At 39.9% G+C, this 576,716-nt stretch overlaps 6 protein-coding genes, 1 long non-coding RNA gene, 1 other non-coding gene and 1 pseudogene across 15 annotated transcripts; 4 read left to right on the top strand and 5 right to left on the bottom strand.

Moving 5' to 3' along the window:
- Nucleotides 1-20,679: 20,679 nt before the first annotated feature.
- On the top strand, nt 20,680-20,869 carry LOC140494279 (U2 spliceosomal RNA). The gene has a single exon (XR_011963924.1). It is a non-coding gene; the product is annotated as a U2 spliceosomal RNA (small nuclear RNA).
- A 143,052-nt stretch (nt 20,870-163,921) lies between these two features.
- Nucleotides 163,922-169,894, bottom strand: LOC140494143 (nicotinamide N-methyltransferase). The gene is made up of 3 exons (XM_072593193.1): nt 169,699-169,894; nt 166,639-166,843; nt 163,922-164,444 (listed from the first exon to the last, which is right to left on the bottom strand). The coding sequence occupies exons 1-3, from the start codon at nt 169,850-169,852 to the stop codon at nt 164,000-164,002; spliced, it is 804 nt and encodes a 267-aa protein (XP_072449294.1). The 5' UTR covers nt 169,853-169,894; the 3' UTR covers nt 163,922-163,999.
- Nucleotides 169,895-175,365: 5,471 nt separating this feature from the next.
- Nucleotides 175,366-180,158, top strand: LOC140494144 (nicotinamide N-methyltransferase-like; annotated as a pseudogene).
- Nucleotides 180,159-185,303: 5,145 nt separating this feature from the next.
- LOC140494145 (uncharacterized) lies at nt 185,304-195,808 on the bottom strand. Of its 2 annotated transcripts, XR_011963914.1 has the most exons (3): nt 194,249-195,808; nt 189,588-189,716; nt 185,304-186,631 (listed from the first exon to the last, which is right to left on the bottom strand). It is a non-coding gene; the product is annotated as an uncharacterized lncRNA (long non-coding RNA). The 2 variants fall into 2 exon arrangements; XR_011963913.1 differs by lacking the exon at nt 194,249-195,808 and having other exon boundaries at nt 189,588-190,847.
- Nucleotides 195,809-201,607: 5,799 nt separating this feature from the next.
- anapc13 (anaphase promoting complex subunit 13) lies at nt 201,608-210,625 on the bottom strand. Of its 3 annotated transcripts, none has more exons than XM_072593189.1 (4): nt 210,551-210,625; nt 204,859-204,966; nt 204,051-204,165; nt 201,608-202,671 (listed from the first exon to the last, which is right to left on the bottom strand). In XM_072593189.1, the coding sequence occupies exons 3-4, from the start codon at nt 204,147-204,149 to the stop codon at nt 202,546-202,548; spliced, it is 225 nt and encodes a 74-aa protein (XP_072449290.1). In that variant the 5' UTR covers nt 204,150-204,165; nt 204,859-204,966; nt 210,551-210,625; the 3' UTR covers nt 201,608-202,545. The 3 variants fall into 3 exon arrangements, with proteins under 3 accessions (XP_072449290.1, XP_072449287.1, XP_072449289.1); XM_072593186.1 differs by lacking the exon at nt 210,551-210,625 and adding an exon at nt 209,925-210,039; XM_072593188.1 differs by lacking the exon at nt 210,551-210,625 and adding an exon at nt 208,053-208,097.
- Nucleotides 210,371-233,259, top strand: thyn1 (thymocyte nuclear protein 1). Of its 4 annotated transcripts, none has more exons than XM_072593185.1 (8): nt 210,371-210,630; nt 214,233-214,301; nt 220,135-220,334; nt 221,339-221,407; nt 229,364-229,456; nt 229,979-230,074; nt 231,409-231,559; nt 232,717-233,259. In XM_072593185.1, the coding sequence occupies exons 2-8, from the start codon at nt 214,259-214,261 to the stop codon at nt 232,761-232,763; spliced, it is 699 nt and encodes a 232-aa protein (XP_072449286.1). In that variant the 5' UTR covers nt 210,371-210,630; nt 214,233-214,258; the 3' UTR covers nt 232,764-233,259. The 4 variants fall into 4 exon arrangements, with proteins under 4 accessions (XP_072449286.1, XP_072449284.1, XP_072449285.1 ...); XM_072593183.1 differs by having other exon boundaries at nt 210,372-210,630; nt 220,132-220,334; XM_072593184.1 differs by having other exon boundaries at nt 210,590-210,690.
- An 8,808-nt stretch (nt 233,260-242,067) lies between these two features.
- On the bottom strand, nt 242,068-284,004 carry LOC140494137 (vacuolar protein sorting-associated protein 26B-like). Its single transcript, XM_072593180.1, has 6 exons — nt 283,595-284,004; nt 261,922-262,078; nt 258,682-258,846; nt 253,035-253,210; nt 252,111-252,253; nt 242,068-249,651 (listed from the first exon to the last, which is right to left on the bottom strand). The coding sequence occupies exons 1-6, from the start codon at nt 283,815-283,817 to the stop codon at nt 249,514-249,516; spliced, it is 1,002 nt and encodes a 333-aa protein (XP_072449281.1). The 5' UTR covers nt 283,818-284,004; the 3' UTR covers nt 242,068-249,513.
- A 492-nt stretch (nt 284,005-284,496) lies between these two features.
- ncapd3 (non-SMC condensin II complex, subunit D3) lies at nt 284,497-366,089 on the top strand. Its single transcript, XM_072593177.1, has 35 exons — nt 284,497-285,187; nt 295,996-296,156; nt 299,017-299,179; nt 301,866-302,050; nt 302,238-302,405; nt 303,002-303,063; nt 306,454-306,541; nt 306,654-306,790; nt 308,455-308,527; nt 315,370-315,495; nt 316,003-316,255; nt 317,216-317,296; nt 319,502-319,576; nt 320,653-320,726; nt 322,827-322,961; nt 326,618-326,838; nt 328,729-328,920; nt 329,989-330,083; nt 330,579-330,694; nt 331,752-331,859; nt 333,320-333,434; nt 338,635-338,730; nt 339,433-339,671; nt 341,023-341,102; nt 341,761-341,898; nt 344,525-344,658; nt 345,840-346,036; nt 351,392-351,502; nt 353,063-353,239; nt 354,810-354,994; nt 355,766-355,926; nt 356,865-356,951; nt 358,682-358,753; nt 360,570-360,630; nt 362,302-366,089. Exons 1-35 carry the CDS (start codon nt 285,019-285,021, stop codon nt 362,411-362,413), a joined length of 4,647 nt encoding a protein of 1,548 aa, XP_072449278.1. The 5' UTR covers nt 284,497-285,018; the 3' UTR covers nt 362,414-366,089.
- Nucleotides 364,682-443,510, bottom strand: jam3b (junctional adhesion molecule 3b). 2 transcript variants are annotated; one of them, XM_072593178.1, is made up of 10 exons: nt 443,405-443,510; nt 395,308-395,373; nt 392,837-392,947; nt 388,846-388,992; nt 385,039-385,241; nt 382,278-382,377; nt 380,531-380,638; nt 380,025-380,043; nt 367,846-367,909; nt 364,682-367,360 (listed from the first exon to the last, which is right to left on the bottom strand). In XM_072593178.1, the coding sequence occupies exons 1-10, from the start codon at nt 443,460-443,462 to the stop codon at nt 367,325-367,327; spliced, it is 912 nt and encodes a 303-aa protein (XP_072449279.1). In that variant the 5' UTR covers nt 443,463-443,510; the 3' UTR covers nt 364,682-367,324. The 2 variants fall into 2 exon arrangements, with proteins under 2 accessions (XP_072449279.1, XP_072449280.1); XM_072593179.1 differs by lacking the exon at nt 443,405-443,510 and adding an exon at nt 395,491-395,567.
- Between the last annotated feature and the right edge of the window lie 133,206 nt (nt 443,511-576,716).

The following is a 576,716-nucleotide window of genomic DNA, read 5'->3' as shown; positions in this document are numbered from 1 at the left end:
GCATTGGTTTCAGCGGCAGTGGATCGTGCAGCAGTCGTGGTAGTGGTGGATCCAGTAACGGTCGCAGCATAGTAAGCCAGGGAGGCAGCATAGTAAGCCATGGCTGCGGGCTGTCAGGCAGTGGGGACAGAAGTGATTGGCATCGTTTGCCATGGTAGTGGTGGCTCGAGCGGCCGCATGGCTGAAGGTGCCCGAGCTCCAGAGGGCAGGGGAAGCTTCTGGAATGGTCTCCATCTCCATCAATGGTGACTGACTCAACACGGACATCTTCTGCAAACCCAGCGACTCCCACAGCTACCTGGATTATACCACCTCCCACCCTGCCTCCTGCAAAAATGCTATCCCTTATTCCCAGTTCCACTACCTCCACTGCATCTGCTCTCAGGATGACCAGTTCCACCACAGAACACACCAGATGGCCTCCTCAAACAGCACATCTCAAACACTTCCCACATCTCCGCTTTCCAACCCCACCCCTCCAACCGCAACAAGGACAGAACCTTCTGGTCATCACCTTCCACTCCACCAACCTCCGTGTACATCGCATCGTCCTCTGCCACCCACAAACAGACCCCACCACCATTTTTCTCCCCACCCCTATTTGCTTTCCATGAAGACTATTCCGTCTGCGATTCCCTTGTCAGGTCTACGTACCCCACCAACCCACCCTCACCTCCCGGCACCTTCCCCTGCCACTTCAGGAAATGCAAAACCTGCGCCCACACCTCTCCCCTTACCTCAGTCCAAGGCCCCAAAGGAGCCTTCCATATCCATCAGAGTTTTACCTGCATTTCCATGCATGTCATTTACTGTATCGGTTGCTTCTGATGCGGTTTCCTCTACACTGGGGAGTCAGGACATCTGCTTGCAGAACACTTCAGAGAACACCTCTGGGACATCCGCACCAACCAACCCCATCACCCCGTGGTCGAACACTTCAACTCCCCCTCCCACTCCATCAAGGTGTTGGGCCTCCTCCCGAACCACCTGATGCCAGGTGGAAGAACACCTCATCTTTCCCCTTGGAAACCTCCAACCACGTGGCATCAATGTGGACTCCACTAGTTTTCTCATTTCCCTTCCACCACTTATCCCAGTTCCAACCTTGCAACTCAGCACCGCCTTCATGACCTGTCCCACCTGTCCATCTTCCTTCCCACCCTCCGCTCCACCCTCCTCTCTGACCTATCACCTTTATCCCCGCCTCCATCTACATATTCCGCTTTCAGCTACCTTCCCCCCAGACCTACACCCCTCCCAATTATCTCTCAGTCCCCTCGGCCCATATGCCTCATTCCTGATGAAGGGCTCCTGCCCGAAACGTCAATTTTCCTGCTTCTTGGATGCTGCCTGCCCTGCTGAGCTTTTCCAGCACCCCATTTTTGACTTTTATGTAAATGTGTCAGGAGCCCCCATTCTGGAACTGCCTCCCTAAAGTATCCCATCTCCTTCATCTTTTTCTTTTCGCCCTCTTTGAGAACTATCTATTTGACCAGACTTTGATCACACACTTAATATCCTCTTCCTTGCTTCAGTCTGCATTTCATTCTGAGGATGCCACCTCCCCCATCCCATGAAGTGCATTAATTTTTTTTCCTATGTTAAAGACTGCATGCAAATACAATTTGTTATTGTCATAAACAATCTAAGTATGGACGTAGTCAAAAAGTCAGGTAGCATAAATAGAGGCAGTGAGTACAAAAGCAGGGAAGAAACGCTGTACCTTCATAAAGCTGTGGTTAGGCTATAACGAGACTTTAACATCCAGTTCTGGTCACCACATTTAAGCAAAAATGTGTGGAAAGAAGTTGGGGATTTTGCACCAAGTAACTCACTTTCAGTCTCTCAGCCTATTGCAGCTCCAACAACACTCAAGAAGTTTTGCACCATCCAGGAGAAGACTGCCCACTTAATTGGCATCCCATCGACCACTTCAGCTTTTACTCCACCACTGATGCACAGTGGCAGCAATGTTCACCAGTTAAGAAGATGCACTGCAGTTCCATCAATATCACCATCCAACTGGTAACGCTAATGACCTAGAAGGATAAGATCAGCAGATGGATGGGAATACGGCCACCCGTAAGTTCCTTTCCAAGTCACACACTATGCTAACTTGGAAATATCTTCCGTAAGTGTCACTGGATTAAGATCCCGGAACTCCCTTACAAACAGTGCTGTGGATGTACTTGTATTCAAAAGACTCCAGTGGTTCAAGAAATCAGCTCCACATAACCTACTTAAGGACAATTAGGGGTGCGCAATGAAAATGGGTCTGGCAATGATGCCCACATCTCATCCTCTCCAAATGCCTCCGATTGATTGATTCGAATTTGGAATGACAAAAACTCATTAGGGATAGTCAGCATTATTTTGTGCAAGGGAAATCATGTCTCACAAACTTGATTGAGTTTTTTGAGGAAGTAATCAAGAAGATTGATGGCAGCAGAGCAGTAGACATGCTTACTTGGTTAGCCTTTGCCAAAGTTCCAAATGGTAGTCTAATTAGTAAAGTTACATCACTTTGGATTCAGGGTAAGCTTGCTAATTGGATATAAAATTGGCTTAATAACAGGAGACAGAGAATGATGGAGAGTTGTTTTTTGAACTGCAGGCCTATTACCCGCAGTGTTCTACAGGTTGGGTCCATTGTTGTTTGCCATTTATAAAAATGATTTAGATGAGAATATAGAAGAAATGCATTTGCAGATGACACCAAAATTGGTCGTAGATTTAGAAAGAGATTTTGGTCAATGGGCTGAGAAGTGGCAGATGAAGGTTAACTTGGATAAACGTGAGGTTTTGCATTTTAGTAAAACAAACAAAAGCAAGACCTTTACAATTAAAAGTAGGGCCTTGAGTAAAGTTGCAGCACAGAGAAATATAGAGGGTCAGGTGCATAATTCTTTGAAGTTTGCATCATGTGTAGACAGGGTGGTTATAAGAAGATGGTTAGCACACTTGCCTTCATTGCTCAGATCTTTGAGTTTGGGAGTTGGGATGTCATGTTGAGGTTGTACAGAAATCGGTGAGGCCACTTTTGGAGTACTGTGTCCAGTTCTGGTCACCCTTTTATATGAAGGATAGTATTAAGCTGGAGAGGGTTCAGAAAAGATTTTCCAGGATATTGCTGGGAAAGAAGGGCTTGAGTTATAAGGAGAGGCTGGATAGGCTGGGACTTTTTTTGACTGGAGCGTGGGAGGTTGAGAGGTGACCTTATAGAATTTTCTAAAATCATGAGGGATATTGACAATGTGAATGGCACTTGAAGTTCACGTTACATCATTGACTGTCATGCATCATGAGGTCTGGTTCTGGATGTTATCCAAATAGTAGGTTCCCACTGCCCTCGTTTAAACTCCAGCTCCATTTGTCAAAATGAATTCATCGTAATTGAAGACAAATAGCTTGATAGCACTGACTCCCAAGGGTCCAGGCGCCCTTGCTTTGATTTCCCTAAGAATGGCTTGGAAATATATTAGTGACGGCTTGTATTTTTCTTCCTGGGACTGATGCCATTCTGTCCAAGTCCAGATGGTGTCTAAAAATTACTTTTAAAACCAACCTCCTGGACATGGGACTTGAGCCCAGATATTTTGGTCCAGTAATAGAGACACTGCCACTGCACCACAACGTCTCTCAGATGATGTTTCTGCAATATTAATTCGACACAAGTTAAATAAACATACTGCAATAACAGATTGAGGTGAAAGAGCGAAGCATTTCACCTGTCACCCAGTTTACAGCCTACCTGTGGGCATGGAAATGCTACTAGCTCATCTGCCAACATCAATTCTACATTTGCTTTTACGCAAACGTCTGTACCATTGGGAATTCAAACACCATTATCCTGGATCCTTTTGTGTGAATCTCTCTTAAAAAGAATTCCAATTTATACAGTGTTTTTTTAAGGCATGGTGCATTCGACCATAAGACTCTAAGATATAGGATCACAATTAGGCCAGTCGACCTATCGAGTCGGCTCCACTCCTCAACCATGGCCAATATGTTTCTCAACCCTATTCTCCTTCCTCCTCCCTCATTCCCTTACCAATCAATAAACTACCACTCTCTCTTAAATACACTCAATAACTTGGCCACCATAGGCATCTGCGGCAATGAGCTCCATAGATTAACTACCATCCAGCTGAAGAAACTCCTCATCTCAGTACTAAGGCACTGTCCCTTCATCTGAGGCTGTGCCCTCAGGTTCTAGTGGAAAGATCTTCTCCACGTCCATCTATTCAGGCCTCTCAGTATTCTATAAGTTTCAATCTCATCACCTCCTCATCCTTCGAAACTCCATCCAGTACACACCCAGAGTCCTCAACTGTGGCTCATAGGACAATCCCTTCATACCCAGGATCATTCTTGTAAACCTCCTCTGAACCTCCTCCAAGACCAGCATATCTTTCCTCAGATACAGGGCTGAAAATGCTCACAGTATTCCAAACAGAGTCTGGTAAATGACTTATACAACCTTAGTGGTACATCTCTGCTCTTGTATTTTAGCCCTTTTTGAAATGAATGCCAACATCTCATTTGCCTTCCTAATGGCCAACTGAACCTACAAATTAACCTTAAGAGAATTCTGAGTGAGGACTCACAAATCCCTTTTTGTTTCAAAGTTAAAAATCACACAACACCAGGTTATAGTCCAACAGGTTTAATTGGAAGCACACTAGCTTTCGGAGCGACGCTCCTTCATCAGGTGATTTTTGCTTCAGATTTCAAAATCCTTTTCCTATTTTGAAAATAGTCTCTATCTCTATCCTTCCTACCAAAGTCCATAACCTGACACTCTCCCACATTATATTCCATCAGTCACTTCTTTGCCCATTCTCCTCGCCTGTCCAAGGTGTTCTGCAGCCTCCCCAGTTCCTCACCACTACCTATCCTTCTACCTACCTTTGCATCATCTGCAAACTTACCAAGAATGCCTGCAGTTCATTCATCCAGATTGTTAATGGATAACATTAATAGTTGTGGTTCCACTCCTGCAGAAATCCACATCACCACTAGCTGCCATTCTGAAAAAAATACCTCTTTGTCCCCACTCTCTGACTTCTGCCAGTCAGCCAATCCTCGATCCTTGTCAGTAACTTGCCCCTAACACCATGAGCCCTCATCTTATTTAGCAGCAGCTCGTGCAACTTCTAGCCAGAGGTCTTCTGGAAATACAAATAGATCATGTCCACTAGCTCTCCTTTACCTAATTTGCTTGGACCTCCTCAAAGAATTTTAACAAATTTGTCAGGAATGACCTCCCCTTGACAAAGCCCTATTGACCACGCACTTCTAAGTAATCTGTAATTTCATCCTTAACAATGGGCTCTAAAACTGACCAATGTTTTCCTGTTTTCTGCCTTCCTCCTTTCTTAAACAGGGGTGCTGCATTGGCCAGTTTTCAGTCATCCGGGACACTCCCTGAGTCCAGTGAGTCCTGAAAAATCATCACAAATGTACAATCTCCTCAGTGATCTCCTTCAGAACTCTGGGGTGTGGTCCATCATTCCAGGTGAATCATCTACCTTCAGACCTTTCTGCTTCCCCAGCACCTTCTTCTTAGTGATGGCCAATACATTCACTTCTGCCTCCCCAACTCTCAAATTTCTTGTCTGTGACTGGTATCTTTCATTTGGAAAACTGATACAAGGTACCTAATCAGTTCCTCTGCCAAGTCTTTGTTCCCCATTACTACTTCTCCAGCCTCATTTTCCAGTGGTCTAATGTCCACTCTTAAAATCATAAATTCCTTATACTTTGGAAGTAGACCATTTGGCCTATCAAATCCACACTGATCTTCCAAACAGTATCCCACCCAGACATACCACACTACCTTATCCCTGTCACCCCCATGACTGATCCACCTAGCCTACACATCCTTGGACATTTTGTGCAATTCACCTAACTTGCACATCTTTGGACTGTGGGAGAAAACAGGAGCACCTGGAGGAAAGCCATGCAGGGACGAGGAAACTCCACACAGGCAGTCACCCTAGGGATGGATCAAACCTGGGTCCCTGGCATTGTGAGGCAGCAGTGCTAACCACTGAGCCACCATGCAGCCCTCCTTTTGGAGACATCAAAAAAAATTCTTGTAACTTTCTTTTATATTATGAGCTTACTCGCATGTTTCATCTTTCCCCACCTATTTGTTGTTTTTTGGTTATCCTCTTTGGTCTTTTAGGCTTCTCAATCATCTTACTTCCCACTAATCTTCACGACTTGCATGCTTCGCCTTCTGCAGTCCCTTGTCAGCCCTAGTTGCCTCCTCCTCCCTTTAGTATGGTTCCTCTTCAGGATGAATTTCTGCTGTCTTCCTGAATTATCCCCAGAAATTTCTGCCATTGCTGCTCCACCATCTTCCCTGCTCGGCTCCCTTTCCATTCAGTGCTGGCCAACTTTACCCATATGACTTCTTAGTCATCAATACTCTATTGTAAAACCATTACATCCGATTACAACTTCTCTATCTCTACCTGCAGTGTGAATTCTATTACAGATTATCCAACATTCGGTTAACTGAATTTCGGATTATCCGAACAAGATCACAAGGTCCCGATGCTTAGCTAACTATGTTATCCGGCATTCGATTATCCAACATTAGATTAATTGAACGGAATACTCTCCAACCATGTCCTTCAGATAATCAAGGTTCCTTTGTATATCATGGTCATTGCACTCTAGGGGTTCCTTCACCTTAAGCTCCCTAATCAAGTCTGCCTCATTACACATCACCAAATCCAGAACTGCCTGTTCCCTAGTAGGCTATACCACAAGCTGCTCCAAAACATGATCTCATAGAAACTCTATGAATTCCTTTTCTTGCAATCTGCTACCAACCTGATTTTCTCAGTCTATCTGCATATTAAAGTCTTGTATTCCTCTGTATCATTATTTCCAGTTGCCTTGTTGCATTGATTTGTGTGGATATGTATAGCTTCAAGTCTACAAATGCTGCTAGGTCTCTTTCAGTTTCAAACATTCCTATGGTAACATCGCTCTTGGAGTTATATGGACTGGCTGTTATGAACCTGTTATGTGCCTTTCCCCTTCTCACCAATTAATAGTTTGCTTGTCCCATATCCATTTTGTGATCAGCTGAACTTTGTTTGGTGTAGCGTGATGCCAGTTTCAGCAGTGACCACTGCTAGGATTGCAGCAATCCCCAAGGAGAGAAGACTATGGAGACCAAGGTAAAAGGGAGTCTGGGATACTCGACTGGAAGGCCCCATTGAGGAATCATGTGATAGGTGGAGGGGAAGCTTCAGAGACCAGGAGGAGAGTGTTAAAGGTCGGGGTGGAGGGTGTATGGCCTTGAAATGGAGAGGAACGCTTCTAATGGGTACCAGAGATCCCCCCAAAGGAGTACCCCCTAGATTGCCCAACACTAGCTCTCCCACTGAATGACTTGGTCCTACCATTGATAAAATAGCAACAGGTCCAAGTTGAGACCCTTACAGAGACATGGCCACTTGAGCGTTTCAATAGGCCCAAGGACAAGTGGGCCAGCTGACATCAATATATTATATTCTTTAATGTGGGAGACGTTGGGGGCATTGAATGAGAAGTCAGTAGACAGGGCAGGTATTGCATTTTATGAGCCCCCACAAACTGCCTTCAAACATGTCATTAACAGTCTGTAAAATCCAGCCCCCATGCCTTATCAGTTCTTCCTCCTGTGAGTCATGCTTCATATGTGTCGGTATTAAGCTTAATCTGCCATTATTCTGCAACCATATCAATCTTGTCCAATTAATTCCATAATTTCTGATTTGTCACTTGTCCTTTTGTTTTAATAACATGTGACCAATTGTCATTGGATCATATAAGCAACTGAGAAGCAACCCTGATCACATGACTCTATGACAGAATCAGCACTTACTGCTTTCCCACTTTAAGTCAATTTCTTCATTATTTTCATATATTTAAGTTTAGTCCGTATATGCTTATTTGGGGAATCTTAACAGAAGCTGCTTGAATGTTAAGGCTCAGTGACACTTAACACAATCTATTGGAATTACCTCTGCCTCAAGTGGTAAACAGCTCGATTGACCAAGTTCATCTTCTATATCCATTCATGGAGCAATGGCACACAGATAAATCTCAATATTCCTCTTGATGACTAGTTCTATTGTTTTAATAATGTCACTCATGGGTCAGTAATTGCCCGTGAGTATGGGCAATTTTTAAGTATGGGCAGCATAGTAACCTGTCCCCAAACTACTGATAGCTCATTGGCAATGAGTCTTCTCCCTAGTCTTTCACAGACTGTGAACAAATATGCTAGTTTTCCATTGGGATTCAGTTGCTTTGACAACTTCAGCTGATCTTGAGTTGTCATCTCATTTATAACAAAATGATTAACTTTGCATTTAATATTTTCATTTTTGGTACTACAATTTTAAAGGTATTCTATTTGTCTTTTACTAAAATATTGTTGAACAATTTTTTTTAGAAAGTTTGTAGTTCAGGTTGAGGTTCTGGATGTAAGTTTGCTGGCTGAGTTGGAAAGTTCGGTTTCAGACGATTCATCACTGTACGAGGTAACATCATGCATGAGCCTCTGGTGAAGCACTGGGTGTTAGTGACCCACTTTCTGTTTATGTGTTCAGGTTTCCTTGGGTGAGTGACATAATTTCCTGTGGTGATGTCATTTCTGTGGTGATGAATTCACAGGAACAATAGAACTCCTGCTGTGTGTATATGTTTGGTTAAGGTACTCATTTAATTCAATAAAGTTGCCTTTTAAATACTACAAATTATAAAATCTTACAAGTGTTTAAACAGCATGTTACATGATACACATCTCTTGTGAATGAGAAGATAGTCATTCAAATTTTTATCCATTTGTATTCATTGTTGGGTTTGATTCTACTCATAGCCTTCATGTTTCTAATTGTTTTCTTGCTGCTCTGTTACAGATAATTTCTGCTACTAATCTGCTCAGCTCAGTTGCTGTGGTCTTTTCCAGGTCTAATTTTACTTATCAGGTCATCAGTTCAATGTATTTCAGCATTTCCTTCCAGTCATCCCTTCTCATTTTCATCTGTGGTGTTGGTGGGAGTAATATTTCCTCTATTTCATTTTTAAATTCATGTGTTAATCAATATAGGAAGCATACTTGTTTTAATGCATTTGTTAGTTTTGCAGATGCATTTGTCATCAACTGCAATGAGAGGATTCCTCTCATTCTTCACCCTTGGGACAGTAAAGAGACCCACAGTTGAATAAATAGAGTAAAAAGGATGATGCCACATAGGGTCCAGAGGGCTCCAAAGACCACACAATCGTCGCTCCAACATAGAGAACGAATTGACCAAATAATTAATTGGAACCTTTCCAATCCACCTGGTTTGTAAAAAAGACGTTTAAAAAACAAGGAGGAACATAGAAGGCAATGCCTTAATATTAGTACTTTGAGATCATGGAGAATTAACAAAATGCCTGAATCATTGGAGCGAGAAACAGAAGATGTCCAAAATATAATATCGGCTGAGCCAGAATTAATAGCCCCTGAATTAAAAGAGAAATTTATCTCACTGAGAGGTATGAAGTAAATTCCCTTATCATGATTGTGTGCTATAGCTGCTTTGTTTGGAATATTGGATGTAAAACTAGTTGTACAACTCACTCCCATGAAGAGCAAAGCAGCAAGACAAAAACTAAGATTGAAAGAAAGTAAGAAATTGTTCACATTTCTAGGAGAGAGAGACAGAGACGGTGATTAACTATTTGTACCATGGTCACTGAACTGAATATTAACTCTTTGTGGTCTGGTTTGTGCACTTTCATTCATTAGATGCCAAATGTTGTCTTGTGTAATCTCCTTGACTGTACTCAATGGAGTTTAGAAGGATGAGGGGGGATCTGATTGAAACTTAAAGAATACTGAATGGCTTGGATAGAGTGGATGTAGGAAAATGTTTCCATTGGCAGGAAAGAGAAGGACCCGAGGACACACCCATAGAGTAAAGAGAAGACCCTTTAGAATGGAGACAAGGAGAAATTTCTTTGCCAGATGGTGGTGAATCCGTGGAATTCATTACCACAGAGGGCTGTGGAGACCAGCTCATTGAGAACATTTAAAACAGAGATAGATAAGTTCTTGATTGCCAAGGGGATCAAAGGTTATGGAGAGAAAGCGGGAGACTGGGATTGAAAAGCCTATCAGTCACAATTGAATGGCAGAGAGACTCAATGGGCTAAATAGCCTAATTTCTCCTCCAATGGCCTTCTAGAACATAGAACAGTACAGCACAGTGTAGGCCCTTCGGCCCTCAATGTTGTGCCAACTTTTTATCTACTCTAAGATCAAATTAACAAACATACCCTACATTTTGCAATCATCCATGTGCCTATCCAAAAGTCGCTTAAATGTCCCTAATGTCTCTGACTCTACTTGATTCTCGCTTCAGACAACTGTCTGTGTAGAGTTTGCACATTCTCTCCATATCTGCATGGGTTTCCTTCATGGTACTCCGGTTTCCTCCTGAAATCCAAAGATGTGCAGGCTAGGTGGATTGGCCATGAGAAATTGCCCATAGTGTCTAGAGATGTACAAACTAATAGGAGTAACCGGGATTACAAGAATAGGGTAGAGGGCAACAGTCTGAGTGGGATGTTCTTTGGATCGTCAGTGTGGACTCAATGGGCTGACAGTGCATTGCATACACCCACCACACTGAGTAAAGAACCTACCTCTGACATCTACCCTCCAATCACCTTAAAATTATGCCCACTCTTGATAGCTATTTCCGCCCTGGGAAAAAATGTCTGGTTATCGACTCTATCTATGCCTCTCACCATCTTGTATACCTCTATCAAGTCACCTGTCATTCTTCTTCGCTCCAATGAGAAAAGCTCTAGCTCCCTCAAACTTTCTTCACAAGACATGCCCTCCAGTACAGGCAGCATCCTAGTAATTCTCCTCTGCACTCTCTCTAAAGCTTCCACATTCTTCTTAAGATGAGTTGACCAGTACCGAATGCAATATTCCAAGTGTAGTCAAACCAGGGCATTATAGAGCTGCAACATAACCTCGCGGCTTTTAAACTCAATCCTATTAATGAAAGCAAACACACCATATGCCTTCTAAATAATCCTATCAACTTGGTTGGAATCTTTGAGGGATCAATGTACATGGATCCCAAAATCCCTCTATTCCTCCACACTGCGAAGAATCCTGCCTTTAATCCTGTATTCTGTATTCAAATTCAACCTTCCAAAATGAATCACTTCACACTTTTCCACATTGAACTCCACCTGCCACTTATCAGCTAGTTTTGCATCCTGTCAATATCCCATTGCAACCTACAATAGCCCCCAACACTATCCACAACTTCACTAACCTTCATGTCATTGGCAAACTTACTAAACCACCAATCCACTTCCTCATCCAAGTCATTTATAAAAATCACAAAGAGCTGAGGTCCCAGAACAGATCCCTCTGGAATACCACTGGTCACCAAGCTCCAGGCCGAATACTTTCCACCTACTACCAACCTCTTGTCTTCTATGGGTCAGCCAATTCTCATCCAGACAGCCACATTTCCCTGTATCCCATACCTCCTTACTTTCTGAATGAGTCTACCATGGGGAACTTTATCAAAAGCCTTGCTAAAGTCCATAAATACCACATTCATTGCTTGACTTTCATCAACGTGTTTTGTCACATGCTCAAACAATTCCATAAGGTTTGAGAGGCATGACCTGTCCTTCACAAACCCATGTTGACTATTTCTAATCAAGCTATGCTTTTCCAAATAATCATAAATCCTGTCTCTCAGAATTTTCTCCAATAATTTACAGACCACCGACGTAAGACTGACTGGTCTTTAATTAATTCCCAGGGTTATCCCTATTCCCTTTCTAGAACAAGGGAATAACTTTTGCCACCCTCCAATAATCTGGTACTACTGCAGTGGACAGTGAGGATACAAAGATCATTGCCAAAGGCATAGTAATCTCTTCCCTCGCTTCCTGTAATAACCTTGCGTATATCCCCTCTGGCCCAGGGGACTTATTTATCCTCATGACGTGTGGATATTATTAACTGACTGGGCTTTTTCCAGTGCTAGAGAGTTTGTTGTTGAATAGGCTTCAAGAACAAAACAAGAAGCTAGAAGTGGGTGGCATGGTGGCTCAGTGGTGCCTCACAGTGCCAGGGACCCAGGCTTGATTCTTGCTTCAGACAACTGTCTGTGAAGAGTTTGCACATTCTCTCCATATCTGCATGGGTTTCCTTCATGGTACTCCAGGTTCCTCCTGCAATCCAACGATGTGCAGGCTAGGTGGATTGGCCATGAGAAATTGCCCATAGTGTCTAGAGATATACAAGCTAATAGAAGTAACCAGGATTACAAGAATAGGGTAGAGGGCATCAGTCTGATTGGGATGTTCTTTGGATCATCAGTGTGGACTCAATGGGCTGAATGGCCTGCTACCACACCGCTGGGGTTCTATGGGCTTTTTGATTCTTGTGGAGGTAAAGTCTTTGCTGAAATTGAGATTGATAAATTTACTTGCTACAAGTCGCTAGTTCAAACATGGAATGGGAAATTCAAATAAATGTTAAAGGTCAAATAAATTTAAATCTTTCAATTCAAATTTAACACAAGAGCCAACGAAAACAGTCTAGGTGGTTTAATTTGTATCAGGAAAAATAGAGGTAAATTATTTCAGAAAAAAATAAGTTGAAACTTGCTCGCCCAACAATAATGCAGGGGCTGTACACAAAAGAAATTTGAGCCAATTATTGGCAATTTGGAACATGGAATAATTATGAATGGAAGGAGAATTGAGTATAATCGAGCAAGTTACATTTGAGAAAATTGGATGTACTTTTTGCAAGAAAGACCAAACAAGAGAAATTTAGCAATGCTTGAAATTACACAGTAATAATGTTTGGTTATCTCTTTTAAAACTATTGCAAAAACATGCTTTGTTTTGCTTTATACTCTACACAGTAAGATGTCTCCAGGGTTCCTGAATCAGTTATAATGGTAATTAATTGGACCACATTTAGAATATAAGAATAGAAACAGGAGAAAAAAAATGACACAGTATCAAAATATATGGAAATGGGAATGATTCACCTTGGATGTAGTTAAATGGAATATATCAAATAAAATCATAGTGTAGATAGAATTAGATAATTAACAATATTTTCTTGTTGATATGTGAGCCCCTGTGAGGATTTTTTTAAAAGAAAACTGAATTGGTTGATTTGGCCACCACCTGGAACACTGGACTAGGTTATACAGGCAACTCCAACGACTTCTGATGTTTCGAAAAGATCGCCTGAAAGTCAAGGGTGTGCAGCAGTGATGATTGCTCCATCTGAAGTAACTAACATGCAGGAATGCATTGTGAAAATGCACTGAAGAATGGGCCTCAGATATGTACACCTACTTGACAAAATGATTACTGTGGCCTGGATGAGCACAAAGTTATAGCTTAAATGATAAAGCACTGACACATAATCCAGAGAAATTGACTTTTGGCACTGGTGAGAAAGTAAAAATTGCAATGGACACAGAGAGGGAAATATAATGAAGAAATATCCACAAGATGGGTAAAAATGAAGGAAGAGCTGGAGAATCATTTAAGTCCATGCAGAATCTGTCCCCAGTTAAATATGAGCTGAAAATGTGTTGCTGGAAAAGCGCAGCAGGTCAGGCAGCATCCAAGGAGCAGGAGAATCAATGTTTCAGACATAAGCCCTTCTTCAGGAATGAGGAAAATGTGTCCAGCATGCTAAGATAAAAGTTAGGGAGGAGGGACTTGGGGGAGCGGCGTTGGAAATGCGATAGGTGGAAGGAGGTCAAGGTGAGGGTAATAGGCCGGAGTGGGGGTGGAGGCGGAGAGGTCAGGAAGAAGATTGCAGGTTAGGAAGGCGGTGCTGAGTTCGAGGGATTTGACTGAGACAAGGTGGGGGAGGGGAAATGAGGAAACTGGGGAAATCGGAGTTCATCCCTTGTGGTTGGAGGGTTCCTAGGTTGAAGATGAGGCGCTCTTCCTCCAACCGTCGTGTTGCTATGGTCTGGTGATGGAGGAGTCCAAGGACCTGCATGTCCTCGGTGGAGTGGGAGGAAGAGTTGAAGTGTTGAGCCACGGGGTGGTTGGGTTGGTTGGTCCAGGTGTCCCAGAAGTGTTCTCTGAAACGTTCTGCAAGTAGGCGGCCTGTCTCTCCAATATAGAGGAGGCCACATCAGGTGCAGCGGATGCAATAAATGATGTGTGTGGAGGTGCAGGTGAATTTGTGGTGGATATGGAAGGATCCTTTGGGGCCTTGGAGGGAAGTAAGGGGGGAGGTGTGGGCGCAAATTTTGCATTTCTTGCGGTTGCAGGGGAAGGTGCTTGGAGTGGAGGTTGGGTTGGTGGGGGATGTGGACCTGACGAGGAAGTCACGGAGGGAGTGGTCTTTTCAGAAAGCTGATAGGGGAGGGGAGGGAAATATATCCCTGGTGGTGGGGTCCGTTTGGAGGTGGCGGAAATGACGGCGGATGATACGCTGTATATGGAGGTCGGTGGGGTGGTAGGTGAGGACCAGTTGGGTTCTGTCCTGGTGGCGGTTGGAGAGGCGGGGCTCAAGGGCAGAGGAGCGGGAAGTGGAGGAGGTGTGGTGGAGGGCATCGTCATTCACGTATGGGGGGAAATTGCGGTCTTTGAAGAAGGAGGCCATCTGGGTTGTACGGTCTTGGAACTGGTCCTCCTGGGAGCAGATGCAGTGGAGACGAAGGAATTGGGAATATGGGATGGCGTTTTTACAGGGGGCAGAGTGGGACGAGGTGTAGTCTAGGTAGCTGTGGGAGTCGGTTGGTTTATAGTAAATGTCTGTGTTGATTCGGTCGCCCAAGATAGAAATGGAAAGGTCTAGGAAGGGGAGGGAGGATTCTGAGACGGTCCAGGTGAATTTGAGGTTGGGGTAGAAGGTGTTGGTAAAGTGGATGAACTGTTCAACCTCCTCGTGGGAGCACGAGGCAGTGCCGATACAGTCATCGATGTAGCGGAGGAAAAGGTGGGGGGTGGTGCCAGTGTAGCTGCGGAAGATGGACTGTTCCACATATCCTACGAAGAGGCAGGCACAGCTGGGGCCCATGCGGGTGCCCATGGCTACTCCTTTGGTTTGGAGGAAGTGGGAGGATTGGAAAGGGAAGTTGTTCAGAGTGAGGACCAGTTCAGTCAGTTGAAGGAGGGTGTCAGTGGAAGGGTACTGGTTGGTACAGCGGGAAAGGAAGAAGCGGAGAGCTTTGAGTCCTTCATGATGGGGGATGAGGGGTACAGGGACTGGATGTCCAAGGTGAAGATAAGGTGTTGGGGACCGGAGAAGCAAAAATCATGGAGGAGGTAGAGGGAGTGGGTGGTGCCCCGAATGAGGGTGGGGAGTTCTTGGACTAAGGGGGACAGGACCATGTTGAGGTGTCGACCGTGTCGCCCCTCCAACCGCCACCAGGCATCTGCTCCCAGGAGGACCAGTTCCAATACCATACAACCCAGATGTCCTCCTTCTTCAAAGACCACAATTTTCCCTCCAGACGTGATCGACGATGCCCTCCACCGCATCTCCTCCACTTCCCGCTCCTCTGCCCTTGAGACCCACCCCTCCAACCGCCACCAGGACAGAACCCCACTGGTCCTCACCTACCACCCCACCAACCACCATATACAGCATATCATCAGCCATCATTTCCGCCACCTCCAAACGGACCTCACCACCAGGGATATATTTCCCTCCCCTCCCCTATCAGCGTTCCAAAAAGACCACTCCCTCCGTGACTCCCTCGTCAGACCAACCCCCCCACCAACCCAACCTCCACTCCCGGCACCTTCCCCTGCAACCGCAAGAAATGCAAAACTTGCGCCCACACCTCCCCCCTTACTTCCCTCCAAGGCCCCAAAGGATCCTTCCATATCCGCCACAAATTCACCTGCACCTCCACACACATCATTTATTGCATCCGTTGCACCCGATGTGGCCTCCTCTATATTGGGTGAGACAGGCCGCCTACTTGCGGAACGTTTCAGAGAACACCTCTGGGACACCCGGACCAACCAACCCAACTACCCCATGGCTCAACACTTCAACTCTTCCTCCCACTCCACCAAGGACATGCAGGTCCTTGGACTCCTCCATCGCCAGATCATAGCAACACGACGGTTAGAGGAAGAGCGCCTCATCTTCTACCTAGGAACCTTCCAACCACAGGGGATGAACTCCGATTTCTCCAGTTTCCTCATTTCCCCTCCCCCCACCTTGTCTCAGTCAAATCCCTCGAACTCAGCACCGCCTTCCTAACCTGCAATCTTCTTCCTGACCTCTCCGCCCCCACCCCACTCTGGCCTACCACCCTCACCTTGACCTCCTTCCACCTATCGCATTTCCAATGCCCCTCCCCCAAGTCCCTCCTCCCTAACTTTTATCTTAGCATGCTGGACACACTTTCCTCATTCCTGAAGAAGGGCTTATGCCCGAAACATCGATTCTCCTGCTCCTTGGATGCTGCCTGACCTGCTGCGCTTTTCTAGCAACACATTTTCAGCTCTGATCTCCAGCATCTGCAGTCCTCACTTTCTCCCCAGTTAAATATGAGCCAAACTTAAACTTCATCATATGACTGGTCAGTTTGCAATTATTGAACAACATGTGCGTACTTATGTGAGGCCTTGATTAAGGAGTGGATACAGTTGTGGGATTAAAAACATATCTTCAAAACATTCCATTCAGAATTAATCATTAAAGGTTAATTGGACATGACAATGAGCAAGTGAAAAAGAAAGTGGAAAAGGTGGCAACAAAGAGTTGGGAAACCAGGCATTATTACCTTGGTTAATGCCATAAAAGATGTAGGCCTGAAGGGAGGAGTTGTTGCAGCTACTCATTCCTGAATGTGATAAAATGACAGCTTGTGATTTTTAAAAAATTTACACAAAATGGTGAAAGAAAATTGTAGCTGATACAGCATTTCATATAGGTCCAGTCATGGCCTTTACAGACAGACAACAAAATACCTGAGTCTTAGTAAGGTGGAGCTAGATTGCTGTCTGTAAGACTCTGATATGGCAGCTCAGATGAAAACCATCTGATTTGAAATTTGCGATTTTTATATGAAATAGAAAAGGAAAGCGTGACTCACATTAAATGAAGCCTTTTAAATAATTATATTACATATTAAAGTAGACACATGTACTTGTGCAAGAATAGTAGTTTTAATGTATTAGATGCTGGAAATTTTAAATGGATTTATGTAGACAGTCAGCCTTGGATACAGCGAGTATAGAATAGAATCCTTACAGTATGGAAACAGGCCTCAATAACTCTTTGAAGAGCATCCCATTCTATCTCACCTACCACCCCAACCTATCCCCATAACCCTGTATTTCTGATGGCCAATCCACCTAACCTGCACATCTTTGGACTCCAGGAGGAAATGGGAGCACCAGACGAAACCCTCGCAAACACAGGGAGAATGTCCAAATTCCATACAGACAGTCGATCTAAGGATAGAATCAAACCTGATCACTGCTGCTGTGAGGCAGCAGTGCTAATCACTGAGACACTATACTGTCATAGTTTTGATATACACCAATGAAGAATCTCAAAAAGGATGCCAGCCAGAAGCTTGGCAAATGCCTGGGAAGGGACAAAATAATCAGTGTTGGAATGTGGTCAGTTGAGTGTTTTGTGAGAACCCAAAGACAGGTGATAGGGGGACTGGCAAACATCACAGGATGGTGGAAGGAACTAGGGTTGGCCATGAAGTTGTCCATCATGGATGGGTATTCACAAGATCAAACGTGAAGGTCAGAAGGGAGGTGGCAAATGTTGATGTCAATGCAATGCAAAAATATATAAATATCCCATACTTTATTGGGAAAGATCGGATATCCGAGACACGTCTCCCATGCTGTGAGGAAAGGAGCTCTGAATAAACAGCAATTCGTGTAACTGAACACAGGGCTCAGACTTTTCTTTAAAATGCCTATCCACAGACCAGAACAAACATAAGACATCAGAGCGGAAATAGACCATTCAGAACATTGAGTCTGCTTCACCATTCAATGAGATCATGGCAGATTTTTCTCAACTCCACTTCATTGCCTTTTCCCCATAACCCTTGATTCCCCTATTGACTAAAAATCTCTCTATCTCAGCCTTGGATATACTTAACAACCCAACTTCAACAGCCATCTGTGATAAAGAATTACAATGATTCACTTCCCTCTAAAAGAAGAAATTCTTTCTCATCTCTGTCCTAACTGGGTGACCCCTTACTCTGAGGTTATGCTCTCTGGACCTAGACCAGAGGTGGGGAACCTTTGCATGCTGGAAGGCCGCATTATGTTCGTCGTAATCTAATAAGGCCACATCCAAGAAACTTCAATTATATATTCTTCATAATTCACATTTTTTTAATTGTGGCGGTCAGTCTGTGAGGATTATTTCGTTGAATTTTCTTTTACTCTCTAGTATTTTAAATACATTCACTTTAAGATTAAAATAAAAATAATAATGGACAAAAAAAACATATTAATAAAAAATAAAAGATTTGTTCTGCAAAATTTGGATTCATTCAAAAGGCCACACACAATGACCTAAAAGGCCACATGCAGATTTAAGGCCGCAGGTTCCCCACCCCTGATCTAGACTCTCCCACAAGGGCAACCAAATTATCTGCAGCTACGCTATATGTTCCCCTAAGAATTTTGCTTGTTTTGATAAGAATTCCTCTCATTCTTCTAATTTTCAATGAGTACAGGCCTGACCCAATCAATCCCTCCATACCTGCTATCAATGTAGTGAACCCTCTTTGGCTGTTTTCAATATTGATACCTTTGATAAGGAGCCAAAACTCTTCACAGTATTCCAGCTATGGTGTAACCAGTGCCTTGTATTGCTTTACCAAAATCTCCGTACTTTTATTCGCATGGAAATAGAGGCCAATATTCCAGCTGTCTCACGTATTACACATATGAGTTTGATTTGTATCATCTAAGAAAACAACCTTCCTGTTCTAACATCCTATCATTTCATATAGCACATTGTTCTTATGCTGATGGTCTGTGACAAACTCTGAATATTGTATTTTGGGGAAATGATAGTGTCATTGGACAAGAGACCTCGGAGATCCCAGAACCTGATGAAAATTAAATTCACTTAATAAATCTGAAATAACAAGTTAGTCTCAGTAATAACAACTGAGAAAACAGTAACTAATTGTAAAAACCCAAAATGGTTCACTGATACCCTTTAGGGAAGGAAATCCGCCATCCCTATCTGGTCTGGCCTTCATGACTTCAAATATAATAATATGGCAAACTATTAACTGCCCTCTGAAAAGGACTCAAAGCTGCTCAGTCCATGGGCAGTCCTGGAGAAACAACAACTGCTGGCTTTTTCAGCAACATCCACATCCTATGAAAGAAAACAAAGCTCAATTTCGCATCTTTAGCTTTACCCTAGTTGTAGCGACTATGGTTTTGCACAGTCTTAAACAATACCCTGTTTGACAGCTATTCTCTGGATCAGCAAAATTTGCATTAAAGTATCAGCTGTCAATAACTGCAGCTCACTTTATTCCAATAATATGCTTTATTCATAAAAACACATGACAAAACATTTGCAACTTAAATACATATTGCAGTGTTTGCAAGAAATTTTCACTTGCCTCGATACAGTGTATTCCATTAAATACAATTTTAATAGTTTTGCAAAATGTATTCTATGTCAGGTATACAGCCTGAGTCCAAAAGCATTTCAAACTGAAAAGTGCAGAAGTAATTGAGATACTACATGGTGCACATTGAGATGTTTCAATACAGTTCAGTTCCTTTGATTCACAATGGATATTGTGAGGCACATAGCCTGAATGGTTCCATAGTTTCCAAAACTTCAGTGCACTATAGCTGAAAAGCCACATACAGTGACGTTTCCCAGTTGCGCCCAAGCAGCAGCTGGCCTAACCTTTAATGCACCCCCCAGCATGTAGTCCTAGACTTTGGAATGTACTAGTCTGTAACTCGGTCAAGAATAACTCTTTGTATTGGAAGACCAACAGTATTTGAACAACAAGGAGTGCACTTCATAGATGAGATGATTGTCCAGGCATAGTTGATGTTTGTCTCAGTATGCATCCCTGACAACAGAACACAGAGTCCAGCATCATGGAATTGCTGGAGTGGAAACATAACGAGTATAAGATTGCATCTGTATGATGTGGCAAATAACTTCACACACAAATAGCATTCCATTACGACCTTCTATCAATCTCAGCTGAAACTACATCACTTTAGGCAGGCCACAGAGAGAGGTTCGGGAGCAAAGAAAAACAGCAGGTTTGTCAAAAATCTTATTGAAGTTCAATCCTTTGCAAACTTGCAGCATAACACCGTCGACCTGGAACAATTTCATAATGTTGCGATGGAATTTAAACATAACAACTTCCTGCACTTTTAAAATGGTTCTTGGGTGGATTCAGCAATGAATTAATCTGAAGCATCTTTCTTCAATTCCAAAAAGTCCACACCTTGAGGTTACATACATAGTATGTCACAGATCCACGCAATCTAATGCAATCTTTGAACTGGTTGACAATAGTACCAGACAATTATCTTGTCCTGGTACATTCTCAACATTCTTCCTGTGTTCTATTGCAGAAAATAATCTTTGGAGGAAATATTGCTCAGCCTTTTGGCTTGGTATATGTGTAGTTTCTGTTCTTATCAGTTTAATATCTGATATCTCCCGAATATGGGAGTGTTTGTATTAAGTTGATTTTTGGAGCAGGGACATGGATTAGTGGCTTGTTCTGTCCTCTCCATGTATCAACCTGTTAGTACGGTGTTTTGGGGCGGCACGGTGGCTCTGTAGTTAGCACTGCTACCTCACAGCACCAGCATCCCAGGTTTGATTCCAGCCTCAGTCTGTGTGGAGTTTGCACATTCTCCCCATGTCTGTGTGTGTTTCCTCCGGATGCTCCGGTTTCCTCACACAATCCAAAGATGTGCAGGTCAGGTGAATTGGCCATGCTAAATTGCCCACAGTGTTAAGTGCATTAGTCAGAGGGAAATGGATCTGATTGGGTTACTTCGGAGGGTCGGTGTGGACTGGTTGGGCCAAAGGGCTTGTTTCCACACTGTAGGGAATCTAGTCTAATCTGATTGAGCAGATGAATCAATGTGCAATGAGTTTATGAAAAATCCCAAGGGGAGAAGCAAGGAGTTTTTATTTGAATTGTGATTACATCAGAGAGGAGAAAAAAACTCTTGGAAACAAAACATTTTGGTCATACTGGAGATCCATTTTAAGGATATCGGATGAGTTGGGTCAGTTGGCATCATTTGCAGGTTTTGGTGCCTTCTCATTCTGGGGGGAGGTGATCTGCAACTTGAAAATGATTTCATAGTAATTTTCAAAAAATAACTGAATATAGGCTGAGATAGCAAATATTTTTGGGGGCTATTAAGAAAGAATAAAGACGTGGAATGAATTGGAAAACCCTTTTAAAGAGCCAGAACAAACACTGGTCTCCTCTTGTGAATGGCCTCCTCTTGTGCTATGATTCCAAGGGCAACATTTAAAATACGATCATTGAACTACTGAAGGTGTCAGGGTTTGGGAGGGGTCATTGGTGTTGCTGAAAAATTCATGAAATTTAGCATCTTTCAGAATTTGTTGCTGAAATTTTCTTAAGGGATTTCAAGGGAATTAGGAAGGTTTTGCTTCAAGAAAGTTGACATTTCATCCATAACCTAGGGACTTTAGTTGCATGTTAACAGATTGGGTTTTGGTCTGAAGGGCAGAAGGAGGCAGTGTTACATGAGAGGAGTCATGTGCACTGTTGTGAAATCAGGAAGAAAGCATGCTGCATAATGTCACCGGACCATAATATTCCAAACTACAGGCTGGATGCCTTTTGAGTGGCACTCCTACTTCAGGGTCAAAACTACTTGTCGAAGCTCTTGTATTCAAGGGATGAGAGTGCCCAGCTTGTTCCTGCTCTCTCCATCTCACAGGCAATACTCAGAATCCCTAGTGTGGAAACAGGTGCACACCAAACCTCTGAGGAACATCCCACCTAGACACAATCCCTATGCTATCCCTGTAACACTGCATTTCCCATGGCTAAAATATACCTAGCCTACACATCACTAGACATTATGGGCAATTTAGCATGGCCATTCCACCCAACCTACACATCTTTAGACTGAGGGAAGAAACCAGAGCACCCAGAGGAAACCCACACAGACACGGGGAGAGAGTGCAAACTCCACATAAACAGTCACCCAAGGGTGGAATCAAACCTGGGTCCGTGGCATTGTGAGGCAGCAGTGCTAACCAATGAACCATCAAGCCACCCACATGCAAGGCAAAGACATTTATCTTTTAGATTCATCCCTTTTTACCTCCTTTTGTTGAGGTCCAGGAAAATTGATATTGATGTAAATATTGAATTTTATTTTTAAATGAATGCATGCAGCCTCATTATAATATGTAAATAACCAAAACATTTCCCATGAGCAGATGTAATCAAGTCTTTCCCATCTCCATTCAAACCAAAGGCAGATTTAAGTTTCAGGTTCGGATTCAGGTTTTCTTGCATATTATTATCGAACAACATACCAACCCCATTTGACCTGTATCTGGGAGTCGGGATTCAGTCCTATATTCCGAACATGGTGGAAGGAATAGGGAGGGCTCTGAGGATGGTCATACCAGATTCAAAATGTTAACTCTGTTTCTTTTTCCACAGATGCTTCCATATCTGTTGAGTTTCTTCAGCATTCTCTGTACATGTTTGGGAGGAAAAGAAGTTCAGTTCAGAGCTTGGAAGAACTGTGAACTGTAAACTATGAAGAAGACATTACAGAACACCTCAAGGAGATAGTCAAGTTCATGTAGTGGGATGATAATCATAGAATAAAATAATAGAATCCACACAGGATAAAAACAGGCTTTTTAGCCCATCAAATCCACATCAACTCTTTGAACAGCATCCCCCCCAGACATACCTCCTACTCTTTCCCTGTAACTCTGGATTTTCCCATGGGTAATCCACCTAATCTGCACATCTTTGGACTGTGGGAGAAAACCCACCTGACACAGGGAGAATGTGCTAACTCTACACAGTTGCCAGATGGTGGAATCAAATCCACTGATTTGATGTATTTTGATCGGGAAAACAGTGAACAACAATTTAAAATAGAGAAACAATTATAATTTGGGGTAAAGAGCCAGGGTGCAGGAGCAAAAAGATCTGGCTGTATATGTTCACAGGTCATTAAAAGTGGTAGGTCAGGGAGAGAGAGCAATAAGCAAAACAGACAGTATCCTCAGTGTTATTTAATAGAGACACAGAATACAAGAGCAAGCAGGTGATATTGAACTTGCATCGCACGCTTGTTCCATCTCAGCTACAGTACTGGATGTGGTTCTAAGCACCACATTATAGGAAAGAAGGAAACACAATAGAGGGAGTGCAGAGAGATTTATGAGAATGTTCAAAGGATGAGAAACTTCAGTGATAAGGACAGATTAAAGAAGTTGGGACAGTTGTCCTTGGAGAGAACAAATCTGAGAGGAGATCTCAAAGAGGTTTCAAAAGGAAGAGCAGGCTGAACAGATTAGATAGAGAGTTCCTGTTTATAAAAAAAGACAACATAGATTTAAAGTGACCTGCTAAAGTAGCTAAAGTGAAGGGAGGAAAAACTTTTTACATTCAGTGAATAGTTAGGGTACGGAATGCACTGCATCTGCAGTCCTCACTTTCGCCCTGTGGAATGTATGACATTACCTGAAAGTGCAGTGAAGGCTGGTTCAATTGAATCATTCAAGAGGGCTGTGGATGAGGATTTGAATAAATATAAAGTGCAAGGATAAGGAGGATAAACCAAGAGATTGGCATTAGGTAATGATTCAGAGCAGCATGATTCACCAAATGGCCTCTTTCATAACACTTCTGTGATTCTGAGATATAACTTATGATTCCAACAAGTAAATAGCACAAACAGAACTTTCATGATGGTGTGGAGTTATTTGTGCGCCATCAAGATAAAAGTGCAAGTGGTCTGTTGGAGAATGTAGTTGATTTCATTGGAAACTGGGAATGACCATATTGACACATTATTCATGTATACCTCTCCAGTAGTTAAGAAATCATATGATATACAGTAACAAGAAGTACTGCAGTAAATATTTTATAATTAAACGTGGTTTACAAGGTGTGCAAGTTATGGTACAGATGTCACTGAAAGTTCCAGTAACTGCACACAACAGATTGCTCAAGATGTGCACAACAGCAATGATACAGCATAATTTAATCACTCAATCAGTTTTTGGATATCACGTTATCACATCTTGCTGAGGCTGCATTTACTCTTGACAGGGACAAAATTAGAACAATCTTGCAGATTTCCCATGTTATGCAAGGGCTTTGTTTATGGTTGTGCTGTTCAGATGATAACATGGCTTTTAACATCACAGCTCAAGTATATCCTGTGGGACTGAACTAAAATGTAGAGTCAATTAGAGACTAATTAATATTGCTATTGGAAATTTCTACAATGACTGTTAAAGGGTTGAATACATCTCTCTGACTCACACACACGTGTGCTTTTTCAAAAAAAATCTACATGCATTTTAATCCAATAAAGCTTTTGGGAAGTTTTCCTTAGTTAAAAGAAAATCTATTAAGAGAAGCTACTCAGTCAAAAGCTGCAAGAACTAAAGAAAATGATTTCATTGATTACTCACAGTTCATTGACTGAATGGTACTGATTAATTGATCCTGACAAATGCTTTATACTACACTTGTTAAAATTAGACAAACACAATGCGAAGTCATAGCTTTCAAAACAAACTCAAAATATTTTAGCTGAGGATTTGGGGACAGGCTGAGACCTTCAAGTAAACACAGTCAAAGACATCAAATGGATCGATGCAATTTTATTGCAAAATATAAAGTCATTGCTTTTAAAAACTTTTTAATCTAAACTCCTTCATGGAAAGTTCAGCAAAGGGAAGAAATGAGTTTTCAGAAGGTACATTGAGCCATTTTGCAATCATAGTGAATAATCTGTACAATGCTACAGTGATGATTGAGTGGAGGCAAAGTCTAGCAAAAACTTTGACAAACAATTTAAATGTGTCAAATGCCTGGCTGCAGTAAATGAAATTAGGTAGACCTGATGAGGTAGCAAGCAATCCTGAAATTAACCTCAACCCTCAGCCAGCCAGCGATGATAAAATCCCATGAATGATTTTTAAAAATACTTTAAACTTAACAGGGTTCAGACAAGATTTATAAGGAGGGTTGGTGAGTTTGAGGTATAGGAAAAGCTGAATAGGCTGGGGCTGATTTCCTTGGAACAGTGGAGGCTGAGGGGTGACCTTAGAGAGGTTGATAAAACCATGAGGGACATGGATAGGGTAAATAGGCTCTTTTCCCTGAAGTGGGGTAAGTACAGAACCAGGGGACATAGTTTTAGGGTGAGAGAGGAAAGATTTAAAAAGGACCTAAGAGGCAACTTTTTCATGCAGAAGGTGGTGTGTGCATGGAATGTGCTGCCAGAGGAAGTGGTGGAGGTTGGTACAATTGCAACATTTAAAAGGCATCTAGATGGTTCTATGAATAGGAAAGGTTTAGAGGGATATGAACCAAGTGCTGTCAAATGGGACTAGATTCGTTTAGGATATTTGGTCGGCATGGACGATTTGGACCACAGGGTCTGTTTCCATGCTGCACATTTCTATGACTCTATGACTCTACGACACAGTCACTGCTATTTCCCCCATTCTACATGGAATAGCATTCAACGTCCTTTGCTTTGCTATCTTAGATCCCTGGATTAGTGCTCTGGAATACAATATAATTCTCATCTCCATTTTACCTTGCTTGCACCAATTCATTGAGAATGACAGGACAGGATGAACACATTTCTGGTTGTAAAGAGTTGTACCAGCGAACTCCCGCCTTCAGAGAAGAGAGTTTTGTTCCACAGAATCAAAACTAGATTTCAAGATCATTTTTATATGCTGTATCTATTAAGTGGATGTGAGCAAAAACCTTCCCACCACTTAATCCTTCGCATTGTGCTTGAAGAGCACCCAGCTCTTCAATCTCCATTGCATCCCCTCATTGCCTCTTCCAGTCATGCTGAGAACAGCATACTATGATTATGCAGCACATTCTGAGTCAACACTGAGAATGTTTGCCACTTTAAAATGTCTTTTAAAATCCTAAGATCTCTTCTTCGTCTTTAGTTAGATATACTCCATAGCAATTATAATTAAATTCCTCCCTCCCTTTTGTCCCTTGTTTGACAAGGGTTTCTGAGGTGTTATTTGTGTCTTCTATAGTGAAGATAGGCACATGGAACTGAATCTTAAAGGAAATCAGCAAAGTGTCACATTTGATGAGTTTTATGGATGGTTTCTCTCTACAAGGCCAAGTAAGTTTCCTCAAGCTACCGTTCCCAAACTCACCTTTTTAACCATGTAATTTGTACCCATGGTACCACATTCAACCTATTCTCCTACTCACCATAAGGAGAAGTTCTCACCACTGCCAGGATATCCTGAGATCCATGGCATTGGCCATATCATTGAGCTCCAGCCATCCACCCAGACCAATATTGGCAGTCTAGAGTTGTCTTTCATTGCACTAGGTGGAACAGCAAGTGGTAGCGCACGTCTCTCAAGGCACAGAGGTGGCACCACTGACACTTGCTTGCTCATACAACTGCATGTTCTTACACTATCACTGTTTAAGCAGCAAATCACAGAGCTTACCTGTTCTTAGCCACAGTCATCTTATAAACCCAGGTCTTTATCCAATGCCCTCTGTAGTCCAGAACCTTCTCATTGTCCAAAACACAGAAAAGCTTTCAAAAACTTCAAAGCTCCAGTTTCATTCACCAATAGCAAAAAGGTAGAAAACAAACAAACAGAAGCTGTTTCTGCCTCTTGGAACCAAAATGGATTTCTTGCCTTTTGAGCACCAACAAATTTATAACCAACAAATGAATGATCACTTTAGCCTGCTTTCAGTGACTGAAACTAGATGCAAAGTAAGACCAGCATGTAGTGCTTGACACCTTTGCACTCCATCATGTTGAGGGTGATGTCCATACTGCTCAATACCTTCATCTTCCTCCTCAGAAAAATGCTGTCCCCCAGCTCTTCAATCTCCATTGCATCCCCTCATTGCCTCTTCCAGTCATGCTGAGAAGAGCATACCATGGTTATGCAGCACATTCTGTTCAGACTGTACTGTAAAGCCCCAAGACTGATCCAGAGACCTCATCTTCAGGGATGTCTAAAGTTTTCTCCATGGTGGTCCTGGTTGAAGAACGGGGTACATTGTACCCACAGTCAGATTCATGGAGTTGCATAACAGAGTCTTCAGCCATGGTTGCAGAAGGTGGCCATTGTCTCCCAATGTGCATCCTTGTAGGATACATAGCCCCTCAACTGTAACAGGGACATGAGAATTCTAAAGGATAGAGGCAGCATGGGAGCTCCCAGAGTACCTCGTGCAGATTTCCAAGAAGTAGTACTAATGATCACAGATGATTTGTACATTGGTGGAATGGAACATTTCTATTGATGAACTCAGCGTTATGGTTTGGCCCTTTCAGCAATATGATTGTACAATCTATCATACTCTCCACCTGGGAAAAGCCAGTTATGTTGTTAAAGCTCACAGCCTGAGTGGCAGCGTTGACCTCTTCATGGGGAAATGAGATGAAGCAATATGATCTGGAACAAATGGCATAGGTAACAGCCTTGGATACATTGGCTGGTGAATATAGAAGGCAATATAGGTCATGCATGGCATAGTGGATCACAGACTCAGCCTGGTAATCAAGCCCTAAACTCTCATATTTTGCTCTCCCTGGCACTCCCTGGGCAACCTACCCCTACAGACTCCCCGCATATTCTGAGACATGACCTGAAATTACAATTGCAAATCTCATCCTTACCAGACCCGAGTCCTGCCAATATAGTTTAGCCCTCCAACTATCACGTAAGCAAACATTACTATGTTCTTAGTGATGACCAATAACATCCTCCACACTGCAGTCTCCCATATCCTCCCTTGCAGGATCGCATCCTCATGTTATATGTTAACCTACGACTCCCCCAAACTTTCCCATCCTTATCCCCTCTACATCCCAAGTTGCTGCCTTCAATCCCCAGCATTAAGTTCCCTCACTTCTCTAGCTTGGCAAAATCTTCTGAGAATGCCCCTTGGCTTTCATAACACTCACCTCAAGGCCTGACCATGGCCCAACTCCCTGACCAACTTGCCTTGATTGAAAACTCCCCAAATCCCGACTGTGCTCAATACAGCTCCCCAAATAACAATCTGAGAATCCACCATGGCCCACTCCCTGTATCATGGCGGGACACATCTCCTGAATCTGACCACACCAAGCTAATGACTGACGATGTCCAAACCCCCTAGATTGTGATTGCACAATGCCCTTGACTGACTGTACCAAGAGCCCTGACTTCCATCTGTCCTCATTGACTTGACTGAGAACTATTCCCCTTCAGCATTACTGGGTGATTACACATGCAGTGTGTTTGTGACCTAGCCTGCTGATCAGGTTTGTTTGACATTGACATTGCAGAGTGCTGTAGAATAACATACAGATGACTGCTGACAACTAGAACCAGCTTTCTGGTTTTACGTCTGCGCTAAACTGCAAGACAGAACAGAAGTACTGAGACTTTAAGATGCAAATGAGGGGCAAAGTCCCAAAAAAGCAATGCAGGAATGCTGTAAGCACTGAAGAGGGTATGAAGATAGCAAGTAACATTCTCCGGTCCAAACCATTAGCTTGGTGCATTTCCCTGCATAGAAAGTGACCTTGCCAAGAAAGGTGCTAGTGCAATCCATAATGCAGCAGTGGCAGCCAACTGTAAATACATCATAATGGAAGTGATGAGGCTGGTATGTATCAGATGTCAAGGCCTATAGAATGTGCCCTGAAATGGTGATGCCAGTTCTAAGATGCCAGAACCAAGCAGTAAGTGTGTCACCAGGTAACTGTTCTGAAATTCATGTCATGATTATTGCTGTCTAGTTTCAGTCAGTCATGTAGGAGAATGGGAAAGTCTATATAAATAAAGTGAAATTAAGTAAAAACATAGTAATGTCTGCTTAAAATTACAAATAAGCCTCTCTCTGTTCACGAGCAAGTACCCTGCCTCAATGTTCAACATTTGGTTGAAAGGTGGGACATTTTGTCTTCAAAATCTCAATGACAATCTCATCCAATTTTCATAACTTCCTCACAGTGGTCCAAATCATACAGGAGCTCGGAAGATTCCATCCAGAATATCCATTCAAGCCTGCCATTGTTTCCATACCTTGCAATTTCTAATCCCTCTTCATTCTCTAGAAGACCAGTCTCAATTTGGTTAATCTTTTCTCTTTTAACTACTTGTAGAAACCTTTTTTGCTTAAATACTTCTAACACCTATTCCTGATGAAGGGCTTTTGCCCGAAACGTCGATTTCGAAGCAATTTGGATGCTCCCTGAACTGCTGTGCTCTTCCAGCACCACTAATCCAGAATCTGGTTTCCAGCATCTGCAGTCATTGTTTTTACCTTCTAACACCTAGTCAAGCTGTTCCAGTGCAAGTTCAATACTGGCATCTATCCGATAATGGAGAAAAATGTTCAGGTACACTCTGAATCCAAAAATCAGGACAAAACCAACTGCTCCAATTGTCTATTCGTGGTTATTAGTAAAGTAATGGAAAGAGGCATCAATTGAATGATCAAGCAGCACTTGCATATCAATAACATTCTCATCGAGTCATGGAGGTCTAAAATGCAGAAAAAAAGCCTCTATAGCCCATCGAGTCTGTGCTGGTCACAAACAAGCAGCTAATCATTTTGCTCTCATTTTTCATCTCTTGGCCCATAGCCTTGTGTGCCTTGACATCACCAGAGACATGTAAGTACTTCCTAAATGTTATGAGGTATCTGTCTCCATCACAGATTGAGACAGTGAATTCCACCCTCTGGTGAAAACATTTATCTTTACACCCCCTCTAAAGCTCCTTCCCCTTACCTTAAATCTGTTATCCCCCCACCCCCAGTCATTGATCCTCCCATCATTGATGATTACACAACATTCAACACCATTCATGATGCCTCAGATACTGAAATATTCCATAGCCATGTGCAGTAAGACCTTGACAACATGCAGGCTTGGGCTAAGAAATGTCAAGTAACAATCATGGCATTCAAATGCCAGTCAATGACCATCTCCAACAAGAGAGAAGCTAACTATCTTCCTTTGATGTTTAATGTTTTTTTTCATATCATTGATTCCCTCAACATGAACAACTTGGATTTACTTTTGACTTGAAACTGAACTGGACTAGCCCATAAAAATGCTGCAGCTACAAGAGCAGGTCAAGGGCGCGGAATCTTGCAGTGAGTCACCTCCTGATATCCTGAAGCCTAGCCTATCCAACATCTACAATGCACAGTCAGGAGTCTGACTGAACAGTTGCCATTTACATGCATGAGTGCAGCACCAATGACACCATGAACACACTTGGGTGGTTTATCTGCAACACTTTCAACATTCACCCCTGCAGCACCGAAGCACAATGTCAGCAGTGTTATCATCTACAATGCACATTGCAGCAACTCAACTAGGCAGCACCTTCCAAATTCATGACCTCTACCATGTAGAAAGACAAGGGCAGCAGATACATAGAAAAAAGTTCTCAAATGCTGACCTAATCAGTGATACCCACATTTTGTGATTGAATAAGCAAGATTAAAATCACCCATGACTATTGCACTTGCATTCCATTTGCTGTGAATGCTGTGCAGATTAAAATAAAGAGCATTTAGTTCTACCTTTGCTACTTTTGCAAACTCTAGCTTATCTGCTCACACTATCGAATGTCCCTTCCTGCTGTTTTCGATCAGACCAAACCACCCTCAAAATGTATTAAGAAGATAGCCGAGATTCTAACTTTTTCTTTTTTGAAGGTAAGTGGAAGGTGTTGCATTCCAAATGCAATTTGAATGGTCAAATTAACCAACTTTAAGCAAAACACCCTTTACTTTTAGCTGAAAACTGTGTTGCTAGAAAAGCGCAGCAGGTCAGGCAGCATCAAAGGAGCAGGAGGATCGACGTTCCGGACATAAGCCCTTCTTCAGGAATGAGGAGGGTGTGCCAAGCAGGCTAAGATAAGAGGTAGGGAGGAGGGACTTGGGGGAGGGGTGTTGGGAATGCGATTGGTGGAAGGAGGTTAAGGTGAGGGTGATAGGCCAGAGAGGGGGTGGGGGCGGAGAGGTCGGGAAGAAGATTGCAGATCAAGAAGGCGGTGCTGAGTCTGAGGGTTGGGACTGAGACAAGGTGGGGGGAGGGGAAATGCGGAAGCTGGAGAAATCTGCGCTCATCCCATGTGGTTGGAGTGTTCCTAGGCGGAAGATGAGGCGCTCTTCCTCCAGGCGTCGTGTTGCCATGGTCTGGCGATGGAGGAGACCAAGAACCTGCATGTCCTTGGCGAAGTAGGAGGGTTTACTGCATCTGCTGCACCCGATGTGGCCTCCTATACATTGGGGAGACAGGCTGCCTACTTGAGGAACGTTTCAGAGAACACGTCTGGGACACCTGCACCAACCAACCCAACCGCCCCGTGGCTGAACACTTTAACTCCCCCTCCCACTCCGCCAATTTCAAACTGATTTCAAAACCAAATATCAAAAATATAATCCAATTTTAAACTTTTCAGAAGTAAGTATATGTGTGAAAGTGAAAACTAAATATTGGCGTTCTCAGGAAGGGTCATTCGACCTGAATCATTAACTCTAATTTCTTTCCATAGATGCTGCCAGACCTGCTAAGCTTTTCTAGCAATTTTCAATTTTGTTTCTGATTCACAGCATCTACAATTTTTCTGGTTTCTAACTAAATATTGGATATTGGTTATTGTACTTCATATCTCTTTATGAATCCATGTGTTGTCAAGAGAGGGCCAGAGGGTTGAAAATAGATAAAGAAGGGAGAATAAAGGATAGTTTAGAAAAGGCACCAACTTTATATTTAAACACATCAACTCATGTCTTCTTGAGAATTACAGCAAAACAGTCAAAGGAATGTATTGAGAACAAACAAAAGATAAGGGCACGGAACACACACTGAAATAAAAGCATTGTCATAAACAACGTGACAGAACCTTCTTTTAAGAACATAAATAATCCTTTCTCGTAGAACCAGCTCCTGACAAAAATTCCTGTCTGTGTGGAGAATTGAAAATGTCAAGAGATTAAGATTGTACCTTTTTGTGCGTGTTTGCTGTCAGTGAGAATGACTCAGGAGTATTCAAGTGTTTGCATAAAGTTTCTCTTGAGGGCTCATTAAAACGTGTGAGGTGGGGAAGCACAATAGGTTTATTGTCCCTATGGATGGCTTCAACCTAGCAACCGTTGACATAAACTAATGTGTAAAAATTTGGCTATTTTCTAAATATAGACTCCTAAAATAAATAGTGTAGATCTAAGTATTTTAATACTTTCATTTACTGTTTGTGAACCTTTTTGGTTAACTCTGCACAGTAACAGACGTTCCTTATATTTTGTTCAAGTTGCTATGATGGAGCTGGAGGAATGCGCTGTTGTTCGAGTTTTGCCACACCATGGATTACAATGTAATATAAATTTATGTTTTTCCGGTTACTGACTTGGCCAATTAGTATATCTTATCCATATCAGGTCTTAAATCAAAAGATCTACCAACCAAGTTTCTTAATAATCACAATTATTTGTTTATTATCAAAACAAGGCTTGTTAAATGAAGATGCAATAAGTTTTTTTAACATACACAACCAGCAATTTAGAAGTATAAATGTACTCCCTCTAAATATCCCAAAAACATATGCAAGCATGATACACTTCAGGAAAATAAAAATGCAATTCTCTGCAGGGATTGTTCTTCTGAAACAAGAACAGTTGAAGGCAAAAGGATAAAGTCTAAAATGCCATGAGGCCTGTTGTTCTGATGTCAGGCATATGTCAACAAGACACTAATCACACACAACTTCTTCTGAAATCTTTGCAGATTGCTAAGGAATAGAATAGAATAGCCTTTATTGTTGCATATACTCAATGGGTGTAGTGAAATGTTTATACAGTTACCATGCTGACTTAGACACAAAATGTACCTAGGCACAGTTTGTTTAGTTACTAGATCTTAGACAACAGAGAGATAAAATGTGATCAACAATGCCCTCCTGTGCATCTCCTCCACTGCCGCACCTCCGCCCTTGTACCCCACCCCTCCAAATGCAAAAAGGATAGAACCCCCTGGTCCTCACCTTCCACCCCAAGGATCTCTGGATACAGCACATTATCCTCCACCATTTCCGCCACCTACAGTCAGACCCCATCACCAAAGATGTATTTTCCTCCCCATCTCTACCAGCATTCCACAGAGACCATTCCCTCTGTGACTCTCTCGTTAGGTCCACACCCCTCTCAACCCACCCTCCACTCCCGGCACCTTCCTTTGTCTCCACAAGAGATGCAAAACCTGCGCCCACACCTCCTCCCTCAATGCCTTCCAAGACCCTAAAGGATCATTTCAAATCTGGCAAAGCTTTTCCTGCATGTCCATCCACCTCATCTACTGTGTCCGTTGCTCTCAATGTGGTTCCCTCTACATCAAAGAGATAGGACGCCAGCTCACGGAGTGGTTCAGGGAACAGCTCTGGGATGCATGTACTAAACAAGCCCATCACTCTGTGGCCGACCACTTCAACTTCTCCTTCCACTCCCCAAAGGACATGCCAGTCTTGGGCGTCCTCTACCGCCAAACCAAATCCACTCACTAACTGGTGGAAGAAGTCATTTTCTGACTCGGAAACCTAAAACCACATGGCATCACCGTCGGCTTCACCAGTTTCCAAATCTGTCCTCTTCCCCACCTCATCCTAGATCCAACCCTCCAACTCAGCACCACTCTCTTGACCTGTTCTCCCTGTCCAGCTTCCTTCCCACCTATCCACTCCACCCACCCTATCGACCTATCACAATTACCCCCCTTCCTGCCTACCTTCCCCCAGCCCCACACTACCCTACTATTTATCTGTCAGGCCCCTCCACATTCCTGATAAAGGGCTTATGCCCAAAAGGTTGGCTCTCCTGCTCCTCGGATGCTGCTTGACCTGCTGTGCTTTTCCTGTACCACCCTTTTCGACTCTGACTCTCTAGCATCTGCAGTCCTCACTTCCTCCAAACAAAATGTCCTGCATTACAGAAATAAAAGTTCAGTACAGCAGAACACGCTGATACCTTGCTTCCAGTCCACACCAGGCCCTGGATCCACACTGAGCCAGCAAAACACCACACCGGGAGGACACTATGCTAGGTCAGGAGGTCACCAGAGGCTGGGAGTCATCACCGAAAGCCTGCAGTCAAAAAGAAAAAAAATTAAGAAGGAGAAGAAGGAAGAAAAAAGCACCGTGGAAGAAAAAGAGAAGAAAAAGAAAGGAAGAATGGTTGGAGCAGATGAGTTTCAGCTGGTGTGTTCTACTCGGCCACCATCTTGCAAAAAGAAAATGTACCTTCAGTTGTAAGTAATGATGAAAGTATGATGGTGGGGGAGTGTGTGGGAAAGTGAGGATGATGGTGGGGGAGTGTGTGGGAAAGTGAGGATGATGGTGGGGGAGTGTGTGTGAATGAATATGACTGTGGGTGAGCGTGTGGTTGAGCGTAACTTTGGGGTAGCATGTTCTTCTTTCTGAAGACCAAATAGATTCCACCACTGATCACAGGTGAAGGTTCTTTCTGAAATGGGAGAGATCAACTAGGCGGCCCTTTCTTGCAAGCATTCTATGCCAATATCTTTGTCTCAGGCTCGCTGCAGTACTCCAGTGAGGCTTGATGCAAACTGGAAGAACTACATTTCATTTTCCACTGTGGGATCCTGCAAACTCAATGTTGAGTTCAATCATTTTAGAGTCTGAACATCTCCTTCCTTACTTTGACCTAAGCCGACACCCAGGATCCTGTCAAGGCATGTGTTGCTGTCAGCATAGACAACCCACTTTCACCCCCTTGTCAAGTTTTTCTTCCCTGACTTACTATCAACCATTCTTTTGTTTATCTACCTTTTACCTCTTTCTCTCGCTCTTTTTGGGCTCTGTTTCCACTTATCCACTTGTTCCTTTTACCTGACACCTCCTGTCATCCACATAAAGGCCACTTTTTCTTATATGCTAACAAAGGGGCAGTGGACTCAAAATGTTAACTTGGTTTTCTCTCCACACATGCTGCCAGACCTGCTGAAGTTTTCCAGCTATTTCTGTTTGTTTCTCACAAGAACTTTATTCCCCTGTTGGACAGGATAAAACCAACACTTCTCCAAACCAGTCTCAGTAGGGTCTACGGTAAAGCAAATAGTTATCATTAATCCTGTGATAACTTCTCGGAAGCCTTGTATATGAAATTCTCAATGTTTGTAGAAGCCTTTCTTTTAAAGGATGATGTGGAGGTGGCGGGGGTAGACAAAGTTAGAAGTCACATGACACCAGGTTACAGGCCAACAGGTTTATTTGAAACCACTAACTTTGGAACGGTGCTCCTTCATCAGGAAGTCACTTCAAGTAATTCCAAAAAAATGACAAGTTCTTCAAGCCTTAAATCCTCCATGAAATATTCAAGGTGAAGTGCCTTCTTAACCATGCAATGGAAAGCAAAGGGGAGAGCAGCAGAAAAAGGGGCTGACAAGGAGTGATTGAACGAAGAATGTGACAGAGTGGCTTGCTGCAGTAGATTTGTGAGGGCTGTGCAAAACTACAAGCATGACAATAAATCTCTGCAAGGGTAGCTACAAGCAGCAGCAACTGCAACTTGAGGTAACTGATCCTCTATGTATGCCCTATGCGTTTGTTAGCCCACACTGAAAAACTTTAAAGCTACTAGAACCTGTTTCTAAAGAGAAAGTGCATGTAATTAAAGGAATACTAATTCTTGTATACACCTGTGTATCAGGTTCCCACAGGCTCACAATGGAAAAACTTTAGATTATCTACAGAACTTGTGTGTGGTCACACCATCTGAGCTGAGTTGAGTTGATGCCAGTGTTACACTGTCCAATGCCCTAAGTGCAGACCATTCACCATGTATCTCATCACATGCAGATTCAGCCTCTGTGCCTTCCCATAAACATGCAGAGCCATTATCGGAGCTGTGAGAACAAATGACAGTGTTTTTGATCTTTTATTGATCTTTTATTTATTACTTTCTCCCTTAATGCTTCAAGCAAGCTCATAAATTCTGAAACAGTTGTCCAAAATTTGTCAAAATTGTACCATAACCAAAAGGGCAAATGAAAGGCAGACACAGATGTTAAGGCCTGAACTTTCATTGGGTGTCTGCCTCTTGGCCAAAATGGCACCAACATCCTCTCTCCAGATGTCCCATTTCCAAACTGGAACCCATCATTTTCACCGTGAGTGGGTCAAAATTGGACATGTGTAGTTTGAGGGGACTGTGCATATCTAAAATCGCAACTGTCTTCATTGAACTTAATTTGGTCACCCATGTTTTTGAAACATGACCCAATGGGATTCACACTTTTCAGGGGGATGTCTAAACTTATCTGTGTTTGTAGGGTGGTCTAAGTATCCTTTTGCAGAGCCTGAATGCACTTTAGCGTGGTTACAAAATTTCAGCAATTATCGAATAGATTTCATCAGCTAAGGACACCACCACGGGGCCTGAGACCTTGGAAAGGCAGGTAGTTTTGCCTTTTATCACTCAAGTACCCAATTGACATGAAGGAGACAGAATAAGAATCAATGCATATTGGGGCAAAGAAGCTACAAAATGGTGGTGGCATCTTCTCATAACTTGCATCAGAGATGCATTTTTGTGCAAAGGGTTTAAAACAATTTTCATTTTTTTTGTACTGCTGGTTGTCACTCACAAGACAAAGCTGAAATATGGTTCTAGTAAGGAAATAAATCAAGCAGATTCACTGGTTGAACAACTTAGAAACCATCAACAAAGAGATGAACTGTGCAAAGCTGTATAATTGAGAATAGATGCTAAAAGTATGCAACACACCCCTGAAATATAATTGCATTCCATGAATGGGCTTAACCAAGCTTTCTCCAAAATGTCATGATTTTGCTGATCAACAAAATTCGTCAACAATTAAGTCCTGTGACAATGTAAGTCTGGTAGCAAATGTTCCTTTACCAGAAATTAGAGAAGGACACAAGGTCATCTTATTATTGTTTATCATGTTCAGAAGTGTTCTGATATTCAATAGTTGTCAGTACAACTGGAAAATAAGTTAATCCGCTATTATAAAAAGAAATGTTGGGAAAATGAAGTGCAATTCACATCAACTTGTTTCTCGGCTGGTTTATGAGGAAAACAACATGAGGGTAATATGCCATATCAACTGTTAGGGTGGTCTGATTCTTGAATCTTCTGTTGGTGCAGTGGCATCGCTGCTGACAGACAATATCGTTTTCATGCTGGCAGCTTTCCACTTGGGAGCCAAGAGCAAGTTGTTCATCATTAATGAAATTTGTAAGGATTGGGGTAAACCCCAATGAATGGGTTGAAATGGGCATGTTTCTGTGCCTTGTTTTACACTTGCACAACAGGGCAACTGATTTTTGTGGCTATTGGTACAGGTTATGTTGAAACATTTTCCTCACATGACAGAGTGTACTTTAATGTGGCCTGTTTTGTCATCTGGAAAACTGGTAGGATGTAATTTCACAGCTCTACAGTTCTACATTTTCTCTTATAAAAAGTGGTCTTCTCATTTTTACCCCTGTCTTTAGAATCTCATTCCTATTTTTCTTATCTCTCTTTTCCCTGTCCCCTGCTAAAATAGATTATTCAACAACTGCACCAACATAAGATTTAAGGATCAGACCACCCTTAGGATGGCATATTACCCTCATGAGGTTTTCTCCATAAACCAGAAACAAGTTGATGAGAATTGCACTTCATTTTCCCAAAAACTCTTTTTATAATAATGGATTTTTATAATAATGAATACAGTATGTTGTTTAGTTTGCAGTCCTCTACCTTCATGGTAGTTGTCCATGTTGAGGCACCTTTCCTTTCCTCAATGTGCATTTTAATATTGGAAAGGAGACAATTGTTTTGAAGTTCCTTTACCAACACCAATTCTGTTATTCCCTTGTAAGTACACTCTATTTTTCAACATCATATAAATTGATTAAATGCAAACACAGATAATGTGCTGGAGAAAGTAAGCAAGGCTGGCAGCATTTGTACATGTTCACAAAGGGTTATATGAAATGTTAACTTTGTTTTCTTTCCACAGATGCTGCCAGACCTGCTGAATTTCTCCAGAAATTTCTGCTTTTGTTTCAGATTGACTATATTCACAGTTCTTTGGTTTGTTTTAGTGTCAAACACAATCTGTTTGATTCTTATGAATTGGATACTTTTTTGTGCAGGTATTTTATTCAAGTTTCAGAACTACTGACAATATGCATAACTTCCGAGGCATTGAGGATTATATTTTTAGTTTGCTTGTAACCGACAGGCATTTCAAGGATAGTATGGAATGGATCTCTTCAGGTTTATTTGATCACTGACTGTGGATCATTTGTGTTCGTATTTCCTGGTCTATATGTCATGATTTGGAGATGCCGGTGTTGGACTGGGGTGTACAAAGTTAAAAATCACACCCCTCTCACCCACTCCAACCTCTCACCCTCGGAACGTGCAGCCCTTCACTCCCTCCGGTCCAACCCCAACCTCACCATCAAACCAGCAGACAAGGGAGGTGTGGTAGTAGTTTGGAGCACCGACCTTTACATCGCTGAGGCTAAACGCCAGCTCGCAGACACTTCCTCCTACTGCCCCCTTGACCATGACCCCACCTCCCACCACCAAACCATCATCTCCCAGACCATCCAGAACCTCATCACCTCAGGGGATCTCCCATCCACCGCCTCTAACCTCATAGTCCCACAACCCCACACCGCCCGTTTCTACCTCCTGCCCAAAATCCACAAACCTGACTGCCTCGGCCAACCCATTGTCTCAGCCTGCTCCTGCCCCACCGAACTCATCTCTGCATACCTCGACATGGTCCTGTCCCCCTTAGTCCAAGAACTCCCCACCTACGTTCGGGACACCACCCACGCCCACCACCTCCTCCATGATTTTTGCTTCCCCGGTCCCCAACGCCTTATCTTCACCATGGACATCCAGTCCCTGTACACCTCCATCCCCCATCATGAAGGACTCAAAGCCCTCCGCTTCTTCCTTTCCGACCATACCAACCAGTACCCTTCCACTGACACCCTCCTTCGATTGACTGAACCGGTCCTCACCCTGAACAACTTCTCTTTCCAATCCTCCCACTTCCTCCAAACCAAAGGAGTAGCCATGGGCACCCGCATGGGCCCCAGCTGTGCCTGCCTCTTCACTGGATATGTGGAACAGTCCATCTTCCACAGCTACACTGGCCCCACCCCCCACCTTTTCCTCCGCTACATCGATGACTGTATCGGCACTGCCTCGTGCTCCCACGAGGAGGTTGAACAGTTCATCCACTTTAACAACACCTTCTACCCCAACCTCAAATTCACCTGGACCGTCTCAGACTCCTCCCTCCCCTTCCTAGACCTTTCCATTTCCATCTTGGGTGGCCGAATCGACACGGGCATTTACTATAAACCGACCGACTCCCACAGCTACCTAGACTACACCTCGTCCCACTCTGCCCCCTGTAAAAACGCCATCCCATATTCCCAATTCCTTCGTCTCCGCCGCATCTGCTCCCAGGAGGACCAGTTCCAAAACCATACCACCCAGATGGCCTCCTTCTTCAAGGACCGCAATTTCCCCCCCAGATGTAGTCGACAATGCCCTCCACCGCATCTCTTCCACTTCCCGCTCCTCCGCCCTTGAGCCCCGCCCCTCCAACCGCCACCAGGACAGAACCCCACTGGTCCTCACCTACCACCCCACCAACCTCCATGTCCAGCGTATCATCCGCCATCATTTCCGCCACCTCCAAACGGACCCCACCACCAGGGACATATTTCCCTCCCCTCCCCTATCAGCGTTCTGAAAAGACCACTCCCTCCGTGACTCCCTCGTCAGGTCCACACCCCCACCAACCCAACCTCCGCTCCCGGCACCTTCCCCTGCAACCGCAAGAAATGCAAAACTTGCACCCACACCTCCCCACTTAGCTCCCTCCAAGGCCCCAAGGGACACTGCCATATCTGCCACAAATTCACCTGCACCTCCACACACATCATCTATTGCATCCGCTGCACCCGATCTGGCCTCCTCTATATTGGGGAGACAGGCCACCTACTTGCGGAACGTTTCAGAGAACACCGCTGGGACACCCGGACCAACCAACCCAACCACCCCGTAGCCCAACACTTCAACTCCCCCTCCCATTCCACCAAGGACATGCAGATCCTTGGACTCCTCCATCACCAGACCATGGCAACACGACGGTTAGAGGAAGAGCGCCTCATCTTCCGCCTGGGAACCCTCCAACCACAAGGGATGAACTCAGATTTCTCCAGTTTCCTCATTTGCCCTCCCCCCACCTTGTCTCAGTCAAATCCCTCGAACTCAGTACCGCCTTCCTAACCTACAATTTTCTTCCTGACCTCTCCGCCCCCACCCCACTCTGGCCTATCACCCTCACCTTGATCTCCCTCCACCTATCACATTCCCAACGCCCCTCCCCCAAGTCCCTCCTCCCTACCTTTTATCTTAGCCTGCTGGACACACTTTCCTCATTCCTGAAGAAGGGCTGATGCCCGAAATGTTGATTCTCCTGTTCCTTGGATGCTGCCTGACCTGCTGCGCTTTTCCAGCAACACATTTTCAGTAAAAATCACACACACCAGATTATAGTCCAACAGGTTTATTTGGAAGCACTAGCTTTTGGAGCACTGCTCCTTCTTCAGGTGGATGTGGAGAATAAGATTGTAAAACACAGAATTTATAGCAAAAGTTTACAGCGTGATGTAACTGAAATTATATGTAGAAAAAGACCTGGATTGCCACAATGTCAGACTGATTCTAATCTCAAAAATGGATTTACACAATCTTACATGGATTCATTCAACTGATACAATATATTGAACAAACCTAGATTGATATTAAGTCTTTCATCTTTTAGAATGTGTTGCAGGTTTTTAGTTCATTACTATGTAAATTCCAGACCTTTTTCAAATCACATTCTTGAGATAACTTAAGGTTATCTCCCCACTACACTGTACACTTTCACACACTACACACACAAGCAGACCCTCTTTCATACACATGCTGTCTCTCATACACCGATAAGTGCACATATGCAAACACACACTTTCACATGTGCACACATACACACACACACACACACACACAAACACATACACACACAGACACACACGTCTATGTGGAGTATTTGCATTTGCAGAATTGTAATTGCAGATATGTTCTATTTTGTTCAAAAAGCACAAAATCTCCAGGCAGTCAATGCAGACAGTCAATCCATCTAACATTTTATAAATTCCTACTTTAGAAATAGAACCAGTCTGACTCAAGATTGGGACACAGACAGACTCTAACCTTACACCTTTAATGCAATGTCTGAGCTGAGATGTCACTTTTTTTTTAAAATCCTTATGTTATCTCAGGAATGTGATATGCAAGAAGTTCTGGGATATTACATATTAATGAACTGAAACCTGCAACCCATTCAAAAATAGGAAAGACTTAACAGCAATCTAGGTTTGTTAAATATATTGTATCAGTTGCATGCATGACACTGTGATCTTTTGTTACAAACTCTGTGTCTTATGATCCTGTTCCACATCGATTCCTGATGAAGGGCTTTTGCCTGAAACATCGATTTTCCTGCTCCTCGGATGTTGCCTGACCTGCTGTGCTTTTCCAGTATCACTCTGATCTAAACTCTGGTTTCCAGCATCTGCAGTCCTCACTTTTGCCACATCTACCTGACAAAGGAGCAATGTTCTGAAAGCTACTACATCCAAATAAACGTGTTGGACTATAACCTGTTGTGTGTGACTTTTAACTTTATTAGGCTTGAGAGTGAAACTTGCTTTCCCTTCCTCTTTCTCTGATCTTAAACCCCATCTCAATTTCCAGGTTTCCTGCTCTATGCAGATTAGATTACTTTCAGCATGGAAACAGGCCCTTCTGCCCAACAAGTCCACACTGACCCTATGAAGAGCAATCTACCTAGACCCATTCCCCTACATTTACACCTTCACCTAACTCTACGGGTAATTTAGCATGGCCAATTCACCAGATCTGCACATTTTTGGACTGTGGGAGGAAACCGGAGCACCCAGAGGAAACCCACTCAGATACGGGGAGAATGTACAAACTCTACACAGACAGTTGCCTGAGGTGGGAATTGAAACCGGGTCTCTGGTGCTGTGAGGCAGCAGTGCTAGCCATTGTGCCACCCAGATCAAATAACTCAATCTGGTTTCAGTTCTATTTTCTGATGCTGGGTTTGACACTAGGCCAGAAGTAAAATACTCAGCTGGCATTTTCAAGAGTTCCTATCTATTTTTCTTACTGGGGATCCAAGTCTTACCAGGCTTTTAAATGATCCATAAGGATACAAACATCTGTCAACATAAATCCTTCCGATCAACAACCACTTGGCATCAAATATTGTCACATAAAATCATTGTTAGTACCTTCTCAAAACAAAACCTTCCTGCAGTAAATCTGGCTTGGTTTCAACAAATTTAATTCCCCCCATTCCAGTTCTTATTTCTTTGCAGGTAACGTTTCGCTTGTTTTGCAACAGATTAAATCGCAACCTTTAAGTCAAATTCTGGCTCCAGCTCAATTTGCAATGCATTGTAATCCTGGATGTGTGACACAAATTGTCAACATTACCATTTGCGCTCACACATGGTCAGTGAACTGTATAAACATAGCCCATTTAACTGCCTTTCAATTTCTAAAGATCCATGTTGAAATAAACCAGCTATCAAGCTTTTGTTTAAACAAGTTAAAGGTTAATTTATTACAAGCTACTGCTGAAGGTTTCTCATGACTAAAGAAATAGTTATTTCCTGATTAGTTACATGATCATATTTAGAACAAGTGCAAATGAGTCAAAAATTACTTTTGAGGAAAAAAACTCAGTAAGTCTCTGTGGCCTGTCATTGCAACCTGCTTGAGTTCCTTGTTCTTAAAGAGAAGAGATTATAACCAACCATTTGTAATGGCTTCTGGAGTTGAACACAGGGTAGTTGGTATTTCCTTGCACAGCTGGTCAGCAGGTATTGCATGAGAGAGTGAAGATTCCAGGTTCATGATTGTGGCACTTCTGTCTGCCAAATTACTCTCTCCAGCACACCATTAACAGTTCCAAGATATTCCTCTATCTCACGCTCTTTGTCTTTCACTCTCTCACTCACTTTCTTACTTACTCACAGTACCCCCCCCCCCCCCCCCCAACAACTCTCTCTCTGTGAAGTGAGATTTCATGCTGTATGTCCAGGATAAGATTTCACTCTATGTTCCCGGGGCTTATTTTACTCACATTGGTTGGGCAACTTTCATGAAATCGACATGATTAACTAAAGACAGTTTGAGCTGAAATTGAGAGCTTTTCTAAAAGAAATGCAAGCTTTGAGATAATTTATTTTTCCCCCAAATATTGCTGGATTATTCCCAGAAGGTGATGGAATTAGAATTTCATTGCAAAGACCCAATTTCTAGCCTTAAAGTTAACAGTGGCGATGGCATATAAATGCTTGCAAATATTGTTGCCAGTGAATAGTACACTAAAAATAATAATTAACAGGAAAGGTCTGGTGATAGAGCCTTAGGGTTGACTGTAGTGACCTTCTGACTGCAGGAGGGGAAATTGTTCACAGAAACATAGAAAATAGGATCAGGAATAGTCCATTCAAAAGTAGTCTTTCAAGACTACTCAATTAATATGATTATGTCTGATCATTCACTACAGTACCCTGTTCCTGCTTTCTCCCCAGTTTGATCTCTTTAGTTTTAAGAATCACCCCTAATTCCTTCTTGAGGTTAACCTAATTGTCCAATAGACACAATTATAAAGAAGGCGGAAGAAAATAGATTGTTTGAAGAAGGTTCAAGCAGATGAGGTTATACAGGAGGATGCCTGTTGGATAGGGAAATGATGATGAAGGTGCCATGGTCACACAACGAGGTGAGCCAAGTGAAAACATATCATTTCTTTCTTTAAATGCATTTCTGTTTGAAGTAAATTACTTCACACATGCTTGCATTAAACACCATCTTCCATACCCCAATGTAGATTTCTGCTCCCATCCACACAAATTATTACACTTCCTAACCTAGAATCATCAGTAAACACCCAGATTGCAAATTTCTCCACTACATGTCACATTTCTTCAGTTTGGAAATACGCATCCTCACTCCCTTCCAGCTCATTACCAACAAATGTGCCATATATTGTTTATTATTCCATATGCTTTTTGGGATCTCTATACCTACCCCAAATGTAAAATTTTTATTTATTTTTCACATTCCACGTGATTCTGAAGCAGGTTAGCCTTTGCCCTCCCTAACCTCATTCAGGAACCTTACCCTCCCCAGTATTCATCAACAATTCAGAAATCATTTGGAAAGTCAGTAAATCTGGAGCTAGAGTCTAATAAAACTACTACCCGCCCCCCCCCTCCCCAAAATGGTGTTACTGTTTTCAAATAGATGTATTTTGCAGCAAGGGCTCTCCAACATTGAAGGAAAATTGAATTATCGATGGTGGGAGGGTGGGGGGTGGGGGGGGAGGGTGGAGGGCAGAGGAACATAAGGAAAGATTTAACATTTTTAATGAAAGATAAAGAGCAAAGGTCTTACAGAATGCTGACCTGGGAAGTAGCAGGATGGTTAGAATAAAGTGCTTAAGTGCTCCATGAAACTGTAATCTGTGTTTCTGAAACAAACAATTCTAAATGTATAGGCCCATTGTAAACATGTTAGCAGAATACAGTACTGAACTGTTCTCAGCCATTCTTTTGTAGCTTTGCCATTTAATCAGTATCCTATAATTTGCCTCCATAACAACAGTAACTGGATCTTAATCTGTGTGAACTGCTTTGAGATGTTTGAGGAGAATATAGACAGCACTTTGGTTTTTCTTTGACATAAAAACAATGTCACTGTTTCTTTGCTTTCCTGAGAATGTTTTCTAACCTAGGTGGGGCATTTAGGGAAAACAATCAACAAGATACAGGAACAATAAAGAAATAACAATCAGGACTGAGGGAGATAGTGTCCCCAGTGCACCATATTTGAAAAGCACCATATTTCACAACGTATACTCGTCAGAAATTATCTGAAATGGGAGGGACACTTTGCATTCTTTAGTTTTTCCACAGCTCCAAACTGTCACAAAAGCTGTCAGAACTGATTTCGTACATGCAGATAATTTACACACACAATGTTCCTAAAAGCGACAAGAAGATAAAAGTGGTGTTGGCTGAGAAAAATACATTTGCCAGGGAAGCAGGAAAATGGCTCTGCTCTTCTTCAAATAGTGACTTGAAGTCATAAAACAGAACTTTCCCTCAATGTGGGCATTGGTAAGAAAGGTAGAAGGATTATGACATTGATTGTGAGGAACTGCCTACCATGAGAGCAAACAAAAACCCTATTTTCAACCAGGTGTTGAATGGTGAGTCAAGATTCTCACCTGTGAATGGTGAGATGGCTATTTGCAAATGTTAGCATGCATCACTATTAATCAACCTGCTTCACTGATATGCATTTTCCCATTCTCTGAAGGATGGAAGCTAGATGATGAAAGTTTCTGACAAGAAAATCTGAGCAGTAACCTGGTGATTTCAGATGGGGCTAGGCCCCTCAAAACACTTTAAGAAGGTAGCCCTAACTTCTTCTTATTTTAAAGGAGGATGTAATGTGGACATTCCAGGAGTGATGCAGTTGGTCAAACCGTAAGCAAAACAGAATTTATTTACATACTACGTTTGAAACATGAACAAAAGAAGACTGCATTTAGAATAACATAACAATTTAGAAACCCAACCGACTCATAATCGTAACTTAATGAAGACGCTGTTCCAAAACCAGCAGCATACCAAAAACACACCTCTTCACAAATGGTAAATTCAAATTCACATTCTTACAGGCAGGAGAGATTGCAGAGAGAAGAATCAGGCAAAAAACATCAGTTGAAGCATGGAAACCTTTTTTTACAGTAACAGCTTCTCTGCTACCAGCAGTTTCTGACTGCCTGCCAAAACAAACCAAACTAGAATAAAAACCTGAACTGGGAGAACTGGCTACCCCCCTGCCATTGTTCAAAGTAGCCACCTCCAGACATATTGGCACCTGTGCCTTTATGTCCCCTCTTGAAAAAAATCCAACGACATAACAACTTTGTTAAAGGGACAGCATTGTCACCAGCTCTTAACTTGTTTCTCTAGATCTCTATCAGCGATAAATGTCTGACGGTATACTCCATGAGCAGCAACCACTACACCCTCATCCATCAGGCATTCCACGTTCTGGTCAGCATCAGTGGGACACCAATTACGTTTTGTCAAACATGTCCAGGGTGAATAAAATGACCTGTGCAGCATAGTTGCAGACTGGCACTGCTTGACCAGGTACACAGTTGGAAACTTAAGAAGATGCTGGTGTCCGGAATCCCTGGAGGTCCCATCATTAAGCAGCCCTGCCTGTGACAAGTGGCAGAATGTGCCAAGCAGGGTACCATATGGTACATGGGAAACAAGTTACCTGTGGGAAGGTAATGCAAGAAAAATCATGAGAGTTGTGGAGAGAGACGCTACATAAACTCACCAAAAAATGACATTTAGTTGATTTCAGCCCGTAGAAATGGCAGAGGCCCTGCTGGAAGTGTAGCTACTCCACTACAGCCAGCAGGGGCCTCTCTGGTGGACCTCGCCCTCAAAGACATGCAGATGGTTTCCAGGATGCTGGAGTTAGGCTGGTAGGCATTGGTAGAGTGGTTTGAGGGGAGATGGTACTCGCTGAACACCAATAACACTATTGCTGCAAATATGACAATGGAGCATCGTGCACCCATAAATGATGGTCAATGATCTCAACTCCAGAAGCAGCTGAGAGGCCAACAACTTTCATATAGTGGTTTCCCCACATGGCTGAAAGCCATTCTGAAATGAGGTGGTGGGAGATGGCTCAACTACATATAGCTGACATATAAATAGCTTCTGCCAGTAAAACAACATTGTAGCATTTTTCCAGCCTTCCCGGTTCTCAGTTAGTCTTGTTAAATTCAGGCCATTGAGCCATTATGACACAGAACTATATTGCAGTGTCCATGCCAACTCTCTAGAGCAATCCATTTGTCCTATTTCCTACACTATTATCCTATTACCCACATGGACTTTCCAGTTTATTTTCCCAAAATCGACATCCCATTTCCTTTTGAAATCATTTATCATTTCCCCTTCCACCACCTCAGCAAGTAAATGCCACTTGCAGGGTAAAAAATGTTCTTTCTCATTTCTTCTCTCCCTTCATAACATGAGAAATTAAAGTTTTGTCCTTTAGTACTTGGAGCACAGGCTAATGGGAGCAGCTTTTCTTTATCCATTTTATCTAAACAAGATATAGTTTTGTACAGTCTCTATCTAAACCCCCTTCAATCTCCTTTGCTTCAAGTAGAGCAACCCTTGGTTTTTCACCCACAACATTTAGCTGATAGGACTTGTTACATTAACACAGTCATACAAAACATCAGCTCAGCAATTCATCTGGAAGTATCACTTCCTAATTTCTTCATTGTTACACAACAAATGCCAGCCTCAGTTATTAACCCAAAGAATGGACCTTGAATTTACAGCATCTAGCCCAGAGGTAAGCTGATCCCAGTGAGTACATGATCTGATAATTTTCTTTAGCTGAAAGCTGTTCTCAGAATATGATCATTGTTATTAGTTTGAAGAATTAATAGTACATTTCAGAATCAGTCACTGGAATTTCTAAACCAGTGATTAAAATGTTCAGGATTGCACTGCCACCAGTGGTGCTGCTACATTTAGTGATCTGAAATTTAGTTACATTTTCATCTAATTTCTATGTGGGAATTATTAACAAATAACATACATTATAAGTCTGACACCCGAGACATTTTTACAAGTAATAAAAACAAACATATGAAAATGAAGAGTTGAATGAAAGTACATATTGGAAAATGTAATAAAATGTCAAGAAAAGTAGATTTTCTTGTTAATTCTTTGGAAATCACTATCTTTCTTGCACACGCACGGCATGAGAAAATCGGAGATGAGTATATGTAGTTGCCAATTATTGGTCAATTGCTGGTCTCAGCAAATACATTGAAATAATTATTAAGCTGATTATTTAATTACTTGTAAAAATACCCATATTCATTGAACTCATGCCAGTATCCCTGACAATCAGATGTTGAGATTCAGGAATGTCTAATTCAGATAAGCAGGTCATTAAGATTTGTTTAGCAATTAGGAACAATGTACGAGCGTTGGATGCTTCCTGAACTGCTGTGCTCTTCCAGCACCACTAATCCAGTATTTGATTTTCAGCATCTGCAGTCATTGTTTTTACCCAATTAGGAACAATGGTCTACTCAGATTCAACATATTAAGATTATTAGTCAAGAATTGAAAAGGTAACTAAGTGATATGGACCACAGTGGAAAACCAATTCTCAGGATGATTAGATATCCATATTCATTTTCCGGAATTCTTGTCATTTTGAAAGAAACCTACACAGAATCAACAGGCCACTTCATGACCAGATGCAGAGAAAAAGGATTTTTCAGCTGGGGAGCAAGCAATCAGTATTGTTCAGTTGTGATCACATCCAATTGCATGGAAAGATTTCCAGAACAAATTGCTAGACCAGCCTAAAACTTGTAATATTAATGAGGCTGCTGAAAGATACATAAGTATGATGTGATCCTTACAGGTCAATGAATCTTATAGGTCCTAAGTACAAACCCAACAGTTAACTCAGTCACTGAATTCACAAACATAGCAAGGCATGAGAAAGGTGTGGCTATCTGTATGCACAAGGGAAATGTGGAGGTAACCATTCAGCTCTCTGCTGTGGAGAGAAAAATAACCATTCAAGAGAAACAGGCTGAATAGCTATCTCAAGAAAAATGCCATCTCAAAGGTGATGAAATCATGAGAGGACATGTCTGCTCAGCTCAAAAAGATGAATGAAGAACTGAAAGAGAAAGGAAGGAAGCAGAAAAAGACAGAAAACAAGTTCCTTATGATAAATCCTGTTTAAAAAATTGCCAATTTGTGCAAGGATCTGGAGCAACATTGCATGTAGAATGAATCAGGCTCAGCAGGAGCAGCTGCAAAAAGATTGGCTGACGCTCAAAATAATGTTGGAGCAAATGACAAAAATAGCTGAAGATGCGAAGAACACACAATCACAAAGATCTGCAAATTGAAGCAAGACATAGATGAAACCAAACAAACTCTGAAATAGCAAACAGAGGTAGTCCAGACTTCCAAGAATACAAACAGGAATAAAAATTTTGAACAGTAAATAAGAGCAACTTATTTAAAAGTCACAGAAACTCTTAAGTTTACTTGTTTTATTTGAACAGTTAAAACATTCTTTTGGAAAAAAGGGAAATGTACGCATATCTTGCCTTTAAGAGAATTCTTAAAACACTTCATGTGCTTTGTGCCTACCACATTGCAATTCTAACTGACAGTGGTCAATGTGGGTTTGCATGCTGCAGTCAGAAAACAGTTGGTTTACTGTCAGCTGTAGAGACAAATCAGAGCTAATGTTTCAGATTGAGTGACCCTTCCTCAGCTAACTCTGCCTTCTCTCCACACATGCTGCCAGACCTGCCAAGCATTTCCAGGAATTTCTGTTTTTGTCTTTGATTTACAGTATCCGCAGTCCTTCCAATTTTCATTTGGTTTGCTGTCATGTCTGCTTCATAACTTGTAATGAGTTTTACTGTTTTAAGTGAACCAACCCATGGAGTTAATTGATTTCTGATGAGCAATTGATTATTAGAGGATTATTATTAACATGACAAAAAATAATTTTGCCTTTATGCTGCTCCTTTGATTCATCTCAATCATCTGGACTTTCGGACTCAGAAGCTACCAGCCTCTGATTGGTCAGCAGCTTTTGGTGACCTGGGTCAAGGCCTATGATAAAGCAAGATACTTGCTCTCCCTCACCTGTCACCTTTTATTGCGTAATAATTAATGGCTATAATAGTAAGTTATCTCGCCAAAGAGATGCAGTGTTAACCTCTAAGAAATAATATAGGAAAATTCTGCCTGTAGCTTCCAGAGGGTGACCAGTGTGAGGACAAGTTAATTGTTAAACCCTCACAGTCTACAAAGCAGTCTGACATATAAACATCGTAATATTATAGTATAAAGATTTATTTGCTCATTTCATTTAATTGACATGCTAGGAGCTTTGTTGCTTTCATTTGAAAGAACTGGCTTGTTCAATCATATAGACTTACATTCATTTATGTTTTTTTCAATGTTTCCTTTCTGTCTCCTTTCCCTATCTCTCTTTATCTGGTTCTGTGTCTCTGTCTTTCCTTCTCTGACTTTCTCTGTCTCTCTATTTCCCTCTCTGACTCTCTCTGTCTGTCAGTCTCTCTCTCTCTCTCTCTCTCTCTCTCTCACTCACTCACTATTTGTCTTTCACTGTCTGTCTCTATCCTAAATTTCTTTCTCTCTTTTATTTTCCCTTTTGGACCTGATTTGACTTTGAATCATGCAATATTTTCTTCCTAGTCCTTGTACTGTTAAGTCATTATCATTGATGGTTAAGAGACTGTTGTGTTATTTACTCAGGTCATGTGGGTCGAGTACCTTTACTGTGCCATTATCAGCTCACACTTTCAGCAAAATTAATACACCAAAGAATAAAAATACTATTGTGAAAAGGTAATTTTAATAAATGCAGATTATGTTAAATGCTTATGTTAAATTGGAGCTGTGGTTTTGACGATGAAGAGGTTACAATTTGGAGCAGAAATAGTGAAATGATCCTGCTGGAATATGAGTTATCAAGAGTTTGAGGTTAGAGTGGAGATACACACTCAATGGAGTTTCATTCTGACAGTATCACCTTATTTGCTCTCATTCTTTTCAGCACGATTTACTGCTTATTATAAGAAACAGAGTCTGTGCTATTAATGTTTAACACAGAGCAGGACATTAGAACAATATAAAGACAGCGCTGAAACTCAAATATAACCAAGGAATGTCAATGTTGTCATTTTCATCATAGCACTGGTTAACAAGCAGTTTTGCTAGAACTAAACAGAACAGAAGTTGTTGATTAAAATCAATTCCCAAAACAATTCAGAAGTCATTCAAAATTGCAAACATATTAACTTAAATAAAAAAAAGGATAAGTAGATAAAGTCACTTGAGAGCCACTTTAGTTTTTCACATGGGACCAAGTAATTTGGTTCTGTTAAGTCAAGCATCATTCCATAATTTTTAACAAATGGAAATTTTCATCTATGTGTTCAAGGGAGATTCTAACTTTTCAGATAGTCAAGCAGTTGGAAGATTGCCACTAAAGAAGCAAATGTCAATCTATTGAGTAATATATGTGATTTGAAGTTTGGGTTATGTCCCACATTATGTTTTGAACAAACCTTACCAACTAGCAAAATGAACTATCTATTGATGTTGCAATGTGTCACCATCACGTTTTACTACAATTTCAATTTTTACAGTTTTGAAAGAGCACTGGACCCAAAACGTTAACTCTGTTTTCTCTCCAAAGATGCTGCCAGACCCATTGAATTTCTGCAGCAACTTCTGTTTTTGTATCAAGTGTTACTATTTCTTTCTGTCTGGATGTGTGCTCTATCAGGCTGATGTAAAAATAGTAAAATCTATTTCGCCCATGAGTGGACTCCTTCCAGAGAACATTTTCGATTTCTTTCTTAGACACTATTCCAGAGAAAAATGTGTTTGTGAATTTTACAAATTGCTGGGTAACTAAATGAAACAGCAGAACATCTATTGAATATCATGTCTCCAACACTAAAATTCTTGTTAAGTAAGGGGATGAAAGGTTATGAGAGGTAAGCAGGAATATGGATTTGAAGGGTGATGCAGGCTGAAGGGACTGAATGTCATACTCCTTAATCTGTAAGTTCGAACGTCTGTTAATGTGCTCATAAATACATGTAAATAATTAGATTATTAGACTAAACTCACAATACGGTGCAAGGTCTATAACTTTATTCATCTAAATCTCAACTAAGCTTTTAAAAGGTTCATTGGTATCATCTCTTGCTTGTTCCCTCATTCCTTTCTGATTCTCTGTTTACTAGCTTCCTGCTAAAAATGTGTTCTCTTCAATATTTTAAATGCAGGGGTGAAATTTGATTCCAGGCTACCTAAAAATTCACAGTTCAATAATTAATTCAACAAAGGAACTTTTCTGGCTTCTTCCACTTGTGCCTATTGAGCTACACCAGACCAGACCAGCGCAGTGTTACAATTGAACTTTACTCTCTCCTCAGAGGCAGAACACAAATGCTCAAGTCTTCAAAGTCTTGAGTATTAAAATAATGCTGCATTGCAGGAGATAATATCCATCATCAACATTGGCTGTCAAATAGCTGCATTCTGTGAGTATTTGCGGTGAATTAAGATCATAAAACCATTGGGTCATGATTCTGAAGGGCAGCATTTGATATACGTAGTAGCTAATAATTTTTGTCGCATTGTCTGACCAAGGATCCGCATTTTCAGAAAAGTCCCCTAAAGTGAGCAAATATGAGAATATGAGGAAGTTCAGATCACCCTCCAAGATAGAATGTGAAATCCAAGGAGTTAGAGGTGGGGAGAATAGAAAAGAGATAAGCTTATATTTACATAGCACCTTTTACATAATTACATTAGTTTTGTTATTCATTTACAGGATGATGGCACTGCTGGCTAAGCTGGCAGTTATTGCCCATCCCTAATTGCTCACAATGCAGTTTAGAATGAACAGCAAGGTTATTCGTCAGGTGTCATATTTCGGTAAAAACAAAATTGACATTTTGGGCAAAAGCCCTTCATCAGGAATACAGACAGTTGTACTCCTAATGAAGGGCTTTTGCCTGAAACATCGATTTTCCTGCTCCTCAGATGCTGCCTGAACTGCTGTGCTTTTCCAGCACCACTAATCCAGAATCTGGTGTCATATTTAGGTCAGAGCAGGTAGGGATTACGCATTGGAATATCTTAACAATATAGCCACAGCATAGACTAATATAGAATCATCTATTATTCCAAACACAATTTAGTTGTGAATGCTCTGAATTATTAACAGTGAAACCCTTTCACCGAGAGTACCTGTTAGGCTTTTGAAGCTTATCTCTACCTTGAAGAAGATGCGAAGCTCACAGTTTCTCACATTAAAAGCTTTGCTCCTGCTTTATGTCTCATTAGTTACCTATTCAGTGCACACCATTGGACTTTGAGTCAGAAGGTTATGCATTCAAATCTAACTCCAAAATAATAATACAAAACCTAGAGCTGCTTTCTAATTGTAATGCAAGGTGTCTGATTTACATACATATTAATATCATTTTTTTTGGATTTTTGAATTTTGAATGAGTGGCCTATGGGTTTTTTGTGTCTGAAGGAATTAAATGATTAAATTGTTCATATTTTTCTGTAGCCTTAGGGATTTTGTTTTTTATAAAATACAGACTGAGAATGATAGACAGTTCCAATAAGCTAATGGGAATTTTATTATATTAAAAGAGTTTACAGAGTGAATAAAGTAAATGGCATCGTGTATTGTGCTTACAGATAGAATATTCTGGAATTTTTTTTATGAACTTGGGGAACACCCTTAGCTTGGGGAAATTAAAGCTTTTTAATTTCAATTTAGGACAGATTGCAGAAACCTTGGCTGAAGGTGGATAAGTAAAATACATGCTTTTTAGGAAGGGAAATTGTTTATAACTGGAAGAAAGAGGTTCCCTTAGTGGAAGGAGTTTAGTTTAAAAGCTCCAGTCCCGAAGAATTGGGTTAAAGACCTGTAGGGGCTATTTGGAGATAGGAAAATCTATAGCTCAATTGTATAAAGACTGCAAGGAGAAGTTAGCTGATTCTTAAAATAGGGCATCAAAGCCACAGTTAAACTAAGCCTGAAATAGATGGGAATCCACTCTGGTTTGAGCACTTAAAAGTCCTTTTTAGTGACTAGTGGGAATGTAATTTACCGAATGCTTTTAAAATTTTAAAATTTTGTTATATGTAAATACTTTGCCACCTGGTTGGATTGATGGCTCAGTGGTTCGTACTGCTGCCTCAGAGCACCAGGGTCCCAGGTTCAACTCCAGCCTTGGGCAACTGTCTGTGTGGAGTTTGCACATTCTCCCCGTGTCTGTGTGGGTTTCCTCCGGGTGCTCTGGTTTCCTCCCACAATCCAAAGATGTGCAGGTCAGGTGAATTGGCCATGCTAAATTCCCCATAGGTTAGGTGCGTTAGTCAGAGGGAAATGGGTCTGGGTGGGTTACTCTTTGAAGGGTTAGTGTGGACTTGTTGGGCCGAAGGCCTGTTTCCACACTGTAGAGAATCTATTCTATGTTATCTTCATTTCTTTTGTATCATCTTCATGTTAAAACTGAATCTGAAATGAGTCAAGAGTGTGGTGTTGGAAAAGCACAACAGGTCAGGCAGCATCCAAGGAGCATGAGAATCAATGTTTCTGGCAAGAGCCCTTCATCAGGAATTCTTGATGAAGGGCTCTTGCCCAAAACAATGATGCTCCTGCACCTCGGATGCTGCCTGACCTGCTGTGTTTTTCCAGCACTACACTCTCGACTCCGATCTCCAGCATCTGCAGTCCTCACTTTCTCCTAGTTGAATCTGCAATGATACATGCTTTGCTTCAGTAGAAGACAACCCTGTTAAAACCAACTAAAATATGTGATCTATCAAGCTAAACGGCATTTGCGATTAGATTTGTTCAGTAGTAACATTAGCTAGGATTATTATACTATGTAATAACTACAGTCCCAGTGGCAATAACTTTTCTCTGAAATCTTAAATGAAGTTGCCCTCTGTCCCTTCCAGTAACATAAAGTATATCAAAGCAATATAACAAAGCTATATTGTTTTGATTTTTCCAAGTGTATTGGCAAATAATATTTCATTGAACAACATCATTATACAACTTAAACAGTTGATATCACATTTCTGTTGGTACCTTGTCGCCAAAGATGCCACAAAGACATGATATGGTGAGATATATTGACAATCTGTCACCATCATCCTGTGTCCTCATGTTAGCTTCCACAAACTAGGACAATATGTGTGTTACATGGCACTGAAGAATGCAATTAAACTTTTGTTACACCAACTAATTCCTGATTAAGGGCTTAAGCCCAAAACGCTGATTGTCCTGCTCCTCGGATGCTGCCTGACCTGCTGTGCCTTTCCAGCACCACATCCTCAAATCTGACCTCCAACATCTGCAGTCTTCACTTTCTCCTTACACTAACTAATACCTACATACTTAGATTATGATTACAGGCAACTACATCCTTCGATTTAAGCTATGCAATTCAGAATTACTATAGTACACTTTCCTCAGCATGTCATGCTGCAAGAGGACAGAGCTCAGGAGGATAGAGACTGCCATTAGACCATATGTTATTATATAGTGTTAACATCATAAGCATGTATCTTAAAAAGTATATTGCTCATCAGCTGTGAGACTGTACATAATATCTCCTTTCAACAAAGAAATGAAATCGCAGACAGGTATACATGATTACACATTGGCATGAGTCATCAATTAAACAATTGTACAGACATGTAAAAACAAAGTTAACTAGATTAATAAGTCAAATATCAATAGAACATTTTGGAGGTTTGACACTTCATCTTGATCTGGTGATCATATACCCTTCTGGATTGTTTTATTTTATTCTTGGTTGCTCTTGGCTGAAAGTTTGTTTCTCTTGCTCCTGGTTGCTGTTATCCAGTATCGTCACACACATCATCAATGGAGTTTTCTTGCTCTCTCTGTGTGCATGATTGGCAAATCATGGGGGGCCTGTGATTGTAATGTAGGTATGTAGATACTTAGTTCTGTAATAAACATTTGATTGTGGTCTTCAGTACAATGTGACCCACACCTTGTCCTAGCTTTTGGAACATGAGTATCACAGTACCATACATTGATATGAACTGGCTTCTGTTCCTTCACACTGTAGCCCATGAACAGTTATGAATTCATATGTATAGCTTAGAGAATTTTGATATTGTCCTGGTATTTGTGACTGGATTTCAGACTCATGTCTGTCTAGCTGCATATTTGCAGTAGTTCTCCAGCAATTCACTGGTCGTACATCTCTTTCACCCTACTTTGTTATAGAGTCATAGAGGTGTACAGCATGGAAACAGACCCTTTGGTCCAACCAGTCCATGCCGACCAGATATCCCAATCCAATCTAGTTCCACCTGTCAGTACCTGCCCATATCCCTCCAAACCCTTCCTATTCATACACCATTCCAAATGCCTCTTAAATGTTGCAATTGAACCAGCAAAGTCGTTAGACAATTAATCACTAAGTCAGTTTGTTTGCATCTGCCTTTAACCATACGTTGCGCTGGAGACAGTTGGTCCTTCACCAATAGTGTTGCAGGAAAATGGAGTAATGCAAAAATCTTGTTTTGCTTCTCAACTTTTGATGAGCATGGATTTGATAGTACGTACCATACATTCTGCTAGACTCTTGAGTCTGGATAGTGGGGTGAAGACATGAAACGGGTCACTCTCCCACTTAATAGCTATCTTGGAGTGGTTTGTGAATGAACTATGTTCCCTTGTCCAATGATATCTGCACCAGTATGCCAAAGAAATAGATAATGGTGATCATTATTATAAAGATGTTATGTTATTAAATGAAAAGTGGAAAATATGGAGAAACAATCTGTCACAAAGCTACAATTTTCCCATGCATCAAGAATAAGTGCATTGCTATATTTGGCAAAGAGTGAATGGAACATCATGTTGATGCAGCAACTCCTTTTACCACTGATATTGATACCTTTGTCAGCCTCAAATATATTTATGAGTGACTGAATATCCTGATTCATTCCTGTCCAGAGTAAAGAAAGCCATCTTGTGCATTTAATACCATGTGTCCCTAGTGTAACATGCCATGTTATCTTTCTGTAGTCTTTTTTGTATTTGAATTTATTTTCTATCAAAAATGGCTTACCATGATATAACAAGTTCATCCCTGTTTGGCCAAAATGAGCAAATGTTCTCAAGAACATCCTTAATACTCTCAGGCCATCCTTGGATAATCATCTTTTGCAACTCTTCTAATTGCTTATCTTCAGCAGTTGCTGGTTGCAAATGTTCACACTGGCTCTGATCAAAATGTAACAGACCTATCTTGAGAACATTTTCAATCTCATAGTCTATAGTGTCCACACATACAGAGGGCCATCTTAATCTTGTGTGGACTGGGTAACCTGCTCAGTGTCTCAGATGTCATCATCCTTGGGCCTATCTTGTATTCAAGTTCAAAGTCATATCCCTACACTTTGACAATTTGAATACTGGAAACATAGTGGCACAGATCATTTCTAGTTGCTTTAAGCATGAATTTCTTGCTGAAAGGGTAGGTGTGAAATTGCTTTTCACTCTTTACTGGAATAATCAGCTTGAACAGAAGGCATTGCTTTAAAACAACGCAATAGCTTTTTTACTGTTGCAAAAGAGAGGTCCCTAAACATTGTTGCAATGCAACTACTTGTAGAATTGTGTCTTTCCTATGATGGTAATATTGCATTTGGCAAAATCTTGGCAACAGAGTTGGTTGAGAAAATCAAAAATGTCTTGGTGGTTGTCTTGCCCACATTAGGAATGCCCTACTTGATCAAATCTTTCAGCAGAGATATCTCCTCATTGAAGTTGGAAATATACAGCAGTAAGGTGACCAGTGAAGAGTCATTTGACTCAAAATGTTAATTCTGCTTTCTCTCCCCCGATGCTGCCAAATCTACTGAGACTCTCCCACAATTTATGTTGATCGCACCTCCACCTCTGTCAACTTTTCAACTGTCTCTAAATTGTCGGAATATAAAACAAAGAACTATTGATGCAGGAGATCTGAAACAAACAAAAACAGAAATTGCTGGAGAAAGTCAATAGATCGTAAAATCCCTACAGCGTGGAAGCAGGCCATTCAGTCCATTGAGTCCACAATCACACTATGAAGAACAGCCCACCAAAACCCAAACCCCCTATCCTATCCCTGAAACCCAACATTTCCCATGGCCAATCCGCTTAATCTTCAAATTGGGGGAGAAAACCAGAGCACCCAGAGGAAAACCACACAGATGCGGCGAGAATGTGCAAGCTCCACACAGACAATCGTGTGTGAGTGGAATCAACTCTGGGTCCCTGGCACTGTGAGGCAGCTGTACTAACCATGCTGCCCCAAAGCAGAGTTAATGTTGAGCCCAGTGACACTTCTTCAGAACTTGCACAGTTTTTTGTGTTATATAATCATGAAGGTGAGATCAAACATTGTGTCATCAGTGTACAGGTGGAACAGGGCACTCAGTTTTCAGATAATATCACAGAGAGGTCAAGTGTTAGTAAAGCATTTTACACATGCTTTCCCTTTTGGTCAGAGCATAGGAGTTTGGGAGGTCATGTTGCGGCTGTACAGACATTGGTTTGACCACTTTTGGAATATTGTATGAAATTCTGGTCTCCTTTCTATCGGAAGGATGTTGTGAAACTTGAAAGAGTTCAGAAAAGATCTACGAGAATGTTGCCAGGGTTGGAGGGTTTGAGATATAGGAAGAGGCTGAATAGGCTGGGGCTGTTTTCTCTGGGGCGTCTGAGGCCGAGGGCACAGCCTTAAAGTAAAGGGAAGACCAGGCTACAGAGGTTTATAAAATCATGAGGGACATGGAAAGGGTAAAAAGATGAGGTATTTTCTCTGGGATGGGGAGAGTCCAGAACTAGAGGGCAGAGATTTAGGGTGAGAGGGGAAAGATTTAAAAGGGATCTAACAGGCAACTTTTTCATGTAGATGGTGGTACGTGTATGGAATGAGCTGCCAGAGGAAGTGGTAGAGGCTGTTTCAAAGGTACCTTGATAGTTATATGAATAGGAAGGATTTAGAGGGTCATGGGCCAAGTGCTGGCAAATGGAACTGGATTAGGTTAGGATATCTGGTTAGCATGGACAAGTTGGACCGAAAGGTCTGTTTCTGTGCCATACATCTCTATAACTTTCTGGCTGTATCGCAAAAAAAATGAAGTTGAAAGTTGCCGTAAGGTCAGGTCTGCACCAGGGTGTTATTATTGAGCAGCTTTATTGAACGTACAGGAGACTGTAAGAGAGGACATCTTTTGATCCTTAGGGAATTAAGTTCCAGTTCCATTGATCTGACATTAGTAGAACATAGCACTTTTTGTACATACACAGTAGCTATTTATAAAGATACAGTTAACCTTATCCTCTACAATGACCTTAATATGATCTTGTGCTTTCCAATATGGGTGTAGAGTCAAAAATATTTACTGCTTGTGGATCATTAACAGCAGTTATTAGCTGACAACACAATGAAGTACTAGCATGAGGATTGCTTTGGGTGTAATAGTGGTCTGGGCACTAATTGATTCAAAGATATTCATAAAATTTCCACTCATTTTCAAAATGCTAAATGCTGAATCTGTCATGAAGCAGTACAGCCAGGCAATCCACCATCTGTGAGTAATGCAGTTTTAAATGATTGAAAATTACTTTTCAAAAATGTACAGAACTACTTGTTAGTTTTACCTCGGCATTATCACGTTACTGTTTTGTGGCAATTTGCTGTGTGCATTTTGGCTGCTGTGTTTCTAACCTCAAAAAGTGTTCCATTGATGTTAAAGCACTTACAGGCATCTGGCAGTAATAATTAGTGCTGTATAAATGCAAATGTGTCATTCTTTTTACCGCAGCCAGGTTTTTAGTCAATTAAAACTAAAATTAGTTTACTTATGTATTTCAATTAGTGTGTTTGTGTCCCAAAGACCGTGCTAAGTTTTTAGAACCTCCTCAAAAGGCTTTAAAAACAAACTCCCACTGGTGAATAATTCATCCTGGGTTAGAGGTGGGGAGGGGGAGGTGGTGGGGGGGATGGTGTGGTGATGTCATGATGGCAAGGGAACATTGAATGCAAAAGTTTTAATCATGGTACAAAACAAATGGCAACATTTGATATGCATCGTGTATCATTTGTTCTATTACTGCAGAACTTTTTGGCAGATTGCGCAGGAAAACAAAAGGAACTTGAGAGAACCTCCATTGCATTTGCTGATATCAATAACGCTTCCCAACATGTACGTCACACACTGATTCATCACATTTGGGGTTTTTTTTCTTTTGTTCTGCACGTTAATGATTCAAATATCTTTCTGAACTTAATAAGCTATTTTTAATGCATCCTTATTACTTGTCGAAGTGTTCCTATTCAGTTGTTCTTCCAATTTTGAAAGCTGAAGTATGCTCTCTTGTCATGATAGTTAATATTGAGCTGCTTCAAAACTACCTTTAATAGCTCAGGGTTCTAACTAGGAACAGAGGCTTCAAAGAGCCAGTCATGGTGCCACTATGCAATAGAAGGGTGCTTTCTCTTTTGGAATGCATATCTATTTGCTCAAAGTGAAGATACTTGCTAAACAAGAAACAACCATACTGTTCAATTTTGTCACTAGCAATCTACTGGTATTAAGATGCGGGGATTGTGTTCAAATCCCACCATTGGGGTGCAGCTTGAATTCAAATCAATAAACCTGGAAATGAAAAAATATGATCTTGGTGAAGGTGACCATGAAAATATCATCAATTGTTGTAAAAAAATTCCATCTAGTTCACTGATATCCTTTTCGAGAAATAAATCTAGCATTGTTGATTTGGCTTGTATTTGACTTCAGATCCATAGCAATTTGTTTGACTATTAACTGTTCTCAAAGGCAGGTAGGGATGGACAACAAGCACTGTCTTCCCAGCAGGGTTGAAGTCCCATGAAAGATAAAACAAAAATCTCTTGTGCTTAATTTAATTTGCAGAGCTAGGTTGAAAACTTTTCACATTGTTTTAATATACAACTTGCCTTATGGATTACTTCCATTTGCTGCAAATGTTTGTGTTGGTTAAGTATAATGGTTGCTAGTGATTTTGTTTTCACTACTGAAACACATAGAACAAAAAATGTTTGAAGCTATGTCGTAACAAATAAGGTTTCAAAATGTTTACTTTGGCCAATTTGTCAACAGCAACAGAAGCAAGTGAAACAATGATGTGACTATGACAATTAGTCAATATACACACAATTCATTCTGTTCTCAGTAAGCAGTGGCAAGACATTATTTCTATCTCACCACAAGGACCATATTATCCAAGGACATCATTTCCAAGGAATGGTCAAACCTTGACTCTAGTATTTTAAGCAGCACACTGTGGGAGATTTGTAAAGGCATCAGAGAACATAGACACCAAGAAAGACGCACAGAGAATTTTATGAGCTACCCCACCAACACGTATACCTGTGGGAAATCTGAAAATTCTGCCCAATGTATGTGCAGCCACAGAAACTAGTCATTCTGCTCATCTCAGTCGTGCTGTTGTTTATGTTTCATATTCAACTTACACCCAACCCTATCAACACATCAGCATAGAAATTATAGATCAATGCAGTACTGAACATGATACTATTCTGGAAATCAAGACAGTGCCAGCTCTTTCAGTCGGTAATCACGTTAGTGCCACTTTCCCAAAATCTTGTAGCTTGTAAGTATTAATCCAATTTTCTTTTCTCCTGGAAAGAAGACGACTAAGGGGGATTTGATAGAGACGTACAAGATGATCAGAGGATTAGATAGGGTAGACAGTGAAAGTCTTTTTCCTAAGATGATGACGTCAGTGTGTACGAGAGGGCATAATTACAAATTGAGGGGTGATAGATTTAAGACAGATGTCAGAGGCAAGTTCTTTATGCAGAGAGTGGTAAGGGCGTGGAATGCCCTGCTAAAGTAGTCACCTCAGCCACATTAGATTGATCTAAACAATCCTTAGATAAGCACATGGATGATTTTGGGATAGTGTAGGGAGATGAGCTGAGAATAGTTCACAAGTCGGCGCAACATTGAGGGCCGAAGGGCCTGTTCTGCGTTGTATTATTCTATGTTCTTAATTTAGAAGACAGCCATTACATTTGGTCTTTCATGTAGTTCATTCTAAAATCTTATCACTTTGTTGCATATAAGATGCCTTTTGTCCCGTGACACTTTTCCTAATCAACTTAAATCTGTACCCTTTGGCTTTTGACTTCATAGCCACTGGAAACAGTTTCTCATTTGTTACAATCAGATCCCATTGTGATCATAATGGACTTGTTTTACTGTCAGTAAACTGCAAGAAATTACTAGTTGATCAATGCCTTAAATAGTTTGAGAGTGAGACAAACAATGTTGGGTTACTGAAGGCGGCAAGAAGATCAAGCAGGAAGTCAACACCATAGATAGAGTGGCTAATATTTCCACATGATTTTCTGGCTATGCTAGAGTACTCACAGCCATTACCATCCTGACAATTTATCTTGCACAATTACGTCTAAATGAATCATCAATTAAACTAGTTTAGGTATGATGAAATCTGTTGAGGTTGTAAAAATAAAGTGAATTTCAGGTTGAAATTTTCTACACATTTGAGTCCTTGCGTATGTCTCAATCTTTTTTTTGTCACACAGTTTTAAGGAATTGAGTTGTCACAAATTATCGATTTTGCTTCATGGCCATAAGCGAGATATTGGAAATCCATGTTGTTTCTGTCTGCATCTTAAAGATAATTGATTCAGCTGACTAAATTACAAATGCAGATGTTTCACATACCATAGGTTTGTAGATGAATTAGAATCAAACAAAATAGAAATTACAACAATTTTCTATATTTTGCTTTTTCTATTCATTCTTGCATGGGATGTGGAAGTCACTAGCAAGTCCAGCATTTGCTGTCCATTGCCAATTTTCCTTGATCTGTGTGACTTTCCAGGTCATTAGAGAGCAGTTAGGATTCAACCACATGAATGTTTTCAAGGAGCAAGAACATGCAGTTCCTAGGGATAAAGGGATCAAAGGGAATGGGGATAAACAGGATACTCAGTTGGATGATCAGCCATGATCATACTGAATGCAGGAGCAGACTCAAAGGGCTGAATGGCTTACTCCTGCTCCTACTTACCACGTTCCTGTGTATCCAGGAGAAGGGAAAGTGGGTGGATGGTAGCACTAAATTGGGACTCTAATCTAACAACTACAGCATGTGCCAGCTGCCTCCACAGCAAACACTATGGTCTTCAATTGGTTGAGGGGAAGTTAATGTCAGATTTGTGCCATCAGTCATGGTCATAATTCACACACAGTCCGAGGCTTCACCTTGCTTATAGACCACTTGGTCACTTGCAGTTGGGGGATCTGTCCTGATACAGTCCAGGGAATGGTCAATCGAGTGGGGTCAGCACAACAGTTGAGGGAACCCATTTATCATCAGTCAGTGGTCAAGGGTCTAAGCTGTAATATCCAGGAGGCTGCTCATTGAATTTGGTCAGAGACCTCAGGTGAATGCACTCCTGGCAGGTTCATCCATCGAATGCTCCAGAGTGTGCAAGATTGCTATGAGGTTGTATGGGCAGCAAGGGAATTACAGTGGCAGAGTCAGCAGCGTTAGGGTAAACATAGGCATTTCAGGAGCTGAGAAAAAAGATATTACTGGGGAGAAAGTCGAGGTGAATGAGCGGTATGTGGTACAACATTGGAGGACCTGGTAGGCCCTGGACGCGGGGTTTTAGTCATACACCATCACTGTGGCTTCACAGAAGGAGCTTAGAGGAGTAGGGTTGGCATCATTCAGGTGTAATTCTGAGCTTTAGATGGCAGGGAGGAGAGATAGAGGTGAAGTTCAGTGTGGAGGGACGAAGGGGCTGGGTAAATTTAGGCTGTCAGTTTAGTTTCAGGTAAAAAGATGCTCTTGGAGCACTTGACAACCAGACAAGGCTTAGTGACCATAAAACCATGAGACATAGGAGCAGAAATTAGGCCATTCAGCCCATCGAGTTAGCTCTGCCATTCAATCATGATCTCCTTGATACTGAAGAACTTATCTATTTCAGTCTTAAGTATACTCAATGGCCTAGCCTCCACAGCCTTTTGAGGTGATGAATTCCACAGAACCACCACTCTCTGGCTGAAGAAGTTTCTTCTTATCTCAGTTATAAAAGGTCTTCCCTTTACTTTAAGGCTGTGCCCTCAGGTCCTGGTATCTCCTACCAATGGAAACATCTTCCCAACATCTACTCTGTCAAATCATTCAGTATTCTGTATGTTTCAATTAGATCCCCATCTCATTCTTCTAAACTCCAGAGTATAATCCCAGAGTCCTCAAATGATCCTGATATGTTAAGCTTTTCAGTCCTGGACTATTCTTGTGAACCTCCTCTGAGCATGCTCCAGGGTCAGTACATCCTTCCTGAGATATGGAGCGCAAAACTACACACAATACTCCAAATGTGGTCTGACCAGACCATCATAGAGCCTCAGAAGTACATCCTTGCCTTTATATTCAAGTCCTCTCTAAATAAATGTCACCACTGCATATGCCTTCCTAACTACTGACTCAACCTGCAAGTTTACCTTGAGAGAATCCTGGATGAGAACTCCCAATTGTCTTTACATTTCAAACTTTGGCATTTTCTCCCCATTTAGAAAATAGTCCATGTCTCTATTTTTCCTACGAAAGTGCATGACTTCACACTTTCCCACGTTGTACTCCATCTGCCACTTCTTTGCCCACTCTCCTAACCTGTCCAAATCTTCTGCAGCCTCCCCGCCTCCTCAATGCTACCTGGCCCTCTACCCATCTTGTATCATCTGCAACTTTAAACAGAATGCCCTCAGTGCCTTCATCGAGATTATTAATGTATAAAGTGAAAAGTTGTGGTGCCAACACGGAGTCTTACAGAACACCGCTTGTCACTGGCTGCCATCCTGAGAAAGACTCTTTCACCCCCACTCTCTGCTTTCTGCCAGACAGCCAAGCTTCTATTCATGCTCGCACTTTGCCTCTGGCACCATGGGCCCTTATCTTATTCAGTAGCCTCCTGTACAGCACCTTGTCAAAGGCCTTTCTGAAGTCCAGGTAGATAATATACATTGGATCTCTTTGGTAACCCGCCCTTACTTCCTCAAATAATTTGAGCAGATTCACTAGGCATGGTCTCCCCTTCGGTAAAAACAATGACTGCAGATGCTGAAAACCAAATACTGGATTAGTGGTGCTGGAAGAGCACAGCAGTTCAGGCAGCATCCAACGAGCAGTGAAATCAACATTTCGGGCAAAAGCCCTTCATCAGATCTCCCCTTGATGAAACCATGTTGGCTTTGCCCTACTTTACCATGCACTTTCAAGTACTCAGAAAGCTCATCCCTCACAATAGATTCCAGGACCTTATCCATGACTGAAGTTATCTGTTTGTAATAATCTGTCTTCTGCCTTAATCCCTTTTTAAACAGGGGCATCATTTTAGCAATTTTCCAGTCCTCTGCAACCTTCCCTGATTCTAGCATTTCCTGAAAGATCACCACTATCTCTTCAGTTATCTCCCTTAGAGGGGTGTGGTCTATCTGGTCCAAGTGATTTATCCACCTTCAGGCCATTCAGTTTTTGTAGCACCTTCGACTTGGTGATGGCCACCATACTCAGCTCTTCCTCTCATTCTCTTGAATTTTTGGGACATTACTCAAATCTTCCACTGTGAAAACTGACAGAAGTAACTATTCAGTTCCTCAGCCATTTCCTTGATCACCACTACTATCTCTCCAGCATCATTTCCAGTGGTCCAATGTCACTTTTGCCTCTACTTTATATAACTATAGAAACTCTCCCAGTCTTCTTTTATATTACTGGCTAGCTTTCTCTCATATTTAATCTTCTCCATCCTTATATCTTTTTTTTGTTGTCCTCTGTTGGTCTTTGTAAGCTTCCCAATCCTCTAGTTTCCCACAGCCCTTCACCATATTATATGCCTCCTCTTTTGCTTTTATGCTATCACTGACTTACCTCATTAACCATGGTTGCCTCATCCTTCCTGTACCATGCTTCTTTCTCCTCAGGATGAATCTCTGCTGTATCTCCTGAATTACTCCCAGAAATTCCTGCCATTGCTATTCCACTATCTTTCCTGCTTGGCTCCTCTCCCAGTCAATTCCACCTAGCTCCTCCCTCATGCCTCTATGGTTGCCTTTATTCAGCTATAATACTGTTGCCTCTGATTCTATTTTCTCCTCTCAAATTACAGAGTAAATTCAGTCATATTATGATCACTACCTCCTAAAGGTTCCTTCACCTTAAGGTCCCTTATCACATCTGCCTCATTGCACAATACTAAATCTACTATTGCCTGTTCTCTAATGAGCTCCACCACAAACTGCTCCAAAAAATCATCTTGTAGACATTCCACTAATTTCTCTTTTTACAATCCACTACTGACCTGGTCTTCCCAGTCCACCTGCAAATTGAAATCCCCCATGATCACTGTAACTTTGCCTTTCCTACACATCTTTTCTATCTCCTGGGTTATCTTGCACCGTGGCTCCTGACTACTGTTTGGAGGCCTATACACAACTCCAACTATGTTTTTTTTATCTTTGTGGTTCCTCAAATTCTACGCACACAGATTCTGTAAAGGCAACCCCACCCCCTTTGCCCACTTGCCTATCTTTTCGATAAGGTGTATATCCTTGAATTTTCAGCTGCCAATCCTGATCCCCTTGCACCCACATCTCCATGATGCTCACTACATCATATCTGCCAATTTCAATCTGCGCCACAAGCTCATTTACCTTATTCCTTATACTGTGTGCATTCAGATACAATACCTGTATTAACCGTCCCTTGTCTCATTGTCATTCGTTTGGCCAGTGTGCTTGAAGTTTGATTGCTAACCCTTTCCATACACTCTGTCTTCTTTGTGTCTGTGCTGGAGACTTGAATAACCTCTCCTGAGTTCTGTACTCTTACCTCCTCCTTTAATTCGGGTTTTCAATTTCCCCTGTAACTGAACTCGGGTAGCTGGTGTAACAGTGCTGACTAAATCCCTTCTTGATGATATTGGGTGGCTTTTCAGCCAATTCTGGAAACTTTGAAATTGTCCCCTGCATGCCACGATCTGAATCATTAATATATTTCAGCAAATCAGAATCTTAACATCGACCCTGGAGGAACACGACTACAAAGATAAATTCAGCCTGAAAAATATTCATCAATCATTACTCTCTAATTCCTAACACTTAGTCAAACTCCAAATGTCCCTTTTATTCCATGAGCTCTGCCTTTGTCCACAAGTATTTTGTATGGCGATGTATCAAATGCCTTTTGGACATCCATTTACACTGCATCAACAGCCTTGCACTCATTAACCCACTCTGCTACCTTTTCAAAAAAATTGCAGCAAGTTAGTTAAACAATGGTTTTCGTTAAGAAATCCATGCTGGCTCTCCTTAATTAACCTAGATTTGTCTATGTAATTATTTATTCTATTCAGAATTATTGTTTCTATAAGTTTTCATGTATGGAATTTAAACTGACTGGTCTTATGCTTACTATCCTTTTTTAAATATGTTTGGAATTCTCCAGATCTAGATCTCCAGTGTAAGGAATATTGAAAAAGTAAGGACAATGCCTCCACAATTTCCACTCATTTCCTTCAATTTCCTTGCATGCATTTCATCCACTCAGAGTGCTGTGTCAAATTTAATTACTGAGAGATTATCCAATATCTCCTGTTTATCAATTTTGAATCATTCCAGTGACTGAATTTGGTCCTGTCACAAGGGCTTCCATAATATAGTCATAGAGTCATAGAGATGTACAGCATGGAAACAGACCCTTCGGTCCAACCCGTCCATGCCAACCAGATATCCCAACCCAACCTAGTCCCACCTGCCAGCGCCCGGCCTAGATTCCTCCAAACCCTTCCTATTCAAATATCCATCCAAATGCCTCTTAAATGTTGCAATTGTACCAGCCTCCACCACATCCTCTGGCAGCTCATTCCATACACGTACCACCCTCTGCGTGAAAAAGTTGCCCCTTAGGTCTCTTTTATATCTTTCCCCTCTCACTCTAAACCTATGTCCTCGAGTTCTGGACTCCCCTTCCTCAGGGAAAACACTTTGTCTATTTATCCTATCCTTCCCCTCATAATTTTGTAAACCTCTATAACGTCACCCCTCAGCCTCCGACGCTTCAGGGAAAACAGCCTCAGCCTGTTCAGCCTCTCCCTGTAGCTCAGATCCTCCAACCCTGGCAACATCCTTGTAAATCTTTTCTGAACCCTTTCAAGTTTCACAACATCTTTCCAAAAGGAAGGAGACCAGAATTGCACGCAATATTCCAATATTGGCCTAACCAATGTCCTGTACAGCTGCAACATGACCTCCCAACTCCTGTACTCAATACTCTGACCAATAAAGGAAAGTATACCAAACGCGTTCTTCAATATCCTATCTACCTGCAACTCCAGTTTCAAGGAGCTATGAACCTGCACTCCAAGGACTCTTTGTTCAGCAACACTCCCTAGGACCTTACCATTAAGTATATAAATCCTGCTCAGATTTGCTTTCCCAAAATGCAGTATCTCGCATTTATCTGAATTAAACTCCATCTGCCACTTCTCAGCCCATTGGCCCACCTGGTCAAGATCCTGTTGTAATCTGAGGTAACCCTCTTCGCTGTCCACTACACCTCCAATTTTGGTGTCATCTGCAAATTTACTAACTGTACCTCTTATGCTCGCATCTAAATCATTTATGTAAATGACAAAAAGTAGAGGGCCCAGCACCGATCCTTGTGGTACTCCACTGGTCACAGGCCTCCAGTCTGAAAAACAACCCTCCACCACCACCCTCTGTCTTCTACCTTTTGAGCCAGTTCTGTTTCCTTAGTCAAGAAAGATATGAAATATTTATTTAATACCTCAGCAATATCCCCAATTCCATGTGTAAATCTCCTTTTTGGTCCCTAATTGACCATAATCCTCCATTTATCTTCCTTTTATTGGTTATATACCTATAGAAGATTTTGTGATTTTGTTTTATATTAGCGCCAGTCTTTTTTCATAATACCAGTTAGCTTTTTCACCTCCCTTCTGAACTTTCTATATTTAGCTTGTCAATTATGTTTACTAGCTGACCCTTATCATAAGCACACTCTTTTACTTTAATTTCATCTCCATTGTCATCAAGGCATCTCTGGATTTGCCTTGAAGAGATTAGACTGAATCTATGCTTCAGCCACCACATCTTTGAAGATCGGCTCATTGTTCAGCTGTAGTTCTTTTTCCCCCATTAATCTTTGGTTCCAGTCTCTGGCCAGCTACATTCTTGCTCCTTGAAATTGGCTTTCCCCCAGGTCCTTACTCTGGATTTTTTATTATTCTTTCCATCATTATCGTAAAGTGGGGACTGTTCCTTTAATGGACCCGAATGGCTGTGACCTAATTGGCCCACCTCATTGCCAAGACCAAATCTAGCAGTGCCTCCATTCCCAATGGGCCAGCCACACATTGTAGCAAAAATTCTCCTGAACTCAATGTAGAAACATTTGCTCTGATCTGCCTTCCCATTACCACAGTCCAAGTCTACATTTGGATAACTGAAGTCCCCCATTATAAAACTGTATAATATTTGCACCTCTCTGCAACAACCCTGCAGATTTGTTCCACTATATCCTTCTAGCTATAGGCTACATGCATCAGTGGATTTGCACCTGTTTTATTCCATAGGACTAGCGCAAATCAATTGTACCTTTGAAGCCTTTGGCATTTCTTCTGCCATAACAATATTAAATATGACAGGGTGGAAAGACATCTTAGGCAGTGTCTTAAAAAGGTGAGTAATTGATCAATCTTACATAGGTTTTAACTTTTAATTGATTTTTGTAGTGTGTGAGCATTGCTGCCTGGACCAGCATTTATTTTCCATTCCTAATTGCCCTTGAGAAGGTAGTGGTGAGTTGTTTTCTTGAACCACAACAGTTCATGTGGTGCTACATAGTTCACATAGCAACACTTACGACAGTTCCAAATTTGGATGGATAGCTGGGGTGGAATGAGGATGAGATCATACATTAATTAAAGAGAAGTTTTTATTTTACATAATTGCCAACTCATCCAGTGCTCTGCCAGATTGATACAATTCTACACCAGTTCAAAAAGCAAGTTGCATTTATTCAGTGCAGGATCACCTTATTGGGATTGTATTATAGGCCCCCTAATAGTCAGAGGGAAATTGAGAAACAAACTTGTAAGGAGATCTCAGCTATCTGTGAAAATAATAGGGTGGTTATGGTAGGGGATTTTAACTTTCCAAACATAGACTGGGACTGCCATAGTGTTAAGGGTTTAGATGGAGAGGAATTTGTTAAGTGTGTACAAGACAAGTTTCTGATTCATTATGTAGATGTACCTACAAGAGAAGGTGCAAAACTTGACCTACCCTTGGGAAATAAGGCAGGGCAGGTGACTCAGGTGTCAGTGGGGGAGCATTTTGGGGCCAGCGACCGTAATTCTATTAGTTTTAAAACAATGGAAAAGGATAGACCAATGCCAAAGGCTTCTAAAAGTTGAAGAAAGGCCAATTTTAACAGTATTAGGCAAGAACTTTCGAAAGCTGATTAGGGGCAGATTTTTGCAGGTAAAAAGACAGCTGGAAAATGGGAAGCCTTTAGATTAGATTACCTACAGTGTGGAAACAGGCCCTTCGGCCCAACAAGTCCACACCGCCCCGCCGAAGCGTAACCCACCCATACCCCTACATCTACATCTACCCCTTACCTAACACTACGGGCAATTTAGCATGGCCAATTCACCTGACCTGCACATCTTTGGACTGTGGGAGGAAACCGGAGCACCTGGAGGAAACCCACGCAGACACGGGGAGAACGTGCAAACTCCACACAGTCAGTCGCCTGAGGCGGGAATTGAACCCGGGTCTCCGGCGCTGTGAGGCAGCAGTGCTAACCACCGTGCCACCATGCCACCCTTTAGAAATGAGATAACAAGAATCCAGAGAAAGTATATCCCTGTTAGGGTGAAAGGGAAGGCAGGTAGGTATAGGGAATGCTGGATGACTAAAGAAACTGAGGATTTGGTTAAGAAAAAGAAGGAAGCATATGTAAGGTATAGACAGGATAGATCGAGTGAATCCTCAGAAGAGTATAAAGAAAGTAGGAGTATACTTAAGAGGGAAATCAGAAGGGCAAAAAGGGGCCATGAGATAGCTTTGGCAAAAAGAATTAAGGAGAATCCAAAGAGTTTTTACAAATACATTAAGGACAAAACTGTAACTAGGGAGAGAATAAGGCCCCTCAAAAATCAGCAAGGCGACCTTTCGGTGGAGCCGCAGAAAATAGGGGAGATACTAATGAATACTTTGCATCAGTATTTACTATGGAAAAGGATATGGACAATATAGACTGTAGGGAAATCGGTGGTGACATCTTGCAAAATGACCAGATTATAGAGGAGGAAGTGCTGGATGTCTTGAAACACATAGAGGTGGATAAATCCCCAGGACCTGATTGCTGGGCCCCATGCTGAGATATTTGTATCATCGATAGTCACAGGTGAGGTGCTGGAAGACTGGAGGATGGCTAATGTGGTGCCACTGTTTAAGAAGGGTGGTAAAGACAAGCCAGGGAACTATAGACCAGTGAGCCTGACGTCAGTGATGGGCAAGTTGTTGGAGGGAATCCTGAGGGACAGAATGTACATGTATTTGGAAAGGCAAGGACTGATTAGGGATAGTCAACATGGCTTTGTGCGTGGGAAATCATGTCTCACAAACTTGATTGAGTTTTTTGAAGAAGTAACAAAGACGATTGATGAGGGTAGAGTGGTAGATGTGATTTATTGGAACTTCAGTAAGGCATTCGACAAGGTTCCCCATGGGAGACTGATTAGCAAGGTTAGATCTCATGGAATACAGGGAGAACTAGCCATTTGGATACAGAATTGGCTCAAAAGGTAGAAGACAGAGGGTAGTGGTGGAGGGTTGTTTTTCAAACTGGAGGTCTGGGACCAGTGGAGTGCCACAAGGATCGGTGCTGGCTCCTCTACTTTTTGTCATTTACATAAATGATTTGGATGCAAGCATAAGAGGTACAATTAGTAAGTTTGCAGATGACACCAAAATTGGAGATGTAGTGGACAGCAAAGAGGGTTACCTCTAATTACAACAGGATCTTGACCAGATGGGTCAATGGGCAGAGAGGCGGCAAAAGGGGTTTAATTCAGATAAATGCAAGATCCTGCATTTTAGGAAAGCAAATCTTAGCAGGACTTATACACTTAATGGTAAGGTCCTAGGGAATGTTGCTGAACAAAGAGACCTTGGAGTGCAGGTTCGTAGCTCCTTGAAAGTGGAGTCACAGGTAGATAGGATAGTGAAGAAGGCATATGGTATGCTTTCCTTTGTTGGTCAAAGTATTGAATACAGGAGTTGGGAGGTCATATTGCGGCTGTACAGGACATTGGTTAGGCCACTGTTGGAATATTGCATACAATTCTGGTCTTCTTCCTATCAGAAAGATGTTGTGAAACTTGAAAGGGTTCAGAAAAAATATACAAAGATGTTGCCAGGGTTGGAGGATTGGAGCTATAGGGAGAGGCTGAACAGGCTGAGGCTGTTTTCCCTGGAGCGTCGGAGGCTGAGGGATGACCTTATAGAGGTTTACAAAATTGTGAGGGGCATGGATAGGGTAAATAGACAAAGTCTTTTCCCTTTGGGGGGTCGGGGAGTCCAGAACGAGAGGGCATAGGTTTAGGGTGAGAGGGGAAAGATATAAAAGAGACCTACAGGGCAACTTTTTCACACAGAGGTTGGTACAGGTATAGAATGAGCTGCCAGAGGGAGTGGTGGAGGCTGGTACAATTGCAATGTTTAAGAGGCATTTGGATGGGTATATGAATAGGAAGGGTTTGGAGGGATATGGGCCAGGTGCTGGCAGGTGAGACTAGATTGGGTTGGGATGTCTGGTCGGCATGGACGGGTAGGACTGAAGGGTCTGTTTCCATGCTGTACATTTCTGTGACTCTATGAATCTGATAAATTTAGAAACTGTCATTTCACTGAAGCATAATCAGACAAAAATTTACTTTGAACTGTAGAAGAAAATCTTAGCATGACTCAGGTAAAACCTTGGTTAGGAGCAGCGCTTTAGGGGGACCTTAAAGAAAATAGGCTTAACTGAATGGAGATGTTTAAGCAGGGAACAGAGTGAGGCCTTGATAATAGAAGGGACACCCACTAATGGTAGACTGAAGGATTAGGAATGCACATGAGGCTAAAATTGGCAGCAGCATAGTTTTTAAAAGAATGTGAGGCTGATGTTGTACATAAAGGAGTGAAATCATTACGTGAATCAAAATGAAAGTAAATATTTCCAATAAATGGCATATGATAAAAGTGGAAGAGATTCCTGGTCAGATGTGTGATGGAAATTATGTTGAAGCCTCTGTCATCACCACTCATAGCTCCAGATTACAAACTTGCACGTAAATGTATATTTTGCCAAAGCAGCTCAGAGACCTTTAGTGAAATAATGCACCACCTAAATGTGGTAAATCTGATCGCTATGTTTCCTGCCCACATTTATTGATGTGTCTCTGATCTTCTTGTTTCTTTACTTTGCATTCCACACATGTACAGACCAGCTGCAAAATTTTGGGCACTGTGTGTATGCAACATCATGACCCACAGAATAGCATGTTCATGTTATGCCTTGGGTTGGGATTCATCACCACAGAGTCAGAAAGATCATGTGAAAAAAAAGGTCCTTCCTAATCACCCACCTAAAACAAAACTGTTGGGTTTATGTTAACTCAACCTTACACCAGAGCAGCCAACAGCAGAAAGCCAACACAAAAGCAGAAGGCATTATCATCAATATCCATGTGGCTGGTCTATGGAAAAAAAAATCAGATCTAATTCATTGACTTATCACGCTTACCATGCAGCTCATTTATGGTTGCTGAAATCACTATATATATATACCGCAACTGGTCCTCCGCAAGACTTGTCCAGGCATTGTGACTTTTTTGAATTAAATACCGTGGACAACAAAAAAAGCTCGGAAGGGTGCAATAGTTCACAGATACATTTTCCATGGCAACACCTAGACCAGTCAAAATTGAGATGCTAACACAGTCATGCAGTAAAAATCGTTGCTCTTTGAATTTTGGCATTCTTGTACCTTTCCTAATCAGTGCAATACAAAGTATTTTAACAGCACATCTCTTTCTTCAGCAATTCTCAAGTTTTAAAGTGCAAGCGACTATTAAAAAGCTGGAGTGACATACTACCCACGAGAGAATTGAGGGCATTAGTTTTGTCAGTTCTTCCATTTTAGCAGATCTGTGATTAAATCTGAATGAGCATAATATAAATAATTTTGTGGGCAGTCATTGAATCTGTCGCAATTAAAACTCATGAGTAAACTCCATATTTTGAAATGATCAATAACAGATTAATTCCCAAAACAATAAATTTTGATGAATACTCGATGCATAGCTAATATGACTGCCTTTGCTTGATGAGCCGGACAGTCTTACAAAACGCGAATTCAAATGAAATTTGCAATGACAACCTAATGATATTTCTTGTGTTTTTCAAAGTCTGAAGACCTGCAAGATCACTAGTGTGAGTCAGTGTTGGGAACCTCACATAAATTAAATCCAAACAGTTCTCAAGGGAATACGTTACCATGGTTCCCTTGTCTATTTGTGTGATAGCTAATTTGGCTAGTCAGATGGGGAAACCAGCTAGTGTATCATGAAGCTGTGGTGTTATATCAATAATGCTTTGGCCTGTAGGACATGGAGTGAGTTGCTGTCGTTCAGCTGGATAGTCAGAAAAGGTTTATTCCTTCACTTCATAATAAAGCACTTGTGGGACTAATGCTGGGCCATTGCACATGTTCAAGGCTGAGTTAAATGGATTTTTGATCAACAAGGGAGTCATAGAGTCATACAGCATGGAAACTGACCCTTCGATCCAACACGTCCATGCTGACCAGGTTTCCTAAACTAAACTAGTCCTATTTGTCTGCATTTGGCTCATATCCCACTAACTAAACTTTTCCTGTTCATATAATTGTCCAAATGTCTTTTAAATGTTGTAACTGAACCTGCATCCACCACTTCTTCTGACAGTTTATCCCACAAGCAAACCACCCTCTCTATGAAAAAAATTGCCCTCAAGTCCCTTTTAAATCTTTCTCCTCTCACCTTAAAATTATGCCCTCTCATTTTGGACTCCCTGGGGAAAAGAAGCTATGGAAGAGAGCAAGCAGGAAAGGAGAGTTAAAGCCATAAGCAAATTAGTCATGTTTGTATTTAACAGTGAGACAGACAAAGCTCTGACTGACCTACCTGTTCCTATTGCTTATGTTTTTAATAGCATTATCATAAAAATCACAAAGTACTAAAAAGGAAGTGGAGGAAATAATACATCGACAAATCCATAAATTCAGCTTAAAATCTTGAATAACAATTCTAGACAATTTAAAATTGCTTCCGGGGAAATTGACAGGAGGTAGGCAAAGGGAAAATGGGAGTGGGAATGGGAATATTCTGTGCAGAGCTCCTTTCTTTTACAACCCGTATTCTGTTCGTTTGTTGTATTTAAGCCTGTGATTGACTTCTGATGCCATGTCCAATCATAGACATTTACATTCCACTTAGATAGTACTGCCTACTCCTGTCCATGACACAGGCTGTCTTCTGCTGCTGAAACCTTCATTCATATTTTTGCCACCTTCAGAACCATATATTCCGATGCTGTCCTGGTTAGCCTGCCGGCTTCCACATTCCATAAACTTTGGATAATCCAATACTCAGCTGCCAATTTAACTCACACCAAGACCTGTACAGATTGGCTTCTGGTCCAATCTTGACTTGTATTTACAACCCTCCATGGTCTTTGCCTTCCCTATATTCTCCTCCAGGCCAAAACCTTTACAGGGTTTGTATTCCTTCAACCCCAGCCGCTGATGCATCAGCCACTTTCTACGGCTTTCATTCACAGCATGTCTTCAGCCATCTACATACTACAGTCAAGAATTATCGTCTTCACTTTATTGCTATTTTCTCATACTTTGTTGGCCAGTATTTATCACCGATCCATAATTATTCTTGAATTGAGTGGCTTTCTTTAGCCATTTCAAGAGTCTAGCACATTGTTCTGGGTCTGGAATCACATGCAAACCAGACTGACTACTTTTCTTCCCTAAGGAACATTAGCAAACCAGATTTTTTTTTTATATAGCAATTAATGATAGCTACCGTTACAGATGAGATGAAATGATATTTGAACCTATGTCCATACAGCATTAGCCTAGTCCTCTGGATGTTTAGTTGAGTAACATTACCATTTCACCACCACCTCCCTCATCTTCTTTGACCAAGTTATATGTGCTTTAGTCATCTTCCAGTTGATGGTATTCTTTTTCTATTTATATATCGGGGAAGAGTCTTGGAATATTTAACAATGCTAGACTTAAATTAAAGCGAATTACTGTTTTCCTTTCTGGAATAGAAAGAGGAAAGAAATCAGAAATGCAAATCATGGTCCACAGCATTTGTGAAATGGTAAAGAAGCAAAGAATTACATGCATTTTATGCATTTTTCCATCTCACATCACCTTAAAGTGTTTCACAATGAATGACGCACTAGCAAATTGGATTCACAATTAGAAAGTGGACATAAATATATCTTGCCAAATCATTTCATTGTGGTGATTTCTTGCCTGTTGCAGCTTTAACTATTCGTTTCTTATGTCATGAGATCCAGTTTTTCTTCATTCAACTTACCTTAACTTGTAGAGTACAAAAATAACAATCTGAGACACAAGGCAGTGATTCACAGGCAACAGCAGAATGACCCGTTGAACTGGATGCCTGTTTCACTGTTACGTATATGATATAGATTATTATGCTTTAGAATTTCCTCTCTGATCTATAATTGCACACAAGATGTATGCCTGATCTCAGCTATCTGGCGATAAAGGTGTTGATCAAAGGTGAAGACTTTCCCTATATACAGAACAACCTCAATTATCTGAATGAGATGGGCAGCGAGTATTTTGTTTGGATAACTGATTATTCGGATACCGTTTTTACGGCACCTTGGGATCTTGCTCGGATAATCCAAAATTCAGATAATTGACGTCCGGATAACCTAGGTTGCTCTGTATAGACCAGAAGTTGAGTCAACCTGGCCCACATTTATACCTTCAAAGTTCATAGGTCAACCTCTATTAGTGAAACAACAGAACCTCTAATTTTTTTCCTCTCCCAGGGGGCCGGGGACACAGTAGTTCATTGGTTAGCATTGCTGCCTCATAGCATCAGGGATCTTGGTTCCATTTGACTCTTGGGCATCTGCAGGGGTTTCCTTCCACAATCCAAAGATGTGCAAGTTAGGTGGATTAGCCATGCTAAATTACCTATAGTGTGCAGGGATGTGGAGGTTACATGTGTTAGCCATAGGAAGTGGAGAGTGACAGGGACAGGGTAGGGGAATGGGTCTGGTTGGGATGCTCTTCAGAGGGTCGGTGTCGACACATTGGGCTGAATGGCCTGCTTCCATACTTGAGGGATTCTATGGATTTTTCCCTTACCTGAAGATGCTAAATAATGTAAGATCTGGACCCAACAGCATTACTTAATTGCCCAAGTGATATGTATAGTGTGAGAACCAAAATAGTTCCAAGACTAAGAGTTCCTCATTAATATAATGGATATTTAACCTTTAGCTTCTGAAGAAACTAGGCCTCCCATTTTAAATATACTGTGGAAACCTTTCTGCAGGGGAGCCAAAAGTGCTTAACAAGTGAAATGCAACAGAAACATTGCATTTTTTACAATAAGTAGAAGGTCTGGGGAAAGTAGTTTAAAAATCACTCAGACTGGGGACATTTGTTAATGTACCTTGAAGCATTTTAACAGAGCCCTGAAGGAACAATGTCAAATAACTTCTTGAGATTCATATATTCCCTTCCCTTTCGGTACCTAAAACAAAAAGGTGTGAATTGCGGATTATGACTTATTCTAGGACATGGCGTACGTGCTAAAATGCTTCAATCAAGGCTTTTCTTCAGTGAAGTAGCACATAACGTACCAATTGCTCTATGACCGTATCATATGATTACATTCTCCATATCTCTGGTCACACACAGTTAGCTTTCCCTAATAGCCTGCAACCCACTGCTTTATCACAATTCTGTGTTATAACCTTGTTGTTGATGTGTGCTTTCATTCTGTACCACAACACCAAGCATGAGAAACAGAAAATCTATTCATGCTAAACTATTAACTTAGCTACTGCACCGAGTCCAGAGCATAATTACTTGGTGTCGCTAACTAAACATCACTGAAAACAGCAACATTCCAAGCATAGGAAGTTGCGATTGCTGGTAATCTGAACAGATCAGCAATTGCAGCAAACTGTCTGCAGACGTCACACTTCGTGACAGCGTCGGTGCAGAGAATGGAAAAATCAACAGTTGTTTGTTCACTTCTGAGTCAGGGCATAGTGGATGTACAGCTTCAGACAGTACAGCACAAAAGTCAAGCTGATGATCCAGTGCACTATCAAAGGGAGTGCTGCACTTTAGAAGGTGTCATCTTTTGGTCAAGTCATTAAACAAAAGCCACGTCTACCTCCTCCAGTAAATAAGAATGATCCCACAGCACCACTTCACAAGCAAGGAGAATAATCCCTAGTGCCCAGACCAATATTGATCTCTCAGCCCACATCACTAAAAAAGAGATTATTGCTGTTTGTAAGAACATGCAGTCCACAAATTAGTGGCATTGCTTCCTTCATTACGAGACTTCAAATTTATTTCATCAGCTGTTGAGTATTTTGTGATGTTCCAATGTTGCGAAATTCATCCTTTTTCTCAATGGCTGCTGCTGGAATGTTTCCAGGATATTTTATTTTATTTTCACCTTGGAATAAGAACAGTGGGTGTGATGGAGGAGGGGAATCAGGTTATCAATTTGTTTTGGTCTGGGTGTTGAAGACCGGTGATTCTGGTTTTATTGAGGAGATGGCTGACTTCCTGGTCAGGGTCTCCCAGGCCTGCATTCCCTGTGGTCAGAGTGCTTTCATTTCAGCCTACATGTATTGCAATTGAAAACATTAATGAAAGGCTGTATTTGCATTGTAAATTAAATGGTGGGGGAGAATGGCTATTACAGGCATAGTATACAAGATATGGAAATCTGGGAGTTATAACATTGATATAAATGTAACTGTACATAGATAGGAAGTGCTCCCTCTGCAGGTGCAGAGTCACCAAACTCAACTTTCAATTATTCCCATCCTCAATTCATTGCACACCTTTCTTTTTGTTTCTTTTCCCTGGGTCTAAAGTTGCTTATAAACTGTTAAATCTCTGATTTTTCACTTACAACATCAAGCTGATACATAGGGCTGAGAATCCAGGCAAATTGTGAACATTTAACCAAATGCCCCATGAAGCTGTTCACTTCCAGTTTAAATAGATGAAGGCTGAGGGACAGACGAATCACCCATTCATGGGACACGCATGGACATAGCACAAATAGGACTCGGAGCACCATTCCCTCAATTTTATTTCAGACTGTGTTGGCCTCTGAGGACCCAGAATCAGAGGTCATTGCCAGAGTCAGCATGATCTCCCTTTCATAAAGTCATGTTGACCAACTTTCCAGTTAGATTATCTATTTTGTAAAATTCCCTGTAAAAGCTGTTAAGCTAACTGGTATAAGATTTCCTTTCAGGCAAAAGTGAGGACCGCAGATGCTGGAGATTAGAGTCAAGAGTGTGGTGCTGGAAAAGCATAGCAGGTCAAGCAGTATCTGAGGAGCAGGAAAATCGATGTTTCTGGCAAAAGCCCTTTTTCAGGAATAAGGCTGGGAGCCTCAGGGGTGGAGAGATAAATGAGAGGGAGGTGGGGCTGAGGGGGAGGTAGCTGAAAGTGCAAAACGTTCATGGAGGTGGGGGTAAAGATGATAGGTTGGAGAGGAAGGTGGAGCTGATAGGTGGGAAGGAAGATGGACAGATGGGACAAGTCATGAGGACAGTGATGAGCTGGAAGGTTGGAACTGGGGTAAGGTGGGGGGGTGGGGAAATGAGAAAACTGGTGAAATATACATTGATACCATGGGGTTGGAGAGTCCCAAGGCGGAAGATGAGGCGTTCTTCCTCCAGACGTCGGGTGGGAAGGGAGTGGCGATGGAGGAGGCCTAAGACCTGCATGTCCTCAGCAGAGTGGGAAGGGAAGTTAACATGTTCGGCTACGGGGCGGTGGGGTTGATTGGTGCAGGTGTCCCAGACATGTTTTCTGAAGCGCTCTGCGAGAAGGCGTCCTGTCTCCCCTATGTTGAGGAGACTGCATTGGGAGCAATGGATGCAGTAAATGACATGTGTGGAAGTGCAGGTGAAACTTTGATGGATGTGAAAGTCTCCTTTGGAGCCTTGGATGGAGATGAGGGGGAAAGGGTAGGCGCAGGTTTTGCAATTCCTGTGGTGGCAGGGCAAGGTGTCAGGAGGGGAGGGTTGGTTGTTAGGACCTGACGAGGGAGTCGCTGAGGGAAAGGTCTTTATGGAAAATGGGTAGAGTGGAGAGGGAAATATATAACTTGGTGCGATCTGTTTTGAGGTGGCAGAAATGGTGGAAGATGATGCGATGGATACGGAGGTTGGTGGGAGGGGAAAGTGAGGACCAGGGGAGGTTCTGTCCTTGTTGTGGTTGGAGGGGTGGGCTTTAAGGGCCAAGGTGCAGAATGTGAATGAGATGCGCTAGAAGGCATCATCAACCATGTGGGAGGGGAAATTGCAGCCTTTAAAGAAGGAGGTCGTCTGGTGTGTTCTGTGGTAGAACTGGTCCTCCTGGGTATAGATGCAGTGGAGTTGGAGGAGTTGAGAATAAGGGATAGCATTTTTGCAGGAGGCAGGGTGGGAGGAGGTATAATCCAGGTAGCTGTGGGAGTCAGTGGGTTTGTAGAAAATGTCAGTGTTGAGTTGCTCACCGTTGATGGAGATGGAGATGTCCAGGAAGGGGAGAGAGGTGTCAGAGATGGTCCAGGTGAATTGAAGGTCAGGGTGGAACGTGTTAATGAAGTTGTTGAACTGTTCAACCTTGGCATTGGAGCATGAGGTGGTTCCGATGCAGTCACCAATGTAGCAGAGGAAAAGGTGGGGAGTGGTGCCAGTGAAACTGCGGAAGATGGACTGTTCCATGTAACCGACAAAGAGACAGGCATAGCTGGGGCCCATGCGGGTGCACATGTCTGGAGGAAGAACACCTTATCATCTGCCTCGGGACCCTCCAACCCAATGGCATCAATGTAGATTTCACCAGTTCCCTCATTTCCGCTCCCCCCACCTTACCCCAATTCCAACCTTCCAGACCATCACCGTCCTCATGACCTATCTCATCTGTCCACCTTCCTTCCCACCTATCCATTCCACCCTCCCTCCAATGTATAACATTCCCTTTTTTCTACCTCTTTCCTTATTTGAATAAAAATCTTAACATCCTTTCAGGCAATGCTTTTGTGACCCAGGATACAAGTCAGGATGATTATATTAAGCTTTTCTTTCCCTTTCATCTCTTGGTTTTCAAACATCTTTTGGAAGTATTCTAAGTTATCTACACAGAAGATCAGCACAGAATGCCTGCTTACCCCTTCCATAATCACTGTGTTTTCAATTGTTAAAAGGAAACAAGACATTGAAGCTTTTCAGTTTGCTATTGTCAGAACTAGGGAACAAGAAACAGACGAATAAAAAGACACCATTTTATTTTTTCCCTAGTTTTTTTTAACCCCCACATTACCGCCTAACTGCTTATGTTTTCCCCAGCACCCATGTTGTGTGTGTGCAGGTGGGAGACACAGTGATAGACAACAGGTGTACAAATCTTTATTCAATTTCCACCACCAGGAGGAAAGGAAACACCCAAGTGCCAAAGACAAGCAATGCCCTTCTCATCAAAGGGCAATGTTGCGTAATCAAAAGTAAAGGGGAGGGCAGGGATTAAATCAAAATAGAGTTGGAGGGGGAAATAAAGCACTCCACTCCCTATGTACCCACCTCTAGGTATCATTTTTCTTTCTTTCTTTTTATGTGTGTATGAGACACAGTGAAAGACAACAGGTATATAAATCTTTAATCAATTTTCACCACCAGGAAGAAAGAAAACACCCAAGTGGCCAGTGACAAGCAATGACCTTCTTAGAGAGCAATGCTGCGTGACCAAACAGTGAAGGCAAGGGCAGGGATTAAATCAAAATAGAGTTGGAGGGTGAAATAAAGCACTCCACTCCCTGTGGAGCCCACCTCGAGGCAGCATTTTATACAGCATGAGAAGAGAGTGCTGATTGGTTGGACCATAATTGTCATGGAATGCTACAAGAACGGTTAACTGTCAATCTTAATTCTTAGATGCGGCTGCTAGATTCTGATTGATCAAAACAATGTTGAAGTTCTTTGTATTAAATATTAATTCTGTAGACTCGCCCCCTGGAGGATTAACATGCATGAAAGGTATTCATCTATTTCAATACTGGTAAAATTGCTTGAATTTTGTTTTTATATTTCTACCTACCTTTCTCACATATTCTAATTCCTTCCTCCCCTTTTGTTTTGGTATTCCTTTTTTTGGTTTATAACGTGTATCTAATTTTCAGACTTACCAGTAATCTTTGCAGAGTATTTGAATTTTGGAATCACATTGATTTAATTATTTGGAGTGCATTCCATTGTACTCATGAATGTGCTTTGTAGATGTTCAATAGGTTTTGAGTAGCCAAAAGAGGAGTTACTCACTTCAGAATTCCTGTTTCTGCTTCTAATCAACCTGTCAAGGTATGTTATTACACGCCCCTGGAGCAGACTGGACTTTAATCTGAGCCTCTTGACTCAGAGTTAAGGATACTGCCATTGCACAAGGGCCCAAGCATGGTATTTATCTGGCTAGATTCCTGAAGAAGGGCTTATGCCCAAAACATCGATTCTCCTGCTTCTCGGATACTGCCTGGCCTGCTGTGTTTTTCCAGCACCACATTTTTCAAATCTGGTCTCCAGCATCTACAGTTCTCACTTTCTCCTAATTAAGCTTTTAGTCAATGGTAACACTCAGGTGATTGTGCTGCCATTGAATGTCAAGGAGACCTTAAATTGTCAACATTTGTGTGGCATAAGTGATATTTCCTGCTTATCAGTCCAAACCTGAACCGTATCCAGTTCTTGCGCATATGGACACAGATTATGTCAATACCTAAGGAGTACCAAATGGTACTGAACATTACAACCCACAACAAACATCTCCACTTAAGGTGGAAGAAAGATTGGTTCTGGTTTTGACTCTTTGCTAACTAGCTTTCTGAATTGTAACAAATGTTGTATAAGAAAAGCTCATCATGTGCCAAAAAATGACCCTCTGTTCACTTGAATTAGGGTATTTTTCTGAAGACCAATGAAAAAAAAATTATCAAGACTGAAAGGTACATTTGGGGCAGGTCATTAACAAAGCAAATATATAAATGACATATTATAATTCAGCATTACAAGTCCTCATTCCATTTTTCTTGAACTGCCGGAGAACATTCCAGTTGGCACAGCACACCCAAAACATTGCAATAACCTCATGATTAAAACCTGACTGCAATGACGTTAAGATAAATAAAGGCTGGAGTTTTCAATTTAGCCCGAAATAAGCTGAAAGTTAGCTAGTCCAGCTCGTAATTTAAACATTGTCCTCATAACAACAAAATAATAGGTTTACATACAAATAATCATTTGTTTGTGTAGAACATGAGTATTGATGAAAAATAAATTTCACCAAAGCTTTTCATTTTGCTCTCATCCGGGTGGTTTGCAAAAAGTAGAAATTCAAAGGGAAAAACAACATTTGTACTGCAGGAGAGAAGAGTGCCGATTGCAAAGTGAATGGAATCTGAGTGGTGCTGCCATGGACAATATATCTTCTAATGCTGATTAACAGTAAACAATCAGGCTTTAAATTTTAAACCTGAAAGCTTTGAATTGTCAGGCCATTGTCCTGAGAGATGAATCAGCCAATAGCTCTCACCTCTTTTGTGGAGTTGAAAAGTGCAGTGCATGTACATGTTCTTTCTGTTTGCAAAGAACAGGGCATCTTGTATTAATAAATGTACCTTACGATACACAAAAGGGTACCACACTCTGGGCCCACAGACCATCCTAAAGTTGGTGTCAGCCTAATTCCTTGCAGAGATTCAGGATTATTCCTCAAATGTTGCTCAATTGTAGGATCATATTCAATGTTAGACACTGCACTATAAAGTTTGCAAGGGCTAGTTAATTAAGTATAGTCAGTGCCTTGTTTGTTGTGAGCAGTCAAAGAGACATGCTGCTTGATATCATCTATTAGTCTTTGGGACATGTGGCCTACAGCCCTGACATCACACTGGTATTGAGATTCATATACCATATTACGTATTTGTGTGATGGGCAAAATGTATTTTCAGCTTGAATGTGGCATCCTATTTGTATTCACCCTGCATAGTAGCAGCATGAAACAGCTACCTTCACTTGTTGATCATACCTTTGAGATACTATAGCCTTCTAGAATAATCCAACATAAATTTGATATTTTTCTTTAGGACCAAGAGATTGTGGCTTTTCATGAACCTATGTGATAAACAATGAGAACTGATCTGATTAGGGGAGTCATTAGCCCACAAGATGACGTTAATACACTCCACTGCAGGATGAACAAATATCCCTAATTGAGATTTCTAGTAAGGCAAATCTAATAGCACATGGAATTCAAACATGTATGGTGAACTGTGAATGTAAAGATAAAGTTGCCATGTTCCTACTGGACTGTTCTCTCATTAGAGGGAGACAACCGGTAATTGTGTAATCTGAGGGTCACCATAATTCAGGTGAGAGTTGAGGTTGAGAAGGAAGGTCCTTCATAGTAACTTCGGCCCGTGCAGGAATTGAGTGCTGTTGGCATCACTCTGCATTGCAAACCAAATGTCTAGCCAACTGCCTAACTGCCCCGCAAAGTAGGTTTGTCACAGAGATTAGTAAAAGGATTGAGGACCACAGACTATTAGGGAATGATGAATTGATGCTGAAGACATAAACGATAGAGATTTTGCATGAATTTAAGCTGACAAAGGAAGAATATGGGAGACTAACGAGGGTGTGTACTTGAATAGTCTGGGGGTAACGAAGGAATGACTAGGGCATTTAGCAGCAGATGAGCTGGAAGAATGGCAATGTCAGGTAACACTATAGAAGTTAATTGCTTGGACAAAACACCTTGACTTTCTTAAATATGGTTATGCAGATGCAAGCTAATCAAAGTTCCTTTGGGATATATGCTGGATTTGGGAATTTCTTGGCGGTAGTCCCAGAAACATCAGGTGAGCGCCCATGCTTGGTGTGTGCATTTGGACTTGGGCTGACAGACCACCAGCAGTTGTGAGATGAAGCTGCTGTTATCTCTCTCGCCACTTAAGATGGCACTTCACCAACTGAGTTTGACTGTGTCCACATTGATATAAACAGGCAGAGAACTTTACAGAAAGATCTCTGTCTACAGCAGCATTTCCTAAGAAAAAGAAGACATGGAGTTTATACATTCTCCCTGTGTCTGTTTTGATTTCCTCTGTGTGTTCCAGTTTCCTCCCATGGTGCAAAAATGTGCAGGTTGGGTGGAATGGCCGTGCCAAATTGCTCATAGAGTCCCAGGATGTGCAGGCTAGGTGGGTTAGCCATAGGAAATGCAGGGTTACAGGAATTAGGGTAGGCGGGGTGGTTCTGGGGGGGATGCTCTTCAGAGGATCGGCATAGGTCCAATGGGCCAAATTGCTTGCTTCCACACTGTAGGGATTCTATTATTCTTTGATCAGCTACACGTTTTGCTGCCAACTGTGGTTCAAAGCGTTTGGATAGCTACAACTATACCAGCTACAATCAGTGAACTCTTACTTATCAGGGCTTTTTAGCTTAAAAACTTTAACTTAACTGAAGTTAACATCCTCTATTGTATAATGTTTATGTTTTGCATGCTTGGTTCCAGTGCTTGTTTGCATGAGTTGAAGAAGTCAGGATATATTTTCACACTTGTAATATATTTTAAAAAATATTTTCACCTAGGTGAGTTTTAGTCTGGTGAAGTAAAATGGTTACTTGTTAAACTCAAGGGGCTCTGTCATGTTCTTCACAAACTGCTCATAAACAGATAAGTCAACATTGAATTGTCAATGCACTCTTTAAATTTAAAAGTCCTGCTACAATTAGTTGAGGAGTGGGAACAAAAGGAACCTTTGAAGCCCTCCTCAATTAGATGTAATACCAAGAAAAAAATAGATTTGGTAGTTCAGACTCAGAGCTCGGAACTGAGATTGAAGCCAATGGCTTCTGTCTTCCTAATATTTAATTAAAGGAAATATCTATTCCTTCGATACTTACGTCATGGGCATTCTAATAATTTTTCAACAGTTGAGAAGGCAAGAGAGGTTTTAGTTAGGTAGAGCTGGTTAGCATCAGCGTACATGTGAAAACAAACACTATGCATTTGGATAAATTTTCAAATGAATGTAGGAGAGTGAGAAGGGATAGACCTTTGGAGGAACCAGAATGAACAATACTTGAGTAGTAAGAGAAGCTATTGTAAGTGATATGATTAGCTAAGTAAGACTGGAACTGAGTGAGAGCTCTTCTGCCAAATACGAAAAGTAAAGAGGCATTGGAAGAGGAGAATGTGATCAACATCAAAACTGCAGACAAGTCAAAACGAGCAAACAGTGAAAGTTTATCTTAGTCGCAGGCACATGGAATGTCATCTGTAACTTTGATAATAGTTTTTTCATCACTGTGTCAGGGCGGAAACTGAACTGGAAGGAGTTGAATGTGGAATTTATAGTATCTAAAAGTTTCAACGCACTTCAGGTCATGGCTGCTTCTTTTGTGATTTCAAACAGAAGCTTCTTTCCATAGAGATAGTAAGAGGACCCCAAAAGAGAATAAAGAACATAAGAACTTAATAAATAGGAGGAGTAGGATTCTGCCCCTCAAGCCAGCTCCGCCATTTTATATAATCATGGCTGATCAGTCCAGGGCTTCAACTTCTCCTTCATTCCCAATCCTTATAGCCCTCAGCTCCTTCATATTTTAAAGATATATCTCTTCTTGAGATATTTCAGTAATTATAGCCTCCACAACTCTCCAAGGCAGGGAATTCCCAACATTCACTATCATCTGAACGAAGAAAAAAATTCCTTTGCTTTGTAGTTTTAAATAAGTGCCTGCTTACTCTGTAACAACGTCTCCTCATGGAAATACCTTCTCAACATCTATACTGTCAAGCCCCTTCAAAATGTTATAGGTTTCAATCAGATCACCACTCATTCTTCTAAGCTCCTACAAATCAAGGTCTAACCACTTTACAATTTCTTGATAATTTAACCCTTTCATTCCAGGAATCAGCCAGGTGAATCAGCTGCTTTCCAAAGTAGAGTCATACTGGACACGAAATGATATCTTTGTTCATTTTCTTCACAAATGCTGACAAACCCGCTGAGTTTCTCCATCACTTTGTATTTTTGCTTCCAGATTCCCAGAAGCTGCTTTAAATGCTTTTATATCAACTTAATGTATCTTTTTTGAACTGCTTCCAACACCAATGTATCTTTTCTTAAATACACAGTACTGCAAGTACTGCCTCACCAACACTGTAAGTTGTAACAAAGATTCTCCACTTTGACCTTGACCTAGCAATAAAGGCAAAACTCCTGCATGCTGATGTCTTGTGTTTCATGCACAATAATGTACCACTTCTTTGAAGTCTCTCTCTATTTAAGTGTAAAAGTTGTCTGCCTTTTGATTCTCCTTGCCAAAATGCATAATATCACACATTGCTTCGTTAAATTCTATCTGCCAAGGCTTTGTCCATTCTCTCAACCTATCTTTATTACCTTGCAGGTTCCTTATGTCCTCATCACAACAAGCCCTCCCATCTGTTTTGGTATCATCAACAAATTTGGATAAATCATATTCTGCAGCCTGCTACAAGTCAATAATATAGGTGGTAAATAATCGAGGACCTAAGACTAATCCTTGGGGCACTTCATATGCTAACTATTTTCAACTTGAAGAAAGATCCATTAATCCCAAATTCTGTCTTTTGTGTTCTGGATGTAAGTTTGCTCGCTGAGCTGGAAGGTTTGTTTTCAGCCATTTCATCATCATACTAGATAATATCATCAGTGAGTTTCCAGTGTTTTTATTTATGTGTTTAGGTTTCCTTGGGTTGGTGATGCCAATTCCTGTGGTGATGTCATTACCTGGGGTGATGTCATTTCTTGTTCGTTTTCTCAGTGGGTGGTAAATGGGATCCAAGTCAATGTGTTTGTTGATAGAGTTCCGGTTGGAATGCCATGCTTCTAGGAATTCTCATATGTGCCTCTGTTTGGCTTGTCCTAGGATGCATGTCTTGTCCCAGTCAAAGTGGTGTCCTTCCTCGTCTGTATGTAAGGATATTAGTGAGAGTGGATTATGTCTTTTTGTGGCTAGTTTCTGTTCATGTATCATGGTGGCTAATCTTCTGCCTGTTTGTCCAATGCAGTGTTTGTTACAATTCTTGCAAGGTATTTTGTAAATAACATTAGTTTTGCTTGTTGTCTGTATAGGATCTTCCAAGTTCATTAGCTGCTGTTTTAGTGTGTTTCTGGGATACCGTGATGCCAAGAGGTCTGAGTAGTCTGGCAGTCATTTCCAAGGTGTCTTTGACGTAGGGGAAAGTGGCTAGGTTTTCTGGATGTGACAGGGATTGACATCACCACAGGAAATGATGTCACCAACCCAAGGAAACCTAAGTACATAAATAGAAAGCTGGTCACTAACACCAGTGCTTCACTGGAGACTCATTGATGATGTTACCTAGTACGGTGATGAAACATCTGAAAACAAGCCCAGCTCAGTGAGCAAATTTACATCCAGAGCCTTAACCTGAGCTACAAATCTTCTCAAAACTCATTGTCTTTTGTGCGCTAGCCAATCCCCAGTCATGCTAATACATTACTTCCAAAACTGTGAGTTCCTATCTCATGCAATAAATTTTTATGTAGCCCCCTTTTTTTGAATGCCTTCTGGAACTCTAAATACATTACATCTACCAATTCCCCTTTATCTACTCTGTTTGTTACACCCTCAAAGAACAATTGCAAATTTGGCCAACTTTCCCAAAACCATGTTGACTCTGTTTGATGGTGTTAAGCTTTTCTAAATATCATGTTGTTTCTTCCTTAATAACAGACTCAAACATTGACACTCTCAATAACAAACTTGACCTATAGTTTCCTGCAACAAAAACAGAAATTGCTGGAGAAACTGAGCAGGTCCAGCAGCATCTGTAGAGAGAGAAAAACAGAGTTAATGTATCAAGTCTCATGATCTTTCTTCAGAACTTTAGTCTCCCTTGCTTCTTGAACAGGGGCATTACATCAGCAGTCTCTGCAAACCACTAGAACTGTCTCGAAATCCAGTGAGTTTTGGAATATTTTGAACACAGCCTCCTTTTATTTCTGCAGCCACTTCCTTTAAAACCCTTAGATGTACATCATTGAATCCCAGTGACTTGTCTGTCATCATAGAATCATAGAGTCCTAGAGCACAGAACCAGATCCTTTGGTCCAGCCTGTCCATTGCCATCCAAGTTTCCAAAACTAAATTACTCCCACTTGCCTGTGTTTGGCTCATATCTCTCTAAACCTTTCCTATTCATGTTCCTGTCCAAATGTCTTTTAAATGTTGTAATTGTACATGCATCAAACACTTCCTCCTGAGTAATTTAGCAAGTACTTTATCCCTTGTGATAAAGACTATTACAAAACCTTTCCTCCCACTAACACCTTGCTTATTTCACATGTTTGGATGTTTACAATGTCCACTACAGTGAAAACTGATGTCTCCTGGTCTCATCCGCAAAGTTTTCCACTTAGCTGTAGAAGCTCTTGTAGTTATTTTTATATTTTAAGCCAATTTACTTCGATAAATCAATCTTCTCCCCTTTCTTAAAATCAACTTTTTGGTTATCTGTTGCCAGTAGCTAAAAATTTCCAATCCACTGGCTTACCATTGGTTTTTTTATTTCAAAAATATACTTTATTCATAGAAATCTTTTGGTACCTGTACAGTTGGTGATGCCATTCTTTTGTATACATTGCATGTCTTTATATGCACAGAACGGACTAAGTCATTTGTATTTACAAGTCTGTATGTTAACCATCCATTCTCTTGGTGTTTAGCTGAGGTGTCAGCGGAGCCCAATTACTGAGTGGGCCCCCTGTTCTCCTTAGGCAGGCAGATCTTATACGGTGGCCTTTTCCCATCGTGTCTTGGCGGCAGCTGCCCCAAGCTTCAGCGCGCCCCTCAGCACGTAGTCCTGGACCTTGGAATGTGCCAGTCTGCAACACTCAGTCAGGATCAAGTCCTTCAGTTGGAAGTCCAACAGGTTTTGGACAGACCAAAGAGCATCTTTCACCAAGTTGATGATTCTCCAGGCGCAGTTGATGCTTATTTCAGTGTGCATCCCGGGAACAGACCATAGAGCACAGAGTCCTGCATCACGGAGCTGCTCGGGACGAACCTCGACCAACACCACTGCATTCCTCTCCAGATTTCCTCTGTAGAGACACATTTCAGAAGGAGGAGTGTGACAGTCTTTCTTCTGCCTGTCCCCCGCCCCCCCCCCTCCCTCCCCCCCCCCCTCCCCCCCCCCACCCCCCCCCAGCCCCCCACCGCCCCCCAGCCACTTCAAGGGCAGCGTGCGGTGGCGCAGAGAGTCTGGGCATGCAAAGGATCTCACTGGCAGAGCCCTTCCCACCACCAGCCAAGCCATGTCTTGGTGCTTGTTGGAAAGTTCTGGCGATGAGGCATTCTGCCAAATAACTTTGACAGTCTGCCCAGGGAACTGTTCAACAGGATCCGCCCTCTCCTTTCCCGAATGGTCTCAAGGATACTACGTGCTGACCACTTTCTGATGGACTTGTGGTCAAAGGTGTACTTCTTCATAAGGAACGGTCCAACTACTTGGAGCATTCTGCGGTAGTGAGGCCAGGCCCATCCTTCGCAACACCGGGGAAAGGTAGAACCTCAGTACGTAGTGACACTTGGTGTTTGCTTACTAGGGATTCACGCACAGCTTGATGAAGCCACACACAAAGGTGTCCATCAGGGTGAGGGTAGCATTGGGTGTGTTTTTTCCCCCGTTGCCCAGATCTTTATACACTATTTCTATTCGGACCCGGTCCATCTTTGAAGTGGAAGATGGCGTGGGTGACTGCGGTGGCACAGGTTCGGGGAAAAGGCCAGATCTGTGCCACGTATAACAACACTGAGAGCACCTCACACCTGATGACCAGGTTTTTACCCATGATGGAGAGCGACTGTTGCTCCCATCTGCCCAGTTTCTGCCTTACTTTAGTGATACGTTCCTCCCAAGACTTGGTGCACGCCCCAGCCCCTCCAAACCAAATACCCAGAATCTTCAGGTGGTCAGCCCTGACGGTGAAGGGGATAGAGGATTGGTCAGCCCAGTTCCCGAAGAGCATGGCCTCGCTCTTGCTTCGGTTTACCTTGGCCCCTGAGGCCCTTTCAAACTGGTCACATATGCACGGACAGTGGATCCCAGCAGAAACTGGCAATATCATTCATGTACAGGGAGACCTTAACCTGTAGGCCCCCACTGCCAGGAATAGCCATTAGTTTTTACCATTTTGTATGCCTTAGAATGAGATAAACTGCGACAGGACATGCTAGTGTCACGCAAGAGGGCTAAACTGGTACTTTATACACATGGTGACCCAGCCCTGTAAGTAAACAAAGTACAAGTAGAATTATTTTTCTAAGTTCCTACAGATGACATTGTTGGAAAACCTTTGAGGATAATAGTTATTTTATCATCAAATTTGCAGATGAAGATGCAATCATATATCCTGGTAACAAATAACGCAAGCATTCAAAGTATGTGGATTATCTAACCAAAGAAAGACAAATGGCCTTTCATATTAACAAGTTAAATATAGCAACATGAAAACTGTGGCAAGGGAAAAGGAGTGTCAATCAATAAAGCCGAGAATAGAAATAATTTGGGCTTATGTTCTGGCCAGTCAATTTCAACCATTGTGGAGTGGTTATCAATCGCTGTTGTTTGTTAAGGCAATGTTTGAAATGTTGAGTGAAACGTTAGACACAAAAGATCATTGTAGATTGGGTGGTGTTCATTAAATGCAGGGCAAATGACAGATTTTACAACTTAAAATTATAAGGAAGGAGCACAAAGCAGAAATGCAATAACTGCCAAAGTCTATAACAAAGGTAGGTAGGGTCTGAAAATATTGGCAACAAATTGTTGTCCTGATTCCTAACTCCATTCCTGACAATGACAATTTTGCTTCAGCTGGATTCAGGGGCAGACATAGCCTCCCCTCATCCACCCACCACCCCTCACAAATTGGGTACAAAATTAGGCTCATAAAAAGTTTTGCTAAGGATGACTTATGGGTCTTTCCAACAGTGTATTGAGAGGTAAGGATTGTAGATTCACTGCCTGGAAATGGCCTCACAGCTATAGGCTAGCTCTCTGGAGAAAGTGAGGACTGCAGATGCTTGAGATCAGAGTCGAGTGTGTTGCTGGAAAAGCACAGCAGGTCAGGCAGTATCCGAGGTGCAGGAGAATCCTGGTTTCGGGCCAGAGCTCTTCATCAGGAATCAGCCCCTGACGAAGGGCTCTGGCCTGAACCATTGATTCTCCTACTCCTCGGATGCTGCCTGACCTGCTGTGCTTTTCCAGCAACACACTCTCGTCTCTAAACAATCTGACAAGCCTTCTTTGCCTTCCTTAGTGTGGACATAGCCAAAGACCACATAATCATGGCATTCCCTCACCACCACCACCCCACCCCCGCCCCCGCTGTTTTTTGTACTTTCATATTGAAGTTTTGAAGAAGTGACTGAGGGGACCTTTCCGTCGTCGAGGTTCCCTCCCAGTTATTTATCACAGACTAAGTCCTCTGAAGTTGGAAGGCATTTGACTAGTTCTCTCATTTTGAAATCCTTTCACCACTCTTTTCTCAAACAGCAAACTTGCCTCTGTGCCAATTAACAGCACACTCTGATCATGATCCCACCCAGTGAGGGAGAGGGTTTAGAACCTGGAAAATGCCTCAGCTTCTATTACTCACCCCCAAAGCAGAAATCCCATTGAGTTAAACTTATTTCATTGAGGCATTAAAAAATCAAGAGTGTGGTAAGAGTTTTCAAAACTGTGAGCAATGATGATATAAGATCAAATGAATTCAAAGTAGGAAGTAACCCCTTTTTGCCCTTTGAGCCCTCTGCATCTCAACAAGATCATGGCTGATCTGATTTTGGCCTTCACTCCATTTTCCTGCCTATCACCCCAATCTGGACAGAGAATTCCATAGTGCAATGAAATGCTGAGAAAATAGGTCCCTCCTATACTCTGTCTTAAATGGAGACCAGGTATTTTTAAGCAGTGTTCACTAATACTAGATTCCCCATGGAGCAAAACATGATCCCCAGAATCATATATCTACCCTATGTATGTTTCTATAAGATTTATATCTTTCTACTCATCCTTCATTCTTACAAATTCCCATGAGTATATACATGCTCAACCTTTTCATAAGACAAGCCCTTCATCCCAGAATCACACTTGTCTGAATTGCTTCTAATGTAAGTATATCTCTCTTTCCAATTTGAATGGTAAACTCAGAACTAGTCACAATGTCCCTGAGCTTGTAATGTGAGAATAATGATGAGGCTATTCAGTGCACACCATTATGATAGAGGAAATCTGACAGAAACATTTAAACATGGGCTGAGGAATGGGTTGATGGAGTTTAAGCTAGATAAATGCGCGGTGCTGCATTTTGGGAAAGCAATTCTTAGCAAGACTTATACACTTAATGGTAAGGTTCTCAGTAGTGTTGCTGAACAAAGAGACCTTGGAGGGCAGGTTCATAGTTCCTTGAAAGTAGAGTTGCAGCTAGATAGGATAGTGAAGAAGGCGTTTGGTATGCTTTCCTTTATTGGTCAGAGTATTGAGTAAAGGAGTTGGGAGATCATGTTGGGGCTGTACAGGACAATGTCAGCCACTTTTGGAATGTTGCATGCAATTCTGGTCTGCCTCCTATCGGAAGGATGTTGTGAAATTGAAAGGGTTCAGAAAAGATTTACAAGGCTGCTGCCAGGGTTGGAGGATTTGAGCTGTAAGGAGAGGTTAAATAAGCTGGGGCTGTTTTCCTTGATCAGCAGAGGCTGAGGGGTGACCTTATAGGGGTTTATAAAATCATGAGGGGCATGGAAAGGATAAATAAACAAGGTCTTTTCCCTGGGGTGGGGAAGTCCAGAACGACAGGGCATAGATTTAGGGTGATAGGGGAAAGATATAAAAGAGACTTAAAAGGCAACTTTTTCATGAGAGGGTGGTGCGTGTGGGGAATGGGCTGCTAGAGGAAGTGGTGGAGGCTGGTACAATTACAGCATTTAAAAGGCATCTGGATGGGTATATGAATAGGAAGGGTTTGGAGGGATGTGGGGACTAGATTGGAGTGGGATATCTGGTCAGCATGGAAAGTTGGACCGAAGGGTTTGTTTCCGTTCTGTACATCTCGATGTCTCTCCAGGTTGGTCATTCATCATCCATGGACCATCAGCTTGTTTAAGATTTGACCGTAAATATTGCATTACACACAAATTTTCATTTGCCAATTTTTAACCTATTTTGACTCCCAGTCTCCTGAAGTATCACATTTAAATGTTTGTTTTCATCAATACATCATCCTATCTTAAAATTAGACTTTTGCCCCATATCCCCTCTAGCTTTTCTGAACCCACAAACAGTTTGTTCTTTTGTTTACTTTTGTAGTTAAATATAAACGCTCATCATTAACTTAAACACATTTAGTCCTTGAACAAACTGTAACTATTATTATTCATAACTTGAGAAGGTGCCAGTATGGTAAGATGTACGTAATAAATCACTGTTCATGCCAACCCCTTTGTGCCAGCTTTTGATAGAATTCAAATTGTTATTTCAGCTCTGATGTTTAAGTCTGATTAATCAATCTTCCAAATCAGAATGATTTCTTCCTTGTTCCTGGTACATGTTTATAGAACATTTTGAATTGGATCAAACATTTCAACTTTGTCTTTTTGTATTAGGAAAGAGGCTTCTGTAAAGTTCAATCAGGAGTCATAGCTTCAATTTATATTGAAGGACCATTAAGAAGTTATGCACTTGATTATTTATTAAAATTAAAGACTGTTTCCTTTAACATTTCAATTTATCCCTCAGGAATCTTGTTGATTTTTTGATTTATTTGTTTGTTGCTCACAGATCAGCCATGATCTTGTTAAATGGCAGGTTAGGCTCAAGGGTGCAAGTGGCCTAGTCTTGTTTGTACTTTCCTGTGATACTTGAAGTTCTCCCTATCCATTCTACATAAGCAAAGTTGGAAGAATCTGGACATTACATTATTTCTGACTGTAGATCTGAGAAAACAGCTTACTAATAAATATGAGGTTTCCTGAAGACTCATCCAACTGAGGAGTGTTTCATGAGTGCAGACTTGACCAATTCTAATACCGTGCAAATAGCTATCCTCTGGGAATTCAATGACTGCTCTAAAACATGAAGTCCTGGATTCTAAAACTTCTTATCTAATTTGAAATATACTTAGGAATTCCAGAATTATAAAGATCAAGGACCACTGAGAATTGCTGCCCACTTCTACACAATTGTAATTTTCTATTTGCTGACACAGTTCTTGCATGTGCTTCAGTGAGGAGTTATCCTTTATTGGTTGGTTAATGATATGACTGGTTCATGATAGGGAGAGGACAGAATCCTGTAAATATCTGTCAAACAAAATCACAGTGATATGTCTTCTTAAAGTGAAGAAACAGTTTAAAAAAAAAAATCAATCATGGACATTGGTATACCAATAAGTGAATTTGTTGGGAAGTGACAAAATATAGGACAATATCTTCACATTTAGATTAGGCCATTTAAGTCTAAAATTGGGAAACACTTTCATCAAAATAGTAGGGAAAGTCTAGAACTCACTACTCAAAAGGCTGTGAATGCCAGCCTAATTATTATTATAAAATTATTATTAAAAAGTCACATTTTATTCACTAACACCATTTAGGGAAAGGAAATCTAATATCTTTACCTGAATTTGGCACTCTTGTGATTGGAGACCCACAACAATGTGATGATCTCTTAATTTTGCTCTGGATAATTAGGCTTAAAAAAACAATTTTTGGCCTAGCCTATGATATCCACAGCCCATAAAAAGTTGAGATTGCTGAACTTTTTTTATGGACAAAGACATCTACAGAAGTCAGACAAATGGAACTGCGGTTAAGATGATCAATGATCTAATTGAGTGAGGAAATGTGTTCAGATAAAAGAAATAACTATCCTGAAGGGGCTTTTACTTTGCAAATGTAGTGTGCCCCATCTCTGAACCAGAAATTTTGGGATCAAGTCCCATCTAGCCTTGAAGTGGGACAAAATATTCCGAACCAGGTTATTGAGTCAGAGTCATAAAGCACATAAAACAAACCCTTCGCTCTAGCTTGTCCATGCTGAACCAAATTTTCCAACTAGTCCCACTTGCCTGCATTTGGCTCATATTCTTCAAAACATATCCTATTCATGTATGTGTCTAAATGTCTTTTAATTGTTATAACTGTACCTGCATTTACCACTTCCTTTGGCAGTTCATACCACATAAGAACCACCCTCTGTGTGAAAAGGTTGGCCCTCGGGTCCCTAACCTCAACATGACATCCCAACTCCTGTAAACAATGGTCTGAGCAATGAAGGCAAAAGTGCTGAATGCTTTCTTAACCACCTAAGTGTGGCACAACTTTCAAAGAACTACGTACCAGAACATCGAGATCTTTTCTGTTTAACACGACCCAGGGCCATACCGTTGACTATATAACCTTCTGCCCTTGTTCGCTCTACCAAAATGCAATACTTCATATTTATCAAAATTAAACTCTATTGCCACTCCTCAGCCCATTGGATCAATTGATCAAGATCCCTTTGTAATCTTAGATAATTTTCTTCACTGTTGACTGTACCGTCAATTTTAAAGTGTCATATGCAAACTCACTAACTAAATTTGCATCTAAATCATTTATGTAAATGATCAACAACAGTGGACCCAGTACTGATCCCTGTGGAACACCACTGGTCTCAGGCCTCCACTCTGAAAAGGAACCCTCCACCACCCTCTACCTCCTACTGTCATGCCAATTTTGTATCCAGTTGGCATACTCTCCCTGAATCACATATGATCTAAGTTTACTAATCAGTCTACTGTGTGAAAGGCTTTTCAAAAGTTCATGTAGACAACGCCTACCATTCTGCCCTCATTACATCCTCAAAAAGTTCAATCATGTTTCCCATGCACAAAACCATGCTGACTATGCTTAATTATTCCTTGCCTCTCCAAATGCACGCAAATCCTATCTCTCAGAATCCCCTCCAACAACTTATCCACCACTGATGTTAGCCTCATCGGTCTATAGTTCCCAGACATCTCCTTACAGCCTTTCTTTAATAAAGGCACAACATTAGAAAACCACTCCCAGTTCTCCAGTACCTCACCCATAACCATAGATGATACAAAATCTCTGTTAGACACCCCATAATTTACTTTCTAGCTTCCTCCATTGTCCTGGGATACTTGTGGTCAGGTGCTGGAGATTTACATTCTTTTTTAAGGCTTCCAGCACTTCCTTTTCCGTAACTGCTTAAGAGGAAATAGTATTTGACTCTACTTGGTTGATCCTTCAATCATACTTAAATACCTCAGTTCAGGAAATTTGATCTTTCTAAACTCAAGGAATACAAGCCCAGTTTACATAACATTTCCTCATGTATAAATCTTTGAAGGATTAATATAATTGTCCCTGATAATTATGGTGAACCTGTGCCAGGTCATCACTTGCTTAGTACAAACACCTGGAAACAAATGACAAAAATCTCATTCAGTATTTTGATTACTACTAACCCCTAATTTTTAATTAATGTTCATGTTTAAACACTACTAGCTTAGTCCTTCAAAGCTCTTCCGCTCGCAGCATTATGAGAAATGTCTGATTAGTCTGTCTTCAATCTTTAAATGGATGACATCACATTTTTACATCACATTTGAACTTCATCTATCATAGTTGTGTTAACTTGCCTCCCATTGCAGTATCCAACTCTCATCTGTAAACTTAGGAAACAATCCTCTATTTCTTCAGCAAAAGACATTTTTAAGTAGGGTTTAGCACAAATATTAAAGGTCCAGCATACATCCCCGAGGAAGAAATTACTGCAGATGCTGGAATCTATACAGAAAACTTAAAATGCTGGAAATACAGCAGGTCAGGCTGCATCCCTGGAGATAGAGCTAGCATTGAGTCAAGATGACTCTTCAGAGCTGATGTGGTGACCTCAGCACCTTCAGATTGTGAACCAACTCCCATTCCTGCCGGCTTTACTTATTGGATTCTGTTTCACCATGTCCTCTCTCCTCTTTCCCACAACGGGACTATCTGTTATTTCCCATTTGGCAGTTAGACACCATTTTCCTGCCATTCTCACATTCCGATCACTAAACCTACACTACCAGCAGCTTCTCTTCCCCAGCACTCCACACCGTCCTAACAACCCTTAAATACTATCCCCTCCACACTTCACATCAGCTCACCTGAGCAACTCCCCACTTTATAAAGAGGAAAGATAAGTGACCAAGTCAAAGCTCTTCTCAGTGTTAATTGGCTTCAATTGACTTTTGGTCACAGGTCTTATTTGTACCAAGCAAACCAATTTAATCTAAAATGTTTGCAGAAGCTGCAGAAGAACAAGACAATGTCAAGCTTCAACTGACTGCTATTCACTGCAGAGTGGATGATTAAATATTGCAGGGTTTTATGGTACATTGGTACTGTCTATCCCTTTAACTAAAAGGTATGGATTCAAATCCTATTTGTCCTGGAGAGTTGTTGTAAATGTAATAATTGATGTCTGTCTGCCTGATATTCTAGGGTTAATAAAAGAATACCAAAATTGTTGTAAATGGCAGAAACACATTGTTCTGACTGGTGTGACACTGGGTTGCTTCAATTGAGGCAAAGAAGATCATGAGTACTCCAGCTTCAAGTGGTGATTGTTGTAATTCACTCATGCTTAACATTCTTTGATCCGTAAAGGTATTTCATTTGATTCCATCAAAATTCAACTGATATGCAAATATAAATCATGTGGAAACTCTCATCCATTTAAAGTTGCTTGCAAATTATACTGCTTATAATATTTCCTGTTATCATTCCTGAAGTCTTCTAGAATCAATTTATAGCATATAGTGTTTTATGAGCTCATTAGTCATCAATAACAATGGTAATTGTCTTAAGAACTTACCATATTAATAATTAAGCTGTGGGAAGTTGATGTTGCATTAGGAACATCACTATACTAATAACTTGGAGATCCAGGGTAATACCCTAAAGACAGGGATTCAGATGCCATTAGAACAGCCAATAGAATTTGAATTCAGTTAATAAACCCTGAAGTTGAAAATACATCTCAGTTACAAAGACCATGACAGTTATCATCAATTATTGAAAAATCTGATTGGGTTCATTAATATCTTGTCCTTTCCTGGTCTGCTCTTCATCTGACTCCATATCCACTCCAATGTAGTTGACTCTGAACTGTTCTCTGAAATGGTCGAACAAGTCATTCATGTAAAGGGAAGTAAGGGATAGGAAATAAAAGTTGACTTTTTTGCAACGCCACGAAAGAGTTAGAGACTTTCCACATTTCAGTGTATCCTGGGCAAAACAAGGGATGGTTAACTCTGTGACTGAAGTTTAAATACTGGGACAAAGTTTCAGATAGATCACACCCCAAAGATTTGGACAAGTAAAATAATATATGAAACTTTGTTATTGCTGATCCATGTACTCCTTATTAAAAGATACAGAATGGTGAACACATCTTCTTTGCTCTTGACACTACCTTGATAATTAAGTTAAATGATAGTCCTCAGAACCACCATGAGGTGTTTGAAACAGTTATTAAATCAAATAGTGCAGGATGGACTTAGGTTTTGTAAATACTACACTGTGGCATATGAAAAATTGAAGACAGCAGCATAAGACAAAGTGGTCTGGAGAAGGAAATATTAAAATCAATTTCCCCTTGGGCAGATGATTGATGATGAGTCTAAGTTAAAAGTTTACTACATACTTCTTTGGCAGAGAAAGCTTGTGAACTCGTTAATTTTTAAAAATTTGGAATGACTGGAAATCTGAAATCAAATTGAAAATGCTAGAAATACATTACATTCTTGTCAGAATATAGAAAGAAAGTGCAATTCAAATTTCAATGCAAGCCCCTCATTATAATGGTTTTATTTTGGCAAGACAAAGGATGGATAGACAAAGGTGACATGCTGTTTCACTAAGATTATTGTCTGGACAATAGTTAACCAATTATAAATGATGTAATAAATGCTGAATTAAATGCAATAGATGTGGATATATTAAACAATTCAGGTAGGCAAAAGTGAGGACTGCAGATGCTGGAAACCAGAGTTTAGATCAGAGTGGTGCTGGAAAAGTACAGCAGGTCAGGCAGCATCCGAGGAGCAGGAAAATCGACGTTTCGGGCAAAAGCCCTTCATCAGGAATAGAGACAGGAAGCCTCCAGGGTGGAGAGATAAATGGTGGGGGCGGGGGGGGGAGGCTAGACAGAAGGTAGTAAGGTGTACAATAGGTGAATGGGAGTGGGGATGGAGGTGATAGGTCTGGGGGGGGAGCAGATAGGTGGGAAGGGAGATTGTCAGGTAGGACAGGTCATGGGGACAGTGCTGAGATGGAAGGATGGAACTGAGGTAAGATAGGGGGAGGGGAGGGGAAATGAGGAAACTGGTGACGTCCACATTGATGCTCTGGGATTGAAGTGTTCCGAGGCGGAAGATGAGGCGTTCTTCTGCCAGGCGTCGGGTGGTGAGGGAGCAGTAGTAAAGGAGGCCCAGAACATGCAGGCCCTGTTTGTAAAGGGATCACAATGCACTAACCACCCCCACAGGAAACTTGCCGATCTGGCAGGCCATGTTGTTAACCAGCGTGTAATGCTAGTTTCATGTCAGTGCTTCCATTTTGTGACTTCATGATTTAACCCAATATCCTCTTAAAATCACACAATGAAATGAGGTTCCTGTCAGCAATACTATTCAAAGGGGAGGGACCAATTACTTACAAATTAAATTATGATTACTTTGTTTTCTGGCTGTCATTGTAATTCTGTGAGTTTTGTGTGCTTCCTGTTGTTGATAAAAGTTTCTGTAATTTACAGGGACCTGACAGCTATTGAGGTACATCATTGCTCACATAAAGACATCAGCACAAACTGATTGTTCCCAATTCTTGTTGACCCAGTAGCTTTTTTCCTCTTGACATTGAGTATGACAGGGAGAATGGGCAGAAGTCACGCAGAGCAGGACAAGCTGCTAGATGAGGGGGGAGAATGGGGAGAAAGGTCTCAACTGGAAGCCATCTCTGCAGAGGATTTAAGGGAAAAGACCTGTCACAGCAGAGTTTGCTCGAATTCTACAATGACCTAGACAAAGCTTTGCAGATTGGTATCCAGAGTCAGGACAGCAAGAGGTTGAGCTTTGCTGGCAGCAAATTTGGATTGAGTGACTAAGGGAGAGTTGTGTTGAGCGACTAAGGGAGAGGTGTAATGAGTGACTAAGGGAGAGGTGTATTGAGTGACTAAGGGAGAGGTGCATTGAGTGACTAAGGGAGAGGTGCATTGAGTGGAGAGGAGAATATTAATAAAATTTCCTATATTCATCAGCTTCTCAGTCAATAGTGATTGTCAAATGAGAGAGAAGTGCAATGAGAATAGAAGGATTAGATGTGATGACATTTTTAGTTCAATGGTTTTGGCCCCACTGATGACCTAGGCATTGAGAGTAGCCATTCCTATAGTGGTCAGCCTTGTTTCTTCCGATGGGTTTCGAATTATGGTCGACATCTGCAGCCTGCAATAGTGCACCACCACCTCCTGAAAGACTAATGGAAATATGTCAGTGCAATCATGTGGGTTGGCTTGGTTGTCATGTTTGAATACTTGATATTCACTGCATGACATGAGATGGGCTTTGAGGCTTGCAACAGTATTTTAATTGGGGTTGAAATATATCGAAATATCATTAATGGAACCTGACTGAGAGAGTTTGTTGACAGGTGAATGAAGTGTGTGCAATGCACTGAATTGTGTCAGCGACTGGTGGTATAGTTGGTAGGATGAGGTATCTGAAAGTGTATTCAAAACATTGACCATCCAAGTCAGAGGGAGAAACTTCCCCCTGTATTGCACTCATCTTCTTCAAGCCATGTGATAAGGATTAACCTCCTCCACTATTTCTTTATAGTTACTTCTGACCACAACCAGAGGGTTCTGACCTCCCTCTGAAAACAACAATTGACCTTTTCAACCCAGATCTCGCCCAAATTCATGGGAACTCACACTACCATTATCAGCTCTTGTTGATTGTTGCACAGCACACTATTCCCAATTATCTCAGTAACCACAACAGCCAAAATGTTCTTTAAGACATGAGACTAAGTTTAAATAGTGTTGGAAAGTAATGCAGTAACATTTGCAGCCAATGAACGCTGCTCAGATTATCCAATTTAACCTTCTCCTGTCCTTTAACAACCCACGCTATCAGACTCAAACTTAAACACATTCTCTCTGACTTCTGCTCACCCCAGGTACAAGAAAAGGTGAAGATAAGTCACACAATGTGATAGTATGTGACAGTAATAAAGGCATGTATGATTGTATCTTGTACATAGATTAGGTAAATACTGGGAATGAGGTTGTCATACATTTTTGTCAAAGTAAATTTGATTTTCTCTCCCTCAGTACTGTACTAAACTGTTAGTGTTGAAGTCCTTGGATGCAGGCAAGGCTCGAAGTAACAACATTCTGATTCAGGAGCAACAGTGATGCCAACTCAACCACTGCAAAGCAAGACTTCCAGCAGATATTTCACTTTGATATCTAGTCTGCAATTTGAAATTTATTCAGTCATTTTCGAACTGGTGGTCATATCTGTTAAAAATGATGATGATACCTTGCATGGATACCATGGTGAGCTGATGAAAGAATAAATCCATCACAAGTACTTTTATCTTTGCAGATTTACAAGACATCATGCATATATAGAATAGTTAGCCATCTGAGAGAGACTGTAATTCTTCCTAAGTAGAAGCCAATGTTAAGTGGATAAACTCCTCTTAAGTGACCCAGGAAAGGGTGTATACAGGACAGCAGAACTCGCCATTGGAACTTTCGATTTCGATGCTTCATCTAAAATGTTGTAGAAATCTTTCCAGCCATACTTATGAAATATCTCACCAATGGGACACTATGCACCAAAGAAAGAAACACAGACATGACCTAGAATCTATGGAGACAGGCAGTTTAGCAATGCCTCATATACAGCAATTGAGGATTGGAGCATTATATCTGATTCAAATTTTGCAGAAATATTTGAGCCTGACTCTGCAATGGATATGCATAATCAACCAATTCATCTTGGGCTATGAAGCTTTCATTCCATCGAACACAAAATGGTCACTGAGACAATTCTTGTAGGAATTGAAACCCTTTATTTATAATTTCACACTTTTAAAGGAGGAATGAAGTAAGAAATTTTAAATTTCCTAAAGTATTTAAACCTATCCTAAATCCCAAAGATTTGTATTCCAATATGAATGGTTCCTATTACAAAATGCCATCAAATAAATTTGTTTTACTGCTCATTTTTCAATCTTATTGCAATATATTCTTAGACCAATCCAATTTTAGTATAGGTGAACTTTCATTTCAGATCATTCATTAGGCTTCCATTTGTCCTATTATTAATGTTCTTCTCGTTACCTTTCTCTCTTTGTTATCAGTCTTGGAAATCTTGGTGCTAAGGTAACCCTGTTGCTGATCTTGCTGGATAATCTTTCCAAATTTGAGCTGTTTAGGCCTCAGGTTTAAAGAGCTTATTGGATTTGGGGTCAGGGTTAAGAGTACCTTTATTTATGCTTCAAGTTGGGATATGTTAGGCTGAGTTGCTTTTCGCATGTGGGCAGGGATTGCTTATTTTGCTGAAGTGATATTCTGATCGGAGAGATCCTTTACAAATTCTTGAAAACAAGGGAGATCTATTACAGGAGCAATGAAAGCAAATGAAAGGGATGAAAGCAGATTGACCACCCATTAGGGTGCATAGCACAAAACCAGTCTGTCACTGTCTTCTTGACCTCAATATTATTTTCCCAATATTTGTGATGTATCATTGGCTTTGACGTATTGCAGTGGCTGTGGTCAACGCTGACTATTGTAAGACTGGGATCAATGATGCAAAAGAACATCAAAAAGTAGTAATATAAAACAAAGAACTGCAGACACTGGAGATCTGAAACAAACATAGAAGTTGCTGGCAAAACTCAACAGGTTTGGCAGCACCCAGGGGGGATAATGCAGGATTAATGTTTCAAGTCCAGTACTGTTCATCAGAACTGGAGAATAGAAAATGTGCATTTCATTATAACAAATTCTGTTATAGTAACTCTACAGATATGATCTCAATCCAAAATGTCTACCCTTGTGTCAGGGATCAATAAATTAGAATGACCAGGCTGTAGATAAATACCCATCTGTTTGTGAAATTGCCAAAGTTCTATTAAATGTTCATCTAGTATTGCATGCTTCAAAAAAAATAGTTAAAGGCATTCAGTTCAAGCAAGATTTTATTACTATTTCCTGTCAAGGCTGCACTTCTTCTTCCCAAGAAAATGACAACAGATCTATTCCATGAACAGTGAACCCTGATTTTCAGATTCAAATTCTTGGAAATAGCCCACAGCGAGTGCTTTAAGATGAAATCATAAATAGGATTTATTAACAAAATGTTTAAAGCACTGGGCAATCACTTTGTTACTTCATGTAGGCACATAAACTCTCAAGAAATTAAGAAAAACAGGACAAGAGGGGAGAGGGGTTATAAATTACAAGTTTTAGTCAATCTGAAGTTATCACAAATCAGCTTAAATGAGTCACAGAGGTTAGGTTCCATTAACAGTTTTGCAAATAAACTGAAAGTAATTGTTTCCTTTTTTGCAGGGAAAGATGTAGGCCTCTTTCCAATTAGCAACCTGGAGACAGAGATGTGGGTACAAATCAGGCCACCAACTCAGCCTGGAGTCCTGCTCCCCACCTGGAGGTCAAAGCACACAGAATTGTAGATATTTTCTAAACAACCTGTTCAGAGATGACAGTATACACTCTGTTGGGACTTTAATCCAAGCCTCCAGGCCATACTTATGCAATCAAATAAGCTCACTCTTACAAAGATATGTGGGTTAACTGAAAAATTGTTAAGCTAACAATTAAGCTTTACCTTCCTCATCAGAGTTTGCATTGTGAGGCGATGAGGTCAGAATAAAAGAATTGGTGCCCATTTTAGGTTAGTAGATCTTGATGTCTTCCTTTTTCCAGAGCTAGCTAAAAACAGATATCTCTTCTCCCCATCATTTTTCAGAGGATGTCTTTCCAATGCTGGGGGGTTCTGAAACTTCTGAAAATACAGTCAGTGGGTCAGTCTCTAATAATTTATAAATCCAGTGAGATTGTTCATTTTTAAAAGAAACAGAATTAAAAAGTATATAAGAGAATATAGTTTTCTTTGGGATTTCCCTTCATTCCCTCATTGTTTATGACGCGATTTCAGCAATAACAGATAACAACAAGTACTTTACTACTCAGACACAATTACTAGGGATCTCTATCATTCAACTTGTGCAGGGAGGTGATGGCCAAATGGTATTAATGCTGGACTGTTAATCCACAGGCCCAGACGTTCTAGGGGCCTGCGTTCAAATCCCACCACAGCTGATAGTAGAATATGAATTCAATAAAAATCTGAAATTAAGAGTCTAATGATGACTGAGGGAAGAAAGCTGCCAAATTAGCTGGTCTGGTCTACATGTGACTCCAAACCCACAGCAATATGGTTAACTTTCTGGGCAATAAATACCAGCCTAGCTGGCAACGCCACCATCCTGTGAAAGAATGAAGAAAAACAAAGCTCTTTTTGTCATTATCTGGAGCAGAGCTTCAACAAGCTAGTTGGTTCTGATGGAAGACAAATTGAATGTCAATCAGGAGATTATTTATGAGTAGGTTTTTTTGGCAACACTGTGATGGACTTCTTCCAATAACATATTAATGACTGGGAGAGACTTATCAATGGAAGTGGGCCTCATTATTTTTAGACTGCTAACTCTGGATTAGACAGACCTGAGCCTCTTCCACATCATTGATTGGATGTCAGTGACGTAGGTGTACTTGCAATAGCTTAACTATGAAGGTGGTTAGTACAGATATGCAATCTTCTACACTAAAGCTAATTATTAGTCTTTGCTGTCTCCCATGCACTCATTGATATCACAATGATCAAACTAAATTGATGGTTACAGTTTCTGATCATAACTACTTTGGAAGGAGGTTCCACAGGATTGGCCACTTTATCTTGTAGCTGGAGTCTCTCACATACAATGACCTTGTTTTACAGTCAAACATAGCACTCCCCCAATTGGTGGAGTTGCTCACAGATCCTTCTTTTTCCTATTGGTTGAATTTTTCCCTTTAATCTGTTAAAGATGTGATAACAATGGTTTGCTTCTGGAAGGTAACATATAAATAGTTATATCTGTGCAGTAGCTTATTATATATCTTTGTATCTCATGTTAAGATAGGCCTGGTGCTATTTCTAGCAGACTCTTCATTAAGCCAGGGTTGGTCTCTCATAAATATCGTAAAATAAGGAATGCCTGGACTGGAACATGCTATAATGGTTATTCTACTGTTGCTAATGACCAACAGCTAGATCTGACTCTAGTTTGTGTAATTTAGCACAGTAGAAAATATCCCTTAATGAGGCCATATAATTTAATGGACAAGATATACCCAAGAATTGGAATGGAGAAGTTGAGGATATTTCCAGACTGAAATGATTATGTGAGCATGACTGGATGTCATAGACTGTCACTTGATGAGTTTGTAGTACAAGTTCATCAAACCTTGAAACCAGTTACAAACATTTAATGATAATTTAATGACAGCATTGAGCTAAGGCTGCGTTCATCTTTTGACATTGAACCTGAAATATTTTCAGTAGATATGTCCAATTTTCATCTTATTGATTTGCACCACATTGACATAAAGAAAAAGTATTTTACATAGGGCTCTGACAACCTTGGAATGTCCCGCGACACTTCACAGCAATGAAGTGAAGTTTAGTCACTGTTATAATGTTGACATTGGAAAGCTGCCGCTCTTTTCTCTAAATAGTGCTATGGATATGGGCTAGAAACCCACAGCACTGTGCTTCACTGCAAAAATACTGCTACTGATCTAAGGCTGAGAGGTAACTGTCCTCTGTGCACATTTAAATGACAGTCCCAAAGCTGAGTGTTATTAAGGACAGTTTCAGAACTTGTTGTGGTGGTATTTGACATCATGACTTTTTGGTAGCAACTGTGTCGCCTACTATTGTGCAGCACAAATGTCACCATCAAATATCATAGAATCCTTACAGTATGGAAGCAGGCCATTCAGCCTATCAAGTCCACAGCAACCCTCCAAAGAGCATCCCATCCTATTCCTGTAATGCACCTAATCTGCACATCCTTGGGGCAATTTAGCATGGCCAATGTACCTCGCCCACATGTCTTTGGACTGTGGAGGACACCAGAGCACCCGGAGGAAACCCAAGCAGACACAGGGAGAATGTACAAACTCCACACAGACAGTCACCCGAGAATGTAATCAAACTTGGGTCCCTGGTGCTATGAGACAGCAGTGCCAACCACTGAGCCACCATGCCTCCATGCAGTCATGCTACATGGTCACTATTAAAATATGTAGAGTGTGTAACAAAATAACTCTCACTTCATTGGAATCATAGAAACCCTATAGTGCAGAAAGAGACCATTCAGCCCATCAAGTCTGCACCTACCCTTCCAAGAGCATCTCACCCAGACCCAGTTTACCCCTAAAACTCCACATTCGCCATGGCTAACCCGGCAGCAATTCACACAGACACAGATTGAATGTGCAAATTCCACACAGACAGTTGCCAAGTCTAGAATTGAACTCAGGTCCCTGGTCCTTTGAGATAGCAGTGCTCGCCACTGAGCCACAATGCCACTTACGGCTGGATGGATCTCCAGCAATACTCAGGATACTCAACACCAACCTTGACAATGCAGCCCATTTGACCAAAACCCTATTCACTGACTTGAACATCCACTCTCTCCACCATGAGTGTGCCATAGTTGTAGTGTGTACTGAAGATACAACAAATAGCAACTCAACAATGACAGCACTTTCCGCCTCGATAACACCACCAAGCAAAATATCATTGAAACTAAACCTAAGGGTTTCTCATAAATTGAATCTTAGATCAAACTAATCCTCTATCAGATTCTAAGCTAAATGTCACTATGTGTATTGCTTGATGCATTCTTTTTTGAAAATATCAGTAACAAACCCAAGGGAAAATACAAACACAGGAAGCAAAGGCATGATAACTTTGGGCTTCTCTTCATGGCTTGAATTCAAAATTCCATTGGTCTTGATGTATTATGATGTCATCTCCATTAGACCAACAAGGTTTTGTGAGTAATGTATTTCAGATCCACACTCTGAAAACACATTCAGAGTGAAGGTTTTGAAGGCCAAAGTGTTAGAAGAATAAGAGTAACAACTGAATGGGAACACCCTCATCTCCAAGCTGTCTTCCAAGTCATTGGTTACTCTGAGTTAGAGATAAGTTAGTATTGTCAGTGACATCTCTGTCCCAAAAACAAGCAAAAGAAAGAAAAGTAATTGAAGCCATAAAATTAAATAGATTGTTATTTTGTCCAGATTTGGTGAGATACGATGTCAACCCACCAGGAAAGGAGGAAGCGTTTCAAGATCCTTCAGTATGTCATTTTCTGAAAAGATTTTCCTTCAAATTATTAATTGCATTACAGAATGTATTTAATTCAGACAAATTGATTGAATGGTTTATATTGTTTCTTGTTCTTGGTATAAGTTGGAACTGAGAGTGGAAGCTCTGCAACACTGTACCAGAAACCTAGGCGTAGACTTGTATTCATATTTCTATCGAATAAGGAATCAAAGTGTTTGGAACAGTTGCTCCAGGCTATTCACACAAATCTTCTAATTGCCAACGTAATGCAGTATTGACAGAGCACTGGAGGAGGTTACTTGTCAGACAACTTGGCAGTCTCAACATTTCTGAATTTGCATGCAATTCCATTTCCTTGCTTTCCTGCCTCAGTGGTGCGATTCCATGTGAATAGATGTTCTGCTTTGTCAGTTTGGAACATAGAAAATTCCCAAACAAGAGCAGACACAACATAAAAGGATAGTCCTGTTTTGTGCTATTTGTATAACTTTGAAATGCCAAAGGCTGAAATAAATAAACTATTATTGAAAAAAGCTTCTTTTGTTGCCTATGAGGAATGCACTCACTATTTTTATGCATCCTTTGTAATTGCTATCATTCTCAGACTGTTAGAAATAATGAATGTCCTTAGAATGTATAAATGTATACGTATAAATGATATGAAGCTTCGTACAGTATTACAACTCAGGTTGGAAGAATAAACTGTTGCTCCAGCACAGCTCCATGAGTAGCAAGGTAAATTAAAGTAACTTTTCTAATTCAAAAAAAATGATAATTAAATACTTCAACTACATCAGGTTTTAGGCAAAAAGATCTATCAACCTAGTTTCCGAGTAACACAACTGGATCGGTTTCCAAAGTAAAACCTAATAAAAATGCAATAATTGTCTAATATACACAGTCAGAACTAACGAAGGCTGGTTGTAGTAGGAGGCCACAAACACACGAACTCCACCTGACAGTGTTCCATTACTGCCACATAATGGAAAAACATATTTTACATCCAGAAGAGGAATCTAGTTTGTCAGTTCATGAGTATACAGAGAAGCAGAGTCGAGAGTGTGGTGCTGGAAAAGCACAGAAGGTCAGGCAGCATCCGAGGAGCAGGAGAAACGATGTTTCGGGCATAATCAGGAAGCCTTTCATCAGCTTATGCCTGAAACATCGATTCTCCTGCTCCTTGGATGCTGCCTCACCTGCTGTGCTTTTCCAGCACCACACTCTCAACTCTGATCTCCAGATCTGCAGTACTCACTTTCTCACTGTACAGAGAAGCAGCAGACTTTGAGTGCTAGGCAAATGGAAAGACCTCAGTGCTGTCAGGGCTCCTGCCCAAGTCCAAACTCAGTCCATAGCTGCTATTTCTTAGTGGAAGTGATTGTTGGGCTCCTTGCTGAGATTTGTTCATCACTGATAGCTGCGGATGAGGTTTGGAAGACTGGAGGTTGGTTACTGTGATGCCATTATGTAAGAAAAGAGGCTGGAATCGAACTTGAGACCCTGGTGCTGTGAGGCAGCAGTGCCATCCACTGAGCCACTGTGCCACCCGACAGTGAAGCAGGCATTTCATACACTTGCCTTTATTGGTCAGTGCATTTGAGTATAGGAATTGGGATGTCATGTTGTGGCTTTACAGGACATCAGTTCAGCCACTTTTGGAATATAGTGTTCAATTCTGGTCTCCCTGCTATAGGAAAGATGTGAAAATTGAAAGGGTTCAGAAAAGATTAACAAGGATGCTGCCAGGGTTGGAGGGTTTGAGCTCTATGGAGAGTCTGGGCTATTTTCCCTGGAGCATCAGAAGCAGAAGACTTGCCTTATAGAGGTTTATAAAACCACAAGGGGCATGGATATGGCAAATAGCCAAGGTCTTTTTCCCAGGTTTGGGGAGTACAAAACTAGAGGGCGTAGGTTTAAGGTGAGAGTGGAAAGTTATAAAAGGTATCTAAGGGACAGAGGGAAAAGTGAGGACTGCAGATGTCGGAAATCAGAGTCTAGATTAGAGTGGTGCTAGAAAAGCACAGCAGGTCAGACAGCATCCGAGGAGTAGGAAAATCAGCATTTCAGGCAAAACCCAGACGACCAGGTAATGTTCAGGAAACCCGTGTTCGAATCCGCCATGACAGATGGTGGAATTTGAATTAAATTTTTTTTAAAACTGGGATTAAAAGTCCAATGATGATTAGGAATCCATTGTCAAGAAAAACCCATCTGGTTCACTGGACTTTAGGGAATGGAACTGCTATCCTTACCTGCTCTAGCTTACATGTTACTCCAAACCCATAGTAATGGTTAAACAGGAGTCTGGGAGAACACAACAAGCCAGGCAGCATCAGGAGGTGGAGAAGTTGACAAAGAATCCTAATAATGGGCCTCAACCCGAAACGTCAACTTCTGCATCTCCTGCTGCTGCCTGGTTTGCTGTGTTCTTCCAGCCTCCTGCTTGTCTTCTCTGGATTCCAGCATCTGGAGTTCTTTTTGTCTTTATCCATAGTAATGGTTGACTCTTAACTGCCCTCTGGGCAATTAGGGATGGGCAATAAATGCTGGCCTAGCCAGTGAAGCCCACATTCCATGAATGAATAAAAGAAAACCTGTGCCTCCCAAAAGCCAGCAGCAGCAAAATCTAGTCAGTTTTACCGTTCATCTCGTAAGAGGGATTCCACATTGCCAGATACTGAGGGCACAAGACAGGCACCTGACTTCAGGATCCCTGGCAAAGGCCTCTGCAAAACCTCAGAAGCATCATTGTGGTGTTGGCAGAAATGGAGAGATGGCAGCTTGTCTGGCCAGCTGCTTCTAGGGATGAAATTTCCACCTCATGGGGGGTGGAGTTAGGATGGGGGATGGAGCGCGGTTGAATTGTGAGGATATCTCATTGCAGTGCTTGAAGGTGTTGTGGTGTTTCCCCAGTTCTCTCCATATGGTAGTGAGGGAAGTAGGGAGCGTGGAGAATTGAACTTGTCACTAACTCCTACCCCTCAAAACTCCAGATGCTGTCTGAGGGAAATGCTGCAAATGGTCTGCAGAGCTGGAGTTAAAAATTCAAGCTTGGAGCCTTCTCCAGACCTCTGACTGTACAATTTAAACTTATTTTATCAGCTTGGTCACAGGGAGTCACTAGATAAATACAAGTTATTTCCTTCAGTTAAGATAGGACAATCTACCATTTTAAGTACAACTGAAAGAATCTTTGCAATAAACGGATAATGAGAAATGCAGCAGCAGTAAATAGCAACATCTGAAAATCCAACAATTTAGTGAATATGAAGGGAAGGAGTAGCCTATGAGAAGTGGAGAGAAACAATGAAAGAGAGGGACAAATTCTATTAATACCACACTATAAAATCTTGTATAGTGGGAGCCAGATAATCATTGCTGTACTCAGATTGTTGTAAGGAAGGAAAAGTTCAGCTCTGTAAGTGAGGGCTCAAACAGATGTGGGGAGTGTTGAGCAAGGTTGGGGAAAACAAAATGAAAAATATGTACGTCATGACAGTCAACTTGGCATAGTCTGTCAGGAAGTCTAATTCTAATGACTGATGAAATCATGAGTTAAAAATACCAATGTTCACAAGGCAATTGCAAAACAGTGAATCTTCTTTTATGTTTATCACTTTGAACATAGTAAAGCAGCCCAAGATGATTCACTGGAGTATTTAACAATTTGACATTGAGCTACTTAAGTAGCTATTAGGGCAGATGAGCAAATGTTTGCTTTAAGAGATAGGCTTAAGGATTATCTTCAAAAAGTAAAGTTAAAAAAGATTAGGTAGGGCTTAGCGCCTTGGCAGTTGAAACGTGTCATGATTGGCATAAGGTAATAGAACCAATGCAGGTAGAATGGCCTCTTTTTGCAGCATAACAATTCAGAGATATTTGGCACAAAGGAGGCCATTTGCCCATTAAGTCCACATCAGCAACTGGCAGAACAATCTGATCCCTTCAATCAATTTAATCCATTCCCCCCCGTCCACCTGGATGTTTATTTACCTCTGATGGCAATTCAATTTTCCTTTGAAGTCATTTGTGTCTTTCACTTCCATCACAATTGGAAGCCGTGTGGTGGTTCAGTGGTTAGCACTGCTGCCTCATAGCACCAGGGACCAGGGTTCCATTTCAGCCTTGTGCAACTCTCTGTGTGGAGTTTGCACATTCTCCCCACGTCTGCGTGGGTTTCCTCCGGGAGCTCCGGTTTCCTCCTACAATCCAAAGATGTGCAGGTTAAGTGAATTGGTCGTGCTAAGTTGCCCATAGTGTTCAGGGATTTGTAGGATAGGTGCATTAGTCAGGAGTAAATGCAGAGTAATAGACTCTCTGAGCCAAAGGGCCTGTTTCAACACTGTACAGATTCTATGATTCTATATCACTCTACACAGACAGGGGTGTGGATGGGTTTGCATGACAATCTTACATCAGGAATCAGCAACAGTAGTAACTCTATCCTGCCCAATAAATGGGCAGCCTCAATCGCAGTGTGTTCTCAGGTCACAGCCATTATAAAAAGCATTTGCTTTTGGAATGTGTCTTCCTGAGGCGGCAGACCACACTGCAGCTTTGGAGAGGATGAACTGGTTGTACCAGTTCTACAACGATTGTACCACTCCTTCTCCAGGAATGTCCCCAGCAAAAAATGCATTCTACACAAAATAAGCGATCAATAGCACTGATATTTCAGGTTTCGCTTAAAGAAACAAAAGTTATTCTTCAGCCAGTACATTGATTCTGGGTTATTTTCTTTAGTTACAGTAAATAGTTCAGTAAACATATGGCATTTGGATGGTAAAGAATCCCCCGGATCCCAAGTATAAAATTCAATGAATTTGTGCAATTCATGCAAATAAATCTGCCAGCATCAGTTCAGCGTCAGTTTGCCTGGAATGTTGATCAATCTGTAGCATATGAAGTGTTGCACTCATCAGCTTTGGGGACATTATGATTCCTCTCCCTCACTAGCCTCCCAATGATGTAACTACATAGGAATGTGTACAGTCACACGTCTCACGGAGGAGAGTTAAGCATTTTCCATCAGGTTCCTCAGGCAATGACTGATTTTTTGATAAAACTGTGCATCTTAACATGCACATGCCCACCATTCACTTGATCTGGTGAATTCAACTTTAATCAATGTCTATTGACAGTAGCTGTGCTCAGCAGACTCATATAAACAGGGGGAAATAGATTAACGACAGTGTGGAAACCAACCCACCCAGACCCATTCCCCTAACACTATAGGTAATTTATCATGGCCAATTCACCTGACCTGCACATCTTTGAACTGTGGGAGGGTGCTCAACCAGGCACAGGAAGAATGTGCAGACTCCACACAGGCAGTTGCCCAAAGCAGGAATTGAACCCAGGTCCCTGGCGCTGTGAGGCAGCAGTGCTAACCACTGAGCCACCGTGCCACCCCATAGTCCTGGCAGGACTCATAAGCAAGACACCCATGATAATGATCAGGGATATGGATTCAAACTGAGTGCAGCTGTGGAATTAAGTTCTGGAATTGAAAGCTGGTCTTATACAGAGATCAGGAAGCTATTCTCAATTGCCTTAAAAACCCCAATTGGTTTCAGTACGCTTCACAGAGGCAGTTCAGAGAAAGCACATCCTGAATGAGACACAGCCCGAGTGAATGTATGTCTTGGGGCACTGTGAAAATGTGGTACAGAGAGGGAAGAGACGCTTTTTTTTTTGCTTCTCTTTTGGTTCATAATTTATAAGTTTTTTGTGTGTTTCGTACTTTGTAAGTCTGTATACTTCAGTTTCGGCTGAGCAGAGGGAAGGGTCTGCTGATTGGGAAAACAAATCAAACAACCACAACACTGGAAAGTGGTGAGTTGATTGCTTTGGGAAGTTTTTAAAAAGTGTAGCTTTTTGGAAGAGGGGGTTAACTGAGAAACAACAGGAATAAGTGAAAGTCAGGGTCAATATAATAAAGTAATAAGTAATCAAATGAAGGTAAGAAAAATATAGTTAGTGTAAGGGAAGTAAGTTAATAGCATGCTTGTATAACAGTAATTAATATGTTTCAAGAAAAGGGAACAGCTAAAGGGTTAAAGGAAGTCAAAGCAGCAGATCTTGTACCTGTTACACGCTCCTTCTGTGCTATATAGTAATTCATGGATGATTCTCTTGTAACCACGTATGCAGGAAGTAATGCCAGCTGCAGCTATTGGCTTACAACCTTTCAGAGCTGGAGCTGCGGGTGAATTCACTATGGAACATCCACGATGCTGAGTATGTCAAGACTAGTACCTTCAGTGATCAGGTCAAACCACAGGTGAAGACACAATGAGCAGAAAGGCGTGACCACCAGCAGAGTAGAGGAAGGCAGGTCATGCACGAGTCCCCTTTTGAACAGAGACACCATTTTGGACACAATTGAGGGAGATGACTGCGCAGGTGAAAATAATGGGAACCAACTTCATGGCACTGTTAGTGTGTCTGCTGCAAATGAAGGAAGGAAGAAAAAATGACAGGACTATTGTGGTGGGGATTCAATGTCAGCAGAATAGAAAGGTATTTCTGCAGCTGCAGAGGAGACTCCAGGATGGTATGTTGCTGGTGCCAGGTTCAGGGATATCACTGAATGGTTGCAGGGTATTCTAAATGGGGAGGGCAAACAGAGATCATGGCATATATTTTTATCAATGGCATAGGTAGAAAAATAGATCAGGCCCTGAAAAGCAGAATTCAGGGTGAAGTTAGTAAATGAAGGAATAGTATCCCAAAAGATAGAAATCTCTTGATTACTTCAAGCACCATGTGTTAGTAAGTGTAGAAATAGAAGGCTAGTGTAGATGAATGCATGGCTAAAGAGTTGATGCAGGATGGAAGGCTTTAGATTCTTGGGACATTAGGTCCATTTTATGGTGGGGGGAGGGGGGGTGGAATAGTGAGATCTGTACAAGGTGGATGGATTGCATCTGAAACAGAATGGGACAAGCATCTGTACAGGGAGGTTTGTTAATGATGTTGAAGAGGGTTTAAAATAACTTTGCAGGGACATGGGATCCAGACAGAAGAATTGGCAAGGGGAGATGAATGGCCAAAATGAGAAGATGCAGCAAGGGATCAGAAAAACATAGAAATTATAGGCCAGTTAAGCAATGGTGGAAGAGGCTCAAAGGGCTGAATAGCCTACTCCTATTCCTGTGTCCCTATTTAAGGTAAGGGACAGAAAGTCTCGAAGGGTGTGGGGAAAATACATTTTATCCAGAGGATGGTGGAACTCTGGAACTCACTGTTTGGCTGATGCAGAAATCCTCGTAACATTTAAGAAATACTTAAATGTACACTCATGATGCCAAGGCCTTGGGCCAAGTACTGGAGAATGAGATTAGAATAGTAAGGTGGCTTGATTTGGCTAGCACAGACTTGGTAGGCCAAAGGCCCTTGTTCTGTGCTGTGAACCTCTATACTGTAACTGTGACATAATGCCCTTTAGGGACATAAATCTGCCATTCTTAGCTGCTGTACAAACTCCAGACCTCCAGACCTGAAGCAATGTAGTTACATCTTAACTGCCTTCCAAAACAGCACTGTGCATTCAGACCTCCCAGTTCAATGACAATTAGAGATGGGTAATAAATGAAGGCCTAAACTGTAACACCTGCATCTCTTGAATGAATAAATAAAAATGAATTCCCAATGCCATTAGGTCTCCAGAACTTGTGTCTAGTATAAAGAACACTTTCTAGATTGTTAAAGTCAATACTTCGACACTGAAGCAAGGCGGTCTATTCCTGTTTCATTACTTGCTTCCATAATGATTTGAAGAATCACACTTAACATTGAAGCCACTGCTATTGATTTAAGGTGTGTATGTGTGTGCATATGTGTAGACATGACACAGTTTGAATCCTCCAGATACACCCCTGAAATTCTCCAGCCCAATCCCCTTACACTGTCCATAGTCTCAGATATTGTGCCAGGGCAACTGAAGGCACAGAACCTCACCTCCCTGGTAGAGAGCCACCTCTCTAGCACCAAATTTAAAAAAATTAAAACTTGTGCCATGGGGCCACAGAAAATGGAGGAGCTATGTCTTTTTGTGACACAGCCTGATCAGTGCATGACTGAAAGGATGGGCTGCAGCCACAGCATCACATTGTCTTTCTCTTGTCACATTCCTGATTCATAGGGCTTCATCTCCTCAAACTTTCTCCTCTTCTGCTGTTATCATTTATGTCTTCTATGGATGCATTTACTGCTTCCTCACTTGGGCTCTTTATCATCTGATTTTGTTATGCATCACTATCACTTCTATCATTTAATCACTCCTCATTCTCCATCCTATCACAGGTTTCCCCTTTAGTTATCTTTCTGCTCCCCTACCCTGCCCTTTCCCAGCTCATCATTCATTTAAAACCTTTTCAGTTTTTTACTCTGATGAATGGTTATCAACCTGAAACAATCACTCGTTTCCCTCGACAGATTAATCTGATGAATGTGTTTGGTATTTTCTGTTTTGTATCCAACTGTCCCATGTTATAATTTGGTAGTATAATAGTGCCACTAGCTGGTAGAGAAGCAATACTACATACCCACTCTCTTAATTCAATCATTGCCAGAAGCAGCCAGTTGTTTCTGATAGAATAGCATTCTGTTATATGCAAAGCTTTCCACGATTATCAGTGGGTATCACTTCAGACAGATCTGAAATTTATGTCAAGAGTCTGGCGCTGGAAAGGCACAGCAGGAGAATTGACATTTTGGGCATAAGCTCTTCATCTGGAATGAGGCTTGTGAGCTGGGGGGGCTGAGAGATAAATGGGAGCGGGTTTGTGGGTGGGGGGAAGGGAGCTGAGAATGCGATAGGCAGATGAAGGTGATAAGTCAGAGAGGAGGGTGGAGCGGATAGATGGGAAAGGTGATGGACAGGTCAGGATGGCGATGCCAAGTTGGAGGTTTGGAACTGGGATAGTGTAGGGGAGGGGAAAAGAGGAAACTGGTGAAATCCACATAAATTCCTTGGCGGGTGGGCCGGAGTCTTCATTGAAAAAGTGCGCCCAGAGGTGGAGGCAGTGGAAGAAATGTTCAAGGTCGCGACGCGTGTCAAACTCATTAATCGAGGAGTGAAGAGATGAAGGTGAGGTCCTTTGCTGAGGACTAAACGGTCATCCTCAGTGAGGGGGGTGTCTGGGGGAATAGGAAAGACACAGCAGGGTTGGGAATTAGGACCTGGGATGGGGCTGGAGCTGGGTGTGAGGGTAGAGACAGTCATTTGAGTGGACATGATTATATGATCAGGAGTGACTAATGGAAGGGACGTTCACCATGTGGGCGGAAGTGGGGTCTATTGAGTCTGCATGGGCGGAAGTGACATCATGCGTGGCGGCAGCAACATTGGGGATAAGTTTTGGGCCAGTGACATCACTGACGGCAGACGTGACGTAGGTGATCGCCTCAACATTGCCATGACATTGACCACCCCTGTCTACCCCCCCTCACCCACTCCAACCTCACATCCTCACAATGCACAGCCCTTCACTCCCACTGCTCCAAGACCAACCTCACCATCAAACCTGCAGACATGGAGGGGTCAGTGGTAGTCTAGAGCACCGATCTCTACACTGCTGAAGCCAGGTGCCAACTCGTAGACACCACCGCCTACTGCCCCCTCGACCATGCCCTCACCTCACATCCCAAACCATCATCTCCCAGACAATTCACAACCTCGTCATCTCTGGGGATCTCCCATCCACAGCCTCCACCTTCATTGTCTGCGAACCCTGCACTGCCCAATTCTACCTCCTACCGAAGATTCACAAATCTGACTTCCTTGGTTGACCCATTGTCTCAGCCTACTTCTGTCCCACTGAACTCATCTCTGTAAACCTTAACACTGTCTTGTCCCCTTTTGTCCAGCAACTCCCCACCTATATTCAGGACAGCATCCACATCCTTCACCTCCTCCAAGACTTTCATTTTCCCGGCCCCCAGCGTCTCATCTTCACTATGGACATCCAGTCCCTGTATACATCTATCCGCCATGATGAAGGCCTCCAAGCCCTATGTTCCTTCCCCTCACACAGTCCCAACCAGTACCTTTCATTGACACCCTCATCTGCCTGGCTGAACTGGTCCTCACCCTTAACAACTTCTCCTTCCAATACTCCCACCTCCTCCAAACCAGAGGGGTAGCCATGGGCACCCACATGGAACCCAGCTATACCTAACTCCTTGCTGGGTACGTGGGGCAGTCCATCTTCCGTAGCTACACTGGGACCATCCCCCACCTGTTCCTCCACTACATTGATGACTGTATCGGCGCTACCTCATGCTCCCACGAGGAGGTTGAACAGTTCATCAAGTTTACTAACAATTTTCACCCCAACTTTAAGTTTACCTGGACCATCTCAAAGACGTCCCTTCCCTTCCCGGACCTCTCCACCTCCATCTCTGGCGACCAACTAACTACAGACATCTACTACAAGCCCATCAACTCCCACAGCTACCTAGACTACACCTCCACCCACCCTACCTCCTGTAAAAAAACCACCCCTTATTCCCATTTCCTCCACCTCTGCCGCATCTGTTCCCAGGATGACCAATTCCAGCTTAGAAAATTCCAAATGGCCTCCTTCTTCAAAGATCGCAAGTTCTCCTCCCATATGGTCGATGATGCCCTCCAGCGTACCTCCTTCACTTTATGCACCTCTGTGCTTGAACCCTACCCCTCCCAACACAACAAGGACAGAACCCTCTTGTTCCTCACCTTCCACCCCACCAATCTCCGCATGCATTGCATCATTCTCTGCCACTTCCGCCACTTAAAAATGAACCCTACTACCACTGATATTTCCCTCCCCACCCCATCAGCGTTCCGGAGAGACTATTTTCTCCACAACTCCCTTGTAAAATCCACACCACCACCACCTCCCACCAGCCCATACCCCACTCCCGGCACCTGCCCATGCCACCGCAGGAAGTGCAAAACCAGCACCCACACTTCCCCCCTCACCTCCATCCAAGACACCCTAAAGTATCCTTCCACATCCAACAGAAATTTACCTGTACCTCCACCAATGTCACCTACTGTTTCCATTGCACCCGATGTGGTCTCATCTACATCAGGGAGACAGGATGCCAAATTGCAGATCATTTCAGAGAACATCACTGGGACACCCTTATTAACCAACCCCACCACCCATGGCTGAACAATTCAACAACCCCCTCACTTCACCAAAGACATGCAGGTCCTGGGCCTCCTCCTTTGCCAAACTCTTACCACCTGATGTCTGGAGGAAGAACGGCTCATATTCCACCTTGTGACCCTGCAACCACATGGGATCAATGTGAACTTCACCAGTTTCCTCATTTCCCCTTGCCCCACATCCCAGTATTATCCCAGTCCCAAGCCTCCAACTTGGTACCATTCTTTTGACCTGTCCATCACCTTTCCCATCTATCCGCTTCACCCTCCTCTCCAATCTATCACCTTGTCCCCCACCTTCATCTACCTATTGCATTCTCAGCTCCCTTCCCCGCAATCCCATCCCCTTCCCATTTATCTCTCAGCTTCTCCGGCACACAAGCCCCATTCCTGATGAAGAGCTTCTGCCCAAAATGTCAATTCTCCTACTCCTTGGATGCTGCCTGACCTGCTGTGCTTTTCCAGCACCACATTCTCGACTCTTCTCCAACATCTGCAATCCTCACTTTCACCTAGATCTGAAATCTATGTGGCAATCAGGATAAGAAGAAATTTAAATGCCACTGTTATCCTCCAAGGTTGAAGGTAAACTTTATTCTACAACAATACTGAGTTATCAAGCACCACAAGTGCAGTAGAACACATGGTGCTTCACAACTGTAATGATCGAATGTGATAGTGAGGCACATGAGGAGATTCCAAGAGGGATGATCACAATCTTGGTCAAAGATGTCATTTTAAAGTAATGTCTTACAAGAGAAGAGCAAAGGAGAGAGGCAGAGAGGTTTAGGGAGTATTCCAGTGCTTTGATCTTGGCAGCTGAAAGCACAGGCAACCACAATGAATTGATTAAAATCAAGAATTAATGATCAGACACAGGGAACCATAAATCAGGGGATTGATGGTGTTGCTTAGTCATTACCAGTGGCACTGACCGCACTGCTAATTCCAAAGGCAGTTCAGTTTTTTATCAACTTTCACTGTCGATTAAGTTACGGGAGAAATCAGTGTTCCTCCATGACTACCAATGCATAATAAAATCAAAAGGGTTTTTGCATGCTTCAATATGACCATTATTTGAATCAGGTTTTATTTTTAAAATCCCAATGGATACGATTTCTGGTTATGGATAAGGATGTCTCAGAATAAGGGAAAGGTCGTTGAGATGAGGAGGAATCTCTTTACTCATTCGGTGATTTGTTTTGATTTATTATTGTCACATGGATCCAGGTACAGTGAAAAGTTTTGTTTTGTGTGCAGTACAGGCAGATCATACCATACAAAGTGCACCAGGGTGATAGAGCAGAACAAAGAATACGTTGTAACAACTGCAGAGAAGATGCACAGAGAGAGATCCACATTAAATTTAAAATTTGACAGGCCCATTCAGAAGTCTAATTATGGCAGGAAAGAAGCTGTTATTGAACCTGTTGGTACATGTGTTTAAGCTTATGTATCTTCTGCCTGACAGAAGAGGTTGGCAGAGATTATAGAAGGGGTGGGAGGGGTCTTTGATTATCTTCGCTGCTTTCCCGATGCAGCGGGAAGATTTAATGGATGGAAGGTGATTGTGACTTTTCAGAATTCTCTACCCCAGATGGATGTGGAGACTGTGTCATTGAATTTCTTCAAGATTATGATTGCTGGATTTCTACATGTTGAAAACTTCGGGGGGGGGTACAGGGATAATGCAGGAAATTAGCTTGCAGGAAGTCCAAGTAAATTAGCGATGATTTCAATGAATGGTGGTGTAGGACTGAATGTCCAACTCCTGCTCCAAATGCAATTACTTATTATAATTCAAATTGCCCTGACAGTCCTGAGTTACTCAGTGTACTCAAAGGTAGAGAATTAGTGGCCCAGATTCTTCAATAACAGTAGGAACACATTTGACTGTCTTTAATCTTCTTTTAAAATGATCCCCCATGTCTTAGTGATATTTTTCATTAACCATTCCAAGTGTGGCCTGTTCCGAATCCATCCTTTAGAGGACACCAGAAAAATCTCCTCAGTGCAGAAGCAGGCCAGGGTTAGACTGGGTTGGTAGTAGGTGATGAGAGAACCAACAACAGGGAAAAACATTCTTGACCTCATCATACCAATCTGCCAGCTGCATGACAATATCAGTATGAGTGACCACCACACAGTCCTTGTGGAGATGAAGTCCTGACTTCCCATTGAGAATAACGCCATCATGTTCTGTGGCACTATCAGCTTGCTAAATGAGACAGACTGAACAGATCTAGTAACTCAAGACTGGGCATCCATGGGGCACTGTGGGCCTGCATAGCAGTGGAATTGTACTCCAGCACAATCTGTAACCTCATGGCCCAGTATATCTCCCACTCAACCATTACCATCAACCAAGCGATCAACCCTGTTTCAATGGAGACTGCAGGAGAGTATGTCAAGAGCTGCCGTACCTGAAGATGAGGTGAAGCCACCAAACAGGACTATTTGTACAGCAAGAAGCAATTGATAGACACAGCTATGTAATCATACAACCAAGGGATCAGAGTTCTAAGCTCTGCAGTCCTGCCACAACCAGTCATGAATGGTGGTGGATAATTATACCCATTCTCAATGATGAAAGAATCTAACACATCAGTGCAAAAGATAACGTTGAAGCTTTCTCAGTAATATTCAGCCAAACACGCCAAGTGGATGATCTAGCTTAGCTTCTTCCAGTGGTCCCAAGCATTACATATACCAGACTTCAGCCAATTCGATTCACTCCACATGTTATCAAGAAACAGTTGGAGACACTGAATGCTGCAAAGGATATGGGCTCTGACAACATTCTGGTAATAGTATTAAAGACTCGTGTTCCAGAGCTTGCCATTCCCTTAGCCAAGCTGTTCTAGTACATATACAACACTCGGATCTACCCGACAATTTGGAAAATTGCCCAGGTACTGATGATCGACAGTAGACTTATGGTATGATAATTGGCCAGGCTGGATTTGTCCAGCTTTTTTTGTAGAAGATATACCGGGGCAATTTTCCACGTTGCTGGCTGAGGAAAATCCTAAGGCTTACCTAGTATATCAGGAATAAAAGAATGACTAGAGTAAGATTGGGGCCAATCAAGCATAGTAGTGCGAAGTTGTGTGTGAAGTCAGAGGAAATGGGGAAGCCCGTTGTTGGATAGATCCCAGTGTTGTAACTGTACTAGAACAGCTTGGCTAAGTGAACGGCAAGTTATGGAGCACAAGCCTTTAGTAGTATTGCCAGAATGTTGTCAGGGCCCATAATCTTTGTAGCATCCAGTATCTCCTACTGTTTCTTGATATTATGTGGAGTGAATCGAATTGGTTGAAGCCTGGCATTGTTAGTCAAGGACAGTATTATGGTTGCAGAAAGGATGTTTGATGACTCATCTACTGAGGTAATATGGGCTGAGATTGGAAACAGAAAGGAGAGGTTACCCTATTGGGAGTTTTCAATAGGCCTCCAAATAATACCAGAGATGTAGAGGAAAGGATAGCAAAGATGATCCTCGATAGGAGCGAGAGTGACAGGGTAGTTGTTATGGGGGACTTTAACTTGCCAAATATTGACTGGGAATACTATGGTTCAAGTACTTTAGATTGGTCAGTTTTTATCCAATGTGTGCAGGAGGGTTTCCTGGCACAGTATGTAGGCAAGCCAGCAAGGGACTATTCCACATTTGATTTAGTACTGGGTAATGAACCCGGCCAGGTGTTAGATTTGGTGGTACGTGAGCACTTTGGTGATAGTGACCATAATTCGGTTATGTTTACTTTAGTGATTGAAAGGGAGAGGTATGCACCACAGGGTAAAAGTTAAAGCTGGCAGAAAGGCAATCATAATGTGATTAAGCAAAATTTAGGATGCATAGGATGGGAAAGGAAACTGCAGGGGATGGGCACAATTGAAAAGTGGAGCTTATTTAAGGAACAGTGAATGCATGTCCTCGATAAGTATGTACCGGTCTGACAAGGAGGAAGTTGTTGAGCACGTGAGCCATGGTTTACAAAGAAAGTTTAATCTCTTGTCATGAGGAAGAAGACTTATGTTAAGGATGACATGTGATGTCAGTTAGGGAGCTTGAGAGTTACTGATTAGCCATGAAAGACCTAAAGAGAGAGCTAAGAAGAGCCAGGATGGGATATGAGAAGTCTTTGGCAGATAGAATCAAGGAAAACCCTAAGGCTTACCTAGTGTATCAGAAGTAAAAGAATGACTAGATTAAGAGTGGGGCCAATCAAGCATAGTAATGGGAAGTTTTGTGTGAAGTCAGATGAATTGGGGAAGCGCAAAATGAATACTTTTCATCAGAATTCACACTAGAAAATAATGTGATTGAGAAGAATACTGAGATACAGGCTACGAGACTAGATAGGATTGAGGTTCACAAAGAGGGGGTGTAGGCAATTCTGGGAAGTGTAAAAATAGCTAAGTCCCCTGGGCCGGATAGGATTTATCCTAGGATTCTCTGGCAAGCCAGGGAGGAGATTGCCAAGCCTTTGGCTTTGATCTTCATGTTGTCATTACTTACAAGAATAGTGCCACAAGACTGGAGGATAGCAAATGTTGTTCCCTTGTTCAAGAAGGGGAGTAAAGGCACCCCTAGAAATTATAGACCTGTGAGCCTTACTTCAATTGTGGGTGAAATGTTGGAAAGGGTTAGAAGAGATAGGATTCATAATCATCTAGAAAGAAATAAGTTGATTAGGGATAGTCAACATGATTTTGTGAAGGGTAGATCGTGCTTTACAAACTTTATTGAGTTCTTTGAGAAGGTGGCCAAACAGGTGGATGAGGGTAAAGCAGTTGATGTGGTACATATGGATTTCAGTAAGGCATTTGATAAGGTACTCCCAATTTGACTGGATGAGTGCAGCACCAACAACACTCATGAAACTTGATACCATCCAGAACAAAGCAGCCACTTGATTGGCATTGCATCCACAAGCATCCATTCCCTCCACCATTGATGCTCAATAGCAGCCATGCATACAATCTACAAATTCACTAAAGATCCTCAGACATTACTTTCCAAACCCATGACCATTTCCATCTAGAAGGACAAGGGCAGCAGGTACCACCTTCAAGTTCCCTCCAGTCATTCACCACTCTGACTTGGAAATATATCACCCTTTCTTCACTGTCAGTGGGTGAAAATCCTGGAATTCCCTTCCTATGGGCAGAGTGGGACAACCCTCAGTAAGTGTTTCAAGAAGGCAGCTCACGACCATCTTCTCATGAGCAACTAGGATGGGCAATAAATGCTGGACGCCTACATCTCACAAATTAATTTTAAAAATACAGGACAGAGGTAAGAATTCTTTTATGCAGCAACTAATTGCAATGATCCATCCCTTATATTCCTGATCAATTTGCTGCCTCTTGGCAACACTGTCTCAAAAACCATTATAGATTTCACACTAACAACGTCTTGATCTAACCCGCCAACATCTCCCTTAACTTCTCCATTATTGCAAAATTATTGGATAATTTGTTTTGTGTTCACTGCTGTGTGAGTAGACATTCGCCCCACTAAGTACTGGAAAGTTCAAGGTTTGTTGTCAAATTTGTAGCTCGGGTGCAGGTGTTGTGATTCTGGGTATGTTCACCAAGCTAGGAAGTTGATTTGCAGACTTTTCATCCCCTCTATAGGTAACACCTTCAGTGCTTTGGAGCCTCCTGTGAAGCACTGCCATACTGTGTTTTCTGGAATTTATTTGGTTCTGTTCCTGATGTTTCTGGTAGTTTGTTGTAGTGGCTGGTATATTGGGTCTAGGTCAGTGTACTTGCTGATGGAGTCCATGGCTGAGTGTCATGCTTCTAGAAATTCTCTGGCCGTCCTATGTTTTGCTTGTCCTATGATCGTTGCATCGTCCAGTCAAAATTTATGGTCCTTGTCATATGTGTGTATGGCTACTAGGGACATCTGGCTAGTTGGTGTTCATGGATGCGGATTGCTAGTTGTCTGCCTGTTTGCCCTATATAGTGTTTTGTGCAGTCTTTGCATGGAATCCTTTAAATTACATTAGTTTTGCACATGATGGGTATAGGGTCAATTTTCTTGGTGAGTTATCTGAGCGTGGCTGTCAATCTATGGGCTGTTAAGAATCCGAGTGGTTGGATGTGTTTGGCTGTCAGTTCCAAGACACTTTTTATGTAAGGTAGCATAGCTAGTGAGTTAGGTCATGGCATGTCCTCTTCACATTGTTTGTACGTTCGGCATCTGTGGATGAAGTTGCGGGGTTATCCATTCTTAACGAAAACTCTGTAGAGGTGTTCTTCTTCTTCCCTTCACAGGTCAGGAGTGTTGCAGTATGTTGTAGCCCGTTTGAAGAAGGTCCTAATGCAGCTTCTCTTGTGTGCGTTTGGGTGGTTGCTGTTGTAATTCAGGACCTGGTCGGTGTGTGCAGCTTTCCTGTACACTTTGTGGATGGTTATTGCCTTCAATCTCCACGACAAACTCCATTCCTTTGCTACCTCGTCCATTCCTCTCACAAACAACGATCTGTGACTCAACAAGGCTCTTTCCAATCTTAGTATTGTATTTGATCCTGGGATGAACTTCCAACAAATGATGTGTCACAAAGATCTCTCCACATTGTAACAATTCTGTGATTCACGAACGTTTTTTTGGCAGAGTAGGAGAGATGGAGTTTTAACTGTATCACTGGAGAAGTGTCTCTCTCTCTCTCCCTCTCTTTTTATGTTTTAATCCCACCAGTCAATTTAATAGCTGGGACTGTTATGGCCTAAAGTGGTTTTAAAAGGAATCAAAATTATATTGATTTAACATAGCCGAAGGTATCATCTAACCCAACAAGTTGGACAAGGTTCATGAAACTGAGGCAGATGAAACAAAAGTCAGCTGAGCTAATACCAGCATTTTACCCAAAAGCAATAAGCCAATCAACATGCCCCAGCCTCTCAGGAAGCATGAGAAAGCCCTCTCCAATCTCATTTTCACCATCATGAGAATATTCAGACATTGGAGATACAACCTTGCCTACAATTAACATGTCCAGAAATATAAATTCCTCAGATACAAAATAACAACCATCTTTTATTTCAGTATAAAATATGGGGTACAATTCTAAAAGGAGCGCAAAGCAAAGGCATCTGGGTGTATATGTGTAAAAATCCCTGAAGCTGGCAGGACTAGTGAAGAGAGCAGTTAAGAAAGTAAACAGCGTTCTTAGCATTATTAACAGGGGCATAAAGTCCAAGAGCAGGGGGTGATATTGAGCTTGTACAAGGCATTTGTTAGACCTTATCTGGAGTTTTGTGTATAATTGTGGGTGCCACGATACAGGAAAGATATGAATGTATCAGAGACTGCGCAGACATGATTTACAAGAATGGTTCTAGGAATGAGAAACTTTAGTTATGGGAATAGATTGAAGAAGTTGTTACTGTTCCCCTTGAACAGAAGAAGGTTAAGGGGGAATTTGACAGAATATTGCAAAGTAATGATAGGACTGGATTGGGAGAAACTGTTCCCACTCATAAAAGAAAACAATGAGGGCAAAGATTTAAAGTGATATGCAAATGAAGCAATGGTGATGTGAGAAACCAAGCTTTTGCACACAGCCAATAGTTAGGATTTGGAATGCATTGCCTGGAGTGTGGAGGAGGCTGGTTCAATTGAAGCTTTCAGAAGGGCAGTGGATGTTTATTTGGATAAAACAACAGTGGACATAGATATGGGGATAAGGCAAGAGACTGGAAGAGTTAAAAGGATGTTAGGCTGAATAATTTCCCTCCAGACTGTAACAATTCTGTGATTCAAGAATGTTTTTGGCAGAGTAGGAGAGATGGAGTTTTAACTGTAGCACTGGAGAGATCTCTCTCTCTCTCTCTCTCTTTCTCAGTTTAACTCTGCCACTGTACAGGCATTGCAGAGACAAACTTCAGCATTGCATTCATGATATGCTTTGAAGGACCTACACCCACCTTATGCTACCAGCTCTCAAAAACTGCACTTCCTGCTCAATTACTAGACAGGGTTCTCCACCCCATATGGTCATACATGCTCATAAAGTGCTCACACACGTTTCCCATCACACTCAATCCTCCTTGGTTGTCGAAGATAATGGCTTTGAAAAGATTAATGTTGGAGATTGCATTAGATTCTACCCAATCTGATGATGTAATGTGAACTTGGGTGGAGAAAAAAGTAGAACACAGCTTGGGATCTCAAAAGAGACAGATTTAGCATCTAGCACTCCCAATAATCTTAGTAACGAAGTCTAACTTAATACTGCAATTTGCATTTGATTGCTATCATACAATAAATCACATTTTGTTTGAGACAAGTGATTCTTCTCACTAAGACTCTCTAGCAGTTTTTCCTCTACCACTCAAAACCAAGACAGACTTTAGACCCAGTCAAAGATAAAGGAAAGATGGTATCAAAGATCCCCAACACAAGCTGATAATAGTCAGCATCATCCCTGGAGTATCGGAGGCTGAGGGTCGACCTTGTAGAGGTTTATAAAATCATGAGCGGCATGGATAGGATAAATCAACAAAGTCTTTTCCCTGGGGTGGGGGGAGTCCAGAACTAGAGGGCATAGGTTTAGGGTGAGAGGGGAAAGATATAAAAGGGGCCGAAGGGGCAACGTTTTCACGTAGAGGGTTGTGCGTGTATGGAATAAACTGCCAGAGGATGTGGTGGAGGCTGGTACAATAACATTTAAAAGGCATCAGAATGGATATATGAATAGGAAGGATTTGGAAGGATATGGGCAAAATGCTGGCAAATGTGACTAGATTAATTTAGGATATCTGATCAGCATGAATGAGTTGGACTGAAAGGTTTATATTTGTGCTGCATGACTCTATGACTCTGACTAAGACATTGTAAAAGGATTCACTTGTAATTATGAACATTGTATGGGTAATATTTTTGCAGCATTTTTTGTAGTGTAGTTTGTTTTACTAAAGAACTTCAGGTATATTTCATTGCTAGAACTGTTTCGAGTTATTGATAACTGGAGTCAAACCAAGGGACCAGGGACAGCATGAACAAAAGCCCACAGATTAGAGCATTATATGTTGAAACTATATATGAAATCCATTGAATGATCACTCTCTTAGAAGAAGCTAAACACTCACTACCTTCTGTCAGAAGAAACTTTGATGAAAAGCAAAGATTGTACAAACAGTAATGGCTGACAAGTATGAGCTGGTCCACAAACCCTTTTTCTCTTACCCCAATAAGTTGAAAAGAGAGCAAATCCTTAAAAGGAAGGAAAGCAGGCAGAGATAGGAGTGGATAGCTGGGAATGCCCCAGATTTCCTCCTCAGAAAAATAAAGCACTGAAGGTGGGGATGAAAATTGTAGGACTAAGCGCTTTCATTGTTCCAAAGTGAGATCCATTTGTTCAGAATGTTGGAAGGTGTGACGGAAGCACCCAGAACCCATGAGGTTCATTGGAATGTGTTTGGGGAGAGAAGTCAAAAGAAAAATGCTGCAGATCAAACTGTAGGTTTAATTCAACTAAAAGACTACTAGTTGGGTAGTTAAGTAACTACCCATGTATGGAGTTGATTTACCCCTGGGGAATAACTTGGTTGAAATGAAAGTTGTAACTTCACATGTAATCACAGAAAGTCCAAGTGAGGCTAAAGAGGCAAAACAGTTACAAGATCAGGTTGCTATGTAGTCACTTTATACAATGATGCTGTGACAAACTGAACACATCCTTCACTTTTGTTTCTCAGCACCTATTCATACTGGGACTGCTTACTGAAATTTAAACAAGCTGGAAACTATGAAAAAATCTTGCACTCAATCACACACTCAAACTGAGGATAAAATGGCATCAGGTTTTGCTATTGCCAATTACTATGAAAAATATTTTAACTTTCGGACCTACTTGGAAACATATTACATTTCACCCTTTGGTGATCAAGAGGCCTTTTGTTCTGAAGAATTTGATCAAAGTCTTTACCACTGGTGAGTATATTTTTTGCTCTAGTTAATCAGACTCACTCACTGATGTTGTGAACTGTAACACCCTAATTTATAAGAGTTCAGCTAAAGTTACGCTTGGCAATGATTTAGTTCATTGCTCAGTATTTTGTTAGCGTGTTTGGAGAAGTCGCAGTAGAGCAAACAATCATTGGGGAACTTCAAACCAGCCTCTGCAGGAAAGCAACACATGCAGACCAAATACTTAACTACAGAAGCAATCATCCCTACACCCACAAACGAAGCTGCATTAGAACATCATTTCAATGAGCCACTACACACTGCAGCACCGAGGAACTACGAAGAGCAGAAGAAAACCAAATATACAGCGAATTCAAAAAGAACAGGAACCCAATGAACATAGTCCATCAGCAACAAACCCCAACAAGCAGACAAAACACGTCCAGAAACCCTAGCCACTCTCCTATATCAAAGGCATCGCGGAAATGACTGCAAGACTACTCAGACCCCTTGGCATCATGGTAGCCCACAAACCCACCAACACACTAAAACAGCAGCTAATGAACTTAAAAGACACTATACAGACAACAACAAGCAAAACAAACATCATTTACAAAATATCTTGCAAGAACTATAACAAACACTACATTGGACAAACAGGCAGAAAACTAGCCATTGGGATACATGAACATCAATTAGCCACAAAAAGACATAACTCACTGTCACTGGTGTCCTTACATTCAGATGCGGAACAACACATCCATCCAAGGACAACACAAACAGAGACATGCGTGAGAATTCCAAGATGCATGGCATTCCAACCAGAGCTCTATCAACAAATACATCGATTTGGATCCCACCTATCACCCTCTGAGAAAAAAGACAGGAAATTACACCAACACAGAAAATGACACCACCACAAGAAATGACATCACCAACCCAAGGAAACTTAAACACATAAATAGAAAGCAGGTCATAACACCAGTGTTTCACCGGAGGCTCACTGATGAATCTACCTAGTATGGTGACGAAACGTCTAAAAACGAACCTTCCAGCTCAGCGAGCAAACTTACATTCACTATGTTGTATTAAATTTTCCATAAATGATTTCTGACACCACAATGCTGGTGGAGACTGAAAGTGACACCAGCCCCAGCCCCAACCCAAGTCACAGCCCCCGTTTACTTTTAGCCTAGTTACTATGCGAGTGCATCTGAGCCATGACTCCCACTTTCCTAATCCCAATCCTCTTAAGGTGGCAGATGGTACTTTTTAAAATGAATTTAGTATCATAAAATGAAACAGTGTTCATTATGACCCAGACTCTGTTCTAGGTATTTCATCAGCTGTGTAAGATTTAGTTAGGCTACATTTGGAGATGCTATTCTGTATGCAGGATATGGAGTCTTTGGAGAGTGCTTTGATTGGAGTGTATTAGTTATAAGGAGAGGTTGGGCAAACTTGGATTGTTTTCGCAAGAGCATTGGAGGCTGATGGATGATTTGATAGAAGTACATTAAATTATAAGAGGCATGATAGGATGATAGTTGGAGTCTTTTTTTCCCCAGGGATGAAATGTTAAATATGAGATGCATAGGTATAAGGTGATGGGGAAAATGTTTAAAGGAGATGTGCAAGGCAAGTTGTTTACACAGAAAGTGCCTGGAAAATGTTGCCAGGGAGGTGGCAGAAGCAGAGACGACAGCTATATTTAAAGGGACATTTAGAAAGACACATGAACAGGCAGGGAATAGAGGGATATAGACCATGTACAGGCAGATTAAATTAATTTACAATGGTATCATGGTGGATACAGACATGATAGGACAAAGGCCCTGGTTCCATGCTGTATTCTATTGTAGTTGAAAAGTCTCATCCCCATGCAAACACTTGAAGGTATCAGTATGACCTGTACATTCCAGATGATTTATTGCTGATTAGGTAGCTTTTCCAGACATGGCGGATGATCACAGTCATTGTTCTATGTTCTAAAAAGATTCCAATGGTGTTTATTTTCCTCCATCTTCCTTGCCAATCATTCTTTCCAGAGTCCAGAGTCTGCATCCCTCCTAACTTTGGAATTGAAATCACCATGGAGAATCAGTTTGTCCCACTTTGAGACCAGCTACAATGACTGAACAAGGTTGGAGTAGAGTTCTTCTTTGACCTCATCCATTGCATCTAGCATTTGGGTATATACACAGATGACTGTGGTGTACGGCTGCAGGGTTAAATAAAGCCAAAAGATCATGATGTGGAGGTGCCCTGATGTGGGTGTGAGACTGGGGTGGACAAAATTAAAAATCACACAACGCCAGATTTAATTGCGAGTACAAGTTTTCAGAGCGCTGTTCCTTCATCGGGTAGCTAAATACATCTGTTGGACAATAACCTGGCGTTGAGTGATTTTTAAAAAAAGATCATGAGGTATTGTCTGTCTCACAGAGCTCTCAGAGATGGTCAACTCATTTGTTTCTATGGTGATGTCAATCCCATAGTGACAGTATTCTTCTGGCTTACATCTCCACAAGGAGTATTTTCTTCACTTTGTTCTTGGGGCTGATTTCCTCCTGCTCACCATGTCTCTATTAAAGCAGCATCATCACTGTAGTAGCATCAGAATTCCTGGGCTACCAGAGCAGAACAACATTTTAGGTTTGTTATTGCTGTGGTCCACTATGAGCTTCCTGATGTTTCAGGTCTCAAACTTTATTTTGAGGAGGTGGAAGATGCCAGTGTCTGAATTCCTTTTACAATGGGGTGATTACACACTGACTACCACACAGACCTGACAATCCAAGGTCTTCATCATTTCCTGATGAAGGGCTTTTGCCCAAAACATCAATTTTCTGCTCCTCGGATACTGCTTGACATGCCGTGCTTTTCCAGCACCACTCTCATCTTGAGACCAACGTCTTTATCTAATGGAAGAGATAGCCACATTAATTGGAGACCAGTCTCTACAGCACAGATAGGGACTAACACATGCATAGATACTTGTTGGCTCTGAGTACATGTGCCAACCCAGGAAAGCACAATTCTGCTTGTCTGTGTGTTGGTGTTGAAGGGAGAGGGTGTTACAAAAAACATTCATTGCTGCCATAGCAGCCTAAATGTTTTACAAATGGCCAATTAGATTTTTCCCTTGTTCCAATACCACTTTTTAATTCCTAGTGTCACTTTTCAAGATGTAAGCTCTGGGACAGAACCTTCCAAGACCTGCTGCTTGAACTTTCCAGCTGATATAGGTTAGTTTTCAACATAAGATAGATACATATATAACCAGAGTATAATACAAGCATAATTCAGACATAAAAATAGAAACTGCTGGAAATACTCAGCAGGTCAGGAAGCATCTGTGGAGATAAATCAGTGTTTACATTTAGGGTTGAGTGACCCTTCCTCAGCACTTTGACAATCTTCTCAACTGAGACAGTCCTCAATGTAAATTCCATTGACCACATCTCAACACAAGCCATCTCAGCACAATGGAGCTGAAAAGGCCATTTGACATTTAGGAGACAAAAAAAGGGCTGTCAGTGCAAACAAAACCCACCAGAATAGAAGCTACAAATATGTAACTTCATTTCTCTCCAGAGAAGTGTAACCCCTGACTGGGGTCAAAGACTCAGGTAAGCGGAAGATGTTTATTCAAGCAAAAACTGGTTAAGGGAGGGAGAAGGCCAAAGAATCTTCCCTGAATCTGGCCTTGATGTACAAACATGATTATCCACTTAATCTTTGGCTCAGATTGGAGAAAGATCAATGACACACTCTGAGTTTTACAGGGAAATACAACACTTTTATATAATTTGGGGTTAAATACAATGTGGCCACTATGTGCTTCCCTCTTATTCCATATATTCAATCCTAAGAGTCACCTAATCAATGATGGGCATTTCTATGGACAGCCAACTTCCCAAAATCTTATGGTGTTTATCAGACACCATAATCTCCAGGCCTTGGGATCTTCCTATGCATCCTATTCATTTGTATTCCAAAGTTACTGGCTACACTCCTTCAGATCTGTCTCAGGCTGCCTTCTCTCTAAGGGCAGCTTAAATTCTCATATTCATTGTATTCCATGTGATGCCTTTATCAAATTCAATTGTTCCCCTTATATTTCCCGCTGTCATAATTATATCTGTAAAAATACAAAAGACTGTTAGTTTTAACCACTTGCTATAAGATTTGTAATATTGATTTCTATTATAAAATTAGTTATAAAGTGTAAAGTTATACAGCTACTTCTACTGTTAGCACTTTATGATTAATGGGCTGTGAACTTGTGAACAATTTATTTTGTTCAGGGTGTAAGGGAGGGCATTTCTTGAGGCTAATTAACTTTCACATCGACATTAAAGTGATTTTTCTAATGCTTGTATTATACTCTGATTATATATGTATCTATCTTATGTTGAAAACTAACCTCCATGATAATTTGAAGAACATTTAATTAGAACCTATTGCTTAATATTGTGAGTAATTTCAAAGAAACAACTATTTTACTACAAAATAACTTAGGCTGTGTTTTCTGCAGCTGCTGAGGGAGTTAGTCTGGCTTGTTCATGGACTAGGACAATCATCCTTTCATCAGTGAGACTGGAATCAATCAATATGCAGAGGCATCTTCTTATCTGACTTTAGGCATCCCCTTATCACAACTGTGTTGGGTGGTTTTATGCAGGGCCTTTTTGCAGACCTTGGAGGAGTTCTGTTCAAAACGTATCATTATGTTTCACTGTGTGAGCAGACTGCTTATCTTATTTTCTGTCTGCCATTTTGTGTTAAAACAAGTTGTTTAATTCTACTTTTCCCTTGTTGGCCAGATATAGGCCACCCTTACACCTTCATCTTGAAGGAAGAAACCATCACAATGGATCACCTCACTACTCACCTAATTACAGGATTTTTTCCTCCTATGCTAAGTGTTGACAGATTCTTTAGTGAATAATCACTAGATACTGTAGATGCTAGAAATCTGAAACACACACAGAGAATGCTAGAGGAATGCAGCAGGTCTGGCAGCATCTGCGGAGAGAGAAACAAAGTTTACTGAAGAGATTGAAGAGCCAGACTGGACTCGAAATGTTAACTCTGTTTCTCTCACCACAGATACTCCCAGACCTTCTGAGATTCCCCAGTGAACCTATCAGTCATAAACATAGCGGAGAACAAGCCTACCTTGCTCTGATTGCTTGCCCTCATGTTTCATTTTTGCAGTGCAGTTGGAGCCAATGGCAACAAATTCACCAGACGCTCTTGTGTATTTTGAGGATTAATTGTGATTCATCATTGGAGCAGAAAACAAGGTTGATAGGCATGTGGCGCCATGCCAGATGGTGAAATTTAAATCCAATAAAAATCTGGACATTCACACTACGCCAAAGGCAATCATGTAATCAATGCCGATTGTTATAAAAACTCATGTGAGTCACTAATGTCCCTCAGGGAAGGAAATTGCCATCCTTACCTGGTCTGAAATGTGACTCCAGAGCCACAGTAATGTGGTTGATGCTTGGACAATTAGGGATCACCTGGATGAGCCAGATTATCTTGCCACCCAGGCCCCTGAGGGTATCTTCCTTCCCTCTGGGCTTCTCAGACTTTTGTGTTGTCCAGACAGTACCCTCCTTTGTCTCTAACCTGCTCCAACACCCTCACTGGTAATCTCAGCATTGGCAGGCACTGAGACTGCTGTTTTTGTTGCTCTTTCTCCTACCATATATAGCTCACCATTCAAGGACTCCTGCTTCTCTGTCTATTGCTACTCTGTATCTCCCACCTTATAGTTTATCTGTCACTTGGAAGAGGAGGATGGTCAGGGAACACAATCCTTGACAGCCACGGGGGTGCCCGACTCCTATCTTGAAGGAAGATGCCCCAAAGAAAGTCGTACATGCCGTCAAAGCTCTATACTAATAACTGGAGTCAGCACAACTCTCCCACAGCTCTACTATCACATGGAATTGAGAGCAGTAGAAAGGGATGAGAAGGGGATTCTGATTTTTGCTTGCAATCTCAGACATTGATGCTGAAATGGCCCCAAGAGTCATTTCTTCAATACTACTTGCATTGTGTTGCCTTTTTTTTTCCAAATTAATGACGGCTGTTTGAATGATTACAGGTCCAAAATTCGGGACACTGCTTGAAATTGGATGCCTTCACTGTGCTCTCTGTACCTCAGAGTACGTGGGGGAAATTGCTTTGTCTGATTTTCTTTCCAACAACCATCGGGAGATTGACCTGTGGTTACAAAATGATCCAGCAGCTTATGACTGGAGCCCAATTGCAAAATTTGTGCGTGAACTGGAAGGCAAAAGGTAAATATTTAGTAGTTCATTTGTTCTGCTTCTCTAAAAAGGGACAAAAAGGTTACACACAACTCAATGTGTTACTGATTAAGACAGACTTGATCACTAAACTGCACTGTATTCCCTAATCTCATCCAGTGTTTGAGAATGTCCAAATCACTCTATTAAATTGGAAATTTAATTTCAGCAATTTACTGTACAGACAGGAACAGATCAAACTACAACAGGGCAAAAACATATTGACTACAATAGGAAACCATAGTGTTTAGGTTTCATTTGTACAGAATCCCTACAGTGTAGGAACAGGCCATTCAGCCCACCGAATCCACACCGACCTCCTATACCCTATCCCTTCATTTCCTATTTTCTAATCCGCCTAGTCTGCACATCCTTGGACACTATGGGAAATCTAGCATGGCCAGTCCACTTAATCTGCACATCTTTGGACGGTGGGAGGAAACCCACGCAGACATGGGAAGAACGTACAAACTTCACACGGACAGTCGCCCCAGAGTGGAACTGAACCCAGGTTCCTGATGCTGAGGTAGCAGTGCTAACCAGAGCCACTGTACCACCAACTTGCAAGTTTGATAAGATCTGGATGACCTTACCCATGAAACGCAGGTTAGTATGCAGGTACAAGTAATCAGAAGAGCTAACAGAATGTTATGGTTTATGGTAGGGCAGTTGAATGCAAGAGTAGGGAGATAATACTTGAGTTAGAGCAGTGAGACATCTGGAGTACTATGTACAGTACTGGACACTGTACTTATGGAAAGATGTTAATGCATTGAAAGCAGTTCAGAGATAGTTTACTAGAATACCTGGAATGAACAGATTGTTTTATGAGAAAAGGCTAGTCAGGTTAGGTCTGTATTCTCTGGAGTTTAGAAGAGTCAGAGGTGACTTAATTGAAACACAGAATATACAGAGGAGATTTGACCAGGAGCATTTTGAAAGGATGCATCCTCTTGGGGAAGTATCTAAAACTAGGGATTATAGTTTAAAATTAAAGAAGTACACATTTAAAAAAGAGATGAGGAAACCTTTCTTTTCCCTTGGAGTTTTAGAATTCCTTGCCTCAAAAGGCAGTGGAAGCAGAATTTTTAAGTATCTTTAAGGCATAAGTAAATAGATTTTTAATAAGCGAGGGGCTGAAAGATGATCAGGGATATGCTGTAGAGCTGAGGTTAAAATTGGACCAACCTCAGTCTTAATGAATGGGGTAGCAGGTTCGAAGGGCTGAGTGTCCTAGTCTTGGTCCTTGCAATTATGGGATTCGTTTCTTTCAAACTTTCTCAATTCCACGTATTGGTAAGGTAACCTTTCTTCTTATACAATTCAGTGTGTTCCCAAATCTTCATTCATGGGAACATGGAACAGGGGAACATTTCGCTTCTCAGGCTTGTTCCACCATACAATGAGATCATCATTGACCTGTGGCCTAACTCCAATTACTCATCTATGGCCGATGTCCCTTCATACCTTCAGCCAACAAAAAAATTACCCATCTTCATCTTAAAGTCAAAGATTGATCTGGAGACAATTGCCATTTGTGGAAGAGAGTTCCAAATTTCTACCACCTTGTATGGAGAAGCATTTCCATGTTTCACTCCAGAAAGGTCTGGCCCCAGTTTTTAGCTATTCATCCATAGTCCTAAACTCCTAAACTAGTCAAAATGAATTCACCCAACCTACTGTTTCCATTTCCCTTAACCTCTTGATATTAAACTATCCATTAGCCTCCTGAAATGCAGCGAAAACAGCCCTTGCTTACTCAATTTCAGCATGTGGGTAAATGATTTGAGTCATTTTGTGTCGAGTCAAATTAAACATACACTACTCCCTGGGTCAATATGTGCCTCAAAACTGCTCACACTATTCAAGAGCATTTCCAAGAATGCCAGCAGTTTATACCTATTCTCAACATTCATGCTTATAGTTTGACTCCTGATGGCAGGACATAAATCAAAAATTTAGTCACTGGTTTTTTTCGCAGCAGAGCGTGGCGGGAGCTGGGCGGAAGTGAAGTCGGAGCTCAGAGCCGGTCGGGAAGGTAAGTGATTGTTATTTGAGTGGGTGTGTTCTAGACTCCAGGTCCTACAAAGTAGGGCCTCCCTCCCACCCTCCACCTCTAACCTAAATTAAAAGTCCACAGACTTGCCCCAAAAAGAAGGTCCAAGGAAGTTCCTGTGGATTGAAGAGTGAGGCTTTAGCTCAGGAGTCTTTGACAAGGTGGTTGAGTGAAGTGATTACGCCACAGTTGAAGAGGGTGAAGACATGACTGCCAAGCAGGTTCAGTGTGCTACGTGCTTGATATGGGAGGTCAACGACTGGTGTGTCTGGCTCGTATAAGTCTGGAAAGTGTGTGCATGTTCAGCTACTGACAGAGCATACTGCAGCACTGATGAAAGAACTCGAGGACCTTAGGCTCATCCGAGAGAACGAGATCTTTCTGGACAAGACCTTCAGTGAGGTGATTACACTGACCATACCAGAAAAGAGCAGAAGAGAGCAGACGATGAGGAAGGCAGAGAGAAGACATGTGCAAGAGACCCCCGGGGAAGTACCTGTCAGGAACAAGTTGAATCTTTTGGAAACAGTAGAGACAGATGACACTGCCAGTCCGCGAGGCGGCCAGGTCTGTCAATCAAAGGTTGGTGTGGAGGCAGAGCAGAAGAGTCGGACATCGCACAGAGCCGTGGTAATAGGGGACTCCATAGTGAGAGGAACTGACCGGGGCTTTTGTGGCAGCAGGCAGGACTTCAGGATTGTGTGTTGCCTTCCTGGTGCCAGAGTTAAAGACATCACAGACAGAGTGCAGGAAATCCTCAAGGATGAGGGTGAAGAGCCAGAGGTGGTGGTACATGTCGGCACAAATGATGTCAGGAAGAAGAGAAGGAACATACTACAGCGGGACTTCGGAGAACTAGGAAGAAGGCTGAAAGCAGGACGTCCAGGGTGGTTATCTCCGGTTTGCTTCCAGTTCCTCGGGCTGGTGAGGCCAGAAACAGGGAGATAATGGACTTGAACGTGTGGCTGGGGAACTGGTGCAGGAAGCAAGGATTTAAATTCTTGGATCACTGGGGTGTGTTTTATGGTAAGCATAAATTATACAAGAGAAACGGTTTGCACCTTAAAAGGTTAGGGACCAGCATTCTGGCAGGCAGGTTTGCTACTGCAACACAGCTACGTTTAAACTAAGTAGCTGGGGGAGGGGACAAACTGGATGTTTAAGAAGGAAATTGAAGGAAAGTTAGAACAAGGGAAGTCAAGAAAGACAACTGTATCATTGAGGCAGAAAACTCAAAAAGGGATCATGCTGTAAGGTTGAGTGAAATAGAAGTTGATGGGAAGGGTGAGGGCAGTAACAAATTAAAAATACTATACACGAATGCACGAAGCATTAGACATAAGATGGATGAGCTTGAGGCTCTTTTGGAAATTGGCAGATACGATATTGTGGGGGTAACTGAGACATGGCTTCAAGTGGACAGGGCCTGGGAAATGAATATTCAAGGCTACACATGCTATCGTAAGGACAGACTAATGGGCAGAGGGGGTGGGGATGTTGATAAGGGATGGTATTCAGTCCCTTGCGTGGGGGGACCTAGAATCAGGGGATGTAGAGTCAGTATGGATAGAGCTGAGAAATTCTAAGGGTAAAAAGACCCTCTTGGTAGTTATCTACAGGCTCCTAAAGAGTAATCTGGAGGTCGGATGTAAGTTGAATCAGGAGCTGAAATTGGCCTGTCGCAAAGATGTTACTACAGTTGTAATAGGCTATTTCAACATGCAGGTAGACTGGGAAAATCAGGATAGTATTGGACTTCAAGAAAAAGACTTTGTGGAGTGCCTCCGAGATGGATTCTTAGAACAGCTGGTGCTGGAGCCTACCAGGGAGAAGGCAATTCTGGATCTGGTATTGTGCAACGAATCAGAATTGATCAGGGACCTCAAAGTGAAGGAGCCATTGGCAAGTAGTGACCATAATACAATAAGCTTCAATCTGCAATTTGAGATGGAGAGGGTACAATCGGAAGTGACAATATTTCTGTTGAATAAAGGAAACTATGGAGCTATGAGGGAAGAGCTGGCCAAAGTTCAATGGTGCAATACCTTAGCAGGGATGACAGTGGAGGAACAATGGCGGATATTTCTGTGTATAATGCAGAAGATGCAGGATCAGTTCATTCCAAAAAGGAAGAAAGATCCTAGGAGGAGGCATGGGTGGCCATGGTTGATGAGAGAAGTTAAGGAACATATAAAGTTAAAAGAGAAAAAGTATAACATAGCAATGATAAGTGGGAAAACGGAGGATTGGGAAGTTTTTAAAGAACAACAGAAGGAAAAACGCAAAGAAAAAATGAGGTAGGAAGGTAAACTAGCCAAAAATATAAAAGAGGATAGTAAAAGCTTTTTTAGGTATGTGAAAGGCAAAAAAATGGTTAAGACTAAAATTGGGCCCTTTTTGAAGACAGAACCAAGGGAATATATTACAGGGAAAAAAGAAATGGCATAAGAATTGAATTGTTACTTCAGATCTATGTTCACTGGGGAAGACACAAGCAATTTCCCTGAGGTAACAGTGGCTGAAGGACCTGAACGTAAGGGAATTTATATTTACCAGGAATTAGTGTTGGAGAGACTGTTAGGTCTGAAGGTTGATAAGTCCCCGGGGATGTAGTGTACCTGGACTTTCAGAAAGCTTTTGATAAAGTCCCACATAGGAGGTTAGTGAGCAAAATTAGAGCGCATGGTATTGGGGGCAAAGTACTAACTTGGATTGAAAGTTGGTTGGCTGATAGGAAACAAAGAGTAGTGATAAATGGCTCCATTTTGGAATGGCAGGCAGTGACCAGTGGGGTACAGCAGTGATCAGTGCTGGGACCGTAGGTTTTTACAATATATGTTAATGATATAGAAGATGGTATTAGTAATAACATTAGCAAATTTGCTGATGATACTAAGCTGGGTGGCAGGGTGAAATGTGAGGACGATGTTAGGAGATTACAAGGTGACCTGGACAGGTTAGGTGAGTGGTCAGATGCATGGCAGATGCAGTTTAATGTGGATAAATGTATGGTTTTCACTTTGGTGGCAAGAACAGGAAGGCAGATTACTACCTAAATGGAATCAATTTAGGTAAAGGGGCAGTACAAAGAGATCTGGGTGTTCTTGTACACCAGTCAATAAAGGTCAATTCCTGGAATGGTGGGACTACCTTACACTGAAAGACTGGAGCAACTGGGCTTGTATACTCTTGAATTTAGAAGACCGAGAGGGGATCTGATTGAGACATATAAGATTATTAAAGGATTGGACACTCTGGAGGAAGGAAACATGTTTCCACTGATGGGTAAGTGCCGAACCAGAGGACACAGCTTAAAAATACGGGGTAGACCATTTAGGACAGATTGTCCTGCACCTATTGTCTATCTGTTGTCTATTGTTTTACCTGTATTCCTGTTTTTCCACAAACCTGAACCTGCTCACCCTGGGGCAAAATACTTCCAACCCCACTCATTTCCATATCCCATTTTCACCTTTGCATATTTTCAGCTGCTACCATTTCATGTTCTGTTTTCTGTTAACTTCTTTTTTGTGGGATGTTGACATCACTATGCCTGAACTGATTGCTACCACTTGTCCTTAAGAAGGTAGGCATGAGCCACACTTTACAGATGCTGCAGTGCATATGATGTGGGGACATGCACAGTGCTGCTTGGATGGGAGCTCCAAGATTTAACCCACCTACAATGAAGGAATATTGATACAGTTTCAAGTCAGGATAGTGTATGACATATAGTCATAGAATCATAGAGATGTACAGTATGGATCTTCGATCCAACTTGTCCATGCCGACCAGATATCCGAGATTAACATAGTCCCATTTGGCAGTATTTGGCCCATATCCCTCTAAACCCTTCCTATTCATATACCCGTCCAGATGCCTTTTAAATGTTGTATTTATACCAGCCTCCACCACTTCTTGTGGCAGCTTATTCCTTTGATGCACCACACTCTGCAAGAAAAAGTTGCCCTTTAGGCCCTTTTAAATCTTTCCCCTCTTACCTTAAATCTATGCCCTCTAGTTTTGGACTCCCACATCCCAGGAAAAGACTTTTTCTGTTTACCCTATCCATGCCCCGCATGATTTTATAAACCTCTACAAGGTCACCCCTCAGCTTCCAATGCTCCAGGGAAAACAGCCCCAGCCTATTCAGCCTTTCCCTATAGTCAAAACCTCTAACCCTGGCAATATCCTTGTAAATCTTTTCTGAATCCTTTCAAGTTTCACAACAACCTTCATATAGCGGAGAGACCAGAATTGAACACAGTATTCCAAAACTGGCCTAACCAAGGTCCTGTACAGCTGTAACATGACCTCCCAACTCCTGTACTCCTGTACTCAATGCACTGACCAATTAAGGCAAGCATACCAAATGCCTTCTTCACTTTCCTATCTACCTGTGACTCCACTTTCAAGGCACTATGAACCTGCCGACCAAGGTCTCTTTGTTCAACAACACTCCCCAGGACATTACCATTAAGTGTATAAGTCCTGCCCTGATTTGCCTTTCCAAAATGCAGCACCTCATATTTATCTAAATTAAACGCCAACTGCCACTCCTTAGTTCTTTGGCCCATATGATCAAGATCCTGTTGTACTCTGAAGTAATATTCTTCACCGTCCACTGGACCTCCAATTTGGTGTCATCTGCAAACTTATTAACCATACCTCCTATGTTCACATCCAAATCATTTATATAAATAATGAAAAGCAGACTTGGGGGAAACTTTGAGGTGATAATGTTCCAATGCATTTGCTGCTCTTATCCTTCTAGCTGGTACAGGTCCTGGGTTCAGAAACTACTGAGGAAGGAATGTTGCTACAGCACATCATGTCGTTGGTACAGACTGCTAATCACTGTTCATCAGTGGGTGCAGGGAATGTATTCTTAAAGTGGTGGATGAGGTGCCAATAAAGTAGGCTTTTGTGTCGTGGATGGTATCGATCTTCTTGAATGTTGTTGGAGCTGCACTCATCAGGCATGGAGAGTATTCTATTAAACTCTTGCCTTGTACCCAGTAGACAGATTTTAATGAGTCAGAAGGAGAGTTATTCATGTAGATATTAACCTGAATTTTGCTGGGTTTGCTGAAATGGAGTTAAATTAAATTGAGTGAAAGAAGGAGAAAACATACGAAGCCTGGCGATGACTTGTTGATCAGAAAGTTCATTGGTTTTAGTGTTTCTGTGTTTGCTGAAGCAATGTGTGTGGACTGAATTGTGATAATAACTTGGAAAACTTGAAGTTGCATTTAAAAAGGGGCACAATGAATCAGATGTGATAATATGGACTACTGACTTGATGTTTGTCATAGAATTGCGCTGTGTAAATATCATACAGTTGATTGAATGGCATAAAGCAAGATTAAGCTAAAGCTGATATCAAACTTCATTAAAAGCAAGAGATAAGACTCATTCCAAAGAGACACAAGCAAGTCCTAATGAGTTAACTGATCAAACCGATGTGGAAAACTTACTATGTTTGTTATGTCTGCCAGAATTCAAACCCAACTGCTGGAGACTGGACAATGTTACCACTTGTATGTACACCTTCTTTATACAGAGAGTTTAAAAAAGCTTGCCTCGCACGATAATTAGATAGCTCGGGAACAGAATTAATCTCATCAACTACAAGAGTTGAGACAGAAAGATCACCTGTTCTGGCCAGATCATTGGACAAGAGAGCACACTTGTGATTGTAATCATTGTATGGAAAAGATTTTTTTGTAGTACTTCTTGCAGTGTACTTTGCTTTAATAAAGAACACTGGGGTATATTCTGTTTTCTGAGAATTACTTTGTATTATTGACATCCAGAATAACCCAATTGACAAAGAAAAATGGGAATAAAAGTTTACACACACTGCAGAGTTCCCAGTCTCTGACCTGCTTTTGTTGTCATAATTGGATTATACTGTTATGTCACTGGTCAAGAACAGTCCCCAGGATGTTGATAGTGGGGGATTCAGTTATGGCAATACCATCAAATATCTGGGGTTTACGATTATATTCACTCTTGTTGATGACTAATCCTAATTCCTTTACCACAGCCTCTTGAAACGTTTCTCTCCCAAATCACTTACTTCCACATTTCAAAACCCAAATGTCTATCTTTGGCCTTCCAATCACCATAATGTTATTATTCTTTTCTGCTTGTTCATTTGCCTTTGAAGCCCTGGTCCCTAATAACAACATTACCTCTCTGTTCATTCTCCGTAATACATTGCCTTCAGTGTTAATGGTACAGACTGAGAATATAGGGTGACAAATAATTGACTCCTGCATTGCCACACCTGGCTGTATTATATAAAGCATAATTGGATCATGGTTTCCTCTGCCAAATTTGCATAGTTGGTGATCATAGGTTTCCATGTGTAACTGATCAGTTCAATTTTGAAAATGTTTTTAAGGATGCCAGATATGAGACAGAGCAGTTGGAAACTTTTGCCAATCCCAAGTTGTTAACCAATGTTGGAATCAGTTTTTTTTTTCCCTGGTTGCTCGCAAGCTTAAGAATGTCTAGTTCAGTATTGTCATTGACAGCTGCAGATCTATCCTGTTCAACATGACTAAAGAAACAAAACAAAACATATTATTAAACCAAATCAAAGTCCCATTTTTTTTTAATTGATGTAATTTAGTTCTTTTTGTTGCATTCATCCTTCTGAAACATAAAGGTTGTAAATCCAACCTTCAGCTGAGGTGAGTTGTCAACTGTGGCTGCATTTCTTGCCTCTGACTTGACCATTTTGCATCTAGAAATTCAGAGCAGGCATCTCAGCAAAAGTCCAGGCTCACAATGCCTCCCAGCAGGGGCATTTCACAATTCAGTGCAATATTGAGAGAATGCTGTGTTGCTGGAGGTGCTGATTTTCAGACATTGAGCCATGTTGTTCAGAAACCCATCTGTACACTCTTTTGGCTTTACTTACAGAATTCCACATTGCATTACATACATATCCAACCCAGAATAATGGGGGCTGCAAGAATCTTCAGTTACTCCCTGTATCTGAATATTTTGCTGGTTTCCGGGTAAAACAGAGGAAGATGTGACAGAGGAAGGGTCAGTAAATACCTGGTAGCTATTTTGGGAATATTTGTCAGAGTGGTGCCATCAGCAGGCCTGTTGCTAACAGATAAAGTATTTTCTTGCTTCCCATTGTGGGAGATCAGAAATGTAGTTTCTGCAGGTGGGGGAGGGGTGTTGCGGGGGTGGGACATTATACAAATGGTCGCGGAATTCTTGTAGCATGTAGCATGTAGCATACTTAAGGCTAAGACTTTAATGAATATAGAGGGTCTTTTAAAGAAAATAGTTTTAAGCTAGGAAATAACTCTGAAGGGTTGTAGCTGACCACAGAAAGAAGCAGCAGGGGCATTTCACAATAAAGCTTATAGTATGATAAGAGAAACTGGATAAAAGAACAAGCTGTAACAAACAAGGAACAAAGAATGCAGACATACAAGGACAGCAGGATGGCCAGATAAGAAAATAACTAGAGAGAAAAAAACAAATGAGGTAATCGGCTTATGATAGGATGGGAAAAGGGAGGCGTGATTCCGCAACTTGTAAATGAATAAGGTTGCTTACATGCTCTGTTTTTGCATGCATTTCTGCTTGATTGCAGAAGCGTCTGGCACTTGCAAGGCTGTAATAAATTGTTCTTGTTTCCAAGGCTTTGTCTCAGGCTGATCTGTGAGTGAGTTCTGTTTCTCACACCATCTCAAAATGGAGTCAACTTCTCATTCCCCTTGCAGCCTCAGCGATGATCATTTCTCTCAGTGATGTCACCAAAGCCAAGACCTTCTATTTCTCTGATTTGCCCAGCAGCATAGATAGACAACTTGCAGCACTTTAGTGGACAAAGGACCCAGTGGCAGCCAATCAGGAGATTACTATCAGGAAGGTCGCACTATTCATCTGCACAGACTCAAGACCCATTTTTGGTTCCAACATTGTGAGTTCTCTTCTAAGAAAATTCAGGCTGAAGTCATTCCTGATCTAGACTATTTAATAGAATAAACCAATTGGTAGAAAAATCCTGTCTCTCAATTTTAAAAGCTACAGTAATCTTATCAACAAAACATTTCATAAATACAGTACCAGCCCATAAGAAATCATCACCTGATCTCATGAGCTTTTCCACTGTGATGACAATAAAACATTGCAGGGTCTATTTTGTGCTGTCTTACTTTTACCGAAATAAATTTTGATGAAAATTAAAATGCCGGGGAGTATAATTCAGGGCATAAATGTCTTTGGTTAATTTCCATTGTATACCATTTGCATCTGCCATTTTGAATAGTTTCAGAAAAATGCTACTGAGAAAAGTGTCAACATGAAGAAACATGCTGATTCATCTCCACTTTCAAGTATATGAGGCTGAAAGAGCTAAAAAAAAGTTACTTTTCCAGATGTTGGAGAGTTCACTCAGCTGCTCAGTGACCCCTGTCATAATTAGCCTTGTAATTACCTCTTCTGGCCATTTGTCTGGACATTTTAAAAATAAATTCACTCCTAAGCATGCTGATCACCAATGTTACTTTTTCCTCAGAATAAACTGCCAAGACCCCCAAGTATACAAAAGAGGCAGCACAATGGCTCAGTGGTTAGCACTGTTGCCTTGCAGCACCAGGCACCCGGGTTCGATTCCTGCCCCAGGTGATTGTCTGTGTGGAGTTTGCACATTCTCCCCGTGCCTGCACAGGTTTCCTCCCACAATCCAAAGATGCGCAGGTTAGATGAATTGGCCATGATAAATTGCCCATAGTGTTAGGAGCATTAGTCAGGGTAAATATAGGGTAGGGGAATATTTCTGGGTGGGTTACTCTTCAGTGGGTTGGTGTGGATTGTTGGGCCAAATTCCCAGTTTCCACATTGTATGTAGGTAATCTAACATAATCTAAAAATCACACAATACCAGGTTATAGTCCAATTGGAAGCACACAAGCTTTCGGAGCATCGCTCCTTCATCAGGCAATAGTGAAGGGCTCAATCCTAACACAGAATTTATAGCAAAAATTTTACAGTGTGATTTAACTGAAATTATATAATGAAAAATTGATTGTCTGTTAAGTCTGTCATCTGTTTGAATACCTTGATAGTTTCATTTCTTTCAATAATTGTGTGTTAGGATTGAGCCCTCCACTATCACCTGATGAAGGAGTGATGTTCCAAAAGCTAGTGTGCTTCCAATTAAACCGGTTGGACTATAACCTGGTGTTATGTGATTTTTAATTTTGTACACCCCAGTCCAACACCGGCATCTCCAAGTCATAACCTAATCTAATTGTCTTTGCTTTGTCTCTTTCACTATTTTATTTTCAACTTTATTGGCACCACCAAAATTTAGTGTTGACAATAATCTTTCCTTCCAGCTTTGCTTGACAGCATTCTGCAGACTTTATTGTGTAAACTATTTAATTGATAACATCTGCAGTTGACTTTACATCTGTCAGGAGCCCTACTGTGATCTACTCGACCAGATGGGGAAATACAACTAATTTAACAACTTCACTAAAGAGTCATCATGACAGGCAAAATGATGAATTGAGTAGTGCTGGAAATGCACAGCAGATCAGGCAGCATCCGAGGGGCAAGAAAATTGATGTTTCGGGCAGGAGCCCTTCATCAGGAAAGGGCTACCAGAAACATAGATTTTCCTGCTCCTCGGATGCTGCCTGACCTGTTGTGCATTTCCAGCAACACTCTAATCTTGACTCGAATCTCCAACATCCGCAGTCCTCACATTCGCTAAAATGATGAGTTGTGCCATTTTCCTTAGTAAGTACCAGGAGGCTCCTTCAATGTGTCAGGTAATAGGAATATTTACAGTTTATTTGTAAAGTATCAACAGATGCAGTAATATTATCTTGAATTTTCCCAGCCATTGAATTAAATTGGAAGAATCATGTGGGATCAGCCGTAAGGAGTGTCTGACATAGAGAGCAAAACGTCTCAAGTGTTAACCAACAAGATGGGATTCACATGAACAATAAGAGGCTTATTTGCATGTAAAAATGTCCTTGTTATTACATCAACCCATTCTCCAAAGGATAGCTATGAGAGCGACAATTCCTAAGCATTAAACTCAGAGCAGTAACTTGGTGACTCCAGCTCACCTCTTGATTCTCTGACCCTCTCTCTTGGATGTGAGACACCAACTTCTTCTGCATGTTTCACATGGAGTAGCTGCTCGCTCTCCTCTGTCCATCAGGACCTTTGCCCAATATGTCTGGGGCAATTAATAGGAACGGTGCAAGGTAGATTCAGACTGCCAGCACTGGACTGGGTGGAACGCTGGGTTTCAAAGATGGCACCAGTGCCAGGATTCCCAGGAGATCCAATAGCCAGCATTTCTGCTTGTGGCATGTGGAAAAATTGGACATGCACAGTGCCATAGGGAGCGTAGGTAATGAGGCAGGTCTTGAGAAATTGCATTAAAATTTCATCAAATGATTTGTTGTGGAATGACAATGTGAGATTAATGACACACAGCTCTCTATTCGAACAAAACACACTGGATTTTTGCTTCTGACATGAATAGATCTAGTTGGAAAAAGGAAAAATTGCTCCAAATAGCATAATTCTGACACTGAGTATGGGATGGAATCAGGCCCTGGATGCAGATGTTACTGCAGATGTCGCAAAAATGTTACTACAATTGTTATGGGGGATTTCAACATACAGGTAGACTGGGAGAATCAGGATGGTATTGGACCTCAAGAAAGAGACGTTGTGGAGTGCCTCCGAGATGGATTCTTAGAACAGCTGGTGATGGAGCCTACCAGGGAGAAGGCAATTCTGGATTTGGTATTGTGCAACGAATCAGAATTGATCAGGGACCTCGAAGTGAAGGAGCCATTGGCAAGTAGTGACCATAATACAATAAGCTTCAATCTGCAATTTGAGAGGGAGAGGGTACAATCGGAAGTGACAATATTTCTGTTGAATAAAGGGAACTATGGAGCTATGAGGGAGGAGCTGGCCAAAGTTCAATGGTGCAATACTTTAGCAGGGATGACAGTGGAGGAACAATGGCGGATATTTCTGTGTATAATGCAGAAGATGCAGGATCAGTTCATTCCAAAAAGGAAGAAAGATCCTAGGAGGAGGCATGGGTGGCCATGGCTGATGAGGGAAGTTAAGGAACATATAAAGTTAAAAGAGAAAAAGTATAATATAGCAAAGATAAGTGGGAAAATGGAGGATTGGGAAGCTTTTAAAGAACAACAGAGGATTACTAAGAAGGAAATACGCAGAGAAAAAATGAGATACCAAGGTAAACTAGCCAAAAATATAAAGGAAGATAGTAAAAGCTTTTTTAGGTATGTGAAAGGCAAAAAAATGGTAAAGACTAAAATTGGGCCCTTTTTGAAGACAGAAACAGGGGAATATATTACGCAGAACAAAGAAATGGCAGAAGAATTGAATTGTTACTTCAGATCTATGTTCACTGGGGAAGACACAAGCAATCTCCCTGAGGTAACAGTGGCTGAAGGACCTGAACTTAAGCGAATTTATATTTGCCAGGAATTGGTGTTGGAGAGACTGTCAGGTCCGAAGGTTGATAAGTCCCCGGGGCCTGCTGGTCTACATCCTAGGGTACTGAAGGAGGTTGGTTGAGAAATCGTGGATGCGTTGGTGATTATTTTCCAGAGTTCGATAGATTCGGGATCAGTTCCTCCGGATTGGAGGGTGGCTAATGTTGTACCACTTTTTAAGAAAGGTGGGAGAGAGAAAGCAGGAAATTATAGACCAGTTAGACTGACCTCAGTGATGGGAAAGATGCTGGAGTCTATTATAAAGGATGAAATTACGACACATCTGGATAGTAGTAACAGGATAGGTCAGCGTCAGCATGGATTTATGAAGGGGAAATCATGCTTGACTGATCTTCTTGAATTTTTGAGGACGTAACTCTGAAGATGGACGAGGGAGATCCAATAGATATGGTGTACCTGGACTTTCAGAAAGCTTTTGATAAAGTCCTACATAGCAGGTTAGTGAGCAAAATTAGGACACATGGTATTGGGGGCAAAGTACTAACTTGGATTGAAAGTTGGTTGGCTGATAGGAAACAAAGAGTAGTGATAAATGGCTCCACTTCGGAATGGCAGGCAGTGACTAGTGCAGGGATCAGCTTTTTACAATATATGTTAATGATATAGAAGATGGTATTAGTAATAACATTAGCAAATTTGCTGATGATACTAAGCTGGGTGGCAGGGTGAAATGTGAGGAGGATGTTAGGAGATTACAGGGTGACCTGGACAGGTTAGGTGAGTGGTCAGATGCATGGCAGATGCAGTTTAATGTGGATAAAAGTATGGTTATCCACTTTGGTGGCAAGAACAGGAAGGCAGATTACTACCTAAATGGAATTGATTTAGGCAAAGGGGCAGTACAATGAGATCTGGGTGTTCTGGTACACCAGTCAATGAAGGTAAGCATGCAGGTACAACAGGTAGTGAAGAAGGCTAATAGCATGCTGGCCTTCATAACAAGAGGGATTGAGTATAGAAGCAAAGACGTTTTTCTGCATCTGTACAGGGCCCTGGTGAGACCACACCTGGAGTACTGTGTGCAGTTCTGATCTCCAAATTTGAGGAAAGACATTCTGGCTATTGAGGGAGTGCAGCGTAGGTTCATAAGGTCAATTCCTGGAATGGCGGGACTACCTTACGCTGAAAGACTGGAGCGACTGGGCTTGTATACTCTTGAATTTAGAAGACCGAGAGGGGATCTGATTGAGACATATAAGATTATTAAAGGATTGGACACTCTGGAGGCAGGAAACATGTTTCGCTGATGGGTGAGTGCCGAACCAGAGGACACAGCTTAACAATATGGGGTAGACCATTTAGGACAGAGATGAGGAGAAACTTCTTCACCCAGGGAGTGGTGGCTGTGTGGAATGCTCTGTCCCAGAGGGCAGTGGAGGCCCAGTCTCTGGATTCATTTAAGAAAGAGTTGGATAGAGCTCTCAAGGATAGTGGAATCAAGGGTTATGGAGATAAGGCAGGAACAGGATACTGATTAAGGATGATCAGCCATGATCATATTGAATGGTGGTGCAGGCTCGAAGGGCAGAATGGCCTACTCCTGCACCTATTGTCTATTGCCAGATTGGAAGTGGCCACAGAGGCTCCTGGGTGCTGAGGCAGATTGGTTCTAAGGTCCGAGTAAGTTTTCTGAGACTTTATTCCAGTTGTTTTGTTTACCATTTGGCCTAGGAGAAAGTGAGGACTGCAGATGCTGGAGACCAGAGTTGAAAAATGCGGTGCTGGAAAAGCACAGCAGGCCAGGCAGCATCCGAGGAGCAAGAGAATCGACGTTTTGGGCATAAGCCCACCATTTGGCCTTCCAGCCATCAGCTGTCAAACCCCTTCACTATCCACTCCCCCATCCCAGCTTGCCATACTCATACATGCCAATGCATGTCAACCTATGCTCTCACTCACCCATAATATCTCATCATACACTCCATGTCAACTCATGCTAACAGTTGCCAGCTCACCTATCCCCATGGCACTTATGCCCTCTCCCCATTTTAGTTCTAAACTGATGTCAATTCATGTACCACAAACCACCATTCTCTACTCTTACATTGTCTGTGTCAACTCATCCATTTTACACAGCATGGGCTTCAACTTGCCTCACTAAGTATGGATTTCCTGCATATGGACATCATGTTAGAGTCATGGAGTAATAGAGCTGTATAGCACGGAAACAGATTTGTCAGTCCAACTTGTCCATGTTGAGATATCCTAAATTAATATACTCCTATTTGCTAGCATTTGGCCCATATCCCTCTAACCCCTTCTATTCATATACCCACCTAGATGCCTTTTAAATGTTGTAATTGTACCAGCCTCCACCACTTCCTCTAGCAGCTCATTCCATGCACACACCACCTTCTATGTGAAAAGTTTGCCCCTTAGGTCCCATTTAAATCTTTCCCCTCTCACCTTAAACCCTATAATTCTGGACTCCCTCATCCCAGGGAAAACACCTTGGCTATTCACTCTAGCCATGCCCCTCATGATTTTATAAACCTCTATAATGCAACCCTCAGCCTCTGATACTCCTGAAAAAACACTCCAGCCTATTCAGTCTTTCCTATAGCTCAAACTCGCCAAACCTGGCAACATTCTTGTAAATTTTTTCTGAACCTGTTCAAGTTTCACAACATCCTTCCTATTGCAGGGAGATCAGAACTGAATGCAGTATTCCAAAAGGGAGGGCCAGATTTTTAAAAAAAGACTCCAGCTTCCTCATTCTATCCTCACAGCGCTCCAACTTACACAATTTGAAATAGAACTTTCTAAAGCCTGCATTGATCTCTTTACAATCACAAGCCAGGGTAGCAGCACTCTCTAATAGACATAATGGACTGGGGAGTCGTTTTCATTCTGGCAAGGTATGCTAGATGCCTTCCAGGCTTATCACTGTATTCAAATAATCTCTGCTTGCAAATAATATCTCCCTCTTTGCTGCATGAGTAAGTGTGGTATTCAGTTACCCTGAGGGCTGTGAATTGCTGTAATTTAGTAGTGGAGGGCCTGTCACCATACACAGTTTCAGCTGCCTTCAGGCAAGCCTCAAGCAGATGCTGTTGTTCTCCCTTTTGTCTTTTCCAGGTCGCAGAATATGAAATAATCAAGCCTTGCGCGTATGCTTTAGCAGTCTCCCACATGGGTTACTGGCCATGCCTGAGTTAATGTCCCAAAAAGTTTTAAGTTCCTGCGAGAAATATTTTATGAACTTACTATCCTTCAATAGGAAAGGGTCCATACGCCAATGTTGGAAACCCATCTTTTCATCATTAGTCTTAATATACTGCAGCATGATTGGAAATAGTTATATTACCTATTTTACAAAACAATATTGAGTTCAGAAAGGTCAAAGGGACAAAAAACATATTGATTCTGGTATGGCACTTGTGTGGATTAGAATAAAAAGTAAAATCTCTACCCTCAGGGTGAAGACACCTCCACACACCTACCTGCCCCAACTCCCTATTCAGACCAGCCAACTGCCTCGATCGCAAAGATATACCCGCGGAGCCCTTAGGTATCCTGTCCACCTCAGGGTCAATAATACAATTAAAATCTCTCCCTATAATTGTGCGGCGCACCCCGAGAGCCATCAACTTGGAGAATGCTTCTGTTACAAATTTAAAAGGGTGCGCAGGAAGGCAGTAAAGATTCAAAATCCCAAATCCCTCCCCATATATTAGGGCTTTAAGCAATATATACTGTCCAGACTCATGTTTTATCTGGCTTAGCATTTGGAAAGGAAGATTCTTCCAAATGAGAATGGCCACTCCCCTACTTTTTGAGCTGAAAGATGAAAAGAACACCTGGCCAAATCCACCCTGTTGCAGTTTCGAATGCTCCTTATCAAGTAGATGTGTCTCCTGTAGAAGGGCAAATTTAACCGTTTCCTTTTCAAGACTTGATAATATATTTTTCCTTTTGATTGGTGAGTGGCTCCCCTTGACATTCCAGGTGCACCACCTAAATGAATGACTAGCCAGGATCGTCCAAGCAAGCCCAAAACCCCCCCAGGAGGAAGAACCCCACCCAAAAGACATTGAGTAGAAACTATAAACAATTCACATATATAAACACCCTTTAAAACAACTAGATCAAAACAGCTAAGAACTGCTCCTAAAAAAAATATTTAAAATGAGACTTTTACCATTGTCCACAGGTAGCACTGCTACCTTTCAGTAATCCCACCATAACATCTCCCAGCTAGAACCATGCCCTCGGCCCAGACATTACAAAGTAGAGTAAATAAATGCCAATATCTTATAATACAGGAGTTAAAAGTGGGCAACCAACCCATCCCCTCCATACTATTACCTAAGCACACTTAACAAAACAACAACATAAAATAAACAGATATAAAATTACAAAATTACAATCCCAGCAAGTATTAAGAAGCAAAATAACAACTCAGAAACAACCCCCCAACAATCGGATAAACTGAGCGGGTTATAGATAAGTGTCAAAAGAAAGGCGAAAGAACAAGCCCCCCCTCCCCGGCCAAGGAAGGATGGAAAAGAGAAAGAGGGAAAGAGGAGGCGAGAAAACAAAAGGAAGGAAAAATAAAGACATTATCCATATAATTCAAGTCCAGCAGTCTATTTGAGAGCATCCAAGAATTCTTTTTTCCAGTGATTCGAAGTTATACAGAGATCCTACATGACTGAAGCGCAGCGTTGCTGGATATCGCATAGAATATTAACATTTAAATCCCTCAGACTCTTCTTCACCTCATCTAATGCCTTCCTCTTGCAAACCACAACCGGAGAGAAGTCCTGGAACAACATTATTTTGGACCCCTTATATACCATGGCATGGGGATCCTTCCCCAGCAGCATTTGTTTTTCCCTGTAGTGTTGAAGTCAAACTAGAACCGGGCGGGAGCGCTGGTCCGACCCGGGCCTGCGTATAGCAACCCGGTGGGCCCGTTCAACCCATACCTGGCCCAGCTTCAACTCCAGCTTCAACAGCCGTGGGAGCCATTGCTCCAAAAAAATCAACAAGCTAGTCTTCCTCCTCTCGTTCGGGAAGCCCCAGCAACCGAATATTTTTCCGACGACCTCAATTTTCAAGGTTCTTCTAAGTCCCGGACTCGGGCGTTCCAGAACCTGGACCTGACCCACAGAGGAGTCAGTCAGCAGTCTCTGAGGCCACGGCCCGTTGCTCTGCCCCTCTAACACGCAGCCCGAGTTTCTTGATCTCTCGGTCATGCTTCTGCAGCATGACCAAGATCGACTCCCACCTGGACCGGGTCTCTTCAATCTTCTCTTGGAGCTTAACGAACTCTGAGGTCAGGCTCGCCTCTGCAGGTAAGTCCTCTTGGGCGCTGCAGACATCTCTGTTGCTGCGGAGTTGGAGGGGGGGGGGGGGGGGGGTGGTCCCTGCTTGTTGCGAACTTTTTGAACCTTTGCCTTGGTCATTTTAAAATGCATCAAACTGCTAAAGGTTGGTGCAGAATAACCAAAGCTGCTGGGTAAAAGCTATTTTAAACAATTTAGCAAGTGAGGTGAGGGTGGATACCCCACTTTTCCTGGATCTTGGGCAGAGCTCAACAGACTCAGACCTACTGGGTCGCTGCCATCTTGGATCTCCAGGACAGTCTCTTTTTAATTACATTAAAGTCAACCTTTCCCAAACTTCAAATTGTGATAGTTGCTGGTGTTTCTACTTTTCAAAGACAATGTTAAACTTGATCATATTTGTAATTTTTATTCAATACCTTTTCATGCACCTGTATGCTGTAAACTAAAGCTATGTGATTACTCATTACTGTATGGTACCCATGAGGATGGCCTTAAATGGGACCTTTAGATTCTTGTCACACTACAGGTGTCCCCACTACACTGTGTACACACGCACGCAATAGCACGCAGACCCTCCCTCAGACACGCTTTCTCTCTCTCACACACACATACACTCTCTCACAGGCTTATACACCATCACACTCATGCACACACACATACACAAAAACACATTCTCTCTCTCTCCCCCCCACACCCCACCCCCATCCTCCCCCCGCTTCACCCCACACGCATATACACACTTGTATAAGTCTATGGGGTCAATTTGCATTTGCAGAATTGTATTTGCAGGTACATTCTATTTTGGTCAAAAAGCACACAACCTGCAGGCAGTCAAAGCAGACAGTCAATCCAAATAACATTTTATAAATTCCTACTTTGGAAATGGAACTAGTCTGACTTATGTTTGGGATATAGACAGACTCTAACCTCACAGTTTTAATACATGGTCTGAGCTGAGATGTCATCTTTTTTTATAAAACCTTGAGTCATTTCGAGAATGTGACTTAAAGAAGTTCGGTGATTTACATGTTAATGAACCAACACCTGCAATCCATTCTAAAAGATGAAAGACTTAACAGTTATCTAGGTTTGTTCAATATATTGTTTTAATTGCATGACACTGTGATCTTTTACTATAAATTCTGTGTCTATGATCCTGCACCACTAGTTACCTGATGAAGAAGCAGCTCTCTGAAAGCTAGTACTTCGAAATAAACTTGTTGGACTATAACCTGGTGTTGTGTGATTTTTAACTTTCACTACTGTATCTAATTGGCCATTCCATTTTTTAATTCTAACAGTAATAGTCATAGTTTCTCTTATACATCCTGTCCATTGTTAAAACTAAGTATTTCCACATCCGTAACATTGGACAACATTGAACTTGCCTTAGCTTAAATGCTGCTGAAACCTTCCAATACTGCTTCTTTCTGACTAAGACAGACAAAACAACTACTGATATTAATGCCAATTTGTTATTGATCAGGCCAGAGTAAGCGTCCTCAGTTCATTACCATTTAGGATCGGTTACACCTAAATGGTTATGCTCCCAGGTGAAGAGAGATGCATTGGCTCCCCTCCTTAATTCAATCCCTCTCTCTGTTGGCTATAACAAGGTTAATTTGAAAAGTATCTCTTGCCTCATGAATGCCTTTTCCCAATCCAGATAGATTTTTAAGTAGAGCCTAATTAACCAGGCTTTCTTGAATTAAAGAAAAAGGGTGTATTTATTAGCTGCTAAACATGAGAAAAATTAATAAAATGTGACACACATGCTATGCAAATTGAGTAGCTAACAGATGAAAAGAAATGCAAAGTGTAAATTCTTGCTCCTACATTGCATGCTCAAACTTTTTGTTTATAGTAATGGGAAGTAAGCTATCGATCCATGAAGAATTAAAACAAAGACAGAAGTAGGACAATTAAATTTATAATGACAGTAATGAATGTTCACGGCAATGTTCCCTCTAGTATGTGTGACTACATGTTGCACATATTGTGTTCTGCACGCAGTAATTGGTGTGATGTCACCATTTGATGCATCAGTATTCAGTTCCAGAAGTTGCTACCTTGGTGGTCCACACTGAAGAACAAAAAATGAGGAGGAACACTGGTTTGAAGACTGGCAATTTAATTAATTGAATACACAAAAACCATTTGATTCATCTTATAAATTATTTCAGTCCTCTTGGGTTTGAATTATTCTTTTATCCCTCTGATTGGATATCTCATGTTTGAACTTTTCCAGGTCTAGGTTCCACACCTGCTTCAAATTGGATGTGGTCCCTGTCTTCATTGTGCTGTCTATGCCATGGAGCACATGGAGGAAATTGTTTGTCTGATGTTGTTTCTAAGGAGATTGTGCTGTGGTTACAAAATGACCCAGGAGCTTTCGACTGGAGCCCAATGGCAAAACATGTGTGTGAAATGGAAGGCAACAGGAAGTTATTAGGTAGCCCTGATTTGTTTTTAAAAAACTTGCCTCATTAACTACTAACCCACTCCCATAGCTTCCTTCACATCCCTGTCCCATCTGCATCATTCCCAGAATAACTCGTCACTCAGCTTATATTGAAACACCAGAAGCCTGTCACTGCATCCCTTTAATCCAAAGCCACCTTGTCCACAAAGTTCACTGTGGATCCACAGCCCTTCATTGTGCAAGAGGGAAACATCACATGCAGGCAAATAATTGGAAAATTCCAAATATATGCTTTCATTTGCACAGAGAAACCGTGAATCCAAACAAACAGTAGAAGTTGACATTCACCCCCACATTTAAAAGAGAGATTTCGACATTATGAGAATGAATATTTTACAATCCATAATTGTCTGCTGCATTCAGTTCTCATCCACTGGATGCAAGTGTAATGAGATGCTGTCTGGCTTGTAGTCCCCTTTCAGCACAAGGACAGCTTCCTCCTCCTCAGAAGACTGCTCCCATTCCATCAGTTCCTCAGCGTTGAATGCATTGTCTTGTTACTTGCTCCAGTTGTGCAGAGCACAACACACCAGGATGGTGCTGTGCACTCTGTTCAGACTAAGGTTGAAACCACATCTTCAGCAGAATATCCAAGTTCAGTGGGCAATACAGAAGGCAAATGGAATGTTGGCCTTTATTTCAAAGGGAATGGAACATAAAAATAGGAAGGTCTTGCTGAATCTATTCAGGGCAGTAGTCAGACGTCAACTGGAATACAGTTTTGTGCCCATTAATTGAAGAAAGATATACTGGCATTGGAGATAGTCGCTGGTTGATACCAGAAAAGGATGGGCAATCATATGAGGAGAAGTTGAGGACATTAGGTCTGTACTCATTGGAATATAGAAGAATGAGAGGCAACCTTACTGAAACATATAAGAGTTTTAGGGGACTTGACAGGGTAAATGCAGAGTGGTTGTTTCCCCTTGTGGTTGAATGTCAGATAGAGGGCATACTCATAGAATAAGAGATAAAAGAAGCTATGCTGACTCTGGTCTGCTATTACATGCTTTAAGATAGAGTCTAATAATTTCCCAATCACAGATGTTAAGCTAACTGCTCTTTAGTTCACTGTCTCTTGTCTCTTTACTTTTTGGAAAAGGATATTGCATTGGCAAATTTCCAATTTTCTTGCACTGTTCCAAAATCTAAGCATTCTTGCAAGATTACTGACAGCACATACAATATTTCCCCAGTTATTTATTTTAATATTCTATGCTTCAAACACTAGATCATGAGGAATTATTGGCCTTTAGCCCCACTTATTTCCCTAATAATTTTTCTAGTGATAGTTCAAGTATTTATTTCCTCTCTCCCTTTTGCCCCTTGATTATTTGTTTTTATTGAATTGACATTCATATCTACAAATGCGTTTGTTGATGCAAAGTATTTAGTCAACTCCTCTGCCATTTCCTTATTCTCTATTATTTCCCAATTTCATTTCTTAAGGGCATTCCTGTTTCTTCCTGTTGTACATTTAGGGAAGCTCATACTGCCCATTTTGATATTGCTGGCCCGTTTACTCTCAAAGTTTATTTTCCCCTTTTTTATAATTTTTAAATAAGACTTCCCAATCCTCTGGTTTTCCACTAACGTTTACCGTATTGTATGCTTTTTCTTTCAGTTTGATGCTGTTCTTAATTTCCATTGTTATCCAAGTTTGGTCAATTGCCTTCCTTGAAACCTTCTCCCATGCTGGGATATATTTATATTGTGAGTCATCAATTACTTTCTTAAACATCTGCCATTGTTACCATCCACATTTGTAGCCAAACTCCTTTCCCATTCCACTCGAACAAATGCTGTCCTCATTCCTTTGTACTTACCATTATTTAAGTTGAGCAAACTTTTTCATGTTCAACTAGTGTGGCACTGGAAAAGCTCAGCAGCTCAAGCAGCATCCGAGGAGCAGAAGAATTGACAATTCAGGCATAAGCCCTCCATCAAGAATGTGGGAATGAAACTTTTTCATGACTAGGTTTCTCATTCTAAAACTGAATGCTAAGCTCTACTATGTTACAATCATTGCTTCCTAGGGGATTGTTTACTCAGATTATTTTTCAGTTTTACGTCATCACATACTACCCCCAATTCCAAAATAATGTGATTTCTGGCTAACCCAGTATGTATTGCACTCAAAATCGTCCTAAATTTACCTTAGAATTCTCCTCATGGTTAGCTTTGCCAATTTGAATTTCTCAATCTACATACATGCTAAATTCACCAATGAATTTTTTTTTTAAACTTGCTCCTGTTAAGAGGCCAATAAACCAGACCCATCATTGTTTTTCCCCTTGTTATTTACTACCTCTGTCAATATGTATTGCACATCATGCAATCACAGATCATTTCTGCTGTTGTACCTATTCCAATTCATAGAAACAAAGCTGACCCACCATTCTTCTCTTCCTGCCTCTCCTTTCACAAAATCACATATCCTGGAATAGTTGACTCCCAGCTTTGAACTCCTTGCAATTGTGTTTCCATAATGACTTTCCATAAAGAATTTACCAGTTAACCTCGGTTTTTGTGGCTAATTCATTGACCTTGTTGCAAATACAACAAGCATTTAAATATTGTCAGTACTCAGAGTCATAGAGATGTACAGCACGGAAACAGACACTTCGGTCCAACTTGTCCATGCCAACCAGATATTCTAAATTAATCCAGTCCCATTTGCCAGCACTTAGCCCATATCATTCTAAACCCTTCCTATTCATATACCTGTCCAGATGCCTTGTAAATAATACAATTGAACCGACCTCCACCACTTCCTCTGACAGCTCATTCCATACATGCACCACCCTCCGTGTGAAAAAAGTTGCCCCTTAGGTCTCTTTTATATCATTGCCCTCTCACCCTAAACCTATGCCGACCATTTCTGGATTCCCCCACCCCAGACATTTATCCTATCCATGCTTATCATTTTTTATGTAAAATAAAAACGACCTTATACATTTTCTTTAAACATTTCCTCTGTCATCTTAAGTCTGTGCCCTTACTATTTGGCATTTCCACCCTTGGGGAAAAAATATTATTTTATAAACCTCTATAAGGTCATCCCTCAGCCTTTGACACCTAACCCTAACCCTTGCTGTTCTTTGAAAGGCCCTATTCTCTCCCTAGTTACCCTTTTGTCCTTAATGTATTTGGAAAACCCCTATGGATTCTTCTTAACTCTATTTGCCAAAGCTATCTCATGTCCCCTTTTCACCCTCCTGATTTCCCGCTTATGTATACTCCTACTGCCTTTATATACTTCTTAGAATTCACTCAATCTATCCCATCTATACTTGACATATGCTTCCTTCTTTTTCTTAACCATACCCTCAATTTCTCCAGTCATCCATCATTCCCTACACCTACCAGCCTTTCCTTTCACCCTAAGAGGAATATATTTCTTTGGACTCTTGTTATCTTATTTATGAAAGCTCCCATTTTCCAATTATCCCTTTACCTGCGAACATCTGCACCCAATCAGCTTTTGAAAGTTCTTGCCTAATACCATCAAAATTAGCCTTCCTCCAATTTAGAACTTCAACAGTTAGATCTGGTCTATCCTCTTCCATCACTATTTTAAAACTAATAGAATTATGGTCGCTGGCCCCAAAATGCTCCCCCACTGACACCTGTCATCTGCCCTGCTATATTTCCCAAGAGTAGGTCAAGTTTTGTACCTCCTCTAGTAGATACATCTACACACTGATTCAGAAAAGTTTCTTGTACTCTCTTAACAAATTCCTCTCCATTTAAACCCTTAACACTACGGCCACAGCATTTCCCAAATTCCCAAAATATTTGCTCTCTATCTAGCTCTAACTAATTGAAAATGGATATTACCCACAATGATCCATATGATTGAGTTGGGCCGTTGGATTCCCCTTCCTCTCTGATGTAGGGCTGGCTCTTTTCCATGAAGGTGAGTCTTGTAGGTCAGGGCAGGTCTTCGCCTGGGTCTTCTTGGTTTGCCGTATAGTCATCTACCATGTGTCTTACAGAGAGCCCTCACTGGAGGGTGGGAGGGGGTGGCACGATTTCCAGGTGTGCGTTTTTAATCGACCCTTGTCCTGGTAAATGTGGCCATGATTAGGGTTCAAAGGGTCATACCAATACCATTCATTGTTGCTGAGAGGCGGAGACTGAGTGTCCTCAGGTACCTCTCCAATACACAACCATTGGGCTGGTTGTAACTGATTCCCCCTGAAACAGTGGCCTCTTTGACCTTGTTTTCCATAGCTTTCTGTAGCCAATAGTTGCTGTTTAATTTAGTTTTGCCAATTTTCTGTTGGGCCTAACTTCTCCTCCTGTGAGACAATTTAGAATGTCCAATTTTGGACCACGGCCATGGAAAACATCATAAGAGAAAAACACTAATTTTTGCCTGCTTATTATTTTATCCCTGTTTGACCCTATTTGATGCTGTTTTTCTGTGTTTGTACATTCTGTTCCAACTGTTGTTCTCCCTTTATCATTTTTAATATACCCAGCCTATAATTTAGTATATTAACTATATTGTCCGAAGTACCTTACAGCTCATATTGATGGGAAGTATGCTAGCAAAACTTTTCAGATTTGGCATTCTTGCATTTATCCTGATATGTACAAGACAAAATGTTTTGGCAAAATTTCTCTCTTTTCAACAATAATTATCAATGAAACATAAAATTCCTACTGTGCGAAGCAGGCCATTCAGCCCATCGAGTCCAGAACAACCCTCAAAAATCATCCCATCCAGGCACACCTTATCCCTGTCAACCTGCATTTTACGTGGATTGGAGTATATTCATTATAAAGGAGAGGATGGACAAACTTGGCTTGTTTTTGCGAGAGATGGAGGCTGAGGGATGAACTGATAGATATACATAAAATGTACATTAAATTATTAGAGACATAGGATCAGGATGGATATTTGGTGTTTTTCTCCCCCCAAAGGGAGGAAATGCCAAATAGTAAGGGCACAGCCTTAAGATGACAGAGGAAAAGTTTAAAGTAAATGTAGAAGATAGTTTACACAAAAAATGATAAGCACCTTGAATGAAAGGGCAGATGGTAGAAACAAGGGCATTAGCAAAGTTCAACAGGTTTTCATCAAAGATGTGGGCAGCACGGTGGCACAGTGGTTAGCACTGCTGCCTCACAGCGCCAGAGACCCGGGTTCAGTTCCCGCCTCAGGCGACTCTCTGTGTGGAGTTTGCACATTCTCCCCGTGTCTGCGTGGGTTTCCTCCGGGTGCTCCGGTTTCCTCCCACAATCCAAAGATGTGCAAGTCAGGTGAATTGGCCATGCTAAATTGCCCGTAGTGTTAGGTAAAGGGGTAGATGTAGGGATATGGGTGGGTTGCGCTTTGGCGGGGCGGTGTGGACTTGTTGGGCCGAAGGGCCTGTTTCCACACTGTAAGTAATCTAATCTAATCTAATGTCAATGTTGCATGTAATCAATGGAACATGGAATGGCACTATAATCATACACACACATCTTCTGAATACAGCTGCCTGATGCATGAAAAGGGAACATAATTTACCTTCCTTTGACAATCCTGTGCTACAAGGGCAGTCTGAATGGAAGCACTGGTCTGCATTTCCGACAGAGCCTTGAACACAATCTCCAATCCAAAATGTGGAGCATCTTTCTTTTATTGAAAGGGTTGGAATGGCGATCTAAATAAAATCACCAACCCTCAGAAAATTGGGCACGGACTGTTTCTTAAGAGTGAGCAAAGCAGCTGAGATAAATAATCTTATAAATAAATAAGTATTTTGAGTTGCTTTATAATATGCTTTAATTGCTGCACTTTAAGTCAGAGTTCAACAGAATAAATCTATGAAAGTTGCATTACTGATTCAGTACAAAACACTCTTTCTTGCGAGCAACCAAGAAGATTGCAGCATCACAATCTGATATAGTATTTATGGTTTTAGGAATAATAAAATTTTCAAGTTGTTCTATTTCATAACCTGCCTCCTTCAACGTTTTTTCCAAAAAGGCCTGATCAAATTTCAGGCATGAGAACTTGTGTTTGTCCACTGTATAAAAGGTCTCATTCAAAACAGTGATCATAATGAGCATCCCACCAGGTTTTAACAGAGAGGTTACATTTCTAACAGCGGTGCAGTAAGCTGCTTTATCTTTACAGGCAGCTTCCAGACACAAAGAAGTCATCAGACAGTCAACAGGTTCTAATTCCACTGGATGCAGAGGGTTATTTTGATGAACATCACACTTCAAAACTTGCTTGATGGAATCTCTCAGCTTCTTCTCTTTCTCTTGCCATTTTTCTCTGAAAGATACAAACTCAGTATCTGAAAACAAGATTCCACAAAAGATTATATTCAATGTGTCCTGTATTAAAAGGGGGCAATTAGTATTGTGCATTTCAAACTTATTGTTAATGTTTGCTCTGACAAGTTGCCAATCAAGGAGAAGATCCACAGCAAAAATGTAGTGATGATTGAGTTGCAGGCTGATCTCCACAAACAGCACTTCAAACAGCTAATGTACATTTAAACAAATAACATTCTTATCCTATCATGTCTTTCAGTGCTTCAATAATGAGTTGCATTTGTACAGCATTGATCAACAAACTGAAACATTACAAGGAGATTCAAATTTGATGCAAATCACATAACAGGACAGTCATGCATATGGCCAAGAGCTACATTTAAGAATCAAGTTCAAAGGAGCATCTTAAAACAAGAAACAGACATCCAATGATGAAGAGGAATCCAAAGCTACAGCATTTGCTCGTTGAAGACAATGCAACTAATGACAGAGCAACTAAAATGGGGATTCTGAAGAGGCCAAAATTGCAGGATTGTTAGGGTGAAAGAAAAGGAAAGAAAAAAAAAATGTTGAAGTTGGAAAAGATCATGGAGTCTGTCATGGCATTCAGTTGTTGTTCACTATGGATCTGTCTTAATTCCTATCCATTATTGTTCCAAAACCATTGAATCCTGGCTTCTATTATGCCCACTTAAACAAGTGCAGCAACCAATTTAATATATAACCAGCAGAGCAGACTCTTGAACAGCACAACCTTCTATTTAGAATTGAACGCATGTACCAGTCTGGAATAAGTGCCTCAGATCCCAGAGTGGACTTGAACCCACATCCATTGGACTCGTTGGCCACAATCTGACAAACTCATGAAAACAGCCACAAAAATGTGTCAAAGTTGAAGTTCAGTCACAGCTCTGCAAAACGTAGAAATCTAAGATGGGGATGGAAGGGGTTTGAGGACAGATGGTACAGAGAGAACAGGAGCACATCAGGCACTGAATTTATGCATCCCCAGCACTAAGCAGATCAACAGGTGACTGTTCACTTGAATGCTTCACACATGGATCACTGCCTTATTTGGGAACAATATCTGAGAAGTTACAGAGTAGCCTAAGAAGAAAAGGTCCTTACAAAACAAGTCTGACATTTTCACTCAGAGAATGCTCTTGTATCTGATATCAGCTTTCCATCAAATTCTTTAAAAGTGTTCTGAACTTTAGATAGGAGCCATTAACAAGGAAGCTGAGGAATTATGGGAGATGGCACCTTTTTAAGTCTACACTTGCTTTGCTTTAAATACACTGGACCAATTGCTGATTATTTGAATAAAGTCTCGAATGCAAGCTACAAATCAAAACCAAAGGCAGGAAAAACTCTCACTGCAGCAGATCCATTCTTGATTTTCTATTGGTTGGACTTTGCCCCTTATTATAATGTAAACAGCAAATTGCTTGGATTATGTCTGTAATTTGATGAAACTGTTTGGATACACGCCTCTGGAGGACATGCCCCTGTCTGTATCAATGGTGCTGAGGTGGAGGTGGTCGAGAGCTTCAAGTTCCTATGAGTGAATACAGAGGAACCTTGATTATCCAACATTTGATTATCTGGCTATCGGATTATCCGGCAAGATCGCAAGGTCCTGATGCTCTGATAAACTATGTTACCTGGCATTCGATTAACCGAACGAAATACACCCCCCGCCCTTGTTCTTCAGATAATTGAGGTTCCTCTGTATCCAACAATCTGTCCTGGTCCCTCCATGTCAATGTTACAGGCAAGACAACACATCAACATTTCCACTTCCTCAGAAGGCTAAGGAAATTCCTCATGTCCACAATGACTCTTACCGACTTTTATGGATGCACCACAGAAAGTCTCATAAACAGACCACATATAATCGAGTTAATTCTTCTCCGCACATTCTGTTCTATTACCTTGATGTATTTATACAAGGTATGATTCGTCTGGATAGAAGAAAAATCAATACTTTTCGTTGTATCTCAGTACGTAACAATAATAAATCAGATCAAATCACACCAGAGGTGGTCAGGTAATTCAGTACAGTTTAAGAATCAAAGCCATAATTTTCTTGATCTGTAAGTCTCAGTAACACACTGAAAAATGTATATGGATCAATAAGCAAACTTTTCTACTGAAAAGAGCAGAGCACCTCAGGGTTAGTTCTTAATTACCTGTTGCCTTCCAGTTCACACACAAATTTTGCAATTGGGCTCCAGTCAAAAGCTTTTGGATCATTTCGTAACCACTGCTCAATCTCTTGACGATTGTTGGAAGCATAATCAGACAAAACCATTTCCTCCACATGCTCCATGGCACAGAGAGCACAGTGAAGACAGGGGCCACATCCAATTTCAAGAAGTGTGTGGAATCTTGGACCTGGAATAATTCAAAACCCGGTCATTAACTGGGAAAGAAAGTCGTAAAGTGTAATACAAGCAGTATTGATGGAACACCTATGGGATATTTCTGAGAATCAGCATTTGCCTGCTTGAGTTGGTATGTGGGAATCAGGGTCACTTTCCATTCGTTCTCACCATTCCCATTGTTTCTTGATGACAGTGATATTGCTTCACAGTCAGACTACTGCACAGCAGGGACTGAACTTTCTCAACTATTTTGCAACATCAGGAAATCCAGTTCACCTGAATTTTTCCAACTTCAGCAATCGGTTGGAGCTGGAAACGATGAAGGATGTAGAGAGCAGTTGATAGTGGGAAACTGCTCCCATTCATGAAAGAGATGGAGAATGTAAAGGAAAGGGTTAAAACTAATTGATAAAAGAAGAGTGATGAAAGGAACAACATTTCACACAATAAGTGGTTAAGGTCTGCAACTTGTTGTATTTTCAGGTACCAGCTCTGACAGCACGTTGTATCTTCTGGTTAGCAATCACTAGGGGCTCGTGGTTATGGCTGCTTGCTATGACTAAACCTTATTTCTAATCTTGAAAAATGAACAATAAAATAACATTAGTGGGGACAGTTCCTACAGGGCACTGTATTGAAAATAAAATGATTAGATTTGAATCAAAATATCATGTTGTTGGGGTGATAATGTACCTTAGCCCTTATACTCCCCACTGACCACATAGGCCAGAAGAATACCAGCATGTTCTCTCTCTCAGGGCAAAGATATATTGTAATGGAGCCCTGAAGAAGGAATGTGCATTCGGCTTCAGTTATGGAGGAAGTGCACCCTTTGTGTGTCCTTACCTACTGTGGCAGTTGGAGGACCTCAGACTTTAAAATTGCACGTGCTTGCTGTTGGCTATTTTAGGGCATTTGTAAGCCCTGCTTTCTTATCAACTCATCATGCTTTTGCTTTTGGCATTCTCTTTTGCAGTTAATATTGGAATAGTCCTCATCACACAATGAAATGTGCTTTTCCTCTCTTCCTAGCAAAGACTATGAGATTTCACTTCTCTTGCCTGATCCGCCATTCAGAACAGCTGCACTACTGCTGACTCACAGGGCTGAATGGCCTTATCCAGCTCCTATTTTTGACCCATCACTCCTACATCAAAATCCATTTCCCCATCCCCAGTTAAATCCAGTACCTTCTGACATAACTTCACAGCGTGGTATCCCATCACCAACTCACCCTTTATCCTTTTATTTACACATGAACAATCCTTGACTATAATAATGCCTCTTACGGAGTCAGGCACCAGAGAGTCAGTATCCGTGACTCTCAACCCTATTACGTCAGCCAGGGTTCCTTAATTGGACCAGATTAGGGTGCTGCTATTCTATATAGGTCCAAATCATTACACTCATGACACCTTACCCCTTTAACATTGTCAGTTCCCTTTCACTTGCACCACACCCTTTTAATTCCTGTTTTCTCCCCCTTCTGTGGTAATTTAGCCTCAACCCTGTTACTTTCTTGTTTGTCCAGTGACTCAAGTTAGAGCCAGTGGGAGGATTGCACCGGAGAAAATCCAAAGGGCTGAATGGCCTATTTTCTTTTCCTAGGTCTTATATTCAAGTCCTAGAAGACCATAAAAGCAAGGATGTACTTCTGAGGCTCTATAAAGCTCTGGTCAGACCATATTTGGAGTACTGTGTACAGTTCTGGGCCCCAAATCTTAGCAAGGATGGACTGGTCCTGGAGTGGGTTCAGAGGAGGTTCACGAGAATGGTCCCAGGAATGAAAAACTTAACATATGAGGTGCATGGAAGGGCTGTGGGTCTATACTCGATGGATGAGGACGGATTAATTGAAACTTCCAGAATACTGAAAGGCCTGGAGTGCAAGTTGGGAAGATGTTTCCATTGGTAGGAGGGATTAGGACCAGAGCACACAGCATTAGAGTAAAGGGGAGACCTTTTAGAACAGAGATAAGGAGAAACTTCTTCAGTCAAAGAGTGATGAATCTATGGAATTCTGTGGAGGCCAGGTCATTGAGTATATTAAAGACAGAGATACGTTCTTGATTGTCAAGGGCTACAGGGAGAAGGCGGGAGAGTGAGTTTGAGAAAATTATCTGCCATGATCGAACGGCAGAGCATACTCAATGGGCCAAATAGCCTATTTTCTGCTCCTATATCTTATGGTCTTATACAAATAGAGGAGAGGCATCAGTTCAGTCATCCACTGATCTGGCAAAAAGCTTGTGCTTTTGATTCAGTAGCTGTTTGCAGTCTCCAACAGTTTTGTGCTTCTGAAAATACTTCATTATGCAGCTAATATAAAAGTTAAAAAAAAAACACACCACCAGGTTATAGTCCAACAGGTTTATTTGAAAGCACTAGCTTTCGGAGCGCTGCTCCTTCAACCAACTGGTGGAGGAGCGGTGCTCCAAAAGCTAGTGCTTCCAAAAAAAACTGTTGGACTATAGCGTGGTATTGTGTGATTTTTTTTTAAACTTTGTCCACCTTAGTTCAATACCAGCACCTCCAAATCCTAATACAAAAAGTATTTTTTTACGAGGGTTGTTCCGGCACAGTCGTAATATCCCTCTCTCTGAGCAAGAAAGATCGGGTTTTGGCCCAACATTTGGGGTTCCTCTGCCTCCAACCTCTGAGCCTAGAGTATGGGTTCGAGTCCCATCCGTCCCGGTTATATGTCCAAACACGCTGATTAAAATAACCAGGAAGAAAACTGTACTGACAATAAACGAAGTAATTGCTCTGTAAAGTTGCAGGCAGCTACTCACAAATTAGGGTGTTGCTCTTCAGACCAACATTGAGCAAAGCAATCCAGTTAACAAAGCCAAAGACTTTACTCACCCCTGGAAAAGGCTTGTACCAAATTCTTCAAGACGAAAAGCAAAAAATTATGTTCCATCTGATTACCAAGTGGAGAAGCATAATACGTTTCCAAATAAACCCGAGGGCTAAACATTTCCTCATAACAATCTCCATCAGTAAAATGCTGCTCCATTTTACCTCTGATCAGGGAAGTGAACTGAGTGTAAAGTTTGTTGGCAGCTCCCAACCCCTTTAGATTTAAAGGGGCAGTCCATGTATGAAAAACCGCTTGAGAAAACGTACTTTGTTTGAACAGGAAGGGAAGTTTCTGAAAAGCTGCTTGTGATTTTTCTTACACGGTCACTCTCCAAAATTCATGGTTTTCTTTATGTTCAATTTGGGGAAGAACACCTGCCAAATTCTTAAAAGAGGACAAGACAGGACTGTGGCGGGCTCTAATATTAACTGCATAAAATTACAAGTTGGAAGACCTTCCGGGAGGCAAAGTGGCTGGACATGCATAGAGTTAATTTGTCAAACACAGGGATAACAATAGAAAAACTGCAGCATTTTTTAAAATACATGGACCGGAAGACAGTCATAGATAATGAGCCATTGTTTACCAGCAGGGAATTATGAGTATTTCCTAACGTTGAATGGTATTCAACATATAAGGACAACTCCATATCATCCATCATCCAATGGTCTAGCAGAAAGAAGTCGAGAGCGTAGTGCTGGAAAAGTACAGCAGGTCAGGCAGCATCCGAGGAGCAGGAGAATCAATGTTTCGGGCATAAACCTTTCATCAGGAATCCTGGTAGCGAAAACGACAGAGGCTATGGAGTCCTCCATGTCCAGGTGAGTGATATCTTTGGGGTGGAAGTGGCGGTGGTGGCAACTGGGGGTTGGGGAAGGGGATTCTGGATTAGTGGTGCTGGAAGAGCACAGCAGTTCAGGCAGCATCCGAGGAGCAGTAAAATCGATGTTTCGGGCAAAAGCCCTTCATCAGGAATAAAGGCAGAGAGCCTGAAGCGTGGAGAGATAAGCTAGAGGAGGGTGGGGGTAGGGAGAAAGTAGCATAGAGTCGAGTTTGTTTCAGGACATGGTTGAAAAGCTTCAAGGCAGAGGAAATGACCTAGGAGTTGCAGTGGGAGAGGGACTCCCTGAGATTCTTGTAGAGAGAGGAGGAAAACTTCTTCAAGGCAGGCATTCTTGTAAGAGGATTCGCAGTAGGGTTAAAATCAACTCGGTAAAAACAATGACTGCAGATGCTGGAAACCAGATTCTGGATTAGTGGTGCTGGAAGAGCACAGGGGGAGGGGAGGCAGCAGCAGAAGTGATGTGCAGAGTAGGTGTCGTGTCTGTGCTGGAGGTGGTGAATCTAGCGGCGGTGGTGGATCCTGCGGAGGTGGTTGTCTGGATGGTGAGTGGTGTGCTCGGCAGTGGCTGTGGTCCATGGGACAGGGTGGAAGTGACGTCATAATTCACCACAGCAGTCATAGATGGAGAGGCCGCATGGCTAATGGCATCTGAGCAGTTCCAGAGGCCAGGAGAAGGCTCTGAAATGGTTGAGGAACCCATGTATTGAGGTAAGTACATGAAAGTATGTTTAACTTACGTTCTTTTATGTCTGATATGGTGGAGAAAAACTGTTTGTTGAGCATGTGAATTCTTCTGAGGATGTAGAACAGCAGAGGTCCATTTCAGGTCTGGAGAAAGTGGCCCTGAGCTGTGGCAGTGCTGACTGCAGACAGAGTAGGTGGCAGTGCATGGCTGCAAGTGTGGAGTGGAGGATCCGCAAAGAGAATCATTGCTGAAGGTTTCAGATTTGTAGTCGGTACTGGTTATCCTGTTCATGGCCAAATTGTGATAGCATGGCAACCAGAATTGTGCACAGTAGTCCAAATGTAGCCTGACTAAAGTCTTATACAGCTGCAGCATGACTTGCCATCGTTAATGCTCAATACCCTGACTGATGAAAACAAACATGCAGTACATTTTCTTTACCACCTTTATCCACTGTGTTGCCAATTTCAGGAAGCTATGGACTTGCACCCCAACATCTTTCTCTATATAGATGCTTCCAAGGGTCCTGCCATTAACTATATAATTTCCTCTCGTATTTGACATCCCAATGTGCATCATCTCGCACTTGTCTGGATTAAACTCCATATTTATTTCTCCACCCAACTTTCCAACTGATCTATATCCTGCTGTGAGCTTTCTCACTATCCACAACTCCATTAATTTTCATACCATCTGCAAACTTACTAATATGACCACTTGCATTTGCATCCAAATCATTTTTGTATATTACAAGCATCAAAGTTTCCAGCATTGATCCTTGCAGAACAACACTAGTCTTAGACCTCCAGTCAGAAAAACTCCCCTCCACAATGACCCTGTTCTATGACCAAGCCAATTTTGTATCCAACTTGCCCAGTCGCCATGAATCCCATGCAACTTAATCTTCTTGAGCAGCCTATCATGAGGGACCTTGTCAAATGCAACAGGGACTGCCCTACCCTCATCAATCATCTTCAACACTTCCTCAAAAAACTCAATCAAGCTTTTGTACCTGACTTCTCTGACTATCCCTACTAGGTCCAGTTTTTTTCCATTCCTATCTCTAAAAAACTTCTCCAATAATTTCCCTCCACTAATATAAGGCTGTTTAGCCTATAATTTCCTTCATTATCCCTGTTGCCTTTCTTAGACAAATGATTACAATTCTCCAGACCTTGGGCATGTCATGTGTGGCTGAATTAAAGATCTCTGTCAAGGCCCCAGCATTCTCCTCCATTGCCTCCTTCTGTATCCTGGGACAGATCCCATCGGGGACATATCTACATACCCCTACCTAATCTTATCATTATCCATATCCTTCTTCTTGATGATTGCAGATGTGAAGTATTCATTAAGCACTGTATCCACTTCCTGTCCCTCTACACATAAATTCCCTCCTTTGACCTTGAGTGGGCCTACCTTTTCCTTAGTTACCAGTTTAGTATTTTAACCTGAGGTCTAGTCTTATCCTTATCCATAACTATGTCAGTACTTACAGAATTATGACCATTGTTCCCAAAATGTTCCCTTTCAATCACTTGGCCAGGCTCATTCCTCAATACAATGTCTAGTATAGCCCCTTCCTCCATCTCCCAGTGGCTATTGAGAGGCCTACAGTATAATCCCATCATAGTGACTGCATAGTTCTTCTCCCTGAAGATTACCCATATGTCCTCGCTGGACCTGCCTTCCAAGATGTTTCTTTGAATATAGCTGTGACATACTCAAATAGTAATTAATTTCCCCATCTCTTATGCATCCCTCTCTATCTCACCTGAAAAATCTAAACCCTGGAACATTGAGCTGCCCGTCCTGCCCTTCTCTCAAACAAGTTTCTTTAATTGTTACAACATTACAGTCCCATGTATTAACCCAGGCTGTAAGCTCATCTGCCTTACCTGCTATACTCCTCATATTAAAATAAATACATTCAGACTGCCAGTTCCACCATGTTCATTATCCTGTGCCTGCCTATTCTTTGTATTAGATCTACTTGACTTAAAGTAGACTTTTTCCTTAATCACTGGATTAGTGGTGCTGGAAAAGCACAGCAGTTCAGTTAATCACACCACATGCTGACCTATGGCTGTTTCCACTTACCCTGCCACACTAGTTCGAAACCCTCCTAGGTGGCATTAGCAAGCCTCCTGAAAGATGTTTGTTTTTATCCTCTTTAGGTGCAACACGTTCTTCTTGTACAGGTCCCATGTCCTGGCAGAGATTCCAATGATCCAGATAAGTTGCTTAATGTGAGAGGGTGCAGCAATGATTTACAAGGATGTTGCTGGGATGCGAGGGTTTGATTATAGGGGGAGGCTGGAACTTTTTACCTTTCAGTGTTGGAGGCTGAGGGTTGGCCTTCTAGAGGTTCATAAAATTATGAAGGGCATGGATAGGGTAAATAGCCAAGGTCTTTTTCCAAGGATGGGGGAGTCCAAAATTAGAAGGCATAGGGATAAGATGAGAGGGGCAGCATTTAATACGGACCTAAAGGGCAACATTTTCACACAGAGGGTAGTGCGTATATGGAACAAGCTGCCAGAGGAAGTGGTGGAGGTGAGTGCAATTGTAACATTTTAGAGGCATCTGGATGAGTATTTGAATAGGAAGGGTATAGATGGATATGGGCCAAATGCTAGCAAATAGGACTAAGTCAGCCAGTCAGCATGAACAAGTTGGACTGAAGAGTCTGTTTCTGTAATGTACAACTCTATGAGTCCCTGTCTGAAGACCTCCCTCTTACAGCAACACTTGAGCCACACAATTTTGAGATTGAGATTCTGTGAAAGTTCTCTAGATTTATTCCTGGGATAAAACAGTTGTCCTGGGTTGTGAGGTTATGAAGAGTGGATCCATTGCATTCTGGAATTAGCACGGATGAGAAGTGATTTCATTCAAACATCTAAGATTCGAAGGAAACTTGATAATATCAATTTTATATGATTTCTTACCTTGGACAGTCAATGGCTAGGGGTCACTGTCTCAGGATAAGGTCTTGACTACTCGAGGCCAGATCAAGAATTTTTTTGTCTCAAGCTTTATGAATATTGGAATGTACCATATCTCTCTCTCTCCCTCCTCCTATGCAGCAGCAGAGTATGTTTAGTCCTGACATGAATTTGCTCCAGAAATAGACAGATTTCTAGCTTCTAGAGAAATATGGAGTTTGGACAACATGACTGATCTCCAAGCTGTGTGCTCCACCATTCTGGCCATGCCAATTGAATTTACTCCACCATTACCTTATGTGCCATCAGCTGCCAATGAAGGGCCTCAGCTTTGGATTTCTCTCCTTGCTACCCTGTCTCTGACCAACCAGCTGAAATAGTGCAACACTCCATCTCAGGGCAAATAAGGTTGGTTAACAAATGTTTAAAGTCTGCCTTGTACTTTACACATCATATATTTGTCCACACCACTCTTCCTAGGCCTAGCCCTCTTCCAGACAACTGTTCATCCATCTTGATGGGGGAGCTGGAGGATAAATAGGAAATTCCTGAGAAGAAAGCCCAGAGTGGGTTGGTTCAGGCAAACAGGAATGCTGACAAGTGATGCAAATTTTCACGTCTCTCCATCACTAAAAGCTCTGCTCCTTATGAACATTTAGAAGGCTTTTAGGCTATACAAAGAAAACTAATTTTCAAAGTTATGAAGGAAATGCTGATGTGTGGGATTAAACTGGACTGATTCTATGTATAATTAATGCAAGTTAGTCATCTTTCCCCTTCCCTAACCTGAATGATCTAGCTTAGACCAAGCTTCCCTTTTCTCTATATTCCTTATAAAGTCAAGTGCTGGAAAGTGGTTAATCTTCTGAGTAAATTGACATGTCATTGAATAATCTTTCGAACTCTGGCATAATTAGGGGACTTTGAACTTCTCATGAAACAGAATTTGGCAGGTGTTATTCCTCAAATTGAACGTAAACAACAAACGATGATAAAAACAGTTCACATCATGAATTTTGGAGAATGATCATGTGAGAAAATTCTCGAGCAGTTTTTCAGGATCCTCCCTTCCTGCTCAAACAAAGTATCTTTCTTAAATAGCTTTTCATACGTGGACTGCCGCTTTAAATCTAAAGGGGTTGGTAATTGCCCAGAAACTTTCCACTCAGTCCACTTCTCCATCGGAGGTAAAATGGAGCTGGGGTTTACTGATAGAGATTGTTATGAGGAAATTTATCTGTTTATTTGGAAACATATTATGGTTCTCCACTTGGTAATCTGATGGAAGATGATTTTTTTTACCTTTTGTTCTGAAGAATTTGCTAAAAGCCTTTTCCAGGGGTGAGTAAAGTCTTTGGCTTTGTGAACTGGATTGCTTTGCTCAGTGTTGGTCTGAAGAGCCACACCCTAATTTGTGAGTAGCCTCCTGCAACTTTACAGAGCAATTACTTAGTTTATTGTCAGTACAATTTTTCCTGGTTATTTTAATCAGCATGTTTGGACGTATAACCGGGACGGATGGGACTTGAACCCATCCTCCAGGCTCAGAGGTAGGGGGCATAGGAACCCCAATGCGTGGGGCTAGACCCTAATGCTTCTGGCTCAGAGAGAGATATATATCATTGTGCCAGAAGAGTCCTCACAAAGTACACCTTTTGCATCAAGTGGCAAATGAAGTATCTCTAACAGCACAAAACTGTTGGAGACTGCAAACAGTTCCTGAATCTAAAGCACAAGGTTTTAGCCAGATCAGTGGATGATCTGGAACTGATGTCTCTACTCCATTTGCATAGCGCCAGTCCTCCCACTTGCTCTAATCTGAGTTACTGAACGAACAGTAAAGCAGCAGGATTGGGGCTAAATTAATGTAATAAGGTGAGAAAATGGGAATTAAAGGGGGAGTGGTGCAAGTGAAAGGGAGTTGATAATGTTAAAGGTGTTGTTATTGTAACAAGGTCAGCTAGAATGTGAATTACCTAATCAGAGCTGTTAATCTGGTCTGATCAGGGAGCCCTGGTTGATATAAAAGGATTGAGTGTCTCGGAAACTAGCACTCTGGTGCCTGACTCTGTATGAGGCAGTACTATAGTCAAGGACTGTTCATGTGTAATTGAAGAGATAAAGGATGACTTGGTAATGGGATACTGGCATCTGTGAAGTTATTTCAGAAGGTACTGGATTTAACTGGGGGATGGGGAAATGGATGTTGATGTAGGAGTGACGGGTCAAAAATAGAAGCACGATTAGGCCATTCAGCCTTGTGACTCAGTGCAAATGTTCTGAATGGCGGATTAGGCAAGAGAAGTGACGTCTCGGAGTGTTTGCCAAGAAGAGAGGAAAAGAACATTTGTTTGTGTGATGAGGAATATTCCCATATTAACAGAAAGACAGGATGCCAAAAGCTTCTGAAAGCAAGAGAATGATGAGTAAAAAATATACTTCCGTGACAGTGACTGAGTAAGACTCCTGAACCGGAGCTCTTCCACTCCACTCATTTCTTTTCTTCATTTCCACCCTTTTTGTGTTTTTCTCTTTCTCTTTTTAGTTTCTGTCCTCGGAAGCTTTGTCAATATGCTGGATGAAAGCCAGCATGGACCCTTGGCCCCAGTGCAGACTGGGAGTCCTGGCCCCAGCGCGGACTGGGAGTCCTGGTCCCAGTGCAGACTCAGAGTTCAGGCCCCAGCGCAGATTCGGAGTTCTGGCCTTGAGGTGAATCTCTGCGCAGTCTGTGTTGGAAGGACTGCTATTCTGAATTCTTATTTCTCTATTTTACAAATACATTGCTGGACCTTGTATTTCTTTATCTTTTGAATATTTTCCCTCAGAATTTGTACTTAAGAATCTGGACTAAGGTATTTGTGTATCTGAGATGTAAGGTGCGATTAGTAAAATTTGAACAATATTCACTTGAGTATATAAGACAACAAAGGTAATTCTAATTCTAAAATGGATTCCTCAGTCCAAGAGTGCAGGGCTTACAAAGACACTAAAACATCCAATAGCAAGCATGTGTCATTTCATAGTCTGAGCTCCTTCAGCTGCCAAACCAGGTGAGGACAAATGAAAGTTGCCCTTTCCCCATACCTGAGGCAGGCTTAGGGCCAAATGCACATTCCTTCTCCAGGACTTTGTTACAATATGTCTTCACCCTGAATGAGACAAGCTGCATGGAGCCATTCGACTTCCAAAATATATGTAACAATGGGCCAAGTAGCCTCCTCCTTCAATACTGTAACCATTCAGGGTGAGTCTGGGAGAGAAGTGTTAATTTGATCAGAGAGAGAGAGAGATGAGAGGAAAGTTCAGGTGAGTATCAGCATGCCCTGACTGAGAGAGAATTGAGGAAAGAGAAAGAGAAGTGTGGCAGAACATAAAAGGGCAATAATCCTGTGCTGTCCTTAGACAGTGAGAGAGAGAGAGACAGCTGATGGTTTAATCTGAAGGTCATCACATCTCAGATCCATGTTTCCATTAACCATGTTACTGGTTCCAGCCCCTCTCTTTTTCTTTTATCTTCTAATGGGGCATTGTTTAAATGTTTGGTTGCATTTCATTCACAGTCCTGAACTACAGCCTCCTTAGGGCATTTGCTCCTAGGTTTGGCTAGATGATCATGAACAGATCCAGGAAGTGGGGGATAGAGGGGAAAATAAAAATGGCTGCCTGCCTCTCGCCTGTGGTTCTGTCCATGTGCAGGTGTCCTTGGAGAGAGAACACGCTGGTACTCTTCTGGCCTATGTGGCCAGTGGGGTGCATAAGGGCTAAGGTGCATTATCACCCCAACAACATGATATTTTGATACAAATGTAATTGTTTTATTCTCAATGCAGTGCCCCATAGGAATTGTCGCCACTAATATTGTTTTTTTGTTCATTTTTCAAGAGTAGAAAGAAGGTTGAGTTATAGCAAGCAGCCATAACCACAAGCCCCCAGTGATTGCTAACCAGAAGATACAACGTGCTGTCAGAGCTGGTACCTGAAAATACAACAAGTTGCAAACCTTAACCACTTATTGTGTGAAATGTTGTTCCTTGTGTTACTCTTGCTTCTTTTACCAATTAGTTTAAACCCCCTCTTTTTCATTCTCCATCTCTTTCATGAATGGGAGCAGTTTCCCACTATCAACTGCTCTCTACATCCTTCACCATTCCCAGCTCCAACCGAATGCTGAAGTTGGAAAAATTCAGGTGAACTGGATTTCCTGATGTTGCAAAATAGTTGAGAAAGTTCAGTCCCTGCTGTACAGTAGTCTGACTGTGAAGTAATATCACTGTCATCAAGAAACAATGGGAATGGTGAGAACGAATGGAAAGTGACCCTGATTCTCACATAGCAACTCAAGCAGGCAAATGTTGATTCTCAGAAATATCCCATAGGTGTTCCATCAATACTGCTTGTATTACACTTTACGACTTTCTTTCCCAGTTAATGACCGGGTTTTGAATTATTCCAGGTCCAAGATTCCACACACTTCTTGAAATTGGATGTGGTCCCTGTCTTCACTGCGCTCTCTGTGGCTATGGAACATGCGGAGGAAATGGTTTTATCTGATTATGCTTCCAACAATCGTCAAGAGATTGAGCAATGGTTACGAAATGATCCAAAAGCTTTTGACTGGAGCCCAATTGCAAAATTTGTGTGTGAACTGGAAGGCATCAGGTAATTCAGAACTAACCCTGAGGTGCTCTGCTCTTTTCAATAGAAAAGTTTGCTTATTGATCCATATACATTTTTCAGTGTGTTACTGAGACTTACAGAGCAAGAAAATTATGGGTTTTATTCTTAAATTGTACTGAATTACCTGACCACCTCTGGTGTGATTTGATTTGACTTATTAGTGTCACATACCAAGACACAGTGAAAACTATTGTTTTGTGTGCTATCCAGACAAATCATATCTACGTGAATATATCAAGGTAAAAGAACAGAATGCAGAATATAACATTACAGCTGCAGAGAAGGTACACAGAAAGGTCAATCGAATATGTGTGAGATTCGTTCAGAAGTCCAATAATAGCAGAGAAGAAGCTGTTCTTGAATTTGTTGGTATGTGCTTTCAAACAATTGTATCTTCTGCCGATGGAAGAGGATGGGCAGAGTCATTGATGATGTTGGCTCCAATGGCCATATTCACTAACTGTTACATGACTTTGTCAAATTTAATTTGATCTTGTTCCACTGAATTGCCTTGCAATGCATCCGTTGGTTAAAAGTGCTGTACAAATGCAACTAGCTTTTGAAGCACTTAAAGACATGATAGGGTGAGGAAAGGTTATTTCTTTAAATGAACATGAGCTGACAGAAATACTGTTCTCCATCTATTTTGGGCAGATCAACCTGCAGAGTTCTTTCCATCACTTAGTCATCACTAAGTTTTTGCTGTGGAGTATTCCCTCAACTGGAAACTTGTCAGAGCAAACATTAACAATAGGCTTGAAATGCACAATGCAGGTCACCCCCTTTTAATATGGCACACATTCTTTGTAGAATCTAGTTTTCAGACATTGAGTTTGTACCTTTGAGGGGAAAATGGCAAGAGAAAGAGAAGAAGCTGAGAGATTCCATCAAGCAAGTTTTGAAGTGTGATGTTCATCAAAATAACCCTCTGCATTCAGTGGAATTAGAACCAACTGACTGATGACTTCTTTGTGTCTGGAAGCTGCCTGTAAAGATAAAGCAGCATACTGCACCGCTGTTAGAAATGTAACCTCTCTGTTAAAACCTGGTGGGTTGCTTATTATGATCACTGTTTTGAACAAGACCCTATGTACAGTGGATAAACACAAGTTCTCAAGCCTGAAATTTGATCAGGCCTTTTTGGAAAAAAAACTTTGAAGGAGGCAGGATATGAAATAGCACAACTTGAAATATTTGTCGTTCCTAAAACTATAAACATTATGTCAGACTGTGAGGCTGCAATCTTCTTGGATGCTCGCATGAAAGACTATATTGAATCAATAATGCAACTGTTATAGATTTATTCTGTTGAACTCTGACTAAAATTACAACAATTAAAGCATATTATAAAGCAAATCAAAATACTTGTTTATTATTAAGATTATTTATCTTAGCTGCTTTACTCATTCTTAAGAAACAATGTGTCCAATTTTCTGAGGGTTGGTGGTCTTTTGCAGGTTGCCACACCACCTCTTTCAACAAAAGAAACAGGCTCTACATTTGGAGATTGTGTTCAAGGCTCTTTCCGAAATGTAGACCAATATTTCCATTCAGACTGCTGTTTTGTAGCACAGGACCATCAAAGGAAGGTAAACCATGCTTCGTTTTCACAGCATAAGCTGTCATATTCAGAAAATATAAACATGTGATTACAGTGCCATTCTGCATTACAGTGATTACATGCAACATTGATATCTTTGCTTACCATCTCACCTCTGACCATTCTGCCAGAGGTGGTCAGAGTGATCCATTTGCCAGTTGCACCTTACTGACTGGGTGCTGTTTGGTACCTTATAAAGCTGCAATTGTTTTCCTGAGATCATAACGCCAAGTAATGTTTTACAATTTTTCCCTACCACTGCTATCTGTTTTCCAGTGTCCCTCTAGTGAGGTTTTCTGTTTATACCCTCCATTATACATCTTTCAGGCCTTGGTATTCATTTTCATTGCCCCCTGCTGGTAGGATGGGTGCTTCTCACGACAATCTACAGCTATTTGTCTGAAAGAATTCCGCTAAATTCCATTAGTTTGTTAGTTGCACTTATCATTTCATTATGCCGACATGTTTATTGGCAATTACTTAAAGAGCCTTTTAATAATGGTGGGATCAGTCTCTTCCCTCTACATTTTACTAAATAAAAAAGTTTTCTCTTTCCTACTAAGAGTTCCATGAGGCACTTCATTTTCTTATCTGATTGCCGTGAGTGTGAAGGTCATGATTCTGTTTGTGGAATCTGCTGCCTCAACTAATAATTCTCTTAAGCCAGAGGCAGCACCAACAATCCCCCATTTAGGCCCTCGGACCCAGCACCAAGTTAGCCAACATCTTACAGCATTAACCCAGCCTGTTTTTCTAACCTTTGTCACTTACATTTCCACTTTATTTCGATAGCCCTTTGTCATGCTAAAGTAACCTTAATAGTATATGTTGGAGATATCAATTTTGAAGCACATGCATGTCATTCAATAATCACAAGCTGATTATACATCTGATAAAGTTTAAGATTGGCTCATGCTTAACTGGCAACAGATTATGCATTTACTTTCTTGTAGCAGGTCTGAAACTGGTCCCACTGTTGGAAAATTCCCTTGTGTTGGTCAGCAGTATTCTGCCCATCACTCGGCTTGCAAAGATGCTCAAATGGCGGTCAAGTGTCTGCTAATGTTGCTCTGCCAAGGCACTAGATTTTTATTGCATGGCCCCCACCGCACATGCTCCCTCACAGCACACTCGACATGGAATCATACTTCCCAGCTCTCATTCTCCTCCTCCCCAAGTCAGTGACTCATGGTCCCCACTCTCAGATTCACCGGTAAAGCACCAGGTCTTGGATTGAATGAAAGCATCAAGTTGTGTTACTCCTGCAATCATAGACAGTTCTTCTTGTACAGTGACTGCTGATAGATTCACTAGTGAGCAGCACCTTTCAAAATCTTTCTGTTTCACTTCCCTGTATTTTGTTGTGGAGGTACTGGTGTTGGACTAGGGTGGACAAAGTCAAAAATCACGTGACACTGGGTTATAGTCCAACAGATTTATTTAAGACCTCAAGCCTTCGAAGCTCCTGCTCCTTCCTCAGGCAGCTAGTGAGAGGGAATACATCGGACACAGAATTTATAAGTAAAAAATCAAATGGTCATACAACTTATGTGAATGTGTTGAACAAACCTGGATGGCTATTAAGTCTTTGATCGGTTGGAATGGAGGTACAGGTTTTGATTGATTAATATGTAAATCCCAGAATTTCTTTCAAGTCACTGCTCCAAAATATCTTCAGGTTTTATCAGGATAAAGATGACACCCCAGGTCAGATAATGCATTTTAGGTGCGAGGCCATGTTTCAAGTCTGTTTGTATCTCATCCTGAAGCCAGACTGGTTGTATTTCCAAAGTAGGAATTTTTAAAATGTCACACTAATTGTCTGTCTACAATCATGCGCGTTTTGAACAAAATAGAATGTATCTGCAAATACAAATCTGAATTTTATAATTGTGTACCTTGTGTACTTCACAACAATGGATATGATGTTTATTGGCTTATTCCTGGTTATCCCGATCAGTTCCAAACCTTAGGCTCTACTTATAGGTACTGTATTTGTTAAAGATTGCACTTTTGTTAAGGTGTTATCCATTTGTTCCTGAATGTTGCTTCTTTTTAATCTCCTTAGCCTGTCAGTGACTGCCCTATCTGTAACTTACATTTTGAATATTTTTACTTTAATATGCAGCTTCCATGCTGCAGACCAATCATGGTGATCCCATGAACAAGGGAGAAAAACTTTGACATGTTTGGTATCTTTTGTTCACTAAAGTATTGTATCTTATGCATGATATTTTGGCAGCCTTCACTGTTTTGCATTTATATCTAATTGTCAAAAAAATTGACCATTCTTTTAATATTTCCTACTATTTTAATTTCTATTTAACTTCTCCTAATTGGTTCTTAATCCAGCCTTGCCTTGCTTCTATGTTCATCTCAGTATAACCACACTTTTTGTTCTTATAGAGTCATAGAGATGTATAGCATGGAAACATACCCTTCGGTCCAACCCGTCCATGCCGACCAGATATCCCAACCCAATCTAGTTCCACCTGCCAGCACCCGGCCCATATCCCTCCAAACCCTTCTTATTCATATACCTATCCAAATGCCTCTTAAATGTTGCAATTGTACCAGCCTCCACCACTTCCTCTGGCAGTTCATTCCATACATGTACCACCCTCTGCGTGAAAATGTTGCCCGTAGGTCTCTTTTATGTCTTTCCCCTCTCACCCTAAATGTATGCCCTCTAGTTCTGGACTCCCCGGCCCCAGGGAAAAGACTTTGCCTATTTACCCTATCCATGCCCCTCATAATTTTGTAAGTCTCTATAAAGTCACCCGTGGTCTCCGACGCTCCAGGGAAAACAGTCCCAGCCTGTTCAGCCTCTCCCTATAGCTCAAATCCTCCAACCCTGGACTTCCTTTGTTGCCTTCACCAGTGTTTTCTCTTTATTTTCCCATGTTATGAACCAGATATGACCCCCTCAAAATATTTTAAGAAGGTAGCCTTGATCCTAACTTGTTCTTATTTCAAGGGTAGATGTGAAATGCCATACTGCAGACACGATGCGATTGGTCAAATTATTCAACGATAACCAAAAGAATTTATTTCAACACTGTGGTTATATACAACAAAAGAAAGAGGAATTTAGAATAACTTGACTAATGGAAAATGCAAAATAGACACAGTACCTATTCCTAATTAACTGTTCCACTATAGTAACATCCCATAAATATACCCCTTGGCAAAAAGGAAAATTCAGACACAGATTCTCACATGTTGTTCTCCAATCCAGGAGGCAAGAAAATCAAGAGAAAATTGAGAGTAGCAGCCAAAAGATATTCACTGAAGCTTCCAACACTTTTGAGACCCCATTAGCTTCTGATGTTACTAAAAGAAACAAAACCCAAATATCCTGATCTGTGAAACTGGCCACACCCACTCTGTGAAAAAAAAACCCAAGCCCCTACAAGTTGTTTACACAAGTCGTCTTCAATAGCCTTACAACCTCTCTTCAAAAATAAACTGGGACAAAATAACCTTTTAAATTGACAGCATCATCACACCCCTTGCCTTCTTGATAGATATCTGTTCTGTACTCATACTTCCCAAGATGTTTTAGTGTTCATCCATGCTTTTCACATATGATTTTGCTGTTTCCTGAGCTCAACCTCATCGTCATTACATTTCTTATATTTCTCCAGTATTTGGGATAATTGAATTCTATTTTGGGCATTCCAGTGGCTCAGTGGTTATATTGCTGCCTGACAGCACCAGGGACCCAGGTTTGATTCCACCCTCTGGTAACTGTATAAAGTTTGCACATTCTCCCCGTGTCTTTGTAGGTTTCCTCCGGGTGCTCCCATTTCCTCCCACAGTCCAAAAACATGCAGGTGAGATGGATTAGCCATGTTAAATTGACCATAGTGTCCAGGGATGTTGTGTGTTGTGTCGTCGTAGGAGAGAGAGTAGAAGTGACTGATGGTGATTTAACCTGAGGGCCACTAGACCTCAGGCAAGGGAAGTGGTTGAGAAGGAGAGTCCTTCATGGTGACCTCAAACTGGTTATGGGAATTGAACCCACGCTGTTGGCATCACACAGCTCTGTAAACCAACAATCTAGCCAACTGAGCTAGACTGATTCCAGGGATGTAAAGGCTAGGTGGATTAGCCACGAGAAATACAGGGTTAGAGATAGGGTAAAGAGGGAAGGCATCTGGGTTGGGTGCTCTTCGGAGAGACATTGTGGACTCGATGGGCTGAATGGCCTGCTTCCAAACTGTAGGGATTTGATGATACCATGATAATTGCTACTTAGATGTACAGAGCTTGAATCTTGCTGAAAAGAGAGGAATGTTGCTGAAACACTTTGTCCTGGGTATATCAGGACAAATGCAGGAATGCCAGATTTGAAACAAACATGACAATTTGTTCCACAGGAGAGAAAGGGGTGCTGATTGTTGACAAGTCAACTCTGCTTGGACGAGGCAATGTCCTGGAGAAAACAAAGTGGAACTATAGAAGCCCCACGCTTCTAGATAAGTCAAGCATTTCAGGCAGTTCATTTACACTTGCTGGAAGTGGCATTCATTCAGACTCGAGCAGCTGTTCTCTGCAAATAAACAGAACATGTTCAAGCCTTGTGCCATTTGGAATCAGCAATAATTCGATAAATTATTTTGTTACAAGAATGATAGATCAGTGGAATTGATTATCATGATGTAACCTTCATCATGACTGCAGGATCACTATTTCCAGTCTGGCTGGGGCTAGCACAAGCCAATGATTGTGTTGCTCTGCAAAACATCAGCCTGTGCATCAAGTAAATTTCTCCTCCTTTGATGGTGAAGAAGAGGAACAGCATGAAGACCATGATTCTGACACAATTTAGTGAATAACCAAACAAATGCTTAATTTAAATACTTTTTATTTCAATTTATAAATGTGTAAGTTCTTCGACTTTGGACACCACTGTACAGACATTGATCGCATTTGAATAACAAATTTTTTCCATGAATATAAAGAGGAGATTTGATAGAGGTATTTAAAAGCATGAGGGATCTACGTAAGTTAGAAAGAAACAGTTCCTCTTGGCAGAAGAATTGAGGACTAGAGGACACAAATTGTATGGTGACTGGCAATGGAAGCAATAATGACATTAGGAAGTAAATAATTTAACAGAGGGAATGATTAGCATCTGTAATACATTGTCTAAGAATGTTCTGGAGGCAGATTCAATTAAGGCCTTCCAAAGAGAATAGGGTCACTGTCTGAAAAGAAAATGATTGAAGGATTATAGGGTGTAATTGGTTAATTTGCACTTTCAGTGAGCCAACACACACAGGATTAAGCAATCTGAAAGGCCCCATTCTGTGCTGTAACCATTCTATCGATCTATAACTCAGGGATAAATGAGACATTAATACTTTACTTGTCAGCCTTCAATGTCACTCCAGTATTTACTGCGAAATGTCATGGCCAGTGAAATATTTACATTGTTGATAAGGATTCTCGTGGGCCATCTCTTAATGTTTATTATTTCATTTAAAAAAAACATTGAGCATTAATTGCTTCTTTTTCGACTGTGATCACTCCATATCTTCGAGTTTGGGGTAAAGCAATACTACGCAATAAATATCGTGCCTTAGCCTGCAACTTGGTAACATAGAAATCCTCCCTTTTGGATTCAAGTGATCCAATCAGATCATTTGAACTTTAATTCTAGACATTTGATTGGGCATGCAAATTTACCATTGCAAATAAGATGCTCCATTTTAATGAACAAACTGTTTCAGTGAAGTTTTCATTCTCCAGGACAATTGACTCTTTCCCTGGATTCATTCCAACCTGGCCACCCGACAAATGATGACGGAAATCATTACCTTAATGAAACAACATCAACAATAAATACAACACTCTAAGAAAACAGCTCATTCTGTGTTTAAAATAAATGTGCAGATTTTCTCTTGTGAAATCTGTGAAATCCAAACGTGCATAGGCTGTTGGATTACACTCATTTAGGTAGAGAGAGTCCATTCTAGAAGAGTCCAAGCGAGGGTGGGAATGCTTCCTAGCAATATCCAGCTATGTCTGGAGTAGTCAGCAGAACTATCAAGGTTACAAAAGTCGGTGGAGCAGCAAAAGATTTTTCTCCCTCCAATGGTTATATCACTGGCATCAGCGGTACACTCCGAATGATACGAACATTTCTTTGTGACCCTCACAATGCCAAGTCCAGCTGTAATAGAATAAATAGATTAGGTGACCTTCTCATTGGTTGGTTTACATAACATTTTAAACATAATTAACATTAATCATTAAAGCTATTACTTGTTTAAATTGTATTCATCTGAAATGTTCCCTTTATCTAAATGGACAAGTGCTCATGTGAAGCAGTGAGTAGCCCTGCTGTCTTTACATCAGAGGCTCCAGGTTCAAGTCCCACTCCTGGACCTGATGGATATGAAAGGAGTGATCATAACAAGGCCAAACAGAGTGGTCATTAAGCTGGAAATCCTTCCTAAAGGCTTATGGGAAGAGCAGATAAGTTTCCTGGTCAGCCATGCTTGATGGGGACTGTCATCCAAGTCAAAAAATGTGGTGCTGGAAAAGCACAGCAAGTCAGGCAGCAACCTAGGAGCAGGAGAGTTGATGTTTTGGGATTTAGCCCTTCATCACTACAGTCTCTGATGACTGTAAAATAAAGAGTCAACTATAACTGTACTCTAAGAAGAAGTACTGAGCATGTGCGTAAAGAATGATACTATAGTGACATTAAATCACACAGAAGTGGAGCTTGAATCTATCAGGTTCTAGAAGATGTGCTCTTTCATATCCTTTGTGCATTGTTACGTTCAATAAAGCCTGTTAACATTCATTGACCTGAGTAACTGGGGTAGTAGCATGGTGGCTCAGTGGTTAGCACTGGTAGTTCACAGCACCAGGGACACTTCAGTCCAGTGCAGTATCAGAGATGCTGTCTTTCATAAGAGACAGGAAACCAAGAGCCCATCTACTGCCTGGGTGGATGGAAAAGATTTCTTAGTACTATTTCAAAGAAGAACAGAGGAGTTATCCATAATCTGCCCAATAATTATCCTTGTATCAATATCAGCCAAAGAAAATCTCATCATTAGCATATTTCTGTGTGTGGGAGTTTTCTGAAAACAAACTAGCAGCAGCATCTCCTATATTGCAACTGTGATGTCAGGCCTGGTATAGGTATGTCAGTTTATGAACTTATACTCAATAATTATTGAAATTAGACACAAAAGTGCTGTTGAGATTGTTGACATGGGGTAAACATTCCTGCTTAATTTACAACCAGCAACACAGAAAAGATTTATCCCGTACAGTAATCTGTAAAAATACTAGTGGCCAAGGACTATTTAAAGTACAAATTAACAACTTTATTTCTTAAAGTATAACATAGAATAATTAATTAACAACTATCTACAAGTCCTTACTCTAACCTATCTTTTACCTTCCCTTCTATAATACTAGTCTGATAAAACTCCTGATTACAATTTACAAAACAAAACTTTTATCTGGAAACCAGGTAGCTTTCATTCTTCTATGTATTTTGGTCTTTTTTTCTCCTCCTTGGGGATTCTGCTACACAGATTACTGATTGATAAAGGTACCTTTTAAGAGAGCTATTTTCTGAGCAATGTGCAGATGTTGTTGGTTTGGCACTTCTCCTCCCAACTGTTCAATTTTCCCGGGTCTAATACCCCCAAAGCATCGGATTATGTCATTGGCTTCTAAAATTGTCAATATGCTAAATTCAAACTGGATTGGACTTTGATATTTTTCAGGGTATAATTTAAAGTGATTGGCCTAATTTGAATCTGTTTTGTCATTTCTAGGCAACCAGCTACCCTAGCTACCCCAGTAACTGGAGCACATGTTACATTGTATCTTATTGAGAACACTTGGTGCTGTCACTGCTAGCTTTTAACTCTCTTAAAGGTACAGTATACCCACATCTTCATAACAAGATGTTTAGTGCAAATCATGAGATATCTGGTACGTGCACAGATAGTATCAAGTCTCTACCAAATATCTGATTAAATATGATCTTAGGTATGGGAACTTCACAAACATATGTAGAATTCACATGCCTCATTGTTCAAGAACAGACTAACATCTAACAAATATGGAGATTCTGGAATGATTTTTCCATGTTTCATAATGGACAAAAGGCCATGACACTAAGCATTACCAACACTTCATTGTACCGTGATGGTTTCTCCTATCCAATCTAGGCTGCATGTTCCTCAGAGGTGTTGACTTAGTGTTCATAGGTTCAGCCTTGGGGACTGCACCCAAGGATCTAGTGGATTGACCAGCATCATCAGTCATCAGATAGTCTACAACCAGACTTGAAAATGAGCTAAATTCATTAAGCAGCTCAAGTATTTCTCCTGTCACAGTTTCAATTTCACCTGGGAGTCAACTCTCTAGATATTTGACTCCAAGAAATCTCACCATTTGTTGTGCGCCCTTTGCTTTATAAGACCTTTACATCAATTTTAAATCACCACTGAAGAAACCACAGGCCTATGACCTGGGAAAATTGAAATTGTAATTCAAGTCCAAATTAACTATAATTTTTAAAAATGTATTATCTTTATTAATATCCCATCTTCCTATGAGTGTATAAGACGAAATATGTAGTATTACATGAATTCAGGGGTACGTATGTGAGAATAACTAACCTTATTTTAAACTCATAAAGGCTGATGTTGAATGATTAATTGGAATATATATTCAAGGATAAAAATAGATATGTTTCTTTCCACACAAAAGCATAGAGAATATGGTCACTAAAATAGCATATAGGTCTGTCTATAACAGTTGCTACACAGCAAAAGTACTTGCTTAAAAATGCTTTACAACATTCCATCATCATGAACAGCACTATATTGACATCAGACTTCCTTTTCCTTTCTTTGCTTTTCAATACATCTGGTTATTTGAATTGTGCCACCTGAAATTCTATAGATACTTTCAGGAACTTTTAATATGGATATGAATTATTGGTAGATACTTTCTCATTCTATAACAAACACATGATAGATGTTTGAAAAGAAGTATTCAGAATGATCCCCAAGACAGGAAAATATTGGGATATAGCTATCTTTCTTATGCCTTTTATGTGAAATCTTTTATCAAAAGTGAAAAATACTCACCCTGGCTAAATCCAACTGTCTTCACAGAGGTGAGGCACATTGATTTGTTAGATGGACATAACTGATATTGTGAATTGCATTCCTCTATTAATCTGGTGTTGAGACATTGGTAACATTTCAAGGTTTCAGCTGTAATAGTAATCAAAGACTGATGGTAATACAATAAAACTCAGCAAGCATTCTGTGTGAGGAGCTGTGATGTCCTGATATTATGTCATGAGCAAACTATAGAACATATTTTTGCGAGAGGTAATTTGGAAACCAAATCTATTGATATAAATCTCTGAACAGTAAAGTTCCAGTTTTCCCAGATTTATGCAGCAACAAATGCATGGAAGTAATTAGTAACTATGAATTTATCATTGAAACACCAGAATGAAACCAGGCACATACAAACACACACAGACACACACACAGACACACGTATACAAATGCACAAACAAACACTCTCCAGGTTCAAGAGTGCCAAGCAGACCATGCTATTCGCATGCAATTCCTACCCTGTCCTTTTGAGGTGTTGAAGGTCTGGGGGCATTTTATGATTCTATGTTACTAAAGAACTCTTGCAGAGTTGCTTAAAGGTACAACTTAACAGAGGGTAGGAGTGACAACTCAAGACTCCTGGTCACATGGTTTACAACAGGATAGAGAGATGGGTATAAAGGTTGGGGGTAACAACATTGAGCAAATAAGCAATCACAGCTGTGAGGAGGGATGATATAATGGAAGGATCTAATAATATGGCTGGAGGGAGCTAAGGAACAGAAAAGAGGCAATCACACTGCTGGAGGTATACAACAGATGTCTAAGCAGTGAGAATCATAGAATCATACAGTACAATATCTTCAGCCCATTGAAGTCTGTACCACTGAAATATAAACTACCGTATGTACTCGTGTATAGGTTGAGTTTTGAAGACTTTTTAAAGCTGAAATTAGGGGGTCGACTTATACACAAGACATTTTTTTAGAGAGGATTCATGCCTGGCATGAGTCAAAAATGGATAAACAAAAGTCAGATTTCTATACAAATTAATAAATAACAAAAAAAAAGACTTATGGCCATCATTGAATATTTATCTACAAAATAACTGTCTCCATTCTGCCTGCTATGATAGAACGGTAGTGTCATATCGTATTCCAGTTACCAATACGGTAAAGCACGTGTAGGTCTACACATATGCACAAAAGGTAATAGGCATACAAACAGGTGGTGAGACCATCTACCGGGGTATTTGTACAATACACAGTTTATGAAATAAAAACATAAAAAGGACTGCTAGTGTTTTATTTAAAAAAAAAGACCACATGAAACTGTTAATAATATACAATAAACACTTTACATGAAAAACTGATATTCATAGTAAAAAAACTCTTCTCACCAAATATCACAAATATAATGGGATAATCAGGAAGCAACTCCTGAAAAACTAGGGTTGACTTATGCTCGAGGTATATGAAAATACCAGATCTTTTGGCCAAAACTAAGGGGTCAACCTATACATGAGATTGATTTATATGTGAGTATATACGGTACTATCTACATTAGTCACATTTTTCTGTACTTGGCCCATAGCCTTGAATGTTATGACACTTCAAGTGTTCATCCAAGCACATTTTAAAGGTTGTGAGGTTTCTTGCCTTAACCACTTCCCAGGGAGTGCATTACAGATCCTCGCCACCCTCTGGATAAGAAATATCTTCTTCAAATCCCCTCCCACTTTAAAAGTGTTTCCCCCTTGTTCTTGATGCCTTGACTAAGGGAATAGCCATTTTCTATGCACCCTATCCTTATCCCTTATAATCTTGTACGGATTGTTCTGCAATAATGCGATAGTTGCGTTCATCTACAACCCCGAGCTATAGAAAATTGTAGACCACCATAGAAAACTGCTCTACCTGTTCAGTAGAAAGCTTGCGTTATCCAAACATCGTCTATAATTCATCAATCGAGTTATAGCCAATTCGTGTTGACAAAATGTGCGGTATACCAGAACGACCTGTACACCCTAATCAGATGCTCCCTCAAACCTTGTCTGCTCCAAAGAAAACAACCTGAGCTTAAAACTGAAATGCTCTATCCCAGGCAACATCCTAGTGAATCTTGTCAGCACTTGGTGACTGTGTGTGCTTATACATGGGAATGTATACTTGCATCCTTCTCCCAGTAAAGACAGATGTGAAATATTTGTTTAACACTCTACCAACGTCCTCTGACTTCACGCCCCCTTGGTCTCTGATAGGCCTTGGCTTTCCCTAGTTCTTACCTTTCCCTTGATATACTTGTAGAATATTTTAGAATTCTCACAAATCTTGCCTACCAGTGTTTTTTGTGGAAGTAGAAGAGTAAATATGTAGGCAAGTTGCTGAGATTTGCAATAACTAGCATGGTAATTGTAGGGGTATAATTTAGAGTCGAGAATGTAGTGCTGGAAAAGCACAGCAGGTCAGGCAGCATCCGATGAGCAGGAGAATTGACGTTTCGAGAATAAGGCCTTCATGAAACGTCGATTCTCCTGCTCCTCGGACGCTGCCTGACCTACCATGCTTTTCCAGCAACACACTCTCGACTCTGATCTCCAGTATCTGCAGTCCCCACTTTCTCCTAGGGGATTTAATTTACCCTGATATTAACTGGGATAAAATACAAACTTATCGAGGATAGAACAGGATACTTCCTAAATGATGAAAAGATAGAAACAGTGGTGGAGCAAAGTTTGGATCACCAAAGGTCTAGTTACAGATTGTAAACAGTTGAAGAAAATAATTAAAAGACTAATGCTGCCCTTTATATCAAGTGGAATTGAGCACAAGAGTGTAGATGTCATGCTTCAGCTGATATGTGAAATATTATTTGTAATTTTGGTATCATAGGAAGGATACATTGGTCTTTGAGGGAATGCAGTTTGCTAAAAAGAAACTAAAAGTCAAAAAACTAAATGACACGGAGGGGTTAAGCAAACTCAAATTACTTGGAATTTATAAGGTGACTTAATTGAAGTCTCAACACCTTGTGGATAATTTAGATTGGGATAAAATAGGTTGCGAGTTGGGCTATCTAGGACATTGGCTGAAAACTAGGGCCAGATCTTTTACGGATGAACATAAATAGGAGCAACATTAGTCCATTTAGCATATTCAGCCTGTGCTACCACTCAGTAAGATAATGATTTTGTCTTAACGCATTTTTTTTAGCCATCTCCCTCATCATTCAAAAAATCTATCTGACTCAGCTTTAAATTTATTCAATTACTTAGCCTCCTTCACTTTCTGTTTGTCAAAGAGAATTCCAAAGACTAACAACCCTTTTTGAGAAGAAATTACTCCTCACTTTGTCTTATATTAAAGCACATTGTGCCCTCTTTATTCTCCACTTGTCTTTGAGAGGAAACATACCCGCAACATTTACTCAGTCAAACCCACTCAAAATCCTATGTTTCAGTGAAATCAGCTCTTATTCTTCTGAACTCTAATGAGCATAAGGCCAACCTGCCTATTCTTTCCTGTTAAGACAACTGCTTTGTCGTAGGAATCAGTCCAGTGAAACTTTGCCGAATTGTTTTCAATGTCAGATATCTCTCTTTAGGTGAGCAGATCAACAGCAGATGAGGTTGGGTTCCGCCATTATCCTGGGAGAAAGTGAGGACTGCAGATGCTGGAGACCAGAGTTGAAAAGTGTAGTGCTGGTTAAGCACAGCAGGCCAGACAGCATCCGAGGAGCAGGAGAATTGACATTTCGGGCATAAGCCCTTCTTCAGGAATGAGGCTGGTGTGCCAAGGGGGTTGAGATAAAAAGTGGGGGGGGGGGGGGGGTGGAATTTGGGGGAGGGGCACTGGGAATACGATAGATGGAAGGAGGTGAGGGTGAGGGTGATAGGCCGGAGAGGGGTGGGGGCGGAGCGGTCGGGAAGAAGATTGCAGGTCTGCGGCACCGCCCTCTTGACCTGCAATCTTCTTCCTGACCTCTCCGCCCCACCCCCTCTCCGCCCCCACCCCCTCTCCGGCCTATCACCCTCACCCTCACCTCCTTCCACCTATCGTATTCCCAGCGGCCCTCCCCAAAATTCCCTCCCCCACTACTTTTTATCTCAGTACGCTTGGCACAGCAGCCTCATTCCTGAAGGAGGGCTTACGCCCGAAACGTCGACTCTCCTGCTCCTCGGATGCTGTCTGGCCTGCTGCGCTTTTCCAGCACCACACTTTTCTCCATTATCCTGTGCAGTTGTAGCAAGTTTTCCCTATTTCTATATCCCATCCCCCTCACAATGAAAAGCCAACAAACCACGTGTCTTCTTAATCACTTGTTGTACCTGCATGCTAACCTTTTGTGATCTTGAACTCCTCAGAATTTAGCATCCTATAAACAGATTTGGATGCATAGGATACATGAGGTGAGATTTCACCAATGTCCTACAGCAAGGCTTTCCTTCTATTATACTTCATCTCCCTTTCAGTAAAAGCCAACATTTCATTTGCCTTCCTAATCACTTGTTTTATTTCTTTGGCTTACTTTCAGTAATTTATGTACAAGGACACCCCTATTATAAATAAACCCAGGAATGATTATAAAGTGTTTTTCCATTTGTGTGATTTTAATTAACAAGTGACAATAAAGATTAATTTAATGAAAAATTTTTAAAGGTCAATATATTAAATTCTTACCAGTGAGAAAGCAAAGACCTACAATGATGGCTGCTGTAATGAATTTCATTCTGATCTTATGCTTAGTTGCTTATTTGTAATCCTTCTTGCCTTCTCTGTGTTTCCAAAGGGAGTGAAACAACACAATTATTTAAGTATTATAAAAATAGACATCTTTGAAACTCTTGTAACTGAAGTAAGATTTCAGCCCCCAAACCAGAAACACATAAATAGACTTTGCTCTTTAACCTTAGCCAACCTATTAATAGATGACACTTACCAGACTACTGATCTGATAGGTTAGGGCTAAAATCTTAATCTCTTAATCATATACTTTAGGAAGACCACTAGATTATTTAATTGAACTAAATGCTCCCAACCAATACAATGGTATTACAGTTGTTCGCAATATCATTTAATTAGGAACAAGCAATTCAGCTACTTTGTTTTTAGAAATTAGACTGTGAGAGGACAGGATTGGTGAAATCAATGTATGTGACCTTAGCCCCACAAGTTGATTGCTGTCAAGTGCCCAAACCTTTGAAATAAGTCAGGATTTACATGACATCAAGTTACAGTGCAACATGTTTATTTGAAATCACAAGCTTACAGAGTGCTGCTCCTCCAAAAGGTGACTTCGCATGACGAAGAAGCAATGCTCCAAAAACTTGTGATTTCAAATAAACCTGTTGATTATAATCTGGTGTCATGTGACTTCTAACTTTGTCCAACCCCAATCGAATATCGGTACATCCACATCTTTTGAAATAATGCATCGCGCCTGCTTCTACTGTCCTCACAGGTAGTGAGTTCTACTATCTTTACAGGCACTCTTTTCCATCACTCTCACAGGCACTGAGTTCTACAGTCCTCACAGGCTCTGTTTCTAATTGCTACTAAAGAGCAATGTTCCCAGTTGCTGGCCCTTTGCTAGAGATAGAGTGGCCCATCGGTCTCATGGGTAGATTGCCAGTTCCAAGAAGGTGGCCTCCCAGCAAATGGCTGGATAGTGGCACTACACGGGGATTGTTGCATGATGCCAGTGCTGACACCGGAGGGTTTACAGAGGTACCTCGATTATCTGAATACCAATTATCTGAAAATCGGATTATCTGAAGGAGATCTCAAGGTCCCGATGGAAACATCACATCAAAGACGTGTTTCCACAGTGATCGTGTCTTTTGTTTACAGTGATTAAACAGGCACCGTCCAAATGACTGTCTGCCCACCCTCTCTCTGTCCCACACTTCCCCTGGAGTTCTACACAGGGGTGTACCCTAAACCTCCACCCCCGTCCCTAGATAATCTCTACAACATTGCCCTGAACAAAGCAAAGGTGGAACCTGTCAAAAAGTTGCAGTTAAACATTGTGTGTGAGGCTGTGGCTGTGTGCGTGTGTGTGTGTGTGTTATTTGGAGACATACCCCACAAAGGCAACTTGCAGCAGTCTTGTTGTTGGTGTCCAGCCCAGCTGCCCCGGAGAGGAGGCGGGTTATGTACGGGATTGGGGGCAAGGGGGTGGTGTTGGATGGAGGTGGGGCGGAGGGGCAGTGTTGGAAGGAGTTCGGACTGGGGGGTTGTTGGGAGCGGGGGTGCGGTTTTGGGAGCAGTGATCCGGTGTTGGGGGTCGGGGGGGCTGGTGTTCTGGGCGGGGGGGGGGGGGCAGTGTTAGACGGGGTTAGGGGGCGGGGGGAGGTATTGCACCAAGTTGTGGGTGGGGACACGGAGTCGGGGGCAGGGAGGTGGGGCCTCGCGTCCTCTGTGCTGCTGCATTCTCCTGAATGGGGAGCAGACTTTAAAAACTCCGAGCCCCAGAGGAAAGGAATTAATTCGATTAACCGAATAATCAATTATCCGACCGAAATAGTGCCTGCTCATCACGTTCGAATAATCGAGGTTTCCCTATATTTCCAATCTCCTGGCCCCATTTTCTTTGGAGGGGGCCTCAAAATGACTCTAAATTGCCTCATCCTGGCATCACCACCTAGGAAGTGCTACTTCCTGCATAAGAACCTGAAAACCATCCTGATGACTGAACCTCCAGCACTTCAACAAAATCTCACTCTATATACAGGTAACAATCCTGCCTGGCCTCTCCTGAGGTTCATTTTTGTGTGCTTAATGAAAACAAGATGGAAGCCCAGGCTGCCCATGGCGATCTCCAACAAGTAGAGTCCACGCATCAAAGTTTGGAATTCTCCTACCCACCTGCTACTTGTTTTAAATATCGCCGAATCTATTTCTTCCCCCAGATGGTGTTCCAATATCTTTCTTATCAATATAAATTTACACTGCCAGAATTATTATACACATAATCAATAAACTCAGGAAAAAGCCTGCATGCTAACAACTTGAATTCACTTCTATATTTCCCTTCTCAGAACACCCACAAGCTTTTTACAAGATGAGCTTCATGTCTCTAATTACAAATTGCTGGTGATATTTATGACTTGTCAAAGATTAAATGGAATTCAGGAATGCATTACCTAGCACTACAGTACAATATGTACACTATATACATTATGTACAAAATGAATTAAACCATTTTCCCCACAGAGACTGTTCAGTATTGACTAAACTGTGAAGTTTAAAGTCTTCCAATGTTCAATATTTTACCTCATGACTGTGAAAAATGAAAATCTAGCATGTCTTGCTTAATGTACACCTCTGGTTTCCAGCTGTGGTTTAGTTCTGGGCCATCTGATCTAGCAATTACTAGAGCAGTTATTACAGCAACTAGTTGCTCTAATCTGTATGCTTTCAGCACATGACCTGGTCAAACACTGCCTTAATTTTATTTTCTTTGTTAAATTCATTTTGAGAGCCTCAAAACTTAGCATGTGAAATGCAGAATCATTGGATGAAATCTTAAACAGAAAGACACATGCAAAAGCTAGGAGAAAGTGAGGACTACAGATGCTGGAGATCAGATTCAAAACGTGTGGTGCTCGAAAAGCACAGCAGGTCAGGTAGCATCCGAGGAGTAGGAGAGTCAATGATTTAGGCATATGCCCTTCATCAGGAATGGGTTATTACTGATGAAGGGCTTATGCCCAAAATGGCTGAATGGGCTGTTTCCACATTGTAGGGTTTCTATGATTCATCTTCATGGTTGTTCTCTGAATGTCTCCAAGGTAATGGGAGAAAGTGAGGACTGCAGATGCTGGAGATCAGAACTGAAAATGTGTTGCTGGAAAAGTGCAGCAGGTCAGGCAACATCCAAGGAGCAGGAAAATCGACGTTTCGGGCATGAGCCCTTCTTCAGGAGTCTTCATGAGCCCTTCCTGAAGAAGGGCTCATGCCCGAAACGTCGATTCTCTTGCTCCTTGGATGCTGCCTGACCTGCTGCGCTTTTCCAGCAACACATTTTCAGCTCCAAGGCAATGGGTCCAACTTCAGAAAAAGAATAGCATCAGTGTTCTGTTATGCTAGTAATGCTGTTTCAACTTATAGGTGCAAGCCTCTATGGTAAATGCAGTTCTGTTTCTAACTTCTGCATTTACTTAATCTACAAGGTTTTCATTACCTTTGCTGATGGTCAATACCACTGAACGCAAATGGCAGGATGATTGATGTCTATTGTTAAGTTTCCTCTACTGATTATAACTACAATGTTAGCAAGGAATGTCCATATTCCTTTAGCAACCAACTAGCCATGGGCCTAATTCAGCAGTTCCTGTTTACGGAAACTGGGGCCTTTCTGGACAGAGTTGCAGTATCCTTTGGCTTCAGCAGTTTCAGTAAACTACTTTATCATAAAGGGTAAAAACAGCTAGATTGTTAGAGGCAATTTGACGATTCTAGTCACAGCTAATTCATAAAGCTTTCTTACTTTTTAATTTTAATGATTAATATTTAATATATTGCAAATACAATAAATAGAAATACTCAAATATAGATTAGTTTTTCCAGTTAATGTCTTTTAAAAAGCAACTTATTTTTTGTTGAGAATTTTTTTTAAAACAAGGCCTACCAAGTACTTACAATTTTCTCTTCTGCTTACCTCTTCCATGGAATTATCTGACCTTTGCCCTATTATTACATACCTTGTTTATATTGTAAGAGGAGAAAACTACTGCTACAAAGTATCAAACATGGATAGAGTCAGAGTAATAAACAAAGTTTCAGAATTTTAACATATTTTTATCAAGTTTTCTGACTTACTGACTATTCACGATTTACTTTGCAATTCAAATTAGCACATCCTAGAATATTAGTGTTACTATGGCTACATCTATGATGTAAGCGCATCAGTTAGCTGTTTAAAATTAAATGCTGGGATAATGTCACATTACAATGATTGGGCTTTAGCTGAAATGATTGTGATGCAATTTAAGACCTAGATGAATTATGATGCCACACTCTTTCCTTGTCCTTGTGTTTAGAAGAATAAAACATTACAGCTCTGAAGTAGAGTCACATGGGACTCAATACATTAATTCTCTCTCCTGGAATACTGCCTGAACTGCTGAGTTGCTCCATCATTTTGTTTTCCTTAATTTTTGATTTCAACGTTTACAGTATTTTGCTTTTATTACAGATTCTCTGAGCAGTTTGCCAACAACATGTCTTGGGATAATTCTGAGGGTTAGCACATTGTACAATGGCTGGATACAAGACCTTATAAGGAGACGTTGAGTAGGTTGGGCCAGTACTATTTGGAGTTTAGAAGAATGAGTAGGAACCTTATTGAAACATGCAAGATTCTTAGGGGACTTGACAGGGAAGATGCAGACAACATCTTGTGAGAGAGTCTAGGACCAGAGGAAATAATCTCAGAATGAAGTGTTACACATTTAAGGTAGAGGTGAGGAGGAATTTATAGGGTAGTGAATCTGCAGAATTTTTATCACAGAGGACTGTCACAGCTGTGATATTAAGTATGTTCATTGCTGAGATAGAGAGTAAGGGAATCGAAAGTTATGGGAAAAAGGCAGGAAAGTGGATTTGAACATTATCAGATCAGTCATCTTATTGAATGTCCTTTCATTTCTTTTTATTGGCTCTTCTTGGTCCTCCCAACAAACTGTATAATTTTACACATGTCCACTTATTCAACCAGTTTATGTCCTCCTCTTGAAATCTCCCACTACCCTCCTAACAGATCACCCAAATCATGTCATCTGCAAACTTTAAAACTACATCCTGAACAAACAAGTCCAGGACATTAATAAACACCAAAGGTCCTATTACCAACCTTGGGTGCACTCACTGCATTCCTTCCACCAGTCTGAAAAACAAACATTTACCACTAATTTGGTTCTTATGACTGTCAACGTTGTATTCATGCTATCACTTTCCCTTTTATTTCATGGGCTTGACTTTTGCTGACAAATCTATTATGTGGCATTTCATGAAATACCTTCTGGAAGTCCATATTCTCATTACCCTCATTTACCCTCTTTGTTATCTTCATCACTCAAACAAATTAATCTTAATTTGCCTTTATCCATACTAGCATCCTTTAATTAATGTACATTTGTCTACATATCTGATTTTATCCCAGATTATCATTTACTAAAGATTTCCTAGTGTCAAGGTTAAAATAACTAGCCTGTAACTGTTAGACTTATTCTTGTATTCCTTTTTGAACAAGGTGCAAGCAATTGCAATTCTCCAGTCCTGTGGCACCACCTTTAAGAAGATTCTGGTCACTACCTTAGTGATTTCCATTCTTATTCCCATCAGCATCCTTAGATGCATTTACTCTGGCCTTGATAATCTATCAACTTTGAAAATAGCTTAATAAGTTATCCTTATTATGCACATATCAGAAAGGGTTGATGATTCTGTTCAATTTCCCAGCCCTGTCATTTCCATTTGTTTCCAGCTTCCATTTTTAAATCCTATGTCCAATTCATTCTTGCACTCAAAGCCATTGCACTGTGGGTGGCACAGTGGCTAGCATTACTGCCTCACAGTGCTCGTGACCCAGGTTCAATTCCTCGGGTGATTGTCTGTGTGGAGTTTGCACATTCTCTCCGTTTTTGTCCAGGTGCTCTGGTTTCTTCCTACAATCCAAAAGATGTGCAGGCCAGATGAATTGGCTATGCTAAATTACCCATAGTATTAGGTGCATTAGTCAAAGGGAAATGGGTCGAGGTGGCTTACTCTTCCGAGGGTTGGTGTGGACTTGTTGGGCCAAATGGCCTGTTTCCACACTGTAGGGAATCTAATCTTCGTTGAGGTGTCTAAATTCTCTCTTTCACGTTTATTTTTTCTGTCATTACTTTTTAAAGCTTTTCTGAATTCATCCATTTTGCCGTCTGGCTTTAATAATATTCCAGGTCTTTGCATGAGCTCACTCTATTTGACTTCTTCCTTCTCAGTGATTTCTTTCACAGTCTCACATCTGCTTGTTTTCCATTTGAGTCATTCTTGACTCTTTCAATGTAAACGTTTCCTGTTATCTGTTAATTTGATGTCAACTTTCATCAAAACAGAACTTATTTAGATTATTAGGATCTGGAAGTAGAATGTAAACTCTCAGCTCTGTGAATATTTAACTGTTTGCTTCAATAACATAATAAGAAATAGGAACGGGAGAAGGCTGTTCAGTCCCTCGAGCCTGCTCTGCCATTCAAAAGATCAATAAAATGCAACATCAAACACATATACACAAGTTTAAAATTTAAAGAGTATCTGGTTACAGATAAGAATTTTAAAAGTTACAGTTTAAATTCTTAAGAATCATGGAGTTGTTGACCTGGAACCACTATTGTTTACCTGGAGACTGATATTCTCAGATGCAATGAAATCAGTTCTCAATAAATAGTTGTTTTCTGGCTTATTGTTTCACTGAACACTATTTTCAAGATGAGGAAGAAAGAGGGAAATAGACTTCCTGTTTTTGCTATTGAAACTCGATGATCAATTATTCTTTCTGTCTGCTACTGTGCTAAGCAGCTACTAAAATATAGTAGATTTCTGTATTCCCAATTCTGGCTACTTTGTTTTTCTAAGCTGGATATTTACAGCCAACCTTTCAATTCCAATATATATGCAACTTTTCATAAAAGTGTAAACTGAAAAGATGAGTTTCTTGAAGCCTAATTCTATCAATTTGTTTTGATGTCTCCAGTGATTTTCTGAATTTACTTCACTTTGTGGGCAGATGATTGGTGTAGCTAATTTAGGTTAGTGATGTCTTTTTAAAACTATTTTAGGCTCTGAAAATCTCAAATTTAAAATCAAGTGATACAAGTTGACACTTCGTAGCCCATATTTACCATTCACATGACACTGCTTATATTAATAAAAGCATCTTCTAGTACAGACTGCTGATTACTTAATTTCACACATTTATTTCTTACTAACAATTGTCACAATTACTGACATTTTACACCCTGAATTGGACAAAGAATTATTTGCTAGAATCAGTTCTCTTTATATTGCTAAAATTTTATTGTAGTTTTAGCAACAAACAAAATCAAAGCTGCAACACAGTCACTTCTTACAAAGATAGCCTCAAGCATTCTAAAATCCAACTGAAAGACTTTATAAAACTCAAAAATCAAACATAAGCATTGTTTTTCAAAAGTGATATTACTTAAACTACTCTTGATTGCACTACATTAATTTGATTGAAATCTCACTGGGCTCCAGCAGATGCTTGCAGGCATTTGGAGGCAGCAGCAATTACAACATTTAAAATGCATCCAGACGGGCATAAGAATAGAACGGCTTAGTGGGCCAAATGCTGGCAAATGGGATTAGGTCAGATTGCGATGTCTGGATGAGTTGGACTGAAGGGTCTGTTTCCATGCTGAACGACTCTATTCCTTGAGTATTTCATCTCACAATTTGGAACCAGACCTATTTTACTGACATAAAATGTTAAATGCTTTCCTGTGATAAGACTACAATGAATTATAGAATTTAATGCTGCAACCCAGTGCAGCAATTCATAATATTTTTATTTATTTCTAAACAGGTGAAATCTGTTGTAACAGGATCATTTAAGGTGAAATCCTGTTGTAATGAGGGAATAACATTCCGTTATCATGGGAATTATTTTCACAACACAGCATTGTTTTCCTATTGTTTTATTCAATAAAAATAAGTTATTTACTCGAATGCTAAAATAAGTAGGGCTAAATTTTGACAGCTAAATATGTATTTTTGTTATTATGCATATACTTCTTCATGGACAAACTGAATGTGTTTGTCAAGTTTTAGTTCTGATTTGTAACACTGGCAATGATATAGACACCATGGCTGACAGTACATCTTCATTTGAGACCAAGCTCTCTGACAGCAACACATCTGGCAAGAGAAGAATATGGTAATAGAGAAATAAGCCTATGTTTGTAATAATGTTAGCTTCCTGCAGAGGGGGTATTTTCATGCAGGTTTTGTAGAGCTAGATCAGTCCATTTCATATCTTGTTCATTAATAGATTCAGTCGTTCCTCCATTATCCTGTTCAGGTTCTGGAAGTTCACTCTACAAAGACAAAGAAAGAGTGGAATTGTTAAGATTGCTGTCTTAGTTCATGAAACTAGCTCCTGGGTTCCAGGGATTGTCCTATGGGGAAAGATTAAATACACTGAGCCTATGATCGTTTGAGTTTTGAAGAATGAAAGGTGATCTCATTCAAACATACAAATTTTTTACAATGATCAATAGGGCAGGTGCTGGAAGGATATTTTCCTGGCTCTGGTGCCTAGAGGCAGGTACACAATCTCAAAAATAAGAGGCAGACCATTTAGAACTGAGAAGAAAAGCATGGTCTTCACTGAGAAAATGAATATCTGAAATTTTCTGCCCCTGAGGGCTGTGGAGGGTCAGTCATTGAGTATTTCAAAATTGAGACTGATAGATTTCTACATATTAAACAAAAAGAGAAATATAGGAATAATGGAGGAAAAAAAAGTGGTCTGAAATAGGGCACTAGCCATGATCTCACTGAATGGTAGAGCTGGCATGTAGGGCTAAATTACCTATGGGGAGAATGTGAGGACTGCAGATGCTGAAGATCAGAGTCGAGAGTATGGTGCTGGAAAAACACAGCAGGTCAGGCAGCATCCGAGGTGCAGGAAAATCGATGTTTCAGGCAAAAGCCCTTTGTCAGGAATTTCTTCTGTTATGCCTCGACAGATTTTCTATGGCAACGGGCCACTTCATGCTTTAATTACCCAGGGGATACTAACAAGTAGAGCTTGCTTACTTCAACTCCTAATGGTGTAGTATGTGAAATTTCAACAAACAACTTCTTCTAAACAGAATTTACTTGCAGAAAAAAAGGATGTTAACACCATAAAAAATTCCAGCACGCTCTAGATGTTTAGTGCATAAGGAGCAATTTAATGACTCTCACAAATTTCCCAATGACCTTCACATGAATGAACGTGGTGACACACATTTTAAAAAAAAAGATAGAAACACAGCAATACCAAATAATAAACAACAATTTAAGATTATAGACCATAAGACACAGCAGCCCATTGCATCTGTTCCACCATTCAATATGATCATAGATGATCTTATACCCCTCAAACTCCACTTTCCTGCCTTTCCATCAACACCCTTTATACTTTTCCACCAGCTTCCCTTCCTGCTTCTTGGTTAAATGTGTCTAATACAGTGGCTGACTTTTCTGAGACAATTACAATCTAAAAAAAAATTTCTGGAATCAATACAAAAAAACTAGAAAAGTCTGCTTCATTTGCCAAAATAGGAGGCAGTCATTCTCTTGCTTTCATTTTGCCACATACGTATAGAGGCTGCTCTCACACTTTAACTGTTTTTGCATTCCAAAATGATGCGCCTTCATACAATTATTATTATTTAAGACACTACACAAGAACGGATTCGGCACATACTAGTGGTATTTCCACATCTTCATACGGCAGTTTGTCCTCACGCCATGCATCATCAATAAGGTCCAGAATTCTGCCATCTCTTTGTACTTCACTGTCCATATATCCTCTGTTGGCACTGAAGTATGCACAAACACAAGACAAAAAATATGGGATTTAGTAAACATAAAGCATATGTATCTCACCTGACTCATTTTGATATTTTGAGCTCCTTAGTTCTTTATTCAAAGGAAATGAGTCTGTCACACCCCATGTTCTTATAAGCTGTGGTTCAGTTAGTTACACTTTCACCTCCAAATTGAAAGTTTGTGTTAAAAGTGCCACTCAAGGTCCTGAGCATGAAACCTTTCACTGACATTACAGTTAGTTGCACTGTGGGAAGTGCTGTCATTCAGACGAGATATTAAACTGATGCTGAATTTTTTCTTTCGGATGGGTGTAAAGGATGCTCTTGACCTATCCACAAGTGAAGCAGGGGAGTGATCCGGGCATCGTGTTCAACATCCAATTTTCAAACATCACCACAAAAAAGGATTATCTATACTTAATTATGATGCTACTTGTGGGAGCTTGCTCTGTACAAATGGAGTGGTGGCGGCCTACTGGTGTTGTCACTGGAGTAGCAATTCAGAACCCTAAACAAATACCACAAGACAATATTCTGAATCTCACTATAGCAGTGAAATTTGAATTCAATAAAAAAATTGGAAGAGAGAGATACCATAACGGTAACTGTATAATCACTGTTGACTGTCATAATAACTGACATGGTTCACTACTGCCCTTTAGGGAAGAAAATCTGCATCCTTACCTGGTCTGGCTGAGATATCACTTCAGACGCACAAGGTGGTTGATTCCTAACTGCTTTCTAGATAGTTAGGGATAGGTAATAAATACTGGCCTAAGAGAAACCCATGTCCTGCAAAAGAGTAAAAATAATTACATGACTATATTGCAAGAGTACTTAGTTGGCTTCAAAGCACATTGTAAAATCTGGTGGTTGTGAACAGTACTAATGAAATGCAAGACTTTTACTTAGATCGATTTACAATACAGCATCACTGAAGAAACTCCACAAGACAGGTGAAATTAACAAGACAGACCTCCAAACAATGAAACCTGAAGGGTCCAACACACCCATTTCTACAGATTACCAAATGTACACAAAACAGGGGGTCCCCCTCAGACCCGTAGTGTCACTTCAGAGCACACCAACATACAGACGAGCAAAAGAACCTCAACGTAAACTGAAATACCTAATAGAAGACTCAAGCTACTCCATCCACTCCACCCAGGAATTCTTAAACATCAAAGATACCAAGGTAGAGGACGACGAGATCATGGTTTCCTTCGATACAACAGCCCTATTCACAACAATAAGCATCACCCTAGCCAAAGAAACACTGGCTGCACTACTAGATAAACCAAAGACATAAATATTAGACAACACCAACACCATCAGCAAGGACAGCACCCTCAAAATTGTAGACCTGTACCTCACAACCCACTTTACCTTCAACAACAAGATCAACAAACAAATCAACAAATTAAATTCTTTGAGGAGGTGACCAAGCATGTGGATGAGAGTAGAGCAGTGGATGTAGTGTACGTGGATTTTAGTAAGGCATTGGATAAGTTTCCCCACGGTAGGCTTATGCGGAAAGTCAGGAGGCATGGGATAATGGGAGGTTTGGCCAGTTGGATAGAGAACTGGCTAACAAGTCGAAGTCAGAGAGTGGTGGTAGAAGGTAGATATTCAGCCTGGAGCCCAGTTACAAGTGGAGTTCCTCAGGGATCAGTTCTGGGTCCTCTGCTGTTTGTAATTTTTATTAATGACTTGGAAGAGGGAGTCGAAGGGTGGGTCAGTAAATTTGCAGACGATACGAAGATTGGTGGAGTTGTGGATAGTGAGGAAGGCTGTTGTCGGCTGCAAAGGGACTTAGATATGACGCAGAACTGGGCTGAGGAGTGGCAGATGGAGTTCAACCCTGTCAAGTGTGAGGTTGTCCATTTTGGAAGGACAAATAAGAATGCGGAATACAGGGTTAATGGTAGGGTTCTTAGTAAGGTGGAGGAGCAGAGGGATCTTGGGGTCTATGTTCATAGATCTTTGAAAGTTGCCACTCAGGTGGATAGAGCTTGGAAGGAGGCCTATGGTGTATTAGCGTTCATTAGCAGAGGGATTGAATTCAAGAGTCGTGAGGTGATGTTGCAGCTGTATAGGACCTTGGTAAGGCCACATTTGGACTACTGTGTGCAGTTCTGGTCGCCTCATTTTAGGAAAGATGTGAAAGCTTTGGAGAGGGTGCAGAGGAGATTTACCAGGGTGTTGCCTGGAAAGGAGAGTAGGTCGTACGAGGATAGGTTGAGAGTGCTAGGCCTTTTCTCATTGGAACGGCAAAGGATGAGGGGTGACTTGATAGAGGTTTATAAGATGATTAGGGGAATAGATATAGTAGACAGTCAGAAACTTTTTCCCCGGGTACAACAGAGTGTTACAAGGGGACATAAATTTAAGATGAAGGGTGTAAGGTATAGGGGGGATGTCAGGGGTAGGTTCTTTACCCAGAGAGTGGTGGGGGCATGGAATGCGCTACCTGTGGGAGTGGCAGAGTCAGAATCATTGGTGACCATTAAACTGCAATTGGATAGGTACATGGATAGGTGCTTAAGCTAGGACAAATGTTCGGCACAACATCATGGGCTGAAGGGCCTGTTCTGTGCTGTGTTGTTCTATGTTCTAGGTAACAGGACATCCATCGTATCACCAATATCAGGATTCTTGGCAGAAGCAATTATGCAGAGGTTGGAACGAACAGCCCTCCCCAAGATCCAACCCAAGTTTTGGGTTCATTATGTGGATGACACCTTGTCATCATGAAATGGAACAAATTAGAAGAAATCCACAAAGACATAAACAACATTCTTACTGGTATAAAGTTCACCAAAGAGGAAGAAAACAACAATAGATTCCCCTTCCTAGATGTCACAGTAGAGTGAAAAACCAATGGAGAGCTGCAGACCAGTGTCTATAGGTAAGCGACACACGTAGATCAGATACTCAACTACAGGAGCAATCATCCCAACACTCACATTCAGAGCTGCATCAGGACATTATTTAAATGAGCCACAACATACTGCAGCACCCAGGAACTACAAGATGCTGAAAACACCTATACAACGTATTCAAGAACAATGGGTACCCGACAAGCACAGTCCGCTAATTCTTACACAACAAATCTAAACAAGAAGACACAACACACCCAGAGACTCTAGCCACACTACCACACATTAAAGACATCTCGGGGATGATGACAAAACTACTCCAGCCCTTTGGCATCATGGCAGCCCACCGAAACAGCTCTCGACGAATCTAAAGGGCCCTGAACCAACAACCAGTAGAACGAGCGTCATTTACAAAATTCCCTGCAAGGACTGCAAAAAACATTACATTGGACAGACCAGCAGGAAAGTAGCCACCAGGATACACGAGCACAGACTAACCACCAAAATAATGAGCAACTGTCACTAGTATCCTTAGACGTAGATGATGAGGGACTAGGACAATACATCCATCTTGGGCAGGCTCAACAAAGACACGCACAGGAATTCTTAGAGGCCTGGCATTCAAACTAGTACTCCATCAACAAACACATTGAATTGGACTCCATTTACCAACCTCTCAGAAAAAGAACTGGAAGTGATATGACCCACCACAACAGACCACTACACACAAATAGAAAGCTGCACTGAACACCAGCACTTCAACAGAGGCTCACTCATGATGTTACCTAGCATGGTGATGAAACATCTGAAAACAAATCTTCCAGCTCAGCTAGAAAACTTAGAACCCAAATATAAAACACATTGGTGTAATTTGCCTTTCTGAGTATGTACAATAACAATTTCTCTTTATCAGTTAGGTCAATGGAATGGTTAGGATGCATTGACAGCTAATTCAATGAATACTGTGTGGCAGATAAATTTATCAGATAAAAACTTAACCATTCAGCCCATTGAGTCGATACTATTTTACGAGCATCTCTCCATCTGTGGAGAGGAAAACAGAGTTAATATTTTGAAACCTATGGGTCTCTTCTTCAGAACAAGATTAACTATGTTTCTCTCTCTCTAGATGCTCCTAGACCTGAGTTTCTTGAGCAATTTGTTTTTAATCCCTTACTTTTTTTCTAAATGTTTCCTAACAGTCTTTTCGTTTAAACTCCTTCAATCAATTTTGCATCTTTAGCTTTTGCAACATTTTCACAGATGCACTTAAGTTGAATTCAGAGGTTATGTTCCTTTATTCTAGTCTTCCCCAAAAGAGGAAACATCACAGAAGCGCTTCACAGGAGGCTCCCAAGCACTGAGGATGTCACCTTGACAGGGGACGAAACGTTGGCAAAACAAATTCCCAGCTCGGCGAACAGCATCACAACAACGAGCACCCAAGTTACAAATCTTCTCCCAAACTTTGAACCTTCAATTTCATTTTCAAATAACATAATTATACCAACACTCCCCATAGCTCAATTCCTTCATCACAGATGTTATTTTTGCTATCACCATTCATCAAATTTGGACATCACTAGCAAGGCTAGCATTTGTTGTCCTTCCCTAAAAAATTCTTTTTCAAAGGCCTAGTCAAGAAGGCGTTTGGTATGCTTTCCTTCATTGGTCAGAGTATTGAGTACAGGAGTTGGGAGGCCATGTTGTGGCTGTACAGGACATTAGTTAGGCCACTGTTGGAATATTGCGTGCAGTTCTGGTCTCCTTCCTATCGGAAAGATGTTGTGAAACTTGAAAGGGTTCAGAAAAGATTTACAAGGATGTTGCCAGGGTTGGAGGACCTGAGCTACAGGGAAAGGCTGAACAGGCTGGGGCTGTTTTCCCTGGAACGTCAGAGGCTGAGGGGTGACCTTATAGAGGTTTACAAAATTATGAGAGGCATGGATAGGATAAATAGACAAAGTCTTTTCCCTGGGGTTGGGGAGTCCAGAACTAGAGGGCATAGGTTTAGGGTGAGAGGGGAAAGATATAAAAGAGACCCAAGGGGCAACTTTTTCACGCAGAGGGTGGTACATGTATAGAATGAGCTGCCAGAGGATGTGGTGGAGGCTGGTACAACTGCAACATTTAAGAGGGATTTGGATGGGTACATGAATAGGAAGGGTTTGGAGGGATATGGGCCGGGTGCTGGCTAGATTGGGTTGGGATGGGATATCTAGTCGGCATGGACGGGTTGGACCGAAGTGTCTGTTTCCATGCTGTACATCTCTATGACTAGAACAAGTTCTAAACACAGATTCAGTGGGAACAGTACTAATTCATTTCCTTCAATTTCCATTAGTCTTGATTATCTTATGTGCCAAGCATTTAATCAAATACTCCACATCCCTTGGGTTAACAAAAAAAAACTGGTCACTTGCACATGTACTGTTTGTAGGTGATTTCTGTGTATCCAGTACATCTATGTTAACTTCAGAATTAGTTCAGTGGCTGCGAGCCTGTCTGGACATTTAATATGTTACATTAATGTAAGTCACTACATCTTCCCTGATCTCCAGACTCCAATTTGCAACCTCACAGTCCATTGAGTTAAACGAGGTAAATGAATCCAGTTGGATGTCATTCTGAAAAAGGATAATTGGACTCGAAACGTTAACTATGTTTCTCTCTTCACAGATGCTGCAGGACCTGCTGAGTTTCTCCAGCTATTTCTGTTCTCGTGTAGGTGACTATTCGATTTGTGAACAGTTTTGTCATTAGTTACAAATCTAAGGGATGGGGGGGGGGGGGCTGACAATGGGCTGCTCTTCCACATGGAAATAGTTTCTCTAAAAAGAAACCAAGAACCTCCCACCCACAAGAACTCACCTCAACCTGCTCCCCCCCGATAAACGGTCCGGACTCTCCCGGTCCCCCCGGTAAACGGTCCGGACTCTCCCGGTCCCCCCGGTAAACGGTCCAGTCACTCCTGGTCCCCTCGGTAAACAGTCCGGACTCTCCCAGTCCCCCCCGGTAAACGGTCCGGTCTCTCCTGGTCCCCCCCTCGGTCAACGGTCCGGTCTCTCCCGGTCCCCTCGGTAAACGGTCCGGACTCTCCCAGTGCCCCCCGGTAAACGGTCCGGTCTCTCCCGGTCCCCCTCGGTAAACGGTCCGGACTCTCCCAGTGCCCCCCGGTAAACGGTCCGGACTCTCCCGGTCCCCCTCGGTAAACGGTCCGGTCTCTCCCGGTCCCCCCGATAAACGGTCCGGTCTCTCCCGGTGCCCCCCGGTAAACGGTCCGGACTCTCCCGGTCCCCCTCGGTAAACGGTCCGGCCACAGTCAGTGAACAATGGGCGCGGGGACGGTGTTTGTGGTGAACACTCTCGGGGGTTGAGGCGATGGTTTTTGTTTCTCTCCGCGCGCCCGCGCTGCTCCGTCCTTGAGCGAACAGCCCTTTATTTCGATGATATTTTATTTCCCGCCAGTTCAGATGATTTTTCCCCCCATTCTCTACCTCCTCCGACGTGACTTATTTTAGTCTGTTTCTTGTCAGTGCCGATGAATAATCGCAAGGTCCAGCCCATCCCCTTTAAGGTGGGTCGACCTTCCCCTTTAAGCGGTTGCCTAGTGACAGAGGCGGGAGTCCCTTCGTTGGTGAGTGGCATGGAGGCTGCTAACCTCACAACCTTTAAAAAGTACATTTACAGTAAAATGTAACATACAAGGGTGTGGCTGGAGTAGTTTTAGTGTAGTTTTGGCGGGACAGACTTGATGGGCTGAATGGCCTTCTCTGTGGTTCTGTGAAATGTGGGTACCAGGAGCATGGCCAGCATCTGTTGGTCGTCTCTAATTTCCGTTTAACATGATATTTCAGAGGGACTTTTGTCTGTAAAGACAATATGTTTCTTTTCACTAAATAGTTTAATGGACAGATTTATAATCAGTAAGGGGATCGAGGGTCATGAGGAAAATGGAGTTGAGGAACATCAGATAAGCCTCATTGAATGGTGAAGCAGACTTGATGGGCTGAATGGACTACTTCTGCTCCAATTATGGTCTTATTGTCTTAAAACTCCATCTGGTTCACCAATGGTAATTTAATTGAACCATTCCTGACACTAGCTTTCAATTCCAGATTGTAAAACCCTATTAGTTGAATTTAAACATAAGTTCCAACAGTTGCCCAACACATTAACCCAGACCTCTGGATCTACAGACAAATAATATTAGTTTACCACCACCCTCCAGAAATGGTTATGTTCAGCATCTGTGGGCATTTGTACTAAAGACAACTGGGTTGTTAGGATAATACATCCGAGGTTCCCGATGATTGACATTAATAGCAAGCAACACTGTTTATAGTAGAACGCCTCAACCTCAATGGTTTTTGCTCAGTTCATCTGCACGAGCCTTCAGTTTTACTGAAGGAAGGAATCTAATGTGTGTTCAAAAATAGTAGTATTTATGAAAATATATATTTTAGAAAATGCTCCTGAGCATCCCTCCACCTATTGTTCATGGCAACCAACAGTGCTAAGGGAAATTGAGAAAATTAGTAAAAATATTGGAAATTTGTAGTAAAAAGATAAAATACTAGAAGTGCACACATTTTTTGAAAGTTACGTTGAGGAAATTTGTTCTTTAGCATTAACATTTTTGCTTTCTTTTAAATAATAATTTTAACAAATGAGGATTGGCTGAGCATTTTCTTCAAGAAGACTTTGAAAGACTGAGATTTCAAGTAACAAAGGACAGAGTTCCACTTAACAGTACCTTTGACAAACTGGGGTGGCCGAAAGTGCTGAACAAAGGATACAAACACGGCACGAATATGTATATTCCCAATGATAGTCGATATAACTAGTTTACATTTGCTAACTTTGAATGGAAAACTGAAGGAGAGAAATGTTATGTTTTGAAATGAAATTGATGTGTAGTCTGATGTAACAACAGTACGTCAAATATCATAAGAATTCAAAGGATTAAATTTTCTTTACTGCAGTAATCCCACAGTTCCCTATATTTCCTGTTTGCCATACTGGAATCTTGTGATTGGTGTTGACATTGACTTATCCAAGGAGATTTACCAGGATGTTGCTGGGAATGGAGGGTTTGAGATGTAAAAATAGATTGGCAAGACTGGGACTTTTTTCACTGGAGCATAGGAAATTGAGAAGTGTTCTTATTGAGATTTATAGAATCATGAGCGGCATAAACAGGGGTCTTTTTCCTCGGGTAGGTGGGTTCAAAACAAGGGGGATATTTTTAAGGTGAGACAAGAAAAAATTGTATGTGGATTAACTGCCAGAGAAAGTGGTAGAAGCAGGTGTATTTGTAATATTTAAAAGACATTTGGATAAGTTTGTGAATAGAATAAGTTTGGAAGGATATGGGCCAAGCGCACAGGCAAGTGGGACTAGTTTAGTTTGGGAACATGAATAGCATGGACAGGTTGGACTGAAGGGTCTGTGTCCATACTGTGTGGCTCTGTTACTATGTTTTTGGGAATATACAAAGTCGTTGCACCATGTTTGTATCCACTGTTCAACAACTATTCATTCTTGGTGAAATTTCATGCTTATTTGGACCTGAAACAACTATCTCATCTTTAATACAAAATGCTGAATAGAAACAGTAAGAGCAATGTGTGACAATAAAATCATGCAGAACTACTTTTCCAAATCCAAGCCCTGAATTTGAGTTTCTGTGGGACTAGAATGATAAGCTGTGAAGAAGTATTTTGCAGAGCACAACCATTTGTGGAACAAGTTAAACAATTTTACTGCTGACCAGCTGCAAATCCTCTGTCAGAGGAGCCAGTCTCAGTGGAAGCATTTAGTGTCAAGGTGTACAATGAATTTGCATTATCTGCCTTTCAAAAAAAAATTGGGAAGTTGTCCAATTCTCAGAATGTAGTGAATTCTTTGGCTTTCTTGCTAACATTACTGTCTTGAAAAAATAAAAATTGGAGTATTGAATCATTGTGAATGAAAAGCAGTTTGTTCTATCTTTTGTGACTTCTTTGACATAAATTCTCCTGATTTGCCTTCCACCACAATAAAAGAAAAGAACTTCTAAATATTGTCAAGCTTTTATCAAAATGTTTTACAATTGAGTGATTTCAGTTTTCAAGTGGATTTCAGGGTACCTTTTCTCAAACTTTGGTTGCTGTAAGAGTGTGCATGTGTATCTGCTGAATATACCTTTGGCTGAAAGCAGGTATGGTCTCTGGCTCAGGATTTTGTTTTTTCCTTTATCATCAGTCAAGAATGCCTTTGTACCTTGGCTAAGACTTTGGTTGAATATATTCATTGTTAAAACATTGGACTGCAGTGATCTTGTGAAAAGGTTTCCAGCAATAGGACTATGGAAATGTTGGCATAATCAGCCTCTCAACTTCCTATGCCTGATCTAGATTCCTCAGTTTGTTCTCTAGACCCATTGTTTCCTGAAGTCAGCTTTACCACAAATGGTAAATGATCCCACAATCTTTACCTCCCTTAATTGTGGCTTTGGCCATCAGACAATTAATATAAAGTACCTATGCATTTTAATTGATTAATTAATTCATTATAAATCAAAGTGATAGCAGTTAAGTTTGAACAATCTGTCTGATCAATAAAATATATGTGCCTTAGTTATTATGAGTAGTCAGTTGTTTTCCATATTGGAATCTTGATTTTATTGCATTAGTGGATTGGTTCTATGTGCTCTCCTGAAGTATTCAGTGAACCTGAACAAATGTTTTCTGGATTCACATTAAAGCCTGAGAGACTTGCTGGGAAAACAACAAATTTTGATGGTTTTTGTTAAAGTGGTCCATTGCTGTGTGGGATTTGGTGAATCTCTGTATTAGAGAATCAGTGACATGTCACAGTGCTACTACAAATATGTGATGATGTGTTTTTTAACATGATTTGTAAACAAACAACTTTAATAGCACCTTCAAAATGTGCTCTTCAAAATATGATGAACATTGACTAATGGGTTTCAAATCAGTATTTTGGTATAATAGCATTTTTATTACAATCTCCATATAACCAAATTGTCTAATGTTTTAACCATTTTATGCAGATACTGATGTTTGGGGAACAGGTTTTCTTGTTCTGGAAGTTCAATGCAATTTTAACAGCCAAGCTAACTTACTTACAACTGTAGTGTTTCACTGGCAATATTATATATTTTTCTCATTATAGGATACAAAAAAGTTGAAAAGTCAAAGATGTCTCCAAAAAACAAAAAACGTGGTGGAAATGGAAAATCAAGTAATACTTTTTCCTATGTTTTGCCAATGATTCTATGTTCATTGATGATGGTTAATGCAATGGCTTTACAATGGAGGAGCATCAGTGAGTGATGTATTGTGATCTGTAGTGAGTGGTGAAGCTTTTAATAGAGCCGTTCTAAGAGTTTCCCTATTTGCTAAATTATGGGGAATGTTCGTGTTTGTGAACTTGATATAATTTTCTGTTACTTCCTTCCACGTTACTCTGTTCTTGAATCCACTAGTCCTTTGCTTGAGTGTAGCTGCAGAGTTTGGAGCATCTCTATCCCACATCCCTCATTAAGATGATAATTATTCAGCATCACCTGATAGTGAAAGTCAGCAGGATATTTATAGAGGGATTGGCTTTACATCTGGGATCACTCTTCCGTTTGATACTCACACAGATGTTTGGGTGCAGTGTGGTATTGGTAGGATAAAGAAACCCCTTCAACAACAACAACAATTTGTATTTGTGTATCTCTGTGTGTTCTAAAGCCACATGTTGCATTTCACCCAAAATCCTAAATAATCTTGGCCTTTACTGTCAACTATTACTGGCTAAATTCACTGAATAATCAGGTCACGAGCATGGATGCTTTTCTTGGAAAGCTTTGAGGTATGATTTATGGATAGATCTTGGTGTACTTGCAGAGTGGTGTGATGTGGCTGAAATGTGAGTTCATGGTTGTAATTTTCAATACAGAAAGTTCACACTCGCAAGGGTATATGTGCTAATGATGACTGGGCACATTAATTTGGATTGGGGAAATTATGAGATTTGTTGGCACCCAGAATGCAAAAGCAGCAGTTTAAATCTCAACACTTTACCTATATACTTGAGGCAATCTCATATCACATCAAGTTCTCTTCCCTTGTCACTCACATGCTCATTGATCTACATTGCAGCAATGGTCAACCAACAGCCAGTGGAAACATTTGTGTCCTTTTGTTTTCAAGTATCTCAAAGGTCTTGACCCTTTATGTCTCTGTAACTTCCTCAGCTCCAATTCTTCTGTGATCTTTGTGCTGCTGTAGTTCTGGCCTCTTATACATTCTTAATTTTAGTTAGTTCACTGGTGGCTGTGCCTTTAGCTGTCTATGCCCTAACTTCTTGAATTCCTTTAAATCTCCAACTCTCAAAGGAAATAGGAACTTGAAATCTTTGACCAAGCATTTAACCATCTGCCTTGTTCTCCTTGGGGGAAAATAAAGGAAACTGATGGGAGATTTGATGGAGTGTTATGACAGACTTGGATATGGTAGTCAAGGAAAATGTGATTATATAAGAACTATGGAATGCAGATTTAAGATTTTGGCAAGGAATTACAGAATCCGAGAATTGCTACAGTGCAGAAGGAAGCCTTTCAGTTCATCTTGTCCACTCTATCTTTTTGAATGAACAGTTCAGTGTCATTCTCCTACTCTTGCTCAGTAACCCTGCATTTCTTTTTCAAGTAACCATGTAATTCCCAAATGAATGTTTCAATTGATTTGGCTGTTTCATGCTCTTAGACAGTGCATTCCAGGTCTTAACTGCTTTATATTTGAAAAAGGATTCTCTTATATTACGTTTGCTTTTTTGTCAGTTACGTAATCTATCCATCTGATTCCCAATCCTGTCAAGAGTGAAAACAGTCTCTCTCTATCTACTTTGTCCAGTTGCCTCATCATTTTGAATTCCTTTACTAAATGTCCTCTAGACCTCCTTTCCTCCCATGTTTCTCCAAAGTGTCTTCATAACTGAAATTCTTTAACTTCTAGAACCACTCTTGTGAAACTTTTTTGCACTGTCTTCAAAACAAGAAGAGGATATATTGGAAGGGCCCTCTTGTGGTACAGTGGTAGTGTCCATAATCCCTGGATCAGGATGCCCAGGTTAAAGTCCCACCTACACCAATGGTGTGTAATAACATCTTTGAGCAGATTGATTATAAAAATATTAAGAAGCTACTTGTGGCATAGTGAAGATGTTTCTACCTATGAGTCAGGTGGCCTGGGTTCAAAACCCACCAGCTCCAGAGTTGCACAATCACATCTCCAAACTGGACTTTTTGGAAGCTTTCGAGAGTAAGAGCCACAACTGAACAACACTGGAACTTATTAAATAAACTTTTTTGAACTGTTTTTAAAAAAAGATACATTGGAGGGGTCTTGTGGGTAGTAGTAGTGAACTGCCTCTGGAGCAGGAGGCCTGGGGTCATGTCCCATATGCACCTAGCTGTGTAGTAACATCTCTAAACAGATTGATTAGAAAATATGAAAAAAAGGATATATTGCAGTAAATTGGTAATTGATTCAGAAGTATGGGTGATTTAACGGTGGAGGATGAATAAGAAAAAGTAACACAGGTAGTTGGCTTGTGGAGAAAAGATGTTCAGTGACGCATAAAGCATTTCTGGATATACAGTATATTAAAAAAGAGGACACATTGACTGGGGAGATAGTAGCACAGCAACTAGAAACCCAGGCCTTAGGATAATGCTATGAGGACATCAATGTAAATTTAACTATATTGCTTGTGAAATTTGAATTCACTTAATAAACTTGTAATTTTTTAAAAATGTGGGTATATTGGTGGAATGGGACAGACTAGTGTGCTTTACAGAGAGCTGGCCTGGATTCGGAGAACCGAGCGTCGTCCTCCACTGCCATGAATGAGTTGTGAACTCGTGGTAACACTTCAATATACTGCATCTGAAACTTGTATCGAATCATAGAATGGCTAAAGCATGGAAGAAGAGCAACTTGACCCATCCTATCTATGTCAGCCTCCTGTAGAAGAGTTAGTTAATCTCACCCCCCCTCCTCTTTCCAGGTAGTCCTGCAAGTATTTCCGTTTCAAAACCTTAACCAACTCTCATTTTTGTAGGTCCCAATTTTACCTGCCTCCACCACAAATTCCAGTACATATACTTCTCAAGAGCTTACCCATTTTACTCTTCTATCTATATCTCTGAATTTACTTGAGGACTCAGAGCAATTGTCTGCTCAGTGTATGCCACTGTGTCACCACCTCTGATTGGTCAGTTCCATCAGTAAGTCAGGACACACTCAGTATGGTATCAGGGAGTCAAAACAAAAAAAAAACAGGAGCCCATGGAAATCACAGGGAAAATTCTGTGTTAGTTGGAGTCTATACATGCAAAAAAGGAATGTGGTTGTGCAGGTGTTGATCAATTACTTTAGTTCCAGAATTTCTCTGCAGGTCTTCCTCAGCAGTATTCTAGGAGCAATATTCAGTTGCTTCACCAATGATCTTGCTTCCATCCTAAAGTCAGAAGCGGGGATGTGCGCTGATGATTGCACAATCAGCACTATTTGTGACACTCCAAATAATGAAGTGACCTGACTCTGTCTGGAACATTGTCTGTAAGGTATGATTCTATGAGTACGACTATGTCAGCTGTTGCTTGACTAGACTGTGGGATAGCTCTCCTATCAGAAAGGACATTACAGAGTCGACCGAGCTGAGTTTATTATTTGTGTTTCTGATGGCTAGAAGCCTGATAGTCCACTTAGACTTTGTTCTATTTTTTTTTCTTTTTTTTTGACACAGTGAAAAGACACAAAGTGCACCAATCTTTATTCAATTTCCACCACCAGGAAGATATGAAAATCACCCGAGTGGCCAGTGACAAGCACTGCCCTTCAAACCACAGGGCAATGCTGTGTGATCAAAACAGTGAAGGGGAGGGTAGGGACTAAATCAAAATAGAGTTGGAGGGAGAAATGATGCACTCCACTCCCTGCGGCGCCCACCTCTCCCTGAACGACTCCAGGGTGTTGGTGGACACCGCATGCTCCTTCTCCAAGGACACCCGGGCTCTAACGTAACCCCGGAAGAGGGGCAGGCAGTCGGCCCTAACGACCCCCTCCACGGCCCGCTGCCTGGACCTGTTGATGGCCAGTTTGGCCAGGCCCAGGAGCAGACCCACGAGGAGGTCCTCGGACCTGCCCTCCCTCCTCCGTACCGGGTGCCCGAAGATCAGGAGCGTGGGACTGAAGTGCAGCCAGAAACAGAGGAGAAGGTTTTTAAGAAAATCAAAAAGGGAGTGCAAACGCCCACACCCAATATATACATGGTCCACGGACTCCACAGTGCCACAGAACAAGCAGTTGGGCTGGGAGTCCGTGAACCACCGCAATCTGCGGTTGCAGGGGACTGCTGCGTGCAGCACCCTCCACCCCAGATCCCCGAGAGAAAGGGGGAGGACTCCTGCGTAGAGATCCCTCCACTGGGGATCTCCACCGCCCGGTGGCAAATGGGCACGCCAAGGCGTGTCCGGACGGTGGATGAGGGAGAAGAGGTGGACGGTGTGCAGCAGCAGTCGATACAGGGCCTTCCTTTTTATATCCCTGAAAGGGACAAAATTAAAATTCCGGAGGCGGCTCAGGTTGTGGGGCACAGGCTCCCGCGGGAAGTACGGGACCTTGGGGCCAATGTGAAATTCCGTCCGGGCTGGGGTGAGCGCGGACAGGATCCCACCGCACACCTGAGCGTCCTCCAACTGGTGCACTACGTCGGGTCCAAGCACCGCCTTTTTAAGGCGTCGGATGGCGGTGGCCACGTACCAGACGTCTACCGCTGCCCTGCTCGCTATGTCCTGCGGCAGCGTCCAGCCCAGGCCCCCGGCACCCAGCACGTCCCCGACCCTGGTCGCCCTCACCGCCACGGCCCTCCCCTCCGACAGCCACTCGAACCCGCGAGCACGGAGGTGCGGATTCCTGAGCAACGGCTCCCTGACGACAGCCGCTACTCCAGCCGGAAGGTAGGCACGACGCGATTCGACCATGTTCCAGACAGTGATCAGGTCCTGGTAAAAGACAGGCAGCGCCTTGAGGGCGACCTCCAAACCGTCACGGTCGACGAACAAGAGCTGCGTGTCGTAGTTGAGGTTACGCACCTGGCGGAAAAAATACGTCGCCATGGCGCACCACCTAGGAGGAGGCTCGATGTAAAGGTATCGCCGCAAGGTCTGAAGGCGGAACGTCGCGACCTGGGTGCGGACGCACACCAGCGACTGACCGCCCTCCCAGACTTTGTTCTATACAAAGAGTAGCTTGTTAGCTACTCACAGAACATCTAAGAATTGACCATTATTGTGAGCTTGGAGTCACATGTAAGTTAGACTAAATATATTTGGCAGATCTCCTTCCCTAATAGGCATTGGTGAACCACACTGGTATGTGTAATAAGAGACAATGGTTTGCAGTCACTATTGGACTGGTTTTTACAAAGATTTTAACATTGAAATTTTACCATCCGCCATGGTGACATTCAAATCTGTGTCCCCAGGATATTAGTCTGAGTCTTTGATTAATGGTCCAGTGACATTATCAACAGCTCACTACCTCTCCCTCTCATTAATTAATGCCTCTGAACATCTTTCAGCTACTAGATGCTGATAAATATGTATGAAAACAGCACCTTCTTTCTCCTCTGCACCAAATTCCTAAGTTAGCAGCCATTTCACATTGCATATAGGCCTTGTTATTTCCATGCAGTCAACTTATGTAGAGGCTGATAGCTAAACTCAAGTTGCAACTGCTACGTTAGCTTCCTTCTGCAGTAATATTCAGGTAAGGAATTTCAATTGAATGGTAGCTGCCACTGCTGGATGGATTCTGTTAAACTAAGGTTCTTAGCTAGCTGCAGTTTTACATTTCTCAATTCGAGTCTGACTGCATTATTATAGCTTGAAAGAAATCTGACTCGCACCAAATTCCCGAGTCAGCACTTATTCATTGTCAAATCTGTGTCTTGTTATCTCTTCATCTGTGGAAAAGATTCTATTACTTTCCTGATGTTGCTTGTCCTCTATTGCCAGTAGAATTAATTGAACCAGCTGCCAAATCTGCTAAAAAAGAACTGGATAACTCAACTGAAGATGTAACTAAAAAAAGTTCAACCAGTGACAGTAGAAAGGCAGCAAAGTCATCTGTAGAGGATAAAGGCAACAAAGAGGCACATAGCTTTTGGCTGATGAAATCAGAACCAGAAAGCCGAATTGAAAATGGTGTTGATGTGAAGGTAACGTGTTATTCTCATAAGAGGGTGATTTACAATATTATGCAAAAGGAATAGTGATGAGCGTTGAATTAGGTTTCTTAATTTTTATTATACAGTATACAGTTTTTGCCTCCTTACCTAAAAAGGAGAAGGTTCTCTAGGTTGATTCTTCAGATGAGAGTTGTCATGAGAGATTGAGTGGTTTAGGGTGTTATTCTCTGTCATTTAGAAGAATGACAGCTAATCTGTAATTTCTTTCGGATTTCATCACAAAGTGGATCCTGCAGGGCTGTTTCCGAAGCTGGACAGTCTAGAAATAGGGGGTCAAAATCTCAGATAAGAGATCAGCCATTCACTACTGTGGTCAGGAGACATTTCTTAAATCAGAGTTGTAAATGTTTATAATTCTCTATCCCAGAGGGCTAATCAATATGGTGTTGTTAATACGTTGAAGACTGAGATTGTTAAGATTTTTGGAAACCAAGGCAGTCAAGCGATACAAGGGTTGTTAAGGCCAGTGGAGGAGGTATAGAAGAGGCAGTATGACCTGCACCTGAGTTGTTTCTTAAGCTCTTTATACAATTTCACTGGTTGTGCTATATTTCTATATAAAAGCATTGATCACAATCTAAGCTTTGCTTTATTTTAATTGACCAAAGCAGTTTCAGTAACGTTCATCCTAAATATTTAATGGTGGGATAATTAAATTACCATATTGAGAAAATTGAGGATGACCTTGCTCAGCAACCAACCTCTGGCCCATTTTAAAACATGAATAAATATGAACCCAGTTCCTTAATTTCCCTTTCAATTATACTTGTGTTTTTTTATGCAGATGGGTGGAGGGTTGTGCACAGAAAGGATAGAAGGTGAAGGTGAAAAATTAGTCAACAACAGGGTTATTTGTTACTGTTGTGAATTTTTAGTATTTACCAAATAAACTTTGTGAGTTATTACTTTGAGGGGGAAAATAAGATAAATATTTCCACATTATATTTAAATTCTTTCTTTGATTCTGTTCTTAGTTTGGAGTTGAGGATTTGAAGGCACAACAAAATCAGACGGCATGCTGGGATGGTGTTCGGAACTACCAGGTAAGACTGGACATCCCAATGAGGATCCTAGTTTTATAGGATCAAATTTATTTGGATTGAATCTTTTATTCATGTATAAGTATAGAATATGTTAAAAAATCTAGAACAAGATCATACGTACAAAGATCATACGTTCAGAAAGGTAACAATTTCAAGGTCAAATTAGATAATTTCTTAGCTTCTGATTTTATTTTTAATTTGGAATTCAAAATTGATCAATATTAATGTTTTGATGAATCTTTTAAGTGCACAAATTGCTAGCTGCTAATACTATGTGTCATTGGATTGAATACTCTATGTAGTTTATTTTCAATTGACTGAAGGACTAATCTCTGTTTGAAAGTGTAGGAATGTAACCCCTCTGGAACCGATTTGCATTATTTTATTGTACAGGTTAGCTGTCACCCTCTTATTTCATATATAATTGATTGCTATGTCAATATTGAGGCTACTTTTCTATTCCTCTTTTTATTTTGTTTAAATGCTGTATAATCAGGAATGTCCAGTTCCAACCCTGCCCATCTTTCAGGACAGTTTAGCTTGTACAGTTTCCATCTCACCCTGAAATGGTTCCAATATCTCAGGAATCAAAAGACCTCCTTGCTGCATAATCTGCCCAGCCATGTACTCATCTGCTGGATCCTCTTTTTATACTCATTACTGTGTGGCACCTGAAATAATCTGGAGATTGCTATCTTTTTAAGTCCTGCTTGACAATTTCCAATCAAACTCCCTAAAGCCTGCCTGCAGGACCTCAATTCTCTTTCTGCTGGTGTCATTGATTGTAACAGGGATCATGACATCCAACTGTTCACCCTCCCCCTATAGGATATCCTGCACCTGTTCCATGATACCCTTGATCCTGATTCCTGAAAGGCAACATGTATTTTTGGAGTCACTTCTATTACGAAGGGGAAGATTGAACCTCTTTGATAATTAAACCAAAAAACAAGCCCTCCCAGTCTCTGACTGTGGGTGTAGAGGTCCCTTCTATTAATTAACACCCAAAGCACCCAGGGAAGCTTGCCTCGCCTCGTAATCTGTTTTAAAGGAGTTATTAAATGAAAAAAGTCCCTGATATTCACTTTATAAGCAACAAGTAACAATTTATTTATTTAACCCTAACAGTGAACAAATTACCAGAATTCCTCACAAACAGAACAATTCTCCCCTAACCAATAACTATTCCCTAGCTGAACCAAATTCTACTGGTATGTAGTCCCAATAAACTCAAGTCATAAAAAATTAAATTAAAGCTTAGATTCTCAATCTATACAGGATGTGTTTCCCAGGATGTTCTGCCTTCTCCGCTGTCTCTCCAGTCAGGGATGTTTCCTCTTCCATTAGGGCTCTTAGCTAGAAGTGCCGTGGTGCCTTTTATGGATAGATGTTGCTCTCTCAGAGAATGTAGAGATTTCTGTGAGAGCTGGATGTTAATTCCTCAGATGGCAGTTTTCTCTCCCCTGATTTCCATAAGCCATGTTTTTATATACCTTGGATGACATATCAACTTTCTTACAATAACATTGGTCTGAGATTGTCAAAACCATTAGATTTAAAATCAATCGGTTTTCAATTTCTAAGGCTCGTTTAAATTCATTGGCAGATTTCAAGCTAGTTGCCAACACATCAAAACAAGCCTAAGGTTTCCAGTCACACAGGCAATTGATACATGGAGAGTCATGGGTAAACATGGTAGTGAAGAACGTTTTTGGCACACTAGCCTTCATCAGTCAGGGCATTGAGTATAGAAGTTGGGAAGTTATGTTTCAGTTATACAGGATGTTGGTGAGGCTGCACCTCAGTTTTGGTCACCTTGTTATTAGGAAGAATGTTATTAAACTGAAAGAGTGCAGAAGAAATTTACAAGCATGTTACCTGGACTCAATGGTCTGAGTTGTAGGTAGAGGTTGGACAAGCTAGGATGTTTTTCTTTAGAGTATAGGGGAGTAAGGGGGACCTTAGAGCTGTATAAGATCGTGAGAGGCATGGATAGGATGAATGCACTCAGTCTTTTTCTCAGGATTGGGGAAATGAGAACTAAAGGGCATCAGTTTTAGGTTAGAGGGGAAAGAATAAAAGGGAACCTGAGGGGTAAATTTTATACAGAGGGTGGTGCGCATATGGAATGAGCTGCAAGTGGAAGTGGTTGAGGCAGGTACGTTAACAACATTTTAAAAGGCACTTGGACAAATACATGGATAGGAAAGGATTAGAAAGGTATGAGCCAAGTGCAGGAAAATGGGGTTAGCTGGATGGACATTTTGGTTAGCATGGACCAATTTGAGCCAAAGGGCCTGTCTTTGTGCTGTAGGAATCTATGTTGTTTCAATTTTCGAACTGTCTATACATTTTCAGCTGCTTACAGACACATTTTCTGTGTAAATCTCTAAGCTTACAAAAACCCTATACCTCTTAAAGGAGTCATGCACTCATCCCTCCTATCATGTTTTACAAATAAATTTTAACTTGTTGCTTTCCACTTGACGAGTATGCTACACAACTTTGTAACACTTCCAAGGCCGCGGAATGTCTGTCTGCTCTCTTCGCTAACAAATCCTCTCCATTGTTGCTCTTTCACATTTTTCCTCCCACCTTGAACAACTGAACCACCCACAGTGCCATAGCCTTGGGTCTGACTAACCTCACAATGAATCATCACTGTTACCAAAAACTGCTTGCCAGCAAGATGTACTTAGGAGATGCTCCATCTGCTTGGTCTCCTTCTGTCTGGCAGTCACCCATTCCCTCTCTTCCTGCACTGGGTGTCCATGTCCCAAAATTCGTTGTCCATGAACCTGTCAACTTTGTGCCTGGACTAGTGCTTCGCAGCCAGTCAGGCTCCAGAACCCGGAGCTTGAATTGCTGCAGGTGGAAGCACCTCCTGCTCATATTGTCATCCAGACTACCAGGAGTGTCTAGCATTTCCAGAATAGTGAAGGATGTGCAAATCGTGGACCTGAACTCTTAGCACACAGCTTACTTATATGGAATATGGACCCTTGATTTTGTTGCCCCCTTTACTCCTACATAAGTGTAGACTAGAAAAATCACTGGATTTTATAAATCAGTTATAATTTTGCAGTCACCAGTCCTGAGACTAGCTTTCAATTCCTTATCTTAATAATTGAATTTAAATTCCAACAGCTATAATGATGGAATTTGAACCCTTGTGCACTGACCATTAGCCTGTTTCCCTGAATATTAGTCCAGTGACATTACTACACTACATTTCTGCCTTAAGTGCACTTACAATGAAACTTTTAAGTTTAATAAAAGCTATATCATTTTTTGCTTTGATTTGTGGCTTTCATGGTGGCACGTATTGGGTGAAAACCTCCATTACAAGCTACGTTCTGGTTTGTGTCTTTCCGGCTCTGGTTCCCTTCGTCACAGTGCATGATCTTCTCCTTCTGTTGGCTTCAGTGCACTCCATCTGTCTTCATGATAAGTTGTGCTAGGTGGCACATCTACTCTCTGGAAAGTTTTACAGGACACACTTGACATGTCAATTGCCAGCTTAATGCAGTAATGTATCTCATTGACACCGTCTTCCAGGTCAGTCTGGTGAACATACAAAAGTGCCATCAACTTTGGCATTAGCTAGCACATCTTCACACAAAGGGTGATAATAAAGGTTTGCAATTCTTCCACACAAAAGTAACATAGAACATAGAACATAGAAGAATACAGCGCAGTGCAGGCCCTTCGGCCCTCTATGTTGCGCCGATCAAAGCCCACCTAATCTACACTAACCCACTATCCTCCATATACCTATCCAATGCCCGCTTAAATACCCATAAAGAGGGAGAGTCCACTACTGCTACTGGCAGGGCATTCCATGAACTTACAACTCGCTGAGTGAAGAACCTACCCCTAACATCAGTCCTATATCTACCCCCCCTTAATTTAAAGCTATGCCCTCTTGTAATAGCTGACTCCATACGTGGAAAAAGGTTCTCACTGTCAACCCTATCTAACCCCCTAATCATCTTGTACACCTCTATCAAATCACCCCTAAACCTTCTTTTCTCCAAAGAAAACAACCCCAAGTGCCTCAGCCTTTCCTCATAGGATCTTCCTACCATACCAGGCAACATCCTGGTAAACTTCCTCTGCACCCGTTCCAGTGCCTCCACATCCTTCCTATAGTATGGCGACCAAAACTGCACACAATATTCCAGATGCGGCCGCACCAGAGTCTTATACAACTGCAGCATGACCTCAGGACTCCGGAACTCAATTCCTCTACCAATAAAAGCCAGTACGCCATATGCCTTCTTCACTGCACTATTTACCTGGGTGGCAACTTTCAGAGATCTGTGTACATGGACACCAAGATCCCTCTGCTCTTCCACACTACCAAGTAGTCTACCATTAGCCCAGTAATCCATCTTTTTATTACTCTTACCAAAGTGAATCACTTCACACTTAGCTTCATTGAACTCCATTTGCCACCTTTCTGCCCAGCTCTGCAGCTTCTCTATATCCCGCTGTAACCTGCCATATCCTTCCTCACTGTCTACAACTCCTCCGACTTTCGTATCATCCGCAAACTTGCTCACCCAACCTTCTAACCCTTCCTCCAGGTCATTTATAAAAATGACAAACAGCAATGGTCCCAAAACAGATCCTTGCGGAACACCGCTAGTGACGGCACTCCAAGATGAACCTTTGCCATCAACTACTACCCTCTGTCTTCTTCCAGAGAGCCAATTCCTAATCCAAACCTCCAACTCACCCTCAATGCCATATCGCTGTATTTTCTGCAGTAGCCTACCATGGGGGACCTTATCAAACGCCTCACTAAAATCCATATATACCACATCTACCGCTTTCCCCTCATCTACCTCCTTAGTCACCTTCTCAAAGAATTCAATAAGGTTTGTGAGGCACGACCTGCCCTTCACAAAACCATGCTGACTATCCTTGATCACATCATTCTTATCCAGATGTGCATAAATCCTATCCCTTACAATTCTCTCTAAGACTTTGCCCACAACAGAAGTGAGACTCACTGGCCTATAGTTACGAGGATTATCCCTACTCCCCTTCTTGAACAAGGGAACCACGTTTGCTAGCCTCCAGTCCTCTGGCACTACGCCTGTCGACAAAGAGGACACAAAAATCAAGGCCAATGGCTCTGCAATCTCCTCCCTTGCTTCCCAGAGAATCCTAGGATAAATGCCATCAGGCCCAGGGGACTTATCTATTTTCACCCTTGCCAGAATTTCCAACACCTCTTCTCGACATATCTCAAAGCCATCCATTCTACTTATTTGTGCCTCAGTATTCATATCGACAACAATGTCCTGTTCCTGAGTGAATACTGACGAAAAGTATTCATTCAGCACCTCCCCAATCTCTTCAGCCTCCACACGCAACTTCCCATTACTATCCTTGATTGGACCTATTCCTTCCCTAGTCATTCTTTTATTCCTAACATACCTATAGAAAGCCTTAGGGTTTTCCCTAATCCTACCAACTAAGGACCTTTCATGTCCCCTCCTTGCTGCTCTTAGCTCTCTCTTCAGGTCCTTCCGGGCTACCTTATAACTCTCAATCGCCCCTATTGAACCTTCACGCCTCATCTTTACAAAGGCCGCCCTCTTCCATTTAACAAGGGATTCCAACTCCTTATTAAACCACGGCTCCCTCACACGACCCTTTCCTCCCTGCCTGATAGGTACGTACTTATCAAGGACACTCAATAGTTGCTCCTTGAACAAGTTCCACATATCAATTACGCTCTTGCCTTGGAATCTACTTTTCCAATCCACACATCCTAAGTCATGCCTCAACGCATCATAATTTCCCTGCCCCCAGCTATAACTCTTGCCCTGTAGTACACACTTATCCCTCTCCATCACTAGACTAAAAATCACCGAATTGTGGTCACTGTCCCCAAAGTGCTCACCTACCTCTAGTTCTAATACCTGGCCTGGTTCGTTACCCAGAACCAAATCCAGTATGGCCTCACCTCTTGTTGGCTTATCTACATATTGTGTCAGGAAACTCTCCTGCACACATTGCACAAACACTGACCCATCTAACGAACTTGAGCTATAGCTTTCCCAATCAATATCAGGAAAGTTAAAGTCTCCCATAACAATCACCCTATTACTGTCACTCTTCTCCTGAATCATCTTCGCAATCCTTTCTTCGACGATTCTAGGACTATTAGGAGGCCTGTAAAAGACTCCTAACAGGGTGACCTCACCTCTCCTATTCCTAACCTCAACCCAAACTACCTCAGATGGCAAATCTTCGTCCATCTTCCTTTCCACCGCTGTAATACTATCTTTGACAAGCAAAGCCACACCCCCCCCTCTTTTACCCCCACCTCTGACCCTACTAAAACATTTAAACCCTGGAACCTGCAACAGCCAATCCTGTCCCTGATCTAGCCATGTCTCCGTAATAGCCACAACTTCGAAGTCCCAGGTACCAACCCACGCTGCGAGTTCACCTACCTTATTTCGTATACTTCTGGCATTAAAGTATACACACTTCAAGCCACTCTTCTGTTTACAGGCACCCTCCTTTAAGATTGATGCCATATTCCTAACCTCCCTACACTCCAGGTCCTGCACCCTAAAGCTACAGTCTGGGTTCCCATGCCCCTGCAGAGTTAGTTTAAACCCCCCCCAAGAGCACTAGCAAACCTCCCCCCAAGGATACTGGTGCCCCTCAGGTTCAGGTGCAGACCATCCTGTTTATAGAGGTCCCACCTTCCCCAGAAAGAACCCCAGTTATCCAAGTACCGAAATCCCTCCCTCCTGCACCATCCCTGTAGCCACGCATTTAACTGTTCTCTCTCCCTATTCCTCGACTCTCTATCACGTGGCACGGGTAACAAACCAGAGACAACAACTCTGTTTGTTCTAACTCTGAGCTTCCAACCTAGCTCCCTAAAAGCCTGTCTAACATCCTCAGCACTCCTCTTAAATGAACAAGACTCTTAAATCTGAGATTGGGTAGCAAAAAACTAGCAATTTGTGGAACAAATGGCTTGGGGGTTGAATTTCACTGAAAGACAGAATGGGTCAATAAGATGAATGGCTTCACCCTGTCTCCATTTTTAATGGTCTGGTATGAGGGCTGATGCTTTATGTTCCCACAGCAAATGTCAGTCTGCTGTTGTTGATCAAAGCTGTCATACAATCAGCTTCTCAATTGAAGCCCATACACTGTCTGAATAGACGTGTGCTTCTGCTGCCGATGCTTCAGTTTCCATGTTTTCTGCCTCAGTTTTTTTTTCCCTTGTCCATTGTAACCACAGTGGAGTGGTACCAGTCAGAAAATGTCTGACTGCATTAATTATTCTTGAAAAGGCTGAATTGCACTTGCTGGGCAATCTCATTAAAATCTGAAGAGCACTTCTGAGCAAAAGCATTTCGAGGAAAACAACTATAACACTTTGTAACTTGGGAAAAGGGCCATTATCATGGGAGGAAAAGTCTTTGAACAGAGCTGAGACTACTGTAAAAAAAAATTAAGAACTTTTGTATATATTTTAATCATGTCCATCAATCATTTGTGCTCAGTTTTTCATTCTGTTAAGCAGGACTGCACCCTCTGATAAGGTGTACAACTGGGTGCAAATCTGGCTGTTTCTAGAGGCATGTAATTACTAATATATCTGTACTCTCTGCTTGATATGAAATTCAGAAGAAGGTTTAATTATTTTGAGCAGCCTAACTTGTATTTTCATCCCTTTTTACTCATTTGAGAGACTTTTTAAAAACAATTTCAGTATTATTAGTTTGGAAACAGAATAAAGTGTTCGTCCCAAAAAATGAACACCTGTTAAGTAAGAAGGTTGACTGCTTTTTATATACTGTGTCCATGTGAGTGTATCAATTGTGTATCCAAGACTAAATGAAAATCTCTGGATTTAGATGCAAGGTGCAAAGTGAGATCATAGCTTATTTGATTTATGCATTGTGTTATTAGGCTCGAAATTTCATGAAAGATATGAAGTTGGGACAGCTGGCCTTTTTCTACCACAGCAATTGCAAAGAGCCTGGAATTGCTGCACTTGTCAAGGTTTGCATTCCTAACAGCTACTAACCTGTTAGTACAAGTTTTGAACTTTTTTGTGCCTGTTTGAGCAATAATGGTACTTATGAAATAAGAGCAGTATAACAGTTGTGACGTTGCTTCTAACTATAGTGACAGTGTTGTTATTACGGCATCTATACAATGTACCAACTTCACCTTTGGTTATGAATTCTAAATTATTATATCCTCTAACTAGGTAAAGAAAAGGCAATTTTAATTAATGATTTTTCTCCCTGACTCAGCTGCAGAAATATATTCCAATGTCCATGATTTAAATTTTGCACATTATTGATATAATGAGCATGGCAGTGAAATCCAGTCTGCCAATGATGGAATATAAACTAAACAGTATAGTTTATGGGTGGATGTCTTCATCTGAGTGTAAAAATGAATGGTCAGCAATGCTTTTAATCTGTAATTCTAAAAGTCTTAATCTCTGAACAAAGACTTCAGCATTTAAAGTGCTTACTACTTCTCCATATTTGTACTTCTCACTTTCTTTTAAAGGTCGTAAAGGAATCTTACATTGATCACACACAGTTTGACAAGAAAGATCCTCATTATGATCCTAGAAGCACAAAGCAAAATCCAAAGTGGTTCATGGTAACGGAATCTTCTCTTGTATTTTATTGCAACACTTAAAAAGGCTTTCAGTTATTTCATGAATGATTTTTTATAAAATCAGCTGGAGCAGTGCTATGATTTATCGGAGCAGGTAGACTGACATTTTCATTACCCGCAGGATAATTTATACAAGTTTGCATTACGTGGGTAACAAAGTAAAGCAACTGTAATAATTTATGGGGTGTATTTTGAGATGTTACAATGCATCAACGTTATGTTCTATTTGGAGATAAATCATATCGAGGCAGAGCTACTGGTTTGCTGCCCTTTATATTTCCTGTTTTTTATTTGTTGTGAAATAGTAATTTGTATTCCATAGTGCCTAATCAGTTCTGATACTTTACAAATCATGAAGCTCATCTCACCCGTGTGCGTCTCTTCCCATAGAGCGAAATAATTACAACGATGCTTTTTACTGCAAATAATGATTGTGTTAATTTCAACTGATCATACTGGTTAAAATATGTTATTCGTTTTTCTGACGTCTGTATTATTGGTCAATGTTATCTGATTATATCACATGGACAGAACTGATGATTTTAAATTTTTAATCCCAGCAATTGTGTGATTGTCGAGTGGCAGTGAAAATCTAATTAACCACTGCTCCCTGGAGATGGTGCTGCAATATGTTGGTTATCAACGATTGACTTGGTGTTGTGGATAAAGTTTGGAGAATAACTTAACCAGACATTGCAGCTGTCTGGAGTAAGTGAATAAGTGAATTCAAACAATCCATTCGAATATAATTTGAATATTTATCCATTTGTTAAATTTAAAGAAGAGTTCAAGGGAAACATATTTATTGGGAGTGGAATGTGAAACTGAGCCAAGTAGTGTAATTACTTTTAAGAGGAAACCACCAAAAATGGAAAGAAATAGCAAATTTACTAATAGATTTAGATGAATAGTGTGGGCAGAGGTTCACGTGGATCTCAAACACTAATGAGGACTAAATAGCCTATTTTTGTGGATGAGATGGAATTCTTTTTAATATTTTTAAAATGCCACGCCAGCAGTGCTTTTCAAGTTTCTTGTGCTTTTATTTTCAGAATGTGTGTTAATTTTCTCTCACTATATAACTTTTTCTGTTTGAACAAGTGGACAGTTGATTAATTTTTTGAACTTTACTAACCCTACCTTGACTGGCTCCAATGTTACATCTTGTATGGTATCTATATCTATATGAAAAAAAAAGTGACAAGTCAAGTACTGAAAGAGCCACAGCTCTGACTTGTGATTTCACCTTTTTTTAAGGTAGTGTTGGCTGGACAGCTTAGTTGTCCAGCACTGTCTAAATTTACTTTCTTTTTGAGGTGGATGTGCAATTTGTGAGGATGATGAAACGTTACATCTCTCTGGCTGAATTGAAGAGACACCATCAAGAACATAAAACAAAAGATGGTCCACTGAAAAACATGGCACTGTTTACCAGGGCTAGGCTTTCTGTGCAGCCAGTAACCAAAGGTGAGGTTGGCACATTATAAATATTTTTAATTGACTAGTTCAGACATTTTATGACACCCCTCTGGAGCAAGTGGGACTTGTGCATAAGCCATCTGATGTATTAAATGTATGCTGTAATAACCACCTTCTCTCTACCTCCAGTTATAAGCAGTGTCAATTGTTATGAGACAAGCATTATAAGTACCATTCTTGCAAAAATTAATTGCAAGCTATCAACTTTAGACATTGGGTAACATAAAATTGGAGATATGTATTTGCCATAATTAATTAAACCATAGGAATGAGTTTGTGCTGTTTCTAAAAATTGACTTTCATTAACTTGAGCTAATTGTAAAAACAAGCTAGCTTTCATCTGTACAAGTGTAGAATTACACCTCACTATTTTGCATCTCCTGTCAACTGATTTAGCATTGTCAGTGCTGTGCCCTATATATTCAGTCACAAGATGATATTTACTGAAGCAAGGTTTAAAGTAACCAAGATATAGAAATAGCTGTTAATGTACTAAGAGTGCAAAGAATTTGCCGCTTTCCTTGTTTAAAATGTCAATTGACAACTGATAATATAAAAATAAACAATCCTGGAAAAACAAATGCAGCAACTGATAAAGACACTAGTTAATTAATTAATCCCAGAAAGGTCCAACCTAATTCTTTAACCACTCAGGTCATGAACCGTCTTAAATTTCCCGAATAATTTTACTTCAAAGGTTTTCAGTATTAATTCAAACTTTGTATTTAATATTCGTCAACACTTGGCTGAGGTACAGCAAACTACCAATGTGTGTTAGGAAGCAGGTAGCAGGGAAATTTGTTAGTAATTTTGAAATCTAAGTTTGATTTCAGTTTTCTACTGTTTTGAGAAGTGAATCTTTAGAAGATATATTTCCAATGCGAAGTCAGAGCAAAGGAAGCACTAGATTATTTGAAGCAGTACGATTTAATTCGCAATGGCAACCTGCTGTGGTGTCATTACTTCCTTCGCCACTCATACCTCATAACAGCTTTATGAAACTAGTTATATTTTTAATGGAATTAATTTGGATATTAATGTCCTATGCAATGTATTTCAATGGCTTTTAATGGTAAAGGCATTCTGATAAAAGCAGATTTACTTGTAAACTACTGAATTAAAAACTATATTTATTACTTCAACAGAGGAGTTTGACTTTGTACTGAGCCTTGAAGACCAAAAGCCAACTTAAATGGAAGAAAGTGCAGATGGGAGAGTCATTATTCAGTCTTCCAGTTATTAATTCTGTCTTGGGTGAACTGAACTCATTTGTTGCGTGTATGTATTTATCTAGTAGTCTGAAGCAACATGTTTTCTTTGGTAACAGGAAGATGGGCAGCTGAATTGTAAGTGGACTTGATTTTTCTGCATTTCTGTAGTCTGTATGCTTCCTTCAGGGGACAAATGTATACTATCATAGTAGGCCAAACACTCAGAAGAGATTATAGTATGGCACAGAAGCAACAGAAGAGTGGTCTGTAAAATATACAATTTGTTTTGAAATTATCTGCATTCCCCCATTTCAGGATTACTGTCGTCACTTTCACCTGCAGACAAAGTGCAGAAAGAGGAAAGCATTAACTACCCAAACATTTTCATGTATAAATAAATACCCGAACTAACATGTTATTTTGAAGGTTTGTCCTTGAAATGCTGTATAATTGAATAAATTTCTAAAAAAATGAAAACATTGTTTCTGATCTTTTTATATTCTTGTTAACACAATCTTAAGAAAAACTGTTGATGATGGAGTGATTGCAACAAGGTCAGCCAGATTGATCTCACATGAGTTCCTTGATTGGGGCTGTTTATTAAATCCAATCAGGGAGCTCTGGCTGACAGATTAAAAACAAGAGTTAAAAAATAAGCACTACCACAGTTAGGCAGTAGTGTGGGAAAAAAAATAAAAACAAGAGTGGGGGCGGCACAGTGGTTAGCACTGCTGCCTCACAGCACCAGGGACCCAGGTTCAATTCCCGCCTCAGGCAACTGTCTGTGTGGGTTTCCTCCAGGTGCTCCAGTTTCCTCCAACAGTCCAAAGATGTGCAGGTTAGGTGAATTGGCCATGCTAAATTGCCTGTAGTGTTAGGTGAAGGGGTAAATGTAGGGGAATGGGTCTGGGTGGGTTGCTCTTTGGAGGGTCGGTGTGGACTTGTTGGGCCGAAGGGCCTGTTTCAACACTGTAAGTAATCTAATTATCAGGTAAGTTAAACCTGATTGATATGGTAGAAAGGGGATTTCTCTTTGATGTAAATACTGTAAAGCAGTGCTATTGGGATTAATAGTATTAAAAACAAGAGTGTTCTGCTATCTTAGGCAGAAGTGGGTACAGCAGACGCTGGAAATCAGAGTCTAGATTGGAGAGGTGCTGGAAAAGCACAGCAGGTCAGGCAGCATCTGAGGAGCAGATGGCATGGTGGGCGGCACGGTGGCACAGTGGTTAGCACTGCTGCCTCACAGCGCCAGAGATCCGGGTTCAATTCCCGCCTCAGACGCCTGACTGTGTGGAGTTTGCACGTTCTCCCCGTGTCTGCGTGGGTTTCCTCCGGGTGCTCCGGTTTCCTCCCACACTCCAAAAAGATGTGCAGGCCAGGTGAATTGGCCATGCTAAATTGCCCGTAGTGTTAGGTAAGGGGTAGATCTAGATCTAGATCTAGATGTAGATGTAGATGTAGGGGTAGGGGTATGGGTGGGTTACGCTTCGGCGGGGCGGTGTGGACTTGTTGGGCCGAAGGGCCTGTTTCCACACTGTAAGTAATCTAAAAAAAAATTGACGTTTCAGGAATGAAGGCAGGGATCCTCAGGGGTGGAGAGATAAATGGGAGGGGGGTGAGGCTGGGGAGAAGGTAACCAAGAGAACAATAGGTGGATGGAGGTGGGGATGAAGATGATAGGTCAGAGAGGAGGGTGAAGTGGATAAGTGGGGAGGAAGATTGGCAGGTAGGATAGTCATGAGGATGGTGCTGACCTGTAAGGTTGGAACTGGGGTAAGGTGAGGGGAGGGGAAATGAGGAAACTGGTGAAGTCCAGAGTGAACAGGTTATCTGTTCTGATATCCTTTCACGCTGAGAGCTGGTTCTCAGGAAGCTGGATCAGTGTCAGGGACTCTCCATTTTTGTCAGGGGACTGACTCTGTGCTGGCTGGGCCACAGTCAGTGTGTACTGTTAACCTGGAACAATCAGGAAAGCCCTGGCTGACCAATATAACCAGGAGATTTAGAGTCTCCTCAGTTTAGGGGACTGACTGTGCTGGCTGAGCCATAGTCAGTGTGTTTCTGCTGTTGTTGGTTTCTGCTTTTTTGGGGAAACCTGATTCCTAAATTGGCTGGTTTACAAAACTACTTTTGTTAACTGCTATTCCTTTTTTTTATTGAGGACTGATTTCCAAACTGCCTGATCTACACAGCCAGTGTGTTTTAGGTGTAACTCAGTTCTCATTAGGGAACTGTTGTTTCATTGGCTCGCTACAGCGTGTGTGTTACTGTTTTTTACTTTGAGAAAAGGACTATGTTTATTTTTGAGGCATGGCTTAGCCCTTGCACTCTTGTTTTCTTTGTTTTTTTGCATGTGTTTTCACTTCTTTGATGTTTCAACTGAGCACTTGTGAGAAAATACATCTTTCCAGATGAGCTGTTCCTGTGGGTAGGCTTGGCCCTTCTTGGTGGACTTGGCCTCAGTAAAGATTGAACATCTGTGTGTGTGCTGGGAGGGAGCATTTGCTGTGTCCTGGGATTCGGGAGTGGACCAAACCGCTGTGAATTCACTGCACCTTCACAATGTACTGTGTTCCTGTGAGTGGGCCTGGTTCTTTGTGGATAAACCAGGCCTCTATGGAGACTGAACACCTGTGTGTGTGTGTGTGTGTGCTGTATAATGTGTGTTAGCTGCCTTCAGGAGTGGACTCTGCCTTTGGTTGTGGTATCTATCTCTGACAATGCATTCTGCATACAGGAGTGGACTCTATTCTTGGGAATGGATTCTGCATTTTGAAGAGAACTCTTTATGGTAATGGACTCTGTTTGTTGGTAATTGACAATATCTTGTTGCTTTTTGGGTTTATCATCTGTACTGTCTTGTGTATCCCTGGGTCTGGCAGGCCTTGCTGTGAGCTGGGAGGCTCATAGCTCGTCCCGAAAGCTTTCACCCTGAGAGCTGGAGGGTGGGTTGGCCATCCTGTGAACCAAAAGGTGCGTAGTCTGCCCTGAAAGCCGGCAGGTGGGTAGGCCACCCTGGTGTCAGTCGCCCCAAAAGCCAGAAGGTGGGTAGGCTGATCTGACTGCTCTTGTCCCAAGAAGGGATAATCCAGACAGGCTGTCCTAGAGACGGCCAGAAGGTATGTCAGAGTGGCCAAGAGCCAGAAGGTGCATAGGGGCAGTCTGAGATCTAGAAGGTTTGTAGGCTGCCCTGTGTGCCATTGTCCCAGGAAAGAGGACAGGCTGTCCTAGAGGTGCCAGATGGTATGTAGGGGCAGACTGAGAGCTGGAAGGTAGGTAGGCCATTCTCAGCGCTGTCACCCAGGGCAGGCTGTCCTAGAGGTGACCAGAAGGTGCAAAGGGTGGTTAGGGAAGCCAGAAGGTGGGTAGGCCATCCTGATCAATGTCAGCTTGGGGGTGGGGGGTTGGTGGGAAACAGGACGGCCTGTCCTAAAGGTGACCGGAAGATGTGTCAGGGCAGGCCGAGAGCTGGAAGGGGCATGGGGTGGGCTGCCTTTGAGTGACCAGAAGGTGGAAGGGACGGGTGGCTTGCTGGGTTGTTGGGGGTTCTGTATTCTATGCATTATTTTTTAAACTAATTGGACTGCCTTATATGTATTTGTTACTGTTACTATTTTGTGATGACTGAAAGTAGGATTTGACGTTTGTCCTCATTTCTCTGAAAACTGGTTGAACGGTGGAGTTTGGTACCTGGCTTTGCTGCTCCTCTCCCTTGTAAATTGCTATTTATCTGTCTATAGGTGTTAATGTTAATTGTTTGTAAACTGTATTGTTTAATAAAATATAAACAAGAGTGTTCGGATATCCCGTTAACTCTGAGAGCTGGCTCTGCGGGAGCTGGATCAGTATTAAGAACTTGTCACATGTAAATAAGGGGTGACTTGGTGATGGAATAACTCTGTTGAGTTATTTCAATGACAAAGAGAAAAACATGCTTCTGAAGAAATTTGCTTGCAACAGTCATCTTTGAGTTGGGTTAACTATTTCTGGCATTATGCCATTATTTGGAAAACATGACTTGTTCGATTCTGCTGTTAAAGACTGGGCCCAAATGTGGAAAGAATACATAATTTTTTCCCAGGCAAATGACATTGGGGCAGATGAGAAGCAATGAGTAATTCTCTTGACAGCTTGTAGACCCTCAGCTTTTTCGGTTATAATAAGCCTAACTTTCCCTGAGGCATCAGATCCTAAAACTTTTCAGTTGACGGAGTTAGTTAAGGAATATTACGACCTCAAGCCGGAATATTACGGTCTCATTCTGAGACCCTACTGGTTTTACTTGGCAATTCGAGAGCCACGTGAATCCATATCAGGGTTTTTGACTAGCTTAAGATGACTGGCAGAAATGTATGATTTTGGTTTAACCCTGAATAAGATGAGACTGATATGTGGGATTAATGATGAAACCATGCAAAAAGCACCTACTAGCTGAAGCCCAACTGGACTTCAAATTACGATTGACTTTATGATTAGAAAATGAGACAAGTGGAGCATAGGAGTTGCAGGGTATTCTGATGGAAGTGGACTCCCTTGCCAGTCCGACTGAGTGTGGGGAACACCACTTGAGTGAAGACGATTGCATAGCCTCACTCAGGACATATCTTAAACAGTCAGACTGTAGGCCAGCCTGCAGCAAAACCCCTGAACAAAGTCAAGCCTCAGCCAAAATGGATAATATTTTCTTCAGGATCCAGACTGGCAAGCCATTGTAGTTGCTGCTGTTGTGCAGACTCAAGACAGCAAAAGACTCCCACTAGAGCTAAATCGAATAAGAGAACTCAAAGGCCTGTTTCCAGGAGAGTGCTCTCCCTAGAAAATCCATCTATATCTGATTTGGAGCAGTTAAAATGCTTAGCGACATCCAAATATCAAAATAAACATCTGGACAAATGGTCACCTGGCTCAATTGGAGGTTGACACTGGCATAGCTGTTTCAGTGATTTCAGTTTTTAAACAGCTTTGACAAAGGGTCAGTTAGACTCAAAATGTCAGCTCTTTTCTCTCCTTACAGATGCTGCCAGACCTGGTGAGATTTTCCAGCATTTTCTCTTATGGTTCCAGTTTTTAACATAATTTGCTCTGGTCGCCTACTTTTTAAGTTTGTGCAAGACCTTGACTATAACAGGAGCCTTTACAGATTAAGGATACAATTTCATATCTGGTCTCTTCTGAAAAGCAGCTGGTTCAGTTACAATTTATATTAGTGAAAGGCTTGGGACAAAGCTTGATGGGGCAAAATTGGGGAGGAAGATTCACCCAGATTTGCTCAACATTTTTCGAGTAGAAAATGGCTGCATGAGTGAAGTCCTAATTAAATACCTGGAAATCTTTCAGGAAGGTCTATGGACTATCAAAGGAGGCAAGACCACATTGCATGTTGACCTGCAAGCAATTCCACAATTCTGCAAGGTCCACCCAATGCCATTTGCCTGAATGGCAAAAGCAGAAGCAGAAATCAGAAGGCTGGGAAGTGAAGGAATCATCAAACCAGTCCAGTTTGTGGAATGGGCAGCACCAGTCATAGTGATTGTGAAGCCCAAAGGGTTGGCTCACCATTGTGGAGATTTCAAACAAATGGTAAGCCAATTTTTGCAGTATAAACATACACAATCCTTCACGAAGAAGATTTATATGCAGAGCTGGCAGGGAGGCTGTCCTTCATGAAGCTGGACATGAACCATACATAACTGCAATTGCTGCTAGATAAGGATTCCCAGAAATATGCTCCAGTTAAATATCCATAAGAGTTTGTATCAATATACAAGACTGCCATTTAGGAAATTGTCAGCCGATGCAATTTTTCAGCAAATGACAAAGGACATTTTACAAGGTGCTCCCCAGGTTGCCATTTATTTAGATAATGCACTAATAACAGAGAAGACCAACATATATAGAAATTTGGACGTAGTCCTTAGACTTTTCTCCCAAACGGGCATACGTCTTCTAAGGTAAAAATGTGTTCCAGGCACCCTGAGGGATCTACTTGGATTTCAGAGTCAACAAAACTGGGCTACACCCATTGCAAGATGAAAGTGAGGGTGTTCAAAAGAGCACTGCCTACCATATCTGTACCAGAGCTTAGGTATTGCCTTGGGCCAGTGAATTATTATGGAAAGTTCATACATAACCTAGCCTCCATTTGGCACCTTTGCATCTTAAAAAAAGGATCAGCTTGAGAAATGGTTGCGTAGACAAGCCATAGTTTTAAGGGAAAAGAAGAAACCGCTGTCATCCTCTACGGTGTTGGCACACAATGATCTCAAGTGAGATCTGGTATTGACATGTGATATCGCCCCTAATGACATTGGAGTAGTATTAGCTCATCGGTGGTCCAATGGACAGGAATGCCCAAAAGCGTATGTATCCAAGACTTTGGCTAAATATGCCCAGATAGAGAAGGTAGATTTGGCAGTTATATTTAGAGTTAGGAAGTTCCATCAATAGCTTTACATATGTAAATTTGTAATAACAATAGACCTCAAATCCTTGCTAGGTCTACTTTAGAGGACATGGCAGCACCGCCCGTAGTTTCAGGCAGAATTCAGCAGTGGATTTTAATACTAAGTGTATAATTACAAGTTGGAACACCATTCAGGAGGCAAATAGCAAATGCGGATGCATTGAGCTGCCTCCTACTGGCAGATACACCACTGGTGGGACTGCTATTGGAACAGTCTGTAATGATTTTAAAATTTCTGGATACACTTCCAGTCATAGCTGACAATATCAGACTTCAGACACCGAAAGATCCAGTCCTGGCAAAACTGAAACATCTGGTGGTGATGGGTGAAACCAAAGGACTGTCACAACCAGAACTGAAATGTTTTTGGACCCGGAGAGGTCGGCATTTTATTATGGAGAGCATGCGTAATTGTCCTGAGCAAAGATCACCACCAGATATTGGCTGAACTGCACCAGGGTCATCTAGAGGTTTCCAAAATGAAGATGTCAGCAAGAAGTTATGTCAGGTGGGCAGGCTTGGATACAGACAGCTGTGTTAGTGGGCAATGCCCAGAGGACAGAAAATACCACCAGCAGCTCCCTTACATTCATAGGAATGGCTAGGTAAATCCTGGACTGGCTTGCACATCAACTATGCAGGTGTTTTCATGGGCTTCTTAGTCATTTTGGATGCTCACTCAAAGTGGTCAAATGTGTATTCAGATCATTCACCATACATACGGACAATGATAGAAAAACTATGTACTTTTGTTTTGCAAAACACGGACTCCTGGAAGCGTTGGTCACAGATAATGGGCCATTGTTTACCAGCACAGAAATTTCAGTATTTCTTAAAGTCGAATGGTATTCAACATATAAGAACAACTCCAAACCATCTTTTATTCAATGTTCTGGAAGAAAGAGCGGTCAACATTTGAAGGAAGGCTGAAAGAAACAGCTCACAACTTCACAAGACACCAGACTGTTCCAGTTCCTATTTGATTATAAGATCATCCCTCTTGCAACTACAGGGATAGCTCTAGCAGAGTGGTTAATGGAGAGGAGACTGCATGCCAGGGTAAATCTGATCTTCCTGGACTCATTGGTGGATGGGGAAAGAGGGTGAAATGACATCAGGAATGCCAAGTGTGAGACCATTTACTTCAGGGGATGAAGTTTGATGTAATGTGAAGGTCCTGAACAACCATGTGGACCACAGGAGTGCAGCAGCAAAACATGTCTGGCTCCTCGACAGCCTTTTCAATTGTTCTTGAACCTGATGGATCTCCTTCTCCACCAAATATTGAAGATACCCCAGAATCTGAGATGCGCACTGCCTTTGCTGCACCTTCTGCCTGAAGATAATGAATTTCTTCTTAGACACTCTGGGCGCAAGAGGTGAGCTACTGTGCATTACACGCTGCCCATATCAGAGGCAGAATTGGAGGAATCTGACCCAGTGCTAAAATGTCCAGGAAGAGCTACCAAAACAAAAGAAAACAGCCTATGTGGTCAGACTCAGAGGGGGAGGGATGTATCATTGTAATGAGATCAGCCAAGTGGACATCATAGAATGAGTTCCCTGAATGGTGCTGTTAATTTGGTCCAATCAGGGAGCCCTAGCTGACAGATGAGAACAAAAGTGCCAGGATTTGGGGTTTGTCCTCATTTCCCTGTAAACTGGTTGAACGGTAGGGTTTGGGGCCTGGTTTTGCTGCTGCTCTCCCTGGTAAAATTGTTGACTCTTGTATACAGCTGTAAATATTAACGGATTTTTGCAAACTGTTTTGTAATTGTTTAATAAAATAAAAAAAAGAAAAAAAAAGAACAGGAGTGCCAGACATTCTGGTCACTCAGAACCAGATCAATGTTGAGAACACTCTGCGTGTAAATAAAAGGTGACCTGGTAATGGGATATCTGCCTCTGTGGAGATATTTCAGGTGACTTGACATTTTGATACTTTTAATGTTGTGATTCTGTGGTAAAGACTGCATAACTAATAAACTTAATTTACAATCAAGCATTAAGTTAATATTCAATAACTTTCACACCAAATGAGAAGTTAACCCATGTTCCTATTTTAAAAATCATAACACCAGATTTATATGGAAGCACTAGCTTTTGAGACACTGTCTCCTGATGAAGAGACTGTGCCTCGAAAGCTAGTGCATCCAAATAAACCTGTTGGACTATAACCTGATGCTGTGTGATTTTTATCTTTGTCCACCCTAGTCCAACAATGGCACCTCCAAATCACAAGTTCCTAATGACATTCTTGATGATTTTAGTAGTATTAACTCAGTGACTTGAGTGCAGTATTGAATTCATGGAGCTTAAGATGGTAATTGTAATATGAAATCAAAATACAATGAAGTTAATTTTCTGTATTTCATGATAGCTTGTCAATTAATGATATCAATTATATTTCTAAATTAATACTTTTTAAATGGTTTCAAGGTAGAGGTGGCACTGATCTATTTATCACTTCAGTGGATCTCCCTGCACCAAATATTCCTAGTTAAATCAGCAGGTATGAAACTCTAACATTAGATGGTGCAAATGAGCAACTTGTTTACACTACTTTCCTCTCTGTGAAAATAGTTGACTTCTGTTTGGTGTCCCCATCAGTATATGTAGTGAACCAGGCCTCAATTTTCACCATTTCATTGCGAAGTGGCGTAAAACTTTTGAGATGCTAAAATTGTGTAAAAGATAAGCCATATGGCCCAATGGCACACTGTACCTTGAGGCCAACTGTAGTATCAGGGATCAGCTTTACTGTTACTTCAATCACACCATTTAAGAAGGCAACAATAACAATAAAAGGCAGACCAATATTTATATTTGACAACTATATTTTGTAAAATCCAGTATATCGTCATAGGAAGAAAATGTACAAATCTGGTTTCTTTTGCACACTGAGGTTTCATTCTTGTGAACTAGTCAAGGTATTTTTTAATGACAAATTTTCAAATAAAACTAATTGTGCATGTACAATATTAAAAGGGATGTTCTAAAACAATTAACTATATAGCCTTTTGTGCCCTTTCAAAACAATCTAGTATTTATAGACATGTACAAATTTGATGTGAAGAAACTATTTAAACTAGCTACTGACACAAGCAGGCATATATGCTTTCAATGATGGCAGTTTCACAATAATGTACACAAAATTCCTTTACAGTAACCAATTACTATAAAAAGCTACGCTATCACATGATTAATTTTTTTCACGCTTGAGATTGGTTTTGTTTTCTAACTTCAATCAGGACAGAACTTCTCAAAGACTTTAGTGAGACTTCTCTAGTCGAGGATTAAGGAGATTGCTGACAAGTTTCTGCTGCAAAATTACAAACTGAAAATGGATGAGTTTGAGTGTCAACCTGGCCACATGACTTTGAATAGAGTGCAATGCCAGAGCTGCTAGTCAATGATTTAATTATGGAACTGTAGAATGCAATTAATTTGAATGTGCTTGATTAGTACCTTAATCATAATCATCTAAACTTATTTTCTATTCTGCTTTGGGGGTACAAAATACAATTGTTTTCTACATTACTATATTTATACTGTTTTTCATATTTTAAAAAAAACTCTACTTAAATTCACAATACATTCTGCCTTTCTCCTCCCTCTCAAAATTTTTTGTAAACCACAAAACTAAGATAGCAGTATCATAAATGAAGTTAAGACAAGGCATCGCTAACCTGGATTAGTGCAAGTAAAACTATCCAGAAAAAGTTACAATATTAATGATATTCTCTACCACTAAGATTATCAAGGCATTTTATAATTTGCTTCAACAAGTGCTATCATTTCCAATAGATCCAATATCCAAATGTACTTAAAAATATAAAAGCTTGAGAACAATGCCTGCACATCATAGCAGCAAAGGAATCAAGCAAAATGGTGCAGAATACTCTCTCAAACTGTTCTCATCTCAACAGAAAATAAAAGGTAGCAAAGTATGGGCAGCACAGTGCTTAGCACTCTACCTCTGAACCCAGGGACCTGGGCTCAATTCCAACCTTGGGTGACTGTGTGGAGTATGTCCATCCTCCATGTCAGCATGGGTATCTGCTAGGTGCTCCAATTTCCTCCCACAGTCCAAAGATGCGCAGGTTAGTTGATTAGCTATGCTAAATTGCCCCATTGTGTCCAGGGGTGTGCAGGCTAGGTGGATTAGCCATGGAAAATGCAGGCTGAAGGGATGGGGATGGGAGGGTGGCGGTGTCTAGTTGGCATGCTCTTCGAAGGGGTAATGCGGACTTGATGGGCTGAATGCCCTATTTCTGCACTGTAAAAATTCTATTCTATAACCCGGCCTATATTTTGCTGGTAAAAATGGACATACGAAAATAAATTCCTGATGAAGGGCTTTTGCCCGAAACGTAGATTTCGAAGCTACTTGGATGCTGCCTGAACTGCTGTGCTCTTCCAGCACCACTAATCCAGAATATGAAAATAAATGCAAAGTCGTAAGGGAATCACTTAGCATCAAGTTTCTTTTTTAAAAAAAAATATCACTCATGGAATGTGGGTACTGGTGGCTGGGTCAGCATTTGTTCCTTTTGAAAATATGGTGGTGAGCCGCCGCCTTGAACCACGACAGTCCACCTGCTGCAGGTCCCTCCTCAATGTGAGGGCATTCCAGGAATTTGATCCACTGACAGTGAAATAGTGGAGATATTTCCAAGTCAGGATGGCGAATGGCTAGAAGGGGTGCTTGAAGGTGACGGTATTCCTATGCATCAGCTGACTTTATCTTTCCAGATGGTAGTAGTCATAGGTTGGAAGGTGCTGTCCAAATCTCTTTGGTGAATTTCTGTAGTTCAACTATAGATGATGCACACTGCTGTTACTGTGCATCAGTGGAAAGACAACATTTGAGAATGTGGTGTCAGTCAATCAGGCTGCTTTGTTCTGGATGATATAAAGCTTCTTGGTTATTACTGGAACTGCACTAATCCTGGCAGATGGGGAGTATTTCATCATACTCCTGGATTTGTGCCTTGTAGATGGTAAACAGGCTTTGGGGCATCAGAAAGGTGGGTTACACGCTATAGTATTCCTAGCCTCTGATTTGCCCTTGTAACCACTCTATTTAAATAGTGAGCCCAGTTCAATTTCTGGTCAATGGTAACCTCCAGGACACAGAGTGGGGAATTCAGTAATGGTAATGCTGTTAAATATCAAGGGGAGGAGAGTGATTAGATTGTCTCTTATCGGAGATGGTCATTGCCTGGCATTTGTTTGGCACAAATGTCATTTGCCATTTTCCAATTCAAGCCTGGATAATGTCCAGGTCTTGTTCCATTTGGACATGGACATGGGCTGCTTCAGTATTGCAGGAACTATAAATAGTCTGAACATTTTGCAATCAACAGCGAACATCCCCACTTCTGACCCAATGATGGAGGGAAGTTGAAGCAGGTGAAGATGGTTGACCCTAGGACACTAGCCTGAGGAACTGGAGCCGAGATGACTGACTTTCATCAACCACATCCTTCCTATGTACAAGGTATGACTCCAAGCATTGAAGAGTTTTCCCCAATTCATATTGACTTCGGTTTTGCTAAGGCTCTTTGATGTCACACATTTATCAAATGTGGCCTTGATGTCAAGGGCTGTCACTCTTATCTCATCTACGGAATTCAGCCTTATCCATGTTTGAACTAATGCTGTGATGTGGTCAGGAGCTGAGTTGTTGTCATGAACCCAAACTGAGTATCACTGAGCAGGTGCTGCTTGATAGCACTGTTGATAACATCTTCCCATCATTTTACTGATGATCGAGAGTAGACTGATGGTATAGTAATTGGCCAGGTTGGATTTGTCCTGCCTTTTGGGTACAGGACATACCTGGGCAATTTTCCACATTGTCAGATAGTTGCTAGTGTTGTAGCTGTAATGGAACAGCTTGGCTAGGGGTACAGCCAATTCTGGAGCTCAAGCCTTCAGTATTATTGCCAGAATGTTTTCAGGGCCCATAACCTTTGCACTAGCCAATGCCTTCAACCATTTCTTGCCATAATGTAGAGTGCATCAAATTGTTTGGAGACTGGCATCTATGATACTTAGGACCTCGAGAGAGGGTTGAGCTGGATCATCCACTTGACACTTTGGCTGAGAATTATTGAGTGTTTCAGCCTTTTGCACTGGTGTGCTGGAATCTCCCATCATTAAGGATGGGCATGTTCGTGGAATCTTCACTTTCAGCGAGTTATCTGACGATCCAATCACGGCTGAATGTGGCAGGACTGCAGAGCTCAGAACTGATTCTTTGATTGCAGGATCACTTAGCTCTCAATTGCTCCTTGTGCTGTTTCGTACACAAATAGTCCTGTTTTTTGCTTTAACAGATTGACACCTCATTTTTGTCTCACAGGTATGCCTGGTACTTCTCCTGACATGCCCTCCTGAATTCGCCACTGAATCAGGGATGATCCCATGGCGTGATGGTAATGATAAAGTGGGGAAAATGTAGGGCTGTGAGGTTGCAGATTTCATTGGAGTACATTGGAGGCACATGCTGACCAGACTAGGTAAGAATGGCAGATTTCCTTCCCAGAAGGACATTAGTGGACCACATGGATATTTGTGACAATTAACAGGAGTTTCATGGTCATTGTTAGACTCTTAATTCCAGGTATTTATTGAATTCAAATTCCACCTGCTATGGTGAGATTCAAACTTGGGTCCCCGAGAATTACCCAAGTTTTTGGATTAATTGTCTATAACATGATTATATTGAGAGGCCATTGCCTGCCCTAATTAACATTTTTATTTCTAGTTTTCCCTTATGTTGATGTCATTAAAGGACCTCTGGGATGAATAGTAAAAAAAAAAAGTGCCCTTTGGTGGCTATCCAGTCATTTCCATCAAGGATATGAAGAAGGTCTGAACAAAAGTTTAGTTTCTCTTTTTGTCGTTCACCTGGTAATAACTATCACGATCACTAATACCCCTAGCCACTGCGACCCATGCCTGCCTTTTTACCTAGACCAGATAAAACATGGAGTAGTGTGCCAAAGGCTTCATGGGTTAAGTGAAACTGATGAAAATAGTTGATAATTATTGCACGGTTCAAAGTCCTGAACAAACATATCACGAACTGGTAATTACTACCTTCATTATCACAATTCTAACACGCATTCTGAAATGGGACAATGTATTAAATAAAAATTGTTAAAGAAAATGTTAACCTAGGAATATTTTCATGATTTGTTCAAAGAGAAAAAAAAACAAAAATTATGTTTCTAATGTTTCTTCCTGCCTCAAATAATTTCTGTAATGAGAAATTAGAAAATAAAAATGTCAGCCAAGAATTTCCAATTTAATTTAGGAATTTATATGCAAGAATTCAAACTGTTGGTAATAAACTGGATTGTTGTTCATTGAGATTGAAAAGTCTGGCCTTATAATTGTCACCCTACTGTTGTTGCATGAACAAGTACAACAATCTGCAAAATTAATTAATAGTCAGCAATTAGTATGAAGTCAATTAATTTTCCACTGTTAATGCTGAAACACAACAAGTCCATCAGGTTCGCTAGCTATTGTTACAATTTAGAAGTCAAAACAACAATTGTTTCTGATGTTATCAGAAAATGTAATTTGAAAAATACTGAATAACCTCTTTTGACCAATATTTCCTTACTGAGATAAAGTGGAAAAAGTTTTCCACTTTAAATTACATTATTTCAGACAAAGCCATTCGTTTTTAGTTCATTTTACAAACAAGAATGTCTGAAGGCAAAGTCATGATGTTTTCTAATGACCTAAACTGACCGACATAGAGTAAGTGAGGGATTTTATCTCGAAATGCAAAAAACGTTTTTTAAAACTACAGCATATAGAAAAATATAAAAATCTTTGAAATATGCCTTTAATAAAGCATTTACATATGATTCTCCCTGCCCATTTTGAAAAAAAATCGAATTCCTAGCCAGTGGACTTTTTTTTCCCCTCTCAAAACTATGATTCCAAACTGGGGTATTGATTTATTCATCGAAGTGGCTCGATTTAGGAATCAGAAGGTGCTATTCTGCAGAGTCTTCCATTTTGCACACTTGCCAACTGGCCTCTTTCCACACTAAATTTCTTTGATTCAGTTGCCAAGAAGCTCCTTCTTTTTAAATTTAGGGACAACACATTGCTTGTCTCCCTCTCCTGGGTTGAGATGACAAGCAAAGATCAATCGTCTATTAAGCAACATAACTGAGAACAAATAAAGCTCCTACAACTGAATGCATGATTGAACTGTCAAATAGTCTTAAGGCCTTGATCTGGCATCTAGCAGATTACAGTTTATACTTTGTACCATGAGACTGGAGGAAGCACTCGTTACATTTGGAAGCCTGTTTGGAATTAATGTAGTACCTTTCATTTAAGTAGATTATTAGGTCACAGTTTCATTTTCCATAAATTTTCAGTTTTATAAAGAACCCTTCTTAAAGGAAAGATGGGAAACCGGATTGGAACAGCAACCCATACTAAACTAGATTTAGTTACAAACAAACTAGGAGCATGTTATTCATAAAATCAAATATTGTTTGATTTGAAAGAGTACACATAACTATCTTTAATACTGCATCATTTTTCCTAGAGTTCCCATTTTGGGTAATGGCTTCAGGTCATCTGTCCTTTAAGAAATGCTCTGAAGGATTACATACACTTAAACCATCTAGAATTTTAAAAGCAATTGATAATGATACTTAAATACACATTTTTAAATGTATAACTTCAAATAAAATAGCAATACCTCAGGATATCCAGAAAACAACCTTTTTGCAGGATAGAAAGTCAAGGTTAACACTACTTTAGATTATTTGATGTGGTTGGAAACAATTTCCACCTTTCCCATGTACAACTATTTAAGAAAGTTTAAAAAGATTACATTGAATTCAAAAGATACAATAGGCAAATTTTAGGATGTTGAATATTAATCTATTACAGTCCTATTTCAGGTTTTTGTATAAATCCTGGTTAAAGACAGAACCTGCTGCTCACTGCAAACACAAAAAAAACTTGCCTTCGTGTAAAATGGTTGTTACTTCAAGTGAAAATACCATCTTATTTTGTTATGTGTGATTCTTTGAGCCTCCCTAGGTCTCACATTTATTTTTTGACAAACACAGTACATCTACATCTTGCCAAAAACTGTCCTGATTGGAGTAAAACATCTGCAGTATTAAAATGGCACATTTGAATAAGATGGTAATATGGAATGTTAAAATTTGATTTTGATTTCTACAGAGGAAATGTGCGTATTGAAATTTCTACCCAAACGTTTATACAGTTGAAATTTTATGCATAATACCACTTTTTATGTTTAAACTGGGAAACAAAAAAAGTTCACTACATAAGTGATTGAGTACTCAAACTATTTTCAGCACAGTATATGAGTGTGTTGTTACGATCTGCCTGAAAAGGTACTAAGAGCAGATTCAATAGTAACTTTCAAAACGGACTTTGATAAATACTTCAATGGGAGAAAATAGCAAGACTATAGGCAAAGAAGGGGATTGGGAATAATTGGATAGCTCTAAGAGCCTGTATAGGCACAATGGGCCAACTACCCTCCTCCTGTGCTGTAAGATTCTAAAATTCTATCATATGAACTTTATGTTTAAAAAACAATTTCCATTGATATAATTTTAATATAAATCATACCCGACCTTTTAAATGTTTAGAGAACAGATACATTTTGGACAAGTGACTAGAAACACCCAAATATACTGCATGCATCAAAATGGAAACATTCAGATAATTCAGTTTAAAAGCACAATTATAATATCTTCTAGTGTGGATTAGGTTGGGGAGGTGGGACACAACCTTGGTATGATATATGGAGTGTTCAATGCAATTTGGGGCAAAGAAGGATTAACTCGGTGTTAAAACCTTTTGAAGAAAATGACTAATTTTTTTTAGAAGAAAGAACTGGTCGATAAGCTGATAAAACTAGTGCTGTATTCAGATGCTCTTTGTGATAGGACAACAACTGCACATGCTTGAATAACAATAATGGAACCTGGACTCGTTGACTTTGTAGCTTCGCTTGGTATTATATGCTTCAATATGTTTCAAAAGTAAAACAAAAATCTGGATTAACTTTATGTTAACACACAAAGGCGGCTGTATAAATTTCAGTCACATCTCTTGTCACAAAGATGTCATCTGAAGGGAATTATGTCAACTTGAAAAACACTAATTTCTTTGCCATTGATTTTTTTAGTAGGTTATGTTATTATCTAGCTGCCTAGACTTTGACAAAAAAAAGGCTAGTTCTCTGCATCCTGATTTTGTACTGCAGGCTTGTTTCCAGTATTTGTTGACCCTTCATAGCGTTGTGATGCAATGGCTGCCTGGTGGGACATACTCTTTCGAACAATATCTCCTTTTCGCCACAAAGTGATTTCCTATGTGTAAAACAAAACAAATTGTAATACTAGATACAGAAGTAGATTTCTGTTAGCAACATTTCATGATGTTAAAACAATATTGTGCTTCCAGTTAAGTACTTTTCCTGGAACATAAAAGACATAAACACTACATACAAGACATGTTATTGATGTTACGGAGGCTCGATATAGCACTGTTTTTTTCAAAGTATGCCAGTAAATCTGTCAGAAACACCATTTAACAACAAAACAATCATAATTAAACTTGCTGAAATGAAATCATGTCTAATGTACTGAAACACATGTTGCTTAGATAGCCAGCTTCTCAATGAATAAAAGATATCTCTGGTATCTATATTGCAAAATGTTTTTCACAATTCTAAACCACAACAGTGGTCCTCTGGTTTCCCATATACAGTTTTGGATACACCATGGTTCACGATAGATGTCCCTATGATAATTACATTGATCAACAGGTTTGTGGCAACGGGATAGCAGTAACATATGACAGACATTTATAATGGCGAAACAAGCACTGGAGACAACCTTGATATTACTCAAGAAAAACTAAAATACAACCTAATGCAGATAAGTTTACACAGGATACGTAGAGGAGAATTTAGGCAGTTGGATAAGTATGTCAGTTGATGGGTTGTGGGTGACCATCCTCACTCCAGCTTGTTTTATTGATTACATTAGATTACAGTGTGGAAACAGGCCCTTCGGCCCAACAGGTCCACACCGACCCGCCGAAGCGCAACCCACCCAGACCCATTCCCCTACATTTACCCCTTCACAAAACACTACGGGCAATTTAGCATAGCCAATTCACCTAACCTGCATATTTTTTGCATTCTGGGAGAAAACTCCGTGGAGCACCCGGAGGAAACCCACGCAGACACGGGGAGAATGTGCAAACTCCACACAGAGTACCGCCTGAGGCGGGAATTGAACCCGGGTCTCTGGCGCTGTGAGGCTGCAGTGCTAACCACTGTGCCACCCATCTTTTTTTTCTCTGTAAACAAAACACGCTCAGAAAGCATGGCATAATTTGGCTGCTCCAGGAATTAGCAATGGCCACTGACTGGTGAAGGTGATGTTTGAAATTTGCTGTCTAACGAAAAGAACGTTGATGGGTATGATAAATTCTAAGCAAACATATGGTACTAAACAATCAATAAAAAGGTTCTAGAGGCTAGCAATAGAACAGAGTCTTCCATGGATTACAAACAAAAGAGGAACAATACCATTCTCTTGCAACCTGATTTCTATACACAACGCAATCTGTCTAACAGCAATATTGTAAAGATGCCAATGAGCTTGGCATTTTTCCAGTTCAATTTTAAGAGAAAAATATGATGACTACATCTGTTGGTTTGCTGTCAAGAGAAACCACAAAGTCAAGGGCATTTACCAGATGAAAGTAACTTCACCTGCCATGCAGAGCATCGACCTTTAAAATAATTCAGCTTGGCTAAACATTTTCAAAGTGCTTCTATCCCAAAAATGTGATGTTTCTTGGAAGCCCAGGGTTGCACCCAGTCAACTTCAAGCAATGGTTATATAACAAATGCACACTTATCGCTCTCTAAACCATACAAGTAATTGCAGGCAATTTTAAAGACAGTGAACTATGAATAGACTACTTATTTTGTTAAGCTATTTAAGATCATCGAAATTCTTGTACCAAAATACTGGTTTGGAAAAAGGTTATTTTGCAGTTTCAAAAGCAGTTTAAATATTGACTGCTTTTGAAATTTTTTATTACCTGTTGATTTATGAAATTACTGAAAAGGTGATAAAATGTGGTATGAAGTTTTTTTGTTTCAGTCGAGCTTTAACCATACTGGACAACATGCTTTGACTGAATCTATATCACGCTTACATTACAGAGTGATCTACAAAGTTCTGTTCTGAAAAGCCGTTTAACAACAGGAAGATGAAATATAGATGTTATTCAAAGTTAGTGGTGTGTGCCTCCTGCTGTAACTATTTAAAGGTACAAAATTTGTGATCATTTTAAGTTAGATTTACACGTGTAGTGCACCTTAATGTTCTAAAGGAAGGGAAAAATGGTTTAAAAGCTGTGTGCGTGAGTCCAACAACACATTTTATAGATGTGCAAATTAGGATTTTTAAAAAAAAAACTACATCTGTCTTGAAAATAGCTTCAGCTTGTAGAAAACACAATAAGTGCAAATAAAACCAATGTGAGCAATCTCAGAGAACACTATCGTTGGGCTAACTCTGTAAAAGTTATAATTTTCAACAACAGTTGCCGTGACTGTAACAGAAGGAGATAAAGGAGCCTCTTTGCATCTGGAAGCCCACCCTTGAGAGTATATGTTCGTGGTAAACCAAACTTGAGCCTGGAGTTAATTCGGTAATGTCTGCCAATAGCAATTAGGTACACTAATAAAAGATGGTAAAGTTAAAGCACATGTTCATTACTCAATGCCTAGTTAATTAGTACTGACCTGTTGTTTGAAATATCTCCTTTCCTCCTCATCAATAAGAACGAGATTGAGGTAGTATCGTACAGAGAACTTCTTGTTGATATCCCTCATTGTTGGAGTTAACTCATATCCAGCCAGAAAAAGCCTGATAGGTATGGACTCACCTATAAAAACAAAGAATAATTCAAAACAATATACAAACGAATTAATCAAAATTATAATATTTTTCTTTACCATGCAATAAATAGGAGACATTAGTAAGAAATACTTTAGCCCTGGTCCTCAATACTACTGCAATGCAACTTTTCTGGTTTTAATCCAACATGACATGACCATTGTCTGTTACTGGTTGAACTGGCAAGAATGATGATAAAATGCTTCCTACTCTTTGATACAACATAGTAATTGGTAATTGAATCAGTATCACTACAATTTTAGTAATGATTCAAAACCACCACTCCTGTGCTTTACAAAGTGAGAAGATAAAAGGTGATATTTGAAAGATAATTTACAGTATTTATGAATATTTGAATTTTTAAGGATATTTATATCACATGACAATCCAGTTTCAACTGACTGAGCCATATTTATCTGTCTGACTTACGATGGCAGTGCTACATTCATAATATGGTGGTGATCAGGTCGGTGCTACAGTACAAATGTTAAAATGCTGATTAATGCTGGGGACATCTATTTTAGAATTATTTTCCCAGTAGTTCTTTGCTTTTGAAAAGGATTGAAACCTGAAGAATAAAGACTAAAAAGAGTAGAAAAAAAAGTAACATAAGAAAAATATCTGCCATTTTGAATGGAGTTGTCTTGCCACACATGAGCCAAACATCATTCAAGCACAGAGAAGATACTACTGCGAATTGTCCAGGAAGACACATTTTGTTCTTTAGACAAAGTACAAATCTAGTTTCGCTCAAAAGCTTTGAGACAAACCTCTGACTGGGGCTCCATCCATTATTTCATACTTTGCTATTGTATCATTTTCATGAAACACATTTGGTCCAGTTCCTGTAGTTTCCCTTTTTATGATGTCAATCTCCATATGCTTGATCTTGATTCGAACCAATAAGAAATAGATCTTTCCTACAATCACATCCTTCAAATGATACCTAGAGTTAGAAAAGACATTAGGACTTGTATAATCATAGCTGTTCCATGGCTTAACACTGGAATACTCCTTTTCCCTTGATTGTTTCAAAATATTATATGCACTTCTGTGCTAGAATTCCATAAGATATATTGTAAGAAACAAAGAAATATATGTAACCAGAAAATAATTTTCATACACCATCCTTAGAACTGAAATGCAAAACAAGAAGGAACAGAAATGATGCTGCAATTCTCTATAGCTTAACACTTAAGAGTGCAAGACCTGTCAACTCTAAGAATACACACAATGTCTTCCTTAAGATGATTGCTGAGATTCTGTGTGCATATCAGACAGTAGAATTGAAACATTGTAAATATTCAAGAAACGTCTTTTCATTTATTAGTAATGCTGCTCGCAGAATTGGGATTAATTACAACAAATTCATTTTAAATATACATTTTGCTCAAATATCTTTGGCCTTTCAAAAGTTTAATTAGTATGCTTTTTTTAAAAAAAAAACGAATAAGATAGTATAGCAGACTAAACATAAATCCCACACTTTTGGGACCTTTGTTCAGATTATTAATAACAATTTCAAACCAATAAGCAAATTTGCCACACCAAAAAAAAATTCTAATATAAATTGTTGCTACGTAGAATGGAATTAAACATTACTAAAAAGAGAAACAAAGTCAAAGCTTTTTTTCTTGCACTTATTATGTTTGGCATGCAAGAGATGAAATACCAATTTCTAGAGCATAAGAGGGTGCTGATTTTTGGACTATGGTTGGCATGGAGATGCAGCAAGACCATGAAGAAATTCAGACCAAGTAGACAGACACTGATTGGAAATGGTGTTGCCATGAGAAATGCAACAGTAATCAGCAACCTCCTCTTTGTGATCCTTTTTGGAAAAAAGGTGCAATGTATAAGTGCATTTCTTTTGTCTAAATAGTACAGGATTGTGTATGTTAACATATGTAACTTGTGTACATGAACGCAGTAGAATGTGAGCCTGGCTGATCATCTTAAATTGGTTTCTGGTGTAATTCTTTACACAGTCAGGATTATTTGGCAAACAATGTCTAATAGCTAACTCAAATCTCTGATTGGAAGTAGTATTCTGAGGTTTATAACTGTGGGATGATTGAGTATGAATGGCTTGAACAACCTAGATATCCGGATTCACATCAATACTGAAATTCAAATAATATTCATTTGCATGGTAGGCAAAATGTCTTTGTGACTTAACAGAAGCATCCTATTACTTAAGAAACCATTTGCGTGCTTAACCCATATTAGCAGGGGAAGCTAGCTAGCTTCACCTGCTCTTCAAATCTGGGATAACTTTTCCTTCTGACAGGCCTTTTCATGAAGTCTGTGTGATATATAGCAAATGCTGATTTGAAAAAGATAGCCTTATAAACTCATGAAAGAGCTATGGTCATGTCTGGCCCTGAACAATGCTTACTACCTCAAATAACCTTGGAAGACATTCTAACATTCTTTGTAAAAGTTGGTATCCTCTTTCCAAGTTTATTTTTCTGCATGCTAGTCCTGATGAGTGAAAGATGAAAAGCTTCAACTTAGTGTCCCTTTTTTTTTAAACAAAGCAAAGCAGAGATTAGAGATCTGGCATAATCACTTGGCAAAATTTAGTGTTGAATAATCTGTTAGCAGCTATGTTTAGGTTTGGGTGTTCATTATAAAATTCTCTTTATCCCAAATCATGAAATTTATTTTACAGACAGGATGTTTTAGTTCCTTGCCTGGATATTTAATACAACTGAATCTAAAAATAAATTGCACATGCAAAGTGATCAACTAGTTACTGTAACCAGAGGCACCACTCCAACAATGTCATGAGGACACTCGACATGTAATAAGGGAGCAAATTCTAAAGCTACACCATCCTATGGGAACCATCAATATCTACGATTCCATCAGGACTGGTCTATTAAAATGAATGGTTTGCAAAATTTTAACAATTAAGGAACTCATAAGAAACTGCAGTAACAGTCTATAGAATAAACACAATATTACACCAATACTAATCAGTGTTTCATCTGAAAGAAATCTAATTCACCACCCGTATTCTTCCGAATTTATACCTCTGAAATATACTTTGCTGTGTATTGATACAGGGACAGTATTTCATACACCGACACATTTTTAAAACAGGCTAACTTTTAAACCTAAAAAAAACAATTAAATGATGTGAAAGCAAAGTAAAATCTTAAGTGCAAGCAAATTTTCAATGTAAGTTCCAATGCAGTACACCAAACTAAGTTTCTTCTTTTAAGCAAGACATTCAAAATGTAGAAATTAAATTTGGCATATCTTAAAGTAGTCTGAGAAGTGAGCACAGTGCTCATGATAGTAATTTTACAAGCTCCAACTAGTAAAATGATGTTCTACGGAAGAAAGTGAAGAAATCAGGGCATTTTGAAGTAGATATAATTAAATCTACTAATTTAGAAGGGAAGAAAATTAAATTACTTATACTTTCACCTAAGTATTCAGTGTGAATAAAAACTGATATTTTAAACTAAATTATTAGCAAGTGTACTCTACTGAACTATAATACTGTTCTGGATTATGGATTAGTGGTGCTGGAAGAGCACAGCAGTTCAGGCAGCATCCAAGTAGATTCGAAATCGACTTTCGGGCAAAAGCCCTTCATCAGGAACACTGTTCTATAATTTGGAATTACAGGTCGTGATGACATATGTTTTATAGAGAAAATTTCCTGTGACTCTGAATTTCTGTGTGCGTGGCACTGTCAATGCTATATTTTTATACATCCCCAAGATGATGCTGGTTGGGTCCCCTCTGAATCTGCTACAGTACTTGTACGAACGGCATACACACAATGGCGTGAGGCTAGGGAATATCAGGATCTTGAGCAAGCAAAATACATACAAGTACATGTTAAGATAGTTTGTAATGGAAGTGATCCTGCTATTTGTTTCATTCATGATAGATGAGCTGGAAAGTCTTTGCAGCCCATTCTTCAGCTAATAGATATTGCAAACACAGTTTCTTGTGGTAAAGGGGAAGACAGAAAGTCTAGTGGCATCCACTAAGGCAGGTTCCTGGTTCTCAGCAGTGTTGTGCCTTCTGCCTGCATTCACATGGGGGAGTATGTCTCCTTTCGCATTGTTGAGTTGTGTCTTATGCAATTCAGTGAAGTTTCAAAGGTTCAGGAGTGAGAAACTTGTCTCACAGTTGTCAGCCTTTACGTTGTTCTTTGAACCGTGGTTGCTATGGTTATCCGGTTTAATCAATGCTGATCCTCAGAACAGTGGGGACCTTAGCATGAATGGTGCTGTTGAAGGTGGTTGAGGAGCAGAGATGATTATACCGCAACAACCTCAACATTACCTGGCATTGACATGGTGCCATTTGCTAACCTAAGCTTAGGTGTTGTGCAAATATGACAGTAGGTTTGCTCATTCTTCTTCATTATAAGGAGATGAAGCAACTCAACAATAGGAAATTAGAAATAAAGTGACCTCATGAAGATGAGGTCTTTGATAAAGCAACTAAGGATGGTTCTCTTGGGGGGGGGGGGGGGGGGGGGGGAAGCTGCAGTAGCATCTCTGGCCTCTAAAAATAATGGTCACTTCTTTCTCAAGCCTCCAGTTGTTCAGATTATTAATTGAAATGCCCAGCCATGAATTAAATGGCAGAGTGGACTCGATGGGCCGAACGGCCTTACTTCCATTCCTTATTCTTATCGTCTTATATCTCTTTGCCATCTACCAATATTATCAGGCTCCTTGATATCATTGGTAGCTATTCTCAGCTCTCCCCTGTTATTCAGAACTTGCATCCATTCCTGGATCTAAATTGCGAAGGTGTAGGAAACCAAATGGTTCTGACAGAATCTAAATTAAGCAAGTAGCAAGTTTTTGTTTTAAGAAAAACCAGATATCCATAAGTTTATAGATGTGTTGATTCAAGCTAAAGGTTCACAGATCAGAATATGCTCCTATTTATTAATGCAATTTTATTGAACTAATATTTCTAGTTTTTGAGAATCGTAAGTAGATAGAACACCACCATCAAGCTATGGATGGAGTCAGTGGTAGAGAAGACAACTTTACAGCTTTAACTTGGTTCTTAATAAGGTTGAATTTAAACACTTTTTTTTAGCAAATATATGACTGTACATGAAATTTCATGTGCGCTGGGCTAGATCATTTCCTACATTTGAGGAAACACAAGTCCACCTGTTTCCAAAACTCTGTTTACACTGTGACTAAGGCAGTCATTGGCATATATAAAGTACAAAATGATGCTTTTTCTCACCCTGCTCAGTACCAGTTTCCACAGTAACTACAAATGGCATTTCAACAAAGTGCAGGAGTTTGGTTATATGGATTAAAGTCAAGAAACACCAGTTTCTGCTATAAATTTTATATTTACAGTCCAGTAAAAAGACAACTTGTATCACTTTTTGTTTGTTTGGTCAAAATCTGCTTGTGGTAATGCTAGGGAGAAGCAGCATCACTTCTGTTAATGACAGACACAGGAGTTCACTTGGAGCTTCAAGGGATTCACAGTCTCCATTTTATCTGTTCATTGAATTGACCACCTTTTAAGAGCTTCACCTGATTCAAGATTCTATTGACTTCAATCTTAAAGAAAATCAGGCAGGGTGTACAAGAGGTGGTTAATTTCATACCAGCAAAAGTTAGAATTGCTCCCAAGAATCTTATTGAGAATTGGACCCCAGACTCTTTAAACTTCCTTCAATATTGCATGGATGTATGTTACTCCAACCACAGTCAAATCCACAAACAGTGAAATCCTCTTGTACAATTCTGAAGAAAAAAAATTGCATATATCCAGATCTGTTGATAAGTGTATGGCTGCTCCATGTCTGGAGAAAAACTCAATCATTAAGTTTTTAGAAATTAAGGACTTGATTTTAACTGTGCAATTGGATGGGCTTTGAGGGAGTTAAAGTCTCATCTCAAGTCTTTCATAATTTGTCTTAAAATACATGCTGTACTCAAAAGCATGTTAGAACTTTGCAAAATTTAGAATCATGTTTCTGACCTTACATCCCCACTCTGCCTCACTAACCACCTCTCTCAAATATTCTACTACTTAAAGTATCCACTTGATGAGATTGAATCTGAGGTAGGGGAACATCACAACTGAGCTGTATCTTCTCCTCATTCAATATTACACTGCATTCAGTCTTGGCTGCTTTCTTTCAAACTGCCTAAGTTGGCAATGCCAAATCTACTACCTTTCTGCATTTTGTGTGTGCACAACTTGAATCCATATTTAGATGCATGCATCAAATTTACAAACTGACTAAAGCACATTTTACATGTAACTTGGATATAACCAGATTGCAGAAACACCCAGGCTTAGTTAGTAAAAAATATACCTCTAATTCACAAGTCTGATTATATGCAGCTTTCTTTCATTCATCCCAAATTACTATCTACAACAGGATTTCACTGTACATACTTTGACTTGTTGTATTCAAATTCAATGTGCAGGCAGTCTTCAATCCCAACTTCCATTTTGATGGATGAGTTCATCTCAGGGTAGGTACTGAGGGTGTGAACAACAATGTCCATTTCCTTCGTAATATCATTCAATCTACGGCTGATGGTTGCTCTTAGAAAGTACCTGAATTTTAAGGAGAAAAGAACATTATGTGAGCTTTTCCTTCAAAAAAAAAGATCGATTTAAAATCTTTCTTCTGATGTTCATTATATATCTCTAGAATCAATATCTATATTATATCTCGAGAACCAATGACATTCATTACCATATTCATTTTTTTTTGTTTTGTAATACAATGCAAGACTACCTTTATGGGAGAAAGTGAGTACTGCAGATGCTGGAGATCAGAGCTGAAAAATGTGTTGTTGGAAAAGCGCAGGTCAGACAGCATCCAAGGAGCAGGAGAATCGACGTTTCGGGCATAAGCCTTTCTTCTTCAGAAGAAGGGCTTATGCCCGAAACGTCGATTCTCCTGCTCCTTGGATGCTGCCTGACCTGCTGCGCTTTTCCAGCAACACATTTTTCAAGACTACCTTTATACCTTGAAGATTTCCATCAGATCATTCCTTAATCTTCTAAATTCTGGAGAAAACAGAGTTTTTTTTAATATATATAATCCCTCCCCATAACTTAGCCCCTGAAGTCCAGGTATTATTCTTGTAAATCTACCTTGTACTCCTCCAAAGCCTTCCTGAGGTGTGATGCCTGGATCTCCCTACAATACTCCAAATGGGAACTCACTAGGGCAGCATAATTTGTGCATCCTTCTACTCCAGTCTTCCAGATAAAAAAGCCAGCATTCCAGTAACTTTGAAAACAAGTGCTGGAGATCACAAGCGGGTCGGACAGCATCCATGAAGAGAGAGAACAAGCTAATGTTTTGAGTCCAGATGACTCTTTATCAGAGCGTCTAGACTCGAAACATTAGATTGCTCTCTCTCTCCACAGAAGCTGTCTGACCAGTTATGATCGCTAGCATTTCTTGTTTTCAATACAGATTCCAGCATCTGCAGTAATTTGTTCCTTCCATTAGTCTTCTTAATTAAAATATCCCATCCATGATATGTTTTTATGCATTCACAAAAACATTTCAATGCACAATCTAGCTAAAAAGGATGTGCCATAATACTGATTTTCCAGGAACTATTTCTGTATCTAGGAAAAACATTACAGACAGAAGGGATTCGAAGATTATATTTCTCCCATGTGTGACCTTTCATTTAATGGTCACACCTCTCTTTTGTCTAGGTGTTTTGGGGTTTTTGGGGGCAAATTTGCCCACTGTTCCCATGAATAGGGACATTTGGTGCAGTGCTTCTTAGCTAGTTATAATTACATCTCTGGGGCAATGAAGAGCAAGAGAAAGTATTGCAACTCTTATTAGTAAAAAATGAATAGGTGGTTTATCTTTATTAGAGAACATACACACTCCAAGAATGGTGTCAAATTTACTAAAGGTGAAATAAAAAAAATGGTGGGAGAATGCAGCTGTTACTTGTATGATGAAACTGGAAGGAAATCAGATAAATTGACCTGAAAGATATCATACAGAGAGGTAATTTCTCTAGATTTGATTTGCTGTAAAGTAATGGTGTTGGAAAACAGATTGAAACTTTGTTATCATGGATGTTTTAAGATTTTTAAAAAGCCTGTTTCATAGGTAACTTGGTTTGTGTTTTTTTAATTTTTGTCTCATGTAATAAATTTCTGTTGTGTTAAAGAAACTTTGCAGTCCCTATGACTGTGTTTCAGTGAATGGCCACCACATTAGGCCTTTTTTTTAAAAAATGATGTTCCAGATCAGACTTCATGACTTTTCCTTAAGTACTATCAGCTGGTACTCTAACACTTAAACCTAGTGACTTCACAGTACCAAACAAAAAGCAAAAAAAATGTTAAAACATTCAAATCCCCCACACAAATCCATGATAATATTTTGTTGTACACAAGTTTCTGGAATTAGTTTTTAACCACTGAGACACAGGGTGCCATTCAAGCCCTTAAGTAAACAGATGAGACTTCATGCCAAAGTGATCATGTTTTAGAAGTGGCCTGTATGATTAGATTACTTACAGTGTGGAAACAGGCCTTTCAGCCCAACAAATCCACACTGCCCCTCTGAAGAGCAACCCACCCAGACCCATTCTTCTACATTTACCCCTTCACATAACACTACGGGCAATTTAGCATAGCCAATTCACCTAACCTGCACATCTTTGGACTGTGGGGGGGAAACTGGAGCACCCGGAGGAAACTCATACAGACGCGGGGGGAATGTGCAAACTCCACACAGACAGTTGCCCGTGGTGGGAATGAAAGGGAAGTGGTCAGCTCTCCAGCTGAGCAGTTCAGTCCAGAACAACTTAGGAGTTCAACAGTGAGCTGTGTGGGAACTCTTATCTCTCTCTTTCTGCCCTTCCAACCTGTAAGCATATCTTCCATTTTTAAACTGTTTTTTTAAGGGGGGTTGCTTATTGGGACTGTTGTGTATGTTCAGAACAGCAAAATTGAGTTTGGATAGACTGAGTTCTGTAGTGATTCTTTATTCTGTTATTTGCGTTTTATTGTGTAATTTTGTGAATACATTTCTGGCCGTTTTAAAATCTAGTAGTCAACCTAGCTAACTTACTCTAGGTAATTCTCACTGTACACTTACCAAAACAAATTGCAAAGTTATGATCTGGGTTGCCTGCTCAAGAATGTTTTGAGCAGTCTGGCCTAGCCCATAATTTCCATTGGCCTTTGGATGAAGGTATCTTCTTACAGAACCCTTGATTTGTGTAGGGAAACTATCAAACTTATTAAATCATTTAAAACACTTTAATTAAACCACCCCTCCTTTTATGTGCTAAGGAACACAATCCTAGTCAACATAACCTATTCTCATATTAACCCTTTCACAGGTAAAAAGCAAATTAAATGACTGATGGCAATTAAAGTTCTTTCTAAAACAGCAATTAACTTAGGGAATATATTTTTCATGTGGTGGAAACAAAAATATTCAAACATTTAAAATAACAGTTGCAGTGATGGTGGCCATTCATTGGATATTGAGTTAAAGTCCGTGAGTTGGGAGGTTAAATGGTTTTTCCCCATTCATAATCATCACTATCTTTAATGCATGATATTTTTAATTCTAATTTACACTTTTTAAAGACACCACAAGAGGACAAGATTGAGGAGGCAGGCAGGGCTTACCGTAACTTCACATTCTGGCCAGTGTATGATTCATAAGGCTTTTCTACATGTGTAAATTCAAAATCAAATGTCTGGGACTGTGTCATCTCACCAGGTCGGGCCAGGTCTTTTACCAGAGACACAAACTCATGGTGATTCCCTCGGTCATAGTACAGTTCTGTTAACAAAACAGAAAACTTTATTTATATACCTCTTGAGGCATTCAAACATTTGAGAACTTTCCTTTCCCCTTGAGCTTGCCTCTTACAACCACCAGTTTTTTTTTCAAATTTTCATGGTATTAGCTCAGAGTTTTTTCAACTTGCTTCATTTACATTATCCAGTCTACTGAAATACAATTCAACCAAATTTGCAATGACTCTCACAAAACTAGGGAGACATTCTTCACAAAATCTACTCTCAAAAATTTGAAGGTTTTCAGCAATTCACAATTTTTTTTTTCTTTATTCCATAATTTGCTGCCCACTCATTCATTGTGCAAAAATTTTTTTTTCGCTTTTTTGGAACTCCCAAGCAGATATTCATACAGGGAAAAAAGAAACAAAATTGCTTACAAATTCTACTTTAATCTGATACAACATTTATCATAATTGGCACAGTAAATCCGTTTTTTTCAAATCCAGTTTCAAGTTTTATCTTCTTCCATCATTGCCTTTTTGATAAATCAATCCAATGCAAACAATTACTTCTCAGAATTATTCTATAATTATACAGAATATGTCGAACACAAAAATTCTGAATACTGCTCTGATTTGTACAAATACACAAAGCTATGCACAACATTTTATACTGACTTGAATTTCAGAACTTCACTGTCTATACTATCCTATATTTGTATTTTTATACTTTAAAAATTCAGCTGCAGATCACAAAATCAATGTTCAATATTTTCAAGCATTTTCAACTGTTAGCTGATCAGACCAGATGCCTCCTAGATGGTCACAATTCATTCCACAGCTAACCTATTTACAGTAATTATATTGCCTCTAGCAAAGCGACTTCAGTACAACTAGAGCACTAGAATCTATCCACAATTGGAAAATTACATAGTTACGTCCTGTCTGGAAAAAAAGGATAAATCTCAATCAGAGTGATGCAAGATGTCATTAACAGAGCTATCAAATGACACTTATTCATTAACAGCTTGTTAATTGCTACTCAGTTGGGTTTTACCAGGGCCATTAAGCTCCAGACCTCATTGGACAGGACAGCTGAAATCCAGAGCGGAGGCATGACAAACTACCTTTGACAGCATTTTCCACAAGTATGGCACAAAGCAGCCCATAAAAGCTGAATTCAACGGGAATCTGGATTGAAAACTGACAGTGGGTTTAACAATTTTGACGCGCGAGCACCTCCCTCGATGGTATTTCCCCAACCCATGCCCTCAGATCCTGCCCTGTGTGGGTTGCTACCAGCACAGTCAGCTGATTTTTTGACTATTTACAGTTCCCATTATTACCTATCCGGCATTTACTACTACAAACACTTCTTGGTTTTGTTGGAAAGCCCTGTCTGAGTCATATTTAGTAGAAAGGGAGATTATGGCGGTTGCTAACATTAACATTCTCAGTCCTAGGACATTGTGATTTCCTGAGGAAATCCTATTCAGCTACTTCAATCAAGTTCCCTCCCCAGTATGGTCCAAAGTGAAAATCTTCACAATAACAACTACATCCAATTCATGCCTACGTGGATGGGTACAACTCTACCAACACACCAAGAGCCTGATAAACCGAAAGGAGTCTGTTTGACGGACAACCAATCCACCACTTCAAATATTCTCATCCTCCACTATCACCGTGTATTGACAGTAGCATATACCTACTGCAAGATACAGTGAAGCTTCTTGTCAAGATTTCAACAGAACCTTCCAAACCTCTAACTTCTATTTTCTAAGGGTAGCAGCTCAATAGAAACACCAATAACTGTTTTTGTTTATTGAGGGTTTGGTTAAGAAAAAGGAGGAAGCATATGTAAGGTATAGACAGGGTAGATCGAGTGAATCCTTAGAAGAGTATAAAGGAAGTAGGAGTATACTTAGGAGGGAAATCAGGAGGGCAAAACGGGGACATGAGGTAGCTTTGGCAAACAGAATTAAGGAGAATCCAAAGGGTTTTTACGAATACATTAAGGACAAAAGGGTATCCAGGGAGAGAATAGGGCCCCTCAAAGATCAAAAAGGCTGCCTTTGTGTGGAGCCGCAGAAAATGGGGAGACACTAAACTAGTATTTTGCATTAGTATTTACTGTGGAAAAGGATATAGAAGATACAGACTGTGGGGAAATAGATGGTGACGCCTTGCAAAATGCCCATATTACAGAGGAGGAAGTCCTGGATGTCTTGAAATGCATAAAGGTGGATAAATCCCCAGGACCTGATCAGCTCTACCCGAGAACTCTGTGGGAAGCTAGAGAAGTGATTGCTGGGCCTCTTGCTGAGATATTTGTATCATTGATAGTCACAGGTGAGGTGCCAGAAGACTGGAGGTTGGCTAACGTGGTGCCACTGTTTAAGAAGGGTGGTAAGGAACAGCCTTGGAATTATAGGCCGGTGAGTCTGACGTCAGTGGTGGGCAAGTTGTTGGAGGGAATCCCGAGGGACAGGATGTACATGTATTTGGAAAGGCAAGGACTGATTAGGGATAGTCAACATGGCTTTGTGCGTGGGAAATCATGTCTCACAAACTTGATTTGAGTTTTTTGAAGAAGTAACCAAGTGAATTGATGAGGGCAGAGCGATAGATATGATCTATATGGACTTGAGTAAGGCGTTCGACAAGGTTCCCCATGGGAGACTGATTAGTAAGGTTAGATCTCACGGAATACAGGGAGAACTAGCTATTTGGATAAAGAACTGACTCAAAGATAGAAGACAGAGGGTGGTGGTGGAGGGTTGTTTTTCAGACTGGAGGCCTGTGACCAGTGGAGAGCCACAAGGATCGGTGCTGGGTCCATTGCTTTTTGTCATTTACATAAATGATTTGGATGCGAGCATAAAAGGTACAGGTGGTAAGTTTGCAGATGACACAAAAATTGGAGGTGTAGTGGACAGCGAAGAGGGTTACCTCAGATTACAACAGGATCTTGACCAGATGGGCTAATGGGCTGAGAAGTGGCAGATGGAGTTTAATTCAGATAAATGCGAAGTGCTACATTTTGGGAAAGCAAAAGTGCAGGTTCATATCTCCTTGAAAGTGGGGTCGCAGGTAGAAAGAATAGTGAAGGCGACGTTTGGTATGCTTTCTTTTATTAGTCAGAGTATTGAGTACAGGAGTTGGAAGGTCATGTTGCGGCTGTACAGGACATTGGTTAGGCCACTGTTGGAAAATTGCGTGCAATTTTGGTCTCCTTCCTATCGGAAGGATGTTGTGAAACTTGAAAGGGTTCAGAAAAGATTTACAAGGATGTTGTCAGGGTTGGAAGATCTGAGCTACAGGGAGAGGCTGAACAGGCTGGGGCTGTTTTCCCTGGAGCGTCAGAGGCTGAGGGGTGACGTTATAGAGGTTTACAAAATTATGAGGGGCATGGAAGGGGTAAATAGAAAAAGTCTTTTCCCTGGGGTGGGGGAGTCCAGAACTAGAGGGCATAGGTTTAGAGTGAGAGAGTGGAAAGATATAAAAGAGACCTAAGCGGCAACTTTTTCACACAGAGGGTGGTACGTGTATGGAATGAGCTGCCAGAGGAAGTGGTGGAGGCTGGTATAATTGCAACATTTAAGAGGCATTTGGATGGGTATATGATTAGGCAGGGTTTGGAGGGATTTGAGCCAGGTGCTGGCAGGTGGGACTAGATTGGTTTGAGATATCTGGTCGGCATGCACAGTTTGGACCAAAGGGTCTGTTTCTGTGCTGTACATCTCTATGTCTCTAAGTGTGAGGCCTTTTGAATATTGATCACCACCTCCAAGTAACAAACTTACGAATGTTTCTTCATTACTCCTGAGGACTAATTTACCACATGCATTGTAGCAATTCAAGAAAGCAACTCACTCGCAACTCCTGAAGAAAACCGAGCAATAGTCACTCTATCTTGGCCTTGCCAGTGATGCCCACATCCCAGGATGAATCAAAATGAAAAAAACTAGTGTCATAAATAACTAATTCTGGCTTTTCAACAGAATTAAACTTCCAAAATGAAGGGTTAGACACAAAGTTTCACTACATTACAAGTTATTTCTTAGACTTCTGCAAACTTGAACTAATCTATCAGAATTCCATTACTTTCATTGTAACTATTTGGCATCAAGTAATAAATCTAAGTTTACATCATTAACACCTCTATCTTTTCTTAAAATGCATAAATCCTTCCTTGTTATCAGTTGCCATGCAAGTGAATTGAAATTGTGTCATGCAATACCTACATGGGCGTTAAACAGTTCACACTTCTGCTAAATATACAACACTATGAGCTCACTCATTTGAATATTGCAAAATATCAACCCATTTGTGCAGGAAATATCGGAAAGATTACGTCAGAAAATCCCTTTTAAATGCAAATAAATTAAATGAAAAAAAAAGAGATTTTAAAATCCAGTATTCTTAAAGCTTCCTGGTTGATACTTCCAGACTCAAAATCAAGCAGAATATAACAGTTACAAATTCAGGGCAAATGATGTATTGGTTCACATGGAAGCAGATAATGTGCAGATTTTTCTGATGTTGAGGAAAGACTGTATTGCAGGAGCAAATATTCTTCTTAGGTAGTTCCTTGAGACTAAAGATGATGTCTCCCACCCTGGAGATTGGGTCCTGAAGTGAAGAAATAATAATTTTGGATTTGCAGATGGTGCCACAGGTGAGCCACGATGTTTAACGGGATGGGTGGGATGTTTGGGTTTTGGCACACACTTTCTGTTCTGTCCCCTTGGCCACCACATGGGCTGTCAGAGGTGCTGAAAACCTGGAGTTGGTTCTTGAGTTCGAGAGGTCTTGGCCAAAAAATTTTCATGTGGGTGTATTGCAGATTTTCAGAAGACTTTGGAGATGTTCTTGCACTGTTTTCTCTGTACTTTTGGTAACTTCTTGCCATAACAGAGTTTGGAGTAGAGAACTTATTCTGGATTTTTATGTCTGGTATGCAGATGATGACAGTAACCAATGCCTCAGTGCTCTGGGTGTTGGCCTGATGGAGGATATTGATTTTGTAGTATCTATCCTACCCTTAGATCATTGTTGGTGATATTTCTCTACAGATTTGTGATAGAGTCATAGGAGATATACAGCACAAAAACAGACCCTTCGGTCCAACTTGACAATGCCGACCAGATATCCTAAACTAATCTAGTCCCATTTGCCAGCACCTGGCCCATACACCTTCTAAACCTTCCTATTCATATACCCATCCAGATGCCTTTTAAATGCTGTAATTGTACCAACATCTATAACTTCCTCTGGCAGCACATTCCATACATGCACCACCCTCTAGGTGAAAAATTGCCCCTTAGGTCTCTTTTATATCTTTCCCCTCTCACCTTGAACCTATGCCCTCTGGACTCCCCACCTCAGGGAAAAGACCTTGTCTGTTTATCCTATCCATGCCCCTCATGATGTTATAACCCTCTATAATGTCACCCCTCAGCCTCTGATGCTTGAGGGAAAACAGCTGCAGACTATTCAGCTTCTCCCTAAAGCTCAAACCTTGTAACAACTCTTAACGTGCTTGTAAATCTTTTTTGAATCCTTTCAAGTTTCACAATATCCTTCCAATAGAAAGACCAGAATTGCACACAATATTCCAAAAGCAGCCGAACCAATGTCCTGTACAGCTGCAATATGGTCCCAACTCCTATACTCAATGCTCTGACCAATGAAGGAAAGCATGCCAAACGCCTTCTTCACTATCCTAACTACCTGTACTCTACTTTCAAGGAACTATGAACCTGCACTCCAAGGTATCTTTGTTCAGCAACACTCCCTAGGACCTGACCATTAAGTGTATAAGTCCTGCTCGGATTTGCTTTTCAAAAAATGTGAGGTGCTATACTATCTAAATTTAACTCCATCTGCCACTCCTCAACACATTGACCCATCTGATCAAGATGCCATTGTAATCGGAGGTAACCTTGTTCACTGTCCACTACACCTCAAATTTTGGAGTCACCTGCAAACTCACTAAGTATACATCCTATGTTCACATCCAAATCATGACGAAAAGCAATGGACCCAGCACCGATCCTTGTGGCGCACTACTGGTCACAGGCTTCCAGTATGAAAAGCAACCCTCCACCATCACCCTCTGTTCTAACTTCGAGCCAGTTCTGTATTCAAATGGCTAGTTCTCCCTGTATTCTGTGAGATCTAACCTTGCCCATGGGGAACCTTGTTGAATGCCTTACTGAAGTCCTTATAGATCATGTCTACTGCTCTGCCCTCATCAATCCTCTTCATTACTTCTTCAAAAAACTCAAATCAAGTTTGTGAGACATGATTTCCCACGCACAAAGCAATGCTAACTGTCCTTAATCAGTCCTTGCCTTTCCAAATACATGTAAATCCTTTCCCTCAGGATTCCCTCCAATAACTTGCCCACCACTGATGTCAGGCTCACTGGTCTTTAGCTCCCTTACCATCTTTCTTACCACTTTTCTTTAACAGTGGCACCACGTTAGCCAACCTCCAGTCTTCTGGAACCTCACCTGTGATGACTGATGATCCAAATATCTCAGCAAGGGGCCCAGCAATCACTTCTCGAGCTTCCCACAGAGTTCTAGGGTACATCTGATCAGGTGCTGGGAGATTTAACCATTGTTATCCATTTCAAGACATCCAGCACCATCTCTTCTGTAATATGGACATGTTTCAAGATAACTGCCGTGCATTATCCATTTCTTCAATACATACAGAAGATCAGATTACACACGACCTTGTGGACCACTGGTGGGCTTTGTACCAGGTTTGATGTTTTTGAGATTAAATATCTTGTTCCTCAGACAGCTGAAAACTGCACTTGAATATTGGACTTTTTCTGTCATCATTGAAAGGAGGCTCCTAGGGTCATAGAGTTATACCGCACAGAAACAGATCTTTTGGTCCAACTCGTCCACGCCATCCAGATATCCTAAAGTTATCTAGTCTCATTTGCCCTCATTTGGCCCAGATCCCTCTCAGCCCTTCCTATTCATGTACCCATCTAGATACATTATAAATGTTGGAATTGTACCCACCTCCACTCCCTGTTCTGGCAGCTCTTACCTTACACGTACTACCATCTGTGTGAAAAAGTTGCCCCTCAGGTTCCTTTTAAATCTTTCCCCACTCAAATTAAATGCACGCCGTCTCGTTTTGGACTCTTCTACCTGGGAAAAGATCTTGTCTATTCACACTGTCCATACCCTGTATGATTTTATAAACCTCTATAAAAAGGTCGTCTCTCAGTCCCTGATGCTCCAGGGAAAAAAAAAACTCCAGCCTATTCAGCCTCTCCCCATAGCACAAACTCTCCAATCCCAGCAATATTCTTGTAAATCTTTTCTGAACCCTTTCAAGTTTAACAACATATTTCCTATAGCAGGGAGACTAGAACCGAATACAATATTCTAAAAATGGCCTCACCAATGTCCTACACATCCACAACATGAAGTTCCAACTCCCACACTCAATGCACTGAACAAATGAAGGCAAGTGTGCCAAACGCTTTCTTCACCACCCGGTCTACCTGTGATTCCACTTTTAAGGAACTATGCACTGCACCCCTAGGTCTCTTTGCTCAGCAACACCCACCAGTGATTTACCATTAGCAGTATAAGTCCTGCCCCAGTTTGCCTTACCAAAATGCAACACCTCACACTTATCTATCATTTAACTCCATCTGCCGCTCCTCAGCCCATTGGTCCACCTGATCACCTTCTGATAACCTTCTTCAATGTCCACTATCCCACTAATTTTGATGTAATCTGCAAACTTACTAACAATACCTGCTGAATTCACATCCAAATCATTTATATAAACGACATAAAGCAGTGGACCCAGTACTGATCCTTGTGGCTCACAGCTGGTCACAAGTTTCTAGTCTGAAAAACAACTCTCTACCACCACCTTCGGTCTCCTAACTTCAAGCCAATTTTGTATCCAATTAGCTAGCTCCCTCTGGATTCCACGTGATCTAACTTTGCTAACCAGTCTACCATGCGGAACCTTGTCAAACGCCTTGCTTAAGTACACACTGTGGATCAAAACTATGTTCAGTTGCTCACTGTGAATCTCCAAAGTCAGAAGAGAGCTTTGTGGGCAAAAGCAGGCTGATTGAAAATCTGTATCTTTCAAATCTTTAGCAATTCTCTCACATACCTCCACGAATGCATCAACGATGGTTTGGGGTTCAGCCCAAGCGTGCATGCAAACAGGAGTCACTGTGCCTCAAAGAAAGAGGATAGGATGGTCTTAATTTTGTACTGGAAGCAATACAGGTTGAATGCTTTCTTAGTTGTCCTGTAGAGAAGCTCCATTCCAGCAGGAAGTTCCATGGATATGGGGTAGTGTGAAAAAAAGAGAGATACAGAAGAGCATTGATACAATGACACATCTTTGCTTGAACTCACGGATACATGAAAACACATTTGTTTGCACGGATATTTGGTCTGTGGTGCATTTGTTTGCAAGGAACCCGAAAATGTTTTCATGTAGCAGATGTAAAATGGCAACAAACATCTGTGGGCAGCCCATTTTACGAATGCTGCTCCATAATCCATCTGGATGACAGAATTGAAGGTCTTTGTGAGGTCAAACAAGGTCATGTATAAAGTTTACTTCTGCTCTCTGCACTTTTAATGGTCTTGGCTTTCTGTGAAGGTCATGTCTCTTGGTAGATAGAATCCACATTGTGACTCAAGTAGCAGCTCTTTAGCCACAGAGATAGGGTGTTTCTGGAGAACTTTTGTAATGACTTCTTCTGTGGTGGATAGCAAAACACAATTATTTAAGTAATGGCATCTAAGAGATCTATTGACATACTGTCCTCCTTCCAAATGAGGCATATAAGATAATGTATTCATACCACAAATATTTTTCTGATTTATTTCTGTCTGGACCAGTGGCTTTGCCATAGTGGGCTTTGGATGTGCTGAGAAAATGGCTTGCATCATGCTAGAAGATGTGATCAAGGGCACCCACATGAAAGATTCAGTCTCAGTTGAAGAGATCTTCTAAATTCTTCTCCCAGGAAATGCAAACTCCTCTTTGCCTTTGATGAAACGCCACTGTTCTTAGCTCTCAGTGTGGTAGGCCTTTGGGTATTTTGCATCATGAGTGTCTTGACTGCGCTAAAGAATTTGTGCATGTCACGGTGGCTGGCATGTTTTTGGATTTCTTACGCTCTCTTCACTCACCATTTGTTCTTTAGGTCATAAGTCCCACAAAAAAACCTCAATCTTCATTTTTCTGTAGAACTACTTTTGTTCCTTATAATTTTGGAGGTACTTCCAGTCAAGGAATGCCTGTACTTGTGATTTAATACCTCCTGGATCATCTGATCAATGTAGTCAAAGCAGTTTTGATAATTCCTGGTTCAGCAATCTAGAATCTCCTTGCAAGTAAACACTCAATTAACTGCTGCAAGACAACGTTTGAATATCTAAAACAGAAATTGTTGGAGAAACTCAGCAGGTCTGACAGTATCTATGGAGAAAAAGCTGCATTAATGTCTCAAATCCTGTGACGTTTCTTCAGAGCATGGATGGTTCTTTGTTTTATTATTATGCTTAAATATCCATTCTAAATCACACACGGGGCAACATTTCCTTGGGTCATCATTCACATAAAACACTAATGAAAGTACATTTAACTGTAAAGAATAATTTTGACAAATATACTTGACCAAAGTTCTCTATAAAAGACACTGTTACAGACAATGCATGTCACAAGATTTGCCAGTTCCTTTGCACTTGTAAAGGTGGACGGTGGAGGAATCTTTATTTTCTTGTAGCACGGTTCCTTCCTCTTATTTCGGCTGAGAGAGCGCAGTGAACTTCTTGACTAGTCACTAATCTCCAGTCTTGTAGACCTCAGCTTGTACAACTACAATGTCTGGAGCTTTGCCACCAGACAGAGCAATGAGTGTTAATAAATTCCTAATGGTATGGAAGAGTCAACAAGGCAGCAATTAATGGCAACCTGTTCAATCAAACTTGGAATCAATTATTAGGAAGCTAGTAGCAGGGTATTTAGAAAATAATAGTCAGTCAGTTAAGTTTTTTTTAAATGCATGTTTGATAAATTTGCAAGAGCTCTTTAACAATGTAACAAGTAGGATGTATACTGTGAAACTATAGGGTATTTCGATTTTCAAAAGACATTTGATAAAGTGCCATAATAAAAGGTTACTGTTGAGTTAAAAAAACATATGATCAAAAACAGAAGTTGCTGGATAAGCTCAGCAGGTATGGCAGCATCTGTGAAAAGAAATCAGAGTTAATGTTTCGGCTCTGAGGGTCACCAGACCCAAAACATTAACTCTGATTTCTCTTCACAGACGCTGCCAGACCTGCTGAGCTTTCCCAGCAACTTCTGTTTATGTTTCAGATTTACAGCATCCGCAGTTCTTTAGATTTTTGTTAAAGACATACAATGTTGTGGATAATATATTAGCAGGGTTAAAAGGATTGGCTAGTTAACAGGAAACAGAGTCTGGATTAATGGGTCACTTTCAGAGTGACAGCACTGTTAGTAGTGGAGAGGCATAGGGATCAGAGAAGCGTCTCAACTTTTGATCATCTATAAATAACGACTTGAATGAAGGGTGAAACTGCATTGTAGACAACATGAAGATAGGTAGAAAAGCAACTTGTGTAGATGAAACAAAAATATCTGCAAAGGGATATAGGTTAAGTGGGCAGGTAGATGTTTGGAACAGAGACTATAACATACGAAAATGAGAGATTGTTCACTTTGGCTGGAAGAATGGAAGAGCAGCATTTTATCCAAATGGAGTCAAACTGCAGAAAGCTGCAGTACAGAGGGTCTTGGGTATCCATGAATCTCAAAATTCAGCGTAACTAAATAGTAAGTAGTTAGATACGCAAACAGAATATTGCAAATGGGATGGAGTGTAAATATTGCCAACTGTTAGGACAAGTGTACAGGACATTAATGAAATCACACCAAGGAGTATGGAGTGACCTTACTGAAACATACACTTGAATGAGAGAGATATCAGTGAAGCTTTACTAGGATGATCCCTAGGCTGAGGAGTTTGTCTTACAAACAGGTTGTGTATGTTGGGCCTATGCTCATTGATGGTTGAAGAATAAGTGGTGATCTTACAGAAACATGTGGAATTCTAAATGGGCTTGATAAGGTAGATCCTGAGGAGACATCTAGAATTAGGGGAAAAGGTATCAGACTAGAGTTCGCCCATTTAAGATGGAGGTGAGGAAATATTTATTCTCCCAGAGATCATCAAATGTTTTGAATTCTCGTCTCTGGCAAGCACAGGAAACTCAATCATTGAATATATTCAAAGGCAGAGTTAAAACAGATTATCAATTGATAATGGAACCAAGATAAACATAAGGAACAAGTAGAAAACTCGGGTTAAGGCCATAATCAGTTCTGCTGTAATCTCATTCAATAGTGCAGGCTCAAGGAGCCAAAGGTATATGCCCCCTCTTGTTTCTCCTGTTGACTGGCCTTCATCCATCAATGAATAAACAATTTAGAACACAGTTAAATCGCTCTGCCCACTTTTTGAGAATTTGGACTTTTTCTAACAGAAGTTTTGATCCATTAGTACAGAGGATAGTGATGAACCAATAGTCTGGGGCCTGTATACAGATTTCAGAGCATCATAGCATCTCTTCCTGCCTTTATTTGTTGCCACAGGAATGAAAATGAGGTTTCTGATTCAGTCAAGTATCTTGAATCTCACTGTGCATGCACTGGACCAACCGATACAAAGATATTGAATACACAATTTCCTCACAAGGTTCACTAGCTCGGTTACAGGCAAGGAGAGATTTTATTAGGTTGCATTTTGACAGGTTAAGCAGGTTGGACTTTTACTTATTAGAGTTCAAAAGAATAAGGAGAACATTACTGAAACATAAAATTCTTATGGGCTTGACAGGGTAAATGCAGAGGAGTTGTTTCCCCTTATCGGAGAGTGTAGGACCAGAGGGCATAATCTTAGTGTAAGGAGTTGCCCATTTACGAATGCGATGAATGTGTGGAACTCTGTACTGCAGGAGAGTAGTTACCGAATATATTAAAGGTTGAGATAGATTTTTAATCAGTAAGGGAATTGATGGATATGGGGAAAAGGCAGGGTAAATCGGTTAACGATCAACAGAATTGAAGCCGCTCTCCAATACATTGGATCCACAAAACTCTACAAGTACCTAAACTATTGCTTCGATAAACTCTTATTGTCAACAAAATAGCAGCACCGTCACAGCAAAGATTCTCTTCCCAAGTGCAAAACATTTGAGCTTCAGGTTTATATTTAAATTAAAATGAATGCAACAACATTGTAACTTAAAAATACATTTTATTATAGCTTCTAAAGAAGCTGGTGTAACTTAGGTAGCACTGTGGTCACATTATAAATTTGGCATCCTTTCCAATGCCAAAATTAGTGAAGGTTCTTTTAGATTGTGGAGCACACGTGCCAACTCAAAATATATTCATGAATCTGCAACTACCATTAATCAGCAAAATATGTAAGAGGCTTGCAGTCAAACAGGTGTAAACAGTCAGCAGTTTAAAAGAAACTGCAGGGTAATAACAATGTTTCAGTTTTATAATGTTGACTTTTAGAATGCAAAGTCTGAATGGGACAATAAATAATGTTGACATGATCGAAAACGTTTCGCTGCAAAGCTAATACTAGTTTCCGAAATATTCAAGAGGAAACCCAGTGCCTTTTTCTTCTCCCAGGGTAAATTAGTTTTTACACCAGTGCAAAAGTCCAACAATTTAGAAGAGCTACACACAAGGCCTTTTTTTTGGCGGGGGTGAGGGGGGGGGGTTGGAGGTACAGCAGATTTTGTTTTAACCAGCACTTTTTTTATATATACATTCACAGGATAAGGGTATTGCTGGCTCAGCCAGCATTTATTGCCCAACCTTAATTGAGTTAAGAGTCCAACACGTCATTGTGGTTCAGGAGTGACATGTAGGTCAGACCAGGTAAGGATAGCAGTTTCCCTCCCTAAAGGACATTAGTGAACCAGATGGGTTTCTACAACAATCGACTATGGTTTCATGGTCATCATTAAACTGTTAATTCCAGATGTTTTATTGAATTAAAATTCTGCCATCTGCTGTGGTGGGATTTGAACCCATGTCCCCAGAACATTACCTGGGTCTCTGGATTAACAATCCAGAAATAATACTACTATGCCGGTTACCTATCCATCTTGATAAACCAGCAGAAATTATATACCTCAAAGTTTACTGTATTATTCTGTCCAATTAATTTAGCTTTTAAAAGTATATTTACATTGAGGTAAATTTGTTTCATTGAATAGCCACACAGAATATCAACAGTTGATTCAATTTTGCCTCAAATACCATGACCTACCACAATGTTCGAATAGTCAGTTGTGCGAGAATGTGAGAAGGCTCTTTCTGGTAAATTCTATTTAAGGCAAAAATCGAAATATTATTTAAATGACTTATACTGTAAATAAAGTATAACCGTGATATGCATACCCCTACATTACATTTCTATTACTTAGCATATTTTTACATTGATTATGAGGACCTGTTGATTACCTGGAATATTTGATCAACTGGCACACTCCTGGTCCCAAAGGTGCCAGTTAAGAAAAGGTTTACTATACATGGAAGGGACATGGCCTATTTTGTGTTCCAATTTCTGCTCTCTTCTTAGAAACTCAATGAAACACAAAAGCAAATCAAAAAGCTGCATGATCAGACTTCCTCAGTGCTAACATAAAATGCCAATATGTATTGATAAGTAATCCAAGAAGTTTAGACTATGATTCATGCCTTCAGAAAAAAGAAAAAAAAACATCAACAGCAAAATTATTACATTATGTGGAACACTTGGCTTCAGCAAAAAGTTTCAACTACCACCAAGCTTTGTCCATTGAGCTGTTATTTAACACCACAAGTAGGGTACAAAGTGTACATGAAACACTAACATATTAACTCAGGAACTTCTAAATAACTTGCTCCATCAGAATTAAAAGAAAAACAAGTCCTGGACCTCATTGTACAATCAAAATAGCAATATCATACCACCAGAAGTTGATAAGTATGAGTTAATAGCAATGTGTTTGGAGGGATTGCAATAGCATTTGTGTTAGTGTGGTCTTGGTATACTCTGCTTTATAATTGTCTCAAGATTATTCGCTTCATTGGCTTTTATTATCTCACACAAGTCCTTCATAATAGACTTTATAACTTAACTAATTTATAACCAATGATGCAAAACGTACAACATTTTCAACACCATAAACCCTGCAGCCTAAGCTACCATGAAATTCCATTAAAAAGCAAACTAGCATCAGCTAAAACATTTTAGAGTTTGCAGTTAATTCTGTGCTCAGGACTCTGTAATGGGATGGGGAGGTGAGATATTCATTTGTGCGTAAGAGCATTTCTGATAATTTTTAAAAAGTACCCAAGGGGTAATATCCTTATGTCTGGACCAGGAGGCCTGTGTACAAATTGCACTTGTTCCAGTGGTGTCTAATAACATCCCTGAACAAGTTATAGAGTCAGAGATGTACAACACGGAAACAGACCCTTCGGTCCAACTTGTCCGTGCCGACCAGATATCCAAACACAATCTAGTCCCACTTGCCAACACTTGGCCCACATCCCTCCAAACCATTCTCAGCCCATTGGCCCATCTGATCAAGATCCCGTTGTAATCTGAGGTAACCTTCTTCGCTGTCCACCACACCTCCAATTTTAGAGTCATCTGCAAACTTACTAACTATACCTCTTATGCTCACGTCCAAATCATTTATATAAATGACGAAAAGTAGAGGACCTAGCACCGATCCTTGTGGCACTCCACTGGTCACAGGTCTCCAGTCTGAAAAACAACCCTCCACCACCACCCTCTGTCTTCTAGCTTTGACCAGTTCTGTATCTAAATAGCTAGTTCTCTCTGTATTCCATGAGATCTAACCTTGCTAGCCTGTCTGATTAAAAAAGGGACCCGGAATTAAAAAGATTCAGTTCCCAGAATCCTTGTTGGGCAGTGTTTATAATTAGGAGATTGGATGTTTTTGTTTAATTAATGCTGGGTTATTAAAATAAAAATTCAGTATCCAGAAAGTTCCAGAACTTCTGAACTGGCCTTGCTATCAGCTCCTGAGTGTAGAATTTGTTTTGTTTATGTTATAGTATGGGTTCCACAGCAACTGAGGAATAGAAACATTGCATCTATTTTAACGGTCCATGACGACGTACTTTACTGTTCTTCCTTCACTCGACACAGGGCCAGTGTTTGGCTTTATAATCTACTATATCTACAATAAACCACTGGAAGGTTCCACTGTGTAAACTACTTAAAGTATATTGCTTTTGAATACAACATTGCCAAGTTTATCATATAAAAGCCCGTCATCAAGTCTGCAGGTGGCAGCATTTCAATAAAACAAAGAGATCCAAAACATTTCAGGTCAAAAATGCCATGTGAAAAAAAAAGTGATTGTACTTTGTTGTTCGATTTTAGGAAAACATCACAGTCCCAACCTTCTGCTAGCCCACTCTGATTTGCATTCCAATTTGGCTCCTGCATCGATCAAATGCAGGCAGAACAGCCAAAAAATCCAGGAATAAAAATTCATAGGATTCATTTAAAACAAAAAGGTCCTTGATGCAGTTTGAATCAAGATATTGATGCTTTTACATATCTGATTGGAGCCAGTGGTGAGAAATTGGCATACATCCCATTGTTCGCTCTTTTGGTACCCAACAAACAAGAACAGTTTATATTATTGACATTATATCAAAACTGAGCTGTTTTTGGATTCGTATACTGTTATAACAACTAAGCAGAGACATCTATGAAAAACAGATGATGTACTGGAGACCCTGAATAATGCCCAAGAACTCAACAATGACAAGAACATTTGTATTTGAGGTGCCAAAGTTTGAACCAAAAAAATCCCAAATAATTTAGTTGCAGTCCGTAATTAGTAACCATAACTTTAGGGGGTGCAAAAAATAATACTTTTCAAAGTGAGCGCTTTTCAAAGATTTTTGCTTGTGTTTCATGCAGATGTTTTAGATTGATATTTCATCTTTTCTGTTTTTTTTAAATTAGAGGCCTGATTTACTTACTGGTGGTTCTTGCTGTACTGCTATCACAAACTTGCACAAGGCTAAGAGTGACAAACTAATGTCAGCAAACTCAGATCTTAATCACATGGGTTACACAGAGTCAAGAAACAAGAAATGATCTTCTCAGGATTACAATTGTTCATCATTGGGCAGATTTTATTGTATTCTGTTACTAAAAGTTAAGTAAACTTTCAAGACAATGTCCATTACTTTACAAACCATTTTTATGGCACGTGGTTCCCAATTTTGGGATTTGCAATTTTCAGTGCAAAGACCATGTGTCATCCCAGTGTGTACAGATTGATTTATAAATTATTGCATAAATCAGATGTGGTTCTACTCACAGTTATGGGGTCAAGTCTGCAGGAATTTACCACATTAATGAAAACAGTTAAGGACATTACAGAATTCAGTGATGAAATAAAAGAAAACTAAGTAGAGCTTTCATGGCACCATTAGCCAAATCCCACTATAATTTCTTGAATAACTCTTATTTCTCTGCTATATATTATCCTCAGTGAGCTCTGAAGTGTGATTTATTTAAGTGTTTAATGAAGAGAACAAAATTTCTCACTTCAGCATTCTGTTCAAATTCACAGCTTTTGTTTAACTAACTGTTAGAAATTTCTGTTGCTCATCATTGGCAGAAATTAAAGCTATTCTGTCTATCTTTGACAGCATGAAGTCTGCAATATAACCCAAATCCCAAACTGGTCAAGAGTGACTTCACAGAATCACAGAAGCATTATGGCACAGGAGGTCATTCAGCCCATTTGGATTACACTGGCTCATCAAATGAGCACTAGTACTAAAGTGGCAATCTCTTGCTTTTTCCCCCCAATTCTCTTGCACTTTATTTTCATTCAAAAACCACCCAATGCTTTCTTGAATTATTCAATTGAACTGGCCACCACATTTTTAGTCAGTGCATTCCATAACATCATAACCTGCTGTGTGCATATGTTTCTCATTTCTTCACCTTTGCTTCTTTTACAGATCACTTTAAATTATACACTATTGTTCTTGTGCCTTTTGTGTGGAAACAGTTTCTCCCTATTTTGTTCAGACCATTCATGATCTTGAAAACCTGTATCAAATCTCCTTCCAGCCTTTTTTCCAAGGAAAACAATCCATCTTTGTAACTGAAGCTCCTCATTTGTGGAACCATTCTTGTAAATTGCTTTTGCACTGTCTCCAATGCATTTACTGCCTTCCAAAAACGTGGTACATAGGACGACACAAAATATTCCAGCTCAGGTCCATTAAGTATCTCATAAAAGTTCAACATCATCTCTTAATGCCAAGTATACTATATGCTTTATTTACTATGCTCTCTACTTGCCCTGCTGATATTAATGATTTATACTTATGTACACCCAGGTTCTTCTGCTCCTGCACCCCTATTTTATACTGTTGTTAAATCTTTTACCAACCAAAATGCATAACCTCACTTTTCTGCATTGAACCTCAACTGCCATCTTGACGAATTGGTCTATGTACTGCCGGGGTTTAACACTGTCCTCCTCAGAGATTACAATTCTTCCAATTTTACTTGATGTTGTATTTTTCCATACTCTGCTTGACCCGGAGCTGAATCAAACACCCAACATCCATGTTTTCATAAAGACCATCTGCATAACATAACCAGCTTCTGCTCCTACCTCAATTCACTGCGACTCATGTAGGTTTGTATTTGTATTTGACTTGTTCACTTATCTTTTCTCTAACTGAGTCAAATCCCCTTACGGGCTTTAACTGTTTATATCCTATTCCTAAAACTTCTACTTTACATGTGTTGTATGTTTCTATAAGGAAAAGACAGCCAAAGGTCATTCAGCCTATCAGGGGCTGTTTCTTTGGCAAAATGATTCAATTTGTACCACTCCTCTGCTCTTCCTCTCTCTCTGTGTTAGCTTATCTGGTTTCTTCTGCTTTCAAACATGTATAAAACTAAAATTATCTTGACTTCCAAAAGTTAATGAATCTGCTTCTCTCACTTTCAGGCAATACATTCCAGATCACAGTAACTCACCATATGTAAACAACTCGTCTCTCCCTTTTGTTCTTCTGCTACTTATTGTAAATCGGTCTCCTCTGGTTATCAACTCTCACACCAAGGGAAGGTTTCTCTCTACCATCTATATTAATCGAAATCCTTCATAATTTGTACACACTACTTACCTCCTGCTCTAAAGAGAACAATCCCAACAATTCCAGAATCCACAGTTAATTGGGAGTTATCAGACTTAAGTGGAACTCACAAATGCTAATTTTGATTTCTCTGTACCTTCTCAGCAGCTCTGCATGCTGCACTATCTGCTACCTTGATGTACTTTGTATGGTACAATCTGCCTGGATAGCACACAAAACAACACTTTTCACTGTATCTAGGTACATGTGACAACAATGGCACAGTGGTTAGCACTGCTGCCTCACAGCGCCAGAAACGCGGGTTCAATTCCCGCCTCAGGCGACTCTCTGTGTGGAGTTTGCACATTTTCCCTGTGTCTGCATGGGTTTCCTCCGGGTGCTCCGGTTTCCTCCCACACTCCAAAGATGTGCAGGTTAGGTGAATTGGCCATACTAAATTGCCCGTAGTGTTAGGTAAGGGGTAGATGTAGGGGTATGGGTGGGTTGTGCTTCGGCGGGGCGGTGTGGACTTGTTGGGCCGAAGGGCCTGTTTCCACACTGTCAGTAATCTAATCTAATCTCTCAAAACAATAAATCAAACTGAAAGATACAAAATTAGGCTTTCAATCACTGTATCAAAATGCATGCTGTCATCATCTTATCTCTGGTAGCTAGTATGTTTTCTCCATCCTAAGCCTTTCATATTCTCCCTATAGCATGGCATTCAAAACTGCATACAAGGCTGGAGCTGACAGCAATGTCCAAAACCCTTTAATGAGGCTTCTTCCTCAGTACCAAAATAACCTTTATCAGTCACAGTCTGACATGACAATGACAAAGATTAACTATCCATCCTAATCCTCTCTTCCTGTCTGAAGCCTTTGCCATAGTTGACCACAACAACTGCTCTGATGGTTCATCAATATTGTCCATTTTGGTGGGATTGAAACTGTTTGGCTTCATTCTCATCTGCTAGTCATGAGAGAATCACTCATAATGATCTCCCTTAATATTCAGCTTCGCTATTTCTGGCAACCTTCAAGGATCTATCACCTCCACAGTTTTTCCAGTGTCTCCAAATTGTCCGATTTTTATCTGGTATCCAGAAACTTCCTCCAATCGAGTATGGGGAGGATATTTTCTAAACACCAACTCAATATTAACTTAATATCTGCAAACTTAATTTGATCTAAGAGTTTCTGACCATATACTCATGCCATCGGCTAAACAAGCCTAACTTCCAAAAGGTACCCAATTTTACATTACCTCACCCATGCTTTTTTACCGACAGATTTCGGATTCCTATTCACTCAATTGGCTTACAAGTAGACTATCCTCCATAATATGAGGTTACCTAAAGATACGCTGCTTTTGTCCTAATTCACACTCACTGGTTACCATATGCTCACTGAAATGCATTAGCTCCTATTTATACAACAGCTCAATTTAAATCCATTGTTTTCAAATGCATCAACTGAATGCACCTGTCTTGAAATTTTCTCCAGCTGCATGTACTCTGATATATCAAAGTTCCTCTAATCCTGGATTCTTGTACATCTCAAATATAATTTGTTCCAGCATCAGTAGCTATGGTCTCAGCAGTCATAGCCTCAAGAACTGAATTCTCTCCACAGAAGTCTCCACTTTTCTTTCTTCTTTTAGGATATTACTTTTAAAAATATCTTCTTGACTAAGCTTTGTATCATACAGTTGTGTCATTTACAACACAAAATTAAGCCATTTGTATCATTGTGTCTATGCCAGCTCACGAAACATTCCAGCCAGTCTCACTTCCCTGCTCAATCCCTGTTGCTAGGCTAGCTTTAAATGTTCATCCAATTTCCTTTTGAAATTAACTGATCCTCACTGATAAATGTTCATCTGCTGCATCTTTTAACCACTACCTATTATGTATAGTGCTGTCCTATTCAAGCCAACTGGTACTGGATGAAAGAAATACTAAATGTCATTACAGTGCAACATATGGCAACATTGTGACTTTAATCTTCAACTTCAATCTATTGCTCTATCCAGGTGGAGGAGTTCCAGGTCATTAGTACTGTGCAAAAAAACATTGTTCTTCAACTTCCACCACATCTCTTGCTCACAATCTGATCTTTGAGTCCCAGTTTTGTTTGGTCTCTATCTAAGAAAGGATATTCTGGCTATGGGAGGGAGTGCAATCAAGGTTTACCAGATTGATTCCAGAGATGGCAGCACCAATGTATGAAGCAAGACTATATTCACTGGTATTCAAAAAAAAATGAGAGGGTAAAGTTCATAGAAACCTGTAAAATTCCAACAGGACTAGAAGGTTATTCCCGATGACCAGAGAGATCAGAAGCAAGGTGTCACACACTAGGGATATGGAGCAGGACATTTGGGACCGAGATTAGGATGAATTTTATCACCTAGAGAGTAGCAAGCCTGTGAAAATCTCTGACATAAAAAGCAGTTGGGGCAAAATCATTGAAAGTTTTCAAGAAGTCAGGCATAGTTTTTAGTGCCAATGGGATCAAAAATAGTAAGAAGAAAAAAGGAACAGGGTATTGAGTTGGATGATCAGTCATGATCAAATTGAATGGCTGAGCAGGTTTGAAGGGCCAAATAGCCTACTCCTGTTACAATTTTCTGTCTCAGAACCTTTAAACTATTCAGCTGGTAAGTCTCTGAAAATATCACCCCTCTCCTTTACATCATGACAACTCAGGAGAAAGTGAGGACTGCAGATCCTGGAGATCAGGGTCAGAAGTGTGGTGCTGGAAAAGCACAGCAGGTCAGGCAGCATCTGAGGAGCAGGAGAAATGAAGTTTCGCGATAAACCCTTCATTAGGCCTGACCTACTGTGCTTTTCCACCACACTTGCATCGTGACAACCCAGTTTTAAAAGCCTCCTTATCAAATTTAACGAAATGCGTTAATATCCATTATTCTTGGGTTGGGAGTAAAACGGAGATGTTACTGTGTTAAAGATGATATTGCCTAATAGCTAAAAAAAAGTGTCGATAACAATTCTAAGCAATTAATTCAGACTGGACTTCAGGATTGCTACCTAATTCTGTAGTTACATGAAAAAGAGGTAGATAACATATTTCATTTGACAGATTCGACGTATCAATAGTCCAAATGCATTCAGTGAGGTGGCCCCCAGTTGACCCACCTCCCAACAGTTCATCGCGCTTTGCAAGTGAAGCAACACGACTGAACAACCATCTCGACAATAATCTCCAACAATTTAAAGAACAAGTTGTATTGCAACCCATATTAAGGCCTTGGGTACCTACCAATCTGCCCTATGAACTCGATTTTAATCCCCTGATGTTCTAGCCTTTTCCCGGGGTTTTTCAGGGTGACATTTACTTTCCCGGAGACGGTTTCTCCATCGTAAAACAGGTAGTATTTATCCTTCTTCCCATCTTCTGTCTTGTGCTCGACTCTTTTGCGCGTCTCAGCGTCATTCAACACAACGTCAATTTCTGCACTTTGCCCAAAACTGAAGAAGCTCATCTTTCGCTGGCCTTTTGTTATTGCTTACAAGAGTGCAGCGTGGATCCGTATCCCCTTAATCTTCCCACTTTAAAGCACGCCGCTTGGCCCTGTACAAATACCAGCCCAGTGGGTACAGGCTGGCTCGGAGCCTTTTTCCTGTTTCTGTGTCTCTGCAGCAACTTCACCCTCGACCTCACTGCGCATGCGCCGCTACCTCCCGCCCGACCACCCTCCTGCAAAACGCGCATGCGCCGGCATCGTGTCATGTGACAGCACTCCCTTTTCGTTAAATATATATAGAGAGAGGAACAAAGAAATGCAGCAAGAAAAATGAAATTTTTATCCTCCTCTATACCCGCACAAGTTGTTCACTTTTGCACGGAATTTAATATTAACGGCCAAAGATTTGCAAGTTAGGTAGTTAGGCCACGTTAGATATTGCCCTATTAAAACCTGAAGAACTGCAGATACCGTAAATCAGAAACAAAAAAATATACTAGTTGCTGGAAGAGCTCAGCAGCAGCATCTGTGCAGAGAAAACAGGGTTAACATTTAGGGTCAAGAACAGAGGAAAGGTCACTAGACCCGAAAACGTTAACTCGGATTTCTCTGCACGGGTGCTGCCAAGACCTGCTGAGCTCTTCTAGCAACTTGTTTTTTCTGTTAAATATTGCCCAGTAGTGTCTGGGTTTGATGTGTTATTAGTTGTGGTTCAAACCCTATGTTGGGTTACGGGAATGCTCCTGGAAGGGTTGATGCAGACCCGATGAGTGAATGGACTCCTTCTGGACAGCAGGGATTCTGTGATTCGCTACTAATTGGAATGAAAGCAAAATACCATGGAGCTGGAAATGTAAACTTAAGCACAGTGAATGCTGGAGAAACTCAGCTGGTCTGTGGGGAAAGTTAAAGTTTCTACTCTGACGTTGAATGACTCGAAACGTTAATTTCTGTTTTTCTCTCTGCCAGATATGCTAATTTTGTCTAGTATTCCGTGATTATTACTAATTTAAACGTTAGTCCTCACTGAGAAGAAGACGAAAAGTGGAAGAGAATCCGCCGCCAGTTTGAACATTCGTAATTCCAACCGACAAGGAGCGCGCATGTGCAATAACGGCCGCCCGGAGCGGGGGGGGAGAAATTTTTTTTTAAAAAACGAAAGCGGGATTGAGATACGAATGTTAAAGTCATCGTGTAACTTGCACATGCAAAGTCGGTGATGGGAGGGGAAAAAAAAGAAAACAATATAAGACGTTTGGAGCCGGCGGAAGTGTTAGCGCCAGTGCGCATGTGCGTGCCTTTTTGGCGGCTGGAGTCAGGGTTTGAAATGGCTGGAGCTCAGCTGGTGGCCAGTCTGGAATATTTCAAACTGCGCTGCATCAGCACAGGTAAGGGGCTCTGAGGAGGACGTAGACGCCTGGTCACTGCCTTGGGATAAGTTAAGGACCTAGTTAATAACCGAAACACTTCATTTATTAGGAACAGATTATTGCACAACAGGAAGGCAGATTACTATCTAAATGGAGTCAAGTTAGATAAAGGGATCTAGGTACAATGAGATCTAGGTGTTCTTGTACATCAGTCAATGAAAGCAAGCAAGCATGCAGGTACAGCAGGCAGTGAAGAAATCTAATGGCATGCTGGACTTCATAACAAGAGGAATTGAGTATGGGAGCAAAGAGGTCCTTCTGCATCTGTGCAGGGCCCTGGTGCGACTGCACCTGGAGTATTGTGTGCAGTTTTAGTCTCCAAATTTGAGGAACTACATTCTGGCTATTGAGGGACTGCAGCGTAGGTTCACGAGGTCAGTTCCCAGAATGGTGGGGCTATCATATGTTGCAAGATTGGAGTGACTGGGCTTATACACACTTGAGTTTAGAAGGGTGAGAGGGGATCTGATTGAGATGTACAAGATTATTAAAGGATTGGACACCCTGGAGGTAGGAAGCATGTTTCTGCTAATGGGTGAGTCCAGAACCAGAGGACACAGTTTAAAAATAAGGGGTAGGCTATTTAGAACAGAGATGAGGAGAAACTTCTTCACCCAGAGAATGCTGGATATATGGAATGCTCTGCCCCAGAAGGCAGTGGAGGCCAAGTGTCTGGGTACTGTCAAGAAAGAGATGGGTAGAGCACTTCAAGATAGTGGAATCAAAGATTATGGGGATAAAGCATGAACGGGATACTGATTGTGGATGATCAGCCATGATCATAATGAATGGTGGCGGTGCTGGCTCGAAGGGCCAAATACCCTACTCCTGCACCTTTGTCTATTGTCAGATGCTGGAATCTGTACAGAAAACAACAAGCACTGCAGATCACAGCAGGTCAGGTGGCATCCATGGAGAGAGCAAGCAAACTAATTTTAAGAGTCAAGATGACTCTTCAGGGCCGAAGTCAAGTCTGGAGGAGACAGCATTTATGCCATAGTTTGGAGTGTAGGGTGCTGGTGGAGAAAGGATGTTGATAGTTCAGATTAAGTGATTGAAATGTGAGAATGGCAAAACAATAGTGATAATTTGAAGATGCTAGTATTGGACTGGGATGTATAAAGTTAAAATCACACAGGTTATAGTGCAACAGGTTTATTTGGAAGCACTAGCTTTTGGAGTGGCTCGTACATCCAAATAAACCTGTTGGACTAGAACAATATTGTATCTCCTGCCAGACTTGAAAGGGCAAACTGTCCCACTAGGGTGAGGGGAGAAAGAGTATTATAACAGAATGTAACAAGCTAAAAGCTAAGTGAAGAAATGGTTCAAAATTTGAAGCCACGTGCTGACATGTTCAGTCACATACATTGTCATTTGGATGCTGATGATTTAGATTATGCAAGATGCTGTAGGATAAAGTGAGGGCTGTGGATGCTAGGGATCAGAGTTGAAAAGTGTGATGCTGAAAAAGCACAGCAAGTCAGGCAGCATCTGAGGAGCAGGAGAATCGAAGTTTCTGGCATTAGCCCTTCATCAGGAATGTAGAGGGGAAGAGGGGGCTGGAAGATGAAGAGGAGGGGGTTTGGGAGGAAGGTAGCTGGGAAGGCGATAGTTAGATGCAGGTGGGGAGTGATGGTGATATTTGGAGCAGAGGGTGGCATGGATAGGTGGAAAGGAAGATGGACAGGTAGGACAGTTCAAGAGGGTGGTGCCAAGTTGAAGGGTTGGATTTGAGATGAGATAGGGGAGGGGAGATGAGGTAACCAGTGAAATTGACATTGAAATCTTGTGGTTGGAGGGTCCAAAAACTGAAGATGAGACGTTCTTCATCCAGGCGTTGGGTGGCTAGGCTCTGTGGCCGACCACTTCAACCAATCCCAATGCCCTGTAGTTGCCCACTTCAACTAATCCCACTGCTGTGTGGCTGATCATTTCAACTCCCCCCTCCCACTCTGCCAAGGACATGCAAGTCCTGGGCCGCCTCCACTGCTGAGTCTAGCCACCTGATGCCCTGGGACTCTCCAACCATACGGCATCTATGTTTATTTCACCGGTTTCCTCATCTCCCCTCCCTTCCATCTCATCCCAGATCCAACCCTCCAACACGACACTGCCCTCTTGAACTATCCTACCTGCCCATCTTGCTTCCCATCTATCTGCTCCAACTTACACTCTGATCTACCGGCATCAGCGTCCACCTGCATCTACCTATCTCCTTCCCAGCTACCTTTGCCCCAGCCCCACCACTCCACCCCCATTGATCGCTGAGCCCCTTCTACCACCCTCCTCTGCCCCATATCAATCCCAACATTGCTGATGAAGAGCTTATGCTTGGAACGTCGGTTTTCCTGCTTCTTGGATGCTGTCTGACCTGTTCTTTTTCAGCGAAACACTTTTCAAAGCTGCTGTAGGTCCAGGTTGTGGTTGACAGGCAATTGATCCACCTGTATATCTTGCAATTTACTAAATCTTCAGTGTGCTGAACTAGCCAGCTGCAAGTGCAAGCACTTGGTTGCCTACTGTATACTTGGAATATGGCAATTAATTTTCCAGACAATGTTTTATCTTTTACAATCAAATTGGTGAATTTTGTTGTTGTGTAAGAATTTAATGCAACTTCTGGTAATTTGACACTTGATTTTATGTTGACCCATGTGTATCTGTGGATTAAACAACCTGTCCCAGGAATACCATACGTTTGCCTGTTGATCACTGATTGTATGCTGGTAATTGTGGTTGTGTTTTGTATGTAGGTGGTGTAGGGATTCTTGCACAAAGTTCTGTATGTAGATAGGTATGGTTTAACAGTTTTAGCAGTCTTGACATATACTTTGATTTATGAGTCCTGATGGATATCTGTAGGTATTATGATTTTAAATATTTTACAAGTATGGTGAATATTGCTGAAAATGTGTTGCTGGAAAAGTGCAGCAGGTCAGGCAGCATCCAAGAAGCAGGAGAATCAGCGTTTCAGGCATGAGCCATTCTTCAGGAAACTGGTGAATATTGGTCAAGATTGCAGTGTAATTAAAGATTGGGAGTGAAACCTTGTTCCAAATTTGTTTTAATAACTCAAAACAAGTATAGTAAATACTGAATCTGAAATCAAAGCATAAAAAGCAGGACATACATTTTAAGGGCAATACAGAAACTAGACAGGAGGAAAGGGTAAAGAGTAACCATCCCCTTTTGCCAATTGAATTGTGCTTTCATTTAAATCCATTTCAGCTCTGATTTTAATTTTCTCTCTCTACAACTCACTTTTACCTTTCAAGAGACTCTTTTAAAAGTTTTCTCTAACCAGACTTTTGATCATCTTACCTAAGATCACAGTGTCATATTATTTGTGTGTGAAGTGCCTGAGAACATTTAGAAATTGTTGCATGATCATGTTTTGGCCTTTCTTCCCTCCTCCTTTTCCCTCCCTTTTTGAAGGTGCTTAAAACCATCTTCAAATTTTTCAGTTATAATCAATGGGCATTGACCTAAAACAAGGTCTGATGTTGTTAGTGGGCAAAATGCTAACATTTTTAATAAAGGATTTTATAACAAATCTATATGTTTATTAATAGACTTCTGGTTTGAATGCCAGGCTTCTAGGAATTATTTTGCGTGTCTTTGTTTAGCCTGTCCCAGGATGGATGTATTGTCCCAGTTGAACTTGTCTCCCTCTTCGTCTGAGTCAACGGATACTAGTGAGAGTTGGTCCTGTCTTTTGGTGGCTCATGTATCCTGGTGACTAAATTCTTGCCTGTTTGTTGCAGTACTAGCAGAGTGTTTTGTGTATAATATTCATTCTGCTGGCTGTGGCACCGGGGTCCTTTAAATTCATTACTGAAACAGCTACTGGTCTATAACCTGACCTACAAATCTCATGGGGGGAGGCCAAGATTTGGGCATTGAGCTTGGTAATCAGCAATGATCATTTTGAATGGTGCAGCTGGTTTGAGAGGTCAATTGACTTACACTTTACTTCCTCAGAAGTTAAGGAAATTCATGTTCAGAATGACACCAATTTTTATAGATGCACCATAGAAAGCATCCTATACAGATGCATCACAGCTTCTGCTTAAGACCGCACAAGATGAGAGAGTTGTGAATGCAGCCCAGTCCACCACAAAATAACTAGCCTTCATTCTATTGACTCTGTCTACACTTCCCGGTATATTCTTTTCCACCCTCTTCCATGGGGTAGAAAACATAAAAGTTTGAAGACATGTAATAGCTCATTCATAAAGTCAGGAAGTATGGGATACAGGGAGATTTGGCTATCTGGATTTAGAACTGTCTGTTGATAGAAGGCAGAGAGTGGTTGAAGATGTAAAGTATTCTGCCTGAGGGTCAGTGTTGAGTGGGGTCACACAGGGCTCTGTTCTTAGGCCTCTGCTCTTTATAGATTTTTATAAATGACTTGGATGAGAAGGTTGAGGGGTGGGTTAGTAAATTTGCAGATGACACAAAGGTTGGAGGTGTCATCAACAGTATCGAGGGCTATTGCAGGCTGCAGCATGACATAGACAGGATGCAGAGCTGGGCTGAGAAATGGCAGATGGAGTTCAGCCTGGATAATTGCAAAGTGATACATTTTGGAAGGTTGAACTCAAGTGCTGTATGTAGGATTAAAGACCGGATTCTTGGCAGTGTGGAAGAACAGAGGGATCTGGGTGTGCAAGTACATAGATCCCTCAAAGTTGCCACCAAGTGGATAGGGCTGTTAAGAACGTATATAGTGTTTTGGCTTTCATTAACAGGGGGATCGAGTTTGAGCTGCAAGGTTTTGCTACAGCTCTACAAGTCCCTGGTGAGACCACACTTGGAATCTTGTGTCCAGTTCTGGTCGCTCTTCTATAGGAAAGATACAGAGACTTTGGAGAGGATGCAAAGAAGGTTTACCAGGATGCTGTCTTGACTGGAGGGCTTGCCTTATGAAGAAAGGTTGAATAAGCTCAGACTTTTCTCTCTGGAGAGAAGGAGGAAGAGAGGAGACCTGATCGAGGTATACAAGATAATGGGCGGCACGGTGGCACAGTGGTTAGCACTGCTGCTTCACAGCGCCTGAGACCTGGGTTCAATTCCCGCCTCAGGCGACTCTCTGTGTGGAGTTTGCACATTCTCCCCGTGTCTGCGTGGGTTTCCTCTGGGTGCTCCAGTTTCCTCCCACAATCCAAAAATGTGCAGGTTAGGTGAATTGGCCATACTAAATTGCCTGTAGGGTTACGCTTCGGCGGGTTGGTGTGGACTTGTTGGGCCGAAGGGCCTGTTTCCACACTATCAGTAATCTAATTAATCTAATACTGTCAATAATACAGAATAGATACAGTCAATAGCCAGAGACTTTTCCCCAGGTCAGGATTGACTGGTATGAGGAGTCATAGTTTGAAGATATTAGGAGGAAGGCATAAAGGAGTCGTCGGAGGTAGTTTCTTTACAGAGTTGTGAATGCATGGGATATGTTGCCAGCTGTGGTGATGGAAGCAGAGTCATTAGGGACATCTAAGCGACTGCTGGACATGCACAAGGAGAGCAGTGAGTTGAGGGGTGAGTAGGTTAAGTTATTTTACATTAGGATTAAACCTCGGCACAACATCATGGGCCAAAGGGCCTGTTCTGTGCTATGTTCTACTGACGCATTTAAAAGCAGCTTCTTCTCCACTGCTACCAGACTTATTAATGTACCTATGATTAGAATTTATTTTTCTTTACACCCCCTTTGGAGCTGTAACACTATATTCTGCATTCTGTTCTATTGCCCTGATGTACTTATGTAAAGTTTGATTTGTCTGAAAAGCACACGGAGTATTTGCAGCAATTCTGCTTTGATATTAGTTCCCCCGAAGAACAGTTGGGAATGGGCAATAAATGCTAATGTGACCAATGATGGCCACATTCTGTGGAAATATAAATAATTAAAAATGTGAGTGTGCTCACTTTTTTTTATTTCTAAAGTATGGCTTTTATACCTTGGTGTATATCTTTCCCTCAACTTATCAGCCTGGGGGTAAACTGGAGTTCTGGTCAATCTGTTCCCATGATACTTCCATATCATTTTTTGCTGTCCACCAGAGAGTTATAGAGTCATAGAGATGTACAGCACGGAAACTGATACTTCCAACTCATCCATGCTGGCCAGACATCCCAACCCAATCTTGTTCCACCTGCCAGCACCCAATCCATGTCCCTCCAGACCCATCCAGGTGCCTTTTAAATGTTGCAATTGTAGTAGCCTTCACCACTTTCACTAGCTGCTCATTCCATACACGGATCACCCTCTGCATGAAAAACTTGCCCCTTAGATCTCTTTTATATCTTCCCTGCTCACCTTAAACCTATGCCCTCTAGTTCCAGATTCCCCCCAACCAGAGAAGAGACTATCTATTTATCTTATCCATGCCCCTCATGAACTTATGAACCTCTATAAGGTCACCCCTCAACCTCTGACACTCACAGAAAACAGCCCCAGTCTGTTCGTTCTCTCCCTGTACCTTAGATCCTCCAACCTTGTCAACATCCTTGTAAATCTTTACTGAACCCGTTCAAGTTTCACCACATCCATCTGATAGGAAGGAGACCAGAATTGCATGCAGTATTCCAACAGTGGTCTAACCAATGTCCTACACAGCTGCAACATGACCTTCCAACTCATGTACTCAATACTCTGACCAATAAAGGAAAGCATACCAAATGCCTTCTTCACTATCCTATCTACCTGCAACTTCACTTTAAAGGAGATATAAACCTGCACTCCAAGGTCTTTTTGTTATCTATAAGTTGGTAAGTGTTCAGCACTCCTTAGATTCTAAAGTTTGTCATTTAGAGACATGTTGCACATTGGCATTATCTTTGTTAACTGAGTAAATATTAACACAAATCCCATTGTTAAATAACTGGCATGTTAATTAACTTCCCCTTTTCTTTTCAGTTTCTCATGAACCTATTAGGCTATCAGCAGTTTAGAAGAGAAAAAAATTAGTAGTTTTTGGTTGTCAGTTCATGGATAAAAATCATTTTGAATATATCTCAGGGCACTGCCAATTTAAGTTAAAAAATTGTTGCCAGTGATGTCGAGGAGCACAGCACTATACGAAACATATGCAAGAATAGAAAGTTGGATACTGGCCCATTGCACAAACTTTGACGCTCATTTTAATTCCCTGTCTTATTATCTTTCTGATGTTTGCTATTTTTTTCTAACTGTGATTTGCTAGTGTTCCAGTGAAGCTCAATTCAAACTTTGAGAACAACATCTTACCTTTTACCTCTGCAATCTCATGGACTCTAAAGTTCAGGAACTTTAGATCCGAACCTTTGCTTTTATTTGATCTGTGTTTTCCCCTTTCTTTGTTTTTTTTTAAATTTATCATTCATATTGCATTCTGACAGTTTTAACACAAAAATTAACCAGAATTAAAGGAGGAGGTAACAGTGCACTCAGGAGAAGTTAATAAAATCTCCAGTACAAACACAAATAGGACCGAGTGTATGGAAAGGGTTAGCAGTCAAACTTCAAGCATACTGGACAAATGAATGACAATAAGAAGAGGGAAGGTTAATACAGGACTGAAGGTGTTATATCTGAGTGCAGGCAGTATAAGGGATAAAGTAAATGAGTTTGTGATGCAGATTCAAATTGTGACGCCCACCACGTCATACCTGCCAGAGACGCAATTGCAAGGGGATCAGGACTGGGAACTGAATATTCAAGAATACTCATCCTATCGAAAAGATAGACAGCTGGGCAGAGGGGTGTGGTTGCCTTATTAATAAGAAATGACATTAAATCAGTTGTAAGAAACAAAGTAGTGACAGATGGTGTAGAATTTGTGGGTAGAATTGAGGAACCACAAAGGAGAAACAAAACCTAGTTGGAGTTATGTGTAGGCCTCCAAACAGTAGTCAGGAGTTGGGGTGCAAAATACTCTAGGAGCTAGAAAAGATGTGTAGGAAAGGAAAAGTTACAGTGATCCTTGGGTTTTTCAATATGAAAGTGGACTGGGAAAATCAGATTGGTAGTGGATTGTAAGGAAAGGAATTTGTGGAATATCCATGAGATGACATTTTGGAGCAGCTTGTGGTGGAGCCCACTAGGGAAGAGGCAATACTGGATATAGTATTGTGCAATGAGGCAAACTTGATGAGTGAGCTTAAGGTGAAGGTACTTTTCAGAGGCAGTGATCATATTATGATTGAATTTACCTGCAATTTGAGAGAGCAAAGATAGAATCAGAGACAACAGTATTTATAGCTGAAGAAAGACAACTGCAGAGGCACGAGGAAGGACCTAGGTAAATTTGACTGGGAGAGGAGCCTAGCAGGAAAGACAATGGAGCAGCAATGATGGGAGTTTCTGGGCGTAATTTAGGAGACTCATCCTGAGGAAAAAGTATGGTACAGGGAGGATGAGGCAACCTTGGTTGACTGGGGAAGTCAGGTATAGTATGAAAGCAAATAATGTGAGAAACCAAAGGATTGGGAAGCTTATAAAGTAACCGACTGTAACATTAAAAAAAAATTAAGGAGGTAGAAGATTAAATATGACAGTAAGCTAGCCAGTAATATAAAAGAAGACTGTAACAGTTTCTTTGTATATATACAGGGCAAAAGAGAGGCAAAAATGGACATTTGGTTACTCAAAAATGATGCTGCAGAGATAATAGTTGGGAACGAGGAAATGGCTGAGGAACTGAATAATTATTTCACATCAGTTTTCATGGGAACGCATGAGTAATATCCCAAAAAATTCAAGAGTGTGAGGGGCTAGAGCTGAGTATGATGGCAATCACCAAGGAGAAGGTGCTAGAAAAAACTGAATGACCTGAAGATGAATAAATCATCTGGACCAGATATACTACACTCCAGGGATCATGGAGGTTTTGGTGATCTTTCAGGAATTGCTTGAATTGGGGAGGATTCCAGAGGACTGGAAATTGCTAACATGAAACCCCTGTTTTAAAAAGGGAGTAAGGCAAAAGAGGTAACATTGGACCGATTAGCCTTTCTCTGTTGTAGTCAAGATCCTGGAATCCATTGCGAAGGATGAGATTTCTGAATACTTGGAAGTTTATGGTAAAATAGGGCAAAGTCAGCATGGTTTCATCAAGTGGTGATTATGCTTGACAAATCAGCTAGAATTCTTTTGAGGATGTAAGGAGCAGGTTAGACCAAGGAGAGCCAGTGGATGTTATCTACCTGGACTTCAAGAAGGCCTTTGACAAGGTGCCACACAGGAGGCTACTGAGTAAGATAAGGGCCCATGGTGCCAGAGGCAAGGTGCTAGCATATATAAAAGCTTGTCTGTCTGACAGAAAGCAGAAAGTGGGGGTGAAAGGGTCCTTCTCGGTATGGCAAGTGGTGTGCTGCAAGGCTCAGTGTTGGGACCACAACTTTTCATTTTATATATTCACGATCTAAATAAAGGAACTGAGGGCATTCTGTCGAAGTTTGCAGATGAGACAAAGATAGGGCTAGGGACAACTGGCATTGAGGAGGCAGAAGAATTAGGACAGTGGGCAAAGAATTGGCAGATGGAGTACAAAGTGGGAAAGTGAGGGCGTGCACTTGGGTAGGAAAAATAGAAGCATAGACTATTTTCTAAATGAGGAAGTCTGAAGTGCATAGAAACTTGGGAGGTCTTGTCCAGAATTCTCTCAAGGTAAACTTGCAGGTTGAGTCAGTAATCAGGGAGGCAAGTACAATGATGGCATATATTTTGAGAGGACTTGAATATAAAAGCAGGGATGTACTTCTGAGGCTGTATAAGGCTCTGGTCCGACCACATTTGGAGTATTGTACACCGCTTTGAGACCCTAATCTCAGGAAGGATGTATTGGCCCTGGAGCATGTTCAGAAGAGGTTCACGAGTTTGGTCCCAGGAACGAAAAGCTTAACATTTGAGGACTCTACGTCTATATTCGATGGAGTTTAGAAGGACGATGGGGGATTGAATTGAAACCTGTATAATACTGAATGGCTTGGGCAGAGTAGATGTTGGGAAGATGTTTTCATTGCTTGCAGACACTAGGAATGAAGGACACAGCCTTAGAGAAAAGGGACGACCTCTTAGAACAGAGATAAGGAGGAACTTCTCCAGCCAGAGAGAAGTGAATCTATAGAATTCATGGCCACAGATGGCTGTGGAGACCAGGTCATTCCGTATATTTAAAACAGAGATAGATACGCTCTTGATTGTCAAAGGGATCGAGGGTTATGAGGAGAAGGTGGGAGAATGGGGTTGAGAAACTTATCAGCCATGATTGAATGGCATAGCAGGCTGAATTGGCTCATTTCTGTTCCTATGTCTTTTGGTATTAATTCATGCATAATTTGTTCATGATCTTTCTTCACTACATCATTGAAATGCCTTTTGGCTGTTTCATCAGTAAATCCTTTGTTATTTAATCTCTGCTGGCGTCCACCATATAAGAGACATTCTCCCTTATATTCCTGTTCCCTCCCCCTTTCACTGGCTCCAAAAATTGTGACATTTCTACTTCACTTCCTTTCAGGCCAAAGGTCTTTGACCTGAAACACTAGCTGTTTCTGTCTACAAGTGCTGGTGACCTTCTGTTTTGGCTCTTTAGTTCAAATACTTTCAGCAGAGCGATTTGTGTTGCAAGGAGAGCACTGCTCTTTTTATAGTCGAACGTGAAATGTAAAATTGTGAAGAGGGTATAACACAAACATGTTGTATGTTTGCTGTATTTTCAGGATCCTTTCTCATGGGGAGTGTTGAAAAATATATTGATTCTTGACCTTATTGTTTTCAGCATGGGTTGATACAGTGTGGGAACTAGATTTCACAGAAACAGAACCATTGGATTCCCATCTGGAAGCAGAGATCACAGAAAATGGACCTGAAATATTTTCCCAACTTTATGAGAGTCTTTTTAAGTTCATTGATCAGCCTCAGCCAGCAAATGTATTGGGTGTAAGTATTCTGCATAGTTTTGAAGCTTTTAGAACTTTGGTCTAATTGCTGTCAGTACAAATGTGACTAAATGCAATGTTTCTTTACTTTTTCCTGCCTTACCATCTGCATTATTATGATCTGGCTAAATGCAATTATGCGTGATGGGTCAAATTTTAAAATCATTGACTCTTGTAACACAATGCAATTTGTCAGCGATCATCATTATTGATAATGATTCTTTTTTTCAGATCACCACTGGGATTTTGTCCTTACCCTCCATTGTAAACATGAGTTTTTTTGTGTAAAGGCATATTTTACTAATTAAATCTTCACTTACTCCTGTGTATTCTAAAAATTTGTTTTGTTGATGTCTGGAAACCTTATGCGAAATTCTCTCCTCCAGCTTGTAATGATATTCTACTCCAATATCTTCATGAATAGGCAATAGCATTCATCACAAGGGGTAGATTGAGCTGTAAATTTGCATTCTTGTGGATGTGGAAGAATAAGCGTATATTTTCTGATGTTTAGGATAAGGTGGCAACTGAGACCAATTTAATTTCCCTTTTTAAATAATGGTTGAGTGCTGATAAAACCAAAGACTGGACCTAAACAATATTTTCATGAGCAAAAGCAGTGAGTTCCTCTGGTTTTACTGGCAAGTGGCTATAAAGAACAGTTTTTTTTTAAAAGAAGAAATTACAGTGTATTTCACTTGTCACATTTAAAGTTTCGATGAGCAGTCTTGGAGGAGGCGATGGCATAGTGGTATTGTCAGTGGACTAGTAAACAAAAAATGTGGATGATCCTCTGGCCACGTGGGTTTGAAACTCATCATGTTAGATGGTAGAATTTTTATTAAAAACAAATATGGAATTAAAAATCTAATCATAACCATGAAATTATTGTTGATTATTTAAAAATCCATCTGGTTCGCTAATGTTCTTTTTGAGGGAGGAAAATCCACTGTCGTGTCCTGGTCTGACGTATGTGTAACCCAGACCATAGGAATGTGGTTGCCTCATAACTGCCCTCTAACATGTCTACTCAGTTATATCTAACCACTCAAAAAAAACTGGATAGATCACCCAGCTGTTAGTCATTAGTGAAGTCATTGCAGTACTTGCTAATCAATCACTGTTCAGTTTGATTTCCACCAGAGCCACTCAACTGCTGACCTCATTACTTTCTTTGTTCAATATGTACTGGAAGCAATATGGTAAATTTAGCAAAATCAATCCTACGAAGTCATCCTGTCTAACATCTTGGGGCTAGAGTCAAAATTGGGAGAATTGTCTCACAGGCTGTCAAGTAGCAGCCTAATTATGTTAGACTCCCATAACCTGATGCACATTGTCCCTGACAACAACATCACCATCCATGTGGAATCCATCAGGGAAACATACAGTCAGAGAGAAGGTTCCCTGGAAGTGCTCAACATTTACTCTTGACCCAATTAAGTCTCAGGGCAACAGATCAGATGTGGGCAAGGAAACCTCTTCTTTACATCCTGCCTCTACATTGATGATACTCTCCACTGTATTATGTGGAATGACCACCATGTTACATGGGATACATGGTTTGAAATAGATCTAGCAATTCAACTGGTCATCTATAAAAAGCGGTTGGAATTTAGCGGCAGCAGAAGTGTACTTGAAGAACTTTATGGCCAATCATATACCCAAACCTACCATATAATCAAGCCAATGAGAGACACAGGAGGGCATGTCGGGAGCACCACTAGACATATCTAAGAATGAGGTGACCATTTGGTGAAGCTACAGCGCAGAGCTATTTGTGCGTCCAGCTGCAAGTTCTAGCCAGAGCTAAGTGATCCCAAAACCAACGGATAAGATCTAACCTCTGCAGTCTGCCACATCCAGTTGTGAATATGGGGAGGCAATTAAGCAACTTACTGGAGAAGGCTCCACAAATATCCTGATCCCCATTGAGGGCGAGGAGCCTGGAACTTCAGTGCAAAAGATAAGGCTGAAGCAGTTGCAACAATCTTTGGCCAGAAGTGCTGAGTGGATGATCCTTTTCTACCTCCTTGTGAGATCCCCCTCACAAATTCTCGTTTCAGCTAATTCTCTTCACTCCATGTGATGTCAATAAATGGCTGAAGGCACGAAATACTGTCAAGACTAAGGCTTCTGAAAATGTTACTGCAATAATACAGAGGATGTGCTCCAGGGCTTGTCATGCCCCTTTACAAGCTGTTCCAGTACAGCTACACATGGCATCTCGTCAGCAATAAGGAAAATTGCTCTAGCATCTCAAAATTGGCCAATTTACTGTTCCATCCCCAGCATTCAGCAACAGCAAAACCCAGCTTCAGGATCCTCTGTAAAATGCAAATTCAATGTTCAACTAAAATAGGAATGCAACCATCTCTGCAACCCTTAAAACTTAACTTGAAACTAGGAGTTACATTTAGAAGGAACTATATTTCAAATGGGGGGGGGGGAATCTTAAGGAGGACTAGACTTCCGCATCAGCACCACGTAGTCATTTGGCTCATGTGCTTTTGGTGAAGTGCTTTGTGAAAAGCACAGTGCTGTAGTCAGTGACTTTAGTGGTAAAGTGTTAAATTTACTGTATTATCTTATTAAAATATGATTTTAAATGTCTACTTAGACTGTTATCATTTGTGTTAGGCTACCTATTAATTTTGTTTTGATTTTTACTGATTATTTTTGATAGTTCACTTGTAACCTTGTTTTTCCCATAGATTCCATTATGTTTGTTGTGTGATTTTCTATAATATGATGTGGCATAGGAACACAATGACTATGTTTATAGGAGAACTATCTGTATTTTGCAGGTATCTGAACTCCACTTGTATCTGAAGTGTTATTTTTCCCTTTTTTTTGAAAAGGATGTTTGGACCATCTTTACAGAGAATAACCTTTCCCACAATGCCCTTATTGCTGTGTTACATCATTTTGTCCACATGGTTCAGGATAAGAGAGCTAATGTCATCCAGCGAGAATATGCCTTGCATGCAGCTGGACTTTATTTCCTGCTCCTTGAAATTCCAGGTGAGATTACACAACAGATGATTTAGAATTTCTTTTTTCAGACAGGTTGTGAACCAGTGGAATTCTTTATTGCAGAGGGCTGTAGAGATTAAATGTATTCAAGAATAAGATAGACAGCTTTAATTGGTAGTGGGAATCGAGGATTAAAGGGGAAAGTCAGGAAAATGGAATTGAGGATTAACAGATCAACCATGACATCATTGAATGGCAAAGCAAACTTGAATGGGCTGAATACCCTACTTTTCCTGTGTCTGTATTCTTAAAACTTCTCTGATTGCTTAAACCACATGACAGAGCTCCAAGTTTTTTTAAAAATTCAACCAAATTTACCAAATGTAGCATTCTGCAATGGAACTCACGATGATTGCAATTTCTTTTTGAATCTATCAAATAACACCAGGTCAATTGTTGGATAGACAAATGTTGTCAGAAATGGCCCATAGTAATATTATATGCAGGGGAAAAAAAAGCAAAGGGAAAGTAGGCTCACAAATTCAACTTAATAACATTTCCACATTCTAGTTTAAGTTTATCTGTTCATGTGCAAAGTTTTTGAAAGGTTATACATGTATGGATAAACTGTAATGTGGAAATGTTACCAAGTAAAACTTGTGATTCTTTCACCTTTTTTTCCTACATATAGTTTTCCTACAGTAGTGCTACTGTTGAATAGTAACTGTGTACCTCAAACCTGTACATGATTGCACAATTTTCATCACAATTTGCAATTCTTCAAATTCTAAGCATTCCGTATCTAAATGCAGCAATACCTGAACAATGTGCAGACTCCATAAAGGTACTATGTTATTGCACATACTTAACTACATGAGATCTATAATTTAGCAGCAAATAGTTGAAAATAAATATGGGAAGATCCTTAAACCATACCAGCTGTGTTTGAAAATGCAGTTTTCAGGTGAACTTCTCTGCACTTAGGTGGTTGTATGAGATAACCGAAGGACAGTTTATGTCAGGCAAATGATGAAAATTTTCAGATTAATTATTTTGAATGTCCAAATGGTTCCTGCCCCTTGAGCAGACTAAGCTGTTGACATCAACTGGCTTGCAGGCTTCAGGAGTTGTCTGCTGTTGTGGTACTGATGGAACTTCATTCCATGTGTAGTGATGCCAGTGAGTCTGCAGACTGCCCAACTTTATTCCACAGTAACTAATTTTCAGAAGTGACAGCCATCCCTCTGTACTGCTTCACCAGCTTCTTGCGCTTCTGCTCCCTTGTATGATTTAGTCTGAGGTTTGTGTGGAAAGGAGAGGCTTGATTAGCCAGATCTCTTTGTGTATTATGGATAGCACCATATCTGTGACAGGCAGCTATATCTGTTGCTGCGTTACTCTGTTGATGAGTAATGATGCTGCACTGTTCCAGTGCTTGGGAGCTCATTCCTCCACTTGATGGTGTTCACAAAAAATTACAGCCATAAACTATAGACATCGGGGTGAACTGCAGGCATCAATTAGGCATTAAACTAAGCGGGCCACCTGTTTTGGTCAGCTGGATACCTTCCAGTGCTCCAAACTTCAAAGACATGGAAACAGTTTCTTTTAGAATAGGGGGCTAAAATATGATTCAACTTGAACATAATGAAAAATTGAGATGCATCTTCCAGCTGCATTTAAAGATGAAGAAGGGAACAGACAGTCTGATTTACTTGCCTCCTACAGCAAAGCTGAGTGAGTCATCTGTTGCTAATACAAGCATCTGAATCATTCTGTTCAACAGAATTAGCCTGAATTATTTTATGTTTCAGTACTTCATGGCTTCATTTATTTGTAGCGCTGACTTATCTGTTAACAGCTATTAGCAGTGTACTGGCTTGACAATGTCCCTTATTAATAAATTATTAATGTAGGTTATGTCAATGTTATGTTAGTGGTATGTTGAAACCTCAGAATTCAAAGATGATCTTAATTTTCTAACTTTACCCTTTCTAAGGCATTTTTCTTGCTCTACCTTTTGCCGGATGAAGCTTTTGTTGAGATCTGTGCAAGTGATTCTTGTAATAGGACAAGAATCTTAGTTACCTTTAATTACCAGAAATTTGCATACAGCCAATAAATCATGCTAAAACAAAGAAACATACAAGTGATAGCAGAAAAACAAACATGGATGCAGCAATATTCATTCCTCATTTATTAATTTAGTGTTCTTGTGTATGTTTTGATAAGTAAAAGAGAGAACATTAGCATGTCTCTTTTTTTTTCACCAATACTCTGTTAATCTCTTGCAATCATTTTGTACCAATGTTAAGTTACCCTCAAACCAGTTCCATGCATCATTTGCACAAGTGACCACATTGTCATATTCCAGCTATTAAATATAGCTGACAGGCTTTCACGCATTCCATTGCCCTCCTGATGTGTTGATATAGCCATCCATTATGGCTTGATACCCTCCAACTGAATCTTCAGAAGCATTACTTATTATTTTGCACTTCTGACAGCCTGTTATTCCCTGCAGTTGCACATCCAAATATACATTGCAATGGAAGGACTTGTCAAAAATGTACAGTGATTTCCATAATGTTTTTTGTTTACTCTCTGGTAGGCACTGCCTTTGAAGGTATTGTAAATCATGTGAATTTAGTCTTGGATTACTAAGTATTTTCCAGATGTGCTGAAACTTTTATAAATATATCATTTTAAACAGTATAATATATCCTTTTTGTAGGAAGTGTAGCCAACCGTATCTTTCATCCAGTACTGTTTGACAAATGTCTGGACACTATTAAAAAGAGCTGGCCTGCAACTGAAGAAGGAAATCGAAAGCGGAAGAAAGATACCCAAATGAAGAGCTCTCAGAGTGTTGCAAAAGGAAGAAAGCGTACTAAGCCAGTCAGACAGATGGTGAATGAGGTATAGACTTAGATGCCTTTGCTTAAGTGTAATGACGGTTTTGACTTTTGGTTTTCCATGTTGAGTGCACTCTTCAGTCAAGAGCTCCTAATGTGAAATGAGAGTTTGGGATTTCATAAATGTGACGAGTTACTGTGTGTCTGGTGATTATGCTTGATGTGTTCTAATATTTGTTTTTCTACTCCAGGATGTGTTTGAGGAGGATGAAGAGGAGGGAGATCTTGATGTATTTTTCTCCACACATGACTTATGTCGTGTTAGGGATGATATTTTCTCTCTGCTGAAAAAGGTCTTGCGATTGCTCTCTAAGTTCTCCCTGAAAGAAAAACCTGATTGTGCTCAACACTGTCTGCAGGTAAAGTTACAGGCTACTGTGCCAGTTTTACACTGGGCTCAACAAGTTCTAAACATATTGTGGTTCATGGATAGTGAAAAAGAATGTTGTTGTTATGTCAACATCTAGTTGTTACACCCTTTTTGTTCTTCTCTCCTGTCTAACTGTTAAGCAATTATTTAGTACACAATTACTTAGTTACCTGCAGGTTGACCTTGTATCAGAGCAGGTACAATTCATGTTTTCACTGGGTCCCAATAACAGTATATTGTATATTAAATCAATTGGAGAAGAATTAAGTTGAAATAAGAGGTGAAACAACTCTTTGGAATGTGTTATTTGAGCTATTGGTATGCCAAGGAAAGCCATTAATTAAATATGAAAAGCAATTATTGTCTTTTTGGAATGCTTGTGATTGATTTGAGGAAGAGGCTACAGGTATGGGTTTTGTAGAATCTCTGTAGGTCATTAAATGAATGATGTAATCTCTCCAATAGACAGAGTGTGCACAGTCTGTGAAAGTAATTATTTTGTGAGAATATTTGTGCTCTTGTAAAAGAGAGATAATTGTGTGTTTTTAATTAATCTTAATTAATTGTGAGTTTTTGTTTCCATAGCTATTCACTGAATTGATAAACTTTGAGACTGTAATTGGGGTGTTAGACTTCACAGATTCTATGTAAGTATACAAATACAGGAAAGAAAATTATTGGTTGTTTCTCTGAACAGTGTATATAGCATGTGTTTTTTGTTAAGCGGCTGTGTTTTTATATATGTGTGTATGTATAAGTATTATACCTAATCCTCTCAATCCTAAAGCTTCTCTTCCTTACTAATATTCTATTGCTGGCTTCTGGTACCAATTCTATTCATGTATGAGCCAGTATGATCAGCACTGGTGTGTATCCAACTTCAGATCATTGTACTTTGGCCTACCCTCCCTTCTATCCTTGTAACTGTAGTTATACATTTCCTGCAGGGGTCAGAATGCAAATGGTTAATTAAGTTTTCCTCCATTTTAGTGCCCTTCACTGTAATGTGCTAACTTGAGGGGGCACCAATGCCTTTTAAACATAGACTGGGGACTACCATAGTGTTAAGGGCTTGGCTGGAGAGGAATTTGTGTGTACAAGAAAATTTTCTTATTGAAGGAAAGATGTTATGAAACTTACAAGGATGTTGCCAGGGTTGGAGGATTTGCGCTATAGGGAAAGGTCAAATAGCCTCCAGCTGTTTTCCCTGGAGTGACAGAGGCTGAGAGGTGACCTTACAGAGGTTTATAAAATCAAGAGAGGCATGGATAAGATTAATAGACAAAATCTTTTCCCTGGGGTGGGGGAGTCCAGAACTAGACTGCATTTGTTTAGGGGCAATGTTTTCACTCAGAGGGTGGTACATGTATGGAATGAGCTGTCAAAGGAAATGGTGGAGGCTAGTACAATTGCAATATTTAAAAGGCATCTGGATGGGTATATGAACAGTAACAGTTTGGAGGGATATGGGCCAGGTACTGGCAGGTGGGACCAGATTGGGTTGGGATATCTAGTCGGCGTGGCCGAGTTGGACCTAAGAGTCTGTTTCTGTGCTGTACATCTTAATGATTCTATATGCAGGTCAGGTGAATTGGCCATGCTAAATTGCTCATAGTGTTAGATGAATTAGTTGGGGGAATGGGTCTGGTGGGTTACTCTTTGGAGGGCTGGTGTGGATTATTTAGGCCGAAGGGCCTGTTTCCATATTGTAAGAAATCTAATCTAATCTCAAATGTGTGGATGTAAAGTGATGGTTGTAGTGGGAGACCTCCAAAAAATGAGTTAATGAGTGTTCTGAGACTTTTTGTCCTTTGTTAGTGCAAAGGGCAAGGCTGGTAGGTGTAGGGAATGTTGGATGACTAGTAAATTGAGGCTCTGTCATGAAAAGGAGGAGGCATATATTGGTTATGTATAGATCGGATCAAGTGAATCCGTAGAGAGGTATAAGGGCAGTAGGAGTATACTTAAGACGAAAATTGTGAGATAAGTATATTTGAGACAGCAGGCAAAAAGAGAATATAAGGTAGCTTTGGCCAGTAAGACTAATGAGAATCCAAAGAAATTCTATAAATATGTTTATGGGCAAAAGAGCAACTGGGGAGAGAATAGGACCCCTAAAGTTCAACGAAGCTGTTTATGGGGAACCACAGGATATGGGTGAAGTGCTGAGTGAATATTCTGCTTCAGTACTTACTGTGGTATGGACATGGAAGCTCAAGGACTTTGGGAAATAATCAGTGATGTGTTGAAATGTATCCATGTTACAGAAGAGGAGATGCTGGAGTTTTAAAATGCATAAAAGTAGATAAATCCCTGGGACCTGATCAAACTTTGTGGGAAGCTGACGATGAGGTTTCTGGGTCCTTGCTGAGAAATTTGTATTATCAACAGCCACAGGTGAGGTACTGGAAGAATGTAGGTTGGCTAATGCGCCATTATTTGAGAAAGGTCGTGAGGAAAAGCCAGGAACTGTAGGCTGGTGAGCCTGACATTAGTGGTGGGTAATTTTGGAAGGGATTCTGAGGGACAGGATTTGAATGCATTTGGAAAAACAAGCACTGATTAGGGATAGTCAGGAAATGAATGGGAAATTATGTCTCACTAACTTGCTTTGAGTTTGTTGAAGTTACAAAGATGATTGATGAAGACAGAGCTAGTAGACGTGAGCTAGATGTTCGACAAGGTTCCACATGGTAGACTGGTTAGCAAGTTAGATCACATGGAATCCGGAGCGGGTAGCTGGCCAACTGCATTTAAAATTGGCTTGAAGGTTGCAGGCAGAGGGTAGTGGTAGAGGATTAGTTTTTGGACTGGAGGCCTGTGACCAGCTATATACAGCAAGGATTGGTGCTGGGTCCATTGTTCTTTGTCATTTATGTAAAGGATTTTCGATGTGAATATAGGAGAACTGGTTAGTAAGTTTGCAAATGACACCAAAATTGGTGGTGGTGTGGACAGTGAAGAAGGTTATCGCTGAATACATCACGACTTTGGTCAGATGGGTCAATGGCAGATGGAATTTAATTCGAGATAAATGTAAAGTGTTTATTTTAGAAAGGCAAATCAGGATAGGACTTGTATAGTCAATGGAAGAGCCCAGGGGAGTGCTGCAGATTAAGGGATTGAGGAGAGTAGGTGCTTGGTTTCTTGAAAGTGGAGTCACATATAGACCGAGTGATGAAGGAGGTGCTTGGCCTGCTTGCCTTCATTGGTCAATGCATTGAGTCTAGGAGTTGAGCTGTCATGTGGTGATTGAACATTACATTGGTTAGGTCACTTTTGGAATATTGCATGCACTTTTGGTCTCCCTGCAATAGGAAAGATATTAAACTTGAAAAGGTACAGAGACTTTACAGGAATGTTGCGAGGGATGTAGGATTTGAGCTGTAAGGAGAGGCTGAATAGGCTGGAGCTTTTTTCCCTGGAGCATCAGAGGCTTATAAAATCATGAGGGAGATGGATAGTGTGAATAGCTAAGATACTTTACTTTTCCCAGGATAGAGGAGTCCAAATTAGAGATGCAGGTTTCAGGTGAGAAGGGAGAGATTTAAATTGAAGTCAACATTTTCACGCAGTTGGAGGTCCATGTATGGAATGAGCTGCTAGATGAGGCAATGGAGGTAAGTACCATTACATCATTTAAAAGGCATCTGGATGGATACATGATTAGGAAGGGTTGACTCACTGTCAGATTCTTGTGACTGAATTCACTAATATTGCTTTGTAAATGAAATATATGCTGGTCAGTTTTAAAACTAATCCCCCAGTTTATGATAGAGTGGAATGGAGCTGGACTTTCCATTGTATGCCTTTTGTGCATTGGATGTGAAGTTTGAATAATAAATTTGCTGCAACTTTGGACAAAACAGACTAACAATTTTCAATATATTTTACTACCAATATTCTGATATCCTTGTTTTGGAAAGGGTTTAGTTAAAACTAGCAGGTCTGCTCAATATAAAACTGTAAGTTTAACAAATCAGTTGTTTGGACTTTGCAGCTGTCCTCCTGTTTTAGTCTCTTTCTTGTTCTGACAGAGATATTGAAAGAATGAAGACTTTGCCAGAATTGGCTTATTATGGGCTTAAATTACTCTGTGCTCCCAACCATGGTGATGTTAATAAGGTATTGTATTTAGAACTTAAGGTAATATTGTTTCAACTCATTGATCTCAATTTATTAATTATATTCTATTTAATGCAATTGATTAAATTTAATTTTGTTTGCATCTTTCCAGATGCTCCGCTGGCTCTTCCAAAGACTGTTGAATACAATTTTATTGGTAGGAGGAGGAGAAGGTTCCAAATCTTGTGCACTTCTGGGAGTGGGACAGAAAGTTATTGCTGCCAGAGATCAAGCTATTAAATTTATTTGGTGAGGCAGTCTGATGTAACTTTTTTTCTCTTTCTTTTTGAGAGTCTGTTTTAAGGTTTGATCTTAAATAAATTTCTGCTTTGAGAATGCATGATTGAGATTGTTTTGAAGCAGTGACAAAGATGATTGAAGGCAGAGCAGTAGATGTTGTCTATATAGAATTCAGCTGAGCGTTCGACAAGGTTCTGCTTGGTAGATCTGCTAGTAAGGTTTGATATGAGATCCATGGACAGCTAGCCAGTTGGATACAAAATTGGCTTGAAAGTAGGAGAAAAGGCTGGTGGTGGTGGCTTTTTGGACTGGAAGCCCATGCATGATAGTAAGTGGTGTAGTGGACAGTGAAGAAGATTACCTGAGTGCAATGGGATCTTGATCAGAATGCGAATGGGCTGAAGAGTGGCAGATGGAGTTTAATTTAGATAAGTGTGAGGTGATACATTTTGGTAAGATAAATGAAGACAGGACTAGTATAGTTAATGGTAGGGCCCCGGGAATTGTTGTTGAACAAAAGATACCTAGCGTTGCATGCAGGTGGTTTCTGAAAGCGGAGCTGCAGATGGACAGGGAGGTGAGGAAGGTGTTTGGCATGTTTGCCTTCATTGGTCAGAGTACTGAAACAACATGTTGCAGCTATGCCACTTAGTGAGGCCACTTTTAGAGTACTGCGTACAATTCTAGTCACCTTTTCTATAGGAAGGATGTTGTTCAACATGAGAGGGTGCAGAAAAGATTTACAAGAATGTTGCAGGGACTGGAGGGTTTCTGCTTTAGGGAGAGGCTGAACAGGGTGGGGCTATTTTTCCTGGAGCTTCAGAGCCTGAGAGGTGACCTTATATAGGTACACAATCTTGAGGGGCATGGATAGGGTAAATAGCCAAGGTCTTTTTTCCGAGGGTGAAGCAGTCCAAATTAGAGGACATCGGTTTAAGTTGAGAGAGGAGACATTTTAAAAGGACTTGAGGGGTAACTTTTTCATGTAGGGAGTAGTGCATGTAGAGAGTAACGTGGAATGAGCTGCCAGAGGAAATAGTGGAGATTGGTGCAGTGACTTCATTTTAAAAGGCATCTGGATGGATATATGAATAGGAAGGGTTTAGAGGGATATGGGCCAGATGCTGACAAATATGTCAAATGGGAATGTCTGGTCAGTGCAGATGAATTGGACCAAAGGGTCTGTTTCCATACTATACAGCTCGATTGATACCATAACTTTATAATACAGCTATCCTGACTGGATATGGACATATGCCTTCCTAGATTTAAAAAAAATCAAGGTCCCATGTAGTTTGTTTTCTGTATGCCTAGTAGCAACATAATATGTGGTTGTTGAATAATCACAGAAATAAACTCCATTGATTCTAGTTTGAATCTAAGAAATAATCAGTTCTTGAAAAGTTTGGAAACCAATGGCAAGTGTGGTTTGTTGCTCCTAAATGAACTAAATTCTCCCAAATATTGTTTTAATTATGTTGGTAAGCCCCAAATGTTTTGATGATTATTGTTGAACAATTCATATTTTTGAGTGCTAACTTGAGCGTTTTTTGTTTGCTAATTTTCTAATAAAGAGAATATTTGTATAAAGTAGTTACGTAGCAACAGAAGTTATTGATTTTAAACCATCTTGCAATAGAAAGTGTTATGAGTTTGAAACATTTTATTTATAGTTATATTGTGGATCGAGTGGAAGAGACTGCATTACCTGTACTTCAAGTTTTGCTGCAGCACATCTGTATTAAGGTTTGAAAATCTTTTTGTGAATGCAATACCACAGTTGCTGATCTTTTTAGATATTGAAATTGCAGGCAACTAAAACCTTGAAAGATTAATTGGCATATTCTGTGCAATTTCTGATTAAATGTGTCAGATTATAGCAGGCAATCACTGACTCCTTGCACCTGTATTGTTGCTCTAAATGTGTGCAACATCCTAAATCTCTCGCTGCAAAGTTTTACCCTATTTCCTACTTAAACTTACTTCCACTAACATTTTTCTTATTTCCAATAGAGTTTCCAAATTTGAATTGGAAAAAATCTAATTTTACTTTGGACATTTTTAATGGAAATCTTTTAGTTGATACTTTTTGATTTGTATCAACCAGTGGAGCTGTTTTTCCTTTTATTTTTGACATTTTGAGACCTCCTTTCAATCTTTTAAATTTTTTTTGGTCTGGTTCATTCTATCTACTGCATCACGCTCCTGAAAACATTGGGGTGAATACATTCTGCACCCTTTTTGTGGCTGTCAAAGGCTTCCAAAAGCCAGGTACCCAAAATAACAGAGTGCAGCCTAAGTAATGATTAATGTAGGTTTAACATTGTCTCAAGCTTTGCCAATTTTTTTTTTTTGCTTCTTATTCTGCTCTAATCCACTTCGAACATCACCATCGGTAAAGTTTGAAAATTAAAATAAAAGCAAATTTTTAATTGAAATGGCTGAGTCATATGTGGAAGTTCAATGTGGTTTTCAATGCATATTATGCTAATTGGACATTATTTTAATGTGCAAATGCTGAAATCAAGTTTGAAGAATGAATTTGGTTGTGTTCTTTTAACTGTTCTTTATATCTGCAAATATTGTCTTACGTATTGTCAGTTTAAAATTAGCTTTGAATTTTATAACTTGTATCTATAATATTTGTATCCAAAAGTTCCTTCAAAGGAACGCTGTCGATCGCTATTTTTCAAAGTTATAAAGCAACATTAAGACAAATGGAGTGGTGGGGACATTACAAAGATAGCGAGGAGCGTTAGGGCATGATGGGATTTGATAAGTATTGCCTTGATTTTTAAATTTAACAGGAGTCATGTAAGTCAATGAGCAGAGGATGAATGGAGCATGATACAAGGTATGGCATAAGCAATACATTTATGGGTGACCTCATTTTGCGAAGAGTGAAATGTTGGAGGCAAGTGAGAAGTGGTCTGGATCTTGTTTGAATAACAGCAGGTATACTGACTGCAAAATCTAAGCTATTCAAGTCCAGTGATATCAAAGGATTTTTGTATTGAAGTGGATCATTACAGAACTGGAACTGGGCAGCGTTCATAATGATAAGTAGTCCAGAGTTCATTTTGTGGTCAAGTACAATACCAAGATTTTGAACGGTCTTGTTCAACTTCAAATAATTGCCAGGAAGTGGAATAGATTCTATGCCTAGGAATGCAGTTTATGATCTAGACCAGAGCAATTGCTTCCAATATTTAGTCTAGTAATGAATGATAATTTAGAAATTAGAGTGCTTGGAAGAGGTGATGTTGAGTTAGATATGGGTGGTATCTACACAGAAGTTTTTTTTTGTATCACTTTGCTCAGGTTCCTCAGTTGAAGTGATCATAACTTGGAGGGCGTAAGAGTTCATGTATGAGCAGAAAAGGAAGCTGTTGCAGGTTATTCTGGCTGCACCTTGACAAATAAGAAGGGAATCTGGTGATTGCAGTGCCATCTAGCTGAATTGTACTCAATAGCCATTGGTGTTTTCAATTTTACCAAAGGCTACAAATCAGCTGAGAGACCGACTTTAGATAGGCTGCCATTATGAATTGTTTTGGGATTGTGCTAGGGATGGAAACTTCTGTTTGTGAACAATTGACAATTGTTTCTGATCTAAAAATCTTTGTTTTGAAAGTAAGATCTTACATCTATACGTATTGCCTTTTGTGTTCATGACAGTCCCCAGCACTTTACTACCAATGGGTTATTTTTGACATACTGTCATTTATGTGGGTAATATGACAACTAATTTACACATAATAAAATCCCACTGACTGCAAAGGGCAAATGTGAAATTTAATTTTCACTTTGGAAGATGACTCCCTCCAGTAGTGTGACCATCCATCAACACCTAAACTATGTGCACAAACTCATATTGGATCTTGTCCTCATAACTTGTTACCAACTAAGCAAAACTCTGATTCATTTCCCCAGAACTGTTTGGCATGTCAGCTTGTCTTGGCTAACTGAGATTCTTGAGAAATGCATTTCACTTCCTATGACATCAGTTAATTAAAAATATCTAAATACCTACTGAAAACTGGAATATCTGAGCACATGCATGTTATTCAGTAAAGATCCATGTGGTAATTTGCTTGGAACTTCTGCCCAAATTTCAACATGAGCCCTGGTCTTGGGAACATTCTTAGACCAAATTTAGTCGTGGACCAGGACAAATTCCAAGAAAATACTCTTCATCGAATCCCTACAGTGTGAAAACAGGCCATTTTGCACAGTAAGTCCACACCGACCCTCCGAAGAGTGTTCCACCTAGATCCATTCCCCTTTCCTATTATTGTATATTTCCCTTGACTACTGCAGGGCAAAAACAATAACTGCAGATGCTAAAAACCAGATTCTGGATTAGTCGTGCTGAAAGAGCACAACAGTTCAGGCAGCATCCGAGGAGCAGTAAAATCGACGTTTCGGGCAAAAGCCCTTCATCAGGGCTGCCTGAACTGCTGTGTTCTTCCAGCACCACTAATCCAGACCCTTGACTACTGCACCTAACCTATACATCCCTGAACACTATGGGCAACTTACATTGCCAATTCACCTGGCTTGCACTTCTTTGGATTGTGGACATTTACAATTTTAGGACTCTTTTTTTTTAAGACATCGGCAATGAGATTTAAAACAAAAATCAGGGCAGTGGATGTAGGTTTGAGGACATCATTTCCTGTGGCATTCCAACCGGAACTCTATCCACGAATACATTGACTTGGATCCCATTTACCACTCCCTAAGAAAAAGAACAGCAAATGACATCACCAACCCATGGAAACCTAAAAGCACATAAATAGATACCACTAGTGCTTAATCCGGAGGCTCACTTATGATGTTACCTAATATGGTGATGAAACGTCTGAAACCAAACCTTCCAGCTCAGCGAGCAAGCTGACATCCAGAACCTCAACCTGAGCTACAAATCTTCTTAAAACTCACTAATATTCTGGCAGTGGCAGAGAAGCAATAGGTGTTCTTGAATGTACTCGAACTATCTTTTAAAATAGTGTGGGATAAGGTGATAGTGGTCTTCATGATTAGAAAGAGCTTGTCCTTTTAAAAGATATTTTTATTTGCAGACATGATGAGAATAAGTGGCCAAAAATATAGGCCATCACTAATAAATCCAGTTTGGAATTCTGGAAAAATTTCTTATTTTGACAATTGGTTAAAGTCACTGAAGAAATTTCTATGCCTGGAAAATGTGGAGCTTATTATCGCTTAGGATATTTGAAGCTTTGTGTGGAGTACAAATGCAATCTTGTAATCTGTTCCATAAATACTATGGAAACTGCTATTGAAATAAATAAGGATCATAAGGATCTGTACCGGGTCCTTATCCAATTGGTAATGGCTCTGATCACACAATAAAGAACCATGTGTCCAAGTTTGCGAGTGACCTAAACTATAGTGTATAAGTATGTAAAATTGCAGTGGTTATTTGTAATTGATTGAGTGAAGCTAGCAGATTTCCGTTTGAGCAAGTGTGAAGTTTTTGGATCCAAAAATGATAGTTCAGAATTTTGTTTTTTTAAAATTCAAAAAGCCCAAAGACTAGAAATCAAAATATTTGACAATGTTTGTGAGAAGATTTGTAGCTCGAGTGCTCGTTGTGGTTCTGTTTGCCGAGCTGGGAATTGGTGTTGCAGATGTTTCGTCCCCTGTCTAGGTGACATCCTCAGTGCTTGGGAACCTCCTGCCAAACGCTTCTGTGATGTTTCCTCCGCCATTTGTAGTGGTTTGAATCTGCCGCTTCCGGTTGTCAGTTCCAGCTGTCCGTTGCAGTCGTCGGTATATTGGGTCCATGTCGATGTGCTTATTGATTTGAATCTGTGGATCAGTGCCATGCCTCTAGGAATTCCCTGGCTGTTCTCTGTTTGGTTTGTCCTACAATAGTAGTGTTGTCCCAGTTGAACTCCTGTTGCTTGTCATCTGCGTGTGTGGCTACTAAGGATAGCTGGTCGTGTCGTTTCGTGGTTAGTTGGTGTTCATGGATGTGGATCGTTAGCTGTACTTCCTGTTTGTCCTATGTTGTGTTTTGTGCAGTCATTGCATGGGATTTTGTACACGACATTGGTTTTGCTCATGCTGGGTATTGGGTCCTTCGTTCTGGTGAGTTGTTGTCTGAGAGTAGCTGTTGGTTTGTGTGCTGTTATGAGTCCCAGTGGTCGTAGTAGTATGGCTGTCAGTTCGGAAATGCTCTTGATGTATGGTAGTGTGGCTCGTCCTTTGGGTTGCGGCATGTCCTCGTTCTATTGTCTTTCCCTTAGGCATCTGTTGATGAAATTGCACGGGTATTCGTTTTTGGCGAATACATTGTATAGGTGTTCTTCTTCCTTATTTTGCAGTTCTGGTGTACTGCAGTGTGTTGTGGCCCTTTTTGAATAGTGTCTTGATGCGACTTCTTTTGTGTGTGTTGGGGTGGTTGCTTTCGTAGTTCATGACCAGCTATCCTTAGTAGCCACACACGCAGATGACAAGCAACATGAATTCGACTGGGACAACACTACTATTACAGGACAAGCCAAACCGAGAACAGCCAGGGAATTCCTAGAAGCATGGCACTCATCCACAGATTCAATCAATAAGCACATCGACCTGGACCCAATATACTGGCCACTGCAACGGACAGCTGGAACTGACAACCGGAAGCGGCAGATTCAAACCACTACAAATGGCGGAGGAAACATCACAGAAGTGCTTCACAGGAGGCTCTCAAGCACTGAGGATGTCACCTAGACAGGGGACTAAATGTCTGCAACACATTTGACAATGTCCACTTATACAAATAATTAAATATGAAAAGTAATTGGAAGTCAAATGGACAACTAGAATAGTGGGTTAGCAGTTAGCACTGCTGGCTCACGCACCAGGGATCAAGGTTTGATTCCAGCCTTCAGCAACTGTGTGTGGAGTTTATACATTCTCCCCATGCCTGCTTGGGTTCTTCCGGGTGCCTGCGTTTCCTCCCATATTCTGAAGATGTACAGGTTAGGTAGATTGGCTATGGTAAGTTGCCCATTGTGTCTAGTGATGTGCAGGCTAGCTGGACTAGCCATAGTGTTGCAGGAATATGATAAAAGTGTGGGTCTGGGTGGAATGTGGTTCAGAGGGCCATTGTGGACTGTAGGGATTCTATGATTCTCACTATAAAATATACAATATGTGGAAGCAAAGGGTTCCCTCGTTAGTCCATATCTGGAGTATTTTGTACTTTTCTAGGCATTACATTATTGACCTTTGGAAGAGGGCAGTATGGATTCATCAGATATTTTATTAAGTGAGATTACATAAACAAAAACTTGGTATTCCCTGGAATGTAGAAGGTGACTGGGGATTTCATTGAGGATTTTGGGATTTTAAAACTTTATTTGTAGGTTAGGTAAGTGTATAATCCCAGCTCAAGTTATTACCAGACAACAGGAAAGTGAGGATTGCAGATGCTGGAGATCCGAGAAGAGAGTGGGGTGCCGGAAAAGCACAGCAGGTTAGGCAGTTTCAGAATTCTGTTTTTCTAGCACCCCACTCATGACTTATGACCAGACAAGTCTGATACCATACAGGAAGCTGGCTTGATAAAATCTGGCTTAATCTAAAAACATGTTATGATTTTAGTGTAGTGATCTCTTACTGAAACATAAGCATACAGTACTGTTGATTTTTGTTCTATCAATAAAACAATTTATTATTAGCAAAAAAAGAAGGTAAGGTAAAAGAAAATAAATCAAACTATCTACCTATAATAGAAATTCACGTGGTTGAAGTATGATCCCATTAATCTAAAAACATGCCTTTTATACATTGAAAAGAAGCAAAGACAGCTTTTGTATAGTCCCCAAAGCACCACTTGTACAATACTTCTATCACCTCAGTAGGTTTAACTCACTTGTAATTTCAGTTTCATCAGAGTTTTATTCCAGCACTTCTGGTAGAGGTCTAACACTAATTCTTTACTCTAAGGTAACCCAGTTTACTGTGTGTCCTTCACTTCTCATTGTACTGTTTTATACAGCCACTCCATTCTAAGGATTTCACAGGATTATTTTAAACTCCAAGGAAAACTCTCCTAACCTTTCTAAACTGGAGCTTTTTTATCTTGTTCAGTCATAAAATTCTACCAATACGTACAGACCCATTAATTCTCAAACAGTGTTCAGAGAAATCACCATGGCTACAGAAATTATTAACTTCAGGCACAAAGAAAACTCATAATTATGAATTTAAAAAAAACAGAAATCCTAGCTTTAAAATAAATGATATCGCTCTCTTTACATCACATAGAGAGGAACAATATCAGCTGATTAAGGGAAGCTAGAACAAAACAACACAACCAGACTATTCAAGAGAGAAGTTAGAAAAGACCTTAATATAAAGAATGACAGAAATGTGGAATGCGTCCCCCAAGAAAACAACAGATGTTGGCTCAATTTAATAAAGTTTGCTTTCTATCCAAGGCATTAAAGAATATGGAATACGTCAGAAATTAGCAAGTGTGGAGTTAGAATCAGTCATGATGTCAGTGCATTGTATAAATAACTTATGTTGCTTCATATGTTGGCCTTTGATGCAGTTTTATGTTATAGGTGCCAGATAAAGTGGAATACCGTACACATGGTGCCCAGGCTCTAGTGAAATTGCTGATGAAACTTCCTTCTGTGGAGTTTGTTGCATTTTTACATTGGTTGAACAAATTCTCTCAAAACAGCAAGGTAAGAAAAAGTGAAAATCAAGTTTTGAATTCAAACAAAACCTTTGTCAGGTTACATCTGTGGAGAGCAAAAAGTAGTTTTTCTCTTCAATTTCACAAACTTTAATCGGATGATGCTGTCCACATGGTGCCTGACTTCTGTATTTTCAGCATTTTTCCGATTTGTATTTAAAATAAGAAAAGTTGTGAGGAAGGTTTTAAACATCTTAGCTTTGTTAATCCTCTGGGAAAAGGATTTCCCATCAGTTGTAAAACCAGCTTGACTTTAATGGAATTAAAATTCCAATAGCTTCTATAAAGAGATGGTTTGTTTGTTTGTTTGTTCCAACCTATAACCACCCAGGCCATGAAAATTATAAGCTACTTTGGTCCCGGTTTCTTCTTTGAACACCTTTTGCATCATGTTACTATAAACAGTATTTTCCCATCTTTTCACAAGATGCATACATATGCACCAGATATTCTGAAATGTGTTGCATTTTGTGCTGTTCCTCCTGACTTTCTTTAGGTAGCTTACAGAAACTTTACCTTGGATGTGGTAATGGCATTAATGGAATTGCCTGAGAGGGAACCAGATGGCTCAATTCCTCCAGAACATCAGAAGTATCTATGTCACAAATACTGGATCCAGTTTGTAATCTTGGGTAGATGCTCCGATAAGGCTCCTTCAGTCCGAAGTAGAGCTCTCTGTTGTCTTGCACAATGCCTAGAGTTGAATACTTCAAAAGCTGTGATGTATGTTCAGGAGATATTGCTACAAAGTAAGTACCATTAAAATCATAAAGGACCTTTTTCTGGAAAGATTTATTTAGCTTTTGGGTTGCTGCTGAGTGTACTTATTCTTTGTTGGCATTCTTGTCTGTTTTGATTTGGTCTGTTGTTTTTATATACCAGTTTGACTTTGTCAGTGTCTAAAGAAAAATAAAATACTTCAGTATCTTTTAAATGAAATTGCTCATGCTTGGGGCTTCCTAAAGGTTACTGCAAAATAATAAACTAATCAACTGATCAGTTCAGGGAGGCAGTTATGTACTGTTAAAATCACTTCAAAGTAACTTTTGTAGTTGGAAGACAATCTGGATTTCATGGACAGTCAGGTGGAGAATTGAATACTCTTGGCAATTCTGTCAAGATGGAAAGTGAAGGTAATTAGATAGAATTATTTTTTTCACTAATAGCATCATGAGGATGAAGCTGCATGTTATGGTACATGTTGGAGTGTTGGACATCTTGACTTCACTGACATTGATCTCATTCAATCCCTGCTGTTGCAGGAAGGGAGAGAAACTGAGCTATTGTGCTTATGGACTGACATTGTTGGAGGCCGAGAGCAAGATGCCTTCTTGCTTAACCATTCAATTGTAACAGTTCCCTCTGATGCCACAACATATTATCTTTTTTCAATGAACTTTTAAAAACTCAAGAAGCAGCGACTAATCACTGTAGAAAGCTAAAATATAGTTTCATAGCATCTAAGGTTAAAACTTTGCATCTGATAGGAGAAAAAAAATCTGTCAATCAAATTGTCCCTCTTTAATTGTGTTTGGGATCTTGGGGCATGCCGAAATTGCTGATACCTTGCATTACCTGTTGTTTATTTCAGTGCCAGTTTTCATTTTATCACACTATGAATTGTGATTTAGTATTTATTACTTAGTCTTCTAAATGTTAATTTAGCAATAGACTTCAGATTGAAATCTTAATTTTTTTTGTTTTCCTAGCCACAAACATTCGACATAAGACCCCACAAGCACTAAAAAGCATTGAATTTGCAGACAACCAAGATTCAGCAGAATGTGATGGTGAGTTTGTTTTGATGATTGCAGGCCTCTTATGTTGACCAAACAACATGAACTAAATTACTTGTCCCATTGTGATAGGAATTTCTTCCTCCATTCAAGTACAGCAAACTTTGTTTTAACCAGTACCTTATGAACTGGCGCTCACAATAAACAAGTGAAAATAATATATCTGAAATACAGGAAGTTTACTGTATTATCGTGATCTCTGCGATCAGAGTAATCAATTTGATGTGAGAATGAGAAGGCTGTGTTGTTAAATAAAAATGTAACTTTGCCTTAAACAAAATTTGTGATTTATGCTATAAATAAAGCATAAGTGTGTAAACATTGCATTTCTATTTGTGTCTTTTTTTTTTTATATTGTACACTTCTGATCAATTGGGATATCTGATCAACCAGTACCGTCCTGGCCCCATAGGTACAGGTTAATAACACATTTGCTGTATTGTGAGAAATGTTGGTAACCTGTTACTGAAGACCCTGTCAGTCCGCTATAATTGAAACCCGCATGCAGGCTTCCTGTGTTTATCATTTGTCCTAATGTTAGGAATGGCTAATTGCTTGTGTTTCTGCTTTCTGTGAAGGGTATTGGGTTCCAATTGTGAAAATGCTGCAAAATCTGAAATCTTACCACTTTTTTAATGCTAAGTTTTTGGCTTGCATTGATTTGTTGGCAACAATATTAATATTCTTTGTTTAGTTGGTGTAATCAAGAAGGTAAATATTCCCCAGGAATTATATTACTAGGGTAAAAGCAACATATTACAGATGCTGGAGATCTGAAACAAAAGTTATGTGCTGGAAAAAACTCTGTAAATCGGGTAGCACCAACGTTTTGGACAGTGTTTTTAACATACCTCTAGCAATTGATTGGATTTATTTTGACTTGACTAGGTTAGTGCTTCATCTATTTAGATATTTAATTCCAGTGTCCAAATCTTTCGTGTAAGAGTCACTATTCTTTACCCACCCTTTTGTCAGCTGTTTGTTGACATGAACTATTTAGGGGTGGGTTTGCTTTCAGAAACCACTTAGTAGACCATTCCAGTGTATTTTTAATTTTCACATCACACCATACATTTTTGCAATAATTCTGGCATGAATCGCTTTCCTGTCTGCACTTTCAGTCATCTTGCCCTCAACCAATGTTTTCTGCTGAGATTCAAATGTTACATTGATGTTCCAATTTTTCTCAAATTTTGAATTCCTGAATTCTGATCTGAATTAGAATCTGCTTTCTTGTTATAACTTGTGTGCAGATTGTCTTGTTTCTCTATAACTCCTTATTGTAATCTTTTGTGGCTAATTGTATTTGCCTTTTATTGATTGTATAATCTTTTTAACTCACACTATTTTGATATGAAAATGTTCATTTTTCTCTGTTAAGAAAAGCAAACTCCTCCACTCTTCAGGTTTGGACTGATGTAGAAGTTTTCTTTTGCTGTCTTAAATGACATCAATAATCGTGGTTTCATCCTTATTAGGGCAATACAAATCATTCTTCACTTCCAATCCTTTTTTTTCCACAGTGTATCTGGTTTCTTGTTACTGCACAGTCTTTAGGAGAGTTCCTTTTGTCTGCATACTGCAGAGGAATCTGCAATACATTGCACTGAAGACAGTGATGCTTGGCATTTTTAATTTAACAAATTAGAACCAACTGATTAATCTCTGCCAATTTTCTAACTTGAATTTATTTTTCAGCTTTTATGTTTAGTTGTTAGTCTTCTAGGAAGTATTGAATTCAAATGCGTTGGTCTACTCTTTCTAGCAATAAATTGCAATTGTATTGAGTGTCTTAATCTACTATGTGTTGCATGTACTTTCCTTTCTTCACTGATTTTGAAATCGCGAATCACTGCCAGCATTCTCCTTATTCCAAAACGCTAGAACTGAAGCTCTTTTCCCACTAAAGGCTGCATGATTTTGTAATAGCATGATTTTATTTATTTTCTGAAATGTCCAATTCCTGGATTACCTTTTTGTATTTCCTCTTAGCATTTTTATTTTTGGTGATTTGCACTATGAATTATTGGGTTTCCATTGTGGTTTAGTCATATTTAGAAATACAAAGTTGCTATCCTTTCACACTTGAAACTGCATTTTGCAATTGGTTACTTGAGTGGCATTACAGTGAAATATAGATTATTAAAAATCACGGACTGGTGTATTAAATTTTTGTTTCAAACATTTTGAAACTTCTAGCCACTGCTAACCAATGCAAGGACACTCTAAAAAGTGTTGAAGTCACAGACCCTGGGGATTCAATATTTACTAATGGTGAGCACAAAAAAAATCATATCTGGATGAAATGTGTCTTTGCTGTTGGCCTTAGATTGAAATGTACAATGAGTCCAGTAAGTAATATGATTTTTATTACAAAGTAGCAGTTGTGATACTGCATTACTGCCTTTAATTCTGACTGGAAGCTAAAATGTCTTTGGTTGATTGTGTTTTTTTTTCTGTTAAAGTGGACTTTTGTAACAAAATGCTTAAGATTCTTGTAGTGCTTTATTAGGAGGAGAAAATTGTAAATAAAATGCTAGAAGACAAGGGAGCACAAAAGATGTACAAATAAAAGTTAAGGCTTTGGAAGAAACTAAATATAGTTGAGTTTTTGAAAACAAAGTTAAGCAAGGGAGGGACTAAAGATTGAAAACCGAAAGAACAGCAGATGCTGTAAATCAAAAATAGAAGTTGCTGGGAAAGCTCAGCAGGTCTGGAAGCATCTATGAAGAGAAATCAAAGTTAACATTTCAGGTCTGAGCTTTTCCAGCAACTTCTGCTTTTGTGAGGGACTAAAGGTACCTCGCTTTTTAATAGGAATGTTTTGTAAAATTCTTTTTTTAAAAGAAACGAAACAGGATCTTTTTAGATGACTGTTTTTGTGATTGAATTCAATATTCCATGAATTAAGATATCATAATTTTGAGGAATTTAGTTAGTGTTGATTCTGTCTATTAATTTTAACTTCTTTGCTTGTGCAGAAAGAATGGTCTCTAGGAAAGGAATCTATTAGGTCAGCCATTACACTGTAATGTACATTAAATGTGCATATTATATAGCAGAGACCATTGTTTTAATATTTTAAAAGAAAATCTTGGATAATGTAGCAATTTTTGAGCAATTTCAACAAATTGTAAATATACCAGCCAAGTAATTTGCTTTTATTTCCAAATATTTTTCAAGTCCATTAAAAATGCATTAAACTGTGAATACGTGCATTCGATCTGAAAATGTTTGTAAAGAACCCTTTTTTTGTATCAGTGGTTTGAAGGCAATCTCAGGAGCTTTACACATTTTGAAATGCTTATAATTCACTAGTGAAATATTAAGCCTGCATTTCTTTTGAACAGTGAAAGAAATTATGACCATGTTGAGGTTGAGAGCTGGTGATGAGAGAACCATTGTCAGAAAATCAGCCATTCAGGTATTATGTGTTTGATATCAGTGTACTGATTATTTCTTTAGTTTGGCCATGTATTATAGCTAGATATGTCTGCTGATCTTTATGACCAGTGAAAACAGTCAATTGACTGTCAATTATTTCATTTACTCGACTCCCTTTCACAAATTATGGCTATGGAGGACAAGTCAAAATAGTCTATTTTTACAAAATCTTAAATTTAGCAGGCCTCCCTGTGTTTGTGCTGGGAGCTGTGTTGAGTTTTCCAATGGTAGTCAGTTCACTTAATTTGAGCTTGTCCTATGCAATTGGTCTTTGGCATAATTTGACTGCTGAGCACAAAATCTGCAGCTCACTTAAAAAATCGCCATAAGATTTATTGTTGGAACTGTTGCTCTGGGCACGTTACAACAGTAATTACACTTCAGAAATACTTCATTGGTTATAAAGCGCTTGAAGGTGCTCACTGTTTGTGAAAAACTCAATTTAAATCTGTCTTTTTGGACCTGAATATGGGACACAGTACCTCATTTGTTGGTAGACCACAAAGTGTCGGGATTGTGTTTAACTGAAGAGGAGACGAAGTGATGTCAGGAAAATGTTGATTGATAGCTTGAATGGTTGTTAGCCAAAATACAATTCTGGAGACATAAGTGAACACTTTTGGCAGGTTAACTTAGGGCAATATTAGCCTAAAAGAGATTTTTCCTTTTTAATGAAATGGAGAATAGACTGCACACTTCATTTGTATGAAATTTTATAAGTGAAAGGATTAGTTGATAAAATTGTAAAAAAAAATTCAGTAATAGGATTACATTATTGAAAAGTAAAGAAGTAATGTTAAATATATACAAATAATTGTTTAAACAATACAATAAAAATATGATCAAGTTTTAACATCTAGTATGAAAAGGGGCCCTGTCAGATCATATGGACTCTCATGAAGTTTTGAGTCAAATGGTGCTTTACGATATAGGAGATGACTCTGAAGTGGCAGCCAAGTGACCTTTCAGCTCTTAGCAAAGAAAGTGAATGGGGAATTAGTGTCAGTATGAAAATGTTCTGAGTAATTCTGCCTTATGGACAGATTACAATTTTAACAGAAAAGTCAAAAATTCCCAGAGCATTTCCTAACAGTTTTAATTCTGTGCATTCTGCAATCACCTTCCCAGGTGGCAAAACCAGCTCACCAACCTTGCTTGGAAACGCTTGGAATCCTTGTCTCAGTTGGATTTGATGTTCTGCTGACAGAAATGGCTGATGACTTCTTCTCAGCTGAAATTTTGCGATATGCCAAATTCAGATGAATCAAATGTTAGTTGTGGAATGTCAGTGAAAGAAAGCTCAATAATTTTAAAGGATAAATATTTGAGAAAATGTTTCAAGTATAAGGGGTTTGATGTGGAAGCAAGGAAATAGAACTGTGAGGAAAGCTCTGACAGCCAGCACGAGTGCGATGGAACTGAATAGCCTTTACTGCAGGAAAAACTCTAAGATGAATTGGCAAAAATAAAAATAGCTGAATCCTCAGCATTTATTAATTGATGGAGCAAACTGTAAAGCAAACCTCCAGGTTTCATGTCTTAATGAAACCAAGACGGCATTATCTTTTCAGAGCTCTGAGCAGGCCAGGCCCTAGGCCTTTCCAAAATAGCTGATTATTTAGGCAAATTCATGCTGTGGTTAGAAATGTAAAGACCTGAATTTTACAAAATTACTATTTTAATTGCAGATGCATAGGTAAATAAGCCATTCCTTTTGTTTTGTTCATTACAAAATTACATACTACACAACAGGCATGTAAGGTTTATCAGACCCATAACCATAGGCAGAATTTTAAAAGAAAATTTTAATTTAGTTATAGTATTTGTCTCTCAAACTCATTAGTCATTAGTGAATGCTGTTTTAACAAAATCCTTGAGCAGTGCATAATACATTGATGTTTTCTTGTTTTCCACACACAATAAATTAATTAGTTCGCTATTCCTTCAGTTTAACGGCTGTCAAATAGGAGAATGTTACCGAAAATATGTTGCTGAATTCTATTTGGGGCTTAATTAGATTTTAATTTCCTGATACATCAATGTGATAGCAAATGATCTATTTTGTGCTCCATACCTACAGCTGTTTGTAAGCATTTTAAAGCATAATCTTGTCAGCTGCACCCAAGAAGATCTGTCGATGTTACAGGATCATTGTCGAGATCCTGCTGTATCTGTACGCAAGCAGGCATTGCAGTCAATCACTGATCTTCTGCTGGTATGATTTTTTTTTCAAACTAGATGCATGAGCATTTTAAAAAGAAATACTTTTAATAAATGTATGAAAACTTTGACAAGTCTATCTCACTGGCACATTGTACATGTGAACTGCAAATATTCAAGCATTGTAGTGTAAATTGACTGGAAACCTTCGAGCACCAAAAAAGTAGATTTGCCCATTTGTGAGTCTGTGTGGTGTGCAGTGAACAAAGGTTTTTTTTTTCATGAGGATATCCATTATTCTGCAGCTGATTTCCCTCCATCAAATTTACAAGGTAACAAATGGCTGGGATTCTATTTGCAAGTTTGCTACTAAGGCTAATCTTATTAATAATGTGTAAAGTTATATGAATCCAATGATGTAGACTGACTGGGAAAGATAGGTCTTTGGTAGACTGTCGTGGAGTGCCTAATTTTTGATCTCTTAATTAGCTATAGTTTCGAAAATTGCAGACTTCGTCTGGACAGATCAAAAGCGTGTCTGAGATAGGATGTCAAAGCTGATTCCATTTAAAAAAGTATTTAGAATCTCCTCTCTACGAATGCCACAGAAACGAACAAAGAGGAAATCCCATGGCTACACCATCTCTTTGCAAGTTGCTGAGTCTATCATTTCAATGAAAACATTAAGAAAATGATAGAGTGTCTATATTGCCTTGCTACTTGCAGTGCCATTGTATCAATGTAAATAGCATTTATTTAATTAGGGCAGCACGATGGTTCAGTGATTAGCATTGCTGCCTCACAGCGTCAGGGACCTGGGTTCAGTTCCAGCCTTGGGCGACTGTCTGTGTGGAGTTTGCACATTCTCCCTGTGTGGGTTTCTTTCGGATGGCTCCGGTTTCCTCCCATAGTCCAAAGATATACAGGCTAAGTGGATTGGCCATGCCTAAATTGTCCTCGATGGTGTCCAGCTTCTTGAGTGTTATTGGAGCTGTACTCATCTAGACATATGGCGAATATTTCTTCACATTCCTGACTTGTGCACTGTAGATGGTGGGCAGGCTTTGGGTAGTCAGGTGGTGAGTTAGTTGCTGTGATATTCCAAGCCTCTGACCTACTCTTGCAGCCACTGTGCTTAAATGGCGAGTCCAGTTGAGCTTCTGGTCAATAGTAACCCACAGCATGTTAATAGGGTTTCAGTGATGGTAACACCATTGAATATCAAGGAGTGGTAGTTACCCTGTCTGTCTCTTTATAGGAGATGGCCATTGCCTAGCATTTGTGTGGCACAAATGTTACTTGCCATTTGTCATCCCAAGCCTGGATACTGTCCGAATTTTGTTGCATTTGAACATGCTTCAGTATTTGAGTCGTGTTTGGTGCCGAGCATTATACAATCAATGGTGAACGTCCTCAGTTCTAACCTTATGATGGAGGGAAGGTCACTGATGCAACAGCTAAAGATGATTGGGCCTAGGACACCATCCTAACAAAATCTTGCAGAGATATCCTGGAGCTGAGATGATGGCTGTCTTACAATCACAATCATCTTCCTACATGACATGTATTACTCCAACCCTTGGAGAGTTGGCCCCATGATATCCATTGATTCCAGTGGTTGCCAGGCTCCTTGATGCCACGCTTTATCGAATACATCCTAGATGTCAAAGACTGTCACTCTCTCCTCTCCTCTGAAGTTCACCTCTTTTTTTTTTGTCTAGGTTTGCACCAAAGCTTTAATTATGTCAGAAGCTGAGTGGCCCTGGTGGATTCCAAACTGGGGTCACTGAGCAGGTTGTTGCTGAGCAGGTGCTGCCTGATAATACCATTAATGACATTTTCCTGCCTCGGGCGACTGTGTGGAGTTTGCACATTCTCCCCGTGTCTGCATGGGCTTCCTCCGGGTGCTCCAGTTTCCTCCCACAGTCAAAAATATGCAGGTTAGGTGACCTGGCCATGCTAAATTGCCCGTGGTGTTAGTTGAAGGGGTAAGTGTGGGGGATTGGGTCTGGGTGGATTGTGCTTCGGAGGGTTGAAGTGGACTTGTTGGGCCAAAGGGCCTGTTTCCACACTGTAAGTAATTTAATCTAAAAAAACTTTCCATCATTTTACTGATAATCAACTGACGGGGCCATAATTGGCTGGGTTGAATTTGGCTTGTTTATTTTTAGGACATGGTGAGGACTGCAGATGCTGGAGATCAGAGCTGAAAATGTGTTGCTGGAAAAGCGCAGCAAGTCAGGCAGCATCCAAGGAGCAAGATAATCGACGTTTCGGGCATGAGCCCTTCAGGGCTCCTGAAGAAGGGCTCATGCCCGAAACATCAATTCTCCTGCTCCTTGGATGCTGCCTGACCTGCTGCGCTTTTCCAGCAACACATTTTCAACTATTTTTAGGACATACCCGTGTGATTTTCCACATTGTCTACATTGTTGCCAGTGTTCTAGCTGTGTTGACACAGCTTGGCTAAGGGAACAGCAAAGTTTGGAGCACAAGTCACGAGTATTATAGCCAGAATGTTGTCAGGGCCCATTGCCCTTGCTCTATCCAGTGCCTCCAATGATTTCTTAATATCACATGGAGTGAATTGAATTGGTATTGGTGATGCTGGAGATGATTGGAGGAGGCTGAGATGGATCATCCATTTGGCACTTCTGGCTGAAGATTACTGCTGGTGCTTCAGTCTTAGCTTTTGCACTGAAGTTGCTCTCTTTCATCAGTAAGGAAAAGGATACTTGTGGAGCCTCCTCCACCAGTGATTTGTTTAATTGTCCACCACTATTCACAACTGAATGTAGCAAGACTACAGAGCTTAGATCCTCCAACAATCTCCAGCATCACCAATACCAATTTAATTCACTCCATGTGATATCAAGACTACTTTGTGTAGTCTGGAGTCAATGTTGAAGATTCCAATGATGATTCCCAGGCCAATTCCTTTCTGACTGTACACAACTATGCCACTACCTCCTACTGGATATGTCTTGTCCCAGTGGTGATGGTCATACATAGTCATGCTCATGGAATCATACCTGACAGACAATGTCAGGCTATGAGACAGCTCTTCCAATTTTGATACTAGCCCCTAGACGTTAGCAAAGAGGATTTTGCAGGGTCGACAGGGCTGTTTCTGCCATTGTCTTCTCTGGTGCCTCAGTTGATGCCAGATCATCTATCCAGCTTCATTTCTTTGTTGAGACTTCAGTGGGCCTTGTATCCATCGCTTATTGTGGGTCTGGAGTTGCATGTAGGCCAGATCAAGTGAAGATGGTAGATTGCCTTCCCTAAAGCACATTAATGAATCAGATGGGTTTTTCTAACAATTGATATGGTCAAATCTTAAATTCAATTTAAAAATCTGGAATTAAGTTCCACCTGGGAAGATTCAAACCCAGGTCCCCAGAACGTTTGCTAAATTTCTGGGTTAATAGCCTGGTGATAATACCACTAGGCCATATTTAATTTGATATTTATTTTTGTTTTGGGTAGAATTACTTGGTTTACAAAGAAGTCCCAATTTGCAGTTGAAAATGCTTTTTATTTTTCACATCTGTACTTGGAAGGAAAAAAATCTTTAGTTGTATCTAAATAGCAAAATGTTGAAGTTGGTGGAATTGATTGTGAAACTTATGGCTTAAATTTTTTTTAAAAAACCATTAGCTATTTCAGGATGTAATGACATGCTCATTGTTTTCCATATATTTCTTGCAGGCTCAACCCAGTAACTCTGTTCTGCAAAAGGCATGGATGAATGGAGTCATCCCTGTTGTAATTGATTCTGAGACTGCAGTGCAGGAAAAAGCATTGGAGTGTCTGAATCAAGTGATAATACAACAAATCAAGGATTACAGACATTTTAGTGAAGAAGACAAATATCAGAGATTGACCTGGGATATTTTGGGATATCTTGCACTTGAAAATCAAGAACTAAGGTATAGAACATTGCAGTGCAGTACCAGCCCTTCGACCCTCGATGTTATGCTGACCTGTGGAATAGAAGCCCATCTAACCTATGCTATTCCATAAGTTCCCACCCGGAACTTATGCCCTCTCTGGTTCTGGACTCCCCCTTGTCTGTTTACCCTATCCATACCCCTTATGACTTTATAAACCTCCTATAAGGTCACTCTTCAGCCTCCAGGGAAAATCGCCCCAGCCTATTCAACCTGTCCCTGCAGCTCAAACCCTCCAACCCTGACAATATTTTCTGAACCCTTTCAAGTTTCACAACATTGTTACTTGAAACTGAGTGTTCCTTCCTACTGGAAACATTTTCTTCTTTACGATTTGATCTATCTGACCTTGTCCTTGGCACTTCTAGTCAAACCTTGTAGCATTTTCTTTAAACTTATGTTTTGATGTCAAAAGCTGTGTTCCAATTGCAAATTAGATGGCTGAACTGAAGCAAGAGATTCTTTAACAAATTTGTCTATGGGTGTAAGTTTGCTCGCTGAGCTGGAATGTTCTTTTTCAGTTGTTTCGTCACGATACTAGATAACATCATCAGTGAGCCTCCGGTGAAGCACTGGTGTTTGTGACCTGCTTTCTATTTATGTGTTTAGGTTTCCTTGGGTTGTTGATGTCATTTCTTGTGGTGATGTCATTTCCTGTTCTTTTTCTCAGAGGGTAAATGGGGTCCGAGTCACTGTGTGTGTTGGTAGAGTTCCAGTTGAAATGTCATGCTTCTAAGAATTCTCATACATGTCTTGTTTGGCTTGTCCGAGGGTGGCTGCGTCGTCCCAGTTGACGTAGTGTCCTTCCTTGTCTATATAACTGGATACTAGTGAGAGTTGGTCATGTCTTTTTGTGGCTAGTTGATGTTCACGTATCCTGGTGGCTCATTTTCTGCCTGTTTCTCCAATGTTGTGTTTGTTACAGTTTTGCAAGGTATTTTTTAAACGACATTAGTTTTGCTTGGTGTCTGTACAGACAATAGACACCCATACAGCATATTCAAAAAGAATGGGTACACAATGAACACATCTGCCGATTTCTCAGCAACAATCCCAAACAAGCAGATAAAATGCGTCTGGAAACCCTAGCCACACTCCAATGACTCTGAAATGATTGCCAGACTACTCAGACCTCTTGGCATCATGGTAGCCCACAAACCCACCAACACACTAAAACAGCAGCTAATGAACTTGAAAGACCATACAGAGACAACAAGCAAAACTAATGTCAATTACAAAATACCTTGCAAGAATTGTAACAAACTCTATATTGGACATGAACGTCAACTAGTCACTCTCACTAGTATCCTTATTGATGAGGAAGGACACCGCTTTGACTAGGACAACACAACCATCCCAGGACAAGACAAAGAAAGACACATACCAGAATTCCTAGAAGTATAGTATTCCAGCCAGAACTCTCTCAACAAATAGGACCCCATTTACCACCGTCTGAGAAAAAGAACAGGAAATGACATCACCAACCCAAGGCAAGCTAAACACATAAATAGAAAGTGGATCACCAACACCAGTGCTTCACCGGAGGCTCACTGATGATGCTGCTGAGTATGATCATGAAATGTCTGAAAATGAAACTTTCAGCTCAGCGCGCAAACCTACATCCAGAACCTCAACTTGAGCTACAAATCTTCTCCAAACCCACTAAATCTATTGATGTAATACAACGGTAGTCGAGGATTATCACAATCTGAATTTTTAGTAGGCTTTTATTAGAAGTTGGGAAAGAGGAGAAAGAGAATTTTTCTGGGCAGAGTAACGTTTTCAATAATGTTGATATTGAATTATCCTTTTTTCTGCTAATAGTACAAATACCAGAGGTATGAAATTGACTTTGTTCTCTTTCCATAGTCGTTATCTCACCAAAGCTTTCCTTTTGTGGTCTCGTCAAAATCTATTCGATTCGATGTTCATAAAATGCCTGATCTCCCATACTGAGGCTGAGCATGCTCCTGCTGCCTGGATGTTACTTTCTAAAGTTGCAGGATCATCTCCAAAGTTGAATTATGACAAGATTATAATTTCTTGGGATAATGTTTACAGGTTTGTATTGTATGAATTTGCAATGGAATGCTCTTGTACCGCATCAATGCAAGCTGAAAAAAAAGTATGAACCTAATATGGCTGTTCTGCTTTTCAAAAGCTTTCATGTTATTCCAGCTCCTCAGATACTATCTACTGTACATGTTCATTTCAATAAGGCTGGAAAGTATTACATATTATGATTCAACTTTTGAGGTCACAACTATATAGTTTTTATCAGGGGCATTTAGGTCTATTGATTTGGCACAAGTTATTAAATAGCATCTGTGTGGTTGGGTGCCGCATTCTAATGTATAGTGAATGTTCTTTTGTGAATATAATTAATTCCCTTACTCCATAATTTGAAGAACATTTTATTTGGAATATGTTCTATGGTGTTTTTTTTTGTAGATCTTCAGGGTGAAACTTTAGTATGTAATTTACGATATGTTAACCTTGAGTATCAAACAATGCTAATGCTTGTTTAAGGTAAGTATATGACTTGCCTGTATATTTTTAGAAGAAGGATTAATAATATGAAATACTATGAAAACATGATGCTGTGTGGATCTCCAAGGTGTTGGTGAGGGTGCACCATTGTTCCCTATACTTAAAAGATTTTGCATTGGAGGTATTTCAAAAGCAATTCACTAGGTTGATTCCTGGAATGAAGGGATTAACTTAGACCTTTTTATTTGTCGAAGTTTAGAAGAATTACTCTTATTGAAACATAAGATTTTGCAGAACCTTGACTGCACAGATATTGATAAGATTCTTTGATTTGTGGGTGAGCACTGAACTGGAGGACTATGTTACAGAATAAGAGGACACTCTGTTAGAACTGAAATGAAATGGAATTTTTTACCCCAGAAAGCTATGGACCCTAGGTCACGTGTGTTTAAAAAGTCACTAGGTCGTTTTTTTTTAACATCAGACAATTGAGGACTATGCAAAAATGGCATGAAAGAAGAAATAATCTCTGGGAATGATCATCCATGTCTGTTGAATGGTGAGCAGGCTTGAGAGGTCAAATGGCCTTGTCTTGTTCCTGTTTGTAGCCTTATGACATTGTTTCTTTTATATTTACAGGTCGAAGAATATAGACAGCAGCACAAGCCACATTCTCAATGTCATTGGAAACATTGCTCAGCATTTGTCTGATGCAACTAGGTCTAAATTGATAGGTAAGTGGTGTGGAATAACATTTCAGATCTTTTTATTTAATGCAGTTGGGGAAATGCAAGTTGCGTTAGAAAGTGGTTTGCGATAAACTGCTGTAGTTTTTTCCTTCATTTCGCATGTACATAACGTAGCAAAGTTAACATTCTGGTGTTATTATGGGTTTTATCTTGTGTTAGATGTGTGATTTGCACTGAATGTTGAGGTCATGTTTTGTGATTTAATGCAAATACCACTGGTCCAAAGTGTTGACAACGACAGAAGGTAAGCAAAGGGACAGCTAACATTCTGACCCACTTGGAGTCTCTTCATTCTTACCATTTGAAGTGATCAAGAATGATTTGCATTTTGCTACAAATGATAAAATTTGCCTGTAGTTACATGATTCTTCATTGCAAGGAAAGTTAATACCTTTTTTTGGCTTTGGTCACTCTCTAATCCCTACTTAACAAGCCTATTTATAAAATTATGATGTTGCTAATTATGTTTTTTTTAAACAGATGGGGTCCAGAATTGGATAAATGCATTCTGTTCTCCCCCAGAAATCATAAGCCCTGCAGTTGAAACCTTGTATAAGCTCTGTCAGGCTCAGTGTGAGACACCCAAGGACACACAGGTGTGTTTGCATTGATATCATGAAAAATAAGCAAACCTCCACTTGTATAAACTCTACAAAAGAAAAATGAAAACAAACCTCCAGAGTTATAGCAATTTTGTAATTGATTTTGGAGAAATGTTTCTAAGCTGCCGACTCTTCAAATCATCTTTTTTATTTCATGTACTCTTCCTTCTTGTTTCAAGTATGATTCTGCCACAAGTAGATGAATAACCAGTTCGCATACTTCCACAAATCCTATTTCTGGAAATGCCTGATAATGGTCAAAGGTTGTTTTTATTCTGTCTTACTTTATATAAAGTAACTTCCTTCACTTCCCTGAAGAGATTACTAAAATTGAAAGTTCAGTAACTGGGGAATCTTAGAAAATCAGATTGTCTATGGGAAACATTTTAGAATTATCCTGATATTAAATATCTGCAGAGAGGCAGTTGCACAGTGTTGATGTCAATTATATAGTTTAGTTATAGGATGTGGCAGATGGTGAAATTTGAATTCAATAAAGTCAGGAATTTAAAAAGCTTAATTAATGACAATTAATCAGCCATTTTCATTTTATTTGGTGGGCTTGAGGGAACCATTGTTTCATTAATGTACTTTTACAGAGAGAACTCTGCTGTCCTTACTTGCTATGACCGACATGGGACTCGAGATCCACAGAAATATGATTTTACTTAAAATTTTCTTATAAACATCGAAGCAAACCAATTAGTTCAAGGATAATTGAGACTAGGCAGTCAATGCTATTCTTGATAATGATGTTTTTTTTTAAACATTAGGAAATAGGTTTCAGAGCAGATTGAACACTACTTTTTTTAAAATCAGTAATAATTATATAGAGGATACCCAGTTATAGAATGATGTGTAGGAAATAATGGTCATACGTAATATCTCTTCTGATACTTTTACTTCTCAGTCTTAATTTTCCTATTACTCACATTGGGAGGTATTTCAACTAAAATTCATTAACTACTGTAAGTTGTGATGCACGAAGGAGGTTTTAGTTAGAGTAGAATTTTGCAGTAGTGCACAAAGTGATGCAGTGCTTCTGTACTAGGTCCTACTTGATCAAGTGTGTGGAAAACTGATCTTCGCATGTGAGTCTTATATCTCCAGTATTGTTCTTGAAGATGGTGGTGTTGAAAATGCAGATGAAAATATGATGGTAAGTGACAATCCAAATCTTTTAAATTCTATAACTGCTGTAAAAATTGAATGGGTTGACTGTATATTTTTATGCTCGCCAAAGTAATAACTGTAATTATAGCAACATTTACAAAATCTCAACCTTAATGAAGGCCACAGTAGAGACAGGAGGATATGTTTATCACATTGAAATAAATTGGAATGAGGAATGACTTGACCCAGACAATTATCACTTATTAATAACTGATGAAAATTCAAAACATGAAGCAAACATTAGTAAAAGAAGTTGATAGGTCTTTAAAGGATGAAAGAAAACATTTGGAATTTTCTTCGTTTTTTAACAACTCAAGCTCGCTGATTTTTAAGAGTTAAAGTGAGTGTGTAAAATTGTTATACTGCCATACAATGAAAAGTCTAAAATGGATTAATAAAATGTTAATATTGTGAAAAATTGTGTTTGATAGAGCAAGTAGGGAAGAACTGATTGTGTGAGCAAATAGGTTAGTAACCAGAGATCACTGATTTATAATGCTTGACAAAAGAACTAGGTGGGAGATTAGGAGAAATTACTTTCACAGCTAATCAAGATTTAGCATACACTATCAGAAAATTTGATGGAATCAGATTTTATCGTGACTTTAAAAAGTAATTGAAAAACAAATTAAGACTAATTTAGAAGGCTAATGGGGGTCAAAGCTGAGCTGTGGGTTTAAATTAGATAGCTGTTAACATGCCAGCATGATCAACCAATGGCTTCCTTCTCTGCAACAAGATTCTTTGGTTGTAAATGCACATTTTTGCACATCTTGAAAGAAAATTTAAATCTTTTAAGTGTTATTTTTGAAGATGTGATGTAATAAAAGAGCATTGTGAAGTTATGCTTGATCCTATATGTTTTAAAGTTAAGTGTGTGTGTGTGAGTGTGTGAGAGAGAGAGAGAGAGAGAGAGAGAGAGACATATATATATCAGAGAAGGCAATGGCCAACTGGTATTATCACTGGACTATTAAACCAGAGACCCAGATAATGTTCTGGGGAACTGGGTTCAAATCCTGTCATAGTGGAATATGAATTGTATAAATATCTGGAATTAAGAGTCCAATGATGACCACAAATCCATTGTTGATTGTTGAAAAAAAAATCCATCTGGTTCACTAATGTCCTTTTTTGAGCTAAGGAAACTGCCATCCTTTCCTGGTGTGGCCTACGTGTGACTTCAGACCCACACCAATGTAGTTCATTTGGGCAATTAGGGTTGAGCAACAAATGCTGCCTAGCCAGCAATGCGCTCATCTGATGAACGAGTAAAGAAAAGAATTGTGTAATATATAGATTTTCATTTCTATTCTTCCTAATCAAGTTAGGAACTAAACAGTTTTTCCAAAGGATGTTATTTAATATATTTGGTTGTTGATACCTGGAATCCAATGAGCGATGTATTGCTAAGTTTTTCAGGTAGAAAATCTTATGTTTCCTCAGATAAAACATCTTTTTACGCTTGGTGAAGTAGCACAATTGTGCCCTGGAAAAGTGGAGAAGCGCATCTTCATGCTTGTTCAGTCATTTCTTGCTACCCCTTCCAGCTTAGACCCAGGTGAGGATGCTCACTTGTTTTAATTCTGAAAATCCCAATATGCAGAATAACATAGTGAAGTTGATCAATGACAAAAGCTGATGGTGAAACATATTAGTTTTGTTATAAAAGCACTAGCAGTATCTGTGCAGGAAGAAACCGCTTATGTTTTGAGCTGATTAATTTTCATCAGAGTATTTCTTTTATCTGCAGAAAATGTTGGTTCTTTTGTCAAGTTTTTGCAACCTTACACCTAGATGTTATTTTCAAAAATGTTGAAGTTTTATTCTGAAATGTCCAACCTGTGCAGCTTCACAGATGAGCCTAAAGCTTGTAACACAATTTGCCTCCTCTTAGATATTTTTTAATCGCTGTTCAGAAATGTTCTAACACATGGGAACCATAAGACCATAAGACATAGGAGTGGAAGTAAGGCCATTCGGCCCATCGAGTCCACTCCGCCATTCAATCATGGCTGATGCGCATTTCAGCTCCACTTGCCAGCGTTCTCCCCGTAGCCCTTAATTCCTCTAGACAACAAGAACCTATCAATCTCGGCCTTGAAGACATTTAGCGTCCCGGCTTCCACTGCACTCCGTGGCAATGAATTCCACAGGCCCACCACTCTCTGGCTGAAGAAATGTCTCCGCATTTCCGTTCTGAAATGACCCCCTCTAATTCTAAGGCTGTGTCCACGGGTCCTAGTCTCCTCGCCGAACAGAAACAATTTTCTAGCATCCACCTTTTCAAAGCCATGTATTATTTTGTACGTCTCTATTAGATCTCCCCTTAATCTTCTAAACTCCAACGAATACAACCCCAGTATCCTCAGCCGTTCCTCATATGCTAGACCTGTCATTCCAGGGATCATCCGTGTGAATCTCCGCTGGACACGTTCCAGTGCCAGTATGTCCTTCCTGAGGTGTGGGGACCAAAACTGGACACAGTACTCCAAATGGGGCCTAATCAGAGCTTTATAAAGTCTTAGTAGTACATCTCTGCTTTTATATTCCAACCCTCTTGAGATAAGAGACAACATTGCATTCGCTTTCTTAATCACAGACTCAACCTGCATGTTTACCTTTAGAGAATCCTCGACTAGCACTCCCAGATCCCTTTGTGCTTTGGCTTTATTAAGTTTCTCACCATTTAGAAAGTAGTCCATTCCTATATTCTTTTTGCCAAAGTGCAAGACCTCGCACTTGCTCACGTTAAATTCCATCAGCCATTTCCTGGACCACTCTCCCAACCTGTCTAGATCCTTCTGTAGCCTCCCCACTTCCTCAGTACTACCTGCCTGTCTACCTAACTTTGTATCATCGGCAAACTTCGCTAGCATGCCCCCGGTTCCCTCATCCAAATCATTAATATATAATGCGAACAGCTGTGGCCCCAGCACCGAACCCTGCGGGACACCGCTCGTCACCGGCTGCCATTCTGAAAAAGAACCTTTTATCCCAACTCTCTGCCTTCTGTTAGATAGCCAATCCTCAATCCATCCCAGCAGCTCACCTCGAACACCATGGGCCCTCACCTTGCTCAGCAGTCTCCCGTGTGGCACCTTATCAAAGGCCTTTTGAAAGTCCAGATAGACCACATCCACTGGGTTACCCTGGTCTAACCTACTTGTTACCTCTTCAAAAAATTCCAACAGGTTTGTCAGGCATGACCTCCCTTTACTAAATCCATGTTGACTTGTTCTAATCAGACTCTCTCTTCCAAGAATTTAGAAACCTCATCCTTAATGATGGATTCTAGAATTTTACCAACAACCGAGGTTAAGCTGATTGGCCTATAATTTTCCATCTTTTGCCTTGATCCTTTCTTGAACAAGGGGGTTACTACAACCATCTTCCAATCGTCCGGGACCTTTCCTGACTCCAGTGACTCTTGAAAGATCTCAACCAATGCCTCTGCTATTTCCTCAGCAACCTCTCTCAGAACTCTAGGGTGTATCCCATCGGGGCCAGGAGATTTATCAATTTTAAGACTTTTTAACTTTTCTAGCACTATCTCTTTCGTAATGGCAACCATACTCAACTCAGCCCCGTGACACCCTTTAATTTTTGGGATATTACTCCTGTCTTCCACTGTGAAAACTGACGCAAAGTACTTGTTAAGTTCTCCTGCTATTTCCTTATCTCCCATCACTAGGCTCCCTGCATCAGTTTGAAGTGGCCCAATGTCTACTTTTGCCTGTCGTTTGTTTCTTATGTACTGAAAGAAACTTTTACTATTATTTCTAATATTACTGGCTAGCCTACCTTCATATTTGATCCTCTCATTTCTTATTACACTCTTTGTTATCCTCTGTTTGCTTTTGTATCCTTCCCAATCTTCTGATTTCCCACTGTTCTTAGCCACTTTATAGGATCTCTCTTTTTCTTTAATACATTTCCTGACTTCCTTTGTCAGCCAAGGTTGTCTAATCCCTCCCCGGTTAATCTTTCTTTTCTTGGGAATGAACCTCTGTACAGTGTCCTCAATTATACCTACAAACTCCTGCCATTTTTGCTCTAGTGTCTTCCCGGTTAGCCTCTGCTTCCAGTCTATTTTAGTCAGTTCCTCTCTCATGCCCTCATAATTACCTTTATTCAACTGTAACACCATTACATCAGATTTCGCCTTCTCCCTTTCAAACTCCAGACTGAACTCTACCATATTATGGTCGCTACTTCCTAAGGGTTCCCTTACTTTAAGATCTTTTATAGAGTCTGGTTCATTGCAAAGCACTAGGTCCAGAATAGCCTGCTCTCTTGTGGGCTCCATGACTAGCTGTTCCAAAAAGCCATCCTGTAAGCATTCCATGAATTCCCTTTCTTTAGATCCACTAGCAACATTATTTACCCAGTCCACCTGCATATTGAAGTCACCCATGATCAATGTAACCTTGCCTTTCTGACATGCCTTCTCTATTTCCCGGTACATGTTGCGTCCCTGGTCCTGACCACTGTTAGGAGGTCTGTACACAACTCCAATTATGGTTTTTTTGCCTTTGTGGTTCCTCAATTCCACCCACACAGACTCCACATCATCCGACGCTATGTCATTCAATACCATAGATTTAATTTTGTTCTTAACTAACAAGGCAACTCCACCCCCTCTGCCCACCTCTCTGTCTTTTCGATAAGTCGAAAAACCATGGAGGTTTAACTGCCAGTCCTGACCCCCCTGTAACCAAGTCTCTGTGATGCCTACTACATCATAATCATTCACTATTATCTGTGCCATTAATTCATCGGCTTTGTTATGAATGCTACGAGCATTCAGGTAAAGTGCCTTAATGCTAACTTCCTTATTAGAGATGTTGTAAGTCATATGTCCTAAGTTATCCTTGCTTTTTTCTGCATTCTCAGTCTGCCTCAATTTTAAATCCGCCTGGAAACATGCTATCCTGCTGCTTATCTTTCCATTTACCTCCATACTCCCTGTTGCTTTCACTTTCCCTTCCCCCCAACTCAGAAGTTTAAAGTCCTACTGACCACCCTATTTATCCTCTTCGCCAGAACATTGGTACCTGATCGGTTCAGGTGGAGACCGTCCCAACGGTACAGATCCCCCCTGTTCCAAAACTGATGCCAGTGCCCCATGAAGTGGAATCCCTCTTTCCCACACCAATCCCTTAGCCACGTGTTTACTTGCCTAATTTTCTTGTCCCTATGCCAATTGGCACGTGGCTCGGGCAGTAATCCGGAGATTATGACCCTTGAGGACCTGTGCTTCAATTTCCTGCCTAGTGCTTCGTAATGCCCAAACAGGAACTCAGGCCTCCTGGCTCAGAGATAAGGACACCTACAACTGCACCACTACAGTCATTTGCAGTTTGCCTTGATCAATATCCAGTTAACCATATCAAGCAGGTAAACTTAAATGGCCCTCGGACAAATTTCGATTTGCAGATTATGACATGTGCACCTCTAGGATTTTCTCAACTTCAGGAAGGCAGCAAATAAATAGCATTATCAAAGAAAAGTCTGAAAGCTAAGCCAATGAATTTAGTGAATGGTGTTATAAAGAAGTCGAATTTTTATAATCCGTGATGCAGTGGTAGTGTTAATACCTCTTGGCTGTGTGGGCTAGGTTCAAGTCCCACCTGCTCCAGAGGAGTGTAATAACATCTCTGAACAGGTTGATTTAGATATATCTAGAAATGATATTTGTATTTCAAACCTTACTATACTGTTCTTAGAATATTCCTTGAAACTTGGTAGACAGCTGCTATTCTCTCTCTGGCCTATAGTATCATACTCTACATCAGAGAGAGAACTAGGCTGCAATATGTTACTTATGAACTTCTTAAGATGTTGTACATCAATATTTTGAATATTACATGACTATATAAAAACATGATACAATGCAGCAAAATTTTTATTAACCAGCACATTTGGGACCAGGAGTGTGCTGATTGATCAAATATTCTGGTTGATCAAGAGGTCCACACAATCCATGTAAAACTATACACTAAAAGAAACCTAATGCAGGAGCTAAATACAATTTTATACTACATTTTACTAAATCAGTTAAATGGTACTGCAACCTCCCCTTATTTATAACTTACGGGAGAGAACTTTCTCACTTGACTACTCCAACATCATGGACAGATTGATAATACGGTAAACTTGTGGTATTTGAGGATCCTATTTTTCATAAAGACTGCCTGTTAATAAGGTGCCAGTTGAAACAAAGTTTGTGTGTATAATTCTGATGTTCTAAATTTAAGACCACACTTTTTTTTTGTTCTTCGCTTTTTTTTAAAAGTATGATTTCTCATGTTGGGTAGGTATTTGATATTGTGTATTTTGTACTCTTGATAATTTTTAAGAAGAATAATGAGGTTATTGTTAAAACTGTAATCTCTAGACTTCTGATTTTCTATATCACGTAAGGTTGTTTTATTTAGGAAACTTAGTACATTTTAAAAGATTCCCTTCTTTTATTCTTTTCAAACTGTGATACAGGTATTTGTAATATGGTGGACAGGAAATAAGTACCACAAAGTTCCTTGGTTTTCTGCTATATTAAATATTTAATTTGAGAGACAACTTTAGCATCTAACTACATTCCTGGAGTTGGAAGTAAGCCTGCCATAAGTAGCAAAGCTGTTATGTGGAAAAGATGACCTTTTTGATTTGTTAAACTTTTTGAACAATTATTCAAGGTCACTTGTGTTCAGCGAGCAAGTAAAATTCCTGAATTGTATTTTATTCTTCAAATGTTTCAGATGGTGACGATGTTCCAGCTTCACAGCCTCTCTCTCAGTTTTCAGGATCTCCCGTTATGTCTTCTGTTGTCCGAGCACATGCATTTTTTACTCTTGGTAAGATTATTTCAGCATAAGTTTGTGTACGTTTCCAACAGGAATGGCTGTGTAGTCAACAGTATCAGGTATTCTGTCATTTGTCATTTTGTTTTTTTTTCTTCCCTCTAAGATGTTGAAATCAAATTATTGTGCCATTGTTGACATTTAGCTAAGATTGAACATCAAAGCCATGAATTTATATCATCTATTTTCCTTTACTGCATGCTGTTCTAACTTATGGCAACTTTTAGAAGCCGGTGTAAATCAGTGGATTAGTTTTTTTTTTAAAAAGGGTTTCATTTTAGAAATAAGTGATCAAACATTTGTGCTTGTCCACATCAGCGATTTCCCGCCAAAAGCACAATTGTGGTGTTTGCACAGAAGTTAATAGAATTATATCCTTTTAAGCATGCTACACTTGCTTAAATTAAATTTAAGATCAGGTTAGATTTTCTGCTGCTGAACAAAATTTGTATTTTATGGATTGAAAGTTGACCATGTGAACTTGATAGATCTCTGTTCAGTTTAAGTTTGGGATGTGTTCGTGGATCTCAACAGAAACTAACCGTGGCTAGATTACCAATGTTTCAAATAGAGCATGTGAATGCTTGCACACATCAATACATACCTTGCTTATAAAAGGTCGGAGCAACTGTATGTCTGACTTCATTGTACATGTTTTATACTAACTACATTTCGCCTTATTTTACTTTTATAAAGGTAAATTGTGCCTACAACATGAAGACTTAGCAAAGAAATGCGTCGCTGCTCTTGCACGTGAGTTAGAGGTGTGCGAAAATGTAGCAGTTCGCAATAATGTCATCATCATCATGTGTGACCTCTGTATGCGATATACTTCAATGGTTGATCGATATATTCCTAATATTGCTGTTTGCTTAAAAGATGATGATCCCTTTATTCGCAAACAGACTCTGGTTATGCTGACCAATTTACTCCAGGTAAAAAATTTTCATTCTATTTATATACCTATATAATAGGAAGAGTTTGGAGGGATATGGGCTGGGTGCTGGCAGGTGGGGCTAGATTGGGTTGGGATATCTGGTCGGCATGGACGGGTTGGACCGATGGGTCTGTTTCCATGCTGTACATCTCTATGACTCTATATAAGATCAAATAAAAGTATGTGAATCACAATAGTTTGCTTTTTTCTTGTCTTCCTAATCTCGACGTAGACTTCACTTCGTAATTTGTAGACATTTAAAATCATAGAATCCCTACAGTATGGAAGCAGGCCATTCAGCCCATCAAGTCAACACCAACTCTCTGAAGAGTGTCCCACCCAGACCCACACCGCTACCCTATCCCTGTAAACCTGCATTTCCAATGGCTAGTTTGCACATCCCTGGATACTGGGTAATTTAGCATGGCCAATCCACCTAACCTGTACATCTTTTGCACTGTGGGAGGAAACCAGAGCATCCGAAGTAAACCCATACAGACATGGGGAGAATATGCAAACTCCACAGAGAGACTGGAATCGAGCCCAGGTCCCTAGTGTTGTGAGGCAGCAGTGCTAACCACTGAGCCCAGTTTTCTAATATTAAAAATATTGTTCTTACCCTATTATTATAAAACTGAAGTGGTATTGAACTAATTGTAATGCTTCCTGGAATGAAATGTACTTGAATGTTAACTTTTGAGAACTGGTTTCCCATAAATTGACACATAAACAGAAATTGCTGGATAAACCAAGCTGGCTTAGCAGCATCTTGGAGAGAAAGCAGAATTGATGTTTTGGGTCTGGTTACCCTTCTTTGGAACACACAAAAATTCAGTGTGCGTTTATATATTTATGAAAATGTTAGCAGTGCTAAAGCATTGATTTCCAATTATTTGAAGAATAATAAGTTTGACCGTTTCCTGATTTGCATTAGCTATTTTGACATCTTCAGAGTTAGTAACATCTATAAAGTAAATGTACAGTATGCCCAAGACAACAGATTTTGTAACAATTTAAATTTGTGAAAGTGAAGAATAGCATCCTTGTACTCCTTCCATAAAATATCCTTGAATTTCAGCAATTGTGAATTTCCACCTCTGCTTCCTTTTGGAGCTGGCTTGGTAACATAGTACTGTATATAATCGTTGGACCAAGCCCCACAAATTCCTGTTGATTCGTAGGCTACAGTTTTTGTAGTACCGACTGAAGTCATCTTTAAGATCTTTGCAATGGAAATGCAGCTTAAGCAGAAACTTTGCAAAATTAATCAACAAAACCAAATTATTTTCATTCATTAAAATATAGACAAGTAAAGAATTCCATAAAATGTATTTGTTTTCTCTTTACAGGAAGAGTTTATAAAGTGGAAGGGTTCACTTTTCTTCAGATTTGTGAGTGTTCTGGTGGACTCCGATGAAAGTATTCGGAGGTAATTGGCTTTTTTTTTTCCAAGAACTTTGTCAGAGTCAATATTTGTTAAATCGTCAAATGTTAGAATTTTGTAAGGGTTGCATGCTGCAAGTATCAAGTGCTTAAAAAGCACTTAAGTGATACGCTTAAAAGAAACTCTTTCAACAATAGCCAGTATGTATGTTGTGTCTTTAATGGAGTAAATATTCTAAGCGTGTTATCAGACAGATTTGACAACAAACCACGCATGGAGACAGTAGGGTATGTAACCCAAATTTGGTAAGGTTTTGAAATTATAGGCTAGCTGAAAGAAAAAAATGGAGATGTTTAAAGAAGTGTTGCTAATACTAGAGTGACTGATTCTAGAGTCCAAAGATGAGGAGTGCAAAATCTTGGAAGCTTGCAGGGTTGAAGATGATTACAGAGATAGGTAGGGAGTGGGGCAGGGTGACTGACTAATGTGAGGCACCTTGCTTCCAATCCTCCGTTTCATTTGGATTCCATCAAGGCTGACTCTGCATCACCAGAAGTGAGCCAGCATTGGTGCAAGTTGAATGTAACTTCTTGAATCTCCCATTTTCATCTTCAGACCCCACCCAGCACATTACATTTCATTCTGGAAACTGAATATATGTAAAATTTGAAAATATGTAGAACTGATTTTTATTTTATTTCAGATTTGCAGAATTTTGTTTAGTCTACCTGCTATTGAAAAGAAACCCTGTTATGTTCTCTCAACATTTTATTGAATGCATTTTGCACTTCAATGGTTATGAAAAACATGAAAAGTACAACAAATTTCCTCAAACTGAGCGGTATGTAAATCATTACTTTTAGATGGTGATTAATTATTTGAAGCTTTTGCATGAAAGCCTTTATCTACCCAAAAGATACCTCTGTTAATTACTGATATTTTAACACTGAACTATAAACATATGACCTTGTCCTCTCTTCCAAGTAATGGTGTTTTCTGTAATGTTTATTAAATATACACTTTATATTAGTAGTCAATCTCATGAATGTGACTTAAAAATTACTCCAAACTCTTTCTACGTGCCATTTGTTTGTAACTAAAGTCAAACTCTTTGCTTGAATTAGGGAGCTGTTAATGTTTTTGTGCACATGTGAAGGTTAAACCTTCACTGCTTCAGTGTTCCCACCAATCCTGCCCTATTAATGTGACAACTGCATCAAGAAGGAATAACAGGTGCACAGTCTAGTTCAAATTTAAAAGTTTTGAGATGACAGAGCAGACAAATTATCATACAGCAGCTGAGAGAATTTAGAGTATCTGAGAAGCAGATTAGAGATTGGAATAAATGTCTACACTGCCTGGACAGACATCCAAGAATAAAAGTACAAACAGGAAAGTCAGGCATGTGGCCCATATGGAAGATATAGACTGTAGGGAAATAGATAGTGACATCTTGCAAAATGACCAGATTACAGAGGAGGAAGTGCTGGATGTCTTGAAACGGTTAAAAGTGGATAAATCCCCAGGACCTGATCAGGTGTACCTGAGAACTCTGTAGGAAGCTAGAGAAGTGATTGCTGGGCCTCTTGCTGAGATATTTGTATCATCGATAGTCACAGGTGAGGTGCTGGAAGACTGGAGGTTGGCAAATGTGGTGCCACTGTTTAAGAAGGGCAGTAAAGACAAGCCAGGGAACTATAGACTGGTGAGCCTGACCTCTGTGATGGGCAAGTTGTTGGAGGGAATCCTGAGGGACAGGATGTACATGTATTTGGAAAGGCAAGGACTGATTCGGGATAGTCAACATTGCTTTGTGCATGGGAAATCATGTCTCACAAACTTGATTTGAGTTTTTTGAAGAAGTAACAAAGAGGATTGATGAGGGCAGAGTGGCAGATATGATCTGTATGGACTTCAGCAGTAAGGCATTCGCCAAGGTTTCCCCACGGGAGACTGATTAGCAAGATTAGATCTCATGGAATACAGGGAGAACTAGCCATTTGGATACAGAACTGGCTCAAAGGTAGAAGACAGAGGGTGGTGGTGGAGGGTTGTTTTTCAGACTGGAAATGATGCTGGGCCCTCTACTTTTTGTCATTTATATAAATGATTTGGAAGCGAGCATAAGAGGTACAGTTAGTAAGTTTGCAGATGACACCAAAATTGGAGGTGTAGTGGACAGCAAAGTGGGTTACCTCAGATTACAACAGGATGGGCCCATGGGCTAAGATGTGGCAGATGGAGTTTAATTCAGATAAATGCGAGGTGCTGCATTTTGGGAAAGTAAATCTTAGCAGGACTTATACACTTCATGGTAAGGTCCTGGGGAGTATTGCTGAACAAAGAGACCTTGGAGTGCAGGTTCATAGCTCCTTGAAACTGGAGTCGCAGGTAGATAGGATAGTGAAGGAGGCATTTGGTATGCTTTCTTTATAGGTCAGAGTATTGAGTATAGGAGTTGGGAGGTCATGTTGCGGCTGTACAGGATATTGGTTAGGCCACTGTTGGAAAATTGCGTGCAGTTCTGGTCTCCTTCCTATTGGAAAGATGTTGTGAAACTTGAAAGGGTTCAGAAAAGATTTACAAGGATGTTGCCAGAGTTGGAGGATCTGAGCTACAGAAAGAGGCTGAACAGGCTGGGGCTGTTTTCCCTGGAGCGTCGGAGGTTGAGGGGTGACCTTATAGAGACTTACAAAATTATGAGGGGCATGGATAGGATAAATAGGCAAAGTCTTTTCCCTGGGGTCCGTGAGTCCAGAACTAGAAAAGAGACCTAAGGGGCAACTTTTTCACGCAGAGAGTGGTACGTGTATGGAACGAGCTGCCAGAGGAAGTGGTGGAGGCTGGTACAATTGCAACATTTAAGACTCATTTGGATGGGTATTTGAATAGGAAGGGTTTGGAGGGATATGGACCGGGTGCTGGCAGGTGGGACTAGATTGGGTTGGGATATCTGGTTGGCATGGACGGGTTGGACCAAAGGGTCTGTTTCCATGCTGTACGTCTCTATGACTCTACGCACCAGAATGGACTCTTGGTTTCTCTCTGGATCTATCTGAATCATTGTCCTGAAACATGCAAAAAAGGCATTGTAGGTAAGACAAATTTGGATTGTTTACTGGATTTATGGAAGAAAATCTTGAGATAGATGAGCTAGTTTTGGAAGGAGGTGTTGGTGGCAAGAGTGTTCAACCTGGCAGCCCTCTGGTCAGCTGATGAACTAATGAAAACCACTAGTGAGAAACAGAATTTCAAAACTTCAAATACTAGTTCTGTATGTGTCTGTTTCTCACACACCACTCTTTATTTTTGGCTAAAAGTTAGGAACTTAACATTTCTGTGAAAATCTACAGTAATTTTTAAAATGACAGCTTATTAAAATAGCAACAATACTTTATTGGAACTAACTTGTGTTTAGCATTGTCCTAGAGTAATACAATTCATGTTCAACTGTCTTCCCTTGATAGAGAGAAGAAACTGTTTTCCTTAAAGGGAGATAAAAATCGAGAAAAGCGAATGACCGTTTACAAATTTCTGTTGGAACATTTCACAGATGAGCAACGCTTCAGCATTACAAATAAAATTGCACAAAGTATTCTAGGTATGAATTTGTCTCTTTTACCTGGAGGTTTTCGTGTAACTCTAAGGTTTAATAGAGAGAATACTTTAGAATCAAAAAGTGAAAAGTCATAATTTGAGGGTTCAAATGGCAAAACCTTATCGAGTATGACCTCGGTTTTGGTGTTCAGGTGACCACTTGTGTGTTTTTCTTTACAAGAACGGGGGAGTTTTGTTTGTACACACAAACTCTTTGTACACCCTCTAACTTGACCTGCAACCTTATTACCGCGAGTGCAACTCATGAATTTTGGTGGACTGTTAGGGCAAAGTAAGTATCATTGCTGAATCCAATCCTGTCCTGTATCATTGTTCCTCAGTGAATCTTGCACATGTCGACAATCCAGAGTGCAGTCTTGGCCCTGGCTGCCTTTTATTTCATTATATTTTAAGCTACTGTGACACCCTCCACTGTGCCAGAAGTAATTGGATACCTCCAGACAAATACAGACAGATTCGGTGTTCTCAGCACGTGTGGCTCAGTTCCTTTTCTGATGGTTTTTTAAAAAATTAAAGTGATCTAATTATTATTGGTTTAAGCCTTAAATAATGTTTAGTCATAATGTACACAAATTAGCTCAGTTGAGGTCATCTTGTGATTCTGAGGCGGTTTGACCAGATCAATGCTGACAGGGCATTTCCCTTTCTGGGGAGACCTAGACCAAGGGGGAAAATTTTCAAATGAGCATTCTCCTGTTATTAACTATTTGGAATTCTGTCCGTGGAAAGTTGGGTCATTTGTATATGTTCAGTACTGATTTCAGTGGATTTTCTATCTGCGAGGGAGTTGAAGGTTATTGGGAACAAACAGGAAAGGAGTTGAGGGCACAATCAGATCTAATTGGTGCAGCAGACTGGATGAACCAAACTGCCTACTCTAGCTACTTTTTTAAAAATTGTCATCTATTGAAATTACCTTGTGATAGTCTCATTAATACACAACTCCAATGCATTATGGTTGAGAAAGAAACGTGTATAAATCTCACTTTAAATGAGCAATCATTTGGTAGTGAATACAATATAAATCCATTTTTTTAAAAAATGAATTGAGTTTTTCCTGCCTAAAATGTAAGGTCTGTAAAATTTCAAATGTGTATCATTTCCATGCTTTATCTTGCTTTGGAAGAGTTGTAAAATGATTTGTATTTTTGTACTTTTTTTCAGCCTGCTTTGTTGATGGTGTACTTCCTTTGGATATGGAGGCAAATGAGTTGCTCTCTGATACTTTTGTGGTGATGAGTTGCAAAGAGATCAAGCTGTCCTCTATGAAAACAAAACCTGGTGATGAAGCACAGGTGGAAGATGAAATGGCTATGGCTAATGCGGTTATGCAGGCTGCACAGAAAAAACTCATATCTCAGGTAACAGATCTCTAACTACAGATACAAGGCAAATGGCAATGGACTTGGTGTAAAGCCTTGTTAATTAAGATGAACTGTTGGAGTATTTTATAACTTTGTCACAATTTCAAAGCTTTCGATGCACCCCTATTTTATTAAAGACATTTTTACACACAAGCTTTTGTATGTAGTGATACACTGGAACAAAAGAATTGTGGGTAGCTTTTAATAATTTAATCAGATAATACCTTGACATTCAGGTAAAATAATGGCGACTATATTTTTAAAAATACTTGTCCTACAGTTATCATTGGCTGGATGGGGCTGCAGAGCTGGGGAAGGGAGAAATAACTTGTAAACAATAATAAGAATTTTAAAATTTGAGGTATTGCCAAACCAAGAGCCAATGTAAGCTTGCTGCAGTGACTGACAAATGGGAGTTGGTGCAAGTTAGGATACTGACAGCACAGCTTTGGATAAGCTGAAGTTTATGGAAAGTGAAATACCTAAATTATGCAGGACAGTTCTTGTACCCTTTCTACGGAAGTATGACCTATCTCCAATTTACTAACCTAAAAAAAGCTTTAATCTGACTTTAAGTAATTTGCTGTCATATAACGGAAGCACAGGTTTTTGTTGTCTCCCACAAAACATTTTTCAAAACGTTGCTTTCAAAGATAATTTGGTACACCTTTCTAAGTGATTTTGAAAATACTTTGACTGAAATAATTCTAGAAATAAAAGAAATGAATAATTTCATAAGATAATCTAACACTTGAAGCTTTTTAAAGGCTTTTGTAGATCTCATTTGATGAGAAGAAAAATTGTGGCTGTAAGAGCTGTTCCTTTTTTGTTGAGGTATTTTACATGTTGGAGGTGATTTTTGTTTTTTGAACTCCACGAGTAGAAGTTACTGTTTTATCAGCTGTTGCATTGTATTGGAACTTCAGAAGGGAGAAAAGATTAAAATGATTAAAAAGGAGCAACAGGGACAAAGGCAGAGATCACACAGCCAGAGAAAGAAACCTACACTGCTACACACCAGCTACATAGATACTGCCTTTTGCTTTTTGAGTATCTCTGGACATCAGAGTAAGTCCTAAGAAATGTTAGCAAACAGTGAAATTCACAGCTGATCTTGTGTGGGAGAGCTCACAGCACAGGAGAAGCTAAGTGCATAGTTTCTAAGTGTAACCTTGCTGTAAATCTACAATAGTGAGTAAAGTGGGTTCTTTTTTGATTATATGTTTTACTGAGATTTGTCTCGATTTAAATTTTTAAAATATAAAGCATAGGTACTAAGTTAGCCTGGAGAAGTGTTTTTTCGAGCAGTGAGACTGCTACTTTCTGGATCTGTAAATTTTAAAGAAGTAAGTTGGCCTTTCATAGAGTGGTATGCTCTTCCTGTCAGATGTGGGAGATTAGGGAGAGTTTCCATGTTACTGATGTTTTATGTCTACAGGAATTGTCTTTTGTTGTGAATCCTCTGAGGGCATGGATCGGTTGAAGTAGCAGTTAAGAGGCAATGAGGAATTTACAGGAGTTACTGGGTGTGATGGATGGCAGTTATGGGAAGGGAGAAAAACCACAGATATAGTCTGGTAGACTGGTTACCACCAGGAAAGGTAGGAGAGGGAGGAAGGTAGTGCAGGAGTCCCCTGTAGCTATCCCCATCTCTAACAGCTGTGCTGTTTTGGAAAATGTAGGGGGTGATGGGCTGTCAGGGAAATGGAGCACAAACTGCCAAGTTTCTGATACAGACACTGACTCTAACGTAGTGAGGGGTATGTAAGGTTCCAAGTGATCAATTGTGATAGGGAACTGTGTCTAGTCAGAGGCACAGATAGTCGTTTTTGGGGCCAGCAGTGAGATATCAGAATGATGTGTTGCCTCCTTGGTACCAGGATCGGAAATTGTAAAATCGGAAGTGGGACCAGCCAGAGCTAATTGTACACATTGGAACTAATGACATGGGAAGGGAAAAGGATGAGATTCTGAAGGGAGAATGTAGGAAGTTAGGTAGGAATTTAAACAGGAGGTCCTCCGGTAGTAATATCTGGAATATTCCTAGTGCTACGAGCTCGTGAAGGTAGGAATAGGATGATAGAGCAGATTATTGCATGGCTGAGGAGTTACTGCAGGGGAGAAGGGTTCGCAGTTTTGGACCATTGGAATTTCTTCTGGGGTAGTGACCTGTACAAGAAGGACAGATTGCATGTGAATTGGAAGGGGACTAATATACTGGCAGGGAGATTTGTTAGAGCTGCTCGGGAGAATTTAAATGAGTAAGGTGGGGGTGGGACCGAGGGAGATAGTGAGGAAAGAGATCAGTCCGAGATGGGTACAGTTGGGGAAAGGAGCAAGTCAAACAGTCAGGGCAGGAAGGAACGAAGCCGAGAATGAGGTAGATTAAATGATAAATTAAAAGGCATTTATTTCAATGCAAGAGGTCTAACAGGGAAGGCAGATGAACTCGGGGCATGGTTAGGCACATGGGACTGGGATATCATAGTAATTACAGAGGTGAGGCTCTGGGATGGACAGGATTGGCAGCTTAATATTCCAGGGTGCAAATGATACAGGAAGGATAGAAAGGGTGCAAGAGAGGAGGGGGAATGGCATTTTTGAACAGGAATAACATCATGGCTATACTTGGGATATTCTTGGGAATACGTCCAAGGAAGTTATTAGGGTGAGAAATAAGAAAGGGATGATCACATTATTGGGATTGTACTATAGACCTCCCAATAGTCAGCAGGAAATTGAGAAACAAATTTGTACGGAGATCTTAGTTACCTGTTACCTGTAAGAATAATAGGGTGGTAATGATAGCGTATTTTCCAACTTTCCAAACATAGACTGGGACTGCCATAATGTTAAGCATTTAGATGGAGAGGAATTTGTTAAATGTGTACAAGAAAATTTTCTGATTCAGTGTGTGGATGTACTTACTACAGTAGGTGCACAACTTGACCGACTCTAGGGGAAATAAGGCAGGGCAGGTGACAGGTGTCAGTGGGGGTGCACTTTGCGGCCAGCGACCGTAATTCTATAGTGATGGAGAAGGATAGAGCTGATCTCAAAGTTATAGTTCTAAATTGAAGGAAAGCCAATTTTGACGGTATTAGGCAAGAACATTCAAAAGTTTATTGAGGACGGATGGTTGCAGCTAACGGAACAGCTGGAAAATTGGAAGCCTTCAAAAATGAGGTAATGATAGTCCAAAGGCAGTATGTTCCTGTTAGGGTGAAAGGCAACGCTGGTAGGTGTAGGGAATGCAGGATGACTAGAGAAATTGATGTTTTGATCAAGAAAAGGGAGGAAACATATGTTTAAATATAGACAGGAGAGATCGAATGAATCCGTATCATATAAAGGCAGTTGGAGTATACTTAAAATGGAAATCAGGAGGGAAAAAGGGAGACAAGAGGTAGCTTTGGCAAATAGAGTTAAGGAGAATCAAAAGGATTTTATCAGTAAATTAAGGACAAAAGAGTAATAAAGTAGGAAAATGGGTCTGAGTGGGGTACTCTTGAGAGGGTCAGTGTGGACTTGTTGGGCTAAATGGCCTGTTTCCAAATATAGAGATTCTATGATTCTGTGATAGTGAAGGTATTTCATATGCTTTCCTTTATTAGTCAGAGCATTTGAGTATAGGAGTTGGAATGTCATGATGCAGTTCTACAGGACATTAGGCCAGTTTTGGAATATTGTGTGCAATTCTGGTCGCCCTCCTATTGGAAGGGTGTTGTGAAACTTGAAAGGAATCACAAAAGATTTACAAGGACATTGCCAGGGTTGGAGGATTTGAGCTACAGGAATAGGCTGAATCCAGGCTATTTTCCCTAGAGCTTCAAAGTCTGAGGATTGATCTTCTAGATGTTTATAAAATCATGATGGGTATGGATAGGGTAAATAGACAAGGTCTTTTCCCTGTGTGGGCGAGTCCAGAATTAGAGGGCATATGTTTAAGATGAGAGGGGAAAGATTAAAAAGGGACCTGGGGGGCAACATTTTCATAGAGGGTTGTGTATGTGTGAAATGAGCTGCCAGAGAAGTGGCGGAGTCTGGTACAATTACAACATTTAAAAGGCATCTGAATGGGTATACGAATAGGAAAGGTTTAGAGGGATATGGGCCAAGTGCTGACAAATGGGACTGGATTAGTTTAGAGTATCTGGTTGGCATGGACAAGTTTGACAGAAGGGCCTGTCTTCGTGCTGTATATCTCGATGACTGGTAAAGTCCGTGTTATAAAGCAGCTCCTATGATGGAAATGTATTATGTGCCTTTACGACTGCAGTCTATCTTCAACCATGCCAACCAAAAACGGATTACATTTCATTGCAATAACAAGATTTAAACTCCTGTTGTCATCTAGTTAATCAAATGTATTTTTTATTTGGCTCATCAGCTGGCTTAGCATGTCCTGTATTTGTGTCTAATCTTTGGCAGTGAATTTTGGCACCTTCTTTATCATAGGGACATTGTAGTGAAGCCTCATCCTGTTCTGATCTGAAATGCACGTGCCTACAACCAATATTTGTCACTGGATAATGATCAATGCCAGAACTATTGTGGGACACTTATTGTTGTACCTTCTTGACAGATTACAGAGCAGACCAAGCCTTTAGTTTCCTAACCGTTTAGCTGCTGACTGGATAAATTTGCTGAGATATTCATAAAACAAACACAGGTTTTCAATTTCAAAATGAAAACCAGTTTAATTTCATAACGTAATTTTGGAGAACTGAAATGCTGAAATATAAATGAGGTAGAAAAGTCTAATTCACCAAGTGATGGAACTGAAGAAAAAACACTGGACAAATGCTGTCAGGTTATGGCAATAAAAGCAAGTGTCGTTAAATGGGATAGAATCATAGAATCCCTAGTGTGGTAACAGGCCCTCTGTCCCCAGCAAGTCCACACCAATCCTCTGAAGAGTAACCCACCCAGACCCATTTCCCCTACTTTATATTTACCCCTTACTAATGCACATAACCTATACGTCCCTGAACACTATGGACAATTTAGCATGGTCAAATCACCTAACCTGCACATCTTTGGATTGTGGGAGGAAACCGGAGCACCCAGAGGAAACCCACGCAGACACTGGGAGAATGTGCAAACTTCACACAGACAGTTGCCCGAGGTGGGAATTGAACCCGGGTCCCTAGCATTGTGAGGCAGCAGTGCTAACCACTGAGCTACCATGCCGATTACTGTAGCATCAACCAACAAGACATACATTTAGCTGATATATATTCCATTTATTTATAAGTATCTACAAACTTTTCATTTTTGGTAAACAATCTGTTGAAAGATGAAAATTAGTTTGTTTATTGAAGACTCAAAACAACTGCTTTTTGCTTACAGGTGCAAAAGAAGAATTTTGTAGAAAACATCATCCCTATTGTAACATCCTTAAAGAATCAACTGGAACAGAAACATCTCCCGGCACTAAAGGATCTCATGCATTACTTGCGTGTAAGAGACCGCTGTTGGAAATTGTTGTTCACGCACTATTCTTATTCCCTGAATGTCCCGACACTCTGAAACAATAAATCTAGAACTGTGGACATTAAATAAATTAATAGATACATGGATTGTAATTATGACCTGTATGATGTTTTTAAAACATTTACAGAAAGCTCTTCATTTCTAATAGAAGTAGAATATTGGTCAATATGAATTGGCACCTGAGAAAAAACCTTTGATGTAAGGCATATAATGTAAATCCATTTGTAATTTTGTTGGAGGGTACTGTCCAGGATTAGACTGGCATACGTTTGGGGCTGTTTTTTACTGTTTTAGGCTATTTCTGTACGTGGCTGCGAGGTGTCATGCTAACATTAAAGGGCTAATTTTAATATGATAGGTGGCTAAAGGGTTAAAATACAAAAACAAATTGGAGGTGTGTTGCAGTTCATTAACTCTTGAGGGGTCAATAATTTTAAAAGGAAATAAAAACTATGTATTTATATTTGTATAGCCCTTTCATGCCCACTGTCCTTCAGAACAGATGAAGACTCACTGGTCTCAAAACATTACTTAGCTTACTTCCCGCAGACCTGCTGAGTTTCAGCAATTTGTTTCCGTATCAGATCGCTAAAAGTATGTTTGCTGTTGTAATATAGCCAAATTTGCACTTAGCATAGTCCTGCAGACAGTAATGTGGAATGACCTGATGATGTGTTCTTTTGTGATACAAACTGGGGGATAAATATTGACACAGGATGAACTAGCCCTAATTTTCTTTGAGATGGTGCCTTGGGAATCTTTAACAAACCCCTCAGCAATCAAATGTGGCTTTGAAATTTGGTGAGTCCAACTGTGCAGTGATCTTTCAGTCTTGGTTTTTGTGCTCAAGCCCTGCAGTGGAATTGAAGCTGGATATCTTTTACTTTTAAGGCGATATTGCTACCAACTGGACCACAGCTAACACTAGATAATATTTCAGTAAGGATATGTGCTTCAAATTTTATTAAAATTTTTCATTTAATGGCTTACAGTGCAGGATAGGTTTTCTAAGGCTTTGGAAAACCAGCAATTGGAGGAAGGTGACCACATACCGATCCAGCAACCAAATGTCTATCCAGCACTGTTTGTGGCTACCTTTGCAAAAATCTAATGTATGAGAAACAGGAGTTTGGCCTTTCAAACTACCTGCTTTCTTCTGTGATTTGAAGTTCCTTTCACATGCCTAATCTGTTTTATAACATTGCTACGCAAATCTGAAATGATTTTTTTTTGCTGGATGTGTCCACACTCCAAACTCAGTGGTTAGGAACATGATATCTTTCTCTGGTTCTGCTCATGCTGTTGACTGCTGAGATGAAAATGGAATTGGGGCATTGATATGATTCCCTCTTTAAGGATCATGTTTAACATTTCCTTGGAGCCTTCCCCTGAAAGTCGGACTACTAAGGAAACAGCGCCCATGGGCTACTGCAGGCATGCAAAGTTCAGCACCTGCACACGTTTCACTGCGATAGAGATAAAGGAAGATTTTGTCTTTAATACAGTGTTCATTTTCAATTTCTGCAGGAAGTAATGCAGGATTATCGAAATGAGGTCAAGGATTTCTTTGCTGTTGATAAACAACTGGCAGCTGAATTGGAATATGATCTAAAAAAATATGAAGAACAGCTTGTTAGGGAGGAAGAGGAAAGACAAAATCTGCCAACTGCACTGGAAATGGCAAACCCAACAAGCACAACTGTAGTACGTCTCAGCTGGTTGTTATTTGATTACACTTTCATAAAATATCTTGGAATGCTTTGCACTACAGAACTGTAAATTGTCATCACAAATCGACATAAGTTCACTCCAGCTTTCCATTGTGCCTCTGTACAAGAACTATTTCTTTCTGTTTCACGATAAAATTTTTGAATTAATGTTGTTTCTTTATCTAAAGGCAAATGGAATATTGGCATTAATTGTAATAGAAATGTTGTGGAAGGATGTTTTCACTGCTGTGCAGTGCTTTGGTGAGACCACACTTGGAAAACAGTGTGAAATTTTGATCTCCTTTTGTGAGCATTTAGGAGCAAATTAAGAATGAGGTTTCATTTTAACATTATAATGGATTTTTTTTTCCTCTGGGTAATTTAGTCTTTGTCTCAGAAAAAAATAGAGAATGGGTAATTGAATTTATTCAAGATGGAGCTAGATTGATTTTTTTTGATAGGTGTAAAGGTTACGAGAGACAGACTGGTAAGTGGGTAGTATTGAGGAAGTGGGAGGCTGCAGAAGAACTTGAACAAACAAAGAGAATGGACAAAATAGTGGCAGATGGAATAGAATGAAGAAAGCATGGGGTTATGCACTTTATTGGGGAGAATGTGGTGTAGACTATTTTCTAACTGGGGAAAGGTTTAGAAATCTGAAGCACAAAAGGACTTGGGAGTCCTGGTTCAGGACTCTTGAAGTTAATGCAGTTACCATCTATATTTAGGAAGGCAAATGCAATGTTAGCATTCGTTTTGAGACAGCTATAATACAAGTGTAGCAGTGTACTGCTGAGGCCATAAAAAGTTCTGGTCAGACTGAGTTTGGAATATTGTGAGCAGTCTTGGGTTCTATATCTAAGGAAATAAATGCTCCATTGGAGGAGGGGTCCAGAGGAGATTCACAAAAATGATCCTTGGAATCAAGGGTTTGTTGTGTGAGGAGCCATTGAGGAATCTGGGTTGATACTCCTATCGAGTTTAGAAGGTTGAAGGGAGGGAGGTTTTTTTGAAATGTATAGGATGTTGAGAGGCCTGGACAGAATGGACATGGAGATGATGTTTCCACTACTAGAGGATACGAGGACATGCACGCACAGTCCCAAGTGAAGGAATGACCTTTTAGAACGAGATAAGGAGTATTTTCTTCAGTCAGCGGATAGTGAGTTTGTGAAATTCATTGCATCAGAATGCTGTGGAGGCCAAATCACTGAGCTTCTTTAAGACAGCAATAGGTTCTTGATTAGTAAGAAGATCAAGGGATATGGGGAGAAGACCGGAAAATAGGGTTGAGGAAACGTACCAGAGCACTCTGCTCTTGTATCTTATGGAGATGAGACTACAGTCAAATCATCCCCTTTTTTTTTATTTAATGGCAGTACAGCATTAAAGGACTAAAAAGATCAGTAGTAGACTAAAGCCTTCAGTTTCTGTGAATGCTTTCTCAGAAATACAGAAGTAATATGATCGCTAGGATATTACCAATGTTGTGAGAATCAAACATGTTTATATATGCCTTAAATGTCAAAACCCAATTTCACTTTTTTTTTTAACCTTTTTTTAAGTTATCACCCAGAGTTTCACCTGCAGCAATGTCTGATGCACAGACTGGCAGCGAAGCACCGTCTCCTTTAGGTTTGAAGACAGCCCAACCTACAACATCACCGCAGAAGACACCCACTTTGGCTTCATGTGGATTTATTACTCCGAAAACGGGAATGCTGAAAATGCCTAAATTCACAAAACCTAGGTAGAAAAACTAAATTATCCTCTTTTTATAGCATGTCTTTTTTATCATTTTCTGATGGACCACTGCCTCAGAACTCCCACTAATATGTAACTGCCATGAAACAAAAATGGCTGCTTCTTGTGCTTTTGGTTTTGAATGGATAATGAATTTGGTGTTTCATAGTTTTATTGAATTGAATGATGGACTGATACCTCTTGCAATTTAGTGTTCTTATATCCTGACATTTAATTCTGAACTACAGTTACCCAATAAAACGAATAAAAGTTTAATATGTAATTCAATACACAAGACCATGGATATGCCCAAAACAAAACAGCCATTGTTGTACTGAGCTATTTTAAATGCTCAAATGTGTCATTGGATGTTGACATTTAATTATCACTTACGTGTGAAAAGCAATTCCAGTGAAATGTACGAGATATTCATCTTGAGTATCATGCGAGTGCAAACTAAACAAAAAAAAACAAATGGCTTTTTCTCCATGGATGCTGCCAGACCTGCTGGGTTTTTCCAGCAGAGTTAACATTCCAGGTCTACTGACCCTTCCAGTTTCTGATTGGGGCATCTGCAGTTCTTTTGGTTCTCACACAACAGAACATAGGATCTGGAAGAAGACTATAAATGCAGAAGCTGCTTGTGTCAGTTGCAGCTTCACCAAAGTTTTACTAACTTGAATAAAATTTTATTCGCTATCAAACTGAGAATGAACTAAAATACAGCCTGGGCTATACATATAAAAAAACGGAAACTATGTACGTCTGTGCATTACAGATCGGTGTCACTGAGTTCAGTGGCTATTCTGAATTCTGCAAGGAAGGCAGCAGAATTAGATAAGAAAAAACGCAAAAGCAGCTCTGGGTGGATTCCATCATCTTCCATCGGAAACAGTAACATAGAACAAAGACTGGCTGTTGGACGTGACAGTTCTGTTGGTAGGACAGTTTTTAGTGATGGCACTTATGTTAATTTAATTAAATTTCTGATGTGTGATGATGAATCCTTTTTCAAAAATATTCAGTTTTCCTAACTGTAGTTTTAGTTATGAAACAGGGAATTTCAAATGCCTAAAACTTATATCCTATGAGTACAGTTTTTAGTATTATTTTAAAAACTGCTTATTTTACAATCTGTTAAGATGGCATTTCTGTATCCTTTGTGCTCAAGATTATTTAATGAAGCCACAGGCCTATGAGATTATAGACTGCCATGATAGCGAATGAATGCACCTCCAGGTGATACTGTGGATAACTGACTAGAAAGAGCCCAAGTCCAATCTTCGCAACAAAAATTAGTTGCTCTTTTAGATACCAATAGAGACAGCAGAGTTGATTTCTTTACCTCAGACTTTAGTTTTGGTTAGGGAGGGAAGGGGATTTGCTGTGTTACTGCTCAGGAGTCATCAGATTGAAATTCATTAAGAAATTGGAATTCAATTTCTAATTTCTTCATGCTCAAGGTTGGTACGGTATGAAGTGTTTTGCCGAGGACAATAAGTGAGTAGAGCACACTATATTTTTCAGGAATAGATTGGACAAATCTTTGATGTTTATGGGGAGACAGCAGAGTGCGAATTGTTTTAGATTGCCCTTGCAGGGAGCTGGCACAGTGGTGTTGGCCTTGTGGGATTTTCCTCACTTGTAAATTGCTATTGCCATTCAGTGCTGTAATTTCATTAAATTTAGACTATTAATAAGATTTATGGAAATCTGTTGGCTTTTTTTTGTTATTTTACTTGGACAAACGTTTACCTTATGTAATGCCAAGCATTCAGTGAGGGTACATAAACTTGAATATTGTAGCTAAATGTTTAGGCTTTAATGTTAAAACGAACACTCTTCACATTTGTTTAACTAATATTCTCTTTGCGAAGTTTCATTCCAGGGCTCAGGACAGCGTACAAGATCAGCTTTGTCTGCTAATTCATCTGTGGTTGAACGAGCTGTCAGTACTCCTGATCGTAAGTGTAGTTACAGTCCTGTATAAATTGGGAACAAGAGCAGGTCATTTGACTGCACTAACCTGCTTGCAATTCAATAAATGGTGAACTGTGGCCTCTCTACACTTTCCCCCCTAACCCAATAACCCTTGTTAGGCCAGAATTTATCTCTGCCCTGAAAATATCTAATAACCTTCACCTCCAACTTTCTCTGCAGTAGAGTAGTGCCACTTTTGGTGATTGGCATTCTGATAGTGTCCTGGTGATCATACTATTCAGGCATCTACCCAATATCCCAGCCAGATCCATACTTGTACTGAAACTGAAACTTGATTTGTGCCTCCTCCAACAATTCAGTACTGAATTATGATTTTGAAATGTACAGTTGCCAGAATGAATTATTTGTGCATTTCAAATGAAACACTGAACATTGAGTTTGCAGAAGTGCTATGTACTATGTACTATTAATGTCAATTAAATATTGACTTACATATTGCTGTAAAAATACTACACAAGAAGGAACTGTGCGATAGAACACACTAATTGGGTTTGAGTTATCTACTTGCGGATGAGTTGAATTTGTTGGGAAAATTCTCTTCCAAGTTCAATAGCTGAAAGAAAAATCAGACCTCTTAGTTGCAGCAATATTGATGACATTGGAAGAATCTGTAGAAATTAGTGTTTTACCCATTAATCATAGAAAATGCAGCAACAATCAGATTATGGCAATCTACCTAGATTGAGAAGGAATTTTGTAAAATACACAAAGTACAAATTGAATTAATTGGTTTACTGAATTTTAATTCATATCTAATTAAAATTGTGATATTTAAAAACATTAACTCTGTTATGGAAAAATAACTTTCATAACCCAGGACATCTGAAAGACCTTTTGAGGCTAGGAAGCTGAGGTTTCATAAGCAGCAGAGAGATAAATGACCATATAATTTTACTGTGAGTGAGGGATGGATTTTAGATGGGCCATGAGAACTTCCCTGTTGTCCTTTGAACATTTCCTCTCATATAAGCTTCAGAATCCATGGCAGAGTTAGTACAATACTTTAGCACTTCATTAGGAAAGTACAACAATTCTGCTGCCTTGCTATCCTCTGGAGGGGTTCATTGTAATGCTATGAGCAACACTGATTTCAAACCTTGTCTGATTTAAAATTTCTGCAAAAAAATTTTGATTTTGCTCAGTGCCTAATTCGTTTTTTTACCAGTAGGTGGTGCTGTGAATCTCAATAGATTCACATCCTTGTCACCACGTCTCACTTGGAACTATTTAGAAATCAATATTTAAAAGACTTAAGTACTGTGCACAGTCTAAATCTTCCAATTGCCATTTTCTACTTTATCCTTTATTTCTTTCCCCACAACTAAATTCTAGAATGTCCAAATAATCTGCTAATTCTTGTTATGATAATTGGGTTGGGGATGAAAATGGATTGTCAACACATTTGAACTGATGTAGGATCAATCATTTTTCGGAAAGATGACAAAGTTGGCTGGATAATACAATTCATTTGGGGAACTAGATATAAGATCTGAGAGTTCAGTATGGAATAAAACCTTATTTGCAATCCTGTTAGGTTTGGCATCAATGCATAAACAGCCTTATAATCTGTTCTATACTCAGTCAAAAATATGCTCAGTTTCCAAAGAAAATCTAGTATCAAATTAAAATAGTACAACTGTATACCAGTAATAAGTATGCTTCTTTAGTAACTAATTAGTCCATTTTCTTTCAGGAACAATTGATAATGTGACCTTTGCTGCAGGAGTCAGTTACATCAGTATGACACAAACGCCGTCTGAAAAATGTGAGTTTGCAGTGTGCCTGTTGCATTTTAACTTGCAACTAAAATATCAAGCAGTTTTTTTTTGTACCTCCCTTTTTTGTAATTTGTATATTTAATATAGGATTCTACTTCTGCAAAATATTTGTTGTTCGTTTCAGTGTCAGCCAGCTAGAGGGACATGTAAACATTTTAGCCTTCTGGAATATTTTTCAGCTGCGCATTAGCCTTTTACAAAATCTCTAATAAAGATTGCTGATAGTTCTGTGGTTGTTCCAACCACAAAGTCTAGGCTGTCACTATTGTCCTAACTACATGTAGATAGCAGAGGTTGCTCTCATAATTTCAACATTGTTGTTTGAGATTCCTATTCTTCCAGTTATGATTTAAGTCTTGGAGCTCTCGAGTGACATGAACTCCACTTTCAAGTATTAGTCTCCTTTGGGAAAAAGAATGGCACCTTATTGAATCACCATATATTCATGTAGAAGGTTGACATTTTTTCATGGGTAATAGCCCATGCTGGGTCTTTTGAGATGCCAACTACACCTCATTATTTGTCAAGATTCTGAATCTAGCAGTTTTGTAGTAAATTTTCTGATTTGAACGAGAGAAGAACAAGTGTGGCAGAGATTCACGACTGGGAGTATTGGTAACGACAAAAATGAGCTAAGGTAATCTGAAAAGCTGAAGATTTTGCGACCAAATATCAAAATTTTTGCAAGTGATTAAATTTACTGTTTGAGTATAGTTAGTGGTGTATTTGGGTTCTTAATGGTACACCAATGAACAGCTCTTCAGCCCTAGATGGAATATTAAATTCTCTTCTTTTTGGGAAAGCAATTTCAGCCACTACCTCTTATACCCATCGTTATTTTGCATATCTAGGTCAATGGTGGCAGAATGAAACTATTAGTAAAGTGAAATTCATGCCACTGCACTCACTAGGTCTTGGTGGGCAACCTTCTGAGGTCAGCAAGTAGTGCCATCACTTTGCTGTTTGTAACATTTGGCCCTTGATATCTGGAACGAGACAAGTTAAACTGAATACATGCATTGAGATTGGAAATAAAACATTAGAAGGAATAACTATGGTTTAAAATAAATTTGTTTGTAATTTGGATAGAGACTTTTCAGATTTGTTATACAGGTCCTTTATCTGAAATCCAAAGTCTTTATTCCTCCATAACGAACAGGTCAAGTGGGTGTGGAGTCGGGTTAACTATGTCACTCAGATGTGATGTTGGGGCATCAATTCTGTTTCAGAGCTCATAGTACTCATAGGCGCATCTGCAATTCAGTAAGATTTTTTAAAAATTTCACCATTAAACTTGTCACTTATTCCAAAACCCAAAAATTCCGAATTCCAAAAACCAGCTGGCCCCAAGGGTTTTGGATGTACTTTGTTGCCTGGCCACTTTATATAAAATCATGATAAATAGCAGGTTCTGTGGCTTATATGATAACTTAAATAGTAGGAGCTGTGAAAAATATTTTTCCAAAAAAAATCATTAATGAATTCTGAATACTTCAGAATTTTCAAATTTGAAAGTCCTATTTTAGAAGTAGAGTTTTTTTTAATTAACTGGAAATTGGCCTTAGATAAAGGAATAATGCTGTAAACACTCTTCTGTAACACCTGATTTTTAAAACTATATATTAACAGGAAAATTCTTAATTTTATTGAGAACTAGTCAGTTAAATGTTCTTGAGTGCACATGTGCAATGAATCTCTGGAATAACTAAATATGACTGTGAAGATTTAAACTGTAATTGCATTATTTTATGATATTGCTATCTAACTGAGAAATAAGCGATTGGCCTTTTTTAAATACAACAGATGAGGAACATGCACAGGAGGAGCAGAAAAGCATGCTGTGTCTAATGTCTCCAGATAAACCGTAAGTAACTAAATACTAGAATGCAGTATTCAGCCATTGATAGTCATAGAGATGTACAGCATGGAAACAGATCCTTCGTCCAACCCATCCATGCCAACCAGATATCCCAACCCAATCTAGTCCCACCTGCCAGCACCCGGCCCATATCCCTCCAAACCCTTCCTATTCATATACCCATCCAAATGCCTCTTAAATGTTGCAATTGTACCAGCCCACCACATCCTGTGGCAGCTCATTCCATACACGTACCACCCTCTGCATGAAGAGACCTAAGGGGCAACTTTTTATATCTTTCCCCTCTCACCCTAAACCTATGCCCTCGAGTTCTGGACTCCCTGACCCCAGGGAAAAGGCTTTGTCTATTCATGCCTCTCATAGTTTTGTAAACCTCTATAAGGTCACCCCTCAGCCTTCAACACTCCAGGGAAAACAGCCCCTGTAGCTCAGGTCCTCCAACCATGGCAACATCCTTGCAAATCTTTTCTGAACCCTTTAAAGTTTCACAACATCATCTTTCTGATAGGGAGGAGACGAGAATTGCACACAATATTCCAACAGTGGCCTAACCAATGTCCTGTACAGCCGCAACATGACTCAATACTCTGACCAATAAAGGAAAGCATACCAAACGCTGCCTTTACTATCCTATCTACCTGCGCCTGCACTCCAACGTCTCTTTGTTCAGCAACACTCCCTAGGATCTTATCATTAAGTGTATAAGTCCTGCTAAGATTTGCTTTCCCAAAATGCTGCACCTCGCATTTATCTGAATTAAACTCCATCTGCCACTTCAGTCCATTGGCCCACCTGGTCCAGATCCTGTTGTAATCTGAGGTAACCCCCTTTGCTGTCCACTACACCTCCAATTTTGGTGTCATCTGCAAACTTACTTACTAACTGTACCTTGCTCACATCCAAGTCCCCTGTATAATATACATAAGAAATCGGACTCTGAAGGTTTTTTCAAAGGTGAACAATTAAAAGCCTTAGTGTCATTTGAAGGCAAAGCACTTCTAGATAACTTATTCCCTTGCTGTTAACATGGCATGTTTCACTATCTGCCCGTTCAGAGTTACACATAAATGCACATTTACATGCAAACACTGCAGCAACAGAAGGTTTGATGAGATTAAACAAAATCTGGAAGCTAATGACAAGACAAGCTGAAAGAACTAAACTGACTACAAACATTTAATGTGACTATTTATTACTTTGTCAGTTTCTCTGGCACTTAAACTTTGCCATTAATTTAATGCTGTCATTACTTCATGGTAATTAATTTGCAAGTACAGTTAACAAAACAGACTGCATCTCTAACATTTCTTGACTTACCCTAGAAATCTATTTTAAGAATTTCTACCAATTTATACCCTTTCTGATCCCCCAGTTTTCAGCTAATGCCAAAAATATTCTGTATATTAAAGGGGTAAAACATTGAATGTTTCTTAAGGGGTATATTCTGGTCTTCTCAGGATGAAAGAAAAACAAGAAAACCTTGTTTGTCCATAATCACTCATGATCCTTTCAAATAGATCAGTGATTAAATCTGCTAAAGAATAATATTTACAAAGAATTTACAAGACAAATTGTCACAACTTTTTTTTTTAAAAAACTGACTTTTTGTAAGTCTTTGGTTCATACACTTTTTATATTATGTATCTGTTCCCCCAGAGTTCCTCATCCCCGTCAGTGGAATGTGAAGTCACCAGCTACCAGGAACACAAATCAAATCCAAGGCAGAACAAGATCACAGAAGAAATACCCCCTCAGGCCTTCAAATTAAAGAAATCTATATTGTGCAGTTGTATACTTTTGAGAATTTTGTATACTTAGAGAACAAGCTCAAAGAATTACTTCAAGCTAAAGACATTTCAGTGGACACCTTTAGTTCATTTCTTAAACACCTTTTCCCAAAATATAGAGAACTGAAAACATTGTAAAAGTAATTAACAAGATTCCCTAGTTACTTCTCAACCTAATGAAAAGTTACAATTCTAACAAGCCACTAAAAGCTGCATACTTAATATTACTATTCTTCTGGTGAATCCAAATTAAGCTGAAATACAAAAACTTGTTTTCCTAGCAGGTTAATACCACCTTTGGGGTATTGAAACGTCTTAACAGAACTTCTGTACAGGTCCTGCTTTGACTCCTCCAAAGATTACTACAGTCTGCTTTAGGAAGCCCCATGTGAGAGTGTGTAAAACTGGAAGTTAGTTTTAAAAATGGGTTCAAGCAATCTAATGAATCTGTTCTATTACAAATTCACTTCATATGTCATATGGTTGTCACATTCTGAAAAACAATGAACAAGAGATGGTGACAAAATAATCAATATACAACAAATTTTATGCTAAATAAACAAGGCAAAACGCTGAGTGACTTTAACTTTAATTATGTAATTAATATTGTAAATGTAATATTTGCTTTTTCAATGTATGATTATGTCTATGTACTGGGATGCCTCTGAGGAGTTTCTGTACATTAAGATTTATACAGATTGGTGGTTTAAACAATCCTTTATTCTCATTGAGATTTACAATGCCACAGTTTTGCACCTTTTAAAAATGATTGTGTGTATACAAATTCTTTTTGAAAACAGCAAGAACAGTGAAGAACTGACAAATATTTGAATTACCTAATTGCACCACATGGTGGTGCTGTGTACTAAAGGTTGGAACTCGTTATTTTGTTGGTTTCAGATTTACTGTTGAACTCGTGCTTCAGTTTAATAACTATCAAACTTTTTTTTCTCTTGGGACCCAAAGGATGTTCAGCATAATTACTAGGTCGTTAAGTAAAGTAAATACTACTTAGTGGTTTACTTAAGATAATTGAAAAGAAGTGGAAATTTTATTGTTCACTACCCAGCAACCTTTTAATAAGTACAGGTAGGTAGACTGCAGAGTAAGCAGCTGGGATCTGAAGCTCTGCCTACATAACTGAATAATTTATGCAAGTAATGCTCAATCATATATAAAAGAATAGTGTTCGAGAGAAATTTTATGAAGGTTAGTTAGAATCTGTATAGTAGCAAAGAAAATTTCAATTTCAGTTTGGATAATAGTTTTGAATGGAGTTGTAAATGGCTCTCGTAAACTTGCCACCCTTTCAGCAATATGGTGAAAACTACTGAAGCTACAAAAATTCAGCAAAATCCCAGCAGTAGGATTGAAGTAGTAGCTTGATAAATCAGTGCTGTTTCAAATAGATATTTGACTGAAGGATTATTTACATCCCTGAGGTTACGCAAAGCTACATTAAAAACCGAATTAAAACTTGTTGTCAAACATCTGGTACTTCAAACACAGCTGTAGAAATGAATTAAGTCAAACCAAAGTTTTAAGACTTGCTGTTGAGTTGCATCATTTGAATTGTCAGTGTTTCACATTTAAATAGAATATGCAGTTAAATTAATTACAGCTATGACGGTAGTGAAAATGTAGGAATATTAAAAATTTTAAAACTAATGTCAATACTTGTTTATTTCTTCATAATACTCAGAGAAACCCAGAATCTGAGATTTAAACCCTGTTTTGATACAAATGTACTTGGTATCAAGGAACTATAGTGTTTTGGGGAAATTTCATTTTACTTCAAAAAACTTGGACATTTAGCGATTGACTATCTGAATTTACTTGAATTTAGTTCCAGCAAGTTTATGTATTTAAAGTGCCTGATTCTTTTGCTGTTTACAAGCATGTAGTTTTCTCCATTTACAACTGGCTGTAAAAACCAGGGGTGCAGAGAAGGTATTTTAAAATGTTAGTTAGTACCACTCCAGCAGATAGATCAAAGGGTTCACAAGTCAACTTCACTCTGAAAATAAAATGCAGAAATTATACTTGTGCATAAATCCTACATGCCAAGCTTTCCATTCAAAATAAGGTCCAATGCCATTTTTTGTGGATTAATGAATATTCTACCCACAATATATAAATGCTAATATACAAACATTATCTCTTCATGATTCTATTTAATATATAATTGTGTAATGAAGCTGTATGCTGGAATAGTGTACAAAATATCTATTAAAGATAATCCAGTAAGATTACAATCCAAAAGTGACATTTATTCCTCAAAAGTTTGTCAACTTGTTAATAAGAACACATAGCTCAGCATTACAGAATATAAAACATTTTTAACAAAATATACTAACTCCAGTGCAATAACCAAAAGTAAGGAAACACTTAATGTTCAGTGATTTTTTTTCTTTTCAATATCTGAAAATCACACAGTATTGAACTATAAAATGCAATTCCTGTCTTCTGAAACAACCAAATCATATTAGGTTAGGTCAGACAAAATTAGTACGTTTTCTCTAGATTATGAAATCCACAAAAACAGTTCCTATATTTCTAATCACTTCAAATTTTACATTAGATTCCATACAGAAGTGTTTAACTAGTATGATATTCATTTCTAATACAACCTATAGTATAGATTAAAGCCAGAGTTATCAATATTGATATATACAAAGTGTCCAGGATTACTCTGCTCCCTTTATACTATAAATTAATTGAACAAACCTTTGGAAGGAATAGCATGTTTCCTTTTTGGATACATCAAAATTGAACTGAGAATTGAGGATGGTTTCACATTTATGAAAATCATTGGGCTGCATGATTTCTTTAAAAAATGAACAAACTGAAGCAACTTCTTGAGGGTGGACTGTTGGTATATAATCTACACATGCACAGAGCCTATCATAGATTTACTATGAGGACTGGACAAAATAAAACCGGTTTGGGGCTGCCTTTAAGTTGGAATAAAGTTCAACATCTGTACTTTCAAGCTTCAGTGAAGTGAATTAAGCATGCCACAATAGATTTGAATTCTTCAAAAGTTTCATTTAATGATCTCTAGCCCCCAAAAGAGATAAACTTTACTCAAGTATAGCTGTAGTACAAATGCATCTAAAATATACACATCACTACCATTTTACAAAAAAAAAGTGTGCAAGTTAGGAATCAAGGTTTTGAAATGTTTATTGATACTATTTTTGTAAAAGTAAGAACATTTAGAAATATTAAATTATAAAATGCAAATCAGTGGACTCTGACACAACCAGATCCATTTTGTTTTATCATTAATACTGTGCGCGTGTTAAAGACTTGAGTAAGCAAAGAGGTGCTGTCTCAGAATCTAAACTGGCACTTTGATAGTGCGAGTATGCTGCACTAAGAGGTTCGGTTGAATCAAGGCTGTCTACCGATCCAGGTAAATATTGAAGATCCTGTGACAGTTTTCATAGAAAAACAAGGTCTCCTCACCATGACAAATGTATCAATCCCCTCATACTGCAAAATAATTACTTGGTTTATCTCACTTTTTTGTATGGAATCTTAACTGCCCATCGACTTCCTACCCAATAAAAGATGACACTTGGTTGTCAAGGTGCTATATAAGTGTAGGACTTGCTTTTTAATGCTTAGTTTGTATTATATAGCAAAGAGTGCTTTTTTTGGGAGCAACCCTTATTCCTATTTTGTAAAATTCAAACTGTTCTTTTGATTGATCGTTTATAGTTGTTTGAACTGCAGAAGTTCAAAGGTGTATTTAATTTGATCATTTGAGTCTAACAAGCTTTAAGTCTTTGAGTTAAGAGTAACTGAGACAAACTTTAAATTCAAAGAATAGCGAAAGATCATCTCTTTGATTGTGTCTCCAAAACTGAAAACGTTTGCTACTAATCAAGTGGTTAAATAGTAAAAATACCTGATGAAATAAATACTGGCCTGAACTGTTTTTTTGGGGTCAGGTTGGAATGTTACAAGTGCAAAACTTCACCATGTTCCTCAGTTGTAAAAAAGTTTTGTTTACCGTTCTACTCATTCATTTGAATTTGCAGGTCTGCTGAAAAAAATTGATTTAAACGTTGGCATTTTTCAATACTATTTAAGTATCCCTTCTTCAAAGTTTATTTAATAGTTTTTTTTTAAAACTTTGTCTGTGTTGTAAGAAAAGCCATCAAGTAATTTTGTTGCTTAACATTTCAATACTAAGAAGAGAGTATTGAAAACCTCAATCTTTGAAATAGTTTAACTGATGATCGCCTATTTTTACCTTGAGTAATTTCTTAGTAGTTTGCTTGTTAATGCAGAGCTCTGGTTTAATGAACTAACACTATTTTGAATACTTTTACACTTTCTGCACAAGTTTCCATTAAATAAACTTTGATTTCAAATGAATACAGGATCTGGAGAGATTTCTCAAAAAAAAAGTACTCATCAACATATTATTCACAGGCAATTCTGATTTTCAAATCCATTTTCTAGATCAAAACCTTGAACTAAGTACAGGAAAATACAATCTCAAAACAATGATTTGAGTATTATTTGAATTGTGATATAACTGAAAAAGTTTACTGCTTCTTGGCCTTTCATGTATATATTTTTTTTCAGAATCTGATACTGGGGCTTTAGCCTTATATTACAACAGCAGATAATTAGGGAACCTTGTTACCAGCACCAAGACAAACTTTTGATATCAAAAATGTAAATTAAATTTTAAAAAAATGTAGTGGCAGCAAATAGTGGTCAACAGCTTTGGCAAAAAGTCATATTGTTACAAGTCTCTGGATATTAACCTTTTATAGATTTGTGACCCATACATAAATATTTAAATTCACTATTGGTTTAAGTTACTTTATAAAGTGTGTCTGTTGTCTTCAGTTCTCTGGTCTTCTCCCATTTTAGATAACAAAGGATGATTTGTGTCGGAAATCTCCCTATAATGGAGGAAAGGGGGAAGTTACATAGTGTATACAAAAATCAGTCACCTAGTGTGCAAAGAAATTTCCATAGACCTGAATCTCACTTCATTTTATGGAGTTCAGATCAGTGAACTCTTAAACATGTTTCATGAAACAAGCACACCAGCGGATCTATTATCAGTAGAACTTCAGGATTAAGATTCCAAATATGCCCTTTTCAAATATCTAAAATGATGACTTTGCCTCAGTACATCAACCCCTTGTCTGCCAACAGCCTTTAACTGTTTCATATTCATGTACAGTCAATTTTTCTCTAATGTGATGTTTGCATTCTTGGGCAACTCCACATTATAGAAAGGTTGAGCTTTAGCAAAAATGCTTCAAGTGTTGGCACTGTAACTGCTTTACAGCCAATCCATGTATTAACAGTTTGCACTTTAGAAACAGCACCTCAGATTTGTCAATCATGTTAGAGCAAATTTGCATTGATGAAATCTTACCTCATTGTCCACAGGATTTGATCTGACATAGTCAACATCATCTGCTTTTGAAGAGGCCTGGTAACTGAAATTTAAAATGCTTGATTTTGTATGGTTGCATTACTAAGTCCCGGTAATTATTAAAACACAACCTTTTTTTTAAGCTAAGCATTGTAAATTTAATAAATGTATACTTGCCTTTATTCATTGAGGGTTAGCAGAGAGGTTATGTAAGAAGTATATAAAATGTTGGTTGGTTGTCTTGTGTATGGTTTGGGATCCACATTACAGGAAGGATGTGATAGAACTGAAGAGGAGGCCGAGAATTACCAGGATGTTGCCTGGGCTGGAGACTTTTAAGCTTTCAGGAAAGATTGGACAAATTGATTTTGTTTTTGTTGGAGCAGAAGAGATTGAGACAGGACATAATTGAGATGTATAAAATAATAAGTGCACAAGTACACAGGAAGAAACATTACCCCTGGATTGAGAGATCAATAACCAGGGGCAGAAGATTTATAGAGGAGATTAGATTACTTACAGTGTGGAAACAGGCACTTCAGCCCAACAAGTCCACACCGACCCGCCAAAGCACAACCCACCCAGACCCCTACGTTTACCCCTAACACTACGGGCAATTTACCATGGCCAATTCACCTGACCTGCACATTTTTGGACTGTGGGAGGAAACTGGAGCACCCGGAGGAAACCCACGCAGACATGAGGAGAATGTGCAAACTCCACACAGTCAGTTGCGAGATGTGAGGGAAAACCTTTTCACCTAGAGGTTGGTGGGAATCTGGAACTCACTGTCTATTAGTATAGACGCAGAGACCCTTATGATATTTAAGCAGTATTTAGATGCGCTGGAAAATGAGATTAGACACTGAGTGCGTATGGGAAAATTAATAGTGAAATTCACAACTGATCTTGGAAGAACTGTTTGGGTGAAGTTCACAGCACAGCTTTAGATAAGTTGATTGTTTTAAGTGGCCTACAAAAAGTCTACAGTAGTGAGTAGAATGGGTTCTTGATTATATGTTTTTTGAGTTTTACTTTTAAGTTTAATCAAGACACATAAGCCATAACTATTAATCTAACCTGGGGTAGTGTTTTGTAGAGGAATAAGACTTATTTTCTCGGTCTGTACATTGTGAAGGAGCAAAAATGGCCTTTTGCAATGATATGTACTTAGATGGGGGGAGGTTAAAAGAGCGTTTCAGAGTTACTGTGGATCATATCAGATCGAATGGATTGGTTGGAGAGACAGAAGCAATGAGGAATTTGCAACAGCAACAGTATGTGATGGATGGCAATTACAGGAAGGTGTGGGAATGGTCTCAGATATAGTCACAGAGGTGGGCTAACTCCAAGAAAGGTAGGCACCTAGTGCAGGTGTGTTCTGTGGCTATACTCATTTCAAACAAGTATGCTGTTTTGGAAAATGTAGAGGGTGATGGCTGATTGTGCTATGTTCCCCTGAGAATCCAAGTTTCTGATATTGAGACTGGCTCTAATGTAACGAGGGGTACATCAGGTTCCAAGAGATAAATTGTGTTAGGGGATTGTCTAGTCTGAGGTACAGACAGATGTTTCTGCAGCAAGAAATCAGAATGGTGTGTTGCTTCCCTGGTGCCAGGATCAAGGATGTCTCAGAAAGGGTGCAGAATGTTCTCATGGGGGAGATGGGCCAGCAAGAGGTCATTGTCCACATTGGAACCAACGACATAGGAAGGGAAAGGGTTATTACAGAGACTTAGGCAAGAATTTAAAAAGGAGGTCCTCTAGAGTAGTAATATGTGGAATATTCCCTGTGCCACAAGCTAGTGAGGGTAGGAATAGGAGGATAGAACATGGCTGAGGAGCTGGTGTACGGGAGAAGGATTCACATTTTTGGATCATTGGTATCTCTTTTGGGGTAGAAATGACCTGTACAAGGAGGTCAGATTTTACCTAAATTGGAAGGGGACTAATATACTGGCAGATGAGCTCAGGGCATGGTTAGGAACATGGGACTGGGATATCATTGCAATTACAGAAACATGACTCTGGGATGGGCAGGGCTGACAGCTTAATGTTCCAGGATACAAATGCTACAGGGAGGCAAGAGAGGAGGGGGAGTGGCATTTTTGATAAGGGATAGCATTACAGTTGTGCTGAAGGAAATACATCCAGGGAAATTATTTGGGTGGAACTGAGAAATAAGAAAGGAATGATGACCTTGTTGGGATTGTACTATAGACCCTCTAATAGTCAGAGGGAAGTTGAGAAACAAACTTGTAAGGAGATCTCAGCTATCTGTAAAAATAATAGGATTGTTATGGTAGGGGATTTTAACTTTCCAAACATAGACTGGGACTACAAGACAATTTTCTGATTCAGTATGAGGATGTATCTACTAGAGAAGGTGCAAAACCTGACCTACTCTTGGGAAATAAGGCACGACAGGTGACTGAGGTGTCAGGGGGGGGAGAACTTTGGGGCCAGCTGCCATAATTCTATTCGTTTTAAAATAGTGATGGAAAAGGAATAGACCAGATCTAAAAGTTGAAGTTCTAAATTGGACAAAGGCCAATTTTGACAGTATTTAGGCAAGAACTTTCAAAGCTCATTGGAGGCAGATGTTCGCAGGCAAACAGACGGCTGGAAAATGGGGAACCTTCAGAAATGAGAACGAGAATCCAGAGAAAGTATATTCGTGTCAGGGTGAAATGAAAGGCTGGTAGGTATAGAGAACGCCGAGTGACCAAAGAAATTGAGGGTTTGCTTAAGAAAAAGGAAGCATATGTAAGATATAGACAGGCTAGATCGAGTGAATCCTTAGAGTATAAAGGCAGTAGGAGTGTACTTAAGAGGGAAATCAAGAGGGCAGAAAAGGTGACACGAGATAGCTTTGGCAAATAGAAGGAGAATCCAAAGGTTTTTTTGCAAACTAGGGAGAGAATAGAGCCCCTCAAAGATCCTTTGTCTGGAGCCGCAGAAAATGGGGGAGATACTAAACTAGTATTTTGCATCAGTATTTACTGTGGAAAAGGATATGGAAGATACATACTGTAGGGAAATAGATGGTGTCTTGAAATGCATAAAAGGTGGATAAATCCCCAAAACCTGATCAGGTGTACCCTTGAACTCTGTGGGAAGCTAGAGAAGTGATTGCTGGGCCTCTTGCGGAGATATTTGTGTCATCAATAGTCACAGGTGAGGTGCCGGAAGACTGGAGGTTGGCTAACGTGGTGCCACTGTTTAAGAAAGGTGGTAAGGACAAGCCAGGGAACTATAGACTGGTGAGCCTGGAAGGAATCCTGAGGGACATGATTTTACATGTATTTGGAAAGTCAAGGACTGATTAGGGATAGTCAACATGGCTTTGTGCATAGGAAATAATGCCTCACAAACGTGATTGAGTTTTTTGAAGTAACAACAAAGAGGATTAATTAGGGCAGAGTGGTAGATGTGATCTGTATGGAGTTCAGTAAGGCATTCGCTAAGGGAGACTGATTAGCAAGGTTAGATCTCATGGAGTACAGGAAGAACTAGCCATTTGGATACAGAACTAGCAGAGGGTGGTGGTGGAGGGTTGTTTTTCAGACTGAAGGCCTGTGACCAGTGGAGTGCCACAAGGATCGGTGCTAGGTCCTCGACTTTTTGTCATTTACATAAATGATTTGGATGTGAGCATAAGTACAGTTAGTAAATTTGTAGATGATACCAAAATTGGAGGTGTAGTGGAAAGCAAAGAAGGTTACCTCAGATTACAACAGGATCTGGACCAGATGGAGTTTAATTCAGATAAATGCGAGATGCTGCATTTTGGGAAAGCAAATCTTAGCAGGACTTATACACTTAATGGTAAGGTCCTAGGGAGTGTTGCTGAACAGAGAGACCTTGGAGTGCAGGTTCATAGCTCCTTGAAAGTGGAGTTGCAGGTAGATAGGATCGTGAAGGAGGAGAAAGTGAGGACTCCAGATGCTGGAGATCAGAGTTGAAAATGTGTTGCTGGAAAAGCACAGCAGGTCAGGCAGCATCCAAGGAACAGGAGAATTGATGTTTTGGGCATCAGCCCTTCTTCAGGAATAAGGAAAGTGTAGGGAAGAGGGACTTGGGGGAGGGGTGGGCTAGTGGAGGAGGAGTTTGGTATGGTTTCCTTTATCAGTTAGAGTATTGAGTACAGGAGGTGAGGTCATGTTGTGGCTGTACAGGACATTGGTTAGGCCATTGTTGGAATACTACGTGAATTTCTGTTCCCCTTCCTATTGGAAAGATGTTGTGAAACTTGAAAGGGTTCAGAAAAGATTTACAAGGATGTTGCCAGGGTTGGAGGTATAGGGGGAGGCTGAACGGGCTGGGGCTGTTTTCCCTGGAGTGTCAGAGGTTGATGGGTGACCTTTATAGAGATTTACAAAATCATGAGGGAATGGATAGCATAAATTGACCGTGTTTTCTCTTTGGTTGGGGAGCCCAGAACTAGAAGGCATAGGTTTAGTGTGAGAGGGGAAAGATATAAAAGAGCCGTAAGAGGCAACTTTTTCCACACAGTGTGGTACATGTATTGAATGAGCTGCCAGAGGAAGTGGTGGAGGCTGGTACAATTGCAACATTTAAGATGCATATGGGCTGGATGCTGGTAGGTAGGACTAGATTGGGTTGGGATATCTGGTCGGCGTGGATGGGTTGGACTGAAGGGTCTGTTTCCATGCTGTACATCTCTATGACTTTATTAGATGGTTGTTTTTGACTGGTGTGGATGTGATGGATGAAATGTCATATTCTGTGCTGTAGATTAACTATGCAATTTCCCTTGTATTTCATCCAAAATTTCATGATAACAATATTTTAAATAGAGGTACATTTAAAATCCAGGGACATTTCTCCAGTATGTACTGGGATCATTTAAAAAGAAATAATTAGCAAGATGTGCGCATTGCTGGCTAGTTCAGCATTACGAGTGAACTACTCCCTTGAACCACTGTAGTCCATGTGTGGCAAGTACACTTGTTCAGGATAGAGTTCTGGATTTTGAACTAATGATACTGAAATGACTATGGTATAGTTCCAAGTCAGAATATGTTCTTGAGTGTGTATTCATGTGGCTACTGCTCTTGTCCTTCTGGGTGGCAAAAATTAGATTTAGAGGGTATTATCGCTGCAGCCTTGGTGGTTTGCTACAATGCAATTCTCTAGATTGTATGACACAATCAAAATCACAGAACATGGAATCATGCTTTATAGATAATGTCAGGCTGTAGGTTGACTAGTCTGGAACAACCATTCCTATTCTGACAAGTATTCAGCCATTAAGGAAGTCTTTACATGGATTCTGTGTTATCTTATTTCTAATGCCTTGAGTATTAGCAGGTAGTCTATCTGGTTACATTCCTTTTAGTTTTGATATTACTGTTTGGTCTATTTTCTGAATAAACAGAAAATTGCAATGGTTCTGGAGTCACATGTAGGCCAGACTACATGAGAATGGCAGACTTTCCATCCCAACAGACCTGAGCATAATGGGTTTTATAACACAACAACAAATGGTTTCATGGTCACCATTGTGGTCATCTGCCACAATGAGATTCAAACCCACATCCCCAGAAAAATGACCTGGATCTCTGGATCACTCGTTCAATAACAGTGCCACTATGCCATCTCCTCCCATGTTATGAAGTCTTTATGATTTTCAGGTGAGAGTTATAAGACATACATATTACACATGGTTTGAAACTAACCTGCTAGTAAATTCTAATAATGCTGGAAACCAATTCACTAATTTTCTCAGCGACAGTTCGAGTGGGAGGAGTGACAGTGAGGACCAGAGGCCCGAGGGGAAGGTAAATGTCAAAAGATATAAAGGTTTACCAGTGTACAGGCGGAGTACACACTGAGCAGAAGCAGACATGGGACTGCTGGGTAATGGAGGCTTTATATTTGGCTGGTTGCTTTACCCAAAACACTACTCAGGTAGTGTCACCCACCAGTTGTCCTCCTCTAACCCAAAAAAAAAGGTTCTGTGCCCCAATTGGTAAGGTGACTGGGTTTTTTTTGTTTTTCAGTAATCTGTTTGGGAACTTAGAATAGTGGGAATGGAGGTTACGGCTGTTGAATATTCCCCCTGCAGAATGTGGGAGGTAAGGGTCACCAGTAGTATCCCTGCTGACTGTATCTGTGGGAAGTGCATCCAACCCCAGCACCTCGAAAACCGCACAGGGAACTGGAGCTGGATGAACTTCCGATCATTCAGATGGCAGAAGGGGTAATTGAAGAGTTACAGGGAGGTAGTCACACCTCAGGTAAAAGGAGGTAGATGGGTTACCATCAGGGGATGGAACGAGAACCAGCAGGGAGTGCTGGGATCCCCTGTGGCCGTTCCCCTCAATAACAAATGCACTGTTTTGGATACTGTTGGGGGGAAGAGAAACGACTTATCAGGGTTAAACAAAGCAGGTCTTTGTTAGAGTCTGTCCCTATTGCTCAGAAGGGAAGGGAGAACGAGCACAGCATTAGTCATTGGGGACTTCATAGGTAGGACGACAGATAGGACATTCAGTGGAAACAAGAGCGACTCAGGTTTGGTGCACTGCCTCCCAGGTGTCAGGGGTCATGATGTCTTTAATAGTCTTTTTGACATCCTTGCAGGGGAGGGGGAGCAGCCCCAAGTATGGTCCACATTGGCACCAATGACATAGGCAGGAAGAGAGATGGGGCTTTAAAGCAGAAATTCAGGGAGGTAGGATGGAAGCTTAGAGCTAGAACAAACAGTTATCACCTCTGGTTTGTTGCCCGTGCCACATGCTAGTGAAGCGAAGAATAGGGAGAGAGAGAGAGAGGATCTTTACATTGTTGAGGCTAAATGTCAGCTCGCGGACACCTCCTCCTACTGCCCCCTCGACCATGACCCCACCTCCCACCACCAAACCATCATCTTCCAGACCATCCATAACCTCATCACCTCAGGGGATCTCCCATCCACCACCTCCAACCTCATAGTCCCACAACCCCACACCGCCAGTTTCTACCTCCTGCCCAAAATCCACAAACCTGACTGCCCCAGCCGACCCATTATCTCAGCCTGCTCCTGCCCCACCGAACTCATCTCTGCATACTTCGGCATGGTCCTGTCCCCTTAAGTCCAAGATCTCTGCACCTATGTTCGAGACACCACCCACACCCTCTACCTCCTCCATGATTTTCACTTCCCCGACCCCCAATGCCTTATCTTCACCATGAACATCCAGTCCCTATACACCTCCATCCCCCATCACGAAGGCCTCAAAGCTCTCCACTTCTTCCTTTCCCACCGACCCAACCAGTACCCTTCCACTGACACCCTCCTTCGAGTGACTGAACTGGTCCTCACTCTGAACAACTTCTCTTTCCAATCCTCCCACTTCCTCCAAACCAAAGGAGTAGCCATGGGCCCCAGCTATGCCTGCCTCTTAGTCAGATATGTGGAACAGTCCACCTTCCGCAGCTACACTGGCACCACCCCCCACCTTTACCTCCACTACATTGATGACTGTATCAGCACTACCTCGTGCTCCCACAAGGAGGGTGAACAGTTCATCCACTTTACCAACACCTTCCACCCCGACCTCAAATTTACCTGGACCGTCTCAGACTCCTCCCTCCCCTTCCTAGACCCCTCCATTTCTATCTCGGGCGACCGACTCAACACGGACTTTTACTATAAACCGACCAACTCCCACAGCTACCTAGATTACACCTCCTCCCAGCCTTCCCCCCCCTGTAAAAACGCCATCCCATATTCCCAATTCCTTCGCCTCTGCTCCCAGGAGGACCAATTCAAATACCGAACCACCAAGATGGCCTCCTTCTTCAAAGACCACAATTTCCCCTCAGACGTGGTTGACTATGCTCTCCACCGCATCTCCTCCACTTCTCGCTCCTCCTCCCTTGAACCCCACCCCTCCAATCGCCACCAGGACAGAACCCTACTGGTCCTCACCTACCACACCACCAACCTCCAGATATATCGTATCATCCTTTGTCATTTCCGCCACCTCCAAACAGACCCCCCCTCACCAGGGATATATTTCCCTCCCTCCCCTATCAGTGTTCCGGAAAGACCACTCCCTCCGCGACTCCCTTGTCAGGTCCACACCCCCCCTCCAACCCAACCTCCACTCCCGGCACCTTCCCCTGCAACCACAAGAAATGAAAAACTTGCACCCTCCCCTCCCTCCTAGGCCCCAAGGGATCCTTCCATATCCGTCACAAGTTCACCTGCACCTCCACCCACATCATTTACTGCATCCGCTGCACCTGATTGGGGAGATAGGTCACCTCCTTGCGGAATGTTTCAGAGAACACCTCTGGGACACCTGCACCAACCAACCCAACCACCCCGTGGCTCAACACTTCAACTCCCCCTCTCACTCCATCAAGAACATGCAAGTCCTTGGAGTCCTCCATCGCCAGACCATAGCAACACGACGCCTGGAGGAAGAGCGCCTCATCTTCCGCCTAGCAACCCTCCAACCACAAGGGATGAATGCAGATTTCTCCAGCTTCATTTCCCCTCCCCCCCCACCCTCTGACTCAACCCCACCTTCTTGACCTGCAATCTTCTTCCCGACCTCTCCGCCCCCATCCCCCTCACCTTAACCTCCTTCCACCTATTGCATTCACAGCACCCCTCCCCACCTTTTATCTTAGCCTGCTTGGCACACCCTCCTCATTCATGAAGGGCTTATGGCTGAAACGTCGATTCTCCTGCTCCTTGGATGATGCCTGACCTGCTGCACTTTTCCAGCAACACATTTTTGAGAGAGAGATTGAACATGCAGTTCCAAAGATGGTGCAGGAGGGTGGATTCCTGGATAATTGGGGGTCTTTTTGGGATAGGTTGGACATCTACAAACAAAACCTTCTTCACCTGAACCAGAGGGATACCAATATCCCGAAAGGACATTTGCTAATGCTCTTCGGGCGGGTTTAAGATTAATTCAGCAAAGGGATGGGAACCGAAGTTGTAGTTTGAGTAGATGGGAGGATGAGAGTAATGAAGTCATAACTAAGATTGCAGAAGGCACCAGCAAGCAACTAGTTGATTTGAAACATGTCTACTTCAACACCGGGAGCATCCGGAATAAGGTGGGCAGCAGGGACAGGAATGGTTACTGTAGGGTCTGGGATTTAGATGTTTCAGTAAGAACAGAGAAGATGGTAAAAGAGGGGTGGTGTGGCATTGTTAGTCAAGGACAGTAATACGCTTGCAGAAAGGACATTTCAGTACTCATCTACTGAGGTAGTATAGGCTGAGATTAGAAACAGAAGAGGTTACCCTGTTGGGAGTTTTCTATCGGCCTCTGAATAGTTCCAGAGATGTCGAGACAGGATAGCAAAGATGATCCTCAATAGGAGCAACTGAGACAGGGTAGTTGTTATGGGGGACTTTGACCCATCTAAAGTACTTGAACTATAATATTCCCAGTCAATATTTGGAAAGTTAAATTTTGTCTAATGTGTGTAGGAGGGTTTCCTGACAATATGTAGACAGGTCAACCAGGGACGAGGCCATGTTACATTCGGTACTGGGAATGAACCTGGCCAGGTGTTCGATTTGGAGTTGGTGAGCACTTGATAGTGACCGCAATTCAGTTACGTTTAGTGATGGAAAGGGATAGGTATATACCACAAGGCAAGAGAATCACAGCTAGGGGAAAAGGCAATTATGATGCGATTAGGCAAGATTTAGGATATAAAGGATGAGGAAGGAAACTGCAGAAGATAAGCACAATTGAAATGTGGTGCTTATTCAAGGACCAGCTAACTGTGGGTCCTTGATAAGTACATACCTGTCAGACAGGGAAGAAGTTGTTGAGCACGGAAGCTGTGGTTTATTAAGGAAGTTCAATCTCTTGTCAAGAGGAAGGAAAAAGCTTATGTTGTTAGGATGAAATGAGAAGGCTCAGTTAGGGCACTTGAGAGTTACAAGTTAGCCAGAGAAGACCTAAAGAGAGAGAGAGCTAAGAAGAACCAGGAGGGGACATGAGAAGTGGATAGGATCAAGAAAAACCCTAAGGCTTTCTATAGCTATATCAGGAATAAATGACTAGAATAAGATTAGGGGCAATCAAGCATAGTAGTGGGAAGTTGTGCATGGAGTCAGAGGAGATGGGGAAGCGCTAAAGGAATACTTTTTGTCAGTATTCACACTAGAAAAAGACAACGTGGTCAAGGAGAATACGGAGATACTGGCTACTAGACTAGATAAGATTGAGGTGCATAAGGAGGAGTTGTCTATTTTTACACTTTCCAAAATTGCTAAGACCCCTGGTCCAGATGGGATTTATCCTCTCTGGGAAGCCATGGAGGAGATTGCCGAGCCTTTGGCTTTGATCTTTAATGTCATCGCCTACAGGAATACTGCCAGAAGACCAGAGGATAGCAAATGTTGTTCGCTTGTTCAAGGAGGGGAGTAGACAACCCTGGTAATTATAGACCCGTGGGCCTTACTTCGGTTGTGGGCAAAGTGTTGGAAAGGGTTATAAGAGATAGGATTTATAATCATCTAGAAAGAAATAAGTTGGTTAGGGATAGTCAACACTGTTCTGTGATGAGTAGGTCGTGCCTCACAAACCTTAGAGTTCTTTGAGAAGGTGACCAAACTGGTGGATGAGGGTAAAGCAGTTGCTGTGGTCTATATGGATTTCAGTAAGGTGTTTGATGAGGCTCCCCACACTAGGCTATTGCACAAAATAGAGAGGCATGGGCTTGAGGGTGATTTAATGGTTTGCATCAGAGATTGGCTAGCTGAAAGAAGACAGAGGGTGGTAGTTCATAGGAAATGATGATCATGGAGTTCAGTTACTAGTGGGGTACCGCAAGGATCTGTTTTGGATCCACTGTTGTATGTGATTTATATAAATGACCTGGATGAAGGCATAGCAGGGTGGGTGAGTAAATTTGCAGATGACACGAAGGTCAGTAGAGTTGTGGATAGTGATGAAGACTGTTGTAGGTTACAGAGAGACATAGATAAGCTGCAGAGCTGGGCTGAGAGGTGGCAAATGGACTTTAATGCGGAAAAGTGAGAGGTGATTCACTTTGGAAGGAGTAACAGGAGTGCAGAGTACTAGGCTAATGGGAAGATTCTTGGTAGTGTAGATGAGCAGAGAGGTCTCAGTGTCTAAGTACATTGATCATTGAAAGTTGCTGCCCAGGGTGATAGGGTTGTTAAGAAGGCATACAATGTGTTAACTTTTATTGGTAGGAAGATTGTGCTTCGGAACCATGAGATTATGTTGCAGCCACATTTGGAGTATTGCTAAAGTTCTGGTCACCGCATTATAGGAAGGACATGGAAACTTTGGAAAGGATTTAGAGGAGATTTACTCAGATGTTGCCTGGTACGGAGGGAAGGTCTTACAAGGAAAGACTGAGGGACTTGAGGCTATTTTCATTAGAGAGAAAAAGGTTGAGAGGTGACTTAATAGAGACATGCAAGATAATCAGAGCATTAGGTAGGGTGGACAGTGACAGCCTTTTCCTCAGATGGTGATGGCTAGCACGAGGGCACACAGCTTTAAATTGAGGGGTGCTAGATATAGGACAGATGTCAGAGGTAGTTTCCTTATTTGTTAGTAGAGGCATGGAACGCGCTGCCTGCAACAATAGTAGACTCGCCAACTTAAAGGGCATTTAAATGGTCATTGGATTGACAAATGGACAAGAATGGAACAGTGTTGGTAGATGGGCTTCTGATTGATTCCACAGGTCAGTGCAACATTGAAGGCCAAAGGGCCTGTACTGCGCTGTCATGTTCTAATTGAGAAAACAATTATTAATTACATTGTGAAGTTGAAAATCATAGCCTGTACTATGGTGAATTCTGGGTAACTGACATTCCCTTTACAGAACTAGTTATATAGTCATTATCATTGTCACAGTCATTTCCCTGAATTGCCTATTAGTTCAAAGTTGAAGTGAATGAGATTTTTAAAACAAACTGAAGAAATACTCAAAAGGGAGGTAATCAGCAAGGTTCGGGAAACAAGCAGGAGAGAGCTTTCAGAATACTTGTACAAGCATGATAGGCTAAATGATGGCCTGTGTTGTATCAATATGATTGAAACTATTGCCAACACATTGCTGCACTTTACCCTTAGATGATAAGCCTAAACTATATTTAGGTATAAAGCTATTACGAGTTTAAAAATACATTCAAAGAATAAGTAACTTACCCCTTTTCAGATTGTTTCTCTGGTGGGGAAAAAGAGGAAAACTGTATTTAACAGGACTGATCAGAGTCAATACAGTAAGCATTTGATTACAAGTAAATTGAATGTAAATCTAATATATGCATACTTATATTATCTTTAATCTTGCACTATTTTAGAATGGTGTACACAAAGGTGGCCTTTCTAGATGGACAATCACTGACTACTAAGGCATGCTTGTCTGCATTCAAGATGCTTTAATACAGTAACACCATACAAGAAACATAACATTTGTAAGAATATGGCATTAATCATATGACCTCTAATTAGCCTGCTGCTGGTTACAGAAGATTTCAACATACATGCTATTAGATTAAAAGTCTAACTAGCTCTCTCTATTTTTCAGTGGTTCTTTACATTAGATTAAATATCACATTATAGCAATAAGAATCCTTCAAATGACTGCTGGAACGAGACGCTTCCTCTAAAGATGGTTACTATAATTCTTAAAAGAGGCAACGCTTACTTACTTGTGAAGTATCCTCGTTTATATGCAAGCCTGATGACGATGGTTATAAATAGTAAAACAAGAACTACAACAAGAACACCACCAATTATCGCAGCAACATTAATGTCATCTGGAGAATGACAAGAATATCACATTATTCATTCAGCAAATAATCACCCAACAGCTGTAGTTATAAACAGTGACATGTAATACTACAAGATATTTTTACAGAACTTTTATCAAAATATAAAGGCACATTACAGAACCTTGATAGCAAACAAGAAGTAGAAGAGAAATCAAATCCTCAATGCTTTTTGCAATAGCTTTCAATTTATTTTACAAATCATTACAATTCATAACATGTCCACTTAATACTTACCTTGAGACTCATGAAATATCTACACTTAGGTTTCTTTGTAATGCAGCTGTTTGTTTACATTTGCAAATTACGGGAGGAAACTAAAAAGCAGTGTTGCTCAATTTCAAACCACTATTAGTTACTATATCTGGGTTTTTAACATTAGGGATGCCAATTACAAGGACTAGGTGATTTCACCTTTTGCAGAAACAGACATTATCCTCAGTGTATTTTGAAACAAAATGTTGTGACCTATCTAATTTTAACAGAATAGATAGCACAAGTCAATATTTTTGCACTCCAACTAGAGCTAGTTCACAGTTTACTCACTGACAAATCCAAACTAATTAATTTACAAATGCCATGAAGATGTGGGTGTACTGTACATTTAGAGAGTTAAAAGCTAGCACATGTTCTGAATATGATACAATGTAACATGTGATCCAGCACCCTAGGGTAGCTGGTTGCCTGGAGACAAAAACATTTGAAGTAGATCAATCAATTTAAATTATACCCTCCCCCCAAAAAAAATTCCAATCAGGTTTGAATTTAGTATATTTACAATATTAAAAGCCAATGACACAACCTGATGCTTTTGGGGGGGGGGGGGGTACATAAGACTGGGGAAAACTGATTAGTTGAGAGGAGAACTGCCAAAAGAGCAACAGATGGAGGCTGCTAGTAAGAACTCTCTGAAAAAGATACCTGCCCAGAGAGAAGGAGTTTTCACTGAGAAAAAATATCTATACCAACCTGGAGAGTAAATCTACAGAGGAAGATGTAACAGCTAGCTGGTTTTGAAATTTGAAGTTTTTGGTAAATCTTACTTGGGGGTTTTATCAGACTAGTGTTATAGAATGGAAAGTGGTTAGAGGAATTAGTTGTTAATTAATTATTCTCTGTTATATTTTAAGAAATAAAGTTGTTAATTCTTACTTTAAATAGTTCTTGGCCTCTAGAATTTTCAGATTATTGCACGAGATAAGCCTTTTCTGTGCTGCTGGTATAAATTAAGCAGGAGGGTTTACCCCATGTTGTAACACAAGTCGACCTTCAACGTTATTTGAATAATTTTATGCACTGTTATTTGATGCCATCTTTATAACACCATGGGATCACTGATGTCTACTTATGATAACAGACAAAATCGCGTCTCAACACAATTTGAAAAAGAGACCACCCTAACAGCTTAGCACTCAAAACGTCAGCCTGGATGTTGAGCACACTAAAGAATTTGAGCACAAGTCCCCAGCCTGACTGTGACTACTGAAACAAGGTTGATATCCAAACTGCAAAGAAATTACTGCAAAATTGTAAAAGTAAAAAAAAGTATTTCTACTTGTCTCATAAAACACTGAACAATGGAAAAAGTTAGAGTTAATGAGAATTCCAAAAAAAAAGTGCAACATACAAACTTCCATGCGCTGAGGTTCACACTTCGCATTTCCAACAATATTTTCTGCAACACAATGGTATTCTCCAATGTCCAGTTTTGAGATGACACTGAAGTGCTAGCAAAGTAAAATCACACATTCGTCAATTTATTTTTCACTTATCTTTCAAAGCAAACTTTTTTTTTCAAAAAAAAAAGCTAGTGGTCAACACCTTGTACTTCGATGGTGCCTTTAATGTAACAAAGCATTCAAAGTATTTTACAACAGCATTAAAATGAAGCATGCCACTCAGCCACATGAGGAGAATTAGGTCAGATGATTAAAAGCTTGTGAATGATGTACTTTTCTAAATGCATTTTTTAAAAAGTGGTTAAATCTAGCCACAAGGTTCCACAACTTGGGACCAAAGCAACTGAAGGTAAAGGAGTGATTAAATTTGGGAACGTGCTCCAGCCCAGAATTAGAGGTGTACAGCTATGTTGAAAAGTTAAGAGAGATTACCGAGATAGGGACAAGAAAGTCTTGGGAGGGATTCAAAGTCATGGATGAAAGTTATAATATCAAGATGTTGATACTGACGCTCAACTAGGAACCAATCTAGGTCAGCAAGTACAATGGGAATAAGCCTCGCTCGGAGTTAGAATAAAGGCAGAGGTTTGGAACTACTTTACATTTATTGAGTGTAGATGTATTAGACCTGCTAGGCATACATTGAAACAGTTGAATCTAGAGGTAATGAAAACCTAGATATGGGTTTCAGCAGCAGACAAGCTCAGGTGAGGTGTCGTTAGGATGGTGGAAATAGGTTTTCCATCTTTGGGATGGCATGAATTACATCAGAACCTAATGTGATACTGAAGTTGCAAACAGACTAGCTTGTTCTCAGATGGGTATTGGGAGAAGGATGGAGTCACAAGCTAGTGAATAGAATAGGGTTTGAAGCAGGGCTAGAGAATAATGGTTCAGTATCCCCAATATCTAATTGGATCAAATCTACATTCAACTATATTGAATATTATATCAGTGGTTAGCAGTGCTGCCTCACAGCACCAGGGACCTGGGTTCAATCCCCACGTCGGGCAACTGTCTGTGTGGAGTTTGCACATTCTCCCACAGTATCTGCGTGGGTTTCCTCCGGGTGCACCGGTTTCCTCCTACAGTCCAAACATGTGCAGGTTAGGTGAATTGGCCATGCTAAATTGCCTGTAGTGTTAGGTGCATTAGTCAGGGGTAAATATAGGGGAATGGGTTTGGGTGGGTTGCTCTTCGGAGGGTCGCTCTTCGGAGGGTCGGTGTGGACTTGTTGGGCCGAAGGGCCTATTTTCACACTATAGGGAATCTAATCATAAATAGTCTGATAATTTGGCTACAGCAGAGGAATCATCAGATGGCAGTGAGGTAGTGGTGGGTTTCATTATACATGAATACATGAGCCTTTGAATTATAACAGCATGCATGTAATGGTATTAAAAATGAATCCTAGTGCATGTAAGTAGTAAAAAGATACAGGAACAAGAAACAAAGCCAATGAATTCTGCACATTGTGTTAAGAATCGCTCAAGTTAAGACAGTCAGAGACAAACTAATGAGAGGGGAAAAAAAACAGATGTATGTAAAGAGAGGTCTGTTTTGACTCCCTCAAAGTTTTCTTCCTTTTTGGTGGTGGTATTTGGCCTCAGTACCACAGACCATGCTACTACTTCAGTTGAATTATCACCATTGAGAATCCATGACTGATTTTTTAAAAAAATCAGCATTTGTCATGTAGTATTGGAAAGCTTGTACTGGAATAATTATCTCCAGAAACTCCATCAAATATCTCAAAAAGAAATTACACTGCTACTGTAAATTGTTAAATTAGTATTTTCTATTTAACTTTGCCAAGTTAATGTCACAGAGTAGCTTCTTTTGTGGGCAGTCTATAATTTCCAAAGAGTTTCATCCAACTCCATAACCATTTTGTAATGTTGAAACGTACACTCAGCCATTGACTGGGGACAAAACTACAAGCAATTTAAATGTATACGAAGGAGATGCAGTCGTAATACTTCCACCTTGGAAATATTGGTTGGGAATCAAGGTTTATAATGAGATAGAACAAAGAGGTACTCAAAAATCATTTTAAAAGTTAGAAACTTTAAGACTTGAACTGAAGTATCATTTAGATGGTATATTATATGGATAGCATAAACTTAGTTTGATACTTGACTTCAGATTTAAGTCTGCCTTGGAATCTTCTGGAATTAACAATTAATTTCCTAAACACTACGGTGATCAATTCAGGAGAAAATCATAGGATCATTAAAAATAAGAGGCTCTCATTTTCTTTAAACATTTTGTGTGCATTAATCCAACTGTCTTTTAACTAGGTAGCTGTCTGGCAGTACTGAGTCATGTGATAATACTTGCAGGAATAGATCCAGAGCTGGTAACCGTAGATAGGAGATATGGCCCAGTATTCAAAATTCTAAGTAATTGCTGCCTCCCGAAATCTATGTCTACTGTATTACTAAGCAACTAACCAAGATAAATTACAGTTTAAAGGTCAACTAGGACTGGAGGCGGTGGTGGGTGGGAAGAAGGGAGAGAGAGAGCGTGCGAGAGCGAGCGAGAGAGAGAGAGCGCGCGAGAGCCAATGATAAGTGTATTAATTTGTCTAATATGCAATGTCACATTTCATCCAATGAACAAACAAGTCTGGCATATTTCAAATCTGACAAATGTTATGTCCATTACAGGGTTAGTAATGCAACTCTATTAAAAAAGATGAATAATTACCAGAGTTCCTGCAGTGGAGTCTATTTTGTAAGAAGAATTACGAAACTTTAAATTTGATTTTGGGTCATCTGGAACTGGGTCACCATTTCTGTACCAAATATATTTGGATGGTGGATAGCCTTCATTTTCATTACATGTCAAAACTGCAGTCTTCCCCACTGGCACGGATTTAGGTACAGTACATTGTGGTGTAATTGGTCTCACTGTGGGCAAACAAACAGGTTAGGTGAGTTTATACTTCGTGCAGAACATGTACTCGGTAAAATTTCAACACAAAATTCATATATTTAAAACTTTGCACATGTTCAGGAGTACCTAATTTATGTAATCTATAGTGTATCTTACCTCAAGCACTATTTTAATGTAATATGCATCCATCTGCAATGTAAGTTGGTAAATGGCATAAAGCCTGTTTGACACTTAAGATCAGGAATCACAACCGCGGCAACAATATACTTACTCAGATACTAAACGTGTTTAGCTTCAGTAGCATTATAGGAACAAAATGTTTCCCTTCTAACTTACTCATCTGTTATCTGTTCAGTTATATCAATGTTTTGCATTTACATTAAGAATAAATCCAACATTTTACATCAAACAATTAGATTAGATTACTTACAATCTTAGAGTGTTTGCATATTGTCAATACAAGAATTTGCAATATCTAGATGTACAGTTACAGGTATATTCTGAGAATACATATGCTGCTCTCTAACACCTGCATTTTATGTTATCTGCCATCTTCTACCAATTCTAAACAACAATAACCTACCAAAATAAAGTAGCAGAGGGTGCTTAGTAACATCAGCAATCCAAATTTTCTAATTTTATTCCATCATCACATTATTCCTACCTTTACATAAATCAAGTGTTTGCAGAGAGATTTAAAAAAAAAATCATAGCTGGTAATTTCTCAATCTCACTGAATCTTCTTGTGAGCCCCGAGAATTCAGTTAAAGAGATGAAAACAGCCTTGAACTGGAATAGCAAGAGTTCTAGCCCTTCAAGATGCAGAGTCGCTTTGATATAGTTTGGGAATAACAATCGAACAAACTTTACAGAACCATAGAAATGAATCAGCACAGAAGGGGGCCATTTAGTCCATCTTGCCAACCCAAAAGACACACACACACACACACTTTCTGATCCCATCTTCCTGCACACAGCCCATAGCCCTGAAGCGTACAGCACTTTTTTTAGACTAGATTCCCCACCGTGTGGAAACAGACCCTTTGGCCCAACACTGACCCTCTGAAGAGCAACCCACCCAAACCCATTTCCCTCTAACTAATGCATCTAACACTGTGGGGCAATGTAGCATGGCCAATTCACCTGACCTGCACATCTTTGGACTGTGGGAGGAAACCGGAGCACACGGATGAAACCCTGCAGACACAGGGAGAATATGCAAATTCCTATAGTCACCCAATCTGGAATCGAACCTGGGTCCCTGGCGCTGTGAGGCAACAATGCTAACCACTGAGCCACCATGCTGCCCCAAGTATAGTGTAGATCCAGCTACTTTTTAAGTAAGAGTTCATGCTCTCTGCCTCCAGCACCAATACAGGCAGCAAATTCGAGACACCCACAACCTTCTGCATAGGAAATATTTTTCCTCACATCCCCTCTAACTCTTCTGTTAGATTCAAACTATGATCCTGAGTTTTTTAACTCTCTGCCAAAGGAAATAGAATAGACAGGAGAAACCTAATTTTATTCCTAACAATTTTGTATACCTCAATCATCATTCTTCGAGGAGCATGGCATTCCAACCGAAACTCTATCAACAAACACATTGACTTGGATCTCATTTACCACCCATTGAGAAAAAGATCAGGAAATGACATCACAATAGAAAATGATGTCACTGCATAAAATGACATCACCAACCCAAGGAAACCCAAACATATAAACAGAAAGCGGGCTACACCACCAGTGCTTCATTTGGAGGCTCATTGAAGATGTTACCTAGACGAAACATCTGAAAACAAACCTTCCAGGTCAGCAAGCAAACCTACATCCAATGCTGGACAGGTTTGTCCTATTGAGACAAGGAAGGGATGGTAGGTTGAAAGAACCTTGGGTGACAAGGGATGTGAAACATTGAGTCAAGAGGAAGAAGAAAGCTTATTTGAGGTTGAGGAGACAAGGATCAGAAAGGGCTCAAGGGTTACAAGGTATCCAGGAAGGAATTGAAGAATGGACTTAGGAGAGCTAGTAGGGGGCATGAAGAAGCTTTAGCGGGTATGATTAAGGAAAACCCTAATGCACTCTACACTTATGTGAGGAACAAGAGGATGGGCAGAGCGAGGGTAGGGCCGTCAGGGCTAGTGGAGGGAACTTGCGCCTGGAGTCGGAGGAAGTAGGGGAGGCCCTTAAATGAATACTTTACTTCAATATTCACTAGAGAGGGATCTTGATGTTTCTGAGGGCAGCATGAAACAGACTGATGTGCTAGAACAAGTTGATGTTAGGAAGGAGGATGAACTGCAAAGTTGAAAAACATTAGGACAGATAAATCCCCTGGGCCAGACGGGATACTCCCATGGTTACTACAGGAAGTGAGGGAAGAGATTGCTGAGCCTTTGCCAATGATCTTTGCGTCCTCACTGTCCACTGGAGTAGTGCCAGATGATTGGAGGGTGGCAAAGTTATTCCCTTGTTCAAGAAAGGGAATAGAGTTAATCCTGAGAATTACAGGCTGGCACAACATAGAGGGCTGAAGGGCCTGTACTGTGTTGTACTGTTCTATATTCTATGTAAATATGACTGTCCACTTAATCTATGTTAACATGGCAAACTGAAGGAATGGGTTAGAATTCAAATCTCAAGGCAAAATAAAGGGCTACCTGGTTAAAACGGGCTAGGGAGAAATAATAAGGATTTATAAAATAATTGAAAAATATGAAGTGGAAATGAATAAGTCATTTAATCCATTTAATCATTCATTTAGACACCAACTGACTGGTTTCCACAATCCTTAACATTTTGGAGTTATCACAGATGTTGTAGGAGAGCGCGAGTGAGAGAGAGCAACCTAGTTTCAGCCACTTGACGGGTGAACACTTCGGAGGGTCATCAACTCCAGTTTAGGTAGGCAAGGCCATCATGATACATTAAGTAGTTAATGGTACCCAATACATTTTGATAGTCCCTTTCGTCCACTATGAAACATGGAGGGAGGCAATCTTAAAATTCCAGAGTCTTCAGTATTAGCCTATCCTTGGACAATGAGATGCCAGAATTCCATAGATGGTTATGCCCTTACGTGCATAGTTAGTATCAAGTCTCCCGTGAATGTCTACTTGTATTCCACATGCAACAACATCAAATGATTTGTGCCAGCCATCTTAAAACTTGAACACACAAGCTATTAAAAGCATGACTTAAGTTCATTATATGACATCCTCATGCTGGGTATGACGGTGATATTTTCCCTAAAAGAACCAGCCCTAATTTTATTATTCCTCTTTCTCCCAAAGGAAAAAACAGTGATAACCCCTCAAAAATAGTTCATGAGATGAGAGATAATTTAGGCTAAGAATGTTTACTTAAATGTGGCTTTTGCTCTTAAAAATTAGATTTATATCACCAGTTCAAAATGCAAGCCATCTGGATAAATTATAATTTCTTTAAAACACAGGCATAAAAACACATCAGTCTATAAACTATAATTAATGGTTCTTTAAAGATACTTTTGAGTTGAGATGATAATCTGAAATTCACTCATGGACACAAATAAATCAAGAAATACCAGAAACAACCTAATCATATACCTCCATTCAGGTAAAAACTGAAAAACGATACCTCGTACTGTTAGGTTAACAGAAACGTCACCCAAATATCCCTCTTCTTTACGTACTACTTCACAGCGATACACTGCAGCATCTTTCCGAGTCACATTGTGTATGTGTATAGACCAGCCCTGGACCTCTGCACGACCAACCAAATCTCCTGAAAACAGATATTTTAAAGATAAAACAACTCCTCTTCATACAAAACCCTTCAACAGAACTAAACAATTCCACAGCACTTCATAGCTTCGTAATTTTAAAGCCAAATGAGGACTTGTCAGGTGGGGTAACTAGAAGATTAGCCAAAGGGAGAAGTCCTAACAAGAAGAAAGGAAGAAATGGTTAGGGAGGAAATCTCTCAATGTTCTGGTCAACATAGTTGAAGGCATTGACAACAAAGGTAAGGGAGTGCAAGAGGAACAGGAGGTCAGAGTTAAAGTCAGAGTGTACAGACGACTGCAGATGAAAGACAGAGATTGAATGGGTGGCAGCCAGTGAGAGGAAAGGCTATTAATGAATCTGAATATGACCTGATATTAATGAAAGAGCAAGCTGGACAGTGTACTGTAATGTCTGGTGGCATCAATAGCATTTATGGGTGTGGATGTATTTGGTAGAAAGGATATGCAATCATAATGTGAACAAGAGGAAAGTCAAAATTGCAAATAATCTGAATTAACTTGATACAGTCCTCATCTACAAAAAACTAATGGCAAGAGTGCAGTTTGTAGAAAACGATCAAAATTATATGGTCAACTTAATAACCATATGCTTCACCCCACACAAGATATTACCAGCAGAAAACAGCTGAGATCTTCAGTTTCCAGACAGCAGAGAAGACTGGATGTACTCCGAAAGATTTGTATCAGGATCTCCGAAAATCATTGTCCACAGAGTTTCAACTTCCAACACACAAACACTCTGCCCAAAAGCATACAACTCTGAGCTAGAGACAGAATTCTGACTTACTTACCTTAAGAGATAGCCAAGGAAATTTAGAACAATTAAAAGCTGCTCTAATTTCTGGTTAAGTACATTAAATGACCTACACCAATCACACACTGTCACACCATCACCCACTGAGCACTATCACTTCACTCACCCACCAAGCTGTTCCCTACTGTCTTATCTCTGAACTACCTATCCATCTGCTGATATCTTATAGCCTCACCGTCCTATTCACCTGTTGGTGACAACCTCATTCATTTATCTTGCACACCTAACCTTTCCTTAGTCACTTATCAAATGATTTGGGACTTTGAAACATTTTACGTACTAGATCACAGCAGCAAGTGTCATAGAAAGTAGATATAGCTTTTGTGAAGATTCATGCCAACACCACTTGTGTAATTTGCCAGACTGTCAGCTGGGATATATTGTGCATTAGATGTCAGGTTCAAAAAAATGTGTAAAGGTAGAAAGGTAACTTTTTACCCGATTTGGGTTAGAGATAGGGATACTGGCTCATATCAGACAATTTAGATTGATGAAATAATAAAGTCTATCCTGGAATCAGTGACAAGTCAGAAGACTGACTACGTGCTGCCTAAGTTTTAAAATTACCCTGTATTTGAACCCCTTGTGGATAAAGGAGGGAAGCACCTCCTCCTCCCATCTCTCCATCCAGTCAACCAAGCACTTCTTGAGCCTTCCAAACCTGTAGCAGTTCTTCAAACTTTATAAAAGCCCCATCATCCTAACAACTTTCAAAAGAAAACCTTTACCTTTTCTCTGACCCAAAGCCAAGGAATTGCTGTCAGTCCTCCATTTCAAGCTCTGTTAGGTTCCATTCCTAATCAGGTCGTGGAGCTTCGTACTTAGTCAAACTGATTTGATTTGTGTGCAGGACTATATCATATCCACGCTTCTCTGTCTTCCAGAGTTTAAAATATTGGTGTCAAACCGAGAAATCATGTTTCTTTAGCCCAATCATTTCTGTACATGAAAAGGTAATCGCAAAGATCCTTGGGACGCAATGGTATTTCCATTTCACAAATTTTTAAATATTCAACATCCTCCTATTCCTCATTTCCCATTCCAAACCATCACACAACTTATGCAGTTGCAATCTATTAAAAATATTATGAATATTAAGTTAATGCAGCAAAGTGGCACTTCATCCAACGCTATTTGAAATTTTGGATAACATATTCCTCTCCCCTTCATCTGAGGTGGTGATGGAAAAAAAAAATTCAAAAAGCTATTTTTTTCCTTGTTCATATCGATTATATTCAATATATTAATATCAAATCCTCAAAAATTTTATCCTGTACTTTAACACCTAAACAAAGATAAACTGCCTCAACCCTTCCCTGAACAGGGCTGAACATTTGCCAGCATCCAGTTCTTTTGAACATTTGCCATCTACAGTTCACAATTTTAGTTTTCACATACATACTCTAAATAATTGTATTATTGCAATATTACTTATTCCTTATAATATATTCACAAGGCAAAGATAGCAATTACAGAAATGTCAAATCTCTTCCGACACCAAGATGCAAATTGTTTTCATGTTTACTTTTAGCTTCTCATCTCATCTGTCTAATCAGAAGAACCAGAATTAGGACCTTTGAGCCTGCTCCACCATTCAATAAGATCATGGCTGATCTCTGATCTTTTTATGGCCTCAGCTCCACTAACCCAACCTCTCACCATAACCCTGAATCCCTTTACTGTTCAAAAAGTTATGTTAGCTTTGAAAACAATGAGGTAGCCTCAACTACTTCACTCGGCATGAAATTCCACAGATTCCCAACCCTTTGGGTTAAGAAGTCACTCCTCAATTCATTCCTAAATCTGCTCCCACTAATTTTGAGGCTATGTCGCCTTGTTCTAGTTTCACATGCCAGTGGAAACAACCTCCCTTCTTCTATTACCTTCACAATTTTATATGTTTTTTTTTTAAGATTGTCCCCCATTCTAAATTCCAATGGATATAATCCCAGTCTACTCTGTCTCCTCATAAACCTCTCAACCTAGTGAATCTTCTCTGTACCCCCTCCAGTACCAGTAGTCTCAACTAACATGACTAAAACTGTACACATTACTCCAGGTGTGGCCTCACCAGCACCCTATACAGTTGCAAAGTTACCTACCTGCTTTTAAACTCAGTCCCTCTAGTAATGAAGGACAAAATTCTACTTGCCTTCTTAATTACCTTTTGCACCTGTAAACCAATCTTCTGCAATTCATGCACAAGGACAACCATATCCCTCTGCACAGCATGCTACAGTTTTTTTACCATTCAAATAACAGTCCTTTCGCTGTTATTCCCACCAAAATGGATGATTTCACATTTATCAACATTGTACTCCATCTGCCAGACCTTTGATCACTCACTTTAACTATCTATATCCCTCTGCAAACTTAGAGTCCTCTGCATACTTTGCTCTTCCACTCATCTTAGTGTCACCCACAAACTTTGATATACTTACTACGTGGTCCCCAATTCTAACTCACTTATATAAAAATTGTAAACGATTAGGGTCCCGACACTGATTCTTGAAGCATCCCATGAGAAAAGCACTTATTTATCCCTACTTTTCTTTCTGTAACTTTACCAATCCTCTATCCATGCTCAGATATTACCTGTAACACCGTGCACAGCTTTTTGTGCTGCACCTTGTCGAATGCCTTTTAGAAATCCAGATACATCATATTGTCCACTATACTCTTAATGTCTTCAAAAGAATTCCAATAATTTAGATAAACCTGACCCACCTTTCATGAACCCATGTTGTGTCTGCCCAATGGGACAATTTCTATCTAGATGCCTTGCTATTTCTTCCTTGACAATAGATTCAAGCATTTTCCCCATTATAGATGTTAAGCTAACTGGCCTATAATTCCCCCTCTTTTTTAAAAGAGTAGCCAGTGTTAATCTGCCAGTGAAATTTTAAAAGGGACAAAATGATGAGATGCAAGGGATGGTAATTGTCCTTCTAATGAATACATGCATTTTAATTGATTCAGGTGGCAATTACAATAAAATCAGCCCACACCTCTAAGCCGGTTTTCAAAATAAACTAAATCGGTGCCAGCATTCAATTTCTTCCATTCAACACGAAGCTCACCACTTGGATTGTAGGTGGTAATGCAGGATAATGATACGGCTGGAAAAAGAAATCATGTCAAGATTAGAATTTTTTTGAAGATGCATTTTAATTACAGAAGATGCATATCATCTCTTGAATGAACATTTGCTTTCAAAATGAAGAACTCAGCACATGGAAATGGAATAATTTTCACCTTATTCGTTTAGCATGGCTGTTAACCACTTCAAATCAAGTAATAACAGTTTCTGAGCTCGAACATGAGAATAGTCCATACTGCGCCGATGTAACATTTCTCCAATTCTAATACAGGACAACAGCAAGAGATATTCAACACAGGAAACATCGATGGATATGCAGCAATTAATTTTTACCTTTTAAAATATGTCCCATGTTCCTTTTGTCTGTCATCCTGCCCAATTCAATTTATTCCTCATTCTCTCTCTTTCTGTACCTAATTTGAAATGGAATTTTCCCATTCTACTTGCCACTTCTTTGTCAATTCTTACACGCTTATTTTACAAAACCTTCAATATAAATTGATAAAGGAGATGCAGTTGCTTGCCTAGGCCCTTCACATCCAGGCCCTTAACATCCAGTTTCTGTGGCTGATGTTACCATGCAAGTTACTGGTTTTTTGAGCTTTAAACGTCTTCAGAAAAGTAACAACCAGAATTTTGAGCTAAATCGAGTTTATTAAGCAAGATTTTATAAATAGTTAAGACAAGTAGTGAAGACCACATGGGAAGTCTTTTATCCTGCAAGGTCCAAGATTCTTTAAAAGTTGCAGGAACAGGCCATGCCTTTCTTCTCCTGTATTTGAAGTGATGTAACATTAAACAATGCCTTCAAGGAATCATGCCACAGAAACCGGGCAAACAATTACTGAATTTGCAACATTTATTCCGAATTCTGAGGACACTTTATTCCTTATTAGGAAATTTTTCAAATTAACTCTTTCTCCTGGCTTAAGGGGAGAATCAAGTGTCACTCTACCTCTCCACCTAGAATCACATGGACTAAACGAAATGTTTAACTCTTATGCTATCGGCTCAAGAACTAACATTTTCTTGTGTGTACAACTTTCAGACAGAGAAACTGTTAAAACCATCTATCATAAACCAGTCACATAAACCACTCCACTAGGAATTCTAAAGCAATTAAAAACAAATATTTTTAGCCAAATATCAGGTTGTCTTTTCAAAATATAACTACTTCTTCTACAGTTTCAGTTAATTGATCAAGTCAATTAACAAACAAAATCTATAAAAAAATTCTTGTCTAAAGATGAGCATCATATTCAGTTCAAACTGCTAAGTCATCATACTCAGCTAAAGCTAAGTTCAAACATTTATTTCTTGAAAGCTGACAAGCAATTATTTATTTGTATGTCATATAATTAAAAAGACAATTGCTTAACACAGACCTAGTCCCACAGTGGCAGCAGACGGGCATGGGCCAAGTCCTGGAGCGATGGCCTGTCCTTGCTGTGCTGCTGAGTCCCAGAGAGAGTACAGACTGGAGCCAGAGTGAGAGCAGAGCAACCACAGGTAAATTTGCAAGCCACGTCCCAGAGCGATGGCAGCACAGCAAGCACGGGCCAGCTCCTGGAGTGGCAGCAGAGCAAGTCCTGGATGGAGGACAGTGCGTGGAGGCAGAATTGCCTTGTGTTCTGAAGCCAGCAGGCACAGACTCATTTGGAAAAGGACTAGAGCTTCTAGAACTTAAGTACTTTGTAGTCACATTTTATTATAACTATAGACTTTTAAAAACTCTATCCTAATGCTTACCTATATCTTCTTTTACTCTGTAATAACGCTTAAAAGTATCCACACCAAGGCATTCTGTCTCTAAGGTAGTGCCGAGAGGCAACATTACAAACTTAGCACTGTATTCATTGAGTGCACATGACGGTAAAGGTTATTCTAATTCTAACATTATAGCAATTTCAGGTCATTCGAGCCAGCAAGACTTGTTCTTCACAAGTAGCTGGTTAAGTTAACTGCCATATTAGCAGAAATGCAAACTAAACAGTTTAAAAAGATAGTTAAGACCAAATCCTAAAATGTTACTTCAAACCTATATAGTATGTAAAAACTCATTATAAAAATCTTACAACCAGCTTGTTCAATCAGCAACTTGCCTGCTGCAAATTATAAATTATACCTAAAACATTTTAAAACCTTGACATGGAAGACCAAATCTAATCAATGACAGGAGCTGTTAAATGCCCTGTTTCAATAAATTATAACAATAGCTTTTATACGATATTGTAACAGACCTGAATTTTTAAAAAGTCATATTCCAGATTGTAATTGAACACAGATTTACAAAGCAGCATCAATTAGGAAGTGACACAAAAACACAGGAAATATAATACAAAAGTAGAAACTGAAGTAATCTGAATCATTGCAATTTACCAGTAAATTCATCCGCCACAGGGTTTGGATCACGGGTTGTCACCACTCCTGCCAATGTCTGATAACCTGAACAGGAAATGAACACAATTATTTTTATGAAAATACTTTCCTGAATATAGCAAAGTTACCTCCAAAAATTCTAAAAGCGAGTCACACTGAAATAATGAGATCTCTTAACGGTACACTTAGCAGATGGCTGGTTTGAGAGGCAAAGGGATGCCAACAGCATGGGTTCAATTCCTCCTCTGGTTGAGGTTACCATGATGGATTCACCTTTTTAAGCTCCCCCCGCCCCGGCCTGAGGTAGAGTCATATTACTCAAAAATAGACCCTTCAATCTAACCAGTCCATGCCGACCATAATCTCAAACTTAATTAGATCCGCCTTCACTTATCTCATATCCCTCCAAACATTTTCTAATTCATGTATTTATCTAAATGTCCTTTGAATATTTTAACATCCATGACAGCCTTGAAAGTTCGTTCCTTGTGTAAAAGAAAAATGGTTCGTGTTTTTTTCCCAAAGTCTTACTCCTCTCACCTTATGCCCTCCAGTCTGGGAATCCCCCACCCTAGGGAAAAGACAGCTGCAATTCACTTTATCTATTGGTGTGATGACCTTCAGGTTAAACAACCACTTGGTCTCTCTCTAATGAGAGAAACACCCTCTGGTCTAGTAAGACTGGTGACTTCGTTTCTTTTAAAAAAAAACAGTAAAATACGAAGTTGGGGTAAGCAAATGGAAGTTACTTTTGAATTACCAGAAAGCTGACAATTTTCCCATCCCGCATTGGCAGATAATTTTGAATACCTAGGCAGCTTTGTACTCAATACTGTAAATTTCTTCCAAGAGCACAGTAAATAATTTGCAGGAAAAGTAACAAAAATTTGTCTAACTGAAACATATAGACTCCTGAGTGGGCTTGACAGACAAGATGCTGTGAGGCTGTTTTTCTGAGTGCCAAGTTGTCATCTAGGGGCCATTTCTCAAGATAAAAAGTCATCCATTTAGGACCAAGATGGGGAAATCTCTTCAAGGAGGAAGGTTGCAAATCTTTGGAAATATCAAAACATTCTCCAGGTGCTGATAGATTATATCCTACACAAAGATCAATAGAATTTTGGGATTTGAGAGAAATGAGGAATATCAGCACAGGAAATTAGAATTAAGGTAGTTCAGCCAGGACATTAACAAATAGCCAAATACTTAGAAGAAAGTTCACTTTGTTTCTAGAATTCCCAAAACTCCACAACAATAAGGATAGTCTAATACCATTTTAAGCTTGGTGTATACCAATTAAGAGATAATTGTCGGAGGCTGAGGGGTGACCTTATAGAGGTTTACAAAATTATGAGGGGCATGGATAGGGTAAATAGACAAAGTCTTTCCCTGGGGTCGGGGAGTCCAGAACTAGAGGGCATAGGTTTAGGGTGAGAGGGGAAAGATATAAAAGAGACCTAAGGGGCAACTTTTTCACGCAGAGGTGGTACGTGTATGGAATGAGCTGCCAGAGGATGTGGTGGAGGCTGGTACAATTGCAATATTTAAAAGGCATTTGGATGGGTATATGAATAGGAAGGGTTTGGAGGGATTATGGGCCAGGTGCTGGCAGGTGGGACTAGATTGGGTTGGGATATCTGGTCGGCATGGACTGGTTGGACCGAAGAGTCTATTTCCATGCTGTACATCTCTATGACTCTATAATACCACTACCATGTGATGCAATTGTCAGCTTGGTATAAGGCTAACTAGAGGAATGCTTGTCTTCATGGTGTATAAAATTCTGAGCGTGAATGAAATGATTGAAATAATGCACATCGCAAATGTTCGAGATCACAACGGACAGTGCAACTGTTTCAATATGCGATGGATCAAGAATAAGTTTATAGATACTGCACACTTCTAAAGGACCAATTCACGATTTCCCAAACACAACTGGGTTACAGGTATTCTTCTGTTTAATGTTTGACATATTTTATAAAATTTCCATTCTTTTATCCTCTCGATATCTCTTGCTATCTCATTTGATTCAAATTCATCATATTTTCTTCTATATCACTCACTGTTTATTCCTGCTTCCACTGGTTTACAAGACATGCAATAAAACATAATTGCAAAGAGGTTCTTGATGCAAAATTAATAACACTATGCCAATCCACAATATATGGCACATATATGGCACATATAGTGCAATGTAAACAATGAGATAAAATTTCCTTTTGAATAGGACTCAATAATTCTTTGGAGAACACAACATATTCCCTTGCTTTAAAACCTGCCCTCCTCTCGCGTCTTCCCCACCCTACAAATTCATTTGTGATAAAACGTGGGACACACCTGGACAAAGAGCCAAGTCAGATTAATTGATCAGATGTAGTCAGAATACAGTGCTTTGCAATAAAGTGTGATGGTTAAAGCATCAATAGTTATTTGGAAACCAGGCAAAATTGAGTGCAAAAAAGTTTTCTGTAACCATTCTAATTTAATTATGCATGATAACAATTTCTTACTGGAAGCTTTTGGCATGGTTTAAGTAACATAAGATCCCCAAGTCTTCAGTCTGGCAGAAATCCAAGTTGTAGCTCAAATTAGATTTTTCATTATCCATCAACACACCTGGACAAAACTTGTTTTTGATCTAAAAGTTTTGCAAGATTTATGCTCTAGATATGTTTAGAACAATTTCAGTTCTCCTGTTAAGAACCCATGTCAATTCTGTATAATTTGGCCACTATGCACTAATACTTAACTAAATATTAGTTTGCTCGTACTGATAATCCAGAGACCCCACCGAAATTTCTGGGGACATGGGTTTAATCCTACCATGTCAGCCATGAAATTTAAATTCAATAAAATCAGGAATAAAGACCTCATTTAGTGTGATCATTTAACTACTGTCTGTTATTGAAAAAGTCATCAAGTTCACAAATATCCTTTAGGAAAAGGAATATCATCCTTACCTGGGTTTGGCTGACATGACTAGCAATGTGGTTAACTCTTAACTATCTTCTGGAATGAGTACCAATTATTCAAGGACAACGAGGGATAGGTAATAGATGCCAATCTTGCCAAACAATAGCCACAATTCATACAAATTTTTTTAAAATGTTATTCTTCAGCACAGTAACCCATGTACTAGTGTATAATGGAGAGAATATTTACTCAGCCTGCTGAAGAAAATCATTAACAGTGAATACAAAACAGAAGTGTTTGGGAACATTAGTAATACCCCAACTGCTTCTGGATAGCAAAACTGGATACAATTAATCATAGCCCTAAGTGTAAGATCTCTCTAACTATATTAATAATTTCTGAATTTTAATGCTCTTATCCTTTTCCATCAGTCCACTGAGGAAAGGACAATTCGCAAGAGGGAAAAGTGGGTAAATTCATTGTAATCTTCCACTTCCAAGCTTACTAGATGTTAATAAAGCTATAATTGGAATTCCTAAGTATTACAAGAATTATGCCAAATTGAGAATTAATTTTCTTCAAATTATTGAACCATACTTACTGGAAATACTTTTCATCCAAATATAATAACAAAAATAAAAGCAAAACACTATGGCTGTTGGAAAGCTGAACTAAACACAACATTATGGAAATGCTCAGCAGGTCTGGCAGCATCTGTGGGGCAGCATTTAACGTTTAGTAGAATACAATGAGTCTTCAGTGATGAAAATAATGCAAGTTAAAATTCAACAATGAAAAACAAAGGAAAAGGCCTACAGGTCAGAAATCTCAGTGAACAAAAGGTCAAAACCAATCATTTGTTCGGCCAAAACAAAAAGGTTGGCTAAACTGTGCTGAAGACCATGGCATAAAGTTGAACCTCAAAGCATACTTCCCAACCTGGGCATTGGCTTATATGCCTACCGACACATTTTGGTGTCAAAACATCGTGCGATTGTCTTACACGTTGTGATCTATATTAAAATATTCTCACCCAAAAACACAACCAGTTTGTTGCCTATTCAAGACTACCACATGCTTTCAAAATTCGAGAATAACTTCAGGCAGTTGTATATGCATTTATGGACAAGCAAAACTGATCTTTTGAAATGTTCAAAAAGACATAATTTGGCTGTTAGATTGGAGTTTATGAAGCATTTTATCAAAGCCGTACTCAGATTTCTGTCGTATTCATGTCCCTTCTAAAGAACTGTATGGTTGTATTATTAATGCTGGTATGCATGATATACTGGTAACCTGGAATATTTCACAGTTTTGTCTAGTTAGATACTTTGGTTCCAATCCCTTACACTTTTGAAATTTAATATTCAATTCTCAAATTTAGAACTTTTGTGCTAGGTCATTACATTAGCTTACTGTAAATTGTATGTTCTAATTCTACTATCACCTCTTGTTTAAAGCAGCCTTCCAAAACAAATGATGATCTACCAACAGCCAAAATGCTAGCTTTAATAGTGTGCTTTGGGATGTATTTACCAAAAAGTGTATTTTATGCTATACTACAATTATTTTACAGTAGTGCACCACCAACCAATAGAAGTAGACCATTACACAGAGGCCATTGTATTTGAAAATCCAACTGTACCATTTAACTCCATTTATTAACAAAATAATTATTTGTTCTTGGAGTACAACTAACAGTTTAGCAAATTGATTGTGCTGCATTTAGTTCATACAGAAAGTTGGCTAGCCTTTGGAATTAACAGATGAATTCATAAATTTTGACAGTATGAAATAAAAATGTCATAGTTCTCACGAACGCTTCCAGTTCCAGTATGATACTCGAAGTGATACAGCTCCATATGTTGTCCCGTTTCCCCCCCTCCCCCAATCAAAACAAAATGTTCAGAGGCACAGTATAGTTTTACCTACTCCATATTTATTCTGGGCCCTGGAGGGAGAGAGAGAACAATCACCCATGTGCACAGAGTCATGAGTTCTCTGTCATCTCTGGAAGATCAGTTTCTTGATGAATTATGTAGTCATTTCACAGGGAGGAGAATCCAGATAAGGAAACATACATATTGAATAGGTAACCGTTACAATCAATGAGTGTCAATAGTAACGATTAAGCCATCTGCTGTTACACAATGAATGTACTTAACTTTAACTGGCTTCACATGATGAAAACTTTTCACCTTGTTAAACTGACCTTACATAGTGAATGCTTCCAATATTGTTAAATGGCTCTAAATAATGAATGCTTTTCCACCTTGTTAACCCATTACCCTTACCTCCAGCACCCCATTGTTAACTGCAAGTTCTTATCTGATCTGAGTCATGCTCAGGTAACCTTTGTTTCACAAAACTCAGAACTTAACTCTTTCCCTACCTACCTCTATGCACACTCATATATAGTATTCTGCTTGGAGCAGTGCTGTACAAAAAGCAGTTCACATCTATTAAGCATTATTTCACTAGCTACAAATCGAAAGAGATCAGCTTCTTGCTTTCTGAACAAAATTTCAAAATGAAGTGTGTGTATATGGGGTTATTACAACATTTGCTGAGTAAACTACTACTGTTTATAAATAAGTGTTTGTCCATTTATGACAAGAGGCAAGGAGAAATTTGAGGGTTGAATGTCTTCAGAACTCTGCTTCAATCACCTTTTCAGGAATAGAATCTTTAAATATTTTTAAGACTAAAACAAATTTGTGATGCAAGAGGCAGTCAAAGGTGGTGAAGGACAGGCAGTATGTGGTATTATCAGATCAATCATGACTTTACTGGATGGTGGAACAGGCACGAGCAATCAAGGTATATTCCTGCACCTAATTTGTATGCTCATCATCAGAACAGCAACTAACAGCAACTCGTAGGTCTTTTTTAAAAATTCATTTGCAGATGCCGCTGGCTGTTCTGCACTTATCCCTGTCTCTACTTGCCTTTGAGGTGGTAGAGCTGCTTTCTTGAACTGCTGCATTGTGGTTGACCCACAAATCTCTTAGGGAGAGAATTTCAGGATATTGATCCTGCAACAGTAAAGGAACAGCAACATATTTCCAAATCAGGACGGAGAGTGGCTTGCAGGTGATGGTGTTCCAATGTATCTGCAGCCCTGGTCTTTCTAGATGGGCGTGGTCACGGATTGGGAAGGCGCTGCATAAGGATCTTTGGTGAGTTTCAGCCGTGCATCTTGTAGATAGTACGCACTTCTGCGAGAGAGCATCAGTGGTGGAGGGAGAGGATGCATGTGGGTGTCGTGCCAATCAAGCAGGCTACTTTGTCCTGGATGGTGTCAAGTGTTGTTGGAGCTGCACCCATCCAGGTAAGTAGGAAGTATTCAATCACATTCTCCTTGACTTGTGCCTTATAGATGAAGAATAGGCTTTGGGGAGTCATAAGGTGAGTTACTCGCCTCTATTCTGCTCTTGTAGCCACTGTGCTCACGTTGCAGATCCAGTTTAGTTTCAAGTCAATGATAACCACCAGAATGTTAATAATAATGTTATCACTGAATCCCACACTGAATGTCAAGGGGTAGAGGTTAGCATATCTCTTTTCACTTGACTAGCCTGGGAGACAGCTCTCCCAATTTTGGCACTAGTCCCCAGATGCTAGCAAGGAAGGGCTTTGCAGGAACGACAAGGCTGTTTCAGCCATTGTCTCTTCCAGTGCTTTGGTCGATGCCAGGTGATCCGTCCAGATTCACTTTTTTTGAGTCTTTGCAGCGATTGATAAAACAGAAATGGCCTAACAAGCTATTCAGAGGGCAATTGAGAGTCAACAACATTGCTGTGGGTCGGTAGTCACATATAGACCAGACGAGGTGAAATGGCTGATTTCCTTCCCTAAAAGGACAGTAGTGAACCAGATGAGTTTTACCAACAATCAACGATGGTTTCATAAAAACTGAAATAACTACAAGTGCTGTAAATCAAAAACAAAAACAAAAACAGTAAGTGCTGGAAAAGCTCAGCAAGTCTGGCAGCATCTGTGGAGATAAATCAGTTAACGTTTCAAGTCAAACCCTTCCTCAGAACTGAGAAAGGTTCTGAGGAGGGTCACTCGAACCAAAACGTTAACTCTGAGTTTGAGTTATGACTGACAATGACTTATGCCCGAGTCTGGCTTAATAGTTTAGCAATAACACCACTGGGACATCGCCTCGCCAATAAATTGCCGATTTATGGTAGCGATTGCTAAGCTCATACACACATTCTGCAACCATGTTCTTGTTCATTACTTGTGTTACAGAACTACACAACTCTTCTTATAAAGAAATTTGAAAGTATATTACTTAAATTGAATAATACAATGAGAAAGTGTCACTATTTTCACTTGTTCGCCTCCATATCAAAAATTGTCATGCATTACAAAATATAATCAAAATCTTTGCTAAGACAGATGAGAAAAACAAATTTCCCTTGTGCATTTCAATAGAAACAAGTTGGGGCTTGAAAATTAGATTCCGGATTAGTGGTGCTGGAAGAGCACAGCAGTTCAGGCAGCATCCGAGGAGCAGTACTGCTCCTCGGATGCTGCCTGAACTGCTGTGCTCTTCCAGCACCACTAATCCGGAATCTGGTTTCCAGCATCTGCAGTCATTGTTTTTACCTGCTTGAAAATTAGAATCTACTGTTGTTCCTTTAACATTTAAGGCATTTTTATGTTTAAAATAAATTAAAGAATTTTAGAAGCAGAGCAACTTAATGAAGGTGAAACTTATTTTGGTTTAATTAACTTCTTGAAACACATTCCTGGATAAATAACGGTTTCAAAAACAACAACAAAAATGCTAGAAATGAAAAAAAAGTAGCAAACATTGGAATATGTAAGATGACAATAATAATTGTTTCTTTCCAATGGCAACGGGAACTGCTATTATTTGTAAAAAACCATTACAAAACAGCTTTCATCATCATTCAGCTTTAGTCATGTTTCAGGTGGATTCTATTGTTGCAATCATGTTCTCTGTAAACATACATTAGTTGTTTATTTTGTTTCTGCATTTTGCAATTAGAACTATTTATAGCGTGGCACAAACCTGCAGAATACATCTGAATAATCTGCTGTCCAAAAGTACAAAACTAAAGCACAAAACCTTTGTATATTAAAAGGAATCATTACTGAAACAGAAAATAATTTCAATCCAATCCTAATGTGAATTGTCCGGATGCTCTAAATCAAAACTGGTTATGCCTTTTATTGTGATTATCGTATAAGTCTTTGAAATTTATGTCCCAACCTTGCTGGAGTTTCTGATATCTTTCACAAAGTCATGATAATCCCACAAATGCAAAACAGTTCTCAATTGTGCCCAGGAAGACTCTGCTCCATTTCACAATCTATTCATTTGGAATGTTCTTGCTAATGGAAGTTGCAAGATCTGAAAATAATGAATTACCAAAAATCCAATACTGTGATGTATATTTAGATTAGTAGTGTCATGGAATCTTAATGCTTTATCAAAATGGAGCATGAAAAAATTCCCCTTGGGATTTCAGAATTTGAATGCTAGTCACAATTCAGATTCAATTAAATTTGTAAAATTATGTTAACCCTACTGCCCTCCACACTACATTAAAAAGTACCAACTTGCAGGTTATAATAAACAAGATTTTACAAAATAATTTCATGTTGCTTCTGCAGTGCCTCAGCGTATTTGCTACCCTAAGGTTTATCATCAAATTCAAGATTCTCAGCTGTTATAACACATCTTAGTATTACAGCTTCAGCAGCCTGTTAATTCAGTCTTGAACCGTGGTATTGTGAACTATTTAAACAGCTGAGGTTCTTGAAAACACTAACTTTAAAGCACTTGTTACATTTTTCTTATTTTAAATCATGTCATGCTTAATTAGTTGCCATAATCAAAGGGAAATAAAAGGAAAGAAAAAAATTCTAATGAAAGATCAAATTAATTACGCCAAACAGCTGAAAAACAAATCTAGTAACGACCATACATGTATATTAATAAAGCTAACTGCTTCAGATGACAATGCTAAAGTTTAATCTTCAACAGCATGGCTTGTAATGTAGCAAGCAATGCAAACTTTTTAAAACAGCTGACATTTTTCAATATAAGACGACAGTCTTCAGGGTCACACATGGCCACCTGCAGTTTCGAATTACAGTATCTCATGATGCAAATAGGAATTCTTTTTTTAGGCAATGCATCAACATTAATGCTGCAGCACCTAAATATCTATATAAAAGTCAATTAAATTGGTCTTTAAACAAAGTTCATAAAAGGTGCTTGTTTCTTTTACAATTACATTTTAGAACAGAAAAAAATACAATTGTGACAAATATGTTTAATAAAGTACTCAAATTTTCCACATCAACACTACCAAAATATTATTGGAAAAATGTACATAAAAGTACAATGGATATATTCGTTCTTGAGAATTCATCAACTGCAATATAGAGATCAAAATCATTTATGATTTTGTGAAGTCATTGGAAACTTGGTACGAAAACAAAAACACTATGGATGGCAGAAATATGAAGAAAATGCTTGAAATAATATAATCATATCACATATTAAACTTTTCCTCTCCACAAATGTTGCTAGCCTTGCATTGTATTTTATGAAACTTCTTTTATTCACTGCAATCAATAAATTTGCACCTTCATTCTAAACAGAAACCACAGAATTAGATATCCCAGTAAATTTGTTTTCTCCATAAGGGTATTTCTAATTCCAAGTCTGACGTCTTGTAACGTACACTTGCATCTCCATTCTGTAAACTCCGTCCCATCACTCTGTTTTCTAAATACAGGTTTCTTCTCCAATGGATTCTGACATGTAAGAAGCAGGGATATATCTATTACTTTTAGGGTACTGCCAATAAGTATGTTCACCAAACCAACTAACCTGTACGTGGCTTGATTTTGCTTCTCTGAAAATTTGTGCAAATGAAAATGGAATCATTACCTGCATTTTGAAACACCGATTTACAGCACAGCCTTCTGAGGTCTGGGACTTCAGTTCACCTGTTTCCTCACATTGCACTGTGTAGTTAAGGCTGAGCTTCATGAAGGAAAGTAGCCACCTTCCACAGTGCAGTTTAATTCCATGCTTGTCTCATTTATATATAATTCTCAGGTTCCATCAATATACTATGCCTGCCTGGTGGATTTAAACTCTGTATATTAAGAGATTATGGCTAGCACTTTCTACTGAGTCTAATATTAGAATGCATTTTTCAAATAAATAGTTATAGCATATGTCAAAGTCTACAAATGAACAATCTTGCTATCATTTAAACATTCAATCATGCATATTGACCTTTTAACTGACTGAGATGTTTGGTACTACTAAAAGGCAGCTCCTATTTTTCTAAAAACTTGTCAGGTTAAGTTTAAAATTCTGAGCCCTACTTCCAAGTCACTGTCTATGATAATATTAAAAGAAAATTCACAGCTGCACTTAGACATCCAGAGCTATGTCATGCACGATTAACCACTTTGATGAGTTTTTTCCAGCATACTTTCCTTTTTAAGCATACACAGCAGAGTATAAAAATGTACAGAGCAAAGGTTCACATAAGAAAAAGCACAAGCAGCATAAAGGGGCAACCTTTCAGCACACTTTGAATTTAAACTTGTAGGTGAAACAAAAATGATGTTGCAATTAAATTACATCTAGATCATTATTCCACAGAATACATTTTGATGTGAATAAAATTTAGTGGAAGTTGAACCACTTCCAAAGATGTTTCTAACACACTCAATTTAAGCCAGTTAGCTTTGTGAACACACTCCAAACAACAACTGGATGTAATGCATTGGAATGACTTTATTCACACAAATTGAAAAGGAAGGTGCTAAGGGAACTCCAAATCAGGACACTGGACACTATAATTAGCAGTTCCATAGGTTTAAGTCCCAAACAGAAGTGAGAAAAGGTTCTGGGGTCAGGACTTTGGGTTTTTGGCTAACTGGAAAAAGCTGAGCAGAGAGAGAGAGAGAGGAATCAGAGAGCAAGAACTTAACAATTCTGAAATTACTTGCTAAAATTTAATAAGAAAAATGTATTTAGCCCACTAATCAGGACAATGCTTTATCCTTCATTCATAAATTTATGAAGTATATTAAAATTCAGCATAAATGTCTCATTCATTGATAAATGGAAATCATCCAGATTATTTATTGTACATTTATCTACATCTTAATATAGAAGAACGTTTAACACTTGATCACAGGAATATGTGGTTTCTTAATGATGGCTATCTCAACAGATTATACACAGCACACAACTAGTATGCCCCAAACCAGATTCTGCCAATTTCCCAGCTGCAATTCAAGTTAATTCAGGAAATCCCAAACTTTGACTTACTGCTCAATCTCTTTTTCCAACACCCCAACAGGCTCCATTTCAGACCCTGACTATTTCACTCTTGCTAAATCCCTAAGTCATGGTTTTGTCACCTGGAGAATTCATTCCCAAACTAGATTTCCTACCCTCAATGTTCTAAACGCATCATAAATTCTGCAGCTTTTACTGTAGTTACACTAATTCTGACTCCTTTGGTGACCCTAAGAATTCCACAGTCATTTCTACCACCTTGCTACCTCTGTTATAAAAGCCTCAAAAATCATCCACTTTTGACAACTTTCATTGTTTTTCTAAAAGAAAACTCTTATGTTTTACATCGGTTTTATAGTCAACTTAAAGTAGTGCTTTTAAAAGCACAAGGATAGTTATTATTGCATTGAATGTTGGAAGTTAACAGGAAGGGCAGAAATCAAATACACAGGTAACAAAAGCAAGCATAAAATGTGAAGACATAACCATGTCTTCAAAACAAATGCCTGATACCAGTTCATGATTAGGTTCTTCAGCTGGATTCACTTGGCAATCCCACAGTAATAAACTGCAAGCTGCCAGGTTCCCTTCTTGATCACTGTATTGTTCTAGGTATTAGCAAACCTCATGAACATAAATAAATTCTAAACACAGCTCAATTTCACAATGCCATTGTGGCTGGACATGCTCTTGCACACAGCTGTTAAACTTTTTGTGGAACAGGTTACTGTAAGTGAACAACAATAACAACACTGAGGCAATTGGACAAACAACTGTATCTCAACTACTCAGATTCAAGGATTGTGGAAAAGCAAAGATAAATTAAAATAGGTTCGGTAGATTCAGTATTGATATAGGTACAGGACTATTGGATTAAAAGAAAAAGTTGGAAATTTTTAAAATTTATTTTTAATATTTTAAACAGCTATCATACTTAAAGGAATGAAGGCATCACATTTCTAAGAATTAATTTTCAGGTGGAGTTTTCTATTACACTTCTTGCAATACTAAAAAGGTACTTACAACATAAAGGCCATATCTGAATCTTTTGACATTTGTTTTTTTCCTGAGTGGGGGCAGTGGAAAGAGGTGAAGGAGGTGCCCTGATCTTAGGATGTGCCACATTTTCCACCTTCACTTAACAAGATTGCTTCTGTACAGATGGATTGCCAGTAGTTGTTAGTCAAATTAAAAATGTAAATGAGGAGGTTTGGTGCTGGTGGGAAGAAGTGACTAGTATCGCTCTAGCTGCCACCTCACCCCACCATTTCGTACAGCCACAAAGGTATACCTAATGTACTGAAGTAGGACTGATCAGAAGTATTTCTGAAGATGTGATTCATGGGATGTTCCAATCATGGATGTCATACAAACGCTATTAGACTTACTTTACAATGATGGGGTAAATGAGAATGCTTATTTTTAGTTTTGTACCAGAAGCTGTTAAGAAATTCAAAGGAGGCAGCATATTAGAAAGCAGGTGGTGCACAACCTGAAGCAGGAAATGGGAAAACCTTCCCGTCCATCCCATGCCAACACCAAAATTGCCAGTCTTCACGTTTGTTTTAGGAACCCCCATTTCAGTTCTTATGTCTACCTCCTAAAATTGAGCAATCTGTAGTTTCAAGCATTTTGCTGAGGCTTTAAGGCACCTTACCGGCACCTCCTGAAATAACAGTTTCCAGCTTCTGTAAAAAGGAAAGCTCTTCACCCAGTATCCATCAGGCAAAAAGACCAACTCTACCCCTGCGTGGAAATGGGGATATATTTTCTTACAGAAATAGATGGGTATCTTTTTGGTTTATCCAGCTTTCTTAACAGCATTCATTTCACAAAAAACACATTACACTTGTAACTCAAGCACACAGTTACATGTTCAACATTTGAGCACACAAATTGATTTGGTGTATGGAAGGTTATCCACAGTTTCATGTAGCAGTTTGTATATATTATAAATGCAAGCTATTCAGGATTGTCAGTAAACTTCTGGTTAGTTATTGCAAGCAGTATTTTAGAGGCTATTTGTATAGGTTTAGCAGAACATATCAACTTAAAACAATGATTGAAACTATGTTAACGATAAAACTAAATGTCATTATTGCTTTGTTTTTGTTTCACAAATTGCGGATTTAAGAGATGTAACTTTTAAAGATTGCTTTCCTCATCCATATACATAACACAAGAGCGTAGAATTAATGCTAACAACAAAACCTGTATAAAGAAACCCTTTGGGACAATCAAACAATAATACCTAAACAACTAAAATGCTACAGAACTTTAAAGGGTGGGTGGGTGATATGAAAGCAAATCAAAGTTTAGCATGTTGGCAAAAAACATCATGAAAAAGATTATATTGATTATCTGAACCGTGCAGCTAAAATGTTTTGTAAATTGTAGCTTTACTATCAAGCACTTTTTACACAAATCACTTTAAATGATAAACAAAACTAACAGAAAACTATGTGAATAGACAGCAGCTTGTACTCTGCCAGGAAATTGAGAATAGGCAGGTCATTTAAGGGACAGCCTGCAGTTCTTGCTCTTCAACTGAGCTTGTTGTCTGTAATTCTCAAAGAGGTAAAAAAAACATCAAGGCAAAGATCACCAGCTGGGTTTCTTGAAGTAATTTTCTCCATGTTACTTATCCTTCCTTGCTGTCAAATTTGTTGCTGATATTGATGATATCTATCTTTCTTCTGTACTGAATATTGAGAATTCAATACCACAGTGTGGTATGAAATCAATAATTCCACTTTGAACTTAATGTCAGAAGAGGCCCCTCAATACTGAACTGAATTGAATTAGCTTTATTGTCTCATGTACTGGAATGAGTACAGTGAAAAGTTTACAAGTCATCACTAAGGGGATTATCTTAGGTACAGCTTATTGAATACAAATTCTTAGGGAAAAATAGAAGAGGAAAGAAAAACATGTCCAGCATTACAGACCTTCAAAACTATAAAATCACTACTAAATTAGAAAAATAAAGAAATTAAGAAGTTCAGAACAGTTCTTCCAATCGTATAATTAAAAACAAAATGAGTCCATTTCATGACTCTGGGCTTTGCTTAGGAATGACAAATACAATTTTTGTAATCTTTTGCCACTGTTGTGAAGTATAGCATACATCCAACTTTTCACCAATTCTAGCACTTTCTCTACACTGAATTTGAATGCAAGGTGGTTTGAGAATTTTTGGCTCAACTGCATTACGATCTCAAAGAACTAGACAGAGGGTGGAGGTGGAGGGTTGTTTTTCAGGCTGGAGGCCTGTGACCAGTGGAGTACCACAAGGATCGGTGCTGGGGCCTCTACTTTTTGTCATTTACATAAATGATTTGGATGTGAGCATAAGAGGTACAGTTAGTAAGTTTTCAGATGACATCAAAATTTGAGGTGTAGTGGACAGCGAAGAGGGTTACCTCAGATTACAACAGGATCTGGACCAGATGGGCCAATGGGCTGAGAAGTGGCAGATGGAGTTTAATTCAGATAAATGCAAGGTGTTGCATTTTGGGAAAGCAAATCTTAGCAGGACTTATACACTTAATGGTAAGGTCCGAGGGAGTGTTGCTGAACAAAGAGACCTTGGAGTGCAGGTTTATAGCTCCTTGAAAGTGGAGTCGCAGGTAGATAGGACAGTGAAGGCAGCATTTGGTATGCTTTCCTTTATTGGTCAGAGTATTGAGTACAGGAGTCAGGAGGTCATGTTGCTGCTGTACAGGACATTGGTTAGGCCACTGTTGAAACACTGTGTGCAATTCTGGTTTCCTTTCTATCAGAAAGATGTTGTGAAACTTGAAGGGGTTCAGAAAAGATTTACAAGGATGTTGCCAGGGTTGGAGGATTTGAGCTATAGGTAACAGGCTGAGGCTGTTTTCCTTGGAGCGTCGGAAGCTGAGGGGTGACCTTATAGACGTTTACAAAATTATGAGGGGCATGAATAGGGTAAACAGACAAAGTCTTTTCTCTGGGGTCAGGGAGTCCAGAACGAGAGGCATAGCTTTAGGGTGAGAGGGGAAAGATATAAAAGAGACCTAAGGGGCAACTTTTTTTCACAGAGGGTGGTACGTGTATGGAATGAGCTGCCAGAGGAAGTGGCGGAGGCTGGTACAATTGCAGCATTTAAGAGGCATTTGGATGGGTATTTGAATATGAAGGGTTTGGAGGGATATGGGCCGGGTGCTGGCAGGTGGGACTAGATTAGATTGGGATCTCTGGTCGGCATGGTCGAGTTGGACCGAAGGGTCTGTTTCCATGCTGTACGTCTCGATGACTCTAGAAGTGGTGCATCCGCGTATGAAATTTAAAATTGGGATTTTCTACAGACCAGAATTTGAATGCAATCAAGGGGATCTAATTCTTGCAGTAAACCTATCACATCTTGCAGGAACAGTTTATCACCCTGCCCCTTGATGACTGCTACTGCTGGGATGCCCACATAGACTATAGCACTATGTCTCAACATTTACAAGTCTCTTTTGATACTCTCAACTCTCTATACGGGTGGGTTGAGATCCACTGGGGAGGTTCCTTGAATGGAGTCAACTACGGCATATTTTTTCACAAAGCGGGAGGCATGTTAATTAGCAGGTGATGCATCAAGTGGAGCAGGAAATAGGAAAACCTTCCATCACAACCCATTCCCAACATCAAAATTGCTCGTCTTCACATGTTTTAGGAACCCCATTTCAGTTATGTCTCCCCCCCTAAACCTTGAGCGATTTGCAATTTCAAGCCCACATACTGTTATGATCCATGTTACATGTTACCTGATGCAGTTGAGATAGCTTCTTTTGATACTGATGAACTTCTCTCAGAATTCAATAAAGACCTCCAATTTATAGAGATGTGTTGCTCACGGGTTTTCCCCTTGAGGCCCACACATGCACTGAACTACAAAGTTTGTTATTATGCCCTTGCTGTAATCACTGAAAGTATCTTCAGGTATTTCTTCCATGCCATGGATCAGATCACTACATTGTCCTCATGGTTTACCCATAACACCCCATTCCTGAAGAAGGGCTTATGCCCAAAACGGCGATTCTCCTGCTCCTTGGATGCTGCCTGACCTGCTGTGCTTTTCCAGCAACACACTTTCAGCTCTGATCTCCAACATCTGCAGTCCTCACTTTCTCCCCATAACACCATATGGTCACCAGGTTTCACTTTGGGCTCTTTGTGAACTTATCTCCAGTTACGTAGGTCAGATCACTGCTGCTACTATGCATTAATAAGGCTTATACTGTTAGGAATAAACATTAACTGATTTTACAAAAGATTATTTACAAGGGATGGCAAAAGAGGACATTCTGATGGGACAATTCACACAGGCCTAAATCCCAGGTGATCTGACTACACTGTGATGTTATTCTCTTCGAACATGCTCCGTAGCTATTCCTCAAGTAATGGCATGATTAAATTTTACTCCACATTAACTTTCTCCAGTGTGCACATCCTCTTTGTCTTCTGTTTATATTCAATATCGAAGATCCAAGGATATCCTGATGAGGAAATGCATGATTGAAAACACTTGTTTTATTATAAAATGCTGAAAAAGGTGCTGGAAGACCAGTTAAACCAATCTTTGTAATCAAGTTTCAGATTATTTCAGAGCACTTCCAAAAATGCACATAATTGCGCCATTAGTTAAGAAAAAAAATATCCTGCAAATACTTCATGAGCTTTTGGAATTAACATTGCGTTCAGGTATGCAAGGTTAAGAGAACAATTTGGCTACAGTTTAGAATTGGAAGGCCAGCAATAACTTCAAATCACTCTTACCATCTTAATACTCTATATGTTACTGATAGTTGTTAGTCAAGATAGTATTCTGCTCATATATATCTGTCCACACTTGCTTTATGCAGTCAACTAACACCAAAAAAATAGATACTGCATCATTCAATTTAGTCCCAATTAGCTCTTAAATGACCAAAATAAGATACGTGCAACCTTTGATCAAGTTTTTTGGGGTCACAAAATTTGGACTGTTTTGGAGGCACCTATGTAAACTACCTAAAGTTTTAGAAGCTTTGACGGCAACTGCATTTTATGCTTGCATGATAGAAATGCAGAATAAGGCAACTGTTTGCATCAGAACAAAGAGATAAACCTTTGATCCTTTAAAATATCACAATAGTAGGACTAGGAAAATAAGCCAGTCTCACTATGTCGTAGTTGTGATGATTATAGAAATTACTAATCAAGGGAAGATCGAGAGAATCAAACATTAAATCTTATAATCCACTCAGAACAAAAAGTCAGACAGAGGAATAAAATCAGCAACCAAAGTTATAGTGGGCCAAGATAGAAACATTATGTACAGAAAGTCATGTCCGTTCAATCTGCTGATTTCAGCCTAACACAATGCTAAATCAGCCTACCACACAATGCTGAATGAGCAAAACAAACAGAAACAAAACAAATTATTCAACATTGCTAGAAAGGCTGCTTGATGCCAAAGCTTTTCATCTTATACTCATCGGGGGAAAAAAACACAAGAATGTGAAATCTAAAACAACCAATCTCAACAAGTACATGCTACAGGAGAAAATAGTGGTGACTGGTTGGCAAGCCAACTCTGATCAGCTGAGGTCTTGCCATCGAAAAAGCAACAGGAAACTACAGGCTCCAAAATTCCTGGATAATTCAAACAGGCTCAAGGTTTGAAGCATCAGTCAGCTCAGTTGTTTGGATAGTTAGTTTGTGATGCTGTGTAATGTCAACAGCATGGGTTTAATTCTAACACCAGCTGAGATTATTCAAAAGGACCTTCCTTCTCAACTTCGCCCCTCGACAGAGGCTGATTAGCCTCAGGTTAAGTCTAACAACTTTGGAGTATTGTGCATGGTTCTGGGCCCCATATCCAGGAAAGATGTACTGGCCCTGGAGCATGCTCAGAGGAGGTTCATGAGAATGGTCTCAGAAATGAAAGGCTTAACGTTTGAAGAATGTTTGAGGATTCTGGGTTTATGCTCAACAGAGTTGAGAAGAATGGGGGTTGGGGGGGGAGTCTAATGGAAACATGGAATACTGAATGACCTGGACAGAGCAGATACTAGAAAGATGTTTCCATTGGTGAGAGACTTGGACCCAAGAACATAGCCATAGAATAAAAGGGAAGCCCTTTAGAATGGAGATAAAGGAGAATTTTCTTCAGCCAGAGAGTAGTGAATCTATGAAATTTATTGCTACAGAAGGCTGTCAAGGTCAGGTCATTGAGTATATTTAAGACTGAGATAGATAGGTTCTTGATAGGGGATCAAGGGTTACGGGGAGAAAGTGGGAGAATGGGGTTTCAGAAACTTATCAGCCATGATTGAATGGTGGACCAGACTTGGTGAACTGAATGGCCTGATTTCTGCTCCTATTTCTTATGGTCTTACCTCTCAGAATAGAGAGCAGCCCTATGGTGTGTGAGGACTGTGGTGACTTTATCTTTACTGCTTGATTCAAACAGCCAATCGTTGGGACATGTGGCCTATGCACCAGGTATCACACTGGCACTGTGTGATCAACTTCTAGCATCTGACTCTACAACTATTAAAAAAAAATTCCTAAAACATCTCTAAAGTCTTAATAAATTATTTGAGAACAATAGTGAGTTAAACTATTTAACTAAAACATTAGTTTAATTAAAAATAATTATTGAAGACAAAAAGTTACGTTCTGAATTTATTATCGATCAAAACATTGAAAATTAGTTGGTACTTCCAATCAATGTACCCTGTTCACAATGACCCACATTGTCCAATCTATAAATCCAATAACCCAAATGATGGAAGACTAAACTGTAAATTTTATTCCACTGTCACATATGTAAAATTATTCCTGGCTACCATTGATTATGAAAGCTGCTTTTGACAAAGTATGGCATCAAGTAAGTCTAGCAAAACTGAAATCACTGGAATTCAGGAGAAGATTCTTCCATTGGCTGGGGTCATCTTGAAGCTCTGCAGACCTGCCACATCCAGTCACAGATAATGGTGGATAATTAAGAAACTCACTGGAGAAAGAGGATCCACGAAAATTCCCATCCTTAAATATGGTGGAGCCCAGCTTATCAGTGCAAAAGATAAGCTTAAAAAATTCCAGCAATCTTCAGCCAGAAGCACTAAGTAGTTGACCCAACTCTGCCAAGAGATCTCCAGCATCACAGATGCGAATCTTCAACCAATTTGATTCACTCTGCATGATATTACCTATAAGGCGGAGGCACTGGATATGGACCCGAATTATACTCCGGCAACATCACTGAAGACATATTCTGTAGAACGTTCTGTGCCCCTAACCAGGCTTTTCCTTTACAACTGCAACACTGATATCTACCCAACAATGTGAAAAATTGTCTAAGTATGTCCTGTATGAAAAGGATAAAGCCAACCCAGCTAATTACGACCCTTTCAGTCTGCTCTTGATCATCAGTGATTTGATGGAAGATGTCATCAACAGTGCTATCAAGCAATACTTGTTAACAATAACTTTCTCACTGATGCTCAGTTTGGGTTCCACCTAGCCCCGACCTCATTAAAACGTTAGTTCTCAAAACTCGCTAACTTTAGTTTAAACACAAAAAAAAAAAGCTGAATTGTAGAGGTTAGGTGAGATGACCAAAAACCCTTGGAATAATGCTATGTTTGACTGAGTGTGACATCAAAGAGCCCAAACAAAACTTGAGTCAAATGGAATTGGAGGAAAAACTCTAATGATTGGAGTTATACCTGTATGAAGGAGAAAGGTGTGGCTGTTACAAGACAGTCATCTCTGTGCCAAGATAGCTCTGCGGGCATTCATTTAGGTAGTGTGCTCATCATAACCATCTTCTGATGCTTCAGCAATGAAATGCCCGCCATCATAAAGTCAGAAGTAGGGATGTTTGCTCATTACTGCACAACATTCTGCACTATTCCCAATTCCCAGATACTGAAGCCATGCCCAGGAAGACTTTTACAACATCCAAATTTGGGCTGACGAGTAGCAAGTAACATTCACACCACACAAGCGTCAAGTAATAAACTTCTCAAACAAGTCCCTCGACATTCAGTGGCATTAACATTACTAAATTCCTCACTAACATCATGGGGATTACCGCAGAACTGAACGAGCTAAATAAATGCTGTGGTTACAAAAGCAGGTCAGAAGGTAGGAATCCTGCAAGAAGGCATAAGTCAGGAGCTTGTTCAAATACTCCCCACTTGCCTATGTGTAGATCAAAAACATCCAAGACAAAACCTGCTAAGTCACCTCTATCACCAATGCACGGTGCTAGCAATATATATATACACACACACACACACACACACACAATCTAAAAGGATACATTGTAGCTACTTTCCAACGGTCTTTTCAACAGCATCATCCAAACCAAGACCTTTACCATGTACAATGATTAGTGCTACAGACACTGTTAGCATCTCCAAGTCACACACAAGTGAGATTCGGAATGAAATTACTTTGACTTCGCAGTTGTTGGATCAAAAACATGCAACTGCTTCCAAACAGCACTGCAGGTGAGTCTGCATTACATGAATGGCAGCAGTTCAAGAAAACTGCTCACCAACTTTCTCAAGGATAATTAGAGATGGACAACAAATTCTCCTATTGCCACTGATGCTCAAACTCCAGAGAATAAAGGAAAACAATTACAACTTTTAAAAGATTCATAATTTGCTCTAGGTTCACAGTGTAATGGCATCAAAATTTACATTCTAGTAAAGATCTCAATTGAAATTAATTAACGTGCATTCATACATGTTAGCGAGTTTTGAGAAGATTTGTAGCTCAGGTTAACGTTCTTGATGTAGGTTTGCTTGCTGAGCTGGAAGGTTCATTTCCAGACATTTCGTCACTATACTGGGTAACATTTTCAGTGGGCCTCTGGACGAAGCACTGTTGATAATTCCTGCTTTTTATTTAGGTGTTTGGGTTTCTTTGAGTTGGTAACATCATTTCCTGTGGTGACATCACTTCCTGTTCCTTTTCTCAGGGGGTAGTAGATGAGGTTTAACTCGATGTGTTTGTTGATCGAGTTCTGATTGGAATGCCACGCTTCTACGAATTCATGCGAGTGTCTCGGTTTGGCTTGTCCTAGGATGGATGCATTGTCCCAGTTGAAGAAGTGGTGCCCTTCCTTATCTGTATGTAAGGATACCAGAGAGAGGGTCACATCGTTTTGTGGCTAGTTGTGGCTAGATACATGATCAACTAGCCACAAAACGACATGACCCGCTCTCACTATTATCCTTACATACAGATAAGGAAGGACACCACTTCGACTGGGCCGACACATCCACCTTGGGACAAGCCAAACTGAGACACGCACAAGTATTTCTAGAAGCATGGCATTCCAACTGGAACTCGATCAACAAACAGAGTTAAACCCCATCTACCACCTCCTGATAAAAGGAAGAGGAAGTGACTTCACGACAGGAAATAACATCAGCCACCCAAAGAAAACCAAACATATAAATAGAAAACAGGAATTATCAGCAGTGCTTTGCCTGGAGACCCACTGAAAATGTTACCTAGTATGGTGATGAAACATCTGGAAATGAACCTTCCAGCTCAGCGAGCAATCCTACATCCAGATTCACAAATGTCTTGAAGTCTCTATATTTGAAGGAATGACACTCTTTGTTGACATTGAAAAAAGATACCCTTGAAGATTCAGCAGGTTTGTGAACACTTCTGATAGGATTTTGAATTTCACACATCTAGCAATACAGCAATCAGTAAGCAGGCTGAACAGCCAAGTTTAAAACAAACTAAGGAAAGCAACAAATGAAAAGCAGTTTGATAAATCACATTTTAATCATTTCAAATAAAATGCAATAAAGATTGTGCCATGTATATGGTTTGATAAAGGTAGAAGTCAGAATACATAACTTACAGAAAACATAACTTTTTGTTACAAATATCTAATTCTTTGACTCCATAGATGCTGCCTGATCCAAATATTTCCAGTACTTTGATTATTATTTCTGGCTTATAGGACCTAGTTTGTGCTCTGTTCACAAATAAAGTATTAATATTTAGTATTTAAAATTCTCATTCAAAAACATGGCTCCCACAAACACTAAATTCGTTAGTATTGCTCTCTGAATTAAACAATGACGGCATATTATGACAAAATTGTATGAATCTTCAAGATGAATTTGTAACATATTCTGCATGATTAATCAGTTTCCATTTAGGTAGGTCAAAAATCAGGTAGGTAAAAACAATGACTGCAGATGCTGGAGGCCAGATTCTGGATTAGTGGTGCTGGAAGAGCACAGTTCAGGCAGCATGAGCAATAAAATTGACATTTCGGGCAAAAGCCCTGCATCAGGAATCCAGGCAGAGAGCCTGAAGGGTGGAGAGATAAGTGAGAGGAGGGTGGGGAGAAAGTAGCATAGAGTACAATAGGTGAGTGGGGGAGGGGATGAAGGTGACAGGTTGGTGGCGGGGGGGGGGGGGGGGGGGTGAAGGTGGAGTGGATAGGTGGAAAAGAAGATAGGCGGAAAAGAAGATAGGCAGGTAGGACAAGTCAGGACAAGTTACAGGGACATTGCTGAGCTGGAAGTTTGGAACTGGGGTGAGGTGAGGGAAGGGGAAATGAGGAAACTGTTGAATTCCACATTGATGCCCTGGGGTTGAAGTGTTCAGAGGCGGAAGATGAGGCGTTCTGGTGGTGAGGGAGGCCCAGGACCTCTATGTCCTTGGCAGAGTGGGAGGGGGAGTTGAAACGGTGGGCCACAGGGCGGTGTGGTTGTCCCGGAGATGTTCCCCAAAGTGCTCTGCTAGGAGGTGTCCAGTCTCCTCAATGTAGAGGAGACTGCATCAGGAGCAACGGATACAATAAATGATATTGGTGGAGGTGCAGGTAAAACTTTGATGGATGTGGAAGGCTCCTTTAGGGCCTTGGATGGAGGTGAGGGAGGAGGTGTGGACGCAGGTTTTGCAATTCCTGCGGTGGCAGGGGAAGGTGCCAGGATGGGAGGGTGGGTTGAAGGGGGGGCTTGGACCTGACCAGGTAGTCATGGAGGGAACGGTCTTTGCGAAAGGTGGAAAGGGGCGGGGAGGGAAATATATCCCTGGTGGTGGGGTCTTTTTGGAGGTGGCGGAAATGTCGGCGAATGATTTGGTTTATGCGAAGTTTGGTAGGGTGGAAGGTGAGCACAAGGGGCGTTCTGTCCTTGTTACGGTTGGAGGGGTGGGGTCTGAGGGTGGGGGTGCGGGATGTGGACGAGATGCGTTGGAGGGCATCTCGTGGGAAGGGAAATTGTGATCTCTAAAGGAGGCCATCTGGTGTGTTCTGTGGTGGAACTGGTCCTCCTGGGAGCAGATACGGCGGAGGCGGAGGAATTGGGAATACAGGATGGCATTTTTGAAAGAGGTAGACAGGAAAGAGGTGCAATCCTGGTAGTTGTGGGAGTCAGTGGGTTTGTAAAAAATGTCAGTGTCAAGTCGGTCGTCATTAATGGAGACGGAGGGGTCCAGGAAGGAGAGGGAGGTGTCAGAGATGGTCCAGGTAAATTTAAGGTCAGGGTGGAACGTGTTGGTGAAGTTGAGGAATTGCTCAACCTCCTCGCGGGAGCACGAGGTGGTGCCAATGCAGTCATCAATGTAGCAGAGGAAGAGGTGGGGAGTGGTGCCGGTGTAATTACGGAAGATCGACTGTTCTACATAGCCAAAGAGACAGGCGTAGCTGGGGCACATACAGGTGCCCATGGCTACCCCTTTGGTCTGGAGGAAGTGGGAGGATTCGAAGGAGAAATTGTTAAAGGCGAGGACCAGTTTGGCCAAACGAATGAGAGTATCGGTGGAAGGGTACTGTTGGGGACATCGGGAGAGGAAGAAACAGAGGGCTTGGAGGCCCTGGTCATGGCGGATGGAGGTGTAGAGGGACTGGATATCCATGGTGAAGATGAGGTGTTGGGGGCCGGGGAAACGGAAGTCTTGGAGGAGGTGGAGGGCGTGGGTGGTGTCTTGAACATATGTGGGGAGTTCCTGGACTAGGGGGGGATCAGACAGTGTCGAGGTAGGTAGAGATGAGTTCAGTGGGGCAGGAGCATGCTGAGACAATGGGTCGGCCAGGGTGGTCAGACTTGTGGATCATGGGAAGGAGGTAGAAGCGGGCAGTGCGGGGTTCCCGGACTATGAGGTTAGAAGCTGTGGGTGGGAGATCTCCTGAGCTGATGAGGTTCTGTATGGTCAGGGGGGCAGTAGGAAGAGGTGTCCTCAAGTTGGCGTTTGGCTTCAGCAGTGTAGAGGTCAGTGCACCAGACTACCACTACATCCCCTTTATCTGCTGGCTTGATGGTGAGGTCAGGATTGGAGCAGAGGGATTGGAGGGCTGCACGTTGTGAGGGTGAGAGGTTGGAGTGGATGGAGGGGGATGAAGTGAGTCCTTTGCTGAGGACTGATAGTTCGTCCTCAGTGAGGGGAAGGTCTGGAGGGATGGTGAAAACACAGCAGGGCTGGCAGCTGGGATCTAGTATGCGTGTGGAGCTGGGAGTGGGGGCGCAGCCTGTAACTGGAGGTGGGTGCGGTGGTGGAGTCATGAGTAGGGGTAGTGTTCCCCTCAGAGCTCTGGGGGGTGGGGATGGGGACAATGGGATCGGTGGGGGGGTGCGTATCAGCAGAATGCAGGTGAGTGGTGTTGGTGGGGGCGGAAGTAGTGGTGACCACAGCAGTGGCGGGGGCAGAAGTCAATGAGTGTGTGACATCAGCGATAATGTGAGGGGCGGAAGTGATGTCAAGTGTGGTGCATGAGGAATTGTGAGGGGCGGAGGTGGCTGTGGGAGCGGACACGATGGGGCGGAAGTTACATCATCAAGTAGGGTGCGGATGGTGGCTGCAGCAGCCACATGGCTAATGGCGTCCGAGCAGTTCCAGAGGCCAGGGGAATCTACGGGAATGTTGGAGGAGCGCTGGTTATGGAGGTGGGTGGATAAAAGTTTGTTGTACTTACAGTTTTTAATGTTTGAGATGGAATTGAAATACTGTTTGTTGAGAGTATGAATTCTCCTGAGGATGTAGTACAGAGTGGGTCCTTTGCAATTCTGAGTGTGGCCCTCAGCTGGGGTAGGGCTGACTGTAGAGAGGTTAGGTGTCAGCACATTGCTGCAAGCGTGGAGCGGAGGATATTGAAGGAGAACCGTTGCTGGTGTTTTTGAATCTGTAGTCTGTACTGTTTATCCTGTTCGGGTCCGAATTCTACTGGTTTAAAGGTGGTCCGTGTGGGATGAGTTGGTTACGGAGGCAGGCACTGAGGAAGCAAATGTGACCGTGGTAGCGAGTTTGTTTCAGGACATGGCTGAAGAGCTTCAGGGCAGACGAAATGACTTGGGAGTTGCAGTGGGAGAGGGATTCCCCGAGATTCCTGTATAGAGAGAGAGAGAGAGAGAGAGAGAGAGAGAGAGAGAGAGAGAGATAGGAGGAAAACTTCTTCAAGGCAGGCATCCTTGCAAGAGGATTCGCAGTAGGGTTAAAATCAACTAGGTAAAAACAATAACTACAGTTGCTGGAAGAGCACAGCAGTTCAGGCAGCATCTGAGGAACAGTAAAATCGATGTTTCGGGCAAAAGCCCTTCAAATCACATGACACCAGGTTATAGTCCAACAGGCTTATTTGAAAACACCAGCTTTCTGGTAGGGGAATGGGTCTGGGTAGGTTGCGCTTCGGCGGGTCGGTGCGGACTTGTTGGACTGAAGAGCCTGTTTCTACACTGTAAGTAATCTAATCTAATCTTTCTTAGCGTTGCTCCTTCATCAGGTATTAAAGGCGAGAGGAAGACTTTAGGCACAGAATTTGTAAGGAAAAGATCAAAAGGGTCATATAACTCATGCAAATGAATCTAGTTATATGACCCTTTGGTCTTTTCCTTATAAATTCTGTGCCTAAGATCTTCCCCTCACATTAATAGCTGATGAAGCAGCAGCACTCCAAAAGCTAGTATTTTCAAATAAACCCATTGGCCGATGATTTTTGACCTTGTCCAACCCAGTCCAAAACTGGCACCTCCACATCCATTTAGAAAAGCAGAGGCTCTTTGACAGAGTTCTTTGAAGTAAGTCATATCTTATAACTGAGCAGAGAATTAAAATAATCGTAGAGTTATTAATATTCTAACCATGAACCATTTTGGCAGCAAAACTGCTTACCTGAAAATCACTATTCTAATTCAACGACCTTTACGCTATTATGGTCCCAGCTGACATTATTACCTGACAAATTAGATCGCAGAATGAAATCGGACTTGATAATTTTTTTTGGTTTGGTCTCAACTAGGTGAGACACAATCAGGATTTGGATTTAACAATAAAACAGAAATTTATTGTGCAAGACAACGGATGATAAAATGGAAGAAACTGAAATACAACGCAAACTTTAAGTTTTCCAAACATGTTGGAAATATAATTAAAAAGCACTCCTCTACAGATCCCAAAATCATTCTTCGACAGTACGTGTGTGTGTGTGTGTGTGTGTGTGTGTGTGTGTGTGTGTGTGTGTGTGTGTGTGTGTGTGTGTGTGTGTGTGTGTGTGTGTGTGTGTGTGTGTCAGTGAGAGAGAGAGAATCCCTTCCTCTATCACCTTTATCGGTTTAATTTAACCGACATCAACTCTCAGTCTGGAGAATCTGATAGCCTCTTCTTGGAGCCTTCATACAACTGAATTTAAAACTTTGCCAACAACAAAAAAATCCTTCAGGGTTTTTACCCAAAATGTCTGGTCTGGAAGCATTACTAAACTCCTCACTGAGGTAATCGAGATTTAAAACAAACCTAAATTGCTTTGTCCTCTTCTCAAGAACAAATGCTTAACAGATCCATTATGTGTGAAGAACTCTGCAGACTTCCCCAAACTGGCACTTAAATGATTTTCATCAAGTTATGGATGTTCCCCCGAGCTTAATAAATAATTCCAGAATCTTCCATAAGAAAGCCTCAATTGCTACATTGCATATTTTGTTCATTCATAAACTCTACCAGTGTAAACAAAAACCTCATTAGCTGTTGGAGGCTCTTACACATTGAGAAGAAGTCAGCATAGCTACAGAAAATACAAGTTAATTATTAATCCTCTTCTAACATAGAAAAGCACCATATAATACTAGTTTGTATTTTAATATTTGAAATTGGACTTTTTTAAAAAACTAGCTAAGAACAAGTAGTTAATACAAACAAATCACCCAACTTGCATCACAAAATGGCAAACTTCAAGATTAGAAAAGTCACATTTGCATAAACCACTACAATCTTTATACATAGGATGGAAGCAAAACTTTTAAGCAAACACTGAAAGCAGGAGTTGCAAAGATAATGGTTACTAAATTACTTATTTAAATTTAAGATTATACAATCTGAAAATTAAATTGTAAATACTGGTTGTTGCATTTATCCAGTACACGGTTAAATGTTTGATACCAAACCTCTCATGATGAAACATTCAAAATTATGTGTGTGTCTCTGGAGAGTAACTCGATGATCTCTGCTTGTATATTTTGTTGCTATTTTCAGTTTTAGACTGTAGTGGAAACCAAGTTCTTAATAAGGTTCTGAAATGAGTCAATGTAAACAAACATTCTGGTGAAAGCTGAAGCTCACATTACAGGAAAAAAAGTGCCTTCGTAACAACAATGAGAGCTTAAGTCTCATATTGGGAAATAGTTAAATCACTTTTAGTAAATTTTAATATTTTCAAGCACTACTATAAACTAAACAAATCATTTAAGAAATCATGAAAAAAATTCAAAACTAGAAGGCTTAAACTTTTAGATCTGACATTTATCTAATCAACTTTCACCCTCCCAATAAAATGGTTGTCATTACATTTCATGTCAGATCACTACGCTATATGAGCTACTGGCCATGAAGATGATTGTTGGCACCATCATCAGTGCAGAAACTACAGGGCTTGCTTGGTCTGCTGTGTTAAAAGATAACTAATTTCTGGTCTAACCTGAAAAGCCTTCCATACATAACACTATTTAACTTATTATAGCAACAGTTTACATCAATATGATAGGCACTGTTACAGAGACTTCAAGGAGCAGGCTCTATTCCTTGAGAGTGGGGCAAGATTAGAAATTAAGGTAGCCAAATGAATTAAATTGCACATTGCACAAGACCACACAAACTGTGTCTAAATAAACCAGCTGTGTTTTAAATGTGATTTGACTGGTCTACCAGATTATTATTACAAATGTTATTCAATGGAAGTGATTTTCACTGTAGAGGTATCCAGGTTTACTGGTGTGTTTGAATACTTTGTCATTCTTTATAGTAAAGCTGAATTTATCTGCTCCCTCATAACTTTATGAATGGAAGCTGAAGAATAAGATTGATGTTAATTAATAACTTCATTCTTTAATAATCAAAATAAAGGAATGAGCGCGTAATGGACAGATATTGACAGCTGTCTTAGACTCAAGCACTGAAGAGGAAAATGTGCTATCATATTTATTTCAACACAATTTTCATAGGATGCTGCAGCTTTAAAGCTCCCCTTCTGAAATCATAATATCTGTGCTTTACAGATTTTTGTATAGAAAATGCAGGGTTTTTTGATAATTGGTTAAGATATTTTAGTGATTTTCAATCAAAGATTTATCAAATTGGTCTGTCATCCTTTCAGACTTTTTTCCAATCCAGCTGAATGCATTGAGTATTTACCAACTCATTCATGGTTATTATTAGCAGTTTCAAAATTTGAGTAATGGAGATCAACGTCATCTAACCAGATGATTTGGTTCAATGGAGCACTTCAACCTTCCCCTGTTTCGGGACCGCAGCACAAATAGGTCAAGAAACCTGACTTTGATTATCTTAGTCAACAGATATCTAGAGTCATTTTTAATAATTACATCCAGAACAATATCCTGGAAAAATGCTTGCCCTTAACATTATTCATAAAGTCAAGGATCCTAAACTTTTCTCTGACATGTTGTGGCTGTAGAGGACACTAGTTTGAGCACTTTTGGAATATTGTGTGCAATTCTCATCTCACTCCTATCGGAAGGATGTTGTGAAACTTGGAAGGGTTCAGAAAAGATTTACAAGGATGTTGCCAGGGGTGGAGAGTTTGAGAGATAGAGAGAGGCTGAATAGACTTGGGGCTGTTTTTCTTGGAGCATAGGAGACGGAGGGGTGACCTAATAGATGTTTATAAAATTATGAGGGGCATGGTGGATAGGATAAACAAACAAGGTCTTTTCCCTGGGGTGGGGAAGTCCAGGACTAGACAACATAGGTTTAAGGTGAGAGGGGAAATACTTAAAAGGGATCTAAGGGGTAACTTTTTAATGCAGAGAGTAGTGCATGCATGGAATGAACTGCCAAAGGAAGTGGTGGAGGCTGGTACAATTACGACATTTAGTTGCGTGTATAAATAGGAAGGGTTTAGAGGGATATGGGCCAAATGCTGGCAAATGGGACTAGGTTAATTTAGGATATCTGGTCAGCATTGATGAATTGGACCAAATGGTTTGGCGTCATAGTGGTTCAGTGGTTAGCACTGCTGCTGCACAGCACCATGGACCTGGGTTCGATTCCCGCCTGTTTGTGTGGAGTTTGCACATTCTCCCAGTGTCCGCATGGGTTTCCTCCGGGTGCTCCGGTTTCCTCCCACAATCCAAAGATGTGCAGGTTAGGTGAACTGGCCATGCTAAATTGCCCACAGTGTTAGGTGTGTTAGTCAGGGATAAATATAGGGTAGGGGAATGGGTCTGGGTGGGTTTCTCTTCGGAGGGGCAGTGTGGACTTGTTGGGCCGAAGGACCTGTTTCCACACTGCAGATAATTTAATCTAATCGTCTGTTTCTGTGCTATATCTCAATGACTTGATGTTGAAAGAATATCTGATTTATATTCAAGTTCAAGTTCTTTTATTGACCTCCTAGTAGCTATCACCTTTTAAAGTAAATCTTAGCAGGACTTATACACTTAATGGTAATGTCCTAGGGAGTGTTGCTGAACAAAGAGACCTTGGAGTGCAGGTTCATAGCTCCTTGAAACTGGAGTCGCAGGTAGATAGGATAGTGAAGGTGGCGTTTGGTATGCTTTCCTTTACGGGTCACAGTATTGAGTACAGGAGTTGGGAGGTCATTTTGCGGCTGTACAGGACATTGGTTAGGCCACTGTTGGAATGCTGCGTGCAATTCTGGTCTTCTTCCTATCGGAAAGATGTTGTAAAACTTGAAAGGGTTCAGAAAAGATTTACAAGGATGTTGTCAGGGTTGGAGGATTTGAGCTATAGGGAGAAGCTGAACAGGCTGGGGCTGTTTTCCCTGGAGCATCGGAGGCTGAGGGGGGACCTTATAAAGATTTACAAAATTATGAGGGGCATGGAAAGGTTAAATAGACAAAGTCTATTTAAATAGGGAATCCAGAACGAGAGGGCATAGGTTTAGGGTGGGGGGGGGGGGGGGGGGGGGGGGGGAGGAGGTATAAAAGAGACCTAAGGGGCAACCTTTTGATATAGAGGGTGGTACGTGTATGGAATGAGCTGCCAGAGGATGTTGTGGAGGCTGGTACAATTACAACATTTAAGAGGCATTTGGATGGGTATATGAATAGGAAGGGTTTAGAGGGATATGGGCCACTTGCTGGCAGGTGGGACTAGATTGAGTTGGGATATCTGGTCGGCATGGATAGGTTGGACCGAAGGGTCTGTTCCCATGCTGTACATCTCTATGACTCTAGCCACTTGCAGGCATCTTTCACCAGCCAAAGATATTATTTGGAAATATGCCCTTAGTCCTGCCATATACCAAACTCCACTGGTTGCTGTGGTCATTTCTGAAGGCCTACCTACGAGACAAAGTCAGTACTCCAAAAACACACCAATGGTTCCCATAGGTCCCAACATCAACTTATTTTATACCGGTGTGCTGAAGGAGGGCTCTTACGGAGGACTCAAGCAGTGTGGCAATATGGGCAGAGTTCAGAAATAGGAAGGGTGCGGTAACAACATTGAGGTACAAGTATGGAAACACATTATGGAAAGACATAGGAGCAACAGCATGGTGGCAATAGGAGATTTTAATTTTCCCAACATTGACTGGGGTTCACTTCATGTTAGAGGTCTAAATGGAGCAGAATTTATAAGGAGCATTCAGGAGCGGTTTCCAGAGCAGTATGTTAGTCGTTCAACTCAGGACAGGGCCATACTGGGCCTGGTGTTGGGGAATGAGCCCAACTAGGTGATTGAAGTTTCAGTAGGGGATTACTTTGGGAATAGTGACCACAATTTGGTAAGTTTTAGAATATTCATGGACAAAGACTAGACTGGTCCGAAAGGAAGAGTGCTAAATTGACGGGTGGGGCAACTATAGCAAAATTTAGCAGGAGCTGGGGAATGTGGATTGGGAGTAGCTGTTTGAATGTAAATGCACATTGGATATGTGGGAGGCTTTTAAAATGGGGTTGATTAGAGTGCAGGGGATAGAAATGGCAGGATTAGAGAACCATGGATGACAGGTGAAATTGAGAGATTAGCTAAGAGGAAAAGGGAAGCATATCTTAAGGTCTAGACAACTGAAAACAGAGGAAGCTTTAGAAGAATATCAGGAAAGTAGAACCAATCTGAAAAGTGAGGAATTAAGAGGACTAAAAGGGATCATGAAACATCTTTAGCAAACTGGGTTAAGGAAAATCTCAAAGTCTTTTATTCATATAAAACTAGGAGAAAGGGTTGGCCAACTCAAGGACAAAGCAGGAAAGTTATGCGTGGAATCAGAGAAAATGAGTGAGACTCTTAATGAGTACTTTGCATCAGTATTCACCAAGGAGAGGGCCATGACAGACGTTGAGGTTAGGGATTGATGTCTGATTTTTCTAGACCAAATTGGCTTAAGGAGGGACAAAGTGCTGGGTATTTTAAAATTCATTAGGGTGGACAAGTCTCTAGGTCCAGATGGGATCAATCCCAGGTTACTGAGGGAAGCGAGATGAAATAGCTAGGGGTGCAAAGATCCTTGCACATGGGTGAGGTCCCAGAGGACTGGAGAATTGCTCGGTGTTTAAGAAGGATGGCAGGGATAATGTAGGTAATTGTAGACCACCTGGCGTCAGTAGTTGAGAAACTGCTGGAGAAGATACTGAGGCATAGGATCTATTTACATTTGGAAGAAAATGGGCTATCAATGATAGGCAACATGGTTTTGTGAAGGTCATATCTGACCAACTTAATAGAATTCTTTGAGGAAGTGACAAAGTTGATTGATAAGGACTGTAGATGTCATATACATGGACTTCACAAGATGTTTGATAAGGTTCCCCATAGTAGACTGATAGAGGAAGTGAAGTTGCATGAGGTCCAAACTGTACTAGCTAGATGGACACAGAACTGGCTGAGCCGCAGGAGACAGTAGAAAAGAGTTTCTCAAAATGGAGAACTGTAACCAGTGGTTTTTCACAGGGATCACTGTTTTCTGTGATATACATAAATGAACTGGAGGAAGGTATAGGTGGTCTGATTAGCAAATTTGCAGATGATACTAAGATTGGTGGAGTAGCAGATAGTGAAGGAGACGGTCAGAGAATGTAGCAGAATATCGATAGATTGGGGAAGTAGGCAGAGAAATGGCAAATGGTGTTCAATCCAGGCAAATGCAAGGTGATGCATTTTGGAAGATCCAATTCAAGAACTAACTATACATTAAGTGGAAAAGACCTGGGGAAATTGATGAACAGAAAGATCTGGGTGTTCAGGTCCATTGTACTCTGAAGGTGGCAATGCAGGTCGAATGGTCAAGTCTGTATGTGGCATGCTTTCCTTCATCGGACGGGGCATAGAGTACAAGAGTTAGCAGGTATCGTTACAGTTGTACAGGATTTTGGTTCAGTCACATTTGGAATACTGCATACAGTTCTGGTTGCCATATTTCCAAAAGAATGTGGATGCTTTAGAGAGGGTGCAGAGAAGATTCACCAGGATGTTGCCTGGTATGTGGGCTCTAGCTATGAAGAGAGGTTGAGTAGATTAGGATCATTTTCATTACAAAGACATAGGTTTATAAAATTGAGGGGTATACACAGGATAGATAGCAAGAAGCTTTTTTCCTCCAGAGTGGGGGACTTAATTACTAGGGACCACAAGCTCATGGTGAGGAGGAAAGTTTAAGGGAGATATGTGTGGAAAGTTCTTTATGCAGAGGGTGGTGGGTGCCTGTCAGTGTTGCAAACAGAGGTGATAGAGGCAGGTACGATAGCACTATTTAAGATGTATCTAGACAAATACATGAATGGACAGGGAGTAGAGAGATACAGATCCTTAGAAAATAAGTGACAAGTTCAGATGGATGATGTGGATTGGTGCAGGCTTGGAGGATTGAAAGGCCTGTTCCTGTGATTTTCTTTGTTCTTGAACCTTATGCCTACCACATAATTACAAAAACATGTATTTACACTGACAATATTGCTTTTTCAACTGGGATAAAATCCTTTGAGGATGTGGGAGAGATGTTAAACTTTGACTTGTGAAAAATGGTTAAAATGTATCTACTATTAGAGATTGCAACTAAACATAGACAAGTCCACTACTTCTGCATTCCATCCTGAAAACTGCAAGGCACACAGCACCTTAAATGTCACCTGAGAGAAAACAAAATGCAGCAGAAGCAAACTTCTACCTATCATGGAGTGACCCTTGATAGCAGAATAGACACACCGCAAGTGATTCAAGTCACCACACAAATCTGTCTTCACTCAGTATTAAGAGTCGTAGAGATGTACAGCATGGAAACAGACCCTTTTGGTGCAACCTGTCCATGCCAACCAGATAACCCAACCCAATCTAGTCCCACCTGCCAGCACCTGGCCCATATCCCTCCAAACCCTTCCTATTCATATACCCAGCCAAATGCCTCTTAAAATGTTACAATTGTACCAGCCTCCACCACTTCCTCTGGCAGCTCATTCTGGAAATCTTGAGGTGGACTCGAGATACCAGTCATCTCAAACACTGCCCCAGTTCCTACTCAATGAGACACATCAAGATACAAAGAAATTCACAGAAATTTTTAAGACTTTAGAACTCATCATGTTGTCTTATGAAACTGTCCCCGGACAAAAATCAAATATCCCCAATTCCACAACTCTGGAGATATACACAGGAACGTTACACAGAAAACACTCTCTGACTGTCAGAATAGTATGATGGCTATGGTAGGGGATTTTAACTTTAACATTAGCTGGGACAGCCATAGTGTTAAGGGTTTAGCTGGAGAGGAATTTGTTAAGCGTGTACATGAAAATTTTCTGACTCAGTATGTGGATGTACCTACTAGAGAAGATGCTAAACTTGACCTACTCTTGGGAAATAAGGCGGGGCAGGTGACTGAGGTATCAGCGACAGGGCACTTTGGGGCCAGCGACCATAATTCTATTAGTTTTAAAATAGTGATGGAAAAGGTTGGACCAGATCTAAAGGCTAAAGTTCGATACTGAAGAAAGGCCAATTTTGACAGTATTAGGCAAGGACTTTCAAAAGCTGATTGGGGGCAAATGTTCGCAGGTAAAGGGACGGCTGGAAAATGGGAAGCCTTCAGAAAGGAGGTAACGAGAATCTAGAGAAAGTATATTCCTGTTAGGATGAAAGGAAAGGCTGGTAGGTGGAGGGAATGCTGGATGACTAAAGAAATTGAGTGTTTGGTTAAGAAAAAGAAGGAAGCATATATCATCAGGTATAGATAGGACAGATCAAGTAAATCCTTAGAGGAGCACAGAGGAACCTCAATGACCTGAATGAGATAGACGGGCACTATTTCATTTGGATAATTGATTATTCGGTTAATCGATTCAATGACTTTTCTCTGGGGCTCAGAGTTTTCTATTAAGTCTGCTCCCCGCGCATGAGCCCTTGTCCCTAAAACTGCTCCCCCGCTCCCCAAACCCCATTCAACATTCCTCCCCCACCCACCCCGTCCCCTTTCCAGGGCAGATGGACTGAACACCAACAACAAGACTGCTGCTACTGCCTTTTTATTTTTGGGGGGTGGGGTGGGGTCAGTGGAGGAGTCGCCAAATAGCACGCACACGTGCACACAACACTTGCAAGAGAGAGGGGAGGGAGAGCGCGGGGGGGGGGGGGAGAGCGCGGGGGGGGGAGCGCGCGGGGAGAGGGGAGGGAGAGGGGAGGGCGAGGGCGAGGGCGAGGGCGAGGGCGAGGGCGAGGGCGAGGGCGAGGGGGAGGGGGAGGGCGAGGGGGAGGGGGAGGGGGAGGGGGAGGGCGAGGGCGAGGGCGAGGGGGAGGGGGAGGGGGAGGGGGAGGGGGAGGGCGAGGGGGAGGGGGAGGGGGAGGGCGAGGGCGAGGGCGAGGGCGAGGGCGAGGGGGAGGGCGAGGGGGAGGGCGAGGGGGAGGGCGAGGGGGAGGGCGAGGGGGAGGGCGAGGGCGAGGGCGAGGGCGAGGGCGAGGGCGAGGGCGAGGGCGAGGGCGAGGGGGAGGGGGAGGGCGAGGGCGAGGGCGAGGGCGAGGGCGAGGGCGAGGGCGAGGGCGAGGGCGAGAGGGAGAGAGAAGACAGAGAGGGAGAGAGAGGAGAGGAGAGACGGAGAGAAAAGGTGTCAGTCATTTACAGACGGTGCCTACGCTCCCAGCAGTCCAGGACTGTCCTCAACGGCACTTTTAATCACTGTAAACAAAAGACGCAGTCAGGGTTGGATACATGTCTTTGATGATATGTTTCTGATTGGACCTTAAGATCAACTGATTTTTGATCATTGGTATTCGGATAATCGAGGTTCCCCTCTACAAAGGCAATAGGAGTTTACTTAAGAGGGAAATCAGGAGTTCAAAAAGGGGACTTGAGATAGCTTTGGCAAATAGAATTAAGGAGAATCCAAAGGGTTTTTACAAATACATTAAAGGACAAAAGGGTAACTAAGGAGAGAATAGGGGCCCCTCAAAGATCAGCAAGGTTGCCTTTGTGTGGAGCCGCAGAAAATAGGATATACATGTATTTAGAAAGGCAAGTATGATTTGGGATAGTCAACATGGTTTTGTGCGTGGGAAATCATGTATCGCAAACTTGATTGAGTTTTTGATGAGGGCAGAGCAGTAGAGGTGATCCATGTGGACTTCAGGAAGGTGTTCGACAAGGTTCCCCATGGGAGGCTGGTTAGCAAAGTTAGATCTCATGGAATATAGGAAGAACTAGCCATTTGGATACAGAACTGGCTCAAAAGGTAGAAGACAGAGGGTTGGTGGTCAAGGGTTGTTTTTTCAGACTGGAGGACTGTGACCAGTGGAGTCCCACAAGGATCGATGTTGAGTCCACTACTTTTCGTCATTTATATAAATGATTTGGATGTGAGCATAATAGATATAGTTAGTAAGTTTGCAGATGACACCTAAATTGGAGGTGTAGTGAGCAGCAAAGAGGATTACCTCCGATTACAACGGGATCTTGACCTGATGGGCCAATGGGATGAGAAATGGCAGATGGAGTTTAATTCAGATAAATGTGAGGTGCTACGTTTTGAGAAAGCAAACCTTAGCAGGACTTATACACTTAATGGTAAGGTCCTAGGAAGTGTTGCTGAACAACGTGACCTTGGAGTGCATTGCTCCTTGAAAGTGGAGTCAGAGGTAGATAGGATAGTGAAGCCGACATTTGGTATTCTTTCCTTTATTGGTCAGAGTATTGAGTACACGAGTTGGGAGGTCATGTTGCGGCTACACAGGACATTGGTTAGGCCACTTTTGAAATATGTAGGGTGTAGGTTTGCTCATTGAGCTGTAGGTTCGATATCCAGACATTCCATTACCTGGCTAGGTAACATCATCAGTGGTGACCTCCAAGTGAAGCGAAGCTGTTGTCTCCTGCTTTCTATTTATATCTTTCTCCTGGATGGGGTTCCTGGGGTTTGTGGTGATGTCATTTCCTGTTCGTTTTCTGAGGGGTTCATAGATGGCATCTAGATCTGTGTTTGTTTATGGCATTGTGGTTGGAGTGCCAGGCCTCTAGGAGTTCTCTGGCATGTCTTTGCTTAGCCTGTCCCAGGATAGATGTGTTGTCCCAGTCGAAATGGTGGGTTTTTTCATCCATGTGTAGGGCTACGAGGGAGAGAGGGTCGTGTCTTTTTGTGGTTAGCTGGTGTTCGTGTATCCTGGTGGCTAACTTTCTTCCTGTTTGTCCTATGTAGTGCTTGTGGCAGTCCTTGCATGGAATTTTGTAGATGATGATGGTTTTGTCCATGGGTTGTACTGGGTCTTTTAAGTTTGTTAGTTTTTGTTTGAGAGTGTTGAAATATTGCGTGCAATTCTGGTCTCCTTCCTATCAGAAAGATTTTGCGTAACTTAAAAGGGATCAGTGAAGAATTACAAGGATGTTGCCAGGTTTGAAGGATTTGAGCTATCGGGAGAGGCTGAATAGGCTGGGGCTGTTTTCTGAGCATCAGAAGCTGAAGGGTGACCTTTTAGAGGTTTACAAAAGCATGAGGGGCATGGATAGGATAAGTAGTCCAAAACTAGAGGGCATAGGTTTAGGGTGAGAAGGGAAAGATATAAAAGAAACCTAAAAGGCAACTTTTCCCTCACAGAGAGTGGTACATATATGGAATGAGCTGCCTGATGAAGTGGTGAAGGCTAGTACAATTGTAACATTTAAAAAGCGTCTGGATGGGTATATGAATAAGAAGAGTTAGGAGGGATATGGGCTGGGTGCTGGCAGGTGGGACTAAGTTGGGCTTGGATATCTGGTCGGCAAAAAGGGTTGGACCGAAAGGTTTGTTTCCATGCTGTACATCTCTGACTATGACTCTGCATCTCAACAACAAGGATTCAGTCTACCACAGAGTATATGGCCAACCTGTAACAGAATACAAAGGAATCTCTATTATCCAGCATTTGACTAACTGAATTTCAGATTATCCAAACAAGATCACAAAGTCGCAAAGCTTGGCAATGTTATCAGGCATTCCATTAACCGATCGAAATACTCCCTGCCCGTGTCCTTCAGATAATTGAGGTTCCTCTGTACAGACATGACACAACGTGGCCACCTGGTGTATAACTGGCACCTCAAAAGTTCACCTGACTGCAATTGCCAAAACCCTTGCCAAATCATGAAGCACTAGTTAGGGAACTTGACATTAAAACAGTGATGATAGAGCAGAAGCTATCTTGCCATTCTTCTTACTAAGCTGGGCTCACTTCCTTCATCAAGTTGTTCATTTTTCTTTTGAACCTTTCCATAAGAACTCATTTATCAAATAATAGGCAATGGCAAACTCTTAAGAATTTCTCTCTTCAGTCTAATTGTGTATAAAATGACTTTACTCAGCTCCAAAGTTTTAAAAATTACACGAGATTGCAAAACAGTTTTGTGATTGACAGATATTCCAGTCAAGTTCTAGATGCTGATGCAAACATCTGAGATAGAGCTATTTAAACATGCACCATTCATTACCAAGTAACATTTTAGATCAAACACTGGATGCACTTTTTACAAAATAATATGAGGAATGAAGTAACATACATATTTAGGTCTTGATGTAACCAACATTAGTGCTTTCATGACAAAGATGGTTGTTTACTGAGTTTTACAATTTGACATCTTCATTTTCTACCACAAATTTTCACCGAGAAAATGGAAAGCAACAATTCATCATACAAATTAAAGCTGTATCAATATTTATTTCAAAGGATTCTGAATTCGTAATTAAAATATTCTGTTCAGTTTGTTTCAATATCTAGCTTTTCATTAATTATATATCATTTGGATTATTAAATCCCACTAATTAATTTCAATACCTAATGCTATTGCAATTTCTACCTAGACCAACTGCCTCTTTACTCAGGTTCAAAGAGCACCATGCCTGTTTCCCCAAGAAACTTTAAATCAACTGAACCAATTCCAACTGGTTATAAATAATTTACATTCCCAATAAAATGCACACAATTTGTGCAATTTTCATAAAGGAACGATTTCCTTTTCCCTTGGTTACTTTAATAAAATGAGAAAAGATTATATTTGTAAGTCTATGAAATGTTGATAAAGGATAGTTATATCAATAAATCAGAAGTGCACAATTTACTTGAAGCAGTAAAACAAATGTTAGGCTAATTAAGTTAATCAGAAGGTGCCTGAAGCAAAACATACTCATCTGACTAGTTATACTCAGCAAGTATCACTTTTAATTTTTAAACAAGCTCAGTAGAATAAAGGCAGCAGGAAAATGTAACGTAACTGAAGCTTCCGCATATGTACAAGGTCAAGAAAACTTGAACTGAATAAAATGGAACTTGTTTGGCTACGCTGTTAAAACTTGGCTTGTTTTTCTTATTTTGGAAGCAAGTCAGTCAAAAAGTGTCTCATTTCTGCAACAAGCTCAAGAGTACGTGATGCGATTTCAAATTTTATTAAGTGCAACCCAGCTCTCAACTTATTCCAAATGCCAAATACAAAACACAATATAACCACTTTTGGAACTGAACCAAAACACTCACTTGTCATGACAACACTAAAAATGTCAAACGATTTCAAGGCTATTTCATTTTAGCCTAGTCCAAAGAATACCCCAGAGAAGGACTTTTTTCAGTTGGGCAGTTTTATCACAATTGCCTTACAAGGGGTGCAATTGTAGTACATCAACCTCAAATCAAAACCACCAAGTAATGCCGTAACCTAAATTATTGCCTAGTTGTTTCTTAGGAAGCTTCAACATAAATTCATGGGCACATGACATTTGGTAGAACAGCCATTTTACTGACAACTTCACATCAGACAACTTGAACACAGCAGCAGCAGACAGCTCGTACTGGGTTTTCACAAATAGGGGTAGAGAACTGAAAGCTCTTACCGACAATCATCAGTGTTGAACCGTATGAAAAAATATATTTCTATATTCCACCTTGGTCATTTGCAATCTTGACCCCATTTCTAACCTCTGAGTTAATATCATGCCAAATGTGCCATAATTATATCAATGTTGCTTTAACTACACAAGTTGAATATCTCAGTATTAATCTATCACGATTGAAAACAAGAAAACCAAAATGCTCAGTGAACCAAAGTATCTGGTCATTGAGTTTATGGCCATCAGGTTCCCTGCTAAAAGAAGTCAGCATCACTTATAAGTGAAGCAAATTTCCTTTCTATTAACACAGAAATTTCTTAGGCTTTAACAGATTCTCCAGTCTTTATGATCAGAGAATGGGATGCTTGGGGCCACAAATAGGTTAAGTTCAGAAAAGACCCTTACCAGTAGAAGTACACAGTGTTTAAGCTTGTGAAAATCTTCAGGGTAACAAAGTTATCAAATACTAAGTATTAATATTTCAGGTTCAGTGGCCCTTCCTGAGAACTGAATTCCTCTCCACAGATGTCACCAGACCTGCTTAGCCTTTTTAGCAACTTCTATTTTTGTTTCTGATTTCCAGCATTTATGGTTCTTTTGGTTTTTAAAAAGTATTAAATGGCTTAGCAATTTAAGTAAATAGGGATTGAAAAAAAACCCTGTATTTTTTCTTAGAGTTTAGTGATTAAAAGTTTGTGATTTAGTCTGTCCGTTTGATTCTGCGCAAAACAGAGAATCATATCAAATGACGTACAAAATGTCACTGAAATGAACACTTGCAACCTTGTAATTCAGAAATGTAGGGTTCTGGCTTCCAATCAGTAATTTACTGACTTTCGGTGGTTCAAATCACCCCTAGATCCCAGATTCTAAACCCTGGACTTATTTAGCGAATGAGAAAGGAAGTGTTTCGGGGTAAAGTAATCGCTGCTTTCACTTATATACAAAAAGGTAAGTATCATACAAGAAATAACAGCAAATGCAATAAAACAGTAAAATTAACACAATTATACAGAGGACAGTAATTAAATACATTACACTAAATACACTATTAGAACCTAAAGAGCAGTTTTAATCACAGAAATTTAATCAGGCTTCCTGCCCTTCGTGCCAGGGTTCCATCACCATCCACCTTCCCCTCCCTGCTAGTTAGGTCGGAAACTTTGGGTCTCAGGAGTTTCAGCTCACCACTGAGAACACAATTTTAAAATGCATCTGGTTGCTGAGGTTCTGATTGTTGGTTCTCTTGGCTCAGAACAAGCGTGCGTCTGAAAGCTTTTGTTCAGACAGCACTTGGTTGGCATCATCCCTCTCGGATGTCCTTTGTTCAGAGGACGCCCTTGGTTTGGCTTCCAATTCAGCCTCTGTTCTTGGATGCAAAGCTGCTTGTTGAGACTGGAGGCCTATAGCGAAGCAGTTTGTGCAGAAGCTTGTTGTTGAAAAAAAAGGTTCTCACCTCAGGTCATATCAGGTGTAGACTGCCAGCTCCCTTATCTCCCCTCAAATCTGTGGTGTCCACAGTGTTTCTGCTATTTCCTTCTCAAGTCAACTGGCTTCCTGATAGTTAAGCATACGTGTGAATGGATTTTGATTGAAGATGAATGTTGTATCTGTATAGGCTCCATATCATCTGTGCTGGGTGCGAGGTATAAAAATCGAGTGTTAGGTTTGGTTGATTGTTCTTTTAGAGTGGAGATGTGAATTGGAATTCCAGACTCAACAACAATCCTGGACAAAAATCACTCTGGCTGTTTGCTGCAGCCTAAGCTCAGCATTTTGTCCAGTGTCTTAGATATTAGAAAACTGCCCAGTATTTTAGATGATGGGGATTTTTGCACAATTCTACAGGAAGAAATTTTAAAGTGAAGATAGGAGTGGTACTTCCCTTTAGCTGTGTGTCTGTCAAAGATATTGCTGGGAAAATAAAAGCTGAACCTTTGTTTCTGACGCTTAGGATACATCTTTCTATATTGCTGTATTGCTATATTATAAAACAATAGCTTTCATAAACAGGTTAAAATATATTGAATATAATCAGTGACTGACCACCCATGGTATCACAGAAAACAAAAGTGGCCCATTCAGTCCATCAACCCTGCTCTGCCATTTAACATGATCATGACTGATCCTCTAACTCAACATCATGATATTATCTATTGCCTATCCAATGTCATACTTTTCAATGACGTTGTCCAGTCGATCACAATTCATGTCACATCCTTAAAAGTTTCTTTTGTTTAGAGTTTGTGCAATTTGGAGCATGTCCTTTTTTTTTCTAACCCAATGAAGAATTCTACCACATTATGGTCACATTTTCCTTAAGGACATCTCGCAACAAGATTGATTTAATTAATTAACTCTTCCACTGCACAGAACCAAATCTAGGATGGCCTGCTCTTAGTTGGTATGTCAATGTACTATCTAAACAAACCTTGTACACATTCCAGCAAAGCTGGAGTTTTATTGCTAATCATGTTTGCTCAGTCCTTGTGTGGATCAAAATAATCCATGATTTCTGTAGCATTCTTAATGCATGCATCTCTAATGTCCTGTTTAACATTACCCATAAATGTTAGAGCCTGCACAGGTATTTTGATTCAGAGCTTACAGAGTAAGCCCCACTATTCGAATGAAATTATGGATGATCCTTGACTCTGCTTTCCTGCCTTTTCCTTATAACTCTTGATTTCCTTACTAAATGAAAATTTATCCATCTCAGCCTGGAATATACTGAACACCCCAACCTCCACAGGTCTCTGCAATAAAGCATTCCACAGACTGACTATCCACTGGGATAAGAGGTTCTCTCTCTTAAATTGATGGCCCCTTCCTCGCAGAAAACACCGAGGTTTCCCTCGAGAGTGTGGAACCAATCTCTCAGCATCGAGGCTCTAAGACCTCTAAGAATCTTGTGTGTGTCAATAAGGTCACTTCTCATTCTTCTAAATTCCAGTGAGTACAAGCCTGCTAAAGTGCATAACCTCATATGTTCTCCCATCATATTCCATTCACCAAGTTTTTGTCCATTCACTTAAACTGTTTACAGCCCTTGATATATTAGTGGCATCCTCAATGCTTGCCTTAACACATAATTCTGTGTCATTGACAAACTCTACCATGGTAGAGTTTCCCTTACCCAAGTCATTAATGTAGATTGTAAATAATTGTGGATCCAACACAGATACCTGTAGTACTGCACTAGTTACATACTGAAAATGCACTCCCTTTCCCAACTTAGAGTCATAGAAACGTACAGCATGGAAACAGACCCTTTGGTCCAACTCATCCATGCTGACCAGATATCCCAACCCAATCTAGTCCCACCTGCCAGCACCCGGCCCATATCCCTCAAAACCCTTCTTATTCATATACCCATCCAAATGCCTTTTAAATGTTGCAATTGTACTAGCCTTGATCACTTCCTCTGGCAGCTCATTCCATACACATACCACCCTCTGCGTGAAAAAGTTGCCCCTTAGGTCTCTTTTATATCTTCCCCCCCCCCTCATCCTAAACCTATGCCCTCTCGTTCTGGACTCTCTGACCCCAGGGAAAAGACTTTGCCTATTTACCCTATCCATGCCCCTCATAACTTTGTAAACCTCTATAAGGTCACCCCTCAGCCTCCAATGCTCCAGGGAAAACAGCCCCAGCCTGTTCAGCCTCTCCCTATAGCTCAAATTCTCCAACCCTGGCAACACCCTTGTAAATCTTTTCTGAACCCTTTCAAGTTTCACAACACTTTCCGAAAGGAAGGAGACCAGAATTACATGCAATATTCCAACAGTGGCCTAACCAATGTCCTGTACAGCCACAACATGACCTCCCAGCTTCTGTACTCAATACTGTGACCAATAAAAGAAAGCATACCAAATGCCTTCTTCACTATCCTATCTACCTGCGACTCCACTTTCAAATAGCTATGAACCTGCACTCCAAGGTCTCTTTGTTCAGCAACACTCCCTAGGACCTTACCATTAAGTTTATAACTCGTGCCAAGGTTTGCTTTCCCAAAATGCAGCACCTCACATTTATCTGAATTAAACTATCTGCCACTTCTCAGCCCATTGGCCCATCATATTTTATAACTAAAAGAAACAGACTATTTTAACAGTCTTGAGACATTTTATTATCCAAAAGGGAAGATTCATAATTTTTAGGAATTTGTGTAATGAAATGAGGTTGGTAGTGTTTGTTCTCTTACACAATGAAGGTTTATTGCTGAAGTCTCTAGGTAGGTGTACAATGCATAGATCTATCAAGTTCTGCATTTCTTGCTTTTGTCCAAGCTATTATTGACCAAAACAAAACCTGGTTTGTTGGAGGAGTTAGCAGCGTGATTGCTGTTTTCCACTAGGAACAAAGACTTCTTGTTCTAAAGAAACTCTAAATCAGCTTTATAACTAGCCTTGTTAAAATATTGAAGCTATGCACAATTTCTCCGTATCCTGCATTGTGAAGAAAGATTCTTTCCAGTCACAAAGTGGTGAAATCTTAATAGCAAACAGTTAATGAACGCTTAGTTTGTTCATTTCAGTTTCACCTCCTCGCCATCTCACAAAAACACAAATATTTTAACTCATGGCATGATATTACCAGCATTGCCAAGTTCAGAAACTGTCTCAGTAGTACATGCAAAAATGAAAAGACGACTACTTTCAGCATGGATATTTTGTACTTTTGTACAGAAAATAAAATAAATAATCAGAAAACAAACATACTTTAAGTAATTAAATAATTTTGCCTGAATGATATTCTTACCTGGAGTTTTTCTTCAATTAGCAGTGTAATTTTAGTTATATGCTTTTTGATTCAACGAACTTCATTCTAGAATGTTAGATTTCCTCGTGTCCAATCTTAGCATCAATGTAATTTCATTATGGAACATAGCAGCTTTTTGGAGGTGGGCAGGGGGGTGGGTTTATTGGAGAGAGAATTATGATAAATGTTCTTATACAAAAACAGGAACAGTATTACTTTACAATTACAAATGACTAAAATTAGTATTTCACACATATATGATGAACTAAACACACCGTGTCATGCAAGGCATTTGAATAGTGCAACTATGAGAGTTCACATGCCAGACAGAAAATTAGCAGGATGTCTACCTTCCAGAGAATGATCTCATGGCCCAATTACTTTTGATAACATCTAAGAACCATGCATAAATATAAGTGTGACAAATTCTAGGCAAAAAACACAGGCATGATGAATTCGCTCAAATGTGTGAGAAGAGTACAAGAGTTCTCCTTTACTGTGAGCCTGAAAATGAGAATCCAAAAGAAGGGCATGTTGCCAAGGTGGTATACCAGGTTGGCAAAAGTATAACTTCACATTACTTTTCAAGGGAGTAGCATGGTGGCTCAATGGTTAGCACTGCTGCCTCACAGTGCCAGGGACCCGGGTTCGATTCCAGCCTCGGTTGACTGTCTGTGTGGAGTTTGCACATTTTCCCCATGTCTTCGTGGGTTTCCTCTGGATTCCTCCGGATGATCCAGTTTCCTCCCACAATCCAAAGATGTGCAGATCAGGTGAACTGGCCACGCTAAATTGCCCATAGTGTTCGGTGCATTAGTCAGGGGTAAATATATGGTAAGGTAATGGGTCTGAGTGGGTTAATCTTCAGAGGGTCGGTGTGGACACGTTGGGCCAAGGGGCCTCTTTCCATACTGGAGGGAACCTAATCTAAATCTCTCTCTCTTTAAAAAGGTAAACAACTCCACAAAGCAGTGAACAGCCTAAAGACAGTGCCAGCCCATTCTTGTAATATCTATGAACATGTATCAAGATCGAGAAACATCAGCCATTTTACCAGATCATTATTGTTTTATCACATTAAAAGGGAAATAAAAGCAATCCTGAAAGCTAGTTTTACACTGCAAGTTCTTAAATAGTGAAAAGCTACAGTAACTCTGTACAGGCATTAAAATGACAAATGCAAATTTCAACCAATATACTTCAAACTCAAAGTCCCCAAGAAAATAACAGAACTTTTGTTCCACCAGACAGAGACCAAATACATTGCATCAGCAGGATGAAAGAATACCACGTAAAAACCCAAAGAACAGCAGATACTGGAAATCAGAAACAAAAACAGAAATGGATGGAAAAGTTTAGTGGGTCTGGCAGCATCTATGAAGAGAAATCAAAGTTAATTTTTTGGGTCCAGAGACCCAACTCTGATTTTTCTCTGTAGATGCTGCCAGACCTGCTGAACTTTTCAAGCAAATTCTACTTTTGTTTTTAAAAGTATACAAATCTGAGGTGAACAGACTAAATAGAAAAGGTTAAGGTAATGTCAGGTTCATAATAAAACAAGCAGAACACAAAATGCAGAAAAGAATTGAATGAGAAATGATCAACAAAATGTTAGCACTAAAAGATTACCAGTTAACATAAAAGGAAAGCCTTTTAAAATAGCCAGACTGAAACAAGGGAAGGCTAGTCACCAACCCTTTTTCTGGTGTTGTATGACTCTCATTCCTTGTACAATATAGTCACACATGATTTTTGTTTGATATCGTTAGGTACAAATCTTGTGCAGAATAAAATTCACTCTACGATAATCTCAAACTGCATTTGAGTATGCATTAGTATAACTAGCAAAACCAATTAAAATATTAAGATAGCAGATCCTGTGCACTTTTTAACTGTTGCAAGAGGTCTCTGTCCCTATTTGTAGCCAGATATTTGCACTGTTGCCAACTTATGCAAGCATGCTATTCCATTAAGGAGGAAAGAAGTCAAGCTATCTGCCCAGCTAGAGCTCAAACTTGGGCCAATAATTACCACATTAATGTTACCCATACTAGCAATTATTCATATTTTATTATGAAAAAAAAGCAATAGAGAATGGAACTGTATATCACAACCAAAAGCGTCTCCAGTACATTCTTTGTACTATAGTACAATCTCCATACATCACCAAATCATCCATACTGCACATTTTTAAAAATAAAACCTACATGTTTCATGAATGACATTTAGCTTTTCTTTATCTTGATGAAAGGAAGTTTATTAGTTATGCTACTGCACAATACTTTTAGATCGACGGACATATCTTCATCCACAGCAGTCACACAGTACGTTACTGTAACAATACTGGAAGAGGGGGAATAATAAAAAATATACAAAATGTAGGAAACGTACTGCTTGGAAGACAGCGTCTTTTAAAGCGAGAGAATTGGTTAACGCTGCGCATTGGTAACCACTCAACAACGATCTTCTGAAGTGTATTCGCTACGCAGATGCTTTCTGATTGAAGCTTTCGTGAACTTTTTGTTCCAGTTTCACTTATGACATTTGTGAAAGAAATCCGACTCTGGCTAGTGTCCCGCAACCCAAATCAACAGTAAAGTCGCATGTTCATTTACTAGTATTATTTTTAATTAAGGACCCCGGAAACAAAAGTTTTTCATTTTTTTTAAAAAAGTAAGCGACCACGGCAAACTCCATTGGCACATATCCCGAGATTGTAAGATAGACATCGCATCAAGCGAGGATTCAAACCCGCAGCAAAAGTCAGTGAATGCGGATTCTGAAATCTAATGTTGTTAGTCTCTTTTAAAATAAAGTGAATGAGCCACAGGAGGGGTAGCGAGTTACTTTGTGCCCAAAGCCCAGCTGGAATCAGACAATTTTAGCAACTCAGTTATCGTGGTGGAAGACATCCAATCGTGTATCTCCATAAACAACACAACACGTCCATTTAATTAGAAATAACTCGTTTTGTGACAGAACCAAATAAGTAGCAACCTCTGCTTAAACTCAACTTCCAGCATTTAAACCATGCTTTGCTCCAACAACAGGATTCTAAGTAAACTTGTTTTTGGAGAACAGTTGCTTTCTCAAAAGATATGTTACTCATAAAGTATCGTATTAGAAACAGTTGAAGTACTTTAAACCGGGAAATGAAAACCTATTAAAGCGCAAAGTAACGGACAGAGAAATTTGTACCTGGCTCCCCAGTACCGTAAAATAAAACGGGGGGAAAAAAAACACACACACAATACTTTAAAATACAGTCAAACCCTGACAAAAACACAAGGTATTATTCGCTCGTCCAGTGCCTGTTACTTACTCTCCGCCAGGAGGAGAAAAAGCCCAAAAAGCATCGACGCCTGACACCCTCCCGCCATCTTGACAGCAGCTGCTCGGGCGGCGAGCGCGCCTGCGTGGTGATTGCAGCCCGGCCACAACGATGCAGTTACCCTGAGTGACAGCACCATGGCAACGGGGAACCATGGCAACAGAACACGAAGAGGAGAGGGGAGGATGTTCAATGGTTCCAATGGATGGATGCTGTCACTCCATAAAAGCAGGTAAGGGCAGGCAGCATCAGTCGGGGCAATCTGGAGCCGTTTTTGATTTCGACACCCAAAGCTAAATTCTTAACTGGGATTTTTTTTTAAACAGTTCTTCACCAAATTTCCTGCAAGTTTTGTGTCCCTTTAAATCAGGGGGTTGGAGGCTGGGGGAAGCATTTTCTATTTGTTTTGAATTAAGCATGAATAGTAGATGTTATCATTTTAAAAACAAACAATGTTCCATTAATAAATCATATTTATAATGTTAATAAATTGTCGAATATTCATGTCAGCACATTCTATTTCCACCTCTGGTGACGTCAGCTCCTGTCTCAGCTCATCTGTTGCTGAAACCCTCAGTCATGTTTTTGTTACCTCATCCTTGACTGTTCTGCTATACTTCTGGCTGGTGTGCCACATTTTACAATTTGTTAGCGTGAAATCATCTTATGGTCTGCTGTTTTACCTTGCAGAAAGTCCCAGTCCTCTATTAATACTATACCTGCTGACCAACACTGGTTGCCTGTCAAGCAACATCTTGGTTTTAAACTTCTCATCCTCATTTCCAAACCCCTCCTAACTCTCATTCCTCCCAATCTTTTCAATCACCTCCAGATCTACAACTGAGATGTCTGTACGCTTCTAATTCTGGCTGTGTCTATACCCCAAATTTTAAAAGCTCCAATATTATTGGCAATGTCTTCTGATGACAAGATTCCAACCCCTGGAATACATTCCTTGTACCTCGCTTTTCACTTTTAAGACGTCTTTTCTCCTTTATGATGTATTTCTTTAATCAAATTTTTGGTTCACTTGAATTAACGTTTCTTTATGTATTTAATTGTAATACTTCATTTAAGATATGTGGTTGGTCAGCTGAGTTGGTTGGATTGCTGGTTTGTAATGCAGAGTGAAGCTGACAACACACATTCAATTTCTGCACCAGCTGAGGGTCCCCACAAGACCACCCAACTTCTTAACCTCATCTCTCATCTTTGGGCATGGTGACCCTCACATTAATCTGAACACCAGTTATTTCTCTCTAATGAGAGAGCAGCTTATTGCCCTCTGGAACCATGGCAACTTTACTTTTTTTAAATGCTCCTGTAAATGCCTCAGGTGGTTTAAAACATTAAAGGTGTTGTATAATTATGTGTTTTGTCACTGTGAAATAAACATTGAAAGGAAAACTAATAAATTAAATTTACTTAATTATCAGTTCCCTGTGTTCATGAAGCACGGCAGTGGTCACTTAATATTTCTTAATTCATAATGATAGATGTCACTAATAGAAGGAATTAACATAAGATTAGGAAAAACAACTACATTATTTCTACATTCAAAACTTTGGCAGGGACAGGGTGAATAGATAATATTGCAGCTTCAAGTTTAACATACTTGTTTCATTGCCGCTGAAAATTCATTAAAATGCTATTAATGCTCATAAGTAATATATCAACACCATAAAACACAAATAAGTATGTAGAATACAGGTTAAAAAAATTGGACTTCTGCACCTAATACTTAGACAACATTAAAAATTGGACTGCAGGCAAGAGTCCAATCGGTGACAATGCTAAGAGGTGACACATGTATGAGGTTTTTAAACTTCGGATGAGAAAATATTTATTGGTAATTGTTTTATTAATAATTTATTTTGTGTAATGTAATGTGGAAAGATTTATGATGTGTGATATTTGTGCAGACATGTCTATTCATTCAAATAAGTGCAAATTTCTGTCTGCTGATGTAACCTGCTGGGTTCTATTCCAGCATTTGAATAAATATCAAAAGTTCTGTCGAAATGAAGTAGATTAATATAAATTAAGTTAGCATGCTAGTAGACCAAGTTTAAGTGAAGTATCTAGAGGAAGTAGAATTAGACATGCCTAATCCCACCCCACCATGCATTCCAGTAAATAACAGAAAGCAGTAACACAGTAAATCTGAGGAAAAAAAATCTTCTAACATTTATATTGTTTGTGTAGTATCATATTAAAAAGGGTCTCAGTTTTAAAAATTGTGTTTGTCCCATTCTGAATATTTTAGACTGAATAATTATACAACAAAACATGCTATAAATTACTTTCCAAGTCATCTGACAAAATTAGCACAAATTATGAATGAGTCAGTTCAATTGGATACCTTCATTTTAAATTATCATGAAACATTTGTGGTGGCAGAAGAAAACAACTGCTATTCTTTGAAATCTTGAAGAGTGTACATGATTCTGGTTACTCAATTTTCTTTTGGATAATAGAAATTTACACAGGGGCATGACTAATTCTATTTCCTGTAAATACTTCACTTAAACTCAGTCTATTTATTCATTTAGCTTGCTAACTGAATTTACATTCATCTTCTTCATTAAGATTGAACTTCTGACATTTGTTCAAATGCTGGAATAGAATTCAGCAAACTGCATCTTTCTCAAAGTCATACATTTCTGACTAATGTTAATTTGGTGTTTTAACATTTAAGTTTTTTTTTGTGGAGACATACCATTAAAATGTTGTAGTTTATTATGCGTAGATGTTACCAATATTAATTTCTCAAGAAGGTGAGTGGTAACTTTGTTCAGACTTTGAATTTTGACTAATATTCAAAACATGTAATTTGTCAGGAAACATTTTAATCATAATTTCTGCATTCTATTTGAATCTATTCTGACCCATTTGCAGTATTAGCAAATTAAACATTGGATTCACAATTTAAAACAATTGGCAAAAATTGGATCAGTGATTATACTTAGAAGTTGTTTACGATAAAGAACCTATAAGAATCCAAGGTACCAACTCCTCATACTTCATTGATCCATAATCAGTGTCTACCTTTGCAGTCAACAAACTTTTTCAAGATTTTCTAATCCTCTTCTGACCAAAGTGGTTAGAAATTGCATTGACATTGTTTTCTAAAGTAGTAGTAGTACTGTCAGGCCATTTATTTTGATGTTATCCCTCAGAACAGGTCCATTTTCAAACCTAGATTAGTTCAGAATAACAATTATGAATATAAGTATCCCAGTTCATTTATGTTGTCCTTTTTCGAATGGAAATTAGTTCATTAAACTTGCAGATATGAATGGCATTTGTAACTCAACGTCTGGAATAGCTATTTTATCCAATACCATAAATTGTTCGAAGCATGACTCTAATAATTCACAAATTTTACTGAATTTGTGATGTGTAATCATCAAGCATTTTGTTTTCTAAGTATGCTTTCATGAACATCAAGCAAATAATAGGTTCTGCCTTGAGAAGCAGACAGTTTCTGGAGAGAATAAAGTATATGAAAGACAGACAAAAAGTGTTTGCATAACAGAAAATGATAGAAATAAACAGCAGCTCTACCAACATTTATTTGTTTGTGTAATGCCTTTGTCAGGACAAGATCTATGCTCAAAACATTTTTCTTCATTTCCTTACAGATGCTAATTGATCTGTTGTGCATTTGTATATGCTCAGTACTTAGATCATGTTTCTAGCGCTTTCATTTTTTTTTGTTTTTACTTGTACCATTGATGGCAATATTTGAGATGAATAATTGCATGCAGAGAGCATGCCCAGTTGGATCACTAATGAGCTAGATTACTTCCATGCAACAACAAAGAATGGTAAAAGGCCCTTTTGTTGAATGGACTAAATTGACATATCAAGTAAAGTTGTGGAATAGAGGTGACATTTCAATATTTCAGAATTATTTATAATATTTAGAGCTAGGAAATGATTGGTGACTGAGATATTTACAATGTAATGTTCATTTTTAAAATCTAAAATAGCCATTTGTCCATTACAGTACAACATAAACATTATTATCTGCATAAATCAGGTTGTTATTATACTCTACTTTGTTTATTTTTGAACATTCTTGTGTTGTCCACATCCTGTGATTTTCTTGGCAACATAACTTAAAAGTCAAGTTTGTAATCCAATCTCAAAATAAGGAATATTATGCCTTCTATCTCAATAGCTTTGCTTTCAAGAGTCATAAATGCTGTTAATCTACCTGGAAAATTTTGAGTAACCAGATGTATGTTAATTCTGTAAAAGCAGGATCAAGCAAAGTATTGTCACATACAAGTGTAAACATGTCAATTGACACACTGACTAATATCAAAGGACATAAGCTGAGCTTTGCTGCAGGTTTTTAACCTTTAATCCCCATGTGAGTCCACACATTATAATTAAAGTCCTTTAATACCTCAGATTTACGATCTTCCTTGGGAAAAGGATGTCCTTTCAGGTCTAATCTTAGCTGAAGTTAGAACTTAATGAAACTGAACACGACCTTGTGTCGTCTTAGATGCTTATCAGAAAGGAAGTCTTGTTTAAAATGGGTTGCTGTACTTTCATGGTGCTTGCTATCAGATAATCAAATGTGTTTACTGGCTAACTTAATCAAGTGTATTCTTTTGAAAATGAAACCATTCCAATTTTGTTTCAACAAAACTTTCTTTGAAATTATTGGGTTTATCAATGCCATTCAGAATGCATGATTAAAAGATTGGACAATCCATTTTGGCCTCACCGAGGTCTGCAGCATCACAGGTGCCAGTCTACAGCTAATCCGCTCCGCTGATATCAAGAAATGGTTGAAGGGACAAGATACTGTAAAGTATTTGGGCACTAACAGTACGCTGACAATAGTATTGAAATCTCATGCTTTGGAATCAGTTGTGTCCCTAGCCAAGTTGTTCCAGCATAGCTATAACACTGGCATCCACCCAACATTGTAGAAAATTGCCCAGGTATGTCCTACACACAAAAATAAAACAATAAAATAAATTCCAACATGGCCAATTCCCACCCATCAGTCATCATGAGCAAAATGATGGAAGGGGCCATTGATAATGTTATCAAATGGAACTTGCCCAGCAATAAACTGTTCACTGATGTGCAATTTGGGTTCTGCCGTGGCCATTCAGCTCTTAATATTTATTATGCTGATAACAGGATGCAAAATGGATAGTGTACATGAAGATGGTGCACAGAGAGAACGAGTGAGGGAGAGAAAAAGGAAAAGCAAACAATGAAAAGCTGTGAGAGAGGTATATTCTGGATGGAACGCTAATGAGGTATAAATAGTTGAAACAGTTTGGTTGTCCCAAGAGAAGGCATACAAAACAGGACTTAGGGTTGTGGGGTTAGGTAACAAGTATGCAGGATGATTTCATATTCTGAATTTGTTAAGCTTAGTGATGAGATCCAAAGCATTAAAGTACCTCAGCAGAAAATGATGTATTTTCCCTCCAGTTTGTGTTGAGCCTTGCTGGGGGACTGCAGCAGCCCGTTGAAAGAAATATTGCCTTGATAACATGATGGGGTGTTGAAAGTGGTAGGCAACTGGAAGCTCAGAGTCATTCTTATGGACAGAGCTAGATGTTTAGCAAAGTGGTCACCTACTCTACGTTTGTCTCCCCATTGCAGAGGAGATCAGATTGTCAGCAATGTATACATCAGACCAGATTTAATGAGATGCAGGTAAATCATTGCTGCACCTGGAAGATTTGTCTGGGGCGTTGGATAGTTAGGAAGGATGAAGTAAATGGGCAGGTTTCACACCTTCTGTGATTGTATGGTAAATTGCCTTAGGGATGCAGGAATGTGTTGGGAGTGAGGGAGGAATTAATCACAGTGTCGCAGAGGGAACGGTCCCTGTTGACAAGAGAGAGAAGTGGAATATGTGTTTCGTAGTGGCATCCTGTTAGACATGGAGGAAATGATGATGTATGATCTTCTGGATATGGAGGCTGATAGAATGGAAAGTGAGAATCGGGGGACTCTATCTTTGTTGTGAGAGGGAAAGGAGTGAGTCAGGAAACGAGTCAGATTTGCCGAGGGCCCTGTCAACCAAGGTGGTGGGAATCCTTGATTGAGGAAGAAAGTGGATTTTTCTAAGGATGCCTGTGTAAGTTAGCATCATGAGAACACATAAAGCAGAGATGAAAAAACTGGGAGAGTGGAATGGATGCTGATGGGAAACAGGTTATGAGGACATACAGTCAAGGTGACTGTGGGAGTTGGTAGTTTGCAATGGATATCGGTGGCTACTTTATCCCAAAAATAGCAGAAAGACTCTCTAATCACTGAATCAGACCTGCACAATATTATGGTTTGGTTATTGGAAGACTCAAGACAGCGTCCCAGGCCTCATCATCTTTGGCTGATCTTTCCTTCTATTATAGAAGGAAAAATATTTGCTGATGATAGCACAATATTCAGCAGCATTTGTGACTCTGCTGACAATGAAGCAATGTTTGTCCATAACTAGCAAGATCTGGACAACATCAGGCTTGGGCAAGGAACATTCATGACACACAAGTGTCAGATAATAACTATCTCCAAAAAGAGAAAATCTAATCATTTCCCCTTGTAATTCAATGGCGCTGTCATTGCTGAATCCTCTGCTATCAATACACTATTTTTAATCAGATACTGATTTGGACCAGCCATATAAAAACTGTTGCTACAATGTAGGTCAGAGGTTAGTAACTCTGATGCAAGAACTCTTCTGGCTCCCTAAAACTTCACAGTGCAAAAGTCAGAAGCGTCACTTGCTGGGATGCAAGCAGTTTCATCCACACTCAAGAAGGTAAAACTTGAATTCAATAAAAATCTGAGAGTCAGATTCTAATGATGACCATGAAACTGTTGCCGATTGTTGGAAAAGTCCACCTTGTTCATTAATATCTTTTAGGAAAGAAATCTGCCATTCTTACCTGGTCTGGTCTTTATGTGTGACCCCACACCCACAACAATGTGGTTGATTTTTGTGACATACTATGGCTGTAAGAAGTGTATTTTGTCCTTTCTTTTTTGAAGAGAGGTTTTGAGCCATAGGTGCCAAGCTGTTTTATCCAAACCAATAAAATAAAAAGCTTGTGAGGCCTTGAGTCTTTTTTTTAAGTTGGAACAAGAGAAGCAGCATGAATGGGTGCAGTCAGACTCCCAAAGAACAATGGTTTTAGTTGAGCTTTTAGTAGATGTTGGGGTTTTAAAGTTGGTTTTGGAAGCTACCATACCTCTCTCTCTCTACCAGAATTTTCTCTTGGTGTTCTTTCCTCCTGGACTGGAGAAACCTCTCATGTGAGACAATCTATTTTATTGAATATGCCTTTCCTGTGGATTTGTTTATGGGCCATTGCTATATTGGAACAGTTATTGTTGAGCAGTTAAATAATCTATTATTCTGTTAAGTTTTTAAAAGAGTCAAAGTTATACCAATTCTTCTTTCTATTGTTTGTATTTTAACTGTAGAGTAAGAATACAGTGTGATTTGCTTAAAGTCCAATATTGTTACCAATCAAATTACAATTGAAACGCAGCATCTTACATTCACCTTTAAATAAGATGAAAGTTAGAGTCTAGGCTATTTTCTTTGATATTTTTTGCAGAGGGTGTGGTCTGGTCCATAACCCTCTCAACTGAGCAATTAGACTATAACTACTGGTTTGGCCAGTGTGACACCCACATCCCGTGAATGACTATAAAGAAGCTTGGCACAATCCAGGATGAATCAGTCCACTTGTCTGGTATCTAATCCATCACCTTCAACAGTCATTCCTTCTGCCACTGATGCAATGAAGCAGCAATATGTGCCATATGCAAGTTGCACTGCAGCAAATCACCAAGATTTCTTTGATTACACCTTCCAAACAGAAAAACTCTTCCACCTAGAAGCAGAAGGGCAGCAGATGCCAAGGACACCACACCAAGCCACACAGCACTATAACTTATTGCTGTTCCTTCACTGTTACGGGGTCCAAATGATGGAACACACTTCCTTACTGCTCTGTGGATGCATCTAAAATGCATGGATTGCACTGGTTCAAGAAGAAATTTCACCACCAGACTCTAGAGAGCAATTAGGGTTCAACAATAAACACTGTCCTGGCTAGTGATCATGTACAAATTAAAAATAATAGAATAAGTCGATCATTTTCTGTCAGATTTACAATAATGCTACCCTGAAACTAAACAGTATGCAGTACGCATGATCCATTCAAGGACACTGCCCTGCTTTACCAAGTTCCACTCCTGTGAAGAAATACCCTGCCTAAGTCTTCAGTCATTTATCAAGACAACTATGCGAAGAAAGAATTTCAATGCATAACTTAGATCTTTGTAATCCATTAATTAATTTTTATGGGAATTTCCTCAGAGGTCTGATGTCTTTCTCACTTGCAGAATAATTGTGATGTTCCACTGTTGTTTATTGTAAAGCTTCGAGCTCCACTACTTCCAAAAGATCATCTGTATGTATCTTTATATATATAATTTAATTACTTGTGGATCAAATAAAGCAGAAAACAAATTCAGAATATTTTACAAACTTGTACAAATTAGCTAGCGAGTCATCTGTACTTCATTTAGCCCAAAGACAAGATCTTTTTAATGTTTACATAACTTTTCCCATGGGATAAGCATAATGGCTGAGGCAGCTCTAACTGCTATTATGTAATTACATGTTCTGTATGAAATACTTAATAAACGGACATTTGGAATGTTAATTTCATTACATTAGGCCACCCATTGTGATCAAGCAGTCCAGTAATTAAATGTAATTGCACATAATGATGCATCACACACAAGCAAGGTACTTACCCCAAAGTACAGGTGAATAAAATAAATTACAAGCCAGCTTTAAGTAATTACTATGCATGTAATGACGATATCATTTTCATTTTATTTACTTTGAAATCTGGACTGAAATGGAAAAGGGACTGCTTTAAACAAAGGGCTTTGGAAGGAGCTGCTGCACTTTTAAAAACAGGTTATCAGAACTCATTGTGAGTTGTTTTTACATTGTTGCTTTTTTTCAACCAGTAGGGGAAGATTTTTGAGATCCAACAACACCACCATCAATATCTGTTCAAAGCAAGCATTGCCTAGAGACAGACTGCTGATTGGATTTTCAATTAAGTCCAATTGGTGATCCAAGAGATATCACCATAACAACAGCTCTCTGGCTTCTCCAGAGATGGACAGCTTGTGTATTAATCATACAGAAGCAGGTAGTTGCCAGTTTCTGAGAGACAGCATCTCTCTTTTCCCCCCTCTGGAGTGAAATAACCATAACCTGAAACAGAGGAGAAATTAAGGACTACAGATGCTGGAGATCAGAGTCGAAGAGTCTGGTGCTAGAAAAGCACAAACAGTCAAGCAGCATCCAAGGAGCAGGAGAATCGATGTCTCAAGCATAAGCCCTCCATCCTGATGAAGGACTTATGCTTGAAATGTTGATTCTCCTGCTCCTTGGATGCTGCCTGACCAGCTGTGTTTTTCCAACACCACATAATCTGAAACATAGCTAAGTAGTCTACCCTCCCCACCTCTCCCCACCCCTCCCCTCCCCATTTGATGTAAGCTGCTGCCTCTAGTGATTGAGAAACAGAAATGTGACAAAATTCATATAAAGATCTGAGATCAGAATGGCTGGAGAAGCAAAAAGAATACCTCACTGAATCCTGTGGACTGGTGGTGCTATTGAGTGTATTCTGTCAATATTTTTTTCCTCCAACCATAAAATCCATGTTTGTTTGTTAGTCTGTGTCTGACTGTGTGTAGAAGTTAGCATTTCCACCAAGAGTTAGGTATTGATAATGTACATTTTTGTTTTCTCTATGATTAGAATTGATTGATTTTAATAAATAGTAGTTCATGTTAAGTACAGGAATCTGGTCAAATTTGTTTTTGTTAACCTGAGTCCATTAGACGTTGTGGCAGAGGCTAACAATCATTAACGAATATGCCCTCTAGACTTCGATAGTTTATTTCTTATATTTACAGCCCATTGAAATATACAGCAGGCTCACGTGCAGAAACTTTAATCAGATGATAAACCTGTGCCCACCCACTCTGTGCCACTTTCAATCAAACTTGGTTTTCTTAAATTTATATATGAAGATAAATAAAGCTAGAATACCTAGAAATGTTTCCATGTTTTGAATCCTGTCTCTCGGGTAAGCTTAATCCAGTTATTTTTCTATAAGGTTTAGTCTGTTATGTATTATCTCTCATTTCTCCCTACAACAGATGGACATGCTTTCAGCAGTCTAAGCTTCTAACTGAGAATTCCTTCCTTAAGTTGTCAGCTTCACAAGTGTATTTTCTTTCTTTAAAATCCATCCAATTGACCAAAGTTTTGAGTACCCTTTCCAAAGTTTATGTGTGGACTCAGTGTCCATGTTCTGATGCTGCCTCTGTGGGATATTTTGAAGCGCTTTGCAGTCAAATTTATGACAGCTGAAGAGAGTTCATGACTTGTTTGAAAATCTATATTTGCTGTTTAAATGTAAAAATTAAATTTGCTGAATTAAAACATGGTCAACCATTGTTCAAATGATGCAAATTGACCATAATTGGAAGGTTCTAATGAATAGTTTCTAGGACAGGACACAGGCATCATCATCCTGGAATATGACATCTATGTAGTGTATGGATACTGTAGATCAGTAGATGGGATGTCTCCCTTCCCTCTCCACCCACAACCCAGCCAATTCTGAAGAAAGGGAAGGTAGTAACGCTCATTATGCCTAAACTAGTTTTAACGAGTATTGTACAAACAAACAATGGTCCTTGCTAGAAAGGCAGAAGCCAATTGTTACATAGAAACTACCTTGGTGATGGAATACTCCATTCTTGCCTGGATAGGTGCAGCCCAAACAACACTCAAGAAGCTTGAGACTATCCAGGACAAAGCAGCCCGCTTGATTGACATTGCATCCACAAGCATCCAATGCCTCCACTACTGACACTCAGTAGCAGTAGTATGTACAAGATGCTTTGCAGAAGTTCACCAAAGGTCCTCAGATAGCACCTTCCAAACCCACGATCACTTCCACCTGGAAGGACAGATGCAGCAGATATATACCACCTCCTTCAAGTTCCCCTCCAAGCCACTCACCATCCTCACTTGGAAATGCATTGGTGCTCCATCAGTGTTGCTGGGTCAAAGTCCTGGAATTCCCTCCCTAATGGCATTGTAGGTCAATGAATAGCAGGTTCAAGAAGGCAGCACACCATCACCTTCTCAAGGGCAACGAGGGATGGGCAATAAATGCTGGCCAGCCAATGATGCCCACATTCCACAAAATTAGTAAATTTAAAAAATGAAACAGATACATCCAGGAACCTTAACACATGACCAAAACTGCTGATCTTTTAAGGAAAGTTTTATTTTGATATCTAGATTGCCTTGCTTTCGGCTGGTAAGAAGCAATTTGCTATTAACATCAGTTAGCTCAGAATCTAAGGTCTGCCGACATCGTGGTGAGATTCCAGGCTGAGCTAAGCTTGCCTGAAGTCTCAATCTGTTCAAAACCTAGTGATCCAGAAGAAATAGTATCTTGGCTCAAAAATGGTTGGATCTTTTAGTGCAACACCATGTACAGCTATGAATAAAGAATTTTTCCACAAACTATCAATCCTGCTTCAGACACCTGCACCCATCTGCATCCATGTTCCGACACAAAAACCTTCACCAGACACTGATTTTCTGGACTCATGAATTAATGACTATTTCACTGACTTATAAATTAATCTTAACTTAAAAAAGACAATTGTTCTCAGGTTGTGAACACTTAATTGCCTAGTGATGATTTGGCGATGCCGGTGTTGGACTGGGGTGTACAAAGTTAAAAATCACATACACCAGGTTATAGTCCAATAGGTTTATTTAGAAACACTAGCTTTCGGAGTGCCGCTCCTTCATCAGGTGGTTGGGAGCAGTGCTCAGAAAGTGAGTGTTTTCAAATAAACCTGTTGGACTATAACCTGGTGTTGTGTGATTTTTTTAACTAATTGCCTAGTGGGCAGTTAAGAGTCAACCACATTGCTTGGAGTCTGAAGTTACATGTAGGCCAGACCATGTAAGGATGGAAGATTTTCTTACCTAAAGGTAATTAGTGGACCAGATTAGATTTTATGACAAGCGACTATGGTTGCCATTAGGCCAGCTGTTTCATTCCAATTTTATTGAATTCAAATTTCATCATAGGCTGTGGTGAAATTGGAACCTATTTTCTCAGAACATTTGCCTAGTGTTCTTGATTGCTAGGCAACTGACATTACAACTACAGTGTGTATGATAGACTCCCCCAATTTGTAACTAGTTTCCTTTTATTCTTTTCTATTATTCCTTGTATGCTTGAGTGCGTATGTATTGTGGCAACTATACTCCGCATAAATAACTTCCATTTCAAATCCTGTGCATTTGTTACAGTCATTTACAGTCATGGACTTCACAAATAAAAAGTTTATGGGAAACATGGAACCGACCATTTCAAAAGGAGAAAGTAATATGTTTTATTTTAACAGACGGAAGAGAAGAAAAGTAAGATAATCCAGTTCACTTCTCCCTTTTGACCATAATATCTACAATAAAGATGCTTAATACAAGTTAGTTTTTTTGACTTCATAAAATGAACATGATTATACAGAGATATTACACTTAGTGATAAATTATGAGAAAAGTTCTTTTTACACATCTAACTTATTTCTTTTTTAAAGTTTAGAACATTAAAGCAACTATCAATGTGTGGAAATATAAAGCATAAAGGAATATTGATACACTGAATCAAATTAAATGTTATCATCATAACTAATGATGCTTCTCACTTTGCCAAGACACTATTTACAACATCTGCATTGCTTAACATTGATCATAATAGCTTCAAACATAGGAAAAATAAACAAGCACACATATGAATGTGTAGTTTCTTTGTTTCTTGGTATGGAGGATTTCTTTTATTGTCAAATTCAAATGAAAAATGACCAAGTGATTAGTTACAATAGATTCCATATGCTGTCATTTTATTATTTCAGTTTTTCCCAGGGAAGAGATCCATTCAACTTAATTTCACAATATGTTCTCTGTAATATGTGAGTTAGGTCACTCCTTACATTTTCTCTGCAACATTTTTACTAAAAAACATTTAAACTGTGCCAAAAATTTCCAAATATTTCTGCAAGTTAAGCACAAAGAAATCTTTTTATCTGAAAACACTATAAAAAGACTGAACCATTTGGAAAAATAGAAAAAAAAGTCACAACTAACATTCATTCTTTTCATCAGATAATACTATAGCAGAGCAGAGAAAGATATTTGTTATTTTCTCAAATTTTCCCACATCCAGCATGTACTGTGCTTTCTCCTCTGTGGAAAACAGTTTCACTCGCAAGTGTACTCCTCACACGTCAATATGTTTTTCTCATCTTATTTTCTGAAGGCTTTGGCCATTTACTGACATATATTTCCTTTAGTACTAGAAAGGATTTGAGCTGATTATTATTCACTTATGTACCCAAACAGTGAGTATTCATAGGATACTTACTGTGGGAGTTTGTCTCTCTGTAACCTCCTGTAGGTGTAACCAAATAGTGTAAAGGCTGTGTTTTTTTACTTTGGTGTTTTTCAAAACTATGGACTAAAATGAGAAGAAATTATATTTAAACAAGTGTTTGAAGGTGTCTACAATTTCAAAAGTAAGTAACCAGAGCATTGTAAACAACTGTTTGAACAAACAGCAATTCAAATTCAGATTGGAGACAATTTAGAGTTAATGGTGTGTACTGATGCATCTTTTGTCAGTAACAAAATGCTGATAGATCTGTGGACCTTTTGCTTGCCAACAACTCTGTCATTGGTTCTCGGGTAGCTGAGCAGCTGTGAATTTGAAACAACTTACAGACACTGAGAGAGAAGAAAAGTGTACAGATCTTGTCTCAGCCCAGAAGCTGCCTGTTCTCTGCAGTCAAAAACTCTGTTTAAACTTGAAGAAAACCAATTCATTTTCCTGTAGCAGTTGCTGTAGGCTGTGGCTTTTGAATTTATAAATCAGAGATATTTTCCAAGTAAATCTGTCACTCTGTGCTTCTTAGAAATACATGGAAGCATCCAGAGAAAGCTCCAAACAATAAGAGGTCTAGCCAGCTGAAGAAGGATCATCTTAGCATTGGAACTGGGAAGCAAAGACTCCTGAGTTATTTTCCAGTTTTTCTAACTTTGCCAATAATCTCTTTTCCTTATTTTTTGTCCATGTTTAAGGGTGAGTTCATTTGGGAATTAGAGTTTTAGTTCATAGTGTATTATGCCAGTGGTTGATATCTGATTACCTGTACCTGTTTTCTAATTACTTATAATAACTAATACTTTTTGATTAGTACAGAAATCTAGTCTGTGGTTTCTTTCAATCTTAGTCTAAAGTCTAAAGTCAGGTAAATTGGGGGCACTGTGCATACCTTTTCAAAAAAAAGTTAACATTTGGTAATACTTCACAATTGTTTCACCTACTACCACCTCTTTAAAAGATGGGCAAACTAAACATAGCCCATATATCAAAATCTAAAGTCTGTTGTCAACATGCGATCAGTTTATCATGAAACCAAAAAAAAGTACAGCAGAGAAGAATGTCATTGATTTCATGGTTCTTTTAAATTTGAATAAAGTTAGCTTCACTTCCCTACTCTTGCCCAATGTCTGTACATTTTTGTTCTCATTCAAACATATATCCAACTCCCTTTGGAAGGCTATTTTTGAAACTGCATCCAATATTCTATCAAGCAATGCATTCCAAATCTCAATCACTTATTGCTGGAAGGCATTTATTTTCATGTCAACTTTAGTTATGAACACACAAGCTTATGAATTAGGCTCCTTGAGCTTGCTCCATCTTTAAATAAAATTATGGTTGATCTGATTGTGGCCTCTCATTTCCTGCCTATCTCCTATATTCTCTAACTCCCTTTTCAGTCAAGAATATATCCAACTCAGCCTCAAAAATATTCAATGACTCAGTGCTTCCAAGGGAACAAAAGTGCACAGATTAATGACCCTCTGAATGAAAAAATAAACTCTGCATTTCTGTCTTAATGGGAGACTCCTTACTTTTTATATTGTGCCCCTGGGTCTGGTCTCTCAATAAATTTCTTTTTAACATCCATTCTATCAAAGCCTCTCAGAGCCTTGCATATTTCAATCAGATCATCTTTCATTCTTCTGAACTCCAATTGGTACAACCTGACTAGTCTTTCCTTGTGAGAAATCCCTTCATTCAAGGAATTTGTTGAATGAATCTTACCTGTTCTGCTTCATTGCAATTATGTTTTTCCTTACATAAAGAGACAGATATTGTACCGAACAGAAATTATCATGTGAACCAAATTCCTAACTACACATTGTGTCTATATCTCACTCTTCTCCATGTACCTCTTTACTCAAGCAAATCCAAAGAACTGACTCACAGTCTGGCTATGCTGTAAAGATAGAGAAAAGGTGATTCTAGATCTAAATGTGCTAATTACACAAATCCTGAAAGAACATCAGAAGGCATTCCTATATTAAATGGGTTTCTTTGAAAAGAGAGAAAATAATTGGTTTAATTCATCAAGGTATATGTCTTAAATCAACGGGACAGTAATTCAGAGTAAGAAAAGCTGGATGTGGCATAGAAAACCCACCCAGTAAGAACACCACCATATTGGTGAAGTTGTGGAGTTATATGATACAGCATGTGTTTTACAGAAAAAGTGGTAATACGGGAAAGGCAGTAACAACTATGTCTAAGAAAGATCAACAGGCTGTAATGTCACAAAATTTCTAGCCTGTTTCATTTCAGGTCCATTAAAACATCAAAATGACTTTGGTAATAGGACTATAAGAAAATTACAGCAAGCCCATCTCTTGAAGAAAGTCCTCCAAGAATTACAAACGGCTTTAGTTGCTGAACTTTCCTAAACCGCACTTCAGAAGTGAAGAAGGCCTACAAAGTAATTATTTCAAATTAAGAAAGACAATTATATAAATTATGATCGACTCATTTTTGTATGATATGTAAAAGAGCACTATTTTTGCCACCTGTACCTTCCTTGAGTGTATTTATGTGTGAATGTATGCAGAGAAATTGAGTTTGTGTTAACTGCTTAAATAAACAATCATCTGCTTTGTTGAACCTACAAGAAGTTCACTCCAAAATGGTCCATACTGTTAAAAATACAGGCACATTTCAACTCAGAGATTCACTGATTATGAACAATTGTGATAAGAAAAGGATTTCAGCAATTCTCGGTCACACTATCTTCAAGACACCAGTTAAGGGAAGGCAGCAGTTTTGAGAATTAAAATCTGAAATCTAACCTTACAGCAAGAAATTCTCAAGAAATTTGTATAATGTTTTCTTTCTGATTTTTAACACTGTATGTTGAGAAGGTTAGATAATGGTGTTAGGTACTATGAAAGAAGCTTTACAAACTTCAGCTAATTCTGACCCTCTCAGTCTTTATACTACAGCTTTCTCCATACCTTTGCTCCATCTACCTCAGATTACTTTGGAAGGTTAAGGAGTCTCAAAAAGCAGCAGGTGAAACAGTAGAAATATTGGCCCAGTTCAGCACTAAAAGGATGCTGCCAGCAAACCAAAATTGTGATTTGCCTATCACAGAAATCTGATATATGAATGTCAGTGCCAGTGTGATGCTAGGTATGTAAGTCATACATCCTAATGACTGGTGGATCATATGAAATAGACAAAGTACTGACTATACCCAACCAGCACATGCCTGAACACTCAAAACACAATGTGATTCTGTGATTGGACAACAGTTGTTTAATATTCTTGTTATGCAATCAACTAATTTAGGATTGTCAGTCACAGACTGGAGTTAAACATTGTACTTACTCGAGGCTCTATTCTTTGCAGACAGGAAAAGAAACATGTACACACACTGCATACATTCCAACTCAATAAAACAGGAAACAGCCATTATTTGATTCATTCCTCAGGACAATTTTTGACCAATCAGAGTCAATCTGCCAGGCTTAAAATTGAAACAGATATGAGCAATAAATTGTCAGTCATGATCTAAATGGTGCAGTCTCCATAGAAATGCCTTTACCCCCAATTAAAATCAATCAGCACTGTCTTCCCATACAGAGTAAATTTTGGTTTCTGCTTACCTCTGTATTTCTTGTGAATTGTCCTTTTGAATGCTAAAAGAAAAGATTTGACAGAATTATAGAATCCCAATAGTGTGGAAACAGACCATTCAATCCATCGAGTCCACACCGATTCTCCAAAGAGCATCCCACCCACTCCCCTACCTTTTCTCTGTAACTCTGCATTTCCCATTGCTAATCCACCTAATCTACACAACCCTGGACATTATGGGCAATTTATCATGGCCAATCCATCTAACCTGCACATCACTGGATGGTGGGAGGAAACTGGAGCACCCAGAGGAAACCCATGCAGACATGGGGAGATTATACAAACTCCATACAGCCCAAGGGTGGAATCAAGCCATTGAGCCTCTATGGTGCACTGCAGAATCTTTTTTCAGCATTACTCAATTTAATGCAGTCAAAATTAATGCTTGTTTACCTGATAATCCTTTAGTTAAATTATAGTAAAGCGTGAGGTTAATAAACCAGAGAAATAATTGCTTGCATTTTTGATATTCTGTAATTTTATTTATCATCATTGTTTAGGGTGATGTTGTCTACCAATCACATTAACATTGAAAACAACGCTTGTATTGCTTTGTCTTTTTTTTAGAAAGTGTCAAGTGATGCTTTTTGCACGTGATGCTTAAAATTGTCTCAAACATTTCAACTGCTGAATTGTAAATAAAAGACCTCTGATTTGATATGCCTGAATAAGATATCTAAATGGTTGCTTGTTTTACTCATTGTGATTCAGACTATTTGGCAGCATATATGAGAACACTGTCAGACAGAAGAAAGAATGGCATCTCTTTCAGGCAGAAGAAATGTTGGCATCTGTTCACTGCACAGACAAATTTTCAAAGTACAAAAGAGAGTTCATGTACTTCATGCTGTTTTTGAGGAAGAGCAAATGCATTGCCGCTACCAGCTAAATGTCAAATGGATATAGTTTTCAATTCTTAAATTGTTCATGCAGATTTCTCATGGAGCAGGCATGTCTTACCAGAAACTTAATTTGCTATCTTTTTTATTAAACAAGCAAGGCGAGTATGTGCAAAAGAAAGATATAATTGAAATCTCAGATGTAAGAAATAGTTGCCAAGAATTGATCATTGCAATGAAGAGCTAATTTAACTAATTTTAATTTTTCAAAACTGTCCACCAACTTAATTTAGAAACTTACACTTTTTTGTGCATTTGTATTTAAGAAATGCAAAACTCGACTCTGAGATAAGTTGACTTAGATGTTTAATAATGAATCTGTGGTGTCATCAAAAAAAAAGAATGTGACCAGGCATTGTGTCATGCATGACTTGATGAAGAAACAAATGGTTCTGGTTTAATGAGTATAAATCTGATGGCAAATCATATTTAAGCCTGATTGAAGTTTGTTGACAATAATTTTATTCTGACAGACTATCTAATGGCATCTGCTGTTTCTTAGGCTTAAACTTACATGATTAACTTTTAATTTATTTCTTGCCAATTTTTTTTCAAGTGTATGCTGATAATGGCATATTGAAAGAAACAAGACATTTCAAAACAATTGAATAGGACAAAAATCTATGTTTCTTCTTAACAAATCCAACTGAAATATTTTAAGACTAGCAGCATAAGGGATAAGAAGAAAATATTAAATCAAAATGGGTTAATTCAATGCAAGATGTTGCTTTCACAATGCTATCAGCAGATAACTGCAACTTGGTTAACAATATCTGAATTAATAGTTTAACCTAAACATCCCTGAGTTATCATACTATTTGTGCATTAATGAAGGTGAACTGTGACAGCACATTCTGATCTTCTGAATTCTCAATTCCCACGAATGGTTTAGAACATAGCTTTGAGGAATTTATTTACTTAAAATATAACAAGGAATTTAAGTTTATGTAACAGTATTTCAGTTGTCAAGGCTTTCCAGAGTTGTTTTAGCCAATCGATTATTATTCCAGAGTTGTTTTAGCCAATTGATTCAATTCCCGCATCAGGCGACTGTGTGGAGTTTGCACATTCTCCCCGTGTCTGTGTGGATTTCCTCTGGCTGCTCCAGTTTCCTCCAGCAGTCCAAAAATGTACAAGTTAGTTGAATTGGCCATTCTAAATTGCTGGTAGTGTTAGGTGCAGGGGTAGATGTAGGGGAATGGGTCTGGGTGGGTGTGCTTCGGCGGGTCGGTGTAGACTTGTTGGGCCGAAGGGCCTGTTTCCACACTGTAAGTAATCTAAGTCATCTAAGTCTAAGTCAACTCAGTTAAAAAGAATAGTATTTCTCAAGTGTTCCCCAGTTAAGTTGGAATCTGAGCGTTTTATATCCTTAGATAACACGCGACATTCCTCTTAATTTTCTATATAGGCCGTGTGGGCCTCTGAGACCAGTGCGTGGCAGTGACAGAAACTGGAAGTTAATGCTACAATTAGCATTCTTTCATTGAGTGCTGTGTGTAAAACATCGGAATGGCTGCACACATGCGCAGTCGTGCAGCTTAGAGAGAACGTTGGTCACATGCTGTGTTACAGTGATAATAACATGAGCAAGTCTCTTCAAGGTACACTTACATGCTATGAGACGTCACACATCAACCTCCTTTATCCAAAAGAAGAGATCAGGATATAAAGTTTCTCAATTAAGTTTCCATCGTTGTACATAAGCACATGTAACGTAAATCCTAGATTAATTGCACTGCAATTAGGAATTATTTGCATTGCAAATGACTTGTTGTAATAAGTCATGTTCACCTCTGTTTAGTAAAAATAAGCAAAAGGCTTGTAAAAATATTGTTTTTCCTTCAGTATTCCTACTGTTCCGTCCCTATTGGCATTGTGAGTCTACCTAGACCAAAAGGCATTCAAGAAGACAGCTCATCACCACCTTCTCAGCATAAGTAGGGATGGACAATAAATGTTGCACTAATCAGCATTGCCCACTATGAATAAATAAAGAAGAGAGGTACTTCTTTAAAATTGTCAGGCCATCCTGGATAATTATTTCATGCAACTTTTGATGTTGTTCATCTTTAGCAGTTGCCCATTGCTGCCTCTGACCAAAGTTTAATATATCAATCTTGACAATGTCTTCAAGTCCAGTTAATGCAATTGCACCAGATGTCATGTCTTCTACTACAATAGGTGTGGCTTGAATCACATGAATTGTGACTGTGTACAGATTTGTAGTAGATGTTAATCCTGCCACAGTGAACAGTTGGAATCTGCCAGAAAAAAGACTTTACAAAGCCAAAATGAGTTTGTGTATTGGTACTGCATGGAGAAAGTGAGGACTGCAGATGCTGGAGATCAGAGCTGAAAATGTGTTGCTGGAAAAGCACAGCAGGTCAGGCAGCATCCAAGGAACAGGAGAATCGACATTTCGGGCATAAGAAGGGCATATGCCCGAAACGTCGATTCTCCTGTTCCTTGGATGCTGCCTGACCTGCTGCGCTTTTTCAGTAACACATTTTCAGCTATTGGTACTGCAGCCTGATTCTGCCAATCATAGGTTTCGTGATCTGTGTACACTGAGAAATGGTCTATTGTTACGTTATACTATGGAGCACAACTTGTTGAATAAATGTCATTCAGGATGTGCAGTGCAAATACAATAGCATTAGCTTCTGTGCCAATTTTAGCTTTCAGGGTGTGTTGGCCTGCCTTTTCAGGCTGTGTAATGTTAAGAGTTGTAAAGGTCTGCTTGTCCATATTGTACTGTCAAACTAGTGAATGTGGTTATCCATATAGAAAGCATGGTCATCTTTGGAAATTTGCCTTTTGCTTGATTGAGTGTGCATTATATTGAAGATTTTGCAACACTTTTCTGACTGCTGGTGTTGTGTTGTTGTAACATCTTGTAGAGTAACATCTTGTAGAGTAATAGTCATACAACACAGAAACAGACCCTTTATTCCAATCAGTCCATGCAAACTACATTCTTAAACTAAACTAGTAGCAATTGCCTGCACTTGGCCCATTTCCTTCCAAACATTTCTTATTCATGTAATTATCCAATGTCTTTTAAACAGTGAAATTATACCTGCATCCACTAGTTCCTCTGGAAATTCATTCCACATGTGAGTTAATCTCTATATATAGATTTGGAGATGCTGGTGTTGGACTGGGGTATACAAAGTTAAAAGGTTGTGTGATTTTTAACTCTATATATAGAAGTTGCCCCTCATATCTTTTTTAAATCTTTCTCCTCTCACCTTAAAAATATACCCCATGGTCTTGAAATCCCTAGCCCTAAGGAAAAAAAAACCTACCATTCACCTTATCGATACTCCTCATGATTTTATAAACATCTATAAGGTTACCCCTCAACTCCTATGCTCCAGTGAAAAAAGTCCCAACCTATCCAGCCTCTTCTTATAACTCAAACACTCTATTCTTGGCAACATCCTGGTAAACCCTTTCTGAACCTTCTCTAGCGTAATAATATCCTTCCTATAGTATGACAACCAGAACTGAACACACAACTCCAGTAGAGGCCTCACCATGTCCTATACAATCTCAACTGGATGTCCCAACTCTTATATTCACAGATCTGCATGTGATACAAACTTCAAAGAATTATATACCGGAGCTCCTAGATCTCTGTTCTAGGACACTACCCAAGGCCCTACATTTAATTGTACAAGTCCTGCCCCTGTTCTACCAGAATACCTCACATTGCATTTTGGCAAACAAACAAGGGAAGAACTTACACACTCTTGTAGGTCACCTGTTTTGTTCTCGGGTGTGACTGACTTTTTGAATCAAATTTCTCTGCACATGCTTGCCCAAGGCCCCTATATGTGAAGATGTGAAGATAATCAGGGCAGATTTCAGGGAAGTGCAACAAACCAGTTCACTAGCCACCTCTTTTCAGAAATTTGGAATGGATAAGAAATGCTAACCTTGCCTGTAACTTCCACATTCCAACAAATAATTTAAAAATCTAGGCATCAGTATAAGTTAATGTTAAATCAAATAAATACATATTAACCATTTAAAAAATCTTTTTACACTTGTTACACCATTCATAAGTCTCCAATCTAAATATGGAGCCTTACTGGCAAAATAACTGAAAATGCACAATAGAAAATTAGAAGTGTAACATTACATTTTAAAATACATATTATATTCTGTCATGATTTTGCATCTGTTTTATATGTAAGCACTGTGAATTTTTACTTTTGTCTCTTTTAAAACTGTGGATTGCAAAAACAAAAAAAATTTAAAAGAACAAGGATTTACCATGACGGCTAAATAATTTTATAGTAACTGATTTGATATCTATTGTAAACACCGTTTATTGTGTCTTTTGGTGCAGATGATCAGGAGCCAAAAAGTTGTTTACAAGTAAAAGTAATTGATTCTAAGCTAACTGAGCAGATTAGAACCAGAAACAAGTTACAGAGACACAATCACAGAGAGAAAAATAACAGGAATATGCTGCTGTTCTCCCTAGAAGTTGCCTTAGCGAGTTTGAGAAGATTTGTAGCTCAGGTTGAGGTTCTAGACGTAGGTTTGCTTGCTGAGCTGGAAGGTTCGGTTTCAGATGTTTTGTCACCATACAACGTAACATCATCAGTGAGCCTCCAGATGAAGCACTGGTGGTATGGCTTGCTTTTTGTTTATGTGTTTAGGTTTCCTTGGGACGGTGACATCATTTCCTGTGGTGATGTAATTTCCTGTTCTTTTTCTCAGGGGTGGTAAATGGGATCCAAGTCAATATGTTTGTTGATAGGATTCTGGTTGGAATGCCATGCTTCTAGGAATTCTCGCATGTGTCTCTGTTTGGCCTGTCTTAGGATGGATGTGTTGTTCCAGTCGAAGTGATGTCCTTCCTCATCAGTATGTAAAAATATCAGTGAGTGTGGATCATGTCTTTTTGTGGCCAGTTGATGTTTATGTATCCTGGTGGCTAGTTTTCTGCCTGTTTGTCCAATGTGGTGTTTGTTACAGTTCTTGCAAGGTATTTTGTAAATGACATTAGTTTTGCTTGTTGTACTGTGTGTACCTCAGCATTATTGTGACTCTAGTGGGTCATAACACAGAACTACAATAAAAGTGTTAGGTTAGTGAACTTGGGTTCTACAGCAGAAACCCAATATTTGCTTCGGTCTATAATCAGTCTATAAGCAAATAAATTAAATAGGCACAATAGTTTTAAATTCTCACTGATATCCTGACATTTTTACTTATTTCAAATTTCATAAATTGTATCTTCAGTACTGGGGTAATAGTTACTTGTCAAATAATTTAATCCTTGCATGGGTAAACCTCATGCTTTACAATTTAGTACTGTTTAGTTTTATTATGGAGTTCAAAAAGTCACAAGCCAAAGAGGAAACCTTACTTTGAAAGTCAGTTGAAGACAGCATTTAAACCAGAATTGTCATTTAGATGTGCCAGTGTTGGACAGGGTTGGACAAATTTAAAAATCATACAACACTAGGTTGTAGTCCAATAGGTTCATTTGGAATCACTAGCTTTTGAAGCACTGATTCACAACCATCTGATGAAGAAGTAGCGCTTCGAAAGCTTGTGATTCCGAATAAACCCGGACTATAACCTGGTGTTGGGTGATTTTTAACTTAAACCAGAATCACTTGTCTGCAACTTGTTCATAATCACAGATTATCTTTTTAATGGAAATACTTAGCTCTTCACGAGGAAAGATTTTTTACAGTTGCCATTTTTACTAGATAGTAAATGAGCTTACATTTTTAGAGCAATTATCTTTCAACTGGAAAATTGATTCTAGGAAATAAGTACACCATATTTTCAATAGTTCTAAAGCATAGCATTGAGTAAATATTGTTCAAAGTCACATAATTTGAACCTTAATAAAAACATACTGTAAAGGTCAGCGAAAGAAAATGCACAAAACCACATAATTTAACAATGCAACGTGAAATTTAAAACCATGAAATTGATCAACACACAAGCTTTTCATACGAGACTCAGATGAATGTGCATCTGCTAAGAAGAGTCTGACAGCATCCTGTGAATGTTTTCCCAACTTTTCGCCTCTTTTCTACACAGGCCTGACTTTGTCTATTCCCTTTCTGAATGACATGGCACCAACTGGATCTTAGTGTTTGAGGGAGGTACAAATTGATCGAATTGTAAGACAGAAAATATCCCAGTTGGTTTCAAGTCTCCTTCTAGTGGCCTGTTAATGAAGATCTTAATACTTTGGACTGGCTGCTTTCCGAATAGCATGCAGTGCAATGAAAGAAGCATACATGCTAGATGAGATAATATGCGGATTCCTTTTCTTGATAGATATTAGTGAACCAGTCAGGGTTCTTAATGACACTGCATAGGATTCACTGTTAATGTCATTGGGATAACCAATAAATATTCTCTTGCCAACAGAACCCGTGTCTCAAGAGAAAATGAAACAAATGCACTTCCTTCACCAACAGTGCACAGAAATCAGAAAACAGTCAAATCCAATTTTGACAATGGCCAAAATTATGGAGATCAGGAGTTTAATTTCTCAACCTCTAGAGTTGTTGGTACAGAGCTATAACCACGAATACCCTAAACAGGGTGAGAACAATATATATAAATATTTTAAAAAACATGAAGGTCTGTAGACACTGGAAATCAGAAACAAAACATAAATTGCTGCAAAACCTCAGCAGATCTGGCACCATCTTCACTGTTTTGAAGAAGGGTCAATGGACCTGAAACATTAACTGTTTCTTCTCCACAAATGTCACTAGACTAGCTGATAAAAAATGGAAGTTGAATTCTTATAAGAATAGAGGTTAGCAAACTTGGCTACAAAACAAAAATCTCACTTAAGGGCTTGGATGATATTAAAAATGGTAAGACGACAATTTATGTCAGCTGTGCTTGGCAAATAAAACCTCAAATCAGATTATGCCACTGAAATCCATTTTCCTTCTAGCTCTTATTCTACAGTGTATGTTCTAGTCTTTGCTCTTTTATATGATTACAAAAATTATAAGACTATGTCATGTAAAAACCTGTGGTTGCAGATTTTTTGCTACTCAGCAATTTCATCTTTTGTGCTGCAATTCTACTGTTGACAAATGAAATTACTGTCAAACTCAACTAATCTTGAAAATGTTAATGAGATAGTTGAGTGAAGATGAGACACTATGAAAAAATCTCTGCAGACCTTTGAAGGACTGTTAGTTTAATCCCTTGCAGATTTCATCAGTAAATTGGTAGTTGAGAACAGTGCAATTCGACCTTCACAGGAGGATATTAAAATGTAGTATTATTTTTATGATATATAGAGACATCTCATCTGTTTACTGTGCAATTGTATTCTAGTTCATTTAATATTAGGAATTACTTTAATCTCAAGCTACAGCATGCATCCAGGTAGATGATGGAATCTTACAATCTGGTGTTATGTAATTCTAAGCAATATATAGCCACCTGGGCTTCTACCTTCAGGATTAGTTAGCTCAGTTTGTTGGATTACAGTTTTGCAATCCAGAGTGATGCCAACTATATGCGTTAAATTCCTGCATGAGCTGAAGTCAATAGGAAGGTCCTGTTTTCTGAACCTCACCGTTTGTCAGAGATGTGATGACCCTCAGGTCAAACTCAACCATTTTTTCCTAGTGAGAGAGGAGCCCTCTGGGACAACAGTGACTATTATCAATGATATCCTGCCTGTTTCATTTTCTTTCATGACAGTCAATTCGCTAATAATTTCCAGCAAATTAAGAATCTTTCATTAGTACATATTCAGTACATGAAAATCCTTCTCAATTCATTAGCTTGCCTTTTTTCCACCTTTTTGCAATTTGTTTAGCTGAACACCTCAAGTGGTTGCAGGTTCCACCCCCTCATAATTAAATTGATGAGTTATAGCTGTAATCTGCCATTTTAAACTTGTTATTTTTAAAATCTTATTTATGAGTGGAAAAATATTATGTTGTTTGACATGGTATTTTGTTTTCTTTTCAAGCATAAAAGAGTCTTTGACCAGACTAACCTTGCCGCCCATCTCTGAATGCCCCTGAGAAGATGATGGTGAACCATTATCTGTTCATAGAATCCCTACAGTGTGCAAACAGGCTATTTGGCCCAACAAATCCACACCCACCAAGAGTAACCCATCCAGATCCATTCCCCCTACCCTAATAATCTACATTTATGCCTGACTAATGCACCAAACCTACAGATCCCTGAACACTATGGGCAATTTAACATGACCAATTCATCTGCACATCTTTGGATTATGGGAGTAAACGAGAGCACCTGGAGGAAACCCACACAGACACAGGGAGAATATAAGAACTTAAGAACTAGGAACAGGAGTAGGCTGTCCGGCACTTCGAGCCTGCGTTGCCATTCAATAAGATCACGGCTAATCTTTTTGTGGAGTCAGCTCCATTTACTCTCACTCTCACCGTATCACATAATTCCTTTATTTTTCAAAAAAAATCGACCTTAGCTTTAAAAGTGTTCACTGAAGAAGCATCAACTACTTCTCTGGGTAAGGAGTTCCATAGATTAACAACCCTCTAGGTGAAGAGGTTCCTTCTCAATACAGTCCTAAATCTGCTCCCTCTAATCTTGAGGCTTTGCCCTCTTCTCCTAGCTTCACCTACCATTAAAAATATCCTACCTACTTCTATTTTATTGATTCCCTTCATAATTGTATATGTTTCTTTAAAATTCCCCCCTCATTCTTCTGAATTCCAATGTATATAATCCCAAACTACTAGTCTCTCGTCATATGCCAACCCCCTCAACTCCGAATTCAAACGAGTGAACATCCTCTGCATCCCCTCCAGTGCCAGTACATCCTTTTTCAAGTACGGAGACCAAAGCTGCTCACAGTAGTCCAGGTGTAGCCTCATCAGCACCTTGTATAGCTGTGATATTACCGCTCTGCTTTCAAACTCAACCCCTTTAGCAATGAAGGACAAAATTCCATTTGCCTTCCTAATTACTTGTTGTACCTGCGGACCAACTTTCTGTGATTCATGCACAAGGGCACCCAGATCCCTCTGCAATCATGCTGCAACTTTTAACTATTAAAGTAATAATCTTTCTTACTGTTACTCCTATCGAAATGTATGACATCATATTTACTGACATTGTATTCCATTTGCCAGACTTTTGCCCACTCACTCAATGTACCTATGCTCCTCTGCAAAGTTTCACAGTCCTCTGCACACTTTCCTCTGCCATTCATCTTAGTGTAATCTGCAAACTTTGACACCATACATGTGGTCCCCATCTCCAAATCATCTATATAAATTGTAAATAATTGCAGTCCCAACACCGACCCATATGCACACCACTAGTCACTGATTGCCAGCCGGAATAGCACTCATTAATCCCCACTCTTTGCTTCCTGTTAGTCAACCAATCCTCGATCCATTTTACACTCTACCTCAACACCATGCATCCTTATCTTATGCAGCAGCCTCTTGTGTAGCAACTTGTCAAAGGTCTTTTAGTAATCTAAGTACACCACATCTACTGGGTCCCCATTTTCCACTTTGCTTGAAATGTCTTCATAGAATTCCAAAAGATTTGTCAAGCATGCCCTCCCCTTCATGAACCCATGCTGCATCTGTCCATTGGGACAATTGCTATCTAGACGCCTTGCTGTTTCTTCCTTGATAATAGACTCAAGCATCTTCCCCAGCACAGAGGTTAAGCTAACTGGTCTATAATTCCCCATCTTTTGTATACCTCCCTTTTTAAACAGTGGCGCCCCATTTCTAGTCATAGAGTCATAGAGATGTACAGCATGGAAACAGACCCTTTGGTCCAACCCGTCCATGCCGACCAGATATCCCAACCCAATCTAGTCCCACTTGCCAGCATGTAGCCCATATCCCTCCAAACCCTTCCTACTCCGATACGCATCCAAATGCCTCTTAAATGTTGCAATTGTACCAGCCTCCACCACATCCTCTGGCAGCTCATTCCATACACGTACCACCCTCTATGTGAAAAAGTTGCCCCTTAGGTCTCTTTCATATCTTTCCCCTCTCACCCTAAACCTATGCCCTCTAGTCCTGGACTCCTGGACCCCAGGAAAAAGACTTTGCCTATTTACCCTATCCATGCCCTCATAATTTTGTAAACCTCTATAAAGTCAACCCTCAGCCTCCAACGCTCAGGGGAAACAGCCCCAGCCTGTTCAGCCTCTTCCTGTAGCTCAGATCCTCCAACCCTGGCAACATCCTTGTAAATCTTTTCTGAACCCTTTCAAGTTTCACAACATCTTTCCGATAGGAAGGAGACAGGAATTGCATGCAATATTCCAACAGTGGCCTAACCAATGTCCTGTACAGCTGCAACATGACCTCCCAATTCCTGTTGTCAATACTCTGACCAATAAAGGAAAGCATACCAAATGCTTTCTTCACTATCCTATCTACCTGCGACTCCACTTTCAGGGAGCTATGAACCTGCACTCCAAGGTCTCTTTGTTCAGCAACACTCCCTGGAACCTTACCATTAAGTGTATAAGTCCTGCTAAGATTTGCTTTCCAAAAATGCAGCACCTCACATTTATCTAAATTAAACTCCATCTGCCACTTCTCAGCGCATTGGCCCATCTGGTCCAGATCCTGTTGTAATCTAAGGTAACCCTCTTCGCTGTCCACTATTCCTCCAATTTCGGTGTCATCTGCAAACTTACTAACTGTATCTCTTACGCTCACATCCAAATCATTTATGTAAATGACAAAAAGTAGAAGACCCAGCACCAATCCTTGTGGCACTCCACTGGTCACAGGCCTCCAGTCTGAAAAACAACCCTCCATCACCACCCTCTGTCTTCTACCTTTGAGCCAGTCCTGTATCCAAATGGCTAGTTCCCCCTGTATTCCATGAGATCTAACCTTGCTAATCAGTTTTCCATGGGGAACCTTGTCGAACGCCTTACTGAAGTCCATATAGATCATATCTACTGCTCTGCCCTCATCAATCTTCTTTGTTACTTCTTCAAAAAACTCAATCAAGTTTGTGAGACATGATTTCCCACACACAACGCCATGTTGACTATCCCGAATCAGTCCTTGCCTTTCCAAATACATGTACATCCTGTCCCTCAGGATTCCCTCCAACAATTTGCCTACCACCGCTCACTGGTCTATAGTTCCTTGGCTTGTCTTTACCACCCTTCTTAAACAGTGGCACCACGTTTGCCAACCTCCAGTCTTCCGGCACCTCACCTGTGACTGTTGGTGTTACAAATATCTCAGCAGAAGGCCCAGCAATCACTTCTTTAGCTTCCCCCAGTGTTCTCGGGTACACCTGATCACGTCCTGGAGATTTATCCATTTTTAACCGTTTCAAGACATCCAGCACTTCCTCCTCTGTAATGTGGACATTTTGCAAGATGTCGCCATCTCTTTCCCTACTGTCTATATCTTCCATATCCTTTTCCACAGTAAATACTATTGCAAAGTATTCATTTAGTATCTCCCCTATTTTCTGTGGCTCCACACAAAGGCCGCCTTGCTGATGTTTAAGGGGCCCTATTCTCTCTGTGGTTGCCCTTTTGTCCTTAATATATTTGTAAAAGCCCTTTGGATTCTCCTTAATTCTATTTGCCAAAGCTATCTCACGTGCCTGTTTTCCCTCTTAAGTATACTCCTGCTTTCTTTATACTCTTCTAAGGATTCACTCGATCTATCCTGTCTATACCTGACATATGCTTCCTTCCTTTTCTTAACCAAACCCTCAATTTCTTTAGTCATCCAGCATTCCCTGTACCTACCAGCTTTCCCTTTCACCCTGACAGGAATATACTTTCTTTGGATTCTTGTTATCTCATTTCTGAAGGCTTCCCATTTTCCAGCCGTCCCTTTACCTGCAAACATTTGCTTCCAAACAGCTTTTGAAAGTTCTTGCCTAATACCGTCAAAATTGGCCTTTCTCCAATTTAGAACTTCAACTTTTAGATCTGGTCTATCCTTTTCCATCACTATTTTAAAACAAATAGAATTATGGTTACTGGCCCCAAAGTGTTCCCCCACTGACACCTCAGTCACCTGCCTTGCCTTATTTCCCAAGAGTAGGTCAAGTTTTGCACCTTCTCTAGTAGGTACATCCACATACTGAATCAGAAAATTGTTTTGTACACACTTATGAAATTCCTCTTCATCTAAACCTTTAACACTATGGCAGTCCCAGCCTATGTTTGGAAAGTTAAAATCCCCTACCATAACTACCCTATAATTCTTACAGATAGCTGAGATCTAACAAGTTTGTTTCTCAATTTCCCTCTGACTATTGGGGGTCTATAATACAATCCCAATAAGGTGATCATTCCTTTCTTATTTCTCAGTTCCACCCAAATAACTTCCCTGGATGAATTTCCAGGAATATCCTCCCTCAGCACAGCTGTAATGCTATCCATTATCAAAAATGCCACTCCCCCTCCTCCCTTGCCTCCCTTTCTCTCCTTCCTGTAGCATTTGTATCCTCGAACATTATAGCTGCCAGTCCTCCCCATCCCTGAGCCATGTTTTTGCAATTGCTATGATATCCCAGTCCCATGTTCCTAACTATGCCCTGAGTTCTTCTGCCTTCCCTGTTAGGCCCCTTGCATTGAAATAAATGCAGTTTAATTTATTATTCCTACCTTGTCCCTGCCTGCCCTCGCTCTTTGACTCACTGCTGTTCTCAGCTGTACCCATCTCAGATCGATCTCTTTCCTCACTATCTCCCTGGGTCCCACCCCCCAACCTTACTAGTTTAAATCCTCCCAAGCAGTTCTAGCAAATTTCCCTGCCAGTATGTTAGTCCCCTTCCAATTTAGGTGCAATCCGTCCTTCTTGTACAGGTCACTTCTACCCCAAATGAGATTCCAATGATCCAAAAATGTGAATCCTTCTCCCATGCACCAGCTCCTCAGCCATGCATTCATCTGCTCTATCCTCCTATTCCTGCCCTCACTAGCTCGTAGCACTGGAAGTAACCCTTGAGGACCTTCTTTTTAAATTTCTGCCTAACTCTCTGCAATCTCCCTTCAGAATCTCAACTTTTTCCCTTCCAATGTCATTGGTTCCAATGTGGACAATGACCTCTTGCTGGCCCCTCTCCCCCATGAGAACATTCTGCTCCCTCTCTGAGACATCCTTGATCCTGGCACCAGGGAAACAACACACCATTCTGCTTTTTCTCTGCTGGCCACAGAAACATCTGTCTGTACCTCTGACTACAGAATCCCCTAACACAATTGATCTCTTGGAAACTGACATACCCCTCGTTGCATTAGAGCCAGTCTCAACACCAGAAACTTGGCTGTTCGTGCTACGTTCCCCTGAAAATCCACCATCCCTACATTTTCCAAAACAGCATACCTGTTTGAAATAGGTATATCCACAAAAGACTCCTGCACCAGTTGCCTACCTCTCTTACCCTTCCTGGAGTTAACCCATCTATGTGACTGTATCTGAGACATTCCCCCCCTTCCTATAACTGCCATCCATCATATACTGTTGCAAATTCCTCATTGCTTCTATCTGTCTCTCCAACCGATCCACTCGATCTGATAAGATTCGCATCCAACAGCATTTATGGCAGATCCGCAGTAACCCTTAAACTCTCTTTAAACTCCCACATCTGACAAGAAGTACATATCACTGCAAAGGCCATTTTTGCTCCTTCACAATCTACAGACCCAGAAAATAACACCGTCTTACTCCTCTACAAACACTGCCCCAGGTTAAATTTATAGATATGGCTTATATTTTTAGTTTAATCAAGAGACTTATCTCTAAAAACATATAATCAAGAAAGAATCCACTATACTCACTACTGTAGCCTTTCTCTTGGTCAGGCTTAAAACAACAATGAACTTATCTTGCAAAGAGAATGTGCAAACTCCACACAGGCAGTCACCAGAAGCTGGAATCAAACCTGGGTCTCTGGCACTGTGAAGCAGCAGTGTTAACCATTGACACACCGTGCCACCCATACCGTGTTGTTTCTATTATTTAATTTTGGAGACTTTTAACAAACTTATATGCGCTTATTGTAACATCAGTTGAGTTGCCATTGGTATTCAATTCCACAAAATTGCATAAAACTCAACTCACCTTAAATGTCTCAAAAAATAGCTGCCATGACCAAATACATTCTGATGTCTGCCAGCAATTCTATGTACCACATGGTGAACTATCTATTCCATGGCCTGTAAAGCCATAAATATCCTTCATTTCCAATTAGTCCAGAGATCTTCATGACACTGCTCCAACTCAACAGCACCCCACAGTCATTCCTTTTGTTAACAGTATTTGATTTTCTAAGATAGTGAAATAATCGCTTTTCAGCATCTAAATCTTTTTCTACCAATGTTGTCCGCCAGAAACTTGTAACTAATTATTTTCTTACTTCTGCTTTTTATCTCTTACCAACAGACAATGTATGAAAGTATTCTCTTGATTTTACTTCCTTTACTACAGTGATTTGTTAAGTGAGAAACACATGAAATACATTGGCCTGCGATGTATAAAGGCATATGACTAAAAACAGCCACATCTGTGCCGATGAGTAATTTCTTTTTACAGTGGTATGCACAATACCACTGAAATTTCATTGCAATGTCTTGATCAGCATCTAGTAAACGAACAACCTTGCTTGCACATTTATCCATTGGAATGAAATTCTCCCAGCTGCCATAGTGAGTTTTGAGGTTTGAGATGTTGGACAGTGGCAGTTGCATGCTTTATCACTGAAAATCCAACTTCCCTAATGCTCTACTCCACCATTTAAATCCTTGGCAAACTCCAACTTATTCAACCATGCTTTCACATCCAAATTTGACTTCTAAAACAGCTTTATTTCTGCCTACCTCACTGCATTCAGTGAGAAAGCCAGCTCATTCACAACTCAATCACTCATGATGTACAGCAGCAGTAGCCAACGTTTTCACATGGAGGTAGTAGTGGTGTGGTGTCCTTTTGGCCGGGGGTGGGGAGTCACATTTCAAATTTTCCTTTCCTCAAGGAAGCTAAATAGTAAATGTGAACTAAATCAAAACAATTTGAAAGCAATTACTTGATAACATAAATAATTATTTAACAAGAATGGCAATTAAGAAAAGCTCGATAATAAAGTGTCTTTTGTCTTTTTAGTTAAACAGAGCAGAGAAAAAGAATCAACTCCATTTCATAACCACTAGGGAAGGGGTGATGACTGGGGCCAAGCTAAGTGGTTATCTTTAACTAACATTGACCTTGGATTATTCCGGTGGAGCACAGTCTGAACTGGCTTTAGTAGAATTCATAAAAGTAGGGGTCAAAAGTGAGTTGACTTTCAGCCTGGGGTTTCCTCCTCTCAGGTTGCTTTCTATACTTCTCTTCCTTTCCCCTGTCTATATATTCTTAGTCCTCGCATCCGATCTCCTTTGAATTTTCTGGAATAATCTAGAAGGCTTTGTGCTCCAAAATTCACCAAACTTAAGCTTTCACCATGGAAATCAATGACCATTAAAAGCAAAACTGCTTCGGCAAGATGTTGAAAATGCATTGCAACTGCAGCTCCATGCCAAGGACTCTGAGGTCTCCCAGAAGGCAGTTTACTGCAAGAACTTCAACATACCAACAAGCCACCAATTGGCTGGAGCAAGGTGAGAGTTGCCAATTGTTACCAGTCACTCAATGGGGCTGGGGGCCAGCAACTCCAGTGTCTTACCTTCACAGCCAGATCCCATGCCCCTTCCCACTACCTTCCTATGACAGCTCAGAAGCAGCTCCTGCCCACTCCACACTCAGCTTCCTATTCCCAGAGCCAGCCCCCAGTAAAATTATTTGAAGAATTCATTCTTTTTCATGAATGGTATAGTATAGCCCATCCCCAATTCTGAAGAAGGGTTACACCCGAAACGTCAACTTCTCTACCTCTTGATGCTGTCTGGCTTGCTGTGTTCTTCTAGTCTCCTGCTTGTCTACACTGTATAACTAGTCAGTAATGAAAATAAATCAGAAAAAAAAGCCCGCAATTTACTGCTTGTCACAATCATATTGAAACGATTTACGAGTTAATAATCAACCTGTTGGGCCATGTTACATAGACACTTTCTTTGGCATAAAGTCTTGGAGTGGGACCTCTGCCTCAGAGCCAGGGATGCTACCTACTGCAGACAGCAAACTTATAATGATCAGATAGCCAGAAGATCAAGAATACCTCTCTTGCTGTTCTAAATAAATGCCATGGGATATTTTACACAAACATCATTCAAAGGATGACAGCTCTGACAGAGGATCTCATTTGTATTACATATTTTCCAATATTTCCTTTAAATTTGATGATGTCTAGCATCTTTTTTTATTATACATTTCTCACTGCCTAGTTTTTAAATACTATAAGTGTAAGCAAACTTAATGCTATACCTCCATCTTGTGGATGTATGTGCTCATGGCAATTACTTCTTGTTGCCGTCTGGGTTTGGAAAAATGAAGACAACATACTGGTTCATTACTTCATCATTAATTTTCAACTGCACATTAATATTTTACAGACACAGAAATGCCATAACATTTAACAATAATACTAATTCTTGTTGCAGAAATAGTATGATTTGATTGACATATTAGCATGAATATCAAAAAAATGTAATCTGAAACAAAACAGTAATTAATGTTTTAAAATTAATATCAGGCAGAATATCACTTTCAGAATATCACTTCCTTCTCCAAAATGAGGATGTTGCTGAGTATGGAAGGTTTGAGTTATAAAGAAAGGCTGAATAGGCTAAGACTTTTATTCACTAGAGCGGAGAAGATCAAGAGGCGATCTAATAGAAGATTTTAAAATATTGAGAGGTATAGATAGAGATGATGGTAGTTGTCTTTTCCCTAGGATGGGAGATTTCAAGACTAGGGGTCATATCTTTAAGGTGAGAGGAGAGAGATTTAAAAACAAGTAAGAGACAATCCTTTCACACAGTGGGTGGTTCAACATGTGGAATGGACTTCCTGAGATAGTGGTGGATGTGGATACAATACCAATATTTAAAAAACATTTGGATAGATACATGAATACCATAGGTTGGGCCAGGAGCAGGCAGATGGGACTATTTAATTTGGAATTATGTTTGGCATGGACTGGTTGGACCGAAGGGTCTGCTTCCATGTTGCATGACTCTATGACTCAATGTGGATGTGCCAAGCATATATTTCCCAGCATCACTATCACATTTTCTTTCAGCCAATTCCAAGGAAGGATGAAGAAAAAAAGGACCAATTGAATTAGAAAGTCAATTTCTGTACTTTTAAGAATACCCAATTATCTGGTAGGTTAAGATTTGTAATTGTAAATAGCTTTGAGAATGATAAGTGAACATTATATGTGAGGTATATTTTTGATTGTGATCCAAAATTTGAGAGCACACAAAATCCAAATGTAAAATTTCAAAATTCCAGTGCACTACAATTATCTCTCAAGCATTGATGCAGTATTGCGCTTTCACCCAGTAGGGGAATTGTGCAGGCTGGGGGCTGTGATAGGAAAGCAAAGTTGAGGTTGGTGGGGGCAGAATAGGACAGCTCTTTGATTATTCCTTCCTGGTTTAGGATGGGAATCATCCATCGCTTTCATATTTGGCAAGCTACAGGATTTCCTTTGAGATTTCACTAGCACTAGCCAGTTCAGGGCTGGCAGGCATGTGAGTGAATTCATGAGTAGTGGGTGCGTCCTTATGATGATGATTGCTGTTTTTTAAAAGCACATAGTAGCAGCCAGGCAGGTTGAAGACAGAGACAAGACACAGCAGGTCAACAGCAAAGAATGCACAAGATAATGATGCCAGATTCAGTGATAACTCCCTGGAGCCAATTTGCAAGTGGTCAGGGGAAGGAGATGGCTCCTCTTTCCAGCAGACAGGACAGGGTCACCAGCAACTCTTACCTGGAGATGGCCGTCATTGTAAGCAACAGAGGGGTCATTGTATGAATCGGGATTCAGAGCAAGATGAGACTTAATTATCTGCTGGAGCTTGGAAAGGTGTACAATCTTTAGCATTGGAAACTGGCAGCCCAGACTCAATTAAAAGAGTCCCAAGAAATGTGATGTTAGCTGTTAGACTTGTTGAAAGGCTGACACCAAAAAGCATAGTCAAGCACCCAGTTCACATCCACCTGCAGCCCATGTTTAGTCATGGGTGAATGCTCCATTGTGATGGCCGAATGGCCACCTCACCATTTCATCCCAGTCCAGAGGTGCTGCACGTTTGCAATGCCTCTGAGTAACAAGCATCCATGGTCCATGAGAGGAGTGACACTGAATATGTTTATTTTGATCGGATTCGCAGGCTCATTATTCCAAAGGTATAATGTCTTTCATCATCACAGTAACACCAATGGAAGGGAAGGCCATAACAATGTGAGGAGAAGGTGAGACACATGTAGAAGTTATGGAGAATGAGTGAGAGAGATAATTGTGTCCATAGTTCCCTAGACCACGTATTGCCTGTTTGAACCTTTAATGCCAATGGAAGCTTCTAATCAAGGGAAGCTTCAGGGCTTGGTTGAGGAGCAGCTGTTTATCTTAAATCATGTCTCGTCATCAGGTACAGGAACAGATTTGAGAAACAGACCATGACTCCTGGAAAGATCACAGGCTCCAACACCATCTCAAAACATTCACTTAATTCCTGTGCACCTTGCACCAGCAAGACACTCACATTGTTGAGTTTTGCTGTGTCATACCAGTGAAATAATTTGCTAAATCCACTGCACAGATGCACTGGAGAAGGTAATGAAGACAATGGGACCTACAGCCACTTTTGTTCAGTAGCGAAGAGTGGCCCGGTGATGCTCAATTTCATGCAAAAGGTGAGAAAACCCCAAAGCATTAAATGTATTAAAATCTGTTGGAGGTTTTAGAGTCAATATAGTCTTGTGTAAGAATCAAACAGAGCTTGATTGGTATCATATTTTGCATGGTGTTGTCTGTTGAGAGACTGGCAATCCCCATGGAGAAACATATGGAGCATAGCAGGAACTGGATGCAGGGGATGTGCTCAGACATCCATAGCATTAACATCCTTGAGGTCTTGAAGCAATAGGTGGGCAAGGTGGAATACAACTCAGAAATACAAGTGGAGTCTCAAAGATCAGAGGAAGGGCAATCTGAAGACAAAGTGGACTTCTTTCAGAATGCTTCCACAGCTCAAAGCAGATTCTCAACCCCTTTGATGGTGACACCAAAACTATATGCTGGTCACAGAGGTTGCTCTTGCACAGATGCAGGTGGCACCAAATATGATGGGCCTCAGGAAGGTTCAAGTACCTATAGGACACAGGCCATAGTCATCAAATGTGCCAGAGCAAGAAAGGAAGCAATGAATCTTCACAGTAACTCCAGCGCCTCAGAAAAAAAGACTGTAAGTGAGAATGTTGTTGCATGGATTTGTGGTTTCATCAGCTGATAATTTATTACCTGCAGAAACATTTAATGTTTAATGAGAGTTAGAGATGTTGACATTCAATATGACTCATTGATTTTTTTTCTGTGACATTGACCAGTCACAGAATAAGAATTCAAATTCAAGTTTAATACATCCTCTGTGTCTGTGAAATCATGAATCACAAATTTACCTATCGCCAAAAAAACAAAGATCAACAAAAATCAACATCCATGGGTAAGACTTGCCTATCTGTGATTTTTAACCTACTTTTATTCTACTTTTAATGAGCTCTACATTCGTGTATTTCAACATACGTGAGGTTTCTCAGGAACAGAACCCTGGCAGATATGAAGAAATGACTGTAGAATTGACAAAAAAAAGCCATTACTTTTTATGAAAGTAAAGGGAAATACTGTGTCTCTGATAAATGTCAGCAAGGCTGCCTGTTTCCTCCACAACTGAGTTGCCAATGAGATGTAACTTCATTTTAGTAAGCATGGCTCTGAGTCTCCATACGCCATTGTTATCAGAGAAAGGTTGAAAACTGTCGGAGAGTTACTGTTTAAAGAACTTAGTTTCTTAATCACATTAAGTAATGTGGTGAATGACAGGAAGAGATTAAAAGGCTTGTCTGATTGAATCCCACGCTATTTTACCATTCTCCCTCTGTCTAACAGCGATCTCCATTTCCATCTTCAGGAGCAGCAAAATTCTGGCCATTGCTTGTAATATAAAGATGCAACACCCTGTATCCTGTTAAAATTTTATGATTGTTCATATGATAAAGTCACAAAAATGGCCACACTGATCAACTTCAATTAGATCTAGAATTACCAAATCAAATATATGTGTTGAAATGGAATGTGCTAATGTTTTCTCCCTGACCATTAGGAATTGGTTGGAAGAGATCTTGGTAGTTGCAGTGTTAATGAAGGGATTAGAATCAACTGTGTGTTTCTTTCTGTTTGGGTTTGCTGAGCATTCTGGACCCTTCACCACTTGCTGATCATCCTCCCCTTTTTTCAGTTTGTTTTTATTACACCCTGATAGAAACAAGTGAGTAACTGGTCATGTCATGTTGGACATTTCTTCTTCCTTGGTGATTTTTGATGAAGAATTTTTGCTGCTTTATAAATATACTTTTGTCTCTCTTGCTGTTTTTTGTGGCTCAATTTGTATTTTACTGTGTTGTTCCCTGTGGTGTTTGTTTAAATGTGTTGAAAATACAAGCAATAAAATTGTCCTGGGCTTGCTTTTATTGTTAATGAAAATTCTGATGCATTGCCCAGCTCTGAATAAAGGAATTCTTCTGAAACACTACTGTTATTCTGTGTTTGTTAAGATAATGGCACACACTAAGTAACTCTTTCTTGACTGGATTCAGAGGAAGTTGGTGAAGTGAAAGAAGTCACTCACTGACGAAAGTTCCTAAATTTGGGGTCTTGTCTGTTTTCACTTTCTCATCGGTCCTATTTGACATCAGAGTTGGAGGAATTGTAAATTACAAATGTAATGTTGCCCAACACCTTGCATCATGTGGAATGATGCAAAGTACTGACCAAAGTTATTATAACTTGTACTGCACCAATGGTGTATCATCACTTCTTGCAAATAATCCTACAGCTATTGACAAACTGCTTATTTCATGAGCTAGCTAATAACAATAGTCTGGTATCTATGACCAGCATCCATGACAGAAGTACAGTGAACTTGAAGCAAAGTTAAATAGACAATATTAATAATACTACTTCAAACTTCTATATATTCATAATATTAAATTATACACATGATCTTGTTTACAGTGAAACCTTTATATGGACCAGATCAAACATCCTCAAAACAAGCAAAAGAGAGAGCCTAGACTTGAATTATTTCTTATTTTAAAGACAAATACCAGGTGTAGCATTGCAGATGCAATTTAATTGGTCAAACTACCAGGCTGGAAGCAAAACACACTTTATTCATATATTATCATCAAAATACAACAGGAGGAAGATGAATTGGAATAACTTTTAACTTTATTGGAAAACTTAACAGAATAATAGAATATTTAACTACTAAACAGCTATTGTTATAATGTAATAATATCCCATATCACACCCTTGGCAAAGGCAAAATCATTAAAATAGATTACCTCTGTTATGCAGATGTGGATGAACTGTACCTTTTAAAAGAGTTAAAAGCTAATAGTGACAGCATCAAACGTTCTCAATAAGACACAATATAACAAGTGCTCCAGCTACTGGAGTAGCTGATTGCCTGGAAACAAAACAAAAATCAAATTAGGCCAGTCAGTTTAAATTATATCACGAAAAATACCAAATTCCAATCAACATTGAATTGAGTATACTGACAATCTTAAAAGCCAAAGACACAATTCTGGGGTATAAGACTGGGGAAATATTGAACATTTGGAGGAGAACTGCCTAGCCCAGCATGTACACAGACTGCCAGAAAAATAGCACTCTTAAAAGGTATCTTTTCGATCAGTAACCTATGACACAGAAATTCCTAAGAAGAAAAGAAGAAACAGGTAGATCTGAATAAATGAACCGAAAGCTGCCTGGTTTTGAGATAAGAAGTGTTGTTTTGTAAATGTTAATTGGGAGTTTTATCAGATGGGCATTATAACAGATAGGTTCGAGTAAAAACTTGTATATAGTTGTTAGTCAATTGTTCACTATTATACTTTAAGAAATAAAGTTGTTAATTTTTACTTTAAATAGTTCTTGGCCACTCAATGTTTTTACAGATGACTGCATGGGATAAATCTTTTCTGTGTTGCTGGTTTTAAATTAAGCAGGAGGATTTAGCCCGTGTTGTAACAGTTTGGGGGCTCAGATCCATGATTTGAGCTGGTTTAGACAGATTTGAATAAATTTGGGGGTACGATAAAACCCAGCAGATTTAAACACTTGCAGATTAGTGTCTTAGATCTTTAAATAAAGTGTAGGTGAGGCAATTTGTTTAATTTCAGTGACTTGTGTTAATTAAATTAAAAGTGAGAGAAATGGCTCTTAAAATTGCTGAAGAGGTTCTGAGATTTGAAGATGATTCTCAAATTTGTCAAGAAAGTTTAGAAGTGTTGAAGTAAACTCTCAGACTCAGACCTTGCAAACTGATTAGTTTATTACACGATATATCATGAGGAATTCACCGTCCTAACTGTGGCTTGGTGTTATTTCAAAGTACATCAGGATACTACAGGATTATATAGAGAAAACAGCTAGGAGCTGACCGTTAATTACACAATTTGGCATGCTTACAAGTTGGTACTAAATTAGAGGTTAGTCATTAAGTTCAAAACTAAAGCACTATTATGCATTCCATAAGTGGACAGATCAAGTGGTATCACCACCTACTCTAGTTACACAGATTGCTAATACTAAGCAGAGATATCCCTAATTGGCTGAATGACCGTGAAGAGGCAATAACTAGAGAAGGAAGGGGGACTAATTGGAAAGTCTATGTCAGTTTGACTGGTTCTACAGCCTGCGCTGATCATTCAGCAATGGGAGGAGACACTATCTTGAGAAGGAAGATAAGAACAACCTTTCACATTACCTCACCGTAAGGAATGCATAGCCAGCAAAGTTCTGGCTGGGGACACAAAATGGAACTCTCAGCCAAATCAGGAAAATGGCTTCCAGGCAAACAATGTTAACTTTTCCCCAATAAAAAGGAAAGAAAAAGGCCATACTTTTAAAATTAATAAATAAGTTAGGTTTGGGTTTAACCAAGGACAAAAGTAAAGCTGAAATTATAAAGGTGTTACTCAAAGACTTAGGTGTGTCAGAGAAACAGACAAATGCAGTAGAGGTAGAAAAACTTAAATTACAATTGAGGAAAATGGAGTTAGAAGATAAACAAAAAGAGAGAGGAAGAAGAGAGAGAAGGTTCTTAGCTGAGCAAAGAGAGAGAATGAAGAAAGGGAGAAAGAAAAAAGAGAGAAAGAGTGAAAATTTGAACTTGAGAAGTTGAGAAGTCAGCAAAGTCAAGTTAACAGGATGGAGATTAAAAGAGAAGGTGGTGATATATATAAGAATGTTAAAACTCTGCCACATTTTGATGAGAAAGATGTTGAAGCCTTCTTTATTTCATTTTAAAAATTGGCTAAGCAGGTGGAGTGGTCCAAGGATTTATGGTAAACTGGTAGGCAGAGCTAGTGAGGTACTTGCCGCACTGTCAGATGAGGTGTCAAGAGATCATGAAGAGGTTAAACAGACTATTTTAAGTACTTATGAATTTGTACCAGAAACATATTGACAGCGATTCAGAAACACAAAGAAGAAACCAGATCAGACTTATATTGAGCTCCAAAAACTTAAACATAGTCATTTTGATTGATGGGTGTGTGCTTTGAAAATGGATAGGATATTTGAGGTTCTAAGAAAGATGATTCTACTGGAGGAATTTAAAAAATCACTTCCAGAGATGGTAAGAATTCATGTGGAGGAACAGAATGTTCAGGAAGTGAGAAAGGGCAGCAGAATTAGCAGATAAGTAAATGGTGGTGCATAAGACAATGTTCCATCCAGAATTTCATCCTGTGAGGGATAGAAGTTGGGAGACGGGAGATCCTACTCTATTTAATCATGAGTTGAGTGCACTGGTAAGATTTTACAACAGGTTTAAGAAGCCCAAGGGGGTGGACAGGAGGTGAAAGGCCTCAGGTGTTTTCACTGTAATGGAGTGGGACACAGAAAATTATAGTGCTGGTGGTTTCAGAAGGGCACTGGGATAAAATGTTTTCACTGTCAGAAAGTGGGACACATAAAGACATAGTGCTGTTTGTTAATGAGAGGTGCTGTGGGAAAAGATGTGGTAAAAGAAGCTAAGCCAGTGGCATTAGTGAAGGTAGTAAAGGAGACCCCGAGAAGAGCTGAGGAGCTACAGGAGAGTGCACAGGCTAAGTAGGGGCTGGGTATGGAGTTAGAACCCAATCTCTACAAAGAATTTGCCTCTGGGGTAAAGTTTGCTCAGAAAGAACAGGGGAGAAGGACAAGAAGGTATAATTTTGAGAGATACAGGATCTAACCAGTTGTTGATAGTAAGGGATGAACGAATGTGCACTTTTTCTGATCTGTTACCCGAGAGTGTGGTAATTTGTGGGATAGATGGACAGAAATTTAGCATTCCCTGATGAAAGATCGGGTTAGAGTGCCAATTTAAGACGGGAAATTACAGTGGGTGTGATTGACAGAGTGTCATTTCCAGGAATTCAGTTTGTTCTTGGGAATGATTTGGTAGGATCCAAGGTCAGAGTGACACTCCTTGTTGTGGAGAAGCTCAAGAAAGACCAAGAAACTGAGAAGTTAAAACAGAAATATCCTGGTATTTTCCCAGACTGTGTGGTAACCAGATCCCACTATCATAAGTCACAGCATGAAGCAAAAAGTAAAGAGAAAGATGAAGGAATTGAGGTTCAGTTAGCTGATACCCTGTTTGATGTAATGGTGCAGGAAAAACCTGAACAGGCAGAGGGTCAGACAGAAGTGTTTAATCCTGAAAGGCCAAGAGACCTGCAACAGCAAGACAAGACAATAAAAGATATATATATATTATATGGATGCATACTCTGAAAAGGAGGCAGAGAATATTCTGGAGGGTTATTATCTGAAATGTAGAATCATCAGATGGAAATAGAGACCATGGCAGGTTAGTGCAGAGGAGAAATGGGGTTGAAGTGCACCAGATTGTGTTGCCAGTAACATACAGACAGGAGGTATTATGGGTAGCACATGAACTATCTGTATGGGTACGAAAAACTCAAGCTAAGGTACAAAAACATTTTTTTTGGCCTGGAATGCACAAAAACATTTTTATTTTGCTATATGTGTCATAACTGCAAAATGGTAGGTGAGCCACAGGTGGTGATAAAACCAGCTCCTTTGTTGCCAATTTCTGCATTTGAAGAACCTTTCACACAAGTTATAATTGATTGTGTAGATCCCCTCCCAAGAACTAAAAGTGGGAACCAGCATTTGTTAACCATAATGGATGTGTCTACCAGATTTCCTGAGGCAATTCTATTATGGAGTATCAAAAGAGTAGTAGAGGAGTCAGTAGCTTTCTTCACATGATATGGGCTACCCAGAGAGACTCCGCTGGACCAATGGTCAAATTTTCCTGCTAGGCTGTTTAAGGAAGTTATGATTTGGAGATGCCAGTTTTGGACTGGGGTGTACAAAGTTAAAAGTCACACAACACCAGGTTATAGTCCAACAGGTTTACTTGGAAGCACTAGCTTTCAGACCACTGCTCCTTCATCAGGTGGTTATGGATTGCTTTAAATCCAGTGTGTATCGTCCTGCACCCCAGGGAGCTTTAGAAAGGTGTATCAGACCTTGAAGTCCATGTCGAGAGCATACTGTCAGGATTACCTGAATGACTGGGATAAAAGTATTCCATTCATGTTGTTTGCCATTAGAGATGCCCCAAACGAATCTACTCAGCTTACTTCTTTAGAGTTAATATTCAGTCATGAAGTGAAAGGCTCTTTGAAATTAATTAAAGAAAAATTGACAGGACCAAAGTTAGAGATCTCACACTTAGATTATGTATCAGAGGTGAGGGAAAGATTAAACCGAGTAGGTGATTTAGTTAAACAGCATTTACGGATGGCACAGTATAGAATGAAGCAAGTGGCAGATAAAATCTCTGAGACTCGGTCGTTTTCCTGAGGAGATAATGTATTAGTACTGTTACCAGTGATAGGAGATCCCTTCAAAGCCAGGTTTAGTGGTTCCTATCAAATTGAGAAAAAACTTGATGCCTGAGGCCCACTGAGAATGTTACCTAGTAGGGTGATGAAACATCTGGAAATGAATCTTTCAGTTCGGTGAGCAAATCTACATCCAAAACCTCAACCTGAGCTACACATCTTCTCAAAACTCATTGAGAAAAATGTTGAGTCTTGTCACCTATTTAGCAAAGATGCCAGATAGAAAGAAAAGGTATCAAGTATGTCATGTAACATGTTGAAATCGTATTACACTAGAGAGAAAGAACTGGAGAAAGAGGTGTTAGTTACTGCCTCACTGAGTGAGGAATTGAATCCAGACAATAAGAATTTTGAGGTGCCTCAAAATAGCTTAAAAAATAAAAAAGGTCTTAGTCAGTTTTGAGAAGATTTGTAGCTCAGGTTGAGGTTTTGGATGTAGGTTTGCTCGCTGAGCTGGAAGGTTCATTTCCAGACGTTTTGTTACCCTACTAGGTAACATCTTCAGTGGGCCTCAGGTGAAGCAATGCTGAAAATTCCTGCTTTCTATTTATTTCTTTGGGTTGGTGATATCATTTCCTGTGGTGGTGTTATTTCCTGTGGTGAAGTCACTTCCGGTTCCTTTTCTCAGGGGGTGGTAGATGGGGTCTGACTTGATGTATTTGTTGATAGAATTCCGGTTGGAATGCCATGCTTCTAGGAATTCTCATGCGTGTCTTTGTTTGGCTTGTCTTAGGATGGATGCATTGTCCCAGTCAAAGTGGTGCCCTTTCCCATCCGTATGTGAGGATACTAGTGAGAGAGGGTCATGTCTTTTTGTGGCTTCCATGCAAACACTGTAACAAACACTACATTGGACAAACAGGCAGAAAACTAGCCACCAGTATACATGAACACCAACTAGTCACAAAAAGACATGACCTGACATGACGTGAACTTTTATTAAGATGTTACTTAGTAGGGTAACAAGACGTCTGGAAATGAACCTTCCAGCTCAGCGAGCAAACCTACTTCCAAAATAAAGAAGTCCTTAAGGAGTAGGATAGATTAGTAAGCTATCTGTCTCAGTAGCGTAGAATGGAGTTGAAAGATTTGTTACTATAGTACAAGGACATATGTAAGAATCAGATGGGGAGAACTAATGCTATTGGATATGATGTAGATGTTGGAAGTACTGCTCCAATAAAACAACACCCCTATCGGCTTAATTCTTTCAAAGCCAGAAAGGTCCAGATGGAGGTGGAGGCCATGCTCGACAAGAACATCATTGAACCAAGCCAGAGTGAGTGGAATTTGCCGATTGTCTTAGTTCCCAAACCAGACAGGGCTCAATGAATTTGTGTGGATTATTGGAAGGTCAACGCCATTACAAAATCAGACTCAGATCCAATTCCTAGATTGGAGGACTGTATCGAGAAAGTCGGTCAGGCCAATTACATCACCAAGTTGGACTTAATATGTGGTTCCTGGCAGGTGCCTTTATCAGAGTTGGTGAAAGAAATGTCTACGTTTGTAACCCCAAATGGGCTATATCAGTTTAAAGTGATGCCCTTTGGAATGGAGAACACACCCGCCACATTCCAAAGACTCATGAACAGAGCTGTGGCTGGGTTAGCAAACTGTGCAGTCTATTTGGATGATGTAGTGATTTCTAGTAAGGCCTGGAAAGAGCACATGGCACAGTTGGCAGAGCCCTTTGAACAACTATGAGAATCAAAACTGGTGATAAATATAAATAAAATGGAAACTGCGAAAGCAGAGGTGACGTTCTTGGGACTTAACATCAGACATGGAAGGTTGACCCCATGGAATGCAAAGACAAAGTCCATCAAGGAATTTCCATGACCAACCTTGAAGAAATAGGTGCTTTGATTCTTAGGACTCAGCAGATTCTATCGGAAGTTTGTTCCAAACCTCAGCAAGGTAGTGGCACCGTTAACCGACTTGCTGAAATAGAACACAAAGTTTCAGTAGACAGAACTATGCCAGGAGGCATTTGACAATTTGAAATCAATATTAACCACAAAACCAGTTTTAGCTACACCAAACTTTTCAAAACCTTTTAAATTCGCTGTCAATGCTAGTGACATTGGAGTCAGAGCTGTACTCCTACAGGAAGATGAGGATGGGATTGAACTGCCAGTTGGTTACTTTTCAAAGTAAATACTACACAATCGAAAAAGAATTATTGAATTTAGTACTGGCCTAACAACATTTTAATGCGTATGTCCCGAACAATGTGTTGGAGATGGTTGTGTACACGAATCACAATATGCTTACATTCTTGGAATGCTTTAAAGATAAGAATATGAGACTATTTTGTTGGAGTCTTATGTTACAGACATTTAATTTAAAAATTGTACATGTTGCAGATCGGAAGAATGTAATCGCAGATGCATTATCACAGATCTGACTGATAGAGTTTAGATGAGATTTGTCTTTATTTAATGTTTTTTATATGGGAAGACATTAATGTGAACTTTTATTAAAGTTATCTGTATGTAAGGGTAATGTGCTTAAAAAGTAGAGAAAAAAATGAAGCCATCTTTTTGTTATGATGGTTCACTTTTTCTTAAAGGGGGAGATGTTATGCAGATGTGGGTGAACTATACCTTTTAATAGAGTTAAAAGCTAGCAGTGACAGCACCAGGTGTTCTCAATATGATACGGTGTAATATGTGCTTCAGCTACTGGAGTAGCTGGTTGCCTGGAAATGAAAAAAACAGATTTGAATTAGGCCAATCAGTTTAAATTATTCGCCGTTTGAATTGAGTATATTGGCAATCAGAAAAGCCAATGACATTATCTGATGCTCTGGGGTATAACACTGGGTAAATATTAAACAGTTGGGGAGAACTGCCAAGCCCAGCATGTAAACATACCTGAAATATAGCCCTCTTAAAAGGTACCTTTTCAATCAGTAACCTATGATAGAGAAATTCCTAACAAGAAGAAAAGAAGACAGGAAGATCTGAATAGAAGAATCTAAAGCCGCCTGGTTTTGAGATAAGAAGTGTTGTTTTGTAAATCTTAATTAGGAGTTTTATCAGACTAGCATTATAGAAGGGAAGGTAAAAGATAGGTTAGAGTAAGAACTTGTACACAGTTGTTAGTTAAATATTCTCTGTTATACTTTAAGAAATAAAGGTGTTAATTTTTATTTTAAACAGTCTTTAGCCACTCGAATTTTTACAGATTATTGCACAGCATAAATCTTTTCTGTGTTGCTGGTTTTAAATTAAACAAGATGGTTTACTCCATGTCGTAACACCTCACATGCAATTCTAGCAGTAGGAAGAGAATCCATACTTTTATCTGTAGCAAAGAAAGAGAAAGAGAGAGAGAGAGAAATGTTACAGCTTTCACAAGACCAACAGCTACTGAAAGCTAAACTAAATATCCTGGTTCTATGGGAGGTTGACCCCACCATTCTGGCTGCTTCTATTGTCCTGACTTTAAAAAAACTCAAGGCCTCACAAGCTGTTTACTTTATTGGCTTGAAGTAAACTAGTCGACACCTCTGTCTCAAACTCTTCATGAAAAAAAAGACAAAATACACATCATAAAGCCATTTTATTGGCCCAACCTGCCCTTTGTAACATTAATTTTCACAAATGCTAACACTGCTATATCCAAGAAAATATTCTCCCATTTAATCAAAAAGTTTAGTGTGAGCTAATTACTACCTTGTGCACATAAAAAAATTGGAAAATAGCACTTAAATTTGCTGTTTTATTAAGTTGTTGCTTAATCTCATCTCATGATCATTGAATACTTACTATCGAAGAATGCTGTTTGGTGTCATACTTCTTGCATTGTGAATTAAAATTTTAGAATACAGGTTTTACATTTCATTTTTTCCAACATCAGCCAATAGGTTGTGAAGACAAAACTGACTTCAAGGTATTTCCCTATTACTAGGCCTCTGACAAAGATATTGAGCTCAGCTAGAAATCAATTCATTGAATAATTTTCTCTTTTTCCCGAAAGCAAGGTACCTAATAAATTCTTAATACTTCCCACCCACAGAAGGAGCTACAATGTGCGGCATTACATTCTTCTTCAAGCCCTAAATCAGCAATGTTTTGCATCACTATGCCTCAATGTGCATGTTTCATGAACACTTGTCAAGTTCCTTCTTTGTTATTTTTAATTAAGTCCTGCTGCTTGCTTGATAACTTTTCCCACCTATCGTTTTATTCAGGTAGCAGCTGCCATACTTCTTTATTATTCACAAGATAGGGTGATATAAATGCATCACAGACATTATTCACAACGATGTTACAATGTTCAAATGACAAGAAGTTATTAGAACCACTTTCATTATTGCTGTGCCCTTTCATCTGAAGCCAGAAAAATTGAAATGAGTGGCAATTGTGGGGGAGATGGAACAGTAACACAAAAACAATTGTTCAGAATGCTTCATCATCAAAGTTACCTCCTGCCACGAGATAGGAGCATTTAAAGAACCAGTTTCATAAAGAAATAAATGTCAGTACTGTAATAGATTGTGCACTCATTTAACTGTACCCACAGGGGGTCCTTCTGTACTTAATATTTAATGGCAAATGATTTAATGAAACAGGGTTCTATACCATGTTTTGTAAATTTTCTAGCTTTATTCCCCTCTTCGAAAGAAAGTGAATAATTTTCCAGTGGACATTCATTGGTGTGCTTTACCCAAATACTTCAATTGATAGCCATTCTCCACTGATAAATTTAGACGGTGCAGGCAGTTCTTTTGGATCTGGTTGGCATCAGTAATAGGGCCAGGTTTTGTATCACTTGCATTGATCATGATGTTGGTAAACTCTGGCAGTATTTGCTCTAGTTCTAGGTTCAAAGTAACTGAATTATTATGTATAATTTGTCCCATCATATCTGCAACCATTCTCTGATAGACATCAACACTCAGTGCCATCCCCTGTCCATTCTTTTGTCCCTTCTATTTAAGTAATTATCTAACACCTTCATGAATTCCTTGATTGAAGCTGCCTCCGCCATAATTCCAAATAGTCCATTCCACATCCAAAAACTCACTCAGTGAAAAAGTTTCTTTCAACATTACATTTACTTCTTTCACAAATCACTTTAAATTTCTGACTTCTTATTCTTGATCCATTTAGGACTGAAAACAGATTTCCCTGTCTACCCTGAGCAGACCTTTCATGATTTTGAACCTTTAAACCTTCTCCTCATTAAAGAAAATAATCCCAACTTCTCCAATCTAACTTCATAACTGAAATTGCTCGTCCCTGGAATCATTCTCATTAACTTCTTCGCTGTTTCTGATGTGTTAATTTTCTTCCTAAAGTGTGGCACCCACAATTGTCACAATATGCCAATTGAAGTCTCAGCTAGTGTCTTATACAGGTTTAAATAAAGTCACTTGTCTTTGTCATAGCAATAGAGTTTACAGCATGGAAAGGAGCCCTTTGGTCCATCATGTCTGCAGTATTGACCTATTACCATCATCCCATTTTCCAGAACCTGCCCTAGTCTTATGTGGTTCAAGCTAGCTTCACTATCTAAGAATTTGAATTTGTCTCCTCCCCCGCACTAGCTTTCTAGTGATGCATTTACTTGTTTTATCTTTGTATTTCAGTGCTCACTGGTGTCTAGTATTGGAAGTAATTCAGAAATCCTACTTCCCAAATTTCTACATTGTCCCTGAAATTCTGATTGCATGATCTTGTCTTCCTACCTGCCTATATCAGTGGAACCAATGTAGATCATAATCGCTAGCTGTTCATTCTCCCTTAGAAGAATATTTTCAGCCATTCTGTAACAACCTTGACCTTGACATCAGCAAGGCAAAAAGGAAATCTTTTTGGAATATTGTGTGCAGTTCTGGTCTCCAAATTTGAGGAAAGACATTCTGGCTATTGAGGGAGTGCAGCATAGGTTCACAAGGTCAATTCCTGGAATGGCGGGACTATCTTATGTTGAAAGATTGAAGCGACTGGGCTTGTATACCCTTGAGTTTAGAAGACTGAGAGGGGATCTGATTGAGATGTATAAGATTATTAAAGGATTGGACACTCTGAAGGCAGGAAACATGTTTCTGCTGATGGGTAAGTCCCGAACCAGAGGACACAGCTTAAAAATAAGGGGTAGACCATTTAGGACAGAGATGAGGAGAAACTTCTTCACCCAGAGAGTGGTGGGTGTGTGGAATGCTCTGCCCCAGAAGGCAGTGGAGGCCCAGTCTCTGGATTCATTTAAGAAAGAGTTGGATAGAGCTCTCAAGGATAGTGGAATCAAGGGTTATGGAGATAAGGCAGGAACAGGATACTGATTGAGGATGATCAGCCATGATCATAATGAATGGTGGTGCAGGCTCGAAGGGCAGAATGGTCTACTCCTGCACCTATTGTCTATTGTCTATAAATCCTGTAGTCATGTTTATGGCCACAGAAATGCCTATGTTTGTGCATGTGTGTGTTTGTTGTGGATAATTAAAGTGGTGAAAATTTACATTTTTATATCACAAATTATGTGTGCTAAACAATTGTACATCTTCATTGAATAGGTTTTGTTTCATAATAAAGGAATAATGTTGTGTTTATTAATGGAACCTGGTTGATGGATATTTTCATCAAATTTTAATATATAGAAATCAAAATTTGGGAATAAGACTTTTATTTTACGTCATGACCTGTAAAGTAGTGGGACTAGAGTAACAGTGCATTCCTCCATCTTGATCGTAACAGCTATAGAATTATTAGCATTTATCAACTCATGCACTGAATACAGATTCACTCTAAACATTCATGAGGATGCTGGGCAACCTTCTTGAGAAGGGTTATATCAGACTATGAAAAAGAAGAGATAATGCACTGTGGCGATACTATGAATTTAAGAGGTGTATTTTGTCCTGTTTTTTTTTTATGAAGAAAGGTTGAGATAGAGGTTCCAAGCAGTCTGCTCAAAAGCCAATAGAGTAATCACCTTGTGTTTTTTTTTAAGTTGGAACAATAGAAGCAGCCTGAATGGGTGGGGTCAAGCTCTGTCAGTACCAGGTTTTTGTTTAGTTTCAGTCTTCAGGAGCTTTTGTTGGGGTCTTGAATCTGATAGATTTGATCCTCTTTCTATTCTAGCGAAAAGGTGGGGTTCTGTTCCTGCTGCTCGAATTGCATGGGAGACAATCTATTTTACTGAACATTGCCAAGGTTCAGCATGTTACTATATTGGAATAGTTAATTAGTGGTAGTTAATATATATTATTATGTTCAGCATTTCAATAGAGTTACAGTCAAGCCAGTTCTTTTCTTTTATATTTATTTTGCATATATTTTAATTACAGCAGATGAATAAAGTCTGTTTTGTTTCAAGCCTGTAGTTTGACAAATCAAATTGCACCCGGAACACAATAAGAAAATGTTAGGGTCTAGACTATCTTCCTAACATATTTTGAAAGGCTTTCGTCTGGTCCATAAGACCTACCCTATGGTGACAATTAGCTTTTGAAATTCATTTTTGACCACATTCAGAGCTGGAGAAATTCCTCAAAATATGATTCTTCTCTGGGTTGGCCAAATGGTATCAGATTTGTTTGTTCATAATATGGTTGGGCTATGATGCCAACTGCACAGACCAGTTTTCTCACATTTCAGCATTATGCTGGAACTGCTATGTCTTCTGAAACAGGAAACTGTTCTAATGTATACAGATATATGGGTATAGATATTTCAAACTCTGCTGTAATGCTTAGGATGAGTACACACAATTGTGTGGTGAACTGGTGCTGATTGTCCTTTGGCTCCAGGTGAGTTGGCTTCACCTTTGGTGAGAGGAAAGTGGGTAATGACAATTTAGCTTTTGGATACACCTTATCACTCACAATTCCACAACACATGCTCTAGGTTTGATACACCTACCACCTATATGCACAAGACAGCAAGTTAAATATGACATTATTCAATGACAGGAATCCTGTCCATTCCTAGCTGCCCTTGAAATCAAAACATTAGCTGAATTTATGGAGTAATATTCCAGCAAAAATATCACTAGGGCCATCACCTTCTCATTCTCAGTTCTTCCCATGTGGGCCTTTTGTCTATATTTTTGCATTCGTATTTACCCACAGTTTGATCTTGTCTTCTGACCCTGGATTAGAATATTGGCACAATGTGAAGTATTTCAAAAGCATAAGCATTAGGGCGGCATGGTGGCTCAATGGTTAGCACTGCTGCCTCACAGTCCCAGGTTCGATTCCAACCTCAGGCGACTGTGTGGAGTTTGCACATTCTCCCCATGTCTGTGTGGGTTTCATTGGGGTGTTCTGGTTTCCTCCCACAGTCCAAAGATGAGCAAGTCAGGTGAATTGGCCATGCTAAATTGCCCATAATGTTAGGTGCATTAGTCAGAGGGGAAATGGGCCTGAGTGGGTTACTCTTCGGAGGGTCGGTGTGGACTTGGATGGGCCAAAGAGCCTGTTTCCACACTATAGGGAATCTAATCTCTAATCATTATGCATCTACTAAGAGGCTTATGCCATGTTGAGAACACATGGCTTGCCATTAGTTATAACTAATATTTGCTGATTAGCTTCAAAGAGGGTGAAAATGATAGAGTAGGAGAAAGTGAGGACTGCAGATGCTGGTGATCAGAGTCAGTAGGTGTGGCACTGGAAAAGCACAGTAGGTCAGGCAGCGTCTGAGGAGCTGGAGAATTGATGCTTTTGGCATAAGCCCTTCATCAGGGATGCTGCCTGATCTGCTGTACTTTTCCAGCACCACAGTTTTTATCAGTGAAACTGCTAGACTCATGGTAAACAAGCAATGGTATTGCAGGAAATTGTTTTGGTCCCACTGTATCCAAAAGTCTTCAATCCCTCACTCTGTAATTTTTGAAGCTTCAGCAATCTGTCCTATATCTAAACTCCACAGGTATTGTGATATTATTCATTTCAGAAAAATACCTTTAAATGTTACCCTGCTATAATTTTTGCATTACTTATTAAACAACGTAATGCTTAAAACCTAGCATGAGGTGACAATTACTCTTCAAGCACCACATCATCATTTGAACACTTTGCCTTTTGCACAATGTCGAAGCTGCTTTTTTCAAGAGATATAACAGAAATCAAATAACATTCAGTTCATTGTCTATTGCAAACTGTTAAGTCAAAGGGAAAAATGAAGAGAAGCACCTTTCTGTATCTTTTCAAAGTAATTTGTGGTGTTTAACACAGAACTGCACAGTTAGATTGCTAAACAAGATATATTTAGAATTGAGTAGTGAGTATAATTAAATCACTGCCAGCACCAGAGCACAGCAAAGCCTGTGTAATACTTTGATGGTTTCTTAAATCTTAAGGCACAAATGGGGTGTAATCATAGTGTGAAGGATATTCTAGTAACATTTGATTTGGAACATCCTGCTAAAAAAATTAACTGTGACCCATCACATTTGATTCCCCAATAGACCAAAACTGTCATTAATCATTGTGATGTGAACTTTCTCTTTGGCATTTTCTTTTTTAAATCAAGATTTTGATATAATAGTTATATACTAGCTCTGACAAAGGGTCACTGGACCCGAAACATTAACTCTGCTTAATCTTTCAGGTGCTGCCAGACCTGTTACGTTTCTCCAGTAATTCCTGCTTTGGTTTCTGAATTCCAGCAACCATAGTACTTAGTTTTATAGGTCTTAAGTAATTCTGCATAAAAATAATGAATTCTATTGACTTTAGCAGAACTGATTATTAGTCGAGGCATATTGTAAGTAGTCAAAGCAAGAGCACTCAGTTTATACTGTGTCCTGTGACAAAATGTCTACTTGTGATGTGTCTTTGCTCTTCTATATAGACACTCTCATAAATTATATATTTTTTGTTTTAAAAGGCACCACTGACATATGACATAACATCATAAATTGGAGCTGGAGCCGGCCATTCAGCCCTTTATGCCTACTCTATCATGCAATGAGATCATGGTTGATCTTTGACAACATGTCCCTGTACCATCCTTGTAGCCCTTGACAAATGCATGGAAAATCAGAACCTCTATACCTCTCCAGGGTAGAAAATTCCAAAGATTCAGAACATGCTGAGTGAAGAAATTCCTGAATGGCTTGTGCCCCTTGTTCTGAGACTGCGGTCCTTTATTCTAGAACTCCAGAGAAATGATACAGCATTTGTTGCCCCTACAGTCAAGGCATAAGAATTCTGCATGTTTCAGTGAAATCATCTCTCACTCTTCTAAACTTCCATGTACAGTGGTGAAGTCTGTTTAATCTTTCTTGAAAGGACATTCCCTTGATCCTGTGATTAATGTTTGTTGCACTCCCTCTTTGGCAGGTGAGGAGGCCAAAACTGCACATGATACTCCAGATACAGGGATCCCCCACTATCCAAAAGTAGAGTGTTGCTATGAAACCTTTTGTACGCTGAAGATGCATTAATTTATTTGGGCAAAATTTTGCGTCTTCTCATAAAAGCGAAAATCCTTTTTGGATTCACGAAACAGGTACTAACGCAAGTCTTTCATAAAAATGAAGTGGTGTAAATAGAACTTTTGAAATGTGGGGGAAACATATATAGTCTCACCAAAGTTCGATATAATTGCAGCAAGACACCTTTACTCCTCTACTCAAATCCTCTTGCAATAAAAGCCAATTTCTTTCACATTCCCTCAGTTTCATAAACTTAAATTGCTAACCTATACCCAAACACCATGAACATATAAAACAGAAGTGAAATTGGAATGTGTGAGAATGTGTTTTCATTGGCGGTAAGATAAAAAGAAGAACTGAGGCAGTATTGTACTCTGCATGCATTTCCTTATTTTATAGACATAAATAGACTGCTTAATTAAGACAGCGCACCTCAACCAAAAGACATCAGGAAGAATTAATGAGGCATATGTAAGACTAGATTTTTTTATCCCAGTGGAGTATTGTGTCTATATGAACTGTATTCTCAGCAAAAGCAAGCAATGCTCTGGTGATTAACTCTTTCATGAGCAGCTAATCAGAACCAAGATTTTGTGTGATTTCAATCTAAGTGTCCGGGAATAGACAGGATCATGTACTGAGGGAATGGAGTCACTTGTTTAGAGGTAGGATTTTTGCTGGATAGTCTATGCATCCGCCATTTAATTTAGATGAATTAAAGACTGATTATTAAAGACTGTGTGTCATTCAGGAGGTACGTGGGCTCCCCATAGCATTGGGGACAAGTCAGCTGCCTGAAAGTTTATCCTTCCACCAGCTTGGCCAGGCAACTATGACAATTTATTTTTACTTTAGGTTCCTTCAAGATGCTGAGTGTCCTGAGGGGTCCTCCAGATTTCAAAACCTGTCAACTCTGCCTAAATGACAAATGTTCCCTTTGGTCATGAATTGTCCCATTTGTGGAAAATCACTATTAGATGACTGCTCCTGGCATAGTGTGGGTCAAGACCACCCATTTGTCACTTATTAGGCCCCAACTCTAAATGCAAAATTGTGCTTGGTGTAAAGTTTGTTGGAGTTGTGTTTGAGCAGGTTGAACAAAATAATGCAATCCCATGGAGCAGGACTACAAAAGGCTACAAATTTTTAAATATTAAGGAACAATAAACAAACTTATCTTTTATTCAGTAAATATCCTTGCCCAATTATTATTGTTGGTAACATCAGTAATTTAAATATTTATGGTTAATTGGAGCTTTATTTAAAATCATCCTTTCAAACCTCAATAGTGATCAACAACCTGGTCTTGTGCATATGATTTCTAGATACTTTTAGAGCCATAAATAAACTAACTAAAATTATTAAAACCGTTTCTAATGCATTTTCAGCTTATCATTTCGTATCATTGAGAACAAGAACAGTATTAACCAAGTTACTTCAGAAAACAAAATAGAGTTCATCTTTACATTTGTTTTACTTACCATTTCTTTTTCTGGGTTGAAGTGGTCCCTATAAGGATTATTAGTTAATTCATTTCAGGGGAATTACTCATGTGGTGCGTGCTGCTCCAACTGTAAATTGCACCATTTTCTGGTGGATGTATAACCTAATGATGCACTTGATTGACAGAGATGGACCTGGAATAGTGTTGAGCTGATCAGCAGCAGGAACGTGGTGATAAGTAGTTTATTGCCCTTTTCTCTGGTAGTGCTGTCTCATTCCTACACAAACATAGGGATAATAATCAGCATAATTGATGTTTGAACTACAATGAGTATTTTTCATCTCTGCTTGCTCCTTAGTGTTTAGAATGTTCCCTACCTGCTTAGTTGTGATATGTTCCTAATTTATAACTACTGGGTTTGTCATATTTGCTCACTAATATCTGCATGTACACATGCCACAGCTCCTACCAAGTCAGGTGTGATGTTATTTTATGAAGAAGGAAGCATTAAAACATTCTGTGTGTTAGCTATTATTTTTCTGAGGTGGATTTGTGTTCCTTTAAGATCAGAAAGTATAATAGTTAAATTAACATTATTGTTGCTTGGTTAATGAATATTGCTAGCTTAAAGCTGCAGCTTACTGACACCCAGCATTTCAAAGGTACTTTGCATCTTTGATTTCTGGGATGTCATATGCAATTGTGCTTCAGTTTAAATATATTTGTGAATAGATAAGGTTTATGCACAATTTAATTACTTTGCCATTGTAGCTGGCAGAATATGTGGCAGCTGCAAGATGAGACAGCATTAACTATGATCCTCAGTGAGCATTTATCTGACTCTGACTCACCAAAGGTAGTTTCACCAGGTTTAAATGTATGTTTTTAGAAAGCTCTGTGAATACTATGCTGGTGACATTAATGACTCATGCAGGCCTGGTTCTGACTCATTTCTGTTTGGTACTGTTTGGCGGGAAGCTATCCAATAAAGTTGATGTTTTTTTTATTCCTTGTATTTAGGGAAAAAAGACTGTGTGGCTGGGTAATTGCTTTTACAACAGTTGAGTTGTAAGGAGGGTCAGAGGCATGAAATTGTCCTTAGGTTAGGAACATTACCATTTACAACTTTCACAGAATCATGGAATTATTATGGCGCAGAAGGAGGTCTTTCAGCCCATCACGCCTACACTGGTTCTAAGACCTAGTATAAATCACCTCCCTTTACCCCATATCTCTGCACACCATTTCCATCCAACGCCATCATGAATGCCTTAATCGAACCTGCCCTCACCACATTTCCAGGCATGCAATCATTATCCTAATTACTTGATCTGTGTAAAAGGTTTTCTCTCACATTACCCTTGTTTCATTTGCACGTCACTTTAAATCTAGGTTCTCTTGTTCTTTCTTCTTTTATGAGAGGGACCTCCTTTTCTCTGTCCAGCTTGCTCATGATTTTGAAAACATCTATCAAATCACTTCTCAGCCCTCTTCTCTCTGAATAAAACAATCCAACTTCTTCAAGCTATCCTCTTTACTTAAGTTTCTAATTCTTTGAACCAATCCTCTAAATCACTTCGGCATTTTCTCTAATGCGTTCTCAACTTTCCTATAATGTGGCACCATAAACAATAGATAGTACTTCAACTGAGGTCTAACAAGTGTTTTGTACAAGTTCAACATCACCTCCTTGCTCTTGTATTCTATGCCCCATTAATAAAACTGAGAATGCTGGATGCTTTATTATTTTCATGTCAAGCCAGAAGGCATTGTCAGACATCTGGAGTTTTACATATCCTGACAATTGTGATTGCAGTCCATGACTTTAAAGAACCACTGCTTATAATTATAATTTTCATAATTATGTAAAACAGAAGTCTGAGATAAGTTGTCAGTGACACTCAGTCAATACTAACAAAAGTATCAGCAATAACTGTGAAGCCATTCAAGAATGTTATCACAGGGTGATTTCAAGGCTTAACATTAGCTTTTCATTTTCATTATGAGCTGTAGATGGTGCTGCAGCTTAACTAATGAGATGGCTACAATTAAAAGTAGAGGAAAATAGGTGGTTCACTTTTCGTGTCACTAACAGCCCAATTGAAGACAATAATAGGGTGGTTGAGGCATTTGGGTTAGTTCTGCCCAATTCTTGCTTGCTAAAGCACTGCTGATCCTCAGTGAGACTCTGGGGCAAGTGTTTGAAGCACTTTCATGAGCAAGTTGGTGAGTTTTAGGAGAATTTTCCAAGTGAAAGTAAAAAACTGTGCATCCATTTCTGGCCCGGTTACATGCTGGTGATCTTAGCCAGAAATAACACAAGTCTGTCAATGGCTGAACATATTTAAGCAGCTTCAACATAAGTGCGATAAGTCCTTTTAAAGGTCAATATTGCACACATGTTTTCTTCATCTCTAGTTGGTACTCAAGCTTTGAACCAGGTGAAATTATTCATTCACTTTTTGCCCCAAGTCGTTCAATTAGTTCCAGAAAGTGAGCAACCTGAAATCCTTTGAGTTGCTGGTTTAATGAGCAATCCTGCAGGAGGAAGCCAGGATGTTCAAAGTGGTTTCAGATGTCCTGTCCACATTTGTACTTGCATCCAATTTTTGTTGTTTTATTACATCCCAGAAACACAGTGTACAGCTTAAGACAGATGACATTATGGCCTATAACATTCCAGTATAAAAAGTCTTCACCTCACTTTCAACTGTAGCAGGGCACTGGAGCCAATGCAGTCAGCCATGTGCATGGTTACAGTCATATAACATAGCCATAACATCAGTAAGCATAGATTATGTGTAAATCTGATTTCTTTTAACAGTGCAGATAGTTAACATTGGCAATAAACTTTAAGACATAAGTTTTAAAAAGAATCCAGTCTTCGTGATATATGTTACTTGGGCTATAGTACAAGCAAATACGCAGATCATATCATGCTGGCAATAGCTTTTGACCATTGAAGAAGAAACCACATCTTTGTGGCAGTAATGGGGCACTAAAAACTCATGTGGATAGTTCATGCTAAAGGCTAAAGAGTTGATGGCAGCAGTTGCAGCTGCGAAAGGTTATGTTTCCTTTCCATTATTCATTATCTACTTGAGTTCAAAGCTAAAGTTATAACTATCAATCAAGATCAAGGTACAACAACTTGTTCTGTAACCTCAAAGGAGGAGAAGAGTCATGAATACATTTTCTCTTCCTGAAAAAAAAGGAGGCCATAGAGGGTTCAGTTGAAATAAAATGACAATTTTGCAAGAAGCCCAGACAGTTTGAATCAATTGTAACAGATCAACAATATCTACAGATGCTTTACTCTGCAACAGCTGGATGAATCATTAACAGTGTGAACAAAACATCCAAATGAGAGGTGAATTGTGTTATCCACCAAAAAGTGTCCGATATTTCGTGACATATGCAAGTTATGTCTTCAAAAGGACATTGAGCTAAAATGCGCAAGAAGGTCCATGCACCCAGAGAAATCTAAAGTGCCACACAATGCTCTATAACAGCACACAGAAGTGTCAACTAAGGAAAAATGTCAACAAATGTGTCCAATAGCTTCCATCTGTAGCAGCAAGCATCCTAATGAAGTCTAAGAGGTATCTGCAACATTACAGCATACAAACCTAGTGAAATGATACATGCAGATAATTTGATACCCTCCATGATTGCCATTAGAAAAGCTGAAGTTCTTGCCTCCATCCAAGTAATGTACCCCAAAAAATTGACAGCATGAGCTTATATGCCAAAATCAATGCTGTTATAATTAACACTGTTATAATTAATGCTGTTATAATTAACGCTGTTATAAGTACAAATGTCACCCATCATGTATCTTACTAGAGAAATAATGAAGAAACTGGCACAGTATGTTAAAGTCCATAAATTATAATTTAATTTCCTACAAGAGTTGAGACAACCCATGCATTGATATTCTCTTTCTTAAATATTAACATATCCAACTCAACATCAACCCTCCTCATTAGTTTAGATTTACAACTCAAGACAAATTCAAAGTAGAATTGGATTCCATGGTATAGAACAACATCATTCACAAATTTGAGGATTGTTCTGATTGGTACAACTCCACTACAAGGCAACTGACACTGTAGGAATGTGTTTAGTTCCAACTCAACTGAATATTGCTCTATAAAGAGATGCTCACAAGTTTCCTACCCTGAAGAACTTAGGCCCAAGTTCTCATGTGCAAAGCATTTTCCAAGCTCAGTGCCAACAATAGATATTGGTCCACAAATTGAGTCATAGGAGATGCCAACTTTTAGAACACCTTATGGTGGATATTGTTTCCTCAGATTAGCATTTGGATTATTTATTTGTCAGGATATATTCTGACAATGTATGGACTGTCTCATTGAGAATCTACCAGGGTGTTTTTGCACTACAAATTACACCAAATTCCTTGGAAGAATGAAATGTCAGCATGGCATAAAACTGCCGTCAGATCATGACAGTGGCAAGAAAATGTGGTCTTCTTTTCAACAGCAAAAAAATGTCAAATCAACATTTGCCAAATCAATTTCTTTGGATCAGTTTACTCATTAAATAGGATTAGACTTGATCCTACCAAAATAGGAAGATGTACAGATGTTGCCTACACCATAAGACAAAGGTGACTTACACTCAAAAATGCTTTATTACACAGCAAATGTGTTATCATAGAGTCATAAAGTCATACAGCATGGAAACAGACCCTTCTGACCAATTATCCATGCTGACCATGTTTCCCAAACAAGTTTCACTTGCCTGCACTTGGCCTATATCTACCTTTCCTATCTATGTACATGTTCAACTCTCTCTTAAATGTTGTAAATGTACCTGCATCTATCAGTTCCTTTGGCAGTTCATTCCACATATGGACCACTCTCTTGTGAGAACATTGCTCTTCAAGCCCCTTTTAAATTTTCCTCATCTCACCTTAATAATATGCCCCCTAGTTTTCACCTCCCCAACTCTATGAAAAATACCTTTGTTACTCACTTTATTTATGTCCCACATGATTTTATAAACCTCCATAAGGTCACCCCTGAACCTTCTACACTCCAGTGAAAAAACTCACAGCCTATTCAATCTCTCCTTATAACTCAAACCATCCTGTCTCACACATCCCAGTAAATCTTTTCTGAATCTCTCCAATTAGGATCCCAACTTTACCACAACAGAAGTACTTGCATCATTGGAACATGCTATTATACTAAGATTCTCTATTGATTATTCAAAACAAATGTGGTAACTAAAGGAAACTAATTTTTTATTTCAAGCTTGGAAGACTGTATTGAAAAAATTAACACACATGATTTGTCATAAAAAAAGCAACTTCTTAAAAGGTTATTGACTAACTGAGCCAAAAAAACCCCACCTTTTTAAATGCTGGATAGAATTTATCAATGCAAAGTCATGAATTTGGAATGAAAACTGTACCAGCAAATATTCCAACATTTAACTAATAAAGTCATCAAGAGATTATGGAACTATGCGAACTACATTGAAAATTTGGTTGTTTTTAGCCAAAGCTGGGAAGAACATTTTAACACTTGATTGAATTGTTTGGCTGGTTACATAAAAAGTCAATTTGGTATTTGACCTGGCGAAGATTGAAGATTGAATTTACCAAGGCAAAAGTGACTTGTTGAAGTCACATTGTGGTGAAGACCAAGTAACATCTAAATAAGGGCTTTTTGGATTTTAGGCCATGCAGCTTTCCTGACCTTACCCACATCCCACCTTATTACCATCCCTGAGTTACACTACTGCAGAGCAGCATCTTATCATTATCCAGTGGGGTACCATTACAGACAGGCAAGGATTCAGAAATTTTCAAAGATGAGCCTTTATTTCTAGTCATCAAAAGCAAACATAAACAAATGTTTTTGAGTGCAATTCACTGGAAGTGGAACCCAAGCTTTTGAATTAAAAGTAACCCTGAATCTGTCCACCATGGGTATTTTTTATTCACAGGTCTCTTCTGACAAGCAGCAGGTGAGGGCAGTGAACATAACTTGTGGTGGATACTTTCAACACCAGGCCTGGCCTAATGGTCGGTAAGCCCCTTCCTGCCAGGCCAAGAATTTTCACATTCTCTTTCATCTTGCTGTACCGGTCAGCCTGTTTCCACTGATCTGTCACCTAAGCTAGTGAGGACACTCACCACATAAAACTCAGCCTTTAACTTTGCTCTTTGCCTTTGAGTCCTGACATTATAATTTAATGATGCTTGCTGCGGTTCTCCATGCTACCCCAATTTAGGACACAGCAGTGATCACTGATAATACTTAACACTCCCACTCCTGCCCAGAGATGTTCATTCTCTCCATTCTGTATGGCTTCCCCCCTTATGCCTCCACTTTATCCCAATCACATTTTCATCCCTATGCATCAGTTCCTCCTCCAGCCTTGAATGTCTCCCACCTGTCTGCCTGTCCCCTCCCAAAAAGTGTCCTTGCAGCTGTATTTGAATGCCAGCTACTGGTGCATCTCAACTGCAGTTTTAAAGTCCAGACAAAGACCTGTAAATGTATCAGAAATGAGGGTCCTGCAAGGCTGGCAGCATTCATGGATAAGTAGTGTGTGCAGCTGGTGCCCTGTACCATTCTTGCAGGGTCTCTAAGATGGTGGCCCAGAAGATCAAATAGTGAGCTGAAATGATGAGGCATAGGTGGTGACATTTTGAAAAGTGTCCATATTACAGAGGAGGAGGGGCTGGATGTCTTGAAAAACATAAAAGTAGATAAGTCCCCAGGACCTGATCCGGTGTATCCTAGAACTTTGTGGGAAGCTAGGGAAGTGATTGCTGGGCCCTTGGCTGAGATATTTATATCATAGATTGTCACAGGTGAGGTGCCAAAAGACTGGAAGTTGGCTAACATGGTGCCACTATTTAAGAAAGGTGGTAAGGACGAGCCAGGGAACTATAGACCAATGAGCCTGACGTTGGTGGTGGGCAAGTTGTTGGAAGGTATCCTGAGGGATAGGATTTACATATATTTGGGAAGGCAACGACTGATTAGGGATAGTCAGCATGGCTTTGTGTGTGGGAAATCATGTCTCACAAACTTGATTGAGTTTCTTGAAGAAGTAACAAAGAGGATTGATGAGGGCAGAATGGTAGACGTGATCTATGTGGACTTCAGTAAAGGCATTTGACAAGGCTCCCCCTCGGACACTGGTTAGCAAGGTTAGATCTCATGGAATACAGGGAGAACTAGCCATTTGGATACAGAACTGGCTGAAAGGTAGAAGACAGAGGGTGGTAGTAGAGGGTTGCTTTTCAGACTGGAGGCCTGTGACCAGTCGAGTGCCACAAGGATCACTGCTGGGTCCACTACTTTTCATCATTTATATAAATGATTTGGATGTGAACATAGTAGATATAGTTTGTAAGTTTTCAGATTACATCCAAAAGTGGAGGTATAGTGGACAGCGAAGAAGGTTACCTCAGATTACAATGGGATCTTGACTTATATAAATGTGAGGTGCTGCATTTTGGGAAAGCAAATCTTAGCAAGACTTATACACTTAATGGTAAGGACCTAGGCAGTGTTGCTGAACAAAGAGACCTTGGAGTGCAGGTTCATAGCTCTTTGAAAGTAGAGTCGCAGATAGATAGGATAGTGAAGAAGTCGTTTGGTATGCTTTCCTTTATTGGTTAGAGCATTGAGTGTAGGATTTGGGAGGTCATGCTGCAGCTGTACAGAACATTGTACTTTTGGAATATTGTGTGCAATTCTGGGCTATTTCTGGGCTATTGGAAAGATGTTGTGAAACTTGAAAGGATTCAGAAAAGATTTACAAGGATGTTGCCTGGGTTGGAGGGTTTGAGCGATAGGGAGAGACTGAATAGGCTGGGACTGTCTCCCTGGAGCGTTGGAGGCTGAGTTTTATAAAATCATGATGGGCATGGATAGGATAAAGAAAGTCTTTTTCCTGGGATGAGGGAGTCCAGAACTAAAGGGCATAGGTTTAGGGTGAGAGGGAAACATATAAAAGAGACCTAAGAGGCAATTTTTCATGCAGAGGGTGGTGCGTGTTGGAATGATCTACCAGAGGCTGGTGCAATTACAGCATCTAAAAGGCATCTGGATGGATACGTGAATAGAAAGGGTTTATAGGGATATGGGCCAAGTGCTGGCAAATATTAGGTTAGCATATCTCGTCAACATGGACAGGTTGGACCAAAGGGTCTGTTTCCACGCTGTACATCTCTATGACTATGGAATATCTGCTCTTAGGAATTGGCTATGTCCACGTTCCTGTAGGTAACCCAATCTGCAACATTATGTGCTTATGAAACAAAAATAAGAACAAAATACAATCTATCAAGCCATGTTTCAGAGTAAGATCTGACTTGTTGAGCAATACCATTAACTGGGATAATAATAGATATCCAACATATTACTTGTTCTTGCTATCCTGTGATGGTCTTGCAGATTGCATTGTTCTCATGGTAACATCCATGATGGTTAAATGTAAACTAATTTACAAATGTTTTTGATAGCTATGTTTAAGCTAAGTGTTTCTCCTCAAGGTACTGACTCACCTTCAGTGGCAACACTCATGTTTGTAATTTCAATCTACACATTTTTCCTTTCGCACTCTCACCATCAAATCATGTGGGCATAACATATTGTTGGAAAGAAAGGAGAAATGGTGAATAATCATGATCATTAAGCATGTAGTAAGTGTAACCAGGACAAGCTATGAGAGTTACACATTCTCAATGAACACGTGTCCTTGGAAAGATGCTACAACATAGTGTTCAACATTCGCATATGACGTAGTAAGCAATGATTGAATTTTGCGAAGCAATAAGTATATATACAAGCTGTATATGATTCAGCACCATTGTAGCAACTTAGATACTGAAAGGATTGGACCAGACAATAACTGTGTATCGGTAACAAATGATGCACATCCATTTGTCATGATGGACAGCCCACCAACTGAAGCTATATGGCCAATTCATGACAACTGTATGTTTTCTAGACCCAGTTGTTCTATATGTCCATCAAAGTGTCATCTTAGGCTGTAAAGATAATGTATCTATGCACACTTTTATGTGTTTATATGAAAAATGTTCCCGTCCTTAAAGAAAAGGTAAGATTTCATAGTATTGTATAGATCGCAGAAAAGCAGTGTGCCTTTACGACAGTTAGACGTCATCATGATATGTGACGTTCAGTCAGTAGAATGATCCAGGGGCCCACTGGGGTTTACATGCAGATTTAGGAACAAATTACTGCAAATGCTGGAATCTGTACTGAAAATAACAAATGCTGAAGATCACAGCGGATCAGACAGCATTCACAGAGAGAGAGCAAGATAACATTTCAAGTCATGAAGATTCATCAAGACTCGAAACGTGAGCTTGTTCTCTGTCTATGGATGCTGTCTGATCCACTGTGATCTCTAGAATAGCTTTTCCAATACAGCTAGTCTTGTTCATTGTTTTAATAAGTGTAGAAACAGAAAATGAATTGTTTTTTGCACCTCAGATTATGGCAGACTTTAAAAGAATGGGAACTCAACCAGGAACACCTTGCACAATCTAATATTATGGAACAGAAACTCATAATTTCAGATTGAAAATTTCTGATTATGCACAGATTAGAGGTAAACTGTGTGAGATAAGTGTTTCAGCTACCTGCACTTTTTCCCTTTTTGCAGAATTTGTGTACATTAGCTATTCAGCTGCAAGCACAGCAGGTTTTCTGAGGCAATACTTACAAACGATTTACAGCTGACCTTAAGTTAAAATGTGGGAACAATAACTTTCACCTTTAAAAATGAAAAGGTTTTCAATATGCAAAATTTTTGCATGGTAGTCATTCAGTTTGCTGACTCAGGTCTGGGAATTCATGTAGGATGAGATGAGTAAAAGAAATCTTGTCCTGTGTGGCACTCAAGGACATCATCATCTGAAATGACTGGTGTAACAAACCGATAACGGATAGAATGAATGTTATCACCAATACTGATTTCTTGGCTTTAAATAGAAAAAGTGACAGACTTGAGAAAGATTCTATTGCAAGACTATACTGCTGCATCCTTTCCTTGCACTAAGTAGCTACCCCAACTGCCAAACTTTTATTGCTGATTCAACTATAACAATACACTCTGCAGCCTCTTGAAAGAACATAATTTATCCCAAATACTAGTAACAACATAGAACTGAAACAGTTCTCACATGCAAAACCATTCTGATGCAAACTACCTGCATAGGATTTTTCATTCATTCACAGAATGCGTCTGCCAAGGCAGACATTTAGTCCAGTTAGGCATAGTCCACTGAAGCCTTGAGGAGAAACACTTAGCTTAAACATAGCTGTCAAAAAACATTTGTAAATTAGTTTACATTTAACCATCATGAATGTTACCGTGAGAACAATGCAATCTGCAAGACCATCACAGGATAGCAAGAACAAGTAATATGTTGGATATCTGTTATTATGTCCAGATCAGCATCAGCATGACAGAGATGTCCTATTTCAGCATTTGCTGTCCAGATGGAATACTGTTAAAAATATTGGTCTTGCTAAACCATAATTCATCTGGGGGTGCCTAATTAGCTGCTACTGTTATGTGCACTTTCCTGGGTAGAACTGGAAATATTAATTCAGGGCATCTTGAATGTCAATGCTACCATTAGTGACTGACCTCCTTGATGTTGATTGGAACCTATAAGATTCTATCTTGCTGAACTGAAGCCTGTGAACAATGCACCCTTGTCAATGCTAGTTTGCTGTAATAGCTGACACAATAATGGTCTGTTTACTTTGGTAAGAGGTAACGTTTGTGCCACTGAGTCAGAAGGACATGAGTGCAAGTCTGACTTCAGGCAGTTGGACATATAACCTAAGATGATACTGAATAGTATTGCATTGTCAGTGGACATGTCTTTTGGCTGGGATATTAAATGAGATCTTATCTACACTCTCAGGTGAATCTAAAAGATTCTATGATATTATTTTGTTTAAAAAGGCAGGGATTCGATAGTGTCCTGGCCAATATTTAAACTTGCATCAAAATAACTAAAATGATCTGATCTACCTCATTGCAGCTTATCATTCATTGCTGTGCTTAAACCATCTACCATATTTTTCAACTTTACAGAAGTGGCTTCACTTCAAAATGAGTCTGTTGAGTTTGACATACTTTGAGACATCCTGGGGTCGTTTTTATCCTTTCCATTGATCGGTGAGAGTGGAGTAATCTGTGTTTGCAAAAACAAAAGACAGTGAAAATTCAAGGTATCTGTTTCAGAATGATTCTAGCAATTCTAGAAACTAGTGAATTTAAGGAGACCATCAGTTTATGGTGCTTACTTAGTGTCTTATCTTCTCTTAAGACATTTCTGCTGTCAAAAAGTTATGGGTTTTAACTCTGACAGAGTAATCTGTTTCTAGCAAACTTTACTTGGCATTTCTAATTAATTTTAAGTTTAGTTGGCAGCATTTTTCCAAAAGATTTTCCTGTCCATGGATGTAATCAATGTATTCAAATAACCAATATCACGTATTGTTGTAGACTGACTGACAATGGTCAATTCATTTCTGAGTTTAGATAGATTAATTGTTGTTCACTCTTAAATATGAAATTAAGTGGCTACAAAATTAAATCACTGAAATGTTTTTAAAAAAAGCTTTTAGAATAAGTGTTGGCAAAATTGAAAACTCTCACTGAGTAGAACCTTTAAATTGTGATAAAAACACATGTGATTGATATAGAATTTCATCTAACACTTGACTGGGAGAAAAATCTGGGAGTAAACATTTCCTTACTAGCTCCTGTCACATTAAATTTTAATTCCAACCTAAACATTGCAGCCTAGATTTACTGTCCTTTTCTTCACTGGCAGATGTGGGATGTAGGTTGGGGACCCATTTTGTCAGGTACCTGCCCATTTTTACAACCTTTTCATTTCTCTCTGGAATGGCACAATGATGTACAATCATTGTGCCCATAATTGAAAATCTGGAAAGTCTACACTATTGATCGCTGGGTGATGAATTGCACAAACTTGAGCATAGATTTCATGTTTTATGAATTTACAGAAAAAAACTTCAAATGCAATACCTTGAACCCAACTTTGCCAACCATAGCCTTTGGGTGTGGCCACAAACCAATCTCCAGTACCCTCCATGTACATTCTCACACACAGGCTGGAGAACCCACCATATCCTGTGTGCATATTTCTGAAATATGTTGGGGTGAATTTTTTTATGCATGGTAAAATCCCATTGTAACAAAATGTTTGTCCCCATTTAGTAATAATGGAATATTTAGCTTTCTGAGTATCTTCACACTATCTTATCTTGCCCATGTCTGATGTCACTTTGATTGAAAGACTGGAGCTGTTTCCTTTCCTACACCATTAACATGTTCTAATCATACTTGGTGGAGGTTCACTGCCTAACAAAGCCCAGCTGCAGATTAGCATTTTAAATGAAGTTAGTTACTTGTAGATAACTTAAGGTTCTCCTTAAAACTCCCAAATACCCTCTGGTAATTTCTAATTCCTCTCCAAAGGCACCTCAGAATAGCGATGCCCTCTTGCTTTCCTTACAGTCCATCAGTGGCCACTTCTTTCAGCTGTGATATTGATTTGATTTGACTTGATTTATTAGTGTCACATGTACCTAGGTACAGTGAAAAATTTTGTTTTGCATGCAGTACAGGCAAATTGTACTGTACAAAATGCATGAGGGTAATAGAATGGAATAAAGAATGCAATGTTACGCTGCAGACAAAGTACACAAAGAGCTAGATCAAAGTTAAATTTAAAATTTAAGAGGTCCATTTAGATGTCTAATAACAGCAAGGAAGAAGCAGCTCTTGAAACTTTGATGTGTGTGTTTAAGTTTTTGCATCTTTTGCCTGGAGGAAGAGGTTGGAAGAGATTATAGCCGGGGTGGGAGGGGTCTTTGATTATGTTGGCTGCCTTCCTGAGACAGTGAGAAATATAGATGGAGTCAATGGATGGAAGGTTAGCTTGGGTGATGGACTGGGCTGTGTTCACAATTGTCTGTAGTTTCTTATGGTCCTGGACAGAGTAGTTGCTGTACCAAGCTATGATACCACTGCATAGAAAGCTTTCTGTGGTGCATCTATGAAAATTGGTAAGAGTCTTTATGGACATGTTGAATTTCCTTAGTCTCCTGAAGAAGTAGAAGTGTTGTTGTGCTTTCTTCACCGTAGCATCATCATGGGTGCACCAAGGCAGATTGTTAGTGACCATCACTCCTAGGAACTTGACTCTCTTGAACACCTCCACCTCAGCACGATTGATGTAGATAGGGAATTGCCTCCTGAAGTCAATGACCAGCTCTTTAATTTTGCTGACGTTGACAGAGAGATTGTTACCCTTACACCATGCCGCCAAACACTCTATCACTTTCCTATATACTGTCTTATCATTGTTTGAGATCCAGTCGAAATGGATGGTGTCATCAGCAAACTTGTAACTAGAGTGAGGATGAAATCTGGCCACATAGTCATGAACATATAGGGAGTATAGTAAGTGACTGACTTTCAGCCTTGCGGGGCATTGGTATTGAGGATTATGGTGGAGGAGGTGTTATTACTGATTATGGTCTATTGGTCAGAAAGTCAAGGATGCAGTTGCAGAGGGCAGAGCAGAGACCTAATTCTCAGAGTTTGGTGATTAGTTTGTTTGGAATTATGATATTGAAGACAGTGCTGTACTCAATAAGTAGGAGTATGACATAGATATCCTTGTTATCCAAATTTTCCAGGGATGAGTGTAGGAAATTGCATCTGCTGTGGATCTGTTGTGAGAGTAGGTGAATTACAAGTGGTTGTGGCAGGCTGAGAGGCTGGAGTTGATGTGAGCCATGACCAACCTCTTGAAGCACTTCATAATTATGGAGGTCAGAACCACCTGGTGGGAGCCATTGAGACACGATGCATGAGTTTTCTTTGTCACCACGGTGATGGTGGTCTTCTTGAAGCAAGTGGGGAGTCTCGATCGTAGTTAGGGGAGGTTAAAGATGTCTGCAAATTCTCCCGCTAGTAGTATGCACAGGATCTGAATGCATGACCGGGGACTCCATTTAGGTTCATCCTTTTCCATGCATTCACTCTCAAAAAGACTAATCTGATGTTTGCAGCGATGACTGAAGGAACAGGTGTATCCAAAGCTATTGGAGCATGTAAAATCGTTTCACTGATTCTGCAGACCTGCCTATCATATTGAATGTGTTGGTGACTTGGACAGCCAATCTGTTCTCTTAAATTAGATGGGAGGCTCAGCAAACACCAACTAAAAGATCTACATCAGGAAGTCCTGTTGTCCTGGGAGATCTATTGCGGTCCTGCGGTCTAAAATGTACAGGCTTACAAAATCTCCTAACCTTGGGACTCATCCTCAACAAAACTCTAGCCCACTGTTCTGATTGCAGGGAGTCAGGGAGAAGCTAAACACCATCTAGATGCTCTGTTGCTATACGAAACTCTCATGCTGTTATACATATTATGAAGATCAGAGTAGTGCTGGAAAAGCACAGCAGGTCAGACAGCATCCGAGGAGCTGGAAAATCAACATTTTGGGCATCAGGATTTTTCCCAAAACATTGATTTTCCTGGTCCTCGGATGCTAGCTGACCTGCTGCGCTTTTCCAACTCTACTCTAATCTCCAGCATCTGCAGTACCCACTTTTGCCATACATATTATGAATTTTGCTCTGTCAAGCACTCAGAGTTAACTGTAGAGACTCTGCAGCTTAAAATGTGCTCATTATGGGCAGAATACTACAGGGATACGAGATTGTGTTACTTGGACAACAGAGGAAAGTAAGTATGTAGATCAAAATAGAGATCTGCATTGTGGAGGAAGTATTTTGTTTCAACCTGTTCAACATCATATCTCAATAAAAGAGGTACTATGGGTAATTACAATTGAAATCTTGAATTAACCTCTAGGTGGAGCTCAGAAGCATGCAGTCCTGCTGAAGAGCAGCCCTTCCATTCAGCATCATTGTACCTGTAATGCAATCAATCCAAAAATATTACATTTAAGTGCAGACATCAGACCATGAAAAACATATGGATTAGAGACCTGAGAAGTGATATTGCTCGGAAATATATCTGCTAACTAGGCATAAAGCTTTCGTAGCTTTGACTATAGATTAGTTCTAGGTCTCCATTAATGCATAGTATTTATTATCAGGTTTCTCCAAGGATTAGTATCCGGTTTTGTAAATCATGCATTATTTCAGCTGTTCTTGGATTCCAAGAAACTAAATACCATACAATATACAAATGGTATTTGCCTCAATCCAACAATAAGAAACTTTGTGAGTGTCATTGTGTGTTTGGCCCTTAGATTTTACTGTTGCCAAATAGACAAACAACCTTCCATCCTCAGTGGCTCAACAAACCATCCCTTGGAAAAATGGTTCCTAAGTAAGGAGAGCTGCCATCAACTTCTTGATTTTCACCACTAGTTCCTTGGTGTATCCATGGATGGACAACACTACCGGATTCAAATATATATATAGTGGTGTCGTGGACATTGAGGAGGCTATTTGGGAATGCAGCAAGATCTTGATCAACTGAGCAATTAGGTTGAGGAGTGGCAGTTGGATTTTAATTTAGATTAATGAAAGATTTTGCATTTTGTTGGGTCAAACCAGGGCAGGACTTGCACAGTCAGTGGTGAAACAATTAGATCTAGGAGTACAGGTTCATAGCTCCTTGAAAATGGAGACAGGTAGACAGAGTGGTGAAGAAGGCTTTCAGCATGTTTGCTTTCATCGGTCAGAGCATTGAGTAAAAGAGTTGGTACATCTTGTTGCAGTTATACAAGATGCAGGTGAGGCCATATATGGAGTATTGCTTGCAGTTCTGGTCACTCTACTATAGAAAGGATATTATTCAACTAGAAAGAGTGCAAAAATGATTTACTAGGATGCTACCTGGTCAGGAAGGTTTGAATTATAAGGACAGGTTGGTCAGGCTGTGACATTTTTCCCTGGACCATAGGACCCTGAGAGGTGACCTTATAGAGGTCTGCAAAATCATGAGATGCATAGATAAGGTAGAAATCCAACAGCTTTTCTGCATGGTAATGGAGTCTAAAACTAGAGAATATATGATTAAAGTGAGAGGGGAGAGATACAAAAGGGTCCAGAAGGGCAATTTGTTCAGATCTAAGATGGTGAGTGTCTGGAACCGGCTGCCAGAGGATGGATGCGAGTACAATTTTGTCATTTAAGAAATGTTTGGTCAGGTACATGGATGGGATAGGTATGGAAGGATATGGACCAAATGCAGGCAAATAGGACTCATTTAATTGTGAAAACTGGGCAGCATGGCTGAAGGGCCTGTGGATGGCTTGTAGACTTCTATAACAATACATACTTCAAATTACACACAAAGGAGTTATGCATGGTTTTGAGTAGGTTTTATCCAACATCTTAAATGATGTGTTTAGCACAGTTCACACCAGCATACCATATTTAATTATGGCACTCCTCAGGTAGCTAGTGGGCAAAGCAATTGCATTACTCACCTGATGGCATCAATGAAAGACTCAAATAATTTTCTTAATCGGTCATTAGAATTGGAACAAGAATTTGTCAACCGTCAAAGAAGCACTGAGGACTGATAGGCAGCTTGCCAATTAGGGTTTCCTCAGCACTTCTAATTAAGTGAGGAAATTGCCAGCCTATCAATTGTATTAAATTGAATTTTAAAAAAGTCTTTACAAATCTTTGATGTCATTTAATACATAATGTCTTCTCATTTGACTAACAGAATTTTTCCAGAATTTATTACTTTAATCTGTTCTTTTGCATATTTTCACTTCAATTATATGAACTTTCCTTTAACATCACCTTTCAAACATGTGACTCCTACCATCTAGAGCAGCATGGTAGAACTACCACCTCCAAATTGTTCTTCAAGCCACAACTCATCCTAACTTGGAACTGTAACATTGTTCCTTCAGTGTTGCTGGGTCAAAATCCAGAATTCCTTTCCTTTTCACCATACGTGCACCATGTGTGTACTGCACTGGTTCAAAAAGGTGGCTCACCTTCAATTTGTTAAGGTAGTTAGGGATGGACAATAAATGTTAGTCTGGCCAATGACCACACCCACGCCTCCATCCTGTGAAAAAAAACCTTGTTTCTTGATTTGTAATTTTATATATTTTAATAGCCGTTTGCTATGGTTTTTTTATTTTCATATCTTTAATCTACCTGTGCACACTTATCAGTACTTTCTATCAAACAGCACTCAAGTACGTTTGATGCAGTTGAATTGCATTACATTTGGTTAGAAGCATAAATGTAGTTTTTTACTGATCCTGCAGAGAAAAAAGGCATTATCTGACATTATACAACCCTTCAGTTTTAACCAGTACATTTCAATAAAAGTACTTTACTGTGTGGAAGTTCTAACAACTTTGAAGTTTACACAGAATATAAGAAGCATAATTATAGTAGCCTCAATGATAACCTTAGAAAGTAATGAGATCATGAATTTAAGAATTTGGGAAAAATTGGACTTAAAAATCTGTTGTCATATGCAGCTAGTCAATTTGTTAATTAGCTTCTCAATAATAATTTTGTTCTGATGTCTTTTAATTTATTTGAAACGATGTCCCATTTTTTCTCATTTCTTAACTTCATGACGTAAATACAGTTTTACATTGGTGAACCATTCACTAGTCTGCTGAATAACATATTTATGGTTTTCTTTACCTAGTATTAATGCCATGCCTTGCTGTATTGTTTCTAATGTGCACACTTCTCACAGTCTCTATTCTTGCTTATCTAAGTTCCCCCATATTTCCTATTATCTCTTCTGTCTGTCCATTGTACTTTTACTTAAAAGGTCTAATTTCTTTGCTCCTGCTCTTTGTTACACTTTGATGCTCTCTGTCCTTATATTCTGCAAGGATTCTTTAAGGTATTCTGTTTTGATATTTCTCAATGCACTCTGGTTGATTTATCCTGTACTGACTATTCAGCAGTAGCACAGAAAGCATCCCTAATTAATTGGCATGCAGTTGGGTTTACCTGTTAAATTCTGCAGTCTTGTCAGTTTACAAAAGGGCTGTTCTCAGCTCAATTCTTCATTAGTCAATAATCTCTAAGTATAATATGAGGGAGCAGTACTGAGGGTCAATGATTCCAATTTGACATACTGCAAGATCAAATTGGTAAATCTAACATCATACACATTATAAGCACAATACAAAGTGTTGCTTGCAGATTTTATGGCCAGATGATAAATAGTTGTCGTGCTGATGTAGCTCTTAACCTTTGTCTGTACATTTTGTATTTACAATTTTTTGACACCCTAGCTTTGTCACACCATAGTTTTTGTAATTCTTGAATTGTTTGATGAAATGTAAGTCTTGCTGTCAAGGTCAGCATATATTACTCATAGTGAATTGCCTTTTGAAAATGGATAGTAAGCTGCCTTCTTGAATGTTATGGTTCGTATGGTATAGGTACACCCAGGAAGAGAGTTCCAGGTTTTTGAACTAGTGACAAGGAAGAAACGACAATATAGCTACAAGTCAGGATAACATGATATGAGGTGAGCCCTGCTGTTGGTTCTGATCCCATGCATCTGCTGACCTTGTCCTCTATATGGTAATGTTTGTGGATTTAGAAAGTATGTCAATGGAGGTTTGGCAAGTTGTTGCAATGCACATTATATAAGATGCATTCTGCTGCCACTATTGGCTAATATTTAAGTTATCGGATGGGGCTCCAATCAAATGGGCTGCTTTTTTCTGGATGGTTTTGAACTTCTTGAATGTATTCAGTAGCTTAGCTACTCATCACAGAAAATTGAGCACCTAGACTGTTGTAGGCACAGTAAATTAATATTCTGTAGGGAAATTTCCAGCCAGTTGTTTTACTCACAATGTTGATTATGGAGATTTCAGTGATGGGAATGATAGGAAAGGTGGTTACATATTTTTTGTAGGAATTGGTCACTGCATTGCTTTTGAAATCACAAGAAATATTTACACCAGCACAAGTCTGAATATCATTCAAATCTTTGCAGTTTATAGGCATGGACTGCTTTGTAATCTGAAACAATCATTTAGGGCACAAAAGTTGGATCAGTAACACCTGCTTTTCAATGTCCAATATAGCATCTGTGTTGACGCTTCTGAGCAAGTCATTCTGGTTGCTATGTTGGCGAGGGTGTTTGTAATCCTGTCTTTCTGCTAATTCAGCATATTTTTCTCCTTGTATGGCCGCCAGTGTATTATTTAAAAACTTTAGAGCCTGCCCTCTCCCATATTCTGCCATTATTCAATATTTTCCAAACCAAATGCAGGTTAAAAAGGATCCCCATCAATAAATCCAGCCATAATGCATCTCCCCTTTGTAATGTTTGGGCTAATTTCACCAATACAGGCTAGATTTAGCTGGTGCCAGTCATTCACAATATTGATACTCTGTTCAGCCATCCAATTAAGCAACAGCATGGTTTCTATTGGATAAACAGTGCATTTAAAACAGTGGGTAGCATGAAGTTAGTGTACTGCTTGCATTGCTGTCATCTGGTGTAGATTAATCACAGGTCAAAATCTGTCTCCCCAGCTCAAATTTAGCTGCCTCCTTATTTATTTGCCTCAACTTCTCTCCGAACTTTGCCAACCTAGTGCTCCCCCTTCAATACTTTTCTTTCAGTTTAAAAGAAAAGAATAGCCAACCCTGCAATAATAATTGGCTTTCATTTATTAAGTGCAAGGAGTATAGCTATCAAATTGATTTATGAATAACAAGATGACTTTCAGGAGGCATGTCTATAACTTCTACCTATGTTTATTGCTTACAGCCATAAGGTCTCTGTAATAATTCTGCACACATCCTCTTGTTTCATGAGAGAAGGAATTATATGAATTGTGTCCCCTAAGAGAGTTCATTAGTATCAATATGTCATCCTTGCAATTGTTTGGCTTTGCAGTGTTCCATCACTATAATGCATTTTTCTGCATTTGAGAAAATAAAATTTGTATTTGAAATATATTTGCTTACAAAATCTTGTCTGCAGAAAAGATCAGCGAATGGATAATGTAAGGAATGCAAAGTATTTTAAGTACTATGATATTGCTTTATTGTCATTTATCATTAATTGAATAAATAAACTACAAACATGGTTCAGTAAAGTGAAACAAGTACTTTATCGTCTGATTTGTAGGATGTGAAATTCCTGACTCCTTGCAAATACTCTAAATTGCCAATGGCTTTGAATGTACAATTTTTTAATTAATTAAAACAAGAATGAATAAATACAGTTTTGATGAGCTACTTACAAAATAGATTGGTATTCCCCATACTTAACATTATTGCAACTATTTTTTTCAAGTGTCACTCTATTCTATGACGTATTGTTACAGTAGTAGGACAACATTTGACTAAAAAAGCTATTTCAAGTCATTAATATGGATTAAGTTTAATTTGAGAAATGAAGAGCCAGAGCACACTTGCGCAGTTAGACAGGCTGGGCTTGTATCTTCAGAGTTTAGAAGAAAGACAGTTGAAAAAGCATTGCATGTCAATTGACCTCACAATCTCCTGGCTGTGCATATCTCCAGCAGTGGCTACCTCTTTTTGATGGTGAAATTTCACACACTATCAACAAATTGTGTGTATTAACACAGATGCCATTTACAACATTTAAATGGACACTTCAATTGTCCAAAAATGGATGCTATAGAGCCCAATTCCACCTCCCAGATCTCTGCTTTTTGTCTTGACTTAAGTTACCAATACAAGCCTTATATTTGCAAAGACTAAGTATCTGCTCATGAATGTGATTTATTTTAATTACTTAAAGTATGGTTGGCTGGATGTTTTAATTTGCTTTGAAGTTGAAACATCAGAATATATGGCAATAATAACTTAATCTTCGCAGGATGTAGATTCAACCAGAAAGGTTTCCAAAGGGACTTTAATTTTGACAGTGCTAAAATTATTTAGCACTATCAAATTAGCACAATAATGTGTAATATGCACATGTAACTGAGAAAGCTCAGAAAGTAGATGGGAAATAATGAAACAGTCTCAGTCTTCAAATTCAGCCTTGTTGCAGTTCCATAGAATTCATCAATTAACTTATTGGAAATCAGTCATTGCTCACTCTTCACAGAGGGCTTGAAGCAGCTGGTGATCCTTACACTATAAAACCTGAGTTATAGCTTAGCTATTTCTCACTATAGTCTGTTTGTAGATCAAGAGAACTGTTAGGAAAATTAATTTAGATTCTTTAGTTTGGATTGTATGGTTTTATGTTTCAGTCAGAACCCATGGGAATACTAGGAAATTATTTATTAGGATGTTAATTTTATTGATGGAGGTTTTGTGGAATATTTTCAGAAATCTAGGAAATTAGTTATTAGGATGGTAATTTTATTGATTGAAGTTTTGTGGAATATTTTCAGAAATCAAAATTATTGGCTTCTAAGCTACAATATAAGTTGAAACAAAGAGAAAAGTTTCCTTTCTAACTTCATAAAAATGTTTTGTGGCTGAGGCAAGCCCTTTACAATCTTTGAGTTTAACATCTAGGTAAGAGATGTAAGTTAAACTGTTCCTAAGGAAATTACATTAAAAACTGCTTACAGGTTACATATTGAATTCAGCTCCGATCTGACATTTACAAAACCTGAGTTAATAATCTCGAGCAAGCAAACCACAAGTTTTAATCCAACCTAGGGGGACCAAACAACAAAACAATTTATCAGATTGCAAATGTGAGAGTTTTATGTCTCAACTCCTATCCCTTTCCATTTTTAAAATAATTTCCATTGATATTTTATGGCCTTTTGCATTTTTGACTTTCATCCTGGTTGTGTTTTTTAATCTCAAAATAATGTTTTACTTATTTAAGTTAATGTACAAGGGAACTTGAGAAGTAACCCAAATTAGAAGGGAGTTAAGCTGGTAATAGCAAGTAGAAAACCTGTTAGGGAGACTAGGAGCAGGAGAGAAACAGCTGAACATTGTGTATGTATCGAATATAGAATAATGTCAAAAAGCCAAAGTTAAGTGCACTCTACTTAAATGTGCACAATTTTTGCAACAGAGTAGATGGCACAAATAGAGGCAAATGGTTATGATATAATTGCTATGATAATATCATGGCTACATGGTGATCAGGATTAGGAACTGAATATTCAAGGATATTTGACATTTAGAAACGACAAATACGAAGGAAAAAATGGTGAAGTTGAACTGATAATATGAGAAGAGATCAGTACATAGGAAGGAAGGAGCTCTGATTGGAAGAACAATGAAAGGGATCTGTTTGGGTGGAATTAAAAGACAGCAAGGGGCAGCAGACATTGGTTGCAGTTACTTATAGGCCATGAAAGTGTAATGGCAATGTAGGACAAGATATAAACCATGAGGTGAGAGAAGCCTGTCGTATGCTTAACATAGAAATCATGGTTGACTTCAATCTGTATATAGACTCAATAAACTGATCGCATGCAAAAGCTGTAGGGGATAAGTGTCTGGAGTGTCTTAGAGACTGTCCTTATCAACAGATCATTGGAATCTAACATGCCAAAGCAGCAACAATTAGGAAAGCTAATGGAATGTTTGCTTTTATTGCAAGAGGGTTTGTGTATGAGAGTAATGAAGGCTTGCTTCAATGTGTAGGAACTTGGTTAGACTTCGCTTGGAATATTGTGTGCAGTTTTGGTCTTCTTTCTCCTTATGGCAGTTCTGCCTTCCCAGGTTAAATCTTGTGAACCTTTGCTGCACTTCCTCTATGCCAATAATATCTCTTCTAAGCTAAGAAGACCATTGGACAAACTGGGCATGTACTCTTTCAAGTTCGAACAATGACAGGAGATATCATTAAAACCTACAAAATACAGGTAGAAGCAGGTTAAGATAGTTCCCCAGTTGGAAGTGGGCACAATTGAAGAATAAGGGGATGCCATTTAAGACTGGGATGTGAGGGAATTGTTTTACTCACAAGGTGATGAACCTTTGAAATTCTATACCTCACAGAGATTTAGGAGATATGTCTGAGTATATTTAATGTAGAGTTAATAATTGTTTGATTATCAATTGTGTAAAGTATGGATAAGAGGCATTGAAGTATTTGATCAGGCATTGCTGTATTAAATGGTGGAGCATTTAAAAGCTATTCCTATTCATTTGGTCTATGTTTCTGCAACTCAAAACTTAGTGAATACAATGACAAATTTGGCATAAACAAGTACTGTAACTATTTGGTAGTCTGGCAGGATCTGTCTAGAGCAAAAGAGTTAATGTCTCTAGTTCAGTATGACTCTTCTTCACAATCTATTTGAGTTCTGAAGAATAGTTGTATTCAACTTGTCTATCACACCAGGCTCACTCTGTGATCTGACTTGTTTACTATTAACAATCAGATGGGATCATAATAGTGTCAATGGAGAGATCGTTAAAAATCACACAACACCAGGTTATAGTCCAACCGGTTTATTTGGAAATGCTAGCTTTCAGAGCACTGCTCCATCATCAAGTAACTAGTGGGGCAGGATCATAAGACACAGAATTTACAGCAAAAGATCACAGTGTCATGCGATTAAAATGATATATTGAACAAACTTAGATTACTGTTAAGTCTTTCATTTTTTAGAATGGGTTGCAGGTGTTGGTTCATTAATATGAAAATCTTAGAACTTTAGAACTTCTTTCAAGTCACACTCTTGAGATAACTTAAGGTTTTATAAAAAAAGTCACATCTCAGCTCAGACAATGTATTAAAAATGTGAGGTTAGAGTCTGTCTGTATCCCAATCTTGAGTCAGACTGGTTCTATTTATTTTGGATTAGAGTGGTGCTGGAAAAGCACAGCAGTTCAGGCAGCATCCAAGGAGCAGGAAAATCGACGTTTCGGGCAAAAGCCTTTCCTGCTCCTCGGATGCTGCCTGAACTGCTGTGCTTTTCCAGCACCTCTCTAATCCAGAATCTGGTTTCCAGCATCTGCAGTCATTGTTTTTTACCTGGTTCTCTTTATTGTCTGACTCAAGATTGAGATATAGACAGACTCTAATCTCACATCTTTAATACATTGTGTAAACTGAGATGTCACCCTTTTTCATAAAATCTTAAGTTATCTCGATAGTTCTGAGATTTACATATTAATGATCTGAAATGTGCAACCTATTCTAAAAGATAAAAGACTTAACAGCAATATTGGTTTGCTCAATATATCATTTTAATTGCATGAAACTGTGATCTTTTGCTATAAATTCTGTGTCTTATGATCCTGCCCACTAATTACCTGATGAAGGAGCAGCGCTCTGAAAGCTAGTGTTTCCAAATAAACTTGTTGGACTATAACTTTTTTTAACTTTGTCCACCCCAGTCCAACACTGGCACCTCTGCATTATGGAGAGATCGTAGACGCACTGTTAATAATTTTCCAAGATTCCATAAATTCTTTACCAGTCCTAGTGGATTAGAAAATTAACATTGTAACACCATTATTCAAAAAGCAAAGGAGACAAAAATGTCTATTATAAAGGAAGTATTAGGAGAAGATTTAGAAATTCACAATATAATCAAATAATGTTATCATGGTTTCATGAATGCAAAATCATGGCTGACATAATTATGAGAGTTCTTTGAGGAGGCAACAAGCAGTATCGATAGAGGGGTAGCAAGAATTTCCAAAGATGTTCAGCTATCTACAACACATAAGGCTACTGAATAAGATAAAAGCCCATGATGCAAATAGAGAAAATGCTGGAGGAACCCAGCAGACAATAGATAATAGGTGCAGGATTAGGCCATTCGGCTCTTCAAGTCAGCACCACCATTCATTATGATCACGGCTGATCATCCACAATCAGTATCCTGTTCCTGTCTTATCCCCATAACCCTTGATTCCACTATCTTTAAGAGCTCTATTCATCTCTTTCTTGAAAGTATACAGAGACTTGGCCACCACTGCCTTCTGGGGCAGAGCATTCCATATATCCACCATTCTCTGGGTGAAGAAGTTTCCCCTCAACTCTGTTCTAAATGGCCTACCCCTTATTTTTAAACTGTGTCCTCTGGTTCTGGACTCACCCATCAACAGAAACATGCTTCCTGTCTCTAGGGTGTCCAATCCTTTAATAATCTTATATGTCTCAATCAGATCCTCTCTCATCCTTCTAAACTCAAGTGTGTACAAGCTCAGTTGCTCCAATCTTTCAACATATGATAGTCCCGCCATTCTGGGAATTGACTTCGTGAATGTATGCTGCACTCCCTCAATAGCCAGAATGTCTTTCCTCAAATTTGGAGACCAAAACTGCACATAATATTTCAGGTGCGGTCTCACCAGGGCCCTGTAGAGCTGCAGAAGGATCTCTTTGCTCTTGTACTCAATTCCTCTTGTTATGAAGGCCAGCATGCCATTAGCTTTCTTCATTGCCTGCTGTACCTGCATGTTGCTTTCATTGACTGATGTACAAGAACACCTAGATCTCGTTGTACTTCCCCTTTACCTAACTTGACTACATTTAGATAGTAATTTGCCTTCCTGTTCTAGCCACCAAAGTGGATAACCACACATTTATCCACATTAACCTGCATCTGCCATCTATCCATCCACTCACCTAGTCTGTTCAAGTCACCTTGTATTCTCATAACATCCTCCTCACATTTCACCCTGCTACCTAGCTTTGTGTCATCAGCAAATTTGCTAATATTACTTTTAATACCTTCATCTATATCATTAGTGTAATTGTAAACAGCTGTAGTCCCAGCACTGAACCTTGCGGTACTCGACAGGTCACCGCCTGCCATTCCAAAAGGGACCCGTTTATCACTACACTTTGCTTCCTGTCAGTCAGCCAATTTTCAATCTAAGTCAGTATTATGCCCCCAATGCCATGTGCCCTAATTTTGCTCACTAATCTCCTATGTGGGACTTTATCAAAGGCTTTCTCTTCCTCAAGCTCATCCACCTTATTTCTTATGCTTCATGCATTCATATATAATATTTTTAATTTGTAACATCCCTCACTCTTCCTATCAATCCTTATTTCACTTGACCATACTGTATGATCCCTTCTTGAGTTTTCTGCTCCGTTGATTCTGTTGGTCTTTCTTAACTTCTCTTATTCTCACTCTCCCTTTAACTTCCATCTTGAATTTCCAGTTTGCCCCCTCCCACCTGCCAGAATACTGCTTCCCCACCTATTAAGGTGCAGCCCGTCCCTCTTGTATAATTTATCATTACAGCAAAACATACCCCGGTGATCCAAGAATTTAAATCCTTACTTCCTGCACCAGTTCCTCAGCTACATATTTAAGTCCATTATCTCCATTTTCCCGCCCTCTCTAGCCCGAGGAACTGGAAGCTAGCTGGGTATAACCACTCTGGAAGTCCTGCTTTTCAGCCTTCTTATGAGTTCTCTGAAGTCCCGCTGTAGAATGTCCCTCCCCTTCTTTCCAACATCATTTGTGTCGACATGCACCATAACCTCTGGCTCTTCACCTTCGCCCTTGAGGATTCCCTGTACTCTGTCAATGATGTCTTGGATCCTGGCACCAGGAAGGCAACACATCATCTTCAAATCCCGCCTGTTGCCGCAGAAATCCCTTTCAGTCCCTCTCACTATGGAATCCCCTATTACCACAGCTCTGCCTCCACGCCAATTTTCAATTGGCAGACCCGTCCTCCTTTCAGGCTGGTAATATCTGTGGAGAAAGAAACAGAGTTAACTTTTCAAATCTGATATGATTCTTCTTCAGAACTATTAGCATAGATGGAGAATTAGCTATGTAATGGAAGGCAGATAGACAGATAAAAGGGGCATTTTTAGGATGGCAATCTGTAACTCGTGGAGTGCCACAGGGATCACAATGTGGACTCAGTCATTAGCAATGTACTTTAATGACTTTGATAAGGGTAATTAATGTACTTTTGCCATGTTTGTTGATGAGGCAAAACAGATGGGAAGGCAAATAGTGAGGATGACACAAAGAGCTAACGGAGGGATATAGACAGCTTGAGTGAGTGGGTGAAAACTTGGCAGATGGAATACAACATGGGTAAATGTAAGTTTATGCACTTTGACAAGAAGAATAGAGGAGCTGAATATTATATAAATGAGGAAAGACTGCAGAAAGCTGCAGCACAGAGGAATTTGAGTGTCATCATGCAACTCAGAGAGCTAGCATCTGAATTCACCAGATTATAGGGAAAGCAAATGGATTTGGAAATGGAGTACAAAAATTGTGAGCTCATGCTGAAACTGTACAAGGCACTAATCAGACCACACCTGGATCACTGTAAACAATTTCCATCCCCTTTATTTGAGGAAGTATATATTGGCATTCAAATCAACTCAGAGAAGATTCATTAGGTTGAATCTGGTTATTGGAGGATTTTTCTTTTACAAGGAGAGATTGAGTAGGTTGGGAATTCCAATTCATTGGAATTCAAAAGACTTAGATAAGCCTTTATTGAAACATATAAGATTCTTAGGGGGCTTGACAATTAGACTTGTTGCATTTCAAAGATAATTTCTGTGATTTTGGTGCACCAACTCACTGACTATTATTTAACTTCATTGGGGACAAAGTCTGCAGGTTGCGAAGAGGCTCAAAAGACAATGAAAACCTCAGGTGTGATGTTTTAGTGCTGCCCAATGTTGCAAGCCATGAACCTCTATTGTGCAAATTCTGCATCCCTAGAAATGGCGCAAATAACTATAACTTTAATGCTCATGGGGTTGTTGATTCACTTTATTTTGTTTCATATTTTGACGACTTTTATTCTATACCACAGCTTGTTGTAATACCAGATCTGTGTGGGAAGGAGACATGATGAAAAGAATTTCTTCCAGGCATCCGACCATCATAAATATGTTTGTGTGAGGTACTTAACTTTTTCAATTCTATGTGCCCCAGGGTTATCTTTACGCTTGAGGCAACATCACTTCCTGTTTAAAAACATAATGTTCTTGTTCTTCTATATTTTTAATGAAAGCAGATTTTGTTCCCTTAAAAAGGCATCTTCAATCTTCACTCAGCTTGATGCATATTGATAATTGACAAGTTTTCCTTAAAATATTTGTTAAGTCCTTAATATTTTTTCCCAGTCTCCTCATCATGTTTCCTGAAGGCTCTGACAAATACAAAGATTTCCTGCCATATGTGGCAGCTTCTCTCTTAATCAATGGTCTTTTTCAATTGAGTGTCCAATAGGCACTTCGAAGCAAGGTTCATAGTTTGCCGTCAAGGACGGTAACTCATTTCTGACTTCTTGTGCTACCCATAGCCGAGCTTACGCCAATTACAGCATTTTAACCGTAGGCTTAGTAGTATGGATTCACTCAGCACAGCTCAAATGTTGGAGACCTTCCAGTCTATATATTTTAGCATTCTAAAACACGGAACCACCAGCCTATTGAAGAAACATTTCTCCTAAATCATTGATAGCTTAAAATGAATTTTATGTAAATAAATATTGGGAGTGATTCTGTAAACATCTTTTTCTGGCAAATAGATTATTCACTTGGCAAGAATTGATCGTTTGTACCAGGAGCAATTATTTACAGCACATGGTCATAAATCAGGCATGAGCGTTGGGAACATAAATGAGTTGTGCTCAAGGGAGAGATTTGTTTTTTTTCACTTTAGATGTTCGATAGATGTTCGATTAATTATAAAGGCACCCCAAACATAAATGTACAGCAATAGTTCCAGATTAACATATTGCTTTATGTTTTTTTTTCCCATAACCAGTGAAAAACATGATGCCAGGTAAAGAAACAAAATGAATGATGCTTGTGAAATAAAGTATTATAGTCAAGCTATAGGTAAAAAACAAATAGGAAGGGGAAGAAATAGATGTGTTAAGAGAGATCAAGAGAGGGAATGGGAAAAAAAATTGAGCAAGCAGAAGAGCATATATTGCAACCCATTTGCATTTGTAAATTGTTACGTTGACCTATGAGAAGTTAATGACTCATTGGCAAGGCAAATGTACAAAATGCACAAAACATTCTTGATCCATCAACTTTAGAATTAACACCTCTCTCTCGTACTTTTTTCTACTCATTTACAGGTTCTGAATGTTGCTGGTGAGGCCAGCACTTTTGCCCCATGTTAAAGTAGTCTAAGCTGCCATCTTGAAGTGCTGTAGCTCTTGGGGTAGGTACACCCATAATCTCCCAAGGTTAGAAGGCATTGTTGAGGGAGCATTGATGAAATACTGCAGAATATTATAGATGGTACAAACTGCTGTCACTGTGTGTCAGTGGTGAAGGGAGTAAATATTAAAGGTGGTGAATAGGTTGCCAATCAAGTGAGCTGCTTTGTTCTGGATGGATTGAAGCTCCCTGAGTGCTGTTGGAGCTGCACTCATCCAGGCAAGTGGAGAGTATTCCACCCCACTCCTGATTGATGATCATGATCAGTGTATTATTTCACTATTTACATAAGGACATAAGAATTATGAGATGAGAAAAGATCAAAGCATATATGGTATGCCTTTGCCTTTGTGGTTTTATTTGATTCAATTATGATGGTGTTATCTCTTAAATTATCATTTTGTCGACAGCAGATGAACAATACACAATATTTCCATGGAGAGATCTTTGGGAGCTATAGGTCCTAAGTGATGTATTACATTTTATGGTCAGCGTGCCAACTTACCCTTAAGAGACATGCCCTTACTATCACGAATCTATTGTGTGACCTGAGATTATAAAGAACTCATACTCCATTTTGCCTTGTTAAAGTGTTTAAAATTAAGCTATTTAAAATGTGCACTCTGTTGAAATTTAATGACTTGATATTAACTCAGGCACTTGGTGTCTAAGGAATGTAATGCTGAGACGTAATATTTGGCTGCAATAAAATCTAATATATTCTTCAATACCACAATATCCACTCTCGGTTTCTTGTTATGGAAGAGACTATAAGCCACTTCAGGTAAAAACGCTCTGTTAGCAGCAAACTCAAACCAAGTCAACTATTTTCTTGAAAACATGCATTTATCATTTCTCAGATTACTGATATGCTATACAATTTTCCAAAATTAGATTCTGAAAGAAAGTTTGAATTTCACAGAGATGAACCTGAAGGCATCCTTAAAACTGACTTGCAAAATAACACAAATGTGGATGGCAATATGGCACAAAAATACTGCCAACACTGAGGAAAGGAATTAAAGCTTAAAATTTCTAACCCTAGGTAAAACTCCACACCTTCAGTGTTCCCTTTCTGGGTTCCAAGACTGAATGACATCGTAAGCCTGTAAATCTCATCATTAACCGAGTCCTTAGGAAATGAAGTATCAGTCTAAATGGCTCAGTTAAGTTAAATTAATATTAATGCTGTAAATCCAACAAATTCATGAATTGCAATTAACTTCAGCAAAGAAATTCACAACAAGGTTGCACATTTTTTCAAAATAAATACCAAAAGAACTGTGGATGCTGGAAGTCAGAAGCACAAATGGAAATTGCTGGAAAAGCTCAGTAGGTCTGGCAGCACCAGCGGAGAGAAATCGGAGTTAACATTCCGGGCGCAGTGACCCTTCTTCAGAACCTCAGAACTGGGTTCTGAGGAAGCATCATTGGACCTGAAAATGTCGACTGTAATTTCTCTCCAAAAACAATGCCAGACCTGTTGAGTTTCTCAGCAATTTCTGGTTTTTTTTAATGAAAATTTTCAAATATATTGGTGCTAAAAGTGACAAACTGCTATCTTGAAGTTTGCTAATAGTGAAACATAACCAGCACAAAGGCACCAGAAGCCTAACCAATACTAACAGCAGCAGAAGTCAGATCAACACAAACAACACCAACACACACAGTACCAGGAGTCTCGGCAGCACCTGCAGGAGCAACACTCGCTTACTTTTCTGTATCCCAAGACAATACTTTGTTCAAAGTTCCTTCACCTGGGGAAGCAATCTTTACAGCTGTGACTTCAGATCTCAGCTGGGAGATTCAAATTCAGGCAGTTAAGTAGAGTTGGATTTTTTAAAACGTAGACCTCTGTCCTGTTCACTAATATCATTTTTCAAAACAATGAGCCATCCTTACCAGGTATGCCCTATATGTAGCTCTTGATCAACAGAAATATAGCAGGTCTCTGAAATGCCCTAGTATTTATTCAGAGAGAGATTTGGGTGACAATAAGTAGACAATTGGATTGGGCAATTGTGACCAGTCATGGATACCAAGATACATCAGCTGGTGTGCACTCTGATTAGATACGTGTTAGGTGAATACATTTCAGGTCTTTGGATTGCTGTAAGGGCTTTGGGGTAGTGTGTGTGTGTGTGTGTGTGTGTGTGTGTAAAAGTGAGTTATTTTCTCCTGGAGATGTGTCACAAAATATCTGAATAAGTTAATCAAAATAACGATCCAAATGGGGGAGGGGTGGAGAGATGGTGGTCATAGAATCATGGAAATTGTTCAAAACAGAAAAAGGCCCTTCAGTCCATTGAGCCTCTGTAAGTATGTAAGTATATTGTGTGCAATTCTGGTCTCCTTCCTATTGGAAGAATGGTGTGATACTTGGAAGGGTTCAGAAAAGATTTACAAGGATGTTGCCAGGGTTTGAGGACTTGAGCTTTAGGAAGAGGTTGAATAGGCTAGGGCTGTTTTCACTGGAGCATCGGAGGCTGAGGGGTGACCTTATAGAGGTTTATAAAATTATGAGGGGCATAGATAGGATAAATAGACAAAGTCTTTTCCCTAGGATGGGGGAGTCCAGAACTAGAGGGCATAGGTTTAAGGTGAGAGGGGCAACTTTTTCATGCAGAGGATGGCATGTGTATGGAATGAGCTGCCAGAGGAAGTGGTGGAGGCTGGTACAATTGCAACATTTAAGAGGCATTTGGTTGGGTATATGAATAGGAAGGGTTTGGAGGGATATGGGCCATGTGCTGGCAGGTTGGACTAGATTGGGTTGGGATATCTGGTCGGCATGGCCAAGTTGGAGAAGGGTCTGTTTCTGTTCTGTACATCTCTGACTCTATAACTCTACAGAGGACTTGTGGGTCTGGTCACAGCTTGTGTGCCATTGTGCAGTGGGCAAAAGATGGTGATAGAATTCTGTAGGCAAACCTAAGGAGGACACCCCATAGTCTCTCCCAGTTGACAGAGTACACAGCCTTTGTATAGTCACAGAGGAAGGCCATCGATAAACGTACTATTGCTGTTTTATGAACTTTGCTTGGAGTTGTATTGCTGTGAAAATCCTGTGCAGTGTGCCTCTTGGTGGACAGAATTTATAATGTCACTCCAGTAGTTGTTCTTCAGCCACTGGGAGGAGGCAATTGAGGCGAAATTTTACAAAAGTCCTCCATGTGGTGGACACCAGAAACAATCCCACCCCCCCCCCCCCACCCCCACCCCCACTGTTACTTTAATTGCACTCATTTCTTTTCTTGAAAATGGTCACAATTATGGAGTCTCAGAGATCTACTGACATTCTGTCCACAGATGAGGGAGATGAGGCTGAATATATAAGCCAGGAGTGCTTCTCTGCCTCATTTTAGTATTTTGTCAAGTTTTTTTTCTGTGCTGTCAGCTATCGGATGGCCTTTTCAACCTCCTGTCGGGCTAGGATTGTGCTGAGCATATGATGGAACTCATGCGGTGGGATATGTTTGAGGGGACTCGCATTGAGGGATGAGTTTTTTTTAGAGGAGATCCTCAATTTCCTTTTCTCAGTGGCTAGAGATTAGGAGTTAGGTCACCACTTTATTTTTTAACTCTCAGAATTATCAGCTATAGCTAATATTGATAGTAGAGGCAGCCAAAGGAAGTTAAATTCATCCGTGAAACTGATTTACAATGAAAGAAATTGGTCTGCATCAACACCATGAAACAGGTTTGAATGGGCAGCCACATGTTTCTCAGCACGCCCAAATCTCTTTCCACAAAGTTCACTGAACAAAACTTCAACTTCTGTTTAGACAGTTGTTTCCTAGACTTACTGTCACTTTTACTTGGAAAGTAATGCCAATGTTTTTGTTTACATACCAGGTCTTTGGATACTAAATGCAATTTCTAGCAGACTGTTGTTTCTCTCCAACCAGTTTTCACACTGTGGGAATAGATTGATTTCACCTGCAAAATCTATTAAAATGCATTGTGCGACATGAAAAAGTGGTTCTGAGGCTGGGATTTCCAAATGTTTAAACCAAAAGGAGAACGATTGAGGTTATTATCCCAATTATGCTATCCACCAAGATGTCTTAATGGATGGTTTTCGAGTGATGGAACTATATTTAAAAAATCCTTTAAACTTCTTTACACAAATTTACAATTATTATCTATATAGAATAGTATATTTTCATTTTATGAATCTACATTGTCATGAGTACTATAATCAAAGAGTCCAAGTTGATTTATCGAGAGGCCAGAGCGATGATGAAGTCGTTCTTGTCATTTGCTGAATTCATACTTTTGCAATGAAATTGATAGGACTGTAAAAGTGGCTAAATGGATATCTTTGTGCATAAGTACCTGGAACTATAATATCCTATGTACAAAAATGATAGGAATAATTTGGGAATTTGCGCTGACCCTTTTAGAGGTCAGAATATGTTGTATGAGCAATCACCACTGCTGTCATCATGCTGTATGGGCTGACTATAAAGCACATTACTGCTTGAAATCTTGGAGGATCTCTTGGTCTAGTGTGGTTGAGTAAAGATGCTTGGCAGTCCAATGAGAAGAGACTATTCTTTCGAGTAACATACAGTTTCACATGATGGCAACTACGTACAGTTACACTGGTGTGATGGACATTGTTACAGAAACTATTTTCCCATCAAATCCAAATGACACCATCATAGAGTGGGTGCTGATTAAGGCACTGCTCAACATTAACCCTTTCAGACCCTCACAAAATAATAATGGGGATAGTAAATGAATACAATAGAGTTGGGCGAAATTAAAGAGACCAATTACATTGTTACACATTGAATGGTCATATGATGAGGAAAGTTCAGAAATAAAAATTATGTTAAGGAAAGGGTTAGCAGAGAATAAAGGAGACCAGTGTAACTTCATGCATGAAAGAATTATTCATATTATAGCCACTCTTTTTTGATTATGGGTGCCCTCATTTATCAATATGCTCCAAATCATATATCTATATCTATCAAAACAGAATGATGAGTAATGACAGTGCTTTTCCAGGACAACCGATCATCCTTTTCATTACCATAAACCAAATGTAAAACTCTAATGTTAATTTATTTTTATATTTGTTTGCTATTTTCTAAATATTTATTCAAGATCAAATTAAAAACACGTTTTTAAAAGCAAAACCTAAGATTCTGTCTTTTTCTATTTGTCATTCAATTCATGTATTGTTTCTTATTTCCCTCTTAGCTGTATTTGTTATCTTTCTTTGCAGTTGTCTACTTCAACATTGAATGTAATTTGTCCTCTGTGTGACTATACTTGTTCTTTTTCAATTCAAATGTGCCCAAGGCTAGACTTTTTTACCTTCAGAAATGAATATATGTAAGATTATAGAGATGTACCCAAACTCATTACTTATAGTACATGAGTTTGGCAAACAAAAAGCACAGCACTGCACAGAGAGTTGAGGACCATAGTGTAGAATTAGAACTGGAAATCACCATTAAACATATGGTTGAGAATAATTGGCAGACTTAAATAATGATCATACAGTTTTACATACATGTCCACCTTAACAGAGTTGAAGTTGTATGTTTTCTCAGGTTGGTATTCCTAGGATTGGTAGGATATGATTGGTGGAATTCTGATTTCTGGGTGAATTGTTAACAAAGCTATTACATTCCAGTTCATTGTTTATCTGACAATAAAGGTAAGGGAGGCTGTCATATGACTACATATTCTTCTGACTAATGCAGTCATGTCTTGTTAAATTAGTTTGTATACTGTCAATGACTAACACACTGACTCTTCTAGTAGGTGCTCTTACATAAATTGCATATCTGTTACGTCATCAGTAAAGGTACTACAGAAACCAATTGCTCATCTGAAGATTTGGACTGCACCTCCAACTGTTTCCAACATGGCTCACACACAATGTACCCTCATGAGAAGGGTACTTACTCAGATGTCTCCTGCATGTGCTGGAAGCCGTTGAGCTGGTGCTACCTTGACAGTATTCACCCCAACCAGTTGATGAGATGTTAATTAATCAAGTTTGAATGATGCAAACACATTTGATGAATTCATTCACCAATGATCAATCATTCACCTGAAGAGGGACACCAGCCCTACTATCATTTAAAAATGGAGGAGGAGTAGAGTTAGCAGAGAGTGCAAGTTCTCAGCAATGCTCTTTGCCAAATCGGAGTTATAATTTGACATGCTGCTTAACGGTGCCAGGAAGGCTGTTTGGCTTTATGTACAGTCACAGGAATCTGGGATTCTGCAGGTGGGCACCTAAACTGCATTATTCTCTCAAAGACTGGGTCGGCCACATTGTTAGCCATGAATACAGTAGACTAGATGGAAAGAAGTACACATAACTTGCTGCTTCATTTGGTAGGAATCTTTATGACCTCAGATTGTGGAGAAGCAGGAAATATAAGGGCAGGTATTGCCTCTCTTGTATATGTATGGAAAGGTGCTGTAGGAAGGTGGAGAGGATGTTGGGGGTGTCTAAGAGTTGGCCAAGGCATTCTGGAAAGAATGGACCCCATGGAATGCTGAAAATTGAGGAGAGGGGGAGATATGTTTGGTCGTGGCATTGAGCTGAAGATGATGAAACTTATATAAAATGATCATGAAAGAAAATGGAAGGTGAGAACAAATGGAATCCTACCCTGGATTCTAGGTGAGAGGGGAGGTGATGACAGCAGAAGTGTGGGAAATGTAGTGGATGCAGTGAGACCCCTGTCAACCACAGCGGAGGAAGGTGTAAGTCTTTAACTGAGGACAAAAGAATCAGTGGTATTCTGGTTGCATCATCAGAAGAGATATGATATAGAAAAAGGACTGAGGTAAAAGAATCCCTATAGGGAGAACTGTGTATGGAAATGTAGTCAAAGTAATTGTAGTGTCCATGTGCTTATAATGCATAATAATTTATACTGTATCATCAAATATGGAAAGACAGAAGTCAAGGAAGGGAAAGTGAACATCTGATATGAAGTATGTGGTGTTGATAGCAGTGTGAAAATTAGAAGCAACGTTCCATTCTTTGTGCTTTTGCCTACCTGTAGCCCACTGCTGTTCTGAAACTTGCAAGTACGGATCCCAACTCTATGCTAGCCTCCAACATCTATGTAATGCCAACATCTGGGCTGGTGCTCTCAAGTATTAGGTCAGGTAATGGGGCTATGCTGCTGCTCTCTTTTCTCCTCATGCAGCTGCAGGTGGTAGCTCATGAATATCTGCAAGTAGGAAAGAAACAGGGATTAGTTAGGGTAAGGATTAAGGACAGAAAGGAACATGTTCATAACCATAAGAGAGTGTGCTGGGAGATCAGGGGCATAAGGTTGGTACTTTCTTTCATCTTTACTGCACTCAGCCACATGGGGCTCAACTAGCACCACATGATGGAAGTTTTGTCGATTGGATGACATAGCCTTCTGCCTATCAAATGTATCTTTTTTAAAGCAAAGATAGAATCTTGATGCTTTATATTTCAAAGGCCATTGCAAGGTCTTTGTAGGCCTCAGACCTGATGGTTTGCGTTATGTTTCTGTTATATCTATATGTCAGTATGCCATCAGACCTGCTCATATCAGCATGTGACCTATGATATTAAAGATCTCATATTCCATCTTACATAGCATTCATTTGATGCATGGCATGTTAATAAAGTCATTATCCTTATTCATAACCTAAAAGTTTAAGATTAGCCCAACTTGAAAGTGCCTATCATTAGAATATTTGTGTATAATAGATAGCTGGAATAAATGTCTGTTGGATTCTTTAATACCACAAGATATACATCTAATATAATTGCCGCATCAGGTAAAATAACCTGCTACTCACAAAGTCACATCAGCATATGAGGGCCCCCATCTCTGTGACCTTCCTGGAGAAAGCCAGTTGTCTCTAAGAATCTCATTCAGTTAAGAACAATGGGCTATGCAGAGGGAAGGGCCAGTATGACTCCATTGGGAGAGGTGCTACAACTTTCCTGGGAGACCCTAAGGGTGATTCAACAGGACATTTGCCTTTGAAGACATCCAAGAGAGCTTGAAACAAACTATACCTGCTGCATGGTTTATAAATGAAATAATGTCATGACTAACATTGTAGACAGAGCAATGCTGAACATGCTAAGCATCACCCATTAATATTTCTTACAGTAATTTCTAGATTTTCACATTTAGCATCAGCATGATAAAGTTAAAAGAAGGTAAAAATGAAAGGCTAAAATTCAAAACATCTTTCTATGCCTGTGTGATAACACAAAGCTTTTTATGAATTGACAAATGCGATTCTGAGCAGGAAGGTAAAACAATTGATGTGTGTCACATAATTTAAGATAAAAGATTCAATCTGGAAAAGCCTTAAGACACATAATTCTATTTTAATGATTGAAGATAAACATTCACTTTGAAAATGTCAAATTTACATGTGACCCTTTGTCAGTAAAATATAATTCATTCAATTCAATGCTTTAGATCTTCTCATATCCCAATAGATTTTGGATTAATAAGGGCACGTAGGTATTTGATATGTTGTTTTAAAAAATGCCTAAAGCAAAAAATTCATCAATGAAAGAAAGTAATTTCTTCCTCCTTCTCTGATTCTGTTTTCCTGTTAAATGAGTTGTGATGTATTGCTCTCTTGATGGACCTGTTTTGGTAGATTAAGCGGCATAGCTATTTGTGGATTTGCAAAGGGGAACACAATATTCAGAGAAAGATGGATAGCAAATAAAAACAATATAGGATAAAAATTGGTGTCATCCCTTCCCTATCTTTCAGCCTTTTTTTGACAACACTACAGATTTAAGGGATATGTGCATGCGCCTTATGGGAACTAACTTATTTATGAAATGTATGAAGGGCATAGATTTTCATATCACCTCATGGAAGATTTCCATCACCATGAGACATCCCACTGAATGGCCTTCCACTTTGTGAAAATACTTAATGCTATTGGATCAAGCATAGCATTGATAGGCTTCTGTTGGATTACTGAAAATACGCACTGATTACCGAAGATATTGATCTAATCTATCATGTTTGATATTTTTGATTCTAAATGTCGTGACTGGTTGCAGTGTAAAATTGTTATCTTATTCTTAATGTGTAATAGCATTGTGATGTGAAATGATCTTCCACTTGTTATCTTGCTTGTGTTCCTTAGAAAGATGCTACTGATTTGTATTTCTCCAGAGGTAAATTTAAACTGGTACAAAAACCAATGGGATTGAATTGGTGAATGATCAGAAAGACAGGACTGGCAGAATTTTTCAGATGATGCAGCTTGCCACTGAAAATGTTGAGTGGAGCTTAGTCTTGATGACCCATACTCAGTTATTGCTTGGTAGAACAGTAATTTTCCTGAGAAGGGACTTTAGCCTATCACTCTGGAGGCGATCTCACCTCAAGAAGCTGATGGGTATGGGATATGAAATTCTTCAAGAACCTTTCTTGCCACCTTAGGGCCAATCTTTCCTCACCTCATTGATGTTCTTGACTGGCTAACTATTGGATACTTAAATGCTGCAATTATTGAGGTGAGCGAGAGGAGGTCAGTGATGAGGAGGGTTAAGCTGGAGTGTGAATGGAGACTTGGCAGGTTAGAAACATGCTGACTAATCCAATTAGTTGGCAGCTCTGAACTACTCAGAACAGTGCCCAATTCTGTGTCTACATGTTTTCTCCTGATTTTAAGTGCTGGGACAGTGACAATGTGCAAGATAATGGTAAGTCAAGAAAAGGACAGAGAAGGAGATCCTGGGGTACTAGAGTGGAGAACCGGAGAGGTATTGTGTTGGTAAGATCAGAGTCGTCCAGGTGGAGCAGATGTGCATAGGCCCTGACTGGAAAAAGAAGCCAGTGAGAGAGGAACCTCTCCTTTCCTGCATGAGGCCCAAATGGACTAACCTTCCAGCTGTCCATCCATCCACAGCCTCCTTCAGCTTACCTTAAAATTTAGTAGGGAAATGTAGCAATCATTAATTAACTGAAACAAAATACTAAATAGAAGTGGAAACCCTCATGTTTGGTAAGGAAAAAGAATGGTATGACTCTCATTTCAGTTGAATAATTAAGCTAATGGATATACAGCTGCATAAGATGCATGCAAGAATAGTTGCTTATTTGGCACTTTGAAGCATGATCCCTATGTATCTGGGTGTAAGGTGTGCAAGTATGTAGAATCAGAAAGGATTAATACTGAGGAGTTCATTAAGTGCCTCACAATGCGATTCTTTCTTGTTTTTACCCTATTACCACTGTTCTGCTGTAATCACAGAATCATAGAATTTACCCCACAGAAGGAGGCCATTCAACCCATCATGGAGGAGAAAGTGAGGACTGCAGATGCTGGAGATCAGAGCTGAAAAATGTGTTGCTGGAAAAGCGCAGTAGGTCAGGCAGCATCCAAGGAGCAGGAGAATCGACGTTTCGGGCATAAGCCCTTCTTCAGGATTCCTGAAGATTCCTGAAGAAAGGCTTATGCCCGAAACATCGATTCTCCTGCTCCTTGGATGCTGCCTGACCTGCTACGCTTTTCCAGCAACACATTTTTCAGCATTCAACCCATTATGTCTGTATTGACTAGCAAAAGAGCTACTCAGGTAGACTCATTCTCCAGCCCTATTTCTGTAGCCCTGTAAATTCATAACTTTCAAATTTATATCCACCTCTCTTTTGAAACCTCCTGTGGAATCCACTCCACAACCCTCCCAGGTGATGAGGAGGGTTAAGCTGGAGTGTGAATGGAGACTTGGCAGGTTAGAAACATGCTGACTAATCCAATTAGTTGGCAGCTCTGAACTACTCAGAACAGTGCCCAATTCTGTGTCTACATGTTTTCTCCTGATTTTAAGTGCTGGGACAGTGACAATGTCCTTCCAAGTCCTATTAAAGACATTTCTCCTCATCTCACTCCTAGCTCTCTTGCTGTCAATGTTGAAACTGTGACCCCAATTTACTAGCTGAGTAACGAGGTTTGACTGACTTTCATGAGGACTTGGGCGGGGGACAGCTTTGACACTTGAAAAAACTGAACATTGAACATTGAAGTCTCTTGTATAGTCTCAATAAGGATAGACTGGGTATTACATACACCCACCAGAAGGTGCATTATATAGTTTGTGAGCCCACCTCTTTCCTGCCCATTGACTGATCTCACAATCATGATATCAGTAGTGGAAAGGTGTTTAAATAAGCATTGCATTCACTGTATGTATATAAATAATTAAGAGTCAGTTGAGCTTGTTAAAAGTTCCATTCATCCTGAAAGTAAAACACACATTCCAAGGTCAGTGTAGGCAGGAATACTGCCCTTGAAGAAGTTTATAAGATGATGAGAACTAAAGGATGGTCTGCAATGCTACACATCCTGGAAAGTATTTAAACTTTAGCCAATTGTAGGAAACCTCTAAAAACACATACAACTGCATCAACAGCTAGTAGCAACATACAAAACTAGTGAATATTTATGATGCATTTAAGAAGTAGCTCTATGGGGAGTGGACGAGGGGGGAGGTTTCTTTCATTTAATTTAGTTTTGTGATCAGCTTTGATGTTAAAGTAAAGTGTTGACTGAAGTGTGAAGTTGGAAAATGGCCACAGTAAAATCAAATCAATCTTTTAATATCATTCATGGTACTGGGGTCATGTCTTTGCATGCTACTTGCATTCATTAGATGCATACAACAAATTTTATTGAAATAACATTCTCTATATTTCTCACCAGAAGTTTGAACACATGTCATGGACCCCATTTTACAGCCTTAATTTTACACAAAGTGTCTTAAAAAAGATGCTGAAAAGCCAATTTATACTCTTTTGTCTATAAAATTACCTCAACTGATATATAAGAAGTAAATTAAAACTCTAGAATTCTACATAGATAATTGAGTTACATTTGCAGGATGTAATTAACACAATTGATTAAAAATTTGTGTAAAGATTTTAAAAATATTACCTATATTTAAGTGCACCATGCTCTTATGTTATGACATCTGTGTTTTGAATGTAACTAATTATGGAATGCTTGTGAATACTGTTTCAGGATTTCAATTAAGTTAACAATTAGGCTGCTCTGACTTTGTGCAGCAATTACTGTTTATTGGGAATTTAAAAAAACAGTAATAATTGGCTGCACTAGGTATTACAATTTGTTATCCATTGGAAATATGACATAGATGAGTTAAGTTATCATTTCATGGACTGCAGCTTTAATTTTCATGAGGGGAAAGAGCAACATTGCGCACAGAGACTATCTCATCAAGGTTTATTACCATATTCACTCTGCAAAAGACTTTTATATATTCTCTTGCAGTGATTGATGATAGACTTGGCAAAGATTAAGATGAAGATAAAATTATCTCAGAACATAATAGAATGGATAATGTTAAATATTAGTGCAGGTTACAGTCACACGACACAATATAATTAGGTTGACAAATACCAGGATTAAAAAGTTGAGGCTTATTCTTACTCTGGGCAGAGGAGGTGGAGCAATTGAGGGATTAGAGTTTTTTTTAGATTGGAATTATAATAACATTATTAATAATGATGGCAAAAAGATTTTCTTCAACCTTAGGCCACTTATATATCAATTAGTGGTAAGTTGTTCCATGCTGGCAATGACTCTTGCAGGACAGAGAGTCTCCACACTCAGGGGAATATTCATTAAACCCAAAAACTACTTCATTCCAAACAGCTTATTTAATGACAATTATGTGAAATCTAAAGAGATTTTAAAAAATCACTGTGTTTAAGGCACTTTGATCATCTTTGTTTTTCAGATTTAGGAAAAGGATTCAATGGATATTATCTGCATTTCTTATACAACTGCAGCTGACAAGGAAGAAAAATAATATTTGTCAAAACGTCCTTCTTTCACAATCATGACTAAAAGATAGAAATTAAAACTTACTTTTGATGCTTAACACACAGAAACAGCTAAACAATAATGATGTTGGATATCTATAGCTGTAATATAACCAGGTTATTGTGAGAACATGAACCATAAGTTCATAGCTTTCACAGTTTTTGTTTTTGACATTTTCCTTAATTCTGCCCATTGAGCATGATAGAGTTGGTGAAAACTATTTAAGGAATTACTTAGGAGATACTTGAGATGGTGACCAAACAGGCAGAAGAGGGTAAAGTGGTTGGTGTGGTGTAAGTGGTTTTCAGCAAGGCTTTTGATAAGGTTCCCCACAGTGGGCTATTGCACAAAATATGGAGACATGAGATTGAGGGTGATTTAGCAGTTTGGATCAGAAATTGGCGAGTTGAAAGAAGACAGAAGGTGGTGGTTGATGGGAAATGTTCATCCTGGAGTTCAGCTACTGGTGGTGTACCACAAGGATCTATTTTGGGGCCACTGCTGTTTGTCATTTTTATTAATGACCTAGATGAGGGCGTAGAGTGAGGGGTTAGTGAATTTACGAATGATAATAAGGAGTTGTAGATAGTGCTGAAGGATGTCACAGGTTACAGAGGGACATAGACAAGCTGCAGAGTTGGGCTGAGAAGTGGAGTTTAATGCAAAAAAGTGTGAGGTGATTCACTTTGGAAGGAGTTACAGGAGTAAAAAGTTTACATTTTTGGTGTGTCAATGAGCTGAGAGATCTCGGTGTCCATGTACATAGATCCCTGAAAGTTGCCACCTAGGTTGATAGGCCTGTTAAGAAGGCATATGGTACGTTAGCATTTATTAGTAGAGGGACTGAGTTTCAGAGTCACGAGGTCATGCTGCAGCTGTACAAAACTCTGGTGCAACTGCACTTGGAGTATTGTGCACAGTTCTGGTCACCGTATTATAGGAAGGATGTGGAAGCTTTGGAAAAGGTTCAGAGGAGATTTACTAGGATGTTTTCTGGTATGGAGGGAAGGTCGTATGAGGAAAGGCTGAAGGACTTGAGGCTGTTTTCGTGGAGACAAGAAGGTTGAGAGGTGACTTAATTGAGACATATAAGATAATCAGAGGGTTAGATAGGGTGGACAGTGAGAGCCTTTTTCCTTAGATGGAGATGGCTAGCATGAGGGGACAAAGCTTTAAATTGAGGGTTGGTAGATATAGGACAGATGTCAGAGATAGTTTCTTTATTCGGAGAGTGGTAGGGGCATGGAACGCACTGCCTGCAACTGTAGTAGACTCACCAATTTTAAGGGCATTTAAATGGTCGTTGGATGAACATATGGATGAAAATGGAATAGTGTAGGTTAGATAGGCTTCAGATTGGTTCCACAGGTCAGCACAACATCAAGGGCCGAAGGGCTTGTACTGCACTGTAATGTTCTATGTTCTAAGAATATACCAATATCAAGTAATGTACAGCTAAAGTTTTCTTCAGCAGAAGCTTAACCGAGTCCAAGTATTATTAATATGGGCATATAGTCATTGTAGCATTCATTTAAGATATCACGCTTGTGTTTTCCAACATTCGTGAAAACATTCTTATGAATATAATGCCATGGGATCAGGCATAACTATTAATGGAAGGCTTGTGAATAATTTTGCAGGATCACAATTAATTAAATATTTAGGTTATTCTGACATTGCACAGCAACTCTTAGTTATTTGATGACTAGGTAGATTAGTCTCAGCAGCCTTCATCAGATATTGAACCAACATTAAGAGAGTCTGGGAATCAGGTTAGCTCACTTGGCTGGATTGTTGGTTTACAAAGCAGTGTGATGCTAACAACATGGGTTCAATTCCCTTCACTGGCTTGAGGTTACCATTAAAGGCTCTCTTTCTCAATCTCTTCCCTTGCCTGAGGTCTAGGACCCCTCAGATTAAATCACCACCTGTCACTTCTCTCTAATGACAGAAGCCCCTGTGATCTGGTAAGATTATGATAACACAACAGGAGCAGGAGGGTCCACTTTGGTAAAGATTTTGAGGTAGCACTCTAATTCAATGAGGATTCATCAGACATTGTAAGTCATGCAGACTGTATGTTACTTAAATTCTGAAGTGGCCTACTTTAGACAATTACATTATTTCTCATATATTCAAATAAGTGGCAAGGCACCTGTTATCCCTATCTTCTAAGGTGCCATCCTATCATCTCCGAAGTCTGAGCTTCTTTCTCATCCTTGACTAAACTCTATTGCTTTGTCTTTCATGGTACAGGGTCATCATCATATACCATTTCCAAATAATGTTGGTTCAGCATTTTCATTGGAACTTTATTTGTTTGCTGCATCAACATCTGAGCATGTTTGTGCAGTTTAAATAACTTGCTTTTAACCTGACTACTTCTCAAAAGAAGAATAAATGGAAAATTGATCTTCAATGATTGTTATGATTATTGCTTATGAAGTTAATTAAAACATTTTACCTCATTCTAATCCCAGCTGGAACTTCATATGGATTTACAGGTTAATTCATTTATTTGCCCCAAACAAGTAGTAATTAGCTGCATCAGGTTTTACAATTTTTCAATCATTATAAATGTGACATAGATTAGATTATAGCTTCATGGTATTATCGCAGAATTGTTAATCCAGAGACCCAGGTAATATTCTGGGGACCTGACTTCAAATCTCATGATAGAAGAAGATGGAATTTGAATTTTGTAAAAACAAATCTGGAATTATGAGTCTAATGATGATCATGAATCAAATGTCTGGAAAAATCTATTTGGTTTACTAATGGCCATTGACTCCAGACTCACAGCAATGCATTTGACTGTTAACTGTCCTTTGGGATGGGCAATAAATGCTGACCTAGTCAGTGATGCCTTCATCCCGTGTATAAATAAAATTACCATTTTATGCACAATTGTTCTGTACTTTGAACTGATTTGTAATTTACTATCCCATTCAGAATTATGAACAGATGTCTGTGAATCATAGCTTTTGAGAAATATGCCCGTGCAAGATCATCAAACCAAAGCATTAACCCATGCTTAGTATTGTTCAGCTAAAATAAACTATGTCTTGCTATTATATTAATGGATTAGGCAGGGTGCTCATCTTGTATTTGACTCATTTTCATGTAAATGTAACAAAATGGGAGGCCGAAACCTTGCCCATTTTGTTGGTCATCTTGACCATCTTTATTTATTCAATCTTCCGGATCATTTTCACTTATTCCACCTGACTAATTATGGCATGCATCCAATTTGTCATTAAATTAATAAAGTCTTCAATGTAGAATCTACAAGATGTGGTATCTAATGTTATTTCAAAAACAGAGAGATAAATAAGACTTTTCTGTTAATACTCTAGGAAATTAAGGAGACAACTGAAGATGCTTGATGATTTCACTTTATCCTTTCACAGTGATTTCACAGTGGAAAGCTCCTAAATGCAGGTTGCAATACTAGTATAAGCATCCCTCTCCTAAAAATACCTAAATTAAACTGATCCTAGAAAATTTGCCAGTGTCAATGTCACAATCATATGATAGCTTTAAGTCTAGCTAATGTTTGAAATACTCTAAATTGATTAAATAAATATCTGTTCCAATGAAAAAAAAGCACATTTTTAAAAAAAGCACAGAATTTTGAAGTTACTACTTACATGCAAGACTTGCATATGTTTAATCTGCTCTAGTGTAGAGATGACTGAATGCTTGACTAAATATAATTAAAATCTTAACTTTGTAGTGATTGAAGATGATGAAGATCAGTAGCAGTTCTGATACCTTATCAGTTATCTCAAACTTCTACCATTGAGGCAACTTTTGCTAGTTAATTAATTTAATATTAATCTTAAACAATCAGCATTTGGTCATAAAACATTTAATTTGTTATGTTTTACAGATAGCATCTCCTATGTCAGGGTTCTTTCAGAGCTTGAGTGGTTATTTACAGCTGGTGTGAACCGCATTGGAAGTAATGCTTTTCTCCTCATGTATACTGGTGATACTCCCAAATTACACCTCATCAAGTAAACACTTGAGGAGTAAAAATAATAATGCAGAAAATGCAAGTGAATTCATTAAGTTGTTTATTACATATGTGTTATTGGATTCTTTCATGCTATACCATGCTAAAATCCTTCAAATTGCCTTGGTATTTAACAGTACTCATTTATATTACATTAAAGAATAGTAATCAATCCTATCTTAATGCTTTTTACAATGCAAGACTTGTCTTAACCTGTTCTTTGTGAAATGTGATTCTGAATCTTGCTGAAAGTAGCTATGTTGCTGAATTTTTTTCATCTTACACTTATTGGACAATTTGCAAGACTACTAATGTAAGTTTGCTTGCTGAATTGGGAGGTTTGTTTTAGAAGTTTTGTCACCATACTAGGTAACGTCATCAGTGAGCTCACTGATGATGTTACCTAATATGGTGACGAAATGTCTGAAAATGAAAATTCTAGCTCAGAGAGCAAATTTACATCCAGAACCACAACTTGAGCTACAAATCTTCTCAAAAGCCTGCTAACTACTAATGTAAATGGGAGCAATATTTAAATAGTGGATGAATAGAGCAACTAATTGGTTGGTATGTGGACACTCATTGGTAAATTATCAGCATAATTCTTAACATCATCAGGGTGTCCAATGCTGTCCAATTATGTCACCACATCTATTGTTGGCCAATGTGTTTGCAAGCATAGGTTAGTTGGGTATACTAAGTACCTTGTGTGTTGCGAACACTGAAGGGACAAATTTGTTAATGCAATCTGACAGTTCTCAGATGTAAGGCCCCTATACATGGTGCTGTTGAAATAACTCTACAGAGACTAGTATCCTCTCGCCACGTCACCCTTTATTTACCCATGCATAGTACTTAATACTGATACAGCTCCCATCAAGGTAAAAACAATGACTGCAGATGCTGAAAATCAAATACTGGATTAGTGGTGCTGGAAGAGCACAGCAGTTCAGGCAGCATCCAACGAGCAGCGAAATCAACGTTTCGGGCAAAAGCCCTTCATCAGGAATAAAGGCAGTGAGCTCCCATCAAGACAGCTGTCAGGATGAACAGAACCTCTGACATACCTGTTTATAGCTATTAGCCAGGGCTCCCAAATCGGACAGGTTAACAGCCCTGTTACACTCAGTACACTGTAATTCAATTACAATATTACTTGTGTGCGACAGGCAAAATAACTTTCTGGCTTGACAACACCATCCTGTTTTAGTGAACACCACATGTGTCACTACTGTATAGGAGCAGTATGAAACAGCTTGTTCTACCTGTTGCTCCAATAGGTTGAGATAACTGACACTTCCAGACTAATCGGAAGTAAAATAGACAGTTTCAGAATTGAAGAAGGTGGTCTGTGTTTGCATGATATACAGTGAAAAATGATCAGATCAAGGTTGCTATTATGTCACAGGATGACTTTGGTGTGCCCTGTTTCGGCATTCAATTTGCACAATGAACAATTGTCTTGGGCCTTATTTGTGAGATTGCCAATAAGACAAATATTGTAACGTGTAGAATTGTGCAATGTATATTGCCCAATGAAAATTGCCTTGTCATGGAGAAACACTGGAAGATTTCTTAACCAGCTTATCAATGAAAGAGAACTCATTTGAGTGTCCAAATTCAAATGAGGAAATTCTTAGACAATAGTCAATAGGTGCAGGAGTAGGCCGTTCTGCCCTTCGAGCCTGTACCACCATTCAATATGATCATGGCTGATCATCCTTAATCAGTATCCTTATGTTAGCTCCTGTGATAAGAAATAGAAATGGATACTGGAATGGATAGAAAAATCAACAGACTGATATTACAGCTTCTGGTATCTCTATATATTCTAAGCACTGGCACTGTTGTGTCTGGCTGCTCCTGGCTGCTCCTGGGAGAGTGGGGAGGAGGATCTGGCAGGTAGGCAGTTCTGGACAGGAGTATTTGAATTCAGTGAAGTCAGTAGATTGTTAGGTCAGAGCCAAGAAAGATTATGTTGGTGGGCCATTGAGCAGTGGGTCAGGTCAGGTGCATAGTCAGGTGGTGGGGGCTAGTCACATCAGATCATTTAGTCGGGGCTAGTGAGGCTAGATTAGGAGGTTTCAAGTTGGGTCAGGGAAGGAATTGAGTTCAATGCATTTACAGAGTTAAAGAGCAGTCAGGAACCTGTGGGGGATAGTTGGAAAAATCAATGAGAGTAATTCAAGGAGTCACTAGAATTCTTCTGTCTAATATTTCCTGGGTACCATCCAGGTAAGTACATCAAAACTGTCAGCACCTCCAATTCCAACACACAGACTGTAACTCAGTGCTGGTGACTTTTCATAGGAACAGGAGAATTGCCCAATGGAAGTTCACCCTCCCCAGCACTTCCCATGAAATCATTATGTCATTACTAACTCTGTCCTTATGCATTTCTTGAGTCATATGTCTGGTCTCTAATAACCTGAGGGCTTGAAGATCTAAATCAATAGCTTCAGCCTTCCTAACATTTTGTAAGAGGAAATATTTGCTTTCCAGTATTAGATGTTGAACAAGCAGAGTGACATATCAGAAACAGTGGAGGAGTCAAGAGAGGTGTGGTAAAGTTGGGTGTTGTGTATGTTTGCTGAGTCTGGCATTGAATTGATGGATGGTGTTACAGAATTGCATCATGTGGGTGAGAAGAATAACTTACCTCAGTTTTGCTTTAGTCTTGGGCAATGCAGGTACATTTTTGGAAGTTTTATTTTGAATTTATGTTCTGTTCTGATTTAATGTTTTAACGAAGAGCCACTGGACTCAAATGTTAACTGCATTTGTCCCACAGATGCTACCAGACCTATGCGTTTCACCAGTAATTTTTGTTTTGTTTGAGTACTCCAGTATCTGCAGTTATTTGTTTTCCATTGATTTTCTTTGTTTTGGTCTGAAGAAAAATAATCAGGAAAAGTTTGGATTATAGTAATTTTTTTGAAATTTCATGCACAGAACTCTTGCTATAAAACTATAAACAGAATTTTGAGAAATACTTTCCAACCATTTTTAAAAAGTATATATTGAATGTAAACTTTCAACACTGTACATTCAAGTTATTTTGATATTGTCAATCTATTTATATTCAGACAGTATGGGTCAAATTAGCGATGTTTAAATAATAACATTTCCTCAAAATTAATAGCCTGCACTCAAAAATACTGATGAATGCTAAGCTAGAAAACTAGAATTCAATGCATCACCAGGAGCACAAGAATAAGACAAAACCGATACTTCATTCCCACTGTCCAAATCTAACTCCTAACAGGATCTGCTAGGTTTTTAACATTTGATTATAACTATACTATTAATTATTTTGTTCATTTGTGAGATTTGGGTGTCAATGGTTAGGTCAGCATAAGTTGCCCATCTCAAGCTGCCTTTGCGAAAGTGGGACTAAGCTGCCTTCTTCGAATGCTGCAGCCGATACTTTGTAGGTACACCCACAATGCTGCTAAGAAAGGAGTTCCAGGATTTTAACCAGTGAGAGTGAGGGAAAAGTGATATGTTTCCACGTTTGGATATTGAGTCACTGGAGGATTGCTTGCAGGTGGTGGTACATGTATCTTCTTAGATGGTTCTTCTTGGATGGTCAGGTTTGTGCATGTAGAAGGTGCTGACTAAGGAGCTTTGATGAAGTTCTGCAGTGCATTGTGTAGATAGTAGACACTGCAACTACTGAACATTGGTAGTGGAGAGACTGAATGTGTGTGGATGTGGTGCCAATCAAGTGGACTGCTTTGTCCTGGATGGTGTTCTTGGATCTGCACTCATCCAGGTAAGTGGGAAGTATTCCATCACAGTCTTAACTTGTGTCTTGTAGATTGCAGACAGTCCTTGGGGAAGCAGCAGGTGAATGTATGTTACATAGTTGTCAGGGGATGAAGGAGTAGTGCTCCAAAAGCTTGTGATTTCAAATAAACCTGTTGGACTATAACCTGGTGTCATGTGACATGTGACATCTGACTTTGTTAACACTAGCACTTCCACATTATGTTATTATGAACATTTGGCTGGGTTTCACAAACTACAATTATCTCAGAGAGGGTTTGTTAGGTAGAAATTTGATTGACAACCTAAAGGGGTGATGAACAAGATTAACTATCTTTTGTGTGGGATTTGAATGCAAGTTTGTTGATCCGTTTGTTGTTATAAGAGATTATAGGAGAATTAACCAGATGAGAAATTTAATGGAATATAATGGAAATCTGTCAAATTGTTTTGGCTATTTAAGATTTGCCTTAATAGGTTTTCTCTTAAAGCAACTCCATGATTTACTAATGAAAGACATAGTAACTGAAATAAATCACTATATATTCATATATTATTTATGTTTATGGTTTTCCACTGCAGTAAACACATAAGTATAGCATTGTGACAATGTTCAATTGTACATGTCTTTTCAGAATGAAAGGCAGTTGAAAAGCTTGATCTATCTATAAAGGCAAGGAGCTAAACCAGAATAATAACCACATTTCTAGATGAAGGCATAACATGAAAATTAAATCTGCTGGAAGCATTTTTTTCACTCTTGGCTTGACAGATAATGCACAACAAATGAAGACTAGAGAAAGGAAGCAAAGTGGAATCATAGAATCTCTACAGTGTGGATAGAAACTATTGAGCCTATTGAGTTTTCACCAACCCTCCTACAAGAGTTCCACCAAGACCCATCGCCCCACCCTATCCCCATAACCCCATTTTTACAGTGGCTGATCCACCTAGCCTACACATCTCTGGATACCATGGGTAATTTAACATGGCCAATCTATCTAACCCACACATCTTTGGACTGCAGAAAGAAATTGGAGAATCCAGTGGAAACCCACACAGACTCAGGGAGAATGTACAAACTCCACCACAGACAGTCACCAAGGATGGAATCCCTGATACTGTGAGGCAGAAATGCTAACCAATGAGGCAGCATGCCACCTACATGACTGTTAAAATTGGTGGTGGGAAGGCAGGATATATATATATAGCCTCAATGAGAAGAAAGGCAACAGTGGAGATAAAGTTTGAATTGAAAAGATAACTACAAAACCATCTCAATCTATTCCAGACTATTGATGTGATTATTCATCATGGAGTTCCACTTAATTTCCTATGTCTTATACTGCAAGAAAATACTGTTAAGTATCTTTAAAAACATAAAATAATCGATCCTTTATTTTCAACCCAGTGTATTTACCTTCTACAGGGCTCTGTTCCACATGTGCTCATCTTGAGTTGTGTATGGGGCAGATTGGGAGATGTTTTTGGAATAACTCAGGAAGCCCAATTGGAAAGGAATGTCATTTATTGTTGAACACCACAGTTACCACTCATGGTATACAAAGGTTAGTCCCAATCCAGGCCAAACAAATCTGTTTTTATTTTTATTTAAACTATTTTCTTCATCAACCTGTTGATAGATGGTATTACACATCACTGGAGTAAGTGGGACTTGAACCTGGGTCTGTCAGTTCAGTGGTAGGGACACTACCTCTTGACACAAGTGGGCTCCCCTTTTTCTCATTAATGTGCTCAGACATATTATGACATACTTGAACCCATAACTTCTAATCCAGTAGAATTTGTCTCTTTCAACATTTCAAATCAACCTGTTCTAAGATGCTATTATACATTTCTGGAGCAGGTGGGACTTGAACCAAGGCCTTCTATTCAGAGGCAGGGACACTACTGTTGCAAAACAAGACCTCTTTAGGTCTGCTTTATAAAGGGTTCAGGTGGTAAGTACCAGCTGAGTAGGCCATTGCATGTTACCAAGGGAACTCATACTCAATGAATTCCACAAGGAGAATAATTTCTGATTTCCCCATGGGCTAAAACACCCCTAACCTTTATCTTGCTTACGGCTTGGTGAATGCCTAACTTGTGTCCACCTCTCATTACCAAAGATAAATAGCATGCATGTTTTCTCCTAACAGGTTTCTTTAATACCTTCAAAAACTTGCTTTGGCATAATCCAGCCCAGAGCTTGAGATAATCTTTCTCATTCTTCTTGTAACCGTTTTGATGCTATATCATTTCAGGGTGCTGAAAATTGCATGCCATATTTCAAAAGACTAACAGCATTATTGTCCTATAAAGAAGCTACAGCCATCAATACCTCGATAGATCAATTGGAACACTGTTGTATAAGGTAATGGCTTTGAATGGTGTAATGTTGGGGATTGCATTAAGCATCATTCAATCTGATGATGCCATGCAATCCTAGAATTTTGCAAAAGGTATTGATGCAGGACCTGAAGAAAGATTACACCTGAAATGTCAACTTATCCACCTCCTGATATTGCCTAGCTTGCTGTGTTCTTCCAGCCTCCTGCTTATCTCTCTTGGATTCCAGCACCTGCAGGTTTTTTTTTTGTAACTAATAAAGGTACTGATGCAGACAGACATGTCACCTCTAGGTCATGATAATCCTTTTAATTATTATTAGCCTTAGCAACCAGTCAGTGCAACTTGTATATCCATTTCTATCATACTGCTGTTTGTGTTATTGGGTAACACAAATGTTTTCTCTTGTTAAGATTCAAAAATGATTGAAGTTTTCCCACATCTCGGTAGGTCTTACACTCAGCACAGAAAGGAAGGTTAGTAGCAGCGTTATACGCAATCGCACAGCCACTGCTGGTGGTAGCACAATATGTGACATAATGATCAATTATTGATTATTAGTTAGCAATTATTATGGGAATTATTGCAAGTGTTAGGGCTGACCATGGCTGAAGCAACATAAAATGGCTGAAAAAGGTTCCTAGTTGACATGAAATTTAAGGTTTTTAGCTGAAACTTCAGCTTTTGTGGTCTGATATTTAAAGTTAGACAATAAGCAAACATAATAGAGTGGCACGGTGGCTCAGTGGTTAGCATTGCTGCCTCACAGTGCCAGGGGCCTGGGTTTGATTCCAGCCTTGGGTGACTGTGTGGAGTTTGCACATTGTCCCCATGTCTGTGTGGGTTTCCTCTGGGTGCTCTGGTTTTCTCTCACAGTCCAAAAATGTGCAGGTTAGATGAATTGGCCATGCCAAATTGCCCATTGTGTTCAGACATATATGGGTTAGGTACATTAGTCAAGGCTATATATGGGGTAGGGGGAATTTGTTGGGCCAAAGGACCTCTTTCCACACTGTAGAGAGTCTATGATAATTATAGTCTCCATAGAAGCAATAATCCAAAGTAATAAGATTTAAATAGCACACAAAGAGTCTTGTGCAATGCATATAAAGGGTTCTGTTGAATAGAAGCAAAAATGCAGTTTGATAAGGGACATCTTTGAGAAATGCTGACAGATACTAGGCTGGTCCAAAGTCTGACATTACCATGGGATAGAAGGGAAGTGTTTGACCGACAATAGTTAAGACCCTCATGTAATTGTAGCCACAGGTCATATGTCAAAAATAGAGAGTTGTGGTGTGGAAGTGCTGGTGTTGGACTGGGGTGGACATGGTCAGAAATCACACGACACCAGGTTATAGCCCAACAGGTTTATTTAAAAATCACAAGCTTCTGAAAGATGTTATGGGTAAAGTAGTAACATGGATAGAGGATCAGTCGACTAACAGGAAGCAAAGAGTGGGGATAAATGAGTGGTATTCTGGCTGGCAATCAGTAACTAGTGGTGTGTCTCAGGATCAGTGTTAGGACCACAATTATTTACAATTTATATAGATGAATTGGAATTCGGGACCATGTGTAGTATGTCAAAGTTTGAGATGACATTAAGATGAGTGGCAGAGCAAAGTGTGCAGGGGATTGTGAAAGTTTGCAGAGGAACATAGTTACCTTAAATGATAGGGCAAAGGTCTGGCAGATGAAATACAATGTTAATAAATGTGAAGTTAATAATCACACAACACCAGGTTTCAGCGCTCCGAAAGCTAGTGTGCTTCCAATTAAACCTGTTGGACTATAACCTGGTGTTGTGTGATTTTTAACTTTGTATACCCTAGTCCAACACTGGCATCTCCAAATAATAAATGTGAAGTCATTCATTTTGCTAGAAGTAACAGTAAAAAGGATTCTTACTTAAATGGTAAAAAGTTGCAGCATGCTACAATGCAGAGGACCTGGGTATACTTGTGCATGAAAAACAAAGTGTTGGTCTGCTGGTACAACAAGTAATTATGAAGACAACTGGAATTTTATCATTCATTGCTAAAGGGATTGAGTTTAAACGCAACAAGGTTATGTTGCAGCTGTACAGGGTGCTAATGAGGTCACATCTGGAGTACTGCGTGCAGTTTTGGTCTCCTTATGTGAGAAAGGATGTAATGGCACTGGAGGGGGTGCAGAGGAGCTTCACTAGGTTGATTCCAGAGTTGGAAGTGTTGGCATATGATGATAGACTGAGTAGGCTGGGATTATATTCATTGGAGTTCTGAAGAATGAGGGAGTATCTTACAGAAACACATAAAATTATGAAGGGAATAGATAAGATGGATGCTTCAAATGGCAGGTGAAGCTAGAACAAGCGGGCACGGCCTCAAAATTAGAGGGAGCAGATTTAGGACTGAATTAAGAAGGAACATCTTCACCCTGAGGATTGTTAATCTATGGAATTCCTTGCCCAGTGAAGTCGTTGATGCTACTTCAGTAAATGTTTTTAAAGCTAAGGTAGATTTTTTTTGAGCAATTATGGAATTAAGGGATACGGTGAGAGTGCAGATAAGTGAAGCTGTGTCCATGAAAAGATTAGCCATGATCTTATTGAATGGCGGAGGACGATTGAAGGGCCGGATGGCCTACTCCTGCTTCTAGTTTTTTTGTTCTTATGAAATATCTTCCCAACATCTACTCTGTACAGGCCACTCAATATTCCATAAATTTCAATAAGATCTCCCCTCATCCTTCTAAACTCCATCAAGTATAGACCCAGAGGCCTCAAACGTTCCTATCGTGTTAAGTTTTTCATTCCTGGGACCATTCACCTGAACCTCCTCTGAACCTGCTCTAGGCCCAAAACTGTGCACAATATTCCAAATGTGGTCCTAATCTAATCTAATCTTATTGTATGGAACAATAGATACAGGATACCTAGATTAGGTAGGCATGAGTGCAAAGGTTATGTGGAGCAAGAGTTGACATCCATCTGCATTGCCAAAATGAACACTTTTCCACCTGTTATGGTCTAAAACATAATAAACTACACCTTGCTGTGCTAGACAAGTGCCTGTTCTTGTAAGACTTAATAGTTGTTTATTTTCCCCATTGGTAATTAGAAAGGCCCTTAGGCTCAGCATGGAAAGGAGGATTAAGGATCTTGTGGCACAGTGTCTCTACCTCTGAGCCAGATGGCCTGGATTCAAGTCCCACCTGCTCCAGCAGTGTGTAATAACAACTCTCACTATACTGATGAGGGAAAGTGGATTGCTGGCAGCATTCTACCACAAACCACCAATCACTGATATCATGATGCACAACAAACACCAGCTAAGATAAAGGTCCTCATAATGTAGGACCTCCATTCTATGCTATCTTTATTCTTGTAGTTTTACGGTTAGCTTAAGTAAAATAAAAGCATTAGATGATAATCTGCATCTTCTCTTTATCACCTTCAGAAAGCGAGCAGACCAACTGTCACTGCATCTAGAGCAAACCGTGAGGGCAGATCAGACAATTCTCAAATAATGTCTTATTTTCAACATTGTTACCTTTGTTGTGAAGGACCTTTTCCCTGTCTCTTGGCAAGGAATCAGAATCTTAAATTGCAATGAACATTTTAACTTTTAACTCCAAAGTGTGTCTTTTAAAAGACGTCGTCTACATCCAGTGTCAGGGAAACTTTAAACATACACACAGCGAAGTGTAAAAAGAACTAATGAGAAGACTGACTATTTTTGCCCTCAGCAGAAAACCACATCTTACAGAGTGTTTGTGCTTTGGCCTTCTGAGAGAATATAAAAAAAGGTACTATTGCAAAACGAGTCTGTGTTTATGAGTGACCTAGCACATTCATGGGTGAAGTAGTTTGCTGTGAGCATCCTAGCTCTGACAACTGCCATTTAAACATTCCTGACCCTGCAGAAGAAAATCTCCTTCACTCTGACTGTTCGCAGTCAGCCACTGTTGAAAAGAATCAGAACAGAGGAATTTCAAACAATCTACACAGCCAGGAATATCAGAATCAACTGATCAGCTGCCAGCATCAACACGATTAATGAACTGCCTGAAATGTCGATTCACCTGCTTCTCAGATGCTGCCTGACCTGCTGTGCTTTTCCAGCACCACACTCTTGACTCTGATCTCCTCACTTTCTCCTACTATTAATGACCTCCACTGCAGTGGCCGTAATATTCAATTATGCTCTTCATAAACAATTCAGAGATTGATCCATGTATCCTTTTTAAAAATGTTTTGCTTTTTGGACTCACCTCATATTTCTAATCTTTATGTGTTGGGTTACTATTCTCTGTGTTGTGTTGTGTTGTGTTACTATTCCTTTTCACGTTGAGTACTTAATAAAATCACTCTTCTTGTCAATTCAAGAAACTTGGTTCCTTTTAAAAAGTAAGCTTTGAAGACGGGACACTGAATTCCAATCTTTGTTGCCAGACCTGCTGTGTTTCTTTGTTTCAGGCTTCCAGCATTCATTGTTTATGACGTTTATAAAATCGTTTATATTTGGGAGAAAGTTTTCTATAAAGAAAAGGAGCATTTAAAAATGAACCTCATAGAGACCAATTGAGGAGGCAGAGGCTAGTTCATCCCTCCAACCTGGGAGCTTAAATGCTTTGAAGTATATCATTTTGAACTATAACAAATTGAGGAGCCTCACCCAGGGATTAATTGTAACACTTTCCACCAGCTTTCCAGCCCCACAGCCCTACTGATGGTGATACTTCCAACTGCCTTAGCCAAAGCTCCAAATTTCCATCAAAATCCTCTTTATATATCTGTCTCTTTCTATTCCTTTAAGGCATGCTATCTTTTTGATCAAGGTTTTGATCATCTGCCCAAGTATTTTCTTATGTGGCTTAGAGTCAAATGTAGCTTGGTAACATGCCTATAAAGCAACTTGTGATATTTTCCTAAAGTAAAGATGCCATCTAAATATAAGTTGCTGGATAATTTATAATATTTGAATATTCTAAGACTTGAAGCAGAGGAAAGATAGAATAGAATAGAATATCATTAAAAATATCCTTTATTGTCATGTGTACTCCAGTACGGAAACACAGGAGTGCGGTGAAAAATTTTTAAAATTGCTGCCTCTAATGGTGACATTTAAGGTACAGGTACCTAGGTACAAATCTTAGATACAAAAGAGGAATAAAAAGAAAAGTAGTAGCATTAGTTACAGTGTCTACGAAAAGGTTAGAAACAAGAATTATGGAGAAAGAGCATAGTGGATTGTTCCTTCATACAGCTAGCACAAACACAATGTGGCAAATTGCCTGTCTGCGCATCTTTATTTTATTTAGATTCTAATGCAGAATATCCACTATGCACTGTTTAATATGATCTCCACTCTGTTCTTTTTTTAAACCAAACTAGCGCACTGGGCATATTTATTCACAGATTGAGCAAAAGCATATCAATCAGCTGTTAAAAGTTCATTTGAATGGTTGATCAAGTTTGAAACACTTTATGAAAGGGTTAAGTAGACAACTGGATCTCTGATGTAGCTTTTGTTGACTCACTATGCACATCTCTTCCATGACAGAAAATTGTTCTTCAGAAGAACAACATTCACCCAATCCCCTGTGGTTATACCCTTTCTTAGAATTATGAAAGTGTTGTCTTGACATTGATTGTGGAAAGATCAAAATTGTAACAAATCGGTATATATCAAAAACCCACACTGTATACAACATTTTAACTGTAGGAAAATGTCTTATACTACAACATGGGGCTGCAAAAAGTGTCTTGCAATAACAAAGAACATTTGAAGGGTTGCTGAAAATGTTAGTCAAAGAAAAGGACATTGTAGAGGTGAAGGTAATTGGTCTCGTGAAGGAGAGGATATACATTTCTAATTCAGAGCGTAATTGAACAGGATGTGAAAGGTTTGCTTGAGATAGAAGTCTGAAATGATCACTGAAGAGAAGAATGAAGTTGATACCAAGTCTAAAGGACTCAGAAGGAATTAGAACAGAGGAATTTCAAATAAGCTATGAAGCCATGAATGACAAAATTAACTGTTCAACTTTCAGCATCAACACTATCAATAACTTCAACTGCAATGGCCGTGACATTCAATTATCCTCTCTTTATAAACAATTCAGAGAATGATCAATGCATCCTTTTTTCAAACTTTGTTACTTCTTGGACTCACCTCTTATTTCTAGTCTTAGTGTGTCTGTGTGTGTGTTGTGTTACTATTCCTTTTTATGTTGAGCAATTAATAAAATCAGTCTTCTTGTCGATTCAAGAAAGTCTGGTTGAATTGGTTCCTTTTAAAACATAAGTTCTGATGAAAGGACACTAAACTCAAAACAATGCTTCCAGACCTGCTGTGTTTCTTCAGCAGTGTTTCTTTTCATTACAGATTTTAAGCATCTTTGTGTTCTTTGTGTTAATAAGTTCATTTATGTCTGGGAGAAAGAAAAGAGAGCATTTTAAAATGATAATGGGTTAAGGCATTTGTTTCTCTCTTCCCAATATTTAATTGGATACTGTACAAGTATCCTGACAGCACAGAGCCCCATGTCTCATAGATCAATGATAGAAACATTGACCTGAGATTTGGAAGATGACTTACTGATATCGATTCCATGTGTGTAGATTATATCACAAAGGAGTAGCATACAGATGGGGAAAAAAATAATTCAAGAGTAGATTCCTGATGGATTCCAGAGGCAGTTGGGTGGAACTGGAAAAGTAAATGATGCTGCTAATACTTGGGATTAGGCCAGATAAGTCAGAGTGGAGAGCCCTCGGCATAAGTTTGATGATGAAGGAAAAATGCATGATGTAAACGTCCATGCGAAAGACTGTGGAATGGGTTATGAAGATGTTGACAGAGGTTGCATGATGGTAACAGTCACAAAGACTAGTATCTGACACTATGATCAAGGCCTCCTTGTATGTGGGGGCAACTGGTGGGGTGGGGTGGGGGCCGGGGAAGGTGTTGAAACATAATTGGAGATTTTAAATTGGGATGTTGCAAAATGGGGATATGATTTTAAGTTCAAGTATCATTTTCAACTTTAAAAAATCCCAGAAAGAACCACCGGTGCTGGAAATCAGAAACAAAACAGTAATTGCTAGAAAATCTCAGCAGGTCTGGCAGGTATATATGGAAATAAATTTAGAGTTAGCATTTTGGGTTCAGTGAGATCTGAGGAAGGTCACTGGATGTGAACCATTAGCTCTGATTTCTGTCCATAGACGCTGCTAGACCTGCTGAGCATTTCCAGCAATCTCTATTTTTGTTTATCATTTTCAAGTGCTTTAGGGAAAGGAATAAGATATTGAAGATAAGGCAAATATAGGTGAGACAAGGATACTTTTTTGAGGAGATGAACAATCATGATCTTTGAAGAAGAGGCTGACAGTGGCTGAGATGAGAAATGATTTAGAAAACTTTGTACTGGCATGGGAGCAAGAAGGACTGTAGGGTTTCAACAATTAGTGGCAATAGATTCAATGGAAAGGGAATCAGTTTTATGTACAAGATAAACCCAGAGAACAGATGATGGAAAATGGAATATAAACAAGAGACAGGTGCAGATTCAAATATGATATGGCTTGACAGATTACAGAAGGAACTGAAAACACAACTGAATGGAAGGTCTCAATCTCTGTGGCCACACATATGCTCTAAAGGCTTGTTGGAGATGATGATGGAATGGAAGAAGGAAGATGTCTAAGGTTAGTATTGGGAAAAGAAACAAGTCTGTGCTCTTCAGCATAACAATGAGGTGTTAGGATAGTTTTGAGAGAGGAGAGCAAGGACCATTGTACATAGTGTATTTCAGCCAGATCTGATAGTTGATAAAATATATGATGAATGGAAGATGAATATAAGGTAAGACAAGTGAATGTTTGAAATTGCATTTGTGAATAATCTGAAGGAAAGTTTTTTTTTCACCAAGAAAGAGTGCAGAAGGTAGCTCAGTTGGGAAGGGAGAGGAAATGTGGTTGGTGAGAGAAAATAAAAAGCAAGTATTTGGAGATGACTTTATTGTTACCATTACAGTACAGAGGTCATGATTTGGAGATGCCAGTTTTGGACTGGTGTACAAAGTTAAAAATCACGTAACACCAGGTTATGTGCAGTGTGTGCAGAATGCAGAGGATCATGAGAGATACAAAATAGGTAGGAAATTATATAGACAGGATAGAAGTCAATGAATAAAGGAAAATGGAGATTCTAATAATTGTGCATGAAAAGTTGTTCAGTACAGAGGCTGAATGTGTCCACTTTCTTTACTTCTTGTATCTGTTATGCATTTGGAAAGGATTCCTGTGAATCAGTTTACTTGACAATGGACAGCAATACATTGTCAGAAACTGGGCAAAGGCCATCTATGCTGTCTGATATATGGTTGCTGACAGATGGGCAATTTGAGGATGGTATATTTTTTAAAAAGGATTTTGTTTACAGCTAACAATTTCCCATTTTGTCAAAGCAATGTGTTTGTAAATAGCAAAAATAGTTTGCTTAGAAAATTAATGTACAAGAACTGATTACACAGTTAAAAGATCATCAGTAAGAATAATAACCAGATATTTTTCAGGAAAATAGGATTAAACTTGATCTCTTAAATTATAGATGAACATATTGATTTTTTTAACACATAAAAAGCTTCCTAATCAGTTGTTCTAGCTCCTCACCCTGGTGTTTGAATACTTGGTGATATAAATGGATTTGTTTTCTCTGCATCTTTATCTTTAAAAATAAACATTTTTTCCACCCAGTGGGTCAATATAGAAAGCATAATTTATCCTGTAATGGTGTCAGTGAGGCCATGCTTCCAATTGGTTAAAGCAAGTTTAGCACTGATTGTATTAATCCAGAAACTCAGAATAATATTCTGGGGACCTGGGTTCGAATCCTGCCATGGCAGATGGTGGAATTTGAATTAAATAAATAAAATCTAGAATTGAGGGTTGACTGATGACCATGAAACCATAGTCAATTATCAGAATAACCCATCTGGTTCACTACTGTCCTTTAGGGAAGGAAATCTTACCTGGTCTGGCCTACATGTGACTCCAGGGCCACAGCAATGTGTTTGACTCTCAACTACCCTTTGAAATGGCCTAGCAAGTCATTCAGTTGTATCAATCGCTAGAAAGTCACAACAAAGAAATGAAACCAGACGGACCACCTGGCATCAACGCTGGAACAGGAAAAGACCATGGCAAAAACACAAACAGCCCAGTCGACCATGCAAAGTCCCCCTGACCAACATCTGGGGGCTAGTGCCGAAATTGGGAGAGCTGTCTCACAAACTAGTCAAGCAACAGCCTGACATAGTCATTCTTATGGAATCATACTTGACAGATAACATTCCAGACACCACAATTACTATCCCTGGATATGTTCTGTCCAACTGGCAGGACAGACCCAGTAGAGATGGCGGCACAGTGGGATACAGTAGAGAGGGAGTTGCCCTAGGAGTCCTTGACATTGACTCCAGACCCCATGAAGTCTCATGGCTTCAGGTTAAACATGTGCAAGGAAACTGCCTACTGGTTACCATGTACTGTCCACCTTCAGCTGATGAATCAGTAATCCTCCATGTTGAACAACACTTGGAGGAAACACTGAGGGTGGCAAGAGTGCAAAATGTACTCTGGGTGGGGGATTGCAATGTCCACCACCAAGAGTGGCTCAACAGCAGCATTACTAATCTTGCTGGTCGGGTCCTAAAAGGATATAACTGCTAGGCTGGGTCTGCGGCAGATGGTGAAGGAACCAACAAGAGGTAAAAACATACTTGATGTCATTCTTACTAATCTGCTGGCTGCAGAAGCACCTGTCCTTGACACTATAGGTAAAAGTGACCACTGCACTGTCCTTATGGAGATGAAGTCCCACCTTCACATTGAGAATTACCTCCATCATGTTTTGTGGTACTATCACTGCACTAAATGGAACAGATCTAGCAGTTCAAGACTGGGCATCCATGAGGTGCTGTGGCCCTTCAAGCGCAGCAGAACTGTACTTAAGCATAATCTGCAACCTCATGGATTCCCCACTCAACCATTACCATCAAGCGAGGGGATCAACCCTGGTATAATGGAGAGTGCAGGAGGGCAAGCCAGGAGCAGCATCAGGCATACCTAAAAATGAGGCATCAATCTGGTGAAACTATGAAACAGGACTACTTGCATGCCAAATGTCATAGACAGCAAGTGATAGACAGAGCTAAGCGATTCCAGAACTAATGGATCAGATCTAAGCTCTGCAGTCCTTCCACATCCAGTCGTGAACAATTAAACAACTCACTGGAGGAGGAGGCTCCACAAGTATCCACATCCTCAATGATGGAGGACCCCAGCACATCAGTGCAAAAGACAAGACTGATGCATTCACAACAATCTTCAGTCAGAAGTGCTGAATGAATGAACCATCTCGGGCTCCTCCAGTGGTCCCCAGCATGACAGATACCAGTCTCCAGCCAATTCAATTCACTCCACGTGATATCAAGGAATGGCTGGAGGCACTGGATACTGCAAAGGCACTGGGCCTTGATAGCATTCCGGCAATAGTACTGAAACCAGGTGCTGCTGAACTTGCTGCTCCTCTAGCCAAGCTCTTCCAGTACAGGTACAACACTGGTATCTACCCAACAATGTGGAAAATTGCCCAGGTATGTCCTATACACAGAAAGCAGGACAAATCCAACTCGGCCAATTACCACTCCATCAGTCTACTCTCCATAATCAGTAAGGTGGTGGTAGGGATCATTAACAGTGCTATCAAGCAGCACCTGCTCAGCAACAAACATGCTCAATGATGCCCAGTTTGAGTTTTGCCAGGGGCACTCAGCTCCTGATCTCATTACAGCCTTGGTTCAAACATGAACAAAAGAACTGAATTCTAGAGGTGAGGTGAGGGTGACAGTCCTTGACATCAAGGACACATTTGACTGAGTATGGCATCAAGAAGCCCTGGCAAAACTGGAATCAATGGGTATCAGGGGCAAACACTCCGTTGGTTAGAGTTACACCTGACACAATGGAAGATGGTTGAGGTTATGGAGGGTCATCACCTCAGCTCTAGGACATCTCTGCAGGAGGCCCTCAAGGTAGTGTCCTAGGCCCAACAATTTTCAGCTGCTTCATCAATGACCTTTCCTCTGTCATTAAGTCAGAAGTGGGGATGTTCGTCGATGATTGCAAGGTGTTCAGCACCATTCACGATTCCTCAGATACTGAAGCAGTCCATTTCCAAGTGCAACAAGATCTGGACAATATCCAGTCTTGGGCCAACAAGTGGCAAGTAACATTTGTGCCACACAAATGCCAGACAATGACCATCACCAATAAGAAACACTCTAACTACTGCCCCTTGACATTCAACAGTATTGCCATCACTGAATTCACCACTGTCAACATCCTTGGGGTTACCATTGACCAGAAAATCTACAGGACTCACCACATAAAACAGTGGCTACAGGAGCAGGTCAGAGACTAGGGATACTGTGGCGAGTAATTCACCTCCTGACACTGCAAAGTCTATCTACCACCTGCAAGACACAAGTCAGGAGTGTGGTGGAATTCTCCCCACTGGATGGATACAGCTCCAACAACACTCAAGAAGCTTGACACCATCCAGGACAAAGCAACCCACTTGATTGGCAACACATCTACAAACATTCAATCCCTCCACCACTGGCACTCAGTAACAGCAGTGTGTATTATATACAAGATATATTGCAGATATTCACCAAAGATCCTGAGATAGCACCTTCCACACCCACGACCACTTCCACCTAGAAGGACAAGAACAGTCGGTACTTGGGAATACCAGCACCTTCAAATTCTTCCAAGCCATTCACCACCCTGACTTGGAAGTATACCACCGTTCCTTCACAGTGGTTGGGTCAAAATCCTGGAATTCTCTCCCTACCATCATTGTGGATCAACCCACAGTAAGTGGACTGCAGCGATTCAAGAAGGCAGCTCACTTACACCTTTTCAAGGGCAAATACGGTTGGGCTTTCAATGCTGGCCAGGTCCCACAATGCCCAAGTCCCACAAATGGGAGAATAAAAAAAAGTCCATCATGCGATGAATACTAAACACTTGGAATGGATTTCTCGAAAGAGTAATGGAAAAAAGAAAGTATTAAAATCATTCAAGATAATATGGATATTGCTAGAGATCTGAAGACTGAGGTAAAATGGCTGATTGGATATTTATTTATTTGAGGTCTTGTGAACAGCTGAAAATTATTTAATATTTAACTTTAACCTGAATCAACTATCGAAAAAAAGTTATGTGAGTAATGTAATGTTGGTCCAGAATGTCTGAAAAATGCAAAGTATGCAGGTTATAAATTGTGTAAATAACTGAACATTTGTGTTGAGGTTTGAATTGTGAATTGCTGGAATTATTTTTCACATACTGCATTCCCCAACATTATCCTTGCAAAAGTGCAATTTCACCATTAATCTCCCCGTGAGCTTTAGGTGTTTGCTTTGCTTGCTTGCCTAAAAAGATCGAAACACACCTAAGAAATTTTGGGATTGTACTTACAACACAGCACTCATTTAATGCCAAAGTTTATGTTGCTGAAAATTGCTTTCTTCCGCTCAGATAGAGGATACTTGAAACAGTGGGGGTTCATTCCAGCTGCTTGTAAATTATTTTGAGAAGTTTTTCAAGTATAAAATGATAAAAAAAATTCTTATCTTTCCTGAGTTTTTTTTTCTCTCAATCCAGTTTTCCTTCCCAAAAGGGGGACTGCTTTTTTTGCCTAGGTCCACAAGATAATTTAAAAAATCAAATTTTAAATTAATCCACTTTTTTAGTGACAGAACGTTATTAGGTGGCATCCATAATAAACCTAAGCAAACCCGGCCTGGTTTCTCTTCCTGCTCAGAACCGTGCCGTTTCTTAGATGAATCATAAAAAAAACAGGGATTGTTCCCTTGCTAACATTAGAAAGGGTTGTAATATGCATTTTAGTTTGCTGCACACAAATTGGCCATGACTAATGTGGAGTTGAATTTATTAACAACAATCTTACAGCTTATGAATTTGGTTATTTCTGCCTCTATTTTCCGTCCTGAAAATCAATGTAATGGAGACTAAGTGCTGTTGGAGGAACAGATGGACAGTACTGTGTACAGTTCTGGCTGCCATGTTACCAAAAGGATGTGGATGCTTTGGAAAGGGTACAGAGGAGGTTCACTAGGATCCTGCCTGGTATGGAGGGTGCTATCGATGAAGAAAAGTTGAGTAGATTAGGATTATTTTTATTAGAAAGGTGAAGGTTGCGGGGGACCTGATTGAGGCCTACAAAATCATGAGAGGTATAGACAGGGTGGATTGCAAGAAGCTTTTTCTCAGAGTGAGGGACTCAATTACTAGGGGTCATGGGTTCAAGGTTAGAGGGGTAAAGTTCAAGGAGATATGCAAGGAAAGATCTTTACACACAGGGTGGTGGGTGCCTGGAATGTATTGCTAGCAAAGGTTGTAGAGGTAGGCACAATAGCGTCATTTAAGATATACAGTATTTAGACAGAGATACGAACGGGTAGTGAGCAGAGGGGTACAAGTCCTTAGAAAATAGGTGACAAGTTCAAATGGAGGATCTGGATCGGCTCAGGCTTGGAGGGCTGAAGGGCCTATTTCTGTGTTGTAATTTTCTTTGTTCTTTGTTCTATATTTCTGAAACGGTAAGATTTTGGAAAGTGTTGATGTATTAAGTGTCCTTGTCAATAATTCACTGAAGACTAACATGCAGATGTGGCAAGGGCCATCGGGAAGCTAGCCTTTATACAATAAGATCATGGCTGATTTGACATTTCCTGCATTTTCCCCATAACCATAGATTGCCTGACTGATCAAGAATCTATCTATCTCAGCCTTTAACATACACAAGGACTTTGGCTTCACAACTCTCTGTGGCAGGAATTCTAAGAATTCACAATCCTCTGAGAGAAGAAATTCTTCATCCACTTAGTCTTAAGTTGGTGCCACTTTATTCTGAAACCATGCCTTTGGTCTGAGACACTTCGATGAGGAGAAACATCCTCTCAGCAGTTACTCTGTCAAGCCCCTTATGAACCCTATATGTCTCAATGAGAGCACTTCTAAACTCCAGTGAGTAGAGTCCCAACGTGTTTAACCTTTGCTCAGAAGGTTCCATACCAGCGATCATCCTTGTGAGCCTTTTCTGAACTGCCTCCAATAAAATAATATCCTTCATTAAACAATGGGACCAAAACTGCTCACAGTACTGCAAATGTAGTCTCATCAGCACCTTGAACAGTTGCACTTTCCTGCTCCACTGAGATGATTTTGATATCAAGGGCCTTGCCAAATATCGCACATGAATCTATCACTCATCCTGCTGCACCCTATGTCACTCAGAGGCTGGCAAGGTTCCAACCTGTGTGTAGTTTTGGCCTTACTATCTCAGGAAGGATAATATTATCATAGAGGGTGTGTAATGAAGGTTCACTCGACTTGTTTTCTGGATGGCGGTACTTTCGTTTGAAGAGAATATCGGCCTGTGTTCTCTAGAGTTTCCAAGAGTGAGAGGTGATCTTAGAGAAATACTTAAAGGAATAGACAGGGTAGATACAAATAAAATGTTCTCCTGGTTATGAGATCTAGCAACAGGGGACACTGTAAAAAATAAGTCAGATGCTATTGAGGACAAGGTAAGATTTTTTACTCAGGGTTGTGAATCTTCAATATTCTCTACCTCAAAGGCTGTGGAAACGATGTCTTTGAACATGTTTAAAGTAGTGATGGATAGATTTCTGATTATCAGTGGCTTAAAGGGTTATGGGAATAGCATGGGTAAAAGGCATTGATTTGTTCAATCAGCCATGATAATGTGAAGTGGCAGGATAGACTCGACAGTGTGGATGACCTATTTCTAGTTTCTGAATCTTTACCTTTCTATTTAACTTTATTAAAGAAAACGGCCACCAGCATGTGTAAAGTCATGCTCTGTATTCATACTTTTTCAGTGATATTCTGCTGTTTATATATTAGATGAGAAATTTTTTATCTAAATACTGATTAGCCAGGAAGATTATCCACATTTTCAGCTGCATCAAAATATATTTTATATTCTACCCACATCTTTCGATCAGGAGTTAAGAATATAAGAAAGTGGCCTGGAGGCAGAGATTATCTTGCTCTTTCATCAAACCTTGCATTTTCTTTCCAGCAATAAATATAACTTGTCTGAGGCTACATCGACATTTCAATGTCACAATTTGACAAATCAGATTCAAAGAGATAGAAGATTTGAGGTGTGATTCTTAGTTCTTAGTTTTTGAGTTGTATTGAATTTTTTTTGCCCTTTACGGCACACAATATCATGATTCATAATTCCCATTGTCAGCTTTTTATAACAGATTTAACCTGCTCAATACTGATGCTTTTTTGTCCCTATATACTCGGCAACATTTTAAAACTATTGTTGCTTTTCCTATATGACAAATACAATGACAACATCTTTCCAGTTATCTTGATTAAGGAGCTACCTTTCTTAATTAACATGAAGAAATATGAAAATGAATTTTGTTCTACATACAATATAAACAACAATGAAAATTTTCTATTTTTCTATAAAAGGACCCTCAAGTCTATTCCCTCTGTCTGACATGAATGTGATTTCTCTTGTACACTCTTCGTCTCACCCAAAAATGTATGATTTCCTCAGGAAAGAAACCAAAGCTCTGCTGAATGTCATAGAATAAAGTGAGGAAGTTCTTATCTGACGGGTACTCCAACACAATAGCAGGAAATCAAAACTAGTCTGGGAGATTAGTCTAGTCCTGATCAATCAAGTCAGTATGAAAATTAATTTCACAACAGATCCATTAGGGAATCCTCATTTGCCGTAGAACCTATCCTATTGAAAGACAAATTGGCAAGATGATGCCAGGATGCCAACATAATGTAAATTTTAGACTATTTAATTGCCCAGATATATCCAAATGTTCCTCTTTTTACCTGGGAAATTTCCCCAGAATCATGCAGTATAGCAAAGGTCATTTGGTCCATTAGGCTGGACTTTATGGATTGGCTCTGTTGATTGCTGCCACAATTATAGGCGGTATACTTGCTGCCCTTTCAGTTGCAGTGCCTGGTGATAAAACACAGAGCCACACTACTTTACTCACTAGTGGGAGCCAGGGTAGCAACTTGCTGGTGATGGCCAATTAACAGTCTGCTGTTTCAGCCAGGATTGAGGTGAGAATGGTAGACAGCACCCAACGGTTGTCAGCCACAGTTCAGCAGTGCCATTGTTAGCACCGACATTCCTGAAGCACAGCTTTAAGGGAGGGTAGATCAATGATAAAATTGCTGAGCAGTGTTGAGCATTCAAGTAGATTGCCATGAAGGGAATAAATTATATCAATTGTTTCAGTAGTAATTGTTACATGGATTATTCTTCATATACAGTCATACGACATCTGCGCTTTTATGAGCAGAACCTCTTGCCGATCATGAAGAGCTGCCACCCTTGTAATTATACACATGACATCAATCATGCTTTTCAATTTGCACAGTCAGATTAGATAGTAAAGGTGCTTTTCCACTGGGAAATAGATTAATTGAATGGCCCAGACAATCCAAGCTTGTCACTTGCAATGACGCAACTATGCAGGTTGGGAGGTTTGGTGCAAATCTCCTGCTATTGCGCAAAAGGAGCATCTTAACACACCTGACAGGCTTGTCCTTATCACTGAAATGGATGGCAGGTCTGGACGAAAAATGTGCACAGTTCATTTGCACTTTTCTTAGAGAATTGTATTCAGTGGGTGCAGATTTCTTCTGTAATGCTGAAGTATTATTGCTTGGCTGCTAATCTAAGGATAAGTCTCATTCTTTGCTGGTACAAGCTTGTCTCTCATCTTCTTTCTCATCTAGAATTGTAGTTATGTTATCTCGCTATACAAGCAACACACATGACAGTTCTCTCGTGAACCACATATGGATAATCAATAGGGTACAGCTTCAAAAAACTTGCATTGACTTCCCTTCTGACTGATCAGCAATATTGTCAATAGCAGTAAGATGATTTCTAACTCCAAAAATAGCAGACCAAAGGGGATTCTTGTGCTGTGCCCAGAAAGCTGTGCATGGTCTGGAAGAGAGATCACATCTGGTGTGAGAAATAGCCTGAGTGAGTATATATTGTCGGGAATTTGAAGGTAACATGGGAATTCGATGCAGGAGGGAAGAGGTGCTTTTTACATACTCTTTCAGTTCACAGTTTGGAAGGTTTCTTACAGCCTAGGGCTAGAGAGAATGGCATCAGAAGAAAACCGTAAGTTCATTAGTTGGTAAAAATTATTAATTTGATTATTTAGATTGAAGGTAAACAGGGAAGCATTTACAGGTTACAAGCTAAAAGACTGGGAAGAAATGTTTAAAGATCAAACTAAGAAATAAGTAAATAAAATAGAGATTATACAGCCAGTGTTGGACCTGCATGGTATGGAATCTGGTGAACCCCATTGTGATTCAAAATGACCACATCTGTAACAAGTGTTGGTTGCTTGAGGAACTCTGGTTTAGAATTGTTGAGCTGGAGTCTGAGCTTCAAATACATCACTTCAACACATCACGGATGGGAGAGTTACCTGGACATTATGTTTTAGGAAGGAGTGATGCTCCTTAGGTTGACTACCTCAAATTCGATCAGTAGTCAGGGATAGGAGGCATGACAATGAGTGAGGAGAAACTGAGGACTGCAGATGCTGGAGATCAGAGCTGAAAATGTGTTACTGGAAAAGCACAGCAGGTCAGGCAGCATCCAAGGAACAGGAGAATCGACGTTTCGGGCATAAGCCCTTCTTCAGGAATCTGACAATGAGTGAGGCAGGTACAGGGATCCAGGAGGCAATGCTGAAGGAGCCTCGGCCCTTCTGCTTGTCTAACAGCTTCAGTTGCGTGGAAAACTATTTAAACAGTGAGTGGGGCTCAGCAGAGGATATTAAAGTTTCTGAAAAAGTCATAGGACAGAGAGTATGGAAAGGCTCATGAATCTAACTGCAGCACAGCAGATAAGGGGACAACTGTGAGCAGGGGTGATAGTCACTGTAGGACAGAGGGTGTTGTAGTTAATTGCACACAACATTTAAAATAAGGTAAATGAGCCTGTAGCACAGATTGGAATTGGTAGGTAAAATATTGTGGGTTTCACAGAAACATGGCTGCAGAAGCATCAGGGCAGGGAACTAAAGATCCGATTGAAAGGACAGACAGGTAGAGGAGGAGGGGGTTGCCCTGCCAGTGAAAAATGAAATTAAATTGATAACAAGAAGTGATAATAGAGTCAGAAGGCCAGGAACCTGTGTGGGTATGGTTGAGGAACTGCAAAGGATAAAAGACCCTGATGACACGTATGTACAGGCCTTCTCGCAGTAAATAAAATAAATAAGGAGGTTTTAAAAAAGACATGTTAAAAAAAAACTACTATAATAATCATGAGGGACTTTGATATGCAGGTGGACTAAGAAAATCAGGTTGGCAACATATCCCAAGACAAGGAATTTGTGGATTGTCTATGAGACAGTTTTTTAGGAGCAACTTGTAGTAGAAGCCTCTGGGACACTGACAATTTGGGATTTGGTGATGTTTACTGAAACATCACCAATTAGGGAGCTTAAGGAGCCCCTAGAGGGTAACGACCAAAGTATGATAGAGTACGTCCTGTGAGTGAGAAGCTTGAATCAGATGTAACAGTATTACAATCAAGTAACAGTAACTACATGAGGGAGGAGCTAGCCAGAGTTGTTTGAAATGGGAGTCGAGAGTGTGGTGCTGGAAAATCACAGCAGGTCATCTGAGGAGCAGGAAGCTGCCTGACCTGCTGTGCTTTTTCAGCACCACATTCTTGACTAATGAAGACAGATCTAAGGTACCAATTCAACTCTTCTGCCATTTCTTTGTTCCCCATAATAAATTCACCCATTTCTGTCTTCAAGGGCCCAATTTTAGTTTTAACCAATTTTTTTTCTTTTCACATACCTAAAAAAGCCTTTACTATCCTCCTTTATATTTTTGGCCAGGTTACCTTCGTACCTTATTTTTCTTTGCGTATTACCTTTTTAGTTGTCCTCTGTTGTTCTTTAAAAGCTTCCCAGTCCTCTGATTTCCCACTCATCTTTGCTATGTTATACTTTTTCCCTTTTGTCTTTATATGGTCCTTAACTTCCCTCATCAGCCACAGCCACCCCTGCCTCCCCTTAGGATCTTTCTTCCTTTTTGGAATGAACTGATCCTGCATCTTGTGCATTATACCCAGAAATACCTACAATTGTTGTTCCACTGCCATCCCGGCTAGGGTATTGCACCATTGAACTTTGACCAGCTCCTCCCTCATAGCTCCATAGTTCCCCTTATTCAACTGAAATATTGTCACTTCCGATTCTACCCTCTCCCTTTCAAACTGCAGATTAAAGCTGCAGATTATTGTGGTCACTAGCTCCTAATGGCTCATTTACTTCGAGGTCCCTGATCAAATCTGCTTTGCTACACAACACCAGATCCAGGATTGCTTTCTCCCTGGTAAGCTCCAGTACAAGCTGTTCTAAAAATCCATCTCGGAGGCACTCCACAAACTCCCTTTCCTGGGGTCCAGTGCCATCCTGTTTCTCCCAGTCTACCTGCATGTTGAAATCCCCCATAACAACTGTAGTAATATCTTTGTGACAGGCCAATTTCAGCTCCTTATTCAACTTACACACTACATCCAAGTAGTAAAGTAACTGTTGAGGTACTTTGCATCAGTCTCCACCGTTGAAGACACCAACAGCATATCATAACTTCAAGAGAGTCAAGGGACAAAGGTATGTGTAGTGGCGATCACTAAGGAGAAGGTACGGGAGAAGCTGAAATGTCTGATGGTGGACAAGATGAAGGGCTTTTGCCCAAAACATTGAGTTTCCTGCTCCTCGGATGTTGCCTGAACTGCTGTGCTTTTCCAGCACCACTCTAATCCAGAAATACCCAGAGCAGATGGACTAAACCCCAGATTTCTGAAGGGGTTAGCATCAGGAAGTGTCCTAGAGAACTAGAAAATGGCTAATGTAACACTCCTTATAAGAAGGGAGGGAGGCAGAAGGCAGGAAATTATAGACTCATTGGTAAGATTTCAGACTCCATTATTAAGGATGAGATTGCTGACTACATGAAAATGCATGTTAAATTAGGTCTAAGTCAGCATGGCTTCATCAAGGGGAGGTCATGCTTGACAAATCTTTGAGGAGGTAACTAGCAAGTTAAGCAAAAGAGAGCCAGTGAATGGAATCTAGTTGGATTTCCAGAATGCCTTTGTTAAAGTGCTGCACAGGAGGCTGCTTAATAGAATAAGTATCCATGGTGTTAGGGGCAAGGTACTGGCAAGGTACAGGAAGGGCTGAAGAAGGGCTTATGCCGGAAATGTCGATTCTCCTGCTCCTTGGATGCTGCCTGGCCTTTGTTTTTCCAGAACCACATTTTTCAACTCTGGTCTCCAGCATCTGCAGTCCTCACTTTCTCCTAAAGTTCTGGTCAGACCTATATCGAAGAAATGATGTACTAGAGGGTATTCTCATTGAAATGTACAAAATACTCTGATGCCTGAAGAAAGCATATGTACAGAAGATTTTTCCATGAGTGGGAAAAACTATGACCTGAGGACACAGCCTGAAAGTGAAGGGAGAACCCTTTGGAACTGAAATGAGGAGGAATTTCTTCAGCCTGAGGGTGGTGAATCTTGGAACTCATTGCTTCAGAAGGCTGTGGAGGCGAACACATTGAATGTATTTAAGACAGAGTCAGATAGGTTCTTGATTAGTAAGAGGATCAAGGGTTAGAAGTGGAAGGCCAGAGAATAGAGTTGATAAACATATCGGCCATGATGGAATGATGGAGAAGTCTCAATGGGCTGAATGGCCTAATTCTGCTCTTATGTTTGATGGTCTTACAATCTTATGTCTATTGTTATGAACACTGATCAAATACTCTGAATGCACAGTGGACTTTCATTTATTTTAAGGAATCTGGTGCATGACTGATGTTAATGCGCTATGTATCTTAGGTACCTCCCAGTTGCATTATTGCATGCTGCATGCATTGTTAATAACGGAAGCCCTGTGGTATTCAGCACACAGTAATACTTACACAACCTCAGGTCACGCCACGAAACTCGTTATTTCACCCACAAGCTCTGTTTTGAATATGCAATACAAACATTAAATCATAACAATTGCTAATGGTTTTAATCTGAATTCTGAAACCAAATTAGCAGTGCAAAAGAAGATAATAGTACCAAACTGTGAGTCTCTGACTCAAACACCACCAACACAAATGACAACAAAGAAATTCTGTTCCATTGTTGCCCCACTATATTACCAAGGAATTTCAATTTCCATAATAGTACCTTGATAATAAATCTGGAGAACTGGAAGAATTGATTGTGCAACAAACAAATTACGGTAAGAGAGGGCCTGAGGAAAATGGTCAAAAATGACTTTCCACAATTCTTACTTACCATGACAACCATAATTAAAACAACCTATTACTTTCCAGCTAAAATGTCCTGAAAATAAATTAGGATCCACCCATCTGTCACATTGACTGCTATAGAATTGTGAATTTAAATGAGTTTTTTAGGTTTATGTTACTGAGGTAGGGAGGTGGCTTGGGAGAGCAGCAACTCAAGACACAATCAAGAGAACTAAGAGGGTGAGAGATCACTACCTCCTGACTTAATGATCGGCCCAAACTTTGGACACAATTATAAAACTAACACAATTATAAACTTGGATGTAGAGAGAAGTGTAGTCACAAAAATTCAGTGACTGTTGTTTTAAAATGGCCAGTTATTTCGGATAGAAAACGTAAGCATTCAGATTCACAAAACATTTGTGTTTTGATTCATTTCCAGTATTATAGATGCTTGGCGTGTGGTTAAGTATGTTTGGTTTGTATAACATTTGTACCACAATATTACATTAAGTCCTCATGTTGTTACTTTATAAATTAGGTGCCACAGGAAGATTGAGGAGTCATTATGGGTGAAATAAGCAATGCAGTGATAAAGACTCATTCAATAACCTCCTATAATGAACAATTACAATGTGCATTAACTGGCCATGATTTTTCTTCGATTTCATTAGAACTGATCAGGATGCTGGGGGAAAGCTACATCGCATTTTTGCACTCCATATCCAAGGAAGGTTATCCCTGCAGTAGAAAAAAATCTTTAGATTGTTTCCTGGAATGATGAGGAGCTCCCTGGATTTAGCAGAATGAGACTTGATCTGATATATCTCTCTGAAGGGGATTGACAGAGTAGTCACTGAGAGTTTGTTTGCCCTGACTGTGAAATCAAAACATGGGGGAATTCATGACAATGTGTTGATTGCTTAAAACTGAGCTCAGGAGACATTTCTTCACCAAAAACATCATAAATTTAGGAATTGGGATGCTTTATTGTCGAGTATATTTCAGGCTGAGATCTTTGATGTTTCAGAGTCCAGGGATGTATCAATGAGTGGTAAAGTGGCATTAAACTGAAGATCAGCCAAGATGGTATTGAATGGAGGAGCAGGTTCAAGAGGCTATAAACCACTATTGCTCCATTTATTACAATGTACCCACCTCAATGTGATTAGCTTTCTTACAACATAAAGAAGTGGATGACTTTCACAGCAACAGTGTATCATGTCCACTTTGATTATGTGACAGTATCTTTAATCATTGCAAAGATCAGCCTCCAGATTGAGTTTACTGCAGCTTTACAACAACAACTGTTTGAACTGATGCAAAATATTTCATTTTGAAGATGCCACTACTGAGTGCATCGAAATGGTATTTAATGTAAAATCCAGATGAACGTCCACCTACTACATGTTATTGTGTTCCAAATAAGAATGTGATGTACTGCACTGCTATTGATGAACACCAAATAATTATATAGATGATACCTTTAATCATATTGCTATACAACCAACCGATTTAGTGTTGAAGCAATTTAGTCATGGCTGTGACTCAACACATACATATAATGTACAGATTGCAACCACAGTTGGAATTAAAATGCATTGTTGTAAGAGATATTAAACCAAATGTATAAGTTTAACTCCAGCTGGGGAGAGGTGCAGCTAATAAATGTGAAGTTATCCATTTTGGTAGGAATAACAGTAAAAAGGACTATTACTTGAATGGTGAAGTGCTGAGGGACTTGGGTGTCCTTGTGCATGAATCACAGTTGGTTGGCCTGCAGGTGTAACAGGTAATTAGGAAGGCAAATGGAATTTTGTCCTTCATTGCTAAAGGCTTTGAGTTTAAAAGCAGGGAGGTTATGTTGCAGTTATGTAGGATGCTGGTGAGGCCACACCTGGAGTACTGCATGCAATTTTGGTCTCCTTTCTTGACAAAGGATGCACTGGTACTACAGGGGGAGCAGAGGAGATTCACTGGTTTGATTCTGGACTTGAGGAGGTTGGTTTATGAGGAGAGACTGAGTAGACTGGGATTATATTCATTGGAATTCAGAAGAATGAGGGGGGATCTTATAGAAACATATAAAATAATGAAGGGAATAAATAATATAGAAGTAGAGAGGATGTTTCCACTGGCAGGTGAAACTCAGACTAGAGGGCTTCTTCACCCAGAGGGTTGTGAATCTATGGAATTCCTTGACCAGTGAAATAGTTGAGGCTTCCTCAGTAAATGTTTTTAAAGCTGATAGTTTTTTTTGAACAGCAAATGAATTAAGGGTTATAGTGAGAGGGCAGGTAAGTGGAACTGAGGCCACAAAATGATCATCCATGATCTTATTGAATGGCGGAGCAGAACGAAGGGCCTGACGCCTGCTCCTGCTCTGAGTTTTTATGTTCTTATGACCCCTTTTCAGAACTGTCTGTATGTTTGCACAGGTTGACACTGGCAGAAGTGGTTAGGTAGCAAGTCTGATGAGCTGAGGTCTGCAAGGGAAGATCTAAGATTGATATCTGCTGTATGATGACACCAGGATTAACCTGTTTTGCAAAATTAGGAAGATTGTCATCCAATGCTTCTTCAAACCATCATGGATCACTGCTGTTAGGTACAGCAACTATTTTATCATTATGCTAAGTCAACAGCAGGGTAAAGGCTGCTGTCATTTTAACTCATTTTCTTGAAGCTGGTATTGTATTCTGTAAGTGCAAGAATAAACACAAATTACCCTAAATGTTTTATGCTTCAGCTGGTATTCCATGTTGCTGTTTAGATTGGTTACAGACTTGCTTTTTGAGTGACAAATTTCTTCAGTATGTTATAAAATAATAAAAACATGAAAATTGTAACCAGGTTGAAGTTGAAAATATTTGTTTTATATGCTGAAAACATTCTAATGAGTAGCTATCAAACTTGCTGTTAGCTGATGACTCACAATACAGCCAAGTAGTATTTGTGTTACAACAGTGTATGGCCATTGTTTGCATCACAATGAAGTGAAGTGATGTCAAGGAGATCTCTGTGAGCTCCCAGCCTTGTCCATGCATTGGAAAGTAACTCAGGATCTGGAGTCAGGCCAATTTGGGGTCAGGAGTTATATCTCAGGACTATTTGTATTTTTTCCTTGCATTTTTTTTCTTTTTTTTAAATCCAGAAGTGCTCTTCAACATAATTGAATGACTTTTTTTTCCTATCGCCAAATCACCTGTGTTTTCCAACTGATTAATATACATGCAAAGCCTAAAGGCAGTGTAACCCAACAAAGGTAATGGAGATCACTTCAGTCTGAGATATTTTCTAATCAACCAGCTCAGAGATGTTATTTTGCATCTCTGGCGCAAGTGGGACTTGAACTTGGGCCTCCTGGCTCAGAGGTAGGGACATGACCACTGTGTGACAAGAGCCCTTACGACTTTTGTATTCTCTTTTATTTTCTTTTTCATATCCAGAAGTGCTATCACACAAAACCAAATGATTTTCCCACCACCAAAATCATCATGAATCTTGTTTTGACTTTTTTTCTAAACACGAACCACCACCAACAAAACACACATGTAGCCAATTAGATACCTTAAAGCAAACCTCATTATGGGTAATT

Source organism: Chiloscyllium punctatum, chromosome 23 (assembly GCF_047496795.1).
Source record: "Chiloscyllium punctatum isolate Juve2018m chromosome 23, sChiPun1.3, whole genome shotgun sequence".
Lineage (NCBI taxonomy): Eukaryota > Metazoa > Chordata > Chondrichthyes > Orectolobiformes > Hemiscylliidae > Chiloscyllium > Chiloscyllium punctatum.
This window is presented reverse-complemented; position numbering and strand designations above follow the sequence as displayed.

Bases quoted from the DNA above. Each gene is read 5' to 3' on its own strand.
- LOC140494137 (XM_072593180.1), bottom strand. From the start codon at position 283,817: ATGAGCTTCTTCAGTTTTGGGCAAAGTGCAGAAATTGACGTTGTGTTG. The intron at 253,211-258,681 runs GTATGTACAGTG...TTCTAACTCTAG, and splicing joins TTTGAATACAACAAGTCAAA to GTATCATTTGAAGGATGTGA. The intron at 252,254-253,034 runs GTTTGTCTCAAA...TTGTTTTTATAG, and splicing joins GGATGGAGCCCCAGTCAGAG to GTGAGTCCATACCTATCAGG.
- anapc13 (XM_072593189.1), bottom strand. From the start codon at position 204,149: ATGGACAGTGAAGTACAAAGAGATGGCAGAATTCTGGACCTTATTGAT. The intron at 202,672-204,050 runs GTATGTGCCGAA...TTGTCTTTGTAG, and splicing joins AAGATGTGGAAATACCACTA to AGTGAACTTCCAGAACCTGA.
- jam3b (XM_072593178.1), bottom strand. From the start codon at position 443,462: ATGGCGGGAGGGTGTCAGGCGTCGATGCTTTTTGGGCTTTTTCTCCTC. The intron at 392,948-395,307 runs GTAAATTGCAAT...TTCTTTTTCCAG, and splicing joins TGTGGCGGATGAATTTACTG to CCGTATCATTATCCTGCATT. The intron at 367,361-367,845 runs GTAAGATTTCAT...CCTCCATTATAG, and splicing joins CAAATCCTGTGGACAATGAG to GGAGATTTCCGACACAAATC.
- ncapd3 (XM_072593177.1), top strand. From the start codon at position 285,019: ATGGGAGGGGAAAAAAAAGAAAACAATATAAGACGTTTGGAGCCGGCG. The intron at 302,051-302,237 runs GTATAGACTTAG...TTTCTACTCCAG, and splicing joins TCAGACAGATGGTGAATGAG to GATGTGTTTGAGGAGGATGA. The intron at 330,695-331,751 runs GTGTGTTTGCAT...CTTCTGTACTAG, and splicing joins AGACACCCAAGGACACACAG to GTCCTACTTGATCAAGTGTG.
- thyn1 (XM_072593183.1), top strand. From the start codon at position 214,259: ATGTCTCCAAAAAACAAAAAACGTGGTGGAAATGGAAAATCAA. The intron at 220,335-221,338 runs GTAACGTGTTAT...TTCTGTTCTTAG, and splicing joins AAAATGGTGTTGATGTGAAG to TTTGGAGTTGAGGATTTGAA. The intron at 229,457-229,978 runs GTTTGCATTCCT...TTTCTTTTAAAG, and splicing joins GAATTGCTGCACTTGTCAAG to GTCGTAAAGGAATCTTACAT.
- LOC140494143 (XM_072593193.1), bottom strand. From the start codon at position 169,852: ATGGAGCAGCATTTTACTGATGGAGATTGTTATGAGGAAATGTTTAGC. The intron at 166,844-169,698 runs GTGAGTAAAGTC...GAATTATTCCAG, and splicing joins GGTACAAGCCTTTTCCAGGG to GTCCAAGATTCCACACACTT. The intron at 164,445-166,638 runs GTAATTAAGAAC...TGTATCTTTCAG, and splicing joins TGTGAACTGGAAGGCAACAG to AGAAAAATGGCAAGAGAAAG.